This window comes from Homo sapiens, chromosome 4 (assembly GCF_000001405.40).
Source record: "Homo sapiens chromosome 4, GRCh38.p14 Primary Assembly".
Classification (NCBI taxonomy): Eukaryota; Metazoa; Chordata; class Mammalia; order Primates; family Hominidae; genus Homo; species Homo sapiens.
In genome coordinates this window covers 43,973,765-44,550,480 of record NC_000004.12, presented here as the reverse complement: position 1 = coordinate 44,550,480, position 576,716 = coordinate 43,973,765, and the positions used below count along the sequence as shown (strand labels likewise).

At 35.8% G+C, this 576,716-nt stretch overlaps 1 protein-coding gene and 3 long non-coding RNA genes across 7 annotated transcripts, besides 3 other annotated features; 3 read left to right on the top strand and 1 right to left on the bottom strand.

Annotated features, from left to right (window-relative positions):
• Positions 1 to 101,671: 101,671 nt before the first annotated feature.
• Positions 101,672 to 376,578, top strand: KCTD8 (potassium channel tetramerization domain containing 8). 2 transcript variants are annotated; one of them, XM_011513690.4, is made up of 3 exons: positions 101,672 to 102,918; positions 256,994 to 257,077; positions 375,231 to 376,578. In XM_011513690.4, exons 1-3 carry the CDS (start codon positions 101,958 to 101,960, stop codon positions 375,689 to 375,691), a joined length of 1,506 nt encoding a protein of 501 aa, XP_011511992.1. In that variant the 5' UTR covers positions 101,672 to 101,957; the 3' UTR covers positions 375,692 to 376,578. The 2 variants fall into 2 exon arrangements, with proteins under 2 accessions (XP_011511992.1, NP_938167.1); NM_198353.3 differs by lacking the exon at positions 256,994 to 257,077.
• On the top strand, positions 233,789 to 256,984 carry LOC107986275 (uncharacterized). The gene is made up of 3 exons (XR_001741677.3): positions 233,789 to 238,919; positions 251,349 to 251,413; positions 256,650 to 256,984. It is a non-coding gene; the product is annotated as an uncharacterized LOC107986275 (long non-coding RNA).
• Positions 367,619 to 368,323: an enhancer, noted in NCBI's record as "NANOG-H3K27ac hESC enhancer chr4:44184175-44184879 (GRCh37/hg19 assembly coordinates)". NCBI's record gives its function as "activates a minimal SCP1, AML or CMV promoter by ChIP-STARR-seq in primed H9 embryonic stem cells {active_cell/tissue: H9 hESC(primed)}" and the evidence as "EXISTENCE:reporter gene assay evidence [ECO:0000049][PMID:30033119]".
• Positions 368,324 to 369,028: an enhancer, noted in NCBI's record as "H3K27ac hESC enhancer chr4:44183470-44184174 (GRCh37/hg19 assembly coordinates)". NCBI's record gives its function as "activates a minimal SCP1, AML or CMV promoter by ChIP-STARR-seq in naive H9 embryonic stem cells {active_cell/tissue: H9 hESC(naive)}" and the evidence as "EXISTENCE:reporter gene assay evidence [ECO:0000049][PMID:30033119]".
• Positions 493,122 to 493,648: an enhancer, noted in NCBI's record as "OCT4-NANOG-H3K27ac hESC enhancer chr4:44058850-44059376 (GRCh37/hg19 assembly coordinates)". NCBI's record gives its function as "activates a minimal SCP1, AML or CMV promoter by ChIP-STARR-seq in primed H9 embryonic stem cells {active_cell/tissue: H9 hESC(primed)}" and the evidence as "EXISTENCE:reporter gene assay evidence [ECO:0000049][PMID:30033119]".
• On the bottom strand, positions 528,420 to 533,620 carry LINC02475 (long intergenic non-protein coding RNA 2475). 2 transcript variants are annotated; one of them, NR_131959.1, is made up of 2 exons: positions 533,419 to 533,620; positions 528,420 to 530,730 (listed from the first exon to the last, which is right to left on the bottom strand). It is a non-coding gene; the product is annotated as a long intergenic non-protein coding RNA 2475 (long non-coding RNA). The 2 variants fall into 2 exon arrangements; NR_131958.1 differs by having other exon boundaries at positions 533,111 to 533,419.
• LOC105374438 (uncharacterized) lies at positions 533,406 to 570,495 on the top strand. 2 transcript variants are annotated; one of them, NR_188377.1, is made up of 5 exons: positions 533,406 to 533,873; positions 534,395 to 534,552; positions 556,204 to 556,352; positions 568,834 to 568,883; positions 570,050 to 570,495. It is a non-coding gene; the product is annotated as an uncharacterized LOC105374438 (long non-coding RNA). The 2 variants fall into 2 exon arrangements; NR_188376.1 differs by having other exon boundaries at positions 533,406 to 534,552.
• The last annotated feature ends 6,221 nt before the right edge of the window (positions 570,496 to 576,716 follow it).

Here is a 576,716-nt window from a genome sequence, read left to right as displayed (position 1 = left end):
TTACTCCATTTCTAAGTACTCTAGGACTCATTGGATGGGGAATTGTGGAGTGAGAAATCCGCAGTCAATCTTGTTGTCCTTCATTCTGTATTTCAACTTCATTGCTGTAGGTGCCTCTGGAGACTTCATGTACTTGTATCAAAACATACTGAAAGAACACGTAAATTCCCAAATGAAAATTCACATTATTTTAGATATTTCTAAGGTATAAAATGAAAGCATTATAGATTCTGCCTAGTTTGTCAATGTTCTATTGTGTCTCTTTCAGGGCAGCCCAATAACGTCAGGAGCTGAAAATGAAGGTGTACTTGCTGTCCTTTAGATAGCCCCATGTATCCCAATAGTTTCTCTAACGGTTCTCGTCTCTATTCAGATTCAGTTCATGTTTCAACTCCAGAATCTGACAGTTGATTTTCTGGACCTATAAAGACCACAGGAACATGTATTAAGGAAAAGACCTACTATGAAGTCATTCTGCAGGAACACAGAATAAGGCAGTGGTTGAAGTTCAGTTTAAACCTGTTTCCAGAGAAAATACATGAACAAAGTATACGAGCATCGGTTTAGGCTGGCAAAAACAAAAATGATTTTTATAAAAGGACAAAAATCAGTTCTTTAGCATTGGTCATCTTCGGCTTTTTTTTTTTTTTGAGACTGAGTCTTGCTCTGTCGCCCAGGCTGGAGTGTGGTGGCGCCATCTCGGCTCACTGCAAGCTCCGTCTCCCGGGTTCACGCCATTCTCCTGCCTCAGCCTCCCAAGTAGCTGAGACTACAGGCACCTGCCACCACGCCTGGCTAATTTTTTGTATTTTTAGTAGAGACGGGGTTTCACCGTGTTAGCCAGGATGGTCTGGATCTCCTGACCTCGTGATCTGCTCGCCTCGGCCTCCCAAAGTTCTGGGATTACAGGCGTGAGCCACCGCGCCTGGCCATCTTGGGCTATTTATAGAGAACTCTGACCTTGAAACTCTGGGTCCTAAAAATAGGAGTGAAAGCTTTGCTGTGACCTACCTACTCCCTCATGAGCAGCCCAAATTCACCTGACTTTTTCGGAATTTCCACTTGGCACTGGTACCCTCCAACAAGAAAAGGAACATGAATCTTGCTTTTGGCGTTCAATGCTCAATCAAGGTTGGAAGCAACAGGTAGTGTGAAGGATAAGACACTAGCTGAAAAGAAATCAAACAAATAAAGGGTGGAGCATGGGGCATGTAAAGACTGTCTGGGAATTGTAATAACCTATAAACTTTGCAAACCATTCTTTCCAACTCTTAGGAAAAGGTGCATTAAAAAGTGCTGTATAGCAGGGATAAAAAACATTTTTTGTAAAAGGCCAAATGGTAAATATTTTAGGTTTTCTGGATCATATGCTGTCTATTGCAACTACTCAACTCTACCACTGTAATGCAAAAGCAGCCATAATGTGTCAATGAATGAGTGTGGCTATGTTTCAGTAAAACTCTTTGGAGACTGAAATTTGAATTTCATATAATTTATACACACATGAAATATTCATCTACTTCGACTTTTTCCCAACCATTAAAATATATTAAAAACAGGCCAGGCGTGGTGGCTCACACCTGTAATCCCAGCACTTTGGGAGGCCAAGGTGGGTGGATCACAAGGTCAAGAGATCAAGAACATTCTGGCCAACATGGTAAAACACTGTCTGTATTAAAAATACAAAGATTAGCTGGGTGTGATGGCACTGTGCTTGTAGTCCCAGCTACTTGGGAGGTTGAGGCAGGAGAATAGCTTGAATCTGGGAAGCGGAGGTTGCAGTGAGCTGAGATCGCGCCAGTGCACTCCAGCCTGGCAACAGAATAAGACTGTCTCAAAAAAAACCACAAAAAACAAAACAAAAAAAAACCACCAACAAAAAAATACATTAAAAACACTTTTGGCTTGCAGACCACATAAATGGTGGTGGGTAGGATTTGTCCTAGGGTCACAGTTTGCTGACCCTGGTTTATAGGCTCATTTGATGCATATGTAGCATGGCTTACAGTCTTCCAACTCCACTTGGTTATGGAGGTCTGGATAAGTGCGTAATGCTTTGAGCTTATTGTGTGAGTGGAGAAGAAAGTGGTAGGGGGCCTTTCAATTCTAGCAAGTAGAAGTCTTTGGTCTCCAACCCACAACATACAGCTGCTCACCTGTACTGCATCATTGTTGAAACTAGAAAAGGCCATCCTCTCTGAGCAGACAAGATAGAAAAAGGCACAATCTCTGGACATATAAAATAGAAAAATGAGTCTCCGCTAGACTAATAAAAGTAGAAAAGATGCCTGGGTAGATTCACTGTGCCCCTTCTTCCCATGGTTGACCTTCATGACAGGACTGCAATTTTATGACAAGCAAGGAAGAAGAAAATTTCAGCTCTCACTTAGCTGTGCCACCATACTCAGGAGATCTCCCTCAAGGCTCATAAAAACTGATATGTTCAATTTTTTCTCAATAAAAAAAATTAATTTTATTCCCTAGAGTAAAAGCACCTGCCTGCCTAGTGTTTGTGGCACTGGGATAGGGAAGAGGGATGAAGGAATCTATGGATGTATGAAAAGACTTGCATTTATATCCTGTTTAAAATAAACTACATCTCACTCTAAACCTCCATTGAAAGTGGAATTTCTGGGTTTCAATGAAAGACAGACTACCTTCTCTGCTGGAGGCTCTTTTCTTATGTTACTCTGACAAGCTTTACGAATATCCATTAGCAGTTCACCTGCTCATCTTTCCTATCTGTTTAGATCTCTTTTGGGATGGCAGCTTCCCCCACTTCGGTCTTCATTGTTTATAGGAAGAGAAGCTTCTTTTTTTCCTTTCCTCCCATTTTAGAGAGAGTGAGGAGGAAAGAAGATAAATCCATGGGTTCAGTTTGTCATCTTGAACAGAGGAATAAGATTTTTTCTTAAAAAATGTAATCACAATGACTGTAATGTAGGTAGATTGGACCACTTTGAGAAACCTTGCTTAAGCTAACCTCTGTCTTTTTGTGTCCCTCTCCCACCTACAGCATAGGGTTAGGATTCAGACAGGGAGTCAGACTGTCAAGTAAACCATTCATTAGCTGTGGGAAGTTGAACACTGTTCAAAGTAGTAGACAGATAGATAGATAGATAGATAGATAGATAGATAGATAGATAGATAGATATATCTTTTATATAATATTATATATACATAATCTTATTTGCACTTCACACATGAAGCAGGTAATGTTGATGGTTTTCCCCACTTGTAGATGGGGAAATTAAATTCTAGCAAGTTTGGCAAGGTTAAATATACTCATGGTCATAATACCATATTACAATCAATATCCTATACCATATCATTACACTATACAATGATATTATCTCATTGGTTTACTGTGAGTATCAAATGGCAAATAAAGGTAGGATGCCTGGCACATAGTGCTCAATAAATATGTTAGCTATCTTTTTTGTAAAGGTTGTTCTAGCTCGTCTAATTATTTTTATTTCTTCATTCCCACAATGATCATATTTTGTAAAACAAATTTATCATAGACATTTGGCAACGTTCACCATTAATTTTTTAAACTGTGTTTAAGTTTTATTGACACATTTTTTGATGGTAGAGTCATATTACATTTTTATGTTCTTCTAAGAAAACACAGATAAGACCTGGGCAGAGAGTATGAACTATTTGATGAAGTATAAAGATCATGAGACTCCCATCTGTAATTCTGTAGGTGGTCTAGAGTGCCAATGGATGTGTCTCATATGGTGTAAGTTTTCCATATGTGTCTTAATATTAACCTGAAAAAAAACAGGATATATAAGTATATATGTGTATAAAATATATATTACATAAAAGTATATACACATATATATGGGGACATAAATATATATACACTTAATATATGGGTACACATTTTATATACACACACTATATATACACACACACATTATATGTATATGTATTCATAATGCTAATGTTCTGAGGGCAGATAAATACTGAGCTTATTTATTATTGTTTTGTACAGAGCTAAGTCCAGTACCAACAAGGTAGTAAATAGTCTGTACCATTAGTTAATGACTGTAACAGAAAAAGGGTTCAATTGTTTAGTATGCTACTCTAAAAGTAGAAAAGTTATTTTTAAATACTGAGAATTAAGCTTCATAGTTACCACTTGCTGTTTCCCACTCTTCATTCTCCACTTTCCTCTTCCATAAATACCTTCCAAATTCTATTTTCTGCAGTATCATGGGAAGAGAAAGAGACAGAGGTTATACTTGCTACTTTTGAAACATTTGCTCTTTTACTGATACCCAGGGTCAACTTTGACAATTGGCTCCATTTTTCCATGCTCGCCAAAGAAAAAAATGAATAAATAAGAAATTTTGCACAATTTAAAACTTTACTGAGAGCAGTGTAAAAGAAAGTTTAGTAAGGGACAGCACTACTAAACACTTGAAACTAAATACTGTCAGAGAGAACATTAATTAATGCTGATCAATGAATTTCTTTGAATGCCTCATTTTTACACAAAGATCAAAGTCAATTTCCCTTATTCAGCAGAACCAGATTCATCTAATTTCTCACCTTAATTAATGGATCTCTCTAAAAGAAGCCAAAAAAAGAAAAGATTGAATGGTAATTAAACGGTAATTTTGTAGTTAAAATTATTGCAAATTACATGCAAATTGGAAAATATCATCAGTAAAGATCTTTCTGTGTGAAATTCCTAGTGCCATTATCTGAATTTATTTTACGTTGTATTCTGGGAGCATATTCAACGCTCTGGGCAGACAGCAGCCTGTCATTTCAGAGACCTGGAGTTGACTGCTATCAGGGCCAGTAGGAACCTTGGTTGATAATAGCTTGAACCAAAGCAGCAGTAGTGGGAAAGGAAGGAAGGAAATAGATATACCGATGGTAAGAGGTAGAAAAAATAACCTTTGCTTGCCATATGAAAAAAAAAACTCTTCTCTAAAATGGAGGTTATGAGAAGTAGGTTCTGTAGATGGAAATAAGTCACCTTGGTTTAAAAATTTTCAAATCAGTAATTAGTACTACAGAGAATCAGGACTAGAAGTGACATGAATTTTGTATTTAAAAACCTTTACGCAAGATCTCTACAACTTCCATTTCATGTTGCAGATTTTGGTAATTAGGTAGCTCTTCTAGAAAAGTCTTCATTTTGCCCATTTGCTATTGTTTCCTGTTTTCTTTAGAGGTGATGAATAACCAAGTACTGTTTTTGAGCAATAACTGGCTGTTGGTTGCTCTCTGCTTTTCCAGATCCAGTCTCTTTCCTTCATACCCTGCTCTAGGTACCAGGAACCTGACTTCTGTGGACTGCATCACCTGTACTCTCTTGCCCTCTGGTTGGCCAATGGAGGCACTAGTAGGAGCTTGATGGATAGGAGGAGAACGAAATCCGAGTTTTATTTTCCCCAGGTGTTGGTCTGTGTTCAGACAGTGGCTGTGTTTCTCTACTTAAAGCCACAGCTCCTTTTGCAGCAGAGCCTTTCCCACCATTACAGCAATTGTCAGGTTTCAGGGACAACAGCATCTCTTTGCCGATTACCAGGATCTCACCCCAGATTACAGACGGTAAAAACTCCCCAGATTACAGACAGTAAAAACTTCTAGCTTCTAGAGTTAATAATTCTTCTCCTGCCCTAGTTGGTGTTTTTAACTCTCTTCACAACTCTGTAAATAGTCCCATTATTAAATGGTTTTACTTGTCACTTCTATGTGTCCTGCAAGGACCCTGACTCAAAATGATTCATATTCTCGAAACGTGGCATCATTAATTTTTCCTTGAGGTAAGTAAAGGTAATGAGTTTGTTTTTTGAAATTCACTTTGTTAACTATATTGGGGATTCCGTCTATTTTCTCCCCCTCAGATATCCCTCCTCTCTTCCATCCCTCCAAGGAGGCTTCTCTACCAAGTATAGTCCCATTTATGCTCCTGCAGCCCTTTCTATATGCCCTAGGCTGGCAGTTAGTCCATCGTATTGTAATTAATCATTTATTTGCTTCTTTCTTTTTCTTAAAAGTCCCTCTGCCTTACTTATCATTGTATTCCCAGACCTTGACGGTGCCTAGAAAAACTGGTGCTCAGTAAATGCTTAGTGAATGAGTTAATATCTTGGGGTAGGTCTTATGATGCTTTGTAATAGTTGAGTCATCCCATGGTATAGTACAGTATAATGGTTATGAACATGGTCTTTTGGCCAGACTATCAAGCTTGGATTCTGGCTCTACCATTTAACCTAGTAAGTGACCTTGAAGATATTTAACCTCAGTGCCACAGTATCTTTATGTCTTAAATGGTGATAATAACAGTACTTATTTAATACAGTTGTGTGGATTCAATGAGTTAAAATACATGAAGTGCTTAGGTCTGTGCTTGGCACATAACAAGGCTATATCATATGTTTATGGTTCTTATATAAGATACTAGTATGGAGAGAGTTAAAATATCAAATTGATGGTAAGCAGGAGATTTCAGAGCTAATTGCAAGCTAGACATAAATGCATCATCAGAATCTCAATGCCTCCATTAAGAGTTTTAAAAATGAATAAAATTGATAATGTGGAATTGTTGGTCAAAAGCCTGGTCTATTGTTAGGCTCTTAGAACCCCATGGAAGACCTTATCTTTTGCTTGGGCAGGGCTCACAAGCCACAAGGCAATAGTCATAAAATGACTTCAGTACGCATTCATTTTCAGACAGCATTGTGTTGTGTTTACTGGTAGAATTTTTACAGGATATAGGATAAATTTTTTTATTTTTTGTTTTTTAGTATTTGAGAGACATTTCACTTTGCTTTCCTAAATACAGATGATACTCACTGACCTTCCAGGGACTTCTGAAAATTAAAATAGAAATGTGAACAAGGCTTCTGGATGCTAAGTCCTTCAATTGTAGTTATTTTATTCTGACAATCTTCCCTATCAATAGTTAGAAGCAAAATTTCTGAAGTCAGACTTTTTAGGTTTAACTCTCTGCTCCACTCACTCCCATTAGCCGAGATATGACCTTAGGCTGATTACTTAAATTTTGTCTTAGTTATTTTAACTGTAAAATGAGAGTAATAACAGAATCTGCTTCATAGGGTCATTATGGGGATTACATGAGGTAATCGCATAAAGCTCTCAGAAAAGGGCCTGGCACAGATTAAGTGCTCAAATTGTTAATATTAGTGTTCTTTATTTAAAACAAAAATACTCTAAGTTTCACACCAACTGTTTATATGAAAAGGTAGAGGCAGATTATTAACGCAACATAAATTTAGTCATTTTGTTGTTGTTATTTAAATATAGGTTTTAGGCAAGAAGAGAGGCCTACTTATTTTCCCTTTCAGGATGACAATTTATACATGTAATTTAGATCTACACAATCGATCCAAATTCTTTCTAACAATACCTGAAGGGGTTATTTTAACTCTGGACATAAAGATTACGAATGGGTTAATGGCGAAGAAATTAGTCTTCTCAAAAAAAGTTCTATAGTTATTTGATGGCAAGAAATTTCCCTTTTTAATTTGGTTAACTGATGTGTGTGTGTGTGTGTGTGTGTGTGTGTAAAACCTAGCCAAGAGCGCCTTGGATAATGCTATGGATTCAGTTTCTGCTCGTTCATTGAACTATTTCTACATTGCCCTCTAATCCACCATTCAGACTTGTGGATCCCTGTATTAGTCAAGATAATTTATTGGTTTCCGTGTTACAGCTAATAGATTGTTAGTATGGAGTTCTCCATCTGTGACAACACAAATTTCAGTCTAAACTGTAGAATTTCACCAGTTGTTCTTCGAGGCTGCTGTGATTCTACAGACTACAACTATTATTGTGCAAAGCTCAGCCACTTAATAGCCTCGTGTACTTGGGCAAGTGCCTCTCCATCCTTTACCACCAAAATAAGTGAAATAATAGTACTCAGATTATGAGGACTGAAAAAATTAATATTTATAAAATCTTTAGAACATTACTCGGCACATAGTAAGTGCTATGGTTTGAATATGTCCTCTCCAAAATCTAAGTATTGATGCTGAATGGCCGATGTGATGTTATTAAGAGACGGGGCCTTTAAGAGGTGATTAGATCATGAGGACTCCTCTCTTGTGAATGGGATCAAGGTCCTTATAGAAGAAACTTCCTACAGAATTTTACCCTTTTTGTTTTTCCATCTTCTGGTCTCCTGTTACGGAGAGGCAACAAGAAGGCCCTCGCCAAATGCCAAATTCCAGTGCCTTGCTCTTGGACTTCCCAGCCTTCCCAACTGTGAGAAATGAATTTCTATCATTTATAAATTATCCAGTCTGTGGTATTTTGTTGTACCAGCCCAGTGGACAAAGACAGTAAGCCTCACATTGATATCTGTAAACTCAAATGACACAAAACCAAAATAAATAAGACACATTACAGACCCTAAGCATTTGATGGCAGGAAAGTGTGCGCCTTTCAAGTTTGGGGGTGATTTTAGGTTCTTTTGATTTGTGAGGTACTGAACTGATAGGATTACATTGTAGAAAGATCTGTTCTCATTGATTGAAGGGACATAAAAGTGACCTTAACCTATATTTATAAGAAAGTGGACACTGAGCTACTTGCATAGCCAAAGTAAACACCTAAGACTTGATGTAGGTGGTGTTCTAAAGGAAGTGGTCCTAAGTATTTGCAGGGCTAAAAGGTCAACAACAATGCCAGGGATTATAAGAAAGGAATCGGAAACAAAACAACAAACCTGGAAAAGTGTTCTGGACATGCAATCAGAAGATTCGTGTTTGTCTAAGCTCCAGTGCCATGTTGCTGGGCAAATTGTTTAACCTCATTGAGTCTCAGTTGCCTCATTTGCAAAACATATGCATTTTAGTACATATTTACATTGTAAGATTGTTGTGAGGATTGCGGGAGTTTTGGAGTTTGTGTACTGTGTTCATTGTAAAATAAGCTAATATACTGTTGCTATTATTCTTATTGTTGATGAGGTTCTTATATTAGTATTTTATAGAACCATGATGGTTCATTTTCTCTAATTCTTAGTGTACTGTGACAACCCTAGAGAAAAATTAAACTAAAATATGGAGAGTATTGTATATTCCCACTACTACTGAGGAGAACAGAAAGACCTTGTCTTTTTCTACTGCATCCCCTACCCCATTATTAACTTCTGAAACAAGCAAAAGAAAATATTTTAAAAAATCAAATTTATAAGCTTAGCTTAAGGAGATAAAAATGTAAGGAAAAATTTAGAAAATATCTCCAAGCTTTTGTTTTTACCTGCTACTACAGTGATAAGTCATGATGATTGATTTAAACTCCTAAAATTTTAAAACTTTTCCTACTCTACATCACTACAATACTTAGGTATAGTTTGTTTAAATTACATAAAAGCATACTTTTGTCTAAAAGCAATCTTTCAATATTCTATCCATTAAAAAATAGATTAAAAAATAAATTCCACATCCCTGCTCAATTTTGTAAATTGTAACCAATTTCCGTTGTTAAAGAAATGAAGCAATTTATAAGATTTGGTTATGGAAAAAGCAATTCTTATGCAAAATTTGAGCAAGGACAGACAAAACATGGCTTGTCAAAAAGAAGGGGTTTGGAAAACATTCCATCCCCAGAAGGTGGTCCTTGTAAAATATCAACCCTTCTAAGAACTAACAGGTATTGCAGAAACCTTCAAGCACTGGCCAAACATTCTTCCACCAGCTTCAAAAGTTTAATTCATTGAATTTGCCTACCAACCTTGTGAAGTTCATTTGTTATTATGCCTATGTTATACATGAGGAATTCAAAGTAGAGAGAGCTTTAGTGATTTGCCCAAGATTGAACAGCTAGTAAATTCTGGAGATGGCAATACATAGAATACAAACTTGTGTTATAAAAAGTGAGGTCAATTTAAGAAAGAAATTCTCTTTAATTATATCACAACCTTAAAATATATATGAGAAGCATTTATATATGTGTGTGTATAAATTATATAAGCATTTATATATAAATTATATAGCATATGTGCGTGTATATACATATATATGTATATATTGTATTTATAAAAGTGTGTGTGTGTGTGTTTAATATAAACATCTATGGTGCAAGACACTATGATTTAAATTTAATAGATAAAGAAACTTAACATCAACTGAAATTAAATGGCTCATGATTGCAAGGCAGAAAGCTTAAATGTGATTACTTAACCAGAACTGTGGAGAGGTATACTTGGCTGCCAAGTTATAGGGTGAGGGACTAAAAATAAATGTGTTCAGCACTTACCTCTTCTAGTTCAATGCTGTCTAACTGAGTTTTGATGTTTGGATGATGGTAGACATACCTTCAGAAGCTCTCAAGTTACCTAACCCAATTTTTGAGAAATTGTTTTCAGTTTGATGATAATAATAAAATATTAGCACAAACATACCCCAGATCATCTGAATGACCACATTATAATCAAATAATGCTGATAGCTCTTGTATATGTGATTGCCATTTATAATTGCCATATAGTATAAATCTAATTACTGTGTACCAATTAGAAATAAACAATCGTGAACTTAATATTGAATTGACTACACAGAAAATAGAAATAATGTCATGATGCATTGGAAAAGCGAAATAGGTCAGCAAAGAAAATAGTGGAAGATTTGAGCCAATACAAGAGACATGGTAGTGCAGGCTTGCTGAACTCCAAAAACAAATGCAATAGTCATCAGGACATTTAGACATGGACATCTAATTTTAACACAGCAACTCAACCCTTCCCCAAGGAGCAGTGTAGCCTAGAGGACACGTATGTGGACTATGGAACCAGACAGTCTGGCATAAGCCCTCAGCTGTATTACTGGAAGTGTGACTTTCAGGAAATTTAATTCACTTCTCCAGATCATTTTTATCATCCGGAAAACAGGGATTATAAAACATCGGCCTCTACTAAAAATACAAAAAAGTTAGCCAACGTGGTGGCGGGTGCCTATAATCCCAGGTACTCGGGAGGCTGAGACATGAGAATCGCTTGAGGCCGGGAGTTGGATACTGCGAATTGTTTTGTCCTTACTTCATGGGGTTATTATAAGGCTTACATTAATATACATCAAGGACAGAGAAAAATTTCTGCAATATAGCAAACCCTAAGTAAGCTTAAGTTGCTATTATTAAAAGCAATTAAATTAGACTTATATTTTAAACTGATTTATTGAGGTATAATTGACATAGAATAAAATTCATACACAAACAATTTGATAAGATTTGACATATGAATATGCCCATGAAACCATCATTGAAATTAAAATAATGAACATAGGTATCACCCCTAAAAGTTTCTTCATGATTTTTATTATATATCCCTCTTCCTCCTTGCTGCTCCATTCCCAGGTAAGCACTACCCTGCATTCTATCTATAAATCAGTTTGCATTTTCTAGGACTTTTAATAAATAGAATAATATAGTATGTACTATTTTCTGGCTTCTGTCACTTAGCATAATTATTTTGGATTATACATGTTGTTATATGTATCAATAGTCCACTCTGTTTTATTGCTAGGCACTTTCCAATTGAATGGATTTACCACAATTTGTTTATCCATTCACTTGATAACATATGAACCTTTTCCTGTTTTTTGGTTATTACAAATAAAGCTGCTATGAACACTTACATAAAAGACTTTGCATGGACATGTGCTTTCATTTTTTGAGGGAGTACAATAGCTGTATTATATAATAAGCGCATGTTTAGCACATTACACAACTAAAAAACTGTTTTCCAAAGTGGTTTTATTAGTTCACTTTCTTGCTAACACGTATGAGAGTTTCAGTTCCTCTACATCCTGACCACCTTGATATAGTCTCTTTTGTTTTAACCATCCTAATAAGTATGTACTAATAAATCACTGTGGTTTTAATTTTCATCTTACTAATGATGAATTATGTTCAGCATCTTTTCATGTACTTAATTGTCATCCATATATCTTCTTTGTTCAAGTGCCTGTTAAAATCATTTGACCATATTTATTTTTTTTGCATTTTTCTTTGGAGTTTTGGAAGTTTTTAAAAATATATTATGGGGCCGGGCGCAGTGGCTCTCGCATGCAATCGTAGCACTTTGGGAGGCCGAGGCAGGTGGATCACCTGAGGTCAGGAATTGGAGACCAGTTTGGCCAACATGGTGAAACCCCGCCTCTACTAAAAAAACAAAAAAGTTAGCTGGCTTGGTGGTGGATGCCTATAATCCCAGCTACTCGGGAGGCTGAGGCATGAGAATCACTTGAGGCCGGGGGTTGGATATTGCAGTGAGCCGAATTCATGCCACTTCACTCCAGTCTGGGTGAAAGAGCGAAACTCTGTCTCAAAATACATATTCTCTTGTTGCCCTGGCTGGAGTGCAATGGCACGATCTCAGCTCACCGCAACTTCCACCTCCTGGGTTCAAGCGGTTCTCCTGCCTCAGCCTCCCAAGTAGCTGGGATTACAGGCATGTGCTAGTATGCCCAGCTAATTTTTTTGTATTTTTAGTAGAGACGGGGTTTCTCCATGTTGGTCAGGCTGGTCTCAAACTCCCGACCTCAGGTAATCCGCCCACCTCGGCCTCCCAAAGTGCTGGGATTACAGGTATGAATCACTGCGCCTGGCCATATGATATATATATTATATAGATGTAGATATGTTATTTTATATATAATCTAATAATATAACATAATCTATATAATTATATAATTATTGTATATACTTATATATGACAACATAAATAATGCTGACAGCTCTTGTGTATGTGATTGCCATTTATAATTGCCATATAGTACAAATCTAATTACTGTGTACCAATTAGAAATATGTATTTATATACATAAATATAATTATATTTATATTATATATAAATATATATTATATAATATATAAATATATCATATATATTATGGATAAAAGACTTCTATCAGAAACAAAATTGGCAAAATTTTTTAGTCCGTATCTTGTTTTTTCATTCTCCTAACAATGTCTTTCAAAGTACAGAAATTCTTAATTTTCATGAAGTTGAATGCTTCAATTTTTCATTTATGGATCATGCTTTTGGTGTTATATCTAAGAAAAGACACAAAGATTTGCTCCTAAGTTTAGTTCCAGAAGTTTTATAATTTCAGGTTTTGTATTATATGGTATGAGGTAGGATAAAAGTTCATTCTGTATTTGGCTATCCAATTGTTTCAGCAGTGTTCATTGATGAGACTTTTCTTTCCTATTGAATTGCCTTTACACTGTTGTTAAAAATTAATCATAGATATGTGGGTATATTTCTGAAGTCTCTGTTCTATTGCACTGATGTGTTTATTTATCTTTAACCCAACATGCAATACTTCATTGTCTTATCTACTGTAGCTTTATAGGAAGTCTTTAAGTTAGGTAACATTTGTTCTCCAACTTTGATTTTTTTTTTTTTTCAAAGTTGTTTGGGCTACTTTATGTCTTCTGCATTTTTCTATGAATTTTAGAAGCAGTTAATTTCTACAACAAGGTTACTAGAATTTTACTAGAATTGCATTAAATCTACAGGTCATTTTAAGGAGAAATTACATTTTAACAATATGGAGTCTTTCAATTCATGAATACAGTACATCTCTCTGTTTCTTTTGGTTTTCTATCTCTTTCAGTATATTTTGCAAGTTTAAATGTAGTGGTATTTCTCATATTTTGTCCTATTTCATTCCTAAGTATTTCTTATTTTTTAATCTAGTTTAGTTTTTTTTTTTTTAATTTCAGCTTCCAGTTATTCGGGAACACAATTCACTGTTGTATACTGACCTCGTATATCGTCGTCTTGCCAAAGTTTCTTTATTCTAGTAGCATTTGTATAGATTCTATTAGATTTTCTACTTTGATGATATCATCTGTGAATAGAGTTTTAATTATTCTTTTCCAATCTGCTTTTTATTTCTTTTTCTTATTTTACTTTCCTAGCCAGAATTTCCAGTATAAAGCCAAATAGAAATGGTGAGAGCTGACATCTGTGCCTTGTTCCTGATCCCAGGGGGAAAGCATTCAGTCTTTCAATACTAAGTATGATATTAGCTATAGGCTTTTACATGTTCAGGACATTTTATCATGCTGAATACTTATTTTTGTAGTTGTTCCTAGTTTGCTGAGACTTTCTAACAGAAATCAATGTTCAATATGTTCAATTTTGTCAAATTCTTCTTTCTGTATATATTGAGATGATCATGGGTTTTTTTTGTTTGTTTCTTAATCTCAGTGTGGTGAATGTATTAGTCAGAGTTCAATCAGTGAAGCAGAGTCACTATGCAGTCTCATAAGGGATTAATCATAAAAATTTGACCTTATGATACTTGGGTATCTAATTAAGTAGTTTCTGTGAGTCTTCATGCCTAATGTTGAAGCTTAAAGTCTTCCAGGCAAGCAGTTAAGAAGGAAATGTGGGCCGGGCACGGTGGCTCACCCCTGTAATCCCAGCAATTTGGGAGTCCAAAGTGGGCGAATCACAAGGTCAGGAGATTGAGACCAGCCTGGCCAATATGGCGAAACCCCATCTCTACTAAAATTACAAAAATTAGCCAGATGTGGTGGTGCACACCTGTAGTCCCAGCTACTCAGGAGGCTGAGGCACAAGAATTGCTTGAACTCCGGAGGCAGAGGTTGCAGTCAGCAGAGATTGGGCCACTGCACTCCAGCCTGGGTGACAGAGTGAGACTCTGTATAAAAAAAAAAAAAAAAAAAAAAAAAAAAAAAAAAGAAGGAAAGAAGCAAATGTGGATTTCAGAAGGGTTAGGTGGAACCCACAATCCTGAGCTGGAAGCCGTGAAGAGAGACTGAAACTCATGTCACTTGTGGTTGTATCTAAGCTGAAAGCATAGGTTTCCTGCCTGAGAGGCTGGCATCCTTCATCATGGAGCTAAACACACAGTTGCCCCAAGACTAAGAGATGCTGAAGGAGGGTCCAGGTGAAGTGGAGAAGTTGCAGGCCCCCCTGCTGCCCCAGACCAGGTTGGTGAATCAGCAGATAAATAGCAATGTGAGCTACAAAATGGCTGCTGCTTCAGTTACCTGTCCTCTAATGTTCACGAGTCCCCTTGGTGGCCCACTTTCACAAAAAACATACCAAGACAGGATTCTTGGAAACATTTCAGACTAGACAACTTGACATGTGGCAAACACTCTGCAGTGGTTTACACTGATTGATTTTTCAAATATTATACCAACTTTGTATTCCTAGGACAGACCCAATTTGATCATGATGTATTAACTAATATCTTGTTAGATTCAATTTGCTAAAAATATTTAAAATAAAAAGTGTTCTGCAGGTTTTTTTTCCTTGTACTATATTTGTCTGGTTTTGATATTAGAGTAATGCTGGCCTCAGAAAATGAGTTAGTAAGTATTCCTTCCTCTTCAATTTCCAAGGAGGGTTTTTTAATTTTAAGAATTAGTATATAACCTTGTTCAAATGTGTTTCTTTAAAAAAATGCTTTATTTAATATATGTTGTTTATTTATTAACATTGAAGTCATGGTCAATAGTTGTATAACTCACGCCTGAATGAAGCTTATCTCAAATACTTATCGTCATCGTAAGGCACAGCCTTCTTGTGCTTAGGGATACTAGACAGTGTTTCAGCACTATGCATGGACGTGCACTTTAAATAGCAAAATCGCCAACATAAAGTATAAAATGCAAAAATGTGCATTAAAGAGACCATAAAGGTGATGTTTGCTTACACTATGACAACTAAACATATATATATATTTGCATTATATATATATGTATTCTTATCTATGCATTTCATTTCACTCTCTTCTCTGTTTTAGAAAAAAATTGGGGAGTAATAGGGATAGAAAGAAAATTTTTAGTTGACCTATGGAAATTGTTAGTTTATAGGAAGATTAAGAACATAGTTAGAGTACCTACTTCAAAATTATCAAAGGAATATGGAAAACCAGTTTCTGTGGCTACAAAATGCCCAGTAAGTCAGAATTTTCTCATTTGGAACTGCTACTGATTCTCTTGCACCCCATAATTCAGCCAGTGCCATTGACTGCCTGGTTCCTAGTATGGCTTCTGCTACAGAAAATCTGTTCAATGTGTTTTGGCTCTTGCTATACAAGAACCCTAGGGAAACCTAGAAGTAAAGCAGGAAAATAGCTATAGTAGTCAGGGACAGCTGTGATGCTTGCAGTAAAATGGTTAAAGGTTGGAGTTGGGTGTTAGACCTGGTACAAATCCATGTTTTGCTGCTGTTTCATAGCTTGTGACCTTGGGCACGTTACTTAAGTTCCAAATTTCTCATCTGCAAAATATGGATAGCATCTACCTCATAAGATTTTTGTAAGGTTTATATAATATGTACATGCAAATTGCTTAGTAAAAATCTCTTGCACTTAATAAATGCTCAGTGGTTGTTTTTAACTTTTATTGCCACTCTTATGGAAAAGGACAGTAAAAGCAAAATAGAGAAAATAGACAATGGTAGTCCTTTCAGTAATTAGGGTCAATGTGCTAATTTTTTAGAACTCTCAGTTTGTTCGAAATAAAAAAACTACTTATGAAATGATTTATGATTTATTATTTCCACTATGTAAGATGATGCTGCTATATAAAAGGCTTGCCAGTTGTTTTTCAAGTTTTTAAAACTCATCTCAAATTCTAAATAAAGCATACCTGTATTAACTGTGTGCTGTCTTACAGAGGGAGCTCTCAGGTGGACTGCTAGCTAAATCTCGGACTTCCTGTCCTGAGGCTTTATTGGTTGGGTCAGGCCCACAACGGAATGCTCTGTGCATATTTTCTAGAATGCAAGTTACATGCAATCTGCTTAAGTTTCCAGGTTAAATCCATCCCTGAAGTTACTAAACACATACATATGCCTAAAGCTATCAATAGTTGTTATTGGAACCTGGAAAGAAAAAATAGTGAGTGAGATATTTTGAAATGAAATGAAAGTTTGAGATCACACTGTGAGGTTGCTTTTTTTTTTTTTTTTTTTTTTTTGGTGGAAGGAACAAAGCTTGACATCTAGCTGTAAACAAGGTCAGCTAGAGTTGAGGGTAGCTCCAAATACAATCATGTACCAATGTGTCATGTAATGAATGACATTTCAGTCAACAGATCACATATATGACAGTAGTCCCGTAATATTCTAATGGAGCTGAAAACTATTGCCTAGTGACATCATAGCCCTCATAATATAATGTCATAACGCAACGCATTACTCATGTGTTTGTGGTGATGCTGCTGTGAACAAACCTACCACAATGTCTGTTGTATAAAAGTATAACACATATGGTTATGTATAATACATAATACTTGATAATAAACAACTATGTTACTGGTTTATGTATTTACTATTGTGAGACAAAGTAGCAAATGTAAGGAGTCATGTTTGCTCATTCTGCTTGTCAGGAGAATTTCACAAAGGCCCTGACTCGGTGACTGAGCACAGCCCTCTGAAAAATGCCCTGAAGATGATAAGCAGGATAGAGCACAGATTCCCATGTCTCTTGCCTGAATCACCATGTTTTTAGAAAAGATAAGTTCAGTAATCCTAGCCCTTGCCTCTTCCTATACATAAGATAATGTCTGACAGGATTAATGATTGTGCCTCTATAATCTGTAACCAGATGTACCCTTGCACCCACATTTTGATGAGATTTTGCCCTAATGTAAGTTCTGAGCACATTTAATGTAACTTCTGAGCACATGCAGAGCTGCTTTCACCTGTATGTAAGCTGCGGGCTGCAACACTGCCTTAAAGAAGTCTAACAGAAGCTCCCTGAAAGATTCTCAGAGGTTGCAATCCTCAGTAAGACATCTGAATAAAACTCACTTTAATTCTTTAAAAGCCTGATTTTCCTTTAGCTGACAATATACTAGACTCTTAATCACTATTTTTGAGTGTACTTCTTCTACCTTTTATTTTAAGTTAACTGTAAAACAGCCTCAGGGCCTCAGACAGGTCCTTCAGGAGGAATTCCAGAAGAAGACATTGTTATCATAGGCAATGATAGTTCCATCGAGTTACTGCCCCTGAACAAAGTCCAGTGGGACAAGATATGGAGGTGGAAGACAGTAAGACTGATGATCCAGACCCTGTGTGGTCCTAGCCAGTGTGTGTGTTTGTGTCTTAGTTTTTAACAAAAATGTTTGAAAAGTAAAAATAAAATGTTGAAAAGAGAAAAAATTTATAGAATAAGGTTATAAGGAAAATATTTTTGTACATTGTGCAAAACGCAATGAGCTTGGATTTTAAGCTTATAAATTACTATAAAATCATCAAAAAGATTTTTAAAAGTTTATAAAGTAAAAATGTTACAGTAAACAAAGGTTGATTTATTATTGAAGAAAGAGAAATTTTTTTTTGAGATTTAGTGTAGCCTAAGTATACAGTGTTTATAAAGACTACAGTAGTATACAGCAACATCCTAGGTTCACATTCACTCACTGCTCTCTCACTGACTTATTCAGAGCAACTTCCAATCCAGTAGGCTCCATTCTTGGTAAGTGCCCTATAGAGTTGTGCTATTTTTATATTTTATACCATATTTTTACTGTACCTTTTCTGTATTCAGGCACACAAATACTTACCATTATGTTACACTGGCTACAATATCCAGCATAGTAACATATTATACATGTTTGTAGTCTAGGAGCAAGAGGGTGTGCCATATAGCCTAGGTATGTAGTAGGCTATACCATCTAAGTTTGTGTATGTTCACACAATGACAAAATTGCCTAATGATGCATTTCTCAGAATGTATCTCTGTTGTTAAGCAATGTACGACTGTATCTGGAGAGGCTGAAGAGGGACTGAGAATGTTCCTCCATGGGATATATCTGCCCTCCCTGTACTCTTTGAAGAATAATTACCTTAGCTGAGGAAGAAAATTTTAACTTGACCTACTGAAATTTTTAGATTATAGGTAGATTAAGAACACAGTTATAGGAGGCAAAAGCAAAATTAAAAGTGGGCAAAGGATATGAACAGACACATCTCAAAAGAAGGCATACATGCAGCCAACAAGCCTATGAACAAATGATCATCATCACTAATCATTAGAGAAATTCAAGTCAAAACCACAATGAGATACCATCTCACATAAGTCATAATGCCTATTATTAAAAAGTCAAAAAACAACAGATGCTGGTGAGGCTGCAGAGAAAAGGGAATGCTTATACACTTCTGGGAATGTAAATTGATTCAGCCACTGTGGAAAGCAGTTTGGCAATTTCTCAAATAACTTAATACAGAAGTACCATTCAACTACACTAAATACTAAAGGTCTGTCTCCACCAGAAGAACACTGCAAAGGTCAGAAGAGCTGGCTGTCTCCTTAAATGTGCAGGCATCATTGTAAGGTCACAATCCCATTATTAGGTATTTACCCAAAGAAATATAAATTGTTCTACCATAAAGACACATTCACACGGATGTTCATTGCACCACTATTCACAATAGCAAAGACATGGAATCAACCTAAATGCCCATCAATAGTAGACTGGATAAAGAAAATGTGGTATATATACAAAGGGAATAAAAAAGAATGAGATCATGTGCTTTGCAGCAACATGCATGGAGCTGGAGGCTATAATATTCCTAAGCAAACTAACGCAGTAATAGAAAACCAAACACTGCATGTTCTCACTCTAACTGGGAGCTAAACATTGAGTACACATGGACACAAAGAAGGGAATAACAGACACCAGGGCCTACTTGAGGGCGGAAGTGAGAGGAGGGGGAGGATCAAAAAACTACCTGTTGGGTACTATGCTTATTACTTGGATGACAAAATAATATGTACACCAAACCCCCACAACACACAATTTATCTATAGAACAAACCTGTACATGTACTCCCGAAACTAAAATAAAAGTTTTAAAAATATATTATTGTAGGGACTACCAGAATGTCTGTGTCATCACAAAATTAATATGTTGAAACCCTAATCCCCAATATGATGATATTTGGAGGTGGCACCTTTGGGAAGTAATTAGATCATGAGAGTGGAGCCCTCAAGCCAAGATCAGTGTCCTTACAAGAAGAGACACAAGAGATATGATCTCCATACCATGTGAGGACAAAGCAAGAAGGTGTACCTCTGCAAACCAGAAAAAGTTTCATTACCAGAAACTAAATCTGCCAGCACCTTGATCTTGAACTTCACAGCCTTCAAAATTGTGAGAAATAATTATTTGCTGTTTAAGCCATCCAGTATATAGTATTTTTGGTATAGCATCCTAAACTAAGTACCACAAGTATTTATGTGGTACTTTTAGGTGACAGACACTGTTCTAGGCACTTGAATTCATAAGTGAAGAAACAGACAAAAATCTCTGTTTTCAAGGAACTTACATCCTTATATTCTAGGTGGGGAAAGCAGATAATGAATAACATAAACAATAAGTAGACTATCTAATAAAAACAGTAAAATATAGTAGCTACTGACTACATGTGAATATTTAAATTAATTAAAAGTAAAAATTAAGTTCCTGGGACGCGTTAGTCACATTTTCATTGTTCGTTAGCCATGTATGGCTAGGGGCTATCACATTGGACAGAATAGAACTAATACGTTAAAGGTGGTTAAGTGGAATAAAATATCCTATGTTAAATATAGTCACTATCTGTTGCTGTATGATAAATTATTGCAAAACTTGCATCTTAAAATAACATAGATCTATTATCTCACACAGTTTCAAAAGGTCAGAAATCTGGGAGTAGCTTTCCTGGGTGGTTCTGGCTCAGAGTCCCTCAAGAGGTTATAGCCAAGTTACAAGTCAGGTCTGTAGTCACCTAAAGCTCATTCACGTGACTATTGGCAGGGGGTTTTATTATCTTATCACATGAGCCTTTCCATAGGGATGGTCAGGACATATCAGGGGGCATCACCCAGAGCAAATGACATGAGAGGAAGGGAAAGCAACACTCCTTTTGTAACCCAGTCTCAAAAGAGACATTTCATCGTTTCTGCCACATTCTATTCACTCGAAGAGAATCACTAAGTCCAGCCACACTCATGGAAGGTGAATGAAGCTCCTGTTCTTGAGGAGAAGAGTACTAAAGAATGTAGAGAGATATCTTTGAGATAATCTCAACCAGAGTAAGGAGAACTGAGAGTACCGGGTCCAGGAGCTTAGAGGGAAGGAGGAAGCAGGATGAAGGACTATTATAAATACGGTGATTATAGGATATCTCACTGAGAGATGAGAGTTGAACAAAGACTTGAAGTGACAGACCAGAGATAACCTACTGAGTCCTTTCCACTACTACCCCTCATTTCCTGAGAAACTCACAAGGATATGGGGACTTCCATTTTAAACATTAAAAATAACTTATGACTAAGACTGAGACATAATATTCCTTTTGTGAAGATTCCCTCTAAGTGGAATTTTTTGATGGTTCCTTATGATTATTTGCATATGAGACAAGTACCTACCCAATGCTTTTGGAGAGTCCCTAAATGCAGTTTAAAAAAAAAAAAGAAAGAAAGAAAGAAGAAAAGTAAAGAAAGAAAAAAAAAAACACCTAAATCAAATAGCTTCAGCTTGAGGTATGAGATGTTTCATTTAGTCTCTTGAATTAAGCATACTTAGAGACGTCTGCATATATTTTTTCTAAGTATGGGTTTAGATTGCCCTATATCAGAAAGTTATCTCAGGAAATAATGATTTATTGATGAAGCATTTGCTCAGAGGAGATATAGACGAGCAAAGAAGTATAGCAAGCAGGGTATGCCGGTCTCATTTTCCCTTCACCTTATTCTGGAAGAAAGCTTGTGAAAAAGGAAAGGGCTTGATGCAGCATAATCTGAATTGAAAATCAAATGATCCAGACTCAGGAAATGTCTTCTTAGAAATACGTATTCTAAGATAAGATGCCAGAGCATACCCTTTCATTAGCTCATCGCATGAGCCGCTCCATAGGGCTGCTCGTGACCTGCTAAGTGGCATTGATAGGCATCATTGTAAGGACACAAGAATTATAAAAAACCAGGAAAATGAGAGGGAGAAAGAAATAAGTGACCTGAAAACAACCAGAAAGCAAATTACAAAATGGCAGTAGCAAGTCTATATCTATCAAAAATTACCTTGAATATAAATGGATTAAAGTCTTCAATCAAAAGACAGACTGGCTAAATGGATTAAAAAAAAAGATCCAACTATAAGATGCCTACAAAAGATGTATTTTACTAGTAAAGTCACAGATTGAAAGTGAAAAGATGGAAAAAAAGTATTTCACACAAATGTAAACTGAGAAAGAACAGAAGTAGCTATACTTATATCAGACCAAGTAGACTTTAAGCCAAAAACTAGAAAAAGAGAAAAGGTCATTACATAATGATAAAAGGGGTTAATTCATGAAGAAGATGTAACAGTTGTAAATATATATTTGTCTAAGATTGGAGAACCCAAATAAATAAAGCAATTCTGAAATAATCTGAAAAGAGAGATAGACCCCAATGCTATCATAGTAAGGTACCTCCACACCCCACCATCAATAATAGATCATTTAGACCAAAAAAAGTCAACAAAGAAACATTGGATTTCAATATACTTTAGATCAAATGGACCTAACAGACATTTATAGTACATTTCATCCAACAGCAGCAGAAAACATATTCTTCTCAAGTGTATGCAAAACATTCTCCAGGATAGATCATATGTTAAGTCACAAAACAGATCATAACCAATTTAAGATAATGAAATTATATCACGTATCTTTTCAGATCACCATGGCATAAAACTAGAAATCAGTAACAAGACAAATTCTGGAAAACTCACAAAGATGTGGAAATCAAATGGCATCCTCCTAAACAAACAATGTGTCACAGAGGAAATAAAAAAGAAAATCAAGAAACACCATAAAACAAACAAAAATAGAAGCACAACATACTAAAATTTATGAGATGTAACAAAAGCAGTCCTAAGAGGTGAATTATAGCAATAAATGCCTGTATCAAAAAAGAAGAAAGATCACAAATAATCTAATGGTACACCACAAGGAACCAGAAGGAAAAAAGAAGCAACTAAGCCTAAAGTTAGCAAAAGGAAGAAAATAACAAATATCAGAGCAGAAATAAATGAAACAGACACTAGAAAAATCATGGAAAAAATTTATAAAGCTAATGTTTGGATTTTTAGGAAGATAAAATTGACAAACCTTTAGCTAAACAACAACAACAACAAAAGACTACTCAAATTAGATCAGAAATGAAAGAGAAGACATCACAATGGAAACTACCAAAATACAAAGGGCTATAAAAAACTACTGTGAACAATTATATGCTAATAAATTGAATAACCTATAAGAAATGGATATATTTTTAGAAACAGAACTTACCAAGACTGAAGCATGAAGGAATAGAAAATTTGAACAGACCAATAACAAATAAGGAGATTGAGTGAGTAATAAAAAAAGTCTCTCACCAAAGAAAAGCCCAGGACTGGATGGCTTCACTGTTGAATTCTACCAAACATGTAAAGAAGAACTAATACCAATTCTTCTCCAATCCTCCACAAGTATTAAAGTAGAGGAAATACTTCCAAACTCATTTTATGAGGCTAGCATTACCCTGACACCAAAGCCAGACTACAAGAAAGGAATATTAGAGGCCAATACTTCTGGTGAACATAGGTGCAAAATTTTTCAACAAAATATTAGCAAACTCAATTCAAGAACACAATAAAAGCATCATTCACCAAGATCAAATGGAATTTATCCCTGGGATGCAACGATGGTTCAACATATGCAAATCAATCAATGTGATACTCCATATCAGCAAATGAAGGATAAAAATACAATGATCACTTCAATAGATGCAGAAAAAACATTTGACAACCTTCAACACCTTTTTAGGGTAAAAATTCTCAACAGATTAATTGTAGAATGAATGTATCTCAACCCAATAAAGGCCATATACGATAAACCTATAGATAACATTCTCAATGATAAAAATTGGATAGCTTTTCTTCTAAGATCAGGGACAAGAGAAGAATGTCCACTCTTACCACTTCTTTTTAACATAGTGCTGTAAGTCCTATTCAGAGCAATTAGGCAAGGGAAAAATAAAAATAAAATTTATCCTAATAGGAAAGAAAGAGGTGAAATTATCCCTATTTACCAACATCATGATCTCATATATGAAAAAACTCTAAAGACCACAAGAAACTGTTAGAACCGATAAATGAATTCAGTAAAATTACAGGATGCAAAATAAACATTAAAAAACCAGCAGCATTTCCATATACTAATAACGAACTATCTGAAAAAGATATTAAGAAAACAACAACATTTACAATAGCAACAAAAAAATTAAACACTTAGGTGCAAATTTAACCAAGGAGGTAAAATACCTGTATACCACAAACTACAAAACACTGATAGAATAAACTGAAGAAAGCACAAGAAAAGGAAATATATTCCATGCTCATGAATTACAAGAATTAATATTGTAAAAATGTCCATACTATGTAAAACAATCTATAGATTCAATGCAACCTCTATCAAAATTTCAATCTCATTTTTCACAGAAACAGAAAAAATATTCTTAAATATATATGTAACCATAAAAAATAGCCAAAACAATCTTGAGCAAAAAGTACAAATTTGTAGGCATCACATTTTCTGATTACAATGAAATTATTATAATAAAGATAGCATGGTGCTGGCATAAAAACAAACACATTGACTAGGGGGACAGGATAGAAAACCCAGAATTAAACCCATGCATTTATGGTCAGCTGATTTTTATTGTTTATTTATTTATTTGCTTACTTATTAGAGGCAGGGTCTCACTATGTTGCCCAGGCTGGCCTGAAACTCCTGGGTTCAAGCAATTGTCAGCCCCTCAAGTAGCTGGGATTACAGGCATGTACCACCATGCCTGGTGCTGGTCAGCTGATTTTTGACAAGGGTGCCAGGAACACACAATGAGGAAAGCACAATCTCTTTAATAAATGGTGTTAGGAGAACTGGCTATTTATTCAGAAGAATGAAACTAGATACTTACATTACACCATATACAATAATCAACTAAAATGGATAAAAGATTTAGCTACAAGACCAGAAACTATAGAACAACTAGAAGAAAAAATGGGAGGAAAGCTTCAGGACACTGGTTTGGCTAATGACTTTTTGGATATGACCCCAAAAGCACAAGCAACAAAAGCAAAAATAGACAAATTGGATGGCATTAAACAAAGAAGCTTCTGTACAGCAAAGGAAACAATTAACAAAGTAAAGAGACATCCTACAGAATGGGAGAACATATTTGCAAACCATATATCTAACAAGGAGTTAATATCCAAAAAATATAGGGAACACAAACAACTTAAGATCAAGACAACAAACAACCTGATTGAAAAATGGGTAAGGACCTGAACAGACATTTTTCAAAAGAAGACATACGAAGAGCCAATAGGTACATGAAAAAATGCTCAGCATTACTAATCATTAGGGAAATGCAAATTAAACCCCAATGAGATATCACCTCGCACCTGTTAGAATAGCCTTCATCAAAAAGATGAAAGATAACAAGTTTTGGAGAGGATATGAGAAAAAAGAACTCATTGTTGGTGGGAATGTAAATAAGTACAGCAATTATGGAAAATGGCAGTGGTTCCTCGAAAAACTAAAAATAAGAAAGTCAATGTGTTTGCTTTTATGCTAGCACCATGCTGTCTTGATTACAATACAACCCAGTAATCCAATTTCTGGGTTTATATCCAAAGGGTCATTTTAAAAAATGGAAAAAATGGCATACAACAAACAACAAATACAAAAGGTAGAAGACGTGGTGCCACAATTATTACCAAATCTTGATAGGGTGAGACAGATATGGATAGGGATCTGCAAGCCTGTGCCTTCGATAATGACAAAAAGCTGGATGCATCAGATCTGTCTGTATCCCACACATATCCCCTCTAGAGGCACTCTGCAACATGGGCCCAAGTTCTACCGTTAGCACTGTGATTCTTTGCCTCAGGGGCTTCTCTTATCACTGGAGTTTGCTCTGCCTAGGAGCAGGGCAGTCCAGAACTGCCAGGGAATTATCACCTCCCCTCACACTCAGAGAATAGCCATCAAGCAAATGACTGGTGAGAGCTGATAAATATGCCAACTCCCTTACTCCTTTAGGGAAAACTATGAGGCATATGTTCTGCATGGTTATCAAGAGTTCACCAGCAGGATGAAGATCCAGTGGCTCACAGTACACAAGAGGTTTTACCAGCTTCCTTCCCTTCCTGTCTCACTTCTTTACCGTGTTACCCGTGTATTCCAGGATCACACTCCAAATAAACTGCTTACATTTGGATTCTTATCTCAGATTCTACTTCTGGGGAAGTCAAACAAAGATGACAAGGAATGCTATAATGTGCATAGGTCAGGATAAATTCTGTGTCTTGTTTAAAAAATGTAATGGCAGGAAAATAAGGTGAGAAAAATCTTAATAATAGTTTTTGACACAAAACATGGAGGTTGTATCAATTTCCTATCATTCCTGTAACAAACGACCACAAACCAAGTGGCTTAAAACAACACAAATTTACTTCTTATAATTATGGAGGTCAGAAATCTAAAATGGGACAGTTTATTTTGAAGGTTCTAGGAAGGGAATTTGTTTCCTTGCCTTTCCCAGCTTCTAGAAGGGCCCATATTCCTTGGTTGATGGCCCCACATTACTTCAACCATCGCATTTCCTTACCTGACCCTGGTCAACCTTTCTCTTAAAAGGACCCTTGTGATTACATCAGGCTCAACCAAGTAATCCAGGATAATCTCCTCATTTTTACATCCTTAACTAATCTTATCTGCAAGTCCCTTCTGTGTGTAAGGTAACATTCACAGGTTCTGAGAATTAAGATGCAGACATCTTTGGGAGGGTCATTATCCAGACTACCACAGAGGACTTATAAATGGAAGATATGGCATACAACAATACAAAATAAAGAATAACAAGTGTTATTAGCACTTGTTACTCTTGAACTCTTATTATTCTTTGGAGTTGGTTAACTCCAAATTTAACAAAAGCAAATAAAACAATATAGCTGTTTGAAAAGATCATAGTCACAGAAATTAATAATTTTTAAGGCCACAATTCTCTCATGTAACCAAATCATTCTCTTTCTTCGTGCACAGCTCTAATATCAATTCAAACAAATGCTCTTCTATTTAATGTATTCTTTTTGTTTATTACACTCCTTTCTCAGGAATTCGGCATTAATTACCAGATGTACCTAGTCACGACACTGATTGATACACTCAGGAATGCACATAGCTTCCTACTGACTCTGCCTATCCTTCTTGATATTTATTTCAGGTTGCCAGTCTTTGTGACCTTGCTTGTTGCTATCGAGGACACAACATGAGAGATTAAAGGATTGTTCCAATTTGCTTGAAAGTCTTGTCTTTGTTATTTAGTCACCAAATCCAATGTGTTTGGTCAGTTTTTCTCTCCCATGAGGCTCCTTATATTCTACCAAAAAAAAAAAGTGTATAATCCATATTCCTTGCATGCACCAACACACCTTAGCATTCCTGAGTATGCAGTAGATACTTATACAGCTTAGCCCTTCATTCACTGGGATCAGCAGAGAGAGGAAACAGTTTTGAGCCTGGGTTTTGAAAGCAGATAGAATTTTGATGGGTTTAGTTAAGGGGAATGAAACCTAAGACCAAATTCAAAGTCGCAAAAGTTTGGATCATATTTATAAAATAGCAAGAAATTCACTTGGATTAGAACCTTATTCACATTTTCAGAGTTTCTGAGATGAAATTACACAATATCACAAGGGAATCTTAGCTAATAGGCTATGATTTTGTCATTGTGGCTTTTGTGTATTTATGGACTTAACTTGTCTGAAACATAAAGCTGCTAAAACTATTCTTTATGCAGATAGAAGCATAATATCATTATTGTTGGAAAACTTACCTGCTGTGCTTATAAATGCTCTTGTTGACTGCCACTGGGAGGTTCATTATGATAAATTGATTAAGTTTGCAAACTCTTTGGTGCATAAGTGAGAATCACTGCTGAATAAAGATACTTTCTACTTTCTTTCATAAAGAAGCTTTTTTTTTTTTTTTTTTTTGCTTACACAATGGTAACCCAGTCATTAAAGAGAAGCCTATGACTTCCACAAAGAAAGCCTATTCTTCTTTCTCTTCTATCAGGTTTGAAGGTTGCTCCTTCGCTTAGGTAACGTCTCTAAATTAAAAAACAAATTAAAAGATGTCTATAATTATATCAAGTAGATCATATTTCTCAAGCCGTTTACAAAATGTTTTTAAAGGGTGTCTGGTTTTAAACAAAAATGATAATTAAGACCCTTGTTACAGATTTAAATGTATGTCTACCATAAGAGGAAAACTGGAGGGCAATGGGCCTAACCCAGCTAGCCGATATGCTTGGTTTTGTCAATAGAACGTTTAATATGTCTAAATTTGACAAAGGTTTAGGTAATCTGTCTTCTTAGATAATGGGAGGAACTCAAATTCCTGCATGGCATTAACTGGATGAAATGAATGAGTGGCACCCCAGTGTACCCACCCACATGCTTCCCTGTCTTCTCTCCAGCCCTCTTCATGCCTTTAAGTTTTGTTCCTGGCTGCTGGAGGCATTTGACTTTGTTATCTGATTTCTATACCTGATACTTACGTTGGAATTTTATTGTTTAACGTTTTTGTAACTTAAAGCACTCATAGTAAGTGCCATATCTCATGTTTTGCAAGAAAAGACATTTCAAGCCATAGACACATCCTTTTGTAGACTTCTCAAAAATCTATAAGGGTCTCTTCCATCCTACTCCCCACACTGCTCTTCATTTGAACCTTCCTCTCAGACTTCTTACAGAGTGGTAAGGAAATATTAGAGACAAGATTTCCAAGACTATGTATTCGTTCGCTGATTGTATAAAGTTGATGAGAGAACATATGTTTCACTCAATTTCATAATGCCACTGGAGAAAAAAAATTGTCCAATGAAAGTCAATAGATATTTTTTGCTTTTAATCAAAAAAAGAAAAAAATAATAATTTGACTCTTGGAATTATAATTTACTTAAGGTTTACCGAACCCTCTTTATATTCAGTTTTCATCAGTAAAATGGAGCTAAGTCCATTTTACTTAGACTTAATATCTAAGACCTAATGTTGTGAGGCTTCTAGAAAGTCTATTGCAAAAGTGGAGCATAGAAAATGTGAATAATTGGCACCATGTTATTATAACAGAGGCTAGATATTTGCCTCTAACCTCTAACTTTTATAAACAGAAACAGTTGCCAAGAGCTAAACTTAGACACATTGCAATGTTAAAAAATTATTTTTGATTACTAACCCCAACCTTACATGAACTCAACCATCTGCTTTCTTTACACCTGTACCCATAAACTCCAGCACAGCTAGAAAAAAAAAAAATCATGTATCTGGCCAGATTTCACTACAAATTCTGATTGCTGAATTTAAATAAGAGCTGAACGCTATCTAGCAATCCCACCAACGTTTTCCATTTGGCTTGTTCTTCCATTTTCTGCAGAGATTATTTCATAATTTCTCAGTTTTCAAAATCACCACCCCTGAGTCCTGCTTGCTTACAGCTGATGTTCATGCCTCATGCTTCATTGACAAAAGACAATTAGTGTGCCAGAAGATGCTCATATTCCCGTCAATAAATCTATAGGACACACATTTTTTCTACCCTCCCTCTTGTTCCAGTCCCCATCACAGGCTAATTTTGTCATATCATTACCTTGTTCTTCACTCTAAAGAACTCTGATTCTTGAATATTCCCTCTATATTCACATAACAACCCTGCCTCTCATCTAGGTGTTACCTTTATGCATACAAGTACACATCATTCATTTTAAACAACTACTCTTGTGACGTTATATTCCCTTTCAGCTACTGACCCATCCTCTGGTCTCATCCCATTCCAAATTACATTTCTGTAAAGAGTTATTTCCACATGCTGTGATGTGGTTTGGCTGTGTCTCCCCCAAAATATCATCTTGAATTGTAGTTCCTATAATACTCATATGTCGTGGGAGGGACCTGGTGGGAGGTAATTGAACCATGGTGGCAGTTACCTCCATGCTATTCTGGTGATAGTGAGTTCTCATGAGATTTGACAGTTTTATAAGGGGATTTTCCCCACCTTCTCTCATTCTTCTCCTTCTTGCCATCATGTGAAGAAGGATGTGTTTGCTTCCCCTTGCCATGATTATAAGTTGCCTAAGGCCTCCCTAGCCATGCTTAACTGTGAGTCAATTAAACCTCTTTCCTTTATAAATTATCCAGTCTTGGCTATGTCTTTATTAGCAGCATGAAAATGGTCTAATACATGCCACGTTCACTCCTAATATCCCAATCATTCAACTCATTCTTTGGTGCCCACTCCCTCCATTGGAATAGCTTTTGTCAACCCAACCAAAGATTTCCATGTGGCCTAATTAAAAAGATAATTATATGTCTGTTTCCAAATGTAATATGCTTATGAATCACCTGGGGATATTTTTTAAATGGAGGTTCAGATTCAGTAGATGTGAAGTGGTGCCCAAGAGTCTGCATTGCTAACAATGTCCCAGCTGTTCATCTGTGGGCCAATCTTTGAGCAGCAAGTACAAGACCTCATGTTTTTGTTGTTGCTGTTGTTAGTCTTTCAGAGTTTTTTGTTTTCCTGGTTCCTTTTCAACAAAAATTTTTCTTCTTTGTATTTTGCATGTGACAGCCTTCATATCTTTCAGGTCTTATTTAAAAATTGGCGTCCTCAAAAAGCCCTTTTTAGACAATCCATCTAGAATGGATACTTGATACATTTTTCTGATAGCATTCTCTTTTTTTAATTATACTCTTTTTGTTTTCTTGTTTTTCGTTGACTTCCCCACTAGACTGTAAGCTCCAGGGAATGAGGACCATTTCTTAATTATTCACCACTCTAGCATAAAGTTAGGCATGTGGTGGGAGCTTAGTAAATACCGACATATGAATATCCATATAGGTCATTCTACAAGCTTATGCTCCTTGAGTTCAAATTGAAGGTTGGAAACCTTCAAAAGTACATTTGTTGATCTTGGTGATTTTTTCACCTGAACTCATTACTACGCTAGACTTCTTGCTCTGGTAAATTTCAAACATTTGCCTCCCATGACTCTCCTGTTTCACTTCCAACTTAGTGATGCTTTAAAGTTAAAGGAGAGGTAACCCTCAACTCTTCCTGGAAGACTTCTCAACTAATACAGCCCAGTGGCTTCTTCTCACTCAAACTTTCGTACTGTTTCTACCACTTGTGGGAGTTCAGCATATAACACCACAAATAGGCCAGTGTTTTCCTTGTATTAGGAAATGAAGAGGATTAGGTTGGTGGAAAAGTAATTGTGATTTTTACCTCTACTTTTAATAACTATTAGGTTGGTGCAAAAGTAATTGTGGTGCAATTTGGTTGGTGCAAAAGTAATTGCACCAACCTAATAGTTATTAAAAGTAGTGGAAAAATCACAATTACTTTTCACCAACCTAATTCTCTTCTTCCTTAATTTCCTGAAGTTTAAAGACAATATTATAATAACGGTGACAATTTGCTAAATACCAATCACCTGCCAATGTTTTACATAAAGAGCTTTTAATCCTCAGAACAATTTTTCTTGTAACTTATTGTGCTGATTTTAAAAACAATGAAAATATGGTTCAAGATATTAACTCCCCAAGGTCACCTGGCAAAAAGTGGGAGACTGTGAGCGCAAAACCAGTGCTCCTTCCACCATGATGCATGTTCCAGTTAACCCAGGCCACCTTTCTCCTACATAGCTATCTCCAGCAACTAGCATGACTTCCTCACACTATAAAGGTTCAGTGACTTAGCAAAAATCTTGCCTCATGTCCTTTCTGGAGCATGAACCAGAAGGAAACTAAAATAACTAGAAACTCCCTGGGCCGGGTGCGATGGCTGACTCCTGTAATCCCAGCACTTTTGGGGGCCGAGGCGGGCGGATCACGAGGACAGGGGTTTGAGACCAGCCTGACCAACATGGTGAAACCCCGTCTCTACTAAAATACAAAAAAATTAGCCGGTTGTGGTGGCGGGCGCCTGTAATCCCAACTACTAGAGAGGCTGAGGCAGGAGAATCGCTTGAACCTGGGAGGTGGAGGTTTCAGTGAGCCGAGATTGCACCACTGCACGCCAGCCTGGGCGACAGAGCAAGACTCCGTCTCAAAAAAGAAAGAAAGAATGAAAGAGAGAAAGAGAAAGAAAGAAAGGAAGGAAGGAAGGAAAGAAAGAAAGAAAGAAAGAAAGAAAGAAAGAAAGAAAGAAAGAAAGAAAGAAACTTCCATAGCCCATTTCTTTATCCCAGAGGTATCTATGCTAAACAATGTGTGCCATCAAGAACCCACTGATATTCTTATGTTGTCATTTTTGTAATCCCACATCTTAGGCAGTGAGAGGAAACTTATGAAATCTTTTTTTGAAAGACATATAGTAAAAGTTGTCTCATTTTTATGGCAGTTTTTGGAGAATATTTATCTTGTTTGATAGTTAAATCTTAGAGGAATTTAGGAATAAATACACAATAATCATTTTCTTCCTTAGAATTTCATGAATTTTGCCTCTGGGAATAAAAAGAAACACTCTTGAAATAAGGGCCATAATGAGAAAAAATGTATTTCTTCTCAGAGGAGAGCAGGGAATCAATTTAGTCCCGAAGTGGAAAGGGAGGTGGAAGCAGGGCTCCCTATGCTTTCTAATCCCGTCTGAGTATTGTAAGGTTTTCTTTAGTGGAGCAGCCAAACCCTCAAACTTTTCAGTAAACTTTGAAATTAAGCACATAGTTGGGAAGTATATTCTACCCAGCCATAAAAAAGAAAACAGGCCTGTCTTAAAAGTCAGCATACTCTAGTAAAGACATGGGAATTACCTGCTAAAATCATACTGAATTGAAAAACAAAAAAATAAAAAATAAATAAATTCATGAAAACCTCAAAGTGATAAATCAGAACCCAGGCAAGTCCCTAAGCAGGAAGCTGTCTTAACAACTAGAACTAAAGAGACATCAACTCCTGGTAAACGGGCCTTCACTCCCAGAGCAGATATAGATAGCTCAGAGAGGGCCCTCAGAAGAAACCACCAAATAGATTCTTGTTTCTTTCAGAGTCTGTCTTTGCTTTATAGGAGCAATTTGCCCTGACATAAATAACTCCAGGATTAATACTCAAGGGATTTTAGTGGGTATCTCTGTTTTGTTTTGTGTTCTGTTTATTTTTCCTTCTTTTTGAATTTACCCTGCCAATTCCCTTTGTCTAAAATGACTTATAAAATGAAGCTGTGTTCTTTAACATTGTTGACCAACACTATCGGGGCCCAGATAGCAAAGGTAGCTTGTCCCACAGTTAGACACTCTAATGGGGTGAGAAAGGAAGATAATTGTCTAGAGACTCCTTCATTAAATAGTAGAATATATAAAAATATTTTTAAAAAATTGAATATGCTCAATAACTTAGTAAATCCTTTGCGTTTGTGTTCCATGTAACAGTTCTAAAGTTTTCATGTAAACAATCTGAAGGTCTCAATGTTTGTTTCTAGTTTTAGTTTTTAGTCTCCCAAGCCTCTGACCAGATTTGATTCTTTTTCATATCCTTTCCCTTTTTCTGTTCAGTCTTTTTCCAGAACCATTGTCAAAAGGGCAGCAGCAGTGCATAGGAAAGTAACAAATTGAATAATCCAGAAATGAAACAGTTTTCCTTTAACACATTTCTACTTATGTTACTAAAAAGAGGCAATGTCAGAAATATATTTTGAATTACTTGATGATTGTTTTAACCAGAAATTGTTTTCTCATTCATTTGGGCCATTATTTTAGAGTATTGAAAGGCCCCAGGATAGGGCCAAGGAGGTAAAGAGAAAGGTGGAGGACGGGAAAGAGAAAGAAATGTGGACAACTGAGGGGGGAATTTTTTGATTGTCTTACTATATCCGTGAGTGGCAGGAATCTTGAATATCTATTCACCTTTTTTCCTTATCCTGACACCATCATGTAAATGTATCCTCCTGCGCTCTCATCACTCCTACCTGGCATCCCATCTAGAATGCCTCAGGCCAGCTTTTCCAATTCACATAGGTGTGATGTTCCTGATTAATGTGTGACTAACCCTAGTCTTTGCTTGTAGAAACAAAGTACTCATCTGTAATTTGCCAAGATGTTTGCCAGCCACTTGAGAAATAAATGAAGAAATAATGTTTGAAACATGAAGATTATTTAGTCGACTGACTAAATAATCAAGTGAGTTCTTGGTCAAGACAACACTAATTAACTTAGGAAAATAGCCAATGACAGCATTGCATTTCTCACTGCATCTCTAAGTGTTAAACTTACATAAACGTTCTATATCCTTTTGGACTAAATGGACACATGAAACACCTCTAAATAAGAAGCAGTAATTATCACTTTCTTTAACTGACTAAATTCTGAGCTGAAAAAAGTGTTCCATAGACAGCTGTAGTTTGAACAACAAATAGTTGATGCTGATTTAATATCAAGCTTTGGAGATTTGACTTGCTTTTGCTTTGATAAATATTGAGATACTCAGGCAGGTCTTAAAGAATCAATGTCTTCTACTTGCACCCAAAGTAGTATTAAGTCAAGTCTTAAAAATAAACCTATCTTTGAATAAGACAAAAGGACTGGAATCTGTCTTTTTTTCATAGATGCTATTTCCTGTGACAGCTCAAATCCCCACTTTTTACTATTATTAATATTCCAATCATTTTGAATAACTTCCAATCATTTTGGATTTGTATTTAATTGATATATTTTAATTTGTTTAACACTGTTCTTTGAATATTGTGCCTAAAAAGTGTCAGAGGCGTTTGAACAAGAGTGACTCCATTTGAGTGAGGGCTTGAAAAATGAGGCTGGGATTTGCTGAGCTGCCTACCCAGAAAGTCAGGCATTCTTTGCCTCCAGGTGTTTACAGTTAAGGAAACTAATAATGTTTACTAAACAGACCCAGACTTGGGAGTGTCCAGATATCCTGATATCTGGAGAACAAAGGCATTCCTAATTTTGCTTTAAAGATAATGATATTGATTCTTGCAAACTATATAACTAAGAAAATTAATCCTTTATCACAAACCTTTGTAGCAGAGCACATCTCCCCATGATCTCTTTTTATCATATATACACAAGCGTTGTACCTAGGGTGGATGCATTCCTCCTCTTACTTTCGAGAATGTCCTACTCTATGGAGCAGCTGTACTTTTACCACTTTACTTTCTTAATAACAGCCTTGCTTTTGCTTTGCACTGTGGACTCGCTTTGAATTCTTTCTTGAGCGAGATCCAAGAACCCTCTCTTGGGGTCTGGATTGGGATCACTTTCCTGCAACTAAAGCTTTGAGGGTTGACAGGAGATCAAGAGAGAAGTGTAACATCTCAAAGTCATCTTAGTCATCATTTTCAGATCTTAATTAATGTGCAAAATATCTAAGAAACCAGAGAACACTAACTTGGAAAATACTATAAAAAACAATTCTTCCTCCTGGAGAGAAATACATGACGCTCAAGTAGTTTGATTTTATAATTCCTTAGATAGTTAGGTAATTACTTACAAATGATCATCAGAAATTTGAAATAAAGTTTTGGGGTATAGGCTTATCTAACAGGGTCGCTTGATCATGACTTTTCATCTCTGAAGATCTTGGGTCAGGAATACTACATGTGTCAGCAAAGCAAGAGAAAGTGTCCATGTGCCTCTAGCAGGGGTTCAGCCCTTTGCAGGGTTCTGCATCTATAAGAAGGTCACATCACAGCTGGAGAGGCAGAATCAGCACAGTTTTTCACAGGAATGACTAATGTCTTTTAAGAAGGGTTACTGCCTCACTGAAATTAGCAGGCAGTCATCTTTCATATTTGATACTTTCTTGTATTTTTTTTAAGTATAATAAAACAAATTACTGTCACAAGTCCAGCCATAAAGAAGCAGAGTAGTGGATAGTGGAGCTTTCGGATAATGAGTTGGTCGCTTCCCACTCCCATCCTGATCAAACCACAGAACAAAACGCTAATAATAAATAATGTAGTATAGCCAGCATCATTAATTATAATATAGATATCAACTGAAGTCACCTTATCTTTTGGAGTGCAAATAAAATTAGACTGAGTTCCTTACCTTGTATTTTAGGGAGACTCTAATAGCTTCTAAAAGATTTTTGTGACTTTGTCATGGAGGCATATATATGTATAGTTTTCTGTTTAGTTAGGGTTCTCCAGAGAGACAGAACCAACAGGAGATAAATAAATAGATAGATAGAGCGATAGATAGATGACAGGGAATTTATTAGAGGAATTGGCTTACACAGTTATGGAGACTGAGAAGTCCCATCATAGGCCACCTGCAAGCTGGAGGAGACTCTGGGATGCTGGTCGCATGGTTCAGTCCAAGTCTGAAAGCCTCAGAACAAGAGAAGCCAATGGTGTATTTCTCAGTTTGAGGCCAAACACCTGAGAACCTGGGGGATTTCTGGTCTTAAGTCCTGGAGTTCAAAGGTCAGAGAGCCTGGAGTTCAAATATCAAAGACCAGGAGCAAAAAAATGTCTCAGTGCCATAAGAGAGAGAGACAAAATTTTTGTTTTGTCTCTTTTTTGTTCTCTTTTTTGGTCTATCTGGGCTCTCATTGGATTGGATGGTGCCTGCCCACACTGAGGGCAGCTCCTCCCCATTCAGCCTGCTAACTCACACCCCAGTCTCCTTTGGAAACACCCACAGACACACACAGAAGTAATACTTTACCAGTTCTTTAGGTATTCCTTAGTCCATCCAAGCTGACAACTAAAATTAACCATCATCTCATCTCCAGCTACAAATTCCAATATTAATGAAAATCTTGAAAAAGTCTAGCACAGAAGCATGAGGGAGGAACATGATTGGCCTGTCCAAGGAACCAGCAGGAAGCCACTGAGGCTGGAGAGAAGTAGCCAAGGAAGAGAAAGAATTCAGATAGATAGAGGTGTCAACATCATGCTGGGTTGGAATTTTGGTTTGGAAAAACAGTGAATATTGTCTGTGGGGCAGAGACTTCTGAGAACACTTGAAACTACAGGAATCTGACTTTTTCTGATAGCCACATTTTGATAACTAGAATGGCTCCAGAGTGCCACACTGTTTTCTCTCTTCAACATTCTGCATGCTCCTTTTGTCTCCTCAGTCCTCTGTGGTGAGGCCCATACAGGCTTTGGAGCAGACGCTTGCAGTGCAGAAGGCTGGCCAGTCTTCATTTGGTTCACCGTTGTTAGCCTCAACTGATCTGTGCAATTTTGCACTGGTCTTAAATACCTGAAAATGCTTTGGGGTATTTGGCTCAAGGGCAAAACAAAAAGGTATATTTTAGCATTATTTCAACTAATAGGTGTCTGCATGTCTGTGTCTTTTGTAAACAGTGTCTTTTTGTTTTGTTTTGTTTTTTCTTACTAGAGATGGTTGTTTACATTTGCTGTAGAGATACTGGGTCTGTGTATCAGTATCTCAATGACCCTGAAGTGAAGCTATTAAAAATGAGTGGCTTTATCTGAACCAAGGTTTAGTTCCAAACTCTCTCTCTCAGACTGAGTAGCAAACAGTTATCACTTCACAAAGACTTTTTAAAAATATGAACAGCAAATGTACATTGTTTTCACTTTGTACTTCCAACTTTTTAAAGTTGTTTTTTAAGATTCTTAAAAGGACTGCTATGAAAGCTTTTTTAAGATTGGAAAATTCAAGGTACTCATGGGTACATTTGTGAAATTATTGTTCTTCATGCTAAAATCTAAAGTCATATGAATTTTGTTTTGTTTTTCTGCCATAAAGGATGTGTTATAGTCTAGCAGGTATCAAAAAAGCAGCTGGAAGACAGTCAAGGTGAGTTTTATCAAAGATGGTAGGAACAGAGAAACTAGGGAAGTTCCAAAGGACAGAAGGGGAAGGTACCTACTTATGCTGATAGTTGAAAAGTGGTTAGGAAAGGGGTACAAAAGATAATAGAATATAGGCAGAAATCCTACTAGGGAATTTGGCTACATGGACAGGAATATAATCGGAGAGCCTAAAGTTAGCACGTAGGATGCTTTCTCTTAAAAACAATGAAGAGACACATACAAACTTTAATACCAGAGGAATCTGAGCTAATAAGTAGACAAGATCAAGGTAGGAATTCTGGCACTGTAAGAAGATAAATCTGTTACTTGAGTGTATTGAAACACTATATGCCTGGCATTGTGCTAAGTTCTATGAATAGAACTATGAAGAAGATGAAGTTTCTTTTGTTTGAGCTCTTGGATTGAATTGGAAAACATATTTGTTTAAAAAATATTTATTTAATGGATGGTTGCATACAAAAGACTTATTTGTTATAAAAAGTGATAATGTTATGGTAAAAATATGCCCCGGGTCATTATGGGACTATTTATAAGGAAAAGATTGTCTTTGCCAAGGGAAATTGAGAAAGTCTTCCTGGTAAATATTGAAGTCTTGTATCTAAAGTCACATAACAATTTAAAACATGTAAGCTATTCTCCAGTCTGTCAAAATTAGTAACCACTGAGTGAAGCTGTTAAAGCCAGTATGTATGGCTTGGGAAAAAAATAACTTTTTATGGTAAAAAGAGCACAGACTATTACACCAGGTAAACACTGAGAGAGTTGCAACATCTCTTGGACTCAGAGGTTTGTGTATTTGTAAATCACATAGAGTTCCACTGCATTCAGTAAATGGCATTACCCATCTTCCAGATTGTTAGGAAATTGGAGTATCAGCTTTTCATCCTGTTATGGTATGTTGATAATATATTTACATGTGTACATATAGATTCAGGAAAAAATTGAGCTCAAATTTAAAACTGTACTTTCTGGAGAATATAGTAGTAGGACTGCTATGTAATTATAATAGCTACCTTTCTAGGAGTGGCAAAGAATGCACTTAGCATATATATATATATATATATATATATATATATAACTTCCTTATATATATATAACTTCCTATATATTATATATATATATATAAAGGATGTTTTATATATATATATGTATATATGTGGTATATATGGTAAGTTAAAACTTTGGACTTTACAGAAGGCTCTTTACAAATCAATGTGAATATATTTTTATTACTATAATAGCCAAAGATTAATGCCTAGTCAAAAGTTTTTGTAGGAAAGCCAAATGCAAAGAAAAAAAAACCTAGTCAACTTGTTTCTAAATAAAAAACTATACTGCTTAGCACTATAATCATTTCTATTTTATGTATTGTTTTTCAAAGAAATATATTAATGTCCTAATAAGGAATAACTAAGAAATATTAGAAAATCCTGTCCTCTGAAAATAAACATTTGATGGATTAAAGGCTCCAATGAAAGAAATACAGGTACTTTCCAGGTAGAACATAGGGTTAGTTATGTGAATCAGCTCCATATGCCTCAAATGTTATTCAGAAATAAAACAAAGCAAAAACACAGAGAATTTTGGGTTCTGTTGATAACTCCATGACACCCAGTTACTCATACATAATAAAGAGAGGCTTCTCATTACGGAGAGAAATGTAAGCTATTGAGAGAGACATTTGAATTATTCCAAAGATATTTATTGAGCTTCTATGATATGCCAGACAATTTGGTATGTCACAGAAACACAATGGTGAGAATGGCAGATTATGTATTCCAAAACTAGCTCCCACTGCATGCTCTTGTTAAAATGTAAGTTTTACATTCTCCTCAGAGAGAGGCGGGGCCCACGTTTTCTCTCTTTGAATCTGAAGCGTGTGACTGCGGTGAAAGTGAGGCTATATAACTTGTATGGTTAGATTATAGAAGATGACAGAGCTTTTGACTGAATCTCTTGGAAAGCTTGTTCTTGGAATCAAGTAACCCCATGGAGAGGCTCACGTGGAGTGGAAGTGACAGGTATCCCCTATTTGCAAGCCACATGCATGAGTCATTTTAAGCTGGATCCTTGAGTCTAGCTCAAGTCAAGCCATCCCAGCTCATACCACATGAAGCATAAATAAACTTTACCCACTGAGACTACCTATATTGTAGATTTGTGAGCAAAATAAGTAATTATTGTTGTATTAAGACCCTATGTTTCTGATGATGTGTTACACAGCTAACTTGTACATTTAAAAAACGAGCCAGATTTGATTCCTACTGAAGTTTACAGTGAATGGTGAGTGAAATTAAATGTGCAATTATGATATAATGTGGAAAATGTCCTAATAACAAAAGCATCTTAACATATGGGTATATTTAGGGAATGTATTATAGTGTTCAACAAAATAGCTTCCTTGAAGAAGTAACAGCAAAGGTAAATGAGCAATAAATGAGATGAATGAGAAAAGGGGGCTACATATTTTAGAAACGGAAAGATAGTATATCTAATATGTTAGGTATTATTTGACTAATGGTGTGATGATAAGGGTAGGAAGCATGGGAGGAAAAAGAACAGGGAGAGACAAAATATAAAAAATGAAATCAGGTCAAGGAGTTTGGACTTTATCCTAAAAGAGATGATGATCTAATGAATATTTTTAATTAGCTTAGGACTCAGTCAGGTTTTCTGTTTAAAAAGTTGAGAGTTGAAAGGGGGCAAAACTAGAGATGGGCAGATAATTTAGATAGTAACAATAATCTAACTTTTCTCTATCTGCAGCGTTTCTCCTCTTGGTTAATGGCAACTCCATCCCTATAGATGCTCAGATCAATAACCTTGGAATCATCTCTGACGCTCTTTACAGCCTCTACCTAATCTATTAATATTTGCCAATTCTGCCATAAAGGCTAATAACCTTTAATAACCTTTAAAATATATCTGCAATCTAATGATTTTTTAACATCCGCATTGCTACCAGTCTGGCCCAAACCATTGCATCTCACATGAATTACTGCAAAAGCTTTCTAAAAGATGTACTTGCTTTTACTTTTGCCCCACCTACTGCATGGTCATTCTCAACACTACAGTCTGAGTAAATTTTCAAAAGCCAAAATCAGATCAGCTCACTCCTCTGCTCAACTACATGCATTGTTGCTCATTCTGTGTAGGGTAAAAGCCACAATCAATGACCTAAAAGGCTGCCCATAATATGTCCTCCTGTTTTCTCTCTAACTCTGTCTTCAATTCTTGTCCCTGTTAATCATTCTGTGTAACTCTCACTGGGACATAAAAATGCAATGGGGGCATTCCAGGCTTGGACTTTGGTTTTAGCTGTTGTTTCAACCTAGCAGGCCTACCCGCAGACATCTGTGTGGCTACCTTCCTCGGTTTCCTTAAGTCTTTGATCAAATCTAACCTACTAAAACTGCACTCAGCAGATCTCTCATTTACCATCCTTTAAACTATTTTACTGGGCTCCACTATTTTTCTTTTTCTCAAAGCATGTATCACTGTATAAAATTGTACTACGTAACTTATTTATTATGCCTACTGCTCATTTTCTGTCTTCACTTCTATCTGTCCCCATTCCTGATAAAATGTAAGGAGGAACAATGACAGCTGGAATTGTTTGGTCACTGATGTGACAAGTTACCTTGAAAAGTACCTGGCACAGAGCAGAAATTCAAGTATTTGTTGAATCAATAAGTTAATGAATTAGTAAATGGTAATAGAGATGGAGGAGCTGCTCCTATTCTTTCCAAAATATCTTTTATAATTTAACATAATTTATGACTTGTCATTTTCTGTCCTGAAATTCTACTGCTGCACTGTTTGCATTCCTTTTTCCTTCTCCTCACTGTGACTGTCACTGGAATTTAATCAACTATCAAAGCCATTTTGGCTTTTTGGCCAGACCAAATGCCAGCAAGAGCATCTCAAATAATAATACTCATACAATCCTAGTAAGCAAAATAGGAGAGGCCTACATAAGGTATCAAAAATTTAAGTGGCTTATTCAAGGTCACTTTTTCAATCACTATAGAGAATAACCAGCACTTTAAAGGGCAGAATTTAAATTAAATATATTTCAAGGAATGTATAGGATGATGAAAAGCGTACTGGATAAAGTTAAATAAAAACAAGCGTTGGGTTAGATAAACACTACCTATGTAAATGATAAAATGGTTCTCTCCCCTGTTATACCACAACTCTATTTGGCTCCAAACATCCTATGTCTGATTTCCATTCTAGACTGTCCTACTTGAATCTCTCTGATACCTCGCACTAAAGGACAGCTTCCTCAGCCACCCTACAGAATGAGTGACAGTTCATTGCCATCTCATATTTTACATAATAACTTCTTTTTCATTGCTGTTGAGTGTGTATTATGTCTGTGTTGTACATGTGCTAGGCTCTAAGAATGTAATAAGAAATAAACACAGACGATTTATTTGCTCCTGGAAGTTCTAGTCTATGTCTTCCAATAATTAATGTAAGCAACCGTAGTGAATTAGAGTTCAGTTACTACATCTGCCAGTTACTGTGCTTTACAGATACCGATATCTTGATCTTCCACCTCTTACCCTCATACGCTGAATATACTAGAAATAATGAGGTAAATAAATACAGTCTTTACTGAGCAATTGTTCTGGTCATTGTTCTTAGTGTTGGAATCAACTGTAAACAAGGTATATGTGGTTACTGCCCTCATGGGTATTCCAAACTAATTGAAGTAGATAATATCCTGTCTTAAGCCTGAATCAGTAAAGCAAACTTTCACACAAGTTTTATAAACTTTGATGATTAAATATTTTATCTGTCTTTCTTCATTTTCATCACCTGAAGGTGCCATGAAAACTACCAAGGGTGAGGAGCAGGAATAAAAAAATTAAGTGTGAGGTCTTCACTGGGGCTTCCCTGCTTTCCTGATATTGATGTTTTTTCTTTTTTTTTTTTTTTTTTTTTTGAGACGGAGTTTCGCTCTGTCGCCCAGGCTGGAGTGCAGTGGCGCGATCTCGACTCACTGCAAGCTCCGCCTCCCGGGTTCACGCCATTCTCCTGCCTCAGCCTCCCGTGTAGCTGGGACTACAGGCGCGCGCCACCATGCCCGGCTAATTTTTGTATTTTTAGTAGAGACGGGGTTTCACCGTGTTAGCCAGGATGGTCTCCATCTCCTGACCTCGTGATCCGCCCGTCTCGGCCTCCCAAAGTGCTGGGATTACAGGCGTGAGCCACCGCGCCCGGCCATATTGATGTTTTTTCTACACATCCAAGTTCTTCTGGTTCTGAATATCATCAATCATCCCAGAATTTTCACTATCTATTAAATCTGGTGTGTACTCTTAATGCCCAGCCTCTATGAGTAAAAAATCCTAGGATTTATAGATGGTATATACCAGAGAGAGAAAAGTCCATGTCTGTATCATGAGAGCCACAAAAGTAAAATATTGTAGGAAGGTATTCCAAGGTAAATAGCAAAGACGAAAAGAAAAAGAGTCATTTTAAAAACAAAAGGTCATGCAAGGCTAAAACACACTGAGACCATATTCTGCTTCAAACTAGAACAGTGCTGCACAATTTGAGTAATATATAGACACCTTTTAAGGAACAACAATACCTTCCTCCCCTGACTCCTATCCTGTGGGTAACTTTAGTTATTGTATTAGGTTTGTCAAAAACATTAAAGCATTGATACATTCCTTATGCTCATAGGCATTACATAACCATATAATTAAAATCACAAATTAGATACAAACAGGCCATAAAACCAATAAAATGAAAACATTAATATCGAAGTACTGTTGTTTCTAGCCAAGAAGAAGTAATAGGGAAAGCATTTAGTCTCCCACCTGAATGTGTCTCGAGACATTGGAAATCAGACAGTGAAAGAGAGTGATCTCAGCGCAAGGGGAAGCAAACACGATCAACTTCGCAACTGCCCAGTCTTGCCACATGCAGAAAGTTTGCAGGCTGCAATGTAGGGAGGGAGAAGCTAAGCAGATCCTAGCCATCTCTCTCAGTTGACAAGACAGAGCTGGGATTCTGAGTGAGCCAGAGTGGGCAGGCATTTGTAGGAAAAGGAAAAGAGAGCAAAAAGCTAGCAGAGAAAGAACTCTAGCCATCCAGAGACAGTCCACCACCAGCCTTTAGATGTATACTGATAAACACAAGCATGTGAGAAAATGATCCAAGGCTGGGGAAAAGAACCATCCAAAGGATTAGAGTAAAAATCTCTGGAACATGAACTAATAGTCCCTGTTTCTATCAGCTAGAGTGAGAGATGGCATAATTCACAGGCCATCAGAGGGCATGTGAAACAGGCTTTTGCGACATTTTGTTCCAGTCCAGTGCAAATAGTTTAAAAGCAAGATACACAGGGATCAAACTGTTTCCAAGTTAATCAACTATGTTCCAGAACAAACTCAAAAATATTTCTAGTAATACAAATGTATCTTACACTCAATAAGAAAAAATTGCAATGTCTGGCATCCCATCAAGCATTTTCAGGTATGCAAATAAGCAGAAAAATACAGCAAAATGGTGAAAAATTATTAAAGCAATCCAGAAAGCAAACAAATGATAGAATATTTGCACCCATTAGCAAAACCAGAATGACGCTTTTTGTCAGATTATAAACACCTGAAGGCCTGGAATTACATTTTGTATTTAATTTATAAATCTCAAAGGGAGAGAGACCTGTAGTATACTTGACCCATCACTGAGAGTGACATGAGTGCTAATTTATTAATAACCTGCATGTATTATACAATAATAAATTTTTAAAAAATTGACCTCCCATTTTACAAAGTACATTTATATGTGTTACATTATTTGTTCATAATATAAAACTGGAGAATAGAGCCATTTACACAGAATCTGATGCTAGGAGAGGTTAAACAACTTACTTAAGAACCCAAATGTCCAACAATGATAGACTGGATTAAGAAAATGTGGCACATATACACCATGGAATACTATGCAGCCATAAAAAATGATGAGTTCATATCCTTTGTAGGGACATGGATGAAATTGGAAACCATCATTCTCAGTAAACTATCGCAAGAACAAAAAACCAAACACCGCATATTCTCACTCATAGGTGGGAATTGAACAATGAGATCACATGGACACAGGAAGGGGAATATCACACTCTGGGGACTGTGGTGGGGTCGGGGGAGGGGGGAGGGATAGCATTGGGAGATATACCTAATGCTAGATGACACATTAGTGGGTGCAGCGCACCAGCATGGCACATGTATACATATGTAACTAACCTGCACAATGTGCACATGTACCCTAAAACTTAGAGTATAATAAAAAAAAAAAAAAAAAGTTTTAAATTTAAAAAAAAAAAAAAAAAAAAGATTATAGAATTTTACTTAAATACTCTAGTTTTCTTAGTTCTTTCCATACATTATAGTGCCTTTCTGTTTTATTCTGTAATGAAAGGTCAACTAAAAGAGAAGAGTTTATACTGAATAACATAGCTTTATAAATTCAATGTGATATAAATTTAATATGACATTAACATTAAAATTTAGAGTTGTCATTTTTATATGGATTATAATTCTAATATCTTGAATACTCTGTCTGTTACGCTATGACTTTATGTTCCCGTTAACAAATATTTTAAACAATGTTGATTTGTGTTAGGTGTTGGACATCCTGGAACTCTTAATGGAGTAGTAACACCATCTAAGGCTAGCCAATGTAAATTGTGGTCTGAAAAGCCTTTAAGCACTAGCCAGTATACCTTGTGGTGCTATTGCATCAAGTTTTAGATGATAAACTAGTTCTAGAATATTGCTTCTTTCCTTTTTAAAAAAGATACATAATTCACATACCAAAAATTCACTCCTTTAGAATATACAATTCAGTAGGTTTTAATATATTCATATGTTGTACAACTAGCACCACTATCTAATCTGAGAACATATTCATCACCTGAAAAAGAACTATTTCTATGTCTGTAGATTTGTCTATTCTGTACATTTATTTATTTATTGAGACAGAGTTTCACTTTTGTAGCCCAGGCTGGAGTGCAATGGTGTGATATCAGCTCATCGCAACCTCCGCTTCCTGGGTTCAAGTGATTCTCCTGCCTCAGCCTCCCAAGTAGCTGGGACTACAGACATGCACCACCACTCATGGCTAATTTTGTATTTTTAGTAGAGATGGTTTCTCCATGTTGGTCAGGCTGGTCTTGAACTCCTGAACTCAGGTGACAAACCTACCTCAGCCTCCCAAAATCCTGGGATTACATGCATAAGCCACTGTGTCCAGCCCTATTCTGCACATTTCATATAAGTAAAATTATACAAAATATCTGGCTTCTTTCACTAAGCATAATGTTTTCAAGGTTTATTCATCATGTAGTATGTATCAGTACTTTATTTTTTATAACTGAATAATATCCCATTATATGTATCTACCACATTTTGTTCATTCATTCATCAGCTGATAGATGTTCTGTTTTTTTTTCATATTTGAAATATGAAATAATGCTGTTCTGTTTCAATAATTATTTCCAATACGAAATAATGCTCTTCTGTTCCAATAATGCTCTTCTGGACGTGTTCATTGTGCACCTGAAAAGAATGTGAATTCTACTGTTGTTGGTTGGAATATTCTATATGTGTCTATTAGGTCTAGTTGGTTTATAGTATAGTTCAAATCTATTTCTCTACTGATCTTTCTAGTTGTTCTAGCCATTACTGAAAGTGCAGTACTGAATTCTCCAACTGTTATTTTTAAATTTCTATTTCTTTTGTCTTTTGAGGCTATGCTGTTCGATGCATATACATTTATAATTGGTATAAATTCTTAGCGTATTGACTGTTTTATCTATATAAAATATCCTTTTTATCTCTACTAACAACTTTTTTCTTAAAGTCTATTTTGTCTTCTATTAGTCTAGGCACTCCAACTTTCTTTTGGTTATGATTTGTATAGACTATATTTTTCCATTATTTTATTTTAAATGTTTTTATGTCTTTTAATCTTTTTTTTAATTTTTTTTTTTTGACAGTCTCACTCTGTCATCCAGGCTGGAGTGCAGTGGTGCGATCTGGGCTCACTGCAAGCTCTGCCTCCCAGGTTCATGCAATTCTCCTGCCTCAGCCTCCCAAGCAGCTGGGACTACAGGGGCCCGCCACCACACCCAGCTAATTTTTTGTATATTTTTTAGTAGAGACGGGGTTTCACCGTGTTAGTCAGGCTGGTCTTGGTCTCCTGACCTCGTGATCCACTCGCCTTGGTCTTCCAAAGTGCTGGGATTACAGGCATGAGCCACCACACTCGGCCTGTGTCTTTTTAATTATAAGTATGTCTTTTATATGTAGCATATAGTTGGAGAACGTTGTGTTTTTTTATTCAGCCAATCACTGCATTTTATTAATAATTAGTTTAATCGATTTATATTTAATATAATAATTGATTAGTTAAGACTTGTGTCTGCAATTTTACCATTTGTCCTGCATGATTTTTGTTTCTCAATTCTTCCATTACTGCCCCTTTTTATATTAAATATTTTTCACTATACCACTACACCATTTTTAATTGCTTTGCCATTTCCTTTACTCTAGTTTTTGAATTTCCTTCGTAGTGATTGCCCTGGGAATAACCATTAATCTCTTTATTTATAAAAATCTAGTTCTTATTAACAGTAACTTAAGTAACATAAAAATTCTGCTTCTCTATAATTTTATTTTCCTGCCTCCTTTAATGTTATTATTTTCACAAATTATATGTTTATATGTTGTGTTCTCATCAACTTAGAGTTATAATGGTTGCCTTATACAATTGTCTTTTAAGTAATGTAAGACCAAAAAAAGACATTAAATAATATAGTACAAAAAAGTACAAAAAATAAGTTTACATTGTCTGTTATATTTACCTATGTACTTGCCTTTACCAGTACTCTTTGTTTCTTCATGTAAATATGAGTTACTTCCTAGTGTTCTTCATTTCAGCTTAGAGGATTTCTTTCAGCATTTCTTGTAAGGCAGGTCCTACATCAAAAAATTATCTCAATTTTTGTTTATCTGAAAATAGTTTCTTTTACATTTCTCAAAAAATGTTTTGGCAGAAACCCTCCAAGGCGGCCAAAAAGGAACAGCTCCAGTATACAGCTCCCAGCATGAGCGATGCAGAGGACGATTTCTGCATTTCCAACTGAGGTACTGGGTTCATCTCACTGGGGCTTGTTAGTCACCGAATGTGAGCTGAAGCAGGGCGGGGCATCGCCTCACCCAGGAAGCACAAGGGGTCGGGGAATTCCTTTTCCTAGCCAAGGGAAGCCGTGACAGATGGTACCTGGAAAATTGGGACACTCCCACCCTAATAATGCACTTTTCCAATGGTCTTAGCAAACGGTACACCAGAAGATTATATCCCATGCCTGGCTCAGAGAGTCCCAAGCCCACAGAGCCTCGCTCACTGCTAACACAGCAGTCTGAGATCAAACTGCAAGGTGGCAGCAAGGCTGGGGGAGAGGCATCCACCATTGCTGAGGTTTGAGTAGGTAAACAAAGAGGCCAGGAAGTTGGAACTGGGTGGAGCCCACCACAGCTCAAGGAGGCCTGCCTGCCTCTGTAGACTCCACATCTGGGGGGCAGGGCATAGCTGAACAAAACGCAGCAGAAACCTCTGCAAACTTAAACGTCCCTATCTGACACTTTGAAGAGAGTAGTGGTTCTCCAAGCATGGAGTTTGAGATCTGAGAACAGACAGATTGCCTCCTCAAGTGGGTCCCTGATCCCCAAGTAGCCTAACTGGGAGACACCTCCAAGTAGGGGCTGACCGACATTTCTCTCATACAGCTGGATGACCCTCTGAGACAAAGCTTCCAAAGGAAGGATCAGGCAGCAACATTTACCGTTCTGCAATAATTGCAGCTCTGCAGCCTCTGCTGGTGATACCCAGGCAAACAGGGTCTGGAGTGGACCTCCAGCAAACACCAACAGACCTGCAGCTGAGGGTCCTGACTGTTAGAAGGAAAACTAACAAACAGGACATCCACACCAAAACCCCAACTGTATGTTACCATCATCAAAGACCAAAGGTAGATAAAACCACAAAGATGGGGAGAAACCAGAGCAGAAAAGCTGAAAATTGTAAAAATCAGAGCACCTCTTCTCCTCCAAAGGAATGCAGCTCCTCACCAGCAAAGAAACAAAGCTGGAAGGAGAATGACTTTGATGAGTTGAGAGAAGAAGGCTTCCGACGATTGGTAATAATAAACTTATCTGAGCTAAAGGAGAATGTTCGAAACCATTGCAAAGAAGCTGAAAACCTTGAGAAAAGATTAGACAAATGGCTAACTAGAATAAACAGCAGAGAGAAGACCTTAAATGACTTGATGGAGCTGAAAACCATGGCATGAGAACTACGTGATGCATGCACAAGCTTCAGTAGCCAATTTGATCAAGTGGAAGAAAGGGTATCAGTGATTGAAGATTAAATTAATGAAATGAAGTGAGAAGAGAAGTTTAGAGAAAAAAGAGTAAAAAGAAATGAACAAAGCCTCCAAGAAATATGGGACTAAGTGAAAAGACCAAATTTATGTCAGATTGGTGTACCTGAAAGTGACAGGGAGAATGGAACCAAGTTGCAAAACACTCTTCAGGGTATTATCCAGGAGAACTTCCCCAACCTAGCAAGGCAGGCCAACATTCAAATTCAAGAAATACAGAGAATGCCACAAAGATACTCCTTGAGAAGAGCAACTACAAGACACGTAATTGTCAGATTCGCCAAAGTTGAAATGAAGGAAAAAATGTTAAGGGCAGCCAGAGAGAAAGGTCGGGTTACCCACAAAGGGAAGCACATCAGACTAACAGCAGATCTCTTGGCAGAAACTCTACAAGCCAGAAGAGAGTGGGGGCCAATATTCAACATTCTTAAAGAAAAGAATTTTCAACCCAGAATTTCATATCCAGCCAAACTAAGCTCATAAGTGAAGGAGAAATAAAATCCTTTACAGACAAGCAAATGCTGAGAGATTTTGTCACCACCAGGCCTGCCTTACAAGAGCTCTTGAAGGAAGCACTAAACATGGAAAGGAACAACCAGTAACAGCCACTGCAAAAACATGCCAAATTGTAAAGACCATTGAGGCTAGGAAGAAACTGCATCAACTAATGAGCAAAATAACCAGCTAACATCACAAGGACGGGATCACATTCACACATAACAATATTAACCTTAAATGTAAATAAGTGAAATGCTCCAATTAAAAGACACAGACTAGCAAATTGGATAAAGAGTCAAGACCCATCAGTGTGCTGTATTCGGGAGACCCATCTCATGTGCAGAGACACACATAGGCTCAAAATAAAGGAATGGAGGAAGATCTACCAAGCAAATGGAAAACAAAAAAAAGCAGGGGTTGCAATCCAAGTCTCTGATAAAACAGATTTTAAACAAACAAAGATCAAAAGAGACAACGAAGGCCATTACATAATGGTAAAGGGATCAATTCAACAAGAAGAGCTAACTATCCTAAATATATATGCACCCAATACAGGGCACCCAGATCCATAAAGCAAGTCCTTAGAGACCTACAAAGAGACTTACACTCCCACACAATAATAATGGGAGACTTTAGTACCCCACTGTCAACATTAGACAGATCAACGAGACAGAAAGTTAACAAGGATATCCAGGACTTGAACTCAGCTCTGCACCAAGCAGACCTAATAGACATCTATAGAACTCTCCACCCCAAATCAACAGAATATGCATTCTTCTCAGCATCACACTTATTCCAAAATTGACCACATAGTTGGAAGTAAAATACTCCTCAGCAAATGTAAAATAACAGAAATTATAACAAACTGTCTCTTAGACCACAGTGCAATCAAACTAGAACTCAGGATTAAGAAACTCACTCAAAACTGCTCAACTACATGGAAACTGAACAACCTGTTCCTAAATGACTACTGGATATATAATGAAATGAAGGCAGAAATAAAGATGTTCTTTGAAACCAATGAGAACAAAGACACAACATACCAGAATCTCTGGGACACATTTAAAGCAGTGCGTAGAGGTAAAATTTAAAGCACTAAATGCCACAAGAGAAAGCAGGAAAGATCTAAAATTTACACCCTAACATCACAATTAAAAGAAATAGAGAAGCAAGAGCAAACACATTCAAAAGCTAGCAGAAGGCAAGAAATAACTAAGATCAGAGCAGAACTGAAGGAGATAAAGACAGAAGAAACCCTTCAAAAAATCAATGATTCCAAGATCTGGTTTTTTGAAAAGATCAACAAAATTGATAGATCGCTAGCAAGACTAATAAAGAAGAAAGGAGACAAGAATCAAATAGATGCAATACAAAATAAATAAAAAATGATAAAGGGGATATCACCACTGATCCCACAGAAATACAAACTACCATCAGGGAATACTATAAACACCTTGAGGCAAATAAACTAGAAATCTAGAAGAAATGGATGAATTCCTGGACACATACACCCTCCCAAGACTAAACCAGGAAGAAGTTGAATCCCTGAATAGACCAATAAGAGGCTCTGAAATTGAGATGATAATTAAGAGCCTATCAACCAAAAAAAATCCAGGACCAGACAGATTCACAGCTGAATTCTACCACAGGTACAAACAGGAGCTGTTACCATTCCTTCTGAAGCTATCCCAATCAATAGAAAGAGGGAATCCTCCCTAACTCTTTCTATGAGGCCAGCATCATCCTGATACCAAAGCCTGGCAGAGACACAACAAAAAAAGAGAATTTTAGACCAATAACCCTGATGAACATCGATGCAAAAATCTTCAATAAAATACTGGCAAACCAAATCCAACAGCACATCAAAAAGCTTATCCACCACAATCAAGTGGGCTTCATCCCTGGGATGCAAGGCTGGTTCAACATATGCAAATCAATAAACGCAATCCAGCATATAAACAGAACCAAAGACAAAAACCACTTGATTATCTCAATAGATGCAGAAAAGACCTTTGACAAAATTCAACAGCCTTTCATGCAAAAACTCTCAATAAATTAGGTATTGATGGGACACATCTCAAAATAATAGGAGCTGTTTATGACAAACCCACAGCCAATATCATACTGAATGGGCAAAAACTGGAAGCATTTCCTTTGAAAACTGGCACAAGACAGGAATGCCCTCTCTCACCACTCCTATTCAACATAGTGTTGGAAGTTCTGGCCAGGGCAATCAGGCAAGAGAAAGAAATAAAGGGTATTCAATTAGGAAAAGAGGAAGTCAAATTGTCCCTGTTTGCAGATGACATGGTTGTAGATTTAGAAAACCCCATTGTCTCAGCCCAAAATCTCCTTAAGCTGATAAGCAACTTCAGCAAAGTCTCTGGATAGAAAATCAATGTACAAAAATCACAAGCATTCCTATACACCAGTAAGAGACAAACAGCCAAATCGTGAGTGAACTCCCATTCACAATTGCTTCAAAGAGAATAAAATACCTAGGAATCCAAATTACAAGGAATTTGAAGGACGTCTTTAAGGAGAACTACAAACCACTGCTCAACGAAATGAAAGAGGACACAAACAAATAGAAGAACATTCCATGCTCATGGATAGGAAGAATCAATATCGTGAAAATGGCCATACTGCCCAAGGTAATTTATAGATTCAATGCCATCCCCATCAAGCTACCAATGACTTTCTTCACAGAATTGGAAAAAACTATTTTAAAGTTCACAAGGAACCAAAAAAGAGCCCGCATAGCCAAGACAATCCTAAGCCAAAAGAACAAAGCTGGAGGCATCACACTACCTGACTTCAAACTATGTAACAAGGCTACAGTAATCAAAAGAGCATGGTACTGGTCCAAAAGAGACCAATGGACCAGAACCAATATAGACCAATGGAGCAGAACAGAGCCCTCAGAAATAATACCACACACCTACAACTATCTGATCTTTGACAAACCTGACAAAAACAAGAAATGGGGAAAGGATTCCCTATTTAATAAATGGTGCTGGGAAAACTGTCTAGCCATATGTAGAAAGCTGAAACTGGATCCCTTCCTTACACCTTACACAAAAATTAATTCAAGATGGATTAAAGACTTAAATATTAGACCTAATACCATAAAAGCCCTAGAAGAAAACCTAGGCAATACTATTCAGGACATAGGCATGGGCAAGGACTTCATGACTAAAACACCAAAAGCAACAGCAACAAAAGCCAAATTTGACAAACAGGATCTAATTAAACTAAAGGGCTTCTGCACAGCAAAAAAAACTACCATCAGAGTGACCAGGCAATCTACAGAATGGGAGAAAATTTTTACAATCTACCCATCTGACAAAGGGCTAATATCTAGAATCTTCAAAGAAGTTAAACAAATTTACAAGAAAAAAAATCAAACAACCCCATCAAAAAGTGGGTGAAGGATATGAACAGACACTTCTCAAAAGAAGATATTTTTGCAGCCAACAGACACATGAAAAAATGTTCATCATCACTGGCCATCAGATAAATGCAAATCAAAACCACAGTGAGATACCATCTCACACCAGTTAGAATGGTGACCATTAAAAAGTCAGGAAACAACAGGTGCTGGAGAGGATGTGGAGAAATAGGAAGACTTTTACACTGTTGGTGGGACTGTAAACTAGTTCAACCATTGTGGAAGACAGTGTGGTGATTCCTCAAGGATCTAGAACTAGAAATACCATTTGACCCAGCCATCCCATTACTTCGTATATACCCAAAGGATTATAAATCTTGCTGCTATAAAGACACGTGCACATGTATGTTTATTGTGGCACTATTCATAATAGCAAAGACTTGGAACCAACCCGAATGTCCACCAATGATAGACTGAATTAAGAAAATGTGGCACATATACACCACAGAGTACTATGCAGCCATAATAAAGGATGAATTCATGTCCTTTGTGCAGACATGGATGAAGCTAGAAACCATCATTCCAAGCAAACTATCACAAGGACAGAAAACCAAGCACCACATGTTCTCACTCATAGGTGGGAATTGAACAATGAGAACACTTGGACACAGGATGGGGAACATCACGCACTGGGGCCTGTCATGGGATGGGGGGAGGGATAGCATTAGGAGATATACCTAACATAAATGACGAGTTAATTGGCCCAGCACACCAACATAGCACATGTATACATATGTAAGAAACCTGCGTATTGTGCACATGTACCCTAGAACTTAAAGTATTATAATAATAATAATAACAACAATGTTTTGACTGATAGTTATTTGTCTTTTCTTTCAGCACTTTGAATACGTCATGCTACATCCTCCATGGTGTCTGGTAAGAAATCAGCTGTTCACGTTATTTAGGATGCTTTGTATACGATGAGTAACTTTTCTTACTACTTTCAATATTCTCTCATTGTCTCTGACATTCAAGTTTGCTTATAATGTATCTAGGAGAGGCTGTCTTTGAGTTTACCACACTCAGAGTTCATTGAGCTTTTTAGATGTGTAGACTAATTCTTAAAAATCAGATTTGGAATGTTTTTAGCTATTATTTAAATATTATTTCTGAGCTTTTCTTTCTTTACTTTCATTTTGGGACTCCTATTATTTGTATTTTTCCAGACTTAATGGTGTTCTACAAGTCTCTGATGCTCTGTTCATTTTTCTTCATTATTTATCTTTCTGTGTCACAGAGTGGATAATATCAAGTGACCTATCTTCAAGTTTGTTGATTATTTTTTCTGCCTGATAAAATCTGCTGTTAATCCTCTATTAAGTTTTTATTTAAGTTGTACTTTTCAAGTATAGAATTTCTATTTGGTTCTCCTTTATAGTTTCTATCTATTAATATTCTTTACTTAGTTTTCATAATTTTCTTTAGTTTTCTAGACATATTTGCCTTTAGGTCTTTGATATTTAAAGATATATTTTAAATAGCTAATTTAAGCTTTTGTCTAGTGTGATGGTTAATACTGAGTGTCAACTTGATTGGATGGAAGAATGCAAAATATTTTTCCTGGGTGTGTCAGTGAGGGTGCTGCCAAAGTAGATTAACATTTGAGTCAGTGAACTGAGGAAGGCAGACCCACCCTCAATCTGGGTAGGCACAATCTAATCAGCTGCTAGCACAGCCAAAATAGAAGCAGTCAGAAGAATGTCAAAAGGCTAGACTGCCTTAGCCTCTGAGCCTACATCTTTCTCTCATGCTGGATGCTTCCTGCCCTGGAACATTGGACTCCATGTTCTTCAGGTTTGGAACACAGACTTGACTTCCTTGCTCCTCAGCTTGCAGATGACCTATTGTGGGAGGTTCTGACTGTGTGAGTCAATACTCCTTAATGAACTCCCCTTTTTATGAACATGTATCATATTAATTTTGTCCCTCTAGAGAACTCTGACTAATACATCTAGTAATTTCATGTTCTGGGATTCATCAGGGACAATTTCTAGTCATTGATTTTTTTCTGTGTATGATCCATACTGTTAGGTTCCAGCCCAAGCTGAGGTCCAAGGGGAGTTGGTGGGCAAGTGGCAGGCAGCTGAAAGAACACTCCAGAGACCACAGATAGGTAGGACATGACTTTATTCAGCAACTCCCTCACACTGTCAGTGCTGCATTTATGCACCTCACAGACAATAGTGGCTCAGGGCCAGGTGATGTGCCCTCCCATATTATGGCTACGTAGTTGTGATTATATAATGCACAGGATTGTGTGCCTGTCCTCCAATCCCACTGTGTCATGCTGTGCCAGATGTGTACCTTGGCCTTAACCTGACTGCAGTGCAGCCATTGTCCTTACACATACTTTCTTGTTACTTTGCATGTTTTATAATTTTTTGTTGAAAACTAGACATTTACAATAACATAACTCAGATAATATGATTTTTCACATACCCTAGGATTTGTTGTTGTTGTTGCTGCTTGTTTTGGTGGTTGTTTAGTGACTTTTCTAAACTAATTCTGTTAATTCAATATCTTTATTATATGTTGCCACAAGTCTCTACTCAGTTAGCTTATTGGAGGCAGCTAATGAATGAACAGAGATTTCTTTAAACATCTGGAAGCAATGAATCTATAATTTCTCCCTCTAGGGGCTCTGTGTGTTTGTTGGAGCCCACCTTCTACACTTAAGTCAGTCAATTTACTACTCTTCTTTTGCCATCATTTTCTGCTTACAGAACCTCAAGATCAATCAGAGGTGAGAACTTAGAAACTTCTCAGGTTTTTTCTGAGTATGCATACACTACACATTGCACGTGGGTCTTCTATATTCCCAAAAATATTTTAGAGCTTTTCAAAACCCCTAGGGACATCTCATTTCACAACTTTTCATCTTAAACATTTTGGGTTAGTCTATTGTTTGTGTTAACTGTTATTTGGTGCTTCAGACTGCAGTGATCCTAAAACACTTGACAAATAACTCCTGGCGAGAAGCTTAGTCCAGGACAAGTTGAACAGAGGTCAAACTTTTGAGTGCAGTCTTCCAGGGAACCACTAGATGGGGCAAATAATGACTTTTCTTTTTTTTTTTTTTTTCTTTCTCTCTCTCTTTTTTTTTTTTTTTTTTTTTTTTTTTTCAAGAAAGAGTCTCCCTCTGTCGCCCAGGCTGGAGTGCAGTGGCAGGATCTTGTTTGACTGCAACCTCCGCCTCCCGGGCTCAAGTGATTCTCCTGGGATTACAAGCGCACACCACCATGCCTGGCTAATTTTTGTATTTTTAGTAGAGACGGGGTATTGCCATGTTGGCCAGGCTGGTCTCAAACTCCTGCCCTCAGGTGATCCACCCGCCTCAGCCTCCTAAAGTGCTGGGATTACAGGTGTGAGCCACCACGCTCTACCAAATAATAACTTTTCTTGGTGAATGAGACCTTGAAGTGTTCCATCCCTGTTCAGCTCCCTCTAACACTGGGGATGCTGGCTGTCACTTTTAAGGCTAATGTGATGCTAGGGAATGGGAGGTAGGGATAGGGATACAGTAAGAGAAAAATGCCACATGCTCATTCTTCTTACTAAGATTCGGCTGCTTTTTTTTCACTAGATGTTCCTCATTATTTGGATTACTGCAAGACTTTGGTTAATTTTCAGAGTCCTGGAAAAGTTTATTGTTATAAATTTTTGCCAGTTATTTTATTAGTTGTATAAGGAGGCAATCTTTCAAATATCCTTACTCCACCATTTTTGCTCTTGTCACTTCTTAAAACTTTGGTTCTTAAACTTTTCATTGATGGTGGTGCTGTTATTATTCTTGAATCTTTTTGTAGATAGCATAAAAACTATGGATGAAATTATGAGAAAAATCCATGTATGCACTCACACTATTTAGGATAACATTCTACTGGGTTCGTTAACACACTGAAGGCCTACCACAGATCCTACCATAAAATTCTGAAGTTAACAACGCCTGTTTTAGAAATGCCTCTTCTTGAACAGGCATCAAAACCTACTCTAAAGAATCTAAGAATAAATCACACCAGAATGACAGCCTAATAGAGAATTTAGTAGGTAAATTTAATAGGTAATTCATTCTTATTGTCCATTAGTTACCATACCTGGAAAATAATACAGATTGAGTATCCCTTATCTGAAATACTTGGGACCAGAAGTGTATTGAACTTTAAATTTTGGGAGATTTTGGAATACTTGCATAAACAAAATGAGATATTAGTATCTTGGAAATGGACCTAAGTCTAAATCAAATTAATTTATGTTTCATGTATACCACATACGCATGCCCAAAAGGCAATTTTATACAGAATTTTTAGTAATATACATGACCTGTCACATGAGGTCAGGCATAGAATTTTCTCCTTGTGCTGTCGTGTCAATGCTCAGAAAGTTTCAGGTTTTGGAACATTTCAGATTTCAGATTTTTGGCGCAGGGATATTCAACCTACACCTCATAAGATTGTTGTGATGATTACAAGGAGAAATGAATATAATATAGCTTATAATAATACTGGATACTTAGGTATATCAAAAACTCTAATCATTAACAACAGTATTGCCTTATCTTTCTTATCCTAATGTTACTTATTCTTTGGTTCCCTGGGGAAGTTCTTTTGAAGAGCACCACATTTGTGTTCACTCTTTTAGGATCTTTTGGAAATACATGCTTTAATAACATACAATATTTTCTGAAGGAGGTATTTGAACCCTAATTACCACTATAAGCAGGAAGAATTATTTAACCATAGGATATGCCTTCAGTTGGAAAGATACTAAACCTAACTATAAATACAGAAAAGCAGAACAGGGAAGAATTATGGATAAAATTATGGACAATGCTATACAACTGGAGGAAAGATTGTACAAGTCTGATTTTTATAAGGTTTTTCTTTAAATTGCCTCATTTTCTCAGATAATTTTTAGGTAAAACCCAGACCCAATTTTATTATGTAGAGCACATTTCCATTAAAAAAATCTTGTGAGAATTTAGTGATATTATTAAATCTTTTTTTCACTACAAAGTGAATAATTAGAGAAGTAGAAAGGAAACGATATAAATTAAAAATTAAAGCTCCAAATTCAATTTATGCTTTCGAAAACTAAGGATTCCCAAGTTCATTAATCACAATTGCTGCCAGGGCTTAGTTATAGCATAGGTGAATCTCCATGGATGACCTAGATTGGTATAAATCATAAAAATATAAATCCACAGTCAATTCTAAGTAATGTCTGTGAAATACCTACCCTGTTTACTATGATGCACTGATATTGCCCTCAGAGATCAAAATATTGAACCCTTTATAATCTGGGAAATGCTTAAAATGTACATCTCTCTTATTAATACTGTATGTGTTTTAGAATTTTAATAAAGCTATTTAAAGGAGACATGGGTTGGGGGAATGAAATACTTGGCAATTCTTCCTCATTTAGGACCTCTCTGCAGTCTGTGGGGTCCAGGATTGGTCTATTGGGAGGTCTCTGATACAAAATGAGTAGATACTGGGCAGCTAAGATGTTGGATAAAATCATGTAAACCGAGGATTACTTTATTTTCCAAGATTGATTTTTCATAAAAGGACAACCATGAACAACATACCACAGTGACAATGAAATTTTATGTCATAACTTTAAAAAATGTTAGAGAATGCCACAGAGACTTTACATGTAAATGTATTTCTCTCTTTATTATGAGAAACTTTATCATATTCAAATTTCTAGATTTTGTTTTCATATACTGTGTTTGCTAATTTTTTTTTTTTGAGACAGGATCTCACTATGTTGCCCAGGATGGAATGCAGTGGCATAATCACAGCTCACTGCAGCCTCGACCCCTCCGGCTCAGGTGATCCTCCTACCTCAGCCTCTTGAGTAGTTGGGACTACAGGTGTGCACCACCACACCTGGCTAATTTATTTTGTGTTTTTTGTAGAGATAGGGTTTCACCATGTTGCTCAGGCTGGTCTCAGACTCCCAGGCTCAAGCGATCTGCTTGCCTTGGCCTCCCAAAGTGTTAGGATTACAGGCATGAGCCACCATGCCCAGCCTGTATTTGCTGATCTTTTATTGTTTGTTCTTTAATGAAGAACACTAAGATAGAAGGGCAAAAAATACTATAATTCACTTTTTTTTTGGTTTTGATTACTCCATACTTTAGATTGTAAGTCTGCATATAGAAAAACCAAGACATGATATTAAAACCCAAGGCAGCTTCAATTAAACATATAGACTTTAGAAAATTATAAAATATTCCTGATTTCTTCTGTAATACATGCTTCAAATAATTTCACCTTTATTTCCCTCTTTAAGTTAAACCCATATTGATGTTGAGTAGTTCACAGACAGATTTCGAAAGCTTGTTTAGGTGGTTTTATAATTAGACCTTCCCAGGTAGCAGGAAATTTTACTTTGCCGTTCCATTTAGCAGCTGTGCTCCAGCTGGGTCTGTTTGTTATAAATGAAATGGCTCTTTAAATTTATGTTCTCTGCATGATCAGGCTTGGCATTAGATGCTGCTTCTGGATGATGGCAAAGATAAACACCAAAGGGTGTCAGATTGAAAATCTGGATCATGGGGTGTAAGACGGCATTATCAACCATAATTGTATATTTCTATTAAAGCCAAGTAATGTGACCAATGGATCTTTGAAAAGTGAATCATTTCCAGTCATTGAATGTTTCTGTAATGTGATTGAGATAAATCCCCATGATATGTCTATGGAGTATAATGAACTGTGAAATATTCAAGAATAGAGGTTGTGGCAATATAGGACACTTGACCCAAATAATGATATTCCTTTGCTTCAGGCCATAGGCTTATGAAAGAAGTAAATCATTTCTCCAAATAGTACTCATCAAACATCACTGGATGGAATGATGTCTTCCTATTTCTTACATGAAGACTTGTTTTGCCTCACAGTTCATCTTTTCTTTGTCTTCCTTATTGAAATCAATGGGTTGTGCAGAGTTTCCACTGGAAAAGTCTATGCAATGTGTATGCCAGTTTACTGACAGCCCACAAAGTTCTATGTATATAAAAAACCGAATTAAAGCTGGAAGTTGCTTTTGTTTTTTCTAAGCAGCATCTTTAATTAATATCTATGGAAGACAATAAGGAGAGTGAGGCCACAAAAAAATGACAAAATATCAGTATTTACTTTGAATTTCCTAAAAGTTATTTAAATTATTTTAAAATTATTTTCAAAAGATTCATCAGTGAAAAAATCAACTGTATATAAGTTTTTCTTTGGAATACAATTTTAAAGTGACTTTTCTCTACCTTCTTGGAGAAGAGATGATTAACTTGGGTCCTAAGAACCTCTGGTAAAATTTTGAGTATTGAGTATATCTAAGTGAAATAAAGTAAGGCATTATTCAAGCACTGTCTTAATAAAATGACTGGGTGCAGAGGCTCATACCTGTAATCCCAGCACATTGGGAGGTTGAGGTGGGAGGATTGCTTGAGGCCAGGAGTTCGAGACCAGCCTAGGTGATGCAAGGAGACTCTGTCTATACAGAAAGTAAAATTAAGCATTAGCCAGGTGCGGTGGTGCACACCGGTAGTTCTAGCTACCAAGGAATCTGAAGCAGGAGGATTAGGCGAGCTTGGGAGATGGAGGCTGCCATGAGCTACAGTTATGCCACCACACTGCAGCCTAGGTGAGAGAGTGAGACCCTATCTCTATCAAAAAGTAATAAGTTAAGCAGGTACTGTTTTTAAGCAGGAATTCTTGGGTTAATTACTAATAATGTAGTTTTTCTCTTTTTTCTTTTGATATTACATAAATTGTACAGTTTGAAGGTTGTTTGAAAATGTCTTATTAGGATTTTCAGCAAAAGCTAGGGTTTATCAAAAACAGAAACAATTTAAAGCATATAAAAAAGAGATTAAATTTTAGGTCATATGACTATGTTTCTGGGCATTTACTTTTCGATATTGAGATCAGATCCTTAGAGACATGAGCTCATTTTTCCTGGCTTAATCTAGGCAAATAAAATTAGTACTAAGTGTTCAATGTTCTCTTCCATTTGCATTAATTGAAATTCTAGCACAAGGCCCCATTAAACTTAGCACATTCATACTTTAGTTGAGACCCTCAAAATGACATTATTGATTTTTAATACTTCACCAAAATCATTTTTATGTTAGCATATAATACTCTTTATAAATGTCACTAAAATTTGCCCCACTTATGTACAGGAAATAAGAGGGAACTAAATTATTTAGTTAAATGTTTTCCCCCTCTTCCAGCATTTTGAGAAGTGTTTTAAAAATTCCACTTATGCTATAGTTAATTCTTTTTGCTTTATTAGTCTTCCTTGCATTAGTAACTTATATTTTTTGATCATTTAACATGTATCAGCTGAATACAGGCTATATCTCATTTAACTCTCATCACAAATCTAAGAGAGTACAGTTATTATTACTTTTATTTCATAGATGATGAAACTGAGTGTGAAAGAGAACAAGTCACTTACTTGCCCAAGACTGTACAGATTGTGAGTGGTGAAGCCAATCTGTGTCATTACAGACCACAAGCCCTTAACTAAAACATTATACAGTCACTCCTAATTATTCCTGGGTTCCATATTCTTGATTTCACCTACTTGCTAAAATGTATTTTCAATCCTCAAATCAATATTTACTGCACTTCTGTGGTTGTTCACAGACATGTACGGAGTGGCAAAAAATTTGAGTTCCCCAATGTGCATGTTCCTAGCATGCTCCCAGTCCCCCAATTTGCATGTTCCTTGGTTGAACAAGGTAATGCTCTTTCTTGTTTTAGATCTTATACTATAAGCAGGTGTCCTTCTCACGATCTATTTAGTACCGTGTTTTGTTTGTTTTTGAACTTTTGTGCCGTTCTTTTGGTGATTTCACTACTTAAAATGGCCACCAGCCATAAGTACCGAAGTGCTGTGCAGTGTTCCTAAGAACAAGAAGGTTGTGATATGGTTTAGAGAGAAAATAACTGCATTATTTAGGCAAGAATTACAGGGCTGTTGGCCATGAGCTCAATGTTAATGAATTAATAATAAGTATGAAATACAGTGTCTTTAAATTGAAACACACATAAAACAATTTGATCAGTTGGCAAAAATGTGACCAGAACCTCACAGGAACCTAATCCTGTATTTCTTCTAGGAACAATGGGTCAATATTTGCTGATTCATTGTTCTTAGTGACTTTATAGAACAAAACTACCATAGTAATGAAATCAACTGTATTGCCCTTCAATAACAATCATCTTTTATTGAAGACTTAGTATCTACATCTATTTCATTTCCTTTTCCTCAAAGTCACGTATTTTGATCTTCATTTTACAGATAAGGGATTGAGAGGTATGCTTGTCAGCCAGCTACTGGATGACTGTTTGACATTTGAATCAGCTTGTCTCCAAAGCTGGTGCTCTTTACTACTAAGATACATAGTGTCAGGCTCCATCCCATGCTAGGGTCCAAAAGGAGTTGGTGAATGGGCGGTGGGCAGCTGAAAGAACAGTCGAGGGACTGTAGGCAGTTGGGACATGGCTTTATTCTCCCCTCTCTCCCCACAGCATTAGCAGTGTATTTATACATCTTACAGATGATAGTGGCTCAGAGCCAGGTAGGAGCTCACATAAAGTAGTTACATAAATGGGATTATATAATGTACAGGGTTGTGTGCCTGCATTCCAAACATGCTGTGTCATGCTATACCGGATATTTGCCTTGGCCTACTTCTATCTGTAGCACAGCCATTTTCCTTACACTCCACTCCCTAGGCCAAGGGAGTCCAGCATAGGCCAACACCCAGGGATGCCCACCATGCCTGTAGGTGGTTGTCAGTAAGGTTCTCAACTGCTTTAATCTCCTGTGACAGCCCCTGCAAAGCTGCCATTATGTTCTGTTGATTGTCAGGGATAAAGATACAACATTGTATTCCTAAAAGGGCACAGGTGCCACCTTGGGCAGCAATTACTATGACTAAGGCCATCCAGTTGTCCAGTGTCCCCCCAAGCTGGCACCTCAGCCAGTTCCCTAATCAAACACAAAAGATTCTATGCCCCCATCCGCCTTCAAGTAGTCTTTTAGCTGGAGTGTCCAGGCAGGACTGGGTCAAGCAACATTGTCCTTCTCCCTTTCAGGCATTTTCCGGAATTGCTGCTCCAGGGACAATTGCCTCCATAAAGTTAATAGTACTTCACTGGGTTGCCTACCAATTTTCTCCTGGTCGACCCCAGCCAAAATCAAATCAATCCACATCTGTGTGCATGTCACTTGTTGGGGCCCCTTTTTGTCACATGAGGGAGCCCCCTGAGAAAGGGGTCCTTCCCCTTGTTCATGGTGTGGAGCCCTCAGTCCCAGCAATGGCCTTCTGCTTCCCTGAGGGCCACCATGGCAGTAGTTACTTCGTGTATGTGGTGCTCCACATACAGGTGAGGACAGCAACCAGGAAGCCAAAGGCACTTGGGGGCACAGAACCCAACACGAGGTCCCTCATGTGGGAAGTAAAGCATTCATCATCTGGCCTTCGGGTATCCAGATCGAACATAGCCTGCCACATACCCATCTCCTGGATTACTTGCACCAAATCTGTATATGACTGCCATTTGCTCATGGTTTCTGATATTTCACTGGCATCGTTCCTGTCCATATGGCCACCATCAGCCATTCAAGCAGGGTGTGGTCACCTTGCCCTTGTGCTAACCACCTGCTCACCTACAACTGCTGAAGGAGGGAGGGGTGAGTTGTGATGGAAGCCAACTTTTCCATTTCAGAGGCAGAGCAAGAGATACTAATCACTCCTTCATCCCAAAGGAGAAGCATCCAGGCAGGTAGGGGTTCCCCTGGACACTGTTGACACTGTTTACCTAATACCCACAACTTGATTGGCCTATAGGCACTATATGAAGTGTACTCCATTATGGTGGGGGTTCCCTGAGCCCACTCTTGGGGCCCCAGTGGCTGTTTGTGTTCTGCTTTCTGATGGACTACTGGGTGAGCTCGCAATGGGGGTTCTTCCTTCTGAGTATCAGACGAAGTGGGGGGGTCTCTGACTGGGATGCTGGGCTCAGGCCCCCACTAACAGCAGTCCCCAGGTCTCATTCCAAGCTGTGTATCCAGGCCTCCAAGTGCTCTGCTTGCCCCAGGAGATTCCTTACCTGTGCTGCATCCCGTAGGGACTGAGCAAGCACTTCCTGTAGCCCTGTCAAAAACACCCTTCCAACTCTGCCAGCAAAGGCACTCTCCTTCTTGGTACTGTGTGCTTCCAAGTACTTCAGCACCTTCTCCATGGTCTCTGGGGACCTGTCCACCACCGCCCATGTTCCCACTGGGGCCCATCCTAGCAGCACAGCTGCCACTGTGTAGCATAACCCATGAGGGGTTCCACATGGCTGACTTGGGATCATTGGGGGCCAAGGGTTCACTCACCTCAGGATACTGCTGACTACACCAATTATCGGGCTCCAACCCGAGCTGGGGTCCAAGGGGAGTTGGTGAACAGGTGGCAGGCAGCTGGAAGAACACTCAAGGGACTGTAAGCAGTTGGGACATGGCTTTATTTCCTCCTCTCTCCATAGCATCAGCAGCGTACTTATACATCTGACAGATAATAGTGGCTCAGAGCTAGGTATGAGCTCACATAAACATAAATATGATTATATAATGCATGGAGTTGTGTGCCTGCACTCCAAACCTGCTGTGTCATGCTGTACCGGATGTTTGCCTCAGCCTACTTCTATCTGCAGTGCAGCCATTTTCTTTACACATAGTCTGGTCATGAAAACTTCCTTTTGCTAAAACTTCCAAATAAATGTATTAATGTTTACATCAGAAATTGTCATTGTTTACAGATGCCTTGTGTGGCATAAATTATACAAAACAAATCCCAGAAGAACAAAACAATAAGACTCTTAAGTAATAGCTGTTCAGCAATTTTAGAGTAGCCCTATGCATTTTCAGAATATGTGGCTATCTTTGTGAAATAATTTTGTAGTGACTAAAGGTCCTGTTGCCCTCCTGATTTTCATTTCACAATCTTTTCTATTTAAAAACTCCATAATATGAAAATTATTTCATGGGGTAAAAACCTTTCCACTTCTCTTCTAATACAAGCCATTTGGTTGATACAACATAAAATGAAGTTTAATTGGTAGTCCTCCTTCTAATCTGGGGAAATAAGAATTTAAGTTATGCAGGCAGCTTAGAGCATTGCAAGGCCAACCTGTGTTGGGTGTTACAAAGCAGGGGTGGCTATCGCTGTGATGACCTGGGGGCTGGAGTGCAGCAGCAAGATGGGCTAGAGGTGGAAGAACTAAAGATCTGTTTCATCTAAGACCTGCTTTTACCTTGGCTTGACCTTAATTAATTGGAGTGCTAACCACCTTCTGCCCTGCCCTGATCACTTATTCATCCAAGATAGCTTCTATATCTCTGTTTCTTAAGTTATGATGTTTATACTACTTGTATCTAAGATACCTGATATGAAGAGTGCATATCTGTGGCCCTACACATACTTACTATCTCTGTGGATGGGCCCTGAAATCATAGGTGAGAAACTTTTAAGGGAGCAAGGAACAGGGTAGCATAGAGGTAGAGAAAGAATGGCAGTCAACTGAAAGACAACATGTATGAATACAAGCCTAGGATCTGCCACCTACTATTTATATCACCTGAGGCAAGCCACTTAATTCCTCACTGAACCACAGTTACTCCATCTCTGAAATGGGAGTAATAACAGAAACAACATCAACAAACAGGGCTTAAATAAGATAAGGTATATAAAAATGCTTTGTAAGAATAAAGTTTTTGACGAAAATAATGCTATTACTCTAAGAAAGTAAAGTGATAAACATTAATGTTCTCATTATGAGTTAGAGGACTCTGTATTCAAGTTTGTAATATATTGGGGAGAAATAGATGTCTGTCTGCAACATGATGGAGAATGGAATACGTTGAAGACTTTCCCTTCCCCCAGGTATTTTCTCTCTCATGTGCTATGGATGCTGAAATCATATCATTATGGAGAATTGTTATTCTAACCTCCTTTAGCATATAAATTCTACTTGGTAGAAGGAATGCTTTGAATATTAATTATTAATAAGATTTTATGCCAGGGCCAAGAAAGGATACCTTAGGGGGTGAAAGTGGTATTCAAAGTGACATATAAAAAGACAAATTTTGCCTACTTCCAATCTGTTTCTTTGTTAATACAGTGATCAGGACACAATCAGCACCCCCCCACACACACACACATTCAACACTCACACTGTAGTGGAAATTGGAAAGATATGACTAGTGAAGCATTAGAGAGAAAATGAACAAATCGGCTTTGTGATTAAGCCAGAGGAGGAAAAGGAAGTGTTATAGCCAATGCCAAGGTATGCCAAAATTCTTTTTATAACTTTGGATGTCATGATATTAGAAATGGTAAGGGTAAAATTACAGAAAAGCAATGTTATGTTGCTCTTATGCACTTCATTTCTTGTCAGCTAATTGTGAACTACGATGGCTGTGAAACTTACAGTGGTGAGAGTCTGGCTTTAAAATACTTCGTATTTATTTCAGTCTCTTTTTCTCTTCTGTTTGCAATGTTCTTATCCACAGTCATCCTCTATCACATGTGGTCCAGAAACATTTCCCTAGACCCGGTCAATAGCAACTGATCATTAGTATCCTGCTTAGCCACCATTTCTCAGTGATGTTTTTGGCAACTCTATCAGAGAGTTCCAACAATTCCCCAGTTTATATTGTTAAAACACTTTGTTCATGCATCTATAAAAGCACTTAGCAAATTGTATTGTTTTTTTCTTTTCTCATACATATCCTTTTCTATCTCTAGAGTATCAACTCCTAGGGGTCTTTAAATCATCTCTGTTTTTGCGTTTTCAGCATTTAACAGAAAGGTCAACGTCAACACATGTTAGCTTTAAAAATATAATTGTTGAGGGAATTAATATTATGACTATTACAATTTTTAGTTTATCAATTTCTTTATACCTACCAAACTTTTCTAATTCACAAAGCACCACGCTCTTTCATTTTTTCCTTCCAGCTTATCAGCAATTTGTAACTTTTGTTACATATAGGCTAGTTATTCTATCTTTCATTGTAGGCTATAGTTATGATTGCAGCATACTTTTTTGTTTCAGATGTATAATACTCTAATTCTGCCTAGACTTTTTTTCACATCCTGCCATTATTTAGCTTACATTCCTTTCTTTTAATGTCAATAATTTTCAATACCACTTTTTCTGGAATCTTCAATCCTCTAATAAAATTACTTTCTAGAATGCCAAATAAGTCTTTCATCTAAAAAGAAATTTAGCTGCCTTGATCAAATCAATGCCATTTGATCCTCACACAGTATTTTGTTCATCATGACAGAAAAATGTTCTCATATTTTTCAAAAATGATATGGAAACATAAAAAATATTTCTGTTTTGAAAATTTAACAAATAAACTGTATTATAGAAAATTAGCAAATGAATGTTTCCCAATTATAAGAAATTTTTGTAGAATTATGTCTAATATTAGCTCTTTATTCTTTCATTGAAAATATATTTATTAGCTATCTGGTATGTGTAATATATAGATTACACATAGAATTTTTCAGTAGATGGAAGGCTTTTTAAAAACAAAAATAATATCCCCATTCAAATGGATCCCTCTTAAAGAATTAGAAATTTAAATGTAACCCAGTTTGGTGGTACTATTAATTTCTGTAATTGTGTCTATATTACATTGAACATTAATTCAGAAAATTTCTCTAAGCAAGGGTATACAATTTCAATTCAAACTCAGCATTTTTCGATTAGCTTGATTTCCCCATTTTATCTTCATAGAACTTCTATTTACTGGGCCCCTAGGAGAAGCAAATTTTTCCTTCCTATACGAAATCTTGAAATTTATATTATTCCAGATTCACACTCAAAGATTACTAGTCCCTAGAATCCTTTTTTGTTGTTTGCTGGTTTTTTGTTTCAGAGACACTACCATAGTGGGTTGTTTTATCACAGTCTTGGCTCAGAAGAAATCTCAATTAGTTTTCTCATACATATACATGTTAGAAGTTTTTGTCTAAATACCACCACTTTCATTTGTTGCTTATCAGGATTGTGAGAGATTGTAAAGAGAGCAGCGTGGGGTGTTGCGGGGATGAGGGGGGGTGGAGAGGTTCTTCATGCAGGACAAGCCCGGAGCAAAATCCTAGGGCACAAGCTGGCATCATTCTTGCCAGCAGCCAATGGGCCATATGATGGTGGCTCTTGCATGAATGTCTTCCCAGTGCACCAATGGGAGAGTCAGTTATTGCCAACACTCGGTCATTTTCGGGTTTCCAGTCTTAGAACTAGGTCAACAGTCTCCAAAGAAAGAACAAGTAAAAACTGAAATAGTTATTTTCCTAAAATCTGCCTGTGAAATCACTCTGTAAAGCATCAGTCACATTTACATAGGTAGACCTGGCAATGATGGGCACAGACATAACTGCTCTTGACATAGGCATTCGGTAACTCAAGGCATTTTTGAAATGAAGCAGATTATAAGTGAATTAAACAACAGCAACAAAAAAAACAAAGGCAGCCTCTGACCTTGAGTACAGATATCAGCATTTGAGTTGGCACCTTCAGTGGTCATTTGTGATAAAGCTATTGTTTTTGTCATTAATCGCTATAGAAGATATGATCACAGCCAGTCGGTATTAAAAGAGAAGAAAGTAGTGGCACAGAATAATTATTAAAGAGGATTAATTCACAGGATTCACTTAAGAACCTACTTTTCTTCCCCCTAATCCCCTACCCCAGGGACTCTTAATAACAAGTTGGGAATTATTTTAGAAAAGGATCACGAGCTTGTAAAGATCAGGTGGGGTAGATTCAGATAAATACATTAATTTTAGTTATTTATTTATCTTTTATTCTGGTAAGACACACAACATAAAATTCACCATGCATAACAAAGTGTGCATTTACAATGTTGTACAACTATCACTAGTATCTAATTCCAGAACATTTTCATGACTTCCTTCAAAAAACCTGATACCCTTTAAGCAGTCACTTCTCATTCCTCTCTCCTCCCAGCTTGTGGCAACTATTAATCTCATTTCTCTATATATAGATTTGCCTTTTTTGGACATTCCATGTAAATAGGAGCATATGTGGCCTCTCATGTTTGGCTTTTTACTTAGCATATTTCAAGGTTCATCCATGTGGTAGCATGTGTAAGTATTTATTCCTTTTCTACAGTGAAAAAATATTCCACTTTATGGAAATACCACATTTTCTTTATCCATTCATCAGTCGATGGACATTTGGGTTGTTTCCACCTTTTAGCTATTGTGGATAGTGCTGCTGTGAACATTCGTGTACCAGTTTTTGCCTGAACACCTGTTTTCAATTCTTTTGCATACATACCCAGGGGTGGAATTGCTGGGCTCTGTGGTAATTCTAAGTTTAACTTATTGAAGAACCATCAAATTTTTTCCACAATGGCTGCACCATTTTACATTATACCAGCAATATACAAGGATTCCAATTTCTTCACATCATTTCCATCACTAGTTTTGTTTTTGTCTCATTTCCTAATTTCATAATATAGCCATCCTCCCTGTGGCTTATTGTGGTTCTGATTTCACACAGAAAAATATATTTGAATAAATCCTCTTGAGACTATATTTTCTCCCAAGGCTATCATGACTTGAAACAAAGGTTAACATTTTAGGAATCTTTTCAGGATTCAAAAAAAGATGAGAAGAGTTACTCTCAGGAATGTCATTTTACTTAAGAATATTGTATTTCTTTGGAAATGTGGGGCTTTTCCTGGAAGGTAGAAAAGAAATCTAAGATAATCATGGTTGAATTGTTCAGAAGCTCCATACCTGTCCAGGAAACTTAGTTATGGGGATATAAGGTGACTGGGAAGACCACAGGCCAGGACTGGTCCAAACTTCTTGCTATTTCACTTTCCGCATTGCCAAAGTTGAGAGAGGGAAAAGTATCTCAAAATCATGAATCTCCAAAACTATCATTTTTTTTTCCACTAGAAAGTGAGTAATTCTTTTTTCCAAAGTGGAGAGTAAGTCCTCTTTCACATAGGGTTTCTTGTTAGATGCTAAGTGATTGATATAGATCTGTTCCCTGGAGAACAGAATCTTAAAACAAAACAAAACAAAACATGTAAGTGCCAAAGCTTAGTTGAGAAGTACAGTCTCAGGCTAGTGAGAGTGAAGGATAGGGAAGCAGGCAGGGTCAGTTGGACAGCAATAGCAAGGTGATAAGTTACTGTGCTTCCAAATTGCTGCAAGGAAGCACAGATGGTCACTCAGTAAGGCCCCTTTTATCAAGACTGTCACTAAACAAACTGTATTAAAAAAATGCCTCACACATTCTGTTGGAGGGAGGGAGATAAACTTATATGCTAGCTCTGTCCCCTTCCCTGTTTCATTAGATAAATTTCATTCTACAGGGAATTAATTCCTCCAAATAAACTAGATTTTATTACTGGACTGCTTTAATATTGAATTCAGACACGTGCTTGCTCAGCCTCAGCAGAATTCTGAGTAGCTACTCAGAGTCTGCTGTTATGGTGGAGGCCAATGAAGACAGACGAGGCTGAGGATATCTAAAGAGTCACCTAAGGTGCTACTAAACAGAATGGATGATTATAGTTATACTTTGAAAGTTGCCTTGGTAATATCTTTGCAGCTTAATTAAATGCCTTTTCTCATTCACATGTTATCAGTTAATCCAAACATTCCAAAATCAAGGATTAAAAAAATACAATGATGAACATTTATATATCCGTAACATCCATAGTGGCAATACTTTCTTAGATGTTTTGATCATTTTAGGAAGTTTGGGACATTTTTCCCAAACAACGCATAAAAGTTTATCTCCTTACTTCATATTTCACTCATAATTTAAATGCGTTTATCTATTTTACCATGTACATAAGGAAAATGAAGTTATAAAGGTCATGGATGAACCCAATGACAGAGAAAGCCAAAGAATTTAAAAACTGTTTGAAATGACATTGAAAAGCTAAACTTTTTGCAACCTTACTAGAAGAGAGAGAACATATAAATAAAATATTAAAGAAAAGGGAATACAGCTACAGGTGTGAAAGATATTCAAAAGAATATTATAAACTGCTAAATGCCAATAACTTGAAATACTAATTAGATATTTTTGCAATATCTATTTTGCGTAATACTCTAAAATTAACATAGAAATAGAAAATTTGTACACATTATTCTCTACCACTAAATCCTTGCCCTAAAACTATAATTTTATAGGTGAGTTCTACCAAACTGTCAAAAAATATGTATCCATTGTACACAACTTATATCTTATAGTAGGAAAGAAAGGAAGATGCACAATTCACATTTTGAAGTCAGTGTAACTTTGATATCTGTATCAGTCAGGTTCCCAGTAGGAAACAGTTGACATGCCCACACTGGGGGACTATGGAGATTTCAATGAAGGGACACTCTACAATGGTATTGGCTGGCTTTAGGAAAATCAAGAGGGAATAGTTTTTATCCAGGCTTACAATAGAAGCAACTAGTACCACTCTTTAGCCTAAAGAAGCAATTTGAGGAAATTATTGGAAAAATCCAAAGGGGAGCTGAAACTTTTGGTAAAGGGATGTATCAAATTCTACAATCTAACAGAGAATTCGGGGGAGTAAGACTCAGACTTCACTCAACTCCTGCTCTTAAGTCTCATGCCAGAAATAGATACCATCTCAAACCATCAGAATGGCTATTAAAAAGTCAAAAAATAACAGATGTTAGTAAGGCTGTGGAGAAAAGGGAATGCTTATACACTGAGAATGTTATTTCAGCCATTGTGGAAAGCAGTTTGGGAATACCTGAAAGAACTGAAAACAGAATTACCATTCAACTTAGCAATCTCATTATTAGGTGTATACCCAAAGGAATACAAATCATTCTACTGTAAAGACACATGCATGTGTATATTCATTGCAACACTATTTGGAATAGCAAAGATATGAAATCAACCTAAATGGCTATCAATGGTTGACTGTATAAAGAAAATGTGGTATATGTAAACCATGGAATACTACACAGCCATAAAAAAGAATGAGATGATGTTCTTTGCAGCCACATGGATGGAGCTGGAGGCCATTATCCTAAGCAAACTAAGACAGGAACAGAAATCCAAGTACTGCATATTTTCCCTCGTAAGTTGTAGCTAAATATAGAGTACATATGGTCACAAAAAAGGGAACAGACACTGGGGCCTCCTTGAGAAGGTGAGAGGAGGTTTAGGATTAAAAAACTACCTATGGGGTACTATAATTACCTGGGTGATGAAATAATCTGTACACAAATCCCCATAACACATTATTTACCTATATAAAAAACCTGCTTATGTACCCAGGAATCTAAAATAAAAGTTAAAAAAAATAGATCATTGACTAAACTTTACCAAAAGCCAGGGGCAAAGGAACCTGTGGAGGGAACCCATTCAGTACCTTTCATGACACAGAGCAGGAAGGAGAAGAATAGAGAATAAATTTTAAAGGGAAAATTAAAAAAAAAATCCAGCATAGTATCAAAACTAGTGAAAACCCCATAAGAAAATCAAATTTTAATCTATGCTCAATTTCTTTCTATCAAATATTAAAATTTTCTAAATATTAATATGCCAACAAAATTTAGCAGCATATTTTTAAAAACAGACCATGAATCAAAGAGGATTTATCTAAGGAATGCAAGGACAATCAACTTCAGAAAATGTAGTAACAAAATTTATCACACTAATGGACTGTAGGGGAAATATCATGTGATCATTTCTTTTTTTGTGTGTGTGTTCTTTTTTAAAAAAATTTTTTATTACACTTTAAGTTCTGGGATACATGTGCAGAATGTGCAGGTTTGTTACATAGGTATACTGGTGCCATGGTGGATTGCTGCACCCATCAACCTGTCACTTACATTAGGTATTTCTCCTAATGCTATCCTCCCCTAGCCTCCCACCCCAAACAGGCCCCAGTGTGTAACGCTTCCCTCCCCGTGTCCATGTTTTCATTGTTCAAATCCCACTTATGAGTGAGAACATGCAGAGTTTGTTTTTCTGTTCTTGTGTTAGTTTGCTGAGAATGATAGTTTCCAGCTTCATCCATGTGCCTGCAAAGGACATGAACTCATCCTTTTTTATGGCAGCATAGTATTCCATGGTGTGTATGTGCCACATTTTCTTTATCCAGACAATCATTGATGGGCATTTGGGTTGGTTCCAAGTCTTTGCTATTGTGAACAGTGCTGCAATAAACATATGTGTCTTTATAGTCGAATGATTTATAATCCTCTGGGTATATGCCCAGTAAGGGGATTGCTGGGTCAAATAGTATTTCTGGTTCTAGATCCTTGAGGAATCGCCACACTGTCTTCCACAATGGCTGAACTAATTTACACTCCCACCAATGGTTTAAAAACATTAGTATTTCTCCACATCCTCTCCAGCATCTGTTGTTTCCTGACATTTTAATGATTGCCATTCTAACTGGCATGAGATGACATCTCATTGTGGTTTCATTTGCATTTCTCTAATGACCAGTGATGATAAGCTTTTTTTCATATGTTTGTTGGCTGCATGAATGTCTTCTTTTGAGAATTGTCTGTTCAAATCCTTCACCCACTTTTTGATGGGGTTGTTTTTTTCTTGTAAATTTGTTTAAGTTCTTTGTAGATTCTGGATATTAGCCCTTTGTCAGATGAATAGATTGCAAAAATTTTCTCCCATTCTGTAGGTTGCCTGTTCACTCTGATGATAGTTTTTTTTGTTGTGCAGAAGCTCTTTAGTTTAATTAGATCTCATTTGGCAATTTTGACTTTTGTCAATTTTGGCTGGTGTTAAAATCTCCCGCCGTTATTGTGTGGGAATCTAAGTCTCTTTGCAGGTCTCTAAGAACTTGCTTCATGAATCTGGGTGCTTCTGTATTGGTTGCATATATATTTAGGATAGTTAGCTCTCCTTGTTGCATTAATCCCTTTACCATTATGTAATGCCCTTCTTTGTCTCTTTTGATCTTTGTTGGTTTAAAGTCTGTTTTATCAGAGACTAGGATTGCAACCACTGCTTTTTTTTTTTTCCTGCTTTCCATTTGCTTGGTAAATATTCCTCCATCCCTTTAATTTGAGCCTATGTGTGTCTTTTGACATGAGATGAGTCTCCTGAATCCAGCACACCAATGGGTCTTGACTCTTTATCCAATTTGCCAGTCTGTGTCTTTTAATTTAAAGACAATTTGCCAGTCTCCAATTTGCCAGTCTGTGTCTTTTAATTTTAATTTAAAGTCTTTTAAACAGGGCCCATTTACATTTAAGATTAATATTGTTAAGTGTGAATTGTATCCTGTCATTATGATGGTAGCTGGTTATTTTGCCCGTTAGTTGATGCAGTTTCTTCATAGTGTTGACGGTATTTACAATTTGGTATGTTTTTGCAGTTGCTGGTACCGGTTGTTCCTTTCTATGTCTAGTGCTTCCTTCAGGAGCTCTTGTAAGACAGGCCTGGTTGTGACAAAATCTCTCAGCATTTGCTTGTCTGTAAAGGATTTTATTTCTCCTTTGCTTATGAAGGTTAGTTTGTCTGGATATAAAATTCTAGGTTGAAAATCCTTCTCTTTAAGAATGTTGAATATTGGCCCCCACTCTCTTCTAGCTTGTAGGGTTTCTGCAGAGAGATCCGCTGTTAGTCTGATGGGCTTCCCTTTGTGGGTAACCCGACATTTCTCTCTGGCTGCCCTTAAAAGTTTTCCTTCATTTCAACCTCAGTGAATCTGACAGTGAATTATGTCTTGGGGTTGTTCTTCTTGAGAAGCGTGTTTGTGGTGTTCTCTGTGTTTCTTGAATTTGAATGTTGGCATGTCTTGCTAGGCTGGGAAAGTTCTCCTGGATAATATCCTAAAGAGTATTTTCCAACTTGGTTCCATTCTCCCTGTCACTTTCAGGTACACCAATCAAATGTAGGTTTGGTCTTTTCACATAGTCCCATATTTCTTGGAGGCTTAGTTCATTCCTTTTCATTCTTTTTTTCTAATCTTCTCTTCATGCTTTATTTCATTAAGTTGATCTTCAATCTCTGATATCCTTTCTTCCACTTGATCAATTTGGCTATTGATACTTTTGTATGCTTCATGAAGTTCTTGTGCTGTGTTTTTTAGCTCCATCAATTCATTTATGTTCTTCTCTAAACTGGTTATTCTAGTTAGCAATTGATCTCACCTTTTTTCAAGGTTCTTAGCTTCCTTGCATTAGGTTAGAACATGCTCCTTTAGCTCAGAGGAGTTCTTTATTACCCACCTTCTGAAGCCTACTTCTGTCAATTCGTCAAACTCATTCTCCATCCAGTTTTGTTCCCTTGTTGGCAAGGAGTTGTGATACTTTGAAAAAGAAGAGGCATGCTGGTTTTTGCAATTTTCAGCCTTTTTGCACTGGTTTCTCCCCATTTTTGTGGATTTATCTACCTTTGGTCTTTAATGTTTGTTACCTTCAGATGGGATTTTGGTGTGGATGTCCTTTTTGTTGATGTTGAAGTTATTCCTTTCTGTTTGTTAGTTTTCCTTCTAACAGTCAGGCTCCTCTGCTGCAGGTCTGCTGGAGTTTGCTGGTGGTCCACTCCAGACCCTGTTTGCCTGGGTATTACCAGCGGAGGCTGAAGAACAGCAAAGATTACTACTTGTTCCTTCCTCTGGAAACTTCGTCCCAGAGGGGCACCTGCCAGATGCCAGCCAGAGCTCTCCTGTATGAGATGTCTGTCAAACCTGCTGGGAGGTGTCTCCCCGTCAGGAGGCATGGGGGTCAGGGACCCACTTGAGGAGGCAGTCTGTCCCTTAGCAGAGCTCAATTGCTGTGCTGGGAGATCTGCTGCTCTCTTCAGAGCTGGTAGGCAGGAACGTTTAAATCTGCTGAAGCTGCACCCACAGCCACCCCTTCCCCCAGGTGCTCTGTCCCAGGGAGATAGGAGTTTTATGTTTAAGCCCCTGACTGGAGCTACTGCCTTTCTTTCAGAGATGCCCTGCCCAGAGAAGGGGAACCTAGTGAGGCAGTCTGGCTACAGTGCCTTTGCCAAGCTCCAGTGGGCTCAGCCCAGTTTGAACTTCCCAGAGGCTTTCTTTATGCTGTGAGGGGAAAACTGCCTACCCAAGCCTCAGTAATGGTGGACGCCCCTCCCTCCACCAAGCTGCAGCATCCCAGGTCAACTTCAGATGGCTGTTCTGGCAGCAAGAATTTCAAGCCAGTGGATCTTAGCTTGATGGGCTCCGTGGGGGTGGGATCCACTGAGCTAGACCACTTGGCTTCTTGGCTTCAACCCCCTCTCCAGGGCAGTGTACGGTTCTGTCTCACTGGCATTCCAGGCGCCACTAGGGTATGGAAAAAAACTCCTGTAGCTAGCTCGGTATCTGCCCAAACAGCCGCCCAGTTTTGTGCTTGAAACCCAGGGCCCTGGTGGCATAGGTGCCGAGGGAATCTCCTGGTCTGCAGGTTGCGAAGACCATGGGAAAAGCATGGTATCTGGGCTGGAATGCACTGTTCCTCAGGGCACAGTCCCTCACGGCTTCCCTTGGTTGGGTGAGCGAGTTCCTTGACCCTTTGCACTTCCCAGATGAGGCAACACTCCACCCTGCTTCTGCTTGCCCTCCGTGGGCTGCACCCACTGTCTAACCAGTCCCAATGAGATGAGCCAGATACCTCAGTTGGAAATGCAGAAATCACCTGCCTTCTGCATTGATCTCTCTGGGAGCTGCAGACAGGAGCTGTTCCTATTCAGCCATCTTTCCTATCATGATCATTTCAATATATACAGACAAAGCTTTTGATGATAATGTTTAGTGTTTATTTGAGATTTTTTAAATGTTCATAAAAAAACAGGAATAAAGGAAATTTCCTTTATCATATAAAAGCTGTCTTTCATCACCCCTATTGCCAGTCATCCATATTGGCAAAATAAAGCAAAACAAATTAACAAACATAGGCCAACATCAAATGTTATCATTAATGAAGAATTTTTGAAAGTTTCCTTTTACTAATAGAAATTAGGCAAAAACTCTAACATTCTTCTACTTTTTAAAATAGTCCTGGGAGTTGTCTAATTAGATACAAAATAAATTGCATGTATGTAAATAAAAAGAAGAAGATAAATGTTCAGTATTTGTAATACATTATCATTTATAAAGAAAGTCCCATATAATCAACAAACTATTAGAATGATTAAGACATTGCAACAAGATCAATATGCAAAATCAATAGAACTTATTTGCAACAGCAATAAACATTTAGTAATTGAAATAGAAAATAGGATACCATTTACAATCACAATAAAGATTATGAAGATTCCAGAAAGTAATTACTATATATCTGAAGTAAAAAATTTATAATTCATTCCAAATGTCTTTTCTTTTGCCCTTCCCTTTCTACATCTAATTTAACACACCCTACAATACTTTCCAAACCTGCCCACTTCACTTCACCTCCACTACTATCACCCTTGTCAAAGACAATCATGTCTAAATTTCTGTTCAATAAAGTCACAATGGACAAAATTAATGGACAGTTGACAGGCTAGGAGAAAACATTAGCAGCATTAAAAAATAAACACTTACTTTTAGAATAGTTTTATATTGACTAAAAAGTTGCAAAAGTAGTACAGAGAGTTTCTATATTCCCTGCAGCCAGTCCCCCAATTATTAACATCTTACATTTTTATGTTCATTTGTCACAACTATGTTATCTATACTGATACATTTATTATTAACTAAAATCTACACTTGACTCAAATTTCCTTAGTTTTTGTCTACTGTCCTTTTTCTGTTCCAGAATCCCATCCAGGATAGTACTTTACATTTAGTCATCATTTCTATCTTAGTCATTTTGTGCTACTATAACCAAATACTTGAGATTGGGTGATTTATGAAAACAAAAATTAATTTTCTCACAGCTCCTGAAGCTAGGAAGTCCAAGGTGAAGGTGCCAGCAGATGCAGTGTCTCATGAGAGATGCTCTCTGCTTCCAAGATGGCACCTCTTGCTTCAACTTCATGTGGTGGAAATGATAAACAGCTCTCTGGCACCTCTTTTATAAAGGTGCTAATCTCATTCATAAGGGCAGCTCTCTCCTGACTTAATCACCTTGCTAAGGCCCCACCTCTTAATACTATCACGCTGGTGATTAAGTTTCAATATGTAAATTTTGGAGGTACACATTCAGACCATAGCAACGTCTCCATAGGATCTTGGAGACTGTGATCGTTTGTCAGACCTTCCTTCTTTTTGATGACCTGATCCATTTTGGGGAGTACCCACCAGTTGTTTTGTAGAATATCCCTCAGTATAGACTTGGCTGATGTTTTTCTTGTGATTAGATGGGGTTAGGGATTTTAAAGGGTAAGACCACAAGAGCAAAGTGCCATTTTCATCACATCGTATCAAAGGTACATATCACTTTGTAAATTGTAACTCTTGATTCTAACCTAAATTACCTAACGATATGGTATTTATCAGATTTATCCACTGTAATGTCACTCTTCCTCCTCTTTCTACTGGGCCAACACACTTTTCCACCCTGTACTTGGAAGAAAGTCAACTATGAGCAGTCCAAACGTAAAGGTGGAGAGATATTATACTCCACCTCCTCAGTGGGGCAGTAACTGCATAAATAATTTGGAATTCTTGTGCACAGACTTGCCTATTTCCCCCATTCATCTATATTTCAATCATTTATTTAAATCAGTATGTACTTGTCAATATTTATTTTGTACTCTGGGCTACTGAAAGCTCTCTAGGATGGCTCCTGTGCCCCATTGACATACCTAAATTATTTTTTGAGTAATTCCTTAGTCTTTGGACTATTCGCACCGTCCTTAACTGGAAAAAGTCTAATGATTTAGATTATAAGAGAATCTCAATATAAAATAATGGGTAAAGATTTTAAATAAACAAGTTAAAAAAGGAAATTCTAAGTAGTTAATATTGACAATATTCTCACATTAATTCATAATAAAAATGTAAATAAAAACATGTAGATGGCACTTTATATGCATATAATTGGCAAAAGTGAGAACATTGGATAAATCTGTGGCTACTAAATGTGATAGAAAATGGAGATCTTGTAGTCTATTTTTGAGAGTGTAAGTTGGTGAAGCTATTTTAGAGAGTAAATTGGCAGCATTTTAGTAAAATTGCGTAAGTACCTATTCACTCTGGGACATATATACCCAGAGACACTCCTTCAGGTACACTGAGATATTTATGAAGATGTTTATTTTGATGGTTAAAGAGTTAAAAAAATTGGTGGTAACATATATATTTATCATACAAGAACAGGTAAATAACAATGTAGCTAGCTGTGCATATCACAGAAGAGTAATCAGAAGAAAAACCATAGATTTACATATAGGAACAAACAATAGATGTAAATAACAATATTAAATGAGAAAAATAAGAAATAGTACATAATTTACAGCATGATGCCATTTATATAATGTTAAAAATACATATATAGAGGCAAGTAAATGTATAGAAATTAATCTAAAGGCCACGCATTAAATACAAATTGTGGCATGTAAGGGGTGGGGTGAACTGGGATGGAAGGTAAAGAGGAGAGACAAGTAAATAGTAATGCATTTTAAATATGCAGAGCGCAATCTGTTGATGTTATGCTATAAACTGAGAAGTAAGTCAACTCAGTTCTTGAGGGTTAAAATCCAGCAACAAGGGTGCAGTAGCTCACGCCTGTAATCCCAGCACTTTGGGAGGCCAAGGCAGACGGATTGCCTGAGCTCAGGAGTCCCAGACCAGCCTGGGCAACACGGTGAAACCCCATCTCCACTAAAATACAAAAAATTAGCCGGGCGTGGCGGCGTGTGCCTGTAGTCCCAGCTACTCTGGTGGCTGAGGCAGGAGAATCCCTTGAACCTGGGAGGCGGAAGTTGGTAGTGAGCGGAGAGCGGAGATCGCTGCTGCCCTCCAGCCTGGGCGACAGAGCGAGACTCCGTCTCCAAAAAATAAATAAATAAATAAATAAATAAATAAATAAATAAATAAATAAAACAGCAACAATACCTCAATCAAAGTGCCCCAACCAACCAAATATAACCATTATCAACAAAGTTGTAAGGTATAAATAAAACCATTTCTTATGTGAAGTCAGATTTAATATGGTAATGTTTACATTGATAATTATCATTATTCATTTAATAATTTAACAAATATTCTTGAGCCTTGAAAGTAGTACAATAGGCTTGGTTGAGGAATATAAAAATGTATACCTAAACCAAATAGGAGTTTTCTAAAGACTTTTATCACATCAGTAGGAAAATTAATGTGACATATAACAGCATTTGTGAAACACACGTTACCAGCATATTATTTTCATATTGTTCCTTATTGTTGCTGGCTTTTTATTTTAAAATTTACTTCTCATAGACTGAAATCATCAATTTAAAATCCTGAGAAAAAGTCCATTATTGTATATTCCATTCAGTTTTTAATACTTGTTTGCCTTTTAAAATATAATTTGGCATTATTTATAGTATTCTTGTCTGTTAAGAATAACTCTGAAGAAAAATTGTAGATACTGCTGAAATTTGAACTTATGCTCCCTTTTCATCTCACTTCTCTGTGAACCTTGTCAAATTCAACATTATTCTTAGATTCAAAGCCCTTATTAATTTATCATTACTATGCAGCTTCTTTTTTATATGCAAAAGCTTGCAGAACTAAATAGTTCTACTTGAATGTACTGGCTCTATTTTATTACTAGAATAAGATAGAGTCAAAAGTCAAGCAAAAAATGTTTCCTCGACATTGGCTTTTATTCTATAATTTATATAATCTACTTCTAGTGTAACTTCTAAATTTTATTTCAAGACAGAATATATTTCTTAATTTGGTTTTTTAGTATATATACATACTTTTTACATGCAACGGTATATCTTGGAGATCTTCCCACAATTGTTGATAGGGAGATTTTTTTTGTTCTTCTGTACAGCCACATCATAATCTATTGTGTGGATATACTATTGTTTATTCTAACAGTCCTCAAATAATAGACATTTAAAAAGGAGAAATGAATAGGATAACTTTTCTACCTTCCAAGCATTAGTGATCCCTCTTGTCTTGGTGAAACGTTAATATGACCTAGAGATATCCTCGCTTCTGGCTCTTCCTAATGTTCTGGCTCTTCCTTTTTATTTGTATCTATTGCCCCTGTTCTGCTAATTTGCATTCTATTCCAAGAGGGTTCTCTTTCATCCTGCACAGGCCTACAGTGGGTTAGTAGGCTCAGCCTACTCCAGCTCTTTTAGACCTCATGGCGGGACTCTGAACTCACACCAACATGGAGAATGTAGAAAACCTGCTCAGTTTCAGTTGTTCTGTGGCTTGCTGCTCTTTCCAGAAAGTACCTATTGGGACTCTGGGTTTTTCCTTCCTTACATCTGTGAAATATCTCTTTACTGCCCCTAACAAAAATGTTGATACTACACAAGTTGTACTGCTATAGGGTTTGTTGCTAGATTTAGCAAATAGAAATTCAGGATTCTTAGTTGAATTTTAACTTTAGGTGAACAATATAAGTACATATTTAATATAAGTATGTCTCATAATATTTGGGGCACATTTAAGCTAAAAAATTCAAGTTGAACTAGATGTCTTTCTTACATTTTATCTGTGCAACTTACATTCATTCCTTTGTAAATTTTTTTGGGCAAATGGTTATGTGGTTGTTTCATTTTACTATCCTAGTCATTGCATCTATTTTTATGGATAGATTCAGAGAGACTCAAAAGCAATGTTACTGCCATAACCATCAACACAGAATTTCTGGTTTTTAAATTTGTTTGATTAAATTTTTAGTTTGGCTATACCTTCTAGCTACTAAGTGACCCTTTTTATTTATTCACTTTTTGTTTATTTAAATACGTCATAATGTTAGGAGTATTTTCCAGAAAGATACAGCTTTCTAATTCACATTTCTATAAGTGTTCATGGATATTTGTTGGTCAAAAATGTTTTTATATTTTAGTTTTTGTGGGTACATAGGAAGTGTATATATGAGGTACACGTAATGTTTGTACACCGGCATGTAATGCATAACAATCATATCATGTAAAATGGGGTATCCATCCCCTCAAGGGAAAAAAGCCTTTGTGCTACAAGCAATTCAATTATACCCTTTTAGTTATTTTAAAATGGACAATTAGATTATTTTTGACTACACTCACCCTGTTGTGCTATCAAATACTAGGTCTTAGTCATTCTTTCTAATTTTTTTTGTACCCATTAACCATTCTCACCTCCCTCGACTTTCCCACTATCCTTCCCAGCCTCTGGTAACCATTCTTCTGCACTCTTATCTCCATAGGTTAAATTGTCTTGATTTTTAGATCCTACAGATAAATGAGAATATGAGATGTTTGTCTTTCTGTGCCTGGCTTATTTTATTTAACATAATGACCTCCAGTTCCATTCATGTTGTTACAAATGGCTGAATCTCATTGTTTTTTATGGTCAAATAGTATCCCATTGTGTATAAGTACCATATTTTCTTTATCCATTCATCTGTTGATGGATGCTTGGGTTGCTTCTAAATCTTGGCTATTGTGAACAGTGCTGCAAAAGACATGGGAGTACAGATGCCTCTTTGATATACTGATTTTCTTTCTTTGGGGTATATACCCAGCAGTGGAATTGCTGGAGCATATGACAGCTCTATTTTTAGTTTTTCACAGGACCTCCAAACTGTTCTCCATAGTGGTTGTACTAATTTACATTTCCACCAACAGTAAATGAGGATTCCCTTTTCTCCACATCTTCTCTACCGTTTGTTATTGCCTGTCTTTTGGATATAAGCCATTTGAACTAGGGTGAGATGATATCTCACTGTCATTTTGTTTTGCATTTCTCTGATGATCTGTGATGTTGAGCACCTTTTCATCTGTCTGCCATCTGTGCCTTCTATTGAGAAATGTCTATTCAAACCTTTTGCTTATTTTAAAATTGGATTGTTATTTTTTTCCTACAGAGTTTGTTTTAGCTTCTTATATATTCTAGTTATTAATACTTTGTCAGATTAGCAGTTTGCAAATATTCTCTCTGATAAAGTGGGTTGTCTCTTCACTTTGTTTATTGTTTCCTTTGCTTTGCAGAAGCTTTTCAACTTTATGTGATCTCATTTGTCCATTTTTGCTTTGGTTGTCTGTGCTTGTGGGGTATTACTGAAGAAATCTTTGCCCACACCAATATCCTGGAGAGTTTCACCAGTGTTTTCTTGGAGTAGTTTCATAGTTTGAGGTCTTAGATTTAAGTCTTTAATCCATTTGTATTTTATTTTTGTATAATGCTAGAGATAGGGATTAAGTTTCATTCTTCTGCATATGGATATCCAATTTTCCCACAATATTTATTGAAAAGACTATCTTTTCCCCAGTATATGTTCTTGGCACCTTTGTTCTTGAGTTCACTGTAGGTTCATGGATTTGTTTCTTGGTTCTCTATTTTGTTCCATTGGTCTTGATGTCTGTTTTTATGACAGTGTCATGCCGTTTTGATTACTATAGCTCTGTAGTATAATTTGAAGTCAGGTAATGTGATTCCTCCATTTGTGTTCTTTTGGCTTAGGATAGATTTGGCTATTCTGGGTCTTCTGGGGTTCCATATATATTTTAGCATATTTTTTCTATTTCTGTGAAAAATATCATTGGTATTTTGATAGAGATTACATTGAATCTGTATATTGCTTTGGGTAGTATAGACATTTTAACAGTATTAATTCTTCCAATCCATGAACATAGAGTGTATTTCCATTTATTTGGTGTCTTCTTCAATTTCTTTCATCCATGTTGTATAGTTTTCATTATAGAAAGCTTTCACTTCCTTGGTTAAATTAATTTCCAGGTATTTAATTTTATTTGTGGCTATTGTAAATGGTATTACTTTTTTATATCTTTTTTCAGATTGATCCCTGTTGGCATATAGAAACACAACTAAATTTTGTACATTGATTTTGCATCCTGCCACTTTACTGAATTTATCAGTTCTAAAAATTTTTTGGTGGCATCTTTAGGCTTTTTTCAAATATAAGATCATATCATCAAGGATAATATACAAGCAAACAGGGATTATTTGACTTCTTCCTTTCCAATTTGGATGCCTTTTATTTCTTTCTGTTGTCTGATTGTTCTAGCTAGGGCTTCCAGTACTATGTTGGATAACAGTGGTGAAAGTGAGCATCCTTGTTATGTTTCAGATCTTAAAGTAAATGCTTTCATTTTTTCCCATTCAGTATGATACTAGCTATGTGTATGTAATTTATGACTTTTATTATGTTGAGGTAAATTCCTTTATACACAGTTTTTTGAGGGTTTTTAACACGAAGAAATGTTGAATTTTATCAAATGCTTTTTCAGCATCAATTGAAATGATCTTATGGTTTTTATCCTTCATTCTGTTGATATGATGTATCACACTGATTGATTTGCATATGTTGAACCATCCTTGCATCCCATGGATAAATCTCACTTGGTCATGATAAATGACCTTTTTAATGTATCACTGGATTTGGCTTGCCAGTACTTTGCTGAAGACTTATGAATCAAAAGTCATCAGAAATATTGGCCAGTAGTTTTCTTTTTTTGATGTGTCTGTGTCTGGTTTTGTTATTAGGGTAATAGTGGCTTTGTAGAATAAGTTTGAATGTATCTGCTTCTCTTCTATTTTTCAAAATAGTTTGAGTAGGATTGGTATTAGTTCTTCTTTAAATGGTATAATTCAGCAGTGAAGCCTTTGGGTCCCAGGGTTTTGTTTACTGGGAGAATTTTTATTATGGCTTTGATCTTGTTACTTGTTATTGGTCTGTTCAGGTTTTGGATTTATTCATGGTTCAATCTAGGTAGGTTATATGTGTCTAGAAATTTGTTCATTTCTTCTAGATTTTCCAATTTGGGCATACAGTTGCTTATAGTTGCCACTAATTGTCCAGGGATATTTGTAACTAGAGATGTATCAGTTATAAATTCACCTAGCTCTGTTTCACGTATATGTGGTCAAGATACTGATTTGGTTGGTGGTAAAATCCGTTGATAGATTACTAATTTACAGTAAAATACAGTTTATTTTGAAGTTATATTCTAATTCAACAAATCATATAATTGTTTAAAGAATTACTTATGGCCTTAAAGGGAAAGGAAACCCTTAAGGTAACATTTAAGGGAGAAAAAGTAACTCAGTGTTTTAGTAGGAAAAAGCAAGAATTCCAGCTATATCAAGCAGCACTGATTATTCATTCATAAATGTTAGAAGACCAAGGGACAAAGACAGAAACACATAACATTTTCACCTCATGAGGACAAAGAGCTTAAAAGTCCTAACTAAAGAAGCAGCATATCTGTTGCTTAACAGATATGTCAATGGTTAAGAAAATGGGAAGAACTTTAAAAGGTTTTGATATATTTCTGGGATATCAATTCACACACATATAAACACACACACACACACACACACATACACACACACACACACACACTCATGAGGAAATGCAGCCCTTCCTTATTTTAAAAAAAGCACTAATTTTCTAGGCAAAGGGGGCTAATATCTAGACCAAAATTAATGAATTAATTAAAATCTCTCTCCTCCATGTTTAGGTAGGAAGAATCTATGTTAGATACACTCAATAAAAAGCAGGACCATGATGACAGACAGAAAGGGCACTAAAGCAACAACAAAAAAAGATACAGCATCAACTTCAAACGAAATGGCTTCTGTGATGGAGAGGTACCTATTATGCAGGGTAGAAACAGTATGATTCTAAGACCATTGAAGGGAGAAGACAAGGGGAAAATATGAGACTGTAATATTGTAAAACTTTAATAAAGAAAGGATGAATCTAAAATAATTAAGGTGCATCTCAGCCCACAATGTGCTCCACCACCACAGGAGGTCATGCGACAGATGAAGAGAGGAGGCTAAGAAGGCGTGTTAAGGCACTTGTAGACAGACTCTGACCTTTACAGCTTGGCATTTCAATAGCTACTATTAAAGTGCCTTTTAAAATGCTCTTTTAATTATGTTCATATACAAAGCCATTCTAAATAACACATATTATTCTATAATGTGTTTCTAAAATGTAGTTTAAATGTACATTTTGAAGTGCTGCACTGCAACTGGAGAATACTGGAAAAAATATTTTCTGTAATAGATAATAGAGCTTCCAGGTCAGTTTTTGTGGTAAATTAGGAAGGGTTTAGATATTTTTAAGGTTTTCAAAAACTTCTTGAAATGTCTTCAGACTAAGATAAAAATAAATTATGTCAAACATCCCTTTTAGTAAGGGGAGGATTTGCACACACAAAAAAATAATAACTGGGAGATTCCCTGAAGTCTTGTCCAAATTGCATTGCATTGCCTAAGATGCAATCAGAAGAGAAGAGACATTATATCCCACACAAAAATCAGGCTCACTGAAAATAGAAAATTGAATTATAAGTGACAAGAGGAAGATCATTAAACATGTAAATTGTCACTTTAAGAATAAGGTGAAATTCAATCTAAAAGTAATGAAAGTACATCAAAGAAGCAAAGACTGTATAGATAAGGAATAGAAACTCGGACTTCAAATGGGAGGGTAAAAAGATTATTCGTTGATGTTGATTTGTTTTGGTTTTTGAAAAGCATATTCTATTTTAAACATTAGTTTTAAATGTGATAAGAAATTACCTAATAGTAATTCTTATTATTACTTAAAATAATAAATAAATATATTAGAAAACACTGATAATTATGCCCACAGGATAAATATATAAACCTTTGTTAGATTCAGCAAGAATAAGGAAAGAATGGAGCTGCATTCATTGGTAGACTACCAACTAGCCTGATGCAGCTACAAAGCACTTTAAATGTGGCTAGTCCAAGTTGAGATGTGCTGTAAAGGTAAAATATCCACAGCATTTCACAGGCTTAGTACAGAAAAAATATAAGCTATTTTAATAATGTTTTATATTGATCATATGTTGAAATGATAATGTTTTGGATATATTGAGCTAAATAAAATGTATTATTAATTTCACCTGTGTGTAGTAAGGAATTTAATCTTGCCCAAAGAGAAGTTTGGCCTTTGTGTTCAGCTCTTGGGAGGTTATCTTATTCGGCTCTTAGGAGGTTATCTAAGCCCTTGTAATGTCTTGCCTGTTAAGAGTATTTTCGTTTACCTGAAAGTCCTGGGCTATAGGAGATGTATTAGTCCAGTTTTGTATGGCTATTAAGATACTACCTGAGACCAGGTAATTTGTAAATAAAAGAGATGTAATTGACTCACAGTTCTGCATGGCTGGGGAAGCCTTGGGAAACTTAAAATCATGGCAGAAGGCAAATGGGAAGCAAGGCATGTCTTACACGGCAGCAGGAGAGAGAGAGAGCCAGAGGAAAATGCCACTTTTAAACCATCGGATCTTGTAAGAACTCCCTATCATAAGAACAGCATGAGGGAACCATCCCCATGATCCAATCACCTCCCACCATGTCCCTCCCTTCACACATGGGGATTACAATTCGAGATCAGATTTGAGTGGGGACACAGAGCCAAACTATGTCACAGACAGTATAATAATATCATTCATAAGGGGGCTCTGAGTCATATGGGATCAGCTGAAACTTGAGAGGGTCTGGAGACTGAGATCAGTCACTTGGGCAGCCAACCATGTGTATATGACTAAGTTCCAATGAAACTCTGGATGCTGAGTGTCAGAGGAGCTTCCCTATTTGCCAATACTCTGTGTATATTCTCATACCCTGATGCTGGGAATGTTGATACTGTCCCTGACTCTACTAGGAGAGGGCAACTGGAAGCTCCAGGGATGAAATGTTCCTGGACTGTGCCCCATGTATCTGATCCCTTGGCTGACTGCACCATTTGCTAGCTGTGTGAACTTTGTCAAGTCATCTAATTTACTGTGCATCAGTTTAATTCTGAGTGGAGATGATAAGAATACTTAGAGGATTCCTGTGAGGATTAAATGGCTTATTATATCCAAAGTGCTTACAACAGTGCCTGGCACATGCTATGCAGGAATAAAATACAGTCATTGTTGCCACTGAGTATGTGAAGATGTATAAATGATATCACTGTCCATCTAGTTGTCACTAACTCCTCCCCCTTATCTTTTTTCTTTTTAACCAGTAGGATGATTATATCACTCTTTTTTTCTAAAATACTGTGATAAACCTCCATTACTTAATTTGGATTACAGCTTATCTTTGGCTTCATTTCCCTTCACTCCCTCTGTATTCCAGTTGTATCAATTTACTCAAATTCCTCTAAAAATGCCAAGTACTTTTTCTGAATAAACCCCCAGCCAGGAATATTATTTTTTGGCCCAAATCATCCACTTGTCTTTCATCTTGGCCTTGCCTGCCATCAAAGTCTGTCCAGAATTCTCTTTCTTGGCTGGTTCCCTTGGCATTTGCTTATATTGCTGTCATGGCACTGTCACCTTGGATTATTTGTCTGCTCTGGATATCTCCTATTTGCCCTTTCCGGTCCACTCTTCAGCCTTCTACAGTCTTCTTTGTGTCCTCAGAATGCTGACCCATATGAAATAAAAAATGAGCTCCCCTGCTTTCTGTGTGGCTTTTGGTTGCATTTAACGAAGTGATGATCACTGACAAAAAATAAAATAGGAGAAGAATAAGATTGGAGTGTTTATTTTTCCCTTGCTTCCTTCCTGCTGGGTTGCTCTAGGTTAATGCCTCTTTACCAAAGCCCACAGCCTCTTCAAACAGCTTTCTCCATACAGCTTTATCTCTGAGGTTCCAAGGACCACATCTTTCCCTTAGCCTTCAGACTTAGACATAGCAATGGCTCTCTGCTCTTACTAGTACAAGTGCTTCCTTTGTGCCTTTCTTTTCTTAAGCTCTATACACACTAAGTCTTGGCAATTACACAACAGGAGTGTGTGCCATCCATTTCCTACCTAGACCCTAATAAAATGCTTATGGTGCCCTTTGAGAAAGAAGATGAAATGAGAGAAATTCTAGGTTGGTGGGAACGAATAGGAGATATTAATTCAGAATGCATATTTTGAATATTCCTTTTTTAGTTTATTGATAAAAGAAACAATTTACATTTTGCTCTTTCTCATATTCTTTTCTTTAAGGTGTTAAAAAGCACATTTGATATGTTATCTCATTAATCCTGGCCAGGCTGCATCAGGCATCAGAACAAATTATTATCTAAAGACAGGGTAGGTTGGGCATTGTGGCTCATTCCTATAATCCCAGCACTTTAGGAGGCCAAAGCAGGTGGATCACGAGGTCAAGAGATTGAGACCATCCTGGCCAACATGGTGAAACCCCGTCTCTTCTAAAAATACAAAAATTAGCTGGGCATGGTGGCATGTGCCTGTAGTCCCAGCTACTCAGGAGGCTGAGGCAGCAGAATAGCTTGAATCCAGGAGGCAGAGGTTGCAGTGAGACGAGATTGCGCCACTGTACTCCAGCCTGGTTACAGAGCAAGGCTCCGTCTCAAAAATAAATAAATAAATAAATAAATAAATAAAGACAGGATATAGAACCAGGAAAGGGATGTGAGGCAGGAAGCAGAAACCAACATCTTAGTGTAAGGGGATCAAGATTTGTACTAAGATACAGGATTTTAAATACCAGTACAAGAAAAGTGACAAACCATCCCAAAAAACAGGACCAGGGAATAGACTCAAGTTTCAAGATAAATGAACTGCTGAGAGAACGCGGCTAAAATCTGAGGTTCTGCATCATTTTTAAGGTGAGCTGGGTGCCTGTCTCTTAGAAAGCAGCACATAAATATTTATTGAAAGAATTGGAAATGAAATAATGAATACATGCCAGAGTAAGAGGCCTTTACTGATCTTCTATTAAGGGTCCTTTTTCAGCTGTCAGATCTCGATATGTGTTGTGTGAGGATTGAAAGTAAAGGAAGGAAACAACTCACAGTTATTGATTGCTTAGTGTGCTGGGCACAATATGGGGGCTTTTAATTTTTAATAAAATTTGAGTACATAAATATTAAAACACCATTTTTATATGGTGATATTGAGTCTCCCACAGAATAAGTAAGCAGTCCAACATGAAACATCCAGAAGTTGGGCTGACTTTTCCAAAAACCTTGCAAACCTTAGGCTGATGGAATGTCCACAGCTAATGGGGACATCTAGTTGTTCTAATCCCTAGACTAGGATACACATTTCTAGACGTGACTGATTTCATACAGGCAGAAAATGGAATGAAGTTAGAAAAATGGCTACTTGATCTCATTCCATGCCTTTGCTCTCAAATGCTGATTCCTTTAGGGTCCTAAGTGCAACAAAAAATATTTTACCTGAAAGAGTTTGGCCTAAAAATCTAAACAAACTCTAGGTTCTTTGATTTGAAACCTTTTGGAAAGCAAGGGTGGGCCATTTCTTGAGCTCTTTAGGTGATATCATTTCTTTTATTCACAATCTGTTCAAAGAAGACTAGTTCTGCCTCTCTGCCAAGGCCAAACCCCTCAGCAGGTCTCTTGATCCTATCTTTCTTTAGGCTTTTCTCCACTAAACAGCCTTTCTTTAACTTTCTATTTCTACAGGCTGTTTTCATCTCAACCTGTAGGCATCCTTAGTTTTCCTGCCTCCAATTCTTTATTTTAACCCTGACAGTACATTCTCAATTATTCTTCTCCCAACCAAATTCTCTCCACCAACTCAACTCTATCTTTTACACATAAACTTTTCCCCTCACATCAAAGTAATGCAAACCTGGAAACAAATACAAATACAAACTTTAATAAATATTAGCTGTGTGATTTTGGGTAACTGACTCAATATCCATAACTCTGTTTTCTGTTTTGCAAATCAAGGAGAATATTACCAACATCCCTTATAGAACTGCTTTTATTAAGTTGTAAATTAATGTTTGGTCTGAAGCTCTTAGGATAAGTAAATTTTCTGGTACCCTTAATCTGCTAGTACAAGTACCGTAAATATGTCATTTGAGATATTGATCATTATCTTATATTTAATCTGCCTTACATATAGAAACATTTAACAAATCATTTTTCTTTCCCAAATGGATTGGTAATTTCTTTCTTCTTTTTGGTAATTTGAATCATTTGACCAGCCACATTTTCTTTCCTCTAGGAAGCTCATATGTCACACGAGTCCAATTTGGGTCAAATTTAATAACCTAGTACCCTATGAAATGTGTAATCGTGTTCTACATTTCTTACTTATCTCAGTTTTGTATATTATATTTCCTCTGTCCTGATTTTAAACTATTTATATTGTTCTATAAGCCACTTTTCTGAAATAAGGGCATGGTTTGATAGATGAATAGATAGATGGATAAGTAGATAGATAAGTGGATAGATAGATTAGTGAGACAGTATTATTACTAGCCCTGGTTTTGCTTATGCTATATTTTAACTTTGAAATCGTCATCCAAGTCTATCAATGTTATGTCTATCTTTTAGAGCCTATCTGATATACCCACCACCCAGTGATTTTAGTTTTTTTAGTCCTTCAACCAGAAGTGCTCTCTCTCTTTCCACAGACTCTCATATCACTTTGTGTATTCTTCTGTTGCAACATTTACCTTATTCCTCTCTGTAATTTAATCTCTAGTTATTTGTGGACATGTCTAGTTCTCCTTTCCCATGTTGCACATTTTTAATGACAGGGTATATGTCCTATCCACTTTTATAACCCACAGTGTACTTAGTAAAGTATATACAGTCATGTTCCAGATAATGACATTCTGGTCATTGATGGGCTGCATATATGACTGTAGTCCCATAAGATTATAATGGAGCTGAAGATGATGTAGCCATTGTAACATTGTAGTGCCATGCATTACTCCTGTGTTTGTAGTGATGCTGGTGTAAACAAAGTTACTGTGCTGCCAGTCATATAAAAGCATACAGTAATGCAATAATGTCCTAGCCTTCACATTCACTCACCAGTCACTCACTGATTTATCCAGAGTGACTTCCACTTCTGAAAGCACCATTCATGGTTAAGTACCCTGTACAGGTGTACCAATTTTAGTCTTTGATACCATATTTTTATTGTACCTTTTCTGAGTTTTAGTAGATTTAGATACACAAATACCATTGTGTTACAATTGCCTGCAGTATTCAATACACTAATATGCTGTACAGGTTTGTAGCCGAGGAGCAATATGCCCTACCATATATCCTAGGTGTGTAGCAGGCTATACCATCTAGGTTTGTGTAAGTACACTCTATGATGTTCCCACATGACAAAATCACCTAATGACATTTCTCAAAATCTATCCCCATTGGTAAGCAATACTTGGCTGTAATTTATATTCAATAAATACTTGAATTTTATTGAAATGGAATCGGTATGAACTGAGATTGTGAAGCTGCTTCAAAATTAATCAAAACTGTGTACATGAGTGAAAGATAAATACCATCTTTTTTGATATTTGTACTGAAGTAACTGATTCTTTCCTTTTACTTGATGAATTTCCCCAAGATTAGGCAGAAAATTTCAAAATTTCTGGTTTCATGAAGGGTCAATTATCCAATATTATCCAATTTGGAGAATATTGGTCAATTATCCAATATTTGAATAAATAAATGAGTAATATGGAGTAAATGAGAGTAACATGGGTAATCCTTTTTTAAATGAGCATAATGAGTGCTGCTAGACAAAAAGCCAATATTTCTGCAGGGAGAAGAATGAACTTTGGAAAACAGAGATAAAAATTTATGCTAAAAATTTATGTAGTGGAACTATATGCATCATATAATGATCAGAGTAGAGAAAATTGTTGAAAAACTGGGTAACAAGTAAATTTTTAAGTGTTCACAGATATATTGGTGTTTACTAGGTCAGTATCTAAAAGATGAAAATAAATGATTCACCAAGGGAGAATTAAGGCTTGTAGATGTTGTAAGGGGTGTTAAAAAATGAGGTAGATGGTAGTTCTGTATTAACTAGAGCAAAGGCAAATTGGCTAAAGCAATTTATTAGAGCAGAATAAATGATCATGATGAAAAAAATGGAAATTCTTATTCAAAATGAAGGAAACACCTGACTGTCCTTCCATGTCTTTGAATATTGGCTTAAGATTTCAGATAGCCATACTCTTGAGTTAGCTGCCTGTGCATGTGTGTGTACCTCTCTGTGTATTTGTGTCCCATACATCACAATTAGGTATGCTAAACCTACAGAATGTGTGCCACAGCAAAATCCTATGGCTCCACTCACAGAACTTTCCCCATGTAAATATTATTGGGGGCATAATGGTGTTTGATTCTTACAGCTTTTGCAGTAGATTGTACTTTCCAACAATGGCCACAATGATATTTTTGGTGCCATATACTCTACTAGAATTTCTCCCTCTCCCTTCAAGTAGCAGCATTTTGTTTCTTCCTCTTAAAACTGGGAAGGCCTTGTGGCTGCCTTGATTAATAGAATAAGATAGAAATGACATTTTGTGATTTTTTGGGTTAGGATATAAATATGATACCCCTTCTGCCTGGCTCTCTCTTCATGAGTTGTAAAATTTTGGAGTCCTAAGTAACCATGGTGGAAAGCCCATGCATACAGACCACACACACACACACACACACACACACACACAGACACACAGACACACACACACACACACACACACACACACACACACACACACACACACACACACACAGAGAGAACCAGTGCCCAAAGAGCCTCAACTGTTCTAGCCCCAATTGTTTGAGTCTTCACAGCTCAGACACCAGATGATTCCATCCCCAGCCTCTGTCTTATTTCAAACTTCGGAGGCCTTGAGCAAGAATCAGCCAGCTGAACCCAGAACCACAAAGATAATGATAAAATTATTGTTGTTTAAGCCACCAAGTTTCGGGGTGCTTTGTTGTGCAACAATATATAACCAGAACAGTATTTCCCAGAAGATATTAGGAAGTATCCATTTGATAAACTAGTAAACTGATCAGAAAAGATACTTGTTCTGGGTCACTAAGTAAATCTGTATCATTGTTAAGGCTGGGATTAAAATTCAGTTTCTGTCTCTTGTTCAGACCTCTGTTTCACTCGAGTTATGATGGGGAAAAACAACTAACACTCATTGGCATGAAACTTTATAACATACAATTTACTCAAAAGCTAGATTTTTAAAAACCTGTTTATCGAGCCTGAATAACATTGTGTGTTATAACAGGTGTTCATTAGCTGAATTTATACCTTACATTAAAGTGCTCTCCTAGATTAAAGCATTGTACTTTAATTGTATTTCTAAAGTTTGATTCAACTGATGTACTTTTTAAAATAGAACCTACAGATATACAAATATCAATATTTTCCTACTTAGCAGTACATAGAAAAATTAAATTGTACCACTAATGCCTGTGAGTTGTCTCATGCTAATTAGCTACAGTGTAGATAAACAATCTGCTCATCATCATTTTAGGCTTTCTGTTTGCAGAGCACTGAACTGAAAATAAAACAACTGGAGAATAGTACTTGTCTTCAATGAATTTCTTATCTAGGTAGAGATAGTGATAATTCAGAACACATACAAGCCAAAGATTTAAAAAAATATTTCTTTGTACAAGCTATATTTATGTGCTGAGAAAACCAAGAATAAAGTGATAGAACTTTTTAAAGAAAAATATAAATATTCAGCACACTACAATGCATGTTTAAAACTCATGTTATAAATTATGCATTTCTAAATATTTAAGCTTTTAATGGTATGGTACTACATTAATTGTATTTGTTGATGAAAACTATTAGCAACCACATAAAATTTGTCATATGAAATCATATGAAAAATACAGATAAACCATATACAATTGTCATTTTTTGAGACTTTTTATGAAAGTGGCTATTTTATATAGTTCAGCCTGACATATCAGTTAGGTAAAGGTACTGTTCTAGCCTCAGACAATTGACCCCTAACAGGGAACTCAATTATTTGACATATATTCAGCGATCCTTTTATAAAATTCCTATGATAAGAGAAGCTATTTGACTTAATAAATATAAACTGTATTTTGTTTTATCAAACTATCAGCATTCCCATCCACATTCTACATTTATAACTTTTCATAGTAGATTACTTAAGGACACATATTTTAAATTTTTGATTGCTTCTCTTTAGATTTAATATATTTTCCAAACATTTTACTAACTGCAGATCTTAAACTGAAGGACTAATTTCTTATATTGAATTCACCCAGTGCTCCCATTAGGGACAAGCATCATAGAAAAAGAGTAATATTATGTTAACACTATTTTATTTCCATAGTAACTTCAGTTAAGGAGTATAAAATGCTCTATAGTCATTATCTAAATAATCCTCTTGACAAACCTAGTAAATAGGTGCTATGATTTGAATGTTTGTGCCCTCCAAAACTCATGTTGAAATTTAATTGCCATTGTAACAGTATTAAGCAGTGGGATCTTTAATAGGTGATTAGGCCATGAGGGATCCACAGTCATGGGTGGGTTTAATGACCTAATAAAGAACTTTCTGGCATGAGCATGCTTCTCTCTCTCTCTCTCTCTCTCCCTCCCTCCCCCTGTCCTCCCCTTCTCTCTTCCCTCTGCCTTCTGGCATGTAATGAAGCAGCAAAAAGACCCTTGCCTAATGCTAGAACCTTGGTCTTGGATTCCCAGCCTCCAGAACTGAGAGAAAATGAATTTTTATTAATTATGAATTACCTAGCCCCATATATTCTGTTATAGCAGTGCAAAGTGGACTAACACAGTAGAACAAGAAGCTAAAAAGTATAGGAAATGAGTGAATTTTAGCTATGATTAGAATTTTTATGATGGAGCCAAACTCATCAGTTAATAATTGCTGGCCAAAATAATAAATGAAAGTTTACAATTTGCAAGTAATTTCTAAGGGAAACTGACTTGCTGTCAGAAATTAATATTTTAAATGTATTGTGTATGTTAAAGTCTTCTTCCAGTCAGTGAAAACTTTTTTTAAATAGCAGTACAAATTTTATAAAATTTATGTCATACATATACCATCACCAGTTTTAGCCTCCTGGTTTATGTTATTTGAAGAGACGTAGAGTCCATCCAGAATCAGAATATCATTCCCATTGTCCAGCCTAATGAAAATTCTTTTCCAGAATGTTCTGAGGTTATGAGGAATTATGTTGCCCTTTCCCCCCAGGCTTTGGGGAGCTAAGCTATATTTTAAGAAGGCAACCAGTTGTGCACAATGAGAGACTAGACCATCTATTGCTAACCACCTTCCCAACATAAACATTCCCCCACCCACAGCATATTAAATTAAATAGCTACTTCTGAAAACATGACTTATATATCATATTAGTTAATATGAAAATAGTTTGCAAATAATTTTGACAAGTACCTGTTGATCAGTTTATGTGCCGGTATTATATTAAATGCTTAGCTATACTGGATCATAATCTATACAAGCTTTCATCAATTTCTTTAGGTATCTAATTTTATAGAGTTTAACCACGTGTTACCCTAAACTTCAGTAGTATTTCTATACAATTTTAAATATAGAATCAGAACTCATATTGAATTATATTAAGATATTGAAGTTGCTGGAATATGTTATTTAATGTGTTCATTAGCATAGATACTCTGAGTTTCCTAAATATCTGATTTGCAAAAGTTTTTCATTTTATAGAACCATTGACACTCTTACAATTAACATATGAGGTTTGGGGGCAATGCATACTCTACTTTCCAACTTTCCCTAGATTCAGCAGCAATTGCTGAATTTGCAGAAGATCTTTCCCATCTTATCTTCAGTCTTATTCCTACAAAGGCTAACTCTGCTTTGTTTGCTCTGATAGGAAGCTCTTTATTTCTAACTTTGCTAAAAGCCATATACCCACAAAATAAACCCTGGCCTGGCCTGCTGTTCACAAGAGTGATACATGCATTATGGGGGTGTGCCTGTTGTGTAAGGAATATCTAAGTTCTTTCGTGATTACTTTCTATTTTCTCCTCCCTCTCTCTCTCTCACTCTCTCTTTTTTTCTGTTTGTTATTTTTGCTTGTTTTTTTTTTGGCCAGAGAGATGTTTTATGGTTCCCATTTCACGTGTTAAATGACTCTACGCAAGTACTGAATTCCAGCCTCCTCTCATTACAATCTTGTAATTAAAAACTTTTAAAAGTTATACTTTCTTACCTAATCCTCAAAACACAGACAAGCTTTAAAGTCACAAATGCTCTAGAGCTATGCTGTTCAGTTTAGAAGCCACTGGGCACATGCGACTATTGAGCATATGAGATATGGCTAGTCCAAGTTATAACTGTTTAGATGTGTCAGAAGAGCTAAATACATACCATATTTTCAAGACTTTGTGTGGAACAAAATGTAAATTATGTCATTAATACATTTTGAAATGAGATTTTGGACATACTGGGCTAAATAAACAATAATATTAAAGTAATTTCATGTTTATTTTTTAATGTGGCTGTAAGAAATTAAAAATGAGATATATGGTTCCTATATTTGTATTAGACAGCACTGCTCTAAAAATTGCAAAGGCTCTGGTACTGGAAAGAATGTCAGGCTTTTTACTTAGAATTACATGAGATACTTGAGGGTTTTTTGTTTGTTTGTGTTTATTATTTATTTATTTTGGTAAAACTTTCAAATGTCCTGAACTAGATTAACAGACACCAGATGGTTTCCTGAAAATTAGAAGCACAGTTGGCCTTGGACAGAAGCAAGCTAAAAGGGGTAATTAGACCATGGTCAAAAGACTGAACAAAGTTAAAAGAAAAAAAAAAAGAACAGGGCCAAGGTAAATTAAATCAACGAAATTATATCAGTGTCTAGGATGATAACATGCAATGAAGGAGACAACAATAGATACAGACAGGGAAGGACATGATGGTATGGGGATGTTCATAATGACAGGGCTGTGTAACCCCAGGCCTTAGGGGTGAGACAACTGGAAGGAAGGTAGGTAGAGCGACTAAAATCAGTTACCTGCTTCTGGATCTTGGATCTATCTAGTCAAGATGTAACTCTGTTCCCATCCCTGAGAACCATACTGTGAAATACACATTATAAATATATTGAACTCCATCAAACTTAGGTGGATTTGTTACAAATCATCATTGATGTGATGAGCTGAGGTCTTTGTTATTTCCATGGTGCCCATGAAGAAACTGAGGTTCGGAGTAACTTGCTGAAATTGCAAAGCTAGTAAGAGACAAAGTTAGATTTTAACCTAGTTCTATTTGATTCTAAATGTCGTTATCATTTGTGTTCTTCCTCCCCTTTAGAAGAAGATACATTTTCTGCCTTTAAGTAACTCTCTACCTGGTGAAGAAATATTTGTTATTATAAATTTTAAATTATTTATGTGTTAAAATCTGGATTCAATATATCCTTTTTGGTTTGTTTGCTGTGCTTTTAGAGACACTCAGGTTTGACCGTGTTATTTTAAAATGTGCTGGGTATGGGAACTGTTCTAGTGTAATTTCTATTCAGAGAAGCTTGCTGCCTTGTCTTTGCGTAGCAACAGAAGATCTTAAAGGACCCACATATGTGATCAAATTGGTCTAAGGAACATTAATGGTGTCTGTGGCTTAGAGCAAAATGGTTCTGATTACGGTATTTGGTGTTGATTGCTCAGTTCACCAAATGGATTGCTTCAATTGTGTCTCTTTCTTGCTTTCTCTTCTCTTTTATTTCTGAGTTTATTTTGATTAGATTCTGGTTCTCACTTTACCTGATTTTAATTGTGAAGAACAGTTCTAACTCAATCCTGCAATCTCATTATTTAGCCTGGTACCCAGCACATAGGTGATGCATTGTCATCTATTTATGATATTAATACAGTTCTATTCAGTGAGCTTTCAACACATATAAATTGGCTATCTCTTTATGGGCTACCTCTATAGCCTACCTCCATGGGGATATAATAGTGCATACGGTCGCATGCCATTTTTACAACGTGGCGGGACACAGTTACACATCAGTGTGATAAACCTTGCCCATGTATAAACATGGGATCTTATGGGAACATCTTAGGAAGACGCTTCACTAGGTTGGGTAAGTGAATGTAAAGATTTCTAGAGAAAGTGATATTTAAACTAAGAGCTGGAGGAAATTGGTAAGCAGGGAGAATGGGTTAGGGATCTGGTGGAAGAGGAAGGGCATTCCTAGCAGAAGGAAGAGGAAAGATAGAAACATTGTAGATCTGCAATTTGTTCAGTCTGAGTTTGGTTGAAGGGTATAACTGGGAGACAGAGGAGAGTAATAGGAGTGTGAAGAGAGAAGAAATTAAGAAAAAATGTTTAATCAAGTTGAAGGAATCATTTTAAAAAGGAATATATCAAACAATACAATTCATTGTGAATTTTTGAGATGATTCATTTAGAGTATAAATTTTTGATCACTTTATCTTATAGACATAATTTATTTAATTCAAAAGTAAAGATGGATTTCAACCTGATATTAGCGACTTCATATTCACATGCATATTTATTATATATCCACTTCATTACAGTTCTACAGTCTGCACCTTACTTATCATTAGGGACACTTACCTTATGATAAATGGGCTTCACTAGTAGTGGTTTGAGGCATTATTATATATTCATCTATGAAGATTATAAAGCATCTATTAATTCATTTATCCAGGAACGATTACTTTAAATCCCGAATATTCTTCTAATGAGGCAGAAAATAGTGTATTTTTTCTGTTATTTTAATACTTGGTTTTAACTTTTAAATGAAGGCTAAATCAATTAAATTAGTTAATTTGATCAATCAGTTTATAAATTTGGCAGGACACAATAGTTTTGAGTAAAAGGATTGCATGATGATGCATACCGAAACCCCCGTTTTAAGTCTCAGTCCTTTGGCAAATATATTCTGTTCTTTCATTGGTCCATTAGGTTCTCTCTGCTTCATATAATGCAACTTCAAAATTGGTATAACATTGTCTATGGATGCAGCTTATAAGGATCAATGATTTAAACATAATTTGTAATGTTCCAAAAATAATGTATTAATTTACAACCGTATCTGAAATTTGATACTTTTTTGGGTGGTTTGAAGAAAAGGAGTTGTTAGTAGGCATTTAACTTTTTAAAAAATATTAAAATCTGTATATCGACTGCTAATGGATAAAGTTCATCTGTAATATTGTTATGATAATTGAAGCAAACTACTTTGTGCCACAATACACCCTTTTCTCTTTTGTACTTCATAAATCAATGATTCTTTATGTTTCTGAACACAGATGTATGCCCCAGGGTAGAAGAAATATTTCTCATTTGCTTTCCTATTTTCAGTCTTTATCACAAGTAATGCTCATTTTGCAGACTGTACCTGTACTATGTACACATGGAAATTAAGGTGAGCTTAAATTCATATAATTTTTATTTGTGACCTTACTCTTGGGGTTAGAAGACTAATAAAAATATCAGCCACTTCTCTTGTTTGATGGAGCTGAAAGGGAAATGGAGAGATTAATGAGACTGATCAGGATTAGAAAGAATGAACAAATCGAGTAAATTTCCTCTCGGGCTCCGTCTCTCCCTCTATAAACATTTATTAAGCATCTAATTTAAAACTAAAAATTGTAAAAATGTCGGAAGGAAACAGTTGTTACATACACTCCTTTATTATTGTGAACTGAAAGCAGATTACAAAGTTTTAAAAATTATTCAAGGATATTCAGTGCACGCAGTCGTGAAATTTGATTCCAAGAGAGGTACGCGCATTTAGCCCTTCACTTAAACTGTATCATAAAGCCACTACAAGAGATGTACCTTCCCACCCTCACGTAATCTTTTTGCAATCACTGCTGGCAAGCCAACATTTGTGGTGATTTCAGATTAGGAGCCTGGCATCTTTGCTATAATCAAAACCTTATTCTCCCCTCTCCGCTCCTCCACTCCTTACCTTAATGAAAGTGCAAAAAACTAGTTTTACTGGGGAGGGAGGCAAGGAAGGAAGGAAGAGAAGAAGGAAAGGAGGGAGGAAAGGGGGTGGCACAGACCCAAGGAGGGAGTGAAATGAAGGAATGAGAGCGCTGTCCCTTTTTCTCGCTTTTGCTTTAGGAGCTCCCTGCCTGCCTGTCCCCGCGGGTCGGGGAGCTGCACCTCTTGCAGGCTCGGCTCTCGGCCCCGCCCCCTAGCGTCGGAGCCCGGGAGCCGCGGCTGCAGCCTATCTCTTTAAATGACAGCTGAGGCTCGGGTCCCAGTCCGGGGCTTGACGTCAGTGCCTCCTCCCGTGCTGCCAGGAGTAGTTAGCGCCACCGTCGGCGCTCCGGCCTCGCGGCACGCTTGCAAGCTGCCGGGGCGGCGAGTTTTCTTTGCTTCGGCCCCTCCTCCCGCCCTCCCCACGGAGAGCCGAGCAGCAGCCCTAGAGCCTCTCGCAAGTCTCTCTCACACTTCCCCGCCCTCGCCCCAAAGGAGCAGCAGCTCCTTCTTGCCTCTCCATTGCCGCCGCCGCACCGGCGGAGCTCCTCTCTCGCGCGTCTCTCCTCCGATGGAGCTCGGGCGCCGCCGACGCCGCCGCTGCCCCGAACCCTGAGCGGGGCCGCCCCGGTCGGAGGAACGCGCCGCCCAGTCCGAGGGCGCAGAGCGCCAGGAGCACGCGGAGGGCTGGGGCGCGGGCTCCGGGAACGAGAAAGTGCAGCTCTCTCGGGTCACTGGGCCGGCGGCGGGGGGACTATGGCTCTGAAGGACACGGGCAGCGGCGGCAGCACCATCCTGCCCATTAGCGAGATGGTTTCCTCGTCCAGCTCGCCCGGCGCGTCGGCCGCCGCCGCCCCGGGGCCCTGCGCACCCTCGCCCTTCCCTGAAGTAGTGGAGCTGAACGTAGGCGGCCAGGTTTATGTGACCAAGCACTCGACGCTGCTCAGCGTCCCGGACAGTACTTTGGCCAGCATGTTCTCGCCCTCTAGTCCCCGTGGCGGCGCCCGGCGCCGGGGCGAGCTGCCCAGGGACAGCCGGGCGCGCTTCTTCATCGACCGGGACGGCTTCCTTTTCAGGTACGTGCTGGATTATCTGCGGGACAAGCAACTCGCGCTGCCGGAGCACTTCCCCGAGAAGGAGCGGCTGCTGCGCGAGGCCGAGTATTTCCAGCTCACCGACTTGGTCAAGCTGCTGTCGCCCAAGGTCACCAAGCAGAACTCTCTCAACGACGAGGGCTGCCAGAGCGACCTGGAGGACAACGTCTCGCAGGGTAGCAGCGACGCGCTGCTGCTGCGCGGGGCGGCGGCCGCCGTGCCCTCGGGCCCGGGAGCGCACGGTGGTGGCGGCGGCGGCGGCGCGCAGGACAAGCGCTCGGGCTTCCTCACGCTGGGCTACCGGGGCTCCTACACCACCGTGCGCGACAACCAGGCCGACGCCAAATTCCGGCGTGTGGCGCGCATCATGGTGTGCGGGCGCATCGCGCTGGCCAAGGAGGTCTTCGGGGACACGCTCAACGAGAGCCGCGACCCCGACCGGCAGCCGGAGAAGTACACGTCCCGCTTCTACCTCAAGTTCACCTACTTGGAGCAGGCCTTTGATCGCCTGTCCGAGGCCGGCTTCCACATGGTGGCGTGTAACTCCTCGGGCACCGCCGCCTTCGTCAACCAGTACCGCGACGACAAGATCTGGAGCAGCTACACCGAGTACATTTTCTTCCGTAAGTTCGCAGCCCCGGCGTTTCCCAGCACCCCTCGCCCCCTGCTGAGCCGCCGCCAGTTTGAGCCCCGCTGGAGGCCCCGCGGGGGTGTCCGGGGCAGGCGCTGGTTAACTCCTTATAGAGAGCGGCTCTCCCTGCACGATTCCCTTATGCAGTAGACACGATTTACATTTCACCGATTCGGATATTTCCGTCTCTACTCCCCCTTTCTAGAACTCAGTAGCACCCAGCTCCCAGCTGTCTACTTGCTGAACTTTATTGATCTTGCCTTCTCGGCCCAGCCCGCTCCCAGATGCCAGGGTCTCCTCGGTTGCGGAGGACAGGGTGGGAGAGACTGGGGCACAGGGCAGGGTGCATAGACCCTCCTCCACCCCTTTGCTTTTGCAGGACTGCTGGGGGTCATTTCATGTGGCCCTCAGTGGTGTCCCTGCAGAGGGCAGGATGCCATAACAAGGCATCGCCTCGCACCACCTGGATCACCTGCTGTTGGTGCAGCTGCCGCGCGGGAGCCTCCAGTTACGGGTGGTTTTCTAGAGGGCAGGGGAGAAGCGATAAAGGTGCCCCCAGAGCCCCTCGAGGGGGCGGGGGCATGAGAGCGGGTGTGGGGAAAGGGGACTCCTTGACAGATGGAAACCCAGATTTCCCTGCGTCTGTTATCTCCAGTCTAATTGCCCAGTGTTTGGGACAGGGGAGGGTGGAAGGAATTAGAAAGTTTGCATGTCTGAGTGCTGCTCTTAGGGTTGGAGATTAGGAGGGGCAAGGGAGGAGGGAGGGAAGGTGTTGGGGAGGGAGGGGAAGAGAAAGAGAGAATGATTGTGTTTCCTTCTCCAGCGCGAAAGCGGGGGTTGAGTCCACTTTCTCAGGGTGAATAAATAGAGCGATTTTCTGAAATGAGAGAATGAAGGAATAGATTTGGGAAAGCATCTGGGGTGCGTTTTGCAGTGCGCTTCCGGAGCGGGCTATGTGGAGTTCAAGAACTATACCAAATACCATAATCTGAACCTGGGGATTGGGAGTGGGATTGGGAGTGGGGTGGGGCTGTGGTGGGCACAATTCTCAGTGGCGTTTATGAAGTGAAAAGACAACGACTAGAGAGCGATTTGGACAAACGAAAAGCCAGCTGGGATGGCAGCAGGAACATTATTTGGCAAAGGTTTTTCCTTTGGCCAGACACAAGTTAAAACTTGCCTGTAGCATAGGGAGAATAGCCTTGAAATCCTGTGATGGAAATAGACCAGCTTAAATTGAATTTATTTATTTTGGTAATTTAGTCACTACAGTAATTGGGAACTGAACAATTTTCTGGACTTTATTTTGACTGGAGAAATGGAAGGGAACTCTCCTTGCACAGGTGCAAGCTTAACTGGAAGGTTGGCTTAGTGTTTGTATATTCTGGTAACCTTGGAAGTTGGGTGACAAACCACAGCACACAGGTTCTCAGAGTTAGACTACTTTTTAAAGTAATGCTGGATTTCTTGAGACAACGGTTTCAACAGAGAAGCAAATGAAGTGTCTGTCCACTGAATTGGAAGCTAAAAAACTGTCTTAATTATATCAAAGTATTACTTGTTACACAATAAAAAGATTAATGGTCAGAAAAGCCACCCAAGGGAAGATATTTTATTGCTTGTATAAAATTGACATCTCTTAAATATATATTGAGTAATTAAGTATTTTAGCACCATTTTATTTCTTATCATTGTGACCTTTGTCAACAACTTTTTAGATTTTAAACCATTTAAGTCATTTCAATGTAGATTTCCAAACATTTCAGAAGATAAGGTAAAATGAACTTTTGCCTTTCTTGTAGTTAGTGTTTTTTGTTAGAGAAGATACAAGCATGAATGTTCTGCACAGTTTTCTGAAATTTTGAAAATCTTACTTGGTTTTGGTTTTTCTTATTCCTCTAGAAAGATGTGGACATGAAAATGATCATTACTTTGATTATGAAGAGATAATACAGGTTATCTCTACATTAGGAAAAAAGTGCCCTTAGTATATTGAAACTGGAAACTTAGTTAATTTAGCTAATGGGATAAATTTGAGAGATATTTGAAATTCAGGATGTTTCACTTCTAGAGCTACAGAAGTGTTAAATATTCATATTATGAATAACTACTTTCAGAGTACTCATATTATTAATGACCTCTGAAATTCATTCATAAAAAGTCCCAGAAATCTAAGGAGGCAACCTATTTTGGGAGAAAATATGCAATTCCAGATTAAATATTGTTCTTTTGAAGTGGTAAGCTAGTCGTTGATCAACCAGGTGGAGTTGTCATTTTAAATGTTGGATGTAAAATTTGTCTTGAGTACTAGAATACATATATTTATTTTATTTTTTACAGCTTTCATTATATTTTTACACATTATTTTGAATGGGATTCATTTTAATATTTGGTGAATGAAAACACACTGTAAAATGTATTTCCATCGTATTCAGTTTAGTTGATGACCAAATGTGTTTATCTTATTTGGCAAGTTTCTATTTAAAAAGATTATCGGTGTTACTCATAAGAGCAAAGTTACTGGGTGACCTTGTTTGTCCACTTATGTTTTAGATGCAGAAAATAACCTTAATAGCTTTTATTTCCCCCTTTGACACCCTTTTTTTCAGCAAATATTTATTTGTTGTGTGACATTTATTTAGTGTATAACAAGTATCAGTCACTTTAACACCTTTTAAAATCCAGGTGACATGTGAACTTAGTAGTTGAAACTGTTGTAGTTTACACACTTGAGCATCAATGTTATTCCCCCCCAACCCCCGTCACCCCCACCACACCTGAGTTTCTGCAGTAGAGGGGAAGAAAGTGGCAAATGGTTCAGTAATCCCAGATACTGTTATTTTCCAACTGTGTGATCTTGGTTAAATTATTTACTTGTTCTCTGTCTTGGTTTCCTCACCTGTATTACAGGAGTTATCACAGTATCAGTTTTATAGGATTTGAGAATATACATGTAGTGCTTAGATTAGTGCCTGACTCATAATAAAAGCTTAACAAATGTTAGCTGTTAACTATTGTAATATGTTACTGTTTTTATTGTTCTCGTCAACATTAAATTTTAATTTTGTTTTATAGTAAGTATAATTAATTTAATTGTAAAGTTAATGGAAAAATTATTTTGCAATTAAATGATAGCATACTATACTTTCAGAATTATGAAATAACCAATTAAATAACTAATTTCTTTCTTTGAATTTGAATTTGAATTTTTCAGGCCAAGTCACCAAAGGTTGCTAATCATATTCCAATTGGTTTTTCTGGATTGACTCCAACAGAACCCATTTCCGATTCAGGGCCAAGAAGTGTTTTAGCACTAGGACTTGAAACTTTGGCAATATATTCTGATAAATATTGAGCTAGATTCATATCTCCTTAAGTGCTTGTATCCAAGTCACTGGGTTTTTATGCTCAAGGTTATATACAGGCTATTAAACTTTAATATCAGCTTTATTTGGCTACATGAACCCTTATATCTGTTCTCAGTCTTAACTCATTGTTTATCAAGTGTTTTTAGTACACTGCAACATATACTGGTACTATTAAATTCTATATTATTCTTCTAATACTGAAGATGGATTGTCCTTTCTTGGGGGAAAAACAGTGATTTATTGTGCTTTCTGTTTTTAAGAGATGTCTGCTGAGTGTCATTGTGGCTGCCTTTAGCAATATCTGGGAGACAAAAAAAGACATTTTATGTTGGCAATGAATTATATAGAATATAGATAACATGCCTGGAATGTGACAAGTTGATTATCATTAGATAAAAACTACCTTTTTATGTTTTCTTTCTCATAATCAGTGAGTTTGCAGAAAAGATAGTGCTGATGTATTGCTCTTCTAACAGTGCTTCAAGTTTTGAACTCCATATTTTGGTTGAGCAGTATGTGTGTGAATGTACACCTTTCTCTAGGTTGTACTTGATATTCTTTAAATTTGGTATATCTTTTTTTGTTTGTTTGTTTGATACATGAAAATGCCAGATCTAGGAATTAATGCTGTTACTGAACTGGGCTGGGAAATGTAATTTGTCTTAATGAATTTTTATATCCACTCTTTCAAATTCATTCTGATTTATTTCACTGTGTTGAGTTGAAGAAAACTAGTTGAGTTGAAAATATTCAAACAGCTATTCAATCCTGGGCTAGCATGCTTGCTGAATTTAAGAGCTTTCTAAGACACATCTTTAAAAATCATTCTGTTTAGGTGAATACCATTAAAATTGCATCTTTTATGAGCCTAAAAATACTTCTTTGATTACCAAACATCATTTTATGGAAGTTAATTTTGTTAACCACAATTTTAAAAGTTGATTATTTTTCTCCCGAGTTACTACTTATTTTTACAATTACAATGTGAAAATTTTCTCTGCAGCCACATGGCTGAATGACTTTTGAATTAGTGAGGAATAAGCAAAAGCAGAGGATAACTTTTTAAAACATCAAGATTCTGATTTAATGTAGCTAGTTCCAGTAATAAAGCAGACAAAATGACAAAAATCTTGGAGTGCAAAAAGTTTAGAGGCTGTGCTATGACACCGATTGTTGTTTAATGGCATTGAACTTTTATATCTGGCATAATTCTGTCTTTGAACTTATATTTTTTTGTATTGCTATGGCTTTGGCTTTCCCTGCCACCTTTTTCAGCTTTGTGTGGGTCAATCTTTATGCAGGTAATGAAGCTGAAAAACTGAGTGGCTACAAGCTTTATTTGACAAGGTTCTTTCTCTTGTAGCTTAGGATGCTAGGACTTGCAATTTGTGTGTGTGTGTGTGTGTGTGTGTATACCTTAGTTAAGAAAAAGCCTCTTTGGAAAAAAGAAATATGTATAAAACCAGTATTTAATTATTATCTATTTGACTGTCATAAATTATTAGCTGGAATTTGTTTAAAAATGTGAAAATGATTGTCTGCTTGTCATTTAAAAGTCACCCTTTTTATAGTTAATAAGTTTTTAAATTTTTTATTTTTTTGAGACAGAGTTTTGCTCTGTCACCCAGGCTGGAGTGCAGTGGTGTGACTCGGCTCACTGCAACCTCCGCCTCCCAGGTTCAAGTCATTCTCCTGCCTCGGCCTCCCGAGTAGCTGGGATTACAGGCACCTGCCACCACGCCCAGCTAATTTTTGTATTTTTAGTAGAGATGGGGTTTCACCGTGTTGGACAGGCTGGTCTTGAACTCCTGACCTCAGGTGATCCACCTGCCTAGGACTCCCAAAGTGCTGGGATTACAGGCGTGAGCTGCCATACCTGTCCATAATTTTATATATAGTTAATTGATAATCTATATCTTTAAATGTTCTCATTACAAAAAATAAGATTAAATAACTCTTTAAAATCATAAAAGTAGTACATTTAGTTTTAGGGACTTTTGTTAAAAAAAAAAGTGCAGTTTTAATCAGCACCACTAGTAAGTGCCAATAAAATCTTAATTCATTTCCTTCCAGTCTTTTTTCTGTGTACACATAGATAAAAAGACATATTTTTAAAAAGTCATGGTCATACTATATAGCTGGTTTATATGCTATCTTTTTTTGGTTTATTTGGTTTTATACATTTAATAAGTTTACACATTTAATGAAATTTCCCCCATGACATTAACATTTTTATTGACATCTTAAATAACAAAAGTACAATACATATACATTGCCACAGTTTTATAAATATTGGTATCGAATATTTTGTTTGTAAGCCCAGAAAAAAATTTGATTATTTCAAGGTACAGAATCTGTTAAAAAATTTACTATCACATTTATTGTCACCTAATTTTATGCTAAGTGTTTTGCATACATTACTTTGTTTATTTCTTATAACATTCCTTGAGCTTGACATTAGTTCCCTAATAGTTCAATTAGAACACTATGATTTAGGACATTAAGTAACATCCCTGGTTCATAGAGCTTGTATAGGGCTGAGCTGGGATTTGAATAGTTCTGTCTTATTTCAAAGCCCTTACTCTTAAAACGTTGAAAAATAATGCCTGTTTCTGGCAGTCAATTTGGCAAATATATTTCAGTGTCTACTGAGTACTTAGAACTTCTGTTTATAAGCAAAAAAGTGTGGTCTGAAACGTATATGAGTGAACTCAAAATTTTAAAATTTATGTTAAATTTCCATAGAAATATAGTAAATATATACTTTATGTCTTGCTGGAAGGGTTATTTTATGGATTAATGCTATCGTATTCATGAATATTTTTATAGTTAAAGAAAATAAAGCATTTGAGTCCATTTAACACTTTTGAGGGTAACCAAGTTATAGGTTTGATAAAACAGTAATACCTGTAGGCTCGATAAACTGACTTAAAGTGTATTTTTTTTTTAGTAGTAGTATGAGTCTGCACCACCAGAGGTTTTGCAAGGACTTACCTAAAGATCAGAATAATTTTATTTACAAGATTTCAAAGTCATTCCAACAAGTAAATTAGCTACTTTATAATTTGTAAGTATAATGGAAAATATAGGTGTCATCTGCCTATCAGCCATATATGTCTCATTATTAGTTTCTATTAATGATACCAGTTTCTGATTAGTGTCTGATTGTCATACAAATTTAGTTGTATTTTGCTTTTTTAAAAAAGTGAAAATATATGAAGTATTCTGTGCTGAGTGTATATCATTTATAAGTTTATTCCCTGACCCATTGGCTTTTCAGGGTACCTCTTGGCATCATAGTCATGTAATGCTAAGTGAACCCCTGCTGTAGAATCCTTCACACTTCTCTGTCTTTTCTGTGTGCACTAGGATAGGTCCCTCATTGTGTTTCCTACAATTTGTAATGATCTTTTCGCATGTTGATCTTCTACAGTAGGTTTCTGTCTCTGTGCCTGAAAGTGGTATTCTCAGCCCCTCAGGGCAGAGGCTAAGGCCACATTAAGAACTTAAAAAATATTTGTTTTCTGAATGAAAGTGTGAATTAAGGAATGAACTAGAGATGTTGGAATTTCCATTAGGTTGTTACTGAATTTGAGGTTTAGTTTCACTTCAAGATAAAGTGCATTTATTGAACAACCTACCAGGCTAAAGCGTGGGTAAGACATACACATATGAATAAGACAGAGACCTTGTATTTAAGGTGATCACAATAAACTTTATATAATTGTGAATTATGTTATAGAGAGGTTACTTAGTATTTTAAAAAGAGGGCAAAAAGCAGGAGTAATGACATGAGAAGTTGTTACATAAGCACCTATATGAAATGAAAATAAGTAAAATGTTAACTAAAATATGGAACAGATTAAAATAATGTTATAAATGAAGTTGTTAGATTTGGAAACACACACATAAAGGTGCACACACACACTTCTTTATATTTAAATTATTGGTGGAAGCTGGGTGCGGTGGCTCACGCCTGTAATCCAAGCACTTTGGGAGGCTGAGGTGGGTGGATCACCTGAGGTCAGGAGTTCAAGACCAGCCTGGCCAACATGGCAAAATCCCATCTCTACTAAAAATACAAAAAATTAGCTGGGCGTGGTGGCGGGCATCTGTAATCCCAGCTACTTGGGAGGCTGAGGCAGGAGAATTGCTTGAACCCAGGAGGCAGAGGTTGCAATGAGCCGAGATCCCACCGTTGCACTCCAGCCTGGGAAACAGAGTGAGACTCTGTCAAAAACATAAATAAATAAATAAATAAATAAATAAATAAATAAATAAATAAAAATAAATGATTGGTGGACTAGAAGTTGTAAGGGATCAAAAATTAACTGACTTCATTAATTTAGAGTGTTGGGCAAATATTCCATACCCCAACATACCATAGGTAGTGTTAAGTACTTGCTTTAAAAAAATCTTAGATGCAAAGAGAATATTGCCTCCTGACATAGGCTTTATTATGTAAATTAAATGTAGGAAGTATCTGATAATACTGATAAGGTATCTGTAAAAGTAAGGATCTGGTTAATTCTATCTTACAATCTTGATTCATTTTTTAAAAGGCATCTTAAAATATACTTAACAGGTATTACTGTTTAATAATATTACAATATTGGTTTTACTTATATTTCTTAACCTTGTGTCAAAGTAGTTAATAAAAATAAACCAACTTTGCTGGTAATAACAACAGACAGCTTCATGATTCCTAACTGGACACTTAACTAGTTCTGTGCTTATTCAACATTAAACTTAGTTAAATGTATGTTCAAAAGTTAACTTGGAATATTATTTCTACCATATTGTAACCAGTCTCTCATTAAACCCTGCTTTTATCGGGGAAAAAAGCAAATAAAATGGAAGAAACTAATATAATAAAGAAATATGTAGTATTGACTTAATATCACCAGAATAGTGAATGATTTAACCACTCAGTTTTGTTATTTTGGTTGATTTCACCAGTTACAATATCAAAAATCTTGAGAATAGGATTCATATTATATTGCTCTTTCTCATCATTTGGCATAATTAGGTGTGCTTTCTAATTTTTGGTATAAGTAAAATAGGGAGAGTAGTACTGTGTTTATGGAGTGACAATGCCAGAATCTGTTGGCCTCTACTCCTAAGAGGTGAATACTTGAACACAATGAATGTTTTAATACTTCTAAATCAGATACCTTGAAAAATTCTGGCTGTAGCTTTAAGATCTTGGGAAAATAATTTCATGCTCCCTCCTGAAGGGAAAGTGAGAGAAACAATTGTATTCACTTTAAAGCTTTGTTATGAGGATCAAATAAAGCAGTCCACAGTTAGAATGGTATCAGGCACAGATGGTATCAGGGACACAATTAAAAGCTCAACACATGTTAGCTTTTGCCACTTACTAATTTAAGGGCCTCACAATAATGCATAGGCAATCCCATTTCTTTACAATAATTCTCAGTACCAGATTTCTTCTCTTTTTCTTTTTAAGGAAGTTGAAAGCAACTCCTATCTAAAAGCTGCCCTGAAAAGGTCCTGTTATCATTAATGAGTTCTTACTTTTTAAAATTATTGACCTGCTAAGTATAAAATAAATTGTAATGTATTTTTAAAATAAGTCTATTCTGGTTGGTTTTTCATTGATTAGGTGGAAAAATGTACTCTTCCAGGTCCAGTGCTGGTCACTGGTTAATTATGACACAATTAAAAATAATACTTATAGTCAATGGAAATTGTCTCAAACTCTGGGGCAAGGCACTTCTTAATCATAATCTTTATTTATATTTCTGATGAGGGCTTTTAGTTTGCAGTTTCAACAGTTTTATGCAAAATGACAAATTGTCACAGAGCCAGATGGGCTCAAATACTGCCCAGAGTCTAGGCATTTGGCCAAAATTTCAGGCTAGATTTTGGATTCAAATACATATCTTCACAATTTTAAGAAAACTATGTTAGCTGTCAATCAGCTCTAATTGAAACCACTCTGACATATCTTCAATATAAGTTTTCTAGTTGCTCAAAGTCCAGGTATTTGAAGAAACCAGAGAGATCTGAGGCAGATGCTGGCAGACATTCAGAAATAATTCTCCAATATTCTGATCTCTTTTCTTCTGGTTGGTGAGTCTGCACCTAGCATGTCTCCTTGTAAGGATTCATACATATGATTCCAAAGTGACTTTTGCTTTTGATAAGAAAAGTTGCTACAGTGGCAGCTTTATAGTGAGTGGTGGGAGGTAGCAGGTGTGGTGGTCGCAAATTATTGGTATCATTTATATGGTGGTTTTGGGGATGAATCCTTCTAATGGTGATTCTCGTTTAGAGTAAAAGAGAAAGAGATTTAGAATCAAAGTCTTTGGGCTATATTCTTAACCTTCATCACTGTGTAGATTTGTTTTATTTTGTGGTTCTTTACTTTTCTATAGCTCAGTTCTTTAGGGAGAAAATGGTAGAAATTGATCGTCTTTTTCACCTTATCTCCATGTAGTGCCATAAGTATTGTGTGCCAAGTAATCTGTGCTAAATAAAAATAGAGTATTTGTCCTTACTTTAGGGTGTCAGGCTGTCATTTCTGTTAAAAATGTGTTGAGTATATTGCTATTAATAAAACATTTACTGAGGTGAAACACCTTTTCATGCTCTATTTCATTTAACGATTTTCAAAAAAAATCAGAAACATAAAAACTATCAAACTGAGGGAAATCCAGATTAGATTAATTTTAAGGTACTGAATCATATCTCTTCTTCAGTTCATTTATATTTATTCATGCATTCATTAACCGATATTATAAACTAAGCAGCCTCTTAGATATTGAAGGTGTGGTAGTAAACAGTAGTGAACATATTTCCTACCTTTCATGACTGGGACGATGACATTTGTAAGATATGTGCATTGCCTGACTTTAGACTGCACATGGTAGGTGAATGACATGCCTAATAGATACATAAGATACAAGTTGTGAGGCTCCTGTGAGTGCTCCTTGGCCACTTCTTGAGGCACATTGGGCAGTGTATACTCTCCTTGCCTCTGCAGACATACACAGCTCATTTTCCAACTTGCAGGTATGGGACTTGTGAGTTGCTTTAAGGGTTAAATAACCCAGGCTATTTATGGCCAATCTTGAAGTTTCTTTGGTTAAAAAAAAAAAAAAACTTTCAAAATCATTGTGCACTTCTGGACAGTTTCATGAGTGAATTAAGGGAAACAAAAATCTAGAGTAATGTAATATTTAGGGTTGAAGGCTCTTTATTTTATGGCCTCTGTGAATTATTCATTTTATCCTCTTAAATTAATGGTTTTGGAGGAAGGTGCCAGCATTGTCAGCAGAGCAGTGGCCTTTGTGTGAAAGAGCACCAGTCGTACCTTTTGCTAAGGCTGCAGTTTTGTAGTCTTTGCTTAGATGTTATTGTCATTTTTTTTAAAGTTTCTAGTATGAAAATTTAAACATCAAGGAAAAAGAATTGTTTATTAAAAACTCCCACATATACACCTCCTAATTTCAACAATAACCAAAGCATCACTTCATGTCTGTTTCTTTTTTGCTGAAGAACTTTAAAGCAAACCCCAAATATTATTTCACCCCTACATACTTTAGTATCTAAAAATGCATATTTAAAAACATAACCACTATTCCATTATCAACCCTAACAAGATAAATAATATTTCTTGTCAATATCTGATACATCATTCATAATCATATTTCTAAGTTTGTCTCAAAAATATAGCCTTTTTAAAAATAAAGCTCAGGACTATAAATCTTATTTTTATGTCTTTTTTTCTGTTAATATAAGATAGTCTCTCTTCTTTGACTCTCACTCCATCCATCTCTGTTTCTCTTTACATGTAATGCCATCAATTTGTTTACAGAAGGAGGTCTTGTTGAGCTGATTAATGTCCCCTGTTCTGAATATATGGCTGCTTGCTTTCTTGTAGTATCATTTAAATTGTTCTTCTGTACCAATATTTTGTGTAAGTGGACATTGACTCGACCATGACTATATTCAACTTCTTTTGTTTTTAGGCAAGACTCTTTTGTTTTTAGGCAAGACTATTTATAGGTGATTCTGTGCCAATTTGCCCCACTAATCAGTTGATGTGAGTGGTGTCAGTCAAATCCCTCCATTGTAACTTCGCATCAAACATTTATTTGATAGTTGTATGATTGAATACAATTGCCTGATTCAAGTATTACCATAAGGGATACAAAACTGTGGTTTTCTAATTTGTGTTTTCCATATTTATTAGCTGGAAGAACTTTCCCTGAAGAACTGCTTAAAATATTGTTCACAGAGGAAAGGCAGGGCAAATGCTTAAGTATTTCTTATTCATAGCCAGTTTTCACAGTGGGAGGACAACCGATCACCTATAGAAGCCCATCTCAATGGGATCAGGAAATTTGGTTTGTAGCCACCTAGCCTCCTCATGCTAGTATACAGCAGGCACATCTGCCATATCCTGCACACCTGGTGCTTCATTTGAATTTGGAAAGAATATCTGATAGGCTTGTAATTTTTATTGAAATACCTACAACTGTATTCATATTCATACACATTTCATTTCTGCAAAAACATCGTTGCATAACTCCCCTTATGGCATTTCTTTACGTATTAATGTGTATGTCATAGAAATGAGACTGGTAATTTTAATCTCATAATTTTCAGTGCTTACTTGCAAGTTATCAATTCGGAAAAGTACAAGAAGTAGGATTTCAGTTTGGATAATAAAAAATACCTGGAGAATATTTATATTGTTGAAGTGTATAATTTTGAAATGGTCATATTAGAGTCTAGAATAAAAGAATATCTGTTAAATTGTTAGACAATTGTAGTTGTGATAAAGAGCATGAGGATTCTGGCAAGGATTAGAGAAAATCAGAGATCTTGGCTTACCTTTTGTTTTTGCCACTTTATAGTTATTAATTTCATGAAAATCACTTAAATTCCTTGAGGTTATTTCCCCATCTCCCATTTGAGGAATGATGTGAGCATAAAAGAGAAGACACTTGCTAGGTGTTTTTAGCATCTCAGTTGAATTGTACTATATGAATTGAATCAGTAGTGAAAAGAGCCCATAAATTGCTTCGAAGTAAAAAACAAGGAAGAAAGTAGATTAGAAGCTATTCTACTCTTCATAATTTAGGTAAGATACAAGTTGAAAGTTCTATGCAAGCTATTTGCCAGGTGAATAACTTTCTCCTGTCATTGGAGTATGAATTAAATCAGTGAAGTGCAAGATATAGGGTAGATAGAGTACAATTATGGACAGTGATAATGCCTGTAAATTGTAATAAATAATCCCACAAAATCCCATGAATGACAGCAATTACTAGGTGACTTCAAACTCCTCAGAGAAATTCCTTGTTAATCCTGAAGTGGGCATTCTGGCCAGTCGAGTTAAGGGCGATAATTTCACACTAGATCTGGTCTCTTTTCCCTATGGAGTAAAGTCTTGCACTGTGTCTGACAGTACTATTTCTTGTGTGAAGTATTGAAAGATGGTATGTTAGGTAGGCTTTTAAAACTGATGATTTCTTCAGTTAGAGACAGTGCTTTCTTTTTTTGTTCAACTTGCTCTCCATGCTCATTAAAGCCTCACACTATGTCTGGCAGCAAGTTGTCACTTAGCAAATATTTATTGATTTAAGTAGGGAAGCTGTGTGATGGGTGAGTATAGACATCTTATGACTGGGTTTAGGAGTGTTCTCGAGTAAACCAGGGCTGCATTTATACCCTATTTCCTTTAGTTAATAACTGTGTGACTTTGGCTAAGTCATTTATTTACTCTGTACTTTGGTTTCCCTTTTGTAAAATTATCAGAATAATAGTACATATTTCAGAGAGTTGCCCCAAGGATTAAATGATATGACGCATAGAAAGCACTTGGCATGGTACCTTTTGCAAAGTCAAGGCTCACTAAAGTTAACTATTTTACTTGTTATTTATAGACAGTTATGGTGAAATAGAGAAGGAGGTAATTGCCTTGAACTGAATGGAGAGTTCAGGGAAGGCATTAGAGAAAAGGTGACATTGCAAATTATTGACAGAAATGTGGGCATTCATGTAAGAGAGCTTGGGAGCTTTGCTAGTTCATGCAAAAATGGCATGTTCGGGGAATAGTTTGATTTGGCTGGATATCAGGGGAAGTGTTGGAAGAAAAATCTGGAAATGTAGGCAAAGGAAATATGATGTAGCACATTCAATATCAGGAAAAGGATTTTATATCAGAATGTGCATTTTCAAAAAGCAACTGTGGCAGCAGACTGCACATAGAATTGGGGAAACTAAATGTGTTTGGATAGTTGGTGGGTATTGAAAACATTGAGGCTAGGGATGAGTCAGATGAACATTAGTGGAGATAGGGAGTAAGGGACAAATTCTAGTGCTATATAGGTGGTATAATCAAATGAACTTTGGGAGGAAGGAAGTCAGACAACTGGCAGCTGGCCTGTGATTGATTCATTTCTTTTACCAGGGGTATGTCTTGGTGGAAAAAATAAGGAAATAGGTGACCCAGTCTAATCTCCATGTCAACTGGCTGGCCAAATAAAAGATGAATGATATTTCTAGGAGGAAGAGACTGTATCTAGTGAAGGCCTTTATCAGATGTCTTGTAGTAAATAAGTACAGAATCTATGGGGTATGGCTCACTGGAGAATATCATATAAACTATTCATTTTTCTTTGGGAGTGTAAAATGCAGACTTATATACTCCCATCTGTGAAGAGCTCCATAAAACCTTCCTTGAATTTCTCATCAGTCATTCTGGGTCCCATGTGGGACAGAAGAAACTGGGAAACCAAGTGGGATGTCCCAGACCTTTCTTTGTTTCATCTAGTCCTGCACTTTTGAAATTATTAGTGAAAGTTTATACTCTTATCTCCAATTCATGGGAGTCTGATTAGATCATCTGCTCCTATGTCTTAGGTCAGACTTTGTGATCTATTGGATGTGGAGAAGACTGAGAAAAAGATATAGGTAATGACTCCAGAGTTGGTGATGGCTTTATCTTAGAGAGGATATACTGGATGAGTGAGTCCCTGCTTCTGTCCCTAAGGAGAAAATAATAAAGTCAATTTTAGATCCATTAAAATTTAAGGTATCTGTGTAAGTTTCAGGTGGAAATGTTCCATATGCAAGCTCTGGAGGTCAGATAAATAATCAGTGAATTTGGAGAGAAAGATAACTGTGCTGAGGTTCTTGAATGGTGATAAAGAGGAGCCTGGAAATGATATTGACAAGGGCCAGTCAGACATTAGAAGTAACAGAAGAGAAGAGTGGTTATGGAAGCTATGGGCGAAACAAGTTTTAAGTGCAAAGAATGTGTACTTAACAATACAAATGCTCCAGAGAGTTGATTGTAGATTAAGACTAAAAATATCAATTAGATTTGCCACTTAGGAGTTTATTAGTGATTTTAGAGATAATGAAAGAAAATTATAAACTTGCAATGGTAACAAATTGCAGAACTGGAGGTAGTCTGGTGTGGTTACATAAATAGAGAGGGAAGATAATGGGATTGACCTCATTTGTGGATTCTTAGTGTGGGTGTTATGAAGAACAGATCAGAGCTAGTTAATGCTGATAAAAGCGTAGTTAATGCAACCAGTTGCTTCTTCCAGGATGGGTAAAGAAATAAATAAAGCTGTATTAGTCTGAGGTACCTGTAGTAGTATCACCTGGGATGCTGGTAAAAATTGAGCATTTGTTCCCTACTGAATTCAGATCTCTGGGGAATAGTGCTTGGGCTATTCTCTAAGACACTTCCCATATTGTTTTAGAACACGTCTAATATAAACAAGAGGATTCTGAAAAAGATTATGGTTTTGCTAAACTATTAAGTGAAAAGAGGACAGAGATCTGTATGTATAGAATGCTATTAACCATATTTAGAAAGAAGCAAATAAATATCCATTCATTAAAAAACATGGAAGGAAATGCACTTAATTATATCTATGTTGTAGGATACTGGATATAAATAATTTTTTTTACAAATCTTTTAGTTGCAGCTTTTTATTTTATAATTAAAATAAATTGTAATTATTAAAAAATAAGAGCTAATAAATAATATCTATTTCTATATAGTAGATTGTAGATATAGGAATAAAATACTGGCTCCAATAAAATGTTTTAATAAGGATAAAAGAGAGAAAGGACATAAAGACATTTTAACCTGAGTTAGATATAGGGGGAAAGGAATTTGAGAAGAACACGTAAAAGCAGAGCTTTGTGAAAATCAAATCTCATGTACCGTATTTCATAATTTTGTCTAGGGAAGCCCATGCTCTTATATTCCAGAGATTACAGATGTTCAAGCTCTCAACTTTTAGCCACTTTTTTGACCAACAGCCAAACTGTCAAGGTGTCGTGGAACAAATAATAAAAAATTACAAATCATTTAACAGAATCAATACAGTAATGTGGAGGAAACATCAGTCTGAAAAATGCTAGGGTCACAAATCCCAGTTTTGTTAAGAAAATCCAAAAGACCATCTTAGAGGAATGGCTGAAAAATGCCATGTATTTCTGGTCACCTGAGTATATCTGTCAAAAGATACCCTGATAAGAATTGGATACAGGAGACTAGAATATTCTTTGGAAGACATAGAGTAAGGTTTTTTTTGTTGTTGTTGTTTTTAAAATTAAATTTTTTTATGAAGCTCAGCATTGCCAGATTCTAGTGACTGTATCAAATTCACATATTTTGACTGGGTAATCATTATAGGCTAAACTCTTCAAGGAAGGGTATCAAAATGTTTGTATCATAGATATCATCCTTAGCTTAGGGGATTTACAATATAGGTGGGGAAACAAAATAAGTAAGATCTTTATCCCGAAGATAATAGCAAATATTAAAGATACTGAGACAAGAGAAGACATGAAGGGAGTGGATTGTAACAAGAAAGGCCTTTGGGAAAAGGGGTGGATAGGAGAGAAACTGAAGAAATAATTATTGTGCTTTTGTGAGAATGGGGGTGTATCAGAACTTTCTCTACTTTCTATTCAGTTTTGCTGTGAACTGCTCTAAAATAGTTTATTAATTTAAAAGAAACTAAAACAAATTTTAAAAATTAAGGGGGATTAACTTTGTCAGTGGTTGCTTAATACCTATTCTTACGTATCGTAAAGTTTTTATTGCTATTGTAAGTTATATTTTAAAAATTTGGTTATTGAAGTACAGTTTGTTTTTATATAATGATTTTGTATTCATTTTTTACTTCTAATAAGTTCATAGGTTCTCCTAAATATTCTGTGTAATTAATCGTAGAGTCTGCAATGGATGACAAGAAAAAAAAAAGAAAGAGAAATAACCATCAGGGCTTATAGACTGGTGATTACTGAGTGCAAGGGAGGTGGGGAGGTGGAGTAAAAGGTGAGTCTAATGCTTCAGTGGTTAGTGCCTAAGGGAGCTTACTGAAATATAGAAGTTGAGAGGAAAAACTGATTTAGGAGCAGGAGGGAAATAGTGAGTCTGGTTTATTATATTACGTTGGATATTAAGGTCATAGCCAAATCCATGAGAATTTTTACAACTGTTGTCTTCAAAACATGCCCTCATGGAAGGAGGGTTACCAATAAACATTCTAGGTAGAAGGATCACCAAGGGGAGACAAAAAGGTTGGTGATGGAGCACCATTTGGCTCCACATATTTTTCTGGTCACTAATTCAGGACAACAAAGATAGGCCATATGCTATGTACACATATTTGCTTCACCTCTAGAACTATTAGTTCAGAATTTCATGGGCCATAACATACTCCCTTTCCAACTTGTGTAATTACTCTAATATAACTTTCTTTCAATACATACTTTCTTTCAATCCATCTGTCTTTTGTTCACTGCCCTTGTTATTTAGTTTAGATTACAGTTTTATAACTGCAGTGACACTCCTGGAAATACCCTGAACACTCTTGCTCCTCTGTCTTTTTTCTTTTTTCCAGTTCTTCTTCTGACCCCAACTCTAATGGGGACCATTTAGCAACTTTTCCCTGCTGTAACCAACCAGCCTAGAACCATTTGAGGAAGTCACCCAAGAGAGCAGTTTATTTCTACTGAATATCCATGAAGACAGCTTTCAATAGACCTTTAGTACTGGCTGACAGTTCTCCTTTGATTCTCTGCTAAGACTTCTAATTTTAACAGTACATTCTTAGTATAACTTTATTTTTTGTGTTTTTTTTTAAACCCCCCAGTTACATCACCCATTCCTGACTATCAGTCTCAATAAATGTCTTTGTCTTTTTCTTGACAGAGGAAAGGAAAGCCATTGCAATTTATTAATCTTCCTGCTCCTTCATTTTCCTGCTGCCAGGGATATAAACCTGTCCACACTGAACCCATCTTATCTGACGTCCCTTCTGTTCTAATAGTAGAGGAACTATCCCTTCTATCCTAGGACAGTTATTCCATTCCATGCTCTGGGCTCTATTACCTGCAGTCTTGCTAGGAATATTATATTAATGATTATTCCTTTTATTTTTGGACATTCAACATCTCTCCCTCTCAATTATACATTTCCCATTACTTTTTAAACTTGCCAGAGTTCCTTTAATTAAAAACAATAATGACATGGCCACAAAGTTATTCCTTATGTTTAACCAACTATCAACCTACCCAGCTGAACTTATTGAATGGTGTATATTTTTATGCCAGTGTTTCATTTTTTGTTTTCTGTTGATTCTCACATCTCAGCACATGCCAATTTGGCTTGTTGTCCTCAGCATGCCTCCAAAACAGCCCCTTCAATGGTCTCCACTATTTTCTATCTATGCCCTTAAATCCAGTAGGTACTTCTTTCCTTGCTTATTTCCACATCTTATCAGCATTTGACACTGATGACTACTGTGACTTGAAACACACCTCCTTTTTGCTTCTGTGCAGGGTTGTTGCATATGGCTGTTCAGCTTGTGCCTAAATTAGGAAATAAAATCTAATGTGTGAGCCCTTGTCCAATACTTGTACAAAAGCGTGGACCAATGTCAGGCAGAGGAAAGAGTAGCTTTTTTTTTAAATCTTTCCAGAAGGGATGCTTTTAGGGTCCTTGATTTTATGACACAACACTGCTTATCGCTTTGGCTCTTCCTTTTGTTTCCTTTGTAGGTTCATAATTCTCTACCTACCATTTAGATACTGGAGTTACTTTAGTTCTTCTCTGTCTCCCTTCTCACCATCTCCATGCCACCCAGAGATCTCATCACCATGATGCAATGATGATTTATGGGAAGATGACTCCCAAATTTGTATCGATAGCATGGACTTCTCCTTTGGGTGCCATACCTACTGGTATACACAGACCCTACTAGAAATTTCCATGTTAATATGTAAGTGGTGTGTTTGGTTTAATATGTCTAAATTAAGCCCAAAATTTTTAATCTCCCTCCTTCTCTGTCATTTGACAACATCTGCTTATATTTCAGTGTGGTCTTTAAGTGACCATTCTGTGCCTTCTGATACACAAACCAAAAATTTGTTAATCTGCTTTGACACATTCCTCTATTTGTTTTCCTTTTAGAGTTGAAGGGAATTATATGTGTTTTCTAGTTTAGAAGTATTTAATCTGAGGTACAGGGACCTTTTGGAGGTCTGTGGATACTCTGACATTTGTTTTACAATTTTATGTGTATAATCTTGTGCACACTTTTGGGAGAGAAGGAGGGAGCTAAAAGGGAGCTCTAATCCCAAAAATATTGATAACACTAATCAGTACTTTGATTAATTTCCTCACTCATGTGTGAGGAAAATGAAGCCCAGAGTGGGTAAGTGACTTGATCAGAGTCTTAATTATTAATTGACTGGAGGCAAAATTAGGCTCCTGACTTCTACGCCACTTCTCTTTTCCCCATGAAGGCATTAGTGGTCAAAATGAAATTGTTTTCTATAGAGGTCATCACTTCTTATCATAAATGAAGCTACACTGAAAGTAAAATAAGTCTTGAGGTACATATTTTTTGCTGTACATAACCTTTTGAAAATTCCATTTATAATTTATCTTAAATTCAAACATGTATACTTAAATGTAACATTTAAAAAATGTTTTCATCAAATTTTGTATTTATATTAAAAAAAATTATGATAGAATGAATTTCTTTTATACTTGTTTGGACAAACTAATTTCCATCATGTTTCATGTGCTCTGGTCTGTCTCTGAATTGTGATTTCATTATTACCCAACCCAATCCCCTAGGCCTATTTTACTTTTCAAAGTAATAATTAGGCCTCCACTGCTATCATAAGATGTCAAAAATGACAAGGGAAACATTGTACGTTTATTAACTTCATAGTTTTATTTTTCATATTAAGGTCTAATCATTTGGAATACTCTTGTATGTGGTATTAAAAGGTGGAAATCCAGTGTTATTTTATTTTTTCTATCTACTAAACTATTTTTGTCTATTTAATGTATGCTGTGACATTACTCATCACTTTGACTTGTGATATAAACTTACTCGTATGTTAAGTTCTCTTGAATGCTTTGGAGAATTTCTGAGTCTCTCTACTTTGTTTCATTTTGTCTATTTTTTGTTAATATTATATACTATTTTTATTAGTGTGGTTTTGTGCATTCTTTCTTAAGTCTTTGCAGGTTTCTTATTCTAGTATGAAAAGTATTTTATTACTGATTATATTCTGTAGATGGTTATTTGGTTATTTCTGGTGCAGAGAGATCTTCATGAGTTTTATAAATTGATCTTTCATCACAGTCTTTTGTTAGTTTCAATAGTTTGCCTGTTAATTCCATTTTTTTCTATTTTAGACCATTGTGTTATCTACATTGTAGTTTTATTCTTTCCCTTCTAATATTTACACTTTTTCTTTCTTTTTTCTTTATAGAACTTGCTAGGATTTATAGTAATACCCAAAGCATATCTAATATTGCAGTTCTTAGACTTCTTATAATTTTGTGATTCCCCTGAAATTCGGTATTTTATATGAATTATATGTAAAATTGTATATAATTTTACTGTAAAAGGACAGTGTGTAAAGGTTTTCCCTTAAATGTAATATTTAAGCATAATGTTTACTTTAGGTATTTGGTTCATAACCATCACCAAGTTTAGGATATTCTCTTCTACTTCTAGTTTTCTAGGAATGCACTTCTTTTGTAATCATAAATAAGTTTTAAAATGTATATTCAATTTATTTTCCTCTCTCTCTTGAAATAATTATATGCTTTCTCTTTGTTAGTCTACTAGTATAGTGAATTGGTGCATTTTTGTACTAAAATCATCTTTATAAATCTGGATAAATCTTACTTTATCATATTTTAATACAGTTTTTCATTTGGCTAATATCTCATTTTGGAATTTGCACATATATTCATAATTGAATAGGCTTATAATTTTTTTACTATCTTTACCTAATTTTGGAATGAATATAATGCTAGATGGAAACTAGATTTGTTTCTTTCTCTGTTTTTACTTAAAAGGTATGAATTATTTGTTTCATGATGGTTAAGTGGAATGCAACTAAAAATCAATACGGCTAGGGAATTTGGGGGAGGAAGAGACTTGCCTTTTCAAGTTCTTTAATACTTATAAATATATTCGTTTTTAATTTCCTTTTATACCAATTTGAAATTTTTATATTTTTCCAGAAATAACATCTTTTGTCTAGGTTTTCAATTTCAGTACCAAATGGGTACTCATAATATTGTTTTATCATTTTAATCTCTTTATGTGTCAACAGTTATTTCTCTGTCAACTTCTGTTTTTTGGTTATTTCTATTATCTCTCTCTTTCTCTTTTTCTCTCCCATCCTCCTCTATTCTCTTCCTCTCTTGTTCTTATAATGTCATTCTTACTCTGAATTTTGTTCACTCATTTTGGATTAGTTTGTCAGAGTCTATTCATCTATCAACTTCCTTAAAGCTTCTAGTTTTTTAATTTTTCCTAATTTTTTTTGGTGGGTTTGATTTCTATTGGTTTTTACTAGCTTCTTGATTATTTTCTTCCTCTGTTTCACTGGGTTTCCTCTGTGGCCTTTTTAGAGCTTAATGATTGGCTCGATTTTTTTCTAACCCTTTTTCTTTCTTGATGGACCTACTTAAAATAACTTTCCTTTTACATGGTACCTTACAAATGTATCATACATTTTGACATGTATTATTCAGCTTAAATTCTCTTATAATTTTTCTTTCCTTTTTAGTATACATTATCTAGTAGTCTTTTACTTGGTTTCTAGACACTTTTTTTTCAAATTCCTCTTGTTATTTATCGCTAATTTTTATTGCCTTTGGTTACATATCTTTGATATAGATATGTTGTGACTGCTGGTTTCTGTCTGGCAAATGGTATGGTACAGACAATGACTCTTGCAAGACAATGTCCAGGAGATGCACTAGCTGGGTCCCTCCCCAAATTATCCTCTGATGCTGTGCCTGGCCACTCTTGGCCACAGGGTGTCATCATCCCACAAGGATGTTTCCCAGACTTCTTATAATGATGGATAGATTGCGTTGATAGATTTAATTCCTCAAATCTATAGCTCCCTCTATCTTTTGTCCTAAGGGTAAATACTGCCTCCCCAGTATTCACCCATCTTGTGCTAGTCTGCCATCTTGTCAGTAATAACCAGAAACTACTGGTATTTTTTATTCATTGATTCTTTAAACATTCATCAACTACTGCCTAAGCATTGACAATGTCTGGAATGGTTCTAGGTGCTGAGGATTAAGTGGCAAAAAGACACACTAAACATCTGCCTCTTGGAACTCGCACTTTTATTGGTAAAAAATATTTTGTTTCCAAGCCAAAATGAAATATCTCCTTATTTTTATTAAATGAAAAAGTAACTGATTTGTTAGATTTAATTTTAATGTAAGCACTGTTATATGATATTTAGTTTCAAGAGAAGTGGAAGACTGGCTGACTGCACCATTTTCTCTGTTATTTGTTTTCTTTCAGATGCAGGTAGGACAACATTAGTAAATCACATTTAACTGTGGAATTAATCTATGGTAAATGGGTTCTTCCTTTCCCAAATCAGAATGTTTAGTCTACAGGAGTGTATTAGTTTGCTAGGATTCCCTTAACAAAGTACCACAGACTGGATGACTTAAACAACAAAAATTTGTCACAATTTTGGAGGCTAGAATTCCAAAATCAAAGTGTAGACAGTGTTGGTTTCTTCTAAGGCCTCTCTTTGTGGCTTGCAGATGGTCATCTTCAGGTTTTTCCTCAGTGTATCTGTGTCCCAATCTCTTCTTATACAGATACCAGTCATATTGGATTAGGGCCCATCCTAATGAACTCATTTAACCTTATTTACCTCCTTAAAGACCCTATTTCCAAATGCAGTCCCATTTGGAGTCACCGAGGATTAGAACTTCAAGATGAATTTGGGAGGGTTAGGGAACTCAATTCAGTCCATATCAATGAGAACTGGGTAACAGCAAAGTGTTTATTAATGTTATTATAGCAAATGTTCCTGGTAGATATTTTCTATTGATTAAATTAGCAGAACTATATATCGTGTCCAATGTGTTTAGAGTTCATATTTTTAGGGTTTATATCATTTTCATGTTTTGGAGTTGATTTTTTAGGGAAACATTCATGTGACTCTCTGTTTAGTTTTTCTGGGCTAAAGTCTGAAACAATTGCCAAACTTACTTTTTGTGGACACACCTGACTTATAGAGAGAAAAACCTCATACATTATACAAAACAAGAAATTGTGTAATGCTTTCAGTAGATACTTCCCAAACAGTATGTAGGTGTCTTTAATAGTCTGTAAAACTTCATTCTTCTGTACTAATTTCTGTCATTAAGTATAGAGGTGAAATTGGTTGACAGAGAAAAGAAAATGGCTGTTTACATTGTGTATATATGATGGTCTATCTAACTGTATGAAAAAGCAGGGACCTATGCTGGGTTGGGAGTGAGAACATTTGGTTAGGACATGCCTGATACTACGTATAGAGACAAATACAGCTAAATGGCCAGACTGCTGAATGACCAGAGGAAGTGTTGGGGGATGGTGGTGAGAGACCCAGGATTGTCTTCTTAAGTCCATAGATAGGTATTTAGAAAAGACTGACTAACCCATACTGGTAAACATTGTCACCCCGTTGATTTTACACAATGATATTCATGATAATGACATCCATTGTTTATGGCATTCATTGTATAAAATCAAACTAGAACCCATTGTGCTGGACTAAAGATGGATAGTGTTAGACAAAACTTATAGAAACTACCTACCCAATACTGGTTTAGTAGATACAAATTCAGGATGAAATTATGTCATTTAAATATTGTTTTGCCATTAGCACCTGAAAATGTGTAAGCTGTCTCTGAATGAGCTTTACTATAGAATCAAGTCACATGAATAATTCAGAGGTCTTGTTAAATACCTGTTCTAAAAATTAAATCTTTTCAGATAAAACTTTAGTATGTAACTTCAGAATGGGAAGTGTATGAATCTGCTGATTAAAACATTCTTTTTTTATGTTTTAAGAAGCTAACCTTCTGTTCATAACTCAGTGGAATTCAAAAAGCTTTCGTTTTTTTCCTTACTCTTCAAGTAAACAATAATCTCATGGTACATTTATTACTTACTTTATTTCCTGTTAACTTTCCACCCTCCATTTGTCTTTAGAATTCTGGGTTTGCTTTTAAAAGGAGATGAATTTACTGTCTCTTGTGGGCCATTGTCAAGAACTTCTTCCAGCCTAACAGAACAGAGGAATTGGGTCACTTTTTATTAAGCAGACAGAATTGTTGACATTTTCTGGAATCACAGCTGTGTCAGTTAATGAACTGCCAAGAAGCTCTTGTTTCTCTGATATCTTGACAGTTCACTAAATAATTAACAGCATAGCTGTTTTTACTAATAGATTATTTTGCATTTATAGTGTTGTCATTATTTACTTTAAACATTTCCATAGAGGAAAACAGTGTAATGTGTTCTGTGTAATGGGTATTTACTGACTGAACAAAATAAATGAGTCTACTTTATTAATTTAGGTCAGGCTTTCTCAACCAAGGTACTATTGAGATTTTGGGCTCAGTAATTCTTTGTTGTAGGAGGACTAACTTGTGTGAGATGTTGAGCATCAACCCTGTCCTCTAGCCAACAGATGCTAGTAGCACATTCTCCTCCTCCCCTCCTTAGTTGTGACAATGAAAAATGTTCCCAGATTTTCAGATGTTCCCCGGGGGGTAAACTGCCCTGGTTGAGAACTGCTGACCTAAATAAATGTTGAAATTTACCCTGGAAACAGAAGCAGACAAATTTATGGTTGGTAAAGTGGAATTTTGGGAGGGTCAGTCTCTTCTCTATCCACCAACAACAACATCAGTAACAGCAGCCACAACAGCCACCTCTACCATCCTGAGGCTGAAGATATGAAAAGAATATTAGCTGGAAATGAGCCAACTGTCAAATACTATCCTAGGCCTTCTGGGCTACTTCATTTAATCTTCCTAATAGTCCTATGAAGAGATGATTGTTATTCTCATTCTACTGCCATGGGAATTAAACTCAGCATTTGATAGGTGTTATAGTTCAAATTAAACCATCTAGCCCTATCCCCAAACTCCTCTTCTTCCTATCTCATTCTACTATACCCTGAAACTACCTTCTTCTGCAAGTTGTACTATTTCTGTCAATGATCACATGGTTCAAAGCAATTAAGGGTTATATTCTGTTTTAATTTATATTTTTTGCGATTTGCGTATATTAATAAAATTATTAGCTCTACTCCAGATGTAATACATTTTCCCTTTTAAATAATTACAATAAAAGATGGGGGAGAAGGGCTTCCTTAAACTACATCTACCCTTCAAGGAATTCTAATATAGATTCTTCCTTGGCTATGGATGTTAGTTCTGTCTCCTGTTCCTCCTTCCCATTTACACAAACTGAAAATCACACTAATAATATATCTCAAAGGTACACACTCCAACAACTGATAATGGAAAAAAGAAAATCCTCATATTATATATACTTAATTCTTAAATTATAAGAACTTTTTTCTAACAACAAAATTTGATAGATTTAAATTGAGCACTTTCTATCATTTCCTTTGAGAGAGGGGTCTGAGAAGCAACCAAATGGCTGGTAAGTACATGTAAAAGCTAAGAGGGCCAAAATCTTCAGCTAAAGGTATGAATGCCAAGTATGATTCTATTTCCTAGCCAAAGAATGCAGTTTGTTACATTAAGTATAGAAATGTAGAAAGATATTGCTAAGAAATCAAAGAAAGAAGGAATGGCATGTATTTCAGGAACAGTTAATTAATGCCCATGCACAGATCAGATGATTATTATTCAGCACAGAATAATTTAAATAAGGAAATAAAAGCAGATACACAGATAAAATTAGAAACCATAAGCATTATTATGAATAGGCCATTGTGATTTTTTTTCCATAAAAATTCTGGGCTTACTCCCAATAGTAGCTCCATCAAAAATTGGAACATCAGAAACAGATGTTGCATGGTTCTTTTCCCCATTATTTCCAAGGATTTTGTCTGTTATAAAAGGTGGGTAGGAGGTAGGTAGTGACATGATACCCCTATGGTGCATATGTTGTAATTTAACCTTTGAGAATCTGTATGAATAAGGGCTCTCCAAAGCCTAATATTCGGTAATTTATTCCACCAATTGGAAGGAAATATATACACTATATGTCACACTCAGTAAATATCATAAAACCAGAGGATATGAGAAAGCCCAGAAATATTGTATCTCTTGCCTCAGCATCACCTAGGGTTCTTGTTAAAAGGTTCATATGTCTGGGCTCTGCAAGAGATATACTGAATCAGAATCTCTGTTGGTATACCTGGAAATTTGCATTTTAAATAATATTTTCCTGGTGATACTTACGCATGTTTAAAATTTAAGAACACTTAAAGTATGAGGTCATGTGGTCATCAAAATGAGATGCACACACTCCAGGGAATGCACCAAATCATCTAGTAGGAAACAGAAAGAAAATGATAAAATTTTCATGTATGTGTCTCTTTCGAAGTCTTTAAAGTTTTTTATGTTTTTATATGTTTTATAGTACAGAGTACAGTAGTAGATATATTGAGGCTATGTGCTTAAAAATGGCTTTATGATAGGGAGTCAAATCGTATGGAGACAACTGATCCTCTTGCTTTCAGAAAAACCCACTTATGCTGTTTCAGTCATCTGAATTAAACAAAGCAAAAGATACAACTTTAAGAGAATCTTCAGGGAAAGATTCTGAAAGTCCCTTACCTTTCTATTAGAAAGTCACTGCCTTTTTTTTTTAATCTCTCTTCTTAAAAAGCAGCTTTTATTTGGATGACAATCATCCTAGTTGAGATCCACTAACCCTACTCTATTTTAAACTATTTAATTTAACTTCGTTCGAGTCTTTATTTTCTGACTCTTTTATTTAGCTCTTCTGATACTCTTATAATCCTTCCCTATGTCTCTCTACACTTCTATAATATTATTATCTGAATTGCTCTATTAGGAATGATTATTTTATTTCACAAGGGAGATATTCTCAGGATATTTCTGATCTTTTCTTTGAACATTTGTGTTCCTGGAGGAGAAACCTGGGAGAAGGTGTAAAATTCCCCTGTATTTGCAGCTCCTAGGGACGTCACTCTCTCTTGCCAGTTAACAGAAGTGTCCAACAATCCACCAAACATCTACCTCAAGGGTTCAAATTATGGCCTACTCTGTGATTATTGCAAATAAACTTCTCTTGAAACACATCTGTGTCCATTCTTTTCACCTGTTAGTTATGTCTATTTTGTGACCAAGTCTGTATGGCCTCTAAAGCTGGAAATACTTTTTGTCTGGCCTTTTAGAAGAAAAAGTTTGCTGATCCTTGATTTTTTCTTTCGATTGTCCACGTGTATTTTGACCAAATAAGTTATTGCTTACTTATTGTCTCTTCTTGTAAACACCTGACACCAGAGATTTTGGGCAAGTTGGTTGCCTTGTGACCTTCACACTCAAATAATTAAAAATTGTCAACCTTCTTTTGTCCATAATTTTTTGTTTAAAGTTTTGAGTGATGGTCCTTCATTGTCTCTATCTCTAAGTGGCACCCTAACATCTCTGTCCTCCCATGAGTTGTTTTTTTTTTCTTATGATTTATCTGTTAATGAACCTAAGTAATTCAACTGGTGGATTTTTCTTTAGTTTGTTGATTTTGTGTAGTATTAAAATAATATCATGCCTTGTTTTCTGAGATGTCTTGGCTTGGTCCTCAAACTTTTCTTTATTCTGTGCCTTCTCATTCCTTCCTCATTTTTATCTCTTCACTGCTAACTTTCTACTCCACTCCCAGCGGTTTTTGTTCAATATGGAGTCCGGTTCAGAAAGGTAGCTTGAAAGGTTCCTTTCTTTTTTTCTTTTCCTTTTTTTAATTTTTCATTTTTATTATACTTTAAGTTCTAGGGTACATGTGCACAATGTGCAGGTTTGTTACGTATGTATACATGTGCCATGTTGATTTGCTGCGCCCATCAACTAGTCATTTACATTAGGTATTTCTCCTAATGCTATCCCTTCCCCAGCCCCCCATCCCCCGACAGGCCCCGGTATGTGACACTCCCTGCCCTGTGTCCAAGCGTTCTCATTGTTCAGTTCCCACCTATGAGTGAGAACATGCGGTGTTTGCTTTTCTGCCCTTGTGATAGTTTGCTGAGAATGATGGTTTCCAGCTTCATCCATGTCCCTTCAAAGGACATGAACTCATCCTTTTATATGGCTGCATAAATGTGGCACATGTACCCCATAGAAGGTTCCTTTCTAGAAGTCACACTATTCAACTGTTCCAGCTCTGTCAGCTTTTATAGTAGGACACTTGCACTCATACCCTAATGAAGGGAAAAACCCCTGCCATGCAGTCAGTTGCCTTTTATAACTGGCCCCTGGCCCTTCTCAGTGAGTAACTAATGGCTAGTCTGGGGTTCCTTTGTTCTTGGGACCTCAGTTGCTCTATTGATTTCCTCTGTTTCTTTTCACATATTGATGATGCCAGAATGGTCTTGTAGCTGTTGGTGATTTGAATGCACCCACCTTTACTTCAGGGCTTTGCAAAATATTTGCCACCCAATTTTAGTAAATTTTGTCCATGGGTTTTGGGGTTTGCTACCTAGTGACTCTATATGTTTTTATTTGGAGATTTGGAATATTCAAAATTATGTTTTCACTGCTACCACCATTTTCCCAGAATTTCTGATTCATTTTTGGATTAGCTAAGTGCATTAGAATATGTTGAATGTTAGAATGTTTAAAAAGAGTAGTAAAATAATTTGAGTTTTATTAAGCACAGCCACGGTTGGGTTATATAAAAGGTAGTTGTCATGTGAACAAACTGGTAATATATACGTAAATTAAAAAATTATAGTAATGATAACTACTTTTTAGATCATTTACTGTTATGTGCTGTGCTTAGCACTTTGTATGCATTATCTTAATTAACCAGAGCCGATGCATAGTATCTGTTTTTACCACTTCACAGATGAGAAGACAGAGGCTTGAAGAGGTTTTAAGTGTGATTTGATCAAGGTAACACAACTGGTAAATTGAAAACTGGAATTCTGTGAAAGGCATGTCTAATTCTGAAGGCCATGCCTCAATCACTGTAGTATTTGCTCAGCAAGATTTTTTAAAATTTTTTCTTTCTTCTCTATTTTCGTATCCACTGCTTTAATCCTTTATATGAGCTTCTAAAAATAACTACTTGATAGTTTCCTAGCTTTTTCTAATGTTGATCTGATCCCTTGCTTAAGTATAGGCATACAAAACAAAAGACTATAAAAACCTCTGTGATAAGTTATAATTGGTTAGAAAGATATTTGAATGGACAATATTACAGCTCACATTTAACTGCCATAGGAGAAAATTTCAATTATTCCTCCACTGGTTCTTATTTTTTGCCTCATTTTCAATTTCTGTACTGCCCATTACAAATCCTTTGCTCTAGCCATGTCTGTCTAATCACTTTCTATAGTGTTACCATTCAGTTTCACCCTTGTCTTTACTCATGTTACCCTCTCATAATTAATGTTTCCTCTTTCCATTGTCGTCTTTTAAAGCCATATAGTTAGGTGGCCTTCTCTGTGAAGCCTCTCCCAATTTTCTCCATTGCAGAGGCATAATTCGTGGCTCCTTAGTGGTCCTCACACAGTCTTTGGAAAGGATCTGTATTATAGCATTCATCAAACTATTTGAATGAGTTGTATATCTGTCTGCTCTGCTAGACATTGAGATTACTGAAGAGTGGGACAATTTCTTACTCATCTTTCTAACCCCAGAGCCTCCATAAGTGCCTGGAACACAGCAGTTATTAAATCAGTTTTGTTGGATAATCCCATTAGTATCAGTGAGATTATGTTGGTAGTTCATGAGACTTGTGTAGTTTCATGAAAAACAAACACTTAGCAATGGCATACTTATTTAGTCCTTCTGTTGTGGAAGGACTTCCTTTTCCATGTGGAAAATGGCACACAGGTCTTAGAGCAGCTTGTTCAGGACAATAGGTCTAGTAGATATAGTTGGCTAATGCCAACTTATTTAGTCCTTCTGTTATTCTTTATCTAACATCATTTATTCAAAAGTATGATTAAGCATGATTAAACAGGCAAACAGCATATTGTTTATCTATATTTTGGGCTTCATAAAAGAGATTTTTCTTAAGGATCTGCCATAGACATGGATACAAACTCAAGTAAGAAATGATTTCTTTCTTTAAATAGTTGTATAATCTAACCAGGAAAACCATGATTATAAAAAGAGTGTGGCAAGTTCTTTTGAGCCAGTACATTACTAGAGTGGATGGTATTATTATTATTTCAAAATCGTCTTCAAAGATTCTGTTTTCACAAATACAATGGGTAGATGAAGTGGTCTCCTAGCGAGTAGTATCCTGTGAGCTATAATTTAGACATAATTTTAATAAGCTTTTTTTCTAATTTATGTGGGAGAAATAAATTGGATTCTGATAATGAGATAAGAAAAACAGAGAAGGACATCATTCAATAATTTTAAAAACTTATCCTCCTGAGCTATTTGCTGTAAGGGCGAAAAGCCAGAAGTACTTAAAGCTCCCAATAAGATTGCTGTATTACAATGGTTACAGTTTAGAACTCTGGGCTTTGAAGTCAGACACACAGGGATTCAACTTCTAGCTCCTTATTAACTATGTGACCTTGAACAAGTTACTTAACTGCTGTAAGCATCTTTTCATTACCTGTGTGATGATGCAGAAATTGTTTTGAAAATTAAAAAAGATTGTGACTGTAAAAGTTCATAATCTAGTGCCTGACATATAGCAAGCCTTCAAAATATATTTATTATCTTTCTATTGTTACAGTGATTCCCCTGAAGTAGATTAAAAACATTTTGAATGACTTACAACATAAATGTGTTAATTCATTCTTGCATTGCTATAAGGAAATATCTGAACCTAGGTAATTTATAAAGAAAAGAGATTTTTATTTTGGTTCATGGTTCTGCAGGCTATACAGGAAACATAACACTGGCATCTGTTCCTGGTGAGGGCCTCAGAAAGCTTCCAATCATGGCAGAAGGTGAAGGAGGAGCTAATGTTGTGTCACATGGCAAGAGTGGGAGCCAGAGAAAGAAAGGGGATGTCCCAGATTCTTTTAAACAACCAAATCTTGAGTGAACTGAGAACTCATCACCAAGGAAGGATATGGTGCTCAGCCCTTCATGAGAGATCCGCCCCTATGATCAAATACCTACCACTAGGTCCCGCCTCCAACATTGGGGATTACATTTCAACATGAGATTTGGAGGAGATGCATATCCAAACCATGTAATTCCTCTCCTGATCTCCCAAAACTCATACCCTTCTCACATCACAAAATACAATAATCCCTTAATAGTCCCCTAAAGTCTTAACTCATTCCAGCATCAAGTCCAAAGTCCTAACTCTTATCTGAGACTTATCTCCATCCACCTCTGTGCCTGTAAAATCAAAACAAGTTATTTACTTCCAAGATCCAGTGGTAGTACAGGCATTGGACAAACATTCCTCTTCTAAAAATGAGAAATCAGCCAAAAGAGAGAGACAGTAGGCTCCATAAAAATCTGAAATCTAGCAGGGCATCATTAAATCTTATAGCTCGAAAATAATCTCCTTTGACTCCATGTCCTGCATTCTGGGCACACTGGTGCAAGGAGTGGGCTCCCAAGTTCTTGGTCATCCCATCCCCTGTGGCTTTTTCAGGGTACAGCCCATGTGGCTGCTCTCATGGGTTGGAGTTGAGTGCTGGCAGGCTCAGGATGCAAGCTATCTATGGCTACTATTCTGAGGTCTGGAGGATGGCAGCCCCCTTCTCACAGCTCCACCTGACAGTCCCCTGGTGGGGACTCTGTGGGTCCACCCACATTTTCCCTTGACATTGCCCTGGTACAGTCTTTTGTGGGTGCTTCACCCCTGTAACAGGCTTCTGCCTGGGCATTTAGACTTTCCAGCACGTCTTTTGAAATCCAGGGGAGTGCTGCCAAGCCACCTTCACTTTTGCATTCTGTTTGCCTGCAGGCTTAACACCGAGTAGAAACTGCCAAGGATATGGCAGCTTGAACTATCCAGAGTGGCAGCCCAAATTGTACCTTGATGTCCTTTTAGCCATGGCTGTAGCTGGAGCAGCTGGAATGCAGGGAGCAGTGTCCCAAGGCTGCACAGGGAAGTGGCACTCTGGGCCTGGACCCTAAAACCATTCTTTCCTCTTAGGCTTCAGGGTTTGTGATGGGAGGAACTGTCTAGAAGACTTGAAGACTGCCAAAATGCCTTTGAGGCTTTTTCCCATTGTCTTTGATATTAGCACCAGGTTCCCTTTTAGTCATGCTAATCTCTCTAGCCAGTGGTTTCTCTGCAGCCTGCTTGGATTCTTTCTCTACCACAGGGCCAGCCTGCAAATTTTTCAAATGTTTTTGCTCTACTTCTCTTTTAAATATAAGTCCAACTTTAAGTCATTTCTTTGTTCTCATATCTGATCGCAGGTTGTTAGAAGAAGCCATGCCACTTCTTGAACACCTTGCTGCTTAGAAATTTCTTCCAGCACATACCCTAAGTCATCACTTTTAAGTTCAAACATCCACTGATCCCTAGAACATGAACACAATGCAGCCAGGTTTTTTGCTAGGGCATAACATGGATGACCTTTACTTCACTTCCCAATAACTTTCTCATTTCTGTCTGAGACTCCATCAGCCTGTCCTTTGTCCATATTTCCATCAGCATTTTGGTCACAAGCATTTAACAAGTCTCTAAGAAGTTCCAAACTTTCCCTTGGCTTCCTGTCTCCTTCTGAGCCCTCCAAACTCGTCTAATCTCCACCTGTTACCCAGTTCCAAGGCTGCTTCCACAATCTCAAGTATCTTTATTGCAACAGCTGACTCCTCAGTACCAAGTTAGTGCTACCAAGGGGATGGCACTAAGCCATGTATGAGTGATCCTTATGTCTGATACCTCCCACTAAGCCCTACCTTCAACACTGGAGAGTGCATTCCAATATGAGATTTTGAGGGGATAAACATCCAAACTATATCAATAAATGTATTATCTTAAATTTCTTGTATATCTATGCAAGAAAGTGTTAAAATAAAAGAGAGTGCAATAAAGATGACATGAAGGGATTATAGCTGGATACCAGACTGCAGGAAGACTGGCCATGACAGTAATTCTCAGCCCTCAGGGGCCACCCAGTTTTTGTCAGGGTGCATCTTGTTAAATGGTCTCAGGAGAACTAGGCTCCCTACTTTCGACACATTTATAATAGAGATGATGCCATTCTTATAGCCCACTACCCAGAGCACTTCCTCCCTATTTTGCATCCTGGAAATCAATTGGTCATTGGAAGTCTGCATGGTAAACACAGAAGATCAAAGGGAATTACATTGTTTTGTGGAATTTTGTATTCAGGTTTCCTAAAAACCCAATCAGGTCTGCCTGAGAAGAGTATACTTTTCTAATAATCAGCATACTTCAGGGTCTCTTTTCTTGGTTGATGCTTAATAAAAATTCTCTAAGCCTTTTGCTCTTCTTTTTTTTTTTCAGGACTCTGTGAAGATCAGTATACTAGTTTCTTATTGCTGCTATAAACAAATTGCCACAAATTTAGTGGCTTAAAACAAAATCAGTTTATTCTCCTATAGTCCTGGAGATCAGAAGTCTGAAGTGGATCTTATTGGGCTAAAATCTAGGTGTCAGCAGAGCTGGGTTTCTTCTGGAGGCTCAAGGGGACAATCTGTTTTCTAGTCTTTTTCAGCATCTAGGTGTTGTCCACATTCCTTGTCTCCTGGCTTCCTTCTGTCATCAAAGCCAGCAGTGTAGCATCCTCAAATCAATCTCTTTCTTTCTGTGTCTGATTTTCCTGTCCCTCTCTTTTGTTTATAAAGACTTTCATGATGGCATTGGGCTCTTCTGGATAATGCAGGATTATCCCTCCACCTTAAAATCCTGAATTTAAGTACCTCTGCAGACTCCTTTTTGTACATAGTCACAGAATCCAGGAATTGGGGGTGAACATCTTTTGGGGGGGCATTATTCTGCCTACTACAACCATCTAGGTATTCTTTCTTTGGATATAGTAATACTGTTGACTACATAATGGCATTTTTCATGTTTAACAATACAACAATTGGATTTCCAAACTACCCTTTAAGCATTGATTTAGGAAAAATCTGGTCCTTTGAGCAAGTTTCTATATATAGCTCATTTTATCATTTATGTGTTAAATTTAGGAGTTCAACTCTTAGCGGCTACTGTTATGTTGAAGTTCAAGTAATTCTTTTACCAATAATAGATAACAGGGATGTAGGCCATATATTTTAGAGATTTCCGTCTAGGGGAACAGGGATTTCTTTTCCAAAGATTGTGTTTTAAAGTTTCAGTTACCAGTTTACTTCCATCAAACTGCTCATTTTATACGAATGCTATTTCAGTTAGATATTATTGTAACATATATAGAAGTTTCTTAAATTTTAACAAATTCTGTCATCTGTTTCCTCATTTAGATGTACTGATGCTACTTGATGTCAGTTTAAGTAAATTATACAGTACATTTTCCTCTCTGGGAACTTGCATATATTGATGCAATATGTGGGCACTGATGTGATAGAATATAATACATTCTGTTAAAATAGGATTTACTCTATTAAACAGCAAAACATAAAGGCAGAATAAGCATCTTTTACCTGGAGTTGATTTCCAGTAGCACAGACACAATATTTTATAGCATTATATATTCATCTCACAGGTCCTGAATTGATAAATAAATTGCAGCGACAAAGAAACATGATCATGTTAAGGTGAGGAAGGGCTCAGAGAAGAGAAAAATGTCTGTTTTATTCTGTGTTTTGGAACGACTCTTTGAATAACTGCAGATTATCTACACAAAGTCTCAGAAGAATAGCCCAATCATATTGAATAATTTAATTGACAATATGCCTAGAAAAATGATAGCATCAATTTTTACGTATCATTGTAGTAAATGCTTTCTTTACATTCTGTTATTTTTTTGCAGGCTATTGTGTCCAGTTAAATACTCTTAAAATTTGTAATGTTAGGCCAGTGTCTGCCTATCAAGTCTGTCACAAATAAGCAAGTTTTCCAAGAATCTCTTTCCTAGAAGGCTAATTTTTAAAGCTATGTGGCTTAATGCTCTCTCCTAGTAGATGTGATGCATTCAGAATTTGTACATACTCTTCCAAGCCATAAAGGTATTGCATAGTATCTTGTGGATACAAACATTTTTCCCATATTGGAGAAATTATATACTAATTGGGGAAACTATATTCCAACAAACTATTCTTTCTTCACCAGAATAGTAGTTCTGCATAGCCTTGGAAGTTCTGTAAGATAACTCAAAGAGTCAACAAAAGATTGGTGGCTGGTGCAAGAGTGGGAGTGTAAAGTTGCTAATGTAGTAATATTTACGCATACTTCTTGTGTGTCATTTACTTGGCTAATTATTATAGTAGTCTTGTAGGTTAGAGCTGGTAGCTCTGTTTCCCAGCTGATATAATTGAGTTTCAGGGAGTGGTTGAATTATTTACTGTGGATTAGTTTGTTGGTTTTTTAATGTAAACAAGATCTCTTCTCAGTTGGCCACATGAATATCTTCTCTCAATTCTCTTTCCAAATTATTTACCCTGCCCAGTTATTACATAGTGCTTTCACTTTTAGTGTTCTAGATTTTATTCTAGGTTTAAGATATCAACATTGTGCCACCCTGTAATCCATGCGTAGTAGATTCCTAGGGCTCCTGTAACAAAGTAAGGCAAACTGGGTGCCTTAAAACAGCAGAAATGTATTGCATCACACTTCTACACTCTAGAAGTCCAAAATCTAGTAGTCAAGCAGGGCCTTGTTCTTTCTGAGACCCTGAATAGAATCCTTCCATGCCTCTTCCTAGCTGCTGGTGGTGGCTGTCAATCCTTGGCATTCCTTGGCTTGCAGCTGCAGCACTCCGATCCCTGCCTCTGTTGTCATAGGGCATTCTTCTTCCTTATCTCTCTCTGCTTGTTTTATAAGGAGATCAGCCATATTGGAATAAGGGTCCACCCTACTCCAGTATGATTTCATCCCAATTCCATTTCTACAACCCTATTTCCAAATAAGTTATCATTCTAAGGTTCTGAGGATTGGGATTTCAGCATATTATTTTGGGGAGACAAAATTCTTCAACCCATAACACCATGTGTATCACATTTGAAAAAACATAAAAAACATACATTCATTTTTATAAATTGTGATTTTTGGCATTATGTTCTCAACTTTATCTCAAAGGAGATCACAAATAATGATTATATGAATATAACTCTTTTACATCATTTTCCTCCCTCCCTCCTTTTTTTTTTTTTTTTTTTTTTTTTGAGACAGGCTCTCACTCTATTGGTCAAGTTGGAGTGCAGTGGCACATTCATGGCTCACTGCAGCCTCGACCTCTTGGGATCAGTCGTTTCTCCCACTTCAGTTTCTCAAGTAGCTGGAACTATAGGAGCACACCACCATACCTGGTTAACTACTTTTTGTAGAGATGGGCATGAGCCACTATACCTGGCCCACTTTTGTACCTTTTCCAAGTGTTTCTCTAAGTTTGTTTCAAGCATATAAGATATTGTAAGAAAAATGGAGTGTCATCAAATAATTGTGAGACATATGGAGTTTTTCTACATTTTTATGCACTATTCTTGGGACCTAGTATTCACTAGGATTGTTAAAGTCACTGAGAACTCCTGTGTAAAATCTATTAAATGTAACCCAAAGTTCCTCAAACATGTTTGATATTGGAGACATTTTATTATGTAATACTTGTTATTTTACAGAACTGTCTTGGGAAAGGCCACCTCAGGAGATTATAATATACATGCTGATATGGTTTGGCTGTGTCCCCACCCAAATCTAATCTTTAATTCCCACGTGTTTTGGGACTGACATGGTGAGAGGTCATTGAATCATGGGGGCAGGTCTTCCTATGCTGTTCTTGTGATAGTGAGTAAGTCTCACAAGAGCTGATAGTTATTATAAGGGGGAGTTTTCCTCCTCAAGCTCTTTTTTGCCTGCCATCATCCACATAAGACATGACTTGCTCCTCCTTGCCTTCCTCTATGATTGTGAGACCTCTGCAGCCATGTGGAACTGTAAGTCCAGTTAAGCCTCTGTCTTTTGCAAATTGCCCAGTCTCAGGTATGTCTTTATCAGCAGCATTAAAACAAACTAATACCCATAACCTCGTCCCTTTTCATTAAGAATTTGGGAAAATTACTTAACCTTTGTCTGCTTCAATCTTCCCAAGTATAAAATGAGAATAATAACTGTAGTTACCTTATCAAAGTGATTGAGACTATTGCATGAAGTAATACAGGTGAAGAATATAATGCAGTTTTTATAATAGAAAGAGTTTAATATGTGTTTATTATTATTGTGATTAGTATTACACTGTTAGTTAATATTTGTCACTAGGCATTAATCCATAGTGATGTTGAGATCCATCAAACAAGCGGGCCATACTTATTTTGAAGGCAATTTCTGTATAATTTATAAAGAGATCATACAGATTATTCTCAAAGTATCTAAGTATTTTTGCTGTTTTATAGCCTTATGTCAGGAAACCTAAAGGAAAAAAGGTTATATTATTGTAATAGGTATAACAAGGGAGGGAATTGTGTGATACATTTTAGAAATACTTTTGCGGAAAATAGCTAAATTAAGAAGGTTCCTCATTAATGATACTAGTCATTTTATTGTTTTACTGATAAAGTGATACCCCTGAAGCAATTGAAATATGTAAGGCTGAGGAAACTTGCAATAAAAGCCCCAGTATGCTGTACTTTGAATCTTTTTTTGTGTGTTTTCTCCTATTGTCTGTTATGTTAGGCATTATGCCTACTTTTGTTTTTTTTTTTCTGTTTTCCCAGTCCTGTAATCACTATTCTAACCTCTCATTACTTTTTTTTAATATACTCTAAACTGGAAACCTGAAGATGAGGGCTGTTCAGTTGTTTTTAAAATAGGAAAGATGCAAAAGCTTTTTTTTAATGCTTTTTTTTTCTGCAGATTCTTAAGCATATTTTTCTACCTGGTTGTAATTACTAGTTCAGTGACCTTTGTCAATTTGGTAAAATGTTCTGTAGTACGTTCCTTAAAATGATTATTTTTGTGTAAGCCACAGGTATCTCCCAAGCTCCCACTTCACCATTATTTCTAAGCTTCTGAATGCCTTTCTTTCCCCATCAGTTTCTCATAATTTCTCCAAATAAGGGCCAACCTGGCCATCACCATGCTTCTTCCAGCTCAAACACTCGAGTCTGGGGCTGGTTTTTCTGCCTATTAGGGGAGGCAAACCACCCTCCTAGCACAGATTTATACAGTGTAAAATGTCTGTCTTGAAAAAGCCACAGATTTTTCCTAGGGTCTTTCTCTGGATATATAAAAAATGTCATTCCCTGGATATATAAAAAATCTCCTCCCTCCCTCCCTTCCTTCCTTCCTCCTTTCTTCCCTTTCTTTCCTCTTTTTTTTTTGACTTTTGACAGGATCTCACTCTATTGCCCAGCTGAGTACAATGGCACAATCACGCTCACCACATCCTTGATTCTCCTGCCTCAGCCTCCTGAACAGTTGGGATTACAGGCACGCCCTACCACTCCCTGCTAATTTTGGATTTTTTTGTAGAGATGGGGTCTCACTATGTTGAGCAGGCTGGTCTCAAACTCCTGGACACAAACAATCCTCCCACCTCGGTCTCCCAAAGTACTAGGGTTACAGGTGTGAGCCACAGCATCCAGCCTTATTCTTTTATTAATCATATTACTTAAAAGAACCCTAATACTAGGCCGGGCGCAGTGGCTCACACCTGTAATCCCAGCACTTTGGGAGGCCGAGGTGGGCAGATCATGAGGTCAGGATATCAAGACCATCTTGGCCAACATGGTGAAAACCCGTCTCTACTAAAATATAAAAAATTAGCTGGGCGTGGTGGCATGTACCTGTAATCCCAGATACTTGGGAGGCTGAGGCAGAGGAATTGCTGGAACCTGGGAGTCAGAGGTTGCAGTGTGCTGAAATTCTGCCACTCCACTCCAGGCTGGCAACAGCGCAAGACTCCGTCTAAAAACAAACAAACAAACACCCTAATACTAAAAGAGTGATTACAAATTATCTATTCAGGACCTTTTGAATTGAAAAATCTTCACATTAATTTCCTGACTTTTAAATATATTAAACTCTGGCTATTTGTTGATATGTTGTTTAGGGGAATTTTTTTTGTTTTTGTTTTTTGGTTTTGTTAACTAGCATTCAAGTTAAATGTAGCAGATATCTCAGGTATAGATTATCAATTTTCAAAATGCATACAATGTTTAAGTAGCTATAAAAGTATGCTACATAATTTTTTGTTTAATAAATAGCGATCATTTGAGTCAAAGTGATAATTTTAACAACTATTTCATGATTATATTTAGAAGTATGGATTTAATATTTAATAGATGGCCAAGTAAAATCACTTGTCCATGCTAATACTTTTTATACACTATTTCATTTAGTCTTTCATTGGGTATAGAATTAGGCAGTATTTTCTCCTGTATTGCAGGTAATGAAGCCAAGGTTCAAGGATTTAACTTGTCTTTCACAGTAGATAGATGACAGCACTGGGATTTTATCTCAAAGTTGCCTAAATCCTTAGGATATATAGTTCCCCAATCTACTATATTCTTTTTGATGACAGGAAGGGTAACGAAAAGTGTCAGAGAAGATCTTAGTAAGCTCTGGAAGATGAAAATGCAATAGGCAGTAAGAATGTGGGAGGGTACTCCTTGTGTAGAGTATGGGGTGCGGAATAAAAATGAGCAAATAAGAGATGTAGGTTGTTTGCAGAACCTGAGGAAACTATTCCGATTATAATGGTACAGTTTAATATATAATAAATATAGGTATTTAGTTTTATCCCCAGTAACACACTGGAAAGCTGAAAATTGTTTCTGTGGGTGATGACAGATTATTTAAGGACTTGAACCAGGGTGATGGAATATCATGATGAAAGTGGTGAAATAGAAAAATTAATGTCTGCTGGGTGCGGTGGCTCACACCTGTAATCCCAGCACTTTGGGAGGCCAAGGCGGGTGGATCATCTGAGGTCGGGGGTTTGAGACCAGCCTGACCAACATGGAGAAACCTCGTCTCTACTAAAAATACAAAATTAGCTGGGCATGGTGGCGCATGCCTGTAATCCCAGCTACTCAGGAGGCTGAGACAGGAGAATCTCTTGAACCTGGGAGGTGGAGGTTGCGGTGAGCCGAGATCGCACTATTGCACTCAGTCTGGGCAACAAGAGTGAAACTGTATCTCCAAAAAAAAAAAAAAGAAAAAAAGAGAAAAGAAAAATTAATGTCATGACTATATCGGAGTAAGTAGAATGAAGTAGATTTGAGGTATAGAGATGATTTAGGAGTTTAGTGTAGTAATTGAGAGGAGAATGATGAGAACTAGACATTAATAAAATAGGAGATTTTTGAAGGCAGTGTCTTCAGAACTTGGTTGGGCATGAAAGAGATGAATGAGAGGATGCTGCTGCAATCTGTGTTTTAAATAATTGGAAGAATCATGATAATATTGAATTGAAATAAGGACAATGTAAAACAGTACTTTTCTTGCAGAAGAAAAAGTAGTGCATTTAGAGAATTGTAGAGTGATAGTTAAGCAATGAATTGGACATGCCTACTAGGATATTAGGTAGACTTGAACTCAAGTGTTGGCTGATGATTAGAAAGAAAAATTAGTGATCTATATGCATTTAGCATTCAAGATTTATATTCTCATATTTATTTAGTTATGCTTAATTCAAAGATGTACATATCCGATTTGAAGTTTTAAAATTAACCTGAGAACAGAAACATTTGTAAATACAACATGTAAATTTGAGGACAAAAATAATGTGTCAAGAAACACAGATGGGATATTTTTCATTGGGAATTATAAGTTTGTTTTTTTCCCCAAAATGTTATTTCAACTTTATCTAATTTTTTTGGTCAAGGTTGTCATTCCTATAGAAATTTATGCTCCTGGATTCACTTTTTGGATTTTATATTTTGTAGATCATATTTGAGTTAAGGCAAGGTGTGTTAGTCTGTTTTCTTGCAGTTGATAAAGACATACCTGAGACTGGGAAGAAAAAGGGGCTTAATTGGACTTCGACATGGCTGGGGAGGCCTCAGAATCATGGTGGGAGGCAAAAGGCACTTCTTACATGGTGGCAAAAGTGGAAACCCCTGATAAAACCATCAGATCTCATGAGACTTATTCACTACCATGAGAACAGTATGGAGGAAACCACCCCCATGAATCAAATTATCTCCCACCTGGACCCTCCCACAACAGGTGGGAATTATGGGAGTATAATTCAAGATGAGATTTGGGTGGGGACACAGAGCCAAAGCATATCAAAAGAGAAGAGTCATGTTTTTCAATGTATGATATTATGCTTTGGGGGATGATGGTCTGAGTTGTATTTAACCCCTGAAAGAGATTCTTCATATACCCTGGGTGCCATGTGAACTACCAAAGTCTGGTCCCTCTTCCACCATAAACTCAGAATTGATATTCACCATATATTCACCTCCTTGTTTTTGGATGCTACCCCACTGTGGGAAGAGGAAAAGGGTGTCCAGGATATTATAAAGAAAGAAGTGTCCCAATCTGAAAGGGACATTTTACATTTTTCTATTAATTTTAACTTTACAAAGAAATGAAAAATGTGTTGATCACAAAGGAAATAGAGCTGCCAAAATATGATGTCAGTCTTCTAGCATGGGTACCCTTTTCTTCTCCTCTTGTTAGTTCCCTGAAACTAAAACTGTTTAGAACAATGGCTCATGGACATGCTTCAGGATAAACAAAACAGTACTATTGCTTTTTTTTTTTTTTTTTTTTTTTTTTGAGAAACAGGACAAGGCCCTCAAAACACTCATAGCTAGAGGATGATTGATTCAAAAATTAACATTGACCACCATTAAGATACTTTGTAGTTGTTATCTTGGATTAAGATAAAAGTGGATAACACAATTTTCTTGGTATTTGGAACTATTTGAGTAGAGTTCCAGAGAAGAAAATAGTAGAGAATTAGAAGAGTAACATTAAATCTGGGTATGCCTTTCTCTAGTTTTCTGTGATTCTAAAGACCTGGCTGGGCCGGGTGCGGTGGCTCACGCCTGTAATCTCAGCACTTTGGGAGGGCGAGGTGGGCAGATCACGAGCTCATCATGAGCTCAAGAGATCGAGACCATTCTGGCCAACATGGTGAAATCCTGTCTCTACTAAAAATACAAAAATTAGCTGGGCGTGGTAAGCACGTGCCTGCAGTCCAAGCTACTTAGGAGGCTGAGGCAGGAGAATCCCTTGAACACAGGAGGCCAAGATTGCAGTGAGCTGAGATCATGCCACTACACTCCAGCCTGGCGACAGAGCGAGACTCCGTCTCACAAAAACAAACAAACAAACAAACAAACAAACAAAAACACCTGGCTGATCAAAGCTTTGTCCCTTAATAAGAGCACATTTTGCAAGTGACCTTTTTTTTTTAACCTAAGACCATGTAAGCACGTAAGGGTGTTGTCAATCCTTGGTTGGAACAAAAGCTGGTATGTTTGGCCATGAATATTAGATCACTGAAAGCAGAAATTCAGATCTAAGTTAAGAAACCTCATGAATTTTTAATTTTAAAAAATTAAATTGCAGTTATCTATTTTGAACTGTAATTTCTTTTAGCTTTTTGAAGTAGCTTTGTCCAAAGAAACCCAGAGTATTGTACTTCAAATATTGCTAATGAAGGTGAACTGTGATTATTATATGAAACAAGAGAGGCATTTAGCTCCTGAAAGTCTGACCTAAATTCTTGTCAGTATTTCAAGGAATGTTCAAAGTGAGATTACTTGACAGGCTTCATTACTTTTATACGATTTTAAACATAAGATTAAATGTAAAATGATGTAATCTGAATGAATAAGTTAGGGGATTTCTTGAAATTCAAAACTTGAGGATTTCAGAAATTAAACACCTAATTTTTCTGTCTCATTATTTTCCTGGTTATTTGTCAAGCAGGCCAGTTCTATAGGTCATTCACCTTACTTCCCTTTCTGAATTCTGTCTCTAGCCCTGAGGCAAAACTTCTATCATACCCAAGAGCATGCTGATGTTTCAGGAAAGCTCTATACAGGGTTTATGTAGTTATTGTCCCATTAGGAAATGATGAATAGACTTTAATATAGAAATATAAAATGTCATATTTAGTTGTTCTCTTGGCAAGTCAGGATCATGGTGATATTGTTGATACCATTAGGCAAAATTTTTCCTGTTGGTATTTTCAAAACTTCTTACATATAACCCTTATGTACATAGAAGAAATAAGACATGAAAATAGTATAATAAGAACATAGCAAGGAATTTAATGTCTGGACTTTAAGGACAGTTGAATGTCAGAAACAACAACAACAAAACACCCTTTTAATTTCTTGAACTTAAAAAGCTGGCTGCCATATATGACAATTATATATGACTATTTCTTTTCAAAATACAGATATTTTGTGTTAAAATGGAGTCTACATGTTTTTCGATGTCAGTAAAATGATTTTGGTTTTAGGGATTAAGCAGTTGAACTCTGACACTCTGTAAAGCCATTGAATCTAAGAAATGGGTTGGGTCTCGGTTTTGTAGGTGCTGAATCTGACGTACTATCAGAGGGCTCTCTTTAAAGAATGCAACAGACTATCAATACCAAATTAAGTACGAAGGTGGTTATATATTTCACATGAGAAAATAAATTACAAATTAAAAATAATGAAAAATGCCAGAAATATTACAAACACTGTAAAAACATTTTTAAAAAATATTAATCATCTAACATATGTCTTTATTACCCTTTACATTACATTTTTTGGCTCCGTACTCTTAGTACCTGTTATGGGCTGAATTGTGTTCTCTCAAAATTCATATGTTGAAGTCCTAATCCCCATACTTCAGAATATGACTGTTTGGAGATGGGACCTTTAAGAGATAATCAAGTTAAAATGAGTCCTTTAGAGTGGGCCTAATCTAATCTGACTAGGTCATTATAAGAGGAAATTAGGAAATACAAAAAGACACCTAATATGTTTACAGAGGAAATGCATGTGAAGATAGAGTGAGAAGGTGGCCAATTGCAAAGCCAAAGGGAAGGGCCTCAGGAGCAGCCAAACCTCCTGACATCTTGGTTTTGGACTTCTAGCTTCCAAAACTGTGAGAAATTAAATTTTTGGTGTTTAAGCCACTTAATCTGTTTTTTTTTTTTTTTTAATGGTAGCCCTAGTAAACTAGCATAAAGTCCCTACCTCCTATATATTAAAATGATTTATTAATATTTCTACAGAAAAAGTAGATAATTTAGCCATTCCTCTAGTATGATTGAAATATATTTTTTTATTATTGAGATGCATAAAACGTGTGATTTTATACATAGATATATACACTTTTTACAGTACTGTTAGAGGTTTGTGACCAGCAGAGTAATTTTGACAAATTCTATTTTGCTCAACTTCCACTCCCCGCAAAAATGCATTTGTAATTGGACGTGATGCATTGTTGATTATATGCTTGACAAGATATATCTTCAGTTTTGATCATGTGTTGATGAATTTTTAATTTTCAGTTTTACATTGAAATGTTCGATAAATGAGTTTCCCACAGACTAGCTTCTGGTTCCATTCATTTCCAACCTTGTTTCTCTTCCACTGATCACATGCTCCTAGTTCTGGGTGCCAAGGGGCACATTTATATCATGATATCATCTTTAGTTCATTCCTTTGTGTTACAAGGCTAAGTTGTGTCAGTGAACAGTTTGAGTGTTCTTGGAAGTCATTTGTACTCTGGATGGCTCACATAATGGAATTACTTAAAATTATTTCCAGATATTCCATAAAGGTATTCCTAATTCAGCTTCTCCTTAGCCAGATTCCTGAAATGCTCAGAAATACTTCAGTGCCAGCTGATATGAGGGGAGGTGGGACAGAGTCAATGTGGAAAATGATAGCAATGATAACCACTTTTAGTTAAATACGTTTGCAAATTTTCTAAAAATCTAAGTGTAAATACATTTCTAGGGCCCCCCCAGGACCTAGGATGGAGACTTGAAACTCAAGTTTTATTAGCTTCAGGGTAAGTTGGCTTCTGAGACTTAAGAGGTTTGGCTAAATTCACGTAGTGGTTTATGGGGGCACTACCGTAGACTTGTTTCTCTGGGTTGTTTTCATTCTTAAAGTATTGGATTATGCACTTTTATTTCTTCTAATATATTTAAATGCCTAATGACAATTTCAATTAAATAGTAATTAAATATTGATATTATATTAAGAACTCTAATGCTAAGAAGAAGTAGCTTCTTGGAACATTTGCATTAATAGATTATTGTTTATATTACTCTGTTTAGCAAATGTCTGTGCTGAAAAGAGAAAGTAAACATTTGAAGTTGAAAGCCTTAAATTCAAAGATACCAAAATTAATAGTCAAATTAAGAGCATGACTAAAATCTAAGAAGTTAAATATGTAAATCTCTGAATTGTCCTTTATTCAGTTGTTGTTCTCCAGCTCTATCTTTTTGCTCTATAATCATTCAAATGCCACGTCCACTTTACCTTTGTGAATTCAGTTTTTGCTTCAGAATATTGACTTTCAATCTAAAGTTTAGGATTTTAAAAATAATATACAAGCTTGAATTAATTAAGGAGATTATTATTGGATTAACTTATACTTCATCAAATATTTCAGTTGGTCAAACTTTGTGGCTCTTTGTGTAAAATTATTTTGGGAGGGTATATTGCTCTTGGCACTATAAAAAATAGAATCCATTTATTTGATGCCATAATAATATGGTAGTTTCTGAAGGAATTGTATTTTGAGGCTTAGAGAAAGTATTAAGGAATGAGAATAAGAGAATAAGAGAAGCAGCCTAAATAGAATAGTAGCTGCTGCCGTTTGTTTAAGACTTAGTATGTCCTATGTCCTGTGTTGAACATTCTACATGTATTAACTCTTATCTTTGATACAACTATAATATAAGTAGCATTTTCATTTTCATTTATAGATGAGGAGACCAAGGCTCAGAAAGGTAAAGTGACTTGTGCAAAGGTGACTTAAACCCAAATCTTTCTAACTTCTGGGGCCATGTTGTATGATAATGCTCTTTAACATTAGTTATACCCTTACTATGACTTGATTGTTCTTTTTCATCTTGTGAGGGAGTCTGTGATATGTTCTCCCAACTGTACTTTCTCAAGTCCCCAAGCCATATGTTCACAGACTTTTGGCCTGTACACTCCTTTGTCTTTGACAGTGAGTCAGTGACAGCTGTAAGAAGATGCGCATCAGGGAAATATACTTAAAAACAATGATGAAAACTCCAGCCATTCCAGAGAGTTCTAAAGGATTCAGGTCTTCTGATATGGTCAGCAGAGGAAAAGTACTGAAAGTAGCAATTCTGAAGTCTTGCTTGAAACCCTTCTGCACCCATATGCCTACAGCATTTACTTAATCATACCCAACTACATCTTAAGAAACTCAAGATTTAAAAAAATTGGCTGGGCATGGTGATTCATGCCTGTAATCCTGGCACTTTGGGAGGCTGAGTTGGGAGGATCACTTGAGGTCAGGAGTTTGAGTCCAGCCTAGACAACATAGTGAGACCCCATCTCTACAAAAAAAAAAAAAAAAAAAAAAGAAAGAAAATTAGCCATCATGGTAGTGTGCACCTGTGGTCCTAGCTACTTGGAAGGCTGAGGCAGAGGGATTGCTTGAGCCCAGGAGTTCAAGGCTGTGGTGAGCCATGATTATACCACTGTAGTCCAGCCTGGATGACAGACTCTCAAACTAAAAAAAAAATATTACTTTAAATTATGAAATTCATTCATTGAACTAAAATACCATTTAGTTTAGTGAATTCCCAAGAGATTGATTGAGTTTGCAGAATTGAAAGTGCTAATTTTTTTTTTTTTTTTTTTTTGAGACAGAGTCTCATTCTGTCCCCCAGGCTGGAGTCCAGTGGCACGATTTCAGCTCACTGCAACCTCCACCTTCCAGGTTCAAGTGATTCTACTGCCTCAGCCTCCTGAGTAACTGGGACTACAGGTGTGCACCACCACACCTGGCTAATTTTTGTATTTTTAGTTGAGGCAGGGTTTCGCCATGTTGGCCAGGCTGGTCTCGAACTCCTGACCTCAGGTGATCCACCCACCACGGCCTCCCAAAGTGTTGGGATTACAGGTGAGCCATCGTGCCTGGCTGGTTTTTATGTCTATTTATCTTTATTTTTTTTTTTCTCTCCAGTCTGAGCATGGTAACTGCATGCTAAAATAGATAGTAACTAGGAGACAGGAATATCATACTTTTGACCTGACATTGCTATCTTATTGCAGCATTGAGAAAGGAGATGAAATTTTATACTTAGAAACATTTTTAAATATCTTATCTCTGATTCAAACACTCAGCAGTTGTTGTTGGGTAGGCAATACAAGCCATTATTTTAGAATTTGAAGAAACTTTCTAGAAACTTATCAGAAAGTAACTGTGACTCTGAGAAAATTTTAGCCTGTTTTCTTCTAGTAATGAAATAATGCAAATTTGTGTGAACAGAACCAAGCAATTGCAATGTCAGTCACACCATTTGAAAATGTACTACAAATAGTAGAGTTGATGTTAATAGTAGACAATCTAGTTTCTTACTAGTATTAAGGTCTCTTTTTATAACAGAAAAAATGAATTAAAGAATGGTAGAGGGAAATCCAAAGTTGTTTCAGAAACCACTTGAAAATGTGATAGATTTGGCTTATCTAGAAAAGAATATATTTTACTTCAATACCCTTTACAGTAGATGTTTGGTATAATATTTATCCCTATTGGAATTGGAGGGAGGGAAACATACTCCCACTTAAGTTTGGGCCTTCTTCTTTTGTTGTGTGATTAACGCTCTTTAACCTTAGTTGTACCCTTAGTATGACTTGATTGTTCTTTTTCATCTTATGAGGGAGACTGTGATGTTTAAAAGAATATGGTCTCCCATTTTTACTTTCTCAAGTTCCCATGCCATATGCTCACTCTTGCTTTATTGGATACCCTGAATTATGCTGGGGGACCAACAGGATTTGGGAACTGTCCTAGCTTTTTCTAATCCTTTATAAAGGGCCGTTGATCTCTTCTTTCCTTGAATCTTTACCGAGGATAACTCGTCCACCTCTGAGTTAGATCTCACCCTTTTCCGCCTCTGGGATCTTGCTTACATCCTTAGTCTCCAATTATTCCACTGGTTTGTTTGCCTTTAGCTACATTTAAACTAAAATTTCCACATCCCAGCAATTTTTTTCAGCGTTACTTCCATCTGAATGATCTCTCTCCACTGCTATTTCACTTATTCCCTTCACTTCCAAAACCTAGTTGCCTGAATTCTTTCACTAATCAGTTACTTTTCACTCCCCCACAGTCAGACGTCTGCCTTTCACTACTTTCTTGATTGAAATTGTTCTCGCCTAATGGATAAAAGGAATGACCTCCACATGTGCCTGTAATGTTCAGCAGTGTTGATCAGCCCCCTTAGGTGCTCCTGAAACTCTCCTATCCTGGCCTCTGTGATGTAGCTCTGTCATGTTTATCTTCATAGTGCCCAAATTTGGTTTGTGGGTTACTTTTAATTCTCCTATCCACCAGACATATGAAGGCATTCTTGAAGGTTTTATCATCAAATCTCCTTACTCTTTTGTTTTACTGACTTAAAATTAAATCCAGCCTTTAAAATGATGTACTCCAGGAGTCTGGATGATCTGGCTGGGCCTATTGTATGACTTCAACTCACACTTGTCTTCTTTGGAATCAATATGCGTCAATCATCCTGAAACCACCCGTGCTCTTTCCTCCACAAATAGAGTGCTCAGTAAATGCTGTTTCTTCCATGTGGGGTATGCCGTACCTAGCTCTTCACATAGTTGGCTCATTCTGCAGGAGTCAGTTTAAATGATTACCCTCCACACAGCAGCCTTGCTCTTTTGCTCCCCAGTGAAATCAGCTGTGAAATGAGTTTGTACTAGAAGTCTTTGAGAGTTCGTTCCGGATCTTTAATTCTGTGATAGACCTAAGTGACCTAAAATGATAGAGTTGAAAGGCTGCTATAATGGCCATCAAGTGAAAACCCTTCTAGTATCCCCTTCATCAACTGTGTGTCCTCAACAGCTAGAATATAGTTGATCCACAGTGGATGCTTTATGAATAAATTAGTTGTCACTGTGTGACTCAGAATAAGTCACTTTTCCTTATACATCATCATTGGTGTTTATGCTTCAGTTTTGCTTGTTTGTTTTATTTCTCCTGAGAAGTGGCATACAGAATCTAATCCTTTCAGGACCAAAGGTAGCAAGGGTTAAAGAGGACACATGAACTCTTTCAGATGACTGGGCATCATTCCTTGCATCCCTGATTTAGTGGACTGCAGCAGTTGACTTATTAAAGTTACTTCGGAGAACTAACTTTTAGGCAATAAGGAAAACAGATAAAAAGCTTTAAACTCTTTAAAGGCCTTGAGCTATATAAATTCCAGCTATTTACTTGACATACAACTTTTTAAAGATTTTCTCGTGATTCCTTACAAAATGATTTCTGACTTTTATTCTCTGAACCTAAGGATATGTATTTCAATTCTCTATCAAAGATTTTCCTACAGGAACATGACTGTGCAGTGAGTCGATTGCATTAAACAATAAAGGATGTGACCAAAAGGATAGTACATTTAATTTGTTTTTTTAAAAAAAGTAAATTTAACTGTAATTCATTGTGCTACAACTGCTTTGTAACCACAAAAAAATCAATTTTTTAGGTATTATAATTGTAATAAATTTTACTTGAAAGAAAAGTTTAAAATTCTTGTAATGTTTTCTCGCATATTAAGAACATTTGCCAGTGTATTTTAGTTTCAACACATTAGCAACAAGAAATCCTAACTTCTTCTTTCTAGAGAATTACTTCATTTTTTTGTAAGAAGATATAATCTCATTTTTACAAAAGATAAGTAATTCAGGAATGTTGGAAGAAAAAGAAAAATTATTCAAATTATTCAGATGGAATACTATTGCCAACTGCAGTTGACATTCCAGTAATCTCTTTAAGACTTGGTTCCTCCGCTTAAAATTTTGTGCTTTAAGTATGAACTCCTATTTACCAATCTAATTATTGTCTTTTGTGTATATGTATGTATGTTTATATGTGTATGTGCCAGTGGGTATATACAAAACCCTCATACCCACACACACATGCATGCACACATACACAAACACTTTCTATCTACCTATATCTACATATATATGAATGTGCATACATATATATACATATAAACATAATGTATACGTATATGAGTATTAGAGAAATGGGCTCAATATTTGCTACTTATAGTCAAGGAACTTATAAATCAATAACACTGATTTCACTAATTTCACTTGTGATCTACAAAAGGGGCTATTAACTCCATGTTTCTGTATTTTTCATTTTTATAGAAACTGATTCATTTAGGTTTAGGCATGGTATCTTTATGTTAGGTACAATCAATCACAATTCATAATCTAGCAATCTAGTTAACTTAAGAACCTGAGAAACTGTGGCTTAAACAAATTAAGGGGTTATTTTTTGTTCATGTGAAAGGGTCCAGATGGAGCCAGCATAGGAATGTTATTGAGGTCCTAGTGTCCCTAGAAGCCAGGCTCCTTTTAGCTTTGTTAGCCATTCTTGGAGTGTGATACTTATTTTTGGAAGTTGACTGCTGGAGTTCAACTACCGGGCTTGAATTTTAAGCTGTGAGAGGAAGGCAAAGGACAAAATGGGGTCATATCAGTTGAGTTCATTAGTTTATTCTTTTCTTTTTAGAAGCTCTCTTAAACCTCCTAACAATTTATATTTCCACTGCATGGGTCTGAAATGTGTGATGAGGCCGTTCCTGCACACTAAGAAGGTGGTTCTCTTAGTAAAGTGGTGAAGGTACTAAGTATGCAACTAATGAATTCTGGTGCAGATATTTCCCTAATAGGTTAGGGTAACCAAGATTTGACCTGATTTTTTTCTTAGATGTTAATCAGCTCATTGTTTTGTGTTTTGTGTGCCTGTGTGTTTGTCCAGAATTTTTATGTTAATGAGAAAAAAACATGAAAAAGTTGAAGTTGTTTTAAAGTTTTCTGACCTGACTTTAAGAAGAAACAAAATGGCAAGTATCTGTTTAATGTGATAGAATTAAAAGAAAAAAAAAAACAACTTTCCTTGAGTAGTTCTTGGAGCAAACACTCTATAGTGCACTCTATAGTGCAGTGGTCCCCAAACCCCAGGCCACAGACCTGTACCTGTCCATAGCCATTTAGAAAGCAGGCTGCAAAGCAGGAGGTGAGTGATGAGCAAGCCAGTGAAGCTTCATTTTGTCTGTTATTTACAGCTGCTCCCCTATCACTTGCGTTACTGCCTGAGCTCTGCCTCCTGTCAGATCAGTGGCTGCATTAGAGTCTCATAGGAGTGCAAACCCTATTGTGAACTGTGCCTGCGAGGGATCTAGGTTGCATGCTCCTTATGAGAATCTTGTGACTGATGATCTGTCACTGTCTCTCATCACCCCCAGATGGGACCATCTAGCTGCAGGAAAACAAGCTCAGGGCTCCCACTGATTCTAGATTATGGTGACTTGTATAATTATTTCATTATATACCGCAGTGTAATAATAATAGAAATAAAGTGTACAATAATAGAAATAAAGTGTACAATTAATGTACTTGAATCATCCTCAAACCATCCCTAACCTCTTCCCCTGTCCATAAAAAAAATTGTCTTCCACAACACCAGTCCCTGGTGCCAAAATGGTTGGAGACTGCTGCTATATAGTGGGATTGATACTGGTGAGCTAGGGGAGGTCCTCAAATGCGGGTGGAACCTCACCCCCAGCCAGTGTCTGGGCTCTTGACACAGCCGTGAGAAGAAATTCAAGGACCAGTCAGAAAATAGTAAAAGTACGAACATTTTTTGCAAAGGTAAATGTATACACTCAAGAAAGGGGACTGTGGGCATAATCAAGAGAGAGTCACACACAAGGGGTGTGTGACTGCTACCTTTATGGGTTTCTTTAACCAAGGAGTGAAATATTTATGAAGACTTCTGGAAAAAGGTGAAGATTTCTTGGAACTGTGCCATCCATTTTTATGCCGAATATGGGTGTTCCCAGAATCCTCATGGTGCTGGTGGGTGTGTGATTTAGGATGTTAATGAGCATATAATGAGGTCCTAGGTGAAACCTAAGTCAAATCAGGTACCGTGTTGTGTCCAGTTACTCTTAGCCAGATTGGCCTACACCCTATTTCAGGGTCTTTTCGGCCCCTAGCTTATGCAGCTATGTCAACAGTTTCCTTTTGCTAATCATGTGAAACTGCTTCCTGGAATTTTCTATTCTCCTGTGACCACCCTGTATTATTCCTGTCTCAGGATCACACGCTATCCCTTTACCTCTCCCTTCTCTCATTACTGTTTTTTTGTAGACTATCAAAATCTAAACATGCCCTTTTCTTACCTTTCTTGCTGCAAAAGTTGGAGATATCACACAGTTCTGGCTACTAACCATTGGAGGAAGTCTTCTGGGAATGTGCCCAGGAAAACTTTTGTGTTCATTACAAAGGGAAATCTAGAGGGTAATATCACCACTTTCCCTTTCTCCTTGCTGTAAACACAACTATCATGCCTGAAACCTGAGCAGCTATCTTGAGAACACGAAGGACCATCATGAAGGAAAAGCCTTGATAATCACAGAGTTAAGGCCTCTATTGTCGAGTCACTGGAACAAGACCTACATCAGAACCTGAATGTTTTTGTGATGTGAGAAAATGTTGCAATAAGTTTTTTCATTATTTTTTGGTAAATTCATGCTCAATTAATGTGTCTATTTCTTCACTGAATCAAGTAAAGTTTTGTTTTTGTTTGTGTTTTTGAGATCTTGGTCTGGTTTAGAGTTGTAAGCAAAATCCCTAGATGTAATGCTTCACCTGTCTTATAGCACATACGACATAGCAAAATTGTGTGGGTCAAATTATCCGATTTGAATTCAGTGAGGTTTAATGATGTCAGAGAGACAGATTTGAAGCCAGGATCTGATCTTAAGGAATCAAAATAAAAATAGGATTCATAATGACCACATCAGTGAGTTTTTATGACATTAAATATGATAATATGGGAATACATATTGCACAGACATTGAATTTCTTTTGAAATATGCACTTGTAAAAAGACCAAAGGGTATTTTTTTTTCTTTCTTTCTGAGTTTAAGCTTTCTTTGAGACATACTATGGTTTTATGTTGGGTTCATGGGATTTGGAAGCTCAAAGAAGATATGTACTCAAATCCCACTCCTATGAATTGTGAAGTTGGGCTAGTTACTTGATTTTTAGAAACTGTATTTCTTTGCCTGTATAAAAGGGCATAGTAGCAACTCCCCTTAACTGAGGCGATGGATGTGAAAGCTTCTAGTGCTTGCCATGTTTTTGGCAATCACTAGATTATATTTTTTGTTCTGAATCATTTGAGTTTACTACTCGTAATTAGGTTTTTGGAATGAATTTTCTATATTTTGAAATAAGTATTATTTTCAGCACTTCCTAATGATTTAATGAGAAAGTAAACCAGTAATGGTAAACTAAGCACACAGAATGAATGCTTATATTATATTCTCTTGAACTCTATATTCTTAACAAAAAATGCATAGATTATCAAATTTGAAGTAATCAGAGAGCTGTAAATATACACCGTATAGGCATACTAAATACTATTTACTTTTATTTTATATTTTAATTTTTTAATCATATAGTGCAATGGCAAAAATAAGCTCTTTATTTGATTTCTAAGCTTCTACAGAATAAGAGATGCTCTGTAAATGTTTATTGAATAAATAGTTGAGAGAATGCCTAATGAGGAGGTGAGGATAACTAGTTCATGGCAGCGTAGTCCTCACCATTTATTACTATCATTTATGTTTATATTAATAATTTATAAGATACTTAAATATTCTGATAACTACCATTCATAAACTCCATTGTAAATACATAAAAGTTTTCTTAAAATGCTCATTTGAATTTCTTATTGGATTTTTAATAATAGAATTTAATACTTATAATGTGAGTAGGTAGTAGACCTCTTTTTCATGTGTTTTTTTTTTTCAGTGTGAACTTTCATAGTTGTTCTGTTTGGAAATATAATACATTTACCAACGTTATTGGCATAATTTAAATTTACTGTTTTTTTCCCTTCATCAACCATATTTAGACCCACTAGTGTGAGAATAACTGTTATGTAGTTTTTAAATGCTTTACACTAATTTTCTTAGGAATATATTATTTTGAAGATCAAATATGTATTCTTTTAACTTTCTTTATAACTTTAGGAAAACAGAATAAGCTTTGGTTTTTTGTTTTCCCTACCATGTCTCCTTTACCGAAACCTGATCATACTTTTGAAGAGCCATCAGACCTACAGTTTGCTGTTATAATGCTCCTGAAAATACCACACTTCTATAAGGCCACAGAACTGTACTCTCTCTACAATCAATGCTGACATGTGCAAGGAGTACAACTCTGCTATTGTCACAGTATTGCAACTTTCCCACATTTTGTGTTATTACCATTTCCTGCAGGAATTGAGATTCAGTGTCAGCATTTCTCAAATGACATAGTGGTGATGACTATTCTTGCTTTGTAGGCTGGGAAGAAAGTACTTCTTTGTCCATGTCTTCTCTGACAATTTGATATATTTAGGTTTATCTCATGAATATCATTTGGTGATATTTTTGACGTTTAGTAAAAATAGATGTTTTTTCAGCTGTACAGAGCTATAGTTTATAATAAAATTTATATTGCAGTGTTCAAGACAGAAATTATGATGAAGCTAGACTGTTCTCTGCGTGTAAGCCAATTTCATCATTTTTACTCTTCTCCTTATTCAACCTAGAGGGGAAGTTATATGTGCCGTTTGGGATTATCTCACCTTGCTATTTTTAGCTCCAGAAGTATCTCATCATTAGCATGATCAAAAACCACTTATTAAGCATCTTTTTTATGGTACTTTTATGAGTGAATCAGACTAATAGGGCCTCTAACCTTTAGATGCTTATGAATATTGGCAGGGAAATCAAGGTGATTTGGATAAATTCAAAGTCTTCAAGCACACCTACACCTTTTAAATAAGTTTTGACTTTAATATTATGGACAATCTGACTCAATGATAGGTGAAACTATGGAATGACAGTTTAAATCTTAACCCACAAGCTGAATTTGTGTTTTATTAATATGGAAAAATATTGTCAACAATATGTTATTTAATATTTATTTAATGCCTTGTTTTACAGAAGGCCATATACATCACTGTGTAAAACTTGTAAGACATGAGAGAGTGTCATGATATGTTGACTTAGAGGACTAATTCTATCTCCTACATTCTTAATGTCCTTTCTTAGGGATCAACTTAAAGGAAAGGAGAGGCTTATTCAGTGTTTATCGGAAAGTAAAAACCTATAAACCTAGTTTTATGAGTTAATGAGAAGAGCATAAGTCTAAATAATAAGATCTGTGAGGTTTGAAGAAATGCAAAAAGGGCCACTTTGACCAAAAGTTTGTCCTCTACCTGTCTGCTACTGTTTCTGAAATTCTGACAGTTGGTAAGACTCCGTAAGAGTCTTCTTTTAGGCTTGTACTGAAGTTTCATATAGGACTTGAAATTTGGACCAAATCTAATGTTTGGCTTTAACTTATGCTCAAATTTAAGAAGACTGATTTGCTGAATGGCTACTCAGTGTCATTTCTGGAAAATCTGAACTCGTATGGAATCACGTGGATTAACTTTGTCTACTCATTATAACAGTGACACTAACAATGACATTGGTATTAATCTGAATGTTCATTTATTACAGTTGACCCTTTAAAAATATAAGGCTGAGGAGTGCCAATCCCCATGCAGTCAAAAACTTCGACCCAACTTTTTGACTCCCCCAAAACTTAACTACAAATAGCCCACTGTTAACTGGAAGTCTTACTGATAACATGAACAGTTGATTAACACATAGTTTTTATGTTATATGTATTTTATATATATTATATATGTTATATCCTTATAATAAATTAGCCTAGAGAAGAGAAAATGTTTCTAAGAAAATCATAAGAAAGAGAAAATATTGACTATTAAGTGAAAGTAGATTATCATAAAGATCTTCACCCTCATCGTTTTCACATTGAGTAGGCTGCGGAAGAGGAGGAAGAGAAGGGGTTTGTCTTGCTGTCCTGGGTGACAGAGTTGGAAGAGGTGGAGGAGGTAGAATGGGAGACAGAAGAGGCGGGCACAATTGATATAACTCTTTTTAAAAATTTCAATAGGTTTTTGGGGAACAAGTGGTATTTGGTTACATTAATAAGTTATTTAGTGGTGATTTCTGAGATTTTGGTGCACCCATCACCCAGGCATTGTACAGTGTACCCAATGTGTAGTCTTTTATCCCTCACCCACTCCCACCCTTTCCCCTGAGTCTTCAAAGTCCATGTATCATTCTTATGCCTTACATCTTCATAGCTTAGCTCCCACTTATGAGTGAGGACATACAATGTTTGGTTTTCCATTCCTGAGTTACTTCACTTAGAATAATGGTTTCTAGTTCCAGCCAGGTTGCTGCAAATGCCGTTATTTCATCCCTTTTTATGGCTGAGTCGTGTGCAAGTATCTTTTTTGCATAATGACTTCTTTTCCTCTGGGTAGATACCTAGTCATGGGATTTCTGGATCAAATGGTGGTTCTACTTTTAGTTCTTTGAGGAATCCCCACACTGTTTTCCATAGTGGTTGTACTAGTTTACATTCCCACCAGCAGTGTAAAACTGTTCCCTTTTCACCACATCAATGCCTATTATTTTATTATCAATGCCAATTTTACCACATTAACTCCTTTTCACCATGCCAACATCTGTTATTTTTTGAATTATTGATTATAGCCATTCTTGCAGGAATAAGGTGGTATCGCGTTATGCTTCGCAGAACTAGAAAAAACAATCCTAAAATTCACATGGAACCAAAAAAAGAGCCTGCATACCCAAAGCAAGACTAAGCAAAAAGCAAATCTGGAGGCATCACATTACCTGACTTTAAACTATAAGGCCATAGTCACCAAAACAGCCTGGTACTGGTATTAATATAAAAATAGGCACATAGACCAATGAAACAGTATAGAGAACTTAGAAATAAGGTGAAATACAGCCAACTGATCTTCGACAAAGCAAACAAAAACATAAAGGTGGTCGAGGGAAAGACACCCTATTTAACAAATGGTGCTGGGATAATTGGCAAGCCACATGTAGGAGAATGAAACTGGATCCTCATCTCTCACCTTATAAAAAAATCAACTCAAGATGGGTGAAGGTCTTAAATCTAAGAACTGAAACCATAAAAGTTCTAGAAGATAACATCGGAAAAACCCTTCTAGACATTGGCTTAGGCAAAGACTTCATGACCAATAACCCAAAAGCATATGCAACAAAAACAGTAATAAATAGATGGGACTTAATTAAACTAAAATGCTTCTGCACAACAAAATAAACAATTAGCAGAGTAACAGACAACCCACAGATTTGGAGAGAATCTTTGCAATCTATACATCTGACAAAGAACTAATATCCAGAATCTACAAGGAACTCAAACAAATCGGCAGAAATAAAAACAAACAATCCCATCAAAAAGTAGGCTAAGGACATGAACAGACAATTCTCAAAAAAAGATACACACATGACCAACAAACATGAAAAAATGCTCAACATCACTAATGATCAGGGAAATGCAAATCAAAACCAATTGGTATAACTTTTATTGAAAAAAAATCCACGTATAAATGGACCTGCATAGTTCAAACCTGTGTTGTTCATGTGCCAACTGTATTTTTGAAAGAATTTAATTGTGGTAAAATACACATAAAATTTACCATCTGAACTATTTTTAAGCATACAGTTCAGTAATGTTAAGTGCATTTATATTGTTGTGCAACCAATCTCCAGAACTCTTTACATCTTGCAAAACTTAAACTCCATACTCATTAAACAACTATTCCCCATTCCACACCCCCACCCCCAGCTCCTGGCAACCACCATTTTGCTTAGTGTCTCTATGAATTTAACTACTCTTTGTAGATGAATGGAATCATATGGAATCATACAGTATTTATCTTTCTGTGACTAAATTATTTCCCATAGCATAGTCCTACAACTATGTCATAGTATGTATCAGAATTTTGTTCCTTTTTTCATGTGTGTGTATTTATGATGTACATAAGATATTTTGATACACGTGTGCAATGTGTAATAATAACACCAGGGTAAATGAGGTTTCCATCACCTCAAGCATTTATCCTGTCTTTATGTTATAGACAACTCAATTATACTGTTTATTTTAAAATGTACACATAAATTATTATTGACTATAGTCACTCTGTTATGCTGTCAAATACTAGATCTTATTCATTCTATCTAACTATATTTTTGTACCCATTAACCATCCTTACCTCCTTACAACATCCTCACCACCTTTCCCAGCCTCTAGTAACCATCATGCTGCTCTCTATCACTGTGAGTTCAATTGTTTTAATTTTTAGCTTCCACAAATAAGTAAGAGCTTGTGAAGTTTGTCTTTCTGTGCCTGGCTTATTTCACTTATCATAATGTCCTCCATTTCCATCCATGTAGTTGCAAATGACAGGATTTCATTCATTTTTATGGCTGAATAATACTCCATTGTATATATGTACCACATTATCTTTTTTTGGTGGGGAGTTTAAGTTCTATTTATTTATTTTTACTCTTATTTTAAGTTCAGGTGTACAAGTGCAGGTTTGTTACATAGGTAAACTTTTGTCATAGGGGTTTGTTGTGCAGATTATTTCATCACCCAGGTATTAAACCTAGCACTCATTAGTTGTTTTTCCTGATCCTCTTCCTCCTCCCACCCTCCACCCTCTGAAAGGCCCCTGTGTGTCATTTTCCTCTATGTGTGCATGTGTTTTCATCATTTAGCTTCCACTTATAAGTGAGTACATCTGGTATTCAGTTTTCTGTTCCTGTGTAGTTTGCTAAGGATAATGACCTTCAGCTCCATCCATATCCCTGCAAAGGACATGATCTCATTGCTTTTTATAGCTGCATAATATTCCATAGTATATATGTACCACATTTTCTTTATCCAGTCTATCACTGATGGACATTTAGGTTGATTCCATGTCTTTGCTATTGTAAATAGTACTGCAGTGAACATACGTGTGCATGTGTCTTTATAATAGAATGGTTTATATTCCTTTGGGCATATACCCAGTAATGGGATTGCTGGGACAAATGGTAGTTCTGTCTTTAGGTCTTTGAGGAATCATCACAGTCTTCCACGATGGCTGTACTAATTTACACTCCAATCACCAGTGTATAAGCATTCCTTTTCCTCCACAGTCTCACTAGCATCTATTATTTTTTGACTTTTTAATAGTAGCCATTCTGACTCGTGTTAGATGGTACTCCATTATGGTTTTGATTTGCATTTCTCTAATGATCAGTGATGTTGAACTTTTTAAATTATGATTGTTGTCTTGTATGTCTTCTTTTGCAGTGTCTGTTCATGTCCTTTGCCCACTTTTTTATGAGGTTTTTTTTTTTTTGTAAATTTGTTTAAGTTCTTTATAGATGATGAATGTTAGACCTTTGTTAGATGCATAGTTTGCGAAAATTTTCTCCCATTCTGTAGGCTATCTCTTTACTCAGTTGGCAAGTTTCTTTTGCCATGCAGCTCTTAAGTTTATTCAATTCCATTTGTCAATTTTTGCTTTTGTTGCAATTGCTTTTGGCATCTTCATCATGAAATCTTTGCCTGTGCCTATGTCCTGAATGACATTGCCTAGGATGTCTTCCAGGATTTTTATAGTTTTGGGTTTTACATTTAAGTATTTGATCCATCTTGAGTTAATTTTTGTATATGGTGTAAGGAAGGAGTCCAGTTTCTTCTGTATATGGCTAGCCAGTAATCTCAGCACCATTTATTAAATAGGGAATCCTTTCCTCATTGCTTGTTTTTGTCAGGTTTGTCAAAGATCAAATAGTTACAGGTGTGTGGTCTTATTTCTGGGTTCTTTATTCTGTTTCATTGTTCTATGTGTCTGTTCTTGTACCAGTGCTATGTTGTTCTGGTTACTCTAGCACTGTAGTATAGTTTGAAGTCAGGTAGTGTAATGTCTCCAGCTTTGTTCTTTTTGCTTAGGATTGCCTTGGTTATTCAGGCTCTTTTTTGGTTCAATATGAATTTTAACATTTTTTTTCTAGTTCTGTAAGAATGGCAGTGGTAGTTTAATGGGAATAGCATTGAATGTATAAATTGCTTTGGGCAGTATGGACATTTTAACAAAGCTGGTTCTTCGTATCCCTGAGCATTGAATTTTTTTTATTTGTTTGTGTCATCTCTGATTTCTTTGAGCGATGGTTTGTATTTCTCATTGTAGAGATCTTTCACCTCCCTAGTTAGTGTAGTTCTAGGTATTTTATTATTTATGTGGCAATTGTGAATGAGAGTTTGTTCATGATTTTGCTTTTAGTTTGACTGTTGGTATATAGGAATGCTAGTGATTTTTGCACACTGATTTTTTATCCTGAGACTTGCTGAAGTTGCTTATCAGCTTAAAAAGCTTTTGGGCTGAGATGATGGGATTTTCTAGGTATAGGATAATGTCCTCTGCAAATAAAGATAATTTGACTTCCTCTGTTTCTGTTTGAATGCCCTTTATTTCTTTCTCTTGCCTCACATTTACTTGTTTCATTCATCTGTTGATGAACATTTAGGTTGCTTCCAAATCTTGGCTATTATGAATAGTGCTGCATTAAACATAGGAGTGCCGATATCTCTTTGATATACTGATTTCCTTTTTTGGGGTATGTACTTAGCAGTGGGATTGCTGGATCACTTGTTAGCTCAATTTTTAGTTTTTTTGAGGAACTTCCAAACTGTTCTCCCTAGTGGTTATACTGACTTACATTCCCGCCAACAGTGTGTGAGGGTTCTCTTTTCTTTATAGCCTCACTAGCATTTGTTATTGCCTGTCTTTTGGATATGCCATTTTAACGGGCATGAGATGATATCTCATTGTAGTTTTAATTTGAATTTCTCTGATGATCATTAATATTGACTACCTTTTCATATACCTGTTTTCCATTTGTATGTCTTTTGGGAAATGTCTATTCAGATATTTTGCCCATTTTAAAATTAGATTATTAGATATTTTCCTATAAAGTTGCTTGCACGCCTTAGTTTTTTTTTCCTTCTTTAGGCTGAATAATATTCATTTTTGTGTACATGCCACATTTTATTCATTTGTCTGTGGATGGATGCTCAGTTGCTTCTACCTCTTGGCTATTGTGAATATGGCGTCTCTAAACATGACTGTAGAAATATCTCTTAGAAATTCTGCTTTCAATTTTGGGAGTATATACCCAGAAGTGGAATTGTTGTATCATATGTTGGTTCTATTTTCAGTGTCTTAAGAAATCAACATCCTGTTTTCCATCGCCACTGAGCCATTTTACTTTCCCAACAACAATGCACAAGAGTTCTAATTTCTCCACATTCTTCACAAATCAACCGTTTTTTTTTAAGTAGTAACTACTTAAATGGGTGTGACGTGGTACCTCATTGGCATTTTGATTTGCATTTTTTTAGTGATTACTGATGCTGAGCATCTTTTCATGTGCTTATCAATCATTCATACATTTTCTTTGGAGAAATGTCTATTCAAGTACTGTGCACATTGTTTAATCAAGTTTTTTTAATAGTTGTTTAGTTGTAGGAGTTCTTTATATAAATTTTGGATAGTAACACCTTTTCAGATACATGATTTGAAGATACTTCCCTCATTCTGTGGGTTGTCTTTTCATCTGTTTATTTTATCATGTGATACACAGAAAGAAGTATTTAACTTTGATATAATAATGCGGCTTATCTATTTTTCTGTTTTCGCATGTGCTTTTGTTGCCACATCCATGAAATCATTATTAAATCCAGTGCCATGAAGCTTTCCCGATTTTGTTGTAAGAGTTTTAAAGTTTTAGCTTTTAAATTTAGTTCTTTGATCCATTTTGAGATAATTTTTATATGTGACATAAGGTAAAGGTCCAAACTCTTTCTTTTATATATAGATATACAGTTTTCCAAGCATTATTTGTTGAAAACACTTTGCATTCCCCATTGAATAGTGTTGGCACTTTTGTCAAAAATCATTTTACCGTATAAGTAAGGGTTTATTTCTAGGCTTTCTATTCTATTTCCTTCGTCTATATGTCTATCTTTATGCCAGTATCACACTGTTTTAATTCCTGTAGATCTGTAATAGGTTTTGAAGTTGGGAAATGTGAGACCTAAAATTTATTTTGGTTATTTAGGTCCCATGAGATTCCATCTGAATTTTAGGCTGAACTTTTTAAATTTTTCTGAATAAAATGTCATTGGGGTTTTGAAAGTCATTGCATTAAAGTGTCTACCTAACACTTTTGATAATACTGACATTTTAACAGTATTACGTCTTCCAATCCATGAAAATGTTTTTCCAATTTTTTTGTTGTTCTTCTTCTTCAGTTTTGTAGTTTTTAATGTATAAGTCTTTCACCTTCTTGGTTAAGCTTATTCCTATATATTTTCTTTTTTTTTGGTCTATATTCTTCTCATCTATTATATTTTTAAAATTTTCTTGCTATTATTTTTAATTGACACATAATAATAATACATATTTATGCGGATACCCTGTGACATTTTGATACATGTGTAGAATGTGTAATGATAAAATTGGGGTAATTAGCATATCCATCATCTCAAACATTTATCCCTTTTTGTGTTGAGAACTTTCATAATCCTCTCTTCTAGCTATTTGAAAACATACAAGAAATTGTAGTTAACTATAGTCAGCTTACCATGCTGTAGAACACTGTAACTAGAATGTGTTCCTCCTATCTAGTTGTAGTTATGCATTCATTAACCAACCTTTCCCAGTTCCTATTCCCATTCACACCCTTCTCTGCTTCTAGGAACCGCTATTCAACTCTCTACTTATATGAGAGCAATCTTTTTAGCTTCCACATATGAATTAGGACATGTGATATTTATCTTTCTGTGCCTGATTTCACTTAACATAATGTTTTCCAGGCTTATCCATTGTGCTGCAAATAACAGGATTTCATTTATTTATGGCTTAATAGTATATACCACATTTTTAAAAAGCATTTATCTGTCAATAGACACTTAGGTTGACTCCATATTTTGGCTATTGTGAATAGTGCTCTAATAAACGTAGGAATGTGGAAGTCTCAGGCATACTGAATACACACCCAGCGGTAGGATTGCTGGATCATATGGTAGCTGTATTTGTGGTTTTTTGAGGAACTTCCCTACTGTTTTCTATATGACTGTACTACTTTACATTCCCACCAACAATGTATAAGAGTTCTCTTTTCCCTTTATCCTCACCAGCATTTGTTATTTTTTTTTGTTTTTTTTTGATAATAGGCATTGAACCTGAGTGAGAAGATATCTCATTGTAGTTTTGATTTGCATTTCCCTGATGATTAGGATTTGAGCATTTTTTAAATATACTTGTTTGGCCATTTATATGGCTTCTTTTGAGAAATCTCTATTTAGATCATTTGCCCATTTGTAAATTATTTGTTATTTGCTGTTGAGTTGAATTCTGTGTATATTTTAGTTATTAGTTTCTTGTTGAAAGAAATTTGCAAATATTTTCTTCTATTCTGCAAGTAATATCTTCACTCTGTTGGTTGTTTCCTTTGCTATGCAGAGGTTTTTAGTTTGATATAACTTTGTCTATTTTTGATTTTGCTGCCTGTGCTTTTGAGATCTTATTCATACAATTTTTGCCCAGACCAGTGTCCTGAAGCATTTTCTTTGTGTGTGTGTGTTTTTTTCCAGTAGTTTCATAGTTCAGGTCTTACATTTAAGTCTTTAATCTATTTAGAATTGGTTTTTTAATGTGGTGAGAGGTAGGGATCCAGTTTTATTATTGTGTTTATGGTTATTCAGTTTTCCCAGCACTATTCATTAAAGAGACGGACTGTCCTTTCCCCATTGTACATTCTTGCCACTGTTGTTGAAAATCACTTGGCTGTAAATATGTGATTTTTTTATGAGTTCTCTGTTCTGTTCCATTGGTCTATGTGTCAGTTTCTATGCCAGTACCATGCTGGTTTGGTTCCTAAAGGTCTGTAGTATATTTTCAAGTCAGGTGTGATGCCTCTGGCTTTGTTCTTTGTGCTCTAGATTGCTTTGGCTATCTGGGGTCTTTTGTGGTTTTATACAGATTTTAAAATTGTTTTTTTCTATTTCTGTGAAGAATAACATTGCTATTTTGATAGGATTGCATTGAATCTGTAGATTGCTTTGAGTAGTATGATCATTTTAACAATGTTAATTCTTACAATCTATGATCATGGGATGTCTTTCATTTTTGGTGTCTTTTTCAAGTTTTTTTTATCAGCGTTTTATAGGTTTTTTTGCAGAGATCTTTTATCTCCTTGGTTTAATCTATTCATAGGTATTCTAGGTATTTTATTTTGTTTTTTTATAGCTATTATAAAATGGATTGCTTTCTTGTTTTTTTTGTCAGCTAGTTTGTTGTTGGTGTATAGAAACATTACTGATTTTTGTATGTTGACTTTGTATTTTGGAACATGATTAAATTTATCAGTTGTAAGAGCTTTTTGGTAGAGTCTTCAGGTTTTTCTACATATGAGATCATGTCATCTGCAAACAGGAACAGTTTGACTTTCTTCTTTCCAATTTGGATCTCCTTTCTTTCTTAGGTTTAATTGCTCTGACTAGAAGTTTCAGTATTATATTGAACAATAGTGATGACAGTGAACATTCTTGTCTTGTTTGAATTCTTTTTTTTTTTTTGAAATGGAGTTTCACTCCTGTTGCCCAGGCTGGTATGCAATGGTGCAATTTCAACTCACTGCAACCTCCACCTCCCGAGTTCAAACGATTCTTCTGCCTCAGCCTTCTGAGTAGCTGGGATTACAGGTGCCCACCACCACGCCCGGGTAATTTTTTTTGTATTTTAAGTAGAGATGGGGTTTTACCATGTTGGCCAAGATGGTCTTGAACTGTTGACCTCAGGTAATCTGCCTGCCTTGGTCTCCCAAAGTAGTGAGATTACAGCTGTGAGCCACCATGCCCGACCATCTTGTTTGAGTTCTTACAGAAAAGCTCTCAGCTTTTCCCCATTCGGTATGATGTTAAACATGGGTTTGTCATATATGGCCTTTATTGTATTGATGTATGCTCCTTCTATACCTAATTTGTTGAGAGCTGTTTTCATGAAGGGTGTTAATTTTTTTCAAATGTGTTTTCTCTATCTATTGAGATGATCATATGGTTTTTGTCCTTCATCTTGTTGATGCCATGTCTGTAGTGCAGTTCAAATCTGATGTTTATTGATTTTCTGTCTAGGTAATCTGTCCAATGTGGAGAGTGGAGAGTGGGGTATTGTAGTTCCCAAATAGTATTATATTAGAGTCTGTTCCTCCATTTAAAACTAATATTATTTGCTTTATATATCTGAGTGCTCCTGTTCGGGGTACCTATATATTTGCAATTTATTATATTCTCTTGATGAATTTATCCCTTTATCATTATACAATGACCTTCTTTGTCTGTATTAGTCTGTTCTTGAGTTGCTAGAAAGAAATACCTGGATCAAGGTAATTAAAGAAAATAGGTTTAATTGGCTCATGGTTCTGTAGGCTGGACAAGCCTGGTGCCAGCATTTGCTCCTGGTGAGGGCCTCAGGAAGCTTCCAATCATGGTGAAAGGTGAAGGGGAAGCCAGTGCATCATATGGCGAGAACAGGAGCAAGAGAGAAGTGGGGAGGCACCACACACTTTTAAACAACCAGATCTCAGAGTGAGAACTCAGCCATTGCCAAGGGGATGACATGAAGCCATTCATGAGGGATCTGCCTCTATGATCTAATCACCTCCCACCAGGCCCCACCTCCAGCATTGGCAATCCCATTTCGACATGACATTTGGAGGGGACAAACAACCAAACAATATAATTGTCTCTTTTTATACTTTTTGACTTAAAGTCTACTTTATTTGACTTAAGTATAGCTATTCCTGCTTAATTTTGGTTCCTGTTTGCATGGAATATCTTTTTTCATCTGTTCACTTTCAATCTATGTGTGTCTTTATAGCTAAGCATTTTATTATATTTGATGCTACTTTAAATGGAATTGTTTTCTCACTTTCCTTTCTAATCAGAAATTTATTGTTTGTATGTAGATATACGAGTGACTTTTGTGTGTTAATTTTACAGTTTTGCTGAGTTCATCTATTAATTCTAGGAGGTTTTGTAAATTGGAGATAAGCATTCATTTTTAAAAATAGGAATATATTTTAGATATAACTTAGAGTGAAAATCTCCCATGGCATTTATATATTGAAGTATACATTAGTATATGAGTTAAATACTACCATGAGTAATAATTGTGAATGCTCCTAATTTTAACAGAAATATTAAGAATTTCCATATAAATAAATTTGAAAAGATTTTGAAATCTAATGGGGCTATTAAAAGTGAGTGTATTAATTAGATAGCTGAGGTAGACATTATATTCTTTTTGAATCCACAAATGTTTATGACATTTTAATTATAATAAATGGTAGAATAATAGATTACATGACTTCATAATTCTAATGTAAAAAAATTAAAGGAAGGTTTCACTTTGAGAGTCTTCACATTTTGTGGACAAGAGTGAAAAATAATGTGAACTTTGCACTTCAACATTTTATAAGAGGAAAACCCCCCAAATTATAAAAAGATACATGATGAATCATCTTCAATCTAGACATAAAACATAAAATATATGAGGAAAATAACATGATAGAGCAAATTGATGTACACCCTAAATATTTTCTTTATTCACTGCAAAGTGAACCTGTATTTATGATTGCAGATGTGAAATTTGGTGACCACAGAAGCGTTGTGGAAACTCTGTAGTAAGAAATTATCATTTATGTACTATAATGTCAAACTTTTAAAATTTGTCAACATTTTAAATAATAAAATTATATTAATATGAAATTAATAATTAAAATTATTTGATCACATCTCAGATTTAGTCTTAGGACCTTGCAATTTGTTAGATATAATTAAAATACCTACTTTGGGCTTAACCTTTGCCAATACTGATTTTTTTTTTTTTTTGAGATGGAGTCTCGCTTGCCAATATTGATTTTAACATGTACTCATTCTCCATTTGGTCAAACTATTTAATAGATTTACTTCTATATTTTGTGGTTGGTTGTGTTTGAATAGGTTGTAGAAGTGACCTGAAAGTAGAATCTGGAGTAGCTTAATTTGATAATGTTGTTAGGGACCATTAGAAAAATGAGGGTCTTATAAGGAAGGATGGTATATATGAAGTGTCATATCATAGAACAGTGAAAGAAGAGGTAAATTTTATTTCTCTGCAGTTTGCCTAGGGGTAATCTTGAGGCTCACAATTATAGATAAGTTGTATAATTAAGTGTGACTCTTTAGGAAAAAAACACATCTATATCTATGGCTATGTCAGTATGTATATCTGTATAAGCTAGATAATGTGTGTCTTTATAAGACAATGCTAAATTCAGTGTTGATGTACAAGGCAAATATAAAATATTATAATAGTTTTTATTTACTTAAAAAAGAACACCTAACTATATTAGGGAAATTACAAAGTGATCCACTAAAAATTTTAGGCTTTGAGTGTGATTTTAAAATATAAGTCAGGTCTGTGTAATTGCTAGATTACCATGGTATATGTGGTGGTCATACAATAGGATAGATTGAAATACAAATTTTAATGTAAAAATTAATGTAATTTTGCTTGGCAACAATACTTAATTCCATTACCTAGTTTAATATGGTGTTTCAATCAAATTAAAAAGCTGATATAGTTTGCAGTGTGCCATCTGATGGAAGTTATTTTACAGTAAACTGTAAGTAACATGGGATCTTTGTGAAGTGCCATCTTTTCTCCCTTTCATGCATATGTGCATGTGTGCTTAACCACACACACATACACACACCTGCAATGGTTTTAGTTTCCATGGACTAATCACATGATTTGCACAAAATTTCCAAATTAAATAAACAGAGCTTCCTTGGCCAGGATCAAGTATATACAGTTTTAATCTTCTGTATGCAAAAACCTAATAATAGGTCTCAGTAGTCTATCACTTGGTGCGCTCTAATTCCAAGGTGTGTTCACTTCACAAGGTTAGGGACAGTTCTGCACAATTTCATTTTATTTAGTCATTTTTCATTTACATTGTGTACTCAAAGTGTAAGTAACTTTTACATTCATATAAAGTATTGATTTACTTGTGAATAAAAACAATTGCCCCCTGGATAGATTTAATAATAACCCCCCAAAGATGTCCATGATCTAATCCAGGCAACCTGATAGTATGTTACTTCATATGGCAAAAGGAACTTCGCAAATGGTTCAAGTTAAGGATCTTGAGATGGGGATATTATCCTGGATTATCTGTGTGGGCCCAATATAATCACAGTGGGTCCTTGTAAGAAACAGGAAGTTCAGAGTCAGAGAGAGGGATTAGAAGATGCTCTGCAGCTGGCTTTGAAGATGAAAGATGGGGTCATGAGCTAAGGAATATAAGTGGCCTCTGGAAGTTAGCAAAGAAAAGGAAACAGATTCTCCTGTGGAGCCTTTGGAAGAAACTAGTCTTGTCAGCACTTTGATTTTAGCCCACTAAGAATAATTTTGGACTTCTGACCTCCAGAACTATACAATAATACATTTCTATGGTTTCAAGATACCAAGTTTATTGTAATTTATAACTGTAGAAAATTTGTGGTAACAGCAGGCTTAGGAAACTAATACAACCCCCAAATCTTTATGTGACTTGGGACTCATGTAATAGCTACACTCTAATATAACTCAGATGTGAAATAATGTTTCATTGTTTTTTCAATTGTAAGGAGATGTAGGTATAACTTGGATTTTTATCCTTAATTATTGCTCTAGAGCAGTAACATGTACCACATTTCAATAATAGAATCATTCCACCATAATATGATAGGTGATACATTCAGTTAACAAAGATAATTCCCAGTTTACTAAGGATTAACTTTATTTTATTTATTTATTTATTTTTATCATACTTTAAGTTCTAGGGTACATATGCACAACGTGCAGGTTTGTTACATATGTATACATGTGCCATGTTGGTGTGCTGCACCCATTAATTTGTCATTTACATTAGGTATATCTCATAACATGCTATTCAGTGAAAAATAAAGCAGATCAGAGAATAGTATGTATAGTATTGTGCCCTGCCTAATACACATACATGGAGATATATATATATATATATATTTATACATATATATATAAAATATACATACATATATATGTATGTATTTTTTATTTCAGTCCGTAGGGAAAAGTATGGGAGGGCTTATAATAAAATATTAACAATAGTTATCTCAGAGAGGTGGTTTGATTTTTTTTTTGCTTTCTTATATTAAAATAACTATGTGTTCTGGTTTTTCTACAAGAAACACATTCTTTTTAATAAAAAAATTAACTTTACATACGGGCGATCTCATCATTTCACAGTCTATGGAGGAAAGCAAATATCTGTGCAGCAAAATTGCCTATGTATGGCAAACAGAATTATGAAAAGTGTTCACTAGGAAGATAGGAAAGGAATGATTTTTTATCTAATGCTTGGGCTCAAGAAAAGCTTCACAAGAGTGGGGAAGGGAAAGAAGAAGACGTAATATAGCACAAGCAAGCTTACAGATCCTTGAGATAACAAGTCCACACTACTTCCATCTAGGCCTGTTTGATCATGTGGTTTTCTTCAGTGAAGCCATGTTACCTACAGGATAATAAAAAGAAGACATGAAGAGCAAATCCCACAGTGACTTTTCTCCTTTCCTTCTTTTGTAGTGGAATAGTGCTTAGACTTAAACAAGAGGAACTTGTGTCCTGGACGCCGCAGGCTGGACCCACTCTGGCCCTTCTTTAGTTCTGGTTTTCCCCAAGCATATGTTAAATCTGGGACCAAGGACTGGTGATCACCCTGCAGCTGTGCCTTCTTTTAGGCTATGCTTGAGGCACTCAGGACCCCATAATTCTACCCCCCAGAAATGGCCTTGAGCCTGCTTCCTGAGCCTATGCTGGCCTCCTCCACAGGTCTATCCTTCCATGAGTAGACTCTTTGCCAGTGTGCTTTCTCTTAGACCTAAGATATGGCCCAGAAAGGGCGCTTCTCAGGAAATGAGAATGGAGCTTAGTTTTGCAGGCTGCAGTGTCCAAACATGTGTGAGGGAAAACCCTCACCTTAAGAGAAGGAGCCAGGGGAGGAAGAGAAGTGGGGCTGGCCAGAGTATGGAACCCATCTCTCTACACATTACTGAGCACTGCCATGAAGCCTCAAGAAATGCAAGAATTCTAAATTCCAGTGTTGCCTCCAGGTTGTTAAGACTGCTTATTTGTAAATGGAGGAGGCTAGAGCATAATTTTGTTTAACAGTAGCTTCGTTTGATTTATACCTTTTAAATACTTAAACATGTGGTGTGTGGGCCTCATTTATGTTTTTACTGAGTCCTGCAAATGTTGGAGACAAGTCTTTTCTCAAGGATTATTTCTCTTTCTTTCACAGTCATCCCATGTACTCAACCAACCCAGTGATTTACAGATATTCTACATCTTTCCATGCCGCTTGCTGCTTCTGCATGTTACCTCCTTTGCCAGGAAGGCCCTTCTCTCCTTTTCAATTTAAGAACCTGACACACATTCTTCAAGACCCAAACCAAAAGTGATCTTTGACTTCCTCCAGTCAGAATTAAGTACTTCTCTGTTGGTGCTCCTTTCACTCCTGTTAGTCCTAATACAGTTTTTATATCCCTCACTAGAATGTGAGGTCCTTGGTGAAAAGCATCACTTTTCATTCATTTCTGTATTCCCATTGCCTGGCACATAGCCAGCATTAGTACTTTGTGTTTCTCACATGTACTAATGGAGTGAGATGAAAATCACATAGGTTTCTTCTTTGTCTTGGTCCCAGTAGAAAACATCAACAGTAGATACATGGGTCATTAAGGCTAAAGAAAATAAACTTTATAAATGAAGTTCCCTCAGGTTCAAAGTGCATTACTCTCTGGTGAAACTGTTGACAGCATGATTTTGTCTTAAGGCTGAAGTAGGGGTGGTGGCCCTACAACCTTTTTGCAAATCTTAGCCTTGGGAACCATTGCTGGGAGAGCTTCTGAGTACATTTACCATTTGGCTGCATGGAACATTGTGCACCCCATGCACTCCTAAATGAGCCAGCTAGAGAGCACCACAGAACATGAGAAGAGACAGTTCCAGTCTTAACTCAGGAATGAAGGTTGAGGGCCTGACTCTGGTGTGCTTCCTGTGGGGGTTAGGAAAGGAACATGCACGGTCCACAAAATAACTGGATTTTCTTTTCTGGTACATCCATCAAGTAGCGTGTGAGGGAATTATGAGTGGTAAATCTGTGTCTTGTTTCAGAGAAACAATAATTGCAACCAGTGGCAGCAATTACTGCAGTCTCAATCACTCCAACCACATAATCACTCCCCTTAGAGGTAGGGGGAAGAGGATATAGAAGAAAATGAATGAGTAAGGAGTAGAGAGAGAGACACAAAATACTTCCTCCAACCCTTGCTGAGTTGTGAAAACAAAGGATGTTTTCTGGTGAGTGAGAAAGAGATTAAGTATAATCTCCGAGGGATTTGGTATAATCCCTTAAAGTAAAGACAGGCAAACAATATGGTTTTGTTAAATAATCTATTGTTGTCATGACTGACAAACCTTGTGTGAGGCTCACCGTCTGTTCTGCCTTCCCAGTAGGCTTTCCACCTGGTTCTGTGCACCAGGAAGCCAGTTTTTATAGATTATTTCAAAGTACTCCCTTACTTCTGGCTTTCAGTTGGATTTGGCAATAAAAGGTTTTCGGTAGACAACTGTAATCCAGGTGAGCTCAAGAGAACCTGGAATCTGAAGATACAGATCCTATAATTACTAGCATTTGGCTACTGTGGAAGCCCAGGGGTCTTTGGCTCACCGAGTGAGAAACCAGGAACAGAGACATCTCACAGCAATCTCTTGATGCCTTCACATTGCACTTGTTTCCTGACTCATTGACTGTTGTTTTACTCCTGTTCCTCCACCCCCTTCATTTCTTACTTATCTTTCTAATTTATCTTCCTTCATTTGTATGTACTTTCCTAGGCTACCTTGATTTCTATCTTTGTCACTTTTGTGTAGAATTTCCTAGCACTTTATCCCCTGCCTCAGATACTTTCTGGAGTTCTGTCTTCCTTGTTTCTTACCTCACACTCCCAGCATACACCTTTTGTTCCTCAGCAGGCCGCCCCTGCTCATCTCTACTGGCCACATTGTCTGACTCTTTATTGTCTTATATCCTTTGCTTCGTGGAAATAATTGACACAATGCTTAACTTTCTAATTCTGAGGTCTCTTAATGTAAAATATAAACAATTCAGGTGAATGAATGTCATAATACTTTAAAATTATAGGCATACCTTGTTTTACTGCACTTTATTTCACTTTGCAGATAATTTTTTAAAATAAATTGAAGTTTTGTGACAACCTTGTATCAAACAATCTTAGCATCATTTTCTGACAGCATGCGCTCACTTCATGTCTCTGTGTCACATTTTGGCAATTCTCACAATATTTAAAACTTTTTCATTGTTATTATATCTGTTATGATGATCTGTGATCAGTTATCTTTGATGTTACTCCTGTAATTGTTTTTTGGGGGAGCATGAACCACACGCATAGAAGATGGCAAACTTAATTGATTAATGTTATATGTGTTCTGACTGCTCCACCAATCAGCCTCCCCCCACATCTCTCACCCTCACCTCAAGCCTCCCTATAGTGGCCTTTAAGTGTTCAAGTGAAATGAGTCACATGTCTCTGACTTTCAACAAGAGCTAGAAATGATTAGGATTAGTGAGGAAGGCGTGTCAAAACCCAAGACAGATCAAAAGCTATGTCTCTTGCACCAAACAGCCAAGTTGTGAATGAAAAGATAAAGAGCTTGAAGAAAATTAAAAGTGCTACACCAGTGAACACACAATGATAAGAAAGTGTAACAACCTTATTAGTGATATGGAGAAAGCTTAAGTGGTCTGCATGGAAGATCAAACCAGCCACAACATTCCCTTCAGCCAGCATTCCCTTACTGTAGAGTAAGACACTAACTCTGATTCTGTGAAGGCCGAGAGAATGGCAAGCAAACTGCAGAAGAAAAGGTGGGAGCTAGCAGTCTTTAGGTCAGCCCGCTGTTCTCTCCTCTGCAGCTTGATTGTCCTTTCCATTCAACAAGCACATCTATATGCATTTTTGCGTTAATCTTCACTTTAAATTTGGGTCTACCTGTTAGGGTATAGTAAAAGCCTGTGCAGTCATCTAAAAAAATTATAAGTAACCTAGTTTAAAGAATATTGGCCATTGCCTACATAGTAAACTGATTTTGGAGATTGCCAAAATTGTGCCAAGAAGGTTGTAATCTTCCCTTATCTTGCTTATGTAGTCGCCTAAACTGTTTTGTGTTCTAAAGAATAGTACTTGGAAAAAAACAGATTTATATGTTTTTAACTAAGCCGATCTTTTAATGTGATGAGTGAGATCTGAGACATTTCACAGTGTCTAATCCAAGGTTTCATACTATGTTGAGTATTGACTGGACATCTGAAATGAGAATGAAAGAGGGAGAAAGAATAAGAAATCCTTATCTTATTCTTTTTAGAAGGGAATGTGGCATGGGAAAGTAAGAGAAGGAGAGTCTGAGAAACATACAAGAATAAGATGGGAAAAAACAATCTGTTAATGATGTTTTTCATTTATTTATGGAAGACATATTTACTATCTGTTGAGTGCCAGGAATCATGTTAGTCCTGGCATACACTGATGATTAAAAATAATTAAAAACAACTAAACTTGTATAATACTTCCTATGGGTCAAGATACATAATAAATGCTTTAAAATATTAAATCATTTTATCTGCATAATGACACTGTGTGGTAGGTACTCTTATGGTCTCCATTTACAAAGAGGAAATGTGGGATAAACAGGTTAGGTACCGAGAATCATAGAGTGAGTGAGTTGCAGAGCTGGGATTTGATCCCAGGCAGCCCCACTCTGGAGCCCTTAGTCATCACAGTACTCTATTGGCCTTTTTTTTTTTGAGACAGAGTCTCGCTCTGTCACCAGGTTGGAGTGCAGTGGTGTGACCTCAGCTCACTGCAACCTCTGCCTCCCAGGTTCAAGTGATTCTCCTGCCTCAGCCTCCTGAGTAGCTGGGACTACAGGCATGCACCACCACACCTGGCTAATTTTTGTATTTTTAGTAGAGACAGTTTCACCATGTTGGTCAGGCTGGTCTCGAACTCCTGACCTCGTGATCCACCCTCCTCGGCCTCCCAAAGTGCTGGGAATACAGGTGTGAGCCACTGCGCCCGGCCTCTATTGACCTTTTTTGAGGATCTTAGTCTATGAGCATTGTAAATGTGGTGAAAGAGATGGCAAATTTGTAAGAGAAATTACTAGCCACAGATGCATAATTCTATATTATTGAATAGAAAAGTGTCCATATTTTATGTGAGCTGCTGAAACCTACCATATGAATTTCTAAAGCCATTGATACAGCTGGGATTTTAATTATGGTTGTGCTGCAATGAAAGATAATGTGGAATTATTTCTTTGCAGCAAGCATGCAACTTGTAATCGTGTCCCAGGTTTTTAAAAGAATTGAAGCAATGTCTCTGAAATATGGCCTGATTTGCATAAGCATAAATTAAGACACAAATCTCTGCCTGGAAAGACATCTTATTATCAGCTTTAAGACCTTTCTTTTCTGAAAGAGTGAAGTATGTTTTTTTAAATCAGAAACTTCTGGATTTTGAAGTAGGTTTGTAAGTAAACTGATTGAAGGAAAAAAAAAGGTTTCTTTACATAGAAATAAGAAATTCTTCAGAAGACATCCTCTTTTTCTTCTTTAATGCTTTACCCCTTTGCTTCCACTCAGTTTAACTGTTCCTAAAATACAGACCTGCTCTTCTGTCACCTCCTCTATAAGGCTGCCTTGATCCTTCCTGCCCTTAGGTTGATCCTGTAGCTTTTCTCCATGCTGTGCCTATACCCTCAGTGTAGCTTTAGCATTACCAGTGCATCTGTCTAATTTACCAGTAATTTTTGGTACGTCTGTTTGTCTTTTTCTGGAATGTAAGCCCCTCGAGTGTAAGGACTGTATTACATTAGTCTGATAGAGTGAGTGACACACTGTTCACTGGTGCATCTACCTAATTTACCAATAATTTTTGGTACATCTGTTTGTTTTTTTCTGGAATGTCAGCCCCTGGATAGTAAGGACTGTATTACATCAGTCTGATAGAGTGAGTGACACACTGTGCTTATTAAAAGACTGAATAATTATACCATGAAAATATTTTCTAGTAGGGAATAATGCTATTTCAATTAGAAAAAGCAGATGCATTGCTTCTCAGAAATATAAAGATTGTCACCAATTTAATTTTACCATTTCATAGACAATATTGTTTTCCAGTAGAGGATCAGAAAAATGTAACCATAAGCTTTATAAGTTATGTAGAGCAGAGATTGAGGGAATCAGGATGGAAAGAAAACAAGGCTGAATCACAAAATTTAAAAACTGGACAGAACCTTAATAAAAAATAAGAAAGGGAGGAAAATATATGCTTTTGGATACCTAACAAATGAGATATATTCATTTCATTTTATTATCATCATGACCTGAGTTGGGGATTCATCTATTTTACAATGTAGATACTGATGTGCAGCAGGGTTGTAACTCATAATAATACTAACTAGAGAGAACCACTTTTAACAACCTGGAATTTATTTTCAAACTTATTTGTATGTGTATGTTTTAGGATTGAGATCATATATATGTTTGCATTCTGCTTTTTTCATTTAATATTTAATTGGGAATAGCCTCCAATGCTTTCAATATCCTTTGATAATATACTTTTAACGACTACCTATATTCCATTCATTTACCAATCCATTCATCCGTCTACCACTTATTGGACATTACTCTGTGCCAAGCAGTGTGCTCTACCTCAGGGATACGAAAGCCAATAGATAAAGTCCCTGTTCTTATGTGACTTTTTTCAAAGATAAAAGTTTTGTGGTTGTAATGGCTAATTTTATTTGTCAACTTGACTGGGCTAAGTGATACCCTGATAGTTGATAAAACAGTATTTCTGGAAGTACCTATTAGAATATAAGAGATTAGCATTTGAAAAGGTTGAGCAGGTAAAGCAGATTACCCTCACCAAAGTAGGCAGGCATCATCCAATCCATTGACTGCATGATTACAACCAAAGGGGAAGAGAAAGGGCAAAATCACCTTATCTGCTTGAACTGTAACATTCACTGTATCCTGTCCTCCAGCATTAGCACTCCTGGTTCTTGGGCCATAAGACTTGACCTGGATTTACACCATTGGCCTCCCTGGTTCTCAGGCCATCAGTCTGAATTTCACCACTGCCTTTCCTCACCTTTCAGCTTGCAGACAGCAAATTTTGGGGCTTCATGGCTTCCATATCATATGAGCCAATTCTTCACAATAAATCTCTTTCTATGTATCAGTTTACAGTATCTTCTATTGGTTCTGTTTCTTTGGAGAACCTTGACTAATATAGGAGCCAGTACTGTTAGGCTAACTCAGCATTCATTTCTACCTCCTTCTCCCTTGCCACTTCTAGGAATTGAGGCTGGAAAAGAAATACTTTTTGCACTTTTCTTTTAGCTAGACTTAGCAGTGTAACTCAATTATGGCCTGTGGGATTTAAGTTGAAATCTAGTACTGGATTTCTGGGAAGTTTTTGCTTATAAAAAACCAGACTGATGCATTGAGATTCTTGATTGTTATCCTCCTTATTTCTGCTTTGAAAGAAAACATGATATCTGAGCCATGTCTACCATCTTTCAACTATAAGACTATAAGCAATATTCTAAGGATATTAGAGGAGAAATATAGAAAAATCCTGTGATCCTTGAGGCATTGTTGAAAACCAAAAGCAGTGCCAGCCACTACTTAGCAGTAGACTTCGTGAGAAAAATTTTTAGCCCATTGCTAATTATTCTGATAATATAAAATTCTAGATGTATAATTATTGGACATAGGGATATAGCTTTTTACACCCTTATATATTACCATCTTGGAAGTTTGAAATATTTTATCTTCCCAAACATGTGAGAGCACCCATTTCAAATGTCTGGTCTTCTTATGTATACATTTGCAACTCATTGTATTGCTTTAATGATAGTAAAGGTAGACTTGAGTTCAGGAAGTAACCCCATTTTCTCTGTAGGAGAAAGCAGGATTGGAAGATAAGTAGTGGAACACTAATGGATGCTCAGGAGACTTTCATAAAAAGAATATTTCCTTGTGTGAAGTTTGCAGGTGAAAGAGAACTCAACCATGATATCTAAGATGACAGAAACAGAATTGCAATGTCAGAAGATACTAGTTCCCATCCAGCTTTATTTTCTTCATCATTTGAAATATGTAGGTATTTTTTAATTCAAGAAATGTGTCAAGAATTTAGGTAAATTACAGTAAAATTCTAGCCAATAAGTATGATATTGTTTATTAGAAAAAAGCAAAACTGTAAGTGCTCAGGAAAGAAATGCCAGTGAAAGCAATTGTGTCCATCTATTACTGTAATTTCTTGTGCCTTTTTTTTTTATTTTTATATTTTTGAGGCAGAATCTCTCTCCGTTGCCCAGGCTTGCGGGTGCAAAGGTGCAATCTTGGCTCACTGCAGCCACAACCCCCCTGGCTGAAGGTGACTCTCCCACCTCAGCCTCTCAGGTAGCTGGGTCTGCAAGCATGTGCCACCATGCCTGGCTAATCTTTGTAAAGGCAGGGTTTTGCCACGTAGCCCAGGCTGTTCATGAACTCCTGGGCTCAAGTGATCCACCCACCTTGGCCTCCCAAAGTGCTGGGATTACAGGCGTGAGCCACCATGCCCCACCAATCCCTTTTATTTTAAATAAGTGGTTATCAAGTAAGTTTAGCAAAATTCAGAAGACCTGGCATGTTAAGTGCTCTGTAATTTGCAAATTCCTTCATATAAAATGTGTGAATCCTGCTGACAGGTTGGAATGGGTCTTTTCTTTTGAACATACTCGTAGCTGGTTTGGAACAATGGAGTGTATATTGAAGTGGCAATTAACTCTTCTATATAGAAGGCAGACATTTTTTCTTTGGGAATTGTTTTCTAGAACCCTAACCATGACCTAATTAGAAGTATAAACATAATCTTAAAGGAATTTAAATAATCTCTGTCCAATCAATTACAGAAGACTGTGCCGAATGAATTCTCCTCCTTCTTTAATCCATTCTCATTCCAGTGTAAAGCTCTTTCATCCTAGTAAGTACTCTGACTTTTTCCCCTTAACCAGAAAGGAACCTTCTCATTCCACGTCTTCCTTATACTGGTATGCATTCAGCTACGATGAATACTTGAGTGGAGTTGCTGGTGGCCAACCAGCCTACAGGTAACTGCAAAAAAAGGACAGAAACAACTGAGGAGTGGCTATACTGATGACTCACTGAAGTCCAGTCATGTGTAAAATCAAGGCAGAAGTAGTTCAGTGCAGACACCGAAATGTGCCAAAAGGTAAGATTTCTAGAAAGTGTATTTTCTTAATGATTATAGAAACTTTAACCCTTTCTCAAATGTCATCATTGCCCTTCATATTTAACTATAACCTGAATTGAGATTGCTTTCTCTGAGGCAAGTTATTTTGAAAATACTGTCAGACAAAGATGAATCAATAGGGCTTATTGTTTGTTGTCTCTGGGCTTACTTTTTACTTATAGTTTACATAACAGCTTTTCTCCTCAAAAAACCTGTTCCAGTTCTGGGTGCCAAAATCCATATTTATCTTTCTGCTGCTGACTAATTCCAACAGTCAGGGGATCTAAAGCATAGCTAATTTTATCCACATTTGTAAGGGTTCTTCATACACTCAAATGTGGTCCTCCACCTAATCTCACCCAAAAGAATTAGTGTCATTGAGTTTCAGTGGTAATTGGTTGAATTCCAGAATATGGCTCATACAGAATTTGATTTGCTTATTTTATTTTATTTTATTTTATTTTTTTCTTTGAGAAGGAGTCTTGCTCAGTCACCTGGGCTGGAGTACAATGGTGCAGTCTGGGCTCACTGCAACCTCCACTTCTCCACCTTTCGGGTTCAAGCAATTCTCCTGCCTCAGACTCCCAAGTAGCTGGGACTACAGGCAGGTGCCATCATGCCTGGCTAATTTTTGTATTTTTAGTAGAGACAGGGTTTCACCATGTTGGCCATGCTGGTCTCAAACTTTTGACCTCAGGTGATCCACCCACCTCAGCCTCCCAAAGTGCTGAGATTACAGGCATGAGCCACCACAACTGGCCTGATTTGCTTTTAAGACTGATATAAACCAGACACTGAAGAAACTCTTCAAGAAGTTCTATATGTTGTCTGAAAATCTTGATTTTATCCTTAATCTCACTGTCAGGGCATGACTGTCCATATCAGAGGCCTTCAGCTTCATGACATCTTGATAAAGCAAACAAAAGATTTTTTGAAGAAAAAGTTTTTTTTTTACTCTGTCGATTCATTTTTTTTTTTTGGTCCTATCATCATTTAAGATAGCAACCTACAATGAAAGCTTTAAAGGTTATATCAAATCATGAGTATCTTTGATGAGTGATGGTTTCTGTAGTGTCATTTGCTATATTTTATACATTCAGTAGCTGGAAAGATATTTAAAAAGGCACCTGCCTAGATCATCAAACTGAAAGTCAGCAAAAGAAACACTGTCATTTTTTTCTATTGCTGTCTTGGAGGTTTTCAACAATGACACATTTAGTTAATTGAGTCAATAATGGCATTAATTCTAATTTCAAGTATGTTGGGGCCAAAATAATGTTTAGTACTAAGAGGAAATACCTTTTACTCTAATTTTTCTGGTATTTGAAAGTACTTCTTTATAAGGTCCATGATTGTATATATATAATTTCTTGTTGTAAATATAATGTAAAATGTAAACATCATAGCCTCCTGTGCTAAACTGGGTCCAGTAATGGAGGATCTGAGAGTTCTGTCAGCTTCGAGATTGATTGGTTGGTTGGTTGATTGATTCATGTATTCATTAAATGAATAATTTGTTAAATTCCTTCCGTGTATCAGGCTGTGTCCTTGTAGTGCAATAGTAAGCAAAACTAGATATTCTCTTTGTACTCTTGCGGCTTATCATATCGTAATGGGGGATTTCTACTAGTAAGGGAGGTCAAAAGGGGTTCTCCTGAGGACACTATGCCTGAGGTAAGGTGTAGAGGATAAGCAGAAGTTAACTAGGGGAAGGGGAAGTGGAAGAGGAAGAAGGAACAGCCTGCGTGAAGAGCCCGTAGCAGGAGGGAGCCCAGCAAGTGTGAGGGACTGAAGGAAGACTAGTGTGGCTGGATTGCAGCAAAGAATGTGGCTTACTGTGAAGTTGGAGAGGATGTCTATCAGCCACTCATGCAGGGCTTTAAAACATTTTATCTTTACCATAACAGCAATGGGAACTCATTAAAGGTTTCTAAGTAGGTGATTTGGGGAGCAGATAGAACACATACAGCATGACAAAATTCCTCTTCCAAATAAACCACTCAGGCTGTGGGGGTAGATCCCACCTGCCATACGGTGGGATTTCTAGGACTATACAAATGACAGAAGGGTAGTAAGAGGAAGACTGTGTTGCTTAATGAGGTTTCCAGAAATTGGTAATGATATTTGTAATTCCAAATCCTACTACAAGGAACTGTGGCTACAATATTGATGCTGCTGCTGCTGCTGCTGCTAATTTGATGAAGTAGGCTAATCCGCATGGCTACATCTCTGTATTAGTCCATTCTCACGCTGCTATAAAGAAACTACCTGTGACTGGGTAACTTATGAAGAAAAGAGATTTAATTGACTCACGATTCTGCAGGCTTAGCAGGAAGCATGGCTGGGAGGCCTCAGGACACTTAAAATCATAGCAGAAGGCAAAGAGGAAGCAAGCACATCTTCACATGGCAGCAGAAAATAGAGAGAGCGAAGGGGGAAGTGCCATACACTTTTAAAGTATCAGATCTTGTGAGAACTCACCCATTATCACAAGAACAGCAAAAGGGAAATCCACCCCCCATGACCAAGTCCTACCTCCCATCAGGTCCCTCCCTAACACTGGGAATCACATGTTAACATGGGATTTGGGTGGAAACACAGAGCCAAACCATATGAGTCTCCTTCATGGAGGTCCCCACATATAAGCCTCCGTGTCTTGTTTGTTTGCTTGGGTACTTGTTTTAATGATTTTTTTTTCTAGTCGTACATTCTTAAGAAGTAAAGTACAAAAGTAAAAGCAAACTATCTTTGCACCCAACAAAAACAGAGAAACACATATAAATATATTTATGCAGACAACCGATATATAATTTTATATAAATCATGTCATATTGTAATTTTACAACTTGCTTTACAAACTCGATTTGTAATCAAGGTTTTTTTTCTTTTGTCAAAGTGATGTATAGCAGCTCCATGTTGATGATTGCATAGTAATCCACTGTAATGTGTGACCATAATTTATGTAATAGTTTCCTCTTTGATGGACATGTGTGTTACTTCCAATTTTTCCCAATTATACAAGACTTGAATGTATCTTCTTGTACATAAATCTTTTTGCCGGTGACTGATTATCTCCTTAGGATAAATTTCTAGATGAGATTGCTGGGTAATGTGGTTTACACATTTAAAATTTCAATACAGAATTCTCTGCCCTCCAAAAAGTTTGCAGTAATTTAATCTTTATCCGTTTGGGTGATACTGTCCTCTATCCCACACTGTTGCAAGGCTGGGTAGATTTATTTTGTTAAGATTACTATTTTTTGCCTTTAGAAAAGGTTACAGGTGATACCTTTTGACTGTTTTCATTTACCTTGTTTTTTTTACTTAATGTCATTGTTCTCAACATTTCCGTATTCTATTCAATGCATTCATTTTTGTGAATTCATCTAAAATAGCTAAAGAATCTTAAAATATTTCAGTGATTAATATAACATACCCTTTCTTTATACACATTGAAATCATCCTTTTAATTCAAGGACAGCATGAGAATTTTGGTGGAACTAGATGCGTTTAACATTATAAAGACTGATTTTCCTTGATGTTGTTAGACATAGTTCTGTTTTTCTCAAGATAAAACCGTTCACAATTTTTTTTATTGAAAAGTATTAATAGACTTTATTTTTTAGAAAAAATATAGGTTTACAGAAACATTGTGCAGTAAATACAGGGAGTTCCCATATGCCCACCACTCTCCCTGCACAGTTTTCCATGTTATTAATATTTTGCATTAGTGTGATATATTTGTTACAACTGATTAACCAATATTAAAACACTATTATTATCTATAGTCCATAGTTTATTATAAGGTTTACTCTTTGTATTGTACATTCTATGGTTTTTGGAAAGTGTACAATGTCATGTATCTACCATTACAGTTTCATACAGAATAGTTTCTTAGCTCTAAAAATATCCTGTGCTCCTCTTGTTAATCTCTCCTTCTTCCCTCACTCCCTGCCTGACCCCGGAGAACCACTGACTTTTTTTTTTTACTGGCTTTATAGTTTTCCCTTTCCCAGAATGTCATATATTTGGAATCACATGCATGTAGCCTTTTTATACTGGCTTCTTTGACTTAGCAATATGTATTTAAGTTCCCTCCATGTCATTTCTTGGCTTGTTAGCTTATTTCTTTTTATTGCTGAATAATTCCAAGCCACAGCTTATTGGTCTGTTTATCTATTAAAGGACATCTTGGTTGCTTTCAAGTTTTGGAAATTGTGACTATGATTGCTAGACATTTGTGGGCAGGTTTTTGTATGGACATAAGTTTTCAACTCATTTGGATAAAGTACAGTTTCTGGATCATATGATAAGACTATGTTTAGCTTTGCAAGAAACTGTCAGACTGTTTTCCAAAGGGCTGTACAATTTTGCACTTTCATCAAAAATGAGAGTTCCTGTTGCGCCATATTCTTACCCTCAGGTTTTGCCAGTGTTTTGGATTTTAGCTATTCTGATAGGTGTGTAGTAGTAACTCATTGTTTTAATTTGCAATTCCCTAATGACATATCATATTGAGCCACTTTTCATCTGCTTATTTGCCATCTGTAATATTTGTGTGTGTGGTGTCTATTCAAATATTTTAACTGTCTTTAAAAAATTAGGCTTTTTTTCTTTTCCTACTGTTGTATTTTAAGAATTCTTTGTATTTTGGATACAAGTCCTCTATCAGATATGTGTTTTGCAAACATATTCCCCAGTGTATGACTTGCATTTTCATTGTCTTAACATTGTCTTTTGACAAACAGAAGTTTTTAATTTTGATTTTGATAAAGTTTTTCTTTTATCGATAGTGCTTTTCATGTTGTATCTAAAAAGTGACTGCCAAATCCAAGATCATATAATTTTTCCTTTATTATCTTGTAGGAATTTTATAGTTTTGTGTTTTATATTTAGATCCATTATCCATTTTTAGTTGATTTTTTGGTTAAAGGTATAAGATCTATGTTTAAATTAATTTTTCTTTTACATAAGAACATTTAATTTTTCAAGCACCGCAAATGGTTTTTTGTCCATAGTTGGACAAAATTTGTCCTTCAACCAACCCCCATGTTACTGATACCAAGACATAAATGTGGTTATTGATTTAAGTGCAGATATGAATGTTTAGCTATCTGAGTAGTCTACATGAAAGCAATAAAAGTGACTACTGTGTGTATACCAGGAGTCTTTTGTCTAGGATAGAGATCCCTGGCAGCAACACTTCCATGTTGCTTAATTTGAATAGAACCAATATGTTGTTTTGAACACATAAAGGACTACTCTCAAGTTGGTGCAAAATTACAAATGTGCCTAGAGGAGAAATTCTATTTTCTAACATCTCCCCTCTCTTTCTTGGTCCTTCTTACAGCATCTCATTTTACTCAAGTCTGTGATCCTTGTCTTTGTTGGCTTGCAGTGAACTGCATTCACTGTTTGATGCTGGAAGCAGAGTTTTCAGCTAGTTGCCTGAGCTCCTCCTGATCCTTACCCTGGTAGAGAAGCTCTAGTCCCAGTATTACAATTTGTAGGAACACATCAAAGATATGTTTTTAATGCCCTCTTTAACCTTAGAATAAATAACTTGGAAGTATTTCTCTTAGTTCCAAAACTTTGATATGGCTTACAATGGAATAAAAAAGCCGGAGGAGTTTCAGTTACTGATTCTCTTCTAATAATTCTGTGATTTGATACCATAGTGACAGGGATCAAAAACGTACTTATAATTAATGATGCTTTCAGTTGATTTGAAAACAAAATTTATGTTTAATTCCTCCAGCTCCTTGGTTAAATTACCATCTTGCACATAACCTCCTTTCCAATATAAATGAATTGAAAATATCAATCTAAAAAATAATTTAAAGCCATATAACAACATGCTTATTTTGGCCCTAATTTTACTAGGCTGTTTTAACCCACGTTATAAAAAGAAAAAACATAAAGCAGATGGATTAAGTATTATAAATATATCATAACATTTTGAGTATTTAAAAATTATATTTCTAATCACTGAGCTATTTCTTAGTATTTAAGTATCTGCTATTAAATTTTTTTTTGGTCCTAAATGGGTTAACTTTTTAATGAGATTTTGTAAAAAAAAAAAAAAATTACCTTTAACACAGAAGAAACTAGGCCACTTGAAGTTATACTGGTATCCTCTTTATAATTCATAAAGAAGCTGAGTAAATTCTCTGTAGTATCATTTGAAATATTTATTTTCCATTATGTTCCTACCACAATTACCCCTGGTTTCTATTTCAACTCACCTGGACTATTTTTATAATCACTTCATGATGTCCTCACTTGAGTCATTTCCTTCACTGTTTTGCCGTACATTCTACAACACTATTTGATCTTCCACAAATGCTACCCTGCTCATATTATTATAGGAGCCATTCTGTATTGTTTTGTAGAAAGACTATGTATTTGGAACAAATACTGCTTACTATCTTTGTGATTTTTAAACACATGCTTCATTTTATAGTAAAGACACTAAAATACCCAAGTTGAAGTATTACCAGAAAACTCATGAAAGTTGAGGTTATGATTAAAATAAAATAATGCATATTCTCTTTATGCTTCTCATCTGCTTAAGAAATAAAGTTCTAAATTCTTAACTTTGCACCTAAAATCAACCAAAATTTGGTCTCAGACAACCTGCCTACACTTGCATTGACTCACCTACGTGTGGCTGGCATTTTAGCCAAAGTCTGCTCAGAACTTTTCTATCCTGTGTTTGGCTTTTCTGTTTCTGTACGTTCACCTCTATTTATATTTCTGCTGCCTGGAATTTTTTATCTCCTCTACCTTCATCATTTGTTGAAATGCTACCAATCCATTAAAGCCAACTAACAGCATATCCCCTGATTCCTGATTAAATGTAAACAGCCTAAAATGACCCTTTTTCTTTCTGAGATTCGTGGGGCTCTGAGATTTTTACTTTCTTATGATACTTAACAGTTATTGCTTTGGATAATAGTTACCTCTGGTTTTCTGACTATAAGGTACTCAATAGCAAGGCCAGTATTATGCATGTTTATGGCACTTAGAACTACATCAGACACAAAGAAAGCTTTCTATAACCACTTGGTGATTTAATGTATGATTTAGCTTTCAATATTCATAATTATCCTATTATTTCAAGATTACCTCTCATAGAGATCAATCTTTTTCTCATTAAATCATTAAAAATTGGCAAAATTTAGTATAATTGTGTTTTTCCTACAGTAGCTCAAGGGGACTTACCAGACCATTTCAACAATGCAGATTACATATCACCTTGAATATTTAAAAATTATTATTGTCTAGAAAACTAGTTCAAATTGACTAACAGCAGAAATGTTTCCTACTTTTTAAGAGATTGACAAATCTAGTCCTGTTCAGGAAAGAAACTGAGGCATCACTATTAAGTATTTCATGTTTTAAAAGTATCTAGTTCATTTCTGACCCAAATCCATCTCAACACCGAAGGCTCCATTGTATTATTGAGTGAGTGGTCTTTTGTAGAGAACATGTTAAACAATGGCCCAAATAATGGATATTATCTTATAATATACTATATGGCTTAGAAAGACTTCTTAACGTGTCTAGTATATTTTCCATACTTTAAGGCAAATTTTACTTAAACCAGTTCTGACAAGAATACAGATCTTTCAGTCTTAATTATTCCAAGGAAAACTGATTTTATAGCCTCTCCTGTAAAATAAGGATCTTTACAATGAATGTGGTAAATGAACCCGAGAGTTATTTTAATGGCAGATGAAATATGTCAGTGAAAAACTTGAAGTGAGTACGATCAAGGGAGAAAAAAAATCTCACTGTGCTTGAGATTAGGTGAACATAATGGCATATATGAAGACTTTTAATGATGGCTCTCAGGGAAATTCTACTTTGAGATAGAGAATAAGAGATGATAATGGATTTTGATGGAAGAGGAGAGGAAAAGAGCATTTGAGAAAACTGGAGATGAAATATTGGGAATCAAATGGAAAAAAGCCATGAGGAAAGAAATATAAACATAAGTAAATGAAATAAGGCACAGAAGGGCTTTTGTAGATTGCATTTTTAAGAGATATTTAATGCCTGTTAATCTGAAATTTAAAGAATTGTTGGCTGTGCATTTATATTGATTTGGTATATTTTTTAAAATTAAAAGCCTTCAGACACTAAATTTTTATGATCACTTTTTAGAAAGCATCTCTTGAGGATTTCTGTTTTCACTTTAATTAATTGAATGTAAAGATTGCCTTTTCATTCTGTTTTCTCGATGCTCCTGGTTGTTTGAAAAAGAATTCTCTGTTCATTTAATAAGAAAACACTTGTTCCTTAGTTTACTTCTCTAGACTTCCAGTGGAAGTAGTGATAATTAAAATCATCCATTAGTATAATTGTTGTTTTCCTTCTGGCAACTTGGATTTTATTTTTCTTTGGCTATGTCTAAGTTTTCCGTAGCAATTTTATGAAAATATCCATGAAAGATGACTGTATTATTTACCCTGGATGGCACTGATGGAAAGCAAATCATATGTACTAAGTGTGTAAAGCAAAACAGGGAGCAAGGCTTTTCTTAACTTCTTTTGTCTTTTATTTGAAGCCAGGAGTATATAAAGCAAATAATTTTATAGATTCTTAGAGAATTTGGATGGTGTGTGTAAAACAGTTGGGGTAATCTGCCTTTTCATTATATTACATTTATAATTTATATTTTTCATATATTCCTCTTTATGAATACAATATTTTATTAAAATATAAAAGGCAACATTTAAGTTTTGTATTGCCGCTAACTTCTATCTACTGAATAAATTTACTGAATCATTCCTAGTCCCCTGTATCATAAGGGAAAGTAGTCTACCCCTGAGAAGGGGTTAATTGTTACTATGTATGTGTATCCTTAATGTAATAATCTACATAACTGTGTATTTAACCCTACTGAAATAATGTCCCTTATTTTTAAAAAGTCACATAAATATGTATATTTTCTCTGCATCACAGAATGGTAGAATAAAAATGTATGATTTTGTTAATGTCTGTCATCTCAAAAATATTTAGGAAAAAACTACATGCAAATTTTAAATAACACCTCCCTTATCTGGTCTCATGATGAATTTTAAACTTATTCAGAATGGTCTGTGGTACTAGAAGTTTTATCTAAGCTTAAATAAAAATTATTGCCCTACATGGATTTAATTCATGCTCTGCATAAGTTAGGTCTCACAAGCAGCAAGAGCAAAAGAAGAGAGTTAAATAATTAAGAAATAAATAACATTTATATAAAACAAGTTACTTGGGTTGAGTGTTCTGAATTTTATTTTACTTCAGTACAAGAGAATTTACATATAAAAACAAGTTCTGCTGATATTTCCTATATATGTTGTTTCCTTCTCTGTCGCTAAGGTATATTTATATCCAGTCTACAAATAACGGATGATTTAGATGATTAATATGTTTTATAAATAAGTTGGCATATGCAAAATTTATTTCATTTTATTCTTATTATAAACTTCATCCTACTGTTCTAATACAATATCAATCAGAAAAGCATTTGATGTTTCAGGGAAAGCCAGTTAATAGAAGAAGCAACAGTGTTAAAAAAAAAACCCTAGAAGAAAACCTGGGCAATACCATTCAGGACATAGGCATGGGCAAAGGCTTCATGACTAAAACACCAAAAGCAATGGCAACAAAAGACAAAATTGACAAATGGGATCTAATTAAACTAAAGAGCTTCTGCACAGCAAAAGAAACTATCATCAGAGTGAACAGGCAACCTATAGAACTGGATAAATTTTTTGCCATCTATCCATCTGACAAAAGGCTAATATCCAGAATCTACAAATAACTTAAATTTAAAAGAAAAAAACAAACCCATCAAAATGGGTGAAGGATATGAACAGACACTTCTCAAAAGAAGATATTTATGCAGCCAGCAAACATATGAAAAAAAGCTCATCATCACTGGTCATTAGAGAAATGCAAATCAAAACCACAGTGAGATACCATCTCATGCCAGTTAGAATGGCAATCATTAAAAAGTCAGGAAACACACATTGGGAGGCCGAGGCGGGTGGATCATGAGGTCAGGAGATCGAGACCATCCTGGCTAACATGGTGAAACCCCGTCTCTGCTAAAAATACAAAAAAATTAACCGGGTGTGGTGGTGGGCACCTGTAGTCCCAGCTACTCGGGAGGCTGAGGCAGGAGAATGGCATGAACCCGGGAGGCGGAGCTTTCGGTGAGCCGAGATCGTGCCACTACACTCCAGCCTGGGTGACAGAGAGAGACTCCATCTCAAAAAAGAAAAAAAAAAAAGTCAGGAAACAACAGATCTGGAGAGGATGTGGAGAAATAGGAACACTTGGACACTGTTGGTGGGAGTGTAAATTAGTTCAACCATTGTGGAAGACAGTGTGGTGATTCCTCAAGATCTAGAGCCAGAAATACCATTTGACCCAGCCATCCCATTACTGGTATATACCCAAAGGATTATAAATCATTCCACTATAAAGACGCATGCACATGTATGTTTATTGCAGCACTGTTCACAATAGCAAAGACTTGGAACCAACCCAAATGGCCATCAATGATAGACTGGATAAAGAAAATGTAGCACATATGCACCATGGAACACTATGCAGCCATAAAAAAGGATGAGTTCATGTCCTTTGCAGGGACATGGGTGAAGCTGGAAACCATCATTCTCAGCACACTAACACAGGAACAGAAAACCAAACACTGCATGTTCTCACTCATAAGTGGGAGTTGAAGATTGAGAACACATGGACACAGGGAAGGAAACATCGTGCACCTGGGCTTTGGGGGGTGGGGGGCTAGGGGAGGGATAACATTAGGAGAAATACCTAATGTAGATGATGGGTTGTTGGGTGCAGCACACCACCATGGCATGTGTATACCTATGTAACAAATCTGAACTTTCTGCACTTGTATCCCAGAACTTAAAGTATAATAATAATTATAATAATAATAATAAAAGAATATTTATGTTTAGAGAGAATAACTACTGTGCTGATACAATAATCCTTTAATGTTCATGTTTCCTTTTATTTTAATGATACCAGAGGAGAGCATTTATTCAAAAAGAAGGTACAATGTATGAAAAAAAATCTCTACTTAAAAATGTATACAGAAGTTATCTTTTTTCCTTAAATTTTAATGCAGAATGATGACCATTATATGTAGTATTCACAGTCACATCCTCTGAAGTATATGTCTAATTCTAATGATTCCTTTAAGCAGAGTTATTCATGAACTTTAGCTTAATATTCTATGTTCCCTTTTGTTAGAGAATTGGCTTTAGGCAGAGAGTCCTCTGCCATTAATAGTGGTGTTAAGTGACCCTTCACACTCTGAAATATTCTTATAATACACTTTAGATTTTTGGTCTTTTGTTTTTAGAGCCATAGTAGGAATTTTATGGTTTTATCTATAATTACTCTTGAATTAATCTTACGGGAAGACAAATGCTTCATTCATTTATTCAAATATTTATTACTTTTTCTTTTGATGCCAGTGGTTTGGTAACGATGGAAGAGAAGGGAGAAAAGGAGAAAAAGGCAGCCTCGCAAAGAAAGACAAAGGCTAAATCTTTTGTCAGGTTGCCACCACTTTACCAGTTTTGTTGCTTTTGTCAAGTTATTTATCCTTTTTGTTTCTTAATTTTCTCATCTTTGAAAGGGGAGTAGAATGATGTGCTAGAGGAAGAGATGTGGTTTAATTCATGTGATGTAAATTTTAACTATATGTTTGTTTTGAAGGGTTTTTTTTTTTTTGCCTCAAATGCCTTTCTTTGATATAAATGCCTTTAAAATAGAGTTTTGTGGGAAATGGCATGACATCTTACAAAGGAGGATAGTCTACAAAAGTTATATCTTGTAATTTCATGGAATGTTACAGTTTTCAAAATATTGTTCTAAATATGGAAGCATTTTGAGTCTTAGGCCAATCTTATGTCATAGGCATGATGGTCATCAATATCCTCACACAGACAAGTCTCCAAGTTCCGTGGACAGCAGGTGTCTGAGACAGAAATGGAATTTGGATGACATAAATTGTAGTGGACTGTTCTTTTCATTTGAAACTACCTCCCAGGCCAAGCACGGTGGCTCACACCTGTAATCCCAGCACTTTGGGAGGCCGAGGCAGGTGGATCACCTCAGGTCAGGAGTTCGAGACCAGCCTGGCCAACATGGTAGGAACCCTGTCTCTACCAAAAATACAAACAATTAGCCAGATGTGGTGGCTACTCGGCTACCAGCTACTCGGCAGGCTGAGGCAGGAGAATCGCTTGAACCCGGGAGGCGGAAGTTGCAGTGAGTTGAGATCGTGCCACTGCACTCCAGCCTGGGCAACAGAGCAAGACTCCGGCTCATGAAAAGAAACTATCTCCCAGATTCTTTACAGAAGGTAGAAAAGGTGTTGATCTAAGAATAACCTAACAGATCTATCTATGGGATTAATTCTCCTTGAATAACTGTCAATTTATAATGCTTAGTCTTTCCTTTATATTTTTATTTTGCCACAAAAGAATAAATGATTCAAAGAAGTACAAGAGAGACCACATCAGTCATTCTTAATTCACAGCAAACTGCTTGGGATATTTGGGGTCTGACTAAATTTTTGGTAAAGCAGGTAAAATATTATAGTTGAATGAGAAGCAGTAAAAAAGACATTTGATGAAAGATACTTTTAAGCTATAGTCAAATTCTGAAAATTATGAAAGATTCAGAATAAGTTGAGGAGTAAGTTAGGAAGAAGTATACTCAAGTATGAGGGGCAAAGCCTGTATGGCTAGAAGTTATATGTAGTATATGTATATTTAGGGTTGAATATGTGTGTGCACTTGTTTGTACAACCGTATTCTAAGTTTAGTGGTCATTTTGCTAGTGATTATTGATGATAATACTCAGATTTGCAATTTAGCTATAAAATGTATGACTTTATATACTTTAATGATTATACTTAGCAGTTTAGTTCCTGTATTAAACATTTTAATTAACTGCACTGCCCCATATATTAATAGAAGACAAATAATCCACATTCTTAATTTGCGTTTGATATTATAAAATGAAGAACTGTGCTAATTTTGATTTCTTACTTGATCATGCCCATGCCCTCAATATAGAGACCAAATAATTTTCACGAAGAGATTGGATGAATGGTAATTTATTCTGTTTATCTAAATACGCTACACAGAAGTCAACCCTAGCTGTCAAAACAGAAATTAACTCAGAAATAAATGAGAACAATTTCTTCATGGCAAACATATTACAAAATTCATGTAGGATTATAATAGAATTAGAACCATCTATAATGGCAAAGAATATTTTTAAAATTATGCATAAAACTACATTGGTTGATTAGTTAATTTAGTTTTGAGATCACAAAATATTAACAGCATGGGTTGGAGTTACTAAAACCTAAAACACTTTGTCATAGTTCTTAATGAGGAAAAGACGAAAGAAAAAAAGCAACATGCTCAGCTATAAAGCAAATGTCTTAATTGATCTCACTAACTCCTGAAAAAATGACCTTATCACTGCATAGTTTAGTAATCAATGTTTCTAGTGACTATATTATTAAGGGAAGGATAAATTATACATTGGTGTTCTCTGTTTTAAAAGACAGAAAAAAATCATGTTTTGATAATTCTCTTTCAACAATAATAAGTAATTTTTAAATAATGCTTTGTCGAATACGGGAGTAAACTTTAATTATCTGGAGACAGTTTTCATTATAAATATCAGTACTGAATTCTTCTCAATTAATTCAAATATTCATAAGGTTTTCTACTTGAATATTTAGTTTTAATACAACAATTATATAAGACAATGTGTTGAGACAGCTAAAGCTATCTTATTATTTACTTCCTACTTCCCAATTATTGTGCATTTATTCATTTTCTCACAATAATATCAACTTTTTAAAATGAAGAGCATTTCATAGTTCTTTTTCACTCTTTTTGCCTTTCAGATTGGGAATACATACTAACTGCATGATGTCCATTGTATGCAAGTTATTTGCTAAATGTTTTACAGGCTCTTCCTTGGGGAATTTATACTGTATCTATGATACTGTAAGGATATGTTAAGTAAAGCAACACAGCATGGTGCTTACAAGTATTTAACATTCCTGTGCCTTAGTTTCTCCATTTGTAACATAGGGATGATAATACTACTTACCCATGAGGATTTTACGAATCCTCATGGATTCGTGCAAATGAAATAATTTGCACTGAACACTTAGAAAATTAAGGACAGACAGTAAGTGCTCAATAAGTTGATAAAATGAGTGTATTAAATGATCCAGGAAGAGGAGGTTGCATCTCCTTTAGGCTTCATTAAAAATATAGTACCTGAGATGGACCGTACGGATGTGATCTGGACAAGTGGAGGAGGTAAGCCTCTGAAAATGAAGGTTGTTTTAGGTGGAGAAAATGACCTGAGCCAAAGTTTAGAGCTGAGACTTTGTGCTATATTTAGGGAAGAGTCATCCAGTTTCCCTGGTGTGAAAAGTAAGCGTGAAGGAATGGAATCAAACTAGCTGGAAATGTAGTGTTGAAGCCAGGGAGTAGGAAGACTGCTAGGCCAAGCTAAGAAGTTGTTACTTTAGGAATTAAACACAGACAAATAAACACACACACACAACAAATGAACTTAAATATGTTTAAGCTGGAAGCTGATATGATTAAAATTTATCATAGAAGAGTAATAAGTTTCATTTGAAAAAAGATTGGTAGAAAGGATACATATGTTATTGCAAAAAAAACTAAGCATTAGAAGTATGGTAATAAGAATGTGAAAGGGGGAGTTATGGAAGGATGTTAGAAAAATAACTTTTGTTTGGATTGAGTATCTACTAGATTTTTAAAAAAATATTGGTTGCAGGGTTACCAATTCCAATGGTTGGAGCAATCCAAAGCATATTTTCCAACCCCAGTAACATAACTGGGACTGGAGTAGCTCTGTCTTACATAACAGTGAACAACTATTTGTCTTAGTAACAACTATTTGTGGAATAGAGGTAAACAGTGATTAGAGACAGTATTAAAAGTTTACTTTGGAAAGGTGAAAAGGTCCAAAATCAGTAACCTAAGCTTCCATTTTAGATGCTAATGTTAAGTGATATAAGCCAGGCACAGAAAGACAAATATTATATGTTTTCACTAATATGTGGGAGGTAAAAATATTGAACTAGTGGAGACAGTAGAATGATGGTGACCAGAGGCTGGGAAGGGTAATGAGAAGGGGGATAAAGAGGTGATAATTAATTGGTACAAAAATATAGTTAGATAGAAGGAATGCAACCTAGTGTTTGGAAGCACGATAGGGAAACTGTAGTTAATGATATTTTAGTGTATATTTAAAGATAATAGAGTAGAATTGCTCTGTTCTTAAAGAAATGATAAATTCCTGAGATGCTGGATACATTAATTACCCTAATTTAATCATTACACATTGTATGCTTGTATTAAACTATCACATGTATCCCATAAATATATACAACTCTTATACTTGTAATAATTATAAATAAAAAAGCAAAAATATATAAATAATAAAAACAGCAGGATAAATGAACTGATACACACAACTACAGTGATGAACTTCAGTACTTTTATGTTGACCAAATGAAGCAGACACAAAAGATTTCTAACTTTATGATTTCATTTATGTGAAATTCTGGAAGACACAAAACCTAGTTCTAGCAGGTTAGTGGTTGTCTGTGGCCAGAAGGGCAGAAATTGACTGCAATGTGGTAAGATAACTTTTTGAATTTTGGAAACATTCTGTATCTTTATTCTAGTGATAATCACCACTTACATGTAGATATTTGCCAAAACTCATTGTATTGTACACTTAAAATAAGTGAATTTTTATCGTATGCACCTTTATACTTAATTTAAAATGATGATAACAACAAATGTCTATAGCTAAGTAAGCACAACCTGAGTTTTGGTGAAAGCAGTTGATATTATAGTGGGAGAGAATGAGATGGATGCTTACAAAAATTCTAGTGTGGTCAGATTGAATACCTACTTCAGGAGTGGAAGAAGATAGAGAGGTGTTACATAAAGGTGCCTAATGATAACCTATACCTTTTTATGCATTCTGCTTTCCACCTTGAGCATAGATAGGAATATACATAGATAGATGGATACAATGAATATCTACCTTTAGATTATGGATATTATATAATACTTTCTTTTCTCATATTTCAATGTGTTTTATATTTTCTATGATTTCTAAAAATCTGGTCTTTATTCTCTTTTATTATTTCTATTTTTAATAGAAATAATAATTTTAATATATAATATACAAAAATATAAATAGTATATAAAATATATAAAATAATATTTAATATATAAATAATAATTTTGTAATATTTCTATTCTATTCTCTTTTTACTATTTCCATTCTATTCTCTTTTTATGTCCTATTCTCTTTTTACTCTATTTCTATTTCTATTCTTTTTAATGTGTCTTTCCTTTTACTAAATTTCCCATCCTTATCAATCAAGTAATCTAGGTATTATCTTTGAGAAACCCTAGTGTTACAGGCTAACCATCATCACATATATCACATAGCCACAGGTCAGCATTGCAGTGCTTCAGAGGCATTGTGGAACCCAAACAGACCACTGAGGAATATGCATGATTTCAGTGTAATCTGACAAAAGTCTGGCCCATATGGCTAATAAGACTTTCATTTAGGTAAACTGGAATCATTTTAATGAATCCTGGCACTCATCCACAGAAATGAGCAGAAGCTTTAGGGTACATGGAATGAGAAGAGAATTTCTGAGTCCACAGTAGTGGCCAGGTAAGAAGTTCTCTATATCCCCAGTCTCATTTTCTTCCTGTCAAATATTCATTACCAATAAATAAAATAAATAAATAAATAAAAGAAATACTTATTTTATGTTTTATTCTTTTTAGACTGTGCCTGCTGTGACAGTTAATGGAGTTTGAATGTTGACTGAATAAGTTGGAAATAAAATGTTTAATAAAGAATAAATAAATATTTTCAGTTCAGTTGTGTAGCTATAACTACCCAATAACTATACCGTCTCTGCTGTACTCAGCAGTGTTCTAGGCAGGGACAAAATGTTCAGTTAGTGAAAGATCACATTCATTATTTCAAGGATCTTATGATCTCTATGTTCTATTGTACCATATTGATACTTTACATTAAAGATATTTTCTAGATTGTTGCATTGTTAGAGAATGTGAACCTTAAGCCCTTAAAACTCAGTGTTCCTCTCATTTCAGACATCTCCACAGAGATGTAGTTTCCTGTTGAAATTTGTAGACATTCTTGAAACTTTATGGTCCATGAATATATAATTTAAAAACCAATGACAAAGATAATTTTGTAGCAATTTGTGTTATTTGTTTTTCTGAAGAAACGGCCAAAATGATATGGAAATCTAATTTGGTTTCATACCAACTAAATGGGTTTGTTTGGGTACTTTTAATGCACAAAAATTCTTTTTAATGACTTAAAATTGAACTAATTTGAGTCCTGTGGTGAAAATGTCAGATCAACTAGCCCATAATGTTATCCCCAGAACGTCATTTATTAATGCATTTCACAATTATTTAGACAGCCAGGAGCTGTTCCTGGTGCTGAAAATAAAATGGTAAGACAAAGTTCATGTTTTCATTAAACTTGCATTCTAGGGAAGAAGCCAGACAAAATTCACCAATTTAAAAATCAATATGTAAATAATGAAAGATAATTATAAGAATGTGAAGACAGAGCACGGTAAAGGAACAGAATAAATGGGAGAGAATTCCTTTATAGATGGAGGTCAGGGAAGCCGAGGATCTAAATTTGGAAATATATCTGAATAAAATTGACATATTGAGTGAATTGGAATCTACCCTGAGACATCCCAGGTAGCCAATATTGAGTTAATTGGTGAATGCAATAGTGGTTGCATTCATGTAATTTTGACGAACGTCTGATTGGACTGCACAGGAACATAGGAGGAGAAATGAAGAACAGAGTAGGTATTGACAGCCCTTTCAAGGACTTAGGCTGAATTAGGGCAGAAAATCAATATTTGTTAAATAAATAATGGAAATGATAGTCTAGTTTTTCTGATTCATTAAATGCCATTTTACATTGGTGGCATTTCATAAATTAGTGGTTATCAAATGTTCTTCTAAACAATGAAAACTTTTTATTCATTTTAAAAAAATATATCTTTTGTAGAGCAGTCATACATAAAAAGATATCCTTAGAACATCACTAAAAAATTTTTGGAGTTGTTAGCTTGCATATTGCCAACTGATGTTAAATTAAAATACTTTTTAGGAGCTGCTATTTCAAGTGTTGTGCTAGAAGCTCTTGTATTTATATTTACATATAGACAAATATATACACTGACTTTGACTTAATGACCCACTTATTATAGGTGTACATGAAACCACAAGAGTGCAGAAATAAAAAGAACATGTGACAGTTCATGGATATTCTTCCAAACTGGTTTTGTTTTTAGTTTTAGTTCTAGTTTTGGCTAAATTGTGGAGGAACATCTGGTTATCAGAAGGGGTTAGACTGTAAGGCTTCAGATGATGGGTAGGATTTTAATAACTGAGAAGGTGTTGTGAAAACGGCATAATGCATAGAAAGAATTTTGAAAGGTATCAGTGTTAAAACATAGGCAGGAAAGTATGAGACATATTTAATAGATGGAAAATTATCAGATACAGGCAGAGGAGGAAGAATAGTAAAGGGGAATCAAAATGTGTTAAGTATTTTTTGCCCTAATGTTATCTCAGTAAACATTTGCAAAATCTATACCAGATATTCTTATTTTGCTAATGAGGAAATCAAAGTGAAAGAAGTTATATACCTAGTCAGTGGTAGATGGAAATAATATTCTGAAGCTTGTCTCTCTCTAGCTCTGAAGTGTTCTCCTCTGGTCTCTACTATCTATAAATAAACCCAGAAAGAATTATTTGGCCCAGATTTTGGTGGGTATTGGATGCCAATTTAAAAATTTTTAACTTGCTTTAAAATAATGAATAATAAATATTTAATAAAACAATAATATTAAGTAGTATTGAAGGATTTAATATAGGCCTTGATACAATCAGAGTTGTGCTTTGGAAAATTACTTGGAAAAAAATTAGAACTAGGAATGGAGGATTCAGGATAGGAAGCATAGGTCAAATCTAGTCGTGTAAGTGCAAGGTATCTAGGGGATGGCAGTCATGGAAATGCACCTCTTAGCTCTCCCTTCTGGAAAGAACCTGCTGGTGAGCTGTAAGTTGTACAGTTAGTGGACAGCTTCTAGTCCTTAATGCTTTCAGGATGACATTAGCTTTTGAACCACAGTCATGCTTTATTCTGGGACAGCTCTCTACCAAGACAGAACACGGCAAGGGTGCTAGAGCCTGGTCATTCCTGCCCGATGTTGGACAATTGCAATGGGCATTCCTTGCTCTCAAGCTTCCCATTGGATTAGCTGAGGCTTTGTCTTTATTGTGATCTGAGGTGCCCCCTGCCCAGTGCTGTTTTCCTCACCCATACTCCCTTCCTTAAACATTTTTCAGATCTGCATCATATTCTGAAGGCTTTCCCAACCCAATATTTCTCCTTCTTCTTTTTATCTTTCACAGACATTATCCACAACAAACCACATGCACTCCTAACTTCATCTCAAAATGTTTATCCTAGGATCAGCAAAGCATGATAATCAAAAAGTGAAGATGGTTGCTAGAGCTGTTGGTAAATGATGATGATAGCATTGGTGGTAGTGGTGGTGGTGGTGGTGGTGGTGGCGGTGGCAGCGATGGTGGTGCTACTAAGCATAGACATTAGCATCATTTAAGTTTTTCTATAGTCTTGTCTACAAATACACCTTATAAATGTGCAGTTTCAAGAACATATCTAAAAAGATGTATTTGAAGAAAGAGAGGAAAAAAATCAGAAAAAAATGAGGCTCAAGGGTAGTAAGAGGGAGGACTGTGCCAACTGACAGGGGAGAGTTTCAATAAGCAGGAGGGAATCAATGCCAGAAATACTGCCAACCTGTCAAGGAGGGTGAACACAGCAAGAAGGTCATATAACCGGTTTTTGTGCATGTGTCTGAAGTGTTTTTGTTCTTAAATGTGAATATACATGGCTGTAAGCAACAAGGACTGAAAAGGGTCACTAATCTGGAATCATGTGTGTAGACTTTAATGATGTTCAACACATCATTATCACTTCCTTTCTAAAGCAATACGTATAGCTTTTCTAATAAGTATTTTTTGGTAAGGAATTAGTATACAAATAAAAACTTACAGTAGTGAAGACACACATATATTAACTATTAGAATGAATATCATTGATCAAAAAAACAGAAACTGAAGGTACATACACACTTAACTTGCATCTTTCTTTGAGATTCTGGCTAGTTTATATTTATTTTTCACTGTAGTTTGCATTTATTTTCTACCCTCACTGAAACAAATGGCACTAAGCATAATATTCCCTTAAATTGATTTACACCTATATTTTCAAGTTGGACTTTCAGATCGATGTTACATTGATAGCGGCATTATTGCATTTATTTAAAACTGAGTTACGAAAATGGAAGTAGAAAAATTGGGTTTTGAATATTCTTTACTTGTCTAATATTTAGCCCAATTAACTGTGCCATTTTATTTAGTGATTTTCATAGCTGACCTACAATGTCTTTACCGTGCAAAGTTGCATGTTCTTTTTTGTGTAATACAGTCATTTTAATTATGGTCTTTACCTTGTCCTTCTATGTTATTTGAAGCTAGATACACTCATTAGGAAGGAATGGTGAATTTCTAAGCAAAATTGGGCTATAATTTTTGTACTTGCTGTGTGTATTTAGAGAACAGTTCTCCAACTGTGATATTCATATAACATTATTTCTCATGAAGGTAACTTGCTGACTTATTTCAAGTGAAAGGCTGTATTATGCCCTACAGGGATAATAATGACATTTTTTCCCTATAAATGTATCTAATTATTTCTTTAATGGTACCAGGAGAAACATGTGGCTGCCTGCATTGCCATTAGCATGATTCCGTTTTATGCATATAATACTGCTAAATTCACAGCTGATTTTAAAACCTTATAGCTGAAAAGTTATATATAAAATTCTATTATTAATTGTAAATATCAGTGTTGATAATGCTCATATTTTAATCTAATATAATTTTCTCATTAGTTATATTGAGGTCATATACAAAAATTATGCATTACTTACTTGTTAATGGTTTACTGGGCTTTCTTGTCAACTAAAGATGTTTAGCTGAAAAAGCTCAAGAATAGTGCACTAAACAATGTGGAACTAATAGGAGCAAACCGAGGGATTTCTTCATGGAACTCCTCTTCCAGGATCAAATGTTAAAGATGGTGGTTGGAAAGTCCCCACTGACCAGTAGCCATTGGCTCTTGGTTTCTTCAAGGATGTACTCTTATCCTAGTGATTTAGTTGCCAGTGAAAGCTGAGTCACTTGCCATCATGTCTGTTTTGTGCCACATTGGTAATATTGAAGAACTGCCCTGCACCACCTGTGGCCCAAAGCCCATGTTCCAACCATGATTGTCATGGACCTTAACAAGAGAAACTCAGATGACCTTTCATTTATTAGGTGTACTCAACGCTGATGTTACCATGTTTAATAAGCTATGATAGTAGCTTTGAAATAATGTGAGCAATTGCTCATTTCTACAAGTTAGCATTACATTCACTTTAAGAAGGTCTGGAATTATATCCTTTCTTACAGCATCTGAGCAGCAGTCTCTGCTTACACCCCCAACCATAACATGGCTGTATTTGATGTTGTGGGCCATAGTATCATTCAATATAACGTGTCTTGGAGTACCTCAATCTGAAGAACTCTAGACAATGCTTTGATACACTGGACTTATTTCTTCATTTTCCACTGAACCCAGGAGATATTCAACTCAGGTCTTAGTAGTCTTTTTCTCTCCTTCCAAATATATACTTTACTTTTTGTGTTCATGGTTTATAAAACCAAGTTTACAATTCCAATCCCTTGTAGTAAACATGAAGATATATATTTCCTTTAACTAAAACATATATACGTAATTAGGAAGAGCACAAGCTCTATAAATGAGTGTCAGCTTGTGGTGACTTGGAGAAGTAAGAAGGGTCAGTCACCATGACACTTCTCTTTGTACTAGTGCTGTCATCTGTGTTCCAATACCCAGTCTCTTTCATGTAGCCAAGAGGTGGGTGACATTTGTATGTGCATATATTTTTAGTTTGAGCCAGTTTCATCTTTTCTTTGAACTTGAAGTCTGCCAATAAAAATAACCTCTGGCCATTTTTTTAATTAATTAACCATGTGGTATAGTTGTATAATCGAGCTGAAATTAGTTGAAATCAGTGGCTAGAATTTAAATATAAGGAATGTCTATGAGAGTTGAAATTGTCGCTTTGAATATCACCACAATTTTACATGGGAGTTGAATTTAAAATATCTCCAGAATATAAGAATGTGAGGATATAAAATATCACAGATTTTTCAGTGTGCTATGATATTTCCCCAATAAATATCTTTTGAATGAGGACCAAGGGCATCCGGTTACAGCAATCAACTGAGAAACCAGGCAGAATGATCTTATGATCCTAAGGTCATTTTGAAAAAGCTGAGCCTTCGAGATATAGAAATGTACATGTGATCATTTGAATAAAAAACTTGGAAACTGCCATAGAATTTGAAAGTGGGATCATATTGATCTCTAAGTCTGATCAGCTATTCAAATGCAGATCTAACAATATTCATACTGTTTCTTTAAGAAGGTAGCAACTTGTTAAAATTACAGCATAACCATATAAATTATGAACGCTTTAACTAGATTGAAATCTCTAGTACCATAAAAGCATCTCAATTTTTCTTGTATTTCTTTCATTGTATGTGGTTTTTTTTTGTTTCCCAGAGTGCAGCCTTTTCTATTTAATTTTTTAAGTCTATTTGTTTTCTCATCTAGATGATGTATAAATCAGTCTTAAATTATATAACACATACCTGTATTCTCCCCAGTTCTAGGCTTTGTTGAAAATCTTGTACTCAAAAATATGGAGTCTAGTTGAGAGGATAAGAAACAATTTGATTCCAAACAAACAAGCAAGCAAACAAACATGAACATCTCTTGACTAGAGGAGAGTATATTTATATTTGGGGCCTAAAGAGAAGGTATAAGTTTGGTCAATATGTATGCTACATGTATAAACTTTTTGATTTTTTATAGTCAATGAAATTGATCCTGGTTATGCTAGCTCTCTGCAGCACTTAATGTTTCGTGAATGCTACATGATAAATTAGGTGTATGTAAATAGTCTTTTAGATAGCTGGGATCTATGGTTTATTTTTATTTTAACTATCTCTACAGGTTGAATTTACCTCTAGAATTTATTGCTATTTTACCAGTTCTTCATTTTGCCTTGTATAAATCTGACCAGAGAGTACTTTTGAAACCATTTTTGGGGGCAGTTTATTCCAACCTGCCAAGGACATGTTTGAGAACATTTTCAATTTTCTTTATTGTTTGAATATCTATGATATTCATTCTTTTTACATTTATTATTCATTAGAACAGTTTATATTAAAACTTGGGGATTTTTGAATAAGTTAAAAATAATTACTATGGTAAATTAAAACTTAAAGGCTAACTTATTGTTCTTAGTAATTAATAAAATGTTCTTAAATACTAGACTACTATAAATGAACAAAATAAGTCCTAGAAATACCTAGCATAAGAAAGAAGAAACTGTCTATTCAGGCTTGAGAAACATACTAAAGTAGTTCAATTATAGTATGTCTAGAAGGCATAGGAAAGGCAGTGAAGTGATCTCTTGGGACTTGATGAAAGAACAAAGAAACAAAAAAGAAGAGAAAAATGAGAGCTAAAGTTTAAGCTGAAGAACAGTGAGGAGGGAACAAATATGAATACTTTACTCTCTGTTGCTTAGAGGAATGTATGTTCCTAATAGAAAGGGTAAGTTTAGAGCAGTGTTTCTCAAATGGTGGCCCATAGCACACAGTCCTTTCACATATTTATAGGAATTCCTTAATATTAAAAATTATCTGTTTTCAATTCAGTGATAATTGAAAAATTAATATAAGCATATTGTGAATCAACTCCTTGGCCATTATGTCAGAATACCACATCTCATGCCTGTATTTGTGTTTGTTTTTAGGCCTGTACTGTAGCACTACTGTAACTTTGTAGCAAATAACAAAGGAGAGAGGGAGGCTTAATGTGCAAAGATGTCTTGGAACTAAATCTAATCCTGTAGTGTCCCAATAGTCTATGCAACTGACAGTTCCATAGTAGTTTGAGTGGAGAAAAATACAATTAGTTTAGTGTTAAGTACATACCCGGCACAATGACTAACCTTGTCATTCCAGCATTTGGGGAAGCTAAGGCAAGAGGATTACTTGAGGCCAGGAGTTTGAGTCCAGGCTGGGCAACACAGGGAGACCCAATTTCTACAAAAAAATGAAAACATTAGCCCAGTGTGTTGGTGTACAGCTGTAGTTTTAGCTACCTGGGAGGCTGAGGTGGGAGGATCACTTGAGCCCAGAAGTTTGAGGCTGCAGTGAGCTACGATTTTAACACTGCACTGCAGCCTGGGCGACAGAGTGAGACCTTGTCTCTAAAAACTTAATTAATTAATTAATTAATTAAAAAACCTGTAATGTGGGCTAGGCGTGGTGGCTCACACCTGTAATCCCAGTACTTTGGGAGGCGGAGGTGGGTGGATCACAAGGTCAAGAAATCAAGACCATCCTGGCCAACATCATGAAACCCTGTCTCTGCTAAAAATACAAAAATTAGCTGGGTGTGGTGGTGTGTGCCTGTAGTCCCCGCTACCTGGGAGGCTGAGGCAGGAGAATCACTTGAACCTGGGAGGCAGAGGTTTCAGTGAGCTGAGATCGGGCCACTGCACTCCAGCCTAGCGACAGAGCGAGACTGTGTCTCAAAAACAAAACAAAACAAACAAACAACAACAACAAAAAAAACCCTGTAATGTGATCAGTTAATTTTCAGGTAGTAGACACTGATTTTGTTCAGCATAACATTTTTTGTTACAGTTTACTAATGTGATTATTAACATATTTTTGTTAGTATATAATATAAACTACATTTGGGTATTTTAAATTTTAATTTTATTCTTGTGAAAACCCTAAAAACTTAATGTCTTTATTCAGGAATGACTCATTTTAATGGACTTCACTTTATTGTACTTTATAGATATTGCAATTTTTTAATAAATTGAAGGATTTTGGTAACCCTGTGTTGAGCAAGCCATTTTTCAGACAGCAGGTGCTCACTTCATGTCTCTGAGTCACATTTTGGTTATTTTCTCAATATTTCTGACTTTTTCAATATTATTATATCTGTTTTAGTGATCTGTGATCAGTAATCTTTGATGTCACTATTTTATTTGTTTTGGGGCACCATGAGCTGTGCCCATAGAAGACAGTGAGCTTAATCAGTAAATATTGTGTGTATTCTAACTGCTGTACTGACTGACCTTTCCCTCATCTTTCTCCCTTTCTTTGGGTCTCCCTAATCTCTGAGACACAACAATATTGTAATCAGGCCAATTACTAATCATGCAGCAGTCTCTAAGTGTTCAAGTGAATAGTCTCACATTTTTCACTTTAAATGAAAAGCTAAAAATGATTAAACATACTGAGGTAGGCATGTCAAAAACCAAGACAGATCAAAAGCTAGGCCTTTTACACCAAACAGCCAATTTGTGAGTGGAAAAGCAAAATTCTTGAAGGAAAGTAAAAGTGCAACTCCACTGGACACATGAGTGATAGGAAAGTGAAACAGACATTGCTGATATGGAAAATGTTTTAGTGGCCTGGGTAGAAGATCAACCAAACATTCTCTTAAGCCAGAATCTAATCCAGAGCAAGGCCCTTATTTAGTTCAGTTATCTGAAGGCTAAGAGAGACGAGCTGGTTGCAGAAGAAAAGTTAGAAGTGAGCAGAGGTTAGTGCATGAGGTTTCAGAAGCCACCTTCATAGCATAAAAGTACAAGGTGAAGCAGCAAGTGCTGATGCATAAGCTGCAGTAAATTATACAGAAGATCTAGCTAAGTAATTGATGAGGAACACTGAACAACAGATTTTCAGTATGTAGAAAACAGCCTTCTATTGGAAGGAGATACCATCTAGGAGTTTCATAGCTAGGAAGGAGAAGTAAATACCTGGCTTAAAAGCTTAAAAGACAGGTTATCTCTCTTCTTAGTATCTAATGCAACTGAAGACTTTAAAGCCAATACTTGCCATTCAGAAAATCCTAGAGCTCTTAAGAATTATGCTAAATATACTTGACGTGTGCTCTATAAATAGAATAACAAAGCCTGGATGAGAGCACATCTGTTTATAGCATGGTTTACTGAGTATTGTAAGCCCACTGTCGAGACCTACTGCTCAGAAAAACATATTCCTTTCTTTTTTTTTTTTTTTTTTTTTGAGACAGTCTTGCTCATTAGCCCAGGCTGGAGTACAGTGGCCCAATCTTGGCTCACTGCAATCTCCGCCTCCTGGGTTCATGCCATTGTCCTGCCTCAGCCTCCAGAGTAGCTGGGACTACAGGCGTCTGCCACACCCAGTTAATTTTTTTGTATTTTTAGTAGAGACGGGGTTTCACCGTGTTAGCCAGGATGGTCTCGATCTCCTGATCTTGTGATCTGCCTGCCTTGGCCTCCCAAAATGCTGGGATTACAGGCATGAGCCAACACGCCCAGCCTATTCCTTTCAAAATATTACTGCTTACTGAAAATGCACTTGGTCACCCAAGAACTCCGATGGAGATTTATAAAGAGATTAATGTTGTTTTCCTGCCTGCCAACAGAGCAGATCCATGCATCAAGACCTTTAAGCCTTACTATTTAAGAGATACATTTCCTAAGGCTATAGCTGCTATCTATAGTGACTCCTCCTATAGATCTGAGTAAAGTAAATTTACAGTCTTCTGGAAAGGATTTGCCATTAGAGATGCCATAAAGAACATTTGTGTCTTGGGAGGGAGTCAAAATATCAACATTAACAGGAGTTTGGAAGAAGTTGATTCCAACCCTCATGAATATCTTTGTAGGGTTCAAAACTTCAGTGGAGGAAGTAACTACAGATAGAGTGGAAATAGCAAGAGAACTAGATTTCAAAGTGGAGTGCTGCAGTTTAATGATAAAACTTGAATGAATGAGGAATTGCTTCTTATGAATAAGGAAGGAAAGTGGTTTCTTGAGACAGAATCCATTTCTGGTGAAGATGCTGTGAACATGCTGTGAACATTGTTGGAATGACAACAAAGCATTTAGACTATTCCATAAACTTAGTTGACAAAGCAATAGCAGGGTTTGAGAGGATTTGCTCCAATTTTGAAAGAAATTTCACTGTGGGTCAAGTGACATCAAATACCATTGCATGCTACAGAGAAAGCCTTTGTAAAATCCATCAATGAGGCAATCTTCATTGTTGTTGTATTTGAAGAAATTGCTCCAGCCACCTCAGGGTTCTGCAAACACCACCCTTCTCAGTCTGCACCCATCAACATCTAGGCAAGGATCCTCCACCAGCAAAAGGATTTGGACTTGCTGAAGACCCAGATGATTGTTAGCATTTTTTAGCAGTAAAATATTTTTAATTAAGGTATGTATATTGTTTAGACATAGTGCTATTGCATATTTAATAAACTGTAGTACAGTATAAATAATAACATTAATATGCTTCTGGGAAACCAAACAATTCATATGAATCATTTTATTGCTATGGTCTCAAACCAAACCCACAATATCTCCAAGGTATGGCTGTACATAAGTTCATCTTGTAGACTTTAAATTTTCTTCATGGTATTGTTTACAGTCAGTAAAATTTATAAACATTTTATATATGTTATATATATAATACATTCATATAATATACAATCCTATCACAATGTAGAACATATCATCACATCAGATAATTTCACCGTATCTTTTCCTGTTAATCTTCATCATAACTCCTTCTCCAAGGCAAGCACTCTTCTGATTGTTATCATCATAGATTAATTTTGCCTGAACTTGGACTTTTGGAATCATATAGTATATGCTCTTGAGTGTTCACCCTATTTTGCTCAGGTTTACGTTGTTGCATTATCAGTAGTTCAGTTATTATTATTGCTCAGTAGTATTCCATTTTCAAATACGTCACAATTTGTTTAACTATCGATCTTTAAAATGTACATATGTCGGCCGGGCGTGGTGGCTCACGCCTGTAATCCCAGCACTTTGGGAGGCCGAGGCGGGGTGGATCATGAGGTCAGGAAATGGAGACCATCCTGGCTAACACGGTGAAACCCAGTCTCTACTAAAAATACAAAAAAAAAAAAAAAATTAGCCAGGCATGGTGGCGGGCACCTGTAGTCCCAGCTACTCGGGAGACTGAGGCAGGAGAATGGTGTGAACACAGGAGGTGGAGCTTACAGTGAGCCAAGATCGCTCCACTGCATTCCAGCCTGGGCAACAGAGCCAGACTCTGTCTCAAAAAAAACAAAAATGTACATATGTAAGTTGCCTCCAACTTTTATGTATTATAAATATATTCTTGTACAATTCTTTCAATTCTTTGTATGGATATATGTTTTTATTTACCTTGGGCAAGTCCAGGAGTAGAGTTGTATCAAATTATGTGTCTATTTCATTTTATGAGAGTTCAAAATAGATTTCCAAAGTGGCTGTACATATAGGAGTTTCTGTTTCTCCACACCCTTTTACATATTTAGTGCTGAGAGTCTTTTTTTGTATTTCCCTGGTGACTAATGACATTGAACACTTTTTATGTGCTTATTGACCATTTTTGTGTTTTCTTTTTGATCTGTCTGGTCAAATTGATTTCCAATTTTTATTGAGTTTTGTCTGTTGACTTGAATATATTGACTTGAACATTGTTGTATTGTGTACAAGTCTTTCATATGGTTATTATAAAACTGCTAATTGTTTAATTTTCAAGTATTTGGCAATTATCTGAAATATATTTTTGCTATTGGTTTTTAGTATTGTTGTGATCAGGAAGCATATTATGTATAATTTAAATTCTTTCAAAGTATTGGTCTACCTTGGTGTATGTTCCTTCTCAATTTTTTTTGTAGCATTTTAACATTTACTATTATTTTAAGCTGGTTGAAAGTTATAAAATCTTCTATATCAGTATGGATATTTTTGTCTCCTTGTTGTGTTAATTACTGAGAGAAGAGTGTTAAAACCTTCAACTATAATTACAGAAATGTCTACTCATTTTCATGGTGTCATTTTGTTTGTTTTTTGAAGCTTCATTGTGAGGTATATATATTCAATTGTTATGCCTTCTTGATGGATTGACCCTTTTATCATTTGAATCGACCCTGTTTATTTTGTATAGTCCTCCTTAAACAGAAGTTACTTTGATATTAACCCTAAATTTTCTGAGGTTTAATTTTATCAAGTTGTGTCTTTTGCTGTATGTCTACTCTTAAATCCTGCTCTCAGTATGTTTGGAATTTCTCTAGGGATTCTAAGAACTCTGGAATAATAGTTAGTGCCCCTTTAAAAATTTATTTTGTGATTTGAGGGATTCTTCTGCTGCATATCCAACACTGGTCTCCAAAATTCTTTGTTGTCTTTGACTCCAAAGATTGTATTTTCTCTTTCTTCAATAAATAAGACATGAGTTACTGTTAATATATTTACAATTTTTAAAAGTACTTTTTGCAGTTTTTAAAGAAGGCAACCATATTACAATTGGTAATCACTTTATTAACCCTAAATTTCTATATTACGTGTGGCCTTCAGACAGCTCTTGTGAGTATATTGGGCAGGTAACATTTCCATTTGGGAGAGAAAGTCAGTGAGGCTCAGAATGTGCTTTCCTGTTCAGAAAAGGCCTAATCTTTTTCTCCTATATACTTATTTTCATGTGTGTCTATAAGGGACTTATGAAGAGAGCTTTTTTCTATTAAAATCGCAGATTATTTTTCTCACCATCTTCCCTGCCAATTCCTTGTTCTAAAAAGTTCAATTTTAAATGTATCTACTTTTGAAGATTTTCTCTAATTTGCTCTACTATAGAGTTCTTTAGTAATTATATCTCTTGAAACATGCACTTGTTAAATTATTTATCACAAATTTCAGAAAACTTCTCCATAATATTTTGTAAAAGTTTTTATGTGTTGCATTAAAAAGTCAGAAATCGAAACCACACGTGTGGTATCACTCACGCACACATCCATACGTATCTGTTTTAATATCCTGAGAGCATATCAGAGAAAAAGGCATGTAGCACTACCTATTAAGATATTCCTACAGAAGGCAAATACACTGCAGTTTTCGTAGAGACAAAGCATAAGTTGCATATTGTCATGCATCTAGGTGATTTGTTCTACTCTCTCTGGTCTTTACTGAATAGTTTTCCTAGAGATATAAGCTTTACCTGTTAAACCTTCACTTACCTTTCTCTTAGGTATATTTCAATGCTGTTCTGACATCTTAATATCCTGGATTATGGATTTTACAAAACAGTAAACCAAGTCAGACTATTTTTAATGCTAATTTGAAAAATAACTTTTATGTTCTTTAATATGAAAATGATGTATTTCCATTATGGAATATTCTGAAAATTGAGATAAGCATAAATAAGAAAATACACATCATCTCTAATTTCATTACTAGATTACTATTGTTAACATTTTGCTGTATATTTTCAACCTGTTTACCCCTGTACCTATATATTATTTATAATAAGAGGTTGATGATGCAATGCTGATTTAAATGTATTTTTTTCTCATTAAACAGACTGTGATGATAATTTTATATCACTGAATAATCTTTCACAATATAATTTTATTTGCTGCATAGTATTCTGTTTACTTAAGCACTCATATCCATTTTCATCATAAATATTGCATATATTGTAATAAAGAAATGTGTTTAGTTATAGGGCATTATTAAGCAGAATAAAATATTAGTACTATTCCTGTGACCAGGATATATAATTTTAAATAGTTCAGTTCGTGTCATTTGTACAATTTTGGACTTTTAACATTTTACACACTCAACAATGTGGTATAAATACCATATTATTGCAATTTTTCATGAAGCATCAATTAATGACTAAATATATATACACATATATATATATATATATATTTTTTGAGATCGAGTCTTGCTCTGTCACTCAGGCTGGAGTGCAGTGGTGCAATCTCGGCTCACTGCAACCTCCTCCTCCCGGATTCAAACGATTCTTCTGCCTCAGCCTCCTGAGTAGCTGGGACTACAGGTACACACCACCACAACTGGCTAATTTTTGTATTTCTAGTAGAGACAGGATTTCACCATACTGGCCAAGCTGGTCTCGAACTCCTGACCTTATGATCCGCCCACCTTGGCCTCTCGAAGTGCTGGGATTACAGGCGTGAACCACCGTGCCCAGCTGACTGTATATGTTCTATGAAAACATATAGCATATATGCTATTTTAGGTTATAGTTTTTACTTTTAAAATAACGTAATTTTTTAATTGAAATAATTTTGATCAAGGTCCTTTTTTCATAGGTTTGACCATTTAAAATTGATTTTTAATCATAATTGAACTAATTTATACTCCTACCAGCCTGTCTTTACTGAACGCTGGCCAACAATCTGTTTTAGTTATTGTTTAAACATATTTGCTAATTTGCCACAACAACAAAAATACAGTTTATAATTGATTGTTAGTTAGGTTGAACATTTTAGAGGTGTTTATTACTTGTGTTTCTATCTTCTTTTATGACATATTAGTTCAGATCCTCTTCTGGATTAACCCCCTTTTAGACATATTTACTCTAAATATTTTCCAATTTATCATTTAAATTTTATTTAATTTTTTTCCATAATTTATTCAATCTTTCTTAAACTAAACAGACTTCTCTCGTTTAGAGATTTGTTATATGGCAGTTTCATTTTATTGTTTTATTTGATATACAGTGAAGATATAATTTTATTCTTTTTTAAAAACAAAGCACTAATTAATTATTTCTCTATCTCCTAATAAAGGTATGTAGATATCATACATTTATTGTTTATTATTCAGGATATTTTAATTCATTATATTATGACTGTTTATATTTTCTAACTGTTACTGGTACAGAGAAAAGTTGCTGATTTTTTCAGTTTCATTATCTTCCCGGACATTTAAATGAGATTTTCTTATTTTTTGTTTTTCAGTTTATGATTTGCAAATAGTCATGCTTTCTCTCATAGTTGTAACGCTTATATCTGTTTAATGTCTTGTTGTTTTGTAAACCTGAAATAACATTTTTCGATTTTAATTTTGATACAGGTGCCTTCAGTTACTCACCATAAATAAAATGTTGTCTAATTGAGTATGATAGGCTTCCTTACCCTAAATATTATTTATTTAAAGAGATAATTTATTCTTGATTTTCTAATTGGGTGGTATTGAAACCTATCATATAAATTTTCAATTCTGTGAAGATGTTCTTTTTCTAATTTTTCCAATTGATAAAATATTTATTCTTTAGAGATTCTAACATTAATCAATTTTATATTTCTGAGATGCATCATTGCTAGGTTTGTTAATATTGTTTTTAATAGTCTAATGAATCATATTTGCTAATATTTTATTCAGAAATTTAAATTTTATATTTTTTCTTTTTTTTTTTTTTTTTTTTTTTTTTTGAGACGGAGTCTCGCTCTGTCGCCCAGGCTGGAGTGCAGTGGCGGGATCTCGGCTCACTGCAAGCTCCGCCTCCCGGGTTCACGCCATTCTCCTGCCTCAGCCTCCCAAGTAGCTGGGACTACAGGCGCCCGCCACTACGCCCGGCTAATTTTTTGTATTTTTAGTAGAGACGGGGTTTCACCGTTTTAGCCAGGATGGTCTCAATCTCCTGACCTCGTGATCCGCCCGCCTCGGCCTCCCAAAGTGCTGGGATTACAGGCGTGAGCCACCGCGCCCGGCCTTTATATTTTTTCTATTGTGGGTTGGGGTTCCCAAAAGGTTGTAATCATTTCGTTGAATCAAAGGATGTTTTTCTCTTTTGCACTCTCTAGAAAATCATTTTTCTTGTATCTGTATCTATATTGTAAATATAACAGGGGTTATTTAGGTCTTTCCCTAAAAGTATTTCCTGAAAGTATCCTAAAAAGCAGTTATTTATGCCTTTTTCTAAAAGCATTACAAATTCACAAATAGTTCTCAAAGAAAACTGTCATTTTGTAGCAGATTATTTATCTTTAAAATATCTCCTGAGTTATTTAAAAATTTTTAAATTTACTTCTAATGAATATGTGAGTGAAAATTGTTCTGGGCTCCACCAACACCCCAACAACTCCTGTAGGAAACATATTTTTAAAGTTTCTTTACAACTTTTATTATAGGTTCAGGAAGTACATGTGGAGGTTTGTTATATGGGTAAATTGTGTGTCTCGGGGTTTGGTGTTCAGATTATATGTAAAAGAAGGTATTTTTCTTCCTTTAATATAAAATTGGTAGATGAAATAAATTTATTTTTTAGATTAAAATATTAATAACAACTGAATATCTCCCGTGGCTAATAGTCTTTTCAGCAGTTTCAGGATTTTTGTTTCTTTCTTTTTATTAAGTATTTCACTTAAAATTATTTTCCATTACATTGAGATGATCAACTTTGTTAGAATATACTGGTGCATAGTATCATAATTTCTAAATATTCTTTACATCTGTTATATGTAACTTTTCATCCTAACTTTGTGGTTTCTACCTACACCATTTAAAAAACGTTTTGCCAGAATCAAATCTTGATTAATTGTCCATTTGACTCCTTTTCATTGTCATCTAAAACCATATTTTTATGTTCTTTTCCCTTGTCTAATTGAAATTTCGTCATTGTGTGAATTTGCCAACTATGTGTGAGTGTTCAATAAATGTTGAGAGGTTACTTTCATTTTGGATGCATTCCAGATAATCTGTAATTGGATGTTTGGGTTTCATTTTGATTATTAAGCAATTGAGCAAACTTTCAAAATTTCCAAAGTGTATTTATTTATTTAATGGGCTTATAATTCATGACAGTTACTATTCCCTAATATTTATGGTTCTAATATTGGTGTTTTATTCCTTTGTGACCAGATTATGTACATTAGTTTATATCCTTGGTTTTTCTTTTTGTTGTTGTTATGTTCAAGGATTTTTTTTACATTGTTATATATTCTCCCAAAATTTCTGTTTTAAATGGCTGCACATTATGACAGCATATTATTTTTAAATGTTTTCATACATTTATAATTTAATCCCTATCAGACTTGCATTAATGCAATTTATGCCTTGATGAATACCCTTGTTAGTACATCTTTATGCCCACCTTCAGTTATTTCTTGGAATAAATTCTCAGAACTAGTATGACTGGATGAAATAGACATAAACACATAAAAAAACTAGCGAGGATTTTGTTTGACCATGTATAATTTAATTTCTTCCTTCATCATGATGTATCCAGAAAATGTATCCTGTACAATTTCTGCTTTGAAATTTATAGAAGGTTTCTTGGTTACCTTATAACCAGAATGTGTACTGTACAATGAAGAGAATTTTATCCTTTTTTTCTTTGCTGTATCATAGTAACTAGAAGAAAGCCTGGCACACAGCAGACAACCAATGTATTGAGTGACTTTTAAAACATATTCAGTGGTTCACTGGAATAAAAAATTTATGGTATCTCTCTGTAGGGTGCTAAGTTCAATATACTATAGCTATTAACTCAACTTTATTAATTCTGTTCTTCAAATTCTCTATAAGTTTCCTAATTTCTATCTTTTAAATTAGCTATAAATGGGTAGTGATTTCTCCAGTTGTATGGTGTTCAATTTTTCTCATGCTTCTAACAGTCTGTGATCCATGTATTTTGATTATACCTTTTATGGCATATGAAGGAACATGAATATTATACCTTTCTAAGAATATTAAATGATCGACTTTTTTTCTTAACTTCTTTGGCACCGAATAATATAGCAGTCACTCCTTTTTACTTTTGGATTTGCCTTATGCTTTTGCCTTTCATTTAAAACTTTTCTTTCCAAGGAGTGTCCATCTTCATATATTACTCTTGTATCATGCCTCTCATTCACCTCAATACAACATCACATTCTTAGCTCAGCTCCTAGGTCATCTTATTTTTACTTTCTAATCTGTTACCTATTACCAGATAAAAATGATCACTTAATAAATGTGTGAGGAAATGGATGAGTGGTAAGGTCAATGACTGGTAGCAATCAAGACATTGCTGAAACAACTGTTAGCTACATACTGCTGCTAGAAATCATGAGAGACTTGACCTTAGTTATACCTACCCAGCTTGTGCTCAGCTCTGCCTTTGTTGATTGATACTATGCCTGTGCATCATAGGAGGGTTGTGAGTAAAGCACAATATTGAAGTATTGACTTACATCTTTACTTAAGACAGTAGCCCAGGTTTTTATTAAGAATGTTTCCTATAAAAGCCTTCTTTTGGTTTGCTTGCGACTTATTAAAGTGCATGATATTCTTTATACAGCCTGCTATTGTGTGTAATTTGAGACAGATTCATTATAGGCTGACATCTTTCCTGGTCCCTGTATTGGATTGTCTGTCTTCATCTTTAATATTAATCGGCGACACAGTCTTTTCCAAAGTCTAAAATTGTGCCTGTATATTCTATGAGATATTCATTGCACTGTCTCCCTATGATTATAATGAAGGAACTAGTGTGATCAGTTGGTTATCTGGCCATTAGAAACAAAGAATGACAGACTCTACAATCATTATGGCCAATTGATACAAATAGTTGTGAACATAGCAGGTGTATTGAAATGAATTGGTCTCTGCAATTGACCTTAGTGTTTGTGTTTCAGGTGGTTCTCAACTGAGGGTGACTGCCCTTTGAGGAGACATTTGACAATGCCTGTAAACATTTTTGGTTGTCACAACTGACATCAACAGAGTCAGAGTTGAGAATCTCTGGTCTGTCATGTAAAACCAAGAGCATTTTTGAAACAGTGATATGCATTTGGAACATATGTGATATATGGTACTATAAAAATGGAAACATTTATGATGGAATTTGTATGATGGATTTGTCTTTTCCTAACTATGGAGTTTTCTTTTTTAAAAAAAGAAAGAGATAATAGAGTGAAAAAGAACCTATTTCTCTTTCATTTAAACTTTTCTTGCCTACTGTATTACTGGTAAAAAACAAGTGAGATAATGAGAAACTGTGAGAAATGCTTTGTAAGAAGTAAAATAGTACATAAATGTAAGGTACTGTCACAGATGAAGTCAACAACTAGTTATTGAAAACTTATCTTGTATGAATCTATGGAGAATAAAAATGGTGAATAATATTTCATTCCTTTTTGTGTAAAGACTGAAATTTGTAGGCAGGATTAATATATTTTATAAATGCAAGTACTTGATTTGAAACAGTGTTAAGGTATATTATATAACAGCCATGTGTAACAGAGAAGGCTGAAGGTCCTGGACCATGTTTCTCCATCTTAATTCCAACAGAGCAGATCCAGTCATCTGTTCAAAACATACTGAGTTTCTGTATAGACTGTATTTGAAAAACAGGTTAGTTGCTAAGAAAACCAGGAAAAACACTGGGTGATCTATTCTCACTTATTTGATACTTAAGAACACTGAAATTTAGAGACTGTGTAGCTAGAAAATAATTGAACGATCAGTGAAATTTACACCTCTGATTACTTAGAGCATTTCTTTCAGCGTATTGCATTAAACTTTATTTCTGGTAAAGGAATGAAATTTGGACCATGTTTCAGTTGAGAGTATCTACTAGTTTCTGTAGTGTGACTGTATTTTAATTTTTTTATTACTTGTGCCTTATTTCGGGTTTTTGAAGAATTGGTTTAAGAAAGATACAGTTATTTACGTGGATTATTGTAGGGTTTCATGCCCTCTCTTGCTTTCTCTCTCTCTGTGTATATATATAGCTCCACATACATATCCATATATATATTTTATTTTTTTCATATATATGAATTTATATATATATACACACAGAGAGAGATGTGGATTATTGTAGGGTTTCACTCTCTCTATAAAGCTGTACATATATATATATATAAAACTATATATATGGCTCCACATCTCCACATATATTTCCATATATGTATATATATGTAATTTCAATAAAAATATATACATTTTATAAATTACTATCATCTTCAAAATCAACAGGAAAGATTAGCAGTGAGTTTTCCACTCAAAAATGGTAACGAGTTTTGTTTGCACATTGGTTAATTCATGTGTGTCACATTCATTACAATAAGAACAGTGTCTTCTTGTTAACAACCTATCTATGATCTGTTTTCTCTGTCCAAATCTTTTTCTCAGTTCTTTATAATATGATAAATAATGTTATATAGGGCAGACATATTTTCCAAAATAATATAATTTTACAGTAATAGGGTCGTTAAAGTGCGTTGGAGCTAGTTTTATTTTTATTAGCATTAAATTAAAATGCTCTCAACACTGGGTATGCCTGCCTGTGATTAATACTCTGGTCCTTACTTTTTCCTAACAATATTAGAGGATCGATGATGCAGAATATATATTTAGGGCATGACAATTAGAACTATTCTTTTTATCAAAGAGCTGTTGCCAAACTGAGAAGGAAAAGACAGCTTCAAAAATGTATTTTTTCATATTTTATTTTTTAATGAACTTCCTTTAGAAAGCATGTGAAGCCATCATGCCTTCTCCACATACCTAGGATTGTGAAAAACTTTTCCATTGATGAAAGAATATTTAACATGTTTAATCTACAAAAGTGAAATTTTTCCTGTCTTCTCATAAAGTATCTATTATGCCTTAATAACAACTGATTAGGATCAAGGAAGAGGAAGTGTCACAATGTGGTATGCCTCATATCTTCTCTGGGAAACTGCATTTGTACCAGTACCCCCTCTTCTCTGGCTCAAACAGAAAACTAATTGAAGCATTGAATCATCCTGATGGACACACTGTCTTTGTCATCTCCTTCATTGTCATCATCATCATAAGCAACCCTAGCATGAAATTGAGTACCTACTTTTACTATCTGCTTTGAGCTTTACATATAGTACTTCATTTAATTTTTATAGCAACCTTTTTGGTAGTTTATAGACATATTCACCGAGGCTCAGAAAAATTAATTAATTGAATTATTGAAGTTCACACCTGTGGTAATTGTCAGATTCTCATTTATTACCAGGTCTCTTTGATTTTAGATGCTAGTTTTTCTTCATAACTGGTTCCCACATTTTAACTACTTACTTTTTGTTGTAATACAAAGATGCAACTGGAGCCCTTGCAAAATAGCTAACATTTGGGATACTGATAACATCCATGAAAAATAAAGCTCTGATAAAACATGGTATATGAAACTAATTCCAGATGTAAAAGCTTTCTAAAAAAGTCATAAACTAAGAAGAGAAATTTGGGCTCAGCAGAACTAAATAAAACATTAGTACTATCTAGTGACAGTGTTATGGAAAATAAGGACAGCATTGTTCTGAGGTTTCAAGCTAATAGTCAATGCAGGTATAATTTTCATTAAGTGCGATATCCACCTGAGGTATGACCCACATTTGTAGATTTTATAGGAAATTCTAACAACATATTACTGATGACTATAAGACTAACCAAAAGGTCCACCTAATTAGATTCAAACGTATCTAACCTGAAATGTGAGGTTTTTAGTTACAATGAAAAAAAGAATGATAATAGAAAAAGCTGACATGTTCATTGCATTTTTTTTCTGAATTGATGGGGCTTTTCTATATAGAACATACAGTGGGTATAGTGGCTAGATTGTGAAGTATTGAGATATGAGGTTCCATGATAGATATCATATGGTATTCCTTGTGAATTCCAGTAGATGGAAGCTTCTGTGGTCTTCAATGAAAAGTCAGAGTTACATTTACTGTTGTCTACTATAGCTAAAATCTAGGGATCAAATTTAAAATAGATATTTAAATTTTATGTGAAAAAGACTATTCCAAGAATTATTTGTATCTCAAGAATATTATACTGATAGAGTACTGTTAATTTTACACCTAGCACAGGGGGCTCATATTTTCAACTCACCTTTGTTTTATCATTCAATAAATTTGTTTTACTTATATATGATATACTACAAAAGTTTGTCTTGGGTACTCATGTTTCTAATCTGGTTGCACAAAGCAAGATAAGGGCTAATTGTATTTCTGATTAAGATCAAGAATGTGAGAATAATGGATGTGTTACATCTATATAGAGCTTTACAGTTTATATACAGCTTATATATACAAAACTTTATTTTTTACAATTTATCTTACCTCAGTGTCACTAAAATTAATGCTTACAGAGGGACCCTTTAAAAAATTAGAAGATAAAGTAATACAAACTTATTAGGAAATGTGTAAAATGGGAGAGAATATTTTTCCTTTCCTCAAAAATTCACTCAATAGTTTTCTCATATTTTTCTTCAAGATAAAGAAAAATACTCTCTCAGTTTTTCATTTAGTTTCTTACTGCCTAAGAAACTAAATCTTTGCCAAAAATGCAAGTAATTAGATTGGTCATTTCTTGATATCTCAGCATGTTTTAAATATAACAGATTTCAAGAAAAACAAACCCCAGCGAGGTTGTTTTTTATCGTAAAAAAAAAAAAAGTGGAGGATTTATTCTTGAAGTATTGAAACCCGTTAACTCTTTCAAGACCTAAGGTAATATTTACTTCTTTGATGTAATATTCTAAAAAGAACACTCCTCTTCTTATGGTGCCTAACCATGATCCCAAAACTTAGCAAGACTATAAGAAAGACTTTATAATCTGTCAGTTATGTAGATGAGAAAACAAAAGCCCTGGGAGAGTAAGTATCTTGCACGGTTGGACACCTAAGTGTCTACCGAATGGGGACTGGAACCCAGTTTTCCTTCCCCTTGTACTCCTGTCCTTAGCTGCCATGGAGTGATGGTAAACTTAATCTCTACTGACAGTCAATAATGAAAGAAAGTCCAGAGCTCTGCAATTTTAATAGATTAATGGATTTTCCAAAATTACTTATGGGTAGTTAAGACTCCATAAAAGCTGGAACTATTTTCCCCACTCTGTTCAGCCACATTTATTATTTGTCAAAGCTTAAAAGCAACTCTTTGGATGGCACTGATAATTTAGGAACTTGATTCTCATGATTTTTGCTATTGCAGAATAGTTAATAGTTTTGTGTTTCTAATGGAAAATCATCTAAAACTATTTATGTTAAATAGTTACATGTGTAATGATAACTGTACATTTTATGGATGTCCTACATGTATAGAGTGCAAATTGCTTTAAGCCAGGGAAAGATACATGTGGTAGAGCCGTTGGGATTGGCGAAGTGTATATGTCAATGATGTGGTCATCTAGTACTCAGCTGGGTAAAGACCTCTTTCTAATGCAAATCTATTTGTTGTAGTCAGAGAAGAAACATTTAGTAGGTGTTAGGAGAGATCCTTTAAAAATATAGTAAGTCAATTACGACATGGTTACCCATGCTGTCAACAAATTAACCAATGATTTGGTTTGCTTTCTGTTTGTTTTTCATTCAAGTTTATTAAAGCCTGTTTTGCATACAAGAAGAGTACATATATTTAAGTACACAGTTCTATGAGTTGGTTTACTTTCATGTTGATGTTTTTTGCAAAATGCCTTCTACAGGAAATAATTCTAATCATTATGTGTTTTTATTTGGATCTTGTGTTTGTACTTGGATCTATATATCATCCATTTAAATATTAGTAAGCTAATAAATTAGTATTTGATGTGAGAGAAGCATTACTTCACTTTCCTATAAAAGAAATATGCTTCAAGGAGTATGTAAATCCTCAATGTGCTTTGGAAGTTAGTATTTTAAGACTTTCTTAAAGTTACCAAATGTTTGTATTTTAAATTACTTGGAACAGTGTCTGATACAATGCAAGTGCTTAACAAATGATGGCTCTTTGTAATGATAGATTAAACTTTCACAGCAACTGTATGAGTTAGGATCTACTTCATTTTTATGCCTCCATTCAATAGATGGGGCTGTCGAGGCACAGAGATGTTGAGTGCCCAAGATCATACAGCTAGATGGTGGAAAATCTGGGATATGCATACAGAAAAGGTTTTTGTTTTTTTTCCCCCAGAGTCTTTATATTTTTAATTGCTACCTTTTATAAATATCTAAATAAAATAATAATAGTAATAATGATATTGATAAGTAACCTTATCTCAGACTTCGGTGTTCTTCCTGAGCCTTGATTATTTCAATATACCCTTTGGGATTGCTCTCAGTTCCAATATTTATAAAAACTCTTGCAACCAGAGCTACTGTGGGAAACATTATACAAACATTCTTTATTATTCCATACATCATGTTAGAAATGTTTCATTTGCCAGAATGTGGTAAGGAGAGAACTATAATTACAAGGAAATAGAGATAGTAAGACTGAAGTTAACATATTAAATACTTACCTGGGGGTAAAAAAGTAGATTCTGAGACTAGTATGTGTAGAAAACGGACAGATCGAAACCTGACTTAATTTTAAGTTGTTTTCACAGATACATTGTCCAAACTGCTAGAAGTGGAAGACAGCAAAAAATGTGTGTTTTCAATTTCACTTAATACAGAGTTTGAACCTCCTTGCTATAAAAAGAAGAATGTCTTTTGACCTCTGACTTTATATGTTTCACTTGTTTGAACTGCATTTTTATTTTCTCACAAATTAAAAACTGTATCTTTCGGCAAAGAGCCCATTACAGGAACAAATCTTCCTTGAAAGTGTTCTGAAACAGGCTTCATTTTCATCCTTGTGCAATTTTATTTCCAAACTGAGAGCCAACTGGAGCATGTCAAAAACAGCTGATGAGTAGATGAAGTAATGACTTCTTACATAACAAGATTAGTTTTCCCATTTGGCAGAATAAAGGGATGAGGAATATGAGCTGGTTAATTTCACTCTCAGAATACCTGTTACTCATGCATGGAAATCTTTCTGGAAAACGATTTGCCTTCAAATGTTTATATATTGGAAAGACTGGAGTATTAGTCATGGATATACATAGTAAATAACCAGAAGAGAAAAAACCTAAGTAGACAAACAACTAGACTCATGGACATATGTAGTACATAACAAGAAGAGAAAAAGAGATAACCAGACAAACAACTAGGGTGTAAAGCAGAGGAAGAAAGACATATTTGTTTATATAAGAAAAGAGGAGCAAAAATGTGAAAGTAAAATAATGCTTAAACTTTAAATTGTTTAGGCATATGCAGTGGATAGTAGAGGTGATTATCTTGGTAATTCATGCTCTAACCCTTCAGGTTAGTAAAATATACAGGAGTAGATCTGAGATTTTATTATACTGTGGGCTTTAATTATTCCCTTTCATTAAATCAACTTATAATATAAATCCATGAATTAAAAGTACACGGTACAAAATAGAATCCTAGTTTTAAGTAAAAATTAATGCAAAAAAATGCAGACAGCTACCAAAATAGACATATACACATGCACCCAATCATGTCTAATCATAGTCATTGGTGCTGTTATTGTTCATAAAGGCAAAAATAGCCCAAAATATAAAGTAATATAAGTTGAAAAAAATAGGAAAAACTTCCTTGAACATGGAAGATGCTTTTAACATAGAAGATTCATTGATCTATTCCATGACTAAAACAAACAAATGAAAAAACACAAGGTTGTGAACCTAACTGAAGAAGCAATGACATTACAAGGGATATGTGTTCCACACAACATTTTAGAGTACTTTTCTGATCTGGACATTTGCACAATGACTTCCTTGGTCACGGTTGGCTTGTCTTTACATTCAGAAAGTCTGTCTCAAGAACTTCTCCATTAAGTTTAAATTTTTTCTTAACTGACCACTTTTTGAAGCAGAAGAAAAGCATATCTTATATCTGCACACATTTCTTCCTGTCTTGTTTGTGGTGACTTATACCTAATAACACTAGCTCGATTATATCCCCTGTGAATTAAGGAGATAGGGATACCCCTCCTTCTACAGGGCTATATTTAAATGTTGATATTTTCTAAGTATAGAAATACAGAAAGACTAAGCAAGCCTGCCGATAATATCTTTGTGCCTGGGGCAAAGGTATATATCATATGCCTCAATATTTATTTTATTTTATCACTTTTATTATTATTTAATTTTTATAGGTACATAGTAGCTGTATATATTTATGGGATACATGAGATGTTTTGATACAGGCACGCAATTTGAAATAAGCACAGCATGGATTATGGGGTATCCATTCCCTCAAGCATGTATCCTTTCAGTTACAAACAATCCAGTTACACGCTTAATTTTAAAATTTCATATGCCTATTTAAAGTAATTTATCAAATAAGCAAGTTGTTAAATAAAATAGGCTCTGTCTTCATACTTTGACCAACATATGTTCACAAGAACCTAGAGGGCTAAGTTTAAATTTAGAATTTTCAGATGTCTCAGAGTTCTAGAATATGGCAGTTCTAGGAACAGTATTCCTTCGCCCTCAACTTTCAGTCTTTATTCCGTTCTCTTCACTTTGAATTTCTCCTGTATTTTAAAGGATCTTACATACACACCTCACGTACCACAATTTGCACATCCAGCTTCCACCCAAACCACCAAAGAAATAGCTGTGGCTAGATATTTACATAGGGTGCATTCAAACAGACAATTGCATTTAAAGTTATTTTACCCAGAATTATAGAGCTTTGGAGTTAAGCAACACGTAGAAATTCTTGCCTGAAAGAAGATTATCTTTCCACCCTATTTGTTCTCATGCTTATATAATCTGATCTGATCTTTAAAACAGTGGTGTGCGATAGAGTTGGCAGCTATATCACTGGTAAAGAAAATAAAGTTCAGGGATGTCAAGACAGTTACATAAAATCACAATTAGTAACATAAGGCCAGTCTGAAATTGGAACATTCAAATTTCAAATTCTTTCCTCTTAAAAAGAGAAGTAATTGATAATATGTTGGTGAATGTTAAGCAACCAGATGCTCAGACATTTAAAAAGTCTTATATTAAGAAAATAACATGTTTATCAAAAGTCTCCAAGGGGAAGCCAATATTGATATTAGAACATGAGCAGAAGAATCTTTATTCCTAAAATACTATAAGGAAAAATTCATCAGCCTCAGGGGCAATTGAAAGAAAAATTAAACATTGAAGGAAATTTTATGGTTAATATTTATTAGTCAACTTTAAGATCGAAAACCATGTTCACATTATTTGTCAATGTTTTACGACTGTGCTGGAAAGTTCCAGGAGAACTTGGAAAAAGTGGAAACAAAATTACTTTCTGACAGTTAAACTGTGAAGTAAATGCATCAGATCAGAGACATGCAAATTTCCCTGAAAGAGAAAGATTAGCTTCTGCAATTGTTAAGACTAAACTTATTATAACTGAAGACAGTAAAATATCAAAAGAAAGAATGTACCCATCAAAAAAGAGTTAGTCATAAAATGAAGTATGGAAAAGAGAGGATCTCAGAATTAATAGCTTGACTGTGTCAATACAAATATGGTCTAGAGGAGAGGATGTCTTTGTCAACAACCTGAATATTTAAATCTAATTGGAAAAACCATCCCTAAAGTTGGTATGTACATACCAGGCTGGCCTATCCTGCCATTAAATATTTAATTCATTTAGCCCTCTATTTGCTCTAACTCTGTACTCTCTGGACTTTCTTGTGATAAAAATTTGGTTTCCTTTTTTTTTTGTTTTGTTTTGTTTTGTTTTTTTTTTTTTAATTATACTTTAAGTTTTAGGGTACATATGCACATTGTGCAGGTTAGTTACATATGTATACATGTGCCATGCTGGTGCGCTGCACCCACTAACTCGTCATCTAGCATTAGGTATATCTCCCAATGCTATCCCTCCTAGAACAGTCTATAATGGCTCATTATTGCTTGTTGGAGTGAGACAGACCAGGCGATGATAATGTTTTATTAGGGTTTTTCTGGCTTGTATATCAATCAAGAAACATTCTAGTATGAGACTATTATTTGCCCAAACTTATTTCTTATTAACAGATTTTTGATACTTTTGAAATCTTCCCATGTTAAACAAATACATGAAAACTATTAGGTTGGTACAAAAGTAATTGTGGTTTTTGCCACTGAAAGTAATTTTTCATTTTTCCAGCAGCTCTCATGAAGGATTCTAAGGATGGGATAAAAAAATCAAAGGATCCCAGGGCAAGTGGTGAGTTGTAGACTTGTCATACGTTTCCTGAACTATTTACCCTGAACACTATTTTTTTTAATTTTTAATTTTTTTTGGGGGGGGGTGGGTGGGGATGGAGTTTCACTCTTGTCGCCCAGGCTGGAGTGCAGTGGCGCAATCTCAGCTCACTGCAACCTCTGCCTCCTACGTTCAAGGGATTCTCCTACTTCAGCCTCCCAAGTAGCTGGGATTACAGGCGCCAGCCACTACACATGGCTAATTTTTGTATTTTTAGAAGAGGGAGGGCTTCACCATGTTGGCCAGGCTGGTCTCGAACTCCTGACCTCAGGTGATCCACCTGTCTTGACCTCCCAAAGTGCTAGGATTACAGGTGTGAGCCACCGTGCCTGGCCACATGTTATTATATGAAAATAAAATATTCATGCTACCCAAAGTGATCTTCACATTCAGTGCAATCCCTGTCAAAATACCAATGACTTTCTTCACAGAAATAGAAAAAGGTCATCTTAAAATTTGTATGCAACAACAAAAGACCTCAAAAACCTAAAGCGATTCTGAGCCAAAAAGAACGAAGCTGGAGGTATCAAGCTACCTAATTTTAAATTACACTACAAAGCTATATTTACCAAAATAGCATGGTACTGGCATAATAACAGACACATTTATCAATGGAACAGAATAGAGAACTCAGAAATAAATTCATGCACTTGTAGCCAATTTATTTTACCAAAGGCACCAATAACATACATTGAGAAAAGAACACTTTTCAATAAATAGTGCTGAGAAAACTAGATATCTATATGCAGAAGAATAAAAATGGATCTCCATCTTTCAACATATACAAAAATTAACTCAAAATAGATTACAGACATAAATGTAACACATGAAACTGTGAAAGTACTAGAATAAAATATTGAGGAAATGCTACAGGACATTGGCCTGGGCAAAGATTTTTTGGGTAAGAGCTCAAAAGCACAAGCAACCAAAGCAAAAATAGACAAATGGTATTATATCAAGCTAAAATGCACAGCAAAGGAAAAACATAAAATGAAGAGACAGTCTACAAAATGGGAGAAAATATTTGCAAAATATCCATCTGACAAAGGATTAATTACTAGACTATATTAAGGAACTGAAACAACTCAAAAGCAATAAACCAAATAATCCAATTAAAGAATGGGCAAGACCTGAATAGACATTTCTCAAAAGAAGACATACAAATGGCCAATAGTGTATGAAAAAAATGCTCAACATCATTAATCACCACAGGAATGCAAATCAAAACCACAATACAATATCATCTTATTCCAGTTAAAATGGCTATTATAAAAAAGACAGCAATTAAATGCTAGCAAGGATGTGGAGAAAGGGACCACGTGTACACTGTTGGTGGGAATGTAAAATGGTATAGCCATTATGGAAAACAGTATGGAAGTTTCTGAAAAACTAAAAGTAGATGTATCATATAATTTAGCCTTCCCACTGCTTGGTATATAACCAAAAAAAGGGAAATCAGTAAGCTGAAGAGACATCCACACTCTCATGTTTATTATAGCATTATTTACAACAGCCAAGATACAGAATCAACCTAAGTGTCCATCAGTGCATGAATGGACAAAGAAAATGTTGTATATATGCACAATGAAATATTATTCAGCCATAGAAAGAATAAAATCCTGTCACTTCAACAACATGGATGGAGCTGGAGGTAATTATGTTAAGTGAGATAAGCCAGTCAGAGAAAGACAAATATTACATGTTCTCACTCATGTAGGAGCTAAGGAAAGTTTATCTCATGGAGGTAGAGACTAGAAAGGTAGTTAGCAGAGGCTACAAAGGAAAGGAGGAAGGAGTGTATGAAGATAAGTTTGTTAATGGGTACAACAATACAATTAGAGAAAGGGAATGAGTTCTAGTATTCAATAGTACAGTAGGGGAATTATACTTAACAATAATTTATTGCATATTTCAAAATAGCTAGAAGGATATTGTAATGTTCCCAACACAAAAGATAAACGTTTGAGGTGGTGGATATCCCAGTTATCCTGATTGGATTATTATACATTGTATACATGTATCAAAGTATCACATATACCCCAAAAATAAGTACAGCTATTATGATATATCAAAAAAACATAAAACAAACTAAAACACGGAAAACAGTGATCCCCTTTGGATTAGCCACTGTAAGATCTGTTACCTATGCCCAAATACAGTCATTAAGTGACACAGTAAGTCTTAATTTGAAAATTGTTGCCATCAAGTTGAGGAACATGGCAAATTCATTAGTTAAGTCAACAAATGATATCAAGTGCATACTGTTTGTAAGGTCCTTGGTGGACAATAGTGCACAAAAATAGCATTGTTCCTGATTTAATAGCTTATATAGTTAAAATAGGGTTTAAGACACGAGGAAGTAAGAGTAACTAAAAACAAAACAGGTATTTAAACAGATACTTTGAAGGAAATAAATGCAGTGAAGTGATAAGCTAAACAAGGTAGAAAGTATTCACCTAGGATGGTTGATGAAGGTTGCTATGACAAATGGCTCTTAGCCCATGAGCATTACAAGGGACAGATTCTCGGCATGTAAAACACATTTACAAATACACCTGGGAATGCTATTTTTGGCACCTTCCAGTTTCACTATCAGGCTTCTCCTCTCACTTAAATCTTGTTATCCTTTTCCTTGCCTTCTTAAAATATCTTCAATCAGAAAAACAAACAAACCAAAGTGCATTAGCAAAGAGGAGGTATTAATTGGCTTTTTTTTTTTTTTTTTAAGAATCAGGAATAAACAGTGGATTTTTCCATTTCACTCTGTACTATTCTTCCAGTCACTATCGCACAGGGATTTATTATATGTTCATTAGCATTGTTTTCATTTATTAAAACACAGCTACTGCTTTACTGTTGTGCATCCCAGTCTTTCAATTTTGAAACCTTTCCTGAAAATAAATCCAGAGTCTTCTTAGGTTTTACTTATGCTTCTAAAATAAAAATGCTTTATTTGGTGAGGTCTATTACTCAGTGATTCTCTCTATACCACCAAAATGTATGATGCTTTATTTCACAATATTTATAGGGAAAAAGTCCCAATGAGTAGGCATAGCTATATATCTGAATCATAACATGTATTCTCATAACTTAGGGAAGTTCCTTAGAATCTAAAATGAGATTTTAATTGAAGAAAATTCCAAAATATCCCTCTTTAAAGTGCCCTTAAAAGAACTTAGTTGCAAATTTAAAAGCCCCTCCAGATCTGAGAGTTCTCAAATGAGGGGTCATGTTCTTTATTGAAATTGTCTGGAAAGGTACATAGATAGTGTAGGAAGGGATGGGAGTGATTTGCTCCAGGATTTGAAGCCCCATGGAAGCAGACTAGAGCATCAATTCTCTCTCTCTTTTTTTTTTTTTTTTTTTTTTTTTTTTTGAGATGGAGGCTTGCTCTGTCACCCAGTGTGAGGGCAGTAGAGCCATCTTGGCTCACTGCAACCTCTGCCTCCTGGGTTCAAGTGATTCTCCTGCCTCAGCCTCCCAAGTACCTGGAATTACAGGTGCTCACCAGCACACCCAGCCAATTTTTGTATTTTTAGTAGAGACGGGGTTTCACCCTGTTGGCCAGGCTGGTATTGAACTCATGACCTCAGGTAATCTGCCTGCCTTGGCCTCCCAACGTGCTGGGATTACAGGAATGAGCCACTGCGCCCGGCCTAGAATCTCAGTTCTATAATGGCTCCTTTCTCATTGGAAGTCTTATTGAGACATGGAGAGAGTTCAAAAAACATAAGGCTTTCTGGAAAAACACCTATAATTTGCAACTTCCAGTTTCTTTACTTTTTGGTATTGAGATTCCAGACTCTATTTTTTGGCCTTCCAAATTCTTTACTTTTTGGCATTCCAAATTCCAGATTCTTTTCTTTCCTTTCTGAGATTTTCTCATCTCTGAGAGGAAGTTCATAATAATTCTTCAACTTGATGTGAGAATTTAACTAGACAACTCATCTCCACAGCTACACAAGGAAGGGCTCATGGCGTAGAAGTGATTTATCTATTATTTTATATTTAAGCATTTTACTGTAATCCCAGCTTCTTTTCTCTCACTCCGTATTTTTGCCCTGTGTTGCATTTTTTTTTTTTTTACCACAGGGGTACTCAGTCCCTAAATCCTCTACTTTGATCTCTGTTAGTCACCTTTAATTCTGCTTCCTTCGCTATACATTTTAGACATCATGGCCAAATACCAGTCTCCTGCTAATCCCCCACTCCCCTGCTGGGCGAAACTCCAACTATTGGCCTCTTTTGTACTCTTACTCAGGCTGTGTAAACCTATTATAGAAATTACAAACTGAAGCTTGTGTCACTACAAAACAATGATACCTATCCTCAATTGAAACCTCAGTATTTCACCAGTACTTCAGTATTATCCAAGTTCTCTCTATCTTCCATTATCTGTGGCAGCTATTCCAACTGCCTTTGAATTTCTTAGGTTAGCTAATACCTAACATACTCTTTGTACTTCAGGTAGAAAATAAAAGCAATAGAATGAAAACCTTTGCAATGTCCTGCCATCAATTTCTAGATTGCGTCCGCATCCTTCATTTTTTGCCTTTTCTCCTTCCTGCCATCTTACCTAAAGTGAATTATTTTATCTGTGCCAGGATTCTATTCTTTTCTGCTTTTTCAAGGATACATTTAATAAAGTATTCCCTGTCACTCTTTTTTAATCTCCTTTCTGTCTCAAGGCTTCTTCCACTTTTAAATTTGATGTATTCTCTTCTCTCCCAAAAAAGAACAGCAGCAACAATAAATAAGTTAACAGAAGTCTACAATTTAATCACCTATCTCCAGCCCACATGTAGGCCTATTACTCTTCTTCAAGTCAAACTTTAAAATGTTGCATGTGTTCACGTTACTTGTTTTCTTCAAATCTCAGCCATTCCTTAAGTTGCTGTTCTCGGCCCTCTTCCCTCACTATGTCAGTTAACCTATCTCCAAGGTATCCAATGACATCCTTGTTTCTATATCTAGAGCCACTTTTCTACCCACATCTGACTTGAAGTCTCTGCAGTATTTAGCAATATTGATTATTCCTCCTAGTAAAACATTTTTTTTAAGTTTCACGTTCCAGATGACATCTTGAGCACAAAGATCTAGCTCATATCTTTCCAAAGTTCTCATAGACCCATCAGAAATTTCACAAAAACAAGCCAGGCATTGTAGCATGCACTTCTAGTCTCAGCTACTTAGAAGGCTGGGACAGGAGGATTGCTTGAACCTAGAAGTTTGAGGCTGCAGTGTGCTATCATTGCACCACTTTGAGCCTGGGTTATGTAGTGATACCCTATCTCTAAAAGAAAGAAAGAAAGAAAACAGACAGTATGACATCATTACAATGATAATAAACATAAACAAATGCAAGCAATGGATCAGAAATGTTTATGTGATAATTGGAATATAGAAAGCAGACTACATAGTATTGATGTAGAATATCCTGCAAAAATTGGAGCAAATGATACCAGATATAAGCAGGGGCCTCCCAAGGGAGTCCAGAGATGCTTCAACTTCAGAGTCAGCAAATGCAAAGACCAGTGTAAATCAACCAGCTAATTTATGAAGTAAATGCCTTTAGAAACATCTGAAAGAGATGCATTCCATTCCTGTTCCATTGTAAACCAAGTATCTAGCAATTGGAGTTTTTGACATCCAGATAAATCCTGAGAATTCTTCCCTAAAACCAGAAAGTAATCTTTGTGGGCACTGCTACTAGTGAGTATTAGAGTGAGAAAGAAGTATCACAGAAGTTAAGGGTAGCTTTCATCAAGAGTTGGCAAACTTTTTAACCCATTTATGCCAGAGATTGCAATTTTTTGAATTTTTCCATGAGTGAAAAATCAGACCTTGGCAATGACCTTGAGCTGTAGGATATAAGTAATTCCCACATGCTTAGCACTCCACTAATGGAACACTAGGCATAAGTGGGTTAAACAGAGGATCGTGTAGTAAGTGTTTAGGCTTTGTAGTTACAACTACTCAACTCTGTCATTACAGCAAGAAAGCACCCGGGCCGGGCGCGGTGGCTCACGCCTGTAATCCCAGCACTTTGGGAGGCCGAGGCGGGTGGATCATGAGGTCAGGAGATCGAGACCATCCTGGCTAACAAGGTGAAACCCCGTCTCTACTAAAAATACAAAAAATTAGCCGGGTGCGGTGGCGGGCGCCTGTAGTCCCAGCTACTCGGGAGGCTGAGGCAGGAGAATGGCGTGAACCCGGGAAGCGGAGCTTGCAGTGAGCCGAGATTGCGCCACTGCAGTCCGCAGTCCGGCCTGGGCGACAGAGCGAGACTCCGTCTCAAAAAAAAAAAAAAAAAAAAAAGAAAGCACCCATAGGCAATACATAAACAAATGTGCATGGTTCTGTTCCATTAAAACTTTGTTAGATATATTAACTCCTGCTGGAGACTCATAAAACAACAAAAAAACAAAATGAAAGGAAACATAGCTTCATACAGCAGTAAAATGATTCCTTCTGTGCCCAATTACAGCCTCCTTACTCTAACAAGTTTAGGAGTCTGGTTTCCTGTTTGTTTTTTTTTTATTATTATTTTATTTGTTGTTGTTGTTGCTGAGATGGAGTCTCGCTCTGTTGCCCAGGCTGGAGTGCAGTGGCACTATCTCGGCTCACTGCAATCCCTGCCTCCTGAGTTCATGTCATTCTTCTGCCTCAGCCTCCCAAGTATCTGGGACTACAGGCGCCGGCCACCAAGCTCGGCTTATCTTCTTTTTTTTTTTTTTTTTTTTTTTTTTTTCGTATTTTTAGTAGAGATGGGGTTTCACTGTGTTAGCCAGGATGGTCTCGATCTCCTGACCTTGTGATTGGCCCGCCTCGGCCTCCCAAAGTGCTGGGATTACAGGCATGAGCCACCACGCCCGGCCTGATTTCCTGTTTTTTATCTATTCAAACTATAAGAAGATTACCTGCTGACATACCTCAATATTTCTATAGAAATTGCGATTGATATTCCAATTTAAGGGAGTAATCATCTAGAAGAGACATATACAACTGGTGAGAAAACACATTTGGCTCGGCACACTTGTTAACATAGTACGTTTATATTTATGAATGACGAACAGCATGACATCTGAAGACAACATCATCAAGAGAAAGATCCAGGATGAACTAAAAACAAACCAAAACAAATCAACCCTGGAGGAAATAGAGATAATGCAGAGAACAAAAAAAACAAAACAAAAGAAACCTTAACAATAATTCTTATTGCCCTTATAAATATTTAGGTGTAAATTGAATCTATTGGAAAAAATGTTTATAAATTTAATAAATGAGTGTGGAAATAAAAAAGATAGCCAAAGTCCAAAAGGTAAAAATCAACATAGTTAAGATATATAGCAGAACAAATTATCTCAAAAAATAGCAATAAGTAATCTGAAAGAAAAAAATCAAGGAAATTTGACAGAATTTGGACAGAAAAGAAACAGAAGAAAATGATTATGAGGAAAGTTAAGTAATAAAAAAATGGGAAAAAGAGCCCGCAAAAGGAGTGCTAGATGGAGAGTAGAGAAACACTAGTTTGTCTTATCTGATGTACTGTATACATGGGTAGAAAACCTAAGTCTTCAGTTGCTGAACAACATCAGGCAAAATGACTCAAACAGTAAAAATTTCATAATATCAAGATTAAAGAGAAAAACCTTAAAACTATTTAGAAAGAAATAAAACAAAGTATATTGCATTATGTTGATTTCAAAGGATTGGCACTCAGAAAGACATCAGACTTCTCGTCAGCAACATGGAACCTGAGAACAATGACTTCCTAAGTCTGAGAGGAAAAAAAATGTTTTAAACCTAGAGTTCTACAACTGGATGTGTTATCAATCAAATGTGAGGGTAAATTATACACTTTTTCAGGCATAGAATAACTAAGAAATATCATTATGTATATTTACTCTGTGAAAACAATCATTTTAGGGAGTTTTCCAGAAAATAAAAAGATACTACCCTACTCCAAAATATGAGACAATATAGAATACAAAAATAGAGTAACTAGTGAATCTTATCCAGAAGATGGGAAGGAAGTTAGAAACAAGTTTTCAATGGCTTGTTCTTACATCTGTATGGGTTCAATCTAACTTTTTAATTCTGTGGTACATAATGTTTTCATAATCACATGTTAAATTATGCACTGTGGTTTAACCTTTTTGTATTAAGCTATAGAAACAGAAAATTCTCTTTAGGATGCGTATTTACAGAAGAGAATGTAAAAGTTATAAGCCCTTAATAATTTTTCTTAAAATTTTTTAAGAAATGGAAGAAAAGATAGAGCTTAAGGAGCTAATTTTCTTTCTTTTAATCCAGGGTAAAATAGATAATATTAAGTGCTAGCTTTAAAAAAAGAAATTACAATTTGTCATGTAAAGAAAGAAAGTTTTAAAAAGTGAAAACCCAAGAAGAAATTAAAATGATTAACTCACAAACATTTGGATGTGGAGGGAAAGGGAGATGAGGGATTGCATAAAATCCCTAAATTTTTCATCTTTAAAGGTGGCAAATAATGGAGATCTAAAGCTGATAATGATATAATAAAATTTTAAGTGTCATATTTGAAAACTTAACCTCCAGATGTCCTAAAGAGTAAAAGATTAACACTGGTTGACTCTGAGGTAGAGGAGGAGGAGTATAAGTTTTTTTTTTTTCCTGTTTTTTTTTTCACAATGTCTTTGAATTATTTCTATAATAAACATTTAAATATAAATTTAAAATATTAACTATGCTATATTCATACAATGGAATATCATCCAACCATTAAAAATAATATTATAAATCTCTATGTACTGATAGTGAAATATATCCACAATCTTTTAAATAAAACAAGTAAGTTGCAGAATATATGATATGATCCCTGCTGTGTAAATGTGCATGTTTATGCATATAGATGTGTATATTTATATATGCATAGAAAATGTCCAGTGAGATATCCATAAAAATGTTACTAATGTCTTTTTGTGATTTAGATTGTGTCAGGCAGAGGAAACATTATTCATTCTTAATGCACATTTTATTGCTTGGATCATAGTATAAGGAGCATATATAACTTGTGTAATTAGGGAAATAAAATATCTTATTAATTGGCTTCTATGATACTGCGTTTCCCCTCCTACTTTCCTGTCCATGCTTTCTCATTTGTCTTTATTTTTCAGCTACAAATCTAAATCATCAACACAAATATCTTCTGTAACTTCAGCCTAATATATCTAACTACCACCAGCTGCATCTACTTTTATGTCCCACAGTATTTCAAACTCACTTTTCCAAAACAGAATCCTCTATCTCTCTGTTTTTTCTCACCAATAAAAGCAACCTGTACCATTGTTTAGCTTTCCCTTCTTTTCCTTATGAATGAAGTCTCCATCCCACCAGTTACCAAACTTAGACCTTGGGGTAATATCATTAACCCTCCATCTTCATGACTGAGAATATCCAATCACTAAATCCTTTCTATTTGACCTTCTGTATCTTTTAACTTCATTAATTTTACTTTCTTGTACAGCTCCCCTTATCAAAAATGTTTAGCATATTTTACATGACCATTCATTGTCTGGCCACTGATTTACCTCTTGAGCCTTATCTCTCATGACTCTGTTCTTTGCACAGCCTGTTCCATTTCCGTAAGTTTGGCAGATATGCCTTACAGGCTTCTGCAAATGTTGTTTTCTGTTGGAATGTCTTTCCTCACATCCCTGCTTGGCCAACTCTTGCCTTACTCTTTTAGTTAACAATTAAGACATTCTTCCTGAATCATCCTGTGCCTATTCTGTCTCTCTGTCTTATAAGCATTTATTTATTAAACTAGGTTTCTTATTAGGATATCATATCTCCATTGCCTAAGCTAGTGCCTGGTAAACTGTAGATACTCAATAGTTTTGTATTAAGTGATTAGTGAATGATATATGTCATTTTCCTAAACAGGACCTGGCTTATTAGATGGGTTAAATGAACGGCAATTACTAATTTTTGAAGCACTTAACAAATCTACTCATTGCTAATCATTAACAGGTAGGAGAAAACTTATTTTCATTGAGGAGTTTATTGTGATCCAGAAGCTCTTGTTGCCTCAAAATAAATAAAATAGAAAATTCAAGAGCAGTTTTATTAAAGAGTATAGGTACTCTACCACGGCCAAGTGATTCACCTACTTTAGGGCATCACTGCCTGACAGACCACAAGACCATATGGCTATTATCTTCACTACGACCTGCTGTAACCCCAGAGAAATATCTCCCTTTGTTAATGTGTTCAGTTAAATGCTTTAAGTAGGTAGTGGCGCTCACCCTGCATTTGATGCCACTGATGAGCAGAAGTTTTGGGCAAAACACTAGAAGTGTCACCTTGCTCTGATAGGAGCTAATGGGCAGATCGCAGATACAGACAAGTCCCCAGTTTTCATGGAGTTCTTCAGAATACATGCTTCCTTCTCTGGGCACAGCAGGGCACACCAAGGAAATTTGTTCCAGGAAAGTTACCTACTGCTTTGGTGTTCTTATTTTATGAGAGATGATTATGAAAGTGACCTCAAAAATGGGGGGAAACAGTATGAGTTTGGAAAGATAGTCTGAATCAGGATATCAGCTAGTAAGGGAGTAATGAGAATGCCAATTGCCTCCTCCCAACTGGACACATTGAAAGAAGTTGAGATCCTTCAAAGCTGGAAGGACCCTTTGCTGGAAGAGGAGGAAAATCCTGGCCCCAGCTAGTTCATTGCCGGGCTGTTTCAGGAGACTACCTGGATCAATCATCAAACAAACTTGTTTTCCCATGAAGATTAAAGCCTGTATAAAATATCAACAAACAAAAGACAAATAATCTATGGATATGTGTGTATAAAAACATAATATTTATGCATAAAGAAGTTATGGAGGGATGCATATCAAACTTTGGTATTAAAAGTGGCAGAGATGGGGGATATGTAATGCTTTTTTCATATATCTATGTAAATTTGCTTTCCAGGTGCATCAGTGTGTATACAGAAGTTAGTTCTGTATTCATACGGTAGCTATTCTTTCTCTATTGCTTTTTTTCAGATTTTAGTGCTTGAATAATTTTATTTACTCTTGCATTAGAAAACAAAGTAAATGATGGAAAGGAAAAACAAAAGACCAACATCAGTATTAATCGTGTCTTCATTTTACCCTGAAAAGATAACAGATTATTGATCCCCAGAGATTCAAGTCCTGGCTTGAATGCCCTTTCTATTGCAGATGCAATTAGGAAGTCTATTCAGTTCAATTTAATAGTCCTTTCAAGTAAGTTACCTGACTTAAAACACCCAACATTTGGTGAGCACCTAAATGTGCTTTGAGAAATAAAGAGAAAGAAAACACTCCCGCCACTCTCAAGGAGCTCCCAAAGAGCTCTATATATCATCTGAAAAACCTTTGAGGAACATTTTCCAATATTTTTTACTTAGAAATCTAAAGACATATACCTTTCCCCATACATGTGAATTATCCAACTTTTTAAAAAATCATGAATAGATACACCCCAAACTCAAAGAAGAATGTGAGACTTGTAACTGAAAGTGGAAAGTGGCACTATAAAATAATTATGATTCTTTATTTCTGATGGGTGTCTACAAAAGTGTGGGCAGTCTAGTTATGACCACAGGTCTTCATTAGTTTCAGTTATTTAAGCTCTGTACTAGTTCAGTCCATTTAAGTGTCATCTAGGATGCTGACACAGAATCAAAATAATGACAATGAAGGAACCAAGAGGAATAAAACGGCAGTAATCTGCTTTTTCGATCCAATCAAGCCACGGAGTTGAGAGTTACAAATAAATTAATTTGGCATTTTCTTTTTCAGAACCTGAATCACTTGCATCTCAGCTCCACACTATAAAGACCATTTGTTATTACTGTGCTTTGGACTTGTTTTATAATTTCACCATCTGTTGAATGTTAAATACTGTATATCTTCACTTGGTTTTCAACATTGTAATGACAGCCTCACTATCTGATTGGCAAGGAGGGTGAGTATTCTTACATTGCAGTAAACATACCATGGCATCTGCTGATGACTTGAATTTTAAAATATAGCTTCCTTAAAAATAAGGTGGACAATATTTTTTACTGTATATACCTATAGTTTGAGGTTGAATGAACAATTTTTTCCTTCCAGCTGATTGATTTGGATGTAATGGGTAAACAGGAAAATTATCTACATTTGTGGTGAAAGAATCTCCTCTTATTATCAGAGAAAATGATTTGGAGAAGGAAGGCAACACCGTGGAAGATAGAAAAATTAAGGTGGGGAGAGAGAGAGAGCACACGTGCTCATTGCAGATATTGTCTATTTTGTCATTTAAATTATGGGTATAAAATATTTTTGAAAATTTTGGAAGAGAAGAATGACAGAAGAAATAAGAGTCTAAAAGCTGTTTGTGTTTTGGATTCTAAGAGATTGGTTGGATTGTTATTTATAGACAAATTTGAAGGCCTAACTCTTTTGAAGAAAGGATCTTAGAAAACTGTTTGCCTTAAGAGGAATCATCAAGATGAAATTCAGAACTAAATGAAAAAAAAATACAAAGAAGAGAGATATAGGGGTTGCAGAAGCATGGAACAATTCTGCTTTGTTCTGGTCTTGTGATCTATATACTTGACATTCCAGCTAGTGTGAAATAAATGGATTTATAAGGGTTAATGTATTTTACTGAATCCAGAAAATAATTAATTTATATGTAGTGTCTGCACACCCACTCACACAAATAAAAACAGATTTCTTATACCATAGACTAATGAAGTTGAAAGATTCTCAGACACTGAAATAGGTTAATAGGATTTATAATTAAAACACAAACTTTTAATCACATTTACAATTTCTCTGCACATTGGTGGTAACTAATTATGTTTTATTCCTCTGGTTTACTCACGAATCTGATCATTGGTTCTTGTAGTGAATTAATGTTACCAAGACTGCTAACTTTGAAACATTTCAGAGCATAAACTTTTATAGTAAAATAGAAAGCCTATGATCTTGAAGTAGTTTCTTTTTGTTTTCCCCCTGAAAGTGATTAACCAGCAATGCCAGTGGTTTAGGCCATATCAGGAGACAAGCTTAGAAGAAATTAGTTTGCTGAAAATGTGTTAAAAATCTGTATTTTTATTTTCATTTTTAATATGTTGATTGTTTCATAAATCTCTCTGCTCCCATTTTTATTGCAGCACTAAAATCACTGAATTCAACACTTAATTATACTTAGTGTTTCTTGGCCTAGAAATTATGTATTAAAGCTGTTTCTATGTTCAAAATTAGATTATGCGTGAAGTCCCCATTGTACAAGCAGCATTTATGCTATCAATTGGTTTCACTGGATTACATATATCACTGGAATACATATCAATCTATTTATTTCACTGGACTACATAAGTTTTAAGTGTATCTCTAAAATGTCACATATTTCAGAGTTTTACATATAAACCAAAAAGGTTATATTTCTTCTCAATTGAATCTAATTTAATAATACCAGGTCCCATGTTTTAAAACAATATACATTTCTTTCTTTTTTCAGTTTTTCTCTTTTAAGGATCTCTCCAAGGACTTAGGTATTTGAAAATGATATAGATCCTATGACGACATTACCTTCAAAAATTTGATACTGCGTAAGGCAACTGTGAGCATAAATAATTTTAGTATTTTACAACTAAAATTTAGTATTTTAGTTCGAAAATACTAGAATAGAATCTTATTTATGGAATTTAATGGATTCTCTTAGAATCAAAAACACAAAAAGCTTTTAGACTCATTATCCTTTTGTCATTTTCCTCTTCCAAAATTCTCAAAAATATTTTATACCCATAATTTAAATGGCAAGTCAATATCTGCAATGAGTGCTCTCTCTCTAATGTATTCTAAATTTTAGTATTTAGGACTAAAATTTAGTATTTTATGTTCATACACCTTTTTGAAATTTATAATTAGCTTCATTTTGTGACAGTTATAAAATTCAACAGTACAAGTTGTTGAATATGTTGTGAGTAAAAGAGAATTAAGCATAGCTGAAAGGCTACTGGATTTTCAGAATATTGTTGATCCTCAGAATAATATAATTTGTAAAAGATATATCTTCCAAAGAGTCTTCAAATTCTGTAAAATATTACTTTTATTGAATCTAAGACAGTTTTAAATTGGAAATTAATTTAGGAGTACAAACACCTGCTTTTAATTATTAGATTTAAAATTCATCAGTTTAGGCAGAGCACAGTGGCTCATGTCTGTAATCCTAGCACTTTGAGAGGCCGAGGTGGGCAGATGGCTTGAGCTCAGGAGTTCGAGACTGCCTGGGCAACATGGCAAAAACCCCATCTCTAAAAAAAAAAATACAAAAATTAGCCAGACATAGTGGTGTATGTCTGTAATTCCCCCTATTTGGAGGACTGAGGCATGAGAACTGCTTGAACCCCAGAGGTTGAGGCTGTAGTGAGCCAAGAGCATGCCATTGCATTCAAGCCTGGGTGACAAAGTGAGACTCTGTTTTAAATAAATAAATAAACGTCAGTTTGATTTGTCAAAGACCAGTCAAGTAAATAAATGTTATTTGTCTAATCTATATTCTATTATTATAATTACTATTCAATACACTATGTTCTCTAGATGCTGTGTATCAATATCATCATTCCTGCTCAAATTCAAATTAATATGCTTTTCTGGGGCAAACTCCTGGAGTTTATAATTTATAACTATACTGTAAAAGATATATGGCAGTGATTCAATATGTGTTTTTTCATATTCATCTTTGTAAATATTTTTGTTAGTCTGAATTTTTGTTATTGATTAGTATATTACTTTATTTTAAAATTTCAATCTAAGTTTTCTTGTTTTTATCTTTAACAATGCTTTGTTAAGAGAGAAGCCATAAACCTTAAATAAGATGTGAGCATAGATTACACCTAGTCACTCTCATTTAATAGTACATCTGTTCTTGTAAATTTTACAACATATCAAAAAAGGTATATCTATAACAAACAAATACAGACAATAAAATATTGAAATACAAAATCATATAGATCTTCAAATAGAATGGGTTAAATTATGCATAGTTTTTTCTTACTTGCTGCTTTCCTATTTACATGTGACTGTTTCTGATAGTTTATTATTAGTCCACAATCCATTATACCTGGAAATTGAGATTTAGATAATTTCCTTAATATCCAAATATGGAACAGGTTCTACTTTTTTAAAGGGAAAAAAAAAGAGTTCATTGTAATTTAATCTTTACTATAGACATAGATTCGAAGCTTAGTGAGCACTTATTGATTGATTGAATGATTGATTATACTATATCGATATACCAGTTTGAAAGTTCTGCTTTCATATGTAGCTATGAGACATCACATACATCTAAATGTTTTCGTTTCTCATCTTGAGCTATGAAAGGTTTTTCTTAATTTATAAACAAAAATCACTGGATTCTATATAAAGGAATAACTGTATATTAAGGGATAATATTGTACCTATATAGTAGTAACATAGTTATGAAAAATAGATAAGGGATATGCTTTAGTATATGGAAATAAGTAATAGTGACTGTAATATGGGTCGTATTCCCATGTTTATAAGCAACTTCCAGAGGTGATATCAGTCTTTTTGTAATTCATCTGTCTTGTATCTAGGTCTCTTTAAAATGTTATACATTGAATATGTACACTATATTTGTTTTATGAATTTTTGACCAGAGATTTTATTTAGGTACTTAGTCATGTTAGCTATTCATGCATTTTGCGGAAAAAGAGTTATGTGTACAGCACTGGCCTATTTCATGATAATTACTACTTTGCTCATTATGTCAGTTGATATAATGAAAACCATAGGCTAATATGCAGCTTGAAACAGAGTATTTTCTCTTGTGGTTTGAGATTTAATTATGCAATTAATTGGAAAATAAATTACAGTGGAAGCAATCGTGTTTTATGACCAAATCTACTTAAAAAAGAAATAAAAGCTCACATTTTATTTTTAATCTGACATCATAATGACAACATATTGAACTTCAGTAAATATATTTATAATTTGATAAAAGTTACTGAAAACATGTGGATCTAGTGCTGGACTATTTTCTAGAAATGACATTCCTCTTGAAAATGATCACGCATGAGCAAGTGTACGATGATTTCACAATATGAGAATGTTTAAGCATTTTCCATTACAGACCAGTTTTAGGCAACAGATATAGATGAACTAGCTAAATTTTAACTATGTAAATTTGATTAATTATGGGCATGATAAGTAAAGAAATTATGTGATTATTATTACTACAACTTGAACATAGACTTGGAAGGCCTCTTCAGTTTTTCTGAAAATAGCCCTTCTGCAATATCCCTAGCAAACATTCACTCAGTTTGTTGTGACATTCTTTAGGATATGGTGCATTTTGACTAGCTTTACTAGTTTTGTGACTGGATACCTCCTAATAAAATATCTTTATTTGTATTGAGCTTAATTCTGCTCCTTTATTACTCTTAATTACTGATTTTGTTTATGGCCGCTTTAGTTAAGCAATTAATTACATATTGGATGGCGAGTGTCAGGTCACTTTCTCAGGTCAAAATGTCCCTGGTACCTTTAGCCACTCTTTATATCTTTTGATTTTTCAGACTCCCTGTCATTCTGATGCTTGACTTCAACTGAACATAGTCTAATTTGTTAAACTTAGGTTTCTTCTTTTTCTCCTTTTTAAATAGTCAGTGGCAAAGGGAACTAGTTGCCTATTAAAATCTGTGTTCTTTACTAATAGAAGGCCAATTTTATTGCTTACAAATTTAATAAAATTTTACCTTCCTTAGTTCTGTCAGATGGCAGTTGGCTAAGCTCTGGTCCATCACATTAGACAGAACATGTTCAGGACTGAGATCATGCATTTTTAACAATCTTCCAGGTTATACCAGTCCATTAATTACACTATGAGTAATAGGGTTATGGATAGCTTTATGATTTGGTCCTCCAAATTTCAATTTGTGAAAATTGTATGTTTGCTTTTTAATTTATTTTGACTTCTTTTATCAGTGCAGTTGGTAATGCATGAACTAAGGAGACTAGAATTCAAGCAATACCTTTTTTGATAAAGAAATGTGAAGATGTTTAAATTATATTAGAAAAAGCCCCACAGGCTTTGGATCTGAGAGACATATATTTTAATATCCACCTTACTAACCATGTGAACTTTGTTAAGTCATTTAACATGAAGTGAGGATATAATTATACTTGACCAATCTAGAAATATAATGATAGTATCATACTAAGAAGACAGCACAGTGCCTGTTGCATATTAGAGATATAGCAATCATCAATTTATTTATCTCTTTTTAACTGACGAATTATATTTGTTTTTGTCTTCATTTTCTATTTATAATCTTCTGTTTTTACATTTATTATTTCATTTCTTCCACTTCCTTTGATTTTGTTCTTGTGTCATTGTCTACCTAAGTTGAATACTTAGCGGATTAATTTTTAGTCTTTCTAATACAAACATTTTGGAGGACAAAATTCCATCTAAGTGCTTTTTTATATGCAATATTATTATTGAACTTTAAGTATTTTCTAATTTTCATTAATTCTATCTAGTAAATGACTTATTTGGAAATGCTTTTAGTTTTTAAATATTGATAAATATTTATAAAATTGTTATTAATTACCAATATGAATCCTCCATGTACAGAAAATGTGATAGGATTATTATGATAGCAAATCTTTGAACTACTTTGAAACTTGATTTATGATCCAGTAAATGGTTGGATTTTATAAATGTCTAATTTATACTTACAAATACTCATATTTTTCATTTTGGGGTAAAAAATTGTAAACATACACACATATACTATATCAATCATGTTAGTGGTGTTCCTCAAGTTTTCTGTAAGCTTACTGACTCATTGAATTGTTTTTGTCTGCTTAATCTGTTATTAACTTAGGGAAATATAAAATCACTTAGTATAACAATAGGTCTACTTTTTCTCAGAGCTTTCTCAATTTTTTATGTATTTTCATACTATATATTAGATATATATGAGTTTATAAGTTTTATATCATCCTGGTGAGTTTGTTTAATAAAGAGAAGTGATTCTCTTTATCTTTGCTTTTAAAATTTGATATAAATATAGCTGCATCTTCTTGGTAATTTCGTGTCTAGTAAACTTTTAAAATATCCTTTTATTTTCAATATTTCTGTCCTGTTAACTTGTAAAATTTTTTTGTAATCAGGAAGCAACCCAACTTTAATATTCAAAATTATAATATTCATCTTTTAGGGGGAGAGATTATTTATAATTACTTTTATATTTTATATACTTATATCTATCACGTATTTTAATGTATATTTACTTTTAATTATCTAAACTTTGATTTTTTAATTCTTTTTTCCTAGATTTTAATATGCATACTGAATTCTGTTCTTTTATTTTTCATTCTAGTTATTTTAACATGAATATTTACTTGAATAAAGCATGTGATTAATCAAATCCTTTATTCTACTCTGAAACCATAAAATATTCTTATACTATTTTAATGTAAAACCTTCTCCCACCAGGTTTATTTGCTGTTGATTCCAGGATTTTGGTTCTGGACTTTTTTTTTTTCTAGACAGGATCTAGTTCTGTCACCTAGGCTGGAGTTCAACTCCTGGGCTCAAGTGATCCTCCCACCTCAGCCTTCTAGGTGCCTGCTAGGACTGCAGGCAGGCACCACCATGCCCTGCCAACAAATGCATATATTTTTGTGGCCACCATCATAATCAAGATATAGAACAGTTCCATCTAACCCCCCTGAATTATCTGTCACCTTGGGCTTTGTAAAAACAAAGAGTGTTTGCTAACTGTTCTTAAATATAGAGATCCATTTCTTGTTTCATCTTTCCTAACCATGATTTATTATATCCTATAATTTAATTACTTCAGCCATCAACATAATAGTGGGAAGGTATAAGAGTTTAATCTACAATTACTTAATACAGTACAACAAAAACGTATCAATGGCATTATATTACTTTTAATCACAGCTTATTATTCCCTTTATGTTGACTAGATGTTATGTGAAACTACTGAATAAGAGGCTGAAGACATTCAGGGGCGTAGTAAGTGTGGAAATTGTTAACCAACAAAAAAATGTTTTGATCCAAGTGATGCTTGAAGTGGTAGAAAGATTAGGAAAACTATTTTTTAAATGCAGGCCATCTACTTTACCTCAATTCTGACTATTCTCCTTATTGCATTTTTTTCATTTAATAAACAGTTATTTATTGAATATGTTCTCTGAGTCAGACATGTCAATTCTTCTGTCACCTAGAGGGATTCGTGTACCACATACCTATTTTTCTTCATTTTGTCTTATTCTTCTTGGGCTTAATAAAAACAAAAGCTTTGATGGGGAAAATGGAGTATGATAAAACTGGAAATGTAGATGGTCACTCAGAGATATTTATAGAATCAAAATTCTGGTGTCTCAAGTTGGATAATGACTCCTTAGTACATAAGGTGATGTTAGAGTCTGGATGACTGCATGAGCCTTTCTGCCATTTAGTGTTATGTGAAATTTTCATCAGTGTAACTTCATACATATTGAGACATTATTGATTTGTAACCTGAGTTTGTATTTATCTTGCAGCTGAGATTTTGGAGGGCAATACCTTTTCTGCTAATGATCTGCTAATTTAAAGAATGCTTGCTTTCTTTTAGCCAATTTTAGAAAATGTTAAAAACGATTAGGAGTTTTTTCATTTTTTTTTTCTCAGACAGGGTCTCACTCTGTCCCCCAGGCTGGAGTGCAATGGTGCAATTTCAGTTCACTGCAACCTCTGCCTCCTGGGCTCAAGCAATTCTGCCTTAGCCTCCTAAGTAACTGGGACTACAGGAGCACAGCACCACACCCAGCTAATTTTTGTATTTTTTGTAGAGATGGGATTTTGCTATGTTGCCCAGGCTGGTCTTGAACTCCTGAGCTCAAGCAATCCACCTGCCTCAGCCTCCCAAAGTACTGGGATTACAGGAATGAGCCACCATGCCTGGCCTTATTTAAGAGTTCTTATTACACCTCTAAGCAAATAAACTAGAAAATCTAGAAGAAATGGATAAATTCCTCGACACATACACTTTCCCAAGACTAAACCAGGAAGAAGTTGAATCTCTGAATAGACCAATAACAGGATCTGAAATTGTGGCAATAATCAATAGCTTACCAACCAAAAAGAGTCCAGGACCAGATGGATTCACAGCCGAATTCTACCAGAGGTACAAGGAGGAACTGGTACCATTCCTTCTGAAACTATTCCAATCAATAGAAAAAGAGGGAATCCTCCCTAACTCATTTTATGAGGCCAGCATCATCTTGATTCCAAAGCTGGGCAGAGACACAATCAAAAAAGAGAATTTTAGACCAATATCCTTGATGAACATCGATGCAAAAATCCTCAATAAAATACTGGCAAACGGAATCCAGCAGCACATCAAAAAGCTTATCCACCCTGATCAAGTGGGCTTCATCCCTGGGATGCAAGGCTGGTTCAATATGCACAAATAAATAAATGTAATCCAGCATATAAACAGAACCAAAGACAAAAACCACATGATTATCTCAATAGATGCAGAAAAGGCCTTTGACAAAATTCAACAACCCTTCATGCTAAAAACTCTCAAGAAATTAGGTATTGATGGGACGTATCTCAAAATAATAAGAGCTATCTAGGACAAACCCACAGCCAATATCATACTGAATGGGCAAAAACTGGAAGCATTCCCTTTGAAAACTGGCACAAGACAGGGATGCCCTCTCTCACCACTCCTATTCAACATAGTGTTGGAAGTTCTGGCCAGGGCAATTAGGCAGAAGAAGGAAATAAAGGGTATTCAATTAGGAAAAGAGGAAGTCAAATTGTCCCTGTTTGCAGACGACATGATTGTATATCTAGAAAACCCCATTGTCTCAGCCCAAAATCTCCTTAAGCTGATAAGTAACTTCAGCAAAGTCTCAGGATACAAAATCAATGTACAAAAATCACAAGCATTCTTATACACCAATAACAGACAAACAGAGAGCCAAATCATGAGTGAACTCCCATTCACAATGGCTTCAAAGAGAATAAAATACTTAGGAATCCAACTTAAAAGGGACGTGAAGGACCTCTTCAAGGAGAACTACAAACCACTGCTCAATGAAATAAAAGAGGTTACAAAGAAGTGGAAGAACATTCCATGCTCATGGGTAGGAAGAATCAATATTGTGAAAATGGCCATCCTGCCCAAGGTAATTTATAGATTCAATGCCATCCGCATCAAGCTACCAATGACTTTCTTCACAGAATTGGAAAAAACTACTTTAAAGTTCATATGGAATCAAAAAAGAGCCCGCAATCCCAAGTCAATCCTAAGCCAAAAGAACAAAGCTGGAGGCATCACGCTACCTGACTTCAAACTATACTACAAGGCTACAGTAACAAAAACAGCATGGTACTGGTACCAAAACAGAGATATAGATCAATGGAACAAAACAGAGCCCTCAGAAATAACGCCACATATCTACAACTATCTGATCTTTGGCAAAGCTGAGCAAAACAAGCAATGGGGAAAGGATTCCCTATTTAATAAATGGTGCTGGGAAAACTGGCTAGCCATATGTAGAAAGCTGAAACTGGATCCCTTCCTTACACCTTATACAAAAATTAATTCAAGATGGATTAAAGACTTAAATGTTAGAACTAAAACCATAGAAACCCTAGAAGAAAACCCAGGCATTACCATTCAGGACATAGGCATGGGCAAGGACTTCATGTCTAAAACACCAAAAGCAATGGCAACAAAAGCCAAAATTGACAAATGGGATCTAATTAAACTAAAGAGCTTCTGCACAGCAAAAGAAACTACCATTAGAGTGAACAGGCAACCTATGAAATGGGAGAAAATTTTCACAACCTACTCATCTGACAAAGGGCTAATATCCAGAATCTACAATGAACTCAAACAAATTTACAAGAAAAAAAGAAACAACCCCATCAAAAAGTGGGCAAAGGATATGAACAGACACTTCTCAAAAGAAGACATTTATGCAGCCAAAAGACATATGAAAAAATGCTCATCATCACTGGCCATCAGAGAAATGCAAATCAAAACCACAATGAGATAACATCTCACGCCAGTTAGAATGGCAATCATTAAAAAGTCAGGAAACAACAGGTGCTGGAGAGGATGTGGAGAACTAGGAACACTTTTACACTGTTGGTGGGACTGTAAACTAGTTCAACCATTGTGGAAGTCAGTGTGGCGATTCCTCAGGGATCTAAAACTAGAAATACCATTTGACCCAGCCATCCCATTACTGGGTATATACCCAAAGGACTATAACTTATGCTGCTATAAAGACACATGCACACATATGTTTATTGCGGCATTATTCACAATAGCAAAGACTTGGAACCAACCCAAATGTCCAACAACGATAGACTGGATTAAGAAAATGTGGCACATATACACCATGGAATACTATGCAGCCATAAAAAATGATGAGTTCATGTCCTTTGTAGGGACATGGATGAAATTGGAAATCATCATTCTCAGTAAACTATCGCAAGGACAAAAAACCAAACACCGCATGTTCTCACTCATAGATGGGAATTGAACAATGAGAACATATGGACACAGGAAGGGGAACATCACACTCTGGGGACTGTTGTGGGGTGGGGGGAGGGGAGAGGGATAGCTTTGGGAGATATACCTAATGCTAAATGACGAGTTAATGGGTGCAGCACACCAGCATGGCACATATATACATATGTAACTAACCTGCACATTGTGCACGTGTACCCTAAAACTTAAAGTATAATAATAAAAAAAAGAGTTCTTATTGATAATCCTACTGGTGTAGGATTAGTTTGAATAAGCATTTAAAAAACATACCATAAGTTTATTTTTCTAGTTATTGCATATAACAGTACATTCTCTTGTTGCAATCAGATTGCAAAGCTGATTATTCTTTTCTGTAACCTTTTAATAGAATATTTCAAACAAGTTTTTATTTAAAAAGAGATGGCAATACAGAAAATGTTTTCTCATGTTATACATGAATATAACCTTTTTTTCTGATCAGATTGCAAAACTGATTATTCTTTTCCGTAACCTTTTAATAGAATATTTCAAACAAGTTTTTATTTGAAAAGAGATGGCAATACAGAAAACGTTTTCTCATGATGTACATGAATATAACCTTTTTTTTCTGATAGCATGATTGTAATTAGATCCATTGTGGACAGTGCTTTACATTTATTATATTATTAGTGATAAAAATCGTGATTGGGAACTGAAATAGAAGCTGTGCCTCTGATAAATATCAGAACTTTGGAGGGCTTTAATCTGTTCTAATTTACTCATAAGTGTGTAGACTTAGTTATAAATCAAAACAGCATGTTATTCTACACCTCTGTAGGTTATTTTGGACAACTCTGAATTTCCATTACATTTGAAAAATAGTCAAGAGTCAGGTTATTTTTAAAAATCACCTAAGGCGGCCGAGTGCGGTGGCTCACAGCTGTAATCCCAGCACTTTGGGAGGCCGAGGCGGGTGGTCACGAGGTCAGGAGATTGAGACCATCCTGGCTAACACAGCGAAACCCCGTCTCTACTAAAAATACAAAAAATTAGCCGGGCGTGGTGGCGGGTGCCTGTAGTCCCAGCTACTCGGAGGCTGAGGCAGGAGAAAGATGTGAACCCAGGAGACGGAGGTTGCAGTGAGCTGAGATGGCCTGGGCGACAGAGTGAGACTCCGTCTCCAAAAAAAAAAAAAGAAAAGGAAAAAAAAAATCACCTAAGGCACCACCTTTTTTTTTTTTGAGACGGAGTCTCACTCTGTTGCCAGGTTGGAGTGCAGTGGCGCGATCTCGGCTCACTGCAATCTCAGACTTTCTGGTTCAAGCAATTCTCCTGCCTCAGCCTCCAGAGTAGCTGAGAATACAGGCACTTGCCACCACGTCCAGCTAATTTTTGTATGTTTAGAAAGATGGAGTTTCACCATGTTGGCCAGGATGTTCTGGATCTCCTGACCTTGTGATCCGCCTGCCTTGGCCTCCCAAAGTGCTGGGATTACAGGCGTGAGCCACCGCGCCCGGCAGGCACCCCATTTTTATGCAAGAAGAAAGAAATACACAACAGTTTCCCATCTCACCTTAAACTTTTGGTAAAAATATCTTGGATTTTCATTATGTTAGAATGTTGCTACATGGAAGAAGGCTTGGTGGGTGGGTAGAAAAATATGATGGCATACCTGCTTTTTAGAAAGAAATGAGGAAGAGTGTTCTTTGAAAAATGAGGCAGAGAGGACCCTTACAAACAAATGAGATTTTACATATGTATTTTAGCAATGCTTACCTTTGGGTGATGGAGTTACCTATGTAATACTATCTTTCTTACTTTTATGTTTCTAATAGATTTCCACAAGCATGTATTCACTTCTATAATTGGGATACATGATACTCAACTAATGTACTTGAAAGTAAGTTTTAGCAATATTTCTAACCTAGCTACATTGTGATTTTTCAAAGAAGCTTGTAATAATAAGTAAATTATTTATATTTTATTGCCATTGAAAACTTGGAACTTTTTTTTACAACTGTATGCATTTTGTCTTACTTTCATCTTTGTAGATTGTCCATTTTTATGTGAATAGCTTTTTTCAAAAGGTCTGTTCATTTGTTACTTTATTTACTATCTTTCAATCAATATTTTATATCTAACTTCTGTGCTATGTTCTGTTCTTTTGGATCCAGTGTGGGTTATTGAGACCAGAAATGTTGTCACCTGTCTTTAAGATGGTAACATTTTGTCACTTTAGTACAGAGCCAGTGGGTGTGAACTCTAAGCTGGTAGCTATTCCCAGTACTTTTTTAAAAAGTTCAATGAGTCAAGGGAGTGTGTTTCATATTGAGACTGTAAGGAAGCAAGTTTTAGGGACCTTCTCCAGGGAGCTATTTCTTATTGTTTCTGGGGAGCTGTCAGCTCTTCCCCTCAGGTGATTTTGAAATACATTTATATATCTTATTGCTGCTACAACTAAAAATGTAGGAAACTGTGGTGGTGATGGTGCTTTCTTCTCCTTTTCCCCCAGTTCATCTTAGTTAATTTTATTATACAGAAAAATAAAGAGGTGGGGGGGGCAGATCATTAGTGTGAAGGAGTTTTGTGAGGAAAAGTCAGAGACTTTGCCACTTCCCTGTAGAAATATCGATCCATTTCAAGTGGTATATGTAACTGAAACATATCATCTCCCAATTCCGAAACAGAAGACTGACAGACTATTTATGGGAAAGGAAGGGGTCTGAGCCTCAGTATGTCTGGGAAGTTTGCTGTAAATCCTTATCTGAGCACAGAGAGAAAAAGATAAACTTTAGTCCTAGTGTCTTTCTGTTATTCTTGCAGCATCTTCTTGTGGTGTATATTTTTCATTACAATTATCATTCTATACACATTTTCTTGAGTACTGACAAACTCTGCATCAGATACTGTGCTTCTTGTGAGCGACAGAGAGATAACTAAGGTAATTCTTGACTCAAATGAGTTCATAGTCTAATGGCAGTCTCAAAAATAGATGCAGCAATTATTACAAGTACAATGAAAAGGATGTTGATCCTATTGTGTGCTTTAAAAGCAAGGACTGGCCGCTAATTACAAGAGGTAAAATATTCCATGGAGAACCATAGATTTTGGCCACATGGAATTACTCAGAAGGTGTTAGAAAGGTATCACACAAGTGCTGTGTTCATGTAAGTTGCAAATTCATTGTGGAGTAGTAGACATTTCTAATGTTTTACATATGTAAGATAAACCTATTCCCTTGGACATAAAGAATCTAAGACCTACCATATCTCTATTTGGGATTTTGAAATGCTTTGCCTTGGGAGAAGCAGACATGGTATTTCATTTATACATTATTAATATTCACAGCCTCTACTCAAGATGCCTCTGTGGTAGCGTAAATAGCAGGGACATTATTTTTCAAAGATGTATTAAAGTGCAAGTTAATGGTAGTGTTTGCCTTAAAAATAGAAAAGATGCACATATACTATATTTCATTGATTGTAAGATGCTATTTTATTAATAGGTTACCAGAGAAAAAAGATCTCATAAGACTATGTTAAATGTAGATATCTATTTATATGTGAAAAAAATATACATCTGAGAAACAGGGGACCATGTTATGTCAAAAAAGTAAGCTTTTTGGATGAAAAACAGTCCAAAATGTGATTTAATTTGCAAAGCAATTACAATTTTAGATGATGTTTTATTTTTACATGTTTGTTGGCAATGCTATTCTAATCTGTTTTGATTTAATTTGTTCCAATTATTGGGCTTACCTATTTATGGAATACTTTTTCCCTATCTTATGTTGAATATATTTTTTTAACTTAGTATTTTGCAGTGGTGGCAGGCTTTATGTGTTGGTGTCTTAATTATTGAAATATTTGGTTTTTTATTGTCAACCCAGTGCTTGGCATATAGATATGTGAAGAACAGATGTGAAAGTACTCTGCTTCTATAGCATTAAATATGCTTTTTAAAATATAGAGTGTTAATATTGGAAATTTATTATAATATATCTTACTGATGTAAAAGAAAATGAAAATGAGCCATTTTTTATTATCTAATGGAGTGTTTCAGATTAGACCTCACGTAACATGGACTCTGTGACCCTGAGGATAGTATAATCTTTGGGGTGTCATTCTTGAGGTTTTTCAGAGGCAGTGTGTATTTTAGATTGTTGCTGTGGGAAATACTCAAAAAAACTTTCAAAAAAAATCACAGAAACTAAAGATTTAAAAATAAAACACATAATTAGATGAATCATTACTAGAATTTAGGGAACAAATATTAGTGAAGCCCACATGATACCATTCATCACTGTGTTAGTAGAGGAATAGAGTAATTTTATGAACTTATTAAAGAGCAGCAAAATAGTCTACTAATTATATTGGTGTTTCAGTGTCTGAGATATCCTTATTTTTTACAAAAATAACAGAACAGATATGTAAATTATAATTTTTCATAAGCCATTAATATATCAATTTAAAACATATTAGAATAACATTATAAATTATTGTTGGATCCCCAATTCTGCTCATAAATGCCTAATTAACACATGTGACACTGTTACGATACCATTTATACCATTGATTGTATGGGAAGGTCATTTCCAAGGCCAATTACAGGTCTTCTCTTAAAGGGATTTAATTTCCATAGCCTCTTCTTATATTGGCTATTTTGGCTAGAAAGGAATTCAGTGTGGTTAGAATGGAAAGAAAGGCAGAGAAATAGGGGTTACTAAGGATCAGAAAAAAAAGGGAGGACTTATCTCTTGCTTGAGGGTGAGGAAACTAAATTATTTCATGCTGTATGTGTCTAGATTTCAAAACAAAATACATTCATGATCTCTGTTTGCACTATGCTGCCATTTCTTAAATAACAAATCTTAGCATTCCTTTTCTGCTGCAAAATTACGTTAAAAACAAATATGATCCTATAAGAATTGGAAATATTTAAACCAAGGGAAACCATTATTAATGGCTAGGCAATTAAGGCCAGTTGGGTAGAGTAGTTTCAAGTATCTTGGGTCTTACAAGTTTTTATCTACCAAATGACCAGGTTAACTATTTTACAAAGAGAAGCTACTGAAAGTGAATTAATATGTAATAAATTACCAATATTAATAATTGCATATTGCTACAGTCAGAATGTGTTCCCTAAAATCCATTTGTTAGAAACTTGATTCCCAGTCCTGCAGTGTTGGGAGATGGAGCCTCTGGGAGGTGTTTTGTTCATGAATGGATTTATGCAACTATAAAAAGATGCTGGCACCTTGATCTTGGACTTCTAAGCCTCTAGAACTATGAGAAACTTCTTTACAAATTAACCAGTCTGTGCTATTCTGTTATAGCAACACAAAATAGCCTGACGCATATCAAAATAAATGACAGGTAATACTTATCAAATTTTAAAGAAATATAAATATACTCAGGTACAAATAAAATGTTTATCTTAAATATTTAAAATTTTTACATTTTTTTCTTTGCTTTCCCTCCCTTTCCCAGAAACTGACAATTAAATAAGGACAAGATAAAAGAGCCTGAAAAAGGGGCTCTCTTGGGTCTTAGATTTAAGAGCTATTAAGCCCAGGAACAAACCAAACATTGCCAGCATTTTAGTTCTAAAAGGCCCCATCAGAGGATGCACTAATAGTCGTCTAGTTTTTCTGTCTTTTTATTTTTATTTTTTGAGACGGGGTTCATTCTGTCACCTGGGCTGGAGTGCAGTGGCACAGTCATAGCTCACTGAGGCCTCTAATTCCTGGACTCAAGCAATCCTCCCACCTCAGACCCCAGAGTAGCTGGAACTACAATCGTGTGCCAGCATGTCTGGCTAATTATTATTTTTTAAAATATGGAGACAGGGTCTCCCCACATTACCCAGCCTGATCTCAAACTCCTGGGCTCAAGGGATCCCCCTGCCTCAGGCTCCCAAAGTGCTGAGATTACAGGCATCAGCCACCCTGCGGGACCTAGTTTCTCTGTTTTTGACAGCCTTTTATCTCCTTTTGCCTTAGAACATTTTGTTACCTTCTTCTAGTTCATTGGTGTTTTAACTGAATTCACCTTGTCCTTAAAATTCAATAGATATGCCTCAGGATTTTACTAGATAAAAGTGGGACCTTAAACATGAAGGGTGCTCATCTCTCACTCTGCTTTTAGCAAATCAACTCTACCTTAATCTGTTCTGTATACTGGGCTCTGCATAATATTCACTTAAGAAAGCAAGTCCAACAGTTGAAAATGTGACTTTGAAAACCTGTCCACAAAATGGATATATAGGATGCTATAGAGAGTTAACATTCTTCTGTTCTATTGATGATAATGGTCTTTGGTGAGAATCCAAGTGAAGCCTTAGGGGACAAGCTATCATGAAAATCAGGTTTCATAAGGAAATTTTTTTCAGTTTTCATGAATAGACACTCTATTTCAAAGTGAGCCAATGCTTTTGTAAGTCAAACCAGATAATCTTACTGGTTGCAATGGTGCTGGACGGTAATGAGGAAATGGTTTTGAACTTGATGGCATGAGAAATGCATAGATATTCTTTTAAACATATGTTTTTCCATTACAATGAGAAAATCTGGTTTCAATTTATGAAATCTTTGGGCAGAATGTGTTTTTATGTACCTATCTTAAGAGTGCTTTGGTGGCTCATAGGCACCAGCGGGCAAAGGAGTCTTAACAAAATCTTTTACGTTTCTAAGTGTCAGACTGGCTTCCATTTTTCTGCGTTACCACAGGACAACAGGGACCAGATAGTACTAAGAGGAAGGATGTATTTACAGTAGTAATGTGATTGTTTATCTTCCCCTTTGTATATTTATAGAGAACGTGCATGTGTCAAATCATTTCTATGATTTAGATTCATCATAATAAATTATCACTTATACTTTTGTTATTGTCAATTTCGTTAAACCTTTGGCAAAATGAACATTATCCTTTTCCTATCCTTTGTAAATTTTTAAGCAAAATGGCATGCATTGCATTAATTTACATTTTTATTATTAGTGATGTTAAATCTTTGTGATATAAAATAAAATGCTCAAGAAAATTGTTAAACAAATGATAAATGGAATTATCTCATTCTCTATGCAATAATTCTATTTATATTTCTGATAAATCATCCTTTTTTTGATTGGCTTTCCACAGGTTCTCTGACGATGTCTTTGTGCTCAATCTTACGTAAGTTCAAAATGCTAAAATAATTTTCAAGTGGCTATGTTTCAATATTTTCAACAACTTTTTCCATTTTTTGGCCAGTGTTTACAAGGTTCTTGGGTTTTAAAAAATTTCCCTCATGTCATCATACAATTGATTAAAATACTAACCAACCTAACTCACCAGATTCCTAGAAAAAAAAAATTAAAGACTAGAAATCTAGCATCTAAAATAATAAATATAATTTGCTTTTCCCTGACCTTTTCTTATATAAATTCAATTTCTTTGTGTCCTCTGTGTGCTGCTTCTACCAATTACACCTTTGCTACCTCTAGGTTTGAATATATGGCTATTTATGATTGCTTGCCAGATCAAGCATGAATCAAGATGCAGAACCAGGGCCAGATGCTTGGCAGCAGGTAAGGTTAATACTCTCCATTAAGTATGGCAGATAAATTAATCTGGTTTTAAATTTGGGCAAGTTGAACATTTCCTTTTGAAAAGCATTTGGACTCAGTAATTTGGTTGACTATATTTGATAACTCTAACTGTAAGGGAAAAGGTCATCAACTAAGAAGAAAAAACCTCTTAAAATAGGTTTCAAAAGACAACTGCAGCTTATGGGCATGGAAAATTATCAGATTGAAAAAAATTGAGGTGTTACTTTCCATAATAATCCTTAGATAAGATTTCCATCTGTTCAGATTCTGGATTTTGTTTAAGTAGCCTAATATTTATTTATATTTTATTTGAGCATTTTATCAACATCTCTTAATGATCTGAAAAAATTATCTACAAGCCCTTATCTACAAAGAGTCTTGTAGAAATTTGTTTACAAGGAGGCTTGAAAAGGACTTCAAACAAAATAGGGGGTGTAGAAAAATATGTCCTACAGTCTCTATGTAAACAAACAATAGAAATTAGTTGGACACATTTAGAATTCAAAGTTATAATTAAAACAAGTTTTAGGCATAATTACTGGTACTTATGAGATAAAATTTAATCTCATAGGAAATTCTATAATGATTAGGAAAATATAGGCCCTTTCAAGCTGAGGAATTATTAATGGAGACTAAATCTTACTTGATACTTCCTAGACTTTTTTCCCTCAACATACCTAGTTGTAATAACTAGTCACTCAAGAAAAAAAATTGCACCACCACCTAATTATATTTTTTACAAAAATAATTTCAACTTTTATTTTAGATTCAGAGGGTAAAGGTGCAGGTTTGTTACATGGGTACATAGTGTGATGCTGAGATTTGAGGTACAGATGATCCCATCACTCAGGTAGAGAGCATAGTACCCTATAGGTAATTTTTCAGACCACGCCTTCCTCCCTCTCTACTTCTAGTAATCCTCAGTGTCTATTGTTTCCATCTTTATGTCCATGTGTAGTCAGGGTTTCACTCCCATTTATAAGTGAGAACATGTGGTATTTAGTTTTCTGATCCTGCATTAATTCTCTTAGGATGATAACTTCCAGCTGCATCCATGTTGCTACTAAGGGCATGATTTTATTCTTTTTATGGTTGCATAGTATTCCATAGTGTATATGTACCACATTTTCTTTATGCAGTCCACTGTCGATGGGCACGTAGGTCAATTCCATGTCTTGACAATTATGAATAGTGCAGTGATTAACATACAGGTACACGTGTATTTTGGGTAGAATGATTCATTTTCCTTTGGGTATGTACCTAGTAATGGGATTGCTGGGTTGAATGGGACTTCACGTTCTTCACTAAATCTGCGTACTGCTTTCCGCAGTGGATGAATAACTTATATTCCCACCAAGAGTGTATAAGTGTTCTTTCTCCACAGCCTTACTGACACCTGTTTTTTTTTTTTTTTTTTTTTTTCATAATAGCCAATCTGACTGGTGTGAAATGGTATTTCATTGTGGCTTTCATTTGCATTTCTCTGATGATCAGTGATGTTGAGCCTGTTTTTCATACATTTGTTGGCCACTGGCATGTCCTTGTTTGAGAAATGTCTGTTCTTGTTCTTTGCCCATTTTTTAATGAAATTATTTCTTTTTTTGTTTGTTGATTTCTTTAGCTTCCTTATAGATTCTGGATATTGGACCTTTCTCAGATGCATAGTTTGTGAATTGTTTCACCCATTCTGTAGGTTGTCTGCTCACACTGTTGATCATTTCTCTTGCTGTATAGAAGCTCTTTTCATTTAATTAGGTATTACTTGTCAATTTTTGTTTTTGTTGTAATTGTTTTTGGGGACTTAGCCGTAAATTCTTAGCCAAGATCAATGTCGGGAAGGGTATTTCCTAGCTTTTCTTCTACAATTTTTATAATTTAAATCTTGTATTCATCTTGAGTTAATTTTTGTATAACATGACAGGAAGAGGTCTAGTTTCATTCTTCTGCATATGGCTAGCCAGTTATCTCAGCACCATTTATTGAGTGGGGAGTCCTTTCTCCATTGCTTATTTTTGACAATTTTTTGGAAAATCAAATCGTTGTAGGTTTCTGGCTTTATTTCTGGGTCCTCTTTTCTGTTCCAGTGGTCTATTTGTTTGGTCTGTTCATGTTTTCACTTTCTTCTTGGTTCAGACTTAGAAGATTTTGTGTTTCCAGGAATGTATCTATTTCCTCTAGACTTCCTAATTAGTGTTCATATAGGTGTTCATAATAGTCTCTGAATATATATTGTGTCTGTGGGATCAATTGTAATGCTATCTCTGTCATTTCTGATTGTGCTTATTTGGATCTTCTCTTTCTTTCTTTGTTAATCTATCTAATGGTCTAATAATTTTGTCTATTCTTTTGAAAAACCAACTCTAGGTTTCATTGATCTTTTGTGTAGACTTTTGCTTCTCAATATCATTCAATTCTTCTCTGATATTAGTTATTTCTGTTCTTCTTCTAACTTTGTGGTTGGTTTGTTCTTTTTTCCCCTGGTTCCTCTAGGTGTAGTATTAGATTGTTAATTTGAGATCTTTCTAACTTCTTGATGAAGGCGTTTATTTCTATAAACTTTCCCCTTAATACTCCTTTAGCTGCATCCCAAACCTTTTGGTAAGATGTGTCTCTAATTTTTTTAATTTCATAGAATTTTTTAATCTCGGCTTTAATTTTGTTGCTCACCCAAGAGTTACTCAGGAGCAAGTTGTTAAATTTCCATGTATTTGTGTAGTTTTGAGCGTTCTTCTTGGTATAGATTTCTATTTTTATTGCACTGTGGTCCAAGAGAGTGCTTGATATGGTTTCAAGTTTTTTAATTTCTTGAGACTTTCTTTATGACCCAGCATGTATTCAATCTTTGGACATGTTCTGGGTGCAGATGAGAAGAATATATAATCTGTGATTTTTGAGTGGTGCATTCTGTAGACATCTGTTAGGTATAATTGCTCAATTGTGGAGTTTAAATCAAAAACTTGTTAGCTTTCTTACTGGATGATTTGTCTAATGCTCTCAGTGGTGTGCTGAAGTCTCCTACTATTATTGTGTGGCTATCTGTGTGTTTTTGTGAGTCAAGAAGAACTTGTTTTATGAATCTGGGTGCACTAATGTTGGGTGCATACATAATCAGGATAGTTAAGCCTTTTTGTTGCATTGTATCCTTTCTTATTATATAATGCCCTTTTTTGTCCTTCTTGATTGTTGTTGCTTTAAAGTCTGTTTTATGTGATATAAGAATTGTGATTCCTGCACTTTATTGTTTTTCATTTGTATGGTAGATCTTTCTCCATCCCTTTACTTTGATCTTGTGCATGTCATTACATGTGAGGTGGGTCTTTTGAAGACAGAAGACAATTGGGTCTTGTCTTCTGATCCAACTTCCCACTCTATGCCTTTTTATTGCGGCATTTGGACCATTTACTTTCAGGGTTAGTACTGATATGTGAGATTTTGATATTGTTATCATATTGTTAGCTTTTATTTTGTAGACTTGAATGTATAATTTCTTGCAAAATTTGGCCCTGCAGTCTCTTGACCCTACAGTCAACTGGGGTTAGAGCAACTTGGGGAAGATTGAGAGCCTTGGGATATGGGCACCTGTGGCCACGTTCCACTGCAGCTGCCCTGTGTGCAAAATCCCCCAGGCTCCATGCAGGCTGGAGCTCTGTCTCTCTCTACTCTCTGTGTACTCTCTGGTCAGACCCCCCACACACCCCCACCAGTTAAAATGTCTATGGGGGTTGTGGGATCTCGTGTAGCTAGGATCCCAACATTTCACAGCAAGAGTGGGTTGCCTCACCATCTCTTCACTCAGCCCTTCCCCAGGAGCCGTTCTAGGATGGAACTAGCACTGGCATTTGACAACCCTGTACAGGGTTTCCAGCTTCCTTTCTCTTTACCCTCAGGGTCTGCATTGCCTCTGTATCAACTCTTGGTGTTTTCTCTCCATGGATCTATTCAAAGTATGTTCCCTTATTGTACTTTAATAATAGATAAGTAAGACTTATTTTGCTCTATCCCTAGATATGTCACTTTGTATTTATACCACTTTATATTTTGTCTTTGTATTTAAATTTCTTATACTTTTGTTTCTTTGAATATATTGTGAGATTTTATTGGTAATATGATATAGTATTCTATATAATATTAATAGTATAGCATTTTAATAATATGTAATGTTATGCAATTATATAATACATAATATTAACATTACATGAGTAATGAATTACATACATATGAAACACTTGATAGTTTAGTAAGAATTTTACATGTATCAGTTTCTTTAAAGCTCATAGTCATCCTGTGAGGTAGATAGTATCTCTATTTTAAAGATAAGAATTCTCAAAATATGCAGATAAATAAAACTAAATAAAAAAGATGAAAATTAATAAGACTAAATTTTTATATATATATTTTAACCTGTATCATTTTTAAAAAATTGAATCCTTTATTGTTTTTATAGAAAAAAATGATATATACTGATTAGAAAAGTTCAAATAAGAATAAAAATCTGACACTTTAACAAGGATTGTTACCTGCCTTTTCTGACCATATTCCATACATACACTTCTCAGTATATATGCAGAAAGGAAGAGGGTAGGTGAGATAGGTAGTCAGAAAGAAATTAATTTTGAAAATGGGATACTTTTTCATATAAAAACAGAAAACTTTGATTTAATTTTTACTTTTGTATATCTGAGATAGAAGAACAGATGTAAAATTGAAGGCATAGTTGACCTTGAAATGAGTGTTTCTTCATGAAAAGAAAAAGTTACCTGTAAATTTAAGAAAATAACTGTCATACAGAATAGGCATCCAATGTTTTTGATTGTTTCAACTATGCAAAGTATCTACTACTTCCTTGCTTTGAAAGAGCAGAAATTATAACCATGTCAAACTCAAAGTTGTTTAATTTCTATATTTAAATAGATTCACTACTCAACATTATATATTTTTGATGTATCACTATTTTTCTGTTAATTGAGCTATTCTAATTAATCTCTTGGTTAGCTAGATTTCATTGTCAGTTTTATGTATCCATGTTTTTAAAGAAAGTTTTTATGTACTAATCACCCAATCTCTTGCATAGTTGTCAATGACTTTCTATTCATTATAGAAGAAATGCTTGGATGAGTGTACAATTCTTGATTTATACCTTCACATTAGAACTCTACAGCCATTTCTCAACTTCTTCTAATGTTAATTATGTTCAAGTCTTAAGTGCCTTTTATATAGAAAAAGACAAGAAATACCTTCCCTAATATGCCTTAACATTCTCCTCTAGCACACAAGCTTGAAGATACTAAGGGCACTAAGAATGGAGAAAAGAAAATTTGACATATATTTAATGTCTGTTCAACTAAAGGACTGTTAGCAAGAAGGCAACTCTTCCTTATTCTGTTTAATCTGGTCCAGATACCCATTTTTTTCCTGACCTTGCATATACTCTATACTTCTTATAATATTTATGAGATTATTGTATAACCATCTACATACAAGTCGACTGTGGATTCCTTGAATGAATGCAGAAACATAATAAACACTCAATAATTTTTCTTGAAGGGATTAGTTTTATCTTCTATTGATTTGTAGTGGCTGCCAAGAATACTGTGTTAAGTCTGATTAGGAACCCTGCTAGATCAGCAAGAAAAGTTACAGTGGTAAATTAGTAATGCCTGCTGTGAGCCAGAGAATTAAAAGTGGTGCCAAAGGTGACAAATGTTGTTTATCTTAGATTAGGTGCTATTTATTTGCCACAGATGGCAGAATCAGGACTATTAGATAAATACTCCAGGAGGTAGATTTTGGCCTAATGTAAGGAAGAGTGTTTCAATTATTAGATAGGTTTAAAAATTGAGTTTGGTGCTAGAGTCCTTGAGATAGATAAATTTCCTTTTCCTGGAATTGTTACCACATAGGTTAGCCAAATATTTGTGAAATGTTTAACATTATAGACACTTTCAATTCTATTACTTTAAGTTTGTAAACATGATCTTTAAACATAATCAACATACGCTTAAATAATTTACTTTAAACATGATCAAGATATGCTTAAATAATTCATTTTATAGCACAGAAACAGTATTGTATGTATGAAAATAATTCCTAAGTTATCAAATTAATTTAATGTTTATTTATTTATTTATTTTGAGATAAGGTTTCGCTATTTTTGTCCAGGCTGGTCTTGAACTCATGGGCTCAAGCATTCCTCCTCCTTCGGTCTCCCAAAGTGCTGGGATTATAGGCATGAGCCACCACACCCAGCCTCTAAATTCTCAATTTTAATGAGCTCATGCAAGTTTATGTGGTTTATATCTATAGGATGTTTAAATTAGAAAAGTGTTTCTGCTATATACTTGAAAATGCTATGAAACTATAGTTAATGAATCTCCTTAACTTAGTAAATAATAACACCATCTGCTAGGTTGCTTAACCTAAAAACCCAATAGTTACATTAATTTCTCTTTCTTTCATTTTACCTCAGTCACTCAATCAACAAGTCCTCTGTTACCTACTTCTATCCTGAATCTGCTCTCCATATCCACTCTCACCATCATCTTTCTCTGATCTGTTGCAATACCTCCTATTCAATCCCTCTATTTTTTTACCCTTACCCCTAAACCATCCATCCTCTTTCCAGGAGCAAAGTTATTTTTTCTTAAAACACAGAGAAGATCATGTCACTTCCCTATGTAAAACACTCCAGTAGGTTCCTTATCCCAGTGGCATAAAATCAAGCTTCTTACCTTTATCTAGAAAGCTTTAAACGTATCTGTTATTGGCCCTTTTCTTCGATATTACCTCTTCCCCTTCATCCACATGCCCAGCTACATTGGGCTTTCTTATCTGTTAGGAGACTATTGCATTTGTATAAGTGAGAAACAAGGTGGTGGTAGTGCTGGAGATGGGGAAAAGTAGTCAGTTATGGATCCATTTTGAAGGTAGAGGCAACAGCAATTCCTGGCAAATATATTGTGTTATAAAGGGTTTAAACAGTACTCCAGCGTTTTTCTCCTGAGCAATTAGAAAATGTTGCCATGAATTAAAATGAGAGACATTAAATTTGGGGTCGATTTAGAAGGGAACATTAGGAATGTATTTTCAGAGATACTGAATTTATGATATCTAAGTATTGGATATATGAGCCTGGAGTTCAGCAGACTGAGCCTAGATAAAATTTTGTGAGTTGTTGAAATATACTCGGTATTTAAAGTCATGAAACTCCCTACAGTTACCAATAAAGTGAATATGGATAAAAATGAGAAGTGCCCAAGAACTGAGAGAAAACACTAGAATATTAAGAAGGTTTTGGAGTAAAGAGAAAGAATCTGCAAAGGAGACTGAGATGTGACCATTGAGATAAGATAAGGGTTGGAATCAGCTTCTTCCAAACTCCTGTTAATCTTTTAATTTAACTCGTTAATTTAATCTATTTAAATTTATTTAATCTTTTAATATTAACTCCTGTTAATATTTTGTTCTTCTCCCATGAATAACAAATATTCCTAATGGCATATAGAATGTAGAATCTCTTCCAAGTTTTCAGTTTACTTTACCATCAGAGGAATCCATCAGAGGAATCACTATCTTTAGCAGCCGTTAATCTTATGAAAAGTATTTCTTAAATAAGAAGACTTGAAAATCAGAATTACTCCTTGATCTATGGGCTACAGAATAGATGTTGTGTTAGCAGGCGGGAAAACAACACCAATCTTACACACCTCAATCAGAGCTCTTGAGTAACTAAGTGCAATGTCAATAAGCAGTAATATATCTTTTTATTATACTTTAAGTTCTGGGTTACATGTGCAGAATGTGAAGTTTTGTTACATAAGTATACATACGCCATGGTGGTTTGCTGCACCCATCATCCCATCACCTACATTTGGTATTTCTCCTAATGTTATCCCTCCCCTACACCCCGACCCCCTACAGGCCCCAGTGTGTGATGTTCCCCTCCCTGTGTCCATGTGTTCTTGTTGTTCGACTCCCACTTATGAGTGAGAACATATGGTGTTTGGTTTTCTGAACTTGTGATAGTTTGCTGAGAATGATGGTTTCCAGCTTCATCCATGTCCCTGCAAAGGACATGAACTCATTCTGTTTTATGGGTGCATAGTATTCCATGGTGTATATGTGCCACATTTTCTTAGTCCAGTCTACCATTGATGGACAATTGGGTTGGTTCCAAGTCCTTGCTATTGTGAATAAAGCTGCAATACACATATGTGTACATGTGTCTTTATCATAGAATGATTTATAATCCTTTGGGTATATGCCCAGTAATGGGATTGCTGGGTCAAATGGTATTTCTGGTTCTAGATCCTTGAGAAATCACCACACTGTCTTCCACAATGGTTGAACTAATTTACACTCCCACCAACAGTGTAAAAGCTTTCCTATTTTTCCACAACCTCTGCAGAATCTGTTGTTTCCTGACTTTTTAATGATCACCATTCTAACTGGCATGAGATGGTATCTCATTGTGGTTTTGGTTTGCATTTCTCTAATGACCAGTGATGATGAGCATTTTTTCATATATCTTTTGGCTGCATAAATGTCTTCTTTTGAGAAGTGTCTGTTCATAACCTTTGCCCATTTTTTGATGGGGCTGTTTGCTTTTTTCTTGTAAATTTGTTTAAGTTCTTTGCAGATTCTGGATATTAGCCCTTTGTCAGATGGATAGATTGCAAAAATGTATTCCCACTCTGTAGGTTGCCTGTTCACTCTGATGATAGTTTCTTTTGCTGTGCAGAAGCTCTTTAGTTTAATTAGATCCCATTTGTCAATTTTTGCTTTGTTGCCATTCCTTTTGGTGTTTTAGACATGAAGTCTTTGCCCATGCCTACATCCTGAATGGTATTGCCCAGGTTTTCTTCTAGGATTTTTGTGATCCTAGATCTTACATTTAAGTCTTTGATCCATCTTGAGTTGATTTTTGTATAAGGTGTAAGAAAGGGGTCCAGTTTCAGTTTTCTGCATGTGGTTAGCCAGTTTTCCCAACACCATTTATTAAATAGGGAATCTTTTCCCCATTGCTTGTGTGTGTTGGGTTTGTCAAAGATCAGATGGTATGTGGTGTTATTTCTGAGGCTTCTGTTCTGTTCCGTTGGTCTATGTATTTGTTTTGGTACCAGTACCATGCTGTTTGGTTACTGTACCCTTGTAGTAAACTTTGAAGTCAGGTAACATGATGCGTTCAGCTTTGTTCTTCTTGCCCAGGATTGTCTTGGCTATGTGGGCTCTTTTTTGGTTCCATATGAAGTTTAAAGTAGTTTTTTTTCGAATTCTGTGAAGAAAGTCAGTTGTAGCTTGATGGGGATAGCATTGAATCTATAAATTACTTTGGGCAGTAAGGTCATTTTCACCATATTGATTCTTTCTATCCATGAGCATGGAATGTTTTTCCAAATGTCTGTGTCCTCTTTTATTTCCTTGAGCAGTGGTCTGTACTTCTCCTTGAAGAGGTCCTTCACATTCTTCGTAAGTTGTATTCCTAGGTATTTTATTCTCTTAGTAGCAATTGTGAATGGGAGTTCACTCATGATTTGGCTCTCTGTTTGTCTGTTATTGATGTACAGGAATGCTTGTGATTTTTGCACATTGATTTTGTATCCTGAGACTTTGCTGAATTTGCTTATCAGCTTAAGGAGATTTTGGGCTGAGACGATGGAGTTTTCTAAATATAAAATAATGTCATCAAGCAGTAATATTTTGAAAGGAATCTTTTTTCTATGTAGTAGGTCTCAATAGTGGGCTTAAAATAGTAAACCATGCTGTAAACAGATGTGCTGTCATCTAGGACTTCTTGTTCCATTTATAGATCACAGGCAAAGTAGACTTAGAATAATTATTAAGGGCCCTAGAAGGTCCATAGGACTTCTGGAATATGACTGTTGGCTTTAACTTAAAATCATAAGCTGCATTAGACCCTAACAAGAGAGTCAACCTGTCCTTTAATGATTGGAAGCCAGTCATTGACTTCACCTCTCTAGCTATGAAAATGTCAGATGACATCTTCTTCCACCGTTTTATTCACATTGAAAATCTGGGCCAGGCATGGTGTCTCATGCTTGTAATCCAAGCACTTTGGGAGGCCACAGTGGGCAGATCACCTGAGGTCAGGAGTTTGAGACCAGTCTGGCCAACATGGCAAAACCTTGTCTCTACTAAAAATACAAAAATTAGCCGGGCATGGTGGCATATGCCCGTAATCCCAACTACTTGGGAGGCTGAAGCGGGAGAATATCTTGGACCTGGGAGGCGGAGGTTGCAGTGAGCTGAGATTGCACTCCAGCCTGGGTGACAGAGCAAGACTCTGTCTCAATAATAATAATAATAATAATAATAATAATAATAATAATAATAATAATAAAATGTGTTGTTTTTGTAGCCACTTTCCTCAATTATCTTAGCTGGATATTCTGAATGACTTGCTGCAGCTTCTACGTTAGCATTTGCTGCCTCACTTTGGCTTTTTCTGTTATAGAAATAGTTTCTTTCCTTAAACCTCATGCACCAAACTCTGCTAGCTTCAGACTTTTCTTCTGCAGCTTTCTCACCTCTCTCAGCCTTCATAGAATAGAAGAGATTTAGGGCCTTTCTGTGGATTAGACTTTGGCTAAATGGAATGTTGTGACTGGTTTCATCTTCTATCTAGATCATTAAAACTGCCATCATATCAAAAATAAGGCTCTTTTTCTTTCTTTTCACTCATGTGTTCACTGGCTTAGCACTTTTACTTTCCTTCAAGAACTTTTCCTTTGCATTCACAACTTGGGCTGTTTGGTGCAAGAGGTTCAGATTTTGGCCTGTCTCACCTTTCAACATGTTTTCTTATTAAGCTTAATCATTTCTAGCTTTTGATTTGAAGTGAGAGACACATGACTTCCTTTCACTTGTACACTTAGAGGACATTGTAGGTTTATTAATGAGCCTAATTTCAGTATTGTTGTACCTCAGGAATGGGGAGGCTCATGGGGAGGGAGAGAGATGGAGAACACACATAATATCTAGCAATTAAGTTTATCATCTTTGATGGGTGTGGTTGGTGATGCCTCAAAAACAATTACAATAGTAACATCAAAGGTCACTGAGCAAAGATCATTATAACAGGTATAATATTAATAAGAACATTTGGAATAATGTGAGAATGACGAACATGTGACACAGAGACACAAAGTGAGGATGTGCTACTGGGAAAATGACCCCAATAGTCTTGCTTGATGCAAGGTTGCCACAAACCTTCAATGTTTAAAAAAAAACACAACATCTGTGAAGTGCAATAAAGTAAAGCACAGTAAGACAAGGTATGCCTGTACTTTGTTGAATGCATCGAGCTGTTACTGGCCATATGTAGTTAATCAAGCTAGATTTTCTTTTTTGTTTTAGGATAACTTTACATTTATTTTAGAATATTTATTAACAGGATATTTATCCTCAGGGCCACTCATTTAGGTCATCATTTTGGGAATGAAATAGAGTCCTAGAACTAGAAATAATATTTCAAATATACTAGACCTGCCTCTTCATTACATGGATAGGGAATACAAGCCTCAAAAAGCTGAGGGCCTCTGGTTTTAATTATTTTATGAGAAAGGATTACTCCTATTATTGATAGTGTTTAATACCAGTGCCATGCTATTAAAGTTGTCTCGTCTTGGTACAAAGTTCTACATAGCTGCTCTCAATCTTCTCTCTGCTGGTACATTTTCAAGACTAATTTCTACTAGGATTGCTTGGCTAATTAAATGATAGTGGAAAAACATTTTCCATCATTATGGTTGGAACGGCAACAGTAAATCACCACAAGTACAAATTGGGAACTCTGTCTTAATGTCATTAGGCAAAAGGCTCACAGAAAATTCTTATCAGTCAGACCCCAGTATTTAATGAGTGTACACATCAGCTTGTTCAGAGTAGTGTCCAGAAGAATTTGTTGGAAGCAAGTATCTCTGATACTTTAGTCATGTATGACTTAATATGTGCCAAGGAGAAAGCAGGACATGTATTTCTTCTAAATCTGTGTAGGAAAATATGTACACTTTATGAAATGGAAGCCATTAAGGTGCATTCCATATTTAAAAAGTGATCCATAAATTTTACTCTTTTGCAATCAGTAAATGAGACTCAACAACCAGGAATGTGAATGTGATCAGCATTATTTTAGTTGGGTACAGATAAATGGAGATTATTTTACAAGTGACAGAGTTTTGCATAGTTTTGAAGGATTTGGGGCATGTAATGTAGTGACTTCAGACTGGCTCTCGTGCTAATCCTCACCAGCCTTGATTAAGTCATACCACTTTCAGCAAATTCCTTCACTTCTCTTGTCCTCAACTTACTCATTTTTAAAGTCAGATAGCTGGATCCAGGAATTTTTAATCTCCTAGCTCTGAAACTCTTATCATCTTTATAAAAATGGCGCTTGTCTTATAGACATCAAAGAATATGTATCTCTCCTCTAAGCTACCTCTAGCTATACCAGCTCACATTTCATGTCACTACTAATGAAAAATTACCTTCGTACTTACTTTTTCTCCCAATTTAAACTCATTCTGAAGTGATACACATAAAGCATAGAAACCCAAGCAGACAACCAAGAATACCATCTCAATAGTGGGTTGCAAGAATTTTATCTAGCTTTGCCAAGTGCTATAGGATCATAATGAAAAGAGTGTATATGGTACAGAGAAACTTCTAGAGTGAAAAAAGAGAACCATCACTATTATACTGTTTGGCTAGGAGGAGAGCTGCATAGAAATGCATCTGTCCCCTTCCACAATTTGATTCGCTGTGATAGTATCCTTAGCCTAGGGGAGTTGTGAGGGAGAGCATACAATGGAGGCATAAAGTCCTTCTTCACTCTGGAGCAGCTTATTTGTTTTCTCAAGCCTTAGTAGTGAAATTAATAATTGCCATCCCTGAAGTTCGAGTGTTTGAATGGTCTTAAATTTGAGAAAAGGATGCAGCTCTCGACGGTGATAGAAAAGCTGAGTGTTTGAGGAGAGGGAAAAATAATACCAATTACTCTAAAACTTGAATCTGCTGATTGAAAAGATACCCAGAGGGTAGCAGTATGAATCATATATTGTCCAGTGGCTCCTACCTGTTTCAAAAAGCTTCTAGGGCTTTTATTTTTATCATTTGATTGGAAAAAAAGTTAGATGATTCTCTCTGTTTAATTCAGGCCTAATACAGGTGTGCTTTGGCCTTGGCATGCTCTTTGTAATTTCTTAGTTCTTCGAAAGGTAAGAGAAAGCTTTTCCCTACCATTTTCTCTCTACTATAAATTACCTAGATTAGGAATTATATAAATTTCATAGTGTCTTCTCCAAGATGACTGAAAATTTCCAAGATCTCTGTCATTCCTTGGTTAAATGAGAAGCCAAGGATTTAGGCTATAACTTGATCATAAAAAAATAAAGGAAAAATACTAAAGTAAACATTTTTGTTTGGTTGGTTTTTAATTCATTAATACCTGTATGAATGAGATCAAAATAGAAAAGTTGCATTTCATCTTAGTGAATCTATCTAATCTTTAAAGATGAGACACAAGCCAACATATCAAAGTTAAGAAAAGCATGTATATATATGTTGTGGTGTGAGCAAAGAAGATATAAATAAGTAATTATTTAGTATGTGTTCAAAATCTGGCTGGCACCATAAAGACCCTGCACCCTGCATATGTGTTTACTTACTTGATCCTCACACTAATCCTTTTGGTAGGCAGAATTCTGTTCCCCATGACGTTTGTTTCCTGGAGATCATGCTCATGAATATGCTGTGTATGTGGGAACAAGGGAATTTCTAGATGTAATTAAAGTTACTAATGAATTGACTATATAATAGAAAGATTATCTTGGATTATCCTGGTGGACCCAGTGTAATCATATAAGCACTTAAGAGCACATCTTTCTCTCTGCTGAGGGCAGAAGAAGAAATCAGAGAGACTTGAAGCATTGGGACTCCAAGCACCATGGCTGGCTTGAAGATAGAAGGGAGCAAGTTGAAAGCATGGACAGGAACTGAATTCTGTTAGCCTCCTGAATGAACTGGGAAGCAGGTCTCCCCCAGCTTCCAATACAGAATACAGGATATGCAACACCTTGGTTTCATCCTTGTGAGACTTTACACAGATAACCTTGTTGAGCCACACTGCGCCTGAACTTTTGACTCACTGAAACTGTGAGATAATAAATGAATTTTATTGAAGTTGCTAAGTTTATGGTGATTGTTATGGCAACTATAGATAATGCACACACCTTTATGCAAATATGACTATCTCCATTTTACACATAAAAATGAAATGTAAAGGTATAGCCAATTTATCCCAAGCCACAAAGCTGACATGTAATGGGAACTAAGATCCAGAATTATTTGATTCCAAAGCTTGTGCTGTTTCCACTAAGTGCCTCTCCTAACAGACCGTAAGAGAAAAGCCTTCCCCAATTTAAGAGTGCAAGAAATAAAAATAGATAGGAGATAGCCTGGCAGTCACAGCATATCAATAAAGAAAATATTGGGGAAAGCATGCAGAAGGTTTTTGTTGCCAGTGGAGTCTGTTCTCTCCATATCTGAGAAATAATGGAGACTGGGAGTTCAACTCTTTGAGTCATGGTTGAGAGGTCAGAAAGGATGAGAACGGAGATGAGGTATGGGCCTGGCTGTGAAACAGGTCATTGATACTCTCATCATTTCTGATTTTAGATACCATTCATTAAAATTTGAATACTGTTGATCAATGTGAATGTGATGCGTTTTCCAAGTCTACAAAATTTTAAAGTATGTCTGTATGACTTGCCAGAATAAGGCCGGAGAGTCAATGACTATTGGCTCTTTCTTCTACAGTTTCTAAACTATTTCATCATCACCTCTACAAATGTGCTGCTCCCTTCATTTTTCACCATTGCCCTTTTAAGCAATATGAAAGTAATTACCATTCTACTATATTAATATTCTAACTTTTAATAGGCATTGCTATCCTATTAAGAGCACTTGATAGCTGTTTTTCTTTTCCTGCCACAGGAATAGACAGAAAGTGGGGTTAGGAAAGGATAAGTGGAAAAAAGCAAGAAACCCTGACATCTATTGGGGACATATTGTGTAGAGAATAATTTGGTTACATAATACAGTATTATGAGTGAAAGTTTCATGTTGATACATATAGTTACTATATATTTGGATTTCTTTCCTAAGGTTTCCAGCTATTGCCTCTTCAGTGGATTTGGCCTAATTTATATGTCTGTGTAAAAGACTCTTGATAAATCAAACATTTAAACAAAGATAGAAGAGGAAACCAAAAGTGATGAAAAACAGAGAGTAGGTAACTGTGTCAGGAACTCAAGACTAAAAGAAACTATTAAACCAATCACATTCCTTAGCCCTGAGCCTTCCAGAAGGCAAGGCAACAAGAGAAAATTTAGTACAATCCTTGTAACTTTCTGCATAAACTTATTGTTATTTCCAGACAGTAAGCTTCTTTAGGAATGGAGTAAAATTTACTTAAGAATGTAGTAGTGTAGTCAGAACCCAGATTTTGGTATCAGGAATATCTTGGTCCAAAGTCCAATTCCACAACTTACTGGTTGGATGATTACAAACCTCAGATTCTTTATCTTTAAAAATGGTTCTTACTATTTCTACATAGGATTGAAGTAAGAGTTAAAAAATAATGATGCACGTAAAATGTTTAGGAAACATTTATGTAAGTAAGTGCTCCATAATGTGCATTACTAATTAATTATTAATTAATTAATTATCGAGGAAAAACAGGGGTCTAGTTCCCCTATGGACTGTTTATAGCCTGATATAATTGTTCTTTGATTGTTTAGTAAGCTTTTATTGAATGAATGAATGAATGAATGAATGATTTACTCCGTGTAGCTGTTTTTTGCAGCGTACCAACAGTGTACTGTTTCTTTTCTAACACTGTTAGTTACTATTTCTTTTCTAACAGTGTTAGTGTACTGTTAGTGTACTGTTTCTTTTCAAGAAATACTCCTGAAAGCGGATCTTATGGCCTAGATAAGCGAAAAATAAGATTAAACAAAATTAAAAGATTTCCTTGCCATGGAGTCCTTTATATGCTAATATAAATTATAATTATCAAAGCTTGAGATATTCATATAAAGGTATTTTTCTTTTTATTTGTTTTGTCTTATTTGGGATTTTTACTATAATCTTCTTTCCTTTAATATTTCATAGGCTTATTAATTTGAGGTACTCATTTTAGGAGTTGATGGTCTGTCATGTCTTCTAGCATGAATATTAATAACTTTAATGTTTATCAGTTAGTTAATATTTTCCAGGTGCTGTTCTAACTACCTGTACTAATTCATTTAATTTTCAGAATAATCCAATTAAATAAGAATGTTTTATTTCCAAATTACAGATAGAGAAACTTCATCTCTTGCCCAATGTCACAGAGTTAAGTAGCTAGGCTGGGATTTGGACCAAAGTTCTCTTAGTGGTGTACATAGAGTACTTAAAACATTGATGAAGATCATTTTTTAAACACTCCCATTCTTTGTCTGAAAAAATTATTTTCAGTAAGTAAGTCTCATGAAATAATAATGATACTTGCTCAATTCATTCTTTAATTTTAGAACAAATATTTTGAGAGAATATTAAATGTGAACTTTATTTAAGCTGAGTAAAATAGCTAATGTATGAGATAAAATTTGCACTTACCAAACAAAAATATGACTTCTTGCAGTTCTCACTTGGCTTTACTGTTTAAAAAATTTTAAAACACATACACACAAAATACCAACTAGTTATATAGAATGATAGAGTTCAGGTGATTCAAGATTGGTTACTTTCTTTTCATAATTATTGTGCCATTATTATTTATTTGGAATCTACTGTTTAGACTAAAGAATATTTATTACCACAAGGGATAAAGCCCAAAATAATGTCCTCAGCAAATTTAAACAATTTTGAATCCTTAGATAATTATTTAAAAAAGGAATACATATAGCTGCATCCAAACGAATAAGAGGCCAACTATATAACTTAGAATTCTCTGTATTAATTTCCACCTAGAATACATTATTAAAGGATATATAACATAAATGTATTAATTTGAAGCATACATATAATTAATAAAACTTGGTGAAACCTGTAGCAACTGTTTAAAACTTAGTTGAATGAAAAGTGTTTTCAGGGAGGAGTATCTTATTATGGAAATTGTTTAGAATAATCCATACATGGGGATACATTAATAAAAAGACCAACTTTTATATGGTTTTCTTACTGTTTTAGATTGTCTGCAGACAATGTGTCTGCCTTTTTGCCTGCACCAGGTCAGATGGCTTCTACCACACCACCCTTGGGATGCCACTCTTTTGGGACCATGGAAGTAACCACCCTGAAATTTTTACTGACTCTCATGAAATAAGAAACCATATTTTAATCAAGTTCAGTTATATTTTAATACAGACCTTTACTAAATATTTGCTACACTGATGCAAATTTGTTAATTAATGTCTTATGAAAAGTTCTTTTTTTCTGTTGGAAGCTTTACGTGGCAGCATCATTCCTATTTTCTTCCCATCACTCTCTTTATACTACCATACCTTTTGCTGAGAGCATTCTCCCTAGGCTGGCATTTGAACCTCTCTGAATATTGCCCCTCACATGGGCATGCAAAATGTAACAGCGTGCCACTTCCTAGAACCAGTTTGTCCCACCACGATGTACAAGAAATAAAAAGCTGGTAAAGGACATCATAAAGAAGCTGTTGCATTTACATTTTAAGATTATACTTTGTAGTTTAGTAGATTCTTAGCTTTGATTAAACCTTATTTCAACTTCTTCTAGTTTAGATATGTAAGCCTGAAGTCAGTTTGTGTCCTCATTTGTACAGTTTATAGATGACTAAAAACTTTCTCCTCCTAAAGCTTTAGAAATTCTCAAAAACTTTTGATCACTTCTGTTTCCATGCTTTTATGCCTGCTATGTGTACATTACATTGTCTCTTTTTTGATTCTCATATGGTAAAATAAAAGGGAGAGAGGGCGGGAGGGACAGAGGGTGGAAAGGAGGAAGAAAGGAGGGAGAAGACAGAAAGAGAGAAATTAAAAAGTATTTTCTCATAAAGATGATTTACCCAAATGTTAGGAACAAGCACAGGAAAGGCTTATATTCACACCCCACTGTGTGTAACATTAAGAACCAATCTTTTATATGCCTATTATCTCTAGTCACATGTGCACTTACATCTTCCATATGATCCCTGTCTCATTTCTACACTCCATTTTTAGGATACCTTCTCCAACTTTCCATACACTTTAAGGAGCAGTATAATCTTTATCCTGTCTCATATGTAGACGTTTTATTTTCTTTTATTCTAAGTTACCATCAAGACATATATTCTTAGAAAGTCACTTCACTTTCTAAAAGCCATTCTGGGTAGTAAAAAAGACTTTACAACTTTGTGTATATGTAGAACATTTTAATCAGCATGAATGATAAAGCAGCATTAATAGATTGCAGTGGACCACATTCTAGTCTCTAAGTTAATTAAACTTCATTCAGAAGGCAAAATAGTGGATTTTTTTTTTTGCTTTATAGCAATTTGCCTGGCCAATCTAATCTGGGTTTGAGGATGTTTTAGAAAGAAGATACAATGTATTAGGGTGAGGATATTTTAGAAAGATGATAAAATGTATTAGGGATATACTTTCCAGTCTAGACTTTAAACTCTCATTATGAATGATACAAGTAAATTTCAACCAAATTTTTGACATGGGCCAAGAAATGACTATATAAATTTTAACATAATTAAGTTTAGGTACTCAAAACCAATACAATTTGATAATTCAATATAGTAGAAATAGTGTGAAAATCAGAAGAATGACTCATAAGAACTGAGATTCAACTGCAGTATAATGTGATGTTTCACTTTATGTCTGACATGGAAGAGCTTCAGACTTTATCAGTTCATGGAAAAACTGAAAGTTTTTAGGTAGTGATTATGGAGACTAAAAAGTGAAAATATTAGGTTGTTGCATTAAAAGTAATGGCAAAAACTGCAATTACTTTTGCACCATTATAATATCAAATTAAGTTGATTACCTTTAAACAGAAATGATTGAGTAGTTTTGCTGGAAACCACATGACACCATTCAGTAGACTCATTTAACATTCTTGGTCTTTGCTAAAGTTAGAAAGTTAAATCTCCCTAAATTATTCCAAGGAGGGAAGCAGGGATTTGAAATTATTTATCAAGCCCATGAGATGTCTCTGTCTAAACCAATATTATAAAATCTTTTTTACTTTATCTAAATTTGGCCAAATGTTCAATTTTATTAAAACTATCTGTAGAGTTAAAGAATACAGGGAGAGGTTATAATCTTTTTTAAATTTAGAAAAGTAAACTTAACAGGACTTTTTTTCTGCTATTGAATATTTACATGATTTCAAACAACAGTTAGATTTTTTAAAAGAAATAGAAGTTTTAGATAATAACAATCTATGTTTTTGTCCTCAGACTTGAGTGTGGATTTTAACAAACCTAACTATGACAATCCAACTTAACATCTGCTCATATTGACAAGATAATTATAATGTACATTATCATTATAGTGTTTTGGGTTTATCAGTCATTTTTATTATTTCACAGACATCCAGATTATTTGGCTTAACTGACATGTTGGGTTTGCCCTGTCACATGTGTTTTTTGTTTTTAACAATGTTATTTTGTGAAATACATATTTCTCTAAAGAATTCTCCAATTGTCAGTGGGAAAAATTAGGAAATGACCATTTATAAAGTATTCTGGCAATTTAATTTAGGAAAATTTTTCTTTTGAATTTAGGAAAATTGACTCCTTTCCCCATCTTCATCTTTTTTCCCAGTGGTTCAATGATTGGAATGAGAGACATTTTCAACCTTTTATAAGACTTCTAATTTGTATTCCAAGCCTCTGCAGTCTTTCAGTCATAAAAAATTCATTAAGGTTTTATGATGCTAACATTGAAAATGTCATAGTTGTTTTCTTTTAGAAAATTTTTATGTACAGCTTTGTTAATGTACATATGACATACGTACACATATGCATTTTTGGCTGTAAATTTGATCCTGGGAGAGCAGCTTTTTAAATTCAAATAGATAGTCAAATGCCTTTCAATATACTTGTTCTTTACCTGTATTATGGTCACATAGAGAAAATGATGAATTATATATGTCACATGGAGTGAATATCATCTTTTTAATTTTTATCAATGTTTGATTTTTTTTACTTTGGAAACCTTATTGTGGAATAAGCTGCTAAAAAGTTAGCTGTTATATAATAGAATTATTTAAGTAGATTTGTGATTCACCTTTTATTCTTCCATTTTCCAATCTTGTTAGTTATCTAACTCTTCAAGTCAAGTGAGAATTTTTTTGGTTGCTGATATGTGATGTGACTCATAAATGAAGAGGGATACTCTTCCCCATAAGAACTATTTATACCCTCTTTTTGGAACTATCAACAACCCTGGCCCTATTAAATGCTCATTCGATTGAGAAAAAGAATTTATGTTTTCGTATTTGAGGAATTTTCAATTCTCTGTGTTGGTGGCATTGCAGTAATAAGTGGATTTCAGTAGTTCCAGTGATATGTGTGTTTGAGAGCAGAGACCCTCCCTGTCTCACTCATCATTGTCTCCCTAGGGTCTGACATCATGCCTGATTCATGACTAACATAAAAATAGATCTGTTGAATCAATCTTTTAATCAAAATGCACAATTCAATAACCTCTGTTACCATTAATACAATCTACATGCACCTACTCCACGGATGTGTGAGAGTTTATTGTTACCAAAAATTCTTTAAGAATGCTTAGTGTTAAAATATTTTCCTGAATAGATTATAATTTTTTCAAAAACTTAAGTACAAGAGAAAGCACTTCATTCTACACATATTTTAAATATCTGATGGTTTACAGTTCATCAAATTCATAAAGTGCCTCATAATGAATTTTATTGTATATTACTTTATAATTAAGTATGAGCGATGGGACAAGTCTGTGCGGATTCCATAATATATACAGTAGAAGTACTTTTTTAAAAAAATTTTTTTGCTTATTTGTTCATCATTTATCTTTCTGAAAAAGGTTCTGTGAAAAAAAATGTTCCTGTTGCTAATTTTTGTATAGTTACTTTGGAATCCCTATAGATTCACTGTGTATGTTTTGATTGAATGGAAACTTATTAAATTGACAATACTTGATGGATATTGAAAAACAGCAGTTACTTATGGTTCAGCATTTATATATATATATATATATAATATAATACCATGGGTATTTATTGATGGACCTCTACTATGTGTTGACACTCAATGTATGTCTTCTCATTTCATGATGCCCTCAACTCCCTGAGATATAGGTACTTTCTCATTTTCATTTGATAGAGGAACTAACAGGATCACATGCCAAGACTAGCTTGGTTGGGGAGACCCTAACCCAGCGGCACTAGAGGATTAAAGACACACACACAGAAATATAGCTTGTGGAGTGGGAAATCAGGGGACTCACAGCCTTCAGAGCTGAGAGCCCCAAACAGAGATTTACCCACATACTTATTGACAGCAAGCCAGTGATAAACATTGTTTCTATAGATTATAGATTAACTAAAAGTATTCCTTATGGGAAACAAAGGGATGGGCCGAAACAAAGGGATGGGCTCTGGCTAGTTATATGCAACAGGAACATGTCCTTAAGGCACAGATCGCTCATGCTATTGTTTGTGGCTTAAGAATGCCTTTAAGCAGTTTTCTGCCCTGGGTGGGCCAGGTGTTCCTTGCCCTCATTCCTGTAAACCCACAACCTTCAGTGTGGGCATCATGGCCATCACAAACATGTCACAATGCTGCAGAGATTTTGTTTATGGCCAGTTTTGGGACCAGTTTATGGGCAGATTTGGGGGCCTATCCCCAGCAGTCACACACTCAGTAAACTGTGACATTGAGATTTGAACACTAGAAGTCTGAGTCCAGAGCCCGCAGGCTGTTAGCCATTATGCTATTCTGTCTCTCATAATGAAGTAATTATTAGCAAATTAATTATCTGGCATACTCAATATATCTCTATCATGATTGATTACTATTCATTAGGGTGAATATACCTTCTAGAGGATTTGTATTCTATGTAAATATTGATTGAGGATGAAGCCTAACTGAAAAGATTTTAAAGTGCATTATCTCTTCTGATAGGAAATAACACTGTAATATATTAGGATTTTAATCAATAATGTAAGTGTAAACATGACATTGATTTATTTGTTAATGGTTATCCTTTCCTCATGGATTTTTAGCCTCAAATTGGCTCCTAAATTCACGCCTCTTTGTGATATGTGGAGAGGGTATACAGTGTATACCTTCATTTTCCTCTCTAAAAATTTATTTAATAATCCATGTAGTCAACTTGTAGGATACCTCTTTTCATACTCTTAAAATATGAAACGAATGTAGGAATGAAAGAAGAAAAAATGTTGGGTAGGGACTTTGGTAAAAAGAAATGCTAGTCTGAGAATAAATAGATTTCAAAGGACCTCTTCTCCCTATTTAAATGTAGTACAAGACTAAAGAGAAAATTGTAATCATCTTGACATGAAAATCAAATGAACAAATAAGCATCAATAACGTATATCTAAATACATTTCGTAAAGTAAAGTTATTGGGGATAGCATGGTTGCCAACGACCCATTTGTGCTTTCAGCAGTTTCTCATTATATGGAATACATCACCTATATTTTTTGCAACAGAATTATCCAAAGCCTTTTTCAAACCCAACTGTTTGGTCTTAATAAATATACATGAAAATTTCTAAGAAAAGGCCTAAGGTCACCTTCTTTTTTTTATTATTATTATTATACTTTAAGTTTTAGGGTACATGTGCACAATGTGCAGGTTAGTTACACATGTATATATCTGCCATGCTGGTGTGCTGCACCCATTAACTCATCATTTAGCATTAGGTATATCTCCTAATGCTATCCCTCCTCCCTCCCCCCACCCCACAACAGTCCCCAGAGTATGATGTTCCCCTTCGTGTGTCCATGTGTTCTCATTGTTCAATTCCCATCTATGAGTGAGAACATGCAGTGTTTGGTTTTTTGTCCTTGTGATAGTTTGCTGAGAATGATGATTTCCAATTTCATCCATGTCCCTACAAAGGACATGAACTCATCATTTTTTATGGTTGCATAGCATTCCATGGTGTATATGTGCCACATTTTCTTAATCCAGTCTATCATTGTTGGACATTTGGGTTGGTTCCAAGACTTTGCTATTGTGAATAGTGCCACAATAAACATATGTGTGCATGTGTCTTTATAGCAGCATAATTTATAGTCCTTTGGGTATATACCCAGTAACGGGATGGCTGGGTCAAATGGTATTTCTAGTTCTAGATCCCTGAGGAATCACCACACTGACTTCCACAATGGTTGAACTAGTTTACAGTCCCACCAACAGTGTAAAAGTGTTCCTATTTCTCCACATCCTCTCCAGCATGTGTTGTTTCCTGACTTTTTAATGATTGCCATCCTAACTGGTGTGAGATGGTATCTCATTGTGGTTTTGATTTGCATTTCTCTGATGGCCAGTGATGGTGAGCATTTTTTCATGTGTCTGTTGGCTGCATAAATGTCTTCTTTTGAGAAGTGTCTGTTCATATCCTTTGCCCACTTTTTGATGGGGTTGTTTGCTTTTTTCTTGTAAATTTGTTTGAGTTCATTGTAGATTCTGGATATTAGCCCTTTTTCAGATGAGTAGGTTGCGAAAATTTTCTCCCATTTTGTAGGTTACCTGTTCACTCTGATGGTAGTTTCTTTTGCTGTGCAGAAGCTCTTTAGTTTAATTAGATCCCATTTGTCAATTTTGGCTTTTGTTGCCATTGCTTTTGGTGTTTTAGACATGAAGTCCTTGCCCATGCCTATGTCCTGAATGGTAATGCCTAGGTTTTCTTCTAGGGTTTTTATGGTTTTAGGTCTAACATTTAAGTCTTTAATCCATCTTGAATTAATTTTTGTATAAGGTATAAGGAAGGGATCCAGTTTCAGCTTTCTACGTATGGCTAGCCAGTTTTCCCAGCACCATTTATTAAATAGGAAATCCTTTCCCCATTGCTTGTTTTTCTCAGGTTTGTCAAATATCAGATAGTTGTAGATATGTGGCATTATTTCTGAGGGCTCTGTTCTGTTCCATTGATCATATCTCTGTTTTGGTATCAGTACCATGCTGTTTTGGTTACTGCAGCCTTGTAGTATAGTTTGAAGTCAGGTAGCATGATGCCTCCAGCTTTGTTCTTTTGGCTTAGGATTGACTTGGCAATGAGGGCTCTTTTTTGGTTCCATATGAACTTTAAAGTAGTTTTTTCCAATTCTGTGAAGAAAGTCATTGGTAGCTTGATGGGGATGGCATTGAATCTATAAATTACCTTGGGCAGGATGGCCGTTTTCACAATATTGATTCTTCCTACCCATGAGCATGGAATGTTCTTCCATTTCTTTGTATCCTCTTTTATTTCATTGAGCAGTGGTTTGTAGTTCTCCTTGAAGAGGTCCTTCACATCCCTTGTAAGTTGGATTCCTAGGTATTTTATTCTCTTTGAAGCAATTGTGAATGGGAGTTCACTCATGATTTGGCTCTCTGTCTGTTATTGGTGTATAAGAACGTTTGTGATTTTTGTACATTGGTTTTGTATCCTGAGACTTTGCTGAAGTTGCTTATCAGCTTAAGGAGTTTTTGGGCTGAGACAATGGGGTTTTCTAGATATACAATCATGTCGTCTGCAAACAGGGACAATTTGACTTCCTCTTTTCCTAATTGAATACCCTTTATTTCCTTCTCCTGCCTAATTGCCCTGGCCAGAACTTCCAATACTGTGTTGAATAGGAGTGGTGAGAGAGGGCATCCCTGTCTTGTGCCAGTTTTCAAAGGGAATGCTTCCAGTTTTTGCCCATTCAGTATGATATTGGCTGTGGGTTTGTCCTAGATAGCTCTTATTATTTTGAGATACATCCCATCAATACCTAATTTCTTGAGAGTTTTTAGCATGAAGGGTTGTTGAATTTTGTCAAAGGCCTTTTCTGCATCTATTGAGATAATCATGTGGTTTTTGTCTTTGGTTCTGTTTATATGCTGGATTACATTTATTGATTTGCATATATTGAACCAGCCTTGCATCCCAGGGATGAAGCCCACTTGATTATGGTGGATAAGCTTTTTGATGTGTTGCTGGATTCGGTTTGCCAGTATTTTATTGAGGATTTTTGCATCAATGTTCATCAAGGAAATTGGTCTGAAATTCTCTTTTTTGGTTGTGTCTCTGCCAGGCTTTGGAATCAGGATGATGCTGGCTTCATAAAATGAGTTAGGGAGGATTCCCTCTTTTTCTATTGATTGGAATAGTTTCAGAAGGAATGGTACCAGTTCCTCCTTGTACCTCTGGTGGAATTCTGCTGTGAATCCATCTGGTCCTGGACTCTTTTTGGTTGGTAAGCTATTGATAATTGCCACAATTTAAGAGCCTGTTATTGGTCTATTCAGAGATTCAACTTCTTCCTGGTTTAGTCTTGGGAGAATGTATGTGTCGAGGGATTTACCATTTCTTCTAGATTTTCTAGTTTATTTGCGTAGAGGTGTTTGTAGTATTCTCTGATGGTAATTTGTATTTCTGTGGGATCAGTGGTGATATCCCCTTTATCATTTTTTATTGCATCTATTTGATTCTTCTCTCTTTTTTCTTTATTAGTCTTGCTAGCGGTCTATCAATTTTGTTGATCCTTTCAAAAAACCAGCTCCTGGATTCATTAATTTTTTGAGGGTTTTTATTTGTCTCTATTTCCTTCAGTTCTGCTCTCATTTTAGTCATTTCTTGCCTTCTGCTAGCTTTTGAATGTGTTTGCTCTTGCTTTTCCAGTTCTTTTAATTGTGATGTTAGGGTGTCAATTTTGGATCTTTCCTGCTTTCTCTTGTGGGCATTTAGTGCTATAAATTTCCCTCTACACACTGCCTTGAATGCGTCCCAGAGATTCTGGTATGTTGTGTCTTTGTTCTCATTGGTTTCAAAGAACATCTTTATTTCTGCCTTCATTTCTTTATGTACCCAGTAGTCATTCAGGAGCAGGTTGTTCAGTTTCCATGTAGTTCAGCGGTTTTGAGTGAGTTTCTTAATCCTGAGTTCTAGTTTGATTGCACTGTGGTCTGAGAGACAATTTGTTATAATTTCTGTTCTTTTACATTTGCTGAGGAGAGCTTTACTTCCAAGTATGTGGTCAATTTTGGAATAGGTGTGGTGTGGTGCTGAAAAAAATGTATATTCTGTTGATTTGGGGTGGAGAGTTCTATAGATGTCTATTAGGTCTGCTTGGTGCAGAGCTGAGTTCAATTCCTGGGTATCCTTGTTAACTTTTTGTCTCGTTGATCTGTCTAATGTTGACAGTGGGGTGTTAAAGTCTCCCATTATTATTGTGTGGGAGTCTAAGTCTCTTTGTAGGTCACTCAGGACTTGCTTTATGAATCTGGGTGCTCCTGTATTGGGTGCCTATATATTTAGGATAGTTAGCTCTTCTTGTTGAATTGATCCCTTTACCATTATGTAATGGCCTTCTTTGTCTCTGTTGATCTTTGTTGGTTTAAAGCCTGTTTTATCAGAGACTAGGATTGCAACCCCTGCCTTTTTTTGTTTTCCATTTGCTTGGTAGATCTTCCTCCATCCTTTTATTTTGAGCCTATGTGTGTCTCTGCACGTGAGATGGGTTTCCTGAATACAGCACACTGATGGGTCTTGACTCTTTATCCAATTTGCCAGTCTGTGTCTTTTAATTGGAGCATTTAGTCCATTTACATTTAAAGTTAATATTGTTATGTGTGAATTTCATCCTGTCATTATGTTGTTAGCTGGTTATTTTGCTCGTTAGTTGATGCAGTTTCTTCCTAGACTCGATGATCTTTACATTTTGGCATGTTTTTGCAGTGGCTGGTACCAGTTGTTCCTTTCCATGTTTACTGCTTCCTTCAGGAGCTCTTGTAAGGCAGGCCTGGTGGTGACAAAATCTCTCAGCATTTGCTTGTCTGTAAAGTATTTTATTTCTCCTTCACTTATGAAGCTTAGTTTGGCTGGATATGAAATTCTGGGTTGAAAATTCTTTTCTTTAAGAATGTTGAATATTGGCCCCCACTCTCTTCTGGCTTGTAGAGTTTCTGCTGAGAGATCCGCTGTTAGTCTGATGGGCTTCCCTTTGTGGGTAACCCAACCTTTCTCTCTGGCTGCTCTTAACATTTTTTCCTTCATTTCAACTTTGGTGAATCTGACAATTATGTGTCTTGGAGTTGCTCTTCTCGAGGAGTATCTTGGTGGCGTTCTCTGTATTTCCTGAATCTGAATGTTGGCCTGCCTTGCTAGATTGGAGAAGTTCTCCTGGATAATATCCTGCAGAGTGTTTTCCAACTTGGTTCCATTCTCCCTGTCACTTTCAGGTACACCAATCAGATGTAGATTTGGTCTTTTCACATAGTCCCATATTTCTTGGAGGCTTTGTTCATTTCTTTTTATTCTTTTTTCTCTAAACTTCCCTTCTCACTTCATTTCATTCATTTCATCTTCCATGGCTGATACCCTTTCTTCCAGTTGATTGCGTCGGCTCCTGAGGCTTCTGCATTCTTCACGTAGTTCTCGAGCCTTGGCTTTCAGCTCCATCAGCTCCTTTAAGCACTTCTCTGTATTGGTTATTCTAGTTATACATTTGTCTACATTTTTTTCAAAGTTTTTAACTTCTTTGCCTTTGGTTTGAATTTCCTCCTGTAGCTCGGAGTAGTTTGATCATCTGAAGCCCTCTTCTCTCAACTCGTCAAAGTCATTCTCCATCCAGCTTTGTTCCATTGCTGGTGAGGAACTACATTCCTTTGGAGGAGGAGAGGTGCTCTGCTTTTTAGAGTTTCCGGTTTTTCTGCTCTGTTTTTTCCCCATCTTTGTGGTTTTATCTACTTTTGGTCTTTGATGATGGTGATGTACAGATGGGTTTTTGGTGTGGATGTCCTTTCTGTTTGTTAGTTTTCCTTCTAACATACAGTACCCTCAGCTGCAGTTCTGTTGGAGTTTGCTAGAGGTCCACTCCAGACCCTGTTTGCCTGGGTGTCAGCAGCGGTGTCTGCAGAACAGCGGATTTTCGTGAACCGTGAATGCTGCTGTCTGATCGTTCCTCTGGAAGTTTTGTCTCAGAGGAGTACCCGGCCGTGTGAGGTGTCAGTCTGCCCCTACTGGGGGGTGCCTCCTAGTTAGTCTGCTCAGGGGTCAGGAGTCAGGGACCCACTTGAGGAGGCAGTCTGCCCGTTCTCAGATCTCCAGCTGCGTGCTGGGAGAACCACTGCTCTCTTCAAAGCTGTCAGACAGGGACATTTAAATCTGCAGAGGTTACTCCTATCTTTTTGTTTGTCTGTGCCCTGCCCCCAGAGGTGGAGCCTACAGAGGCAGGCAGGCCTCCTTGAGCTGTGGTGGGCTCCACCCAGTTCAAGCTTCCCAGCTGCTTTGTTTACCTAAGCAAGCCTGGGCAATGGCATGCACCCCTCCCCCAGCCTCGCTGCTGCCTTGCAGTTTGATCTCAGACTGCTGTGCTAGCTAGCAATCAGCAAGACTCCATGGGTGTAGGACCCTCCGAGCCATGTGCGGGATATAATCTCCTGGTGTGCCATTTCCTAAGCCCATCGGAAAAGAGCAGTATTCGGGGGGGAGTGACCCGATTTTCCAGGTGCCCTCTGTCACCCCTTTCCTTGACCAGGAAAGGGAACTCCCTGACCCCTTGCGCTTCCCGAGTGAGGCAATGCCTCGCCTTGCTTCGGCTCACACACGGTGCACTGCACCCGCTGTCCTGCGCCCACTGTCTGGCACTCCCTAGTGAGATGAACCCGTTACCTCAGATGGAAATGAAGAAATCTCCTGTCTTCTTAGGTTGCCTTCTGGGACTTTATAATGTAATGCTGACACTCTGATGAGCCTAGAAAACTGCCCTAATGTGAAACAAATAAGAAAATACAATTCCAACTCTAGTTGCTCTATTAAGTGATTTAAATTGTATAATGGTTAAGTCATAAAAAAGTACTAAATTCTGACCCAAATATTAGGGTAAGCTAATATTTTTAAAAAATTCTATAAAGAATAGCTAATATTCAAAGTTTCAATTTTGAACTTAAAGATTACAGGAAGAGGTGGTTCTTCTTTATTATTTAGGACTAATAACAATTATTTGTTGAGTTCTTAATGTGTGCTTGATACAATTTAAAGCACCTTTTCATTGCTAATTAATCTAATCTCTGTAATTATTCCTTGAGATAGAAGCTGATATTATGTGAATCTTACAGATGAGAAAATTTAGGCAAAAGGAGATAACTTACTTTGAGTTATTAAGTTATTGAGGCACAGTCAAATGTGACCACATATCCCTGTCACTGGGGAACAGTGGGAGATTGGAGGTAGTTCCTGGCAAGGAAAATAAATTTTAATTTATGTCATACCTGCAGGAACAACATGGAGAGCTTTCTTTGGAATTCCTTAGGGTCCTTCTAAGGAAAGAGTACAGCTGCCTTTGGATATTTGAATTGGTTGGATGTTGGAAGCATGTTGATGAATAAATGTTTCTACTTCCTATCTCAGTGGCAAATTCAGCTTCATGTGTCACTTGAAGACTGTTGACTAGGGATGCATTTTAAGCCATCACTAATCCTAATAACAGCTTTCCATATTTTAAAACCATTTTTTTCCAAAATTGGTATTGTTCTGCCACCTGTAGCTCTCCTATTCTTTCCTGTTCTTTCCTGTATTTCCATTTATTTCCCTTCTACTCTTAACTATTCTCTTCTTTCTAACATCAAACAAAATACTAAATTGTATAATAATCCATCTGTAGACAATACAAATGCAGTGTTTAAATCTGGGTTTAAAAGGCTTAATGCAACAGCAAACGATTAAGAAGTAGCCATTTTTAGGCCTAAAACATCAGTCTTTTCTCCCAGAGGCAACCTCATTAAGTATTGATTCAATGTCATGACAACATTGGTGTTCCTTTTATTCTCTTTGAAAGAACCCAGAGATATGATCATGGTTTGTGTAACCAGTATTCTTTGAAAAACAAAACAGATTAGTTCCTTCATCTACCTAGATTTTCAACACAGAAATCCATGTTAACTAGAAAAGAGAAAGTTTTTAGGCATAAACTTGCTGTTATGCCTATAATGTGACAAAATGAAGATTATAAAAATATAAAAAGAAAAAGAAAAAATACCATATGCTTTCCGTTGCTGCAGTGGGAGAGGAAAGAATATGTGAGAGTGAAATTTAGACTTGTCATGGGCAGAGGGAAAACATTTACACAAAATTCTCATATAGGAAGCAGCCCCCTGCCCTAAGCTGATCTTCTATTATGATAATTCAACATATGTTTCATTTCATAATACTAGCGATTCTACTTTGCTCTAGTTTTCATACCAATTACAATAACATCAGAAAGTCTCATTTTGAAATTTGAAAGATACCCTTGAGAGTACAGAATATTAATTTTTGAATATGCTGTTACATTATTCAATGGGGAGTAAATTTCTGGGCCATGTTTCATTATTCTACCTGTGTGCAGCTATCTTTAGTAACAAGGCATCCCACTTAATTAAATATTTTTTAAAACCCAATGAGGGAGAAACATAACCATTTTGGAAATTAATTTTCTAGAACTATAACAGTTATTTTATTCCCCTTAAGACATTAACAAAAAGATAATTCAAATGAAATTTAATGCATACTTTTAGAGGTTTTCTCATTAAAGGCAAAATAACAAATTCTACTTGTCATTGGTTTAGTTTTAAATAAATATAATGCTTTTTTTCCCTCACTCCAAGGTACAGGTGACTTATACGAAGAATATATTCTATCTTAAGTAATTGATATGTCCTTATATATTTTTAATGTCTTTTATTGCCTTTTCAGAGATTTTGCTCATGTCGTTATTTTCTCATTTTTCTTTGTCAACAATTTTCTCTCTTGGATCATTACCATGGAGAGAGTAGGGTAGTGGGGCTTATATCTCTCTCACAATGGGTCCATTTGTTTTGGTTGAGAAAATACTTTGAAATATCTATTTCCTCATCTCTCATTCACTCTTGGACCCACTGTAATCAAGCATCCTTCCCCATCCCTCTACTGAAAACTCTAGTCACAGTCTTGTCAAAGTGACCTGTGACTTTCTTATTGTGAAACCCAGTGGATAATTGTTCATATGTTAATCTTGAGAAACCGTTTGACAGAACTGTTCACTTCTTTTTCTTGAATTACTTTCTTCCCTTGGTCTCTAGGTCTCTTGTTCTTCTATTTCAATATTACTTCAGCTCAGTCTCCATTATTGGGTCCTCCTCATCTTTCTAACATTGAAATTTGAAGTGCCCCAGGGCTTGGGACTCAATTCTGAGGCCTCTCCTCTCTTATTTTATTTTTAATTGACAACTAAAAATTATATATATTCAAGATGTACAATGTGATTATTTGATATGCATATGCATTGTGAAATGGTCACCACATTCAAATCAATTAACACATTCACTGTCATATACAATTCCTATTTTCTTATAATGAAATATTATTCAGCCATAAAAAAGAAAGAAATCCTGCCATTTGTGATAGGATTGAACCTGGAGGATATTATGTTAAGTAAAATAAGCCAGACACAGAATGACACATACTGTATGATCTCACTTATTTATGGAATCTATAAAAGTCAAACTATAAAAGCAGAGAGTAGAACAGTGTTTGCCAGGGGTTGGGGGTATGAGAAATGTGGAAATGTTGGTCAAAATTTACAAACTTTCAATTATAGGAAGAATAAGTTCTGGGAATCTAATGTATAGCATGATGACTATAGTTAGTAGTACTATATTGTTTATGTGAAATATTCTGAAAATAGATGTCGATACCTCTTCTCCTCTATTTACACTAACTTCCTAGGTGACCAAATCTATCCCCATGAGGTTATATAACATATATACTCTGATTATGGCTAAATTTTGATTTTCAGAACCAAACTTGCTGCTGAAATTAAGACTTGAGTTTTCAACTCCGTACTGAAATCTTCACTGGATATCTCACAGGAATTTAACACTTAATGCATCCAAGGCCAAACACTTCATTTTTTCCTCCCAAATCTCTTCCTCCTCCAGTTTACCCCAACTTAGTGAACACTACCATTAGTTCACCAGTTTCTCAGGACAAAAATCTTGCCACCGTCCTTCATTCTTGTGCTTTTGTCTCTTACATCTCATATGCAAACCATTAGAAATTCTACTAACTGTACCTTCAAAGTAGAGCTGAAGTCTTACCACTTCTAATCCCCACCACGAAGACCATAGTTTAAATGACTTTCATCTTTTACACACATTTATTACGTTACTTTCATCTTTTACATCTTTTTAACTCAATAGGTTCTAGCTCATCTCCCTGCTTTAAGTCTTACTTCACTGAAGTCTGTTTATCACACAGCAACCGGAGTAATATTTTTAAGAACCAAACTCATACCATACCACTCCCTTGCTCTTAACTTTCCAATGATTTCCATCTCACTTAGAATTTAACCCTAAATTTTTGTTGTGGCTGCTGTGATCCAACCCCTGGATAGCTCTCATGAATTGTTTTCCATTACTCTTCTCCTTATTGACTTAACTCCAGCCACCTTGATCTTTTTGTTGTTTTTGAAAATTCTAAACGTGATGACATTGCAGGCTCTTTGCTCTTTGGGGTTGTTGAGATGGAGAACTTTTCTTGCAGATATTTGCATGGCTTAACTCTCATTTCGTTCATGCCTTTGCTAAAATGACTGCACCTCAAAGAACATTCTGTGACCACCCTATCTTAAGTGATATCTCTCCCCACTCTGTTCCCTTACTCTGACTTATTTTTTCTTCAATGTTTTTATCAAGTACCTAACATTATATTTTATATACTTTTGTTTATTATTTTGTTGTTCTCAACTTTTTTTGCCTGGAAGGTAAATCCCTTGAAAGCACTTTTCCTGTTTTGCTCGTTGCTCAATCTCCAGTACCTAGAACATAGTAGGTGATCAGTTCACATATGTTGAATAAATTATTATTATCACTTTCATATTCCTCCTCCTTTCCTATCCTAGAATATTTCCTAGAAAATATCACATATATTTCCTAGAAGATATTCAAGATATTTTCTGATTGTACCCTACTTACTTTCTATTAATTTTAATAATTGTTTTTTTTTCATTTTAGCATAAAATACTTCCATTTGATGTTCTCATTTTGCTTGTGACAAGTTTAGCATTTTTGAAGTTCAAAGACTAGTATACAATTCATTGTTTTCATTTTCTGCCTGCCTTCCTAACACCTAAATGACTTGTGGAAAGCAGAATTATATGTAAAAAATAGTCTCCCTGTCACATTTAAACCTATGATATATAATTGAACATGTAATCATATTTTCAAAATGTTCAATTTGTAGCAATTGGAGTACATATTTAAGGATTGTTTTTTGGGAGGGGTAAGAGAAATCATGAAAAACCCAATATACCTCAAATAACAGATGCATAAAGAACAATTTGCCTTTAGACCTTTTGCTCACTCACATCAACACTTCTTGCACTAATGGATTTGAATATTTCTTATAAGTGGTGATAAAATTAAGACAACTTATATGGAAGAAAAATATCACGTACAGAGAAAGAACCAGAAATAGAAATGTTGTTGAATATTTCACTCCTGTACTTGCGTTAGCAAAAAGCTACTTTACTATACAGACTATAAGAAATTAGAATAGGTTGCCAAGGAAAATTACATTTTCACCTTGAGAGATTTTGAGAATAAAACAGATTTACTTTTTGGGATGGTTTAGGTGCTTGGATGTAGGAGGATGAACTAAATGGATCTTACTATTTTTTTCCTGTTCCATTGACTCTGTTTTTGTAATCCTATGGCCATATGTACTTGAAAGGGGAAGTATTACAGAAACTTTCTATTTGCCAGATCCAAAGTATTAGTGTGGCAGGTTTACACTTCGTTTAAAAGAGAAACCGGCTGATTATATTTGAAGGATAAATTATTTCCTCATGATGGAGGAAAGAAACATGTATTAATAATTACACTCTTTATTTGACTTGCATGTGGAAGATCATGTATTGCCACTCTGAAAAAAAAACCACAAAGCAAACAATGATCAAAACAGACGAAAGGAAAGAAACTGCTTGGAGATAGTGGGAAGAATGGAGTCTTTAGCTGAAGTGTAAGTGCTTTTGTCATTTGGGAATTTTTAAAAGGCTGCTTTGCCTTCCAAGACAAGTTTCCTAACCCAGTTAATTAATTGTGGAAATTATATATTTAGAAATTATTTAGAAATTATTGACCCTAAATGGTATAATAACAGTTAACATTGATGAATGCTTACTATGTGCCAGGTATTTACACCAATTTTATGAGGTAGGGGTCATTATTATTCCCATTTTACAGATGAAGAAACTGAGACATAGGGAGGGAGGTTAAGCAACTTGCTCAAGAGCTCATAGTTCTTAAGTGGTGGTTTTTTATTACAATCCAAGCAATCTAGCCTGAGAGCCCCCATTTTAAACCACTTGACTCATATGTTAATATAAGTAGCAAATACTTTCTGCAGAATCAATTTGGATTTTAAAAAGTGGAACCAGTAATGGAAAGTTTGGTGAGGTGTTATCTAAGGAAATGTATTAAATATCATATTTAAATGTTAAGGAAAACAGTCTTAGATTATTTAAAGTTTAGGATGTTTAATAGTAAGCAAATATACCACATTAAAGGAGTTGAATCACCTCCATTTGCAAATATACAAATAGGTACACAACCAGAAATTATGAGCACTCATAAACACTTCAGGTGGGATGTAGAAAGATGAAACATAGTTCATTTCTGTTCTTTACCTCCCTTCTCCCCAGATACATGAATTAGTTAAACTCTTTTCTAGCACTCTATTTTTAAAACATCTTTATTGAGATGTAATTTTCATATCATAAAATTCACCCATTTAAATAATATAATTTAATTTTTTCTAGTATATAGACAGAGCTGTGCAACCATCACCACAATCTGTTTCAAATATATATTCTGAATGTACTGAATACTTAGTGTTTCAACTCCTAGTTCAAGTCCTCATATTTGGAATATTTAGATATTGCCTTAAACTTAAACCTCAAAATGAGTTGGAGAAATATCATAGTAATTCATTTGTGACAATTAACCATGACTTGTCTTTCCTATTAGCATCTGATTTCCTAATAGTATCTTATTTCATTCTGTGTTACCTTCCCTCAGTTTCCTAAAACAGCATTTTATACACAATAGGCAACTCAAAATATATTTTGTTTAACTAAAATGTAGAAAGGAATTAATGAACTGGAACGAAGTTAGGAAGCCACAATTTAATCAATGTTCCTATTGAAGAATGAGGCTGTCCATGAATATCATCAGCCTGTCTAGGTACTTCAATCTTATATTAATAAAATGGGAATTCAAGTCAACGGATGAAGACTTGTGCCCTGACAGTGGGCTGCCTTTTCTTTCTGTAGAGGTAAAGAGGAAAGGCAGGGGCCTTATCCATTACTTTCAACTCATTTTTAAAAGTTGAACTATGGCTGCCTTGCATCCTCATTCTTTTACTCTCTAAGCAGAGAGCAGCTGGCACCGATGACATCAGTGTGCCTATTAAGCAATAGTACAAAAGACTTGTTAAAAATGGAAAGACGTCTAACTAGAAGTGACTATAGCTAAAAGTACTATATTAAGGTTGTAGTCTCAATAGGGACATAGGGAAAAATAATTAGAAAGAAAAACATTGTCATTGTTTTAGCCTTGAGGGGATGTTTTTCTATGTATATTTAAATTAACTGTTTAATTAAATATGCATGGCATGAAAACAGTGCCCTAAGGGACAGTCCTAGCCTTTGGCTAGGCCCTTGGGCCTTGAGAGAACAATTCAGTCTTTTAAATAAGACCTCGAAAAGACCTTAGTTAATATTTTCGATTAACTTATCCAAAGTGAATTTCTAAATCATTTTAATTTAAAACAATGTTTTAAATATCCCACATATTTTAATTTTCCCTGTTATCAATCAATATACATTCAGGGTCACATTTTAAATTTATATTTTAACCTATTATTGAAGTATAAAATACATACATTAAACTGATGGATTTTCACAAAGTGAACATTTTCATATAACCATAACCCAAACTAAAGATCAGACATTAACAGCACCTCTTTTTCTCCCTTACAGGCTCTAATCTTCCCCTAAGGGTAATGACTATTTACATTTTCTATAATCACAGTTTTTGTTTAAAATGTTATGTAAATTAGATCATACAGTATTTACCATTTTTACATCGAACCTCTTTCTTTCAACATTATTTTGGGGACATTTATGAAAAAAGAAACTGTTAGGTCATAGAGGATATTTGTTTTCTATTGCTCCTATAACAAATAACCACAGATTCAGTGGCTTCAACAATACAAATTTAATATCTTAACAGTTCTGGAAGTCAGCAATCTAAAATGAGTTGTCAGGGCTGCCTTTCTCCTTGAAGTTCTTGCCTTTTCCAGCTTCCAGAGGCCACCTGCATTCTTTGGCTCATGACTTCTTACTCAAAGCATTCTGATCTCTGCTTTCAACTGCTCATCTCCTCACTAACTGTTCCTCCTGCCTCCTGCTTACAAAGGCCCTTGAAATTACACCAGGCTCGCTCAGATTATACAGGATAAGTACCCCATCTTGTGACCCTTAATTTAATCACACCAACAAAATCTCTTATTTCCCAAAGAAGTTGTATCAGTTCACATTCCCACCAGTAGTGTATGAAACTTCCTTCCATATCCTCATCAACTGGTGGAATAATTTAAACACCTTTCATATATTTACTATATATTTGGATATCTTTTTTCTCGAAGTATCTATTCAAGTCACTAGCCAATTTTCTATAAGCTTTTTATATTTTATGTTTTTACAAATATATGTATATATCAAATACAAATTCTTTGTCATATGCATGAATTGAGAGCGTCTGCTACTCTGTGGGTTGTTGTTTCATGCTTTCTCATTTTCCTTTGATGAACAGAATATCTTATTTTAACCTGGTTGATATGGTTTGGCTGCGTCCCCACCTAAATCTTATCTTGACTTGTAGCTCTCATAATTCTCACGTCGTGGGAGGGACTGGTGGGAGGTAATTGAATAATGTGGATGGGTCTTTCCCCTGCTGTTCTCATGGTAGTAAGTCTCACAAGATCTGATGTGCAGTTCCCCTCCACATGCTCTCTTGCCTGCCACCATGTAACAAGCGCCTTTGCTTTCCCTTTGACTTCTACCATGATTGTGAGACCTCCCCAGCCATGTGGAACTGTGAGTCCATTAAACCTCTTCCTTTATAAATAACCTAGTCTGAGGTATGTCTTTATTAGCAGCGTGAGAACAGACTAATACAATAGTCAAATATTAATTTGTAATTTGTATTATTTTATAATGAACACTTTCCTGTGTGTCCTGTTTAAGATATATTTGCTGATGTCAAAGTAATAGAGATGTTATCTTATGTTTTTACTAAAATATTCATTATTCTTCTATTATGTTTACATCTAGAATTCATCTGTAATGGATTTTTGTGTATAACATCAGGCAGGGATACAAGATTATTTTTTACATGGAAGTCCAATTGAAACAATTTTTTTAAATGGGAAAAATTCTAGATCAAAAGACTCATTTTCTTCTTAAAAAGAGCTCTAAACAGTGAGATTGAATTACTGACATAGGGACATGGAAAGGGTTGGGATAAAAAGTTTTTTCTATTAAGACAATAGAGATCTGTGAAATATTTAAATATTAAAATGATGCACCTGGAGACATGATTAAGATAACTTAGACAACAGAAATTTTGAATAAAATTTAACAAAATTTTTTAAATGCTTAGATAATGTATAAGGAAACAAAAGAGAAAAAATCTTCAGGTTTCAGAAACAAGAGAATGAAAAAATTATAACTATATTGAGACATGATATTACTGGCTCCTTGAGGAAAGAATAAGATGGTTGGTGACTGAGAGATATTTCAGCCCTAGGGGCTTAGATGGGTTTTAGCAACCACAGAAGAACTGAAAGAAAGGCATAGATTCTGCTTAAGTTGAGATATTGGAGCTACAAGTTCTCCATTAGCCAAGAAAGCCAGCATCATAGTGAAGGGATGGTTTTGAAAAAAAGACGTTTATCATCATAGGCAGGGTGCACTTATCTGTTTGTTCCTGGACACTGAGTATAGCAAGAAGAAAACAAACCAAAAATACCTTATATACTCATCTAAGTTTTGAAACTTGCATCCTCAATAAGAAAATTATTTCTGGGGTGTGGAAACCCCTAGGACACTGGCAGAGACAAGTATAAAATTGCTCAGGGGAGAGAGTGAATTTCCCTCAGCCAAATTATAAATAAAATGTTCCCACAAAAATAAGCCCAGATAGATATATGCTTATAACACTTATGCCTCCAATCATGACTAAATAAATGATACCAGACTGTCCTCCTACTGTAAACAACTACATACTGCATAAAATATTTAAAGCAACTGGAAGACATTGGAAAATAGGTAGAGCATCTGAGACTTTTGAGATAGGGGAATATATGAAGTCTCACCCTGATAGTCACCCAGGCATTGTGAATGGGAGGGCTTTTCTTACCATAGTGCAGAGAAGAAACTCCTAAATTGAAAAGTGATCTTGTGAGGCTAAAAAGGCATAGATCAGAATTGAGGGCTACAGAAGTGACTGAGATTTACAGAAAATAACTGGAGAAAAGAAATCTTTGTGAGGGTGGGGGTGGTGGGATAATAAGTCTGTGTTGGTATACAGCAAAGACCTTTGGTCAAGGGCTACGCTTTGCACTTGTAGTTAAGACCCTATAAGACTTAGCAGAGATTGCCTCCTACAAGCCTGAGAATCAGTTGCAGTGCAAGGTGTCATTGGCATTGTGACCTTAAAAACGTGTTTTCCTGTAAAAAACTATATTTGATCTTTGCCCTGGACCCAATACTTTCTTTGAAAATAGTTTGCTGGATAGTGGTTGGGAATTAGAAACAGTTTTGTATTTGAATCTGGTAATTCCTAGCTTGGAAATGTTTCCTCTAGATTCTGCTTAATAACTAAACAGTTCACTTTTTTTAACTAATCTCTCTCTGAACACATTCTTGTACACAGCTAAAAGAAACCAGTTAGTGTTTTCAATATTCTGCATGGAAATCTTCTTAGCCAAATCCACAGATTCAATAAATATATCTTCTATTTTCCTTATGGTTGCAGGTGACTGTGTTGCCACATTTTCCACCACATATAACACAGGTTGCCTTTTTTACTGTCCCTAATAAAATGCCTTCACTGTCCTTCCACTTTGCGCCAATAGTTTCCTCAAGCTTCTTGGCTTCTGCTCACTATCAGTACACATATTTTAGGGTTTGGTTACAGCAGCACCCCACTTGCAGGATCAATTTCTGTTTTAGCTACTTATTGCTATGTAACAAAAATTCTAAAACTTACTGACAAAATAAAAAATATTATTTATTATCTCATGGAACCTCCAGTTTGACCAAATAGTTATTCTGCTGGTCTCACTTGGGATCTTTCATATGTCTGCGATCAGAGGACAGCTAGGACTAAAAAAGCCACATGGACATTTGGAGAGTTGGAAAGGACCAGTATAGAAAGACTGGGATCTCTCTATATCCATTTGTGCTTGCCATGAAGGTGGCTTCTTTATATGGTATCTGGATTCCAAGAGCAAGAATATAAGAGACGGAAAGTAAGCCCTCTTAAAGGCTAGGGCTAGAACTGGCATGGTGTCATTCCTGCAATGTTCTATTGGATTCCATTTTGCAAAACCAGCCCAGATATAAAGAAGAGGACACAAACTCCACCATCAGTGAGATAGCCACAAGAATCTGTGGCCATTTTTAATCCACCAGAGACAAATGCTTTCAAAATTGTAATTTATTAAAAGTGGGCAAATAAAAATTATAAATCTGAATAGCCAATATCTACTAAAAACTTGAATTTGTGATTAAAAAGAAAAAAAAACTGTCTCATGAACATGGCCCCAGGCCCAGATGGCATGACTCATAAAATTTATTAAACAAGAAATAAGGAGAGCAACAAAACTAAAACTGATTTTATGGAAAGACTAATGAACGGTAAACCTCTAGTGAAGTTGAACAAGAAAAAAGGAGAAAACTTATATTTTAAAATATGGGGATATTAAAAATAAACAAAACACATAATGAATAACTTAGTTACAATATGTATGGAACTTTGATAATCTCCTTCAGGAAAAAAAATTGAATAATTTTCAGCCATTCAGTGAATGGAATCAATACATTAAAGGCTACCCTCAAAAACAAATCTAAACATTAGGCCAAGGAGGTTTTTAAGTTATGATGAACCTTCAAACTGTCACTCCATATATTATTCGAGCTGTTGCAAAAAGTAAGGAAGTGCCTCTTTTCAATTTGTGAGACTGATATATAATTCAGTGAATTTTAAAGTACCTTTTGTAAAAAGAAAAGCATAAGACATTTATGTGTGATTGTAGATGTAAAATATTCAATAAAATATTAGCAACATCAATCCAAGAGTGTAATTAAAAATTACACTAGGGCAAGGCAGAATTTATTTCAGGAAAGAAAGAATAGTTTAATATTAGAAAAGTCATTTACTAAAATTTTTACAGTAAAAAATAAAGAGGAAATAACCTCTCAACACATACAAAAAAGCTTTTGATGCGATACCATTTTACTACTGCAACAATGCCCATAATCAAAAAATAAAAAAATAACAGATGTTGGCCTGGATATAGTGAAAAGGGAACACTTCTACATTGATGGTGGGAATGTAAACTAGTACAACTACTATGGAAAACAATGTGGAGATTCCTTAAAGAACTAAAAGTAGAATTACCGTTTGATCCAGCAATCCCACTACTGGGTATCTACCCACAGGAAAAGAAGTCATTATATGAAAAAATATACTTACACACACGTTTATAGCAGCACAATTTGTGATTGCAAAAAATATGGAACTAGCCCATCAATCAATGAGTAGATAAATAAATTGTGATATATGCATACAATGGATACAATGGAATACCACTCAGCCATAAAAAGGAATGAAGTAATGGCATTCACAGCAACCTGGGTAAAATTGGAGAGCATTATTCTAAGTGACGTAACTCAGGAATGGAAATCCAAACATTGTATGTTCTTACTTACAGGTAGGAGCTAAGCTATAAGGATGTAAAGGCATAAGAATCATACAGTGGACTTTGGGATTGGAGGAAAGGGTGAGTGAGGGTGAAGGATAAAAGACTACACATTAGGTATAGTGTACACTGCTTGGGTGACGGGTACACCAGAATCTCAGAAGTCACCACTAAAGAACTTATTCATGTAAGTAAAAACCACCTTTTCCCCCAAAACCTATTGAAATAATAATTAAAAAAATTAACACAGGAACAGAAAAAAAAGCATATCAAAAGTTCTATGCCTAATCATGATTTTTTTTTCAATCCTGTTAGTAAACTGGGAATAGAAAAGTCTCTCCTTAACTCAATAAAGGTTACCTTCCAAGACCTATAAGATGCATAATTCTTAATGGAGAAATGTTAGAGACATTCTATTTTAAAGGAAGAACAAAATAAGGAACCCTATTAACATAAAAATTTGTAGCTTTCACAAATGCCAGCAATACATAATTAGAAAATGTAACTTTAAGACAAATATTATTTATAATAACAAAAAAGAAGGTACCTGTGAATAAATGTAATAAAAGTTATATAGACATTTCATGGAAAAAATATAAAATTTCAAAGAAAGACATGAAAAGACACAAATAAGTTGAGAGATTTACAATGCTTATGTTTATAAAGACTCAATTAAATAAAGATGTCAGTTCTTCATATGTTTATATATTCAAATTATTTCGAATCTACCAGTTGGTTTCTGTTTGTTTGAATTTGTCAAATAGATCCTGAAAGTTACATGAGAAGCTGAAGGGACAAAAATAGACAAGTCCTGAATTTTTATGAATATAAGAGAAAATTCACCTTACTAACTGGTAAGACTTACTAAAAGGTGTGACAATTAAAATATTTTGATATCTGTGAAGACATAAATATCTCAGTGGAAATGAAAAAAGAGCCCCAAAATAACTCTCTGTAGGAAGACTAGTAAGTGTTGCAAGTGGCATTATAATACAGTGGAGCAAAGGACAGACTTTTCCATAAATAATGCTGGTAAAATTGGCTATCCATATGGAAAACTGAAATAAATGTAAAGAAGAAATCACGAATATCTTCATGATCTTGAAATGTAAAATAATTTCTTAAATAACTATTTAAAAACGCAGCCATGAAGGAAAAGAATGAAGAATGTTACATTTGCGTACATGAAATTAAAGACAAAACTCAAAATGACTCAAGACACACTAAGTAAATGAAAAGCCAAGTTTTGAATTGGAGGAAATGTTTGCACCCTATATAAATTAAATACTATTTACTTCTCAGAATACATAAAGAAACCTCTGCAAATGAATAAGAACAAAAAGCACAATTAAATAACAATGGGACAATGACTTTATGAGCCAAGGGTACATCCAGAAAATTCACAAAAGAGAAAAATCTGTTTAATAATATATAAAATGATCATCAACTTTACTCACAGGGTAAAGCCAAGTCAAACCTAGAGAGAGAATTGTAAGTTTCATGCGTAAACAACATGGACTTCAGAATCAGACCCCGTGGGTGCAGATTCTGGTTCTATCTCTGACTACCTGAGTGACCTGAACCTGGGAAAGTGATTTTACATCTTTGGGTCTGCTCTTTCACCTGTAAAGTGGAGACAAAAATAATACTTTCCTACATGATTAAGTAAGCTTTAGAATATATTAGCTGTTTAGAACCATGCTTAACATAGTAAACACTCCCTAAACCTAAGCAATTAGTATTAAAACAACAATGGGATTTCATTAGACTCTCATCAAATTGGAAAAAATCACTAACTCAGATAACACCATATATGGCAAGATATGAGGACACAGAAACTAGTATATTTCTGGTGAAAACATAACATTCGATTTGAAAAGCAATTTGGCAACAGTAAAATTGGAGATACACATACTATAAATATTCACTTCTAAGAGCCTAAAAAAACTCACCCATGAACATGTATAATCTTACACATGTGCATTTTCACAAGTATACAAAGATGTCCAGAGCCATGCTGTTAGAATTTTTTTAAAAAGCACAAATGATGTTGAGTGATAAACCTGACTGCAAAAGATGTCTACAAAATCGACACCATTTGTGTAATTTTAAAACCAAAAATGTTACTTCACATCATTTATAGATACAGGTACATGTAAGGGAATGATAGACACCAATTTCAGAATAGTGGTTACTTCTGGAGGGAATGAAAGGGAAAAAGATCTAAGGATAGGATAGGAAGAGTGACTTTTGCTGTATCTGTAATATACTAGTAGAGAAAGAAAAGAAGGGAAGGAAAGAGGAGGGGAAGGGGGCAGGAAGGGAAGGAAAGAGAGAGAAGGAAAGGGAGAAGGAGACATGGAAGGAGAGAATATGACAAAATACTAATAATTTATTTATAATTTCTGTGGTGTTTATACAGGTACTGTACATAGTTGGATAGAGATTACATGATTTACAAAGTATGATCTGTGAACCCAATCTTCCTTGCCACCTGTTTGTGTAAATAAAATTTTATTGAAACGAAACCATGCTTATTTATTTGTCATCTATGACTGCTTTTACATTTTAATGGCAGAATTCAATAATTGTGACTGAGACCTTATGGCCTGAAAATTCTAAATTATTTATTATTTCACTCTTTACAGGAAAAAATGCCAATGCTTGGTATAGAGTACAATATGTACTTTTCCTAAAAATTAAAATATTTTATAATTTTAAAAATATGCATTAGAATGTAATGACTTGTAAAGGAAATTGATTTTTTGAGTGATTTTATTCAAAGGCCTTGTTAATAATAACTTGTTAACCTCCAATTTCTTTGAAATGTGAAAGTCAGGAAAACATATATTTAATCATGAGAAAAAATTCATTAACCTATATTTCTTTGTTCATAAGAAATAATGAGGATTTCGTTTCTTACTTTATAATTCATGCCCCAAATAAAATTTAATGAAAGTCCTAGTTTTCTCACTGCAGCTCATAATCCTCAGGATCATTAAACCTTCTTCGTTTACTGTTACCTCCTTCTGTAATCTAGTATTTGGGAGGCATAGTAGGTGATATTTTCATAGTTAACATTTCCATAATAGGTAATATTTATTTAGCTGAGACCAGAAAATGAGAGAGGATAGTGAATTAGGAAGATAGGCTAATTAGACCCTGAATGCAATGGTTCCGGCACAAGAGAGTTTTTGTTTTTGTTATTTCTCACTAAACAGTTTGAGGCAGGTTCTCCAGAGGGGAGGAGGGAATCTGCTCCAGGTTGTTTTTCAAGAACCCAGGCTGATGGCAACTTGGTCATCATTTATATGTGCATTCAAGGTCTCTCTCAGTGTCATCATCCCAAAGAACATTGAGGGGCACTGTTTGGAGGCTTTTTGAAACAGGATTAGATTATGGCACAGATAACATTTGCTTCCATTTCACTGGAGATAATTTGGTCTTATGGCCACACCTAACTGCAAGTCCATTTGAGAAATGAGATATTGATTCATGCTTGTGCAACCACAGGCACAGTTATTATGGAGAAGAGGCACCCCAGACAGGGAGAAAATGTTGCAGGCAGAAAGGTTAATATTTTAAGAGACTAGAAAGAAGAGTAAAGTAGGCCAGTAAGTTTTTCTTTCTTTCTTTCTTTTTTTTTTTGGTTGGGTAGGGCAGGATGGAGGTTAGATAATAATGTTTAGAGTTTGGGAGTAGAATTATGGGTGAAGCACAGGAAGAGATGAACCTAGAGGATAAGCAAGTCTCCTGTTGTTGGGATTGCCAGAAAAAAAAAATACAGGATTTCTGATTAAGTTTAAATTTCAGGTAAATTATAAACATAATTTTAGTATGGGTATTTCCTAAATAATAATTTTATTTAATCACTCTAGTAATGTTAGATATCATTGAATTGTTTCATGTCATACTAAAAAGCTTACACTCGTTCAGGTGGGAAATATTAATGAAAAGTTTTGAAAGAGCATATGAAAATTATTGTCATGTAAGTGTTAAAAAAGTCATGCTGAAAGCACAAAGGAACATAGATTTGAACAGGGCAAGACCAGAGGCAGGAAAACAAACAGTAAAAGAACTATTGTATCTCTGCAAGATTCTAATTTCAATTCTTTTGGATATATAGCCAGAAATGAGATTGTTGGATCATATAGTAGTTCTATTTTTAATTTTTTGAGGAACTGTCATATTCATTGCAGCATTATTCACAAAGCCAAGGAAACAACCTAAACATCCGTTGATCGATGAATGGATGAAAATGTGAGATATATATGCCTATATATATATGCCTTAAAAATGAAGGAAATCCTACCATATGTGACAACATGAATGAACTTGGAGGACAAGTTCATTCTAAGTGAAGTAAGCCTATCACAGAAGAACTGATAGTACATGATTCCACTTATATGAGATACCTAAAATAGTCAAATCCACAGAAACAGAGGGTACAATGGTGATTGCCAAGAGCTGGAAGAATAGGTAAAAAGTTGCTGTTCAATGGGTACACTGTTTCAGTTATACAAAATAAATAAAGTCTAGAGATATGCTTATTGACATTGTGCCTACAGTTAATACTGTACTGTGCACTTAAAAAATTGTTAACAGGGTAGATCTCATGTTAAATGTTCCACACACACACGCACACACACACATACACACACTAATTGTAATAGCCCGTAAAGAGGTTTTAGGGGGGTGAATGAACAGTGGCAAAAACAGTGTTGATAGTGGAGAAGAAAAATAATTAGGAAATAATTCAAAGCTGGAACTATTAGGAGTGATTAATTGCATGGGGAAAATGTGGATCACCAAAAATGGTTCTAAGATGCTTTTTTTTCCCTTTTGGAACAATTGGTACCATAAACAGAGATAAGGAATACAGAAATAAAAAGCAGATTTAGGGAGGTGCTAGGCAGAAGTATTGGAAGAGGCATAGCATGGTACATTTTGAACTGCTTGATTTCAGTAATGTGTGATCCGCTTAGGTGGTGACAATGACCAGCTGGCAGGTGTAATGTCCTATTTTGGAATTTCTGTAAGATGTCTGGACTATGGATATAAATTGGAAATGATAACTCTACAAATAATACTACAAATAATGGGAGTTGTTTAGTTAAAACAAAACAAAACAATGTGACACAATCCTGTGGAACATCGTTATTTAAGGGCAGGCAGAGCAAGAAGATCCAGTTATGGGCAGAATGGAATAGCAAAGAAGAGAAGAACATAGAGCAGAAGATTTCAGGAAGACCAGATATGTGCTCTACATCTCAAAGGTCACAGGGAAAGATGAAAAGGATTAGGAATAACTACTGGATTTGGCAGCAGTCTTCATAGTTGATTTTAGTAAGAGTATTTTCAGGTAAGGCGTGAAGGTAGAAATGGGGGAATGAAATAAGTCATGTGATTGAGAATGAATGTGACGTGAAGAATTAAAGGCATCAAGGATTGATGGCTCTTTAAGGAAGCTTATAAAGGAAAATTGAGAAAGAGAAAAACAGTGGCTAGAAAGTGAATCCGAGCCAAAGAAAAGTTTTTAATTTTCAGAATAGGAGAAAATTAAACCTACTTCCTCCGAAAGAAGTCTACTTCCTTTCCTTTATCTTGAAAGAGGATATTTGTAGGTAAAAATTTAGGAGAAATTAGGTATGAGCAATGGAGCATATTCCTTGAAGAGATGGAAAACAGTGGGTTAAAAACCGTACATAAAAGGACTAATAGGAAACAAGAAGAAAAATACCTCATGCTCAGAGGTAGAGAGAAATACGGGCTAAAATATAGATAGGTTTAATTGATTGGAGAGTTAGAGTTCAAACCTAATGACTTCAATTCATTTTAAACTAGGAGATAGTCATTTGGCAGGAATTAAAAGCATTTGAGGTTGGCTTATTTTGAAGCTTCTTGCAAAAGTTGGGGTTAGATTTCTAGATACTTTGAACTAATGGAATGTTAGGATAGATTAGAAGGATTTCCCATGTAACAGAAATAAATACATTGTTCAGACATCTTTACATATTGGAATCTGTTATAACTCTAGCTCAGTAATTTTGGGGGTCAGACATTATATTATTTTTTCTAATACCACTGCTAACTAATAGAAGATTGTTTCTTGCTTGTTTGTTTTATTGTTTACTATCACTATTTAAAGAAACTATGAAAAACTAAAGTATCAGAAACTTATAAAAAAATTGAGAGTATTATACAGGTGGTATATTTTGTTCTGAATCTCTATTCAAATTGTTTCAAGTTTTTCTGATCTGTCTGGAGGAATCTTAGTTTTAGAAAACGAATGTTAGAATGTTTCATAAGAGTTAGCTGCTTTTTCTGCAATCAGTCTTCTACTTGATTTATTGCTTGATAGGAAAAAAATGCTAATTATGTTAAATTTACTGCTGGCATATGGTTATTGGAATATTAACATTTTAACACTGATTAGACTACACTTTTAATCTCATTTTCTTGATAGTCTCCTTTATCACTTTCTTGGATTATGAGAAAAATATTAAAAAATATTATCTTTCTACTTATAGCTTAAATTTTTTCCCTGCAAATAAAATTAAAGAAAAAATTTATACACCATTAATGCTTACTATAAAAGCAAAAACACATAAAAGAATCTACATGTATGTTAACACAGGCACTGTGTATATTTGCTAGCTAAATATAAGAGTAGACAGATTGCTAGCTGTCAGATTATTTTCTGAGGTTTACAAACATAATAGATATGTGCATTTTGATAGCTGCCAATTTTAGTCTCTTTTGAGTATGGTGTTTTCTGCTTTTTTTATCAGTCTTAGTGCTCTGGCTAATATTTTATATATTTTAAAACATGCTGAGGACTATTAGATTCATTCCCTGTCTCCCTATTCCCTCTCTTACCCCAAAAGAAAGCTGTCTTTACTATTTGCTATTTTCATTATCCCACCTGTAATGCTTCTTTCTGGATGTGTTTTATAGACTTTGAAAGTCACAAATCCAAAAGTTTGTACTTGTTTTTCCCTCATGTTAGAGAATTGCTAGAGGAAAGAGAGAATGGTTGAGTATGTTTACTTTACTCTTTAAACAAACTGAAATAAAGTATGTGCTTAAAAATGTGTTGTGCAGTTGTAGTGGCAAAAGGGTACGATGTCTTTCCTTACCCATCATAAAGGCTTCAGCCAACACTCAAATGTTAAAAGACAGATTAACAAGAGAAAAGCAGAACAAATTCATTTAATCATGGGAGCCTTCAAAATGAAGACCCCCCCCCCCCCACAACTACAGGGAAAATTACTGATGATTGAACACAAAGGGTATGAATTGATGCTGGTAGACTGAGGTGAGGAAACCAAGCAAGGAATGCCTGTTTAGATACTTCCTGGTCTCTCTGTGTAGCATCTTTTCCTCCTGGGTATGGAACAGGACCCCTTTGGAATGAGGGTTATGACCTAGTATCAGACAACATATGTCAGAGAATTTCTTTATGACCAGTTCCTACATAGCAAATCATTGGGAGAGGAGGATATTTAGGTAATCATTCTGGATTTTTGTCTGACTTTGGGGAAAAGAGCCTCTAGTTTCCATGAACCACCTTGGGGAAGAAGAATTCTAATTGCAATGCCCTGCTTCGATAGAGAATAAAGGATGAAAGGCAGGAGGGCAGGAGAATGTTAGAGCAACCTTGATTCTGAAGCCTCCTCTGAGGTCTCCTCTGAGACCTTCCAATGTCCTCTAGTTCAAAGTACTCAGCATGGCAAAGCACCATACTTTGGGGTATCATTGCCTGAGCCTCAACACAGTCCAATTCCAGAATTACAAGAAGATAAAAAATTGGGCTCTATAAATATCTATGCTTGAATATGGAGATGAAGCCTAAGAAAAAGAAAAAAAGGAAGAAAACCTGTTTAGGGTACTGAAGAGGAAAAGCATGAATAACAGAATGTGTGCAGTTTGATTTGGTTAATGTCTCCTCGGAATAGGGTTGCCAGGTTTAGCAAATAAAAATACAAATGCCCAGTCAAATTGGAATGATCTGTAGTATAAGAATGTCACAATATTGTGTGGACATTTTGTATTTTATCTGGCAACCCTACCTGAGAATAGTCAGGATGTGGGTGAGGGGAGTAAAGTGAAGCCATCTTCCGAAGTCCATTACTGCAAGGCTGGAGGAATTAGTAGGCTCTTTGGGAGTGGAAGCATGTAGTAAAAAGCTGTGGCACAGAAGATTGTTTTTGCATAATGAGAATAACCTATGGGAAGATATTTAGAAGGATGAAGCAAAGTAATGGACAAAAATGTTTCTATCACCAGCCATTCTCCTTCTCTTCCTTTTCTTTTGCTTTTTCTCTTCCTATTATTTTGCTGACAAGGCAGCTGTCTGGCTTTGGAACTAGACAGATTTAGGTTTTGATCTCATCAATGTCACTTTTTACAAGGTGATAGTCCTTAGGTTAATTAACATCTCTGAGTCACATTTGTTTCATCCCATGAAATGAATGGGTTGTTGTGAACACCAAATGACTTTATAAAGCACCTGAGTGCTAGGTGAAAGGACCAATGACTGGAATTCCAGAAGGGCCACTTTTCCAGGCCTTGCCTTTATTTATGAAGAGCCCTGCCCTTACACTGTGGAAATTATCTCTAAAAGAGTGTATGCATATAGTCTCAGAGGTAGAGGAATTAATGGAAGTATTCATCTTACAACTTTAAACACATGGTTTGTATATGGTGTACTGTAAGTTGGTGAATATAAACTGCAGTAGAAATATATTTACAGTAAATATAACATTTGTAACCATACTTGAAGTAGCAACAGGATAACCTTGTCAGAACACATGGGTAATTGGGTTTTAATTTAATAACAACAACAAAAAATTGTAACTACTGTTTTAGCATATCTCCATTTTTAACTTCGCTGGAACCCATGAACAAAGGAAGTTGCCTCTTTTGACTTTAAAATTATTCCTTTCTGTCTTTCATCATTTCCTGGTGGTTATCTGTCTTCATGGTTCAACCAATTTCATATATTATTTTTTCTCTAAAACAGCTATGTTTCTCACTTTCTACTGGTGACTTTGGACAAGTGTATTAGGTGATTCTTACGCTGCTATAAATACCTGAGGCTGGGTGCTTTGTAAGGAAAAGAGATTTAGTTGGGTCCTAGTTCTTCAGGTTGTACAAGCATGACATTGTCATCTGCTTGGCTTCTGGGACAGTCTCAGGGAGCTTTTACTCATGGTGAAAGACAGAGAGGGAGCAGAAGCATCATTTGGCCAGAGCAGGAGCAAGAGGAAGAGGGGGAAGATGCCACCCACTTTTAAAGACCCAGATCTTATGAGAACTCACCCAGTATTAAGAGGACAGCACCAAGGGGAGGGTGCTAAACCATTCATGAGAAATCTACCCCCATGATCCAATCACCTCCCACCAGGCCCCATCTCCAATACTGGGGAATTAAATTTCACTATGGGGGAGAGGACATATAGTCAAACTATATCAACAAGTTTTTTTTTTGTTTTGTTTGTTTGTTTGTTTGTTTGTTTTTGAGACGGAATCCCGCCCTTTCGCCCAGTCCAGACTGCAGTGGTGCTATCTCGGCTCACTGCAAGCTCCGCCTCCCGGGTTCACGCCATTCTCCTGCCTCAGCCTCCCAAGTAGCTGGGACTACAGGAGCCAGCCACCGCGCCCAGCTAATTTTTTGTATTTTTAGTAGAGACGGGATTTCACCGTGTTAGCCAGGATGGTCTCGATCTCCTGACCTCGTGATCCGCCTGCGTCGGCCTCCCAAAGTGCTGGGATTACAGGCGTGAGCCACCGCGCCCGGCCTATCAACAAGTTTTTTAACTTCTTTGCTTTGATATCCTCATATGAGAAATGAGTAAAATAATTGTACCCATCACATAGGATTGATGTGAGAATTAAATAATATAATACAGTTAATACATTTAAAATAGTATCTTGTACATAGTAAGCCCTTGTTGTTCCATAAATAATAGTTTTGCTTCATGAGGAAATGAGCCTTTCACTTTCCAGATTTTTTGCACACTGAGTAGTCAGTGATCTGAAGATTGGCAGCTGGAGTGATCACAAAAAGCAGCCTAAGATTAGGCCAAAGCTCTGACTGATTTAGAAATTAACAATAACATCCCCTTGGGGAGAAACCTAACTATGTGATGGAAAAAAAACACTTTTTTATTTATTATTATAGCAATATTTATTATTATAGCAATAAAGAGCAGGCAGGTATTTTGTGTCCATTCCTTAGTAACTCTGAAACAATCTTCATTACCAGGTTACTTTATATGGACTGGACTGTGCAGGCCTGTACTCTCAGAGGGTTGGTGACATTTTACTAGGGATCTGGTTAACCGTGCCTGCTATTCAAAAGATGAGATACTGGGTGACTGGGACCTGTGATTCCAATCTACTTCATTGAACTGAGAATTTAATATAAGATAGTTATTAGGTTTCATAGAGGTAGAGTGTTTTAAATAAAAAAGATTAAATAAATAGTATTCATCTTTGTATCCTGCCCTGTGCATATGTACTGTTGAATTAGTTTTGGAACCAGACCACCTGGTCCAAACCTGACTTTGCCATTTATTTAGCTGCTTAACTTTTGGAAGCTATTTAATTACCCTATTCAACACTTTCCACATTCTGTGAAATAGAGATAATCGTAAAGAATTTTGTGAGGTCTGAACGAATGTGCGTGTGTTCAGGTGTGTGTTTGTAATCTTAGAGAAGTACCTAACCACCAAGTTATTTTCAATAGATGTTATATGTCAGCTATTTGATTTTTGATTGCATATTGTCCAGAAAAACCGAATTTTCTTTTACAATTGTAATATTCACAAGATAAATCTCTTTTTCAAATTTTTATGAAGTGTACCAGAGTTGTAAATGTGATATTGTTTTCTTTTTTGTTTAGAGTAAAAGAAGAAATGCATGCAAAACTCACAACCACTGCTTGCAAGCTGGCCTAGGAGAAAGTCATGGAAATATAGATTAGGAATTTAGTAGTTAGCAAAAATGAGGACAGACAGTGTGACACTGAGTTTTGAAACCAAGGGTTAAAAGAATTGGTATCATGGGAGTTATGCAAAAATGAAGTGTGGGTTTTGGTCTCAAAACCATCTGTGATTCTGCCTGAGATCATGGAGAAGGAAACAAAGGTTGAGGACCTTATGTCACGTTTTCCTCTTAGCACCTTCTGACAGATTAGGGAAGATAACAGAAATTCCCATTTATTTTATACAGTTGCACAATAGCCACTGGTGCTATGTAAACTCTGCGCAGCCCTAAATGTGTTATTTTGATCATGGTCAGTTGATCTTTAGAGTTGTAACAATTTCAGTCTGAGGAGCATTTTAAAGCTGTTTTAAGGATGGGTCTGGCCCTGTACTCCTGAAGATACTTGATTCCTGTCACAGCCCTTGATTGGAGCAAGAAATCATCCATGAACACAAACAAGAATAAAAACATGCGGGGCATGGTGACTTGAACCTGTCGTCCCAGCTACTCTGGAGGCTTAGGTGGGAGAATTCGTTGAGCCCAGGATTTTGAGATCAGCCTGGGCAACAACATATCGAGACCTCGTCCCTAATAAATAAATAAACAAACAAATAAAATCCCGGGACTACTAACAATTCTGATTCATGGGTGGAATTAAAGATGTACATTGAAAACATGCCTAGAGCAAGACAAGATGAAAGTGACTAAAGTACAACACAACAAGCCTCTGGCAATCACTGATTCTCAGAAATCCCTTTAATCACTTCAAAGTAAGGGGACAGGGAAAGGAGTTGCCAGCATCCAGAGGAGGAAACAAATGTAAGCCGTGAAGTCTGTGAGTTTCTTAACAACAAATCATGTAAAACTCACTTGATTGCTGTTTTGACAGAGAAACACCATTTATGGCTGCCAAAAAGGCAATAGTTGTATCTCAATTTCAGTAAATCATCTGTTAGTATCTCAAGCAGTTTTACAAATTGATTCAAACAGGCTTCAAAGTGAATCTTCTTCCCATAATGGAGACTGGCAGTGGGTCCCGATAAATGACATTATGCAAAATTGTAATGATTCCTGCAGGAGTCAGTATTAGGTTGCATCTCTGATTTCTTTATCACTAAATCCATCCAGGGAGGTAATTGGCATGAAATGTACAAGAAGGCTTATCAAATCTTCAAGTGGAGTATTCTCAAGACCAAGAGAACACAGGTATTAAGATTAAAGACAAACCACTTTGAAAATTTAGAGGACTGGTCTGAGAGATGAAGTTACAAGCTAATCAAAAGAACTGGGCACACATTGCATTGGGCAAGAAGAGAGAACCACAGTAAACGTGAGACAAAAAGATGGTAAAGATGAGTTATAAATGAGGAATGATGAATCTCTATTAATTAAATTCTAATTGGCAAAGTTATATTCCCTTTGATAAAATATCTTTGAAGTGTCAAATGGGTAGGGATTTTTTCTCTCCATCAAAGACTACAGAATCATATGGTGAACAACTTAATAAATTGTCACCATCCATACTATTCCATATACGCAATTAATAAATCAAGCAGTGAAGTCTTACACAGCACCCTGCCTATGAATAATTGTTAATTTTTAATTGATGCTTACTCTTTTCTTTGGCCTTTCCATATGCTACCTCATTTCATCAACTTGATAACACTATGAGATCTATGCTATTATTATCTTCATGTTACTACCGTGGAAACATAGGCAGAGAGGTTAAGTATCTTGCCTGAGGTTGCACAGCCAGTAAGTGGGCAAGCTGGAATTTGAGACTAGTAGTCTGGTTCCAGAGGCTGTGTTCTTAGCCCCAACACGTCCCAGTTTTGGAACAGTGTGATGTAGCTTCAGAGTCCACGACAACATCAAAATTTTCTTTGAAATTTTACAGCATCAGGATAGACTAAGACTATCTTAGATTTGAATTGTGCTTTCGATTTTACAGAGAGATGAGACCACATTATATTTTATGTGATCCTCATCTAGTGAAGGGACAGAGCAGGCATCATTACCCTAAATCATACAGATGTCCAGGCTATTTAACTTTACCCCTGCACGTGACTAGCAATTTGTAGAATTTGTTAGAACTGAGGTGCTGTGTTTTTTGTTTCCTTAGAGAAACCAACTTCTATTATTCTACTTCCAGCATCTTATGATTTTATTTTATAAATAAAAACTATTATAAGACTTTTGGATGTGCAACATTTATTTTGGGAATAATTTATAATTTAGAAAACTTATTAGATCATCTTGATAGTTAAAGTAAAATATAATAATGCTACTATGTTAATTCCTGTGTAAAGAAATCCCTTAGTAAAGAAATAAGTATATTGAACCACAGCAGATATGACTTTTTAAAAACTTAAGGCCACTAGAATGAAATGAACATTTTTGAGAAACAGAAAATAAACTATGAAAATCTAATGTAGAAATGAATTTGTTTTTCAGTTTGGAATATTTTCTTGAGTTACACTAAAATTCTGTATCCTAAGACCGATAAAATCTATTTAGTCAGTATTTTTGCATAGATATATGTGGTACGTTAACACTTGGGTAACTATTTTTTCATTAATTTTAACTGATTCTTTTATTCATTGATTCCACATATAATCATTAAGACTCCACTAAACTCTGTTGCAAATAGTAGGTGAGCAAAATTACATGTAGTCTCTACTTTCATGAAGCTACAGTCTGGATTAAAATAGTCATTAAACAAACAATCCCATCCATGAATACATCACAACCAGGATAAGTTTATATAGAGAGAGAGACAGAAAGAGAGATGGAACCATGAGAAAATATAACACCATCCACAACCTAAATTGAAGGGCCAAGGCAGCTTCCCTTAGGGAGTAAAGCTCAAGCTGAAAGAGGACTCATGAGTAGCAGTTGACTAGTGTAGGGCGGGGAGAACTTTGCAAGTAGAGGGAACAGCACATACAAAGGTCCTGTGGCAGGAGGGAGAATATTGGTTGGTTTGAGTAACCGAAGAGCATAGAGAGTAAGGGGGATTATGGTACAAGATGAATCCATAATAGAAGAAAAGTTTAGATATCCTGTCAGAGATTTCAGACTTCATCCTGAGAGCAGTGAAATATAGTGGAAGTTTGCTTCTTTGTTTATTTCTTATTTTTAATAGGTTGTTTTGGGGGGAATTAATGACAGGAGCAGATTTGGGTATGTACACATTAATGGAAACTGAAATTTGAACCTCAGCTGTGTCACTGGTTTCTGTTTAATCTCTCAGCAGTACCTCTGTCCTCCAACACCTGAGATTTATTTAATGAGTCATCTCACTCCTATGATGTGCCTCCTCAAACCAAGTGGGCAGATTAAAGTTGTTACAAAATGTGCATATGCTTAGAGTTAAATAAAGGATCAGGAGGACTATATTTCTTATATTATTTTATTATTCAAGAAAGCTGTGGTTGGACTTCTTTTTAGAGTATGGTAATAACATAATTCCTCTTTTCTCCTCTCAAGTTGCAAACCAGTTGAAATGATATGTGAGTTAAACAGATGGAGATCAAAACATTTGCTTTATTATTGGTCTATCCAAGTTGGAGAGTATGGCTAACATGTAGGTCACCTTGGTCTTCCTGACAGTTTTCTGAATTGATAATTTTACTCACTCAGAACTACAGGCCACTCAACTCCATTCCACCCATTCCCAACTCCCAAATAATAACCCATAGGGTCATGGTCTGTTCTAAGAGGTTCTTCCCACAGAGGAGCAGGAACTGCTGTGTATCTGAAAATGGGAAGAAAGAGAGAGGAAGGGAGGGAGAGATACTATCCAGAATCACTCACCAGTCAGATGTCATTCCTCCTCCCTGGGAGAGAAGTGAAAAGGTATTAAAAAAAAAAGGGAGCATAAAGGATTCCTCCCATATTGCTCCTTTTAGGAGTGCAGTGGGAAATTCCTTCCATACTGTAGAAACAAGGGATGTGGTGAATGTCCCACCACAGCTTTTTAGCTTTAGTTTCATTTTTTCATTTTATTTTGTGCATTGGTCTGTTCTCATGCTGCTAATAAAGACATACCCAAGACTGGGTGATTTAAAAAGAAAAACAGGTTTAATGGACTCACAGTTCCATGTGGCTTGGGAGGCCTCACAATCATGGTGGAAGGCGAAGGCACATCTTACGTGGTGGCAGACAAAAGAGAACGAAAGCCAAGCAAAAGGGGAAACCCCTTATAAAATCATCAGATCTCGTGAGACTTACTACCATGAGAACAGTATGGGGGAAACTGCCCCCACGATTCAGTTCTCTCCCATCTGTTCCCTCCCACAACATGTGGTAATTATGGGAGTGACAATTCAAGATGAGATTTGAGTAAGGACACAGCCAAACCATGTCATTCTGTTTCTTCAGTATCTTCTCAATACCAGAGTCTGAGTTCATCCTCTTGGTCCTCCATGTAGACACACTCATATATCAATATGTATCAATATGTACCTTTCAGGCAGATTTAAACATATTATCTCAAGTGGAGAAGAGTTTCCACTTTTTTTTTTGTTTTATGTAAAAAGCTTCAAAATTACATGTTTATATAGGCAATAATTAAATACAGACAACTCACAATTATTTAAAGACCTAAACAGAATGGGAATAAATAAATACACCTTCCAAAACTGAACTCATTTTAAAGTGAATAGACTTATTTCAAAAATGAACTCCTCATCTGACTCTTGTTGCTTTTTTGAGTGCATGCCACAACCACTATGCACTGGATGGCCAGAAACCATGGACCCATCCTGGAACCCTGCATCTGTCTCCTTCTTCCAGCCTCTAGAAGGCTGCCCTTGTGTGCAATATCAACTATGCTCCATTTCCCCCTAGCTTTTGGTAGGATTTGGGTAGTGGAAGACACCAAAAGATATTGGGAGCATGGGAGAATGATGAGGTGAGGGTATTTCTTCCCTGGCTCCCTCTCTCATGGCTGCAGTTGGGCAGTGGCTGAGTTGCTGGAGCTGTGACCGGTGCCCCTGCTGGGCAACCTTATCCTCAGTTGCAGGCACTCTCTCCAAGTCAGGGTAACTGCTGTCTTCCCTTGCCTTCCAGGTGGGGAGATAGTAAGGATTCTTCCCTGTTACCGGCCTTGTAGTGTTTCATCATCTCTTGTTGGGTTCATTTTATCCCGGCTCACACTTTGTCAATATTCCCTTAATTAACCTCTACTCAATCAAGAACTTTGAGTGTCTGTGTCTTGCCATGACCTTGACTGATACAGGGACTCATTGTAATCAAGGTGAAAGCTGTGCATAAAACTGAAGCCTGCAATGTTTTGTAGTATGTTTGGGGGAAGATTGACTCATCACTCTTTAAACAAAAAGATGTGCTATATAATTGAGAGATATATGATATTATTTCTCTGTTAAATCCTATGTACTACTTAAAATAAGTTGGTCATGAATAAGATATTAAAATAAAACTATTATTAGTAGACTGAAAGCTGCTTTGTCAGTTTCTGCAGACAGTGGATTTTACTCATACTCTCTCTCTCTCTCTCTCTCTCTCTAAATATATATATATATATATATATATATATATATATATATATATATATATATAATCCAGTGTCTCTCTTTCTGTATACATGGGTAAAATCCAGTCATCCAGTCTCTCTCTTGCTCTCTATCTGTATATATACAGATAGAGAGATGTTTATGTATGTATATACATCTCTGTGTATATATCTATATCTCTACCTATCTATATCTATTCTAGTCTCAATTATGTCCAAAAAGTATCATGACAAGTAACAATTTAAATCTCAATTTTGCTACTTTCTTGCTGGGTGACTGACCTTCAACTGTTTGCTTAACTCTTCCAGATCTGAAGTTTCTCATGTATAAAAAGTTTTGAGGGTTGGATGAGCTATTGTCTATAAAAAAAAAAAAAAAAACTCAGCACACTGTCACTGTCTGAAATATAAGTGCTTATTTTTCTACTATTACTAGTGTATAATCATCATCATCATTGTCATCATCATCATCATCATTGGTCAACGTGGTTAATGTTGATTACTTATGTTTTGACTTAATGGTTTTACCGTCTTGTCCTGTTAGATAAGACAAGAAGCAAGCTTTACCTTCTGCCTAATGATTCTTCATATGTTCTATTCATTCTTTATGCTGTGGTTCCAGAATAATTTCATCTGCCACTCCTGTCATTAAAGGAAATGTCAATTAGAAACAAATGAGCCTGGGCCTGCATTTTCTAGAATATTGTCTTAAAAATTGCTTTTCCTGTTTAAAAGTGATAATTTCAGTAGTTAAGTTTTTACTTTGGTTAGGCTCCCATAGGAATGTAAAGACCCTGAGGGTGGGAACCTTATCTATAATATTCGCTGCTGTTTCCTAGAAGGGCCTGGCTTATAGAGGCCTCTTACATGTTCATTAACTAAAAGGAAGCAAGAGGGAGGGCAAAAGAGAGTGACTTTCTGTTCTGCTCTCTAGCTGAGAGTCAAAGCAAAGAGGTACAATGCAATGGAGTTATACCCTGCTGTCTTCCCTTGACCAATGCTGCACTCCTCTCTGCTTATTTTCCCTGTTCAGTTGACATGTATTAATACTACTAGAGAAAAAGCAGCTCCTACTTTCCTGTATTCTTCCTGAAAAGCCTTTTCTTCAACTATCTCTTTTGATACTTATCTGTCAATGAACACCTATGGGACTGTGTGGTCATCTTCAGAACACAGGGAGCTCAGCTTTTATGACTTCATCTGCCCTGAGGTGTTTTACCTTACTCTCTAGAGTAGATTGGAGCCTCCTAGTGTCTCCTGCTGTCCCATCTCATAGATGCCCATAACCAAACACTAATCACACTTGATTTTATTGTTTATCTTCTATAGTCTATATAAGCTCTTTAAGAGTAGAAATCATGTCTGTCATAGATTCCATTGTATCTCAATTGCCCCACCTCAGTTTCCTAACTTGTAAAATGTAGACGTTGGTAAGAGTAACTCTCTGCAGGGTTGTTTTGAAAATTAAATAAGTATTACACGCAAGAGGCTTAAAACAGTGTCTGACACATGATAAGGGCTGTGCATAATTGTTAGCTTTATTATTAAATTGTTTAATCTTATTATATTGATAGTTTCATAAACCTCCTTTTACAGAAGAGAAAACTAAGGCACAGAGCTAAGCAGTTTTTTCATGGCCATGAAGCTAGTAGAAAATACTCAATATCTGGATGAATAGTAAATTGTTTAAAACCACCATATGTACAGACTGTTTCTTTATTAAAATAGTCTACATCGTTTATGTCAATAATGCACAATTTAAAAAAAATTCTTAGGAAAAAGCAGTTAAAATTCTCAAGGACTATATATAATGTATGGTTTTTCTTTTTCAGAGAATAATAGAATTCTTGTGGTAAATTATATTCATAATCTAAATGTTGGTAACCTTTGATATCCCTCTAAGATACAGAATTTCTATATAAAAATAAAACAAGGACAGAGCAACATAGTCCACTTGACAGTTCCACCTGACAGCAGGCCAGGTTCTGTCCTTCAGTTCATCATATCTAAACCTGGGGGCAACTATATTTGCCATGTTGAAGCAAATTTAATCTTAATGAAGTCAGGGATTGACAGATTCACATGCTGTATACAGATTGCTGACGTGGTAAACAAACCCCATGGAACTGGAACACCATGCATCATTGAGATGAATTAGGAAGCTACTTAAAAATGAACAAATTGTATTTGTGATTATTAGATTCACAGAAACGGAAACGCTCTAAATTGAAGTGAGAGACAAGAATGGTAAAAGAACTGATCTTTAATAAAATATTTTGAGGCTTTGAAAGATACTAAAAAGGCAGAAAATAGTCAGACAAAACTAAAAGCTCAAAAAGTAACCCAGATCAGAGTAGTCTAAAGATAACTAAAATGAAGAGTAAGGAAAACATACATTATTTTTGACTTTTTCTCTAGATAGTGTTCCATAATGTGAATATGTAAACTAAGTAGAAAACAACAAAACAAAAAATTTAAAAAGAAAAAAACCAAAAAATTAAAAATATTAGCAAAGTTATCAGTTTTAAAATTTTTATTGAAATTTTACATTTATCAAATAGTTCATTGTATACTGAACTATCAAAAAACGTTTTATGAAAAAAGTGAGTTTCTTGCATCTTTTTCCACTTTCCCACTCCAACTTTAGCTCCTCAAAGACAACAATTTTCTACTTATTCACTAGTTTGTTTCATCATTTATGTCCACATTTCTAGATAATAAGCATCTAATACTAGTTTATTTAAATAATTAATTTAAAATAAGTATAAATAATATTGTAATGTACTTATATCTCAACTTAGAAATAAAACATAGCAGCTACTGTTGGATTGCTGTTTCCCCAAAGGAAACTATTATTCTGTTTGTTGTTTATGATTTTTTATTAAGCTAGCATTGTAATAGCTCAATCTATTTATTTTGTCATATCTCAGAAGATAAAACTAATGCAAAGTTGATTCTTCTATTATGGAAGTACAAACACTGCTGAATTCCTTTTTTCTGTAATCAAGGATAAAGTAATGGCCCACATCATTCTTTAGGCTATGCAGCTACCTTGAAAACCGAAGTGCTCTAATGACTTGTATAGCCCTATTAGTTAGGCTCCATAGGCTGATTTAGGGTAAGTACACTGGGTCCTTAAGGGCACAGGGTGGTATTAGGGAAAGAGAGGACAGAAGAGTGAGTTTGAGTCTCTGCCCTGTTGCTGAGTTTTTTTGACAACTGCTTTAACCACTTTAATCATTAATAAGGAGGGGTAAGAATTTGGCTCTGGGAAGAATAAACACAGGATCTTGAAAAATTAACCATTAAGAGAGTTTGAGGCAGGACCATTTGAGGCAGAGAGAGAAAGGCAGGACTGTTTGAGCAATATGAAGGAGTCTTTTGGTCTAGAAATTATTGTTTCTGAAAATGCTGTTTCTGGATAATTTAGTTAAGACTCATTTTTGTGTTTTCAAATGAATCAAATTGAATCAGAATTTCTATGGTGAAGACCGAGAAATTTGCATATTATCAAACATCCCTTCTGCCCAAATCTTTCTGCCATATATATGTAAACTTGGGAACTAAAGATAGTGACAATAGTATCTAATTTCAAGCTGTTTACTCCATTATACAAACATCCAAAACTACTTAAGAAGTTTCTGTTTTGGTCCTCGAGTTTTTGAGTAGCCAGCCTGATTTAATTTCTGAAGTCATTGCTTAGAATCAACCTGAACTGATAAAAGCCTGTTATTCCATCAAAGAGAGAAAAAAGGAGAAAGAGAAAGAAAGGCAGAGAGAGAGAGAGAGACACAGTGAGATTTTAATTTACTCATTCCAGAAAAATTTCTTCATAGGAGCTTGAAATTAAAAGGACAGTGCAATTAATTTTTTGTAGTATGCCTTTCTGATACATGAAAACCATTAAAATTATTTCACATATGGGATACAAAATCAGATTTCCTACTGCTTCTAACATAGTGCTGAAAATGTTTAGACTACATATTCAAAGACAACATTCCATTTTGCTCCCATGTAACTTAGGTGAATATTCATAATCATTTTTGAGAAAATAGGATGAAGACTATCATGTGCTATCTCAAATAAATAAACTAAAAACCAAGATTGAATATGAACAAAGTCAGTATTGTTAAATGTCATAGGTAATTCTATACAAGTTTTATTATAGATAAATCCCTTCCTGGAGTTGAATGCTTTGCATCAACATTATTTCCAAGCTTACAGTGCTCGCTAATTATAGCATTCTGAATTGATTTTCCATAAATATCCACTTAATGTGTTATAGCATTGATTGAAGCAACTATAAAAAGACCTGAAAATCAGAGATAGGGCCTGGGGGGAGAAATGAGGTGAGATATATGATCTTTGCCTAGTCTACATGTGAAACAAGTCATATGGCAGCTGGAGGATAATTGAGATTATTGAATAGCAACCCACTCTTGGCGCAGGTGTTTGGAATCTAAAATAATTACCTAAATGTGCATATCTGAGTTTGTCATTACCACTTAGCATCTCTGCTGCCCAGTGGAGGAACACTAAACAAACTCATAGAATTTAGGACCAAATTTATAAATTTGCCAGCGAAATCGATTTTTTCAGGGTATTTGCTTGGAACTGTCCAGCACAGATGACCAGATGGGCTCAGAAATCACATTATTTTCCATCTATTATGCTTGAGAATCTGGATATTCCCAAATGATAGCTGTTGAAAATGGGATGTTCTCATAAGATCGCTAAATCCTAAAGACAATCTCTGGATATTAAAAAAATTTAATGGCAAAGCTGAACTGATAGTTTGGCTCAAGAATTACTCCATGAGAAACAACACTCAAGGGTATAAGCAGCATTTTGGTCCTACATTTTTAGGTGCTAGCTGAGAGGCCCTGAGCTGTCCTGTATACTGCTGTACATTTCTGCCTGTCACTTTGTCTCTTTACATCATTAAAGAACATTTTTAAGAAATGTTTTAGAAGTTAACATGTAATGGATCTCCAGTAAAATACCTTGTAAATAATACTACTTGTCACATGGCTTTGTAAAAAAGATGATGGGAAATGGTGAAATCAGTACTAGGCAGTACCATTCACTTGGGAATAACTATATGATGCACAATCATGTTAATTATCTTCATTTTCTTCATAAGTATTACTTTAAACATTTTATGCCTGTATAATGTTATTTGCCTTAAGTGGGTTAACTGAATTTTATGTGAATAATTTAACTTACATAGTTTCTTTAGCTATATAGTAAAGTTGTCGTGGGCAGAACAAATGGCCTTCATCTTTTTATCAACTATATAGGAATGAATACTTTACCTTCCATATCTTAAATAATAATATCAAATATTTATGTAGCATTTATCATGTACTAGGTGCATTACTGGTGGAAAGTATCCAAGTTACCAGCGGTGAATCCGTACAGGTCTGCAGCAACCTCAATTCTTGCCTCCTCAAAAGAAAGAATTTGACTGAGGGGCATAAGCCAGAAAAAGTGACCAAGGCAAGTTTCAGAGCAGGAGTGGAAGTTGATTTAATAAGGCCTTAGAACACATGGACACAGGGAGGGGAACATCCCACACCAGGGCCTGTCAGGGGGTGGGGGAGGGAGAGCATTAGGAGAAATACCTAATGTAGATGACGTGTTGATGGGTGCAGCAAACCACCATGGCACGTGTATACCTATGTAACAAACCTGCACGTTCTGCACATGTATCCCAGAAATTAAAGTATAATAAAAAAAAGAAAAAGAAAAAAAAATCCTTAAGGCAGTTGTTTGTAGAGTGTTTAGTAGATCCACCATCAAATCTTTTTCAGAGATATTTTTGTCTGTTTGTTTTCATTTAAAAGGGACATACCTTCCTGAAGAAGAAAAAAAAAGGCTTTAGAACAAGAGAACAGGAAAGAAGAAAAAGTATGCCTGGAAGAGACCCAAGCGGGCACCAAGGTCAAGTGCCCCATTTAACCATGATCCTAGGACTATATAGGCTGACCCACCTCTGGCATTTTGCATCCCTTTCCCATGATTCTTTCCTTAGGGTGGGCTGCCCACATGTGCAGTGCCCTCCTTACCCTTGGGAAGTGAGCAAGTGCAGTGTGTTTAGGAAGTTGTACCCATGCCCATCTGAGGCTTTTCTCCCCTTTGCCAGCGGAGTGCCCTGGAAGGTCATACTCTGCCATTTTTGCCTCTTAATGCACATGCCTGGGAAGTTGCTTCTCCCTGGCATCTGCATTTAATTAACACTTTAGCACGACAGGTGTGGACCACCAGGAAATAGCCTCTCCCTGGCACCTGCTGCCAATTAATCACTTTTAGAGAGGCAACGTGATAATTGCCAAACCATCAACCAACATTCCTGGTGGGTAGGGGAGAGCCCTCTCCTGCCTCACTCATGCCTGCCTAGCTACCTGAAACAGCTGTAGTTGTAAGTATTTTATATACACCTTCTTCAATCATGATAATAATCCAATGCCTTAGGTACAGATAATTATCTCCATTTTGCAAATGCGGAAATTGAATAACAAAGCATTTATTCAACTTGCCCTCAGTCAAAGTTATGAAGATTCAAGAGAGGGATTTAAACTGAGGAAGTCTGGTGAAAATGAAATAAAATGAAATATTTCATTTTAAAGGCAATGAGTGTTTGCACATTTTAAATACAAAAAAAGGTTAGAAAATATTTGATTATTTGAAATACTTTCCTACTTTATATAAAGCACAATTCATTCACCAATTCTTTATTGAAACTCTTTAATGTATAAGTCACTACACTAGGCACAGAGAGTCTAAAGCAAAAAATGAGTGAGGCAAATGCCCTGTTTTAATGGAGGTTATAAGGAAGGAAACAGAAAATAAACAAGCTAAACTGTGATAGAGGAATAATGGGGGGTAATAGTGTTTCAGATTGGTCAGGAAAGACCCCCCTTGAGGAGGTGGCAGTGAAAAAGAAAGATGAAAAGCCAGAGATGCAAAGAGCAGTTTTGCCTTTTGCAAAGGCAAAAGCAAGTGAATTCACTGAAGCAGGAAAAACTTGTGTTTGAGGAACAAATGGAAGCCATATGGCTTGCATATATTGAGTGAGAAGAAGTGTTGGGAGTTAATTGTGTTCCTCCCAAATTCATATGTTAAAGTCCTAATTTGCAGTACCTCAGAATATGACTGTCTTTTGAGATAGGGCTCTAAAAAGGTAACTAAGGTAAAATAAGTTCCTAAGGGCAGACCCTAATCCAATATGACTTACGTCCTAATAAGAGGAGATTAGGACAGGCACAGAGAGAAGACCATGAGAAGACAGAGGGAGAAGAAAGCCATTTACAAGCCAAGGAGAGAAGCCTCAGAAGAACCAATCCTGCTGACACCTTGATCTCAGAATTCTAGCCCGAGAATTGTGAGAAAATAATTTTCTGTTATTCTAAGTAACTTGGTTTGTGGAGCTTTGTTAAGGCAGCCCTAGCAAACTGATAAGGGGAGAGTGATGTGAGGTGGAGCTGGAAAGATAGATGAGGCCAAATCATGACTGCAATGGTAAGGAGTCTGAATATCATTTTAAAGACAATGAGAAGCCAATAATAGGTATTAAATAGAGTAGTAGCATTGTGTGATTTATGCTTTAAGAGGATCACTAACTGCTTTGTGCAGAAAAGTCTTTAGATAGACAAGAATGACAGGAGTATGAAATATATTAGAATAAATAGGACGGTGATTTGGATGAAGGGTGTAGGTGCTGGAATAAAAGATGTAAATATTTGATATATATTTTAAGAATAAAAGTGACAGTACTTGTAGGTGAATTGCATCTTAAGAGTGAGGGAAAGGAAAGAATCAACTCTGCCTCTTAGGCTCTGGTTTAATATGTTTATACCAAAATTGTGCTATTTGACAAATATTTCTAAATGGTATTTTTATGAGGTTCTAAATTATTTATCTCCACAGATAATGAGAATACTGATACACAATCAAAGAAAATGCTTACTGGGTTAGATTTCTAATTTAGTAGGTGGGTTTCACCAAATGCAACTACATACACTCTGTCACTTGATCCCACTTAAATCAATGGTTAAATGGTTGGATACATGGATCAATAGTTGAGGACTAAAAGAAAGATAAGATGTCCCTTGAGGATCATACTACCCTGATATGTCTAAAAGTCAGCATGGTACTGGTACCAAAACAGATATATAGACCAATGGAACAGAACAGAGACCTCAGAAATAATACCACACAGCTACAACCATCTGATCTTCAACAAACCTGACAAAAGCAAGTAATGGAGAAAGGATTCCCTATTTAATAAATGGTGCTGGGAAAACTGGCTAGCCATATGCAGAAAACAGAAACTGGATCCCTTCCTTATACCTTATACAAAAATTAACTCAAGATGGATTAAAGACTTAAATATAAAACCTAAAACCATAAAACCCCTAGAAGAAAACCTAGGCAATACCATTCAGCACATAGGCATGGGCAAGGACTTCATGACTAAAACACCAAAAGCAATGGCAACAAAAGCCAAAATTGACACATGGGATGTAATTAAACTAAAGAGCTTCTGCACAGCAAATGAAACTATCATCAGAGTGAACAGGCAACCTAAAGAATGGAAGAAAATGTTTGCAATCTATCCATCTGACAAAGGTGTAATATCCAGAATCTACAAGGAACTTAAACATATTTACAAGAAAAAAAAAACAACTCCATCTAAAAGTGGGCAAAGGATATGAACAGACACTTCTCAAAAGAAGACATTTATGTGGTCAAAAAACATACGAAAAAAGCTCATCATCACAGGTCATTAGAGAAATGCAAATCAAAACCACAATGAGATACCATCTCATGCCAGTTAGAAAGGCAGTCATTAAAAAGTCAGGAAACAAGGGATTTTGGCGAGGCTGTGGAGAAATAGGAACACTTTTACACTGTTGGTGGGAGTATAGATTAGTTCAACCATTGTGGAAAACAGTGTGGCTATTCCTCAAGGATCTAGAACCAGAAATACCATTTGACCCAGCAATCCCATTACTGTGTATGTACCCAAAGGATTATAAATTATTCTGCTATGAAGACACATGCACACATATGTTTATTGCAACACTATTTACAATAGCAAGACTTGGAACCAACCCAAATGACCATCAATGATAGACCAGATAAAGAAAATCTGGTACATATATAACATGGAATACTATGCAGCCATAACAATGGATGAGTTCATGTCCTTTACAGGGACATAGATGAAGCTGAAAGCCATCATTCTCAGCAAACTAACACAGTAACACAAAACCAAACACTGCATATTCTCACTTATAAGTGGGAATTGAACAATGAGAATGCATGGACACAGGGAGGGGAACATCACACACCGGGGCCTGTCAGGAGGTGGGGGCCAAAGGGAGGGAGAGCATTAGGACAAATACCTAATGCAAATGAGGCTTAAAACCTAGATGAGGAGGGCCGGGCGCAGTGGCTCACGCCTGTAATCCCAACACTTTGGGAGGCCGAGGTGGGCGGATCACAAGGTCCGGAGATGGAGACCATCCTGGCTAACACGGTGAAACCCCATCTCTACTAAAAATACAAAAAAACAAAAAATTAGCCAGGCGTGATGGCGGACACCTGTAGTCCCAGCTACTCGGGAGGCTGAGGCAGGAGAATGGCGTGAACCTGGGAGGTGGAGCTTGCAGTGAGCCGAGATCACACCACGGCACTCCAGCCTGGGCGACAGAGCAAGACTCCATCTCGAAAAAAAAAAAAAAAAAAAAAAGAGACAAAACCTAGGTGACGGGTTGATAGGTGCAGCAAACCACCATGGCACACGTATATGTACATAACAAATCTGCATGTTCTGCACATGTATCCCAAAACTTAAAGTAAAATTAAAAATATATATATTTCCTATACAAAAAATTCAAAATGAAATCCAACACAAGGGTTATTTTTTTTAATCATCACCATCGTGGATACAAAGGGTATTGTAAGTGATGGAAGCTTAATAAATGATATTTTCAGAAAAGTAAAAAAAGAAATCAAGTGAGAAAAAATCCAATATGATAAGTACCAAATCCGATATGAAATAAAAATATTTCAGGCTTATACTCCATAGTCTGTACCACAACTTCTCAACTCTGCCTTTGTAGTATGAAAGTAGTCATAAACAATATGTAATTGAATAGACATAACTGTGTTCCAATAAAACCTTATAAAAACAGGTGGCCAGCCTATGGGCTTAAGTTTGCTCCTGCTGCTCTACATGTAGCAGTAACAAGACTTCAGCTGTGGAAACAAAGCAGAAAGGAAAGTGACACATGTTTAGAAGCCAATCAAATAGAAATTGCCATGCCGGTGTAGCACTTTCCACATAGACTTTGTTAGAACTTAATGATAAATAAAAATGAAGTGTTACAAAGGTTGAATGTGGGATAGAGCTTATCTGATTAGGAAGGTAGTATGGAGATGTGCCATGAAAGGTTTGGTAGAGACCACTAACTGCCCGTCAAAGAGTCATGCTCCCTGCTGATAAGGTGGAGTTGCTGTTGGGGAGTAGATGCTTATACAGGGATCATATTTCTCAACCCCCCTTAAAATTGTATGGGGTCATATGACTAGTTCTTACCAATGAAATGTGGGCGGAAGCAATGAGTGTGACCTCCTTGGCTGAGGGGGTTAAGAAGTAGTGATGTCTCCTTCTCCAGTACCTCTTCCCCATTGGCTGGGTGGACATGGACCTGGTTGACCTTGGAAGACTTAGGTTGAAAATGGTAGTCCTGAATGACTGTGAAGCAGACCACCATACTCACTATCTCGCCCCACATCACTGACCAAGAGTAGCTGCAATGAACTATTATGTGGACAAGAAATATATTTTTATTATATTAAGTCACTGAAATTTTAGAGATTATCTGTTTTAGAAGCTGACATTATCCTAACAAACACAGATGGATATCACTGAAACTGCAAAGATGGGGGCAGAATGAAGGGCCCTGTGATAAAGATTGTATAATTAATAAGGCATTGAGGTGAGAAATTACACACACAAGAAATATATTTTTATTAAGTCATTGAAATTTTAGAGATTGTCTGACATTATCCTAACAAACGCAGATGGATATCACTGAAACTGCAAAGATGGAGGCAGAATGAAGGGCCCAGTGATAGAGATTGTATAATGAATAAGGCATTGAGGTGAGAAATTACACACACACACAAAAAGGAGTTTTCTGCATGTTGGTGGACAGTGAAAAAAAGTGACAAATAAATAAAGAGGAGGTCAGTTTGATAGAGCACTTCTGCTGAGGTGTAACTTGAAATAAGCAGTTAGGTCTTTGTCATATAATGGAGGCTTTTGAGTACCAGAATAAGTATGTATATTTTATTCATAAGGCAGTAGGGATCTGTCAAAATTGTGAGCTTGGATGTTATATATTCAAAGGAACTCATATAATGATTTTTAATATTTATTTAAGTATACCATTACTCATCGAAGAAGGGATCATAGCAGCTTTTGAGTTATTAATCTAGCAGTGATGTGTAGGAAGGATTGAATTGAAGAGAGAGAGGAAGCAAGAAACATTAAAGAATTTTGGAATATTTTAGTCTAAATTAGGTATCTGCAAACTTTTCTTAAGGGCCAGATAATAAATATTTCAGGCTTACAGTCCATAATCTGTATTGCAACTTCTCAACTCTGCCTTTGTAGTATGAAAGTAGTCATAAACCATATGTAATTAAATAAACATGACCGTGTTCCAATAAAACTTTATAAAAATGGGTGGCCAGCCTCTGGGCTTAAGTTTGCTCCTGCAGCTCTACATGTAGCAGTAACAAGACTTCAACTGTGGAAACAAAGAAGAAAGGAATTTGACACATGTTTAGAAGTCAATCAAATATAAATTGCCATGCCAGTGTAGTACTTTCCACATTGACCCTAATAATTGACATACCTTTTACTCTGCCACTAGACTAGGAACTCTGTGAAGTAAAAGTGTAACTGTATTCCCTTTTTATTGAAAAGATAGTAAATATTCAATGAAATATTTCTTTAACCAATTCGATAAGTTTTTACTGATTGAATATGGAGAGTGCAAAAGCATGAACAAAGTTCCCAAGCGTTTCAGAGTGTCTGTTAAGCTTTAATGAGTGGAAAATAGTCATGCTGTTATTAGAAATGTTTGTGACTCTGATAAACTTATTTAACCCTTCTACACCTACACGTCCCAAAGGTATCTCAAAGTTACCAGGTATAAAATGCTATATTAGTTTTCCCTTCCTTCTCCACCCCAAAATATGATCTTCCAGTGTTCTCTATCTTAATTGCCTGTCATCTATCCAGTCACTAGAAACAGAAATCCTGAGCCGCTCTTGTCCCCTTACTTGGAGGAATAAGGACAATACAATTTAGGGGGAAATCCAAGTCTTCAGACGTTTTTCTGGGGCCTACCTTCAAATTATATTTTTAAAAATCCATCTATTTCACTCTACTATCATTTTTCATCTGGATTACTGTAAAACATCCCTGCTTCCAATATTGCCCTTCTTGCATTCTCTACATAATGAAGCCAGTTACTTTTTTGGTTAGCACTATTCAATGATTTTCTATTGAATTGGAATAAATCTGTATTCCACATCATAACTTACAAGGACCATGATGGGTCTCTTAACCATATCTCTAACCTAGTTTCAGGGCCACTGTTTACCTTATCCAATACTAACCAGCTATTGTTACTGTTGTTTCCTAATAATAGTCAAGCTCGTTTTTGCTTCCAAGTATTTTTGTTTTCTCTTCTTCCTGCCCAGCTCTTTCCTAATCTCTTTGCATAGTAGGCAAGTGGAGTGTCTTTGCGCTTGGTCCAAAAACTAGAATTCCCAGAATTTCCTCTGTGTATAGTTCCAGACACAGCCTTAGACACAGGAAATAATTTGCCTGAGATTACAAAGGTGGACGTGAAGTTGCAGCCACATTGTTTTTACTCTCTGAAAGATGATGCAGGACAGCAGGCACTCAGGTACACCAGGTATCTTACTGATGTGGCAGCTCACATTTTGCAGTATGACAGCATCCCAATCCATGGATTCTCCAGCTCTGGCCAGATCTCCTTCATCTTCTCTGATTACTAATCCTACATATGCAACTGTGGAGAAGGTAGGTGCTAGCTACTCCTGCACAGAATCAAGGTTGGGGTTAATGAAAGACAAGACATGATTTCAGTAGTCTCTTTGGTTTCCAATTTGTCTCTGCTGATTTCAGTTTGTCCTTGAAGTTGTCCACATTGAGCTTTCCTTCCTGACTGCCAGTCTGGCTGATGTATGTCAACTTCAGGCTCAACTCAGCAAACAAAGATAGCAGGATGCCTACACTGTCCCATCAGCTTCCATACTTGCATAATGACTAACCTCTATAATAAATTCCTTATTCTGTGATCTCACAGCAATTCTGCTTCTCTGAGTGAATTCTACTTTAGGTTTTAATAAAAATGTAAATTATTTAAAGAGATCATTCCTGACCCCTCATCTTAAATAGATCCAGTACATTACATTTATTTTCCTTAGTGTGCCTATCACAGACATGGTTATTGATTTTATTGTTGAATACCTCTTTGCCCCTAGAAAGCAAACTCTTTGAGTGGAATAACATGTGTGATGGTTAATACTGAGTGTCAACTTGATTGGATTGAATGATGCAAAGTATTTGTTCCGGGGTGTGTCTGTGAGGGTGTCGCCGAAGGAGATTAACATTTGAGTCAGTGAATTGGGAGACACAGACACCCTCAATCTGGGTGGGCACCATCTAATCAGCTGCCAGTCTGGCTAGGATAAAAGCAGACAGAAGAACGGTGGAAAGAGTACACTGGCTAAGTCTTCTGGCATCCATCTTTCTCCCATGCTGGATGCTTGCTGCCCTCAAATATTGGACTTGAAGTTCTTCAGCTTTTGGACTCCTGGACATACGCCAGTGGTTTTCCGGGGACTTCTGGGCCTTCTGCCACAGACTGAAGGCTGCAGTTTTGGCTTCCCTACTTTTGAGGGTTTTGGACTTGGACTGGCTTCCTTGTTTCTCAGCTTGCAGATGGCCTATTGTGGGACTTCACCTTGTGATTCTGTGAGTCAGTACTCCTTAATAAACTCCCTTTCATATATACATCTATCCTATTAGTCCCGTCCCTCTAGAGAACCCTGACTAATACAACTTGTATGTCCACTGGATGCTCCTAAACACACACACACACACACACACATGCACACACACACACACCTGATGGACCCTGCAGCAGAAACAAGGAGAAGCAAAATGCAGCTCAATGGAACAAGAAATAGCCCCATCATTCCTCCTGCAATGTTCCACCATCCTGGGCTGTCAAAGCTTAACATAGTGCTTATTGTAAAGAAAAAATGTTTATTCCAGTCTAGTTTAGCAGAGAAGGTACTTAAGGGTGAATTTGGAGCTGAGAGACAATAAGTTGATAAATGCTACAGAGCCTGTTGATTGTTTAGTAGAATTCCAAGGATAACCATGGGTCCTGCTGACTCTGTTTTCCCCATTTGTCCAGCATTCAGCAGTGATGACGACATACAATGAGACCTCATATCAGGATGATGGATTTATTCAGATATATAGTAAAGTATTGATTCTTAGGTATAAAATTCATCACATGTATTCCAAAATTTAAGAAGTAGAAAGCCAGGATTCTCATGATTTAGGCTGAGAATTATGGTAAAAATAAATAAATAAATAAACCTTTCCACTGAAAACAATTTCTCAAAGACTATGGAGGGAGATAGAGAATTCATCCTAAATATTCTCTTTTCGTATTCAGTTCATTTCCCTCACATACCAGAGTAATTAATTCTTTACCCTAAATACCCCTAAACTTTCCACTTTTGCCCCCACCTCCACATAAGTGTTGTTCTTATGTCTTAATGTATTTGTCTCTGTTCAATACTAAGAAGCCCCAAAGAACGTAATGTGGCAAGATACATCTCTTTTTGGAGGGAGAAATACAGAGAGGTCAAAATCATAATGCTCCTTAGTGGATTGCAGAATTAAAATGTCTAGTAATACATACATTTAGATGATCATATCTTAATTAAAGGAATATGAAAGGGCAGTGACTAGTGTTTTGGATACGATCAGATTTAGAGGATGGTGTTCCTTCCACCACACCTTCCCCTCATCAAATATTGGTGAACTCTTCAAAGATATTTCTTATGTGTTTTCCACCCACTTCTGAAGATTTATCAATTCCTTTTTTATTACTACTTCATTCTAGTTGTTAGACAACATAAGTATATCCTTCCCAGACTTGCCTCTTTTACTGTAGAAAAGACAAGCAAATCTTTCATCATCACTGTGATTATCTATAGTCTATCCCCCACTCTATATCCCATCTTCCAAGAAACCCTGAGCTATCCCATTTTTCTGTAGACCTCTACATGGTAGTCACCTCTTGTAAGCACAACATTGGGATTAATATAAAGGAGGGCTTTATTCATATAAAGAAGGGCTCTGTCCTGCCTTTGAAGTTCATTTAACCTTTCCTGCTTTACTATTCAGATCCCCACCATTACTTCTAAAACAGAATGGGCATGCTTCAAATAATAGTTTTTGTTTACTAGAAATAAAAAACAACATTTTTATATTCATAAATTATACGTTAGTATTGCCTGAAGCTTACAGATAATTTGTCTTTGATAAAATGTTTAGATTATCCTAACTTCATTCTCGCTGATACAGGTCAGTCATTGGAACAGTTAGAATAAATGTTATTTTTATGCAGATAAGATGACCAAAAAATATCTCTAATAGCTTCCATCATTACAAATATTTAATTATAAAGTCATTAGTATCCTAGAGTTACTGTAACAAATCACCACAATTGGGCAGTTTAAAACAACAGACATTTATTCTCTCATAGTTCTGGAAAATAGAAGTTTAAAGTCAAGGAGTCATGCTTCCTCTACAACTAAGGGTAGAATCATCCCTAGCTTCATCCTTGATTCTGGTGGCAGCCGTCAGTCCTTGGCATTCCTTGACTTTCAGGTGTATAACTCCAGTCTCTGCTTCTATCTTCACATGGCATTCTTCCCTCTGTGTCTATGTTTGTGGGCCCCAAACTTCCCCCATCTTTAAGGAGACCAGTCATTGGATTAGAGCAATTAGGGCTCATCTTAGTCCAATATGATCACCTCTTAGCTATATTATACTGGCAAAGGCCGGATTTTCAAATAAGATCACATTGTCAGGTACAGGAAGTTAAGACTTCAACATACCTTTTGGGGATATACAATTCAATCCACAACATAAAGCAACTGAAAAGTAGAATTTGTTAGTTGGTTTTTGTTTCGTGTTGTCACTTCTATTTGCTCTAAATGAATAAAATTATACTTGCAGCATTTAAAAATATTATCTAGATAAATTAATTCTTAAAATAATGGATTGGGAATAAAATCAGAAAGCATATTGAAATGTATAATACCCACCAAGGATATTTTCAGATTTGGTTCCTTCAGAATACTTTTCGAGGTGAGTGAAGCAAACCTGTGTTATGATCTCATGGAGAGGTGGTGGAGGATAAGTCAGGAAAGGATGGTGCCATGCTTTGCAATGTGAAACATGTGAACAATGTGCTTTGAGTAGAAAAGAATGAAACTGCTTGTCTAAGAATGCTTAGGAAAACATAATTCCACTGTTACGAAAGTCAGTGTCATAGGAATCTGGTTACAGTTTCATGAAGCAGAGCAACATTTTATAATTTATTATAATCCATTATTTAGCTCAAAATCTTATTTTATATTGTGTTTCCCTAATTCTTGTATAACTAGGCTATACTGACCCAGGAATAGTAAGAGTATAGGGCTTTAGGAAGGAGAGTTGTGCAAGCCTTTGATTTTGCAGCAGTAACCAAACATGGATATTTTGGAACGCCACATTTTTAATTTTTTTTTCTTTATTTATTTTTTAATTTTTGTGAGTACATAGTAGATATATATCTATATATATTTATATATATAGATATATATTTATGGGTTACATGAGATGTTTTGATACAGGCATGCAATGTGAAATAAGCACATCACGGAGTATGGGGTATCCATCTCCTCAAGCATTTATCCTTTGAGTTACAATCTAATTACATTCTTTACGATATTTTAGACTGGGCACAGTGGCTCATGCCTGTACTCCCACCACTTTGGGAGGCCAAAGCGGACAGATCACCTGAGGTCAGGAGTTCGAGACCAGCCTGGCCAATGTGGCGAAACCCTGTCTCTACTAAAAATACAAAAATTAGCCGGGTGTGGTGGTGCATGCTTATAATCCCAGCTACTCAGGAAGCTGAGGCAGGAGAATTGCTTGAACTCAGGAGGTGGAGGTTTCAGTGAGCCGAGATTGCGCCACCGTACTCCAGCCTGGGTGACAGAGCAAGACGCCATCTCAAAAAAAAAAAAAAAAAAAAAAAAAAAGGACATTTTAAAATGTACAGTGTTACTATTGACTATAGTCACCCTGTTGTGCTATCAAATAGTAGGTCTTTGTTAGTCAGGGTCCTGCAGAGGGACAGAACTAATAGGATATACATGTATGTGAAAAGTAGTTTATTAAGGAGAATTGGCTTATGTGATCACAAGGTGAAGTCCCATGGTAAGCCATCTGAAAGCTGAGGGAGAAAGAAGCCAGTAGTGTCTCATAATGAGTCCAAAAGCCTCAAAAGTAGGGAAGCTGACTGTGCAGATTTCAGTCTGTGGCCAAAGGCCTGAGAGCCCCTGGCAAACCACTGGTATAAGTCCAGGAGTCTAAAAGCCAAAGAACCTGGAGTCCCATGTCCAAGGGCAGGAAGAATGGATGGAAGCATCCAGCACAGGAGAAAGAGGAAAGCCAGAAGACTCAGCAAGCTAGCTTATCCCACCTTCTTCTGCCTGTTTTGTTCTAGCCGCACTGGCAACCAGTTGGTTGGTGCCCACTCACACTGAGGGTGGGTCTTCCTTCCGCAGTCCACTGACTCAAATGTTAATCTTCTCTGGCAGCACCCTCACAGACACACCCGGAAACAATACTTCACCAGCTATCTAGGCGTCCTTCAATCTAATCAAGTTGACACCTAATATTTTTAACCATCACAGTCTTATTCATTCTATTTTCTTACCTTTTGGAGACTTCTGTGTGGAGTGCTAATGTTTCTTTCTTTCTCTTTTAGCCAATAAAATCTTCCTACAGACCACTTTGACAGTCTCCACACTTCCCCAGTTCCACCCTTAATTTTGGGTCAAGAAAACTTATTTCTATGGCCTGTTAATACAAGAGATTCCTTTATTTTTATCCCAAGCGTCTTAGATATTCTTTTTAAAATGATTTTGGGGGTGTGTGAAGAGAATTTGCCAACTGGAATTTCTAATTTTTACTGTAGTCCATAAGGCTATCACATAGTGGGCTCTCAACAAATGAAAGCCCTGGTGAGAACTACTCACTTTACTCTGCATAGTAGGATGACCCTTGATTCCAGCTTGACTTTTCTTGAATCCTCTATCATTCATAGAGTTCTAAAGGTTAGGTTTTTAAAAAAATTGTTCATTGCTACCTGGTATGAGAAAGAGACACATAGGTGCATGTTTGCATTTAGCAATTATTTCTAGATTAGTGGGAAGGTCACTTTATCTTTAGACCAAGAAAGATGCATCTCCTTTGACAAAAAAAAAATTAACTTTTGAAGTGTATAGAGTCACTTGTGCATGCTTAATATGCCGTCTGTCTCATGCGCACTCATGAATGCATACATATACAAAATTTTACAACAAACAAAACAGCCAGAACAGACTGAAGTTGCTACTGTGATAGAAGTCAGTGATGACTTCAATGTATGTGAACTGTTTAAGTCCTGTTCATGAATTTTTTTTTCTTTTGATATTCTGAGGCCTGATCTTGTGACACACAGGTTTTGTTTTGCAATAACAGAAAACATTTTTTTTAACTTGTCTCATCCTGAAGTGAAAAATCACAATTGAACTGTGTGTATGGTTTTCATCTTCCCACAGCCCCAGACACTACCCTATATCCTACTTCCTATTCATTCAGAAATATTGGGATATCTTCATTAATTATGATAACAGTGCCTTCTATCTTATCAGGTTAGGGTATTGGATTAATAGTGCCTTCTACTTTATTGTGTCAGTATATTGTACTTTTTGGGGTTAGAAAATAGGATCTTATTTGCCCTTATGATTGTTACTGTTATTTATCTTTTAATCCCAGCAAAACCTAGTAATAATATCACAATACGATTTAATATATCTACTTACTGTATAAAGTGGTAAAAGGTGGAAAACCAACATTTGAACATACCCACCCATATCTATGAATTTAGATGGCACTTCAGCGAATGGGAATTAGAAAACTAAATTTTGAAATTCTAAGATGTTTATACTGATTGTTTCTATAGCATAGTGAACTCCCAATATTGTTATAAACTCTCGTTTAGAATTGTCACTCAGAAAAATTTAATAGCGGAGATAATTTTCACAAATACTAATTTCCTGCTACTATGCTACTTTCTTTCATTCAGTCTCTCCATATATTATATATTTAATAAAATTTTAAAGTGCCTTTTGGTTTCAGTGAATATTAGCAGTTGCCTCCTTCTGTACCTCACCATATTTTTAGCCTTTAGGTACTTTTTAAAGCTTCTTATTACATGTGACATCACACAGGGTACCTGTTTCTGGGCTTATAATCTAAGAAAGATGTATCAGTTAAGGCAGACCCTGCTCTTTTCACATGTTTGAGCTCTTTCTTTCAGGAGAACTAGACAGGTTAACATTGGTCCCCTAGTTTCCAGAAGGCATTTTTGTATTATGTAGTTTTGGATTCATTAAATCTCTGTGTTAGGTTAATGATTTGTTACAAATTGGGAAAATAACTAGTTCTCAATGCAGACCTTGGCTAAAAGTCATGATCAATTCCATGCAGTTTTATCTGTTAAGTCTCTGAAGAATTCTGAATTAAAGATTTGACTTATTGACCTCCTAATTAAATATCACAATTACAGTATAGAAATGTGAAATTTAAATGCCTTTAGTTTTCAATTACAACTGATAAGTTTCCCTATAAAAGTTATAAATGATTTAAAAGAATGTTATTAGCAGTCACAATCCTGAGGTCAACTAAGATCCTATTCTCTATTTCTTAAATAGTCAATAATTCTGTCATTTTATATAAATTTTATTTAGAATTGAATTATGATTCATCTATATTTTTAAATAGAAAAAATCCTTTAAAATGAACCATATTTTTGTAACTGCCCAACAGGTTCTCCTTGCCTGCTGCCTAGACAGAGCGAATTTATCAAGACAGGAAAAGTGCAACAGAGAGAGACTTTAATTCACACAGAGCTAGCTGTACAGGAGACCAGGCCAGAGTTTTATTATTGCTCAAATCAGTCTCCCTGAAAACTCAGGGATGGAGGTTTTAAAAGATAATTTGGTGGGTAAGGAGTCAGAAAGTGGGGAGTGTTGATTGATTGGAAATCATAGGGAGTCAAAGCTGCCCTCTTGAGTTGAGTCATTTCCTGGGTGGGGGCCACAAGACTAGATGATCCATTTTATTAATCTGAATGATGCCAGCTGATTTGTCAAATATAGAGTCTGCAAAATATCTCAAGTACTGATCTTAGGTTTTACAATGGTGATGTTTTCCCCAGGAGCAATTTGGGGAGGTTCAGAATCTTGCAGCCTCCAGATGCATGACTCCTAAACTATTACTTTTAATCTTGTGGCTAATTGGTTAGTTCTGAAAAGGCAGTCTTGTCTTCAGGCAGGAAGGCAGTTTGTTTTGGGAAAGGACTGTTACCGACTTTGTTTCAAAGTTAAACTATAAACTTTCTCCCAAAGTTAGTTCAGCCTATGCACAGCAATGAACAAGGACAGCTTGGAGGTTGGAACCAACATGGGGTCAGTTAGGTCAGATCTCTTTCACCATCATAATCTTCTCAGTTATAATTTTTGCAAAGGCGGTTTCATTTTATCTCTGGGTTACGATGTTTTATTGTATTATTTAATAGTTTGCTATAGATTTAATCTTATACTGGTAAAATACAAAGCTGTGTATCATTGTTCTTATTACTGTATGTACAGGTTATTGATATATGTGGTTTCCTCTTTAAGCAGAACTGAGAAGACCTTTGATATGGAGGAGTTTATATTTTTGTATACTTGAGACACTGCCTAAAGTAGACGGAAACGAGAGACAGAGTAAAGAAAGCAGGAGCTAAAGAGTTTACATGTGTAGGGGAGAAACAAATATTTTCCCCCTCTATCCTCCTAGCTCCTTTGGCTGGGCTACAAACTAAATTGACATAAAACAGATTAACTGGAAAAAACAATTTTCATTGCATCCATACACACAGGAGTCCTACAAAATAAGAGATTCAAAGAAGGGCCAGATGATTGAAGCTTATGTAGGATCCTGAGCTTTTTAGAAAATAATAGGTGCTTAGGGCTTACAGAAATGAATAAGTGGGTGGCACTAAATTATGGGAAGGTGAAGGGAAGAAATGTATGGTGAATAAAGGTTGCATTGTTAGGCATATAAAAGACCCTCAGCTGATAAAAGTTGGCTGAGACTTGTTCTCTTTCTGGTATAGGTACCTCTACTAATGAAAATTTTCTTTATAGATGTAAATTTCTTTATAAAAGGGGAGTTTTTCAGAGCTACTCCTGTGCCTGTGGTTTCTCAACATAACCAGCTCAAAATAATCAGTATGCCACACTTTAAGGAGGCATATTCACATCTTCTCTAGTCATATTTTGGGTTGTATGTCCTGAGCCCAAATATATGGCTCATATTGATTTATAAACAGTCTGTCAACAAGTGTTGGTGCAAAAAATTTGCTTAGATATTCGAGGGATAAAAGAGTAAAGGTATGAGAGTAGGTATGTTGCCCTTATACCACAGGGATTTTTCATTCTAGATATGGAGATAAAACTGATAAACATTAACAATAACTGAACTATACAAATGAACATACATTAAAGATGATTAATTGGAAAATTCATATTATGCTACATGTTTAGTTCATAGGAACAGATAATAATGAACTTCATTTATGTAAGTCAATTGTAATATTTTAACAAACAGAAGAAACACTGGAATTGGAATTAGAAGTTATGAGTTCTACTGCCACCCCTGCCACTTATTACATGTGGCATAACCTTTCCTAATATCTAAATATATTACATGTTCATAGTAAATTTACATACCGACTAAAAGAATAAAAACAAACTTTGTAATCCTAAATTGGTTGAAGAAAAATATGAAACAAAAATAAAATATAATTAAAAATTTTGGTCAATAAAAAAAAGAAGGCTGGGCACGGTGGCTCATGCCTGTATTCCCAGCACTCTGGGAGGCCGAGGCAGGCGGATCACGAGGTCAGGAGATCAAGACCATCCTGGCTAAGATGGTGAAACCCGTCTCTACTAAAAAATACAAAAAATTAGCGGGCATGGTGGCGGGCGCCTGTAGACCCAGCTACTCGGGTGGCTGAGGCAGGAGGATGGCGTGAACAGGGGAAGCGGAGCTTGCAGAGAGCTGAGATCATGCCACTGCACTCCAGCCTGGGCGACAGAACGAGACTCCATCTCAAAAACAAACAAACAAACAAACAAAAAAACAAAGACAAAAGAAGAGTGAATGCAAAGGAAAAGTGAAACAAAGTAAAAATGAAAAGATGAGATGTTGGTAAACCAGTTATTGTCAGTAATCACAATAAATATAAATGGACTGAAATTGCCAGCTACAATTTATAGACTTTTAGATGAGATTAAAACATGAAATTCCAACTAAACAATGTTTACTAGAGACATATCTAAAACATAAGGAAACATAAATTTTGAGTGTAAAAGAATGGAAAAAGAAGTACCAGGTATAGTCTAATAAAAAGAAAGCACTGGAATTTTTTTTTAATTTAAAGTTTTTATTTTGAAATACAGTTGACCCTTGAACGAGATGGGTTTGAATTCTGCTGGTCCACATAGCGGATTTTTCCAACCAAATGTTGATTGAAAATCTAGAATTCTTGGGATCCAAAATGCACATATACAGTGGACCAACTTTTGGTTTATGTGAGTTCCATAGGACAAACTATGGAACTCAAATATGTATAGATTTTGGTATATGCAGGGGTCTTGGAACTAATTTCCCACATATACTAAGGGGTGACTGTAGTTGTAGATTCATATGCAGTTGCAAGAAATGATACAGAGAGGTCCTATGTACCCTCCCTGCATTTCTTCCAATGGTAAAGTCTTGAATAATTAGAGTAGAGTATCACAACTGGGAAATTAGCATTGGTACAATCCACTGACCTTGTTCAGATTCCACTGGTTTTATGTGCATTTATTTCTGTGTGATTTTATCGCATGTGTAGATTTATGTAACCCTCGCCACTTTCAGGATACAAGAACTGTTCTATTACCACAAATATCCCCTTGTGCTATCTTTTGATAGCCACATACCAACCCTAGTCTCTATCCCATGGCAATTCCAAATCTATTCTCTGTGTATAATGTTGTTGTTTCAAAAACATCACTTAAATGGAATGATAAATTTTTAATGTATCAATATATTAGGTAAAAAAGAGGAAAACTGTAAAATTATAAAAATTTGAATTTTCCAGAAAGGTAAAAATACTATAAAACTATAAAATAATGAAATATAATGAAAATAATAAAATAACTATAACAAATCATACAAAATATACAAATACACATACAGAATTTTACAGATTACTAACATTGGGGATATTTTTAATTTCCTCTTTTAATTATATGTAAGTTGCAGCAGACAAAAAATTAATTAACAAAGACAATCTAAAAAAAAATGGCTTTATCTTATAAAGTTGTATTGTTTCTACTCATGATATACTCTACAGAATTCTTGTATATGTCGACCAGGAAGCATTAGTTAGAAAGTTCACAAAAGCACTGTTTATAATAACAAAAAACTGGAAGCTGTCTCAATAACCATTGATGAGAGGATAGATAAGGTATTTTCACACAGTGACATATATACAGCTGTGAAAATGAGTGAACTATAGCAACTCACAACAATATGGGTGACCCTTAGAAATATAATGTTGAATTGAGAAAGACTAATGAGTTGTAACAGCATTTTTATTAAACTAAAATACAAAAAAACCCAGACCAGATATTATATATGTGTTCATGTTTATGTATACTAAAATAATTTACAAACAAGGGAAAGTTAATTTAAAAACTCAGGATAACAGCTGTCTTTATGAAATATGTAGATGTATGACATTAGAGAGAAGCCACTGGTTTCTTCAAGGTTACTGATAAAGTTTAGTTCTTACACTTGTTGGTGTGATAACCATTGTTTGTGATATCATGCTTCATTATATAACATGTTACATATACTTTGTATATATGAATTTATATGTAACAAAATTTTAAAAAATAAATAAAATGAGCCTAATATTTCCTTCATTCTAATGGTGTCATAAGGATATTTTAAGGATAAACAGAACTGGTGAAAGGGAAAGCTCCTTGTCAAATATAACACTGGTTACAAGTATCAGGCAAAGTCATGAAAAACACATTGCTGCCTCTAGAGGACTGGTGAACTTCCTCTCTGCTGCAGTCTTAACTTGCCTGCATGCCTAGTCCTGCTGTTACTGCTATTGATGATGACATTGATGCTCTGCCCACCTTCAGAGAGCAAGCTTTCCTAAATCTTTCTCTCTTATAGCTTGAAGCAGAAACTCTCCCAGTAATAGAACTGCTTAGTGTCTGGCTCCAGGCCCTAGCTTCCAGGCATACTTTAAAAGAGGAAAGTGGTGCCCTTCCCTCCTGTCTTCCTATCATAAATGAGGTTGTGTCTCATCTGTATATTACTACAGGAAATTGATTTTATCCCCTTCTTATTTTCCCACTCAGGAAGCTCTTTCTTCCAGCATTCATTTATCAGATTTAACTGAAATCTTATGGGAGTTTTTAGTAAAAAAATGTTTCCTATGTGATTATATGACTGCATGGTGGATAGGTGTATTTTGAGGCAGACAAAAAGAATGAAATAACAGTAAAACAACCACTTCCTTTTATAACAAACTGTTTTATAATTTCCTAATTGTTATATAACCTCATTGGATTAGACTTCTTCCTTGGTTATTTTATAAAAGCATTGTCCAGATTATCTTCTTGCTTTCAAAAATACTATGACTGATAGACAATACATGTATAAGATAAAATGCCTTAGCATATGATTTTATTGCCACAGAAATACAAGATAGAATTAGATAATTGGGAAAGCTGATTACTGTAATAATCTGACTTCCAAAAATTTTAAAGGATTCATATTTACTGAAGACACTCAAACATTTCACAGAGAAAGAGAATACACTTTCAGGGAAAAAAATTATGTTGAGAAGGTATGATATGGTTAACTGTTGAATATTTACATAATGCCCAGGGTAATATATGTTGGGCATTCAAACAGGAAGATCTCAAACTGAATTCAGAGAGGTTAATTTGCCTTCTGGTCTCTCTTAGAGCTCCACTTTTTAAGTAGCATTTCTTCCTCTCAAAGACTCAACAGCCGCTTTCAACTCAAAAAGTTATTTAGTCAGAATTCTATAATCTCCATCAGTCTCCATAGTGTAGCTTTTTTTATGGTTAGCTAATTTTACATTTTTACTACTTCAATCTGTGCAGGTTCCTTAATGCAGCTCTTCCCATATATGTATTTTTTGTTTTTTGCTTTTCATTCACAATCTTAAATTTTATTGTATTTTTCTCACTTACTTGTTCTTGTCAGTTCAAGCCCTACCATTCCTGAAAATGTTCACATCCAATGTTAACACACAATGAACTGAGTAATCATGGACAAAATAGAAATGTATATAAGGAATCCAGAATAGCATCTAGCAAGTAGAACAAGCTCAATGAATGCTGGTATGTCTATATCTATATCTATGTTCATTATTATTACATCAGTCAATCAATCAATCAATCAGTCATCTGTGTGTATGTGGGTGGGGGTGTGTGTGGGGTGTGTGTGTGTGTGAGAGTGTGTGTGTGTGTGTATGTGTGTAGCTATATCTACCTTCATCTCTATACATGGTGAGAGAAACAGAGAAAGAGAACAAATTATGTATGTGGTAATAGAAGAAGAAAGGAGACCTTTTTCTAAACTCTATAAAGTAAAATGTTTACTAGTTCAATAGGGTGAAATAAAAGAGATGAAAATCATATTTGAACTTGATATGTCCTAGGGGTATCTCGCCTTTGAACAGAAGTTCTGAATCTCATATTCTCTTATTAAGTGCTCCAACCCATCACAGAGCTTCTCTATTCCACATTGCAAGAGAAGCCATTCTAAAGGGATCCCTGCTGTTTGTGCATAATAAAAATCCCTTCAGAAAACCCCATTTTAACAGATCATTAAATATTACTGCTTGTGAGGGGGTAAAAATCCAAGATTCCAGATCAATGCATTTTTATTTTTTTGTTCTAATCTTTCTAGTAGGATACTTAAACAGAAATACATAACATTTCTAAAATAACAAACCTTCAAATAAAATCTATATCCAAGGAAATCAAATGACCCTTAATAAACAAACAAACAAACAAAATCCTCCCTTATTACCTACAGATTTAGATCATGGACAAAAGATGAACCTTAAACTGTTTTGTAATTTCCTCTTTCTGGATACCGGTTACCAAGTCAGAGCCAACAAGCATTGCAGACATAAACATATCCTCTCTAGTTTTGTTTTTAACTACTAATGTAATGATGCAGCCTTTGCTTTACTTAGTATTTACAGTATCTATAGGTAGGGGAGATTCCAGTTGAGTATTATGAGGACATATGAATTGAAGGGCAGGGCAGTATATGAGCAAGAAGTTGAGAGGCATAGGACTTCAGTCTCTGTAGCCCAATTATTCCAACTCCTGGACAAGAAGATCATTTTCTTTTAGGGTGAAAAGTTTGCATACATTGTACTATTGGAGCATACCAAACTTCTTATTTGGTATTATTTTGTGATTTTCAATATAATTTGTATTCTATCTTGTCACCTGATATGATGATCCTAATTAGGAAATGCTTCGTGTTACGGAAGTAGTGATAAGAGATGGAGGTGAAGATTAAAAGGCTACTCATTAGGATGCAGTCTGAGGGTGCTGCCATTCTCTGAAGATCCCTGTGGCTGTACTCTCAGGTAATTACTTTCCCTGCTAGTTGGTCCTTCATAGTGCCAGGATACACAGGGGCAGATGTTAGATGTGACACCAATTGGTATTGACTCAGTAAAACTGTTTTAAAAATAATTACTAATGGTGCCTTTCGTTAAACACATTGCAATTACTGTATTACAACAATGGAAAAGAATAGTAGATAATTGCTGGGGAATTTGAGAAAATTTCTAAGAAAGTTAATTTGAACCCCTTCTTAAAGGCTGTGGTCACCTTTTGTACCCAAAGAGGAAAACTGTGGTGGACATAGGGTTTCTTAGCCTATCACAATCTCCTGGAATTTCTTCAGCACTTCTCTCTTGAGCTCCAGAAGTTCTGATGTCACCAAATAGGTCAAGTGGGATCATTTCAGCTAGGTCTTTGCATCTTTGATTCTCATCCCTGCTTACTCTGCCTGTGTTTATATTGCTAGCAACTCAGCAGCAAGCCATTCCCCATGCTTGTAGCACCTAATGAAACTGCTCAGGCAAAGCAATTTCATCTTCCAGCATTATCTTAGGCTTCCCATAGAGAAAACAGTATGTTTTTCTGTTACAAAGGAGTTTTTGCTATATTATGTTCAGTGCTTGTGTAGCATTGACAGAGGTGTCATATACTGGCAGGGTTCCCCACTATGCCCCCTGCCCACAGAATTAAGGAGATACATGTTTGTTTAAATACATTTAACTTTACATATTGACATGTTGACACACACATTTGGTGAAAAACCTATTTTGTACTCCAAAGACGTAAGAGAGAGGAGAAGAGGAGATGAATGTGCAGGGACTTTCAGTAATTCATTCATTGGTTTATTTATTCAACAATTCAACAGATATTGTCAAATACCTATAATATGTAAGGTAGGTGGGAGACAGCAGTGCTGGAGCTTTTATTATAATGGGGTAAAGGGAGAAATGAACAAGAAACGTAAAATGAAAATTCTATCATATGTTGGAAAGATCAGGAGGGAAATCAGGAAGAAGTAGAGATGGGGTATGATTTAAAATAGGATGGCCAGGGTAGAACTTACCAAGAAGATGATATTGATCAAATATATGAAAGAGATGGTTTAACATTCATATAACTTCACCATTTGCACTGCATTTGGAGCTTTAATTTATTTTACAATATTTATTGAATACTTACTGGGTGCAGGCACAATGCCTTGTAAATGACACATTTCAGTCTCTATTTTATGTATTAGGAATCCAACGTATGGAGAGTTCAAGTAACTTGTTCAAGGTTACACAGCTGGAAAGTCACAGCACAAGTGTTAGAACAAAGACGTTTGACATCTCCAAGTATTAGGTTGCTTATCTGATACTTGGCCACAAATATACTATCTCACAACTTGTAAAGTCAGCTCTTAAAAGGACCCAACAAATAGTAAATGTTCATTTTGAATGGTTATTTTTTTATTTTCTAACTTTTACAATAATAATGCAAGACTACTGTGAGACAAATACTTAACCTGCATAGCATACCTTATGTAATCCTTAAAACAATCCTTCACAAATGAAAACACTGATCACTGGGAGATGTTTAAATAACTTCCCTAGGGTCACCTTCAGCCAAGAAGTGGTTAAGCCCAAGTCAAAACTCAGGTCTTCAAAGCCTGAGCTCGTAGCAACTGTTCCAGGCACAATTCCTTCTAAATAGAAGCTTTCAATCTCATTGGGGTATGCAGAGACTCATAGGAATTTAAATGAGATAATCTGGAAGAGGCCTCTGGCTCCCAGAGGGCAAAGGAAGAGCAGTCAGCCTGTCTGACCAGGGACCACTTTACGCAGCCCTTGGGTCACTGGATAGACAACTCTCCTTCTCACTCATCAATCAATGGAAGGCCATAAAAAGAGGTGGCAATAACCTACATATTTAATGAGCAAAAGCTTCATCTTGAGTGCCACTAGCCATGAACATTTGGTACACATGCTGTGGGCATGTGGCTGGGGCTGTTGGAGTCAAGTGGATAGATATCAAGCCCTTTCCTGTAGGAAACGTTGGCCATAAATTCCCATATCTTTTTACTAGGATGTTTGCAAATTTCAGAGCTGAAAAGGGTCACCTGGTTACCGTGTAATTGTTTCTGCTATTGAACCAGTAATGAATTAGGGTCCAAACTGATGGAGTTCATTCTCGAAGATAACTCCACTTGTTAGCAAATCTGAGACTTAAAGCCAGGGCTCTTGTTATGTCTCTCCACCTAAATTGTTACTCACCAAGAATGCATACATATTTATTATAAATTAAAAAAAAATAAATAATCTAAGAAAGCTTGCCTTCACTGTTCCCAGTACCAGGCTCTTTTCCCTAGAGGGACCCTCATTATTAGATTGATGTGTTTCTTTTCAGCCTTTTGCCACCTTTTATTTAGTACCTGCCTGTCTCCAGAAAAAAAAGGATTTTGCTTTTCTCCTCTATGCCATTAGCTTTAGAGGGGACAGCATTCCATGGGGAGTGGAAGGGGGTCTATAATTGTTCATTTCTACCTACGACATGGTAAGTTTAATTCTGCAAACAGTGATAACAAAATCATTTCTCCCTCACACCTAATCCCAAGTCTTCCAATGATTTTATCACAAAAACATGTGACATTTTGATCTCCATCAGCCTGACTGCTTTGTTTATGTCTCAGTTGGGTTAGAATACATTATATTTGTTATTTCCTTAGTTCGTTACTTCTCCTTAACACTACAGTGGTAACTTATCTTATAGAAATTGTATATTTATAAAACAAATCTCTCTTGCTTTATTTTTATTGTTTCTGAGTTTTATTTACTTGTATTAAACAGCAAAAAAATTATTTTAGAGAACTTTACAGTTACTTCCAGTACATTAATAGTTTTATTGCATATATTCAGCTCTTTATTTCATCCAGCATATATTTTTGTATGTGATGTGAGGTAGAAATATAAATATGTTTTCCAAATGGATAGCCAGTTGCCTTAAAACAATTAATTGAATAGTGCATTCTTTTTTGATCGAACTAAAATTCCAAATTTCTACAGGTACGTTTCACACTATCCACTACACTTCACTGATGTAACTTTCCAGATTGTTACAGTCAAGATAAAGTTTTATATATGCTTTGGTATCTAGGAAGGCACTTTAATTTTTCTTTCTGTTTCAAAATATTGTAAATTATTCTTACGTGTTTCCTTTTCCAAATTATTTAGGATCAGTTTGTCAAGTTACATGAAATATTTTCATGAGATTTGCATTAGTCTTGCATTGCATGTATACATATTTATTTGAAAGATAATTACATCTTTATGGTATTATTCTAGTAAAGAACACATTACTTCTATTTTTTCAATCTCTCCAGATTCATCAATAAAGTCCACTAGACTCAAAGGTTTATGCTTTTCTTTGAAATTTTGTTGTTACACTGAGTGTAATTAATTTTCTATATTTTAGAAAATTAATATTGATGATTTAATTTTGTGTCCAGATTCCATATAAAACTCTCTTATGAGTTTTCCAGTTTTAGATAAACCATACTATCAAATAAAAATAATATTTTATTTGTTCCCTATATTTATAGTTATATTTCTTTAATTTTAAAAATCTTATTAACATATCTTTTAGTATAATATTGAGGAGTGGAAATAACAGCAGAAAATTTTAGCTTACTTCTGAGTTTAATGTGTAGCAGGACGAGCCACAGACAAAACCCCTCAGATACCTAGTTAAAGAAGGAAGGGCTTTATTTGGCGAGGAGCATCAGCAAGACTCATGTCTCAAAAACCGAGCTCCCTGAGTGAGCAATTCCTGTCCCTTTTAAGGGCTCACAACTCTAAGGGGGTCCACGTGAGAGGGTCGTGATGGATTGAGGAAGCAGGGGGTACATGACTGGGGGCTGCATGCACCAGTAATTAGAACAGAACAGAACAGGACAGGGATTTTCACAGTGCTTTTCTATACAATGTCTGTAATCTATAGATAACATAACCGATTAGATCAGGGGTCGATCTTTAACTACTAGGCCCAGGGTGTGGTGCCGGGCTGTCTGCCTGTGGATTTCATTTCTGCCTTTTATTTTTTATTTCTTCTTTCTTTAGAGGCAGAAATTGGGTATAAGACAATATGAGGGGTGGTCTCCTACCTTAAATGGAAATACTTCTGATACTTCACTCTGAAGTTAAAGGTTTTTTTCTTCCCAATTTCTTGTTTACTATTTTTAAAATTTAAATCATTTATGGATATTAGATTATATTCAAAATTTATTTAGAACTATTGTGGTAATTATATTATTTTTGTTGTTTTATCTGATAATGTAATGTATATTTCAGAATGATGAGCTGCCTTCATTTTTTTGTACTGGAAGTAACTGTAAAGTTATATAGATTTTATCATCTCCCCAGATATTTGTTTCCATAAAGGCATTTGCACATGCTTTTTTTTATTACTAAATCTTGAAATTATTTCTCATTTCTTTTATTTATATATATTACTTCATGTTTTCTATTTTTTGTGGAGCCTGATTTGGTAATTTATATATTTCAGAACATTATTAATTTGAAATTTATTTATGTAAACTTATTAATATTATATCGTTCTCATTTTAAATACTCTCCATGTTAATTATTCCCACTTTATCAGTCTTTATGTCTTTGCTCTTTGCTGTTTATCAGACATACCACAAAATCTTTCATTTTCTCAACAGAAAGCTTTTCATCTTATTTATTTTCTTATATTTGTATTTTATTATTTCTTATTTTCTGCCTTTCTTTCATATTAAGCTCCTATGTATTTTTGTGTTACTTTGCTCTATTTTCAGTCCATTGAGCTGAACGCTTAGTTGAATGCTTAGCTCATTTATTTTTTTATTCCTTTTTTTTTTTTTTTTTTTGAGATGGAGTCTCGCTCTTGTTGCCCAGCCCAGGCTGGAGTACAATGGCACGATCTTGGCTTACTGCAACCTCCGCTTCCTGGGTTCAAGCAGTTCTCCCAGGTAGCTGGGATTACAAGCGCCTGCCTCCACACTCAGCTAATTTTTGTATTTTTAGTAGAGATGGAATTTCATCATGTTGGTCAAGCTGGTCTCGAACTCCTGACCTCAGGTGATCAACCCACCTTGGCCTCCCAACGTGTTGGGATTATAGGTGTGAGCCACTGCCCCCAGCTATTCTTTCTTAATTTTAATTAGATATATTTAAGACTACAATGATCTGTCTTTAAGGATATAGTTTATTTTACTTTGGGTATGCCCTACAGATTTTGGTATGTGGCAGGCTCATTAGTCTCCATTTGTAAATAAATTGGTTAAAGTCTTTCATTGACATAATTAGCATGGCCCATTATCAAATGAAAATGTAGGATCTTTTGTTCAAAAACCATGAAAAAAGCTGTTAAAAGTACTAAAAGATAAGGCTTTTTTCTTTTGTCTTTGGTCCCTCAACTTGTCATAGATTTTGTGTGTATGTGTGTGCTAATATTTTCCTATTTAATACTGCTCTAACTAAAGAAAATTTTCAATTTTACAATTATTAACATGACTTTTAATATTTATTTTTATATTGTGCAATGCAAGTATTATTTTTATTTTTTATCCTTTCAATTTTACTTTTTGTTTAGATTTTGTATTTGGGGGTGCATGTGCAGGTTTGTTATGTGGGTGTAATGAGTGAGATTTGAGTACAGGTGATCCTATCACCCAGATAGTGAGCATAATACCCAATAGTGAGTTTTTCAGCTCTTGCCCCTCCCTCCTTCCCTACTCTAGTAGTTTCCAGTGTCTATTGTTCTTATCTTTTTTCCATATGTATTCAATGTTTAGCTCCCACTTTTAAGTGAGAATATGTGGAATTTGGTTTTCTGTTTCTGCATAAAATTGCTTAGTATAATGGCTTCCAGCTGCATCCATGGTGCTGCAAAGGATACGATTTTGTTCATTTTTATGACTGCATAGTATTTCATGGTGTATATGTACTACTTATTTAAATCTAATCCACCGTTTGATGGGCACCTAAGTTGATTCCATGTCTTTGCTATTGTGAATAGTGCTGCAATGAACATGTGAGTGCATGTGTCTTTTTGTTAGAACAATTTATTATCCCCAGAAATGGAACTTTTAGATTTAATGGGAGCTGTGTTTTAAGTAGTTTGAGAGATCTCCAAACTGCCTTCTACAGTGGCTGACCTAATATGCATTACTGCCAACAGTGTACACGTATTCCCTTTTTCTCCACAGCCTCATTAGCATCTGTTTTTTTTTAACTTTTCAATAATCACCATTCTGACTAATATAAGACTGTATCTCATTGTGGTTTTGATTGACTTGTCTTTGATGATTAGTAATGTTGGGTATTTTTTCATATGCTGGCCACCAATACATCTTCTTTCCAGAAGTATGTGTTCATGTCCTTTGGCCATTCTTTAAAGCAGTTATTTGGTTTTTGCTTGTTGATTTGTTTAAAGTTCCTTGTAGATTCTGGACTTTAGACTTCTGTCAGATGCATAGTTTGTGAGTATTTTATCCTATTCCATAGACTGTTTACTCTAGTAATAGTTACTTTTTCTGTGCAAAAGATCTTTAGTTTGATTAGGTCACACTGTCAATTTTATTTTTGTTGTAGTTGCTTTGGGGGCCTTAAAAAATTTGTTGCCAAAGCTTATATCAAGAAGGGTATTTCCTAGGTTATCTTCTAAGATTTTAATAGTCTGGGGTCTTACATTAAAATCTTTAATCCATCTTGAGTTAATTTTCATATATGGGGAAAGGTAGAGTCCAATGTAATTCTCCATGTAATTAGCCAGTTATCCCAACATCGTTTATTGAATGGGGAGTCCTTTCTCCTTGCTTGTTTTTGTGGGCCTTGTGTAAGATCAATAATTGTAAGTATGTGGCTTTATTTCTGAGTTTTCTATTTTGTTCTATTGGTCTGTGTCTATTTTTGTACCAGTACCATGCTGTTTTGGTTATTATAGCCTTATGGTATACTTTGAAAATGGGTAATGTGATACCTCCATCTTTGTTCTTTTTGCTTTGAATTGCTTTGGATATTTAGGCTCTTTTTTGGTTCCATATGAATTTTAGAATCCTTTTTCCTAATTCTGTGAAAAATGATATTGGTAGTTTGATATAATATAATTGAATTTGTAAATTGCTTTGGACAGCATGGCCATTTTAACAATATTGTTTCTTCAAATCCATAAGCATGGAAGGTTTATCCATTTATTTGTGTCATCTCTGATTTTTTTCAGCAGTATTTTGCAGTTCTCCTTGTAGAGATCTTTCACCTTCTTGGTTAGCTGTATTCCTAGGTTTTTCATTTTCTTTGTGGCTATTGTAAATGGGATTATGTTCTTTATTTGACTCTCAGCCTGGTCATTATTGATGCATAACAATGCCATTGATTTTTGTACACTAATTTTGTATCCTGAAACTTTATTGAAGTTGTTTATCAGTTTCAGGAGCCTTTTGGCAGAGTCTTTAGTGATTTCTCTGTATAGATCATATCATCAGCAAAGAGAGAGAGTGTTTAACTAATTCTTTTCCTGTTTGGATGCATTTTACTTTTTTCTCTTACCTGATTGCTCTGGTTAGGACTTTCAGTACTATGTGGAATAGGAATGTTGAGAATGGACATCCTTGTCTTATTCTAGGTCTCAAGGGCAATGATTTAAGCTTTTGCCTGTTCAGTATGATGTTCATTCTCAGTTTGTCATAGATGCCTCTTATGATTTTGAGGTATGTTTCTTCAATGCCTAGCCTGTTGATGGTTTTTATCATGAAGGGATGTTGGATTTTACTGAAGCCTTTTCTACATCTATTGGGATGATCATACTGTATTTGCTTTTAATTCTGTTTATGTGGTGAATCACATTTATTGATTTATTTATGTTGAAGCACTCTTGCATCCCGGAGATAAAGCCTACTTGATTGTGGTGTATTAACTTGTTATTGTGCTGCTGGATTCTGTTTGCTAGTATTGTGTTGAGGATTTTTGTGTCAGTGTTTATCAGGAATATTGGCCTGTAGTTTTTTTTTTTCATTGTGTCTGCCAGATTTTCATGTCAGGATGATACTGGCTTCATAGAATATGTTAGGGAGGAGCCCCTCCTTCTTGGTATTTTGGAATAGTTTCAGTATGATTGGTACCAGTTCTCATTTATCTATCTGGTAGAATATGGCTGTAAATACATCTTGTCCAGGACATTTTTCTTGATAGGTTTTTTTTTTTATTATAACATTCAATTTCAGAACTTGTTATCAATCCGTTCAGGTTTTCACTTTCTTCCTGTTTCAATCTTGGGAGCTTGTATATTTCCAGGAATTTGTCTATTTCCTCTAAATTTTCTAGTTTGTGTGCACAGAGGTGTTTACAGTACCCTTTCAGGATCTTTTTTTATTTCTGTCTAATCAATTGTAATGTCATCTTCATGATTTCTGATTGCATTTATTTGGGTCTTCTCTTTTTTCTTTCTCTGTTAATCTAGCTAGTGGTTTATCAGTCTTGTCTGTTCCTTTGATAATCAAGTCTCGGTTTCATTGATCTTTTGTATGGTCTTTTGCATCTCAGTTTCATTCAGTTCTTCTCTGGTTTTAGATATTTCTTTTTTCCTGCTAGATTTACAGTTGGTTTGTTCTTTTGTTTTCTAGTTCCTCTAGGTGTGATGTTAAATCATTAATTTGAGACTTTTCTAACTACTTGATGAAGGCATTTAATACTATAAACTTTCATCTTAACATTGCTTTGGCTGCACCAAAGGTTTTGGGAAGTTGTATCTTTAATTTCTTTAATTTCAAAAAATGTTTTGATCTATGCCTAATTTTGTCATTCACCCAAGAGTTATTCTGGAGCAAGTTGATTAATTTCCACATATTAGTGTAGTTTTGAGAGGTCTTATTGGTATTGATGTACATTTTTATTGCCCTGTGGTCCAAGGGTATGCTTGGTATGATTTCAGTTTTTTTGAATTTACTCAGACTTGCTATATGGCCGAACATGTGGTTGATTTTTGAATACGTTCTAAGTGTACATGAGAAGAATATATATTCTGTGGTTTGGGTTGGGGGTAGAGTATTCTATAGGTATCTATTTGGTCCAAATGGTTGAGTGTCAAGTGTAAGTCCAAAATTTCTTTGTTAGTTTTCTGCCTTGATGATTTGTCTAAAGCTATCAGTGGGGTGTTACAGTACCTTACTATTATTGTGTGGTTGTCCATGTCTTTTTGTAGTCAAAAAGAACTTGTTTTGTGAATCTGGGTGCTCCACTGTTGGGTGTATATATCTTTATGATAGTTAAGTCTTCTAGTTGAAGTGAACCTTTTTTTATTATATAATGCCCTTCTTTGTCCCTCATGATTGTTGTTGATTTAAAGTCTGTTTTATTCAATATAAGATGAGCAACTCCTGCTCTTTTTTAGTTTTCTGTTTGCCTGGTAGCTCTTTCTCCATGTCTTTACTTAGAGTCGTCATTACATGTGAGATGGGTTTTTTGAAGACAGCGACTGTTGGGTCTTGTCTTTTTATCCAGCTTGCCACTTTATGCCTTTTAAATGGGGCATTTGGATCATTGGTATTCAGGGTTAGTATTGATATGTGATATTTTGATCCTGTCATCATCTTGTAACCTGGTTGTTTTGTAGACTTGTTTGTGTAATCACTTTAAGTTGTCTGTGAGCTATGTCCTTAGTGTGTTTTTGTGGTAGCAAGTATTGATCTTTTGTTTTTATGTTTATCATTTCCTTAAGGACCTCTTGTAAGGCTGGTCTGGTGGTAACACATTCCTTTAGTGTTTGTTTGTCTGAGAAAGATTTTATTTCTCCTTCTCTTATGAAGCTTAGCTTGGTGGGATATGAAATTTTTGGTTGGAATTTCTTTTCTTTGAGGATGCTGAAAATATGCCCCCAATTTCTTCTGACTTGTGAGGTTTCTGCTGAGAGGTCTGCTGCTAGCCTCATGAGTTTCCCTTTGTAAGTAACCCAATCTTTCTCTATATCTGCCTTTAAGAATTTTTTTCTTTTGCATTTGTCTTAGTGAGTCTGATGACTATATGCTATAGGGATGGTCACCTTGTATAGTATCTAACTGGGGTTCTCTATATTTCTTAAAATTGCATGTTTACCTCTCTAGCAAGATTGGGGAAATTTTCATAGACTATACACTCAAATATGTTTTTCAGATTGCTTATTCACTCTCTATCTCTCCCAGGGATGCCAGTGAGTTATAGATTTGGTCTTTTTACATAGTCCCATATTTCTCAGAGGTTTTGTTTATTTTTTTTAATTCATTTTTCTTTACTTTTGTCTGACTGAGTTGATTTGAAGAACCAGTCTTTGAGCTCTGAGATTCTTTCCTGGGTTTGGTCTAATCTGTTGTTAATGCTTCTGACTGTATTATGAATTTTTTAAGTGAATTCTTCAATTCCAGAAGTTCAGTTTAATTATTTCTTCAAATAGCTATTTCTTATTTCAGCTCTTGGATTATTTTTCTGGATTCCTTGGATTGGGTTTCACCTCCTGGCTTGTGATGAGCTTCCTTGACATCCAGATTCTGAATTCTGTGTCTGTTATTTAAGTCATTTCAGTCTGGTTAAAAACCATTGCTGGAATAATAGTGTGTTCCTTTGGAGGTTAGGGGGACACACTGGCTTTTTGAATGCCAGAATTCTTAGGCTGATTTTTTCCCATCTGAGAGGGCTGGTGTTCCTTTTACCGTGGTGTAATTTTAGTCAGTTGGTTTTGTTTCTGTGCACTTTCAGAAGGCCAAGGCTCTGTACAGGATCTTTATTTGTGGCCTAATTTTTGCCTTATGTTTCACAGGTGCTGTATCATGGCAAATTATTATTGGTTTTCTAATTTGAGCTGCTATTCAATAGATATTGCTTAAGCATGATGGCCAGCAGATTGGCTCTTTTGTATTTTAGCATGTTCATAGACATACTCGGTGGTTGGGGGAGAGAGATATGACCCCCTCCCCAGATCTGCTCCTGGGCCTTGGAGGAACCCCTTTTGATTACTGTTGCTGTTCCTGCATTTCCTTTTTCACTTGTTCCAGGCTGTGGGGCTCCCTCAGGCAGGGGCCAGGGGTCTGTGTTAGGAAGGCTGTACACTTCCTGGACTTGCCCTGTGGAGGGAGGCATACCCTCCTCCTCTGCTGGCCTATGAACCTGGGCTTCTTGTCACTCTTGGTGTTCTGAGAGTGGGGCCTTCTCTCCTGCTTGGACATTACCCAAACCAATGAGTCCTGTCAGGCCAAGAGCATCAGGAGTTCAGGGAGTCACACAGTTTGCCATCTGCATGTTTTCCGGGGGAACACAGAGCTGTGCCTGACCACAGTATTCAGGCAGGGGTAGGGTCACTGAGCTGGAAGCCCAAGCTAGCAAGTTCCACCTGGCTAGGAGCAGCTCAGTCACTGTGCTGGAAGCAAGAGTGGAGTCTTGTCTGGCAAGGAGTGAGGCAGTCTGACTGCTCCCCAGCATCCCAACTGTGGCCTCTGTTGGTGTTATGGCAGCAGATACTAGGCTATTCAGGGATCCAGACCTGTGGGATTCCCTGTATTCTTGAGTGTTGCCTCTGCAAAATCTCTGTGTGGCTCTCCATATCAGTCTAGAGGCCCAGGAAAGGAGGGGGTTCTCTCGTTCCCAAGATTTCACAGATCCTTGTGGGAAGTGTGGATTCCCTGGGAGCTCTTCCTCTCTCACCCTTTCCCTGTATTAGGAAGCTTCTTCTGGCTCTGCACTGGTCCCAGGTGGGTGGCTGCCCAGTTTTACTCTTCTCTGTTCTTCGTGTGTTCTCTTACTCCTTTGATGGATCCTGACATGGTTTTTTAGACAATTCACCTGAAGAGTCAGTATTTACTCCCAACTTTGTTTCTTCTTCATGAGAGCGGGTGCACACAAGTTGCTTCCAGTCTGCTATCTTGAACCCCCTTCTCCAAGAAAGGTTTTAAATGCAAATATAAGAGCATTTAATCTGTGTGTAGAATCACCAAAATTACACAATTTGTATTCCCTTGCATATCGTGTCTTACCAGAAAAGTAAAAGATTGTACAAAATTAACATTTTATTTGTATTCTACTTCTTCATATGTGTACATTCTACTAAAACTCTTTACATTTGGCTTACTGGTAGGTAAAGAAGGAGTGTGAAAAAGAACTATGGATTTCTCTATCTTTCTCTTTCTTTCAGTGCCATCATTTTCACCATAATGATGAGTAAGAAAGAGTATGATAGTATTGCTTTGTCATTTGCGTTTCTTAGAATGTAATTGCTTTCTTTCTGCATTCAAGCAAGTTCTAGTTGGCACAAAGGATGTGGCCTCTAGAGGGCTGTTAGTGCCCCCACCCTTACTTTCCCTTTACTTAGTATTAATGTAACATGCTTATCTTATATAAACTTTTAATATTTGTTTTATTGTTCAATCACTTTGTTCCATTTTACCTTTTTACTTTTAACTATTTGACTATGTATGCCTTGTATTTTTATTATTCTAGTAGGTAGTTTAAAAATTAACACAAGCTTTACATATTTTCCAATAGAATTAACCAGCATCTATATTCTCCTTTTCAACAAGACAATATCCTTAGTATGCTGTTACTTCCTCTCAGCCCTCTTACCTCCCCTGTTGTAATAGTCAGGATCTTGGTTCTAGAGTGTTAGTAACTTTTCAAATTGTTACCAAAAATTGCATATAAAATACTCTATTTGTTATTAATAAAGTAGTTAAAAGGTGGAGCAATTTGGACACATAATACTAAAGATTTTAATTATAAAGTTTTTTCTAGTTATATGCATATCATTGCTATTATAAACAAAAAAGAAAAATCAGTAGAACGAAACCAATAAAAAACAAACATCAGCAATTCTCATTTGCTCTTTGATCTACAAAATCAGAATCTTCTTGGTCTTCTGTATGATCTTTCCTCTTAACCTTACAGTTTCACTTGCAAAATATGTCACAGCACATTAAAAGCAAACAGAAAAGCTGACTATTCAAGCAAAGGAGTATGAGTCCCTAGTCATCGGTTAATGTTGTTGGGTTTTATTTTGTAATTCTCTAATGCCAATATACAGCTACAATTGTATTGAAATTAACTATATTGTAAATCATAATTCTTAATTAGGAGTCTTTACTAATCAATCCTTATAATTGGATAATTATAGTTCTAGTTTAGTTCCATGTTATATAAATTTTTATTCAAAAAAAAAAAGTATGTATTTAGGTAGGCACAGTGGCTCATACCTGTAATCCCAGCACTTTGGGAGGCCGAGGTGGGTGGATCACCTAAGGTCAGGAGTTCAAGATCAGCCTGACCAACATGGTGAAACCCCGTCTGTACTAAAAATAAAAAATACAAAAATTAGAAATACAAAAATTAGCCTGGCGTGGTGGTACATGCCTGTAATCCCAGCTACTTGGGAGGCTAAGGCAGGAGAATCACTTCAACCCAGGAGGTAGAGGTTGCAGTGAGCCAAGATTGCACTATTGCACTCCAGCCTGGGCAACAAGAATGAAACTCCATCCAAAAAAAAAAGAGAGAGAGTGAAAGGAAAGAGGGAAGGAAGGAAGGAAGGAAGGAAGGGAGGGAGGGAGGGAGGGAGGGAGGGAGGGAGGGAAGGGGGGAGGGTGGGAGGGAGGGAGGGAGGGAAGGGAGAGAGAAAATATTTGAATTTTTCATTCAAGTAGCACATAATTATTTTAAGTAATTTTTATAAAGTGAACAAAGAGTAGGCACCCCGATTACTTTCACTGAACCACATGAAGTCAAAGGAAAATATTCATCTCTGTGAATTCTGTGTTCTCAGCACTTCAAGGAAAGTTATGAGTCACATGAGTCATACCAGAAGCATACTCTGTTTTTCTCTACCTCCAAGATTTTAATGAATAACCATTAATATAGCTCATAATTAAGTATGCTTTTCCAAAAGTATTTCCAGTGCAAATTTACCCCTGACATAACATTTCCATTGATCTACATAGAAGGTGTTACCAGTACATCTTTTTACCTTATAATGGTTTCATTAGTAGCATTTCATGATCTTTTACTTTTAATCTGTAAGGCTTTAATGTCAGAAAAGAAGATTGATGTTAATGGGGTTATTGAAATATCAGGTTTAGACTAAAGTGCACTATAAAGTGACAGGAAAAGTTCAAGGCATCTCAACACTGACAGAATCTGCTCATTATTTAATTAGGGTCTGAAAACTCTTAGCAGAAATTTCTGGCCTTATGTCAGAACCTTTCTGGATCATGTGCTGCATATCATTGAAAAGTTTGGTCTTAAATGTATCTTCTCATACAAATATAATTTTGATATTTTGGAAATTATGGTACCTGACAAGTCATGGGTTCTAAGATAGTCCTAAGAATAGTCTTAGGATTCATCCTCTCTATTCTTTCTCTGTTATATTCCCTCTACATCTCATCTATTTTCCTAATTTCACTCTGTAAATTTTACTGTAGGATTTACATTTTAAATATATAATTTTCCTTTTAACCATAGTTGCTTCTTATAATGTTTCTTGTAATTAATATAAAACAGCCTTTTTATTGGTCTGAATTCACAGAAATATGCATGTCAGAGGATATTGCAACCTAACAGTGAAACAACAACAACAACAACAAAAACCCTTACATTTGATAAATAGACATTGCTTGGTTAAAAAGCCTCGGTCCCAGTAAAGGTCACAATGAACTGAGTTAGAAAGCAATGTCTACATTTTCATATGTGTAGCCTTTAATTTTTTTTTTTTTGTTAAAATACCTAGATGTAAAATAAAATAATGTTATATGGCAAACTATCTAAATAAATGATAATACTCAAGTATAGTTAAGCACATTTTTATCCCCAAATGTTCAGATATGCATCTTAGTTTAATCCTTAAGGGCTTGAAATTATGAGTAATTATATCTCTAACTTAGAATTTAAAGAAAGCTGGTTTTAACACCATTTTCAGGATTTTTGTGGCAGCATATGTATCTCAGAGCTTAACTCAGCATCAGCTCTAAAGTCAGACAGATCTACATCTGCCTCTGCCTCTTCCAAATATGACCTGTCAAGTTTCATAACGTCTCTAAACCTCCACTTCCTAATGTGTAAAATAAACATGAGAGGCCTCTACTTTATGAAGTTATTATGAGATGTAAATGAGATGCTATGTATAAAGCATGGTACCTGATCCATAAGTATTCAATAAATATTAAATATTATAACTTTACTTGTTAAAATATAAACTAAGTAAAATTGTACTTATTTTATTACTAGGTTTGTTTATCTCAGCTTATTATCTTTTTCAACTAGTGGTGTATTAGTCAGGGTTCTCTAGAGGGACAGAACTAATTGTATAGATGTATATATAAAGGGGTGTTTATTAAGAAGTATTATCTCACACGATCACAGGGTCTCATGATAGGCTGTCTGCAAGCTGAAGAGCAAGGAAGCCAGTCTGAGTCCCAAAGCTGAAGAACTTGGAGTCTGATGTTCAAGGACAGGAAGCATCCAATCCAGCATGGAAGAAAGACGTAGGCTGGGAGGCTAAGCCAGTCTAATCTCTCCGTATTCTTCTGCCTCCTTTTATTCTGGCTATGCTGGCAGCTGATTAGATGATGCCCACCTGGATTGTGGGTGGGTGTACCTCTCCCATTTCACTGACTCAAATGTTAATCTCCTTTGGCAACACCCTCACAGACACACCCAGGATCTATACTTTACATCCTTCAATCCAATCAAGTTGGCATTCGTATTAACCATCACAAGTGGCTATACAGGAAAAGGTGACACATAGTGACATGTTGCTGAAGGATGGTATGAAAAACTTACTTTACTACAAAACATAGTGATTTCTATGTTTAACCACACTTGCATAATTATTTATCAGTTCTGTGTGTGTGTGTGTGTGTGTGTGTGTGTGTGTGTGTGTGTATCTTTGCTTACCTTGCACCCCATCCACTGTTTGAGATAGATTTTTTTTTTCCCCTCAGGACATACGAGTGGATGAGGAGCTCAGTCTAGGCCAGTAATAATAGGCTAAATAATACCCATCCTAGCCTTAAAGAATGTGGGCACATGACCCTGTTAGTAATATAACAGTAAATTTCTAGGACTCTTTTAATTGTTTATATTGCTGTCATAATAATTTGCTCATAAATACACAATGATTAGATTTGTTTTTGTCTGATTTTCTCCAAATTTCTCCAATTTCTTTGGTCAGTAACTAGAAATGTGCATTAAAAATTTAGTTTATGCATTAAGCATTTATCGGGGGAACCCGCCCCCAATATTTCAATGCATATTCTATTTTCCCTAAGTGTCGGCCAGTCTGAGAAATAAAGGGAAAGAGTACAAAGAGGGGAATTTTACAGCTGGGCCGCCAGGGGTGACATCACATATCGGTAGATCCGTGATGCCCACCTGAGCCACAAAACCAGCAATTTTTATTAGGGATTTCAAAAAGGGAGGGGGTGTATGAACAGGGATTAGGTCACAAAGATCACATGCTTCAAATGGCAAAAGGGAGAACAAAGATCCCATGCTTTTGAGAAAACAAGGTAAGGACGAAAGCAAAGATCACAAGGCAAAGGGCAAAATTAGAATTACTGATGAGGGTCTACGTTCAGCTGTGCACATATTGTCTTGATAAACATCTTAAACAACAGAAAACAGGGTTCAAGAGCAGAGAACTCATCTGACCTCAAATTTACCAGGGCGGGATTTTTTCCCCACCCTAATAAGCCTGAGGGTACTGCAGGAGACCAGGGCTTATCTCAGTCCTTATCTCAACCTCATAGGACAGACACTCCCAGAGAGGCTGTTTATAGACCTCCTCCCAGGAATACAATTCTTTTCCTAGGGTCTTAATATTTAATATTCCTTGCTAGTAAAAGAATTTAGCACTATCTCTCCTACTTGCACATCCATTTATAGGCTCTCTGCAAGAAGAAAAATATGGCTCTTTTTGCCCGACCCCATAGGCAGTCAGACCTTATGGTTATCTTCCCTTGTTCCTTAAAATCGTTGTTATTCTGTTATTTTTCAAGTTGCACTGATTTCATATTGTTCAAACACACATGTTTTACAATCAATTTGTACAGTTAACACAATCATCACAGGGTCCTGAGGTGACAAACATCCTCAGCTTACAAAGATAACAGGATTAAGAGATTAAAGTAAGACAGGTATAAGAAATTATAAAAATATTAATAGAGAAGCAATACATTTCCATGAAATCTTCACAATTTATGTTCAGAGATTGCAGTAAAGACAGGCATAAGAAATTACAAAAGTATTAATTTTAGGAACTGATATATGTCCATGAAATCTTCACAATTTTTGTTCCTCTGCCACGGCTCCAGCCGGTCCCTCCATTCAGGGTCCCTGACTTCCCACAACAGCATTAAGTGTTAGAGTTCTCCAATAACAAATACAAACAGCACATCACTCAACTTGTTTCAGGAAGAGAGGTCTGTTATATTTCAAGGGTATTTGCATCTAATAAAATACCTACATTTATAAGATAAATTTGTTTTATAAAATGTTTATTTTATTTGGTCTAAAATACTTGTCCAACAGTGGAGTTGATCATAGGAATCACTGAACCAGACATCCAAATACTGTTAGGATTCCCTTTCAGCTCTCATTCTCCCCTACTGTAGTTGGGATTGGGGGACTTAGTCCCCTACAGTCATATCTGAGAGCTTTTTGGCCAAAGATGTAAGGGCATTCTCATTCTTTCCCCTCATGAACAGTTTGAAGTATTCCAGAGATTTCATGTTATTGAGTCACCCAGATTATTTACCTTGCAACCCTCATCGTTACTGTAGATTAGGGGGCTGATTTGGTAGGGCATTATGATTGGCCAAGTCTAGGTTATAAATATAGTACTTTAGCCTGGCGATTAGGGTCTGTCATATAAGATAGATAGAGCACCACCTATATTCTCAGACACACATACCAACACAGCCAATAAGAAATTTACTCCATCTAAACAAGTATCATTATAAACAGATGTCAACCTATCATTCACATAGGTGAAGAATTAAAGACAGGAATGCATGTGATATTTAGGCTAATATTAATTTCTCCAATTTGACTTGAATGAAGGGTGAGAGTAATAGAAAATGAAGTGTGGACTTTAAGCTGGAACTAGGGGGAGGAAAGTCTTGTCTGTGGAGCTAAAAGATTTGGATATGTTTCTGAAAGCCATTCAGGTTTTCTGAGAACAGGTGCTATAATAAGAGCTATGTTTCAGTGCAATGTTGCTGACATCTTTGTTTAGTATGGATAAAAGGATATAAAGATTAGAGATGAAAGGATTTCTAGAAGGTTATTACAGTTGATTCAGTAAGAGTTAATGGGGATCAAAACCATGAGAGTGAAGACTGAAGGTGAGGAAAATGATTGAGGTATTATCAAAGTATCAAGAGGACTAGATAACTGTTTGCTGGGGGAGGGAATCAGTAGAGGGGTAGAAATTGGAATAGCGAAAATGACTCTGAGATTTGAAACCTGGGTAATTAAGAAGACTGTGGTGCTTCTATAAAAATAGGAAAATAGAAAGCATAAGAGGAGGAACTGGTTTAAGAGAAAAAGAATAATGAAGTTATTTTTTGACATGATTTTTTTGAAGTTTAGACGATGTCCAAAGGCAGTAAAAACATGAGACTAGAATGACAAGGAATGATCAGGTTCTGGAAATGTGTGTAGAGTCGGCTATAGAGAGAGACAGTTCTGTGATTGTGTGTGTGTGTGCATGTATGTTGGAATGGGTAGATGGGTGGCTATGTTTGAATGTTTGTAGAAAGAGAAAATGGAGTCTTATGGGAACAGAGATAAGGTGAAGTGGCTATCCCTATTAACCTCGTTATTCCAATAATGGTTGATCTATATAATTGGAGAGAACTTTGACTAGATATGATAATTGTTTTCCAAAATATTAAGGACCTTTAGTTGAAAGCAGGGATTAACCTCGTTATTCCAATAATGGTTGATCTATATAATTGGAGAGAACTTTGACTAGATATGATAATTGTTTTCCAAAATATTAAGGACCTTTAGTTGAAAGCAGGGAATAGATTCATTCTATGTTGCTCCAGAAGGTAGAAATAGATTTAGTGAATGGCAGTATTTGAGGAGACAAATTATGGCTGAGTATAGGAATTTTTTAACATTAGGGATACCCACAAAGTAGAATGATTTGCAGTACAATATTCTGGGCTTATCACTACTATAGGAGCTTAAAGAAACAGGAAGATAATTCGATAGAGCCTGCAAAATATTTTATTTTAATAGAACAGTTAAGATTCTACAATTCAGATCCAATATCATCCAGTTATTAAGGACAATATTATGTTCACTTATATAAGATGACATAACTCAATATCTACCAAGGGCCAGGAATTACACTAAATCACTTGTATTTGTTTCTATTGGCTACTATGACAAATTGCCATAAGCTTGGTGACTTACAAAACCAGAAATTTATTCTCTCACAGACTCCAGAGTCTGAAGTCAGTTTCACTAGGCTAAAATTAAGGTGTCAGCAGGGCTACACTATCTCGAGAAGTTCTAGGGAAAAATTTGTTGCTTGTTTCTGATGGCAGCTGACATTCCAGGATTTGTAGCTGCATCACTCCAACCTCTGATTCCATGGACACATTGCCCCCTTCTCCTCTGTAAGTATCAGATCTCTCACTACCTCCCTCTTGTAAGGATACCACTGATTGACTTTAGGGTCCAGTGGGATAATCCAGAATAATTTCACCATCTCGAAATCCTTAATTACCTCTACAAAGACTTTTTCATGGAAAGTGACATTTACAGGTTCCAGGGATTCGGGCCTGCTATCTTTTATGGAACCACTTTTTAGCCTACTACAAAGGACTTCCTCACATTTATCTTGACTTAAAGTAACCCTAGGACGGAGGTGCCGTATTTCTATTCCTTTTTAGACAGAATAGGAAAATGAACCTTAAAGACACATTTGACACCTAGCTAATACATGTCAGAACTTCACATCAAGCAAAATTCTGCTCTATTCAAAAGCTGGGCACTTTTTTATTGTACTATGAAATGAAATTAAACCCTGCTATGCACATATATGCCTTCATCTTTCCTTCATCATGATGATTCTGCACCGAGCTGCTGCCTTAACAGGCACACTTTTATAAATTTCAAAGTGAAAAGAAGCGGCACTCATATTCAATAGTATGGCAGCTACAAGAAGTTGCATATGGCTGAGGATTGTTGGAAATACTTGAAAACATTTATTGGCAGGCAGGCACTTAAGATCTGAAGAGATCCAATAAATAAAAATCCACTCAACTATGGCTCCTGCTGGCAATTGTTGCTGCTCCTGCAACACAAGAGTGTTAGACTGTTTTTTTTTTGTGTGTGCATGTATATATATATGTGTGTGTGTGTGTGTGTGTGTGTGTGTGTGTTTACCTCTTCCACAACCTCTGCTTCCCTTATTGTCACTGAGAGATTTTTCCTCAGGTCTAAGGCAGCTGTTTAGTATTGCATAACAGGCGACAATAATTTACAACCAGCGTGGTTTTATGTTCATATAAATTTGTTATACACAGCCCTCATAAGTGTACCCCCAACCTATATTAACAGAGTGCCTTCTTTTTCCCTCCCGGAGCCACCAGACATGTTGTAGAGACAACATCTCATTAATCCTTGCCAAGCACCTTGTAGGTGTTATGATCCACATTTTATAGATGTGAAACAAGCAAGCATAGGCTTGTGTTCACAAATTAGAAAACCAAATAAATCATCCCTCTCATAAAACATATACTTGTAAAAAAGAAGGTCATTAGAAGGTTGCTACCTGGGCATGTGAAAAACAACTTTGCCAATGTCAGTGATAAAGAATGGTAGATTCAGACGTGGGAACCTTGGAAGGAGCAGGGAGTAGTTCCGCAGGCTTCATTCCAGATTCCAAAAGGAGCCTAGGCATCTTTGTGTGGAGTTTTTGTTTTTGATTTAAGCACGAGAAGGGTGAATGTGGATAGAATCCTAGCTTCCATGGGGGAAATGAAGAAATGAGTTTTAAATGAAGAGCTCTTGCAAGGTGTCTGTAACAACTTTGCATGTGATAAAGGCTTCTGAGAGGACAAATGAACACCTAATATGTTTTCTACTACGAGCATGAGGTGCAATCATGTAAGTGAGGTAGTGTTCTTCTGCAGAAAAAAGAAAATTATTTTTCCACATTATGTGTGGTTCTCAAGTAATTTATTTCTCTTTAATAAACTAAAAGGGATAAGGTAGGAACTTTGCCAAAGGAATATTTTCATTAACTAGAGAGACTGTGAGGCTCTTCTTATGACTCACTGCTAAATGGTTTATCTTCGACTCCCCCCATTTCTTTGCTTTTGTTACACACCTTAAGCTGAGTTACACTCCTCAAGCTGAGTTACACTTGGGTTTATATATTTTGGTTAAAACAAAATAAAATAAAACAAAAAGAAACTTCTCTAGGAATAAAGTAATCCCCTGTGTGCTTAGACAATATTTTGTAGATAATATTAATTTCATTTAATTCAGTTAGATAAATGGTTACTGAATTCTTATGAGCCTAGCCATGTGGTGATGCTTCAGGAAATACCAAGACGAAAAGGAAAAACTCTCTATCCCATAAGTGACTATGAAACGGGAAAAATTCCCTTGTCCCCCTGGCAGGGCATGTGATGCGGGGGTGACTCACTTCTTCGGTGCCCCACTGCTCAAAACCCCTAGGGGGAGGACGCAGACGGGCAGGTCGTGGGGAGTGTGGGCTCCGTCCCCACAGCAGCGTCTAGGGGTGAATGTTTACAGCTCCTTAGGCCCCAGAGGGCACGTTACAGTGTGTTCTTTTAGTTTTGCCATCTGTAGGCGGCATGTGTTAATCAGCTCAATTAGACCCTCTGCCTTATCGCAAGGACAGAGGGCTTTCTGTATCCCAGTGTTCTTGCCTTGGTGTACCAGAAAAATTGGGTTACATGTGGGCTTGGAGCATGAGTGCAAGTTTTTACTGAGTGTTGGAAGTAGCTCTCTGCAGATGGATGGGGAGCCAGCAGGGGTATGCAGTGGAAAGGTGTTTTTTGCCTGGAGTAAGGCGACGCAATTCTCCTCTGACTGCTTCCACCAAATTCCCCTCAGCCGCCGCCACATCGCTCCCCCAGTTGATGGCCTGCTGGCGTCTGCCAGTGCCTGTCGGTGTGCTCTTTCGCTCCTCGCCACCTGTGTGCTGTTCTGCCAGTGTGTTCTTCTCGATGTCCAGCCTCTTGTGTCTGTGCCGGCTAGGGTCTTGGGGTTTTTATAGGCCCAGGATTGGGGCGTGACAGGCCAGAGTAGTCTTGGAAAATGCACATTTGGCTACGAAAACAGGGGTGCCTGTCTTTACCTAGATCTGTGGGCACAGGCCCGAAGGTGGAGACCTCGCCAGGGACCCCGCCCTTTTCCTCCCAGCACTTCCCTGTCCCGCTCCAGTATTAACTATATTAGTGTGTATGTGTTTTGTGTGTGTGTTTGTGTGTGTGTGGTGGGGCAGAACACAGGGATGAAAGTTAAACTGAGTACAGAAATAACCATTATTTAAGACAAAATAGGCTCAGTACCTTGAGATGGATTAAAACAAACAACTATGGGTTATTAAAAAAAAAAAAGCAGGAAATCACAAGGAATTACATCCAAATATGATAATGAGAAGTTTTATGCTGAAAGCAACATACGGATTAGGCTTTGAAGAATAGCTAAAAGGGGCATGGGCAAGAAAAGAATGCAGTCCAGAGAAAAGCCAGCATTGGTAGAGCGAGGCATTCACCAGAAACAAGTATATTGGAGTCACCAAATGGGGAGCACTAAAATATGGGCTGGGGTTATTTGTGTTACACTGAAGATAGTCTCCAAAGCCAAGATGTCACAATCAAATTTTATCGTATGTGCTAGAGGAACTATTTAGAAGGTTTTTGAACAAGGATATACTTAATGGAATTAGGTTTTAGGAATATATATTTAGCAATGGCATTGAGAATAGTTTGAAGTAGGACTAAAGTGGAGTCAGAGAATTGGTTAGGAAATATAATGAGAAATAATAAGAAACCTGTCATAGGTGGTGGAAATTGGAACAGAGATGAATAGATAGATTCAACAGTTGCTGTAATGGTAGAATTGATAAGACATGACAAGTGTTTGAAAATAAGAGATAAATCCATTGGATAGCCAAAGGTGAATGTGCGCATGGTTTACGGAAATAACTGAGTCATAGGAAGATACTGATTTGTAGAATGAGAGAAAGGCAATAAAATTATTTTTGGAAACCTCTTCTAATATATGTCTCACTAAACAAATATATTTTCTGTGGCACTTCTTTTCTCATGCTACATTATATTTTCTCTGATATTTCTTTTCTTATGCTGCATTACATTTGCTTATGCACATTACTATTATAGTATTGTTTAATCAGTGATAATACAAATCAGCCTCCTGAACTGTCTGAGTAATACATGCCATCTAAGCCCTCATGGAAATTATAAACTCTGAGGGATATGGGACACCAGAAGTGTGACCTCGGGACTAATTTTTATGTGTGGGTGGTGGGAGCATTCTTACTACTCTGTGGACATCAAAATGAATATTTACTAACCTGAAAGATGGTAAACGCTAACTTCCAAGTGAGTGATGTAATTAGTATTAAATACTATACAAATTCAGAGGCATGAAAATAGTTTTACTAATTTTGTTAAGCAACTATTCTGATGAAGGCACCATGAGAGAATAGAAAAGCACAGTTTCTGCTTTTGAGGAGTTTACAATTAAAGACTGAGAGCCACACTATGAGTAGGTAAATATGATAAAAATTAACAAGTTCAGGGAGTATCAGAAGAGTGGGTTGGGGATGACCATGTCAGGATGAAAAAAGGAATATGACCATGTTTCTCTTTTCAAGTCACTCTTCTTTTTCTTTTCTTTTCTTTTCTTTTGTTATACTCTTTCACTCATAAAAGTGGCTAAGTAATGCTAATGGAAATTATAGAAAACATAAATAAATGAGTTCAATTTTTCCTCACATATAAATTAATTTTATTCATTTGTCTTCAACTCTAAGATGAAGACGTCTCCTCTATGACCTGTAAGTTTCAATGTAGCATGGCAGTTTTACTGATTAATTAAAAATGACCCCATTCCTTAGCTCACTCCAATCACAAATCAGCCTCTTTTTATTTTACTCCTTGCTCCCTCATCCATGCCCTATTCACACTTTAGCTACATCTGCACTTGTCACCCCAAGCCTGAACTACTTGATATCAGGGACTGTGGTTGTGCAGGTGTGTGTGCACATGTGTGTGTGTCCCCACCCTTGTAGCTAACACTATGCCTTATATATAGTAGGTGCTCAGTAAATGTTTGTGAAATCAAAATGGAGTTTTTCCCTTTTGACTCAAGTGCTTAATATTTAGAAGCGTGTGGTGCTAATATTTAAGATAGATTGGTTCATTCTGTTTAAGTACCACATAACCATTCACACATCATTGAGTTTAGTACTATTAAAGGATAATTTCCCTTCTAGGAATTGTGACTGTTGCAGACACATTTTACATACCTATCATGTTTTATCATCACTGGGCAGGTAAAGAGATTAAAATGAAAAGTTTTTTTTTTCAAATGTGCAGCTGTGTACATAGACTTTGTTTGGAAATGCTTGTGTATTCAAGGAAAAAATATAGAAATACTCTTAAAAACATCCCCACACCTAGAACTACCCAGAAATCATGCAGCCTTTTTAAAGACAAAAATATTGACATTTAGTTTCTGTACCTCATTATCTATTCAAATGACTGGGAAAAGCTATCTTTTCCACTTTTCTATTTTAATATAATAAAGCCCAAGGGAATTGATCAAAAGCCCTGTTTTGCTGAGTTTTACAAGTTTGGGCCTATTGTGATATTTTCTATTTGTGACATTTTACTTAATATAATGTTTTTTACTACTGCTCTTAATTCACACATTTTTGATAGCTTATACCAGGGCCTTTGTGTTTTATTTTCTTAAATACCCTTTTGAACATAAAAATGTAATATTTCATAGCCTCTCAAATCTACATGTGTGATAGATGATTCTTGACTATAAACTAATAGTTTACTTTGTATAGAACTTTACAGCTTACAAATTGCATTCACATATATTATCTCATTTGCTTCTTACCATAGCCATGCGACTAGATATTTCTATTTTAATTTCATTTTTAATAGATAAAAATTTAAGAACACAAGAAACTAAGAGACCTGTCTGCAATTCATATGTGCATAGGTGTTACGTGCAGACCCAGAATCAGTGTGGAAACATTACAATTATCCAATCAGTACTCTCAGTATTCAAGTGAACAAATTGACCATGTCATGGCCAATTAGCACATGGATATTTACATTGAATAATAGTAATTAACATTTTTCGGCATTTATACATGCCAGACTGTTTTAAAGTACTTAATATATATGTTAGGTAATTTAATCCTAGCTAAAGCTATTTGACGTTTAAACATGAGGAGACTGAGGCCCAAGGAAAGTAAGCAACTTGCTTAGAATAACAAATCTAGTAGGTTTTTATTTATTTATTTATTTTTTATTTTATTGATCATTCTTGGGTGTTTCTTGCAGAGGGGGATTTGGCAGGGTCATAGGACAATAGTGGAGGGAAGGTCAGCACATAAACAAGTGAACAAAGGTCTCTGGTTTTCCTAGGCAGAGGACCCTGTGGCCTTCCGCAGTGTTTGTGTCCCTGGTTACTTGAGATTAGGGAGTGCTGATGACTCTTAACGAGCATGCTGCCTTCAAGCATCTGTTTAACAAAGCACATCTTGCACCGCCCTTAATCCATTTAACCCTGAGTGGACACAGCACATGTTTCAGAGAGTGCATGGTTGGGGGTAAGGTCATAGATCAACGGAATCCCAAGGCAGAAGAATTTTTCTTAGTACAGAACAAAGTGAAGTCTCCCATGTCTACTTCTTTCTACACAGACACAGCAACAACCTGATTTCTCTATCTTTTCCCCACCTTTCCCCCTTTTCTATTCCACAAAACCGCCATCTTCATCATGGCCCGTTCTCAATGAGCTGTTGGGTACACTGCCCAGATGGGGTGGTGGCCGGGCAGAGGGGCTCCTCACTTCCCAGAAGGGGCGGCCGGGCAGAGGTGCCCCCCACCTCCCGGACGGGTCGGCCGGCCAGGCGGAGGCGCCCCCCCACCTCCCTCTCGGACGGGGCGGCTGGCCGGGCGGGGGCTGACCCCCCACCTTCCTCCCGGACGGGGCGGCTGTCGGGCGGAGGGGCTCCTCACTTCTCAGACGGGGTGGCTGCCAGGCAGAGGGGCTCCTCACTTCTCAGACAGGGCAGCTGCCAGGCGGAGGGGCTCCTCACTTCTCAGATGGGGCGGCTGCCGGGCGGAGGGGCTCCTCACTTCTCAGAGGGGGCGGCTGCCGGGTGGAGGGGCTCCTCACTTCTCAGATGGGGCGGCTGCCAGGCGGAGGGGCTCCTCACATCCCAGACGGGGTCGCGGCCGGGCAGAGGCGCTCCCCACATCTCAGACGATGGGCAGCCGGGCAGAGACGCTCCTCACTTCCTAGATGGGATGGCGGCCGGGAAGAGGCTCTCCTCACTTCCCAGACTGGGCAGCCGGGCAGAGGGGCTCCTGGCATCCCAGACAATGGGCGGCCAGGCAGAGAGGGTCCTCACTTCCCAGACGGGGTGGCGGCCGGGGCAGAGGCTGCAATCTCGGCACTTTGGGAGGCCAAGGCAGGCGGCTGGGAGGTGGAGGTTGTAGCTAGCCGAGATCACGCCACTGCACTCCAGCCTGGGCAACATTGAGCACTGAGTGAAGGAGACTCCGTCTGCAATCCCGGCGCCTCGGGGGGCCGAGGCTGGCAGATCACTCGCGGTTAGGAGCTGGAGACCAGCCCAGCCAACACAGCGAAACCCCGTCTCCACCAAAAAAATACGAAAACCAGTCAGGCGTGGTGGTGCGCGCCTGCAATCGCAGGCACTCGGCAGGCTGAGGCAGGAGAACCAGGCAGGGAGGTTGCAGTAAGCAGAGATGGCAGCAGCAGAGTCCAGCCTCGGCTCGGCATCAGAGGGAGACGGTGGAAAGAGAGGGAGAGGGAGACCGTGGAAAGAGAGGGAGAGGGAGACCGTGGAAAGAGAGGGAGAGGGAGACCGTGGAAAGAGAGGGAGAGGGAGACCATGGGGAGAGGGAGAGGGAGAGGGAGAGGGATCTAGTAGGTTTTAAAACTGAGATGTGAACCCAGACAGTCTGCACTATGCGGCCTTAAGTATCATTCTTTTTGCTGGCAATTCACCAGTAAGAATAGATGTAATTAAACAGACATAAATTAATAATGTTTTCTAGGACTATACTTACTGTCAGTGAACTTGCAGAAAATTATCCTTGACCCCTAAAATTCTTTGAAATACCATAGTAGTAATTGAATTTGTTTCCTTGTTCTGTGGTAATTTCTATTCATGGTAACCTTTTAATGCTTAATATTTGATCAGAATTTTACAGCTTGGAAAATCTCCTCCTATTCATTATATCATTTAGAATTACAGACTCTTATAACATAAAAGAACTTAGGGGACAACCCCAAAATATTAACCAAAAAGAACCGAATATTAGAGAGGTTACCTGACCAACACAAAGTTCTTGCTTGGTTGGAGTGGCTGAACCAGGCTCAAACCCAGATCTTCCAAGGTTATTCCCCTAGTGATGAAAAAATTTCAGCATAATAAATGCATCTAAGTGTGTGTGTGTGTGTGTGTGTGTGTGTGTGTGCATGTATGTATACTGACTGTTCTTCAAAAATAATATTGGAGAGGCATGACCTAGGTAGCTGGTTTGCAGATCTCCTAGTTAAGACTGTACTTGCCATTTACAAATGCTCAATGGATGGAGCATTCCTGGATGGATATCCTAGTTTATTTAATAGCAAATAATCAAATGAAAAGTTGATTAATTGTTCCAATATTTGAAAGTTTCTAGGTGTACCTATTTATCTAACTATTTAAAATAATTAACTCTTTTTTTTTACAGATAAATCTTAGGTTAATATGAGACTTGCTTATTCACTAATCTGTTGCTTACACTTCAATAAATGGTGATGAGTTCTTTATATGATGGAAGAAATCCTAGCTGATGAGATCACCAAAACACAATTATATTTTCTTTTTTAAACCAAGTATATTGGGTGCTCTAACTCACAGGGCAAAGTGCTTTCAGGAAGATGTTTCAGGTATATATTTGATTCTATTACTAGTTGAAGAGACACAGAGACATTTCTAATAGTCATGTTGTTCCCATATATTCACTAGTTGGTGATATTTAAATTATCATTCATGTGGTGCTTAAAGCATGTCAAGTGGCTTTGGGCCACTGAATAAAATAATATAAAATTAAAGTTTTAAATTATCCCTGGAAGCCTGCAATTAGCGGGCATCCACAAGAAAACTGGGCAACTAGAGTAATCATTATTTACCTAATTAATTTTTCTCAATTTCATGTCATAAAAAGCAGCTAAATCAGTTTAAGTTATTGTATCTTAGTCCCAATTTAAATCTACTAAGTTATCAATAATAATTTAAAGTATGCTTAAATGGATAGCAATTAAAACTGATAGCATAAATCCAAAAAAGACTATTAGTGATCCCTAATGATTTATACAAAGAGCAGTCATATTATTCTATTCTTTCAAAGATGTACACAAAATAAAGCCAAGCATTCTCTTTTAAGTCATTATATAAACCTCCGAATCTGTTTGGTCTGATTGGGAGTTCACCTTGCCTAAAGATATTGTATTAAATAGGATTAGCAAAATGTGAAAGAACATGAATATATATATATATAAAAATATATAAAACATATATATAACATGAATATATGTTATATGTTAATATATATTTAATTCTAATTAATGTGTATAACTATTTTAAGTTCTTTTTATTTTTAAAGCTCTTAAAATCACAGTAAATTCAGGTTCCCCTTTTCTTCATAGTTCTTGAAGTCTATAGAAAGAGATATTCTAAAATATCCCAAGCATTTCAAACACTGTATAATTATAAAATACTATTCTTTAATAGACTCTATTTCCGACCATGCCCTGGCCCATATTATTTGTCATTGGAAAGACAAGAGGGAGGAGAAGAGAGGGATATAGATGACTTTTTCGAAGGTGGCAAAGAAAATTTGAAAGTAAAAAGTGAAAGAAAAAAAAAAGCTAGTGTAGGAAATTCAGTTAGACCCATTTGGTATGGAGTGCATCTTAGTTCATCTTCCCAGAAAATTATAGGGATCATTCTACACACATGTAAAATCTTTTCTCTGCATCTTTTTGTCCTCACCCACTTGGAGTTGGAGAAAGCCTATGAACTTCATCAGGCAGAAAGCTCATCTTATCCATAGTTGTGTCTCCTCCAGAACCTAGCACTATGTCTGGCACATGGTGGGTACAAAATTCTCAGCTGAATTCATTGATCTCTTCTTCAAAGAGGGCTTCCTTAATCTTCTATCTTGCACTGCAAGACCAGTTAGTTTTCAAGACACAAATGTTACATTCTATTGTCATTAAGCATTTTTTTCTTCCTCCCAGTGAATAGAAACAAATAGAATAAGGCATTTACTTTGGTAGTATCTAGTACTCTCTTTCTGAATTGTCTTTCACTTTGATATTATTGCTTCTCTGCCTGAGTAACTCTATCTAATTCTCTGTTGCCCTGCCAATAAACAGGAAATTATTTTTTTCATCACTTATTTATCCTTAATGTAAGTTGCTTTGCTTAGATATTTGCAGTTTAATCCTTTAGTCATTATTGGGAATGAAAATCATAGATTCCTTTGATGGGGGCTTTTGGTTAAAGTATAGCAAAATATTGACAGAAAGGGTAAAAAAAACAACATTTATTTATATACTATGTTGTATTAGGGTGTTGAATTTCATGCTTGCTTAGGATCACATTCAGCCATAAAGGTAACTAAAGAGATGCTGCATCTCCTCCACCACTCCCGGCTTCATATAAACACATACATACCAGCCCTTCACACTGAACTGAAAACCTCTAGGGATGTATATGACATATGCACATTCAAAAAATACCACTGATATACCTTGATATACTCTCATTGTTGAGAATCATTATACTAGATCCTTTTACATGATATTTTATTTAATCTTAAAATGCTCCTATGGGGAAAGTAGTTTTACTCATATTATAGATGAGCAAGTTAATGCTTAGAGGAGCTAAGTATCTTGTTCAAAGCCACAAGGCTAGTATTTTCTGGAGAGCCAGAATTTTAATCCAAGTCAGTAGGACCCCAAACCTATTTATTTTCAAATTTTATTGCCACATAAATCTGGTGCCACTAAAAACTGATCCTTCAAGTAACATCCCTCTAGTCAATGGAAAAGACGGCTGGTGGCCAGAGTGGGTCTGATAGAGTGGATCTATCAGAAACCCAGGAAGAGAGAGAAGACACACTCAGCTGGGACATTTAATAACATTTAATATGGGACAATTTACACCAGTGTAGGAAGTACACTAAGATTAGTTATGGTACCTAAATGGTTAAAACCTGTATTAGTCCATTTTCACGCTGCTGATAAAGACATACCTGAGACTGGGAAGAAAAAGAGGTTTAATTGACTTAAAGTTCCACATGACTGAGAAGGCCTCACAATTATGACAGAAGGCAAGGAGGAGCAAGTTATGTCTTACATGGATGGCAGCAGGCAAAGAGAGAGAGCTTGTGCAGAGGAACTCCTCTTTTTAAAACCATCAGGTCTCATGAGGTTTATTCACTATAGCGAGAACAGCACAAGAAAGACCCAACCCCATGATTCAATTACCTCCCACTGGGTCCCTCCCATGACAAGTGGGAGTTGTAGGAGTTACAATTCAAGATGATATTTGGGTGGGGACACAGCCAAACCACATCAACACCTGTAGGCCTAAAACTATGAGCCTCAAGAGGGGTGGTAGAAGAGGGAAGGAGAAGAGAAGGGAGAGGGAGACAGAGAGAGCTTCCTGATAGGGCTGTGCCTCTAGGTCCAGGGATATAACCAGATCATCACATTCCTGGGGGTGGGGTGGGGTTAGGGTGTTGTCTTGCTAGTCTTTGCTGTTGACTGAATCCATCTGAAAGCCAGAAGGCAAGAGAGCTTAAGAACATAGTCTGTACCCATCAGCCACTGTGGACAGAGGAGAATAGAGAATGGATCTGGGTAAGTCCAGCACAGAGTGTTAGCAGTGCATTTTCTCCACCCTACCCCAAAGTCTCAGCTGACTCTCCCTGACAGAGAGAGGCTTAAAACAAATAAAACCCAACAATTTTTTTAAATATTTGGTTGCAAATACTTCTGAAATGTAATGGTGTATTTCCTTACTAAGCAATTATAAGCATTAGCATTTGTCCTGGTTTTATCATATTGCAGACAAAGGAAGTTTGAAATATTGCTTAAGACTTTCCCTGAGATAGATAGATAGATAGATAGATAGATAGATAGATAGATGTAGACATATATACTTTATGTTTCTTTGTTGTTTGTGTTTTTCAGGAGGGGGAGTCAGGTTAGTCAAGGTATAATTTACATACATAAAAGCTCAGCCATTTAAGGCATACAGTTCTATCAGTTTTCACAAATGTATACAGTCATATAATCAACACCATAATGAAGAGATAGAATATTTCCATAATTCCAAAAAGTTGTAAAACTTTTAAAAATCTTTAATTCGATATTTGGCATTGACTTATGTTTCTTCTAATTTTTGAATAGAAAAAAAATGGTGATAGAAACCAGCAGTGTTGCACATAGGAGCTGCTTTTAAGAAAAGGTTTTTTATCTCTTAATCCTTCTGAGTAATATCAACTGCCCATGTTGGCTATTAATTCATTTCATATATATTAGACTGATCAGTGGTTCATAACCTTGGATGCACATTGAAATCTTAAATGACCTGATGGCCAGGTGGCACCCCATTAAATCAGGAGGTCTGGGGTTGGTTCCAAGGTATCAATAATCTGAAGCTTTGTAGGTGATTCCAGTATGCTTCCAAGGTTAGACCCCCGAAATTAGACCAGTTGTTCTCAACTCTGGCTGCACAATAGAACCCCTGGGCAATTGTTTAAAAACACTGATGCCTTCCTCCTGATTCTGATTTATACAACTTGTTCAAAAGTTTGACTCTAAGAAAATAAAATAAGAGTTGAGTAATTTAGATCTCTGAATTGTTGGGCTCCATTTAATGAAGGTTTTAGAACAGCTCTGGGTATGTGGTAGTGTTTAATAAATGTTAAATGGAGATCCTAATCCCACAGTGGAGTCAGGGAGAATAAAATATGCCTCTTTTTGGAAACACACTGTGAATTTGAAATAATTATCTTGGTAAACTATCACTTTCTGAAAATTGCCTTCCTAAGTAATTTACCTCAAATGGTAGGCCTTATATTTTAAGAGAATACCATATTTCAACTATATTTTCACACCATAATATTAGGCCCCTATATATCTTATAGCACTTTCACAATTTTCCTCTAGGAAGTAGACATGAAATAAGATTAAGAGACTAAGAATAAGATTTAAACCAGCCTCCCCTTTGGAAGCATAAATGATGTGATTGCAGCTCTGGGCCTGGAGAATACTGCAGCTTTGTAAAATATATCAATGGTACTTTCTTGCTTTTACAGTGGCAGAATATATATACAAAGGACACCTAGTGCAGTGGGTAGAACAAAAATGAGCTAAGTGTCTAACAAAACAGATAGAGGGCTAACAAAACATTACATTTTTTTTTATATTCCAGGAACTAGTAATTAAAATAACAAAAATCTTCTTTTCAATATGAAGCTATTGATGGTCTCTAAGACAGAAACTCTCATTAAACAAATTTCTCAAATTTTATTGTTTTGAATAATTAATCAGCATACTGCATCTTTCAATGTACACTAAAGACCCTAGGTCTTGTATTTAATCTCACAAACCTAGACTAGTACAATATGCACCATTTTTGTTAAAATAAATGTTCTTGGTTTAAAATAGAAAATATAGAGTTCATTTAATTTTACCTTCACACTTCTTATTCAACTGTTCTACTCTTCTTCTTTTTTTTTCCTCCTTTTTAGGACCACCTCAGAAAATAGTATCACCTAAACAAGAACATGAAGATAGGAAACATGACAAAGTCACTGATAAAGGAAGTGAAAGTGGGACTTCCTGTAATGAGCTCTCCACTTCCAGTTGTGACAGCCATTCAGAGGCAAGCACTCCCCAGGACAACCCATCCAGTGCCCAGCAGGCAACAGCTCACCAACCTAACACTTTAACATTGGATCGCCCCTCTAAAAAAGCACCTGTACAATGGATACCCCCACCAGACAAACGCAGAAACAGTGAACTCTTTCAGACCCTCATCAGCAAGTCCCGGGAAACAAATCTGTCCAAAAAGAAAGTCTGTGAGAAGCTAAGTGTGGAAGAAGAAATGAAAAAGTGTATTCAGGATTTTAAAAAAATCCACATTCCAGATTATTTTCCAGAGCGCAAACGCCAATGGCAATCTGAACTGTTGCAGAAGTATGGGTTATAGTAATTGTCACATTCCTGCAGTATTTTGATGACATTCAATGTTTACTACAGTGTCACCACCTGACTGATGTCCTAACAATGGTCAGTGTGATTCTTGCTGCTCTTCCTTGTTGTGAACAGTGGATGTGGGACAGTATTTTCTTTTATGTTTTAGTTGTTGTTCTTTTTAGAAACATGATTAAAAAGGAAAAAATATTAAATCAATAAGTGTTAAATCAAAATGGAATATCTGATTCAAACCATTTTACAAGAATGAAAGTAAAATGTGCATGATCAAGCTTAGTATCTTGGTTTTTGAACTCTGGTCAACTGGATATGTTTGTCATTTTGTAACTTACCAAAAACAAACCATCATATCATACCAACTAAAATGATATATGGATGAAGCAACATCAAGTAAAATTTTAGACGATGGCTATAGGACCCAAATCTAAAGCTGTCTAAATGTTAATTCAATGAAACAAGTATTATTTTTGCATGAATACAATGTTACAAATAAATCACAAGAAATAGGGAAGATCTGTTTGTTGCTTGGAAAGAAAAAAATTACAAAAAAAAGCAAAAAAAAATGTTTTAGACAAAGCCTATAAATGTAAGCTGTCTAGGAGATTGAATTTTCTTTGTTCTGGATCTGTGACTTTTTTGTGTATGTGTATGGTGTTTATGTATATTAAGATGGTGTAAATATGCCTTATACTGTTATTTATGGCATCAACATTCATTTACTAATGCTAGTCATGATTATTACTGTGAAATGAGTCTTACATCGGGCTGTGAAAATTGGTATAATGATGCTTTGAAAGATCCTATTATCATGTTAATCAAAATAATAGAGGGAAATGGTAAAGAGCTTTATGTATTTATTAAAAAAAGAAAAATGTATTAGAATTTCTTGATTTCTATTGACTCTTCTTTAAAAATATTCAACTGTCATCTTGTTTTCAATTTTCCTTTAAAACTCTAAGCTGTAGAATTATTTGTTCAGACTTAATGTTGACAACTTTAAACGTAATTCAAAATGGAGACATAGTCAGATCCAGATAGCATTGGTATGGATTAATAAACACTTAGCCCACAAGAGAAAAAGTCCTCATGTAAAAATACACTAAAATGTTATTTTACCTATTAACCAGATTGAATGCTTCTCCAAAAACAACTAGTAAGTTACCTCTTACAGATCAAGGCACAAAAATGGCAATATCAAACTAAAAGGCCAGGCTTTATGAAAAATGATTTCTTCCTGGTTGTACATGTGGAAAGAAGCTTTCTTGTCATAAGCCACACAATTTTGCCTTGCCATATCCACAGAAAGAAATGTATAACATCATGAAATTTCACTAAAAGAAAGGCTAAGAGAGGGTAAAATTATCTTCAAGAATTAAAGAACCCATTCTCCTCTGTAGTTGGTCAAAATGGAAGTTGAGCAGCATTTGAAGTATCATTTCTTTCAGCACAATACAAGAAGATGAGCATTATCAACTCAAAGTTTAAAAAATCTGCATTCATTTTTGGATGCATTGTTAGATTTCTCACTGTACCATTATGTAAAATATCACCTACAGTGGACTATTAAAGGAAACTAATATATATGATTTACCTTGAATTATCTATCAGGTTTTAGGCAAACAGCTGCTCTCAAGTTCTGCATTTCATTTTGGGAAGGTTGGCAGTCCCAACATGGCTTGATGTAGCTGCAACACACTGGTGAGAGGATAGAGCTTGGCAGTAAGGTTTCCACAGTTCGAATCCCACCTGTACCACTTACTATCTGTGATCTTAGGGATAATGGGGAAAATAAAGGGGCATAATACCATAGAAAACATTTAAATGACGTAATTGAAGTAAAGCATCACCAGCACTACTGGAGCTGGAGGGAAAAAAGGAAGGTGTTTGTCTTACTGAAGTCTAGGAACCAGCACTATCAAATGGGGAGTTTGTAATACTCGGGGGCAAGCTGTCTGGTAAGAACTATAGCCTCTAAGGAGTCACAATCACTTTCAAAGATGCTTCATGAAGCACAGAAGAGAACATTACTCTAGTTTTCCACTTTTCCCACATTCTAATTTTACATCAGCACCTTCCCTCTTCCCAATATAAGTAGGAGCCCGTTGTCTAAGCAGCCTAGGAAATGTAATTTGTACAAGGGTTCCCCTTGAGACACAAAGTCCAACTGCAAAAGGCAAGGAATCAAGGAATAAATCTGAAAACCTTGCACCTTGCTCTGTTTTTTTCCCCCAATAAAATAGCTCAAATCGAATTGCAATGGAAATAATTTGGTAACTGGGAACCCTGCCATCTCTTCGTATCTCTACACTGTAAAATAAGTGAGGCCAGTGATAATTGTCTATTCTTACAGTCCTTGCTAAATTAGAATAAAAGTTCTGAACCATGGGGTAGAAGGGCGCCCACTTCAACAACTGTCTTTTGAGCACTTATCATACACCAAGCATTTGTCTCAAAGGTCAACAGCAAATTCAAGAAACACAAATGACCAGCTGTTGCTTTTGGAAGGAAGCTTAGAGTGGGTCTGATTCTCCCAAACCATCATGCTTTCCCCAGAAGCTAAAACTTGGCTGGTCTCTATTTGGGTTAAAAAGGGATCAAGGGATGCAGCAAGAACAGGGATTCTTCCTTGAAAGAAAAAGAAGACACCAAACTTCCATGGTGAGTTGGGCTAAAATTGGTATATAAAACTCCCTTTCCAAAAACCCAGTAGATAAAATCTGACAATCACCACAAGTCAGAAGACTGGAATCAGGCACTGAAGTTGAGTATTTATTCTCGCCCACATGTTTTACATTTGTTTGGTACACAGTAGATACTGAACTTGTGACCTGATGTGTTACCATTGCTAGTTTAAATGGAAACATTTAGTACTAACTAAGATGAGAGAAAAAAGTAGAAGTCAAGTGTGATATTTTTGATTCTGGAAAAATGGAGTAGACTACCTTTTCCTATTCTTCCTACTAAGTGTAATTAAATCCCTTTACATTATATTTAAAAAAAAAGTAAGACTCCAAAAGGCTGAAAGAAGAGGGAAGGCTAGCTAGGGATATTGGGTGGTAAGTTTCCTTAGGTTTCCTTTTGCCTCATACATCCCAGACTTGAGCCTCACACATCCCAGAAACACTAATAGGTGCAGACAAGCCCCAACAAATGTCTGTTCTCTTTAGTCAAAAGACCAGGAAAGGGGTAGCAAGACAGAAAACATTTAGATAAACTCTGCTTTGTCAGGTTGGGGAGAAGTGGACAAAATTGCATTAGTTCTTTTAAGCCTCCCCAGTTTTCATAGAATAAAATTCAAACACTGTATAAACCATAATATAGGTTCTCAATAAAATGGCTCCATATCAGTTTACCTTTGTTGGGCAACAAACCACTCGAAAGGATAGTGGCTTAAAAAAAAATTATCTGCTTGCAATTCTGTAAATTGGCAATTTGTCCTGAGATCAGCTGGGCTGTTCTTCCACGGATCTCACCTCGGCTTACTTACCTGGATAATCCTGGTTATTTGGCAGGGGATGAATAATCTATAATGTCTTTATTGAATGTTTGGCCATTGACATGTTTCAATTACAGTGACTCAGTTGTCCATATAGCCCTTCCAATGGTCTAGCTCAGATTTATTCACATTGTGGCAGTGTACGAAAGAGTGTTCAAGGCCCTGAAGGTGTAGCTCTCAACTTATGCATCATATTCTCTGTACTCTATTTGGAATGGTCAAAGCAAGCCATTCCAAATTAAAGGGGCTGTGAAAATAGCTCTACTTCTTCATAGGAAGAGCAGCAAAGATTTTGTGACCATTTGCAACCTACCATAGTTCTGACATATGCTTTCACATCTAGAAGCAAACTCTTTGCTCACCAATTACTATGGATTTATGATTACCTGTACCCTAAAATCAATACCATCACCAACTCCTCTAAAACCCAAACACATACAAACTTCTTCATCCACCTTTTGAAATCCTACCCATACTAATGTGTTTTAATTCAAATGACACCTACTCTTCAAAGCTTTCTTTAATTTATCAGAACAGAATTAGTAATCATTTCATTCTCAGATATCTCAGATCACTTTAAAAACATCCTTTCTGTACCTATCATTTATGTCATAATATATAAGGGTAATGACGTACACTTGTCTTTTTAATTAGATTGAAAGATGTTTCATGTAGCTTAAGATCTTACTTTTCTTTGAATGGGAAAAATAATGAGTAGAGAGTTTCTGCACACAGTGGGCACAATAATTTTTGCAAATTAATAAACATCCTTTTCAATGCAAGAATATCATTAACAGCCATTGATAGATATTCTTCCTGCCTCCCTAGGCTTGCTAAAAGCCCTTTTACAGCGTTTCCAGGCCAAATCTCACGCATTGATTTTACATTCCTAATCCCTCACAGAGAGATTACTCAAAGGGATATCTTAAAAATATTTCACAGTTTGTTTCAATTTGGATGAACATGATTTTGGCATCTCCTGCTTGAGATGCAGTGATTAGGCTGAAAATTATTTCTTCTCTCCTACAGTGTCTCCTTTTGGTTTGGCATACAGTAAACATAAGTTGTGACCTGGAATGTTAATGATCTGTAGTTCAGAGTATTAAATAAATTTTACCAAGGCCTAGTTATATTTGTTTATGAAAGGATGAAATTTGAAAGAGTTTCCTATAAAATCCGTAAACATCCAACCTATTTTCAAATTACCCTCTCTCTCCATTCCATAGTCCTAAAAACGTCACTTTGAAACATTACATACAGGGGTTAAAAAGATCACATAACTACAGAGTTGAAAGAATCTTAAAAAGCATGTACATTTTCTACATAAATGAAATTAAAGTAATCTATCCCTATTTCTAGAATGTTCCCATGGGCTAAGTACTTTATCAGGTAATATCAAAGATACAGCCATAATAAAGACACCTAAGAGCTTATGGGTTTAATTTCAACTATAAGATGTGTACACAATGACTATGATACAGGGTAGGCAGTGGGGTAGGCTGTAATAAAAGCACAAATATTGTTACATGGATTTAGAGGAAAAGATGGCTTTATGGTGGAAGTGTAATGTGACATGGGACTTGAAGGAAAGGGGATTTGGATTTGTAGATATAAGGATGTTGAAAGGGGACTGTGTAAGGAAAGAGACAAGTCTTTAAGTTTGAATGTGTAAGATAACTAGTAGATGAAGCTATTTTAGAAAAAAAAATTTACAAAAATATTATTGAATATATTTCAAAGTTTTAATGAATATACCATTCTTATGTTGAAGCATATAGTAACGCTGATGTTTTAATCATAATTTTCATATTCAAGATCATATTCTTATGAGTAAATTCTTTTTCTACTCACCCAGTCTTTTTCTCCAGTCTCCAGTTGCAGCAGCAGAGTGCTAAGGTAGAGGCAAATTAAATTCTCTTTAAAATGCCTTTAAGAAGATGAAATGGAAACTGATCAATTAAAACTGATGAAAATAAATAAGTCAATTAGAACTTGGACCCACAAATAACATTTTTGAGGGGAGAAGTATTTTAACATTCACATTGTTTTGAATTGCCAGTGCATAGTGATAATAAAAAGCAGATTAATTTTTAGTTAGTTTCATTGACATTTTAAAATTATCTACCCCTATTTCCTCTACCTAGGGTAGATTGCTCTCATCAACTGTGCTTAACACTTATTGCAGTTCAATGCAGAAAACAGACAGTTATAGTAGAGTTTAACAAGTGCTAAGCCAGAAACACATAAAAAGACGGTCTTGCCTGCAACTGCAAGTACATACCTTCATCATTTTCCACTTCAGCTACAGTAATAATGACTACACTGGTCTCTGCCTTCAATCTTTCCCCTTCCGGTCCATCCTTCATACTGCTAGAGAAGTGATCTTCCTACAACAAAAATTTTTCATTGTTATTATCCTCTTGCTTAAATCTCTTCATTTCACTGCCGACTGGGGAAAAAGACTTAAACTACTTTATATAACTAATAAAGTGCTCCATTTCCTGTCTCCTTTCTTTCTCCAGACTTATGACCATGTATTCACATGTACACACACGTCCTTTTTCAGCTATTTTTAACTACTTGCAATTCCCAAGTAGAATTTGCTGCTCCTTTCATTGTGCTCACCAATACAATATTTTTATGACAGGGACACAATTTTCTTTTTTTTTTTCTTTTTTTTTTTTTTTAGTATTTATTGATCATTCTTGGGTGTTTCTCGGAGAGGGGGATTTGGCAGGGTCATAGGACAATAGTGGAGGGAAGGTCAGCAGATAAACATGTGAACAAGGGTCTCTGGTTTTCCTAGGCAGAGGGCCCTGCCACCTTCCTCAGCGTTTGTGTCCCTGGGTACTTGAGATTAGGGAGTGGTGATGAATCTTAAGGAGCATGCTGCCTTCAAGCATCTGTTTAACAAAGCACATCTTGCACGGCCCTTAATCCATTTAACCCTGAGTGGACACAGCACATGTTTCAGAGAGCAGGGGGTTGGGGGTAAGGTTATAGATTAACAGCATCCCAAGGCAGAAGAATTTTTCTTAGTACAGAACAAAATGGAGTCTCCTATGTCTACTTCTTTCTACACAGACACAGTAACAATCTGATCTCTCTTTCTTTTCCCCACATTTCCCCCTTTTCTATTGGACAAAACCGCCATCGTCATCATGGCCCATTCTCAATGAGCTGCTGGGTACACCTCCCAGACAGGGTGGCGGCAGGGCAGAGGGGCTCCTCACTTCCCATACGAGGCGGCCGGGCGGAGGTGCCCCCCACCTCCCGGACCGGGCGGCTGGCCGGGCGGGGGCTGCCCCCCACCTCCCTCCCAGAGGGGGTGGCTGCCAGGCGGAGACGCTCCTCACTTCCCAGACGGGGCGGCTGCCGGGCGGAGGGGCTCCTCACTTCTCAGACGGGGCGGCCAGGCAGAGATGCTCCTCACCTCCCAGACGGGGTGGCGGTCGGGCAGAGACACTCCTCAGATCCCAGACGGGGTCGCAGCCAGGCAGAGACGCTCCTCACTTCCCAGACGGGGTGGCGGCCGGGCAGAGGCTGCAATCTTGGCACTTTGGGAGGCCAAGGCAGGCGGCTGGGAGGTGGAGGTTGTAGCGAGCCGAGATCACGCCACTGCACTCCAGCCTGGGCAAGATTGAGCACTGAGTGAGTGAGACTCTGTCTGCAATCCAGGCACCTCGGGAGGCCCAGGCAGGCAGATCACTCGCGGTCAGGAGCTGGAGACCAGCCCGGCCAACACGGTGAAACCCCATCTCCACCAAAAAATACAAAAACCAGTCAGGCGTGGCAGCGCGCGCCTGCAATCGCAGGCACTCAGCAGGCTGAGGCAGGAGAATCAGGCAGGGAGGTTGCAGTGAGCTGAGATGGCGGCAGTACAGTCCAGCCTCCGCTCGGCATCAGAGGGAGACCGTGGAAAGTGGGAGACGGAGACGAGGAAGAGGGGAGAGGGGAGAGGGAGGGCAAGGGCAAGAGCCAGGGACACAATTTTCTAACGTGTGCATGTTTTCCTTTATCTCCCACTAACTAAAGATGAGGATTTGCCAGCACAGTCCTTACCTATTTGGTGACATAAAATAGAGTTTGTAGATACAATCCCTACCACACCCCATTCCTACCACATTTTCACCTTTCCTTTTTCTCATCTTTTTCTTCAAGCAGAATAAGTTATAGAAATAGAAATTCACTATTTTGCAAACCCTAATGAAATAATGGATTTAAACACCAGCCACCCATGGCAGCAAAAATTACATGAAGGGATAATGGAAAACTTTATAATGGGTGGATCATACTGATAGTATCTGATCCCACTGCCAAATCTTAACATTATGCATAGGAAGACAACCAGACACTAGTGCCTCCTGACACAAAAGAATAGGAAGCTCACAGTACCACCTCTGATGTATTCTTGCCCAAAACAGAGATGTATCTGATAGGTCCCTAGATCTAACTGCCAGTTTGCTGGGAAAACAGGGGATAAAGAAACCTAAATAACAACAAAATGGTGCAGTCAATAATTTCTAGGATGGAGATTCTACATGACAAGTTAATTCTTCAACAATAAAGTGGTCAGGGAAAAACAAAGAGGGAAGAGAATCTATAGTCAAAAGACATATCCTATAGATGCTATACTGGGAGTTCATGTGGATCCCAGTTCCCCTCAAACCAACTGTAATACCATCATCATCTTCAAGGAGTTTATTCATCTTAGATGAATGTTTAATGGTAATAACAAATTATTATTTGTTAACAATAATACCATGGATATGTTGAAAAAAGTGTCCATATCTTTTAGAAATACCTCTGAAGTATTAATGGATTAAAATCTAAGACATTTACCTTTAAAATAACCCATGGGGGAGGAGCAATGGTTCAACTAGATGAAGCAAGGTTGGCCATGTGTATAATTGATGAAGCAAGTGATAGATACTCATGGTTTCTTTCTACTTTAGCATATGTTTGGAGAAACTCATAATGAAAAATTAACCTTTTAAATTAAAAAAAAGCATTTTGAGAAGGTGAAGAATGTTGACCCAAGAAATATCCTAGGAATTTTGAGCAAGGTTGAGAAAGTTAAGAGCATTTTTGAGGTTGGCAAACAAGAATTTATAGTGATACCAATTTATCTTATTGCATAATTTTCTGAAGGAGTATAGGCTCCTGCGGTAGAGAGTAGGTGTGGGGGTGGTAGCATAGATAATGTGTATAAAAGTAATTAGCTTTGTATTTGTTTTTTTTAACCATCAGAGAAATATAATGAAATATAGAGCAGCAAGAGAGATACAAGTAATGGTGAGGGTGTTAGTTAAATTATGGACCTTGTAAACTCAACTGGATTATTTTAAATGAAGTGATTAAAGAAGGTAATAGATTGGGGATTGAGAAATGGAATAGATACCAGCCTGGAAATCTTATAATCAAAGCATGAACTCAGAGAAAGTGAATGCATATGACATCTAGAAGAAATGGTGATTGTGGTCTGTTAAAAGGATTCTTTTAATTCATAATTTTAATACTCCATATTTTGAAGGCATTCCGGAAGGGCCAAAAATCACTTGAATCTATTTCAGCTTTCTTGGCTAATGATTTGACTTACATAATTCTGACCGTGTTGCATGATAGATTACTGTAATGGCTCTCTAACAGCTCTTCCTATAACTTCTCTAACAAATAATCTGTACCAGGCAACATTATTCTTCATAAAACACTGCTTTCATAATGTACTCCCTCACACAAGAGTCTCAGGACGAGGAGCCATCTGCGAGTCTAGTGTGACTGAACCTGTCATTCCTAGGCCTCTCTTAAGTGGCCAAACCCTGTACATTTTTGTTTCCCAGTTGCTAATTCTCATCAGCCTCAGCTCCAAGAAGACACATCTTCTTCCTATTACTTCTTTTCTTTTTGTTTTCTAAATTCTGAATTCCTTTTCTTCCCTAATGTTTTTCACATCAAATCAATAATCCCATCAAAACCAAGATAAACACAACATAACAAAAGCTGTCTGTGTGGGTTCAAACCCTAGCCTGATCACGTATTAGCCAAATGCAATATAGTGGTGATAATGAGTACTTATCCTAAGGATTGATAATGAGTAGTTAACCTTATGTAACCTTACACGTATTACATATAATACATGTAAGATTCTTAAAACAATACTCACCATTACTCAACCATTTTTCTAACTACTTATGAAAAGCCCTTTTTGCCATATTTCCTTATTTGATTCCCTTTAGTAGAGATACAGAATTGCTATATCTCAAAATATTTACACATGGTATTCTATAGATTTGTTCTATAATTACATGAAAAAATAATTACGACCTCTACTATCCTTGTATTCACTATGTTTAAGTAGTGTTTTGCACCATTAGTTACTTAATAATGCTTATGATTAATCAAATGTTAAATATCTAAATTAAATAAAGGAAGCAAACAAATGTATTAATAAATGAATCTAGGAATGAATTACTAAACAAAATAGCATAAATTTATCCAGTGAAGTTTCAGAGAAATAAACTATCTCAAATTCCCAACTTGTTCTAAAGTAAGATGCTAATTTCTCACTCTGGATTCAACATTAACACTCTGGAGTTATACATCCAATTAATTATGCATCATTTTTCTGTTTCAAAAAACCAAAGCTTGTCTACTTCTTCTCATTATAGTTGCCTCTTGATTGTTAGTAAAGTTAATTTGTTATATAAACTTTCAAGGAAATATGCAATTTTAGAGAAGTTTCAAAAAGATACCTAAGCTTCATAGAGCTCTTCTATGTACCGAGGAAATTTTAAAGAGTAAACTCTGACACAAATCAATGTTGACATCTTAAATACTTATTAGTGTAAATATTCACTCAATCTGAGATTCTGTTCTATCCATATCAGTGTAGTAAAAACTGAATTATCAGAATGCAAATATTTCTGCTGAGGATTTTTTTTATAGGGGGCAGGGAGCTGCTACTATCCCTAAAGGTAATATTTCCCCTAAATTTTTGTTTAATACTATGACATGTCACTAATTGCTATTTTAAATGTGTATAAAATTTGACAACAAAGTGAATTTCTTTTCTCTTTTTCTTTAGCGAACAAAATTTATCAGTGTTTTCTTATTGAGATATAATTCACCTATTTAAAGTATACCATTCAGTGGTTATTAGCATAGTCACAAAGTTTTACAATTATTATCAGTGTCCAGAGTAGTTTCATCATCCTGGGAAGAAAGGCCATATCCTTAGCAGTCATTTATGAATCCCCTTTCCCTGTAGGCAGCCCCTGGCAACAACTAATCTACTTTTGGTCTCTGTAGATTTGCCTATTCAATATATATATATTTATCATACATATGTATGATGTATAAAATCATACAATATGTAGCCTTTTGTGTGGAGCTTCCTTTATTTAGCATAGTGTTTTCAAGATTTATCCATGTTGTATCATGAATCGGTACTTTATTTTTATGACTAATATTCCAATGTATGGGGCTACAAAATTTTATTCTTCAGTTGATGGGCATTTGTATTATTTCCACTCTTGGCTATTATGAATAATGTTGCTATGAACATTTGTGTCCAAGTTTTTCACTGGATGTATGTTTCCAATTCTTCTGGGTATACACCTAGAGTGGAATTGCTGGGTAATACAGTAACTCTCTGTTTAACTATTAGAAGAATTGCCAAACTGTTTTTCAAAGTGGCTGCAACATATTACATTTCCACTAGTAATTTATGCCTTCATAAATTACAGTCTTACATGCTTCATAAATGCAGTCTTCTCAACATCCTCAACAATGCTTGTTACTTCTCTTTTTTTCAGTAGTTGTCCTAATGTGTGCAAAGTGTTATTTCATTGTGATTTTGATTTGCATTTCGCTAATAACTAATGAAATTGAGTATCTTGCATAAGCTTTTGGCGATTTATGTTTCTTCTTTGAAGAAATGCCTATTCAAGTCCTTTGCCCCTTTTTTAATTGGATTGTCTTATTATTTTTAAGTTGTAAGAATTTTTCGTATATTCTGGATATCAGATATTTAGACCCTTATCAGACACATGATTTACAAATATATTCTTAAATGTTTAAATTAATAGGTTTCCCAGACATTGCCAATGAACTATGTACATATGAGAGCATGCCTTCAACATTCAGGCAGACAAATTATCACTCCATTTTGGTGTTCACACACTGCTTACTCAGAGCCTGAAGGTCAGCCAGCAGTGAGAGCTTAGAATGTTCTCAAGTCTTTCCTGGGCATGTACATAGCCCTGCATATATATGTGACCTTCCAGATTCCCAGAAATATTTTGGAGCTTTCCGAAGTCCTCTGTGTATATCTAATTCCCCATTTTTTTCTTTTAATTAATTTGTTTAGCTTATTGTTTGCCCCAACTGTTATCACTGCCTCAGGTAACTGTGATGGTAAACAATTGTCACTGATTATTTCCAAAAGCACCTTCGGGAAAAGAATGTTCATACTAGGGAAAGTCTGAGTCAGGTCAAATAAAAACAAGCTTTATCAGTGGGATTTTCCAGCAAACCATGGGAATTGCTTTGAAGGAACCCTAGCCCCATTTTTTTCCCCTTCAGAAGAGGCTAGGCTGCTAGTTTTCACTTTGATTTGTAGCTATTGCTTTTCACAGAGCTAGGGAGAAGGTCCTAGGACTAGGGCATTAAAATGCTGCAAAACTCATTTCTTTTACTGGGATTCTGCTGTTTTTCTTGAGTAAAGACTCTCCTAACTGTTACAAGTTTCTGGTTAAGTTTTAGAGTTTTAAAAAAGTTGATTTTGGGCATTTTTGCCAGTATTTTTATAGATTTTATGGTGATATTTTCTATGGTTAAAATAGAGAAATGATCAAAGTATGATTTCACAATCCACATGGCTTATTGTCACAGAAAGAGACTTTTTTTTCCACAATGTTCAAAAAGAGGGAGAATAATGAGAACAAATCTCACAGGAAATACACTTGATGGAGGAGGTATTTTAAACCATACAGTGAATTCCAATTTCATTTAGAGTCCAATTATTAAAGTCTAGTTGCTCAGTTAGGATGGAAGCAGTCCTCTTTGGAGATAAAGCCTAATCAAAGTTTGAGGCATACTTTTCTATGAGATATTCTCAGAAGAGACAATTTGACCAACACGGTGGAGATCTGGGAAAACACACAACATCCTTTGGCACCAGCAAGCATTGCAGGTGTGGGCAGGGAGGACTTGAGGGAACAGCTCAAGGACTGGACAAGAGTAGCCTTGCCACAGCCTATGCCCTCAATGTGTTTGTCAGAGTCTTGGGTTATATATGTTTTGGAGTACAGCAGTTGAAGCCAATAATTCACATTTATGGTCTGATAAGGTATGAGGTAACATTCTCGAGGGGAGAGGGATTACACTCCATGTTCTTACCATAGCAAAACATTATGTCACTCAGGTAGCAAATCTTGTACGTGCTTGGAATCATTTCAGAGCTACATAATAAAAGGAAAGGATTTGGGGGGACCTTTATCCATTCCAGCTCTATTACTGTTTTTGAAATTGATATAATTTTAATGTTTGTCTTTTTCTGAGGAAAGTTTTTCATTGAAAGGAAATCGCATATTTCTTATGCACAAAAGAGTTGTGCACATCCAGTGGTATTATATAGAATCTTCCTAGATCAAGTCATTTCTTTCTGTCTTCTCAGAAGCCCGTATTCAAATTCAACATAATTTAATTTGTATGGAAGAGAGACCACAGGAACAATCTTTTTCCTTTTTAGTTATATTTTTGTTCTTGATTTTAACACTCTGTGCTTGTATTAAAATTCTATCATGAATTATGCACCATACAAAATCAGTACAGTGGAGTAACATAAATCAAAGAACAGGTGATATGTTGAAAGTTACCTTTCTCATAACTGAAAGTACTGTCAGTTCTGATCTAATAATAATAAAAGCACTGACTGATGTATCCAGATTTTGTTTCCTGGACAAAGAAGGATAGTAATCAGCAAAAAATTCATTTTTCATAACTGCCTCCATTGTTCTAGAGTTCCTTGAATTCTAAACATCATAATAATCACTTCCCTCAGTACCTAGAAATCATGTGCCTGCATGATAGAAGCCTAACCGGCAGCTGTGACAAAGTAATAAATCCAGTCACTTCAAAAGAGCTCGTACCTTAGACTTGATTAAATCAGGCTGCTATAAAAAGTTTGCTATTTAGAATAGTCACCTTTTCCAAAACACTTGTCAGTGGAATAATTATTTAGCTTGAAAAGTCCTATTAAGAGAAACAAAATCACCAGCAACCACGGGAAGTGGAGGTTCAAAGCCTCGGTTTATGAGTGAGAGTCTGATTCACCTTGAACAGGATATATACAGCTACACATGGACTGACTGGTAACAAGATAGTGTAACATTGTTTTAGAATATTTTTTTAAAAAAATCCTTTTGAAGCCCAAGTGAAATGCTTTCAGTATCATAGTAATAAACCCTAAATCCAACTATATCATTAGCATATTTGATGGGCAACTTTCTCACTTTCCCCTCATGACTTCAGCAACCTCAGAGTTGTTATGGTTTGTACTGAAGAAACTGCAAATGTAGGGATAAGACAGCCTTTTCATAATCACACGAACTGCGCATAACCAGTGTCAGCAATATTTCAGCATAAAATTCTGAATTTACCTATACATAAAACACACTTAATTAAACTTATCTAATCTCAAGCCAGAATCTTCCAAATAATAAATAACTCTTCACTGAAAATGTTGTTTCTTGCCACCTGGGGACATGAAGATAATTAAAGAGTGCCATAAATATATTATTTTGTATTTGTCAATCTTGCTCTTAACAATTATCATGACAGTCCTATATAAAGAATATTTATTATCTTAAGGAAATATGTAGGTTATTATTCCTAGGATTGAAAGGAAACAAGTAAAGTATCATTAAATTATTCAATGTTCTGCATATTTAACTGAAAACCCTTAAATTGCTTGTCTGTGTGTTTTAAAGCAGAAATTCCTAAATTCCACCATTTGAGATTGGAAATCACAGTTGGAGAATAAACAGGATCTGTCTTCAAATTAGGGTGAAATTTCCATTTCACATGTGCTGTTGTCAATATCTGGATGTTGAAACAGATGCATGCATGGCACAGTGAAAACACAGTTGAAATTATGATTCTGAATAATCAGTTTCCTGTGCTGCTCTAGTGTCCCTCTTCACTGCATTCAACACTATGTGTATTTGTTCTCTCTTTGCAAAACATCATATCTCACATGTTAATAGCCGCCTGATGAGGTACCATGACTATAGAAAATACCCCATAGGATGGCATGTGCTTGTCATATTAGATTTTAAGTATTTTTTTTTTACTTAAGCAATTAAAAAAAGCTAAATGGAATCCTGAATTATTAGTTTGCATTCATATTTCTACCTAGTATTTTATTTGTACAGCCACTTATTCATTGCTGTGTTTTTGTTTTTTTGTTTGTTTAGTCCAGTTTTCTTTGTTTTTTTTTTACTACAAAATTAGACATTAATGCTGCAGTCATAAGTAATAAAGACACAGTGGCCTTACAGAGTTTATCATCAGTAAACAATTCCAAGTGTAAATAAACAAACTAAAAAATAGTGATCAGGGATAAAAATGTCTCCCAGAAGACATCTGGCCCTGCATCTAAAGAATTAGTAGGCATTTTCTAGACAAGGGAGTTACGGGATTACTCAATGCTTTTGTGGAGAGAATGGATTTTCAAATTCAAGAAAGAAGATTGCACAAATGAGAAACTGAAAGAAATCCAGAGGCAGAATGTAGAGAGGTGAAGCTGCAGAGGTCAGTGGAGACCGGAACATGGCGAGACTTTTAAGCTATTTCAAAGGCTATTTCAAAAGCTATTTCAAAGATTTTTTTCTTAAGGACAATGGGAAGCCAATGAAAGTTTAGAAACTTGAGAGTAAATGAACAAAAAATTTTCAGACTATCATTTTGGGTGCAGAGGAAGGTAAAAGTTTGTGTATGACCAATTGGAATTCTATCACAGTTATCCAGGGAGAGAGATTATGTACAGTACTTGAACAGGGGGGTGAACATTAGGTATAGAAAAAGTGAAGTAATTGGAAAGACCCAGGGCTATTCGGAATATATTCTTTTCTTAGGATGTCTCCATACATCTGACTCAAATGCCTCTGGTAAGCTTAACCCTTTCATAAGCCTTGTATAACCGTTATAAGTAGCTTTTTGGTGAGAATCAAACTGTCAATAAAAGAGCAGTGGACGCAATTGGAACCTCAGCTTGGTTATTTACTACCTACCAACAGTCACTTACCTTTTTGGAATTAGTTCTTCCTAGGTTATAGAGTGGAGATCTACAATGTCTAGCAGATAATACATGCACAGAGTATTTTATAAATCATATATAAAAATATCACTATTATTCAAAGAAAGTAAATTCAAGTAGATTAATAGCAATAATTATGCATCTTGAGGAAAATAGGAGTGTAGAGAAGGGTTATAAGCTATCTCAAAGGACCATTTGTGAAGGAGAAGTTCAATACTCCATTACACAAACTACACAACAGCCTGTTGATTTCTTCACCTGTTCATCACATCAAACATCTGCAAAACCCCCTTAGCCTGCCCAAATCAATTTGGAGTCTGGCTTTGCAACTATAATACCAATCTCTCTTTCTATCATATATTATATGAACATCACAGCATTTCCTTCCCCTCCTGTGTAGACCACCAGAAAACTGACCCAGTATTGTCTACCTGCTATATCTGTGGTATTTACATTGTTTATACTATGCATCTGCATTGGCCAGAAAAATGCATGACCAGTGTCCCAAGTGTCCTAAGGTTAATGGGCATACTTCTTATATTTTTGTTTACTGGAAACATTGATGTCTCTTTGATAATGGCAAAAAAATTTTACAACTACTTCTGAATTAAGTTATTTTAGAATTTCCTGGCAAAAGTCTATGTTTTCTGAGTTCCCTATTAGGAAATAACTTAAATAATTAAGGACTGACTGAGTTTTTTTCATTTAAATCACTCTTTGCTGCAAGAGTCGTTCTAAATGGCCACATACAAATATTCTCCTATTATTTGAGAAGATGAGGTCATTGGAATGCTTCTCTGGATTCCACTAAATAAACTTTTGGATGGATTCCAGATGTAGAGATGTTTAGATATGGGATGCCAGTTTATACATAGAGGGATACTCTTTATTTTACTGCCAAAAACTTTCTTTCTTGAGGGAGGCTTGTGCATTTGCTTTGACTTGAAATTCTATAAGGCACGGGTTAAAGGCAAATATGCCTTTGATCCTAAAATTGTGCCAGTTAATGTCACTGGAGATCCTCGTAAAGGGATTTTTGTGTTTGCTTTTTCTTCTCTGCTTGACTTTGCTACATTATTCACGCTCACCTTTAGTCCATCTGGCAATGCATTTTTTCTCTCTTTATTTGTAGTGCCACAAATATGTGATATTATCACCAAGCCTGGTAATGTTTGTCTAACATCCTCTAGTGCAAAAAGCAACTAATGAAAGGTGTTTGGTGGAATCTCACTCCCTTGTCTCCTGACTACCCTAATATCAGTGGCTAGTTGCTTGGTCAGCAGTGTTATTGAATCTGCTCTCCTTTGTGCTCATTTGAACCGTCCGCTAGTGTGATTTCTGGTTTGATTCCCAGACAATTGTAGTTAGTAAATTTCCAAAGAACTTCAGATAACCATAACTGTTTATATGCTTTAAATGAGCTGGATCTTGCTATGTGAATGGTCATAGGTGGATAAATGAGAATAATTCTGGGACATATATTATGGTAATGTTTCATTGCCCTGTATTTTGGTGGAATTTGAGGTGTTGATTATGGTAGAGTTTGAGGTGTTGATTAACTGAGCTAAGTGCCCCTCTCATTTTAGACTTTATTGCTGATGGTTTTTATTTTTAAAAGAAGTTATGAAAATCTACTTTCCTGTAGATACACTTATCATAATAAGTCTAATAGAATATGACCGACATACTTTTTCTTAAGAGTGAGAACCTTGCTTCAGCTTTAACTTATTTACAATTTCAGCTACTTATATAGATTTCTGTCAACAGGCCAAGAGGGTGAGTTGAATATTTATGGGCCTCTCAATATATCAAAGATATGATTAATTTGCTATAATTTTTTCCTTATATTTGTTAGCCAACTAGTTACCATAAAAATCCTTATATAATTACCATTTTTTGCCTCTTTGTCATAAACACACAATGACTCCTTAGCCCAAGAAGAAGAAAAATACTTGGTTTTATTGTATAGAATGATTTGAAGGGCATATGGAGGACTCCATTGCAGCAATATGACAATAACCACCTTATCTGGTACCAGTGTTTGGAATTTGGCCACTAAGAGCTCATTCCCTTTTCCTTTAACTATATTAGCTCTTCTTTTCTCTTTAACATGTAAATAATTCTAGAGTAGATAAAAGAAATTAAACTGGTTTACATCAAGGTGTAAGTGACCTAAGTCGTTTTTTCTTCTAACAGGAAAGAGGCAAGTAGAGAGAGTATTGGGAGTTTGTGTTATGATGGTTGAAGGCTGAAATAAAGAAGGAGGAGTTGAGGTGCCCCTAAAGCACACTTGATTGATTCTATAGTGATATGCTTTGGTGGTGTTCTCACCCAAATCTCATCTTGAATTGCAGCTTTCATAATTCCCACATGTTGTGGGAGGGACCCAATGGAGATAATTGAATCATGGCAGTGATTTCCCCCATACTCTTCTCGTGGTAGTGAATAAGTCTCACAGGATCTGACGATTTTATAAGGGTTTTCCCCTTCTGCTTGGCTCTCATTCTCTTGTCTGCTGCCATGTAAGATGTGCCTTTTGCCTTCTGCCATGATTGTGAAGCCTCCCCAGCCACGTGAAACTGTGAGTCTATTAAACCTCTTTTTCTTTATAAATTAGCCAGTCTCAGGTATGTCTTTATCAGCAGCGTGAAAACGGACTAATACATACAGTGTGTCCATAAAATGAGTGGCTGTCACTTGGGCTCAGTGATAGTCATCTAGGTCTGCATTACTCAAGGAAAAACAAAAACAAAAACAAAAACAAACAAAACAACCAATGAGAGAGCTTGTCCTCAGCCATTTTTCAGTTTTTCAGTCTTCTTAATCCCCAGTCTACCCAGTAAAGATTTAATAGCTTCCTCAGTTAACCTATCTTCTTAAAATTGAGTACAATCTTATTTTGCATTGCCCTTGTTTCATTTCAGAGCATATTTATAGCTTGGATCATTGTGCCAGAGGGTCCTCAAAAAATCCAGCCTGTGCACGCTGAGATTCCTTTTTGGATATTTGCCATGAGACAGTGTTTCCTTCAACTATGAGCGCATGGACTCAGCACACTGTTCGTGAGTCTAAGTTCCTGTAAAACCTGGGCCATTTTATTTCCAAGAAATCGTTTATATAATTTACAACAGAGGGAAAGAGTACCAAAGAAAGCATAACGTTTCCTCAGTGTTCCCATCTTTCACTGTCAAGAGAAAATTTTGTTCGCTTGCAACTCTGCAATAACTCTGTTAGCAAATAGAAGGTTCCCACACTTCTTTGTGCAATAAGTGATAAAGAAAAAGATGTAACTAGACACTATATTGTTAATTTTGGAAATAAAAGGAGAAAGTAAGTCACTGAAAAGGAGAGAGCAGTGACTAGAGCATGTCCTCTAACCTTGTATGTGGATAGTCCACTAGGGCTATTGTATAATTATATTGTAATTGTTTTAAATAAAACTCGTTGTCAGAGGTCTGAAAAAACAGTAGGTAATATTTGATCATTACTTGATGTTATCACAAATAGAAAATAAGGGGACTCTTAAAACTGATGTCTCTGGCTTGAATAAGCGAATCTTCCATTCACTCATTCAGTGACTTATTAAAAAATACTTAATTTGAAGCTTTGTCAGAACAAAAGACATACCTGAGACTTCCTTAATCTTGGGGGCAAAATGTAGAGCAATTATTATGTACTAAAAATAAGTAAACTTACTGCAAATTTATTTCAATATCTTTATTGTTTTCTTTGAATAATTTAACCCAAATTATATGCTACTCTATTTCAGAAATTCACATAATTTACTTATATTTCTACAGTATGATCATTTTCATCTCTAAGGAGTTGTTAATAATTTTGTCAAAAAGTATCTCTGAGGACATTTATCACAAAAAGGTAAAACTGCTTGCCTTTTTGAGAAAATCTTCCAACTTTGCACACTTTGGAGAACCTAAAGTCCAAATAGTCACAAATAGAGTGTTCATCTGTACATTATCGGCTTTATCTGTTAATTTTTCTGCATGGGCATATAATACTGCCATTAGTCTAGGAGATTCATAAAGCTGACATTTTCCTAGTTTTGAGATCGACAATCGATCAGTGTTGAATGGTCACTTGGATAGCCTCAGCATGAAGACAGCGCATGTTCTTCTCCCAATATACCTGCTTCAGTGGCTTTCCTTTTGTCTCCTCATTAGCATTGTCCTCTGGCAAGACATAACATCTACATACCACAATGTAGTCCTGTGCTTTTCTCAGTTCCAACACTTTTCAATTTTATATACCTATTCTCTAGCCAAACAGGTTATTATTTTACAAAAATGCCAAAATTTTTTATCTGTAGCCTTGCTTTACACTATTTTGCCTGGAATTTCCTTCTTCACCCAAAAAGAGGTACTATTCCTTCAAAATAATCCCTAATGGCACCTCCTAATTGACAAAGCAGGACCTAATCTGTCCTCATGTGAATTCCCACAGAACTTGACTTGTACCTCTGTAATTACAGATTTATAATGGTTTACATTAATAGTTATTTGTGTATTTGTCTCATTCCTCTCCTGGTATGTAATATTTCTAACAGGCCCAAAACTACACTGTGTGCGTGTATAAAGTTATATTTGTTATAATTAAAGTTAAGTTGAACTGAACGATGAAATAACAAATGCATATCATTCAGAAGAAATAAAAAATAAAAGTAAAGCAATATTTATTCATCATGACTACTAACAAACTTAGCTCACAATATCAGAATTAGCTTGCATTTGGAAAAAAAACCTAAGGGCAAGTGAATTTAAACATCAAGTCCAATACACACTTATTGAGTACCCACAATGTGTGCATGCTTCCAAACTTTTCATACATTTATTTAAATCTCTATAGGTTCCTAATAGTACATATATGCTTATATTTTATTTTTATTAAATTGAAATCACATATATACATTAGTTTGTAACTTGCTTTTTTCTTTTAGCAATTTAAAACAAAATTGCTGTACATCAGTAAACAAAGAACTAGCTGACCTTATGACTGCACCATGTTCTATAATTTGTGGTATGTCATAATTTACTGATGGACATTTAGCTTGCTTCCAGCGTTTGCTGTTGTATATAATACTGATAGAAATGTCCTTGAATCTGTATAACAATATTCTCAAATTTTATTTCTTAGGGATAGTTTCTTAGAGGTGGGATATTTTATAAATAGAGTATACGTGACTACACTTTTAATATATCACACTTAATTAAATTCAATGGAGAGTATAGTTGTACTTAACAGTACCTGTTTCCTTACCGCTCCATATATGATGTTGCTAATCTTTGAATTTTGTGTATAAGTTGATGGTAAATACATTCTATAGCATTTTAATTTGCATGTCCTTCATTAATTAAAATTTACCTTTAGCATAGTAACTCTTTGGCATACAGGTTTCCATTTCCCATGCTTTCCCCCCAGGCCATAAGTAATATTCTTTCTGGTTCAGCAGTCATTTTTTCAATATTTTGGCAGTATCTATGTGAGTAAGGCTTTATGCTCTCTTGCCTGATATGCAAATGAATAAATAATACATTCACATAATTAGTTACTGACATGATAATTTAATTTTGTCCATTTTATCTACAAAGAGGTGGAGAGGGGAGGTGTTTACTTTGTATTTTTCTTAGACGTTCCAGAGTCCAAAGCATAATTCCATGTACTTAATTTCAAAGAAATAGAAGGCTTGTTTAACTGGCTATTCCAAGAGACAACGATCTCTTGGAATAGCATTATCTCTGTCCTAACCATTCTGCTCAGTCTACGCAGTCACAAGGCATTGGAAAAGAAATCATTGATAAAAGTATGATTTCCAAGACGTACTCCTATGTACATATGTCTTAATGCACTAATAAATGGTATTTGTAATGTATAATATTTGAATGACCTATATTTTGTAAAATTGTATTCTCATTTTCAGTTGTAGTTGCAACTATGTAATGAATGTATATATCAAATATGTATACATATAAAATTCAGCAATATATTCAGTGTTGTTTTAATAGTATCACTCATTTTAGATAGCGATTTCATTTTAACTTCAGTGTTTATGCACAAATACACTAAGTGTAGACAATTATATGTCACTAGTACTCTCTAATTTTATTTTAATCTGTCTTTTTCTGTGCTCTGCCTCTCAGAGTCAATAACTCTTTCCTTCCACATCATGTGCCCTGTCAACTTTCTTGGGTCTGAGTAATGTTAAATGAAATCCTATTTATCATCACATGCTTGGTTTTATATAACCTTGTTGATACAAGGATTATTAGACTTTATTTTGCATGTACAAAATAAGAAAACATTCCTTTGAATGACTACTCATGGAAATCAGCATTGCACCTAGTTATGGATTATTAGACTTTATTTTGCATGTACAAAATAAGAAAACATTCCTTTGAATGACTACTCATGGAAATCAGCATTGCACCTAGTTATCTTTTATTCTTTCATTTTTTTTAACTAAAATCTCTAAAGCTGGTGGTACTATTTCCTCATTTCTGCTATAACTGATAGATTTTAATTTTTAGAGTAACATTTCTAGACTGTGAATGTACAAAGGATAAATTTTATAAAAATAACCAAAATTGTGTTCAGGGGTGTTAGCAAACAACCATTACAGCCTTCAGCAATTGAAATGGATACTGGTTCTGGTGCCGGCTGGCATGACAGAATTGGTTGCATCTATGCAATTTTAAAATTACAGTCATGGTTAAAATGTAAAAAAGTCAGCCAAACAATAAATTTTTTGAAGTACAATGTTAAATAATCTCTTTAGTAATGTATTTTCCCTAAATTGTTTCCATTTTACTTTCCTTTTATTGAATCATATGCACATTCTAAGTTACCAAGATTCATCAAGCAAGGCAAAATTATCCTTTCCATTTAAAAATCTTCAACATTAGTCCTATTTAGCAGTATGAAAAATAGAAGAAAAGGCTCCTACTGGGAGCTTTGATACACAAAATCTTGCTAAAAATCTCAATTATGTCATGAAATATCAAGGAAATTCCAAATGCTTCTGGTCAGCAAATAGGAATTTAAAAAGATATTTGAGTAAAAGAAAAATCTTCAATTACATAAAGCTGATAAGCACAAGCATTCTTTACGCTGTTCCTCAGGATTCTTAGATTTTCTATTTTTTAAGAGTTTTATCTTTCATGCAAATATTCCTAAGTCTTTGCTTTCATATTACATATAAGACAGAAATAAGAAGATGCACTTTAATCAAGAAGAACTTTAATTTCTTTTTAGAAAAACGAGATTTTTCATATTTTGTATCTTTCAGTGTTGAAGTTTCTGATATTTATTTTAATTAATTCTTGATATTATATAATTTTATGTCATTTTGAGATGATCTATTCTCATTTTAGAGGACACTCTATTCTTTTTAATTGTATGTTTTGTCTTTATTTTTTCACTGGAAAGGTGACTATTTTTAATTTTTTTACATGTTTTTAGAAAAACAGAGATGTGGTCTTACTATGTTGCCCAGGCCAGTCTTGAACTCCTGTGCTCAAGTGATCCTCCTGCCTCAGCCTCCCAAAGTGGGGTTACAGGCATGAGCAACCACACCCGGCCAAGTTTTTTCATTTTAATAATTGTTAACATTGGTCTTGTATCCAATAATGAACTGTTACACTAGAGAACTATGAAATCCAAATCCAGATTATGTAACATATGTCCAAAATATGGTAATAATTGTTTTACAAGCATTGATATAGTACCTTACATTTTATCTACCACACAGATCACTTCTCTCGGCTCCTCTTCCTTTTCCCACCTTTAAAATGGCAGCTTTCCCTAGGCTTCCTTGACTAGTTCCATCATCCTACACATAGTCTCTCCCTTATACTGTCATGGTCTGCTCTCACAGATGGATAGTACCATGACCATGGCTTCCATCCTTCTGCTGACCCATGTGCTCCTTCCTGTGAATCCACATAAACCACTGATTCCTTCTTCTGCATTGTACAACTTCTATGAATGGTGTTTGTCCTGCTATTTTTGGTAACTCCAACAGGATAAAGCAGACTTCCTGCATTTAGAAATTTTGATTAAAAATTGTATAAGTCTTTATACCTAAGTATTCCTCCAAACTTCTCCCCTAGGCTCTCATATCACCTTTCAAATAAAGTTCTCCTAGTTTTCTATTTTAATGGAGGCACAAGGGGAGTTTGGTTTCCATAGCTCAATATTCTGCCAAAGGAAGTGTTCTTGATCTCTCCTCCTTGACAGTATCCCAAGTGTTTACGAGTGATTCTCTTCAACAATTCATCACATACTTTTGCTTTAGGGAAAAGAATGGAAAGAGAATAGTCTAACTTCATGATGCTCTATTTCTCCAAGACCTAAACATCTCCATTGCAGTTCTATTTTTAGGTTAACCAAATGAGTCAGGTGAAGAGGAAGTGTTTGTCCACTTCCAGTGCTTCCCAGAAAAGCTTTCAGTGCTTAGACTGTGGGCATATTTAGAGCCTTTTATCATCACATTTGGTCACGTCCCTGAAATTTCGGTAGTAAGGAAAAATTCCACATAACTCCTCTTACAAACAGAATAATCATCTTCCAGGCATGTTCATAATTCTCAATGTTACAAGCACATGACTTATCATAACTTTCTCAATTTAGGCAAAGTGCCATGGCTATATTTCCCTAGAGGTGTGTTTAGATACTATTTATAGTCCAATATGAATAATTCCTGGGCCTCTTTTGGTGGCTTCTACTGCTTTTAATCTAGCATGGTCACAGTCATTACAGTGTTTAAGACTAAGGTGTTATTCAGAGAGATTGTGGACACAGGCTTAGCCTTCCTTCCTGCAAATTCCATTCTTTTGACCTCATCGGATTTCTACTGGCCACAATATACCTAGTACTGACATTTTATAACTGTGCGCATTCATAAGAAAAGGATTTATTTCCCTAATTCAGAAGTCTCTGGATATAAACCTTTTAATCTTGAAAAGAGTTTAATTCTTCATTACCTCACAGGCACTGATTTCCATCTATCCCTCCTTCCCTGTCTCCCTCCCTCTCTTCCTTCCTCTTTTATACAACTAGCTTACTGGTTTTGCAGAAAAGTTGGTACCTGAGAGGTAAGGGGCTAGCCTATGTTTTTTTTGTTTTGTTATTACACGGTTCATGGAGCAGAGAAAAGAGAAGTCAAAAAATAAAAGAATTTTAGAAGCTCCTGTCCCAAGGTGCTTAACTGAATGTGTATTCTAAAATGAAGCCTAGAAATAAATATTTCTGGTAAATGTATCTTTTGCTCTGATTAGCAGTGGTTGGGAGTTCCCTTGATGAAGTCTTCAAATTGTATTCTCTGTTCTGAACATTTTACAGACTTTACTAATGATGCTATGCTACTCCTGCTTATTAGAATTTTACATTTTGAGGCAATGAAACATAAAACCCAGAATAAAAATCATCACTTAAGGGCCAAGAGAGAGACACAGGGGAAATAATAAAGCATTACAATGAGACAAGAGCAATGAAAACTATGACATCATTTTATATTATGGGATGAAAAGCCGGAACACGTCAGTGAAAGGGAAAATCAGTAGAATGTAGAACACACTGGAGAAAAAGAAAGCTGTTGAGAAAAGTAATTCAAAGAAGGAAGTGCCATAGGAAAAACAAAGAAAAAAAGAGGGAAATTCAAAAGAAGGTAATTTAAGAAAGAAAACATGAAAAAAACGGCACAGAGGGAAAGAAGAATAAGCAGAAGAAAAGGTAGGAAAAAAAGATAAAAAATAAGGAGACAAGAAAAACAGATGAAATATTAAATTAATCAACAAATTGTAGATTTTAATGAGATACACATAGAAACAATAATATCATATCCAATAGTTTTTTATTTGGATTTATATCAAAAGTAAGTAATTCAGTGCACTTGTAGGCATTTCACATGGGCAAGATAAACAAAACGCAAACTATTCAAAGTATAGTTTTCATGAAGAAAATAATTTTGTTTTCATCATTCCTGGTTCTCACAGTATTTTACTTGTATGTATTTGTATGTGTATTTATAGACTCAAAGCTACTTCCACTTGTAATGTTCAGCTGTACCTTTATTTTTGACAGAAATGATTACTAAATTGGAATTTTCTAAGAAAGTTAACATAGAAGAAGGCAGTGAGTTTAATATGCATTTTAATACTACCAATTTGAGATTTTCAAAGACAGAACTGCTGGATTTTAAGTGATTAATAAAATTTTCCCAGTAGAGTGAAACCTCTGCTAGTAAATTAAAATTTGTTTTTATCAGGGAATAGCTGTCTGTAACCTCTATGATATTAACAACCAGAGACAAAAGGAAATCATGAGACTGAATAGCCCACAGGAGAAAGAAAAATCATTTATTTCAGTGGAGGTAGCTCTGATCCAGAGTTCAAATTATTTTACAAATGCAATATAAGACATCTGTATAATGACAGAAACAAAGCAATTTTCAAATGGTCAGAGAAAGTGTTGCAGAGGTTTTATGATTAGTTAATAGAGTACATTTAAAGGGTTTTGTTGTTATGTATTTAACACTTGCTAATGACTTAGGATCAATGTGATTAATGAGCCATTTTCTCTGCAAATTTGCTTTCTGTGCTACAGAAAGAAATAACAAGCCTCAGCGGTAAAAAAATAATTAAGGCACAAACAATGACTGTACAAAGAATAAAAGCAAAATCTGTCAAAATAGCTCTAGAGTAAGTCCAAAAGGAGCCCAGTTCTCTTTCTGGATGTTGCCTCTGACAAGGAACGGGAGAACAGCTTTGCCCACACTCACTAGAGATTTTAATTTATTTTAACTGAATGACTTCCAAGATCACTGATTTGTAAAACGTGCCTTAAGCTGAGCCCCTAGGAGCACTTCCAAAGAACAACATATCATTTTCCTCTTTGCTAAATCTCTTTATTTATTGTTGAATTCACACAATGCACCCATCCCTCTGGCCTCAGGACAGACTTTTTTTAAAGCCACTAAAAAGAATCCAAGTTATTTTATCTAAGCACTGGAAAGTGTTAAGAAAGGTAAATATAACACAGAAACACAGACGTATGTATTCTCCAGGAAAAACAGTGCTTGTAAAACCAGAAAGACTCCTCCTGCTGCTAGTGCAGATGATGCATGGGAAATGGCATGTTTCTACCATCAGAGTTGGTGACCAAAAGGGATGCAAATTTGAATTTTGCCTCCCAGACATCTGGGTCCTCAATGAATTAGTAAGTGTGGGTTGAGATGAGGAAGGATGCTTGCCCAAATCTTCCTCTCTCTGCAACAAGAACCAACTGTTACAACCACATGGAGCTGTGTGTTCCCATTAGGCTAGTGGGGATGGCTGTGGGTTGGAAGAAAGCACCATGAAAACAGAGATAGGGTTTTCAGTTTTCCTCTTCCATTTTAATCCCTTGGATATTTTCAGAGAAGTCATTTGTGTCTGCTGGTTCAATATAGATTGTTTCACTGAGCCCTGCACTAAGTTTGCCAGTTTTTTCCTGTCTCTAGATGCGTAATTGACTCAACAGACCTTTTTAAAATTTTATCCATGCCAAAAAATAATGAATAAAGCAAATTACTAGTATGAGTAAATCATAATATTCATTCATGAGCACTTGAACAATGAGGAGCTCCCAGGCCAAGGAAAGCAGCTTAGGAAAGCAGTCCAGTATGTTTCCCTGTTATCTCACTGCCTCCCTGGTGACCACTTGAAGGTTGGCTTAAATACTAGATGGAAGGGAGTCCAGAGGAAGAGAAGGAAGGGAACTAGTCAATCTGTCTTTGGCACTGGTTCTCAAATCAGGGCCCAGATGCAGCATATCTATGCTTTGTTTTATGGGCTAGATTGTATCCACGAAGTCCTAACCCCCCCATACCTCAGAAGGTGACCGTATTTGAAGATAAGGCCTTTAGAAAGGTAATTATGTTAAATGAAGGTCATTAGAGTGGCCCTAATCAAATATGACTGGTGTTCTTGTAAGAAGAGGAAATTAGGACAGAGGCAGAGACAGAGGGAAGAACCTGTGAAGGCACAGGGAGAAGATAGCTGTCTGCAAGCTAAGGAGAGAGGCCGTACAAGAAACAACCCTGCAGACACCTTCATTTTGGACTTCCAGCCTACAGAACTGTGAGAAAATAAATATCTGTTGTTTAAACCACATAGTCTGTGGTACTTTGTTATGGTAGCCCTGGCAAACAAACACATCTTGTAATGCCTAACTCCACATGGCAATTACACATCTGTCAGTTCTTGCTCATTGGCAAGAAATTATGCTTAACACATTCCCAGCTCTTACATCATTAGGATGAATTTGTATTCATTGGGACTCTGAGTGGGGAAATATTTGTAAAAGAGCTAAATGTGCCACTGAGTGAGCTAAGAAAAACAAACTTTGCAGGAAGACAAAACTTTGATATAGGAATATAGGAATACATAACTTGGGGTTTAGATATGACCCCAAATTTTGCTATCTGTGGTTTAGATCCATAAATGGAGAAAGCAGACTAGGTTTTAGCAATGCCAAAATGAAGCAAGGACAAGTTGAGTGATTAGCAAGTGGGAAGCCATGCATAGTTTACCTGAATTTGCAGCAAATTCATGAGGTTTATTCTTCCTGACAATTACATTCTATTCTGAGTAAGACCAACAAAATAATTAAGGTTAGGAAGAAGTTTAGTGCCCCCGCTTTTCTTCTTTCTTTTTTTTTTTTTTTTTTTTTTTGTTACTGTTGACTGACTCCCCCAGGAAAATGTTTCACTTTGCCAGGTTTTGTCTTTGGTAAAGTCTATTTTCTTCTTTCCTCTACACATGCTCATGCTTGTTAGTTGTTTTGGTGGCTCTCTGTCCTAAAACTATCTGGGAGTGACTCATGATATGAATCACTAAAGAGGAAGAACAAGTTGTGAGTGTTTCCTCCTGCATCCTCCTTTATCCTGCCACCTCCAGAAAATTCTGAGTTTAGGAACTTGCTCTAGGGACATCCAGCATAGCACTTACTCTATGACTTTGTGCTGAAAAATTTGATATGCATTCTTATGTTTTGTCCCATAACTTGGATAAATGGGCAGATTTTGAACTCAGACACAAGTAGGTTTTTATTTAGGTTTTTGCTTCTTTCCACCTATGTGACTTTAAGCACATTATAACCTTTCTGGGTCTCAGTTTCCTCATTTCTAACACACACTTGATGGTGTTTCTCTGAGAGTTAAATAAGATGATATATAAAAAATGCTTAGTATCCCTAATACTCTTGGCACATAGGAAGGTAGGCAAAACTCAAAAGATATAAGTTGCTATAATGCATATGACTAGGTTATAATAAGGATGCGTTATTATCCCTATTTTATAGATATAAATATTGAAACTCAGAAGAGTTACAAAATTTATCCAAGGTCACACAACTGGTAGGTTGGAATTTTCATTTAAGTCTGAAGTCTTAACCACTTTGTTTTCTTGCCTCCTAACTGATGGTATATTGAACATCAGCTCTGTCCTAAGGATGATGTTACCTCTGAAATTCAGAATAAGTGATATGATCTTCTGAACTAAAGGAACACATATCTTATACCCTATCCCCCTAAATAATTTGGAGACTGATACTAAGGTGTATATTACACTTTCATTCTAACCGTAAATGAGAATAACAATTTGTTGGGGATGTGGGGAAGTGTGTGAGTTTCCCTCTCAACTTTTATTTTAGGTTCAGGGGTACATGTTTAGGTTTTTCACATGGGTAAATTGCGTGTTGCTAAAGATTGGTGTATAAATGATCCTTTCACCCAGGTAGTAAGCATAGTACCTAATCTGTAGTTTTTTAACCCGTGCCCCTCTGCCACTCTCCCAAGGATAATAATTTTTAAAGAAGAATATAAGACTGTATTTCATTTTGTATTACTTACTTATTTTTGCTTTTATGAGAGGATATGCCCTAAGTTAGCATGTGAACTGATTCTAGGCTAAGCACTATATTAAATAATACTGGGTCTCCTTTTAAACTTTCAGAGTTCCATAGCCATATTTCTTTTATTTTACAAGATGTCTTAATTTCTTTTTTAAAAATTAATCCAACGTATTTATGATTTGCTATGTGCTTGTTAATTTCATCATTCAGAAAAATTTGGAAGAACCTCCATTCCTTCTTTCTTTTTAAATTTTTTATTTCCATAGGTTTTTGGGGAACATATGATATTTGATTACATGAATAAGTTCTTTAGTGGTGATTTGTGAAATTTGGTGCACCCATCACCCGAGCAGTATACACTGAACCAATGTGTAAATCTTTTATCCTTCACCCTGCTCTCACCCTTTCCCCCGAGTCCCCAAGTCTTAATCTTCTTGAGGTCTTCAAGGTTGCATTTGGTGGTATGAGCCAATAGTGTGAATAAATATTATATACTGTATCTAGAAAAGCCAGATAGCTATCTGAAAAGAATTAGCAAAAAAGAGAAGCTTTTCATTATTCTAGCATTTTCAAAATTCTAGCAACATTGTAAGAAATGAATTAAAGGAAGGCAACTGAGAGTAAAAACTTTAAACCTGCTATTAACTCACCCCAAAAGAAATTGCAGTGGTGTCAGCACAGTGAACAATGAAATATAATGCCATTGCTTCACTCTAACCGTACACTGAGTTAAGAGAAGCTCTGACACAAAGTTATAAAAACAGATGTTTTATTTTGTTTTTTTTTCTTGAATGAATGATATTTGTTTAAAAAAAGCATCACTTTGTATGACATCGTATTACTCTTGTAATCTGAAATTTAAGGAAAATTATTTGGAGTAGAATAATCCATCTGGTGCCAACTTAATACTATACTATGAAAGTCTTATTTAGTAACAAGCTTGGGGTCATATGCATAGTACAATGTCAAGTCAAGACTGAACAAGATTTTAGATAATTTAGCAAATAAGAAAAACAACTTTTCTTCTGTTCTTCTTATATCAATGAAACAGTTGTTTTAATGACATAAGAAAAAAATCAGAGAAGTGTTGGGTCTTATATAATCTAGGCACTTTGAATCTTTGTGACTATTATTGTACCATTTTCTTTCTCATTTAAGAAAGCATTTGAAAATACAAGTATATGAGGGTGACATTTTAAAATAAAGATGATTTTGAAGCTCTTCCAATTTAAATGACAAAGCAGAGGAAAAATCCTGTATTTAATTACTAGTAACAATTAGCATACAACTCTCCATCATAGATTGCACCTCTTCAGTATATCAAAATCCAGTGAGAGAGAACCACTGGACAGTAAGAAGTATTTGTACACATAATTTGTACACATCCGTTTGATAGGAAACAATGCAGGTACCAATGTGGGATGATCGTTGTTCCCAATGGTACTGAGGAGAGATTTTAATGAGGAACTAATATTCCACTTCGGTTCTGAAAGAAGAAAAAATACATACTAATTAGATATGGGGGACACCAGATAAGACGGGATCTCAACAGATTTTTCAGGGAAAGAAAGCAAAGACATTGAGAGACATAAAGTAGCATGAAGCACGTGGGAATGTCTAAATAGTTCAGAATGCCAGATACACTTACAGGGATGAGTAGGAAAATACTATAGGGTATAAAACTGAGCTGGATCATTATAATTGGGAGACAGTTCTCCACTGGTCTCTTGTACTTCTGCACATCTTGCCAAAGCCCTGACAGGTTTTGCTGTAGACTATCTTTTCATAGATGTTATAAAATATATTTAAAGCAGTGATAAAGTTTGTTTGGTGCACAGTATAATAGATAATACCTCTTTCCAGGGCAAAGGTCTGGTAGATTTTCTTGTGGTCTACTATGAAAGGTCGGATTTCTCAAATCTTGAAGTTTCTACAAGCCCAGTGCATGTGCAACACACACATGGGGCCCATCTCCATATTGTTTAGATGGGACATGGGAAGCAAAGATAATTAGTACAAACATGAAGCTTATACTGTTTGCTGTGCCATAAGTATAAAATTATTTGTCTCTGACCCAGAAGTCTCATGTCTTCTGCCAGCATCCATGAAAATATAGCAAGCTAATGTATTAGCTTGTGAGGCCACTTCCTATCTTGATAATTATATGAGCTTCAATTTATTCATCCTTTTAACAATTTTTTTTTTTGAGACAGAGTCTCGCACTGTCACCCAGGCTGGAGTGCGATGGCATGATCTCAGCTCACTGCTACCTCAACCTCCCGAGTTCATGCAATTCTCCTGCCTCCCAAGTAGCTGAGATTACAGGTGCACACCACCACACCCATCTAATTTTTTTGTAGTTTTAGTAGAGACAGGGCTTCACTATGTTGGCCAGACTGTTCTCGAACACCTGACCTCATAATCCACCCACCTCAGCCTCCCAAAGTGCTGGGATTACAGGAGGGAGCGACCGCACCCAGCTAACAAATATTTTTAAATTGTCCTAATCATTTAAGCTTTGGGTATAGAAGATTTAATTTTAAAAAAGAAAAATATCCTCACTCTTATGGAAATTATACTCTAGTGGCATGAGATGAGAGAAGGTCAGAGGAGACACTTCAATAAGTAAGATATCTGGTGTGTTAGATATTGATTAGTGTTTTGAAGTAAAGACAATGGGTAGAGAGTGTCATCTTTGTCCACTTGGACTGCTATGCGGAATGCTGTAGACTCGTGGCTTTGAACAACAAAAATTTATTTCTCATAGTTCTGGAGACTGGAAGCCCAAGAACAAATCACCAACAAACTCAGTATCTGGTGAGATCCTGCTTTCTGGTGCATAGATAGCCATCTTCACAATGCATCCTCACCTGGTAGAAGAGGAGAGGGAGCTCTGTTGGGCCTCTTTTATAGGAGCACTAACCGTGTTCATTAGGGCTGCACATTCATGACTTAATTACCTCCCAAAGACTCCACCTCCTAAGACCACCACACTGGGGATTAGGATTCAACATATTAATTTGGGGGAAACATAATCATTCAGTGTGTATCAAGTGTCAAGGTCATGGCAGAGGAACAGTGGCTTGCAATTTTAAATTGGATCTTTAGAAAAGCCCAAAACAAGAAGTGGATTTTTGAATAAAGACTTTTAAAAGTTAAGAAAAACAAGTGAAAACCATTTAAAAGTTCTTTTATGAAACTAAATATATTCTTACTATACAATCCAGAAATTATGCTCCTTGTTATTTATCCAAACAAATGAGAACTCACTCATGTCCATACAAAAGCCTGCAAACAAATTGTATAGCAATTGTATTTATAATTAGCAAAACATAGAAGCAACCAAGATGTTCTTCAATAGATGAATAAATAAACAAGCTGCAGTACATTCATGCAATGAATTATTAAGGAACTAAAAAAATGAGTTATCAAGCCATGAAAAGACATGAATGAACTTTAAATGCATATTGGTAAGTGAAAAGTCATTCTGATAAGGCTGCATACCATATTTTTCCAACTATCTGACATTCTGGAAAAGGAAACCTAGGGAGATAATAAAAAGGTCAGTGGTTGCCAGGGCTTTTGGAGAAGGTTGGGAGAAATAAGTAAGTGGAATTCAGGAATTTTTAGGGAAATTAAACTATTCTGTATAACACCATAATGGCAAATACATGTCATTATACATTTTTCAAAGCCTATAGAGTTTACAACACAAAGAGTGGGCCCAAGTGTAAATATATAAACTATGGACATTAGTTGATATTATATCAATATTGATTCATACATTGTATCAAATGAACTGCATTAATGAAAAATGTTAATAATAGGAGAATGGGATTGGAAGGGTTGAGGAACTGTATGAGAACTCTATATACATTCTACTTCATTTTTATGTAAACTGAAAACTCCTCTAAAATGTGAAGTTTATTAAAAATAATTTTTAAAGGTGAAGGCAAAATCAATTTGGAGAATCAGTTCAATGGAATTCTAGCCAAAGGGAAGAACAAATGCAAAGACCCTGAAGCAGAACCTGCCAACATGTCAGGAGTGAGGTGTGGCTTTGGTCTCAATTCTTGTGTCCCCTCAAAATGTATATGTTGAAACCTAATCCCCAGTGTGACAATATGAAGAGGTGGGGCTTTTGGGAGGTAACTAGGTAATGAGAGATTAATAATTTTATAAGAGAAACCCAAGAGAGCTCGCTAGCCCCTTCCACTATGTGAGGATGCAGAGAGAAGTAACTCACTAAGAGGAAAAGGCCCTCAAGCAGACGCTACATGTGTTAAGTGCCTAGATTTGGGACATTCTAACCCCCAGAACTGTATGAAATAAATTTCTGTTATTTATAAATTACTCAGTTTATGGTATTTTTGTTATATGCAGCCCAAGAAGACTAAGGTGAGGATCATGAAAGGTTTTTTAGCAGAAGAGTGACATAATTTGGCTTAAATTTTAAGTGAATCATTTTGTCTTCAGTGCTGAGTGTATTGTGCAGTAGGAGCTGGTAGAAAGCAGGTAGGCTATTTAAAATAATTCTGGAGAGAAATAATGGTGACTTGAACATTTGGACCAAAATCTTTGGCCTGAGTAACTAGAAAGATAGAGTAAAACTTTACAGAGATAGAAGAAAATATGAAAATTAAACATTGGAAGATAAAAGGAGAAATTCTTTTTTGATTGTGCTGCTGAACTTGAGACACCTAATAGACATCAGCATCAACGTATTGATTAGGCACTTGTATATTCAATTCTAGGTAGCAGTCTGGCAAGAGTTATAAATTTAGTAGCTGTCCAGTGTAGTCAGTAAGGACCTAAGAATAGAAAAAAAATAATGTAGATAAGAAAGAGATTTAGGAACTGAATCCTAGGGTGCATCAACATTTTGGGGTTAGGTAAAAGAGAAGAAAGCTACAAAAGGAACTCCAAAGGAGGAGCTAATGAGATGGAGAACAATCGTGTGTCCCAGAAACCAAATAAAGAAATTATTTTAAAGAAGATAAATAATTGAAAAGCTATTGGAAATGCTGCTGATTTTCAATGATGAACCCATCAATCCTTTCCTTGACCCATGGAATTTTCAGTGATGGGTCAAGGAAAGGATTGAGTATAAGTTATTGGTTTTAGTTATGTGAAAATAATCAATGATATTGAAAATAATTTTACAGGTGTGTTGGAAAGAAATCTTGATTGTAGAGGACTCAAGAAGGAATTGGAGTTTAAGAAGTAAAGATAGCCCAAATACATAACATTACAAAAATGTTTTGCTACCATATGACATGTAGAAATGGGATAGCAGCCATAGTGTAATATGGAAACAACAGAGGTTTCTGTTTTTGATTTTTAGATGGAAGAAGAGAAAGATGGCTAAAGTGAAGTTGTTTAGTAGGTTTGAGGTTACTGTGAGAAAGTGGATGGGTTAGTCTTCACTATGGTCTTTTATCTGTAATAACAGGAAGGAATACAGACTGTATAGTGACAAGTATAGCTAGATAGGAAAATGTCAAAGTGCGAACTTGTGAAAGTTATCTTCTGATTGCTTTTATTTTTTCAGTGAAACAGGAAGCAGTTATCATATCAGAGTAAGGATGAAGTGATAGTGGTTGGAAGTTTAAAGAGAAGAAAGCAAGCAGGAAAATGCTTGTCTAGGAGAGTAGGGATGTAAATAAGTGAGTAAATGTAGAATGGTGCGGGAGGCCATTGAGGACTCACTTGAAATTTGTGGCCAGAAGCAGAAGTAAAATCAGTTAGCATGGATCATTTTTTCAATAATATCCAACTAATTGGGTATAGGAATAGAGAATGTAAAGAACTGAATTTAACTAGGGTTGTAATTTTTTCAGATAACTTGGAGAAATGAAAGAAGGGATAAATATTGGATAAATATACAGGGCACAGACTATAGGAATGGACCATATATTAAACAGTAAACCAGAAGTGAGCACATTTCAGGGGTGAGGGTCAGACAGAAGATATTACAGTCAATTACTTTTAGGTCCTGTTGAAGTTGAACATTTAAGAGTTGATGTATGAGAGAAAGAACTGGAGAGAAAGAAATGACTATGTAAAGTGGCATACTTTAAGTTGAGATCTGGGGAGACTTCCAGTCTTTGGTATTGGCAAAGTCTAAGACAAGCTATGGGGGTAACTGTCTGAGGTGGGGTGGAGGTCAAAGCATTAAAAAGAAGAGGTCAAAGAACTGTTGGGGGTGTTCTGATCTGGCACTTAAAGAGCTTGGAAGTCACCATTATGCCTTACAACAAGTAAAAGGCTGAACAAACTGAAATCCACAACTTTTCTTTGATCTCTCAGAAACTTGAAGTCACAAGGAAAACTGTTGCCTCTCTCACCCAAATTGTTGAGACAGAAAGGCAGATAAAGATAACCAAGTTTACCAGACGGGAGACCCACTAGCAGAAACCTTTGTGAGAACCAGCAGTGGGGCAGGAAAATCTGAACTACAATTGATGAATTGTTGGACGCTCAGTGTGAACAAGTCTGGAGTTAAAAACTCCAGTCTTAGGGTATAGGCTTACATTTTTGTGCGTTTTCCCTCCAGTAGCTTCCATCAGGGAAAGGAAAAAAGTAGCCAGAGCATTCTGTTCTCCAGCAGGCCTGCCCTCAGGAAAATCTATTTTACCACCTACACTATTGGGGTTTTATCAGAAGCTAACTGACCAGGGGGACGGGAATTACCCAATTCCAGCCTCCTCTAGCCATCTGGTCTTGCCTAAGAGGGGAAAAATCTGAGAAGCACTTGTGAGGATCACAACCTAGAGACACTGGCTCACTAAGAGGCTGAGACCTAATCATAGGATAATAGAATGTTTCACCTCAACCCATACTTTATCACTACATTATTTTTTAAATTATATTTTAAGTTCTGGAGTACATGTGCAGAATGTGCATGTTTGTTACATAGTTATACATGTGCCATGGTGGTTTGCTGCACCCATCAACCCGTCATCTACATTAGGTATTTCTCCTAATGTTATCCCTCCCCAACCCCCACCCCCCGACAGGTTTGGTGTGTGATACCCCCCTGCCCCTGTGTCCATGTGTTCTCATTGTTCAGCTCCCACTTATGAGTGAGAACATGTGGTGTTCAGATTTCTGTTCTTGTGTTAGTTTGCTGAGAATGATGGTTTCCAGCTTCATCTATGCCCCTGCAAAGGACAGGAACTCATTCTTTTTTATGACTGCATAGTATTCCATGGTGTATATGTGCTACGTTTTCTTTATCCAGTCTATTATTGATGGACATTTGGGTTGGTTCCAAGTCTTTGCTATTGTGAACAGTGCTGCAATTAACATAGGTGTGCATGTATCACTACATTATTAAAGGCCTACTTACTGCAGTCTCTTTTACTGGTACATCATGGCTGGCCTTCCACAAAAAGTTACAAGGTATATTAAGAGGCAAAATGCACAATTTGAAGAGAAGGAGCAAGTATCAGAAGCAGAGTCAGATATGGCAGACCATGAACTTAAAACAACTATGATTAATATGCTGAGGGCTTTAATGGATAAGATAACATGCAAGAACAGATGGGCAGCGCAAGCCAGTAGATGGAAATTCTAAGAAAGGATGAAGAAAAAATGCTAGAGCTCAGAAACACAAACAGGAATAAAGAATGACTTTGATGGCTCATTAGTAGATCGAGGAAAGAATCTCTCAGCTTGAGGATATGAAGATAGAGATCCCCCAAACTGAAAAGCAAAGAAAAAAAAAAAGACTGGAAAAAAAGAAACACTATCCAAGAACTGCGGGAGAAGTACAAATGATGTAACATGAATAATGTGATACGAGAAAGGGAATAAAGAGAGAGAGAGAATGGACGAGAATAAATGATTGAAGCAATAATGACTGAGTTTCCTAAAATATAAATTTTAGACACTGAACCACAAACCTGGAAACCACAGAGAATAACAAGCAAGAGAATGCCAAAAACAAAACAAAAATAAAACAAACAAACAAAACTACACCTAAGCATATAATGTACTCAAACTGTAGGAAATCTAAGACAAAGATAAAAATCCTGAGAAAATCCACAGGGAAAAATCACTGTACCAATAAAAAAGTAAGAATTACCAGACTTCTCTTCAGAAACCATGCAAACAAGAAGAGAGTGAAGTAAAATATTTAAAGGATTGAGAAAAAAAACTACCAATGTAGAATTCTGTGTCTTGTGAAATTATCCTTCAAAAGTGAAGGTAAAATAAAGACTTTCTTGGACAATCAAAAATTGAAGAATTTTGTTGCCAGTAGACCTGCTTTGCAAGAAATATTAGAAGTAGTTCTTTAGAGAAAAAAAAATAATATATGTCAGCAACTCAGCTCTACATAAAGAAAGAGCATTAGAGAAGAAATCAGTGAAGATAAAATTAACGCTTTTTTCTTATTTTTAATTGATCTAACAGATAACAGTTTGTTTAACAATTTTGAACTGCTTTGTTCAAATACAATGGTTCAACAGCATAGTTGTTCAAGATAATGGTTTATTCAATACAACATATTTAAGGAATATAGCATATATATAAATGAAATGAATTATAAAAATGATACAAAAGGAGAAAGAGAGAGATTAGGAATATTTTGTTATTATAAGGTGCATTAGTCCATTTTTACGCTGCTGATAAAGACATGCCCAAGACTGCACAATTTACCAAAGAAAGAGGTTTATTGGGCTTATAGTTCCACATGGTGGGGGAGGCCTCACAATTATGGCAGAAAGCAAGAAGGAGCAAGTCACATCTTATGTGAATGGCAGCAGGCAAAAAGAGAGCTTGTGCGGAGAAACTCCCGTTTTTAAAACCATCAGATCTCATGAGACCCATTTACTGTCACAAGAACAGCACGGAAAAGAACTACCCCCAAGATTCAATCATCTCCCACTGGGTCCCTCCCACAACATATGGGAATTATGGGAGCTACAAGATGAGATTTGGGTGGGGACATAGAGCCAAGCTATATAATAAGGTATATGCACTACCTGTGAATAGTGTTATTTAGAAATAGATTTGAATTAATTGTGCATGTATATAACAAATTCTAGGGCAATCACTAAAAAGAGGATAGAATAGATGTATAGTTGATACACTAAGAACTAATGAGCCTAGATACCAAAAATGTCATTTACATGAAAGTTGCAAATATCAAGAGCAAGGATAGACATTATGCTGAGAAAATGCCTGCAACTAAAAGTTTAAATATTCAACAAATGAGAGAAAATCTTAAGGATCTTTTAAAATCTGTAAGAGCTCCAAAAAAGATAGTTGGTAGTAACCTAATGACATGTGATTCAAATATGGGGAATTTTAGGAAGGCGGAAGAGAACATGATCTGGAAGCACCTTGTAAAGAAGCATGTGTTTTGTCTTGTGAGCGATACAGAGCAATTGAGTATATGATAGAGTATATATATATATGTTTGTATGTGCATACATTCCTTAATCTGATAATGTATACATTTATATAGTTTTTTCATTACGCTTGAACATTTGGCATATGTATATTCACAACTTTTATAAATAGAAATTATTTTTCTCTTAGAACAGATAGTGCCTAAGAAGATCACTCTGACAACACAGTGGGAATTATGTCGGTGTAGTCTATTGGGAGAGTTCCATCAGGAAGAATTGGGAAAGGGTGAAGGGCAAGAAAAGAGGGAATGGCTATTAGAGAGGCAAAGGATATACACATTATACTATAAATATAATAGCCAAAGGATCACTCAATCTATCATCCACCTATATATTTATCTATCTACATATGTATGTGTGTATATATATGAGGTGTTGTGTGTGTGTGAATGTGTGCATATATATATATACCACCTCTCAGAGAGAGAGAGAGAGAATCCTAAATAATTGTCAGTTTCTGACTAATGTGACTGGATAGATGATCATCAAAATAAGGAACAGTGGAAAGACAGATTCTGGAAGAAGGATGAAGGATCAATTTTGAGCACATTGCATTAAGGTTCTTGTGGAACACTGAAGTGAAGGTGAGAAGGAGGAAGAAATCCAGGATGACTTTTGAGTTCATATATTGTCTAACATGGTAGATGGTCATGTCTTATTAACTGAGATCAGGAACATGTAAGAATGACCAAGTTCGAAAGTAAAAATAATTAGCTAATTTAAAACATAGGGAGTCTAGATACCTGTGATGGTTAATTTTCTGACTGTGCCACTGAGTGCTAAGATGGAACATTATTTTTGAGTGTGTTTATGAGAATGTTTCTGGATGAGATTTGCATTTGATCTGTAGACTCGTTAAGGTAAATTGCCCTCTTCAGTGTAGAGGGACATCCTCCAATCCATTAAATGCGTGAATACAAAAAAAAGGCAGAGGAAAAAAGAATTTGCCCATTTTGCTTCCTGACTGCCTATTTGGGCTAGGACATTGATCTACTGCTGCTGCCAAGAACTGGGATTAATACCATGGGCTCGCCTGGCTCTCAGGCATTCAGACTTAAACGGAATTACAGTACTGGCTTTTCTGGGTCTCCGGTAGATAGCAGATCATGGGACCAATGTACTATTCGTTTTGTTTATCTGGAGAACCTTAAGACCAATTTCTCTCTCTCTCATGATAAAAAAAAATGTAGGTAGGTAGTCTAAGTTTAAGAAAAGAATCACTAAACCAACCTGAGTGTACCTTGATAATGGACTGTTCTCCAGCTTTTAATGTTAAATATTAGAGACAAGGAGCAAACTTGCAAATTTTCCTGTTATAACCTAGTATGTGAGACACAGTTTGGTTATTTGGACAGAACTAAACTTTTCTCTATTTCTAATGTTAAGTTACTTTTATCCTCAATCTACAGATGAAGGAACAGACTCAGAGATGCTAAGTAGCCAGCTCAAAAATCAGACAGGTAATAAAAGACAGACACCTATCTTCTGACTAAATCCCATGCTCTTTCTTTGTAATTTACTTCCATGCTAGAGTTTCCAGCTACAGGGATGAGGTGCTGGCGGAAGGGCAGTGCTGAGAGGTGAGAGGATTGAGCAAAAAGGGCTAAAGTATAGGGTATAGTGAAAAATAAATTATTGTAGAAGCTCACAGTGTTCAGGGGCGATGAGGAGGGATTAATTAATTATTTATATAATGTGTTTTCTAGAGAATCTATTAGGAATATTTCTTTATTAAAACTATCAATGTATTTTTTGTGTGTGTTCTAAAGCAGTTAAGGAGAGGTAAAGTTTGTATTTCCAAGATGCATGTATATATGTGTGTGTGTGTGTGTGTGTGTGTGTGTGTGTGTGTATCTATAAATTTTTAAATCAGATAGTGACTAACTTTCTATAGTCTTCTAAGTCTTCTGTTAAGCTCCAAGACTTAGCCTATGTATATTCACAACTTTCATAGAAATTATTTTTTTTGTAACAACATTCAATGTATAACTTTACTTTTACTGTGAGAGACTGGTAGAGTAATAATTCTCTGCTGACTAGAAAACTACTATTTTCATACATACAAAAGCTACTTTTTTATGCAGCCAGAAAGACATGATTTGAAACTCTAAAGTATTGATAAAAGCCTATTTTATAACGCATTATCTCCCTTCTGCCAAAACAACACCTATTCTCAAATCTTAGGGACGAATCTGTTGGAATTTGTAATACATTTTCAACTATAATTACCCTTCTAGAAACATGGCGTATGTCATGCTTTGTGGAATGGCCATATTTTAATAATAGCTGTATCTGAAGTAGTACAGTATTTGTTATGGCAAAGAAAAGTCATTTCTATGTATTGCAGTTGTAAGTATATATACACTAAGCTTTAAAGTTAACAAAAAACCTATATCAATTAAAAAAATTATCTGGCTATGAAATTAAAATAATTGAAATATCTGTATTAATGATATCAGCATCATTTACAAAGTTGTCACTTAGCAATTGTCTGAAGTGACTTGCTTCAAAGTAATTGGAGATATTTGAGGGAAAACAACTAAATCACTTAGAATTTGTTGGCAACCAAAATAGATTATAACTAATTAATTTTAGGGCAAAAGTGTTCATTCATCCATTCACGAATTCATCTATTAACTCATTCTTTCATTTATTCAGCACACATTTGAGTGCCTTTTTTGTACCACACATTTGTACTGTTCAATAATGGTTTTAACCAAGGATAATAGCACTCACCTAATGGGAATGTAGAACTTTGACTTGGAGTCTTACAAACATGTATTGGCTTGGGGCCATGAACACTAAGTGTTTTACAAAGTTAAGAACATTTCACTGGGAGCTTGGTGCAGTGGTTTACCTGTAATACCAGCACTTTGAGAGGCCAAGGGAAAGCAGATCGCTTGAGCCCAGGAATTTGAGACCAGCCTGGGCAACATGACAAAACACCATCTCTACAAAAAATACAAAAATTAGCCAGGCATGTTGGCATGTGCTGTCCCAGCTACTCAGAAGGCTGAGGTGGGAGGATCACCTGAACACAGGGAGGTCAAGGCTACAGTGAGCTGTGATCATCCCACTGCACTCCAGCTTGGGTGACAGACTCAAATAAAAAAAAAAAGAGAGAGAGAGAGAACATTTTACATAAAGAGAAAATTTTCCACTTCAAATTTTAAGTTAATAACACTTACATTGAGAAATGCTGTGTGTACATTAAAGAGAAAAACATAGCCCTTAACTTCAAGGGACAAATAGCCTAGTGGAAAAAACACAGGCACAGACCAAAACGTCTTCGCTTATATGGCAAGTGCTCTTATGGAGAGACTCCTAGGCTGTTACAGAGTCACAGCCCAGCAGAGAGGTAAGAGGGGGCATAAAAGCTTCCTCAGGAAGATAGTCTCTGAACTTAAGTTTTGGAGAGCCATAAGAATTAGCCAGCAGGAGAAGAAGAATAACAAGTACTCCAGACAGAAGAACTGAATAGCAAAGGCAAGGAGGCACATGGAGAATGGTGAGTGTGTTCTGGAAGGTATGTGGTTGCTTGGCTTTTCATAGGATAAGTGCAGAAATGATAGGAGGTAGATCCTGACAACATGAAGGACAGGTCATGAGGTGACTTATGTGTCACAGGAAGCCTTAACATTTTAGTTAAGCAGGTAAGTCGAAGTGGCAAGATTAGTTCTAAATGTTAGACAAGCATCGTTGTGATGGTTAAATTTGGGGCGTGAATATTGAAGATGGTGAGGCCAGATAAGAGGCTGTGGTTCCTGGACTTTCTGTGGTCCCTCCACTCTCCCTTCCTCCAGACCATACCTTTTGTATTCCATCTTTTCTTTGTGGTTTGCAGATGTCTGAGAAGACCACCAGCCCTTCAGGGAAAATGGAAAGAGAAACAAAAAGAAGGAGGTAACAAGAACAAGTAAGAATCTGGAGATGAAGCTCCAGCAGAGTTGGCGGGGCGGGGTTGGGGGGTGTGGGGAATTACAAAAAACAAGAGTCTGGGGCAGTAAACCATGTGAGGAAAGGTGAGACTTTACCTAAAGCAATGGAAGGAAGAAAGAGTGAAGGAAAGCGATTTGTGAAAATACCATAGATTTCCTTGCCTTTTGCTATGTACTGATATGCAAGGAAGCCTGGTGTCAAAGTAATGCTTTTTCAAGGACTTTAAGAAGGTCTATCTTCCCTAAATATATGTCTTACTGTTTCCTGTTGTCTGAAATACCTTTAGCACCAGTTGAGTAAATTTAGTTCAGCAGAACAGATTGGAACCGAAATTTATTGACTTGGATAAAGCAGTATATCAAGTTTAGCTAGTAGAAATAGGAAGTGTTGCATCAGTGAATTTAGGGGCGCATACCCAGATTACAACCTTATGGAAAATCAGGGCAGGATAAAAAAGGAGAAAACTGCAGAATGCTTGCATTTTTGTGATTACAAGAGTGAAATGAGCCAAGAACAAAGAGCAAGTGAAAGAGCATGTCTCACTGAGCCTCAACCACCCATTATTGCACTTGCAGTGACTCTACCCACAGGCTAAGAATATTATGCTAAACAAATATGTATAAATTAATTTAATAGAAAACATGGGAAAATTTGCACTGAAGGATTATTATTATTATTTTTGGTGAATAAAGAATAAGATAATTCTTGGATGGCCTTGGGCTGGATCAGTGGAATTTTACAGTCTAAGTTTTTGAGAATTTGAGACTTGCAGATCTGATGGAATTGCCTAACTGACTTAATAATTATAAGCAAACAAACTAATACTTTAAGAATCCATATTGTAATACCTAAACTACCGTATAGTGTTAGAGAATGGAAAAAAATCCAAAACTAAAGGACAAAGTATAGATGAATCAATATGGAGGAGGCAAGAAATTAAGTTTATAATCAAATATAAATTACTAATACCAGTATGTTTCTTGAGAGTATATTTTGACTCTCTTGAGATGTAAAATGTACCAGTAACATGAAGGTGACAACAAATATTCGGATGTGGTTTCTTTTATTTTGTATTATTTCTAAAACCAGAGGGTTTTCAATAAGTAAAAATAGAATCTAGTAATATTTTATTATAATAATTTTTAATTTTTTAAACTCATATAGAAGTGATTGTTTAACCTAGTCTGGATAGATCATATACTATATAATATATAGTTCATGAATATACTATATATATGAAAAAAATTTCCAGAAGACCATTTTCTGTCTTTTTTTTTTTTTTGTCCTAGCATTGATGTGCAGAAAGGCCCACATCTCCATGAGGAAATGTTTTCTGACAGTCCCACAGGTGGCCCTCTCCCTTGCAGAAGGTGAGTGCAGTAGGAGCTTGTTGGGAGTGCTGGTGATACAAAATTGTAATTTGTTCGAAGGAGGTAAGCAAGATCTGTCAAAATCAAAAGTTCGGCATCTTAGAGAATCAAAGGTGATATCAATATTGGAAATGATTTTAAAAATAAGAAAGAAGAGACATGAATGCGGAATAAATTTTCAGTTTCTGAAGTTGTAAGACTATGAGAAGGCAGATAATATCTGTGGCTCATCTCTCTTTTTTCAAAATAGTCTTGTATTTGGCATCATTGTAAATCTTAAATTAAAAAAAGTTAATTCTCTTTATATATGGGTAGTCTTTATAACTACCAACTAAAATAAATGTCAAGGCTGGACATGAGCCATATAGTAAATATGTGTCTGGCTAAGAAGATATTAAAGAAAAATTTCACTTTCCACTCTAAATTAAAAGTTTCTCAAAGATTATTAACATAGCTTTTGCAATCTTTTCTGCAAGTACTCTAGTCCTCCTGGATATGTTGAACAGTTGATCTTTAAAATCCTTTCTAGAGATCTGGACCTGGACTCAAATTAATTTTAAATGGCTGAGTACTCTTACTATAATCTTTCTTATTGAGGCTTAATTTCTTTTTAATGATGTTTGCTTTAGCATTTTCTGTTTTAACATAAATCTCTTTAGTTAAGAATTCTGTGGTCAGCTGGACTGCTTTCTTTCTATTAATGGTACAGTGCTCAGTTCAAACAGTTGTCCTCTTGCTTTTTTTCATACTAATAAACTATAATAAACTATCTTGTTTTAAAAAAACAGACCTTGAGTCTTCTTCTTGTCATTATTACAAAATGTAAGAGCCATAAAAGCAAATGCTGAGTCAAGGCTATCTGAATCATTGGCTTGTTGTTGGTTTTCATATCTCTGAGATTATTTTATGATATTATTCTTTGGATGTTGGTCAGCCTTGGCTATATATGTCAACTTCTTTTTTTTTTTTTTTTGAAATGGAGTCTCATTGGATGCAGTGGGGAGATCTCAACTCACTGCAGCCTCCGCCTCCCAAGTTCAAGCAATTCCCATGCCTCAGCCTCCCGAGTACCTGGGAGCACAGGCACATGCCACCACTCCCAGCTAATTTTTGTATTTTCAGTACAGACAGGTTTTCCCTGTGCTGGCCAGGCTGGTCTCAAACTCTTCACCTCAAATGATCCACCTGCCTTGGCCTCCCAAAGTGTTGGGATTACGGCCATGAGCCACCGAACCCGGCCTCAACTTCTTTACACATAAGTTCTCTGTACACCTGTGCTCATCAGAAAAGCTCACCAAGCAGTCACGATTACCCTTCAGCCAACATGTTTTTATGCTTAATTTAGATTATTAGCATTTGTTCAATCAGATTTTTAAAAATGTCTTCTTCTATAATTTTTGTGTATGATATTGGCCAAGATGAACCTTAACATTGCCCTCAGCTTTATTAAACTTTAGAAAGGCTTTTTCCTCAGTCTAGGCCCTGACCACCCTTTTCCTGCAGCATTAACTATAGAAAATTTGTATTTGTGAATCTTTTCTCTGCCCTTTTGAGATGTAAATCTTTTGGAAAGCCCTTTGCCAATATTTCAACCCAGAAATGTCTTTCTCAAGGACCTGGAAGCTATCTCTTTGAAATGTAATCAATGAAGATAGACTATTGCCCAGTTTCTGTGGGAGGGTTAGTTCTTAACTTCTGATGAAGCCTTCTCCAAGTCCTAAAACCACCTCATGTAGTTGGATAAAGGCAATTAATAAACAGAGATGGGCTTCAATCCCTGATTTCTTACTCCAACACCTGCTTTTAAAACTTTTTGTAGCTTTTTGTTTCAGGGGAGTTGAATTCAGACTGGGTTCTGGCCTTTCTCCCCTATTGCAGTAGCCATGAATAAAGTCTTCCTTGCCTGTTTAACTTTGGTAAAATTTTTACTTTGACATTAGTTTACTAATTTTTGTTATTTTCAAAATTAATAAACTTTCTTTTAAAATTCTTAAATGGGTGGGAGAGATCTCTACTTACTCTCTGAGTTTCCTGTTTTCCTATTATGAAATTATAGTTAATAGTTTTTATATTATTTATCTCCATGCTTCCCCCATATACTGTCAATATTCTGTGCCCAAAAGTGTGCTATTAAAGCAATAATAGACTTGGGTAAAAAGTGCTTGTCTTTTATGGGCCTACTTTGTCATTTGCCTTACGGTCACCTTAGAGTTGCAAGTAGCAATTCTTATCACCTGTTTTTTAGAGGTGGGACTTTTCATGCCTTGTCGTCATATTTGCTTAGGAATTACAATTCCACTTCCCCAGAGGAAACAGTAATCAAGTGTTTGGAGCCTCTTTCTGAACTCCCCACATTCATTTCTTCTCACAGGAAGAGTAATCTTTCACCCCACTGGTGCTATGAGACATGTTAAGGTGAATAATTGCTTTAAAAAGCAGTGTTGGTTTGTCACTTTCCTCTTCTTGTATTCCATAACTTGTACTTGGAGCATGAAAGAGGTTTAACTGTGCATTCAGCTGGCTATGTATACATTCAGAGTTTGCTCTGCAAGCTCAGCCTTTTCCCAGACAGACCCCAGAGTCTAATTTAGGGGCATTTTTAGAAGGAAAGGTATAGATACTTCCACTTTGGATCTAGGCTTTAACTACATCTTTATCACATTTTAAGGTAACAAAGCTACATTTAACTCTCATGTCCATTTAAGTGCTATTTATTGAATTAGTTAAGCACCATGGAGAAGGCATAAATAAGTGAGATCTCTGAAATCTGAAACAAATCCCTCCATCTTCTGAGTACTGAAACTATCATCAAGGTAGGAAGAGAGGAGTGGCTTTTAGTAGAATTAGCAGCATTATTCTAGATTCATATAATTTCATACCTACACTTGAATATATAGTAATACATAAATTATTTTTACTTAGTGTATCAGTATAGAATCTACTCCACTTTTAAGTCCAGATCTTATAATTTAAATATCCCCACCATTAAGGTCTTTCTTCACCAGAAGAAAAAGATAAAGACAGGAAAGAAGTTATTAAAAAGTACAAAAATTATCCTCAACGTTCTTGGACATGTTGCTTCAAACTTCCATTATAATAAATTGTCTGGTTATCTCCTGTTGTTACCTTCTTGCTTCTACCCTTCGGTTTCTGGGTTTCTTACCCATAAACATAACTGCAGTGAATATTAATACATAGATGCCTTATGTAACATGCAACAACTAAAATTAAGTTTGACCTACAGTAGCACAGGTCCTGTCCGGAGTGTGAAGGCTTTTCACACTAGAAATATTATTTTAAACTTTTATAGTTACACTATCAGTTTGCTTCTTACTTTTATCTCAAGCTTGACAGTGAACTCATTTTGCTGAGAAAGAACCTCTTTATTGCTTCTAACATCCCAAAAGATACAGCTGTGGGAGGAGAGGGGAGAGGAAGGAAGAATAGCACATTTATATTTATATTTTCCGTTCTCCATTCTGTACATCCTCTCTGCTTAAATAGATCTTGCCTTCCTGGTGTTTGCACGGGTTCTTAAAGTTCAACCTCCTGGGGCTGGCATTAATGACTTCCCATAAGCCCTATTTTTCTAAGGCTATGGACAGGGGATTTCAATAAGACATTAGCATCTGAATAGATCAGGAGTAATGATATTTAATGTGCTAAGCATTTCTGATATTTATTCAATTAATTATAAATCAAAAGTGTCTGGACTCTTACCAGCATTTGAGGTTCACATGTAATCTAAAGTTTCTTCTGTGAAATTAAATAAAATAGTTGCCATATATGCTATTCAAGCTAGTTATATAAAATAGCTATCATATATGCTAGTCAATAGCTACCGTATATGCTATTCTATAACTACCATACATGCTCATTCATTATATATAATGAGTTCTTCATTACATATATATGTAATGGGTTATTACGTATATGCATAATGTGTATATATGCATGTATATATAAAATTCTTAAATGGGTGGGAGAGATCTCTACTTACTCTCTGAGTTTTCTGTTTTCCTATTATGAAATTATAGTTAATAGCTTTTATATTATTTATCTCCATGCTTCCACCATATACTGTTAATATTCTGTGCCCAAAATTGTGCTATTAAAGCAATAATAGGCTTCGGTAAAAAGTGCTTGTCTTTTATGGGCCTACTTTAGTATGTAATATGTACACATTATAAATATGTATGAACTGATAACTTAATGAATTCTTCATTACATATGTTATATTACATATATATGTAATGCTTAACGTTTGTTATCTTTCTTACCTACATTGCCTAATGCACAGGCACCAAGTTCTATTAATACTTCAAGAGGCACCAGTTAGAGTGTCTTGCACGTAGTAAGAGCTCAATGAATAAATAAATAAAAAATACATACATATATATGTAATATACATATAAATGTAATGTAGGTATATGTAATGTACATATATGTACATTATTACATATGTGCTATTTATTATATATAAATAAATTGCTAATACATTTTTGGAGAATATACAGCATTTACATTTTCTGGGAAGTGAGATTCTATGTAAAGTGTCATGTGTGCTAACACAAAAGACGACCTGAGGCAGAATGGGTACCACTTTATTGTTGATGAACAGAAAATTCACAGAGAAAATGTCATTTGAATGTGGCTTTGAAAGAAAGGTAAAGAATGGAATTGGCAAACCAAGTTATATGCAGAATCTTTCTGTTGCCAGCTAGCATCTCAGAGTTATTTTTAATATCTTTAGCAACGTGCCTACGTAACGTATATATATGTACATTATTATATATATATACATTACATATATATATATACATGCACACACATTACACATATATATGTAATGAAGAACTCGTAACTTTTCTCTGTGGAGGTCAAACCTGTGATTTTACAGAGCGGTTACCTATTATATAACCTTCCTGTTCCTGCCACATATTTATGCCAAAAACTTGTTATCACTGAATCTATGGCTTATCGTTCTGTCTATATGCCTTTACCAACCTATCTATTCCTTTTACAAGCTGTCACATTTTAAGGTGGCTGTCACCAAAGTCCCTAGATACTGAATCAAAACATGAAGTAAACAGCAAGAAGAGATATTCATTTCTCTCTAGGTTTCAATTCTTTATTGTCACTACTCCCGATGGCTATGGAGGCCGTCATATTTTGTGGCATATGGAATCTGCAATGAAGAAATATAAGAAACATGAATGACCTCATTTTCAAAAGAAAGAGAACAATAAATTAAGCCAGAGTTAAATGATGTACCCTCAAGAATTTATTTGAGCTTTTACTATGTGCAAGACATTCTAACTGTTGCACCTTGAAGTATTAATAGAACTTGGTGCCTGTGCATTGGGCAATGTATATAGGAAAGATGACATACATTAAGCTCTATCTTCTTAACACTGGTATAATTTTGGGCTTTTTCATTTGTAAAAATAAAATGATGTTATATCTAGTTCATATTAATATTATGAAGTGTGTATGGTTGTTAGCCTTTGCTACAAAATAAACCTCCCAAACTTAGTGACTGCAATGAGCTGGATGACTTTTCTCTTTGTTGCTCTAACTTGGGTCTGTCATACAGCTACAGTCCTACGTCTATTTCTCTGGGGATATATAATCTAGAAATTTAACTCACATATTAATATCTGATATATGGTGCTGGTTGTTGGCTGACTTGCCTCTCCATATGGTCTCCTATCTTCAAGGATGCTAGGGGAGGCCTCCTCACATGACAATCTCAGGAGAGCAGGAGAGGGAGAGCTGAAGCTGCAAGACTTCTTGAAGCTTCAACTCTCAACTCGCAAGATGTCACTTCTGCTGCATTGTATTGTCAAAGCAAATCACAAGGAAACATACATTCAAGGAGATGGAGAGATACACTTGGGAGGCATGGTAAAATAACATTAGTAAAAGATGTGCAAACACAGAGGGGAAAATTATGTCTGTATTTTGCAATCTCCCACAAGGATTAAATGGGATAATATTTGCATAGTGCTTAGAACAGAGAGCTTAGGACACAGTCAGCACTATATGTTTATTAAATAAATTGCTAATATATTTTTTGGAGAATATACAGCATTTACATTTTCTGAGAAGTGAGATTCTACAAAAAATGTCATGTGTGCTAAAACAAAAGATGACTTGAGGCAGAATGGGGACCACTTTATTGTTGATGAACAGAAAATTCACAGAGAAAATGTCATTTATTTATTTATTATTATTATTATTATCTTTATTTTTATTATACTTTAAGTTCTAGGGTACATGTGCATAAGTGCAGGTTTGTTACATATGTATACATGCGCCATGTTGGTGTGCTGCACCCTTTAACTCCTCATTTACATTACGTATATCTCCTAATGTTATCCCTCCCCCCTCCCCCGACCCCACTACAGGCCCCAGTGTGTGATGTTCCCCTTCCTGCGTCCAAATGTTCTCATTGTTCAATTCCCACCTATGAGTGAGAATATGCGGTGTTTGGTTTTTTGTCCTTGCGATAGTTTGCTCATAATGATGGTTTCCAGCTTCATCCATGTCCCTACAAAGGACATGAACTCATCCTTTTTTATGGCTGCATAGTATTCCGTGGTATATATGTGCCACAATTTCTTAATCCAGTCTCACATTGATGGACATTTGGGTTGGTTCCAAGTCTTTGCTATTGTGAATAGTGCCGCAATAAACATGTGTGCATGTGTCTTTATAGCAGCATGATTTGTAATCCTTTGTGTATATACTCAGTAATGGGATGGCTGGGTCAAATGGTATTTCTAGTTCTAGATCCTTGAGGAATCACCACATTGTCTTCCACAATGGTTGAACTAGTTTACAGTATCTCATTGTGGTTTTGATTTGCATTTCTCTGATGGCCAGTGATGATGAGCATTTTATCATGTGTCTGTTGGCTGCATAAATGTCTTCTTTTGAGAAGTGTCTGTTCATATCCTTTGCCCACTTTTTGATGGGGTTTTTTGTTTTTTTCTTGTAAATTTGCTTGAGTTCTTTGTAGATTCTGGATATTAGCCCTTTGTCAGAAGAGTGGATTGCAAAAATTTTCTCCCATTCTGTAGGTTGCCTGTTCACTCTGATGGTGGTTTCTTTTGCTGTGCAGAAGCTCTTTAGTTTAATTAGATCTCATTTGTCAATTTTGGCTTTTGTTGCCATTGCTTTTGGTGTTTTAGACATGAAGTCCTTGCCCGTGCCTGTGTCCTGAATGGTATTGCCTAGGTTTTCTTCTAGAGTTTTTATGGTTTTAGGTCTAACATGTAAGTCTTTAATCCATCTTCAATTAATTTTTGTGTAAGGTGTAAGGAAGGGATCCAGTTTCAGCTTTCTACATATGGCCAGCCAGTTTTCCCAGCACCATTTATTAAATAGGGAATCCTTTCCCCATTTCTTGTTTTAGTCAGGTTTGTCAAAGATCAGATGGTTGTAGATGTGTGGTATTATTTATGAGGGCTCTGTCCTGTTCCATTGGTCTACATCTCTGTTTTGGTACCAGTACCATGTTGCTTTGGTTACTGTAGCCTTGTAGTATAGTTTGAAGTCAGGTAGCGTGATGCCTCCAGCTTAGTTCTTTTGGCTTTGGATTGACTTGGCGATGCAGGCCCTTGTGCCAGTTTTCAAAGGGAATGCTTCCAGTTTTTGCCCATTCAGTATGATGTTGGCTGTGGGTTTGTCATAAATAGCTCTTATTATTTTAAGATACATCCCATCAATACCTAATTTATTGGGAGTTTTTAGCATGAAGGGCTGTTGAATTTCGTCAAAGGCCTTTTCTGCATCTATTGAGATAATCATGTGGTTTTTGTCTTTGATAATCCTCCCTAACTCATTTTATGAGGCCAGCATCATCCTGATACCAAAGCCTGTCAGAGCCACAACAAAAAAAGAATTTTAGACCAATATCCCTGATGAACATTGAGGCAAAAATCCTCAATAAAATACTGGCAAACCGAATCCAGCAGCACATCAAAAAGCTTATCCACCATGATCAAGTGGACTTCATCCCTGGGATGCAAGGCTGGTTCAACATACACAAATCAATAAACGTAATCCAGCATTTAAAGAGAAAATGTCATTTGAATGTGTCCTTGAAAGAAAGGTAAAGAATGGAATTGGCAAACCAAGTTGTGTGCAGAATCTTTTTGTTGCCAGCTAGCATCTCAGAGTTATTTTTAGTATCTTTAGCAATGTGCCTACATAATCATTCCTCTACATTTTTCTAAAAGTAAAATATCAGGTTTTAGATGGGAGGCAATCATGCAAGTTAATAAGGTTGCTATGACTGAGAAATTTTAGATGGCCCTGCCTGGCCTTTTCTAATGCAGAATAAATTGCTTTAATCCCCATGGGCTGAGTTTTTCATTGTACGCTTTTTATTCTTTCTACTTAAGCAGGTGAGGAAAATAAGAATAGCTAATATTTATTGAACATATGGCAGACATTGTTCTAAGTGCTTTACATGTATTAATTAACTTAATCTTCACACCAAACCAATGAGTTCAGCATTTGGTATTATTATCCCTCGATGATAAAATTGAAGCAAAGAGAAGTTAAGTAACTTGCCCTAAGTCACACACCTAATAATTGGCAGTGACATGATTCAACTGGAGGTGATCTGGCCCCAGTGCCCATGGTCTCCAAAATGCCATGCTGGACTGTCTCTCTGCTTTCTTTCCAGCTTCTTCATTATATAATAGATTCTAAGACTGCATGTTATTAGCTTGCACTTTTTTAAACAAAATGAAATTTCTAAACACTGTCAAAACCTGAAAATCTGCAAGAACTCCATACCAGTGAATCACAGAATATGAAATTATAGAACATTATAGCTAGAAAAGAGTATAAAGCCCATCTGATTTGGCTACCACTTTTTATAGCTAAGGAAACTGAGTAATGTTTCATTTATGATACATTGTGAACTATAGACATGGGCTAAATGCCAAAGAAAGTTCTTCTCTTTGCACATGTCCGTATGTGAACTTAGAATTAGGGCATCTGGAAGCTGGAAATGACTCAATGATTGAATTTTGTTCATTTTATATAGATCACCTAGGTCATTTTAAATTTTAGTGCTTTGCCAATAAAGCTCAATTTCCCCAGCTTTATTGTTTTCTGATTCCAAAAGTAATAAAATTCATTTAAAATTTGCATACTACTGAACAGTAAAAATACATAAATACATAAGTACAAATAATATATTAACGTTAAGATTACACAACTACTATCCACAGCTAATTGCTGCTAACATGTTACTATATTTTTTCATAGAGCAAAATTAAAATTGTCCTGTATTTTTGTTAACAAAGAGCCCTCAAAGTAAGATCATGCATTTCCATTTAACCTATTGTAATGTTTTATAAAGTCATTGAATATTTTGAAGACAAAACTGGTAACAGCTACATAATATTTCATTTTATGGTTGCAGCATTATCATGCAATGTCTTCATTTAATGAATCCTCTTGACACATATTTTCCATGACCCTGGCTTGTGTGCGGTATCCTGTTTGTCCCTGCAATTTAATATCAGTGCACATGTCACAGTCTGTGATAATCCTAAATTTTTATGTTGCTCAGGGCACCTTTTTTCAAGCCTCTGGAAATCAGAGATTATGAAGCTTCAGAAATACACGAGACAAGCAAGAAGTGTTATTTTTGCATTTCAGTCTAAGAGTGAAATAACCTTTTAAGATTTATTTACTTATTTATTTTTGACAGTGCCTCTCTCTGTCACCTAGGCTGGAGTGCAGTGGTGCAGTCTTAGCTCATTGCAACCTTGAACTCCTGAGCTCAAGGGATCCTCCTACCTCAGCCTCCCAAGTAGCTCATCTACAGCCACGTGCTACCATACCTGGTTAATTAAAAAAAAAAATGTTTTGTAGAGATGTGGTCTCACTGTGTTGCCCAGGCTGGTCTCAAACTCCTGGCCTCAGGTGTAAGATGTAAATTTTTGCTCAAAATGAGGTGTTATTTTCTATATGAAAGTCTCATCAAGGTGTCTGTACATTTGTCATGTCAAATAAAATAAAGGCAACAAAATATTGAATATAGATAGACTTGTATTTTAAACCAACTTTTTCATATATTCACTCTATACTCAGGTTTTCAAGGAGGGATATTATATTTTTGTATATACTATTAATAGTTACTATTTTTAACTAGATAATTAAACTCACTTTTTTTCCTTTCTTTTGTTAATGCTATTTTAAAATTTTAGCATTTAGATACTATGTTGAATGTCACTTACCAGGTAGCATTCTCCAAATGCCAATTTATAAATTGCCTCTATTTACCATATCTCAGAACATCATGTAGTATTGATTTCTGAATTCCTCTTTCTCTAGAAAATCTTTCTGAATGATTTAGAAACACATCAGTAAGTTTTGGTGTCTTGCTGGCTGTAGGTCAAAGACCACTCTCTACTCTTAGAGACACCTGAGGTCTTTTCTAGCAGCTCCTTCGATATTCCCTCTCACAACCTGGCAGCTCACTCCTGCAAGGTCCACAAGAGAGCATTTCTGTGCTGAAAACAACTATCTTCTTGACCAAACTTTGCTCAAGCTCCTTTGAGCTCTGTTCTCCACTATGCCTTGACCTTTGGCTTCTGTGTTTGTCATTGCTGAGTCCAGTTTTAGCAAGAATCTTACGAGGTCAGTTTAGGGAGAATCCTCTACCCTTGGTATCTGATTAAGTTCTTCATTCCTCATCTTTGATGTCTCAATCTTTGACCTGCCTTTAGCAAAAATACCCTTAGGACAGTTAGCAAGAATTCACCTATTCTTGATGTCTTCTCTTAGTAATTTTCTACCCACTGACTCACTCCCTTTGCTCATTGGCATAAATCTCCAGTTGCCTTTTTTGTACTCAAGAGTTACACTCAAGCTCTCTCTCCTGTTACAACAGTCTTTCTGAATGAGGTATTCCTTACCATCTTAACAAGAGTTAGAAGAGTTTTGTTCTGTAACAGTGCTTAAAGAAGTCATGACTATGTTTTTTATTGAAGGGCTCACCTTCAAAACCCAAGAGAATCTTCTTTTGATTAACCCGAAGTTAACTGATTAGAGAGCTTAATTATATCTGAAAAGTCCCTTCACCTTTGCCATATGAAGTGAAATACGCTATCATTTTCACAGTTCCCACCCACACTCAAGGGGAGGGAATGAGGCAAGGGCATGAGTCATTGGGAATCATAAGAACATTCTAACTGCCACACCACCCTACTCAATCCTTTCCAGTTTCTCTGCCTAAGTGTCACTCATCTTTGCCCTTATCTAAAAATCAGACATAAATTTGATTTGTAGTTGGTATTGACATATTTTAATGGTATATGAGAAAAACATACATTTACAATTTAGAGTAAGTCCTGGGTTTAAATCCTGCTATCACTATTTATTGGCTACTGAGGTAAGTTATTTGACTTTTCTGAGCCTCATATTTCTCCTCTAAAATGAGGGTAATAACATTATCCTCATGGGTTGTTGGGAGACCCAAGAGAGATCATGAATGCAGGGAACCAAATGCAGCATCTGTTATATAGCACGTGCTCTAGAAATTATAGTTATTATTAATAGCACTATCTTATCATTATATTTTATTATACATGAATGCATTATTATTAGTTTGTGATAACATTGCTTACCTTACAATATAAATCTCAGAGGATGAGGATTGGGAATATGTCTGTTATTTTTTGTTATATATATACTTTTGACCATGAGAATTGATAGATTCTTTAACTCAGACTTAAAATATTAATCAACTAAATCAGTGATTCTCAAACTATTTTATTTCTAAAAAGACACGACTAATGATATTCACAAATAAAACATATTCCCTTGGATATACCTAGGATTATAATCAATTCTGGGTATAGAAGCTGTAACTTCAACCCTTTCTCTCCTACTCTGAATTTGCATTTCAGGAGGCAAATGCAAGATATTGATGTTACTGCAGGACTACCTTGAGTCCGTGCTTATCAATTAAAGAAAGTAAAATCATAAAATATCAGTGACATTCCTCATAAGTGATATGGAGTCATTATTAGGGTTGGGTTCCTTTGAGTTAGAAGATAGATTGTGGTGAACAAATGTTTTATTTGTGATCTCCTTTTGCTTCAACTTAATGAGGATTTACTTTCTATATAGTTTAGAGCTCAAGGCTACCCAAAGGCTAAATGCCCCAGCAGGGAAGAATAGTTAGTGAATTCATTCATTATCTGTTTACATTTTAATAACCAGTAAGATTATCTGCTTTTATCACAAGTGCGAGCTGAGGAAGGATTGTTCATTTAGGTTGAGTTTGGCTTCTTAGAGTGAAATTCCAATAGAGTTTCCTGTATTATCAAGCCAATGAGCCAAGGAACGTCTATTCTCTAAACAATTAGCTTTCTTAAATGAAGTGTAGAAAGAAAGGCAATCCATGAATTCATTATTTATTCTTTCTGGGTGCAGACATCAGCTGGCATTAAGTAGCTCTTTGAAGTGTGACATATGAGATGTGATTCAAAAGGAAGAGACTGATTGCTGCTAGTCACCCAGGAAATCAATCACAGCCCTTTATAGTTACAACCTCATGCTCATTTCTCTTTATGGGGAAACACGTTTTACCCTGAAAGTGGAAAACTGTGGACTCAGTGTGTTTTATTTTTTTCCCTACCATTCTTGACAATTTATACCTTCCATTTGGAGTTCTCAGTTATCATTATCTTTTATTAGCCATTGTTTGACTTAGATATTATACAGGAATATCCAGATGCCACACAAATGAAAACTGGCAATCTCAAATAGTGCAATTCTATTTCAGTGACTATAAATCAGAACCTGCGGTCAGAACCATGGTTCATTCTGTTGCTTGTACATTGCTTCTGCTGTTATAACTAGTTGAGTTGATTTCGGGTTACATTTATGGCCTCAGCCTGACAAATTAACTGGAGCAAAGGAAATGGAATACTTTCACCAGTTTAAAAATTATCCAAAATGTGACAGTTAAAAGTTTTTTAAAAAGTTCAATGTAATACTGAAAACTGCTACATAAAACACAGGATTCAGCATCTTAGTTAAAAGTGCCATATCTATCCTTCTTAGTATAAATCATTAAACGTCTGTCTTATTGCACCCACTCACAAAATTGTGATATGGGATTCTATCTGAGCATCAGTGCTATAAGATAAATGAAAAATATTTTCAAAGTTTCTGGCAAGTGGAAATACTTATGGGAAAAACGGTGAAGTTGTCAGGCACATAGACTCTGGAATCAGACTAACTGGGTTCAAGACTTAGTTCTAGCACCTATTGGGAGTTAGGATCTTGGTCACAATGCCTTAATCTTTGTTCCTCAGTTTCCTTATCAATAAAATTAGGATGACTATTTTATAGTCAAGATTAAACAAGAGTGGAATGTATGAAAATCACGTAAAATAGTGCCTGAAACATTATAATAACTATATAGGTATTTACTAATACTATTGTTGTTATTGCTATCATTATTAAATGTTTTCAAAATATTTATTCCTTAAGTCAATCAAACACAACAGAATAGTAATGGAACTCCAGCTTTAATTTTTATTTGTCAAGACATCTTATAATTTCTGGCTCTTCTTAAGCAAAGCAGCATCTGGGAAAATTATTCAAAGGAGAAAATAATCAATATCTTCATAACATTCAGATGTGTTTATAGTCTCTTATTCTTAGTAAATTCAAGTATTCTTTTTGCAATAAAAATCTCCACATCAAATGAGAAAGCACTTGAGAAACTTCTAATGTACAAATTTACAAATATATTTACGCAATCCATGCATGGTTATGTGTTCAGGGTTTGATAGATATTGTCTTGTTAAATTATCTATTTATATTTTAATCACACAACAATCCCATGGATACAGGACACAGAAAGAAAACAAAACAGTGGTTCAAAGAATGTAATGACTTTCTCAAAGTCACATAGAAGGATGAGTATTTGTAGACACATTTGCCAGAATCCTAAATAGGCCTGATAGTTAGCTGGTATGTTTCAGGAAAATTCTCTTGCTTGTTTAGGGCTAGAGCTAGCTGTGATTGGTTCCTAGGGACTCTGACCTGATTGGCTAGCATCCTGTGTTGCCCATTGTTAATTTTTTCTATATTTATTCTGATCTTAGGAAATAGGAAATATTGCTAATTTTTAAGTGCCTGATGTTGACTTTTGAGGGGGTTTTCAATAATCATCTGGCCATTTCTCATAAACTTCAGAAATGAGATTTCTGTAAGTTTTAAGATTTGAAGGAAAACAGCCATTCCCATCATATTTTTTCAGGAGTCAGAATAAAAAGGGTCCCCAAAATATGATACTTGAAACCTCTGAATTGGCTTCTGTAATACACAGAGAAATGCTGGAGGCAAAACAGACGGGCAAATCAGCTCCATAATCATTTACCATCAACTTTGACTTTAGAAATATGTCATGACCTGAACATCATCAAAATAGCGACTCCCCAGCAGGCTTAGAAATGATTACAATTTATTTGAAGTTTATTAAAAGTTCCAGATTCTCATATCGAATTTTTATAAAAATTAACCATTTGAACTGACCTCATTTCCAAGAGAGTATTGTCATCAAGAATTGAGTGTTCAAAGCAACACAAAACCCAACAATAACTTCTGTTCTTTGTACACTAAGTTGCAGTCTCCTATGCGGCCTTTAAAAAAAATCAGTTGATTAATAGATACAACAGCAATGTTTTTATGTGTGTGTGCTATCAAGCATTTATAATCTTTAGCTTTCAGTGGCCTTGGAAAATCAAAAAGTCTTAAGGCCCAAAGGATGAATAATCAGGATAGCATTTTCAATTCAGCATCCTTGTAGCTAATTTCCTTTACAAAATAGCAAGAGTAAGAGCTTATATACAACTAGATACAACTCAGTTGGCTCTAATTTTCAATGCATAGCAATAAATTCTAAGTTTGTTCTGGGTCTAAGACACAAGTTAGACATACCTTGAAGGGCTGTGTAACAGATTTTGTTTCAGTAGTACCCTATGCAGTGGATCAAGACAACAGTAAATATGAAAATTTTCCAAGACCTAAGTGGTAAATGGTCAAATTTAATATATTTTATTTATTAATCCACCCTTTCTCAGATTAAGAGCATACTTTTCCCATTTAACCTGTTAGTAACATTTTCTAAGGTTATAAGATATTTTGGAGACAAAATTTTAAATAACTACTTAATATTTCATTTTATGGATGCAACATCACCATGTAATATCTTTATTTAATGAATCCTCTTGGCGTATATTTTTCATGACCCTGGCTTGGGTGTGGTATCCTTCTTTTTTCTTTTGCAATTTAATGCCAATGCAGATGTCACAGTCTATACTAAATCTTATGTTTTGATGCTCCTCAGCGCATCTTCTTCAAGCCTCCAAAAATCAGAAAAGATTCTGAAGTTTCATAATTATATATGCATGAGACAAGCAAGAATTGTTATTTTTGCATCTTAGTCTGGAGGTAAAATGACCTTTTAAAATGTTATTTATTTATTTATTTTTAAGACAGCATCTTGCTCTGTCACCCAGAGACTGGAGTGCAGTGGTTCAGTCATAGCTCTCTGCAAACTTGCATTCCTGGGCTCAAGGGATCCTCCTACCTAAGCCTCCCAAAGTGCTGGGATTACAGGCATGAGCCACAGTGCCCAGCCTGGAATCTTTAAAGATGGAATCTTAAAGAGGTATTTAAGTGAAAATAAGGTCACTATGGTGGGCTGTAATCCAATATGTCCGGTGTTCTTATAAGACGAGAAAATTTGGTTACCTAAAAATGCAGAGAGCAGACGATGTGGAGACACAGGGAATCAATGGCCATCTAAAATCTAAGGGGAGAGGCCTAAAACTGATCCTTTTCTCATTGCCCTCAAAAGAAACCAACACTGCTGACACCATAATCTTGGACCTCTAGGATACACATGTATGAGAAAATAAATTTCTGTTGTTTAAGACATCTAATATGTGGTACTTTGTTATGGCAGCCCTAGCAAACTAATATACTGGTCTAGTCTTATAAAACTCTTAATGCTAAGTGGACATCCTTGTATTGTTTTAGTTCTTAGAAGAAATGCTTACAAATTTTCCCAATTCAGTATGGTATTAGCTGTGAGTGTTTTGTATATGGTCTTTATTATTTTCAGGTATGTTTCTTCTATGCCTAGCACTTGAGCCTTGAGTGAAAATAGGCAGTAGCCCAAGCAGTGATCACTGCAGGCCTTAGGTGAGACTCAGTGCTGGGCTGGCTTCAGGTCTCACCCAGTGTAGTCCCAGTGGTGGTGGCCACAGGGATACTGTGTCACCCCTCTTACATATTTAGGCAGCTCAGTACAGAGACAGAGAGACTCTGTTTGTTTGGGGAAAAGTAAGGGAACAGAACAAGAGTCTTTACCTGGTGATCGAGGGGAATTTCCTGGAGCTGACCCAAGACCACCAAGGTGATACCTCTACATGTCTATGAGAGCAATGGTGTTACTGGGCTTCAAGTGCCCCCTAAAGCAGATATGGCTTCAGTGACCAAAGATTTAGATCACAACACCCAAGTCCCTGAGAATACCTGGAAAGCGTTTCCATGAAGGATGGGTTCTAACAAGCCCAGACTGCAAAGATTACAATTACAACTCTTCAATGCACAGATATGAATGAATATCCATAAGCATCAAGACAATCCAGGAAAACATGACCTTACCAAATGAACTAAATAAGGCAGCAGTGACCAATGCTGGAGAGACAGAGTTATGTGACATTTCATAGAGATAATTCAAAATAGCTGTTTTGAGGAAATTTAATAGAATTCAAGATAATACAAAGAAGGACTTTAGAATCTTATCACATAAATTTAACAAAAAGATTGAAAGAATTAAAAATAATCAAGCAGAAATTCTGGAGCTGAGATATGCAACTGACAGACTGAAGAAGACATTAGAGTCTCTTAACAGCAGAATTGACCAAGCAGAATAATTAGCCAGCTTGAAGACAGGATATTTGAAAATACATAGTCAGAGGAGACATAAAAAAAAAGAATAAAAAAGAATTAAGCATAATGACAAGATCTAGAAAAAGACTCAAAAGGACAAATCTAAGTTATTGGTCTTAAAGAAGAGCTAGAGAGAGAGATTGGGGCAGAAAGTTTATTCAAAGGAATAATAGAGAATTCTAAAATATTAACATTCAAATACGAGAAGAATATTGAACACCGAGAAGAGATAACCCAAAGAAGACTGTCTCAAGAAATTTAATGATCAAACCCCAAAGGTCAATGATAAAGAAATGACCCTAAAAGAAGCAAAAGAAAGAAATAACATAAAATGGAGCTCCAATATGTCTATCAGCAGACTTTTTACTGGAAACTTTACAGGCCAGGAAAGAGTGGCATGATGTATTTGATGTGCTGAGGGAAGAAAGTTTAACCTAGAATAGTATATCCAGCAAAAATATCCTTCAAACATGAAGGAGAAATAAAAACTTCCCCAGCCACAAAAGTGAAAATAAAGCTGAGGGATTTCATCAACCCCATCAACCCTGGACCTGTTCTATAAAAAATTGTAAAGAGAGTTTTTTAATCTGAAAGAAAAGGATGTTACTGAGCAATAAGAAGTCATCTGAAAAGACAAAACTCACTGGTTATAGTAAGTACACAGAATAACACTATAATTGTGAGTGTAAAATACTGGTGCCTTGAATAGATACAATAACTATAAATATATATGCCTCCAACACTAGAGCACCCCAAATGTAGAAAACAAATATTATTAGAGTTAAAGGGAGAGATGGATCACAATACAATATTAGCTGGAGACTTCAACACCCATGTCCACTTTTAGCAATGGACGGCAATCTTCCAGGCAGAAAATCACCCCGGAAACATTAGACTTAAACTGAACTGTAGATCAAATAGATCTAATAGATATTTATAAACATTTCATCTAATGGCTATAGAATATACATTTAATATCAGCATATCAATCATTCTCAAGGATAGACTGTATGCTAGGTCACAACACAATTCTAAAAACATTTTAAAAAATTGAAATAAGATCAAGCATCTTCTCTGAACACAATAGAGGGAAACTAGAAACTAATAACAAGAGGAATTTTGGAAACTATACAAATAAGTGGAAATTAAACACTATGCATCTGAAAGACCAGTGGGTCAATGGAGAAATTAAGAAGGAAATTGAAAAATTTCTTGAAACAAGTAAAATGGAAACACAACATACCAAAACCTATGGTATACAGTGAAAGCAGAACTAAAAGGAAAGTCTGTAACAATAGTCACCTACATCAAATAAGTAGAAACGTTTCAAGTAAATATTGATGCATCTTAAAGAGCTAGAAAAGAAAAAGCAAACGAAAGCCAAATTGTAAAATAAAAGAAATACTAAAGGTCAGAGCAAAAAAAAGTGAAATGAAACCAAAAAAAATACAAAAGATGTATGAAACTAAAAGTTGTTTTTTAAAAAGATAAACAAAATTGACAAACCTTTAACAAGACTAAGAAAAAAAGAAAAAAGACCCAAATTAAAAAATCAGAGATGAAAAAGTAGACATTACAATGAATACTGCAGAAATTCAAAGGATCATTAGAACTTACTATGAGCAACTATGGACTAATAAATAGGAAGATCTGGAAGAAATGGATAAATTCCTGAACACATAAAACCTACCAAGATTGGACTACGAAGAAATCCAGTGGTAACCTCACTTACCTCATTTGTTACTTGCACTTACCAATAACAAGTAATAATATGAAAACTGTAACAGCAACCATCTCTCCACAAAGAAAAGCCTTTGACTCATTGGCTTCACTGCTGAATTTTACCAAACATTTAAAGAACTAATACTAATTCTACTGAAACTATTCCCATAGATAGAAGAGAATGAAAAATTTCCACACTCATTCCATAAGGCCAGTGTTACCCTGATACCTAAACCAGAAAAAGACACATCAAAAGAAGAAAACTAAAGCGCAATATTCCTGATGAACATTGATGCAAAAATCCTCAACAAAATACTAACAAACTGAATTCAACAACACATTTAAAAGATCATTCCTTATGACCAAGGGGGATTTATATCAGAGATCCAAGGATAGTTCAATATATACAAATCAATCATATGATATATCAACAGAATGAAGGACAAAAACTATGTGATCATTTCAATTGATGCTGTAAAAGCACTTGATAAAATTCAGCATCCCTGCATAATAAAAACCCTTAAAAAACTATCTGGTTGGAAAATATCTCAACACAATAAAAGCCATATATAACACACCCATAGCTAGTATCATACTGAAAGAAGAAAAACAGAAAGCTTTCCTCTAAGATCTGGTACAAGATAATGATGCCCATTTTCACCACTATTATTTAACATAAGACTGGAAGTCCTAGAGAGAACAATTAGACAAGAGAAAGAAGTCATATTACCCTTGTTTGCAGATAATATGATCTTATATTTGGAACATAAAGACTCCAAAAAAAAACTATTAGAACTGATAAACAAATTCAGTAAAGTTGCAGTATACAAAATCAACATACAAAAATCAGTAATATTTGTATATGCCAACATTGATCAATCTGAAAAAGAAATCAAGAAAGTAATCCCATATATAATAGCTATGAATAAAATAAAACACATAGGAATAAACGTGGTCAAATAAATGAATAATCTATACAATAAAAACTATAAAACACTGAGGCAGAAAATTAAAAGGGACACAAGAAATGGAATGATATTCCATGTTCATAAATTGGAAGAATCGATGATGTGAAAATGTTCATACTATTAAAAGAAATTTACAGATTCAATGAAATTCCTATCAAAATACCAATGATATTCTTCACAGAAATAGAAAAAATAGTCTTAAAATTTATATGGAACCACAAAAGACCCAGAATAGCCAAATCTATCTTGAGAAAAAATAATACAACTGGAGGAAATATATTACATGACTTTAAATTATATAACAGAGATACAGTACAAAACCAGCATGGTACTCTCATAAAAACTGATACCATGGTACTGTCATAAAACAGGTACATAGACCAAGGGGACAGAAAAGAGAACCCACAAAAAACCTGCACATTTACAGTGAAGTTACTTTTGACAAAACTGCCAAGAACATATATTAAGGAAAGCACAATCTCTTGGTACTGGGAAAACTGCATATCCATATACAGAGGAATGGACTAGACCTCTATCTCTCACTATATACAAAAATCAAATCAAAATGGATTAAAGTCTTAAGTCTGAGACCTCAAACTGTGAAACTACTAAAATAAATCATTGAGGAAACTCTACAGGACATTGGGCTGGGCAAAGATTTCTTTAATAATATCCTGCAGGCACAGGCAACCCAAGCAAAAGTGGACAAATGGGCTCACATCAAGTTAACAAGTTTATGCACAGCAAAAGAAATAATCAACAAACTGAAGAGATAACCCAAAGAATGAAAGAAAATATTTGCAAACTACCATTCTGAGAAGGAATTCAGAACCAGAATACATAAGAAGCTCCAATAATGCAATAGGAAAAAAATCTAATAATCTGATTAAAAATTGGTGAAAGATCTGAATAAACATTTCTCAAAAAAGACACACAAATGGCAAACAGGTATATGAAAAAGTGCTGAACATCACTGATCATAAGAGAAGCAAATCAAAACTACAATGAAATATCACCTCACCCCACTTAAAATGACTTTTATTCAAAAGATGGGCAATAACAAATGCTGGTGAGTACGTGGAGAAAAGGGAACTCCTGTAAACTGTTAGTAGAAATGTAAATTAATACAGCCACTGTGGGAAACTGTTTGGAGGTTTTCAAAAAGTTAAAAATAGAGCTACCATATGATTCAGCAATCCCACCACTAAATATATACCCAAAAGAATGGAAATTAGTGTATCAAAGAGATATCTGCACTCCCATGTTTGTTGCAGCACTGTTTACAATAGTCTGGATTTGGAATCATCCAAATTGTCCGTTGAAAGAAGAATGGATAATGAAAATGTACACACTGGAGTACTATTCAGCCATAAAAAATGACAGCCTGTCATTTGCAACAACATGGATGAAACTGGAGGTCATGATGTTAAGTGAAATAAGCCAGGCACAGAAAGACAAACATTGCGTGATCTTACTTATTTGTGGGAGCTAAAAATTAAAAAAAAAAATGAACTCATGAAGAGAGAGAGTAGAATGATGGTTACTAGAGGCTGGGAGGGATATTGGCAGGGGAGGGGGGGATAATTAATGGGTACAAAACTATAGTTAGAATGAATAAGGTCTAGTATTCTATAGTACAAGAGAGTGACTACAGTCAACAATAATTTATTGTACATTTTAAAATTACTAAAAGAACATATTTGGGTTGTTTATAAACCAAAGAATGGATAAATTCTCGAGGTAATGAATACCCCACTTACCCTGATGTGGTGATTACACATTGCATGCTGGCATCAAAACATCTCATGTACCCCATAAATATATACACCTACTATGTATCCACAAAAATTAAAAATAAAAACCAAAAACCAACCAAACAAACAAGCAAACACATGAACAAACGAAAGCTTCCTTTTTTGTTCCTTTTTAAGATATCCTGAATTTCCTTCCTTCTATCCTTTCCATCTTCTCCCAGAAACTTTGGCTCTTTCTTGTCCTCTATCTCATTCAGTTTTGTTTTATTTTTAATTTTTTTTAATTTTACCTCTGGATCATTTTATAGGACTGGTTTGACTGCAATTTGACAACATTATACAAGTAAAGGGATGAAAGAATTGGACAGCAAATCCAAAACTTAGCTTAAACTTCCATTTTTAAATCGTAAAATTAATTATAAAATTCAGAGGGCTGTAATCAATATCCATTTAATTTTGTCTGTAATAAATTATTTGGTAATGTAATCAGGAAAGAAGCAATTACCTAAAGCAATTAAGAACCAACTTCTTCCATGCTAAAGAGATTTTAATAAAAATAGAGATAGAAATCCATATACTACTACTAGCAATTTATTTATACGTATTTTAGTGAAATTTCTATAATTTAAAGTGGAGCTAAATTCAGTGCATTGATTTCATGCAGAAAAGAAATTAATTAACTATAATAGTGAGTTTTTCCTGGGATACTTAATGAGAGCAGTTAATCTATATTTTAAAAAAGAAAATCTTACAAAAATAAACTTTATTTACTTTCTAAATTATTTGGAAATCACAATTTCTATGCTCCTTCACAGTGGCTTCTGTATCCTTCCTTTTTTGTTACAAGGTGTTACATTTCCTAACAATCTTCTTAAACACAATTTCAACCTCTTCACATTTTATGAAATTAGGTATAAAACAGCTACTTCCCTCAGACCTCCCTCTAAACATAGTGCACCTTCTATTTCTATGTCCAGGAAAGGAAATCAGCATTCTCCTTATTGTCTGCTATCACTTCTAACCAAAGTTCCAGTATTGCGTTTCAATAAGCAGTCTCTTAATCTTGCTTTCTCTTTCTTTTTTCTCTCACTCAAGTTTTGTCATAATGTATATCTTCTCAATGAAAGATATAAAGAAAATAAATTAATTCATCATCTTCTCAAAACTGTCACCTCTTCAACTTCTTGAACTGAATAGTAGCTATTGCTGCTCTATTTCAGCTGCCCCATTCTTAGATCAATTGTTTTCAAACCTTAGTATTCATTCAAATTTCATGAGGTTCCAGTTTTCAGTTCTACATATAAGGATCTTGGAAGTCATCATTCTATCCTAACCCAAGTAAAAAGCTGAACAGACTAAAAATCAACAACTCTTCTAGCATCTGTAACAGAGACAAGGACACAGAGCAGACCATTGCTCCTAGGAAGGGAAAGACAGAAAGATGAATACAGAGAGTCAAGGCTTATTGGAGCAGAGAATCATTAGTGGAAATCACCCTAGAAACCAGGGCCAGAGTAGAAAAACTTGAACTATAATCACCAATGTTCTGGAGGCACAGTGTAGACAACTCTAATGTTAAAAATTTGCGGGGCACCCAGTAGTGGAGGGCCCCCACGATATTGTAAGATTTATCTCCATGAGATCAACTGTAAACATCAAAGAAAAATTCCTTGTGCTCCTGGCGGGAGGAGAAGAAAAATAACCATTTTTATAAATGCTAGAGCACACTCTTCTTCTTTCTTCCCTCAGGAAAAATTGTTTAACCTGATGTGAAACTGCTGGGCTATTAACAGGACCTGATTAACATGGGGGAAGGGATATACCCAACTCCATCCCACTCTAGCCTTCCACTCTGAAACCCACTAGCATGCTCTAGCCCACTAGCCATCCTCTCCCACCTGATGAAGGAAGGACTGAGAAGCATTTGTCAGGGTCATGATTCAGAGGCATAGATTCTCTAAAAACTGCTATATAATCATAGCACTATAGAATGCCTCCCCTCCCATCCCGCCTCACCACTGCCTTGCTAAAGGCCGGTTCACAGCAATTTTTTTTTCTCTTTTTTTACTAGCTGGTTATCAAGGAAAAGTTACAAGACATAATGAAAGGCCAAAAATACAATTTTAAGTGGCAGAGGAAGCATCAGAACCAGAGTCATATATGACAGAGGTTGAAATTAACAGACTGGAAAATTTTAAAGACTATGATTAGTCTGCTAAGGGCTCTAATAAATAAAGTAGTATACAAGAACAGATGGGCAATGTAAGTAGAGGGATGAAAATACTAAAACTGAACCAAAAAGAGATGCTAGAGATAAAAAGGACTATAATAAAAATGAAGAATGATTTTGATGGGTTTATCAGTAGACTAAGCACGTATGAGGAAAGGCTCTCTGACCTTGAGGATATGTCAATAGACACCTCCAAAACTGAAAAGCAGAGAGATTCAAGATTTTAAAAAGAGAGAAAAGAAAAGAAAAAAGAGAAAAAAAAAGAGTCAAAAGAAAAGGAAAGAACAGAAAAACAGAGCAGAATATACAAGGACTGTGAGACAACTACAAAAATTGTAACATATGTGTAATGGGAATACCAGAAGGGGAAGAAAGGTAACGCCATAGAAGAAAATTTTGAAACAATAATGATTGAGAATTTATCCAAATTAATGTAAGATAGATATAAAAGCCCAGATCCAGGAAGCTTGGAGAATACCAAGGAGGAGAATGCAAAAAGAAACAAGCAAAGCAAAACAAAACAGAATGAAAAACTACACCTATGCATATCATTCTTAAACTACAGACAATCGAAGATATAGAAAAAGTCCTGTAAAAGGTCTGGTTTGGGGTGGAGAAACACCTTACCTATAGAGGAAAGATAAAAATTACTTCTGACTTCCCTTTAGAATTCACACAAGCAAAAAAAGAGTTGAGTGAAATATTTAAATCTTTAAATATCCCTCTACCCAGGAATTCTGTATTTTGTGAAATTATCCTTCAAAAGTAATGGGGAAATAGATTTTCTTAGACAAACAAAAATTAAGAGATTTTGTTACCGGTAGAACTGCTACAAAAGAAATATTAAAAGACATTATTTAAGCCAGGCACAGTGGTTCATGTCTGTAATCCCAGCACTGGAGGCAGGTGGATCTCTTGAGCCCAGAGATCGCTTGAGCCCAGGAGTTGTCTGGGCAACATGGTGAAACCCCATCTCTACAAAAATAATTAAAAATTAGCCATTGTGGAGTACACCTGTAGTTCCAACGACCCAGGAGGCTGAGGTGGGAGGATCACCTGAGACTGGGAAGTCAATGCTGCAGTAAGCCAAGATTGCACCACTGCACTCCAGCCTCGGTGACAGAGTGAGAATTTTCTCAAAAAACAAAACACAACAAAAAAGTTATTTAGTGAGAAGGGTAACAATGTAGATCAGAAACTAGGATCTACATAAAGAAAGACAGAACATTAAGGAAGGAATAGGTCAAGGTAAAAATAAAGACTTCAAGTTTTCTTAGTCTTAATTTAAGAGATAACAGTTTGTTCAAAATAATCATAGCGTAAGATGGCTCAACATATGCCACTGAGGGTCTGAGACATCAAGAAGAATGGCATACTCTGAACAGATCTCCTCAGAGGTATGGCATCGAGAGCAGTCAGAGGGAGGACACAGATGCTGAGCCGAAGAGGGAGGAAGCTGGGAACGCTGCATGGGACTACTGTGCACCAGGACTTGTTCCTGGCCACCAGTGACTCCTGGGGAAGGAGTGAGTTGAGTGGGTGAGGAGCAACCTATTCTCTCCATGGACCTCTGGAATCCTGGCAGCAGATCCCTGATCCTCATGGACACTTGAGCTGCCAGGATGAGCTGCATAGAGAGATGATAGGAACAGAACAGAACCCCAGCCAGTCTGGAGTCCACAGGTCATGTGTGGGAGTGTCAAAGTGGAGCATGGCTGGGGATGCCCACCCCTCAAGACTCGCCTTGTTCTCCTAGGAAACTTTACCTTAGAGGAACTGTTGTACTTGAACAGAGCAGGGCAATTTTGCCCATGAGACAGGGCCAGTCTGACTTGAGCGACCCCTGTCTGCTTGCCTTTCCTGGGACCCAGCCTGGCCATGCCTGCTTGCAGTGCTATCTAGAATGCCCAGGTGCCTTTTGGGGGCTTGCATTATAGCTCCCATGCCAGCCAACTGTGCCTGATCATCAGAGATCTCCAGTAAAGCAGCCTCTGCTGATGCACACCAGCCCACCCACACTCTCCTTCCACTGCACCCTTTCCTGTGCCTCTTTGACCATGAAAACCTTGCAGATTGCTTTGCCCATGGAAACCTTCCAGATTGCTTTGCCGGCGTGGTTGCGTGCAGGCAGACCTCTTCTGCCCTTTCCCACCAGCGTGTGTGTGTATGTGCACCCCACTGTGCCACTGCTGCAAGCATGAGTGCACCCCACCCCCACCATGCTAACATTGCCAATGCAGATGCATGCAAGAAGACCAGTGGCACTGATCCCTGTCCTGAGCTTCCATCCCCGTCCTGAGCTGCTGGTGCAATGTGCATATGGAGACCTCCAGTCCCAGGCCCACCTGCACCCTGCTCCCACACCAACACTGCTGCCAGTGAGAATGCATGCAAGGATGCCAGTGGCCCCACCTAATCCTCCCTCCTCACTGTACTGTGCCATACCACCACTACTGCCAATGTGGGCATGGAGGCCAGGACCCTTGGACCCACCAGCATTCTCTCCTCAACCAAAAAGCGTCCATCCAACCATGCTGCCACTGCTGCTAGCACATGCCAATGAACCCAGATCCCACTGCCATGGCCTGATGAAGCATTTTGGCTGGCACCACTCTTTGGGGTGTTGTAACTAGCAGTCTGGAACACCTTGGCCTTTCCAGCACAGCAGATTCCTTAACTTTAAGTTACCAGAAAACAAAGGTGAGCATGCGATACCAGTCCCCCAGAGTTAGAACACACAGCCCAGGAGTCCTGAACTGAACATTGGCCCCCTAAAATCTTTTAGAAATGAAGGCCATTGAACTGAACCCACCTTATACCCCAATCAAATTTCCAAGGACATCAAAGAGGATAAAAGAAAAAAAAAAAAAGGACAGAAATGTTAATGATTGAAGGAACATTAGTCCATACAGATGAGAAAGAACCAGCACAAGAACTCTGGCAAATCAAAAAGCCAGATGTCTTTTCACCTCCAAACAATCACACTGGTTCCCCAGCATTGGTTCTTAAGCAGGCTGAAATGGCTGAAATGACAGAATTCAGAATATGGAGAGGAATGAAGATCATCAAGATGCAGGAAAAAATTGAAACCCAATCCAAGGTTTCTAAGGAATACAATCAAGTGATACAGGAGATGAAAGTCAAAATGCCCATTTAAAAAAGAACCAAACTGATCTGACAGACTTGAAAAAGTCACTTCAAGAATTTCAGGATATAATCGCAAGTATAACAGCAGAATCAACCAAGCTGAGGAAATATATCTCAGAGCTTGAAGACTGGCTCTCCAATATAACTCAGACAAAAATAAAGAGAAAACAATAAAGAAGAACAAGCAAAACCTCTGAGAAATATGGGATTATGTAAAGACACCAAATCTATGACTCATTGGAATCCCTGAGAGAGAAGGTGAGAAATCAAGCAACTTGAAAAAAAAACATTTCAGGATGTCACCCACAAGAATTTCTCCAACCTTTTTAGAGAGGTCAACATTGAAATTCAGGAACTGCAGAGAACCCCTGTGAAATACTACACAAGAAGATCATCCCCAAGACACACAATCATCAGAATCTCCAAGGACGAACTGATGGAAAAAAATTTAAAGGCAGCTAGAGAGAAGGGGTAAGATAGCCTGATGGGGAACCTTTTAGCAGAAACATTACAAACCAGAAGAGAATGGGTCCTATATTCATTATTTGTATAGAAAACAATTTCCAACTAAGAATTTCATATTCAGCCAAACTAAGCTTCATAAGCAAAGGAGAAATAAGACGTTTTTCAGACAAGTAAATGCTAAGGGATTTTGTTATCACTAGACCTGCCTTAAAAGAGGCCCTGAAGACAGTGGCAAATACAAAAAGGAAAGACTATTACTGGCCACTACAAAAGCACACTTAAGTACACAGACCAGTGACACTGTAGAGCAACCATACGAACAAGTGTGCATAGTAACTAGCTAACAATGTGATGACAGGATCAAATCCACATATATCAATATAACCTTGAATGTAAACAGGATAAGTGCCCCAATTAAAAGGCACAGACTAGCAAATTGGATAAAGTGCAAGACCCATGCTATTCTGTCTTCAAAAGACCCAACTCACATGCAATGACACACATGGGCTCAAAGCAAAAAAAGCAAGTTCTTAGAGACCTATGAAGAGACTTGATAACCACACAATAATCATGGGAGACTTTCAGCAGCACACTGACAGTTTAGACAGATCATTGAGGCAGAAAACTGACAAAGATATTCAGGACCTGAACTCATCACTTCACCAAATGGACCTAATAAACATTTACAGAACTCTCACTCCAAAACAACAGAATATGCATTCTTCTCATCTGCATATGGCACATACTCTAAAACTGACAACACAATTGGGTATAAAACAATCCTCAGCAAATTAAAAAAAAAAAAACCTTGAAATCATACCAACCACACTCTTGGACCACATTGCAATGAAAATACAAACCAATGCTAAGAAAATCACTGAAAACCATATAATTACATGTAAATTAAATAATCTTCTCTTGAATGACTTCTGGGCAAATAATAAAATTAAAGCAGAAATCAAGAAATTATTTGAACCTAATGAGAACAAAGATACAACATATCAGAATCTCTGGACACAGGTAAAACAATGTTAAGAGGAAAGTTTATAGCAATGAATACTCACATTAAAAAGCTCTCAGATCACATTAGAAAGATCTCAGATTAACAAATTAACATCACAACTAGAGGAACTAGCAAAACAAGAGCAAATCAACCCCTAAGCTAGCAGAAGACAAAAACCAAAATCAGAGCTGAAATGAAGGAAATTGAGATGTAAAAATCCATAAAAAAGATCAATGGATCCTGGAGCTGGTTTTTTGAAAGAATAAGAAAGATAGACTGCTATCTAGTAGTAAAGAAAAGAAGAGATCCAAATAAACACAATCAGAAATGACAAAGGAGACATTACCACTAGCCTGCACAGAAATGCAAAAAACAACTTCTCATAGTCTACTATGAACACCTCTGTGCACACAAGCTAGAAAACCTAGAAGAAATTGATAAATTACTGGAAACTTACAACCTCCCAAGAATGAACCAGGATGAAATTTAACCTCTTAACAGACCAATAATAAATTCTGAAACTGAATCTGTAATAAAAAGCCTACTAATCAGGAAAAGTCCAGGACCAGATGGATTCACAGCCAAATTCTATCAGATGTATAAAGAAGAGCTGGTACCTTATTTGTATGGTTTGAATCTGTGTCCCCACCCAAATCTCATGTTGAAATGTAATCCCCAATGCTGGATGTGGGGCCTGGTGGGAGGTAACTCTATCATGGGGGTGGTTTCCAATTATTTAGCACCATCCCCCTAGTGCTGTCTCGTGATATAGTTCTTACAAGATCTGGTTGTTTAAAAGTGGGTAGCACCTCCTCTGTCCTGTTCTTCCTCCTGCTCAGGCCATGTGAGACATGCTGGCTCCCCCTTCACCTCTTATGGGTGATTAAGGGTCATTAAGGGAGGAGACCACCCCTCATATTGTTTTATGCCAATTTCTGCCTCCAACGAAAGAAGAAGTAAAAACTAAAAGGCAGAAATGAAATCCACAAGCAGACAGCCTGGTGCCATACCCTGGGCCTGGTAGTTAAAGATCGACCCCTGACCTAATTAGTTATGTTATCTATAGATTACAGACATTGTATAGAAAAGCACTGTGAAAATCCCTGTCCTGTTCTGTTCCATTCTAATTACCAGTGCATGCAGCCCCCAGTCACGTACCCCCTGCTTGCTCAATTGATCATGACCCTCTCACGTGGACCCCCTTAGAGTTCTGAGCCCTTAAAAGGGACAGGAATTGCTCACTCAGAGAGCTCGGTTGTTGGAGATGTGAGTCTTGCTGAAGCTCCCGGCCAAATAAAGCCCTTTCTTCTTTAACTCGGTGTCTGAATGGTTTTGTCTGCAGCTTATCCTGCTACACCATGATTCGAAGTTTCCTGAGTCTTCCCCAGAAGCCAACCGGATGGCCAGCATCATACTTCCTGTACTGTGAGCCTGTGGAACTGTGAGTCAATTCAACCTCTTTATAAATTTTCTATTCTCAGATATTTATTTATAGCAGTGCAAGACTATTCCAAAAAAATGGAGGAGAAAGGACTGCCTACTAACTCACTTTATGAGACCAGATTCATCCTGATAGCAAAACCTGGCAAAGACACAAAAAGAGAAAACTTTTCATTTAGAAGAAAGAAAACTTCAGGCCAACATCAGGCAAAATCCTCAAAAATATATTAGCACACCGAATCTAGCAGCATATCAAAAAGCTAATGCACCACAATCAAACAGGCTTCATCCCTGAGATGCAAGGTTTGTTCAACATACACAAATCAATAAATGTGATTCACCATAAGCAAAACTAAAAACAAAAACCATATGATCATCTCAATAGATGCAGAAAAGACTTTCAATAGAATTCAACATTTCTTCATGCTAAAAACTCTCAACAAACAAGGCGTTGAAGAAATGTACTTCGAAGTTTTGGGCCATCTATGGAAAATCCACAGCCAACATTACTCTGAATGGGCAAAGGCTGGAGTCATTCCCCTTGAAAACCAGCACAAGACAAGGATGCCCTCTCTCACTACTCCTATTCAACATAGTACTGGAGGTCCTAGCCAGAGCAGTCAGGAAAGAGAAAGAAATAAAAGGCATCCAAATAGGAAGAGAGGGGAGTCAATCTATCCCTACTTGAAGACAGTAAGATTCTATGAATAGAAAACCCCATAGTCCCTGCCCAAAAGCTTTTTGATCTGATAAAACAACATTTCAGGATAAAAGTCAATGTATAAAATTCGGTAACATTCTTATACACCAACAACATCCAAATTGACAGCCAAAGCAAGAACACAATTCTATTCACAATAGCCTCAAAAAGAATAAGATATCTAGGAGTACAGCTAACCAGGGAGGTTAAAGATCTGTATAATGAAAACTGCAAAACACTGCTCCAAGATATCAGAGATGAAACAAATGGAAAAACATTGCATGCTCATGAATAGGAAGAATCAATATTGTTAAAATGGCCATACTGCCCAAAGCAATTTAGAGATTCAGTGCTATTTCTATCAAACTACAAATGATATTCTTCACAGAATTATAAAAACTATATTAAAATTCATATGAAACCAAAACTGAGCCTGAATAGCCTAGGTAATCCTAAGCAAAAGGAACAAAGCTAGAGGCATCACTCTACCTGACTTTAAACTGTACTACAAGATTACAGTAGCCAACAGAGCATGATACTGATACAAAAACAGACACAACACGCCAATGGAAAAGAATAGAGCCCAGAAATAAGGCAGCATACCTACAACCATCTGATCTTCAACAACCCTGACAAAAATAAGCAATGTGGAAAGGATTCCCTATTCAATAAACGGTGCTGGGATAACTGGTTGGCCATATGCAGAAGATCAAATCTGGACCACTTCATTACGCAATATTCAAAAATCAACACAAGACGTATCAAAGACTTAAATGTAAAACCTAAAACTATAAAAACTCTGGAAGATAATGTAGGAAATACCATTCTGGACGTAAGACCTGGCAAAGATTTCATGATAAAGATGCTAAAAAGGCTGGGTAAGGTGGCTTATGCCTGTAATAGTAGCACTTTTGGAGGCCGAGGCGGATGGATCATGAGGTCAAGAGATGGTGACCATCCTGGCCAACATGGTGAAACCCCATCTCTACTAAAAATACAAAAATTAGCTTGGCATGGTGGCATGTGCCTGTAGTCCCATACTCAGGAGGCTGAGACAGGAGAATTGCTTGAACCAGGGATTCAGAAGTTGCAGTGAGCTGAGATCGTGCCACTGCACTCCAGCCTGGCGACAGAACAAGATTCTGAAAAAGAAAAAAAAAAAAAAAAAGCCAAAAGCAATGCAACGAAAACAGAAACTGACAAATGGGACCTTATTAAACAAAAGAGCTTCTGCACAGCAAAAGATACTCTGAACAGAGAATCAGACAACCTACAGAATGGGAGAAAATATTTTCAAACTATGGATCTGAAAAAGGTCTAACATCCAGAATCTCTAAGGAACTTTAACAAATTTACAAGCAAAAACCAAATAACCCCATTAAAAAGTGGGTAAAGAACATGAACACTTTTCAAAAGACAACCTATACATGGCCAGTGAACAACCGAAAGAATGGTCAACCTCACTAACTATCAGAGAAATGCAAATAAAAATCACAATGAGATACCATCTTCCACTAGTCAGAATGGCTATTATTAAAAGTTAGAAAATGACAGATGCTGGCAAAGTTGTGGAGAAAAGGGAATACTTACAGGCTGCTGTATCTATGATCTAGATACCCTTAGTTTCTTTACATTAAATGTATTGATTTTTCTTATTATAAAAGAAATTAATGATTTTTTATTTCCAAGAAGGATATCCTAGATAATTTAAACCAACTTTCCCCAAAAGGAAAATTGTTAAAAGAAAAAAAAATAATAAAAATTAAACAAAACAAAAACACTATAAGACATCAGAGCCCTAAAAAGTTAATGACATATTAACAAGGTAAGATCTACAAAAAGTAGACAGAAGCCAGGAGTAAGAGAAAGGGTATCCTCAATATACTGAAGGAAAAGACTGCCAAGCTAGACTTCTATACTCACTGAAAATTATCTTTCTAGATTCAAGATGACCTAAAAGCATTTCAGAAAATGAAAACTGATAAAAATTTTTAACAGTGTTTTTACATTAAAGGAAATTTTTTTCTCACTAACATTCTTATTTATTTTTTATTTTTTATTATACTTTAAGTTCTGGGATACATGCGCAGAAGGTGCAGGTTTGTTACACAGGTATACGTGTGCCATGGTGGTTTGCTGCACCCATCAACCTGTCATCTACATTAGGTATTTCTCCTAATGTTATCGCTCCCCCAGCCCCCGACCCTCCGACAGGCCCCGGTGTGTGATGTTCCCCTCCTTGTGTCCATGTATTTCCATTGTTCAACTCCCACTCATAAGTGAGAATATGTAGTTTTTGGTTTTCTGTTCCTGTGTTAGTTTGCTGAGAAGGATGGTTTCCAGCTTCATTCATATCAGGCAAACAAAAAAAATTATCCCAGATGGAAACTTGACATGTAGGAAGAAAGGAAAAGTAACAAAAATGTAAATTTGTGAGTCAATTGAAATGAACAACAAAATTATAAAACAACATTACTAATGTCTTTTGAAATGTAAACTATGTAATTAAAATACACACCAACAATATCATGCAGTGGGTAAGTGGAGTTTAATTAGGCTGGAAGAGGATAAAAGTACAGATTGTTTTTAAGTTTTCTTTTTTTGTGAGTCAAGGATTCATGATGTAATCTGTAGCAGATACATATTACAAAACTAACAGAATAAAAATTGAATAATAAAAACTACTCAATCGTAAAAAATAGGAGATTGCAGAAATGAGAGAACTGAGATCAAAAGAAAACAGCATTCTCAGTCAACATTTAAATATATTGTCAATTTCATTAAATAAAAACACCATATGTGCACAAATTAAAATGCAATGATTAAACTCAAACAAAAACATTCAATATTTTTTACTTAAAGAGAAACATATTAAAATAAATACAAAGAAGATTTAAAAACAAAAGCATAAAAAGTGATGTATCATCTAAGTGACTAGCAAATAAATGCCGTTGTACCTACATTAGTATCAGGAAGATGTTAATATCAGACAGTAGTTAAAAAGTGATTAATATCAAGCAGTTGAAAATTAATAATAGACAGTATTATGATAAAACTTTCAATTCAACAATAAGATACAACAGTTCTAAGTGTCTATGTACCTAATAATATAGACTCACATTTGAAAAACAAAAATTAAACAAATTACTAGGAGATATAGACAAATCTATAATCCTAATCCTAATGGGAGATTTTATTCCCGTTATCCATTTTTGATAGAATTCATAGCAAAGATATCATTAAGGATATAGAAGCACTAAATTACATGATTAACACATGTTAAAATACAGAATATTTGCTCTATATATTTGAGAACATTCTCAAAACATATATTATAGAACAATGGACTCCAAAACTGTAGTATTTATATTCACAAGTATAATAAATTTGAAAATATTAAAATCACAAGGAGCAGTTGCTGACTTAATAAAAGCAATAAAACTAGAAATCAGTTTTTTAAAACTTTAACAATTTTATATTTAAAAATCATATGTATAATCATAAATTATGAAAATATAATTCTTGGAAAAACAAGGATCAAAGGCAGAAAGTAGAAATTAGAAATATTTTAATTGAAAAATAATAAAAAGGATGAGAGTGAAGTTCATACTCTCAAATGTGCCTATTTGAAAAGATAAAAAATTAAAACACCAATGAGTTAAGGGTAAGATATTAGAGACAGAATAGCAAAATAAATCCAAAAACTATAGAAGGAAGAAAATAATAATAACTAAAACCAGAAAAAAAATAAAATTTTAAAAATTCCCTATGGAGACTCAACAAAGCCAAAGGTAAGCTCTCAGGAAAGTGTTATGACACAAGTAACCAATGCTGGGAATAAAAAAAAGGTCTTTGCTTCAGTTCTGTGAAAATAAAAAAAAATTGTATTATATAACATATAATAAAGCTACCAAGCTTTACCATTTACCAAAATAGATCCAAGAAGAAAAGAAAATGTGAATAGTTTTGAAACTATTGAAGAATATAAAATTATAATGTAAACATTTCACGCAATGAAAGCTCCAATTTCACATGGCTTTACTGGCCCGTTCAATCAAAAGTCATGTCAATCTTACAGCAATTTTTTCAGAAAATACAAAAACTGAAAGACCTCTCAATTTGTTTCATGAAATAAGCATACACTTGATACTAAACACCATAAATTATGTTATAAAAAAGGAAAAGTACAACAAGGAAAATTAAGATTGTTATAAAAAAGGAAATTGTTCAAAATCAATCTTGAATATTGTGGCAAAAATTACAAAGTATTTTCCAACCAAATGTGAAAATGTACAAAGAGCACAATGCATTACGTTTAAGATTGTTTATTACTAAAATGCAAAGTCGATTTAATACTAGAAAATAAATAGCTCATTGATAAGACTAGAAAATTTTAAATTATTTTGATGTAGAAAAGGCAATTAATAAAATTAAATATCAATTTATGATAAAAACTACTAATAAATGTTAGTTCTCAAACTGATAAATTTATTGCAACCCCAACAAAATCCTTAGTATTTTTCTTTTTGTGTGTGGGACTTGATAAACAATTCTAAAATCTTTTCTGGGAATGCAAAAGGCCAAAAATAGCTCATGCACTCTTAAGGATCAAGGTGAAAGAATTTGCTATACTAGAATATACTTTATAGGATACAATAATTAACCAAATTTGGAACTGGTGTGAGGATACACGAAGAGATCAATGAAGCAGAAAAATGGGCCCAGAAAAAAATCTCATACCTATTTGGACAATTCTTTTAAAATAAAGTTAGCACTGCAAAAGAGTTGGGAAAGGATTACTTTCAAAATAAATGATCCAGGATTCATCATTTATTGGGGATCCACATGTGGAAAAATAAAACTTAATCTCTACCTCATACTATACATAGTAAATCAATTCTGGATGGAATCATTACTAAATGTTAAAGTGTTTAAAACACGAATGCATTTGGAAGATAATAAAGAGAATATTTTTATAACCTCAAGATAGGAAACCAAACTGGATATAAGAAGCATTAATCATTAAGGAAATTATATTAAATTTAACTACATAAAATTGAAGCACTATTGGCTAACGAAGACACTGAAGAGAGTGAAAAAGTAACTCACGTACAGAGAGATATTTATGAACGCATGCAACTAATGAAGGCATCATATCCAAAATACGTACAGAGTTCCCACCAATCATATTTGTTTCCTTTCTTTTAGTAGAATTTGCCAAAATGGAGCACGATGTATGAATGGGAGACAGAGTTTTACAAATGAGAATATTCAAATGGCCAATAAACATAAGAAAAGTTGCTAACCTCATTCAAGACAAGAAAATGCCAGTTAAGACCACGGTAATCTACGACAAAACAGAATGGTTGAAATTGCAAAAACTGACCAAAATATAAGAGTGAATGAGAAAGTTAAGCTCAAACATTTTCATACTCCACTGGTGGTGTTGTAATTGATCTACCTTCTTAGGAAAATCCACAAATCCACTCATATTAAGATAACCACTGAAATGCCAGTGCATGTGTTCTAGGAGGCATGTGCCAGTAAGTTTAGTGCAGCATTATTGGTAATAGTTAAAAATGGATGTAACGTCTTAAGAAATCAATAAGAAAATGAACTATTAATTGCTGGTATATTCATAAAATGGAAGACTATTGAGCAGTTAGAATGTAACAACATAGATAAATCCCACAAAAATTACATTGAGTTAAAAAAAACAGTCCCAAAATAATACATGCAAAATGAATCTATTTTCTTTAGAAATGCATGCTTGGGAGGTTAAAATAAAAAAAAAAGAAAAAGCCAGAGAGCAATTACCATATAAGTCAGAGTATGATTTCCTCTAGGTCAGAAGGAGGCTGGTATAATAGAGCAGGTACCGGTGGGAGCTACTGTGATATGGGCAATGTTCATTTCTTGACCTGGGAGGTGGTTACACAATAGTTTGCTTTTTAATCATTATTTAAGCTGTACATTAAATTTTAATTCACTTTTCTCTGTATTTTATATTAAACAATAAAATAGAAACAAAAAGCAATACTTATTTATTTTAAAAAATTATATGATATGGAAATATGAAAACAAATGAAATTCTTCTGTAATTTCTGCCTTCACAACTACAAGTAAACACTGTAGAGAGTTAATTGTCTGGACTTGAGGAACTTGATATAAACAGACAAAAATATAAATATATGTATAAATATGAATACATGTGTACATATACTTGTAGCTATGTGAATTCATACATATATATGAATTAACACAATCTAAATATGCACCATTATACATAGGAACATGTATTCAAAGAGGCAGCATAATATATGTCCATAAGTAGAGGTTCCTTCAAGGCCTCACATGATCTACTGAGCATACCTCTCTGCCATCTGTTACTCTCACCTCTTCATGCTGTGCTAACTACCTTGGCCTTCTTTGCTGTTTCTAGAACTTATACTTCCACCCTAATATTTTGCTCTAAATTGTTACTCAGCCTGGAATGCCACTCCTTCAGATGCCTGCTTGTCTGAATTTCTCATCTATTTAGGTATCAAATCTCATCTTCCTGATGAGGCCCATCATCACCACTCTCTAATATTGTGACTTCTATCTCATCGCTGCCTTCATTTCTTATCTTTTTACTTTGCTGTATCTATTTTCCTCATTTTATTCTAATGCACTTTATAAAATTATTACCAATTATATTATTTATTATTTGAATTCTCCTACTAGAATATAAATTCACAAAAGCTGGGCTATTTTTTATTCACTGATATCTCTCAACCACCCAGAATAATCTCTAACCCATAGTAGATACTCCATGGTATTTGGATGAAGAAATACTCCTCTCTTAAAGAAAAAAAAAATAGAGACTGGGCGCGGTGGCTCAAGTGTGTAATCCCAGCACTTTGGGAGACTGAGGTGGATGAATCATGAGGTCAGGAGTTCGTGACCAGCCTGGCCAACATGCCAAAACCCAGCCTCTACTAAAAATGCAAAAAATTAGCTGGGCATGGTGGCGGGCACCTATAATCCCAGTTACTCAGGAGGCAGGAGAATTGCTTGAACCCAGGAGACAGAAGTTGCTGGGAGCCGAGATCACAGCCACTGCACTGCTGCACTCCAGCCAGCGCAACTGTGGGAGACTCCATCTCAAAAAAAAAAAAAAAAGAAAAGAAAAAATCAGGTCATGTTATATAAAGCTAGTACTCTATAACTTTGTTTTATTTACATCACAGACAGCTATCTATGTTAGCACTTATAGATGTAAACTTTTAAGATTTTTAATATATAGATGCAAAATAACTAGTCTTTTTTTCATTTCGGGATATTTTGGTTATTTCGAATCTCTAAAAATCATTGCAATTAATATCCTTTTTCCCATTTCTTTTAATTATTAAATTGCTTCTCAGACCAAACCAAGGGTCGGGCTGCTTATTCTCACAATCCAATAATGAGATACAGATGAACTGAGAAAAAAATAGTTGATTTATATAACCGAGTACAGCAAGAATGTCCGGGAAACATCACCAGACCAACTTAAAATTACAAAGTTTTCCATACTTTATATACCTTCTAAGCTATATGTCTACATGTAAGTATGCATGCATCTAAAGACATAAATGATTAACTTCTTCTAATCTATAACTAAGCTCTGAGTCCTGAAGACCTTCCTCTGGAGTATCAGTAAATTTACTTAATCTAGATGGGTCCAGGTGACAGGGGTGATTACCCTTATCTTGTCTCCTGCTAAATTATGGAGATTTTAGGAGTTCCTTCAGACCCCTAACAAACTTGTTTGTGGAGGTTTGGGGAGTTCCTTGAGACCCCCAATAAAACTTGTTGAATCCTAAATGGGTCCTGCTAAGAATACTTTTGTAATCTTGTCATGCTTCCAGGCCCAGTAAAGGCCTAGGCAAAACTCTTGGTGGGCTTTTGTGACATTCCAGCCTTTGTATAAGGACACTGGCTCTTTCGGCTTTTAATATTTAACTTAACCACTCAGTCACTGCTGAAATAGTTGTTGCGGAGGCTTGCCTATTCAGTTGATAAGGAGAACCGGCCTGTCACAAAACTGTGTTCTCTAAAAGTGAAGTTGGTAAATCAAAACTACATGTAACTTAAAATTTGATGCATATTAGGAAAGTCCCTTCCAAAAGCTTATATTAATTTATACTCTTACTAATTTTATGGGTGCTTATTACATTGTAAACTACAATTTGTTTTCCATCTCTGCCTCTAGCAAAGGATCTTGAATATGCAATTCTCTACTCTGGAAATTTTCTCATCGTTACACTGGTTTTGCAAGATCAGGAGGAGGTAGTGCAGTGTGGTAGACAGAAAGCACAAGCTTTGGAGTCAAATACAACTGGACTTCAATTCCGGATCTATAAATTGCTAGATTTGCTGGATCTATAATTTGCTAATTAAGCAAGTCTCTCAAAATCCCTGAGCCACCTTTCTGTGAACTGTAAAATGAGGAAACTAAAACCTCACCGAAGAAATTTCAAGACTTACAGAAGATATTTTGAACATGGCCAGTAACAGAATACATAGCAAAAATAAATATATGCAAATATATTTGCAATAAAAGAGATAGTATTGTATTTACCAGCTGCACTAAAAATGACTTTTTGATTGGGTCTGAAGTGATCATTGTTTAGTTGCCTTCTTTGTCACGATTTCTTCCTCCTTACCCCTTTTTAGCAAAACTCAGATTTGTTCTTTGGTAATCCAATTCTGTTTTCCTGTACGGCAGTCATTTGGATGGGAGTTAGCTCCACCTCAAGCTCCATGGGTGCACACTGATGGACATAAGCAAAAGGCACAATCCCAATCTACGCTGCTACAGTCATGGGTTTGAGGATGAGCATCACCCCAAGCCTAAGCTAATGACTATGCTCTGGTTACAGTTATTGGTCCATCTTGGTCCAATCAAAGTGAAACGCCAAACTTTTATTTAATAGTTGTGGAAAACTACACTCTTGCTTCAAAAGTGTGAATGGGGAAAATCTGGAGCTATAATCTATTATGTTGGGAAACATTTTGCAATGAAGGAAGCCAACCACAGGGAGAAGCCAAAAACAAACAAACAAACAAACAAACAAAAACACCAAACCTAAGCCAGAAGAATTATTGAGAAATTGATTACTCTTCTGGTTAAAATGATAAGAAAAAGGAGGCCCCTATGTTTTCTAGCTCAGCTCTATAGCTCTCTGCATTTTCTCTCAGCTCTCACTTCTCCCCCACCTCACACACCCTAAGAAACCTCACTGAAGAGCAATTCCTTCTATTTAGCTCAATAATTCTTCCCTGGAAACTCAAGCAGCTCCCATGTTTCACAATGGGGCTATCTTTTCCCTTCAGGTCCTCTGCCTGACTAAGGTAAAGTTACTGCATCATCTTTGCTAGTCCAATGGAAGGAAGCCAGAGGGAGATGACTATTTGAACTGGTTTGGAATTTCAGAGCTCAGCATATGACCAGGAAGGTCACGTATGAAGAACTCTTATATTCTCTGTGAATAAAAGAATAATAATAGAGGCTAAAATGTATGGATTGCATAATATATACTCCCATGCTCAGTATTCAAATGGCACCCTGCAACTATTTTATGAGGTATGTGTTATTATTATTCCCAAGTTACATTTGGAGTGACTGAAATATATAAAATTTAAATAACTTGCCCAAGGCCACACAGTTAGTGGTGAGAGATAAAGAAAGCATCATAAAAATTAGTTATTTGAGTTAATAAAATTTCTTAAATATTTGGGGAATATTTAAAAGCTATTGCTTTTCAGAACTCAATTATTCAGTTAAATCTTTTTTTCATTTACAATGTGAATAGTAACCAAAAATATTTATTTGCTATGTAGATATTTCCATCTTCTATTTCTCTTAGATTTCAGGGATAGGCCATGCCTTAGAACTGATATTGCTCACTGAAGACAGGATTGGAAAGAAAACATCTTTCAAAAATAGACTTGTCCATTCTTAGAGTAAAAAGAGACTTCAGAAAGTTGATTGCAAGAAACTGTTGAGTAAGGAGTTGAAGTGAAAAATTAGACCATTGCAAGGCTCCTCCAGAATCATGTCTCTGCAGCATTCTGCTGAAGACTCATTTATACAGAACTTTCTAGTTTATGTGCTTATTATCTCTACTAGCTAAGTGGTGTGAGAGCAGGACTATATCTTATTCAACATTTTATTCATGTGAGTTGCTAAGCGTCAGTAGTCAATACCTCTGTTTTATATCCATTATCTTTTTTGATTTTTAAAACAAATCTGTGATATATTTCACAGCAGGTTTCTTATTTTGTTGTTGTTGTTGAAATGAGGACACTACATTTCCAAAATCACCCAGCTAATGAAGGAGCGAACCTAGGTTTTAGACCCAGGACTTGTCACTTTAGGATCAGAATTCTTTCCACTATGCCAAATTTCTTCAATATTTAGGCAGACTCATCATAAGTAAATAAGCATACAGAATATATATCTTCAAATCAACTAAAAGTGACACTTGGGTTATCTACAGTAATGAAGAATGCATTGCTCAATTCTCCTACCCTCTTGTATTATGACAAAGTTTACTCACTATCATACCATTCATTTAGTCAATAAGAATTTTAAATCATCTTGTGCTTTAAGAACTGTGCTAGGATTGATGCAAAAAAAGAATCAAGCTTTATTTCTTAATGAAGAATAATCATAATGAAACTAACTTTTATTCCCTAAATGCAATGAGACTCCTGAAGTAGGCTTCTTCTCTGAGAAGGGTTAGTTGGTTTTCCAGACTATAAAATAATGAGCACATTCTTGTTCTGAAACAACTATTGCCTATATAGTTCTCTTCTCTTTTAGAGACCTGTGAGAGAGAAGTGATATGAAGAAATTATCCATTGAATTGGATTTTTTGGAATGTATGCAAGCGAAAGAACTCAAAATTTTGTTATAGTTTTCCTTTGGGAATGAATTAACTGGTGATAATTACATTAACAATATTTATTATATTTTATGTTAGGTGTTTTCATATTTGTTACTGAAAGGTTTTAGGTTTTGAATATATAAAGGGATATCATATAGATTTTCCATATTCAAAACATTTATAAACTTGTTGGAAATTCTCTTTTCTTCTCTCCTTCCCCCTTCCTAAAGTGTAGCATGATGGCTGTTTTCAGTATTTCTAAATAGAATAAACTCATTCAACATTCAGTGAAAAATTGTTATTGACCATCTCTTATTTGCCAGATGCCATGTTAGATTATGGGATATAGCAATATAGAAAATAACTTTAAAATATCCCAATACTCTTGAAACTTGTATTCTTGTGTTAAGAGAAAATAATATGCCTAAAATAAGGGGAATAATGACCAGAAATACGATATACAAAACAAGTGGCTAAAAGGATGACAAATTAATATCTATTCAGAATATGAACATTAGCTGCATTCCATTTGAAATTAAGTGAGCTAAAGCCATTTTTGTTTGCCTCTTCCCTCCATACTGCATATTATCTCCTCTAGGCAGAACAACTCTGAAAGCCTTTGCATGGAGATAATTGCATAATTGCTTCTCTGTTTCCCTTTTTACCTAGTAAATTGATTTGGAATATTTCTATTATTTCCATTCTTTGTTAAAAATCAGCCTCTATGATGTGAAACACATAGGAGGAGAATTGTTTAAATATTATATTTCGCTTTATAAAAGCCTTGTGAAGTTGGGTTTCAGTGAGTGCATATTGGACCATGACATTGACTAATTCAGACATGAATGCACAAAACAGCATGAATAATATGCAAAACAATAACAAATATCTTAGATTCTTGATATATGTTTCTTTAAGCCATCACAAAATTCTAACCTCCCTGAACTGCCAAAAAAGTGAAAGATGGAGCCTGGAAGCTTTGCCAGTGATCATTTAAATCACCAAAAATATTTTTGCTTTTATGAAAAGATTCATATTTACTTTAATAAGTCTTCTCCTAGTATTTGAAACTAGATTAAATGTAAATGTTACATGAATACATTAATTTATACATCTTTCTGTGGAAGAAATGTAAATTTGTCAAAACTTTTGCTGGACAAGAGGGTAGATTGGAACCCTTATCTCCCTTCTGCTAGCACCTGTTTTAAAAAAGTTAAAAACTTAGTTCGGAAAATAAGCTATTTTGGTGAGGAAACTGATAATCTCCTTCTGGGAAACAAATAGTATTTATGATAAAGTACATAAAATACAAATTTCTGAGAAAAAATAATGGGACTGGCCCTTTTTCTAGTAAAGTAGCAACCTAGTTAGCCAGAGGATTGCCTGTCAAGAGTCTAACAGTATTTAACTAGACATTCCTTTTCTTTTCCTGTAAATTCCAACAATACTGTTTATAATCTTAACTCTTTCAATGGTTTTTCCAAGTCTCTTCCCACAAATATCTCGACTAAGAGATCAATATTCCTTCAATGAATGATCTTGGGACAACTAGATATTCACATTCAAAAGAATAAAACTGAACCCCTACCTCACACCATATACAAACATTCACTCAAAATTGACCGTAGACTTAAATGTCAGAGCAAAAACTATAAAAATCTTAAAAGAAAATACAGGTGTAAATCTTTGTGTCCTTGGTTTAGGCAATGGTTTCTTAGATACAACACCAAAAGCACAAGTGACAAAAGAAAATGAACAACATAAAAGGGCTTAACTGAAATTGAATATTTTTATACTTCAAGGACACCATCAAGAAAGACAACCCACAAAGTAGGAAGAAATATTCACAAAGCATATATCTGATAATAAACTTGTATCCAGAATACATACAGAACATGCACAACTCCCAAATAAATAAGAAAGTAATCTAATTTAAAAAGTGAGTGAAAAATTTGAATAGATATTTTTCCAAAGAAGTTATACAAATGGCACATAAGCACATAAAAATGTTGCTCAACATAATTAGTCATCAGGGAAATGCAAATCAAAACCACAATAAGATACCACTGCTCATACACTGGGATAGCTATAATAAATAAAGCAAACAATAACAAATATTTGTGAGAATGTGGATAAATTGAAATCCTCATATATCTGTGATAGGAATGCAAAATTATGCAGCTGCTTAAGAAAAAGGAGTCTGGCAAGTGCTGAAAAAGTTATATATAGGGTTACTGTATTATGTCATTCTACTGCCAGATAGTATCAAATCTAATCCAAGAGAATTGAAAACTTATGTCCACACAAAACTGTGTACACATATCTTCATAACGGTTTTATTTATTAACCCACAAAGTAGAAACTCCCAAATATCCATCAACTGATGAATGCATTAAAATGTAGTATATTTATGCAATGGAAATTATTCAACAATAAAAAGGAATACAATACTAACACATATTACAACTTGGATGAATCCTAAAACATTTTGCTAAATGAAAGAAACCAGTCACAAAAGACCACTTGCTGTATGATTCCCTTTATATAAAATGTCCAGAAAAGAGAAGTCAATGGAAACCTAAAGTAGATTAATGGCTATGCAGAGCTAGGTCCAGGGATGTGGGTCTAATGGAAGAAAAACCACTGTTAGTGCTTATGGGTTTCTTTGGAGATGATTGAAAATGTTCTAAAATTAGACAGTGGGGATGGTTGCACAACTTTGTAAATAGTGCATTGATGGGGGTTAATTTTATGATATGTGATTTACATCTCAACTAACATGTCTGAAAATGAGAACTATTTGAATTGGCCTGTTAAAGACCATTTAATTTGAATAAAGATTGTAATAAAATGTTGAGGTATAATTATAAATAAATTGTAAATTCATTTTTAACACGGGTCTAACATATATAAAGTCAGAATTATAATATTGATATTTCTTAGTCCAGTTGCTTTGAGGATTTGTTATATGAAGGCAGTTAACTATCCTTCAAAGAAAGTAATCCATATCTTTTATAAATTTTTTTCATAATTAAAACATTATAGCTTTAATTTGCTTCTTTCCAATTCTTATTCATCAGATTATGTTATTCATCTCCCTGAAAATCTAGACAGCTAATTAGAAACTGGGCTTTGCTGCAGTGACACTTATTCATTCCCAGTATGATTTACTATATTGGAAAAGAAAAAAAGGTAAAACAAATAAGAAAACTTTTTTTTAAGTAGACAGAAAACATGGTTTTTTACTTTTGTAAGAAATTAGAGTCTTCTTAATTTACTGGTCAAGTCTTATTCTTTTACCATCCTCAGTTAATATGTCTCTGAGATCTGGGTGCGGTGGCTCACACCTGTAATCCCAGCACTTTGGGAGGCCGAGGCAGGCAGATCACCTGAAGTCAGGAGTTCGAGACCAGCCTGGCCAAATGGCGAAACCCTGTTTCTACTAAGAATACAAAAAAAATTAGCTGACCTTGGTGGTGGTCACCTGAAATCCCAGCTACTCGGGAGGCTGAGGCAAGAGAATTGCTTGAATCTGGGATTCGGAGGTTGCAGTGAACTGAAACAGTGCCATTGCACTCCAGCCTGGGCAACAGAGCAGGACTCAGTCTCAAAATAGATACACATTTATCTCAGTCTATATATATATAGACAGATAGATGATAGATAGATAGAGATATATGGATATATAGATATAGATATAGATATAGATATAGATATAGATATAGATATATCTGAGATCTCATATTATAAAGAAAGCAAAATCTGTGAGGGCAATTAATTTACTCTTACCAACAGATTCAGATGGGCAACCCTCATATGTATTCTTCAATACTGACTAGTACTTTGTCTCTATAGGAAACACATCTCTAGCTCATGATATCCCTATTCTAAGAATTCTTCTCCCACCAGGCAGCCATATGCATATACTGTGACCCCATCCTCCTGCTCATAGGTGATTGCCATGGGATACAAATTTGACATAAGCTGGGCTTATAGAGAATTCCAATAAAGTGTGTTATGTCATATTTCAAGATGAATGAAATATTTCTTGGGTATATACAGTACAGGTTCTTAGTGGTTCAGAGTGCATAACCAGGTAAAAAGACCACTGGAGAAAGAAGTCTACAGTGTTGGACTATTCTACCGTCTTCTTTACTCCCCAGTACCTGATATTTTTAGACTCTTTTCACTGTGATGGAAATTTGTATTCTTGAATACAATAATAACTGGAGATAATTAAGAAGGGAGATGCTCCAGATGTTCTTGCACTCCCTCAAAATCTTCTAATCTTTTGATGAGTTTACATCAGCAGAATTTACCTTTATATTTCTGGGATCTATGGGAGGCCAAAGTGAGAGGAAAAGCAGAAACTATAAATAGACCATGGAGGAAGTTATTCATTTTTGAGACACAAAAAGGCTGGAAAAAGTGTAATGTGTTTATTTTAGACAAATTAGATGAAAGGCTTCATTGGAGAAAAAGTAAACATTGTTCATATGGTTTACTGTGCATTTGTGCTAATAAAGAGATATAAAATGTATTTTTTTGAAAATATAATCACCATTTGCTTAAGAATGCAAAGATAAAGAAGGCTTTTTGGGGACATGACCTTCTGAGAATTTGGAACACTTCTGAAAATGCAAGTCACTCAAAATACCCTGATTCCAGTAATAAAATATGCTCGTTTAATTACATCTGCTATTTTTAAAAGTATACTTCTTTGACAATTGAGAAAACAAAAAATCGGACATCATTAACCTTGAATGCCTGAGGGCACAAGTTATTTATGCTTAGTGTAAAACAATTGAATCCAAGTTGAGACACTTGGGAACAATTATAGAGCAAACTGCTTATTTTCCATATCGTATGATGTCTTTTGGGAAAGCCATGACTTCCATCTTAAAAACAAGACAAAACAGTCTCTATATTATTTTGGTCATCTAGTTTCATCTTTCATCTCACCTTTTTTTCACTGCCTTTGCATGCTCACCTCTGTTCATTAGCTGAAACTAATTCATGTTTTTTTTTTCAGATGTAAACATAATCAGTTTCTCTGAAGTATTTGATGTAGACTTTCCTGCACTTGTCTTTCATAAACAAGTCTCTCATAGTTTTCTGTTCTGTTTCTCATCTTTGTCCACTCCATATTATTTCTTTTCAATTCAATTGAATTTATATTCTAGAAAGTCACCATTTTATGTGCCAAGCCATGTGTCAGGTGTTGAGAACATTAAGGTTAATAAGCCAGCCTTTCTCTGCAAGAAAGTAACTATCTCATTAGAGAGAGTAGGTTAACAGAAAATTGTCCATGACAGCACATAAAAGGGATGTTTCACCACAATTGATGGGGGCAGGAAAGGTGCTTCAGGGAAGATGCTATGTGATCTGGGTTCTCATGGGCAAATAAGAGTTAACTATGTTGGGCAAATCTTTCCACCATTGTCTATATTTTTTTCTTCCATGGCAATGTTGTTGTATCTGGGGTATTGTTGCCCAGCCAAAGGCTATCAATCCCAGCTGACTGGAGAGTGATAAGATTATGTGATTAAGTTCCTGCCAAAAAAAAGTGAGAAAAGTCATTTGTGTCACTTCCAAGAATGGCCCATGAAATTTGGAAGTACAGTAAATCATCACTTAATATGGTAGATAGCTTCTTGGAAATGGCAGCTTTTAATGAAATGATGTGTAAAGACACAAAGTCTACCGTAGGCTAATTGATGTCAACAAGACTTTAATAATTCTGGCATGTTTCTGGTCACAAAAATATTACCAAACTTCTAAAGATCAAAACTGCTAATGACTACTGAACTAAACATGAGCTATATATACATTTAAGAAAGATGAATAAAATAGGGTAATTTTTATCCAATTATTCCAGTTTAGAGTCATAAGTGGCCGCAGCCTCTTCTTGCAGCACAGAGTGCAAAGCTGGAACCTGACCCTGGACAGGGTGCCATCCCATGGCAGGATGACTCCCACACACTCACACTCACACTGGGACCATGTATACACCAGGACACCAGGATTAACCTAACATGCACATCTTTGGGATGTGGGAGGAAACCGGAGAGCCTGTTGAAAACCTACACAGACATAGGGAGGCCCTGCAAACTCCACACCTACTATGGCCTCATTTTAATGAAACAATGCTGAGAAAATTGATGTTATTTGAGGACCTGCTGTACACTCTTCCACAACTTTCTACTTACCATGCACCAGAATAGTGACTATAACAGCAACCTTAATACCTATATGCTGATGGCAGTGACACCATTAGCCTTGAATTCTGAATAACTGTGCAGAGAAGAGCCCCATCTATCCACTTCTCTGTCCTGATACAACACCCACCCTGGACTATTATATAACCCCCTACCCCCACACCCCCCAAAAAAGAAGAAGAAACCTTCTATCATGTCTGAGTCATTATATTATTTTTTGATGTGTTTTTTGTAGTAGTTAAATCTATTCCAACTAATATACCATGCTATGGGATTAGGAAAGGCATTCCTGTCAAAGAATGTGCCTCAAATAGTTAATTGCCACTTGGGCAGAGAATGTAAAGAAAATATAAGCAAGAAATGAGGTTGAATTGAGAGGAAAGCCCAAAGCGTGACAGACCTTATGGACCCTGAAAAGAGGACAAATTCTGTACATTAAGAAATGTGAAGGCATTGCCGGATTTGATGACATACAGTAAAATGACTTAGATTTGCATGTGATATGTATTGGAGGGTGTCAGTGCAGTGGGAAGAAGACAGTTAAGAGCTACTGCAGAAATGGAGGTGAGAATTGATGAAACTTAAAGTGTTGTGATTGAGAATATGAGTTCTGGTATTGGATGCTTAGGGTTATTGGATCTTGGCTGTACCATGAACCAGATGAATTACATTCTATAAAATAAAGGTAATTTGGAACTCTACTTTACAAAATTAATACTTGGGTTAAATGTGATATTCTACATAAAATGGTTAGAAACAACTCTAAACAAATAGTAAGCACTACTATTATGTCAGTAAGCTACTGATATAATACTGCTATTATTTTTAAGGCAGCAAGGATGGATAGGAGGATGTTTTGAAGAAAGATTTTCCTGGTAAAATTGACAGGATTTGGAAGCCAATCAAATTCATAGAATGAGAAAGACTCAATAATTCTTCCCAGAATTCTAACTTAAGGATCAAAATAGATGTTGAAGCCATTTTAAAAGATTTTTTAAAAACTTAAGAAGAAGAGAGATAGAGATAAAGATAGCGAGAAAGAGAGATAGACAAGCAAGAAAGAGTGACAAAAGAGTGCTGAATTTAATTTCTTCCATTTTCAACAGTTGAATTTATGGATCATCTAAGAGGAAATATTCAGTAGCAATTGGAATGTATTGTTCTGGCACCAAGGAGAGATATGTAAGCTGAAAGCTGATCAAAAATATTGGTGGTTGTTGAATTTTTGGAAGTTGCTATACACTAAGTAGAGGCTTTAGAAGCATTACCACTGAAGGAGAGTGATACCAGAGCTCTTCATTATTCATCTTGGTAATTGTGTTTTTTACTGCATTTTATAGTTATAAGCCAGCTTCTATAATAACTTTCAAAACTTTCAATGGATTAACATAATAGATGACTCTTTTTTTCTTTCTTATACAACAGTTCAGTACTGATTTCTTCATTTCTTGGTATTTTTCGTATATAAATGTACATCAGTTCAGGAACACAGGCACTCTCCTTCTTATGGCCCCATTATCTCCTAGTGTCTTGGTTTCCTCTTCATCAAGGGGAAGGCAAATGAGACAATGGGATCAGCAAACATGAATTTTTAACTGCTTCAGCATGGATGTGACTCTGCTATCTACTCAGTGTCACAAAAGGAGTTGAGAATTCGTTCCCTGAATGCACAACAGTGCCCCAGCATGAAGTCTATATTATGGAAGGCAGAGGGGTATCACACATTTTGGTAGATGATTTGCAATCGCTACTGCAGTCTTCCTCATTAACCAACAAAGTATCTATGCACATTCTTATTCTCACCCTTAGAAGGAACTCATCCATCTCAAAAAGAGACAACTCAAAGTCTCATCAAATTTCTATATCACCTAATCCCTAGGTTATCCATTAAGTCTGGTTAAGGCTCATAGATTGCAGTCTAGCTACTAAAATACTGGCTATTGCCTCACCTTTCACATACACGTCACTATACCAAGATGGAGAAAAGAAAGATAACTCCATTTAAGAATATGGAATAAAGAGAAATATAACAATGATGTTGTCTTCCAGGACAGGGACTTTGAGGACCAAGCACTTGGCAGTAAGTAAGTTCCTTGTTTTTGTAATCTGAGCAAAACTTCCTTTTTCATAGCCCTTCATGCTGCTGGTCCCACCATCTGGAAAGTTCTTCCTAATTCATTATTTTCCTTGGGCACTTATGAATTGAGCTTCATGGAATATGACCTTTGCTTCCTTATTTGTGGGATGCTTTCTGCCTGGCAAGTTTGTGTGAGAAGGGTTATCTTACAAACATATGCTCCTTTGGACCAGGATAATGGTTTCTCCCTCATCAATTCTTCAAATAAAAACACAGTATGTTCTTGATCCATTTGTTCTCTGACAGGAACCATAATCAAAATTATTTACCAAATATGAATATCTAGTCTGCCTTCTTTCTTTGCTAACTCTTCCTTCTTTCTTTGCTAACTCTTCCTTATGGCTTTCTCCACGACAAACCTGAGTGATGTGTTTATCTTGAGGTCATCTGAAATGGAGACTTATGTGGTTTGATGGTGTTTTATGTCAACTTGTATTGAGAGCAAGGCCCCCCAAAACTGGCCATAAACAAAATCTCTGCAGCACTGTATAACATGTTCATAATGGCCCTAACGTCCACGCTGGAAGGTTGTGGGTTTACCAGAATGAGGGCAAGGAACACCTGGCCCGCTTAGGGCAGAAAACCGCTTAAAGCCATTCTTAAGCTACAAACTAGCATGAGCGATCTGTGCCTTAAGGACATGCTCCTGCAGCAGTTAACTAACCCAACCTAACTATGTTGCCAGGCTGGTCTCAAACTCTTGGGCTCAAGTAATCCTCTCACTTCAGGTTCCCAAAGTGCTGGGATTACAGATGTGAACCACCATGCCTGACCTGTACAAACAAGTTTAGAGAATAATATACAAATATCCTTGCCCCACTACATAGAATAAATTAATATTAATAATTTATTAAATTTGTTTTCTAGATTTAGATAAATGAAATAAATATTCCTAATAAAGTTCAAGTCCCATTTATAATTTTTTCCTGGTCTCATCTTCATCTCCACAGACAAGCACTATCATAAATTGGTGTATTTTTTTAGTCTATATTTTGGTAATAAGAAAAAGAATAATTAGGAGGAAGAGAATGAGAAGGATAAAGGAACAATTACTTTTTTACATTTGTTGAGCACCTACTAATAACAGGGACTTTCTAAGTGCTTTTCACATATTACCTAATATAATTATCAAAACAACTGGTTTTGTACACAAGAAAACTAAGGCACAGAGAGCTTATATAAATTTTATAAAGTCACATACATAGTAAGTGCTGGAACCAGAATATAAACCCAGCCATTGTACTGCATATACAAGTATATGTGTCCATTAACAGTGTTTTTAGTATTGTTTTCTATGTTTTAATACTTTTTTTTTCATTCAATGGTTTATTTTTCAGGTACATGTATTATTTATTTTGTCAAAACAGGCATATCTTTGTAAATGTTTCCAAAAAAGTATTATATGTAATAGAAAATTGCTAGATCTAGTGAACATACAGCTCTATTTTCAGTAAGACTGTAAATTGTTACCTTATGAAACTATATTTTCTCCAGAAGATTTTAGAATTTGCAGCTTGTTTCAGATTCTTTCAAAAACTATACTGTCAGACATTTTTTTCATTCAGATATGTGTGAATTTTTTTTAATGATTATTTCCTTTGTTATTAGAGTATAGGAATCTTTTGGGTTTTTTCCCCTAAAACTTGACTAGGTTTGTATTTTTCTTAATTATCTTTTGAATTGTTAGTCTCTTTTTCATCTTTATATAAGCATTTCAACAAATTCCATATATAAATTATTTGTTTGTTAAAAATATATCCTTTCAGTTTTTCACAGGTTTTTTTAAATCATGTATCATTTTGTTTACGTTTCACATAAATTTTGTGAATTTTAATAGAGTTTAATCCATAACTCTTATAATTTGTACTTTTTAAAAACCCTTCCCCTTCTACTTTTGGTAGAGTCACTTTTCCTTTTTTTTCCACTAATTAATTGTAAAATTAATTGATTTATGTGTGTGGTATGAAATAATTAAATTTAATTCTATCAATTTTCCTATGAAGAGCCAATGGTCCCAATACCACTTAGTGAATAGCTTATCTTTTTCTTGACTTAAAAATTGCCAATTTAGAGTAAGTAGTTCATGAGGAAGAAATGGAAAAGCCATTTTTTTAGTAGTCTGAATTGTTTTTTGATAACTGTACATAGCATGTTATGAGAGATAATTAGTTTAAAAGCAGAAATGAATGAAAAACTGAGTTCAAAAGCTGGGTACCTAGTAAATGTGAAAAAGTAGACATGTAAAATTACATTGTCCAAAAATGTCACTAAAAATATCATTTAGTCCCATTTGCTCTTCTGATGTCACTTTGCTACTCCCAATGAAGATGTGGAGATTGTTTTTCCACCCTCTTGAATCTGTTTGGATGGGCCTTGAGACTGCTTTGCCCAACAACAAATGGCAGAAGTCACTGTGTGCCATTTTCTGGCACAGGCTTAAAAACTTTGACAGCTTTTTCTGCCTCCCTATTAATGGCTGTAGCCATATAAGAAATACAGCTACCCTGAGACGACTATGTCATCGGAAGCCCAGTCCACACAAGGAGAACTGCAGACTGAGATACCCTTTGGGAAGAGGTAGATGATGGAGCACCAAGGTACCAATTACGTAAGTGGAGAAGCCACCTTGGTAGTAGATTTGCCAGCCCCAGACACCTCTGCTGACAGTAAATGTATCAGAGACAGAATAACCAGCTCAGCCCTTCAGGAATTTCTGGCCCATAAAATCCTGATCAAAATAAAATTACTGTTTTGTTTTGTTTTGCTCTGTCACCCAGGCTGGAGTGCAATGGTGTGATCTCAGCTCACTGTAACTTCCACCTCCTGGGTTCAAGCGATTCTCCTGAATCAACCTTCCCAGTAGCTGGGATTACAGGCGCCCACCACCATACTTTGCTAATTTTTGTATTTTTAGTAGAGATGAAGTTTTGCCATGTTGGCCAGGCTGGTCTTGAACTCTTGACCTCAAGTGATCAAGATTAGTTGTAAGGCATTACATTTTTCAGTATTTTGTTATGCATAAATATATAATCTAAACATATTCCTTGTAGACCTCAAAATGTAAGAAATAAAATTGAGAGAAAAAAAGCTTTGAGTCAAGTCACTTAAGTAGAGGATATCAGCTCTACAAGGATCGACTAAGAATAATTCCTTCCCACCTATGTAACTCAAGTTTCACCAGAGAAACAGATTCAGCAGGATAATATATTAAGAGACATGATTATGAGGGTTGATGAGCCAAGTTTGAAATTCACAGGGCAGGCCTTCAGAAAAGGCCAGTTGCAATTCTTGAGCAAAGGTTAAAACTGTAGTTCACAGGCAGAATTTTTTTTTCAGGTAAATCTTAGTTCTGCTCTAAACAGTCTTATCCACATTATCTAGGATAATCTTACTAATATTAATTTAAAATAATCTGATTATAGAATTGAATCACAGTTACAAAGTGCCTTGACAGAAACACCTCTGGATTGGTAATTGATTGAATAACTGAGCAAGTTTGCCAAGACCAGCTCGGTTGGGGAGACCCTAACCCAGTGGCACTAGAGGAATTATAGACATAACCCAACCTATTCCTTTAATTCGGTCCATCCCTTCATTTCCCATAAGGGATACTTTTAGTTAATTTAATATCTATAGAAACAATGCTAATGACTGGTTTGTTGTTAATAAATATGTGGGTAAATCTCTGTTCGGGACTCTCAGCTCTGAAGGCTTGAGACCCCTGATTTCCCACTTTACACCTCTATATTAAAACATAGAAAACAATACTAAAAACACTGTTAATGGACACATATACTTGTATATGCAGTACAATGGCTGGGTTTATATTCTGGTTCCAGCACTTACTATGTATGTGACTTTATAAAATTTATATAAGCTCTCTGTGCCTTAGTTTTCTTGTGTACAAAACCAGTTGTTTTGATAATTATATTAGGTAATATGTGAAAAGCACTTAGAAAGTCCCTGTTATTAGTAGGTGCTCAACAAATGTAAAAAAGTAATTGTTCCTTTATCCTTCTCATTCTCTTCCTCCTAATTATTCTTTTTCTTATTACCAAAATATAGACTAAAAAAATACACCAATTTATGATAGTGCTTGTCTGTGGAGATGAAGATGAGACCAGGAAAAAATTATAAATGGGACTTGAACTTTATTAGGAATATTTATTTCATTTATCTAAATCTAGAAAACAAATTTAATAAATTATTAATATTAATTTATTCTATGTAGTGGGGCAAGGATATTTGTATATTATTCTCTAAACTTGTTTGTACAGGTCAGGCATGGTGGTTCACATCTGTAATCCCAGCACTTTGGGAACCTGAAGTGAGAGGATTACTTGAGCCCAGGAGTTTGAGACCAGCCTGGGCAACATAGTGAGACCCCATCTCTATAAAACATGAAAAAAAATTAGCCCGGCATAGTGATGCATGCCTGTAGTCCCAGCTTCTCAAAAGGCTGAGGCAGGTGGATTGCTTGAGCCTGGGAGGTTGAGGCTGCAGTAAGGTGTGATGATACCACTGTACTCCAGCCTGGGTGACAGCAAGACCTTGTCTTCAAAAATAAAAATAAATAAATAAATAAACCTGTCTGTACAAAGCAATTACATCAAAATATGATGAAGCATCTCAAAATTTTAAATATTAGTTTCACACTGGCTGTGTTTTACAGCAGTGAATAAATAGCTAAGAAAATGAACTTTAGCAAATTACTAATACAAAAGATCGGAAAAGGAGCATCCGTATTTCCTGTTAGCCAATTGAACAGAGTTAATTGTGAGTCTATGAATACAGTATTACATATGGTATGAAATACATTTTGTTGAAGCAAGTTTGAGAGTATCCAGTCAAGCTTGATAGAGAAGGCCTGAAGTTAGCATTTTTAGAAGGAAAACAGTGTGACGTTTGTCCCCAAGTACCCTTCAAAGAACTAAAATAGCATAGATAGAGGTACTTGCTCACATCAGCAAGAAAGGCAGAGCCAAGCCAGCTGGGCCCATCAGCCCTGCAAGGGACATTTATTTACTCTATTTTAAGGTGAGGGTCCTACATTCTGGAATTTAATAAACAGCCCTGATTTTAATGAACTCATCCTATTCTCTCTGTAAATACAATTTCATTTTTAGTCTTATAGGCTTTTTGCCCCAAATTTTGGTTTCAAAACTATCAATGCAGTGTCTATCATGAAGTTCACAGTGGCAAGATGGTTTATTAAGATTATATTGCAAGCTGATTATTTTCTCAGTCCTTAGAAAACACATTTGGGGTGATTGCTCTTTTGAAAGAGTAAATCGTATTGCTAAGTTGTTGAAGAAATATAGCCTCCATTCTCATCTTAAATGTTACCTCACTTTATATATTGAGATGACCCTGAGGCATTCTAAGCCCTTTCACTGTTTGCCAGAAAGGAAATAACTGGGTGTTACTGTAATGGGAGGAAAGGGGTGGTTGAGTTTACTTTCATTTGCATTTCTTACAACCTTTATTTTAAAACATTTGATCAACTCTAATTATATAGTGTATTTAGCCTGTCAATCAGAAAGAATTTTAGCTTGCTAAGTAGAGTAAGAAATTAATGACAATATCTAATATTCTTAACATTCATCCAAATGAAATAGACAGGAATATGTGTGTTCTGAAATGCAAGGGAAACATATATATTATATATAAAACAAGTACACTATCTATATAAAACACATATGTTATATATAATATATGTTTTATGTATAATTGGAGTTGATCAAATGTTTTATGTATTATATAATTTATGTATATAATATATAGGTATATGTATATATTATATGTGAGAACCATATTATATAGTATATATAGGTTTCATATGTACTATATATGACATATATATATGTTGTTTTCTTATATATGAAAGAAACATGGGCTTCCAAACCAACTCAGCCAATGCATAGAAAAGAAATTAGGATTAGAGACTACTTTTTTTAATGAATGAAAGCTTTCAATTAAAAAAATTACTAAAAAAACTAAAAGAAGCAATTTTAGCCATGGGAATTATATAGAATAAGTATAGGTTTTACAGTGATATTCAGCAAAAAGAGATAACAGAGAGTAAGTAAATGAGAGATAAGAAATTAATATTGGCTCTACAATGTCTAAGAGCTATTTAATTATCTTTTATGTTTATCTTTAAAAGACATTTAAAGAATAAATTGTGGCACAAAGTAACCATGTTAAAATAATAAAGATATATGAAAAACAGAAACTTAATTTAAAGGGAAAAGCACATAAATCTTAAAGTTTATTTAAAGAAGATAAAAGCTGGACAGTGAAAAGATCAATGTACTTTTAAAAATTGACTGTCATATAATAATTTAGTGGTAGGAGTTATGAATTGAAGTAGGTAAGAATTATGCTAATGGAAAAATGAAAAACTCCTAGAAGGTACCAAAATAAATATAGTATAATGAGAAAAATATTTCTACATTCTAGAGACCAATAGAAGTATAAATATTCAGTAACACAAATCCTAAAATAAAAAAATCCTCTAAAACTCCAAAATCGTTAACATTGTATAATGAATAGAGTAAAAATTACACAGTATTTAGATTTCTTTAATCCTTTTGATACAAGAAATGGCATTTTAACTTCATTTTAGGTCTAAGGAAGATTACAACATAGGCTATCAACTGAGTTGAAGGCTGTAAATTGAAAATAAAGTGAGTAATGAGAGAAGACTCTAGTTATGTTTTGAGGCCCTAAATTGTTTAAAATTGATTAACTTTCATGAGACTAAAATGTCTTACTTGGCAAAATGATAAACAAGAGCTGATTTACCATTCTTGAATTAATATTTGGAAATGCAAAGTCAAGGGGATACAGCTCTCCTAACCTAGCTGATGAGGGAAACCATCAGAGTAAGAGGAGTTACTTTATGATGCATCATTTCTCTTCTTTCTTCTTTAAGATGAATCATATTCTAATCTGAAAGGCTGAGAGCTACTGGCTTCAACAGGAGGCATAAAAGGAAATAAAATCCTTTAAAAAAAGACTCCATTAATTGCTAAGTGGAGGTGAAGTTAGGAGAATAGATACAAAATAGAGGTGCTACTTGATATAGAGAGTGGATAAAAAAGAAAAAATAAAAAGACCTCATTTATTATAAGCGATGGAAATGGATATAAAAATCAATGTCAGTTATTTGGTGAGTCTTCGACTCCATACACAATTCAGTTTAGCCAACTTTTATCATGGATGTGACACTGCATGGCTGAGCCGTGGGATTGCTTCAAAGAGCTAGTAGTCTAAAATAAGACACACAAATGAAAATGACCGTATAGAATACAGTAGGTTAAGAACATGTGAAATGAACTAGATGAGAAAGAATAGAGAATAGAAAGGATTACAGGAAATTTAGAATAGAGATACCTCTAAAAGGAATGCCTGCTACTCAGGAACTAATTGTTACCAAAAAGTGATGTTGGCTCAGAGGTGCTAACAGTATTCTGTTTTTTTGTCCTCTTTTCTTTGCCCCATGCTTTCCTCTCATCATTCCCTTTCCTTCTATTTTCCCATCCATTCATTCCCTTCTCTTCCACCCCTACCTTCTCCTATTTTTTTACTTTTTCTTTTCTCTTCCTTTTTGCTTGCCTTTTCTTCAGTAGAAGTCAGAGTGACTGATCCTATACAGCCTCCCAATTTTCAATGCTACCAACTCAATATAAGAAAACAAACACTGGAAGGCCGTATAAAACATATATGTAGGAGTAGATATAATCCACGTGCTGCTATTTTCAAACCCTGTTCTAAATAGTTTAATTGCCACTGATGGCAATGGTGGCCTGTATGGAGTGGCTGCTGCCATCATGCTGGCTGCAGCAGGGAGGCGTTGCCATGGCTACACATTCTGTGGAGCTGGAGGGAGCCAGGGACAAGTGGGAGCGCTGCCCCTTCTGGGTTGGTGAAGCAGAAGCTCCTCAAGTGCAGCTTCAGCTACCCAAGTCGTCACTGCAGACCTGGGCTTCCCACTCCACAGAGCAGGCAGGAGACCCACCCTCCTAGACCCAGCTGCAGCTGCTCAAACCATGGCTGTAGACCTGGGCCTCCTGCTCCACAAAGCAGGTAGGAGTCCCGCCCCACTGGGTGCAACTGCAGCTGCTCAAACTGTGCTGCGGACCAGGCATCCTTGCACTTTTGGGGCCCTGGAAGGCTCCCTGCCCTCGCAGGCTCAAAAATGCCTGCTCTCACTGCCTGGTCTCTCTCCACTGTCAGCACCCACTCAGATCCTGGAGCAAAGTCAGGACCGAGCCTGGGCACTATCACATCCTGGCTGAGTGTGCACATGCTTGAGGCAGTGCTAACACACCAGTGCCCTGCTCCCTCTGCCCCCTCCTGACTTTGGGTGCCCATGGATATAGAAGGGAAGCTGATGCGGGCTGAGGGCAGCTCAGTGCTGGCCTGTAGGTACCCCTTGGCACCTACAGCCTGGGCACTGTGAATGGCAGCAGGAGGCAGACAGGTTCCTCAGCGAAGGGGACAGGTCCTTATTGAGGCCCCACTTTTGGACCAGGGAGAGCCTGAAGGCTGGGAACCCGGCTACCAGTCCCACAGATCAGAGTGGGAACTTGTGGTGCCTTTTCCAGGCCCAGCCATGGAAGCCCAAGGACCTGTTGGTGCACCTGTCCTACCCTTTGAGGAGCATAAAAGTGCAGGGCTCACTGAGCAGATGTTGGGAAGACCAGCTGCAGAGAGGAGCTACCCACTCCAGGGCCTCCTCTCTGCTGAGAGCTACAGATGTTGGGACCACCAGCTGCAGAGAAGAGCTACTCACTCTAGGGCTTCCTCTCTGCTGAGAGCTGCAGAGATGACAGAACTACCTGCCTGCAGAGATGAGCCACCCACTCTAGGGCATTGCTTTCTTCCTAGAGCTGCACATGCTAGAAGAACCAGCTGTAGAGAAGAGCTACCCTCTCTACTGAGAACTGAACGCTTGTTGAGATAACCTGCCTGCAGAGAGGAGCTACCTACTCTAGGACCTCCTCTCTGCCTTGAGCTGCAAGGGAAAGGACAATCAGCTGCAGAGAGGAGCTGCCCTCTTTGCTGAGAACTGAAAACTTGTTAGGACAACCTGCCTGCTAAGAGGAGCTACCCTCTCTGTGAAGAGCTGAGCACTCCTCAGGACACGCTGGCTACAGAGAAGAGCTGCTCACTATGAGATTCCTCTGAGCTGTTCTATTACTCAGTAAAGCTCCTCTTTGTCTTGTTCACCCTCAGCTTGTCTGCATACCTCATTCTTCCTGGTCACAGGACAAGAACTTGGTACCCGCCAAATGGTGAGGCTAAAAGAGCTGTAACACAAACAGGACTGAAACATGTCCCTTGCCTGCCACATTGAGGGCTAAAAGGAGAGAAGAGCAGCAGCACTTTGGGGATCCCAGACCTGGGAGCTCTCTGAGCCAAGGCTGTGACTCCCTCTTTGGGACCCTGCGGTTCCTGGCATCTCTAAGCTTCTGGGTGCCACCACATACCCCAGTGCCAGCCAGCAAAGCTGTCTTGCAGTGCTCCTCGTCCAACCACAGCTTTGCAGAGAGCCAGCGCCCATGCCAGCACCTGGAGCTGCCTGCCCCACGGCAGCAGCTAGTGTGCCTGACTGCACAGTGGCCAGACCCCATGCTCACTCACATACCCCTAGCTGCTCCACGCCTGACTCACAGTCTCTCTTGGAGGTATGAGATCCAGGCTGGTAGTGTGTGCCAAGCACAGCCTACCAGGCCAAGCGGGTGGAATGAGCCCAGTGGGCCTAAGCAAAACTTGGGCAAATGTGCCACTGGCCACAGACATTTTTGGACAGAAAAGTGACACCCCAAGGATCCTGCAACACCACTATTTAAATTATGTAATTACTTTTGGATTGAGGACAATTCAAAACACTGCTGGTGAATTGCTTGTTCTGAGACAAATAAATGTTAATGAAGTGGAATGGAGACAATCTATAGAAGCCAATTTCTCTCTGCATTCTCTGATGGAAGACTGAGAGAATGGTACTTATGGTAGGTTCATAGGTTAATAATGTTTTACTTCACTGACTACTAACAAAATAACATGGTCTTTTGTTATTACCATTGCTTAATTTAGTATGTGGCTGTAAATTGGGAATTGTCACAGATATATGATTAAGAGAATAAAGAAACGATTCAGAAGATCTCCAAAGATTTCCTAAGAGTAAGTTCAGTTGTGCCAAGATTGCCTTTTGAAAGGGACATTGTGGAAACCCCACTGCCCAGAGCATATGGAGTTAGACTGCACAGAATCAAAGATATTAACTTGTACAGAACAATCCTGCTGGTCCCCCGGGGTGTGGCCTAGATAAAGCAATAGTTAGGTTTCATCTTTAATTTAAATACCTCTAAGACAGGGTGAGATTTATCATTAAAATCTTCATTGTAGCACAATGTATTTTAAACTATATGTTTAACCAAGCTGGTTATTCAAAGTGTGAAGATATAATTCTTTTCATTGTATGTATACCCTTTGAAAAATCTTCATCTTTTGCCTCATCTTATAGTATTAAAAACAGTTAATCGTATTCTAACTCATTAAATATCTGCTTCATGTCCAGAAGTGAAAAGAGCTTTATAAATTAAATTAACAAGTTTTATCTTTTTAGGTCTAGTTTTCCTCATCTTTTTTTTAGATCCTTCAGTCTAACATAAAACACAAAACATCTAGGGGCTCAGTGGAGCTTTATCAAATGGAATAATAAATTAAAACTTAGCATGTGAAGTAGTCAGATTCTATTAGGAACCACGTGAGTCTTAGGGCAGATCAGAAATGAAACAGAAATGAAGATACTTATTTTTATTTTAGGTAAATAATGTTTATCGCAATTAAATAATGACAAGTATATTTAATATTTTTTGGAAATTGAAGTTTCATAGTTTCTATTTTTGACTGCCGCATTACACTATTTATAAAAATGAAGTAAAAATATTTCATTTCATTTTAGGTAAAGGGACACATCCATAGTGATAAACTACTAACTTTTTTATTGTTATTGTTTATGTTGAATGGTTCTTCTGTTGAAAACCTTGCAATTTACTATATCCTGGCCTTTTACTATATCCCTTTTCTATAGTAAAAAGAATATTAGAAACTAGCTAATAAAAATGTGGATTCTTACCCTTTTTAAAATCATGTTCCAGTGAAATGGCCTGGCTATGTCAGTCACGTTTCATTTTTCTTTCCTTTTTTTTTTTTTGAGACGGAGTCTTGCGCTGTCGCCCAGGCTGCAGTCCAATGCCACGATCTCCACTCACCACAACCTCCGCCTCCTGGGTGCAAGAGATTCTCCTGCCTCAGCCTCCCTAATAGCTGGGATTACAGGCGCGTGCAACCATGCCTGGCTAATTTTTTATATTTTTAACTCCTGACCTCGTGATCCACCTGCCTTGGCCTCCCAAAGCTCTGGAATTACAGGTGTAAGCCACTGTGCCCAGCCAGTGTCAGTCACCTTTCTAAGAATTAACTTCTTGGCAGTCTAGAAGAAAAAGGTTTACCATTTCTGTGTCTGAAATGGTTGAGATTTAGATCAAATAACATAGTTGATGCGAAGTGCCCTTACTATCAAAAACATGTTGTACTTTTCCTTCATAGCCATATTACAAATATAATTATGTGACATTTAAGAATATTTGCTAATCTTAATAATCTCTGAGCACAGACAGGCAGCATTCACAATAGATTAGGTTATGCTGTATAAAAACACAGCCCAAATGTCTTTCTTGAACAAAAAGTGTTTACTTTTTGCTTCTGTGATGTCCATTGCAAGTCATTGGGACTATCTACTGCATCCTATTTTATTTATGACCAAGGCTGATGAAGCAGCCACCATGTGGAGTCCTGCCGTAGTTTTGGCATACTGGATGGAACACTGCCACTATGGCAAGGGAAGGGCATGCTGGACTGGTTTAATGCTCACAGTTCACAGGGAATGAATTAGTTTGCTAGGGCTGCCACAACAAAGACTGAAGTTGATTTTCTCTCACTGCTTCAGGCTGAAAGTCCAAGATCAAGATGTTGGCAGGGTTGTTTCTTCTGTGTCCTCTCTCCTTGGCTTGTGGATGGTTGTCTTCTCCTCAGGTATGCAAATGTGGAGGCTAAAGCAACTCCATCTTGGATGCAGATTCATCATATTGACTTCTGGTTAACTCCTGTTCTGGGAAGACCACTAAGATTTCCAGTTTATCTATTGTTTCCTGTGTAAGAGCACATTCTTACCATAAATTCTGCCCTATGGTCAAAACAACACTGATGCTATCATCCTTCAATTGTCCTGCACATCCCTTCTGAATCATGATTATCCTTTCCCTATGGTATGTAAGCCCTGGGTCTGGGGTAATTGCGAGGATCCACCATCTTGTCTCACTGCCATCTAAGACGGAGGCATGGCTTCTGTTTGTAAGTTTGTATTACATGTTTCTTTCTGAGAAACTGGTTATGTCAGCATCTTTCTTCGGTCTCTTCATTTCTTCAGATTTTTGGGAGTAGGTTTGCATAGACCTATACTGTGGAACATCACATTATCTTCTCTTTGTGTATATCTGCGTCCTAATCTCCTCTTCCTATGAGGACATCAGTCATACTGGATTAGGGCCCACTTCAATGACCTTATTGTAATGTACTCACCTCTTTAAAGATCCTATCTTCAAATACAGTCACATCCCAGGTACCAGGAGTTAGGACTTTGACATATGAAATTTGACGAAGGCAGGAAGTAGATGCACAACCCTAATATCTACTACAACTACTGTGTTAAAGTAGTTACTGAAATGTTGTTGGTATTTAAAACAAAAAAAAATGCTAGTAAAGTATTAATACACCAGACATTTTAAAATGAAATCGTAAATGTATATTTTCACATATAAGTATAATTTTGTATATAGTATATTTTATGCCATCTGCTTTAATTAAAGCATGTTTCTGTCATCCTATTATAAATGAATTTCTATGCACCCCTTTCTAAGCATAGGACTTAAGCTATATATGTTTTCTGTAAATCACTTGGCACTGATGATAAGAAATCTATTTCAGAGAGGGGAAAAAACACAAAAACCATCAGTAAGTCAGCCTTACAGGCCTAATATTTTAGCTGGTTTATTAGAACATGAGCTTGCTCAACTTAAAATGAAATGAAGCTCTCTCAATGAGGTAAGTTCCAGAGAAAGTGGCAGGGAGTAACTCTGTGGGACAATGTATTCTCCTACTATTCTGTTTCAAATATAATATAATATTAAGTGGGACATTATATTAAAGTATTAAAGAATGTTAAAGCACATTTTTTCACCTACGTGGAGTACTTTGTTAATGATTTGTGCCATCCCTTAAGAAAATTAGAAACCTCAGGTCAGGCACGGTGGCTCATGCCTGTAATCCCAGCACTTTGGAGGCTGAGGCAGGTGGATCATGAGGTCAGGAGTTCGAGAACAGCCTGGCCCACATGATGAAACCCCGTTTCTACTAAAAAAATACAAAAAAATTAGCCAGGTGTAGTGGTGTGCACCTGTAATCCCAGCTACTTGGGAGGCTGAGGCAGGAAAATCGCTTGAACCCAGAAGGGGGAGGTTGCAGTGAGCCGAGATCATGCCATTGCACTCCAGCCTGGGTGACAGAGTGAGACTCCATCTCAAAAAAATTAAAAAAAAAAAAAGAAGAAGAAGAAAATGAGAAACCTCAGGGAATTACTTTAGATATATCAATACAATAGAATCATTACCTTATGTGGGGCTCATTTATGATATAATGACATCTATGCTCCAACAATCAGAGGATGGAAATGGATATTGGCCATTTGTTTCAGCAGTGGAATAAGAATTTCAGTTTAATAATTGTGTAATAACATTATAATGGCAAAGACTGGGAACAAGACTGGCTTATTATTTCACATGTAGGACAAATAGCCTTGGCTTTCTTATAGTGTTAATTTCCAGATGATTTAATTATTACAGTCTCATTCAATATAAATAAACTGTAGTGTGCAGATAGCTGAGTCCTTTAAAAATAGAAAAGAATGGCAAACTTAAACAGCCCTGTAATCAGGAACTCTTAGATTATTTTATTTGAAATATTAGTCCTTTAATTTTATTACTTTTGATATGCATTTTCCAAGTAGCAAAGTTGTCCCAGGAAAGCAAATTTTCTTTATTTTTATAAATCTGAATGCAGTTTCTATATTAAGATCACATTCTGTATGATGAGAGAAAATGTAATCTAGTAAATGTCACTAGTTATGAGTCACTTCTGAGTCTTGTAAATCATTTCAGGTTTCAACTAAGTCAAATCTGGAATCACCAGAAGGAATGAAGAAGTTTCATCTGGTCCATGCCAGTCAGTTGGAGCCTTCGTGGCTTGCAGCTTCCATCAAGCTTTCTTTCTCTCTTCATACCTCACATAGACTTTTCTTCTCCCAAAGGACAGATGTCAGAGTTAGGGTTAACCTGAGTCTGGGTAGCTACCTTCCAGAGTTCCACTGCACAATTCTACTGTAACTATTTCCTGGAGTTCTCCAGAGTGCAGGATACACTGCGCAGAAGACTTTCCTACATGGCTTGGTATTTCCTGGGCCTTAACCCAGGAAGTTAGCCATACATTATCTATTTTCTCCAATGGATCCATAAACTTAAAGGAGCTACAGATTAGGCCTTGGTTTGGGGTGGAAGATAGGGGGTATGGCTTTCAAGTATGTTCAAATTTCTTGTGACTGCCTTTACAACTCTTTTCTCTGCCTTCTTCTCAAATAATCTTACTTAGTCTGAGAATACAACTGGGTAGATGAGTCTAGTAAAACCAGTACGTCTCTCATTTTTCAGTCTCTTACATAAATAAAGGCTTTTGAATATAAATGTAAAATTATAGTGTCATTGTTTTCTGGTTTGCTGTATTGCCCCTGCCTTGGGAGAGTGGCTATCACAGAATAAGTGGCAGAAGGAAGGCCTCTGGCCAGTAAAGAAATTATCAGGAATGAAAAGCAAAAGCAATATTGAAATATTGCTTCTGTACTCACTCAAGGGTAGAAATTGGGGAGGGGGTATTTGTTCTGGATTTGACAGAAGGAACGTGACAGAAGGATTATACGCATTAGTATTGGGTGTTTGCCTCTGGATTTGCCACTTTTACAATTCTTTGTCACATTTTTCAATATTTGAATTTACTAAGACATTGAAAAAATATTTACCTCTAGGAATACACATACATTTTAAACTGTGTTTAATATATAATCTTTGGGTAATATATGATAGCTATCATTATTAGTATCAGAGCTATTTGTTAAACAAAGTAGCTCTTAGTATTTTTTCTACTTACATCTGCTTTGGCTTCCATAAATATAACTTGAAAAGGCTATTTCTAATGTCCTCATTATACTGTTTAAAGTGCATATTTTTATATTATAGATGAGGTATAGTTAAGTAGATTTCCTTGAACTCAATTTCTTTTACATCAGTTTTTTTCTCTTATTCTCATTTCACTTTCTGAAAGCTGTATTCTTATGGTCTAGGACAGTTAAGCAGATTTCAAAAGCCCAATTTTCTTTTTATCAACACAATAGTATGTTTGAATTCTATAGTAATATTCTTTCATCACATCATTTTGTTTTAATTATTTCATGTTGGTGTAAAATACTTTCTGCAATTTATTTTGCATAGAATTTGAAAATAGGTTTTCCTCTGGTTGAAATAATATGAGATAGTAGATAAAGAAGAAACTTAAATAAGGTGATAGGGGATTTAAAACTATGCTGTGTGACATTGGTTGTGTATTTGGCCATCAGTTCACTTCTTTAGATTTTAATTTTCTGTCTTAGTCCACTTTGTGTTGCTATAAGGAAATACCTGAGTCTGAGTAACTTACAAAGAAAAGAGATTTATTTGGCACATGGTTTTGCAATGTGTACAAGAAGCATGGTATCAGTATCTGTTTCTGGTGAGGACCTCAGGAAGCCTCCACTCATGGCAAGAGGGGAAGTGGAGCAGGCATCACATGGTGACAGAGGGAATGAGAGAGAGAGAGGGGAGGAGGTGCCAGGCCATTTTAAAGAATCAGACACAGCAAGAATTAATAGAATGAGAACTCATTCATTACTGAGAGGATGATACCAAGACATCCACCCCCATGACCCAAACACCTCCCACTAAGTCCCATTTCTAACACTGGGGATCAAACTTCAACATGAGATTTGGAGGGGAAAAGCATTCAAACTATATCACTTTCCCTTGGATCCCTAAATATCATGTTCTTCTCACATAGCAAAATATGATCACCTTTTTCCAGTAGTCCCCAATAGTCGTAACTTATTCTAGCATCAGTTCAAAAGTCCAAAGTCCAAAGTCTCATCAGAGACTCAACACAAGCTCCTTTTAGTTGTAAGCCTGTAAAATCAAAAACAAGTTATTTTCAAGATACAGTGGTGGTACAGGCATATGGTAAACATTCCCATTCCAAAATGGTAAAACTGGTCGAAAGAAAGGGTAACGGGCCCCATGCATGTCTGAAAGGCAGCAGGGCAGACATTAAATCTTAAAGCACCAACATAATCTCATTTGAATGAATCCATATCCTGCATTCTGGGCACACTGGTGCTAAGAGTGGCCCCTGAAACCTCGGCCAGCCCTACTCCCATGGCTTTGCTGGCTGCAGTTCATGCAGCTGCTCTCATGGCTTGGAGTTCAATGCCTGTGGTTTTCTAGGCTGAGATTGCGCACTACTTGTGACTCTACTCTTCTGGGGTCTGGAGGGTGGTAGCCTCATTTCTACAGCTCCAGGAGAGTAGGCAGTGCCCCAGTGGAGACTCTGTTTAGGGGCTCCAACCCCACGTTTCCCTTCTGTACTGCTATACTAGAGTCTCTGTGGGGGCTCTGCTCTGGAGGCAGTCTTCTGTCTAGGCATACAGGCTTTCCATTACATCCTCTGAAATCTAGGTGGAGCTTGCCAGGCCTCCATCACCCTTGAAATCTGTGCACCTGTACACTGAACACCACATGGAAGTGATCAAGGATTATGGTTTGCACTCTTTGGATTTGTGTGTGGCCCGAGGAGTACCTGGGGCCTTTTGAGCTCTGGCAGAAGCCACAGTAGCAAGGATGTGAGGATTAACATGGCCCCCAAAACCATTTTGTTTTCCTAGGCCATTGGGCTTTTGAAGAGAGAGGCTTGGATATACTTTTGATTCATCCCCTGAAAATATTCTTTCTTTCTTTACCATATGACCAGGTTGCAAATTCTTCAATATTTTACACTTTGATTCCCTTCTAAGTTCCAAATTTAGGTCATTCCTTTGCTCTCACATCTGATAAAGAAGCAGCCATGCCACTTCTTTGAACACTTTTCTGCTTAGAAACTTCTTCTGCCAGATACTTTATGTAATTATTCTTAAGTCCAGTCTTCTGCAAAGTCTTAGAGCAGGAGTGTCCAATCTCTTGGCTTTCCTGGGCCACACTGAAAGAAAAGAATTGTCTTGGGTCACACATAAAATACACTAACACTAATAATAGCTTATTAACTTAAAAATTGTTAAAAAAGTCTCATAATGTTTTAAGGAAGTTTATGAATTTGTGTTGGGCTGCATTCAAAGCTATCTGGGCCACATGTGGCCCGTGGGCTGCAAGTTGGACAAGCATGTTTTAGAGCATGGACAAAATGCATCCAAGTTCTTTGTTAAGGGATAGCAAGTGTTTCTTTTGATCCAGTTCCCAATAAGTTTCTCTTCTATATCTGGGACCTCCTCAGCATGACTCTCACTGTCTATATTTTTATCAACATATCGGTCACAATCACTCAAATAGTCTTTAAAAAGTTCCAAACTACGTTTCATCTTTCCTTCTTCTTCTGAACCCCACAAACTGTTCCAACCTCTGCCCATTACCCAGTTGCAAAGCTGCTTCCACATATTCAGGTGTCTTTATAGAAACATCCCACTCCATTTACCAATATTCTGTCTCTTTTGTATTGCTATAAAGGAATACGTGAGACTGTGTATTTTAGAGGTTTATTTGGCTTGTGGTTTACAGGCTGTACAAAAAGCATGGTGCCAGCATTTGCTTCTGGTAAGGGCTTCAGGATCCTCCATTTATGGCAAAAAAGGAGGGGGAGGGGACATCACATAGTGAGAGAGGGAGCAAGAGAAAGAGAGAATGTGCCAGGCTCTTTTTAACAATCAGATATAATGACAACTAATAGAGCAAGGAGTCACTCATTATCACGAGGACAGCACCAAGACATTCATGAGGGATCTACCTGCATGACTCAAACACCTCCCACTAGGCCGCACCTAGTGGCCACCTTGGTTCCACCTTGGAGATCAAAGGTGCTCCTTAATGGAAAGAAATAAATGTCAGAAGATGAAGTAAAGTGTCTGAGACAGTCATGAAATCTGTGTACCTGCAGACTGAACACCACATGGAAGCCATCAAGGATTAAGGCTTGCACTCTTTGGATTGGTGGCCTGAGAGGTACCTGGGCCTTTTGAGCTCTAGCCTGTTGCCAGGATGCAAGGAGTAACATGGCCCCCTAAATTATGTTTAGGAAATATTACTTCTCTAATTAATAACACTTAGAGAAGCAGTATTTTCTAAAGACAATTATATTATGAGGTAAATAATTTATTTTTAGTTTGTTTATGTGCTATAAACATATCAGTCTTACAATTATAATTTTGATAGAATTATTGGATTTCATTTTCAAATAACCTGTTGCTGAAAACCCAATTTTCTTTGCTACTAACAAACTGCTCTTAATAAAGTTGAGTGAAACTATCTGTAAAACTATTGGTTGATACTAAGCTATGTGTTTGAGGGCAAAGTTGAAAGCTGGTATGAAAAACCTTGAGAAAGCAGAGGAATATAAGAGAGTGAAATTCCACACATCTCAACAAAATGCAAAAGTTGATCTTCATTAAAAATGCTCTGGGTCAGGTAGGCTGTATGCCTGTTTACAAATAAGTTGTTTTCCTCTAAGTTTGATGTTGACTTTCACTCTTCAAGAGAAATAATTGAATTCTCTCTTGTTAAATCTTCTTGATGTACAAAAGGAATGAAAGAAGGGACATTTGGAACAGCAGAAGAACATGCTTTCCCTCAGCCCCCTGCCCAACTATGATGAAGGCACAAACAAAAGATGAGCTTATCCAAAAAGCTCACAAATGGAATGAGCTGACACCTGTTTGTTATTCCTTAGTAAATTATCAAAATATCAACACAGAAACATTACAACTATAGAGTAGTGGTTTAAAATACCATTATTCGTTGATGGATAAACTTGGTTTTGTATTTAAGCTCCACTAATTTGCAATTGGCTACCCTTGGAAAAATTATTTAATCTTGTTTGATAATAGTACCTACCATGTATGTAGGTATTTATAGATAATGTTAAGATAAAATGAAATAATATATGGGTAGCTATTGACATACAGTGTAGTATACAATTATCTTTAATAATTTCTAATTGTTTTAAGCAAAAAAACAAAAAGACAAAATGGGCAATGCTACTTTTTAGAGCAAAAGGTGTAAAAAATATAGGAAAATTGGAAACTTATGTAACATTTAGTTAGGCTCCATGCTCCCCATCAAAAGGAATAATTTTAAAACTAGAAGTAACAAAATAAACAGTAGAAAGCACTTTAAAGCCAGTGATAAATGAGAAGCTAATATGGTCTGGCTCTGTGTTCATACCCAAATCTCATCTTGAATTGTAATTTGAATTGTAATCCCCATGTGTTGGGGAAGGGACTGCATGGTGGTGATTAGATCATGGGGGGTGGTTCCTCCATGCTATTCTCATGATAGTGAGTGAGTTTTCATAGATCTACTGGTTTTATAAGGCTTCTCCCCTTCATTCTGCACTCATTCTCTCTCCTGTTGCCCTGCAAAGACGTGCCTTCCTCCATGATTGTGAGTTTCCTGAGGCTTCCCCAGCCATGTGTAACTGTGAGTCAATTAAACCCCTTTTCTTTATAAATGACCCAGTCTTAGGTATTTCTTTATAGCAGCATGAGAGTGGACTAATGTGGAAGCTAATACAAGAATCAATCACTTTTTGAGGAGCCATCCTCTCTCTTTGCCTCACTTAAGGTCTCATCATCTCTCATTTGAATTATTCACTGGTGCAATAACCCCCCAGCCTCTAGTTTCTCACTGGCTCCAATGTTCCATTTATTCTGCCAACCATTGCCAAAAAAGAAATTCCACAGATCATCATACAACTCCCTATTTAAAGCCTTTAATGCCTTTGATACCTGTAGGATCGATTTGGAATGGTAATCATGGCTCTTGTCAAACTGCAGCCACATTTCCCTCCACCCTATTTCTGTCAAGTATTCATTGTAGTTACATAAAATTGTGCACTGTTACTGTAATAACATGTTTTATTTTTACCTCTTTATGCCTTATTATATATTACTGTCTTGACCCAGAGCACTATTTCTGCTCCCTATTATAACTGATAAAAAATTCCCCTTTTTCTTAAAAATTTAGTTTAAACAAGACCTTTTTGAAGACTTTCTCAAATATTCAAAGCTTAATTTAATTTTATTCCTCTCCCAGATTCTTCTGTATTTTTCAAGTCTATCTCTTTTACAATATTCTGAGTTCCTCAAAGACAGAGACCATGTCTTGTATTGATTGTTGAAATATCAATGTTCTAGTGTGATGTCTGGGATACTTTATTAACGGCTGTTGATTGAATGAATAAATTAATAAATGAGTGTGTTAAATCTTAGGACCTTTCCAGAACATATTTTAAGCAATACAAAAAGTTCACATTCTAGGAATCAGTAGAAATTCCCTTAAAACAAGTTTATGAAAATAAGCTTTTTCCTTTGTATATTTACAGTGTGTTTATAGCAGAATCTCACCGTTGTCTCCCTAAATCTATTCTGTTTATTTTATAGTAATAGAACACCTAGTTTTTAATTGGAAACATGAGGATAGAGAATAAATGATTGCACTTCCTTATTTTCTTTACAGTAAGATATGACCATATGACTAACTTTTGGACAGTGAGACATAAGCAAAAATGTCATGTAGCAGCTGCCAGAATCCTTTCCTAAAATAAATTTGTATTGTACATTCTTCTTTATCTTTCCTCTTTTCTGATGCATGAAGTGTGGATGTAATAATTGGAATTGGAACAGTCATAATGAACAATGAGTTGGTTTCAAGATTGGAGGCTATGAATGATGAGGAAACAAGGTAAGACAAACCTAGAATGTTGAGAACTGTGTAGAACAGAGCATTCCTACTAGCTTTGGACTGCCTAGCTGAAACTTTTAAGTGACAGCTAAATTTCTATTATTTTTGAGCACTTTTGCTCTGGTTCGCTGTTACATTTATTGTGAATTAGGTGGAAGAATTCAGAATGTAACTCATTATTAAGTACACACCTTACAGTATGTGAATTGCAGAGACATTAAATAACTTGCTTGATGTCATAGGGCTAGTGTGTAGTGAGATACAAAAAAGCACTTGGACCTCTAGCCTTCTAGTTTGTGACATCATGTACCTATATAACTTCCATAAACCTTTGTGTCTTTGTTTGTGTGGCATAAAAAGGCTATCCTAGAAGGTGGTCATCTATTAGATGATACATTTTGAAGGTTTAAAGACCTAATAAATATCCAGTGCTTTCCTCACCAGAGCCACCTCTGCCACATCTGTGAGAGCAGAGAAATATTACAGAAAACCTTTATCAGAATTCCAGTAAAGCACTTGGTAAATTTCCTTGGGTATGACATGGTTGTAGATAAGATAGAGAAATGTGTGTTAAGTGATAGAACAGCTTAATAAATGCATAGCTACCCCCAAAAGTGTTGTTTAATAAATGATTGCCACCTTGGAAGGAGGTGTCTTGTGACATGTTATAAGATTCTCTGTTTAGCCTTATAAATTTTCAACTGTGATTTGGATGAAGGAACATTTATCAAATTTGTAAGTGATGCAGTACTGGCAAGGGAGACTAATATTTTAGGTGATCGAATCAAGGTTCAAGAGTTTCACCCAACAATCTTAACTTGCAATCCTAAATTAACAAGAATCTTAACAGATAAACCTGCAAATTCTAAATTTATGATATAAAGATAAATTCCAGAAGTACAGGACTAGGATACTTGGATAAACAGAAGCTCAGTTTGAGTTTACCTTAAGGCTTAATGTGAGCCAATAGTATGAAGAACATGTTGATATAATTTTTTTGTTTCCAAAAACTTAGCTTAGTGCTTCTTAAAATGTGTTCTGCAAACAATTGAGGTCAGAATTCTTTGGAATGTTTCTTAAGTATTTAGGTTTTGAGATTCTAGTCCAAATATACCAATATATGAGCAAAAGCATTATAATAAGTGTCCCCAATTTTTAGGGGGGAAGGGGGAGTTTAAATCTTGAAAATCATTTGTTTGGATGAGTCCTGCTTTTAGAATATTCTCTTCCATCCAGGAAAATGAATTTTAAGAGAGATATTTGACCCTGAGACCATACAAAATCAGACCTTCATTTAGCAAAGGATTAAGACACTTTGTTTTATAAGGGAATAAATGAGAAATTGAGAATATTTATACTGTGAAGTAGAAGACCAGCAAGGTTCATAGTAAGGCTTCAAATATTGGGGGAATTTTCATTTAGAAGTAGAAGGTAGAACTGATATCATGGAGTAAAAACTACAGTGTCACATAAGGAAGAACTTTGATTTAATCAGATTAAATACATGCAAATTCAAGGCTATCATTTTCCTGAAATTATTTAGGCAGAAATTCAAAGACCATACTTCTAGTACTTCTCATTTTAGAAGGGTTTTATTAAATGATATCTAGTGTTTCTCCCTTTTTGGAGAATCTCCATGCTTTCTTTTAGCTTTTTGGTTCTTCCAATCATTCATTGATAGATAACCCAGGATTTCTATGCTAATATTTAAAAACAAAACAAAACTATTATTTCTAGTTGGCAGATAAATTAATTCAAATTGACTTAAAGAAACAAACTGCAACCTTCTCAACTTACTCTAGAAAATGTGAGATAATCACTAAATCCAAAGTACATTTCCAATAAAAAACTAAATACATTGTGAATTTTTAAAAATTAATGAAATCACTAAATTGATATTTTAATGTATTGATAAGAAGAATATGATATATGTCATATTTTCATGTGGAGTAGATTTATATTATTAAAATCACGGTCTATGTACAGTGAACATATTTTTTGTGTATCCTTAAATCTATCCTAAAATCTCAATGACAACATGTAATCTATATCTAGATTTGGAGGAAAATGTTGGTTAGCGTTATTCTTAAAGGCTGTTCATAGATAGACCCATTGCTAATATGTTACAGACCATAGGCTGTTTAGCTCCACATATAATGAAAATTAACCCTGGGCCAGGCATATTTCTCAGAGAAGGGTTTTATTTCAGGGCTTGTGCTCAAACACAAGGAAGATAGCAAAGGTGGAAGGATCCTCTGGCTGACTTCCTGACAAAGCACTCAGGGAGTTTTTATTATGCAAAGTGTAGGAATTGACATCACAGATAAGGTGCTCCAGCTGGGTTGCGGGGAGGGTATGCTGGTCAGCATATCTGGTTGTGATGATTATCTTGAATAATGGGCCACCTGGTTGTCTGGCTGATGGCAACAAGGTTGTAAATCTGCAACGTGTATTTGCTATTTAGATCTCCCGAGGCCAGTTCCTGGAATTCTGTAAGCAAAAGGCATTGTTAAACATTACGGTTTAACCATGGTTTATCAATGAGGTAGTGGTGTGGGTTTTGTGATCAGTGGGAATGCATGAAAGGATGCTCTAGTAGGGGTGAGCTGAAGCCAAGCCCCGTCCCTCCTGTCTCAAATACATTTGGTCAGCATTTGCAAAGGAATTCTACAGAGTGAGCATTAGTGCTGAGAGGAGATACGGCCTGTTCAATTCCACAAGGGGTGAAATCATTGATTTGTGTAACCTCTTTCCTGTTAGTGTCTTCAGAACTGACTGAGCTAGCAAGAAATGCAGAATTTATCTCACTATATCTTCATATGATTTTATTTATTGTCCTTGGAATATGGTCAAAAATTAATTGAGCTCTAGGGTCAAATTTATATTAACATTATTGTAAAAATCGGTTTAGTTCTTAAAGTATTAAATTTTAATAAAACTCACAGGCTACTGATTTTTTACCCTCTTTATGGTGTAAGGGAGATTACATTTGTAGATAATAAATCCCAAAATGATTTAATACTATTTGCTGTCAATTTAATATATTAAGCATTCAGCAAACAGCTATAAAAATATTTTTTAATTGTCAATTAACTTCTATTGTGAACAGAACATGTACATTGCAAAAGTGTCTTAAAAATACAGATGCTTAGCTCCTGCATTCATAGTGGTGGGGAAGTGAAAACATTAAGAGCAAAATAAATTGCATAAGCATGAGTTAATATGTTGAAAACAGGTTGTTAAGGAGTAAGAAAGTGGTAATGATGATAAGTACTGGTATAGCTTTCGAATCAGAGTTCTTACTGTTTCTAATTTTGAGGAGTTAGAGGAAAACATACTCCAGAAACTTGAAATGAAGCAAATAAAATTAGGAAATTAAAGTATAAAAATTACCACAGAGGGATTAGAGCACAGATGCACGAATATTTACTCATTGGAAACAGAATGACTTCCTCACCTGGAAGATTTGCTGTAACAGATTTATGTATTAACATATCTAAAGAAAGATTCGATTGTATAGTTTCAGAGAAGTGCTGCTTGGCCTGAGAGACAGGAAAAGGGGGGTCTCAGAGGTAAACATGGCTGATGTATATACAGAACCTCTCTGCAAGTGGAAGGGGATGGGTTCAACAGAACAATCTCTTTAGAGGCAGGCACATGGATGTCTCAGGCCTGGAGTGGGGCATGTGGATTTTCTTAGCTTATAATTTTAAGCAATTTACTAACAATTTTTAAATTTACATTTTTATTATATGGACATATATATCCACAAGGGCACATACCTATATTCCTTAAAAAAAAGCAGTTATCTTTAACCTGCCTTCCTCCCAGCCTGCCTTCAGCAAGTCTTCTCTCTGCACTCACCTTCATCACACTTTCTTAGCTGGTTCTTTTAGCATTAATATCCAAATTAGTTTATATTGCTATTTCTTATTTACATCCTATTACGAATGATGACCTAGTTCTACTACACCTAACCCTGATACAGGTAGTTACCTCTCCCATCCTCCCATACAGTTGTTTATAATTTTGTAGTTATCACTATGCAGTTCTTATGATATGAAGATGTGAAGAGATGAATGATCTAACAAAAATAACAAGAAATTCTTCTTTGCCATTTACTCTGTGCAAGAGAGCAAGTTTATTTCCTTTCTTCCTCATTCCTATTTTTGGAGTTCAAAAATGTATTTCACACCCTCTTTCTAATTATTCAACTATTTTAATGCATCTTTCACACTTCACCTACCAAATATGTTTCCTCCTAGCACACTAAAAACAAACAAACAAACAAAAAACAAGTTCACTAATCAATTTTATCTTTTCTCGGATATCACTCTTGGAGTCTTTCCTCCAGCTGTTCCAATCTGATTGTTGTCAGGTCCAGTAAGCAACATCATCCCGGCAGCTACATTTATCACCATCCCATGGATTCCCTTCAAGGCTCTTCTTGGTAGCAACCCTCTTATGGTGGGGAGGGGGAAAGATGGAGGGGAAATTTTTTTATTTCTTGGCTGAATTCTTCATTTTGCCAGAGCAATTCTTCAAGTCACTTTCTGAGAAATGATTTAAGAAATGAGTGTTTGATCTATTGATTATCTGAAAATATTTTTATCCTATTTTCAAACTTAAGAGCTTAATGATGCCTAGAATTCTAGGATGAAATTTAGTTTTTCTCTAAAGTTTGATGATGATGCTTCATTGACTTCCAATGTTGCCATTGAGAAGTCTGAGGCCATTCTGATTTCTGAAACTTGCAGCTTTTCCTCCCTCCCTTTCTCTCTCTCTCTCCCCCTCTTTCTCTCTTTCTTTTTAAACATAGTTTTCTTAAATTCCATTAAGTGCTTTGATGTGTATCTTTCTTTATCTATTGTGCTGGACAGCAAATTATACCTCTACATCTGAAAGTTCAGTTATTTTGGTTCTTTGATATTTTATTATTTATTTGATAGTTTCTTTCTCTTTGTTTCTTCTGTTTTTTGTTTTTAATTCATATTGTTTTACTATTAAACCTCCTGCTAATCTTCTTATCCTTTCTTTCCTATTTTATATTTTAATCTATATTTCCTGTGGTAAAGATTTTTCATATTTACTATTATATTTCTAATTTCTTAAGTTTCTCTTTTGCTATCTGAATGTTTGTCTGTTAGTAGTCTTCCATGCTTTTTCTTCAGAGTGGCAACATCTTCAATTTTGTCCCTAGGATATTAAGTAAAGCCTTTGGAGTCTTCTTATCCTCTCTTCCCTCCTTAATTTCTCTGACTTTTCTTTGTTTGTTTTGGTCTCTTTCACATCAAATGATTTTCTGAAATGACTACTGGTTTTTTCTTATATGTTTATGTTTAAAACAAACACACAGAATCTTGATTGGAAATGTTGTGTTTGGAGGAAAAGAAAACTTGTTGTCAAGTAGGATTCATAGTACGGTAATGTGATAGTTAATTTCTGCCAGTCTTCAGCTATGACACTGATCTCCTGACTTCTGACTTTGACTTGGATTGAACCACAACTTTGGCTCTCTTGTGTCTCCATGTTGCTGACTGAAGATCTTGGGACCTCTTAGACTTCATAATCTTGTGAGTTAATTCCTTATATTCTCTCTCTTTCTCTATCTGTCATTTTATCACTAATGCATGTGACCTAGTGGGACCCCCAAAATTCTGGGTAGATCCATATAACTCAAAGTTTATACTTATTTTAATAATGAAATCATCTGTCTCTTACCTGGAAAATATACACCTGGCTGCAAACATTTTCAAAAATGACTGAGGGAAAGGGTTAGATATGGTTGGTTTTCCATATGATACCTTCTGTTGTCACGTGTCCTAGGCCTCCATCCCCACCATCCACTCCTGTGATTAATGTCACCAAAAGGGAATCCTGAAAACCAATAGGTACTTATATAAACTTTCAATTACCACATTTCTATCCTTACTGCTACGTCTGCTTTCAGAGTCTGAAGGCTTTCCAATTCATCTTGCTTTTTCTGGGTTCTAAAGGAGATCAGCTTGTTTTTTTGGTGTCTGTGTCGCTTGAGTTTCCACTTTATCAGAGCAGGCACATTAGTTACCATTTGTCTATTGGCATTACTTTTCTCAAGTTTTTTCTTTGCCTTTGTTAGTTTTGCCTCCTTTTTGCAACCTACTGGGTCTTCAAAGTAGAAGGTGTAAATCAATCTTTAAAATCATGTGTCAGAGGACATTCCAAATATTTTTATTTCAAGGACGGCAAAACTAATTCCCCAAAAATGCAAATTAAAGTAAAAACAAAAATGATGCTACTTTTTAGATATGAAGTGAGAGCCATTGACATCGACTGCATTTGCCCTGGTAATGGTATAATCAGAATTTGGACAGAGCCAAATGTTAGTTTCTGCAATTATTCTGTAACTATTGATGTTCAAAGAGCTGGTTAAAGTAAAGAGACTTTAATGATTTTTCTGATCATCCTTCATGTGAAAAGTAAACACATTCAAATAGAAACTAAGGAATCCTTCATTTAAGTTTCCAAGCAGTTCTTTCTTTAAGGTAGAAAATACATTGTCTGAGGACACCAACGTAGTAGTTTCAGAAGTTATTGTCATCACTATAAACCAATTATTTCTGTATTTTATGATCGGTCTTAAGGAGTTTTTTATGTAAGCCTACACCTAAAAAGCAGATGCATTCTTGATATGCTGACAAACCAAGTTTTGAGTAAGCAAAGTTTAAGGGCAGACTGTGAACCAACACAATTTCAGCGAGGTAAATGTGGTGCTGAGTCTTCCTGGGAGGCAGCCAGTTAGCATTCCCAGGCCAGCATACTCCCTAGCCTTGTCTGGTGGCCAGTATTCATTTCTTTAAAGAACACCTTCAGCTGTAATTTTTTGAGAGCCAACTATGTGCTAAGAACTCTGTTAGATGCTTTATGTACATTGAATTTAATCTCACAAGTATGGAAGAAATTTTGTAGGCTAGAAATTGAAGTCTGCCAATTATTAACTAATAACTGGATTCATACTAAGATGTGTGATCTAAAGCCCATGCTCTTTGTACTTGGAGAGTTATTCAAAATTATTTCTTATATGATAGGAATATAATAATAATTTAAAATTATTCAGTATTTTTATGTTACTAAGTAAGCATTTTTTATTTATTTATTTATTTATTATTATTATACTTTAAGTTTTAGGGTACATGTGCACAATGTGCAGGTTAGTTACATATGCATACATGTGCCATGCTGGTGCGCTGCACCCACTAACTCGTCATCTAGCATTAGGTGTATCTCCCAATGCTATCCCTCCCCCCTCCCCCCACCCCACAACAGTCCCCAGAGTGTGATGCTCCCCTTCCTGTGTCCATGTGTTCTCATTGTTCAATTCCCACCTATGAGGGAGAATATGTGGTGTTTGGTTTTTTGTTCTTGTGATAGTTTACTGAGATTGATGATTTCCAATTTCATCCATGTCCCTACAAAGGACATGAACTCATCATTTTTTATGGCTGCATAGTATTCCATGGTGTATATGTGCCACATTTTCTTAATCCAGTCTATCATTGTTGGACATTTTGATTGGTTCCAAGTCTTTGCTATTGTGAATAATGCCGCAATAAACATACGTGTGCATATGTCTTTATAGCAGCATGATTTATAGTCCTTTGGGTATATACCCAGTAATGGGATGGCTGGGTCAAATGGTATTTCTAGTTCTAGATCCCTGAGGAATCGCCACACTGACTTCCACAATGGTTGAACTAGTTTACAGTCCCACCAACAGTGTAAAAGTGTTCCTATTTCTCCACATCCTCTCCAGCACCTGTTGTTTCCTGACTTTTTAATGATTGCCATTCTAACTGGTGTGAGATGGTATCTCATTGTGGTTTTGATTTGCATTTCTTTGATGGCCAATGATGATGAGCATTTTTTCATGTGTTTTTTGGCTGCATAAATGTCTTCTTTTGAGAAGTGTCTGTTCATGTCCTTCGCCCACTTGTTGATGGGGTTGTTTGTTTTTTTCTTGTAAATTTGTTTGAGTTCATTGTAGATTCTGGATATTAGCCCTTTGTCAGATGAGTGGGTTGTGAAAATTTTCTCCCATTCTGTAGGTTGCCTGTTCACTCTGATGGTAGTTTCTTTTGCTGTGCAGAAACTCTTTAGTTTAATTAGATCCCATTTGTCAATTTTGTCTTTTGTTGCCATTGCTTTTGGTGTTTTAGACATGAAGTCCTTGCTCATGCCTATGTCCTGAATGGTAATGCCTAGGTTTTCTTCTAGGGCTTTTATGGTTTTAGGTCTAACATTTAAGTCTTTAATCCATCTTGAATTGATTTTTGTATAAGGTGTAAGGAAGGGATCCAGTTTCAGCTTTCTACATATGGCTAGCCAGTTTTCCCAGCACCATTTATTAAACAGGGAATCCTTTCCCCATTTCTTGTTTTTCTCAGGTTTGTCAAAGATCAGATAGTTGTAGATATGCGGCATTATTTCTGAGGGCTCTGTTCTGTTCCATTGATCTATGTCTCTGTTTTGGTACCAGTACCATGCTGTTTTTTTTACTGTAACCTCGTAGTATAGTTTGAAGTCAGGTAGCGTGATGCCTCCAGCTTTGTTCTTTTGCCTTAGGATTGACTTGGCCATGCAGGCTCTTTTTTGGTTCCATATAAACTTTAAAGTAGTTTTTTCCAATTCTGTGAAGAAAGTTATTGGTAGCTTGATGGGAATGGCATTGAATCTGTAAATTACCTTGGGCAGTATGGCCATTTCCACGATATTGATTCTTCCTACCCATGAGCATGGAATGTTCTTCTGTTTGTTTGTATCCTCTTTTATTTCCTTGAGCATTGGTTTGTAGTTCTCCTTGAAGAGGTGCTTCACGTCCCTTGTAAGTTGGATTCCTAGGTATTTTATTCTCTTTGAAGCCATTGTGAATGGGAATTCACTCATAATTTGGCTCTCTGTTTGTCTGTTGTTGGTGTATAAGAATGCTTGTGATTTTTCTACATTGATTTTGTATCCTGAGACTTTGCTGAAGTTGCTTATCAGCTTAAGGAGATTTTGGGCTGAGACAATGGGGTTTTCTAGATATACAATCATGTCGTCTGCAAACAGGGACAATTTGACTTCCTCTTTTCCTAATTGAATACACTTTATTTCCTTCTCCTGCCTAATTGCCCTGGCCAGAACTTCCAACACTATGTTGAATAAGAGTGGTGAGAGAGGGCATCCCTGTCTTGTGCCAGTTTTCAAAGGGAATGCTTCCAGTTTTTGCCCATTCAGTATGATATTGGCTGTGGGTTTGTCCTAGATAGCTCTTATTATTTTGAGATACATCCCATCAATACCTAATTTCTTGAGAGTTTTTAGCATGAAGGGTTGTTGAATTTTGTCAAAGGCCTTTTCTGCATCTATTGAGATAATCATGTGGTTTTTGTCTTTGATTCTGTGTATATGCTGGATTACATTTATTGATTTGCATATATTGAACCAGCCTTGCATCCCAGGGATGAAGCCCACTTGATCATTGTGGATAAACTTTTTGATGTGCTGCTGAATTCGGTTTCCCAGTATTTCATTGAGGATTTTTGCATCAATGTTCATCAAGGATATTGGTCTAAAATTCTCTTTTTTGGTTGTGTCTCTGCCCGGCTTTGGTATCAGGATGATGCTCGCCTCATAAAATGAGTTAGGGAGGATTCCCTCTTTTTCTATTGATTGGAATAGTTTCAGAAGGAATGGTACCAGTTCCTCCTTGTACCTCTGGTAGAATTCGGCCGTGAATCCATCTGGTCCTGGACTCTTTTTGGTTGGTAAGCTATTGGTTATTGCCCCAATTTCGGCTCCTGTTATTGGTCTATTCAGAGATTCAACTTCTTCCTGGTTTAGTCTTGGGAGCATGTACGTGTCAAGGAATTTATCCATTTCTTCTAGATTTTCTAGTTTATTTGCATAGAGGTGTTTGTAGTATTCTCTGATGGTAGTTTGTATTTCTGTGGGATCAGTGGTGGTATCCCCTTTATCATTTTTTATTGCGTCTATTTGATTCTTCTCTCTTTTTTTCTTTATTAGTCTTGCTAGCGGTCTGTCAATTTTGTTGATCCTTTCAAAAAACCAGCTCCTGGATTCATTAATTTTTTGAAGGGTTAGTAAGCATTTTTTGATAATTTATGTAGAAGTAGATTAGTCTAGATCTTTACATTACTAGATTTATAATATGATATTGAGGTTGAGAAAATGTTGAGTAGACTATAGTGTTTGGAATTCATTCAATTTACCGACAAGGAATGTACTATCTTTGGTTTTTAATGAAATATATGCTTAGTCACGCAGTCCCATAGGGGTCTGTGATTCTGGCACAGCCATATTATTTCCAATTGCTTCTTTTACTAAGATATGGGAATCATTCTATATTTTGGAAAAAAAAAAAAAAACTCTGAGATGGTCTCAAGCCTGGTCTGCTTAGTTATATCAAGGAGTTGTTTCTTTTCGGGGGATTGCTTTCTCATAATCTCTATGAAGAACTCTCTGCTTCTGTATCCCAAAATCTGCTTGGGATTTGCCGTCTCTCCAGACACCTTTTAAAGGAGCTCGATATCATTCCCTTTTCTCAGGGATCATCAGGGTTTGTAAAATCACTGTGAACACTTAGGCTCCCTCCAACTAAAATAAGTTTAACGTTGGCAATAAGAGATAAGTTACTCTTATTCAAAATTCTTTCCCCTCCAAATTTGTCTACGATATACACTATTTATTTTCCTATGTGGGACTACATTTGAAAGTTAAAGCTCAGAACAAAATGTATTTTTTGTCATGTGACACTGAATACAGCAGAGACTGGCTGCTTTAATGGTGATAAAAAGAAAGTAGAATATAATGCTAGATAATTTTTAGTTAATATTTTTAAAATATTCCTGTTAGGAAGTAACAAAATTATTAGCAGTTCTTTTTTGGTAAGACTGTTTTCTCATATTTTTCTGTCACTGAAGAAAAAATTGTTTCATTAAAACACTGTCATCCACAGTAAAAAATATTATTACTGTTGTAGAGCACTAATTTCCAAATTTACTTTTTATGGGGGAATGGGGAATGCACACTTACTGTAGGATTCTATAAAAGAGGTAGAGAAGGAATTATCATTTCTTTCTTGTTGACAGTTATATATTTTAAGAAGGAAAGCATGTTGTATTAGATAAGATTCTTAAACATAAAACTGCTTCTGATTTATTAAATTCCATTGAAGTGACTAATTGGTTCACCGAAGCCTTCTGTTCAATGAATCCTTCATTCTGGGTGGCCATAGATAATAAATTAATCAATGTTTTGCCCTTGTGTGGCTGCCAAAAATAATCCTTTCCATGACTAAGCGTATTTTGATCATCTTCTTAGACAATCGGGACCTATAGTAATCCTCAGATTCTCATCATTTTCCTGACAGTTTTTGACAGAACATACAGGTTAGATTAACCAGGACGCACAACCTAAGAAGGAGTTAAAAGTACAAAAAATTGGCCGGGCGTGGTAGATCATGCCTGTAATCCCAGCACTTTGGGAGGCCAAGGCGGGCAGATCACTTGATGTCAGGAGATCAAGACCAGTCTGGTCAACATGGTGAAACCCCATCTCTACTGAAAATACAAAAATTAGCCGGGTATGGTGGTGCATGCCTGTAATCCCAGCTACTCTGGAGGCTGAGGCAGGAGAATGAGCTGAGATGACGCCACTGCACTCCAGCCTGGCGACAGAGTGAGACTCCGTCTCAAAAAAAAAAAAAAAAAAAAAAAAAAGTGCAAGAAATTTGTTGGAAATAGTGCCCGTGAAGGGTAAAAGGGAAAGAGATAGACTAGCAAAATCTTCAGACCATCATAAAAGTTTGATAGCTATGAAAAGAGTAAAGGAAGAAAGAATAAGAAGTTAGAGTTTCAGGTTTAGTGTGGCTCTGAAAGTGTCTTGGAGACTTACAGGAAGCCCAAGCTCCAATATTGTCTATAGACAAGTCTCACATTGGGCAAACCTGGGCAAGCCCTAGCACACTTGCCATGCTTTATTGACCTTTGGCTGAGAAGTGTGCAGCAAAAGAGAGGCTTTGGTCCAAATGTTCCAGTATGTCTTAGCTGGGTGCCTCAGTTGCAGCAGATTGGAAAGTACTTTCCTGGAAGGGTTATCCTGGTGGTGCACCTTCCTGGCTCCCATGCAGAACCTTAATTTCAAGTATCAGAAATGGACTTTAGTAGCCTTTTAAAAAAATTCTTATTTTTAATTTTTGTGGGTACATATGTTTATATGTTTATGGGGTACATGAAGTTTTGATACAGGCATGCAATGTGCAATAATCATATCATGGAAAATGGGGTATCCATCCCCTCAAGCATTTACCCCTTTTGTTACAAAAAGTCCAATCGTACTCTTTTAGTTATTTAAAAATGTACAATTAAATTATTTTCATTATAGTCACCTTGTGCTGCAAAATATTAGGTATTGTTCATTCTTTCAAACTATTTTTTTGTACCCATAAACAACTTCCACCTACCCCTTCCCCAACCCCTACTACCCTTCCCAGTCTCTGGTAACCATCCTTCTACTCTCTATCTCTATGTATTCAATTGTTTTGATTTTCACATCTTATAAGTAAGTGAGAACATGTGATGATGGCCTTTCTGTGCCAAGCTTATTTTAGTTAACACAATGACGTCCAGTTCCATTCATGTTGTTGCAAATGACAGGATCTCATCCTCGTTTATGGATGAATAGTACTCCATTGTGTAGATGCACCACAATTTCTTTATCCATTCATCTGTTGATGAATACTTCGGTTGCTTCCAAATCTTGGCTATTGTGAACAGTGCTGCAGCAAACATGGGAGTGCAGATATATTTTCAATATACTGATTTCGTTTCCCTTGGGTATACACACAACAGTGGGATTGCTGGATCATATGGTAGCTCTGTTATTAGTTTTTTGAATGATCATACTAACTTACATTCCCACCAACAATGTACAATAGTTCCTATTTCTTCATATCCTCTCCAGCATTTTTTACTGCCTGTCTTTTGGATGCGAGTCTTTTAACTGGGATGAAGTGACATCTCATTGTAATTTTAATTTGTATTTCTCTGATGATTAATGATGTTGAGCACCGTTTTATATGCCTATTTGCCATTTGTATGTCTCCTTTGGGCAATGTCTATTCAAATCTTTTGTCCATTTTTAAATTGAAATATTATATTTTTTCCTATTGGTTGAGCTTCTTATATATTCTGTTTATTAATCCTTTGTCAGATGGGTAGTTTGCAAGTATTTTCTTCCATTCTGTGGGTTGTCTCTTCACTTTGTTGATAATTTTCTTTGCTGTGCAGAAGCATTTTAACTTGATGTGGTTCCATTTGTTCATTTTTGCTTTGGTTGCCTGTGCTTGTGGGGTATTACTAAAGAAATCTTTGTCCAGTCCAATGTCCTGGAGAGTTTCCACAATTTTTTCCTAGTTTGAGGTCTTAGATTTAAGTCTTCAATCCATTTTGATTTTTTTTTAATATGGTGAGAGAGATGTCTTTAGTTTTATTTTGTACACATGGATACTCAGTTTTCCCAGCACAATTTATTGAAGAGACTTTTCTTTCCCTGATGTTTGTTTTTGGCACAGTTGTCGAAAATGAGTTGATTGTAGATGTATGGATTTTTTTTTTTTTCTGTGTTCTCTATTCTGTTCCACTGGTCTATGTGACTGTTTTTATGCCAGTATCATGCTGTCTTGGTTATTATAGCTCTGTAGTATAATTTGAAATGAGGTAATGTGATTTCTACAGGCTGGTTCTTTCTGCTTAGGATGGGTTTGGCTATTCTGGGTCTTTTGTGGTTCTATATGAAGTTTAGAATTCTTTTTTCTATTTCTGTGAAAAATGTCATCGGTATTTTGATATAAACTGCATTGAATCTGTAGATTTCTTTGTGTAGTATGGACGTTTTAACAATATTTATTCTTCCAATCCATGAACATGGAATATCTTTCCATTTCTTTGAGTAATTTATATTCTTTTCATAAGTGTTTTATAGATTTCATTGTAGAGATCTTTCTCTTCTTTAAATTAATTTCTAAGTATTTATTTTTATTTGTGTTTATTGTAAATGGAAATACTTTTTAATTTCTTCTTCAGATTGATCACTGTTCTGCAACTTTACTAAGTTTATAAATTCTAATACTTTTCTTGTGGAGTCTTTAGGCTTTTCCAAATATAAGATTATATCGTCTGCAAACAAGGATAATTCAACGTCTTCCTTTCCAATTTGGATGCATTTTATTTATTTATCTAGTCTGATTGCTCTACCTAGTACTTTCACTATTATGTCGAATAACAGTTTTGAAAGAGGATATCCTTGTCATGGTCTGGAATTTAGAGGAAAGGTTTGTGGTTTTTCCCCATTCAGTATAATACTAGCTGTAAGTCTTTTGTATATGCTTTTTATTATGTTGAGCTATATTTCCTCTATTGCCAGTTTTTATGGATTTTATCATAAAGAAATGTTAAATTTTAGCAAATGCTTTTTCAGCATCAATTGAAATGATCATGCAGTTTTTGTCCTTCATTCTGTTGACATAAGGCATAACATGATTTATTTGCATATGTTGAAGCATCCTTGCATTTCTGGAATAAATCCCACTTAGGCATGATGAATAATCTTTGTAGTGTGATGTTGAATTCGGGTTGCTAGTATTATGTTGAGGATTTTTGCATCATTATTTATCAGTGACATTGGCCTATAGTTTTCTGATTTTGATGTGTCTTTGGTTTTGGTATCAGGGTAATACTGGCCTTGTATAATGAGTTTGGAAGTATTTCCTCCTCCTCTATTTTTCAGAATAGCTTAGGTAGGATTGGCATTAATTCTTCTTTAAATGTTTGGTAGAATTCAGCAGTGGATCCTTCAGCTCTTGGACTTTTCTTTACTGGGTAACTTTTTATTTCACCTTTGGTCTTGTTACTTGTTATTGGTCTGTTCAGGTTTTGGATTTCTTCCATCTTGGTAGGTTATATGTGCCTAGAAATTTATCCATTTTCTCTAGAGTTTTCAATTTAGTGGCATATTGTCACTCATAGTAACGCTAATGACCCTTTGAATTTCTGCAGTATCAGTTGTAATTCTACTTTGTCATCTCTGATTTTGTTTATGTGGGTCTTCTCCCCTTTCTTCTTTATTAGTCTGGCTAAAGATTTGTCAATTTTGTGTATCTCTTTAAAAAAAAAACTTTTTGTTGGTCTTTTATAGTTTTCTGCATTTCAAAGTTATTTATTTATGCTCTGATTTTAGTATTTTTTTTCTTCTACTAATTTTGGGTTTGGTTTGCTCTTGCTTTTCTAGTTCTTTAAGATGCATCAGTAGGTTATTTGAAGCTTTTCTTCTTTTTTGATGTTAACACTTACAGCTGTAAAATTCCCTCTTAGTACTGCTTTTACCATATTCAATAGGTGTTGTATATTGTGTTTCCATTGTCATTTAAGTAATTTTTCTATTTCCTTCTTAATTTCTTCATTGACCCACTAGTCATCCAGGAGCATATTGTTTAATTTTCATGTGCTTATTAAAAGTTTTACTCCATTATTTTCAGAGAAGATGCTTGATATTATTTCAATTTTTTGAATATTATAAGACTTGTTTTGTGACCTAACATGTGGTCTATTCTTCAGAATGATTCTTTTGCTGAGAATAATATGTATTTTGCAGCCTTTGGATGACATGTTCTATAAATATCTATTAGGTTCATTTATTCTATAGTGCAGATTAAGTCTGATGTTTCTTTGTTGAATTTATGTTTGGGAGGTCTCTCCAATACTGAAACTAGGGTGTAGAAATCTCCAGCTATTATTATACTAAGATCTATCTCTCTCTTTAGCTCTAATAATATTTGCTTTATACATCTGAGTGTTCTAGTGTTGGGTGCATATACAGTTATAATCATTATGTCCTCTTGCTTGATTCCTTTTTTTCACTATATAATGATCTTCTTTATCTCTTCTTACAGTTTCCATCTTACATATTTTTTCTTATATGAGCATAGCTATTCCTGCTCTTTTATGTTGTTCATTGTCATAGAATATCTTTTTCCAGCCCTTTATTTTCAATCTATGTGTATCTTTTTAGGTGAATTGTTTTTCTTATAGGCAACAGATCAGTTGGGTCTTGTTTATTCATTTATTCAGCCAGTCTTATGTCTTTGATTGGAGAATTTAGTTTGTTACGCTCAATGTTATGACTAAGTAGAAACTTACTCTTGCCATTTTATTTTATGGTCTTCTCTTCCTTCTTTCCTTTCTTCCTGTCTTCCTTTTAGTGAAAGATATTTTCTCTAGTGGTAAGACTCAATTTCTTCTTTTTTTATTTTTTGTGTATCTGTTGTACATTTTTCAAATTGTGGTTACCATAAAACTTGCAAATATTATCTCATAACCCACTACTTTAACTGATGACAACACTGATTTCATAAACAAACATGCAAAATGAAAACTAATAAAACTTCTACACTTTAACTTCATCCTCTACTTTTAAATTTTTGTTGTTTCTCTTTATGTCTTATTGTACTATGTCTTGAAAAATTGTTGTAGTTATTTTTATTGGTTCCTCATTTAGTGTTTCTACTTAAAATAAGAGTAGTTTGCAAACCACAATTACAGCATTGTAATATTCATTGTTTTCCTGTGTGTTAACTATTACCAGTGAATTTTGTACTTTCAGATGATTTCTTCTTGCTCATTAACATTCTTTTCTTTCTCATTGAAAAACTCCTTTTAGCATTTTTTGTAGGACTGGTGTTGATGAAATCCCTAAGCTTTTATTTGCCTGGGAAGGCCTTTATTTCTCCTTTGTGCCAGAAGAACGTTTTTGCTGGATATACTATTTTAGGGTAAAAGTTTTTTCCTTCAGCACTTTAAATATGTCATTCTACTCTCTCCTGACCAGTAAGGTTTGCAATGAAAAATCTGCTGTCAGACTTACTGGGGCTTCATTTTATGCTATTTGTTTCTTTTCTCTTGCTGCTTTTAGGATCCTTTCTTTATCCTTGACCTTTGGGAGTCTGAGTATTAGATGCCTTGTGGTAGTCTTCTTTGGGTTAAACCTACTTGGTGTTTTATAACCTTCTTGTACTTGAGTGCTGACATTTTTCTAAGTTTGGGAAGTTCTCTGATATTATTTATTTGAATAAATTTTCTACCCCTCTCTGTTTCTCTACTTCCTCTTTTATGCCAGTAACTCTTAGATTTGCCCTTTTGAGGCTATTTTCTAGATCTTGTAGGCATGCTTTCTTACTTTTTTCTTTTGTATTCTCTGATTGTGCATTTTTAGATAGGCTGTCTTCAAGTTTACTAATTCTTTTTTCTCCTTGATCAATTCTGCTATTAAGTGACTCTGATGTATTTGTCAGCATTTTTCAATTGCATTTTTCAACTCTAAAATTCATATTTGATTCTTTTTTATTATATCAATCTCTTTGTTACATGTATCTGATAGAATTCTGAATTCCTTCTCTGTGTTATCTTAAATTTTTTTGTTACCTCGACACAGCCATTTTAAATTCTCTGTCTAAAATGTCACATATCTCTGTTTCTTTAGGACTGGTCCTTGGTCCTTTATTTAGTTCATTTGGGGAGATCATGTTTTCCTGGATGATCTTGATGCTTGTAGATATTCATCTGTTTCTGGGCCTTAATGAGCTAGGTATTTATTCTTTGCAGCCTAGGCTTTTTTTGTGCCAGTCCTTATTGAGAATGCTTTCCAGGTATTTGAAGGGACTTTAGCTTTAAGTCCAATATTGCTCTTGTTTTTGCAGACTCATAGGGGGTATAACTTTGGTGGTCTTTAATAATATCTGGAAGAATTCTATGGACTACCAGACAGAAACTCTTGTTCTTTTCCTTTACTTTCTCCCAAGCAAATTGAGTCTCTCTCTCTGCACTATGCTGTTTGGAACTGGGGATGTAGCAATGTAATTACCCATAGGGCCACCACCACTGGGAATGCACTATGTCAGACCTGAAGCCAGTACAGCACTGGATCTTGCCTAAGGCCTGCTGTAACTACTACCTGGCTACTACTTATGTTCACTCTAGGCCCTAGGGCTCTATAATCAGCAGATGGCAAGGCCAGGTAGGTCTGTTCTCCTCCCTTCAGAGCAGTGAGTTCCCCCAGGCACTGGGCACATCCAGAGATGCTTTCTGCAACCCAGGAATTGGTGCCAAAATCCTTATAAATTTGCCTGATATTCTATTCTCTCGTGGCTAAGCTGGCACTCAAACCGCAATATGAACTCCATCTTGCGCTTTCCTATCCATAGGTGGAAGAGCCTTTCCCTCTGGGCACCACCACCATGGGCTTACAGGGGGGTTCTGCCAGGTCACTGGCAATGTTCACTTAAAGCCCAAGGGCCTTTCAGTCAGCTTGTGTCGAATCCTGCCAATCCTGGGACTCATGGTTCACAGCAGTGGGCTCCCCTCTGGCCCAGGGCAAGTCCAGAAATGCTGTACAACAGCCTAGGTCTGGATTCAGGGACTCCAAGAGCTGGCTAGTTACTCTACCCCATCGTGGCTGAGCTGATACTTAAGGGTGCAAGACAGAGTCCCCGTTACTTTCCCCTCTGTATTTTTCAAACAGAAGGAGTGTTTCATCATAGCCATCACAACTGGGAGTGTGCTGGGTCACATCTGTACTAAGCATGCCTCAGAGCCGAAGGCCCATAGCTTACTATGTGGTTATTGCTGCTGGTTATTCAGGGCCAAGAGCTCCTTTGTAAACAGATGATGAATCCTTCTAGGACTGGGTGCTTAGTTCAAGGCAGTGAGTTCCCCTTTGTCCCAGGGTATGTCTAGAAATGCCTGGAAGTGATGGCCTGGAATGGTGGCCTCACATCTTTCCCAGTGCTATATTCTACTGTGGCTGAGCTGGTATCCAAGATGCAAGACAAAGTCCTCTTTACTCTTCACTCTCCACCCCTTGGACAGAAGGAAGGAACAATTTTTGTTGCTGTAAGCTGCACTGCCTGGCATTGTGGGAGGGATGGAATAAGTACTTCTTTAGCCACGCTGGCTGGTGTCTCCCTAGGCCACTTGCCACCCTCATCCTCTGGCTTTGAGTCCAGCCCAGCACTAGGAGTTGCCTAGGAGTTGCAGTCCTTTTGCCCTAGACTGCCTTTAAAGTTTACCTAGGACCCCAGAGCACTTTAGTCCATAGCGGCAAGGCTTGCCAAGAAACTTGAATAGTGACTGATAAATGGGTGGTTCCCCTTTACCCAGGTCTGGTCCAGATGTTTCTCCATGCATAGGCACTGGCTGAATCCAGCATGGCTTTACTCTTTATTATGATAGGGCAGCACTGAGTTCAATGTAATGTCCCCCAGTCACTATGCTCTTCCTTCTCCAAATGCATAGACTCTCCACTCCATGTGGCCACTGCAAATGAATAAGAGAGGGGTGACATCTATGATTCAAGACTGTCTGCCCTGTCCTCTTCAATGCCTCCTTCCATGATAAGAAGTTAAAACCAGGTACTGCGATTACTTACCTGATTTTTGGTTCCTGAAATGATGGTTTTTTGTGTGTGCAGATAGTTGTAAAAATTTAGTGTTCTTATTGGGGTTATGAGTGGTGTAGGCTTCCATTCCACCATCTTGCTCTAAGCATTTCTGTAGTAAGCTTTTTTAAAAGAAACTTATTGAAAAGTTATCAGGTTATCGCAGAACTGCTTAAAGATTAGGAGAACAGGTTCAGAAAATGAATTAGAAAAAAAGAGAAGTTGGGCAGTTGGTATTTCAAACACAGACTTGATTAGGGAGGAAAAAGAAGCCATTGATATGGAAGCAATGGAGGTTTTAACCAGAACCTATTTGCATATGCCCCAGAAGCTGGATGTTCTGGTCAGAAACCATTTAGCAAAACAGAGCTTATATGAGAGAGTTCAAAAAAGTTCCTTCTATTTCCATACAAGGAACTTATTACAAAGGTGTTAGAAGAGCCCGAGAGCCACCCAGCGTTTCAGTGAGACAATCAGGAATTAGTCATTACCACTTTTAAGGCAGAAGGGGAAGATGAAGGGGCTACTGGACTCTAAGAACTAGGGCTTCCTGGCAGAAACTGACACAACAGCGATCAATCTACTTCTGTGGATTCCATAGCAAGTGGAGAAAGGGAGAAGGACAAATTCTCTGTTTTATCCTTTCCTCCTGCCCGCCCATCTTCCTCCAGGGCTTCCCATTGCCTGACTCTAACTGAAGCCTCTTGTTAGGGGATCCTAGAAAGCATAATTTTAAAGGACCAGGGAAGGGAACACAACTAGGAGCAAATGAATAAAAATCTGGCACTTAGAGTGATGCTCTCTCCCTAGGTGTGGTATTTATAAGCCCAGAAGATAAGCAGTGGAGTGGCAAAAGACAGCCACACTAACTTTCTGATTGAGTCAGTTTGAACACCCTAATATTAATGGCTTCCTCTGTGGTGAAGTTCTTAGTAAATGTTCATGTGGCACAGAATCATTCCCACGGCTTGAACCTATTCCTGAGTTGTACATCTTTTAATATCTTCTCTAAAGCTTCTAGCTCCTCCCAAATTCCAGAAAATTCCAGGAAGTCCATAACACATTGACTAGAAATTAGCGTGTATTTTTTACATTAGAGTATCTCTTCATCGTATAAAAGAGACAGCAAGAAATGCTAGTAAAACTTTATCCTAGTGTGAAAATATCAATTTTTGTCTGCCCTTTTCTACTGATTTCTACAGTTTCACATCTGGAATAGCAGCTGCAATCAGAAACCCCACCTAATTAAGCTTACAATAATCCAGTCATTCTCAAAGACCCATCTGTCTTTGAAACTGGTCAAATCAGAGAGTTAAATGGGCCGTTATATAAATCATTACTCTGCATCTTCAGAGTCTTTCATGGTGGTACTTATCTCTGACTTTTCTAGTGATATAGTATTGCTTCTTATTTATAGTTTTCTTAGAGAAGATAAACTATAGTAGCTTGGCTCCTCCTTTTATAACTTTTACCCAAGATTCTGCCAACTGCTTATATTATTTTCAGAAACCATACACTTTAGAAGTGGGGATGCCAAAAACAGACCAAAATTGCAGTTTTATTTAAGCCTCCATGACTTCTTACTTATTTGCTGGGAAATAGTATCAAGTCTGAGCCAGTTCCCAGTAGTAAATTTGACAAGTTCTTCTGGGGAAGGCTAGGAGGTATATTCTTAGTATTTATTTGTGATTTCATTATAGGATCTTTCCTCATAAGTGCCTGACATCCTCTTAATTCAAGGATACCAGGTCTGCTAAGGAATTTAGTTCTGGAGCGTTATTGAGAAGTTATGACTCTCCACTGTAGTGAATCGCTTCAGAATTCTGCACATCCAATTTGGATTTTTTTTTTAGCAATATAAATATAATATATAAAGCTGTATAAATACAGTATGATCCTTCCTAGTACACATTCTATATCAATGCTGTTGTCAAAGTGCTTGCTATAAAGATCACTAGAGGTTAAAGGATGGTAATAATTGTGATGTTCTGCTGCCTGAAGTGGTTATTCATACAAATCTGCTCCTAGTATTTATGTCACTCTTTTGATTCTCCTACCTAGTAACTTTCTGGCCACCAAAATCAGGGAGTCCATTTCACCTGCAGCATTGAAGCATCTCTAACACTCTAGCCCAATTAAATAATGTATTCATTTAAATAATTTCAAAGCTACTGGTGCTCCCAGCAACAACGCATTTCTCAAGGTCTATCTTGAGACGGGCATGTCTTCTGGGAAGTAGTTAGGTGGGTGGTTGAGCCATAACTGGCAAATCCACTCGAATATTCCTGCTTCACAGAATAATTAGATGCCTTCCTCTACATTATATCAAGTTTTTTTTTTTGGCATCACAACTCTATTTGGCAAAGGCCATGCTTTGGTAAACATTTCAGTTACCCAACTGAGAAAGCCAATAAAACCATTCTCAAATGTTCAGGGTCACACATTGATCCTGAGATCTGTAGTAAGTGCACACATATTAAAATTATAGCCTCATGCAACATTATTCTCCCCTATTTCTAGTGCCCTTAAATTAATTTTCCTTCTGGTTACTCAAATCTTTGCTAATATAAATTAACAAAGGTAATAAAAAAAGTTGGCATATGCCTCTTAGCTTTCCTGGGCTGACACTTTAACTTCCTTCTTACCATTTGGAAGCAGGCTATGACATGACTCTGGCTATGGATCTGGAGATAATGGGGAGGGCAAGGATGGAGTATGGAGAGAATTGGCTTCCTTTTTTATTATGACAGTGTCTTCTTCATGAAAGAATACATTTAAGACAAATGAGAAACAAGAAAATTTTGGCCAATTCTGTTTGTGGGCTCAGGGTGTGCTGAATTTTCTGAATCTCCCACAAAATGTCTATCCCAGTTCTGGATTCCTTTTTCCTTGTCAGTGCCATAGTCTTCATTTAACAATCCTGAAGCAGCTGTGAATTCACCTGATGTCAAACTTTGTTAATATCCAGGCTAAAACTGAGTGTGCTGTTTGAGATGTCAGTCCTGTGATACTGAAAGTTTGGCAATTACTTTAATATTGTTATAGTCTCAATGCTTCTTCCTGTACCTTGAGCCAAAATGATAGATATTTTGAAGACTTTCCCTTGTCATTCTCTTTTCTGAAGATATTTAGTGCTGTAAAGGCAGCCACCCATCCCACAGTTTTTGACTTTTTAATGCACTTCCTGTTTCAAAAGTACTAATAAAGGCCCTAAAAGTTTGCCTTCATTACAAGGAGGATAATAGACTGTTTTGTCAGGGTACAAAAAACAAGGGGTGCCAGATTCACCCACTACTGAATTTTCAGTCTTCAGGCCATATTATGTAAAACTCAGGACCTTGATAATGTTATTTAAGGGAGTTAAACAAGCAAATAAATCAATTTTAAATGTTGATTCCTAATATTATTTCAAAAGAGATTTATTTAATATTGATAGATCGAAAGAGGAAATTGTTAAAAATTGACTTTAATATATCATTTAAGAGATAGGAAAATTTTCAGACTATGGCAATTATCCTATTGTCCAGAAAAGTCAGATTCGTTATTGTCACTGTGAGTACCAAAAAAATAAAAAAACACTTATTTACTAGTTCAAAATAACGATCAACTTCCATAGTTTGTGCTCTCACCACTATTGATGTTTAAATATATATGAATGAGTGGTTAATCTTTATGCTTGTCATGAAATGTGAGAAAATAAGTTCCCAGTAAAACATACATAACATTTAACAAAGATTTAGAAACTGGAAGAAACACAGTATGTTGTGTTACTTTACTCCATAACTGTTGTCCAATGAAATTTAATTAAACTTTAGAGAAGGATGAGTATCTGGAAATGTTGGCAACATTATCAGCATATGAGTGTATGCAATCTAAAGTGAAAAGCATTCTCTTATACTACTTGCATTTGAAATTGTACGTGTTTTTAAATTGCATGTGTGGTAGGTATCGCAGGTTGCTTTCCTCCTCCTTCATTCCATCAACATTCCGGTAGTGTTCCCAATGCAAATATTGAAAAACTAAAAAATTACATTTACAATACTCCTTTATAGCTAAGGTTCTTGATGTTATTGATTTCCACCAGAAAGGTCCACCCATATGAAATTTGAAAAATCTAAGTGAGAATGATACCATTTTTTGGTCCTTTTGCTGTTTTCTCTGGGTAGGCAAGGTCCTGGAGATGTGAAATTTTTCTGCAGAAGTATTCCAGCTTCTTTTCTCCAGCTTCCTCATTGTAGATAGGCAGTTATCATGTGCCTGAGTCCAAGCACCAACTTTGTATGTTAGGAGACATTTGTGGTAGTGATGGCTTCTTGACTCTCTGGCTTTCTGCTGTCTGGAATGTAACTATGGCAGTATGATCATCATCTCAATGGCTTTTGTGGTGGCTTCAGTGAGAGTAGCTTTCTTGGCAGGCCAGTTCTTAGGGTTTGGGTGTCATTCCTTAAGTACCTGACTAGCATGAGTTTCTCCATTTCTTCCAGTGATTTTGGTATCATTTCATATTTCCCTTTATGAAATCTCTTTGTAAATAAATGCAGAGTGCTTTAGTGTTTTCTACTTTTTGCCTAGAATTTTGAGTGGTGAAACATTTTAAAATAATTTACCAGTTCATTTGTCTCCCCAAAATGAATTATAGAATCCAATAAAATGTAGGGAGGATGTCATTTGAAGATGAATGCATCTTTGAGAGGTAGGTCGTCAGATCTCCTTTCCCAGAAGAGTTTAGTTTTAGCTCATCTGTGACTTCCTTCGATATGTTATGACACAGGAAAGATGTAGCACAGAACAAACTGCAAGTCCTACTCAAGTGATTAGTAGGGGGAATCACCATCTTCTCTATGACCTTCAATCCTAACTCCTGAAAGCTAATTTTTCACTAATACATTCACGTCTCTGCTGCTATTACACCTTGACTTGAAATCTGGACAACAAGAAATCTAATATGTAATGCTAGAATTGCTTTAGATTCCCAAAGAGATGTGAAAATCAGATATGGGAAAACATATCCATCTGTCTAGTTTTCTAATTAGACTTCATTATATCCATTATCAAATGCTTTATTTGGTTTATTTCACTTCACTCAAAATAAGTGGGTATCTACTTCTCAGAGATGACTAGACTTTCACGTAGTGGTAAAGCCAAAATATTGTGATGGCTTTCCTGTATATTTGTCTTTTATTCATATGCATTAATGTTTATGAAGGTGGTAATTAGTGAACTATTTACTTTGCAAAAATATCCTCCTAGTAATCAGGAGTTCACATTGTACAATTATTACTAGATTCTTCAGTAACAAATAAAAAGCATTTGGAGCCATAAAATATATGCCATTTAATGAAATGAAAATGCTGGCTTGCCAGAGTATTATACATGATGACATACTGCTAGAAGGAAGTCCATTTGACTAAGAATGAATAAACACTGGTGTGAAATAAATCTGTTTCAGATTTCAAATACAGTTGTTTACAATATTGTACCTAAGGGTGAAAAACAAATAAGGTAAATGAATTTGAATATGCACTCTATGATTTTCCAGTTGTGTTATAATTAAGACTATAAAACACTGCCTTTAGCAAACAGCTATTGTGGGAATTCTTTCATGCAACCTTATGCAAGGTAGCCACATTTTATTTGTCTTGATTTCCTCTGACAACAATTGCAACCGTCTTCTGAGAGAAGGGGAAATATAATTTTATATAAAATTGTTTACAAAAACCCAAGTGCTATCAGGATTAGCTCATCCTGATTTGCGTCTGAGAAATACAGACCCTTTATGCGTCAAAAAATACATTTTTTTTCATAGACCAGAGAAAACCCATTTCCATGTTTTGAATGGAACCACCATGGCTCTGATGGTCACTGCTCAGGGTCTCAGGATATTGTAAATTATATACAGAATTGCACAAATTCTAAGATATGTGAGTGAGCTTAGTTGAATCTCTGCATTGTCAATATATCTGTCAATTCTTTTGTACACTATCCTGGACGTGACTATATTCACTTCATTTTAGCTTAAAGGATGGAATGCACCCACATCATATTCCAACATCAGTGCCCTGCTTGTAACACTTGTTATGGTAGCCACAGGCAACTTTCCAAAGCTATCTATGTATTCCCTACCAAATCCATTTTCTCCTACCCAACTGACTTTTCCTTACAGTTTCTTCCATTGTCCCTTCCTCTTTTTTCTATTATATCTGTCAGCAGTTCACACTGTTCATACATTTTGCCTTCTCTTCTTCATTCACACTCATTCTTTGGATAATTTTATATAGGCCTATGGCCATAAATACCATGTCTATGCTTATGATCACCAAATTAATATCACCAAACTAGACTCTCCCTTGTTTATAGACTTCTATGTTAAATTGCCTACTTATTACGGACACTTAAATTTAAACATGTTAATAAAAGAACTCCTGATTTGTGTCTCCAAATGTGCCCCCTTTCCCTGAGGTCTTCACCACCTTTTCATAAGAACACAATTCTAGGATAGTGTATGTTCTTTTTCCTTCACAAGTCCTCCAGTGTATTTCAAAACATCTCCAGAATTTAATCTCTTTTTACTGGGTCTATCAATGCTGCTCTGTTCAAGTCACTGTCAAGACCACTTGGGTTACTGTAGTATCTCCAACTGATCTCACTGCTTTCACACCTCCTCTCTCTGTCCCCATCACACTTAGCCTCAAGTCTATACTACATATAGGTTTAAAACATTTATCAAATTAACTGAAATTTGAATCCTTCTAATAACTTTCAAAGCATTTAGAATAATTCAAAGTCTTCTCTATGGCCTAAAAGACCCTCTGTGATCTGGCCTATGACAATCTGCATTACATGATGGCCTTTGAATTTTCTCAGCTCACTCAATTCTATCCCCATTGAGTGCTTGACTCTTTCTTGAACACTAACTTTGCTTTGGAGTCTTTACAGTTGCTTTTCTTCTCCAGTGTTATTCAACATCCCTAGTTATTCAACCTAAAATACAACAGAAAACATGCTTTCTTTTTGTTCATGTCACTGAGAAATTCCTCTTCAGGAGTACACTTTTATTTTATATTTTGCTTTCATTATGTGAATTTGCTTACTTATCTCTCCCTTTCCTCAAATAGAATATAGGTTCTGTAAGCACATACTCCTTTTCCTTGTTTACCACTGTGTCTACAGTGTCTATTCCCCAGAGCCTGGTGAATAGTAGATATTCAAGCACTATTTATTAAATAAATGTATAAATACAATTTATTTTTTCTTTCTACTCTAGGCCAGCCTCTCCTGAATATACTGACGCCAATGCCAATTCAATTCCCTCTTGACACACATTGTTCACATAACTTATTTATTTAAGTATATCCCACTCTCAGCTGGAAAATCATGATAGTTTTTCTTTGTCCTCTACTATCAATTTCAGCTGACTCTATATCTGACATTCTTTTAAAAGTGTCTGGTATTTCACTCTCTCCAAGTGCAAATATACTCTAGTAAATGGCTGACTCCCTTCAGGTAAATATCTGGGGAAGATTTATCACATATATTTCTGATAGAGCCTGGGTCTTTGAACTGGCTTAGATATGATAATGAGTAAGAGCCAGTTTTTCTTTGAGATAGTAGATGTTAAATTTCTCCTTGCAGGGCTTAAACTTTTTGGCTTTATTGATTTATTTTCTTTTTTTTTAGTGTAAGTCAATCGACGACCTAGTTTGCTGTCTATGGCTATTGGTTCCTTTGGTACAAAGTATTCTGATCATATTCTAACTTGTTGCTCATTATGGTAATTGCTATGACCTCAACTCCCCAATGCCGGCAGATTCAGCACATAATCTGGAGGTCCTCTGTGTCAACATCAGGGCTCTTATAAGGTAAGTGTAGGTCTTAAGGATTGGGAAGAGAATATTTAGGTGAGCTTCATTCCTTCAGGTGCAATCAAATGAATTCTGTGATTGAAGAAGAGAATCCTGATGATGTGCTGCCAACCAGTCTCTGCTATTCTCATATTTTATCATCTCCACTGACACTAAGAAGTTCAGTTCCATGACAGCAATTACTACTGACAATCTCAAACTGCAAAATAGAGTTTTTACTGAGTATTTTATAGATGCTGATGTTCATCCACAGCAGTGGATTCTTCATTGATTTAGAAATGTTAGTTTTCTTCTCAGAAAACATAGTCATGGATGAGTACTGTCATTCTTTAACTTTTTCGACCTTCCTAACCCATCTAACTTCTTGCTCTAACTATGTCAAGGTATTTCTGGCAACACTACCTTCTTATCTGTCACCAATCTTTGTATCTAAGCTTCATGATACCATCATAGCTGTGTTCTAGCCTAATTACAGATTTTTTGAGGATGCTGAATTCCAAAGTCAGAGGTGACCCATTACAAATGGTCACAGACTTAGTGGCTTAAGAGAGCATCTGTTCATGGTTATTCCAGTCAGAAGTCTGGGCATATAATGGCTAGGATTCTTGCTCAGAATATTGCAAGACTAAAAGCAAGATGCAGTGGCTGCATTCTCATCTGGAGCTTGGTATCCTCTTACAAGTTCATTTAGGTTGCAGGAAGAATGCAGTTGATTGCACCCGAAGGAATGAAGCTCACCTAAATATTCTCTTCCCAATCCTTCGGACCTACCCTTACCTTATAAGAGCCCTGATGTTGACACAGAGGACCTCTAGATTATGTGCTGAATCTTCTTTGCAGTTTTGCCTCCCTTACAAATAAAGTTCAGCTTTATTTTCAGGACATTGTTCTTCTGGGAATTAAGATTTCCTTATTTTCGCTGAAGCTGCCTTCCTTTCACAGGAATGAATTAAGGGTTCGACAATCTGAGAAATTACCTTTTTTTAAGATTTCAAATATTGTTAGCAAATCTAGCCAATTCCACAATGCTGTCAATTGACATTGCCTCATTCCTCTCATGTATTATAACTCTTATATAACTCAACTTTTCACCATTTACCTGTGATTCATCCCACTTCAACACAGGTGAGAGCATTATTAATTGTGATATTGCCATAATACTGCTACTTCACACCAGGGTTTATCCACACTTAACAATTTCTATTGCATCTAACTTGTGAACAAGCTCAAAAATTCCATCTCAAGGGTTTCTTTTTAAGAACATAGTACCAGCAATCTTAGACTGAGTATCCTTCGAACAACTGTCTAAGGCAAATGTTTGCAGACAGAAAGTTGATTTGAGAATGTGATCCTAAACAGCAAGAGTGGAACAGGAATTAAAAGAAATTAAAAAATGTGTAAGCAAAAACTCAGTTGTATGTAAGAAAACCCAGTTTCCTCTGAAGAAGGGAAAGAGCTGGAGTCCTTCAAAAACTGACTGCCTGTCTTTCTGTGGCTAGTGAACCTTATCTCTCCCTTTCCCAGGCTTTGTGAAGACTGTGTTTCTCTAGCTGTGCAGCTGCAAGGTCACTAAACAAATAATCTGAAGTCATAAAACATGTTGTTTCTTGAAAAGTAAGAAATAATGTAATGCATGTCTTAATTGAATAACTGTCTTTGTTTCTTACTGTAATATGCTTCCCCCTGCACAGATCTTCCCCCCGCCCCACAAAATGCTTAAAAGGTAGCTCGACTCTTTGTTCAGGGCTCAGTCCTTTGGATGTTAATCCGACTGGGCCAGTGCACCTAAATAATTAAATAATTCCGCCTCAACCTCTTGGTCTCTCTGATTCCTTAATTATCCCGCTGTAAGAGTGGAAGGAGGACAAGGTAGTATGAAAATGAGTTATGAGGCATAAGCACTTGAATTTGTAAGATCTTCTGAGACTTCTGACATGCAGCTCAGAACTGTCTATTTTGTGGAACAAGAATAAGTATTTAGCCATTGGCTTTTATTTTCATTGTACAAGGGTACAATGTGTATTAATCCCTTCACATCTGGGTGGGTATGTGTGACTATTACAGTATTTCCATTGATGTCTTATTCTGTTGGTTAGAGAAATCCTTGGGCAGGAAGAAAGACATGCATTCTGGCTCTGAGGCAAGGTGCTGTTGGGTAGTATGGGCAAGAAGCTGGTCAAAGCCTTGTTATCACAAAAGCGAAGTAGGAGTAAGAGGTGGCTGGAAATTTTTTTTGATACATAACATGCTACATATTTATGGGATATATTGATATTTTGTTACATGCATAGACTGTATACTGATCAAGTCAAGGTATTTGAAGTGTCTGTCACTTTGAGTATTTATCATCTCTATGTTATGAACAATTAAAGTCCTCTCTTCTGCTACTTTGAAATATACAATACATTGCTGTTAAGTATAGTCATTGTACTCTGCTGTCAAACAATAGGACTTATACCTTTTATCTAACTATATGTTTGTATCTGTTAATCTACCTGTCTTCATTCCCTACTCCTGCTTACCCAGCCTTCCCTGATTTTACTATCATTCTACTCTCTACTCCGTGAAACCAACATTTTTAGTTTCCAAATATGAGCAAGAGCATGTAATATTTGTCTTCCTGGGTTATTTCACTTAACATAATGACATCCATTTCCATCCGCATTGCTGCAAATGGCATGATTTCATATTGTTTTATGACCAAATAGTATTCCATTGTGTATACATACCTTATTTTCTTTATCCATTTGTCCATTGATGGACAGTTAGGTTGATTCTGTGTCTTTATTATAGTGAATAGTGCTACAGTAAACATGTGCGTTCAGGTACTCCTTTGGAATATTGATTTCTTTTCCTTTGGATAGATACCCAGTAGTAGGATTGCTAGATGGTATAGCAGTTCTATTTTTAGTATTTTTAGAAATCTCCATACTATTTTTTTATAGTGGCTATACCAATTTACATTTCTAACAACAGTGTATAAGAGTTCCCTTTTCTCCACATCCTCATCAGTATTTGTTATTTTTGTCTTTTTAATAACAGCCATTCTAACTGGGGCAAGATGATATCTCATTGTGGTTTTGATTTGCATTTCTCTGATGATTAGTGATGTTGAACATATTTTTATATATCTATCGGCCATTTGTATGTTTTCTCTAGAGATTTGTCTATTTATGTTCTTTACTCACATTTTAATGGGATTATTTGTGGGTTTTGTTGTTGTTGTTGTTTGAGTCCCTTGTATATTCTGGATATTAGTCCCTTGTCAAATATATATAATAGTTTGTGAATACTTACTCCCATTCAAGTGGTTGTCTCTTCCGTCTGTTCTTTCCTTTGCTGTTCAGAAGCTTTGTAGTTTAATATAGCTCCATTTGTCTATTTTTGTTTTAGTTTTCTGTGCTTTTAAGGTCTTAGTCATAAAGTCTTTGGTGAGACCAATGTCTTGATATGTTTTCACTATATTTTAATTTAGCAGTTTTATACTTTTGGGTCTTACATTTAAGTCTTTAATTAATATTGAGTTGTTTTTTGTATATGGTGGGTGATAGGAGTCCAGTTTTATTCTTCTGCAGATTGATATCCACTTTCCAAACCCCATTTATTGAGCAGAGTATCCTTCCTCAGTGTATGTTCTTGTTGCCTTTGTTGAAAATCAGTTGGTGTTAAATATATGGGTCTATTTCTAAGCCTTCTGTTTCTGTTCCATTGATCTGTGTGTCTATTTTTGTATCAACACCATGCTATTTTGGTCACTATAGAATTACATTTTGAATTCAGATAGTGCGATGCCTCCAGCTTTGTCTTCTTTGCTCAGGAATGCTTTGGCTATTAAGGCTATTCTGTGGTTCCATACAAATTTTGGCTTTTTTTTCTATTTCTATGAAAAATTACATTGGTGTTTTGATAAGAATTGCATTGAATATGTAGATTGCTTTTAGCAGTATGGACATTTTAACAACGTTAATTCTCCTGATCCATGACTTGGGATATCTTTTCCATTTGTTAGTGTCCTCTTCAACGCTGTCATCAGAGTTTTGTAGTTTTCTTCATAGAGATCTTTCACCTCCTTGGTTAAATTCATTTCTACATTTTTTGTTTTTTGTAGCTATTACAAATGGAATTGCCTTCTTGATTTATTTTTCAGCTGTTTCCTTATGGGTATATAGAAATGCTATTGATTTTTATATGTTTATTACATATCCTAGAACTTTACTGAATTTGCTTATTATCTCAAGAAGTTTTTGGTACAGTCTTTGAATTTTATAAATACAAGATCATGACGTCTGCAAAGAGGGACAGTTTGACTTCCTACTTTCTAATTTGAATGCCTTTTATTTCTTTCTCTTGCCTGATTGCTCTGACTAGGACTTTTGGTACAATGCCGAATAAAAATGGGAAAGTGAGCATCCTTGCATTGTTCCAGTTCTTAGAAGAAAGGCTTACAACATATCCCCATTCAGTATGATGTTAGCTATGGGTTTTTCACATGTGGCTTTTAATATTTATAGGTGTGTTCCTTCTATGCCTAGTTTCTAAAGTTTATCAGGAAGAAATGTTAAATTTCATAAAATGCTTTTTCTGCATCTATCAAGATGATCCTATTGTTTTTGTCTTTTTTTCTGTTGATTTAATGTATCACGTTTGTTGATTTGCATGTGTTAAAACATCCTTGCATCCCTGGTATAAATTATACTTGAATATGGCGTATTACCTTTCTGATGTGCTGTTGAATTTTGTTTGCTAGTATTTTTTGAGGGTTTTTGCATCTATATTCATCGGGGATATTGAACTGTTGTTTTAACTGTTTTGTTCTTGTCTGGTTTTGGTGTCAGGGTAAATCTGGCCTTATAAAAGGAGTTAAGGAGAATTTCCTTCTCTTCTAGTTTTTGGAATAATTTGAGGAGCACAGGTATTAGTTTTTCTGTATATGGTTGGTAGAATTTGGCAGTGAATTTATCCAGTCCTGGGCTTTTCATTATTGGTAGACTTTTTATTACTGATTCAATCTTGTTACTCACTATTGGTCTCTTCAGGTTTTCTATTTATTTCTGAAACAAACTTGGTAGGATGTATGTTTTCAGGAATTTATCCATTTTCTCTAGGTTTTCCAAGTTGTTTAGCATATAGTTGGTTCACAATAGTGTTTGCTGATCTTTGCATTTCTGTGATATCAGTTATAATGTCTCCTTTTTCATTTCCAATTTTGTTTATTTGGGCCTTCTTTTTTCCTTTTCTTGGTTAGTCTATCTACAGTTTTATCAATTTTTTTTTACTTTTTTTTTAAAAAAAAACTACGTATATTTCATTCATTATTTGTATTTTGTTAACATCTTTGTTTTGTTTAGTTCTGCTCTGATCTTCATTATTTATCTCCTACTAATTTAGGGTTTGGTTTGTTCTTGTTTTTCTAGTTCCTTGAGGCTCATTGTTAAATTATTTGAAATATTTTTATTTTTATGTAAGTTTTTATTGCTATGAATGTCTCTGTTAGTCCTACTTTTGCTGTGTCCCACAAACTGAAATACATTAAAGTGGTACACAGAGGTTCATTTCTAAAAGTTTCCACCTTCACAGCTGAAAAAAGTGAAAAAGAGAGAGGGTGAATAACTTGCCCAAAGTTATAAGAAAAAGGGAGAGTAGACTCTCAGTTAAATCAGTTTGATTTAACTTATTGAAATGTGTCTATTCAATGAGCATTACCTTCTGTTCTCAATAAGTACGGATGTTGCTGTTTTTCTACCACCTAATTTATCAGCTTTACTAACCCACAGTAATAAGAATTTTGCATGCTTTCACACTCGGCCTACTCTTTTGCTAACAAAATCTGATGCTCAATATCCAGTAGGCAGAGAAAATTGAATGTCACTGTAATGTAGCCTATGTTCTTAGCCTCCTGCACTCAGGGATCTAATGACTTGAACTCACTCACTTGACAAATAGTGCTAATTTTATTGTAATAATTTTCAAAACTCTCAGTTTATCTAGAAAATATATGTATAAGAACTAAATGATGAGAACATATATGTTGTACAACTTCAATACCCACTAGAAATATCAATGGATAATGTGTACACTCATTTATATTACATGGTTTTTGTTATTGGATTAGGTTAACATAGAATGTCCATGACCATTTCTAGTGACACTTAGTTGTTGCTGCCTCCGGTATCCCTGGCACAACTACACAGAATTTGCCTCTGGCTTGTTTCAGTTTGTGCTTCCACATTCTCTTTTGTATATGCATTCTTTTTCCGGTGACCTTTTATTTCCTTTTTCCTCCAAAGTTCCTCACAGTAGGATTGTATATACACTTGTTTTACTTCTGTTGCAAGTTAATTTCTCTAACTTGGAACAGTTAGGGAAGCTGACTCTTAAAGTGTGTGGATTTTTGTTTTGTTTTCTTTTGTTTTGTTTTGTTTTGGTAATGCCTTTAGGCTCACAATTCATGGAAGGAAGTGAAAAGCAGCAGAATTTGGCTGAACTGAAGCTGTGATGAAAGCACGAAAAATAGCATTGACTGAACCCAGGGTGTACTAGAGAGCTAAAAATGGCCCAAGAGTTATTCCTCATTGAAATTAAATGGACAGGCATTTATACTTCTACCTTTATCATTCAAGGTATGTGGGCTATCCCTGGAAGAGGATGATCTTGAACCAGGTGACTTTGCAGCTGAGGTGATCTCTGAAGGGGATGAGATAAAGAATGTCTATGAAGAGCTCTTCCAGCAGCTGGACAACAAGTGTGCTTTTGAAAGGTATGGCCTATTACAATCTCTAATAATCCGTATCTCCAAATTACCATCTCAGTTGCTTCTTAAGATGCATTAAAAACATCCAAAAGTTACTCTGCTTTCAAAGCATGTCATTGTAGATGGAAAGCCAGGCACAGACATTGTAAAATAATGAAAGATACAACTCTTTGTGGCAGAGTGTGGCAGGAAAAAACATTAGAGAAAAATAGTAAATTGTTTTTTATGTAAAAAGTAGGAGCAAGTCACACATCTGATTAGAAATACTTTTTGGTTTATTCTACTAATATTTAAGATTAATAATTGTTTTATCATATCCTGATTAAAAACAATGAAGAAACTTATTGTATTAGATTTTAAGAAACTTATAGTAGTGGTTCTCAAAATGTAGTCCCTTGGCTGGCAGCATCACTGGCACCTGAAAATTTATTAAAAATGCAAATTATTGGGTTCTTCCTTAGACTTACTTAATTATAAACTTTGGTGATGGGTCAAGCAATATGTTTCAACAATTCCTCTGGCTTTTAAAGTTTGGAAACCATTGGTATATAACAAAGTCTGCATGGGGTAAAATTTTTTCTACTAATAACTGAGAAATTGATAAAAATATAAAGAATACAAGTAAAGGAACTGAAAGTTTGTAGACATAGCAGACACAAGTTAGATTTGCATCTGATTATAAACTTTTCTGACAGGTGTTCAACTGTTTTCTCTTATACAAGTAGAACATGTAATACTCTTATTAATCATAATAGTATTTTATTTTTTCTAATATATGTTGGCTATGATAATTTATCCCTTAATAAATCAGAAAGAAATGAGAAATAAAATTAAAACGTTTCACAGATATTAATGCAAAATCCAATTCATATATATTTTTAAATGGCAGAGATTAATTATAAAGCATAGTTTCTCATCAAACAGTAACATGTGGGATCAGCTTCCTTGACATATCTAAGCTTTAATCAGAGGAAATAATTAGAAATTGCTCACTGTAATAACTTACTTTTAGCAATTTGTAGTGTGTTATATATCAACTGAAACAGACCAAGAGAAGGGCAATGGAGATAAATTATGATGTTCATAAAATGCTCATAATGTTAGTAAAGGAGTAATAATTTTTTAAAATACAGATGTAAAAGCAGAAATTATGGCTTAATTTTTTTCACACATTGCAAAGTGCTGAACCGCTATAGTCTCTAGTCTTTCCTTAAGTGCTTCAATATATGAATTGGATTGTTTGAAAGTTTTTAAAACACAAGGATCTTACAGCATTAGAGATGTACTCTTGAAGGCCATAAGAGACTTCTTTGTATATCCATACTATCATCTCTCAGTGATTTTTTTTTGAACAACTGAGTTACAGGAGATATTATCTATCATTTGTTATCCCAGACACTTTTGTCATGATGTTATACTCTGAAAAGCTCTTTGATGAGTGGTGAGATGGATGTGGGGCACAGCCTAAACAACTCTATGTAGCAAATGGGAAAAATTGCCAGTGAATCGGGAAGGGACATTATGAGTTACATGGCAGCAGGAGCTTGAGAAGAGAGACATTGTGCGAAGTTGTATGTTGTGTATAGTAATACCCTTCCATGGTCTCTTCTAGAAATCTTCAGTAAAATGTAAATTGATCTCTACTACACAGTAGGCTATGGTGAGCTTTTTGTACTAAAAATTCAATAAACCTAATGGTTCAGTTAGAATTAAGTAAAGAAATGTGTAACTGGTAAGACAAGGATTTATTTCTATGGTAACAGGGTGAGTCTTTGAATGCCGACATGCTTCAGTATCTGAATTTAAAGCGTCCAAAATTTCCAGCCTCTTCTGATTTTACCAAATTCTCCTTGTATGCCATATATGGAGACCATCTAATTACTGGCATGCCTCACAGAGGAAAAATCAGGGCCATGGAGGGACAGTGTGCCCTCTCTTTTTATTCTTAACTGTAGACACTTTGAATTGGCTTTCACAAAGTGAAAGCAATGAGTCAAATCTAAGTCCTCTCTGTCCATGAGTCTCAAATCTGTACCCATCTTTATGGATTGGCCTAGTTTACCCTTAGATTGGACAGTCTCTGAAGAAATAAAACAATATGTGCTTCTATTTAAGTTTTGGTAGGTGGGTAAAAACAGAGGATATAGTTGGTGACATTCAAAAATCTAAAATGGACTGCAAGCAAGGTGAGTAGAGCTTATTAGTAATATTTCAAAGCCGACAGTATAAGCAATACACATATACCTATGGGAGGGGAGCAAGGCCTCATTTACTAAAGTGCCATAAAGAAAAGGATAGAGAAACAAAGAAAATGCTTGTAATTTAACTCAGTCCCATCTGCTCACCAAGCAGAGCAGGAGGAGGAGGAGGAGGAGGAGGAGAAGAAAGAGTGTAAGGAGAATGAGGAGGAGAAAGAAATAAGGAAAAAGGAGGAAGAGGAGACAAAGGAGAGAAAAAGGAAGAGGATGAAGGGGGATTGAGAAATCAGTGGTGTTCAGATTTATAAATTTCATTATAATCTATGTCGGAATTGCTATGTGCTTTATCATCTATAGGCTGATGACTTCCACATTTGATCTTCAGTTGAAATCCTTTACTGAATTCTAGACTGAAATATTCAGCTCTTATTCTACATCTCCTGTGGCATGTCTAATTGGCATCTCAGACTTAGCCATCTAAAATGGGACCCTGCAAATTTTCTCTCCAAACTTTGCAAACATAGTCAATGAAGGATGCGAGTTGTGGGTTCCCCCCACCACCCAGATGTCAAAACAATAGAAAATGAATTATTGTGTTGACTAGAACAGATAATGCATGACTTGTATACTTTATTTCCCTTCCCTTTCCTCTTTTTTCTCCTTCTTTTTACTATTTTTATGTTTCATGGAGATCTATTGACCTATATGTGTAATCTTTAAAAATATCAAGTAATACCAGTGAAATGGAAAGTACCTGAGGTCAAGAATTAGGTAGAATTTGTTTACTACTGTATTTCTAATACTTAAAATAGTGACAGAGTGCTCAATCAACAGTTAATGAAAGTTGAATTTCAGTTAAACCCACTTATTTTATAAACCTTTTCACAAATTGCATTCTATTGCCATTGGGATATCTGTTGGATGAGGACTGGATAAATAAATATGTAGAATTTTCTCAGCATGTCTACAATATGACATGTTTTCACTGAAAACATTTAAAATTCAAAGTCGTGTTATGAATATAGATTTTTACATATTTTAATTAATGTGCATTACTGTCAACTTCTTCATTAAAACATTATCCAAAATTGCATCAATGTATTATCTGAGAGACAACATAGTATAAGAAATAAGTGGAAAGGCATTTTACAGTTTTTAAAGAAAAGAATACTGACAGTTTATCTTTTTTTAATGTATTGTAAAGTCACTCGTGGAGTAAAAGTGAATAGGAATTCAGTTGTTTATCACTTAAAAAAAAAGACAGAAAAGTATTTCAAACATCTGTGGCCCTGGTGACTGGGGAACTAAGTTCATAAAAATCTGTAGCAAAACTGGTAAAAGGGAAAGTTGCAGGGGGTAAACCCCCTGGGTGAGTGATACTCTTAGAGCAAGCATCATTTGGGATATTATTTCTGTCTTGGGTTCCAGAAAAACCATTGAGGATTCTTGTGTACAGCATAGAGGTCAGAGAATAGATTGGAACACCAATGGAGAGCTGGGCCCTGTGAATTCTCCTATGATTGAAAATTATTTTATTTTGGGGCAAATTTGAGCAACAAGTAAATTCCGGTTTCAGAGCATCAGTTCATTCTCAAATTGATTTACATCTGAAAGTAATTTTTGCCAAATCTAATGTGTCATTGTCACTTAGACTGTCCACAGAAGGCTTTTTATGGTACTCAGGGAGAGTAGAAACATTAGTTGATGCTTGAAAATTAAGATGAAAATTTCTTATGATCTTTGAACAAGTGAAAAATGATGAAAAATGTTAACTTTATGTTATGATGATTTAATAATTCTGTCTCTGTTTTCATTAGCTTTTATTTGTACCGAAGTTTACATGCAAGTGAAGAATTATCAAACAGTTACATAGCTTATTAACCAAACTAGCAATTTTGCCTCCCCATTCACACCAATAATTTCCAGAGGCAATCATTGATCAATTCATGTAGGACTTGCACTTTTCCTTCTTGAACTTTCGGTTTCAGGGCTTATTAAATTCCCTCTATGGAATGTGAAAGAGAGCTTAGCTTGCTTTTACTGGAACTATTCACCATTAATGGTATATCTCTTATATCTGCATTCTTTTAAAACAGCTAAATAATAATTTTGATCATATGAACTTCGACTACTTACATAACTATTATTATGTTAAAGCTAGTGTCTATCTATAATAACAAAATATTTTTTTTTCTAATAACTGTATGTTAGCCCTGACATTAATTTTTTTGATTTTATTGTATTTTTAAAATATTTATCTCAAGGAGACACATGCCTTTGCATGTTCATCACAGCCCTATTTGTAGTAGCAAAGGCATAGAATAAACCCAGGTGTCCATCAACAGTGGATTAAATAAAACAAATGTGGTACATATACACCATGGAATACTATGCAGCCCTAAAAAAGAACAAAATTATTTTCTTTGCAGCAAAATGGATGAAGTTGAGGGCTATTATCCTAAGCAAATTAATGCAGGAATAGAAAAGCAAATAGTGGCTGGGCGTGGTGGCTCAAGCCTGTAATCCCAGCCGTTTGGGAGGCCAAGGTGAGTGGATCGCTTGAGATCAGGAATTTGAAACCAGCCTGGCCAACAGGGTGCAACCCTATCTCTATTAAAATACAAAAATTAGTCAGGCATGGTAGTAGGTGCCTGTAATCTCAGCTACTGGGGAGGCCGAGGCAAGAGAATCGCTTGAACACAGGAAGCGTAGGTTGCAGTGAGCCAAGATCGGGCTAGAGAGTGAAACTATGTCTCAACAAATAAACAAATAATTAAATAGGCAAATACGCATGTTCTCACAAGTGGGAGCTAAACATTGTATACTCATGGACATAAAGATGGCAACAGTAGAAACTGGGGACCACCAGGAGAGAGACAGGAGAAGGGTTAAAAACTAACTACTGGATACCATGCTCAGTACCTGGATGATGGGATCATTTGTAACACAAACCTCAGCATCACCCAGTATACCCAGGCACCAAACCTGCACATGTACCCTTGAATCTAAAATAAAAGTTGAAAAAAAATGCTTATCACTAATTCATTCATAAACTGTCTTCCAATTGTTTATGTTTCCTGTGAATACAATCAAAAGCGTCAGGCATTCTATCAATATTATGTTCTCTGTTGATTGCCTCTGCACTGTGCCAGTTTAGATTGGTTGTTGTCCAAGACTGCTGTACAGAATTTACTGTTATTTCCCATCATCATGAATGAGGGAACTTTCCTGAACTTTCTCTGCAGTTCAGATCATCTGCTTCCTGGATCTCAGGTCTTCTTCTTTATTGGATTATGGTAATTTTTTCTTCTTTGAGCATCTCTTCCAATAGCTTCCTGAGAAAATGTGCAAGAGAGAAAATGTTGTAAGGTTTGAAAATGTCCCTACTCCACCCTCACATTTAATTGAAAACATGGCTAGGTATAGAATTCTAGATTCCTCACAAAATTAAAAGGCATTTAAACAATTTTTATCCTACCTTTGGTGTCATTTTTAATAAATCCAATGTCTTTCTTATTATGTATCCCCTCAATAATACCGGTTTACTTTTTATTTTGTTTTTCATTCTTTTAGGAAGCATATAATTTTCACAGTATTCTGAAATTTGAGGATAATATGCCTTGAGATGGATATATTTTCATTCACATTGTGTTGGGTGCTTTAAGAGAATTTTCCATCTGGAATGCTTTTAGGATGATGTCTTGAAATATTTGATGATTTTTTATTTTCCATCTTATACCTCTCATATTTTGTTGCTTCACTTGTTTTTTTATTTTTGATATTTAAAAATATATGTATTTGTATAATTTATTTCCTTGATGTGGGTGAGGGTATGTATTTATTTGTTTGACGTGGGTGTATGTGTGAGAGGCCATGTACATGCATACATACCTTTCAAATATCTCTTACTGGTTTCCTGATGATTCCTTTCTTCCATTCTTTTGGATAATTTTTTTATATATATATATTCATTTTAGAAAATTAACAATACAGAATGTTTTACCATAAAAAGTCATTACTTCTTCACTTCTCCCACATGTATCCAGTCTTCAACTCTCAAAATAGGTGATTTTATAAATTCTGCAGAGATTTTTATACAAATTAAAATGCATGTTTCTCCTTTTATACACAGAAGGGAGACTGCTTTCTTGCTTTTTGCACTTAATGAAATTTGCATGTCTTTTTTGGTGTCAGTACATAGGAAATTTCTTTTTTATATACAATCATTTACTTAATGAGTCCTCTCTTCATGAACACTTGATTAACTCTCATCTCTTGTTCTGAAAATAATATTGCAATAAATAACCCTGCTTTTAAGCTGTTTAATGCATGGGCAAATATGCTGTAGGAAAATTCTCAATAGTGCAATTTCTAGGTCAAATGTTATATACATTTGCAATTTTGAGAGATAGTTCCAAAGCTGCATACCATATTAAGCTTTTGATTTTGTCAATTTAAGAGGCAGAAAAATAATGACATCTAGGCATATCTTTAATAAACAAAATTTCTCTTATGATGAATGAAAACTATTTTATATCGAGAAATTTTTGTATCATATTCTATGTTTCTTGATTATTCTACAAATTGTTCATGTCTTTCACCAAATTTTATTTTCTATTTAGTTATTAATCAGTGTTTAGTTTTTTAAAAATATGCATTGGGTAAATTAATTTTTGTTCATGATGTCGTTTACATTTTTTCCTATTTGTCCTTTGTCTTCTGATTTTATTTATGGTATTTTTATTTCCTTATGCAATTAAAAAACTTTATGTATTCATACTTAATGCATATTTTATGAGTTTTGAATTTTGTGTCATAAAGTGGTCTTCTTCACCACTGCTATGAAATATTTTTCTATTTCATTGCTTTTATAAGTCTACTTTTACATTGAAATATTTATTTGCTTGGAGTTTATCTGCTATTAGCTGTAACTTATGAATTCAACTTCTTATATTTTCTAACTTATGAATCTAATTTTCTTATATTACTCAGATGTCCCCACATCATTCATTTCATCTTTTCTAAAATCATTATGAATGTTAGTTTATTTCTTAAACAAACATCAATCAAATTTCTTTTTAGATCCACCATCTCTCCTATTTCCAGAAATATCTGACTTCTTGAATTCTGAGCAATTTGCAGGTTTTGAGTTATATATTATGTTCCTTTGATTTTTTTCTAATTTTCCCAAAACTGGCCTAGGATTTAAGTTTCTGTCAACCACTAAGAAATTTTCCTTTTTTTCTAGATTTAAAATGTTATTGCTATTGTTCTTTTCTTTGTGTTAGTGGGTTTATAATTTAAAAAATATCTTCACTGCATTTTAGGGGAGCTTTGGGAACAGATGAAGAAAAATGCACATGTAAAAAAATCTCTTTACATAGCTAGGTTTCATCTTCATATTAATATACAGTCATGTATCACTTGACAGTGGGGATACATTCTGAGAAATGCACAGCTAGGTGATTTCATTGTTGTACCAACATCAAGGAGTGTACTTACACAAACCTAGATGGTATACCCTACTGCACCTTCTATATGGCAGAGCCTATTGCTACTTAGCTACAAGTCTGTACAGCACGTTACCGTGCTGAATCCTATAGGCAATTTTAACACGTAATATTTGTGTATTTAAATAAATTTAAATATAGAAAAGGCACAGTAGAAATACACTATACAAGATGTAAAAATGGTATACCTGTATAAGGTACTTACTGTGAATGGAGCTTCCAGGACTGGATGTTGCTCTGAGTGAGTCGGTGAGTGAGTGAGTGAGTGGCGAGGGAATGTGGAGGTCTAGGATATTACTGTATACTACTGTAGACTGTATAAACACAGTTAGGCTATACTAAATTAAAAAAATGTTTTCAATAAGTTATACTTAGCTCACTGTAACTCTTTTTACTTTATAAACTTTCATATTTTGTCTTAACTTTCTGACTCTTTTGTAATAACCCTTAGCTAAAAGTGAGGCAGGAGAATAGGGTCTTGAGGCAGGGAACCTAAGGCCGATTCGTACTTACTGAATATCAGAAGCTACTCCCTTTTCAACCCCTCCTTTTTCTGCGTGGCAGTTGCTGCGTGGCAGTTGCAACCCCTCCTTTTTCTGCGTGGCAGTTGCAACCCCTCCTTTTTCTGTGTGGCAGTTGCTGCATGGCAGTTGCAGTCCCTCCTTCTTCTGTGTGGCAGTTGCTGCGTGGCAGTTGCAACCCCTCGTTTTTCTGCGTGGCAGTTGCTGCGTGGCAGTTGCAACCCCTCCTTTTTCTGCGTGGCAGTTGCTGCGTGGCAGTTGCAACCCCTCCTTTTTCTGTGTGGCAGTTGCAACGCCTCCTTTTTCGGCGTGTCAGTTGCTATGTGGCAGTTGCAACCCCTCCTTTTTCTGTGTGGCAGTTGAAAATGAAAGTACCTCCAACCGGTTCCCTCCTGCAACCAATCAGACTGATTTGCGCAGAATGAACCAGTGGGAAACCTATAGAGGGTATTTAAACCCCAGAAAATTCTGTAATCAATGCTCTTGAGCTGCTTGCTCAAGGCCTTTCCTTCCCTATGGAGTGTACTTTGTTTAAATCCCTGCCTTCACTGCCTTGCTTTGTTTGTGTGTTTTGTTCAATTCTCTGTTAAAAACGCCAAGAACCTGGACAACTACCCTAAACAGGCAACAAAAGCACAAAGACGTTGTACACAAAAATATTTTCCTTCTGTATATCTTTATTCTAGAAGTTTTTTTCTATTTATTTATTTATTTTTTATTTTGATTGTTTTTTGCCGTTAACATTTTTTTGTTAAAAAGTAAGACCAAAACACACTTGTTAGCCTGGGCCTACACAGGGTCATTAAGACATCACTAAGCAACAGGAATTTTTTCAGATCCATTATAATCTTATGGGACCACAGTGTATATGCGGTCTGTTGTTGACCAAAATATTGTTGTGTGACACATTAATGGGGTGAGGATATTATTCTCTATTATTATCTTATGTAATTTTTAAATGCCATCAGATAAAACACAGAAGGGAGCACAGAGCTGCCTGGTCCTGCAGCTCTCCTGGAGTGAGGTGGTGCTGCTAACCACTGGAAGCTGAAGTCCAGAGGCTCTATTCAGTCAAGGGGTGATGAACTCTCTTTGGGTCTGGAGACAGGCTGGAACTGGGATGAGAGTAAGTAAAGAAAGTCAAGTGAGTAGAAAACATTGGGTGAAGACAGAGAGTAGATTCACTGCTGTAAAGAACTACCTGAGACTGGGTAATTTTTAAAGAAAATATGTTTAATTGACTCACAGTTCTGCATGGCTGGGAAGTCCTCAGGAAACTTACAATCATGGTGGAAGGAGAAGCAAGCACCTCCTTCACAAGGTGGCAGGAGAGGCAAGGGGAAAGCGGGGGAAAGCACCACACATTTATCAAACAGCCAGATCTCCTGAGAGCTCTATCATGAGAATAACAAGGGAGAAGTCTTGCCCCCAGGACTCAGTCACCTCCCACCGGGTCACTCCCCCAGCACATTGGAATTACAATTCAATATGAGATTTGGGTGGGGACGTAGAGCCAAACCATATCAGAGCAGATAAAGAGAGGTTGATGAATGGGTACCAATATGCATTAGGTGGAAGGAATAAGTCCTGGTGTTAGATAGAGCAGTAGGGTGACTATAGTTAACATTTCAAAATAGCCAGAAGAGCAAAATTCAAGTGTTCCTAACATCAATAAAATATAGATATTTAAGGTGTTGGATATTCCATTTACCTTCATTTGATTATATGAGTGTATCAAATCACATGTACCCTGAAAATATGTATATATATTACAGATCAATTTAAAATAATTTTAAAGAGATATCATTTAAAAAAAAGAAAAGGTTTGGTGAAATTTTAGCAGCTATCCTGAGGGGGAACATGCAAGGACCAGATTAGTGTTTATGAATAAACTCTGTAAGTTTGTAATATAAAGGTGTCTATATGATGTTGCCAGGATTACCTTCCTAATTAATCAATAGGGATAGTCTTTATATTTCTTCAAGATACTCGGAGTCACATTTGGTTTTCTTCTGTTTTTGTTTTGGAGACAGGCTCTTGCTCTGTTGCCCAGGCTGGGGTGCAGTGGCATGACCATAGTTCACCACAACCTTCACTTTCTGGGCTCACGCAGCCCTCCCATCTCAGCCTCTGAAGTAGCTGGGACTATGATATTGTGCCACCATGCCCAGCTATTTTTTTGTGTTTTTTGTAGAGATGGGGTTTTGCCATGTTGCCCAGGCTGTGTTCAACTTTTGGACTCAAGCTATCCACCTCCCTTGGCCTCCCAAAGTACAGGGATTCCAGGTGTGATCCACCATGCCCAGGCCCACATCTGTTTTTTGCATGTGACTTTGTTGAGCTGGACCATGTGTTATTCTGTTTTCTAGTTAAGAAATTCATTTGTTTATAATAGCTTTGATAGTTCCAAAATAATTCTAGAATATACATTAGAAATTAATATAAATTTACATGCTATATCTGCAAAGACAGAGTAAAATTTAAAACAAATAATAAGTAGGTGGAAACAAGATCTAGCTTACATTGTAAAATCTCTTTTTGAGGAAAGCTTGATCCACACTGAAATTCTAATTTACAGGTGTATTAATCTGTTCTCACGCTGCTAATAAAGACATACCCAAGACTGGGTAATTTATAAAGGAAAGAGGTTTAATGGACTCACACTTCCACATGGCTGAGGAGGCCTCATAATCATGGTGGAAGGCAAAGGAGAAGCAAAGGCACATCTTACATGGCAGCAGGCAAGAGGGCTTGTGCAGGGGAACTGCCATTTATAAAACCATCAGATCTTGTGAGACTTATTCACTATCATGAAAACAGTATGGGGGAAATTGTCCCCATGTTTCAGTTATCTCCAATTGGCCCCACTCTTGATACATGGGGATTATTACAACTCAAGATGAGATTTGGGTGGGGACACAACAAAACCATATCAACAGGTGTAGGAAGACTGATGCTCTTGAAAATCTTATGGTGAAGGGAAATAAGCAGACATATTTCTGAAGAATGTAAAAGGAGTTCATGGATACTGTTTTACTTTCCTGCCTATTGCTGCTATAATAACTTACCAGAAATATTGTGGCTTTGAACAATACAGGTTTACTACCTTACAGTTCTGGAGGTCAGAAGTTCTAAAATCAAGTTGACAACAGAACTGCAGGCTTCAGAAAGACTGTTTCCTTGCCTTTCTCAGCCTCTATAGGCCCCATCCTCAGTTTGTGGCCCCATCCTCAGTTTTCTACCTACCATGAATACATAAAAGATTAAACAACTACTTTAGCCTAGGGAATAGAAGTATGCATTTTATATGAGTTCAGGTTAAAAACTCCTGTTCCATTTCATTCAGTCAGTCATTTTCTATTTTCTCTCTCTCTTTTTTTTTTTTTTTTGGCTTGTTAACAAAATCATTAAATCAAAACAAGCAAGAAGGGGAAAAATATGCCAGGCAAGGGAAATGGCTTGAGAACAGATGACTCTGTGGAAGAAATGAGCAATGTCTTAGTCTTGTTGGGCTACTATTACAGAATACTACAGGCTAGGTAATTTGTAAACAATAGAAATTTGTTTATCACAGTTCTGAAGGTTGGGAAGTTCAAGATGAAGAGAGTGTCAAGTTTAGTGTCTGATGAAGGCTTAATCTCTGCTTCCAAATGGTGCACCATCTGGAGAAGATGAATGCCTTATCCTCATATGGCGGAATGGGCAGAAAGGCAAAAGGGCAAAAAGGGCCTACCTCATTCTCTCCAGCCCTTTTATAAGGGACAGATCCCATTCATGAGGGCAGAGCCTTCATGGCCTGCTCACCTTCTAAAGGCTCCGCCTCTTACAACTGTTGCATTGGGGATTAAATTTTAATATAAATTTTAGAGAAAACACAACATCAAACCATTTCAGGCTGTATGTGGTTGTCTGGGTTGTATGTGTGTTGTATGGGTTGTATATGTGTGTGGGTTGTATATGTGTAGTGCTGTATATGTGTCTGTTGTGCTTTAGGGATGTACTTGGTAGAGATTTACAGAGTGTTATGATCTAGGAATGTAGCATTCTGACTATTTGGCTCTGTAGAAAGAAAATTGTACCAATTTTTTGGCAGGATTATTATTTTTTGTATTATTTTTGATTTATGTACCTTGTTGTAACAACATTGGAAATATGTCAAGCAAATTCCCTCCTCTGGAAGTAAATTACAAAAAAAGTAAACAAATGAGAAAGTTTCTAAAATAACTCTTAATGAAAGCATTAAATCAGGCATTACCAAGAAAGCTTGAGTAGGATTTGTTGATTCAATTTGATAAAAATAGGACTTGTAATTTTATATATAGTCTAACGTGATGTATGAGGGGTTTAGAACTGAGTATGAATGGTTTAGAAATAATAATTAATCTTATAACAATCAATCACAAGGTGCTTATTGACTAGAGTACCTTCATTTACAAAGTTATTGCAACACTTCATCATTTAGGATGGGTAAGAGCTTTTATCGTGCTATGATTTGGCAAATATATGAGTGTAGATGGTTTGATAAGATAACAACAAACCATCTTGGTGGATCAGAAATCTTGCTTTTAAAATCAATATAGAATGCCTTTAATTAAATTCAATGAAAACTCAGTTATTGAATTAGTTTTAAGAGGTTTGTTCCAATGCTTCTAGAGAAGTAGACAACAGTAGAATATTTACATTCCCTCCTTTACAATAATAGTTTGTTTTATTGGGACTATTTGCCTTATGTTTATGGAACATGATGCATAAATACAGACCTTATATTTTAGGTGACAGAAACTGATTTCTAGCTATGTGAGTTTATAACAAAGTAGAGAAAGGGGAAGTCAGAAAACACATTTGATCTAACCTTGAACACCTACATGCAGAAAACCTGGGGCATCTCACTCCTTAGTTTTAGTCCTTGTTTATACTGCAAACAGCCAAATAAATACAGACATTTTTCTTTGCACTATTTTCCCAGAATAGAGATAACTTATAAATTATTTATGAGTCATTATATAAAGGTTTCATAACTAAAACTGATCAAACTAAAAAGTTTCCAGAGTAAGGCAGATGTAAAATTTACTCTGTCACAATAACCAATAATATTATGATACTTTTGGCATTTACTTGTTTATTCAGGTATGATACTTTATATTGCATTTAAAATTGCAATAAGTGTAAGCAGTTAATGAATCTATAGTTGCTGTCCCTGGAATATTTTTTATAGGGATGGTAAAAGTTGTGGGTGTTAACTTAGTTTGTTTGTTACATAAAGCTGTGTAAAACGTACTGTCATTGAGAGAGACTCTGTCTCAAAAAAAAAAAAAACATACTGTCATTGATACAATATTTATTTCTTATTTTATTTTACTCTCCAGTAAATGGGACATTGTTGTCATCAGTTTATCTAAGAATCTGTATCATTATATTTCTCTTTGCATTGTATTGTATTTTTTCTCCCCGATTTTTACTCTTTACTACTATTTTCTCTCTCCATAGCGCCCACTCTCATATGATATACGTATACATCAAATATAAGGTCTTAAATGTGTGCATCCTTATAAAACATAAATTTCTTCATGCTATTTTCTGTTTTTTTCTACCATTTCAGTTAATTTAAGAATATTGGTCTACTCATTTTCACTTCTTCAAATTTAGCATTTTACAATGATTCCAATAATCCTTTCATCTATGATTCAAAATTCACTGATATGTAATATTAATATATAGTTCATAATATACTTAATCTTAATTGTCTGAATTATATTCTTATTTTAGTTTTACTTCATTTTCATCTTCTCACTTCTTATATTTGATTCTTTTCCAGAGAATAAGATTTTCTGTAGTTGATATTTTCAAAGATTTGCCTTTTTGGCTTCTTTAAAAATGTATATTTAATTAATTTCTGTTTATTTTTATTATTTCCTTCCTTTACTCTTCTGGCTTTCTTTTTTGCACTTTTCTTGTCTTCTCGACTTAAATATTCATTTGTGTTCAGTTATTTTGTTATTTCTTCAAAAAAAGGTACAAATATATTTTTAAATATTTTCAGCTCTATTCCATGCATTTAGGTTTGAGTATTTTCATTATAATACATTTCTATTTTATAATTATCCTCCTGATTTATTATTTAATACAGAGTTTATTGATTAGTTTTCAAAGTATGTAGTTTTTTTCTAGTTATTCTTTTCGATTTTAAGTTTATTTGGAATACGAGTTCTGTGTTGTTTTAAAATGTTAAAGTTTATTAAGTTTATTAAGACTAATATCAATTTTTACTAATGCTCCATGTGTACTGGTAATCAAGTGTAAAATGTACATACATACACACACATAAAGTATATGCATGCAATGAGGACATTAATTGTGATATTAAATCTAGAATAATTTTATTTAATATTTTTTCTGCATATTTCAGCTTCTGACAAAAATGCAATTTTAAAATCTAAATAAAAATGTTGATTTACCTATTTCTCTCTTTGGTCCTGTAAGTTGTTGCTTTATTTATTGTTTGAAGTTCTATTTGCATATAAACATAACCCAACATTTATTTGCATATAATTATGATGACATTCCATTAAGATTTATATTTTATTATTATATAATATTTTTATACTCTGTAATGTTTTGCCTTAAATTTTATTTGAAAATATGTAAACATTGTACCAACATTGTCTTGTGACTCATAATTGCCTTGGGTGTATTTTTCTGTTTTTTTATTTTCACCCCTTTTCACCATTATATATTTCTTTTATAGTACATGTTACTGGGTCTGTTTTAAAAGCTTTCTTTTAATCTGTGAATCTATTTTTTGATAAGAGAGTCTAACCCACTTATATATACATAAAATGCAAATACCATTATATTGGGGTATTTCCTCTGTCTATTTGTTATTTCCCATACTTTAAAATATATTTTTCATATCTATCCTGTCTTTCATTAATTAAAGCTAATACTGTCCAATCAATTTGCGTGTGTGTGTGTGATTATCTCTGACACTTACTCCTGAATTTCCTGAAATTATCAAAACTTGACCTTCAGACAAAACAAATGTTTTAGAATATTCTACTTTTTTGTGTGCGTGCTAGTGGAAGAAAGCTAGATGATTAGTACTTTCATTCATACATTTATTTTAATTGTAATTTCAGTTTAACATCTTATGTTATCCTCAACCAATTAAGTGAAAAGAAAATAGAAACCTGTACAAAATGTTAAAGGTCTTGCCTAGGAAATCCATAATCTTCTCGACATAGCAATGGATAGAGAAAAAAGCACAGGAAGTTCAACATCATCTACTTCTGTCCTGAGTGGGGAGATTTCTGTGAAAAATAGTGAAATCATGTTCTCATCACTCCTGTATCCAGCATTGATTTATTTTATACAACATGAGTCTTCATAAGTATTAGAACAACTTGTATAATGCTAATATATATTATAAATGTAGAATAAAATTATTAGCAATTAGACTACCAAGATAATCTGTTTATTAAAATTAACAAAGGGTATCTCTAAGTTGTTGTAAAAGGTCTATAATGGTAGTGATTTATTATCTTGATTAACATAGAAATCCACTGGCCTGCTCTTTTTAAACAAACAAAGAATAAACATTTATCTAGTGTTCTTTCATTTATTGCTTTGTAGTTCATCAATTATATTTATTTTATTTATTTAATTCTGTCTGACTAGCATTACATTCCTTCTCTTGTCTTCCTTCCTCCTTCATTTGGGAGCTGCTCCTTTTTTTAAAATTCAAACTGCTCCAGTGGAAATGGAAACATTAAATAATCTACTCTTTGGCCATAGGTCACTGGCACTGAGGGGGCTAGTTATCAAGAACCAATTATTATTCTTTTCTGGGGTTGTAAAATTGGGAGCTGGGACCAAAAACTAAATCATCTGATGGCAGAAAGCATGGGATATGACGTTCTTAGAGTGTCTGTGCCTATTTTTCCCATTATGTGGAAAAACTCTTAGTCCGTTTGGGTTGTTATAACAAAATATTATAAACTACCCAGAAATTTATTCCTAACAGTTTCAGAGAAGTCTAAGATCAAGGAAATGGCAGATTCTGTGTCTGGTGAGAGGCTATTTCTTGGTTCACAGGAAGGTGCCTTTTCAATGTGTCCTCACATGGTAGAAGACGCTTGTTAACTCTCTGGGATTTCTTAAGAATCCCATTCATGGGCTGGGCGCCAGGGCTCACGCCTGTGATCCCAGCACTTTTGAAGGCCCAGGCAGGTGCATCACTTGAGGTCAGGAGTTTGAGACCATCCTGGCCAACATGGTGAAACCCTGTCTCTACTAAAAAAAAAATACAAAAATTAGCCAGGTGTTGTGTCACGCACCTGTAGTCCTGGCTATTCTGGAGGTTGAGGCAGGAGAATCGCTTGAATCACTTTGAACCTAGGAGACAGAGGTTGCAGTGGGCCAAGATCATGCCACTGCACTTCAGCCAGGAAGACAGAGTGAGACTCTGTGAAAAAAAAAAAAAAAAAAAAAGAATCCCGTTTATAGAGTCTTGCCTCTCATGACCTAATCACCTCCCAAGTAACATCCTGATATCACCTTGGCAAGGTAGGATTTCAACAATGAATTTTGAACACAAATATTCAGACCATAGCAAACCCTGTGGAGAAACAAAATTGACAGGCTTTAAAGATACAGATACAAGGAGGGGGAGAGGAAGTGGGAGAGACAGACAAAGATAGAGGCTGTCTTGTCTTCCCAACACTCTAGTTATTCCCAAAACTCAGTAGTTTCTCTGCCTTTGTGTGTTTCTCCTTCTCAGACTCTGTAATGCAAAACAGTCTCCTTATTTTCTAAACTAGATTGAAGTTAGTTTCCATCACTTGCAATCAACACTCTCCTGGCTAATATATGCTTAAACTTTATGCAGCCAAAATTTCAAGCATCTAATCATATGATATTTAATAAAGGTAACAGATGGTTACTGTTAAGGAGAAACAGAAAATAGACTGAGTGATAGCAAAACTAAGTTGTTGACATCTACTTCATACAAATGATTACCAATGTAGAGATCCAAAATAAATCTCACAAGGGGGGTAGAAAAATAAAAAGAAACAGATGCAGTTTCAAATAGATTAACGTGCATGCAAATATACCGTACTTCTGTGCGTGTGTGTGTGTGTGGTGTTTAAGTGGTTAATAATCTTCTAAACAATAATTGTTAATAATTCAGATTCTCATCTAGAATCATGAATCCAATTCTAGCTTTCCATTTGCTCTGCAAGAAACTTAGGTATGTTGCAGAACTTATCTGTGCCTCATCACCTTTAACTACTAAATGATAGCTATATGAACACTTTTCTAAATAAGCTGTGAGATTAAATGATAGACAGACAGTCAGACAGGCAGACAGACAGACAGATAGGTAGATAGATAGATAAATAGACAGATAATAGATAAGATTGATGATAGGTAAATAGAGATAAAAATAAATTAGAATAATACTTGGAAAGAGAAAGTGCTGCTCAATTTTATTTATGACTTTCATTAACTGCTTAATGCTGACTTCTGTATACTTTTCTCCTCAACAGAAGCTATATGAGTATAGAATAATTCCCATGTCTTCTCCTAAAGCACACTTTAAAGACCCCATAAATAATTCTTTCCTGAGCCACACCCTAGCACCACCATCTAAAGTGAACGTCTTTCACTAAATAGCAAAACAACATTGGCATTTATCAAAAAAATCCATTTTCTGTGTGTGTGGGTATGGTGTGCCATTTTTATTTATTTTAAAAAATTTTGTTGATAGTCTCCCTAAGTCTGTTTTTAAAAAATTTTAGTTGGCAAGTAATAATTTTACAGTTGACACTTGAACAATATAGGAATTAGGGGCACCAATCTTCTACATAGTCAAAAACCTGCATGTAACTTTTTTTTTTTTTTTTTTTTTTTTTTTTTTTAAAGAGGCAGACTCTTGCTCTATTGCTCAGGCCTGAGTGCAGTGGAGGTCATGGCTCACTGCAGTTTTGAACTCCAAAACTCAAGTAATCCTCCCACCTCAGCTTCATTCCAAGTAGCTAGGAATACAAGCATGTGCCAATACCCCTGGCTAATTCTTTTTTTATTTTTTGTGAAGACTGGGGTCTTGCTATATTGCCCAGATTTCTTTTGAACTCCTGGCCTCAAGTGATCCTCCCTCCTCAAGCTCCCAAAGTGCTGGGATTACAGGTGTGAGCCACTGAGCCCAACTAAAATCTGCAAATAACCTTGACTCCCCTTTTAACTATGAGTAGCCTGCTATTTACCAGAAGCTCGACTGATAACATGAACAATTGATTAACATATATTTTATATATATGTATATAACATACAGCATATATACTTACGTATGTACATACATATATAAATACATTATACATAATATACTGTATTTTCATAACAAAATAAGAGAGAGGAAATATGTTATTAAACAATTATAAGAAAGAGAAAGTATATTTGCTATTCATTAAATGGAAGTGGATCATCATAAAGGTCTTCATTCTCATAGTCTTCAGACTGAATAGGCTCAGGAGGAGAAGGAAGAGGAATGGTTGATCTTGCTGTCTCTAGGCTGGCAGAGGCAGAAGAAAATCCATGTATAAGTGGACCCATGCAGTTCAGATCTATGTTGCTCAAAGGGCAATTATACATATTTGTGGGATACAATGTGATATTTTGATATATGCATACATTGCCAAATGATTAAACTAATATTATTAATTTGATTTTTGACTTAGGTTTTTGTTATGAACTTTTTCTGTATCTGCACAGCAGTAACTTGTGTCTTGCATGACTTATCCTTATAAAACATAATGGGTTTTATATATATTTAGTTTATATATACATATATATGCATATATAGAGATAGAGCTATCTTCTATAATCTTTTCTCTAAGATTACAGGGGATAGAGGATACCTGTTTATGTTGCAAAATATAATGTCCTGGGAAAATAAAAGATATTTAATAGGTGGTATATAATATTTAAACAGGCTAGTGCTAGTAATTATATTTCTTAAACCAAATTCACTGTAAGGAGTAGAGATACAGAATCGCTTAATATATGCCATTTTTGAATGCTTTAAACTTAATTTTATGACACAATTTTTAGAAGCTCATTTTAGTTTTAGGACATTCATTTTGTATTGATATAAATTGTTGTATATTACTTTCTATTATTCCCAATGTAAGAACAGGAAAAGATTTAAACTCTACCACCATATGAAATTTCATTAATTTTAGAGGATTTGAAATAGGTTTTCAGTGTATGTATGTATGTGCATATGAATATGTATACCTAAAATATAACTTCATGTCATTCATATACACATTTAAATATTAAGGACATGTATTTTTGTGAGCTCATTTTACAAAGTTTAACATAAATATGGCTAAATTTTAAAAAGCATTAATTAAATTGATTTTTAATATGAGAATATAAAAACTAACCAAGGAAGAGGGAACAAGGTAAAATTATTTCAGAGTATTTGAGGAAAGAAATGGGAAGCAGAATCAAGGGAAATTCAGCAAATCTGTGACAAAATGTGTCAGGATTAATGTTACAATGTTTGGATAAGGAGTTTATGAAGTCAAAAATTACAGCTTTAGTTACCAGGATACTGAGTGAGCTGATTTATGTCATTCTCAATTTAAGATTTACAATGAGTTTTGAATAAGAAAATATGTGACTAGGGACAATGTCATAAAAGAACTGAGCAGATCAGATCGGTGCCTAATGGGTTTAGCCATGAAGCCCATTTGAGAGATGAAGTCTATTTTTAGCCCAGTGCAATATGCACATCTTATTTCTTCATATTCTCAAAATAAAAGATTCAAAGACCTTTGATACTCTCCTTACACATAAGTAGTTTTCAAGTCTTCTACACACTGTCAGTTTCTTTAATATTTCAAAACTATTTTTACAATATATATTCTGATTATTTCAGCTTGAAATGATATTAGTACATAAGAGAAGAACTGCAAAATTTTTCTTTTCCTAGTAAGACCATATATTCTTCAGTGAATTTGAAAATATTTTTAATTCAGAATATTCTTATGTAGTCAGATCTGATTTTAATTTTTCCAATGTACTTGACATGTCTGCAACTCCCCATGTGATACAACAGTATCTAAAGACCTGAATTTAAATACTGCCTGTCCACTTTATCTACAGACTAGGATGAAAGATAATTGATATGTGTGGAGCAATAAAAATAAGCCCCAATACTCAATTATATATTTGTTGCTGCTGTGCCATAAAGTCCAAACTATCTCATGTTTATGCATTTTAAATTCTACTTGCAGGAAAAAGTGCTTCTAATAACTCTGCCTTCACAGTAAAATTAGGCTTTAGAAACATGATTTCAATATGTAGTTACTTCTGATTTTACATAAAAAGATGAACTTTCTGTATCCTAGGCTTAATATTTCCTGAGAAAAAAGTATTTAAAAGACTGTGTTTCTCAGCAACATTGAAGAAAAAAACACTTCCAACAGTCCTAGAATATTTTCATAGGAATTTTTAGTTCTTTTTTATTATTAAATAAAAAATCAACATGGGCTTTGATGTATTTAAATTTTAACTGGTGAAAATACTAAGATGGTTAGGAGAAACACAGAAGTAAAAATGACTGAAAGGGAAAGAGAGAGAGGACATTATACATAACATCAGGGTATCTTAGATCTAACTCTCCTTCTAGGATATTAATTTTTAATTAGAGATATGAAGCAGAGGAGTGCTACAGAGGGAAAGAAGGTACTGTTTTTTTTTTTCTTTTTTTTTTTTTGATGGAGTCTCACTTTGTTGTCCAGGCTGTAGTGCAGTGTCGCAATCTCAGCTCACTGCAACCTCCCCCTCCCGGGTTGAAACGATTCTTCTGCCTCAGCCTCCCAAGTAGCTAGGACTACAGGCACATGCCACCATGCCCAGCTAATTTTTGTATTTTTAGTAGAGATGGGGTTTTACCATATTGGCCAGGCTGGTCTCGAACTCCCGACCTCGTGATCCACCCTCCTCGGCCTCTTAAAGTACTGAGATTACAGGCGTGAGCTACCGCGCCTGGCCAGTAGGTACTTTTAATTTGTACATCCCTAACAGCCACTACTGAAATCTCAAAATACATTACTGTCAGCCTACCTGCAGCATACAAAGATGCATGATTAACTATGTTTATTTCGGTATGTTTTGAAACACAAAATATATATTTTCCTGTGAAAATATAAGAATGACATTATAATGTTAAAAGTAACAAGTTTCTAAACAAGGCCACACAGTTTTATTTAATCTGTATATAGTTCAACTATAAGACTAAATAATATTGTACAGTCTGGCTAAGACTTATAAAATTAAGTCTATGGGGAGTGTTTTCAAGTTCTAATCTGATGTTTGAGAAACATATCTTCTCTGATTTGGCAGTGATACTTCTAGTTTTCAGTGGATGATCTACAGGTTTGTATGTTTAAGGTGATTTAAAGTCAAAGTAAGTATTAATCGATCAGCTCAAAGGCAACTCATTACGTCCCCTCCTGCTATCTCGTTTCTTATCAAGATAATGATACTTTCAGTTGGCATCACTGTATACCAGTAAACCAAATCCATAGTTACAGATGAAGAGACAAAGTTAGAGTGATTCAGTGATTTTCCTAGGATGACACAGCAAGTATAGTAAATCTGAAATCAGAGCCAGCTACATAATCTGTGAGGTCCTATGGAAAATGAAAATGTGAGATCCCTTGTTCACAAATCAATTAAAAAGATTTCTCCCTTCTTCCACATTCTCTCTCTTCGGCAATCATGGTGGTTTTAATTTGCTATTTAGTGACATGTTCCTTTGGGCATGAGGATACTCATGGAGTTAATGTCAGCCCTTAAAAGATGAAAGATACAGGGAGTCCTGCCTTCAATGCTGCATAAGGCCTGTGTTCAACCCCAACCCTCCCTGTGCCTGTGCCTAGACTCCCACCATAAGGAAAGGGTGGCAGCAATTGGTAGGTGGGGGTAGCAGAGCAGGTGACAGAGAACTCATCCAGGAGAGGTGGGAAGGTGGACTGGGGGTGGGAGACAGGATGTGTTGAAACAGGCTACAAGCCCCCAGTGCACGCATGCTCCATTGCCCTATCAGACTTCGCTTCCAAAACAAATTTAAAAATAAAATTAGTAAGAATTTCAAGACAACCACTGCTGAACATTAAATTCCAGGTTTGGGCCTCTTTCGGTCCCTGAGAAAGTTATATGCACTTGAAGCTGGTCCTACCCAGGACACTAAACCAGGTGATTTTATTTCAGAATTTTATGTCTTCCTTTGTATTAACTCCCTCTCTACGTTGAAGCTTATTTGTAGAGTGACCTTAAAAGTGTAAAATTTTTATGGAAAGGGTCTGAGATTTGAGGTCCTAGGACAGAGAAGCCCGGACAAATGGCTCATAGATTTTGGCTTTTGAATTTACTGCAACGGTATGCCCTGCATACCAAGGTCCACGTACTTTGCATTCCTGCCATCAGCAGCAGTTGACTCTCCTTAGCAGAACAGCTCCTCTACGCTTGATATCATGCAACTCACTAGGTACAACATGTACAATCCACTTGGGACTTCTTGACAATTAGTTCCTGAAAGTGTCAGAAGTAGAAGCTAGCTTTTAGTTTCATGTTTGATATCTTTCTTCTTTCACCATGAAGACCTTGCCTCAGCTGACTTTGATCATTGAGCTTTGGCTGGTTCATGATAACATTCTAGATCCACCAAGGGCCCCGTCAATGTTGCAGCTTTTATATTTCCGTATACGATGGGACTTGGATGCAAATGTTTGTATCTGTGATGGGATTTAGGAGCAAATTGGGAAAGGAAATATGAAAAGGGAATACTATTCATATCAATCTTAATAAATAAATCAATTATACTTTCTCAAAAAGATTATTGACGCAGTTTATATTGCTATGTTGTTTCATCAGTTAGTATTCAAATTCTTAAAGATTTTTAAGAAATTGAGCTTTGTTCTATAAATATAAGCAGCATTTATATTTTGTCTAGGAAATTTTTTTGTTTTGAAATAGCAAGTATCTAAATATACTGTCAATTTGCTTACTGATAGTTTCTCAGCCACATAAGCAGTTTGTGTTCATCTTTGTTTTTATCATAAGTATGACAGGCATTTTAATGGTAGTGGCTTGATCTAGAATGATAGTTATAGCTTTTTCTCTGCCCCTCAAAAGCACTCTAAATCTTTGTAAGTAAAGGAAGATAGCTGAGATTGACAGTGTTTTCTGCATTTGCTGAGATAGAATTTTCTAAATATTTTATGTGTTCATGTGAAATGTTGTAGGACTGCAGTATTTATTTTGGTATGAATTAAGGGGTCAGCTCTATCTATGATTGATTTTGGTTATTTCTTGTTTAACAGAGTGAATAGGAAAGTGGACTTTATTTTTTCATCTTGAACCTCCTAATTGCCCAATTGATCTACCTTAGTTGGATAAGAAAGAAAGTTCCATTTTGTATCTGTCATTGTTCTCTTCTTTGTAGATCCACCAAAAGCAGGAGGGTGCAAATGAAGAATAAATGATTCTCTCACCTCTTCAGACCTATTTAATGAGAATATTCAAGAGTAGGGAACCAATAATCCTCATAAGTGATTCAATCCCTACATGATTTCTATGCGGTCAGCCCAAGTCTGAAATATCTTCTTCATTTAAATTGCTGGAATCCTTCTCCTTCTATTCTTTTTAAGATCATCATCACATCAGTGATTTCTTACATTATTCAGGTTTCATATTAAAGGTCTCTTTTCCAGAACAGTTTTTCCTGCTAACCTAGCTAAATTAGGTATCTTCCATCCTTATTGTATCCCCATCAAAAGCCTTTACCCTTCTTAACTTTCTTTGATGTATTGACTTGAAATTGCCTAATTTACTTATTTGTTAATGTGTTCATTGTATAAATCCCACTAGAAATTAAGCTACATGTGGGTCTGTCTCCATTGTTTATTGCTACATTCCCATAACTAGAATGAATTTGGCTCATAGTAATTATTTTAAAAATTAATGAATGAATGAATGAGTTGTGTAGCTAGCTGTATTATGTTGTTGACAGTCACAGATAATTTTCAGCCTTCGTGGAAAGCAACCCTACTTCATTTATTTCTGTGCCTGGAAAACTATGCTGTAAGTGTAGCAAATTATTTCTCTTAATATCTCTTTCCAAGATAGCATTCTACATTTAATGTCAAAACCAAGGCCAATTAAAATATGTCATTAAAAGGGAGATTGTTAGAGCTAAACGGGAAATAGGCAAACATAATTATTTTTATTTGTGAAACGATAAGATCAATACAGAATGAATAACTGATTTATTTAAAGACACAATGGTTCATGAGAGAACTAAGTCCATAACTTAGATTTACTAATTCTTCAATCTAGCAGTGTGTCCACAGCTTTCTGTTGTTTAATGAGAATTCTTAGTGTTGGAAATCAAACTCAAAGGGAATTTGCTTACTGCACAAGAGGAAGAGAACCAATTTCAGCCCCTTTTAGAGTTTAAACCTTGTACCTGACATGTGTGCGTTTTCTCCCTCCAGCTGTCTTTACTTTGTTCCTCTCAATGTGGTGATCATTGTTTTTATAAACAGAAATATGCTTCCTTAATGTGGCTTCAGATAAGGTCCATGAACACTTCATTCTACAAGGCTTCATATAAAATTTATATAAAAGGCATTGGCTAAATGTTTTCTGATTGGTAATTTATCAGCTGTAAATGGAGTTATTTTTTTTTTAGTTATTTCTTTTTATCTAAAATTTCTGACATCTCTTTTGGGATTATTATCGAGTTTCTTGGTGATCTTTTCTAAACTGCATTTCAAATGGGAAACATTAGTATTGTTTGATACACATCATAATTCAAAAATTGAAAGAAAATATTTTCAATAGCAGAGAAAAAACATAAAACTAATTTTAGTTAATAAATATTAATTTATTTTATGAAAAATTTTATCATGGCTATCGTGAGTAGCTGTCCATATTGTTATTAAAAATCAGCTTCTAGGACAATCACCAGGTTCAAGTATGTTCATAGCATTTAAGAAAAATGTGTTAGAGCACATGAAATATCAATTTTGTTTTTTAATTTCTTGCCATGCCAGACCTTTGTGCCAGCTCCCTCTGCAAATATTGCCCCTCCCATAAATAAACATGTCCCCACTATTTCTTAGAAAAAGAAATATTGATCAGACCTTTGAACTATATCCTTAACAAGAGAGAGGCAGTTTCTGTAATTATCCACAGGAAGTCATTTCTAGTCATCATAGTTGGTAAGAATTTTCTAAAGGTTTAGAATTCTGGAAGAAAAGTAAAACAAAGCTTATGACTATTGCAAAATTTCTGCCTTTAATGATCCTTAATGTGCAACCCTGCTCCCTTTTTCCTGTACCACAAGCAGATGGCATTGATAGGAATCTACATATCGCCATGTTTCAGAATCCAAATTTTTTTTTTCCCAATACTTAGAAAGAAACGAAGTTTCATCAAGGACTAGTTGAATCCTAGTCCTTAAGTCTTTATTTCCTGAATAATTTCCTGGATAATTTGCAATGGGCAAATCTAATCATTGTGGGAAAATCTCAACTCTCATCTACAAGGCTGCTCTCAAGGCTTCTGGAAGCATATTCAGAGCCCATGTTTGAATTTGGAAAGGTATCTCCTGCAGGCAGATAGAAAACGATGCATCTCAGAGGATCACATCTACAGAGTTTACAGCTCAATGAGTAGATTCCACTTCTGTGCAAAAAAGACAAAGATGTTCCTTTCTTCCTTCCTCTAGTGGGAACCACTCCTGTGCCAGGCTGAATTCCAGTCTCTATCTGTCCCCAGGCAGGCTGCTTTTGTCACAGTGTGCAAATTGCATGGCTGTGCATAGCAGCATGGCTATGGCTTTACAGAAGGTATCAGAGAAAGATAGTTCAACATCAGTGCATTTTTCTAAGATCTAAATAAATTTAGTCAGAAATAATAGCACCAGTGTCCTCCGAGTTTAGCACATCATCATTCCGAGCCAGGTTGTACTTTGCCAACAACATAGGAGAGTTGTTTTCATCAATTCTCCTATGATAAGAGGTGAACAGTATATTGGTTGGAACCCTTGTTGTTTTAAGGGTCTATATTCCAGATCCCTCAGGAGCTACTGCTGAACAAGAGCATCCCAAACTCTGCAAGAATAAGCCATGACTTAAAGACATAGGACACTTTAAATTTTTCTTTAGAAGAAACAAAACAAAACATTAATCTAAGTGAAGCCTATGCAGGGATATAAATTTGCTACAATAAACAGTAAATTTACCCTGGTAAATATAACACTTAAATGTGTGATCCGTAAGTTATTATTTTTAGTTGCTTCCCTGTATTCAGGCTTGCCTAACTCACAAGTTTCTGTGGAGTGATTTATTTTTCACTGTCTAAAGGGAAATGGCACAAAAATAAATTCAAGTTTTAATACTTAGTTAACAGAAATTCCTTTTCACTTTTAAATGATAGTTTCCTAACCTATAAAACAATAATAGCAACGTGGGCTCAGTCTCCAACTAGGGAAATCCCTATATTGTCAGAGAAAATCTTCATCAGCAACATAAAAAAGTAATGTAGCAATGAATTAATTAAGTTCCTAAAGTGATCTTGAGAATAACACAGATCTACTTTCTCCTCATTCTCTTTCCATTTTTCCTCCCTCTACTGCCATTAGCTATGGAATATTTCCTTTTAAATTTTCTCAGTTCTCATAAATGTTCACCTAAGGAGAATCACCCAAGATAAGTTTGAATTCCACGAGAGGATGAGGGTTAAACAAGAAATAAGAGGCTGATTCCAAGATATGGATTAGGTTATTTCCATGTTTACAATATAGCCCATCTCTGGTTTATAGTTGATCTCCTCTGTGTTGATCCCCATAGTGAAGGTGATTGGGCAACAGTGGAACAGAAGTGATTTCTTTCCCCGTGTAAATTATGCACCAATACTTTAGCAATTAAGCCCAATTTCCCCTTAATTTCGTTTTGATTGATCCAAGTGTGAAAGCATACCAGCTTGTCTAATACTTTACATAACCATTTCCCCTATATGAAACTTAATGAAAAATCTGTTTGGGAAATTTGAATTTTTCTTATAATATAACTATTTTTTAAAATGTATAAATTCTACCAAAATTATGAAATCTTATTTAGAATTTAATATTTTCAGCCATTTCTCAGATGGCATAAACAATTGGCTAGTTCTATATTATGAATATCTAAAGGATGTCAGAGTGCTAGTATTTTAATCCATACTTCAATTATTTAAAATGGGAGCATCACCTCTATTTTTGTATAAGCAGAGAAGAAAAACACAAAAAAGCTGACACTTGATTATTGAACCAATATTGTCACTTGGATCCGTTAAAAATTACTAACCTGCGTTTGTACAGAGAAGGTACTAGGTTATTTTCAATTATATTTATAATGCAAAGTGAATCATTATTAAGTATAAAGCTATAGTAAAAAAGTGCCACCAAATTATAAGACTAATCATTGATGACGTGCCAGTATCAGCAAATTCCAAATCAATTTTGATGAACTCTTACTGATTTATTGTTTCTTATAGTTATTATCACATTTTTCTTATATATAGAACAATAGTAAAGTTATTTTTAATCTGCTAAGTGAGAAAACTTCAGAAAGAGTACAAGCCCCAATTATTTTCTTGTATATTATCCACATTTGCTTCCTTTATATATTTTTCAGTATCTGAAATTAACTCATTTATTAATTGTACATTTGCTCATATTCCTTTATACCAATCAGAATGTAAAGTAACAGGTCACTCCTCTTTTTAACAAAGTGTCTGTAGCATCACTTTCAACTGTGACAAATTCTAGACTCTGCCAAATACTAGACACCTCATAAATATTTTTTGAATGAAAAATGGATAATGAAGTATACTATGCATTGTATATATTAAAATATTCGTTCATTAAATAAACACTTATTTGCACCTCAGATGCAAAGAAATTTTATAAAACATAAAAAATTATGTTACCTTAAATAGACATAGAGAACAAAATCAGATACACATGTGCTTAGTTTTCCAGCTATTCTAAGACTTATTTTACTTGGATTCGATTAAGATTTCTCATTTCAGAATCAACAGAAGTCAGAAAAAATCTATTAGCTAGTATTAACTCTAAGTTGGGAAAATGTAAACAGAAAGTTTTATTTTTATTTTTATAGATTTAGGGAGTACAAGTGCAGTTTTGTTAGGTGTATACATTACATAGTGGCTTAGTCTGGGCTATCAGTGTAACCATTACCCGAATAGTGTACATTGTATCCATTAGATAATTTCTCCTGTCTCGATCTCCTCCCATCCTCCCACTTTTTTGAGTCTCCAATGTCTATTATTCCATTATATCCATGTGTACACACTATTTAGCTCCTGCTTATAATGAGAATAACTGACCTTCTGTTTCTGGGTTATTTTACTTAGGATGATGGCCTCCAGTTCCATCCATGTTGCTGCAAAAGACATGATTTTCTTTTTTTATGGCTGAGTAGTGTTCATGGTCTCTCTCTCTCTCTCTGTATATATATATATATATATATATATATATATGTGTGTGTGTGTGTGTGTGTGTGTGTGTGTTTATGTGTGCATGTGTCCATATGTATGCCACATTTTCTTTACGGAATCATCCATTCATGAACACTCAAGTTGATTCGCTATCTTTGCTATTGGGAATAGTGTTGTGATAAACATGTAAGGGCAGATGTCTCTTTTATATTACTTCTTTTCTTTTGGGTAGATAAATAGCAGTGGGATTGCTGGGTCGAATCCCAAATGGTAGTTGTATTTTTAATACTTTGAGAAATCTCCATTCTATTTTCCATAGGAGTTGTAGTAACATACATTCCCTCCAACTTTATGTAAGCATTCCCTTTTCTCTGTAACCTCACCAACATCTGTTATTTTCTGACTTTTTGAAAATATCCATTCTGACTGGTGTAAGATGGTATCTCATTGTGTGTTAATTTGCATTTCTCTGATGATTAGTGATGTAGAGTATTTTTTATGTGCTTTTTGGCCATTTGAAAAACATCTGTTAATGTATTTTGCCCACTTTTTAGTGATTTTTTGTAGTGTTTGAGTTGGTTGAGTTCATTGTAGAGTCTGGATATTATTCCTTTGTCAGATGCATGGTTCACAACTATATTCTCTGATTCTGCAGGTTGTCTGTTCATTTGATTGATTTTTATCTTTCACTGTGCAGAGGCTTTTTTGTTTAATTAAATTCCACTTGTCTATTTTTGTTTTTGTTGCATTTGCTTTTGAGGTCTTAGTTGTGAATTATCATCCTAAGCCAATGTCCAGAAGAGCATTTTTCTAGGTTTTCTCCCAGAATTTTTATAGTGCAGAATAAAAGTTTAAAATAAACTAAGCAATGTGTAGTTTAAATAATGCTTTAAGAGGCTTAATGATAAAACATAGTTCTAGTTTGAAACAGTTAAATCTCATGAAATGTAATGACTTTTAACCTTTAAAAATGACTAAAAATTTATTCCTTTTTTAAAATAATAAAAACAAATCCAATTTTAATTGAGAGGCCTTGTTTAGTGTAAATTCATTTCAAACACTGGTCATTCAGTCAAACCACAGTTAGTTAATGTACTGCCAACTAACTCACTCTCCTATCAGCAATTGTTTATATGTATACATTCTTTCACATAATACTTTCTTAACTATAAATATTGGTCATTCTATTTTCCAAATCTATAACACAGCTAAAAGAAATTTCATGCTACCTTTGTAGTGTCATGAAAACAATGAAACACATTTTTTTTTGTTGTTGAGACAGAGTCTTGCTGTGTCCCCAGGCTGGAGTGCGGTAGCGCAATCTCAGCTCACTGCAAGCTCTGCCTCCTGGGTTCACGCCATTCTCCTGCCTCAGCCTCCCGAGTAGCTGGGACTACAGGCACCCGCCACCACACCCGGCTAATTTTGTTTGTTTGTTTGTTTTGTATTTTTTAGTAGAGACGGGGTTTTACCGTGTTAGTCAGTATGGTGTGGATCTCCTGACCTCATGATCCGCCCTCTTCAGCCTCCAAAAGTGCTGGGATTACAGCCGTGAGCCACCGTGCCCGGCAACAATGAAATAATTTTAATATATGTAATTATCCTGTATTATCATACATCATTCCTCACTCATTGTACATGCATTTGTTGAGTGCCGACACTAAGTCATGCAGTGAAAGGCTTGCTATGAATAATACAAATAATAGCTATTTCCTGTAATACAACTCCAAATCTTACATATTGTATTGATGATTAAACTAAAACACTTACTATACTCTGAAATAAGTAGAGCATATGTATTTACAACATACTGAAAGTCCTGATATTTTAAGTATAGATTAACTTACTTTAACCGAAGTATTTTTAAAATGTATTTTATTGTATGTAATTAAGCGTACAACATAATCTTTTAATGTAAATATACATAATGAAATGATTACTATAGTTCAGCTGATTAACATATCCATTATTTCAATTACCTTTTTTTATAATAAGAGCACCTAAAATATAATCTCTTCACAAATTTCAAGTATAAAGTACTATTAACTATTTTTTCTCAAGCTGTACGTTATGTCTCTAGACTTATTCATTCTATGTGTATGCAACCTTTTGCCCTCCAACCTCACTCTTCCCATTCCCAATCTCTCCCATCCACCTATTCATTGCCTTTGGTAACCACCTTTCTGCTGTTTGTTTCTAGTATGGAGACCCTGCCATTTACGACAACGTGGATGTATCTGCAGGACATTAAGACAAGTGCAATAAGCAAGACACGGAAAGAAAATATAGCATGGTCTCTCTTATATGTGGAATTTTAAAAATTAACTCTGAATACTTTGGATTAAACTGGTCAGTAGAACAATTTCTATGATCTTAAAATAGCTGACCATATAGAAAAACCTACATTTAAAGTGTTAGATTTTTGTTATTCATTAGCTTTTCCTCAATAAATAAATATTTGTTTAGTAATTAGCAAAACATAGCTATCAGCTCAGCACAGATTAATGTCAGTTATAAATTACTTAACTGAGTGTAAATAAGAACTCTCTCTTTTTGAGGTTTATGATTTGCAAAGGATTACTAAAAGGTATTCTAAAATTGATGTCACTGGACCTATTTATAAATAGGATTCTCAGGAGATACACTTTGTATGTGATACTTTATGGGAGAGGAAGACATCCGTGTTATTTCCCAAGGTCATGTCTACTCACTATGCCTGGCAGGCACACTTGTAATATACCATAACTCTAAAAAGAGCTGGATCAAGGATTTACCAGGTCACAATTTCATCATCCAAAGTCAATGGCTGCTGTCTAAAGATTTGCAACACAGCTGAGACATTGAAATTTGTTAGAAATGTCTAACAGTTCCCATTTCAACTTCTGCCATATGAAAGGATTAATGCTGTGCCATTTAAAAGAAATGTTTTATCTTGCATTAACTTTCTTGATGATTGGTGGAGCTTTAATCAAGTAGGACAGAAAGACCAGCTATTCAAACTACTGAATACTGAAAAGGTCACAGTATTGCAGAATACTCCTGTAATTTACTGTCTCCTATTACATACTCTGAAAACGATCACACTCCCTTCTCAAAGGCAAAACACTAACTATTTGACAAAGTCACCATACTCACTGAATGCAGCTCTAGTTTAGGTCAAAGCTGATAACATTATGTATGTAGCCTGTATGAAAGCATTACTCTGATAAATATAGCATAGTGGAATTAAATCCTACCAAATTCAATTTACAATCATCTTTATCATTAGGAATGTAAAAGAGAATCATGTTTCATAAATAATGAAATTATGTTTAAAAAACCCTTGACGGCACATATTTAATGTCTGAACGCTTTCACTATTCCAGATGCAGCAGTCATCCAAGAGATGTCCACATATGTACTCCTGTTAATGTTAGTTCCTTTCATCCAAGCCATCAGAGGTTCTCCCTGGATCTCATTTTTGGGGTGATGTCCTATACTTTTTTTTAAATCTCCATTAACTCCTCTCCTTAGTGGTTTTAATGGCATATTCATACAATATTAGAATGAAATTTGTGAGTCAATATTAATTTCCAGGTTCATAGTCTCACAGCTTGAACACAAACTATTCAGACCTTTGAAATTACCTTTATTTCTTTACTTCCAGAGTAGCTGACTTTTTCATTCTCTGCTGGAGCGTTTGGGCTGATTCATCACCCCCTCCCCCACCACCATTCACTGAATGTAGCCACTGGTCGTGGCTGCCTTTTCTGCTATTTTATAGAACCAAGCCTGAATCTATAAAGCGCTTCCCTTGGTACCTCCCAGAAACTTTTTATTGCCTGTCTCTTTCTGTCAACTCAGTTGCAGAAAAATACATTTTATGGCTCCAGTAATTTAAGAAAGGTATGTTTAAAGAAGAATCATAAATGTTCATCTTACATTGTAAAGAGATTGTTGGTACAGATAGATTTTTTTGAATGATTTTGTTTTCAGTTTTATCAGAGGATCACAGAAAGCTTATAATAAATAATTTCAGTTCCCCTCTTACCCCAACCCCACTATTCTAAGCACTTTTAATTCTCTTATACATTCTTATCTTTTCCACTAACATATTGTTAAAAAATGCTTGATTTTTTACTAACTTCAGACATTATCTACTGACTTTTTATTATGGTAGAGTTGTGTTAAGTATATGTCAACACTCTCACCTCTTTTTTGCCAAGACATCACATTGTTATTCTAATTCTTCTATTGGCTACTTCTCTAACTTTCAATAGTACAGTTAGTTTAAAAGTGTGTTGCACCATCACCTGTGGAGAGCATCTCTTGATTCCTCGTATTTTGAGGACATATAATTAGCTCCTATATACTCCTTTGCTTTTCCTCACTGCACCCAACTTCTTTGCATTGTATGCTTCTATCTATTTTTAACATCATGGGTTAATGTTTTATATTTAGTTGTACATTGACTATATAGTAAATCTGAAAGTTAAAATCAATAGATACAATTTGTAGAATTATCTCCAAAGACCATGTAAATGCAGTTAGTTGTATGTCCAGTAGTTTGACTATGTTTCCTCTAGGTAATTTTGTTTTGTTTTGTTGCATTATAGATTACTAAGGATAGTAAAATATGTGTCTCTTTCTCTCTCTCTCCTGCAGCTATCTCGCTCTCTTGCAGTTTTCCATTCTCTTCCTCTAATCCGAGTATTTGGTTTCTAGACTATCTGTACAACTACACTACTTTCTACATTAGCCTATTTTTACTTTCTTGTGATGAATCCATTCTTTCCTAGATTCCATGTTTTTTTTGTTTGTTTGTTTAATCTCTCAATTTACTGAAACATATTTTAAGAATAAGTTTGTGAGACTGCTTTTTTTTTGGAAAGCTTTTATTCAACTCCCCTTTTAAACGGATAGTATAGCTTAACATTAATCTGGCTCATTAAGTTTCCATGGTATGCAAAGAAACCCTGAATATTGTTAGGATTTGTCTGGCTGTGAGTCTTTTTTCCATCATTTCTCAATGTGCCATTGTGGCGGGCCAATTCTCCAAGTCTGTCTGTCACACAGACAGGCCTGCTGACAGTCACACAGACAGGCCTGCATAGCACTCCAGTTACACAGGTGGATTTCCACAGCACTGCTTTAACATTGAGCAAATAGTTAAACCTAGGGAAATCGGTGCCCAGCCATCAAAGCTAGAAATGAAACATATGGTCAGCAGGAGCCTTGCATAGGCTTCTCCCTAACCTGCAGCAAGTCAAAATAATAGAGACAGTCTTACATTCCTAGTGCCAAGACTCATCTCAGGTCAATGGAATCTGAGACAAGTCAAGGTAACAGACGCAGCTGTGCAAATAGATTCCATTGGAGAGTCTAAGGCAGCTCTCCGGACCAAAATGTAAAGGGGATAAGACAGAAATAATCATTCTGGCACCACAGTAGACAGGTCTTGAAGGTACTGGGGCCCTTTTAATCAGACTTAGCAAGCATTTTTTGCCTCTGACCTTCTAACTGAAACAAAATTAGTTACCAATAGACTTAGGCAAATGCTATACTGCACGTAGGCACGTAACCCCAACCAATGTAAGCACTAAGAAAATTTTAACACTTTGAGTTGGTCTCGTGGAAATATCTCTGGCCTTCTCGCTATATCCAGTTATAGTAATAAATTCCCTTCTTTCCTAGTTCGTGTGCTTCTTGTTATTGGGCCTCAAGAAAATGCAGCTGGACCTGGCTTTGTTCCAGGAACACCATGGGGCCACTTCAAATTGAAGACATGTATTTAAACATTTTTTCCTACTTACTCTCTTATTTACATCTTAAAATGTAAACTGTCTAATGTTAACGTTGCTCCCATATTTCTTCTGGTTGTAGTTCCATGACACATATTTCTCATGCCTTCAAAAGTTTCACTTTACGTGTGCCTTTTAAAACAACATACAGCTGGATTTTTATCTAATCCAGTTTGAATCCTCTAATTTTTATAGAATATCTTAATTCATATGTGTTTATTGGAATTATTTATATATTTTGACTTACTTCTGTCTTCTATTTTGTTTTTGCCTATATGGTTAATGTTGTTTCACATGCATAGATGAAAAACTATGATAGGTGTGTAAGTCTGCTAGGGGTCCCATAACAGAATGTCACAGACTGGGTGAGTTAAACAACAGAAATTTATTTTGTCTCAGTTCTGGAGGCTGGAAGTCCAAGATTGAGTGGCTGGCAGGGTTGACATCTGACAAGGCCTCTCTCCTTGGCTTGTGGGTGGCCACCTTCCCTCTGTGTCTGTTCCTCTGTGTGTGAGCACCCCTGGTGTCTCTTCCTTTTGTTAAAGAACACCAATCCTCTTGGATTAGGTCTCCACCCTAATGACCTCATTTAACTTTATTACGTTTTTGAACTCTATCTCCAAAGATAGTCACACTGGGGGTCAAGGGCTTCAACACCTGAATTTGGAGGGGACACAAATTTTTGTATGTTTTAAATATCTGAAATGATCTTTTTTACATCCAAGCAACTTTTCCGTAAGGAAGGCCATGAGGTGAATAAAATTCACTCATTTGTATTATTGTGTAATAATTCTAGTTGTTTGATCATGGTAGAAGCTTTCTATGTTACCTTATTTGAAAATGATAATATTTCTACTTACAAGAAATTGGTAAAATATTGTTATCCCATGAAGTTCTTGAACAGGGAATTTTTCTTTGTTTGTTTATTTTAAGAAAGGCAGTGGAGTGTAAACTGAGATAAACAATGAACAGGAAAGTTGACTTCTTTTGAACCATAACTTAACTTGTCTCTTCTAATATTTACCAGACAACATAACTGGTTCAAGTTATTTCTCCATTTCTCTAGTCACAACAGAGAATATATTGACAATTAGGTGACATAGTCAATAGAGGAAGGTGATCATCATGATTACAAAAAAAAGCAACTTGTTAGTAGAAGCATTATCAAGGGACAAAGACTAGAATTTATTAAGCACCTACTAGGCTCCAGGTATTCTCATGGCATTTTAATAAATATTATTTTACTCAAATATTAAATCTTGTAAGTATTATTTCAATTGAAGCTTTGAAAGAAAGTAAAAAAACTACTAAAATTTACTGACATAAATATACAAGTAAATATGAGCTTTATCCATATTATTGATAATTTAAAAGAATGAGTTTTTGGTTTTACTTACTTCCTGAACTTACTTTTTAAATTTTTTGATATCTGTTTGTATCTTTATTTTTGTTTTCCTTCTCCTTACTTTGCACTTAACTTCCTTTTTACTTTTTTTTAATTATTTAAAGTAGAAATGTGGCACATTGATTTTAGACTGGGAGTTGAAAAAGTATGACTTGCAAGCCAAATTTGAGCCAAGACTTATTTTTCCATGACCCTTGAGCTAAGAATTGATTTTATGTTTTTAAAGAATTGTAAAAGCCACATAAATAAGTAAACAAAGAATATTTACAGAGACTATAGGTGGCCCTTAAAGCCTAAAATATTTACAACCTGGTCCTCTACAAAAACATTTTCCAATCTCAGGTTTAGACCATGTAGATTTTATGAAATTATTGAGGTTGATGATGTTAAACCTACCATCTTGCTATTTGTTTCTTTATGTTTGATTTGTATTTAGTTCTTTTTTCTTCCTTCTTTGCCATCTATTGAATGAAGCTTTTTTTATGCTTCTACTTTATCTTCATAATAGGATTATAGCTATAACTATAAGCTGTAGCAATAACTCTTGGTTTTAGTTTTTAGTAATTGCCCTAAAATTAATAATATATGTATTTACTCATCACAATTCCTCTTGAAATGATATCTTGCACTCATAATATTGTAAAATCCTTACAAAAGTGCACTTTCGTTTTACTACTCATGTTCTTTATTCAATTGTAGCGATATATTTCATTTCATAATACCTAGAACTCACAATATATTGTTAGTATTTTTGCTTTAAGCCATCAGTTTACTTCAAAAGATGTTACAAATGTTAAAAAGACATTTTACATTTGCCATATATTTACCAGTTCTGTCACTTTTCACTCATCTGTATAGATAGACATTTCCATATGGTACAATTTTTATTATTCCTGAAGAACTAACTTTACCACATTTCCTGTAGTAATGCTCTGCTGGCAATACATTTTCTGTTTATATTTTTTTCTGAGCAATCTTTATGTTCCTCATTTTTGGAATATCTTTATTAGCTAAAAATTCAGGCTGACATGTATTTCCTTGCAGTATTTTAAGATTATTAAAATTACCTTAAAGATTATCTTTCAGATAATTTTAATTTAAATCTTTAAATTAAATTTTAATTTAAATTTAAATCTTTAAGATAATTAAAAACAATTATTCCATTGTTTTGTGGCTTGCATAATTTCAGATGAGAAATTTGCTATAATTTCTATCTTAGTTTCTTGGTACAAAATATGTCTTCCTTTCAAGAGATGTTTCAAAATTTTCTCATTATCAATCCCCCTGCTCCCCTGCTCTTTTTTTTTTTTTTTTTTTTGAGACGGAGTCTCTCGCTCTTGTCGTCCAGGCTGGAGTGCAGTGGTACAATCTTGGCTCACTGTAAACTGCGACTCCCGAGTTCAAGGGCTTCTCTTTCCTCAGCCTCCCTAGTAGCTGGGAATACAGGCATGTGTCACCACGCCCAGCTAATTTTGTATTTTTAGTAGAGACGGGTTTCGCCATGTTGGCCAGGCTGGTATCGAACTCCTGACCTCTGGTGGTCCGCCCTCCTCGGCCTCCCAAAGTACTGGGATTATAGGCATGAGCCACCCGACCCAGCCTATCAATCCCTTTTAACCATTTTATTATGATACCTCTGAATGTAATTTTGTAATCTTACTTTGGCTTTGGTTTCACTGAACTTCTTATATCAAGAGTTGCAGTTACTAAATTTAGAAATACATTGTTTCTAGTTCCCTGTGTTCTCTTCTGTTTTTCTGGGGCTGCTTGATAATTTCCCCAAACTCACTGAGTCACTTCCCATCTGTGTACTTCATTTGGAATGTTTCAAAAACTATGACTTAAAATTTGCTATGTGTTTTTCTTCTTCTTGAGTGTCTAATATGATGTTAAACTCTTCCAGTGTGTTTTTCATTTTAGAAACTTTTTCATCCCTAAATGTTTCATAATTTCTTTTAGTTCGGTCTTTACTACTGAAATAATTTTCATTTTTGTAATTCATTGCTGAAATCTGTTAGTTTTTATTCTGTATCCTCCTATTGCCTAGTCATAAAATTTTAAAGATTTTAAAACTATATAAATATCCTTATTTTTTGTTTTTTGCTTTGTTGACCTTTCATGTCTTATTTTCATATTTGTTTGATTTTTATATTACAAAATTTTGATTAAACTTTCTTTGAAAGGTTTTATCCTTTTAAAACAATTTTTAATACTATTTTAAAATTCTAGATTTTATTTTTAGTTTGTTTTGTGAACATGTTTTATGGTTTATTCTTTTTTGCCATGAAGAATATCAGTATGGGCCGGGTGCGGTGGCTTATGCCTGTAATTCCAGAACTTTGGGAGTCCAAGGCGGGTGGATCACGAGGTCAAGAGATGGAGACCATCCTTGCCCACATGGTGAAACCCTGTCTCTACTAAAAATACAAAAATTAGCTAGGCATGTTGGCACATGCCTGTAGTCCCAGCTACTCCAGAGGCTGAGGCAGGAGAATCGCTTGAACCCTGGAGGTGGAGGTTGCAGTGAGCCGAGATGGAGCCCCTGTATTCCAGCCTGGAATACAGAGAGCAAGACTCTATCTCAGAAAAAAAAAAAATAGTATGTTTAGTTCTTCAGCTTTTAAAAAATAATTTTAAAGATTTAAATGCTGTACTTTTTAGGATTCTATGTTTAACATATGTTTATGTGCTATTAAGATGGGAATTTCTAGAGTAACTTTCCAAGTTCCATGCCTCAAGGTATCTTCTACCTTCACATTTGTGGCCAATTATTTGTGTCTCAATGCTCTTCTGGGTCAGGAATATTTTCTACCTACAGCCCTATACTCCAGCACAACATGGTGATTTAATCCATAGATGTTATATTTGATGCTTGCAGACCCTGCTGGGATCTATTTCTCCCAACCAACTGTGCCTCATCTGGTATTTCTGTTGTTTTCAGTTACCTTACTGTGTCCCTGTGATTATGTCTTTGGGCTAGATTCCTCTTCTTTGGGAGATGGTGTTAATGCTATTATAATATGTCAACTTGCCTAGGCTGTAACTCCCAATAATCCAATCAAACTTGAATTCAGCTATTGCTTTAAGGATATTTTGTGGACGTGATGAACATCTATGATCAGTTCACTTTAAGCAAATGAGATTATGCTAGATAATTTGAGTGAAACTGATTCAATTGGTGGAAAGGTTTTAAGAACAGAATAAGGTTTCCCTGAAGAAGAAATTCCATGTGGAGACTGCAGCTTCAGTTCAGGGCTGAAAGTTCCAGCCTGCACTTGCTGACAGCCTGCATTATTGATTGGATTTTTCTTTATATATATGATTCTGTTTCTCTGGGACAACCCTGGCAGATACAGGGGGTATTGTAATATTTCTAAGATTCTTGAAGGTCTCACATGCTTGTCAGATCCCATCAAGATTTTCCAATTATTCTTGCAGCCATTTGCTCAAGTTTGCACTTAGAATTAGTACAAATAATTCTTTTCTTTCATGACTGTGGTGGCTTTGGGAGTGCACTGCTTAGATCCACTGCAAGGAATATAGTTACAGGCATCATGCATCCTGAATACTTTTGAGATATACATCAGTGTCCACACCAAAACCAGGATATTTCTGTGTTGCTTCCCAGTCCATGACTAGGATAGTAGGGTTAATACGGCTGGGCCATTCCAGTACAATGCAGAACTTTTCTAATGAGCAAACTTGACTCATCTCTGATAGGACTTCGCTAATCTTTGCTAATCTAAACCCCATTGGCTTGATTTAGATGTTCCCAGAAGTACATTATACCACCAGTTTCTAACAATTACCTCACCATTGCTGAGGTTTTAAATTCACATTCTTTTTCTATTTTTATTTTTTGAAACGGATTCTCACTCTATTGCCCAGGCTGGAGTGCAGCGGCACAATCTTGACTCACTTCAACCTCCATCTCCTGGGTTCAAGCGATTCTTGTGCCTCAGCCTCCCATGAAGCTGGGATTACAGGCAGGCACCACCATGCCTGGCTAAGTTTTGTATTTTTAGTAGAGACGGGGTTTCACCATGTTGGCCAGGCTAGTTGTGAACTCATGACCTCAAGTGATCTCCCGCCTTGGCCTCCCAAAGTGCTGGGATTACAGCTATGAGCCACTGCACCTGGCCAAATTCACATTCTTTATCTAGTGTTGACATTTTATCCCTAAATAATTTTTGAAAGATCCTCGATCTCCTTGATGTGTTTTTATCCAGAGAGTTGTACATATTGTTCAACCAGTTTTTGACTTTAAAACTTGTCCCAGTTCTGTTATAGGAACTTCTTTACACTTATGTTTGGTTAAATTCCACCATTAAATTGTTTTCTTTTCTTATCTTTTTCTTTTCTTTCTTTCTTTCTCTTTCTTTTTTTCTTTTTCCTTTCTTTTCCTCTTTTTGTCTTCCTTCCTTCCTTCCTTCCTTCCTTCCTTCCTCCCTTCCCTTTCCTTTCTTTCCTTTCTTTCTCCCTTCTCTCTCTCTCTCTTTCTTTCTTTTCCTTGATCTCTTTCTTTTTCTTTGAGACAGGATATCACTCTTGCTCAGGTGGGAGTACAGTGGAGTGATCACTGCAGCCTCGACCTTCGGGGATCAGGTGATCACCTCATACCTCAGCCTTCCAGGTAGCTGGAACTACAGGCGCCTACCACCATGCCTGACTAATTTTTGTATTTTTTGTCGAGATGGCATTTTGCCATATTACCCAGGCTGGTCTCGAACTCCTGTACTGAAGCAATCCAACTGTCTTGAACTCCCAATAGCCTGTGATTGCAGGTGTGAGACACTGTCCAGCTCTTCATTTTTTAACTTTTATTTTAAGCTCAGGGGTACATATTCATGTTTGTTATATTAGTGAACCCATGTCATGGGGGTTTGTTGCACAGATTATTTCATAACCCAAGCATCAAGCCTAGTACCCATTAGTTATTTTCTTTGATCCTCTCCCTTCTCCCACCCTCCACCTTCCAATAGGCCTCAGTATGACCCAGAAAATTATTACTGGATATATACCCAAAAGAGTATAAATTGTCCTATCACAAAGAAATATGTATGCATATCTTCATTGCAGCTATTCACAATAGCGAAGACATGAAATCAATCTAAATGGTAGACCAGATAAAGAAAATGTGGTATATATACACCATGGAATACTACACAGCCATAAAAAGAGTGAGATCATGCTCTTTGCAAGAATATGGATGAAGCTGGAGGCCATTATCCTTAGCAAAGTAACACAGGAACAGAAAACCAGATACAGTATGTTCTCACTTATAAGTGGGAGCTAAATGATGAGATCACATGGACACATAGAGGGGAACAAGTTCTTTTCTCTCCTTCCTTCCTCCCTTCCTTCCCTCCTTCCTTCACTTTCTCCCTTCCTTCCTTCCTTTCTTCCTCCTTTTCTTCCTTCCCTCCCTCCGTCTCTCCTTCCCTCCCTGCCTCCCTCCTTCCCTTCCTTCCTTTTCTCCTTCCTTTCTTCTTCCCTTTCTTCCTTCACTCCCTTCTTCTCTCCTTCCATCCCTCCCTCCTTCCCTTCCCTTTCCTTCCTTCCTTCCTTCCTTCTTTCCTTCCTTCCTTCCCTTTCCTTCCTTCCTTCCCTCCTTCCCTTTCCTTCCTTCCCTCCCTCCCTCTCTCCCTCTGTCCCTCCCTTCCTCCCTCCTTCCTTCCTTCTTTCCTTCCTTCCCTCCCTCCCTCTGTCCCTCCCTCCCTCCCTCCCTCCTTCCTTCCTTCCTTCCTTCCTTTTTGCCTCCATTTTTGGTTTATAATGGTGATGTGTTTTGGTAAAATAGTTTTGGACATTTTTCCTCAGAACTCGTCTTTCAAGTTTGAATTATTTTATTCTATCAATGCTATTCTATTAACAGTATTTTTCCTGAAGTATTTGTTACTATAAATTTGTCTTTCTTTATGATATGGTATACGTGTGTAATTTGGGTTTAAAATCATATATTGTGCATATGCTAATTTTTAAATAAAATATTTTAAAATGTATGATTGCTTTTGAAAGTAAGTTTGTGAGACCAATTTCTCTCGTTTGACTAAAGTACTTACTGTAAAAATATTATCAAGTGTTCTCAAAGATAAGAGATTAAGATAAAACATATATTATAGGCTAAGGCAGGAATTAAGTTTAAACCTCCACTATTGAGTTGAATTGGAGAGAAAGGACTCGGATGAGATTTACTCTTAAGATCCAGAAAGTGTGAGAGAACACCTATTTAGTTAGTAATACTTTGACAGGCTTCACCTTGAACTTTTCCATTTTTCTATACAGGCTGCTATGCTTAATTATCCTGATTCTTTTCAACTTTTTTTTAATCCTTTTTGTGACTTTTCAAAATCACACAGAATCTTTCCTTCCATTGCTGGATCCTTGCAGCATGTGCTGAGTGGTAAAGACTATAGTTAGAAACAGAATGTTAGTAAGAAAAATCCATCTAGATAATTGTTTGCCAAATACCTACTAAACACACACTTAGAGACACACACATGCACGCACACACACACACAGCCATTTATTGATGTATATTATAAGTAGTCTTTGTGCTAGAAACTTGACATAATTTATTTCATTTACTCTTCATGCAAATCCTTTGACTGTTACTATTTGTAATCTAAAAAGGAGATAGGTGACTGAGATAATTAAGTAACTTTCAAAGTCTCTTACATCTAATGAATAGCTGGTCTTGTAATCAAAATCAAATTTACATGGTTACAAATACTATGCTTTTTCCATTATATGTTACATTTCAAAGAGAAATAGAACATAGTATCTATATTCAAAAAGATTTCAGTCAATTGCAGCACTACAAGAGCAACAAAAATAATTATAATAACTTAAAATGTGTAAAGGCATCAAATGTCAACCTAAGCACCTCACCAGTTATGCTGACTCTTCATTCTGCACAGTGTTTTTCCATGTTCTATTGCTCAAAGTCCAAATACCATTTCATATTTGTGACTTATTTCTAATGATTCCTCTCTTTACAGTATCATATTATTTCCCTAAGAATACTTCTTTTATAGTATCTATAAATACTATAGATATTTATAGAATAATCTATAGAATAATACACACTATACACAATTGGATGGGTTCCTTGGGCAATTCATATATTTATTGGTAGAATATACATCCATTTTCACAGGATAATTGAGGTAGCATAATGGATTGTTGTCTCAGGAAAATATTTTATTTTACTTTTTATTTTTTAAACACCTAAATGAAGGCTGTGGAGTCATAGGGAGCTAGTGACAAAGTCACCAGGGAGTGAATAAAAGCTTGAAACAAAGGCCTGACTTGATTGGATTTGAATTTCAGGAAGATTAATAAAGAAAAAAGGGATTGGAGAGAGGAATGGCAATAGGTAGAGGAGCTATTCTGGTACCAGTTGTTATACTCTGGAGAGGGATGACGGATGCCTAAGATAAGGCAATAGTGAGGAGTAAGTGGAGGGGGAAAGTGGAATAAGAAGGTATAAATGACAACACTATGCTTAGATCAGTAGTTTTCATGTGTGTTTGTGTGTGTGTGTGTGTGTGTGTGATGAATTTTAGAGAGAAACTGGACAAGAAGCAAGTAAAAATTGTAGCTTGTACAAAACGTAAACCCAATTTTTTTTTCTATTTTACAGCTCTGAAAAATCAAATCTGTCCATGGCAGTGCTAGCATACTGTCTATTAGGTATGTCTGCAGTGTGGGAGAGGGAGAGAAGGTTGAGAGCTGCTTGATCATGCACAGTAGGAGAGGGAAAGTCAGATCTCCAGGATGATTACATAGTTTCCAACTTCAGTATCTGGATTATAGTGTTAATAATTATGAATGTAAGAATAGAGGAGAAATAGGCTGGGAGTGAAGACTGAATTCTGCCTCAGGATTAGCAACTTGAAGAGTTAATGCATTTATAAATAAAAGCAAAGAGTAAATTGCTACAAAATCCTAGCCATTTTCCTTTGGAAATATATACCATTTCTCAGTTGTATTCTATATGATTCTTCTGCATCATTTCTTGAGCAGTACAGTGATATAATTGTTAATTTACAATTGCAAACTGCTTAATTTTCCAGATTACCTTTTTAGCAGTCTTTTCTGTTCCATATTGTGTGTTACTTTTATAGTGCTTCAGTGAACTATCATTGTAGCCTTTACATACACAAACGTGAATATCGGGAGTATCTCTCTCCAACCAAGGAGCAAAGTCATTTACTAACTCTTCTACTTATATAGGAGTCAAGAGGGGAGGGAATGCTGGAAAGAAGATTGGATAAGCCCTGGGATGTCTTCTTCCGATCATAAACCCAACTGTAGGAAAATTACAACCACTAAAAATTTCCCTTTGAGTGAGGTTGTGTTTTTCAGAGGATAAGCGATACTGCAGTGGTTATAGCTCTTAAAAACATTGAAAAAAAAGCCAGAATATCAGAAAATCAATAGTAATAGTTTATTCATAAGGCAAAAAGTATAATTAGTTGAGTCTGACACTTTCTGTACATCACAAATTTTGTATTCCACTTAGGACTGGCAGATTAATCGTACAGAAGCTTTAGTCAGCAGATTCTCTTTCCATGAAAAATTACAAAGACAAACACTTCCTGAATGCCACCTTTTATGATTATTTTAAAAATAAAATTGTTGATGTCAATTTAAATATATTATTAATTCATTTCTTACTTGTTTTGTGAATACACTTTTCAAAATATCTCTCCTGGTTACACATTTTCATATTCATTTTCTCATTTCTCAAGGAAAGTCATTGCAGTGAAGAGTATTTTCAACTGATTTTCAAGTATCTATATTAGCCCATGGAGTACACTTCTTCGTTCAGTTTACTTTTTTTTTTATATTCACAGATTAAATGAAGCTGTAAGCATCTTTGAAGTACAAATGATACTTGGAAAGTAAATGAAACTGGGAATACTTGCAAGTAAAATATGGGAAGTCAAAGAGATTAAAGGATGAGAACCAGAAATTGCTTATGGCCAGTGTCCTGAGTAAGCCTCAGAATCGCATCCTAGAAGCATCAAGTTCTTGTGTTACCCTATGGATCTAAAAAACGACTTCCTTAGTTTGATGTAGTCTGCAGACATCTCATCATCACAAAAACTTGAAAGCACTTACAGCACTAAGAAACTACCTTTGCAGATTGTAAAAAAAGATAGAATCCTACTTAGTGTTTTGATCACACCTGCCTATTTCCCCAAGGTTTTACTGCAGGGTTAAAGAATGAATAAGCATCTAGTTATATTTAATAAACTCCATGCCTTATGGCTGATTCTAAAGGCACATGGCTTTGTTACATTCGCTTGAAGCTCTGCTTTATTTTCTAAAAATGGTTGCTTACAGTGGTCCCTTGCAGCCCATGGTGATAGTTTATAGGGTGCTATGTTATTTTTGTTTACTTGAGTGGATATTTATACACATGCCTCTTTAGATTCAGGTGTTTTCATTTTTTTTGTCAGGAGTTTGGTATCCATATGCAGAAAAATGCTGATGAGTCATTGCATTTATCTATTGCTTAGAGAGATGATGATGGGTCATAAACCCAGATATTTAAACAAACAACCAGAATAGTTTGTTACTTTCAGGCAAGATTCCTGATCGTTTTGTTGTTGTTGTTGCTGTTGTTGTTTTTCCTGCAATGAAAGAGGCAGCAGAAGGGAATCAGATAAATAACCCTCTCACATATCGTATTTACTTGTAATATTGTTATGCCATCAAGTAGAACAAAAATCAATATAATTGCTTTATATTTATCAAGTACTCACTCTGTGCCAGTCTTCTAAATGCTGTATGTGAATTAATGCATTTAATTCTCAACACCACCCTGTGAAGTATCTACTCATATTTCCTGATTTTTCCGATGAGATACTGAAGCACACAGTGTATAATAACTTGCTTGACTTCACAGTTGGTAAGTGGTAAATCTGAGACTCATGCCTAGAAAGTTGCGTTCCAGAATCCACATGGTTAACCACCATGCTATAACAGTTGACATAAGCTGAAACCTGGAAGAGTAGAATGGTCAATTCTCAGCTTAGAGCAATTTGTGAGTACTGTCTGACCAAACCAATTATTACAAAATTTATCTGGTTTATAGCAATAATAAAATACAGGAATTGGTTACTGTAAGATCTGGTTCTGAAAAAAAGAAAGCAAGAAAGAAGCCATACAAATTAAGAGAAAAAGATGTAAAAAGTGATAATAAATATTATATACATATACACTAATTGTATATCATATACACTAATTGTATATTATAAATTTTAAATGATTTGATTTTTTAAATTTCAACACCAAATTATTAAAGCAGAATTATTAAAATAGTAGAAAATAGCTAATGAAATAATTATAAAAATATGAAAATACTGCATGAAAAAGCCACATCATTACGTGTTCACTGGTGAAATCTTTAGAAGTTAGAAGAAAAATATAATTAGCATATTACATTGTCCATTTCAAATCATGAAAACAATGTGAGATTAACAAATTCATCATATACAGTTAATATCTCAACATCAAACTTGATAATTTAATTAAAATAGGAAACTTTATACTGATTTCATACATGTACATAATAAAACATTCAGATAGAAATACTAACAACTAGAATTAAACATGATGCAACACTACAGAAAGGGTTTGATTCAAGAATGCAAGTTACTAAATCAATAAAAAATTATTTTATCAATGAAATATATGCTCAAATGAGTACCTTAAAAGACCCATCTCAAGTTTTAAAATTGAGTTTAATAGCATTAGAATGATTTTTCTTTATTAAAATATTTGAGATAAAATTTTTATTTTGTTATTTTTGCAAATGTATGGGATACATAAGAATTTTTTTATATGCATATAATGCTTTGTGATAAGTCATATTTAGGGTGTCCATCATCCAAGCACAATACATTTTAAAGTATAGTTATCCTACTCTGCTATCAAACATTGAATTTAATCCTTCTAACTTACTGCATATTTGTACCCTTTAATCTATTTCTTCATCGTCTCTGTCAGCCTTCATTCTCCCCAATCTGTGTTACCTATTTTTCCACTCTCTACCTCCACATCTTCAAATATTTTAGCTTCCACATATAAATGAGAATGTGATATTTGTCTTTTTGTGCCTGGCTTATGAAATCAAAATTTTAAAACTTTGTCTTTATATTGAGAAATGATTATATGATTTCTGCTTCACCATTATTATTTAATATAATTTAGAAATTTTGTTCTCATCAATGATAGAAGCCAGAAATTAAATTAGAAGTAATAAATGGTGGAAAGGGAGAGATAATCATATTATAGGGAGATGACATTTTATCCCTAGGAACCTAAAAAAAGTCAGCCAGAAATGAGCTTGAATTTAGTGACATTGTAGATAATTTTATAAAAGTCAATCTGCCAGCAATACTAGATAGGAATGAAAATGAGCCATAGAGAGTGGACAAGTAGAGATGTGAGAAATCCACATTCTCTTGTAATGGTTAGCACAGGCTTCCTGCAGGATATTGTCCTTGAACTGAAAGTTGAATGGAAAAAGTAATACGCTTCTTGAACCAAAAAAGGAAGACATGCTTAGTAAGAGGGAAAACAAGTCAAACTGGCCATTCGACTGGATCTCTCTTTTCTTACTATTGAATTTTTTGGAGGTTTTGGTAACACTGCTCTCCTTTCTCTGACTTTCCTGTAGCATTCTCTTCTGTTTATTTTACACATGATACATTCTATCAAGTTCTGCACAGCACTCCTATCTTAATACTGTTGAACTTTATATTCAATTATTTGGAATTAATAAATAGATCTGTTATTTTGTAATTAAGTACAAATGAGACACTGTACATTTCTCTAAATGTAACTCAAAGTTTTACATTTTCTTCACTTTTATGAGAGTCCTAGATGAATAAATGATAGTCTATACTATGAATAAACAGGGCCTAGTTATTCTTAGAATAGTTTCAATTTAATTCTGTTACCACTCATGGGTAAAAATGCCTTCATTTTTTTTTCTTTCCTGTTTTTGACACAGAGTTAAGGATGAATGAATTGAAGATACCTAATAATTATTGTTTCTATTTTTCCTACTTCATATATTTAAATCAGGTGATACACCAAGTAACATTATTTTTCTCCCATCTCTTTCAGGCATAGAACAATTTCTAAAGTAACAGTAAACGCTAATGTTTAAAATAAATTGTGTGTGTGTGTGTGTGTGCATGCACATATGTTTTAGCCAAGTAAGTGAACTGCAACCTGACTCAATTCCAAAAAGATTGTTTTGGAAACCATTAAAAGAAATCCAAGTACCAAGGAAGGCCTTCAACATGGTCACAAGTCTCTATCACTACTGTATTTATGTGGGGCCAAATAGTGGGTGTTATGGAGTAAAAATTTTCTTTCCCCCTAAATTCATATGTTGAAGGTCAAAACCCCAGTGTGACTATTGAGAGATAGGGCCTGTGAGGAGGTGATAAAGGTTTAATTAAGTGAGGCTCCAATCCAACAGGGCTGGTGCCCTTAAAAGAGGAGAAAGAGACACTAGAGTGATCGCTCTTGACCATGTGAAGACACAGCAAACAGGTGGCATGTGCAAGTCAGGAGGAGAGCCCTCACCAGAAACGAAATCAGTGGACACCTTGACCCATGAGCCACCAGAACTGTGAGAAATAAACATCTGCTGTTTAAGCCACCTCATGTATGATATTCGGTTATGGCATCCCAAGAAAACTAGTACAGTGGGATATTTTAAAACTCAGCTCTTTTAGGAAACACTGAACAATTAAAAAGACAAAAGAGTATGTGTCACACAATAATACTGTATGTATCCCATACTAAGGTCCTAAGGGGACACATAACTATGTCTTTCAAGAAAAACCCCACCTACCAACTCAGTGAGTAGACATGGACCCACTAATAAATAGAGCAGAGATTTAAGAGAGGATAGGGCTTAAGCTCTAATGAAGAGTCACAAAGATCACAAATCCAGAAACATTTTCACTTCTAAATGGTTTACTGTTCCTTAATTTGAATTTTCAGTCCACATAGACACAGCATATTAAAATTATGCACAACACACATGCACCTACGTAGAGAAAGAAAAAGAGGGAGAGAAAGAATATATGTGATTGGACTTTTGGGAGAATACACTTTGTGTCAAGCATTGTACCTATCATCAAACAAATACTATAAGGAGGCATCATCCCTATTTTTGAAGATGATAAACTGAGACACAAAGATATAACTTGAACATGATTCCACTATTATTTGTGAACTAAATAACAACAATTCATTTTCAGTTAGAACATGGAAGCCCACAACAATAAAAATGAACCATTTATGAACCTCACATCACAAAGATCCATATCTCCAGAGGTTCTGAAGGATACATTTGGATAAGCGGTGGATTATTCCAAATGAACTTTCTTATAAGGCTTCATCTGACATTTGTAATTATTAGTAGTCACAATTATGAAAAAATTGGCTTACAGGCTTTAAAAAATTTTTTTAAATTAGGAAGGGATCATCTCACTGAGTTACCCAGAACAAAGTGAAAATTTGTTTGATTGTATTGTGTATGGATACCAAACAAAATTGCCTGATTGTATTGTATATAGAACTGGAAAACATGCCAGGAATGGAGGCATTTATGAACAAGCTACTTGTGTGCCTCTCTCTCATTCCTGGTGTGTGCTTATGGCAACTCAGCTTATTTTTGGATCTGCTCACGATTTCTGCTTCTTTACAACATTTGCTCTCTGTGACCCCACATAGTCCCCATTGTATCCCAACCCTCTCAAAATAGTTTTCCAGCTTTATCTTCGAATACAAATTGCCTCATTATCTTGATATTTGCTAGATCAAATTTAAACATCAAGGAGAGTATGATTAGACTATTTGAGCTTTTTTTGTATTATGTCATATCGTAGGACTCTGCCTATCTTATGCATCAGCCACCTTCAAATTATGTAGCTTCTAATCAACGGTGGTCAGAAAGGAGAGGGCTAGTGGGGAAAACAAAAGCCTAATGATAGTTATGTCTTAACCTGGGTTTGTAACTATTCATTCTGTTATTTGTTCAACAACATTTATTAGGTGCCTACTATGTTTCAGACATTGTTCCAGGCTCTGAGTTACACCTGCGGTCAAAATGGACAAAATCTTGATCCAGTTGAGGTGAAATTGAAGAAGGGAGAAATGCACAGCAAAGAAATGGATACATAAATATTCAGTGTCTCAGGAGGTAATAGGTCTTCTGGGAGAAATACAAAGCAGGATATAACGGAAATGTGATAGGGCTGCTATTAATACTATTGCTAAATTAATTAGAGAAGACTTCTCTGATAAGGTGATATTTGAAAAGATGCATTAAGGTTGAGATGGAGGAAGCCATATAACTATCTGGGAGAATGGTGTTCTAGGTGTCCTGTGATGTCAGCACGCTTTGGAAAGTTTGGGGAACAGCCAAGGATGACAATGTTACTGTAGCAGAGAGCAGCAGGAGAATGATAAAAAATGAGGTCTATAAGGGAGTGAAATTTTAGGCCACAGAAAGGACTTTGAATCTTACTTTTTTAGTTGAAAATTCGTTTGAGCATTTGAGCAAAGTAGTGATATCAACTGATTTATGTTTTTAAGGAAACATTATGAGGGCTGGCTGTGGAATATTTAGTAAAATGACAAGAATGAGAAGAGGGAATTTCTCTTTAAAGTAGCTGTGGATAATGCAGGCAAAATGATTGATGTCTATTTCAATTACACAGATAGTTTGAATGATTGACTCCAGCATACAAAGTAAAACAATCTACTGTATTTAGTATTTATAGTGTAAACAAAATACTCTCCGATTTTTTAGTAATTCATATTTTAGGAGGATATTAATAATAACCATAAATATTTATATTCATGGAGAGTGTTTCTTATATTCTTATGAAGCTCAAAATTTACTATCATCAGTTAGTTCCTTTTACTAATGCATTATGAAGAGTTCTGTGTGCACTCCCAGTATGACCTATTCATTTCATACTCATTAAGAAATTAATGTTTTTCAAGCAAATGTTACAAATGAATGTTTAATTTAGTGGCAATTAAGAATGTATATTTACAGAACATTTCTTATTAATTAACACATGGCTAAACATAGAAAAGTTTGACCTTCCACTGTAACTACTCACCTGACTCTGCATTATTTTCAAAACCACCGGAACTTGATCCGACCTGGTCATGTCTCCCTCTGCAAACACATTCCTTCCTAATGAGGTCCTACTCCCCAGGTGGTATGCAGCAAATTCAGTTCTTTGCATTTTTCTGTACAGTCCAACACTTAAACATCCAGCTGATTCTGAGGAAGGCTTAATATCCAGAAGCAATTCTGATAAGCAGCTGTTATAAAATGCCTTCCCATTCCTATTTGAAATGAGCAAAATGAGGGACTTACCTCAAAATCAGGTCTTTAGTACAAACAGTACATGTTTAGATGTACACATGAGTGCTAGCCCTCAGAATCACAAATTAGAGGAAAAACTCCAT

Coding starts and splice junctions, on each gene's coding strand:
- KCTD8 (XM_011513690.4), top strand. CDS start 101,958: ATGGCTCTGAAGGACACGGGCAGCGGCGGCAGCACCATCCTGCCCATT. Junction 102,919..256,993: donor CACCGAGTACATTTTCTTCC/GTAAGTTCGCAG, acceptor TGCTACCTCTAG/GTTTGAATATATGGCTATTT. Junction 257,078..375,230: donor GGCCAGATGCTTGGCAGCAG/GTAAGGTTAATA, acceptor CCTCCTTTTTAG/GACCACCTCAGAAAATAGTA.